Here is a 576,716-nt window from a genome sequence, read left to right on the forward strand (position 1 = left end):
TTTTTTTTTTTATAGCAAGGCTGTCATTCAGAATAGAAGTAGACAGAGTTTCTCAAACAGAAAAAGTTACAGTATAATGGTATGAAATACAAAAGCAGTAAAAATGAGTATTTATGTAAAAAAAACCCATCAAGAAAAAAAATCAGTCAAGAATCTCACAAAATAAAAGGATATAAAACACGACAACATATATCTAAAATATGGGGAGGACAGAAGTAAAGAATGCATTCAATCTTAAACAACTATCAACTTAATTTGGACTGTTATTTGCAGACAAGGTTAAATACACACCTACTGGTAATGATATATCAAAAACAACTAATAAACATGCAAAGAATAAAAATAAAGAAATCCAAATATATCACTAAAAATCAGTAAACTACGAAAGAAAGGACCAGAGAAAATCTTCAGAAACCATAAAACATTAATAATATGACAATACATATATATCAATAATTACTCTGAAAGTAAGTGGACTGAAAATTCCAATCAAAAAAACAAAACAAAACAGGGTGACAGAATGGATAAAGAAAAAAATAAGACTCATTTATATGAGCCTTTAGAGGAGACTCATTTTAGACCTAAAGACACCTCAGATTGAAAGTGAGAGGATGGAGAGACATCTATCATGCAAATTAATGTTAAAAGAAAACTGGAATACCAATACCTACATCTGACAAAATAGACTTTAAAACAAAGACTACGTAGCAAGAGACAAAGACACTATATCATAATAAAGAGGACAATCCAACAAGATATAACAATTGTAAGTATTTATGTACCCAATATAGAGGCACCAAATACACAAAACAGTTAATAAAAAACATAAAGGCAAAATGGGGCACCTGGGTGATTCAGTCAGTTAAGCATCCAACTCTTGATTTTGACTCAGGTCATGATTTCACATCCATGTGCTGGGCATGGAGCCTAAGATATTCATTCATTCATTCATTCTCTCTCAAAATAAACATTTTGTTTTAAAGGCACTAATCTATAATAATACAATAATAGTAGGGAAATGTAATACTCCATTTACATCAGCAGTCAGATCATCTCAAACAATCAACAGGGAAACAATGGCTTTGAATGACACCCTGGAAGAGATGGATTTAACAGGTATATTCATAACATTCTACCCTAAAACAGCAGAATTTACATTACTTTCAAGTGGACATGGAACATTCTCCAGAAAGATCATATATTAGCCCAAAAAACAAGTCTCAACAAATTCAAGATTGAAGTCATACCACACATATTTCCTGACCACAACACTATGAAAGTAGAAAATCAACCACAAGAGAAAATCTGCAAATACCACAAATACATGGAGGCGAAACAATATGCAACTAAACAATGAATGGGTCAACCAGTAAATCAAGGAAGAAATAAAAAGTACATGAAAACAAGTGAAAATTAAAAAAAAAAGTTTCAAAACCAATGGGGTGCAGCAACAGTGGTTCTTCTAAGAGGAAAGTTTATAGCAATACAGGCCTAACTCAAGAAAAATATCTCAAATAAATAACCTAACCTTACATGTAAAGGATGTAGAAAAAGAACAAATGAAATACAAAACTAGGAGAAAGAAGGAAATAATAAAGATGACAGCATAAATATATGATATAGACACTAAAACAAAACAGAAACAAAATAAAAACAAAACCAAAATAAAAACATGAGAACAGATCAATGAAACAAGGGAGTAATTCTTTGGGAAAAAAATAAAAATAAAATTTATAAACCTCTGGCCAGAGTTTTCAAGAAAAAGAGACAGGACATAAAATAACTAAAGTCACAAATGAAAGAGGAGAAGTAACAACCAACAATACAGGAAGACAAACAGTTATAAGAGAACATTATAAAAACAAAAACAAAAAACATTATGCCAAAATTTGGACAACCTAGAAGAAATGGAAAAACTCCTAGAAACATTTAAACTATCAACACTGAATCAGGAAGAGAAAATTTAAGCAGACTGATAAGCAGCAAATAAGTTTAATCAGTCATCAAACCCCAACAAAGAAAAGTCCAGGACCAGACAACTTCACAAGCAAATTCTACCAAATGTTTAAAGAAGAGCTAATACCTATTATTCTCAAAAAAACTCCAAAAAAAAAAAATAGAAAAGGAAGGAAAACTTCCAAATTCATTCTATGAGGTCAGCATTACCCTCACACGAAAACCCAATAAAGACACCACTAAAAAAGAGAACTGAAGGCCAATATCCCTGAAGACCACAGATGTAAAATATTCAACAAAACACAAATACCAAACCAAATCCAAAAATACACTAAAAATAGAAGTGACCATGATCAAGTAGAATTTATTCCTGGGTTACAAGGGTGGTTAAATATTCCAAATCAATCAACGTGATACATCACATCAATAAGAGAATGAACCATATGATCATTCAATAGATGCAGAAAAAAACATTTGACAAAGAACAACATCCATCCCTGATAAAAACCCTCAACAAAGTAGGTTTAACAGGAACATACCCCAAAATGATAAAGGTCATTTATGAATAACTCATAGCTAACATTGTCCTTAATGGGGATAAACAGAGTTTTTCTCTAAGGTTGGGAAAAAGACAAGGATGTTCACTCTCACCACTTTTATACAACACAGTACTGGAAGTCTTAGCCACAACAATCAAAAAACAAAAAGAAAAAAAAAAAGCATCCAAATCAGTAAGGAAGAAGTAAAACTTTCACAATTTGGAGATGACATGATACTCATATAAGAAACCTGAGGGGCGCCAGGGTGGCTCAGTCGGTTAAGCGTCCGACTTCAGCTCAGGTCATGATCTCGCGGTCCGTGAGTTCAAGCCCCACATCAGACTCTGTGCTGACGGCTCAGAGCCTGGAGCCTGTTTCGGATTCTGTCTCCCTCTCTCTCTGACCCTCCCCCATTCATGCTCTGTCTCTCTCTGTCTCAAAAATAGATAAATGTTAAAAAAAAAATTTTTTTTTAAACCTGAAAGATTCCACAAAGAAAATTGCTAGAGCTGATAAATTTAGTCAAGTCCCAGGATACAAAATCAAAGTACAGAAATTTATTGCATTTCTATACACCAATAGTGAATACCTAAGAATAAAAACCAAAGAGGTGTGGGGCGCCTGGGTGGCTCAGTCGGTTAAGCGTCCGACTTCGGCTCAGGTCATGATCTCACGGTCCGTGAGTTCAAGCCCCGCGTCGGGCTCTGTGCTGACAGCTCAGAGCCTGGAGCCTGCTTCAGATTCTGTGCCTCCCTCTCTCTCTGACCCTCCCCCATTCATGCTCTGTCTCTCTCTGTCTCAAAAATAAATAAACATTAAAAAAAAATTAAACAAAAGAGGTGAAAGATCTGTACTCTCAAAACTATAAAACACTAATGAAAGCAATTGAAGATGACAGAAACAAATAGAAAGACATTCCATATTCATTCACTGGAAAAATACTGTTAAAATGTCACACTACTCAACATAATCTACAGATTTAATGTAATCTCTATTAAAATACCAATAGCATTTTTCACAGAACTAAAACAAACAATCCTAAAATCTGTATGGAACCACAAATGATCCTGAATAACCAAAGGAATCTTGAGAAACCAAAGCGAAGCTGGAGGCACCATGATTCTGGACTTCAAGTTATATTAGAAATCTGTAATCAAAACAATATGGTAGTGGCACAAAGTAGACACACAGATTAATGGAACGGAATAGAAAACCCAGAAATGGACCCACAACTGTATGGTCGATTAATCTTCAACAAATATGACAGAATATCCAAAAGTTAAAAGACGGTCTCTTCAACAAATAGTGCTGGGAAAACTAGACAGCAACATGCAAGAGAAAGAAACTGGACCACTTTCTTGCACCCTACACAAAAATAAATTGAAAATGGGTTAAACACCTGAAAATAAGACCCGAAACCATAGAAATCCTAGAATAGAACACAGGCAGTAACTTTTTTGACATCAACCATAGCAACTTTTTCTGGATATATCTCCTGAGGCAAGGAAAGCAAAAGCCAAAACAAACCCAAAAACCAAGAAACAAAACATAAAATCAAACAACAAAAATTAACTATTGGGAATCCATCAAAATAGAAAGGTTATGCACAGTGAAGGAAACAATCAACAAAAGGTAACCTACAGAAAGGAAGAAGATATTGCAAACAACTATCAAATAATGGGATACTATCCAAAATATATAAAGAACTTATAAAACTCAATACCCAAAAACCAAACAAACCAATCAAAAATGGGAGGATATGACCAGACATTTCTCCAAAGACATACACATGGCCAATAGACACATGAAAAGATGCCCAACATCACTCTCTATCAGGGAAATGCAAATCAAAATCACAGGATATCACCGCACACCTGTCAGAATGGCTAAAATTAACAGGATACCACAGGTGTTGGTGAGGATAAGAAGAAAAGGGAAATCTGTACTGTTGGTGGAAATTCAAATTGGTACAGCCACTCTGGAAAACAGTATGGAGATTCCTCAAAAGAACTACCCTACAATCCAATAATTGCACCACTGGGTATTTACCCCAAAATACAAAAACACTAATTCCACGTGATACATGCACCCCTACGTTTATAGCAGCATTATTTACAACAGCCAAATTATGGAAAGAGCCCAGATGCCCATCGAGTGATGAATAGATAAAGATGTGGTATATAGATACAATGGATTATTACTCCACCATCAAAAATAATGAAATCTTGCCATTTATAGTAACATGGACAGAGCTGGAGAGTATAATGCTAACCAAATAAGTCAGAGGAAGACTTAGTTCACTCATATGTGGAATTTGGGAAATAAAACAAGGGGAAAAAAAGAGATCAAGAAATAGACTCTTAATTACAGAGAACAAGCCGATGGTCACCAGAGGGGAGGTGAGTGGGGGGATGGGTGAAATAGATGATGGGGATGAAGGAGGGCACTGGTTGTGATGAGCACCGTGTGATGCGTGGAAGTGTTGAATCACTCTATTGTACACCTGAAACTAATATTACACTGTATGTTAACTGGAACTAAAATCTGAAAATCCATCCATCCATCACTCACTTCCCTGTGATAACTTTTGAACACTAGGGAAGTTTAAAACTTTATTAGGTAGTACATTTTCTAGATAGGCTTTTAATGATGAAACCAGTTGGACAATGCATGTTTAGGTTACATGTCCTCATAAATTTTGCTTTCTAATTAACTTTTATTTGCAAAGAACACAAAAAGTTCTACAATTTGAGACTTTGAGTTATTCCCTTTTTAACAATGTGCAAACTGTTTTGGAGGGGTTAAATGGTTTGGCCAACATCACTCATCCTGTTAGGATAACCAGTAAGTTGCCATTGTTTTTGTTCAGTGCTATGATGCTCTCAACTCCCAACAGATCTTTCTAAAATTTGACAGTGAATAATTCTCTATATTCATAAATATGCCTCCCTACATATCACATATCACATCACATATAAATACTCACTATTAGACCATCCTAAGGGGAGCCAAATTGGATAAGGAGACAAATCATGCCTTAATTACTTTCTGCAAAATGCTTATTTCAAAGAATAAAAGTAGGAAGACTTTTGAAGACTAAATGCACTATGTGTATATTTAAGGAATACTGTCAATATCCTGGAACTTTCACAGCAATGGAACATAATGAAAATGTATATAGAGTATTTAATATCCCAATGATATTCAAGATATACGATGTTAAATTGGAATTCTGAACTATCTTCTTAATTGAAACAAAAATGCTTAATAATTTAGCTTTATGATACCATTTTGAATATTTAAGAGATCATAAAAATGCAAGTCTTTCCATGATTTAAAATGAAATATGAAACCCTCAATATGTCAAACTTATAAATTACATAAAAAATGATCAACTTGATTTGTCCTAAGATTTAACTTATAAATGTTACAAGTCATGATGCATTGACATTTCCTGAAGGACCATATCCAACACTGAGAAAATTAAATGCTAATTTGTTAAGAAAATGAAGTAATTTTTTCTGAAATAATAGGTATAGTTTAACATTGAAATTACTGACCTTGAAATCAGCACATGATACACTTTAACAAGAACTTGAAAGTCTCATTTATTAACTGAAGATTACATTTCTAGATAACTGTGAATAAGAAAGATTTACTGTTATTTCCCTTTTAACTTCCTGACTCTGTTCATTCAGTCATCATCACCAATCTGTACTTAGTACATGAAACAGTGGGAAATTTATACACTCATGACTGACTCCAAATATTCTAGGAATCTCATCACTTATTTTTATGTACTCAACTACTGTGCACCCTTCATACCCACCAACCAAGTCCTTTTCCTTTAAAAGAAACCGACTTAAATTAAATCATATATGCGTGTTAGAAGATAAATTCCAATTATTATTTTTAAATTTTTATTTAGAGTCTTATAACTTCTAGATATTGTGAAATGCCTAAAAGTGAACATTTTAGACACTACTGGTCCTTTTTCCAAGCTTATATAAAGCCAAGTGACCTATCAATGAATAGAATAGACCTAAAATAATTTTGAAAGATGTATAGTGCAAGTTATACTGTTCTGCAAAATATTTTTTTACAATGCTTTTGACACATCTCTGATGAAAGTGCTACACTCTCTTGCATTTTTTAACATTTCCCTCAATTTTTTAATTACTATTTTTTAATTTTTATTTTTAAGAGCAAGAGAGAGACAGGGACAGAGCACGGGCGGAGGATGGGCAGAGAGAGAGGGAGACATAGAATCCGAAGCAGGCTCCAGGCTCCAACCTGTCAGCACAGAGCCCGACGCGGGGCTTGAACCCATGAACCCTGAGATCGTGGGCTAGCCGAAGACAGAAGCTTAACTGACTGAGCTACTCAGGTGCCCCTTTTTATTACTATTTTTTTACTTTTTAAATTTTCTAATGATTATAGGCTCACAAAAAGTTGTAAACAATACTACAGACTGCTCTATGTTATCCACTACGGAGCCTCCCCCAACAGTTACACCTTCAAAACTACAGTGCAGTCTGAAAACCTAGAAATCGGCACAGTACAAACAGAATTTTCATCTAAAAGCTCTGAAATATGGCTCATCAAAAACTATCACTGTTTTAAACATTTCTTATCCTTCTACGTTTATGTATTTTTCTTATTAACCCACAAATACTGCTGATTTCATTATAATTAAAGTATTTTAAACTACTTTTTAAGTTGCTATCCTTTTAAATGTGTGGTGTTAAATTTCTGATGTTCCCCTTCCTGTTATTTCGTCCATCAATGCCACCTTCTGTTTTATTCCCCTTGTCCCAAGCTCAATTTCATTCTCGCCTTATGCAGTTTTCTATTCTGTACATCATCAGCAAGAAACTAGTCCTTATAAGAAACCCTGCAAGTTTGCTAAGTTAGAACAAAACTCAAATATATTTAGGCCTTCTAAAATGTGATCAGTGTTTGCTGTGTGTACGAGAACGCAGTTTTAAGAGACAACGTGGTCTATATTCCCCACTGGTTTAATGTGTAATAATAACATATAAACCACATGTGCAAGTGAACAGTGATGTGGCAGAGAGGTCGTATGAAGTTCTAGTCAACCTGATTACTAGAGTGTTATTTCTCCTCATTGTCCAACAGTAGGCATGATTTCACTTCCATGTGTCAGTTTACGTGGGCTGTCCCCAAGCAGAGCTGAGGTCAAAATGATCTTCCTACCTGCTACTGTGTAAGGTCAAAGCTTTTTGGCAACGATGGACTCTATCCATCAGTTTGTATGTATATAAATACCTAACGTGACTATAAGGTTCTATGGCTCTGCTTTCGAACTTAGTTACAGAACTCTGAACATATTACATAAGAATTTTGATCTCTAAATAAGAAAACACCATTTTCCAACATTATTTTGGTCGTAAGTATAGAATATGTGTCTGCTTTCCCTCTTGCTTAAGCCACTTGAGAACTGCTCATCTTACTAGGTACGTACACAGCAAGTATTATATGTTAGGATGAATTAAGTTTCAAAATTCTTAGTTAAGACAGAATAAAACTTTTTAAAGACTGCTTTAAAATTCTATTCCATCTCCCATTCGTACTAGACTTTGTAAAAGGCAGATTATTGTCAATGCCTAGAATACAGTATCAGTTTCGATTATTTCACTGGTTTCATTGGTTGTTTGACAAACCTCTGTTAATCTCTCAGTTCCACCCGGCATGGAGACTTGTGTAATCATGGCAGAGAACCAGAGTCCCCTGATGTGTGAAAGTTAAGTACCAAGAAGCTATGCAAAATGAGACGTCGTCAGTGCAGAAATCCCCCCATGGCAAGTAAACACCTGGAGTCATTGTTCAGGATGGAGAGAACCAGACATCCATGAAAGATGTTCAGCTCCTGCTGGGCGTGGGGGAGAAATGACTTCTCTGATCAGTGGATACTGTGGACTGAATGTGTGTGTCCTCCCAAAATGGAGATCTTGAAATCCCAGCCCCCAGTGTAATGGTATTAAGAGGCACGTTCTTTGGAAGTAGTAAGTCCCTTAGTGTGGAGCCTTGGTGGAGGAGATCAACGCCCTTGTACCAGAGGCATGTGATCTTGTTCTCTCCCCCCACTCCCCCTCCATCACGCTAGAATATAATGAGAAGACAGTCACCTATGCACGAGGAGAAGGACCTTCACCAGGCACCTGACCATGCTGCCACCCTGGTCTTAGATATTCAGGCTCCAGAACTGTGAGAAGTGTTTCTTGTTTAAGCCACTCGGTCTGTGGTTATTTGTTATAGCCTGAACTAAGACAGTGAGTCACGCTGGACTCCACTGACACTTCTCCAAGTTGTCCTATGGCTCTCTCCTATAGAATTTCAATTGTAACACTGAACATCCTACTGCTTAGCCCAAGAAAGTTCCAAATTACCTTGAATCCCCTTTGTCCGTTTCAGGTCATCCGGACATACCCAAGAAGTCACAGTTGCCAGAAAAAGAGGTCTAGCTATAGACAAATATCATCACTCTCTAGGTATAAAAACCCAGACCTCAAGTAAGTATTTGGTATACATCACTAAGAACAGTCCTAGACTGCATAGGACACGTTTGCTCCTACTCTTGAATAAATCCACAGTAGTTAAATAGATGCCCGTGATAGTGAAAAGTATACTCCCAACACTTAGATATTTATGGAAGCGATTTACACCTACTATTCCTGGTTAGAAATTCACCACTAAATTCTCTTGAGTTTTTCCCCCCACCCCCAGGAATTCCTCCTCCTACTCAACCCTGAAATATGTGGCAAATTCTTCTTTCTCAGACGTTCAACGTAGTTAACTCCACTCTCAATGGAATAAACCATACAGATGTGGCAAAATAGTAAATAATTAAAAATGCTTAACGTGACATTTTCAAAAATCAAATTTGGTCACTATCAATGCATAGATCTGTTATTCCATTTTGGCTTATTTCCAGTGAAATTATCTCTATGTAACCACCAAAAAGATGGCTCTTAAAGCACAAATCTATAAGAGACTCAGTAGAGTATGAAAGATACACTTACAGGATTACACAATCTCTGTTTAGAGAGATTTAGAGATAAATTATAGAGATGAATCAAAAGCATCCGCCTGACACTGATAAAACATAGGTCCCTTTGTCCTTTATGTGATTCCTAATTAAATATATCACTTCAACACATCATTTGCCTCATAAACACTCAGGCCACCTCAAGAGCAGAGGTCTCATTCAGACAGTTTGCTGGGCAAGTGGCCAGCCTCAACCTCTCAGTGAAAGATCATGTACACACAGCGCATCAGAATCAGTGATTCTTAAGTGAGAAAAGGGGGTTCGGAGTCTGTTCATGAGAAGTCTAATTATCTATGCAGAAAGACAGACACAAAGAGATAAAATAATAAAACAGATGAAAAGATAACAGTAACATGCTTTTTTTTTTTTAATTTTTTTTTCAACGTTTTTTTTTTTTATTTATTTTTGCGACAGAGAGAGACAGAGCATGAACGGGGGAGGGGCAGAGAGAGAGGGAGACACAGAATCGGAAACAGGCTCCAGGCTCTGAGCCATCAGCCCAGAGCCCGACGCGGAGCTCGAACTCACGGACCGCGAGATCGTGACCTGGCTGAAGTCGGACGCTTAACCGACTGCGCCACCCAGGCGCCCCTAACATGCTTTTTAATGATGCCATCTGTTTATCTCTCTTAAATGCGTTTTGAGTTTCTCAGAATATTTTTCTCTGAAATTAAAAAAAAATACATATGAGATGCCACGGTTTTATCTAGTTTGCTTATGAACAGTGGAAAGCTCAAATGCCAAATCTAAAAGTAGAAAGGGTGTTTTGTACATTCAAATGGTCAATTAAATCCATTTTCATATACACTATTCAAGGTAAAAGACAAACATAAAGTACTTTTACATGGTACACACCCTATATAAAACACACAGTAAAAACTAAAGAAAAATAAAAAATAATCCACCACCATCCAGGAGTAACACAATGAGCAAAGAGACAGAAGATGCTTTTCCTTTTCCTCAGGGGCATAGATTTTCTCATGGAAGGACAGGAGAGTTTCCCCAATGTCACCTGTTAGTTCTGGGACTGCTCACAATTTACTGGGGCAAATGACAGTGAGGACTGTGTCGGGCACTGTGCTACGTATTGTACACAAATACCAAATTTGATCCTATAAGCTAGGCGGTGTGTGTCTGTGAGAGAGAGAGAGACAGAGAGAGACAGAGAGAGAGACAGAGACAGAGAGAGAGAGAGACAGAGAGAGAGAGATTAGCCAAGGCCCACTGAAAGTAGACCCCCTGCCCAGGTCATGGAGCTAAGAAAGGCTGAGCTGAGGTTGGGATACAGGAATTTCTCACTTCTAGACCCAATCTCCTAAACTCTCAGCAGTGTTGTCTCATGAAGGCTTCGACAATTTTTAGATTTTGCTTTTAAAAAAAAAATTTAATGTTTTTATTTATTTTTGAGAGAGAGAGACAGAGCATGAGCGAGGGAGAGGGGAAGGAGAGGGAGGAGAGGAGACAGCAGAATCTGAAGCAGGCTCCAGGCTCTGAGCTGTCAGCACAGAGCCTGATGCAGGGTGCTCAAACCCACAAACTGTGAGATAATGACCCGAGCTGAAGTCGGATGCTTCATCAACTAAGCCACCCAAGCTCCCCTAGATTTTGCTTTTTTAAATGAAAAGTTAGAGAAGATTCTAGAAGGGAGGAAATCTTGCACATAGAGAATTAAAGAATTTTATGGAGAAGGGGGAATCTAGACTTCATGTAGAATAGCCCCAGACATTGAAAAGAGCCTTAGAAAGTAAAGCATTAGGCAAATCTCCTCGTCAGTCGTTTAGGAAGAAAGACGACCGGAGTCAATGTCACACATAAAGTAAGAAAAGACCCACATTCAGAGCGTTTAAGGCCAGGTAGGACATCATAAAGGAGATAACATTACACATGGTGAGCAACAGGTAATGGCGAGTTCACAACTTACAACCTGTTGCAGGAGAGAAGAGCTAGGAAGAGGACATAGGGAAGATCATCTAGAACTAGGGGCAGGGTATATGCGCAACTTGGGCAGGTAACTTTTTGGGGGAGTCAGAATGGAAAGGTTACAAATAAAGTTTGCTTATAGATCTGTTTTGAAACCACTTCCATTCGTGGCAGAAAATAAACCAACCGAGAGTTGGTCCAAGAAAACAGGGCAACATTGCCTGAAAGGGAAGTTCATTTCCCTGGATGGTCGATCACTTAACAGCTATGTTCATAATGAGTATAACACAGTGTATTTTCATATTCAATTGAACTCCGCACAGCTTCCCCCAAACACACAACAAACGAACAAGAGCAGAACCCCAGGATTTTATTTAATTCAATATTGCATAAATATTAAATGCAGTCAGGGAATTGTAAATGGCAAAAGGAGACTCTGCTGAATGTAAATTGTGATGAAAATACCATGGGGAAATTGTGGTCCCAATTTGCAACTTAGGAAGATAATTTATGCAAATAACAATACGAGACTCTTTGAAAACCTCCATTTAATGGTTATCTACAAGAATTTGTTGCTACAGAGGTTTTGCCGTTCAATTTCTTTACTTTTCTTAGGACGGTTCACGTAGATGTAGCTCCTGACCTGAGCCCTCATCCCATCTAAAGGAAAAGTACACATCCATGCAGTAGGAGCAGGTGCTTTTAAAGCCATACGCCGTCCTGTGACCAACACAAGGCTGGTACTCAGTGAATGTTAAAAGGGATAATTAACTGACAATAATCATCAACATTCTGGCTTTAAGAGGCTCCCTCCAACAGGGGCTGGGTGAGTTCTGAATGTCTCATTCATTTCCAAATTCAAAACAGCTTTCACTCAAATCACTGAACATTGGGTTTGAAGCACCCTCTAGAATGGATTCCTTTGTTCAAAAGAAATCATCCATACCTTACTATCTCTCCCAATGCTGAATGTTAATATTTCTTGTCACTTAGCCTGTCCTTTCATTCTACAAAATGATTTACATTGAGGTTAAAAGTGCTGCTTAAAATCCTGTGTAGTCTTGGATATATGCATGCCCTTGAAATATATTCAATTATATTAATGTCAATTAAAGGTCTACAAAATAGGAATATTCTGATACCTTGTCCTTGATTCTCCTTAGAGACATTTCAGCCAAATTGCTATGGACCAAAATGCAATCTTCTGCAGAAAGTCAGAGAGAGCCAGACCTACATGAAGTAATGCTACCTCTTACCCCCGGTCAGAGGCCTTCTGAACAGTCCACTGCATGCCATTATAATTTCTCTCTTTATTCCCTGCCACTGAACCTCTTTCACTCAAGCTCATCCTTTGACACGTTTCTGGAAGAGTGAATGAGACGCCATCCTTTTCAGCACTAAGAAAATTAAGTTTGGGGCACTGGCTGTCTCGGTTGAGCGTCTGACTTGATTTTGGCTCACGTCATGATCTCACGGTTGGGGAGACAGAGCCCCATGATGGCTAACATCATGGCACTGACATCATGGAGCCCACTTGGGATTCCCTCTCCCTCTGCCCCTCCCCTGCTTGCAATTTCTCTTTCTCTCAGAAATAAACCTTAAAAAATGTTTAATAAAAAGAAATTTAAGCTTGTATATTAACACACATGGGCCTGTAAAAATAGAAACAGGAGAAAACAATTCCCATTCCTCAGTGGACAAAGTTTCACGAATTGTGTTCTCCATACTATTGGGACAGTGATTAAACATGCAGGTTCCCAAATCCCACCTCAGACCTATGGAATCTGCATCGCTGGGAGAGAAGACAAGAAAATATGCAAGTTTCCAAGTTTTCTGGGTTCTTCTTTGGACAAGTGGGGAAAAAAAAAAAAAAAAAAGGTCTGCCACCATCCACCTGTGTGTTCTGTCCTGTCACATCCTGATATTCTTGATAACAATGAGATCAGCGTGTTAAATATCTTGATCTTCCAGTGGAATTCACGGTCCTGAGAAGCATAACGTCAGGGTAAGGGAATTCATTAATTTCTAATGGGAACATGATTTTATAAAATCTGGAATGTGCAGACACATGGGTGTCTACATAAGCCAGGCCACCACCTCAGCGGGAGAGTCTAAAAGAAATACGATCATTTTGGAAGGTAAGGTAAATCAGATCTCCGCTCTGGACCAAAGTCCTTCTTCATGGAGACTTTACTTTTGTCCTATTATTGTTTTCTTAAATAAACGATACAAACTTGCTTTGTGTCTGCCACTCCGCGGGTTCCCCTTGCTCTGAAGTGTTCCACGCTTTGAAATTGGACCACTTTGGGCAGGTTGATCATGCAAGAGATGAAAATCGAAATAGTTTTGCATGAGTTAAAGCATCAAGCTGGCTGCCAAAAAATCAATCCGTCTTTAGAGTGTAGCATGATGTGTAAAACATAAAGGTAGAAATTATTGCTTTAGTTCTCCTTTCTAGAAGAAAATGAGAGTTTAGAGATAAACTCTACTTACGAATCCCCTCTAGAAGCTTCCACCGTAATGTTTTCCAACTTAAGATCCTCAAAATAATGCAACAGGGAACCACGAATACAGATTTGGATGTATGAAAATATAAAAGCAAAATAAATTAAAAACAACTGAAATGCAGCTAAAAACCCAAAGCATCTTTATTACTGTGTTACTTTATTAACTGTAGTTGAACTACTCAAATCACATTTGAAGGTTCTGTGCATATTTCCAGATTCTGATTCTCATCTCAAACTACAGAAGTTCAGAGTCTTCCTCAAACTAATTAAAATTCAAAATAGCATGGTACCTGGGGGGCCCAGTTGGTTAAGCCCCTGACTCTTGGTTTCAGCTCAGGTCATGATCTCATGATTCTGAGGTCAGCCCTGCATAGGGTTCTATGCTGACAGGGATTCTCTTTCTCTCTTTGGCCCTCCCCTGTGCGCTCTTTCAAAAATAAATAATTAAAAAAAAAAAAAAAAAGACATCCTCTGCTTCTGCCCCTCCCCTGCAACTGCCCCTCCCCTGCAAGCATATGCTGGCACAATCATGCACTCTCTCTAAAATTAATAATAAAAATCCGGTACCAAGAGTTCTAGTCCTTTTCAGCTGCTGTAACAAAATACCATAGATCAATAAACAACGGACATTTATTTCTCACGGTTCTAAAGGCTAAGAAGTTCATGATCAAGGTATCCACAAATAGCGGGTCCCAGTAGAGCCTGCTTCCCCGGTTTGCCAAGGACCATTTTCTCATTGTACCTTCACAAGGCAGAGACCAAGCCCAACTGTCTCTTCCCTTAAAGACAGAATCCCATTCACAGAGGCTCCACCCTCATGACCCAGTCACCCCCATTACCCCCCACAGGCCTCACTTCCTAACACCATCACCTCAGGAGTTAGCATATCAACATACAGATTTTGTAGGACACAAACATTTTAGTCCCCAATACTAGGTGGTTCCTAGATCAGAATTCCTCATATTTGTGTATAACTAATTTGTTATAATTATTATAATTTTGTTTTAAAACTCTTTCAATGCTGGCCATGTTGCTCAAAGAGACAGGCAGGCTCTGGTAATAACTTCATGAATCGAGTGTTCAAAAACTTTGTCCAGCATCTCAGGACAAATTTCATAAGGGACGGCACCCGAGCAGTATGACAGGATCCAATGCCTATCGTGGCTATAATCCTTTTCTCTGGTGCTCCATTCTGGATAGCACTGAGGAATTTGGGAAAATCAGTTTCCAAGTCTCAAAAATAGATGTACATTTTTTCATCAGAGCAGATTTCTACTGAGTCTTCAAAAAAATTAAACTGGAAAATATTCTATGCTGGCAGCCATGCTCAGAAGGCCGACCTCGGGCAGATGTGAGTTGGCAATCTATGCTCTGAAAAATCAGCTCCCGGCACCGTGATAATGCCAATGTCCTACACAGATCAGCATCTGGAAAATCAATAAGGAAATCCAAAGTGTGCGTCGATGGCCAGGAAGTAAGGGTTCTACCGGCATCTCCCCGTTCCAGCAGAAAGTGATCCCCAGTGCTTTTCTCAACAGATAAGAGTCAGGACCAGGGAACATTTTAGAAGTCGCACAGCAGATATCTGCCCGTGGATAAATATCACAGTAAGTGAAACGTTATTTGCAGGTTATTTCCTTTACACGTCTGAATTCTAGACATGCTCCCACGGCCCTCCTAATGATATCTAATCAGACATACAAGGATATATTAAGTATCGCTACTCTGGGAATAAAGACAATATGAAAATAAGTAAGAATTATCTGCATTGAGCAACATGTATGAGAGGGAGTCTGAATTATTATAATTTTCTCAGCTAATTTTCCAGTGCCCAAGTGAAGGAGACAGGCTCCAATTACAGAAGAATAATGGGTAACAAGAAAACACTCAAATTCAAATTAAAAGGCTCTCAGTTATAAGAATTCTTGGATTTATTACCCAAATAGAAATACGGTCCAGTTTAGGAAACTTTTGTTTCTCATCTGCTTTCAGTACAAAAAGCAAATATTATTGCATCCAAGCAGGGGAGGTGGGGAGCCACTGAATCTAGTCAGAGGTACGTGCTCCCAGATATCAGAAATTACGATGGTTACACAGCGTTTTGCAATAATCATTTCTCACAGATGACCTTGCTGAGAGTCCAATAAATCGTCAGGGTTGTGAAGACTTAGCATTTCTTGTTCATTTGGTTTTTAGACTAATGTTATATTTTCCTTGTAAAATATTAACCACAAATAGGAATGTAATGAAAAACATACCACATTCCCTTTGTCAACACTTTCGATCCTATTTTTCTCCCCAGAGTCAATCAAATCGTTTGTTTGACATGCAAGTCTCTGGTCCTCTTTCTATTTGCTGATTAACACGCACGAGGGAAAGTCCAGCTGTAAATATACACACACTTCCATCTTCAAACAGACTGGCATGTGCCACACAGACAGGTATGTGTTTTGCACAAAGTCCTGTTTTCAAGCTATTATTCGTTGTATCGTTTATCAGCTGATACTCTCTCCTTAACTGACATGAACAAACTCAAAGATGCATTATCTTATTCTTTTCAATCTCCATGATGCAATCTTTAGCGCAGATTTGCAGTACTTTATTTATACACCCATATTTGGGGGGCGCCTGGGGGGCTCAGTTGGTTAAACTTCTGACTCTTGGTTTCGGCTCAGGTCAGGATCTCACAATTTGCAAGATGGAGCCCCACATCAGGCTCTGCATGGACAGCCCAGAACCTGCATGGGATTGATTGATTGATTCATTCATTCATTCATTCATTCATTCTCTCTCTCTCTCTCTCTCAGAACAAACATTTCAAAAAAATCAAATACCCATACTTGTCAGCCTATTGGTAGTGCCTATTTTCATCACAGTGAAATAACACTGGTGCAGAAATCCTGCATATGTATATTTAAGAAAAACTAAAACTTTAATTTTTTTCTTAATGTTTACTTTTGAGAGAGAGAGAGAGAGACAGAGACAGAGAGAGAGAGAGAGAGAGAGAGAGAGAGAGAGAGACAGACATAGCATGAGCAGGTGAGGGGCAGAGAGAGAACGGGACACAGAAACAGAAGCAGGCTCCAGGCTCCAAGCTGTCAGCACAGAGCCCAACATGGGGCTCGAACCCAAGGACAGCAGACCATGAGATCATGACCTGAGCTGAAGTCAGACGCTCAACAGACTGAGCCACCCAGGTACGCCAAAGGAAAACGAATTCTTCAAAGTGAATTCACAGAAGAACATGGCCTAGGGAAAGAGGGTATGTTCATTTTCAATTTGAAAGACGGCCAAATTTATGTCCCCAAACCTCTGCCAGTTCAGGGGCACTTGGGTGGCTCAGTCGGTTAAGCATCTGACCTCGGCTCAGGTCATGATCTCAAACTTCCGTGAGTTGGAGCCCCACATCGGTCTCCATGCTGACAGCTCAGAGTTTGGAGCCTGCTTTGGATTCTGTGTCTCCCTCTCTCTCTCTCCCTCCCTGGCTCAGAAATAAATAAACATTAAAAAAAAAAAACTCTTCCAATTTATACTCTTCAAAGAGTATACAAGAGAGTGCAAACCAGCATATTATGTAAGGATTGTTTTTTCACTTTTGTCAAACTGATGAGCAAGAACAGTGTGCTTCTTTATATGTTTATGGCCATTATAATTCTACTTATTTTTAAGTTTTATTCTTTTCTTATTAAAATGGAATCTTTTTTTCTAATTTATTAGTCTTTCCTTACACTCAGCAATGATGCACATTTATATTTGTATAAAAATATATGTATATTCTTATTTTCTTGCATTGTATCTCTATGCGCATATATCCCTACATACATAATGGTTTAATTTGTCACTTGCATTTAAATGTATTCTTATCACAGAGATTTATTTTTTTAATGTTTTGATCAAATTTGTCTATTTTTTTAAAGTTTTTTTTTTTTTTAACGTTTATGTATTTTTGAGACAGAGAGAGACAGAGCATGAACAGGGGAGGGGCAGAGAGAGAGGGAGACACAGAATCTGAAGCAGGCTCCAGGCTCTGAGCCGTCAGCACAGAGCCCGACGCGGGGCTCAAACTCACGGACCGTGAGATCATGACCTGAGCCGAAGTCGGACGCTTAACCGACTGAGCCACCCAGGCGCCCCTCAAATTTGTCTATTTTTTAAAAAGCATTTGGGTTTTGTTTCTATCTCATAAATATACCCTCAATTCAAGTATTATAAACATACTTGTTTATGTTTTCTGCTGAAACCTGTGTTACATTTATCTATTTAATCGATTTGTAATGTGTTTTGAAGCATGGTGTGAAATAAAAGCTAACATACATGAGATTATAAATGAAAAGGTAACTAATGGACATGGATAGAAAGACTTAGTATAAAATGTCAGTTCTTTCCAAAATGATCTGTATATGTAATGTAGTTCCATTCAAAATGCCAACAGTACTATGCAAAAGAATAAAGTTGGATCACTTTCTTACACCAAACACAGAAATAAATTCAAAATGGATTAAAGATCTAAATGTGAGACCTGAAACCATAAAAATCCTCGAAGAGAACACAGGCAGTAATTTCTTTGACACTGGCTGTAGCAACATTTTTTCTCAGTGTCTCCTGAAGCAAGGGAAACCAAAGCAAAAATAAACTATTGAGACGTCATCAAAATAAAAAGCTGCTGCACAGCAAAGGAAACAATCAACAAAACTAAAAGGCAATCTAGTGGATAGGAGAATATATTTGCAAATGATATCTTGGAAACGGGTAATCATTGGAAATATATAAGGAATTTCTAAAACCCAACGCCCAGAAAATAATCTGATTAAAAATGGGCAGAGAACCCGAATAAGACTTTTTCAAAAGAAGACATCCAGATGGCCAACAGACCCATGAAAAGATGATCAACATCACTCATCATCAGGGGAAATACCAGTCAAAAACACAAGGCGATACCACCTCATGTCTGTCAGAATGGCTAAAATCAATGGCACAAGAAACAACAAGTGTCGAAGAGGACGCAGAGGAAAAAGAACTTGCACAGTAGGTGGGAATGCAAACCTGTGCAGCCAGTGTGGAAAAGAGTATGGAGGTTCGGCAAGAAATTAAAAATCAAATTACCATATGAACCAGTAATTCCACTATACATCTGAGGAAGTGAAATCTTAAGGAAAGACAATATAAACGAGAATAAATATCAGGAATGCATAAGCCAACAAGTAATGAATATAAAATTCAAATCGCTAAGGAGGAGACTTAACCCAAGGTTGATAGAGTATCATTACCACGATTTTCACGGACACTTGAATGGTAACAATACAAAGAAGTGCATACAATGCACAGGAAAATGGAAAAGTAAATGAGGTACATGTTTGTAATTTCGTTACATACGGTAGTGAAAGTGGATAAACTACTACTGTTATACGTGGTACTGTTACATGAGATTTTAAAATATTTTCCTGACAAGATGAAAATACCAGGAAGGTAACATGTAGGACAATACACATTTTATCAAGTTCAGAGTCGGCAAAAGTAAGCAAGATTTTGTTTCCTCAAACATATACATGTGAGGTTTTTTGTTTGTTTGTTTGCTTTTGTTTTTTGTTTTTAGGATAGCAGTTACCTTCAGGAGTGGTAGGAGAAAAATACAGGGTAAAAATACCCAGGGAACTGTAAATTATTGGTAATGGTCCAGTTTTTTGGGCTGGGCTGTGATTTCATGGGGTTCACTATATTATTTTAAATTACTGAATAGAAATGGAATAAAATAGTGGCGGCCCATGTATGATCAATGATAACAGTGCTTCATAAGTCAAATATTATGACTGATCTTATTCTCTTCCCCTGAAGTCCTAAAAATAATCTATTTATGTGGCTACTTTTCTAAAAGAAAAACAAAACACAACTGTCAATATCTACTGAATATTCCATCTATAATAATTTCCATATAAATGCACAATTCTGATTGCTGCATTATTGATGTGCTGCTCACAAATTTTTGACATAGTGGTAATACTATGGCTAATATTCCCATGTTAAATTTAAATAGAACACATATTGTCTTTGACAATACTCACGGAGATATATATGTATTATATACATAAATGCAAGCCAATTAAAGACACAGAAATCATGGTCTTAACATATCACATTTTTTCTTATTTGATCATAATTTAAAAGAAGCACTGATTTTAGACAGAAATTCTGGTTTATATTTGCTTTTTATATTTAATGCTTGAAACAAAAGATTCTGGGCATGATCTTAACAAATCTTCTTCCTACTTGCATTAATTAACCCCAAGAATCCACAGGTGCAAAGAAATGCAAATAGTTTGTTATGACACCTCTAGAGTGTAAAAAATGAATATGGATTTTAAAGAAGTTACTTTTGTTATTCTCCTTAGATCAAGCATAATAATCTTTTAAAAAGAGAAATCAGACACTCATAAAGAAATAAATGTAATATCAGAAGGACCTGAGAAAGTTAAGTAAATTCTTACAGGCAATATTCTACCCCATGACCTGTTTGTTGTTACGCATATCAGAAATATCATCAAATTATCAGTGTTACAAATATATACTGCTCACTAGGCAATATTTTTCATAGGTTTGAAATTATTTTTCTTTTATTGAGATAAATGTTATCGAGATAACAATATTCACATGCATTTTTAAGAAATAATATAGAGACGTCCTGTGTAGTTTTCTCCAATGACAGAAACTGGCAAAAATTATAGTCCTCTATCATAATCAGGATAGTGAAATTGCCACACTCCACAGATCATATTCAGACTTCCCAGTTTTATTTGAAAAATTAATGTAATTAATTACAGGTGAAGGTAAGGTTGATCTTTCAAGACGTTTGTGCCAAAGCAGAGGAAAGACCACTACCAGTTCCTAAAACTTTTACCCAGCAATGACCCGATACATTTCTGCTCATATACACTGAGTAAATCAACAAAAAGGGGATCAGGAAGTTCTTAAAACAATATTTTTGAAAACAAGTATCATTTGCAAGCAATTAGACTTTTGAAACAAATATTCAGGCTTATTGGTCCTATGTTTTCACTGTTTTTGAAATCATCCAAATGATATTTGTTCCACGAAGAAAGTACAAATACTTGGTAGCATTTCCTCTCCTTGTATTGGTGAGACCATTACAGAGTGTTTCAGTGAGATATCCTACGCAGTCAGACACGGACGAAGGTGTAGTTCGTGTGGCCAGCGTGTTACGCCCCACATAAAAAGGAGTGTGGACATTAGCACATCTGGACATGCTTTGGGTCAATAAATCAACAACCGCTCTCTCTCTTTGGCCTAGATTTCATTCTACCTTTGAAGAAAAAAGGGGTTGGTAAAAAAGGAATATTCACCTACTTCTTTCTTTCTCAAACTATTTAATTCTTATTTACATTGATTTTGCAAAGTTACAAAATATTGGAATAGTAGAACTTATATACTTCTACAACTTTTCTACTTTCATTAAAAAGCCAACCAAAAATATTTTTGTAGCTAAAAGCAATTTAAAAATATGATAATTCAGAAAAGTTGACATTAATTAGCTATTAAAAGTAACAAGGAGGAGTCTAAAACATCACTGGTGTGATAGTAAAACCAAGGACCAAGGGATATAAAGTTCTAAGAATCTATGGCAAGTTAGCCTTCAATTTTGAAGGAAAAACCTTCACTGTATCTTCAGAAACAGTAAAAGCCATGAAGAAAGAATAAGAATAATTTAAAGTCAAAGGAATACACATACACACATTCAGATACACACTATATAGACTACTGAAATTCAGACACTAAAAAATCTTGAAAGTATCGTTAAAACTAGTTAAAATGAATCTATTGAGAAATCACAATTTTCTATACACTGAAGTCAGGAAACCTAATAATAATTTATAATGATTTTCAATAAGTTATTGATAATTTTCAATGATTTGCTTAGTTTTCAATCAGTAAATAATTTCAACTAACATTCAGTGAAATAGGGAAGAAATTTATTAGAACACAAATTAATGTTTGCCAATTCATGCTTAGATAGAACAGAAAGTGTAAGAGAGGGTACGATGGCATTTTATTTAACAAGGCAAAACCATTTCAGTATAAATACTGGGGACCATAATAGCTGTTTGATTTTTAACTATTAAAGTTTCAATTACTTGTAGACTCACAGGCTGCCTCTAAATGGCTTATAAACAATTCAATGGAAGGAGAAACAAGAGACAGAGTTGGGGGAGGGGACGGAGGGAGGGAGGGAGAGAGGGAGGGAGGGAGGGAGCGCCATTAGAACTCACCCAAATCAATTATTTGGTAAAAATATACTTTTTTTTCAAACAGCTGAACTGGGTAACACCTATCCCATCTTGTCATTTTCTTAGCTATGTATTTTGACCCTCATGTCTCCTAAAATTTCACTACCTAAGTCTTGCAATTCATTTTTGTCTATAATTTCATTTGCATCAAATCACTAATTGTTACAGGAATTGAGTTACATCGAGAATGAAGCTTTACCAGTGAAGTCTGAGATAATAAGGCGTTGTGCATTGCCCATGAACCAGAACAAGGTATTTCTCTTGGCTAGGAGAGTTTGCAGCTAAATTCAGAAACATGTAAAGCTTTTCTTATAAAGTATATGCCTCACTCAGCAATGCACATTAAACTGAACCACTAAAGTATGCTGATTGATCAATAAAGTTTGTGGCTCCATTTGTAAAATGTGCAAAAATTAAGCCATTTCACTGTTTGGTTCACTGAGTTAAGTACATAAGATGGTTCAAACAGTATATTACGCATTTGAAGTCAAGCAAATTGCACATCGCAATATAGTCAGCCATGAAAACGTGCTATTTTCAGTGATTAGCTAAGAATTTTACATTTGAAATAAAATTTGTAATTTGGACAGAAAATTACACCAAATACTAATTACTCTGAATTTCTTTTATCTGTCTTCATTAAAAAAAAAACCTTAATACTGAACCATTGATTTACTACATGACTCTCCTTTGAGAGCAGCATGCTTGTTACTGAGTGCACGCATGAAAATGTAGCTCTTACATTTTTACAATTTATAATATATGATGGAAATGCATGAACTTAAAAGAAATAGGGATGTTTTGCTGACTGAAATTAACCTTTTCCAATCTACTTATACATGGTCCAGGACTAGCGTTATTTCCATACCAAAAAATGTGCACTCCAGACTATGTTCTTCCAGGAAGGATCAACTCTTTCCACTGATTTTATGTGTGGTAATGGTTACAAAATGAATGTTGCCTTTAAGTGAGGGTTTGGAAGATGCTATTTGCAAGGGACTGTGGTGCAGAGAGTTCGGGGCTCCAATTCTAGCAGCATCTGGAAGGCTGGGTCCCTAGCTGCATTTGGAAATGTTTGTAATAAGGGCAAGGTGTCTTGTCCAGTAGCAAGCTGTTTGTGAATGCAATGGGGAGTTACGGACTTCAGGCAAAGAGGATTCAGGTTAATTAAACAGACGTTTATAATCCTCTGCTACTTGGTCAACTACTAGCCATAGGAGCAAAGTATAGAAGAAGAACTCTTTTCTCAAAGGGTTTTTTTGGAAAAACTCACTACATACAGGAAAAAATAAAATATGAGGAAATAATTATATGTCATAACATATGACAAAGACAACCACTTCTGTGATTTTTCGTAAATGGAGAAAGCTCTGTGATGTTTATGGGATTTGAACTGTTGATAGGCTTGTGCAGAAAATCTTAACCTTGCTATGTCAACAACAGTGAATAATTAAAAGTTGAAATTCAAATTGTTTTAGAAACTGTGTAGTCCATCCCACATCTCATGCCATGGGGACTGACCACAGAAATGTAGCTAGACAGCTCAAAGCATCCCAATTCATAGCGCTGCCTGCAATATGCTGGCGAAAATCAGCAGTCGTGCTTGGAGAGGTAAAATATAACTGGGTTTTGAGATAACTTTGGGGATAGAACGGTTTGGATTTAATCAGTTTGTAGTCAGTGGGAATTTGCTGTTAGTAGGAAGAATGGCTATATGATAATTGCCGTATTTTAGAAAATTGGATTTGTTTGTCAACAGAGTCTGAGGAGGAAAGAGATCACCAGTTGCAGTTGATGAACTTATGGAAAACCGGAACTAGATTAGTGTTAGAAGGCAGAAGATGGCGGAGTTTAAATGCAAACAGACCAGGGACAGGACCAGATGGCAAATCAGGGGCAGAAGACAGAGATACTAACAGGAGTCTCAGCAGACAATTCTGGAAGTTTCCATGTCTGAGACGTGTACAGGCAGTAAAGAAATGTTTTGAGAAATGCAGGATTGGGTTATTAGGAAACAGAAGGAGGTGGTACCTTAGCGGTATCTGCGAAGAGCGCATAAGGCTTTGTCGGTACATGGGAGAGCCAGGGGTAGAAGACAGAATTTGCCACTAGGGCTGGCCAGTTCGAGAATGAGCACAGGAAGGAAACAGGAACAGAAATAAAACCGAAAGACGTCCGGCACAGAGGAGAAGCAGAGCCAGAATGATGAGATAGCATGAGCACCAAGAAAAATTATTTTTGAAATAATTTGGAACTTAACCAAAATTTCAAACCCAGAGTAGAAGATTTGGAAAAATTACGACATAGGACTTGGTGGGAAAAGTCATTGTCACCGTATCACTTCACGTCAATGGAATTTAAGCATTTTACAGTCCCTACCCTTATATAAAATTTACTGCATATAAATGTATGCGTGTGTGTGTGTGTAAGAGAGTCAGGAGGGACGTAAGATAAGGAAAAGAAGATGGCAAATAGGTAACTCGATCAGTAACATTTGCCATAAAAAGAATGCGAGTGTCAGACTAAGTCAGTAAGGCCAAACAGAGAATTCTGCTTAATAACTGGAAGCCCTGAGTGTGTTCTAAAAGGAGGGGGATGAGCCGTTAATAAAATTATGTGACACACAGGGACTGAATGCCCATTCTGTGCCCTGAATGCTCACGGTAGGAGGACTGTGTTGGTGAGCAGGACAGGCAGGGCCACCACCCTCATGGGGCTTACGCTGCAGGGAGAATAGCAGTAAATATTAGGCAAATAAATCCTATAATTCCATGTAGAAATCATGTTAGGTAGACGCTACACAGGAATGCCTGCAGCTGGGTCCCCGGTGCTTGAAGAGGAAGGATAGATAACGATGCGGGAGGAAAGGACTATGATAAGCAGCTTACACATGGGACACCGGGGCACAACACTCGACCCCCAGCCTCCCACACCTTGGGTGACGCATCCAGAGCCACAGTGCAGTACATCTTCCCACAGGGGATCCAACGAACCAGACCCCCACTCACACAACGCACTGTCCCCCACCAGTTACGGTAAGAACGTGGAGAAGACCTATTAACGGATGGGAATGGTATTTCTGATTATATAATCATAAAGAGTATCTTGGAGGAAATGGCATTTGAACAGAAATTTGAGTGAGAAGGATTCATTATGTTTCCAGTGGAGCAAATAGCAAATAAAAGTGCTTAATCAGAAACTACAATTATTTTAGCAAGTCTGGGATATGGTGTAGAGGGCAAAAGTGTTATGAAATGAGGTCCAAGTGTGTAGGTACAGTCTGTATGATATGGGGTCATGTGAAATTTTACAAGAAATGTTAGTAGAAAAGTGAGAGCAGCCATTGTTTGGTTTTACGCATAGTAATGATAGAATCTGTTTCTTTTGTTTGTTTTATTTTGTTTGGAAAAGCTCACCTTTGATATCTTACAGACAATTGTTTATACGAGTAGGAATAGGGAAGTAGGGAAAACTATCGGAGTACTCTGTGTGAAAGATGCTGGTGGCGGGCAACTAAAACAGCTGTGTACAACATGAACAATGGTACACAATGGCTCTGATTAAACTTCTATGGTTTTAAGAGGAGAAAAGAAGAACAATGGCTAGATGCAGGATAAGTTTGAGAAACAGATTCAATATGGGACTGCTAAACAGGATGCGGGAACTAAAATATACAGAAGAATTAAAGGCAGTCTCTAAGTCCGTGTTTGTGAGATAAACAACTGGGTGAAAAATGCAACCATTAACTTAGGTTGGAAAGACTTGGTGAGGTGAGGCTTTGTTTGGGCAGGAAGGTGAAATCCAGCATGATGGCACAAGTTAAGTTTGGTAGAACTGTTGAATATTCAAGAGGATAGATCAACCAAGAAGTTCAACATAGGATGGGAACCTCAGGAGACCAGTCTGTATTTGAAATGTGAACACAGAGGTAATAAACATACAGAAGCTATCTGTTGCTTATCTAATTAGATAATGACTATCTAAGGACAACAATATATATCCTAGCCAGTAATGCTGAATAGAAAAGAAAGGTCAAGGTCTGAATCCGGGGGGGGGGAAAAGAAAAGGAAAGAAGGGGATAAGGAAACGAGAGTGCAAAAGTGTATCTGAAGCTAAGAGAGCATCGCAAGGGACAGGTCATGGTCAACTATGCTTGATTACAGCTGGGCAGTTGTATAAGATAATGACTGAGAAACCATCATTGCGTTTGTCAAATCAGGCTTTCAGACAACCTTAATTCTGCCAGGTGGGAGAAGATTTGCTGGAGCAAATCAGGACTAGAAGGTGACCTGAGGATATGGAATCAGCACGTCCACACATCATCATCATCATCATCATCATCATTATTATTATTATTAAATTGCTAGTTAGAAGAAAGGAGAAACATAAGAGCTGAAGAGAGACAATCAGTTTTAAAGGATGGTTAATAGAAATTTTCTTTTTTTAGGCCAATGCAAAGAATCCAATAGAAGGGGGAAAATGGATAGTGCTGGAAAGCTAAGCAATCTTGGCAGGCGAAAGAACCTGAGCAGGGCACGGGGGAAGCCGATGTACAAATGCAGTGATGCCCACCCTGAACGACAGGGGCAAGGTCTGTTCCTCCCCTACATCTGGAGAGAGGCCAGAGGAAACTAACAGTGCAGAGACCAGGGGGGGTCCTTGTTCCCACAGTGCTAACATACAGTGGCCACACTCTGATTATTTCCATTTGCTCACTGTGTTTGCGCAGGTGATAGAGAAGGGAAGGAGCATGTGGGAGGGCAGGGGCTGGAAAGGGGGGAGGGGGGTGCTCATAAGCAAAGAAGACATTGCCTGGTGAACAAGACACGGTTTCCACATTCCTTTGGGGGAAGAAGTAAAGTTGAAAAAAAAAATATTGACTAGCATGTTTGACTAAAAGAAACAACTTTAAGGCATTAATGGACTGGCCAGACAGAATTTTCTTTTTTTTTAAATCAATGTTTCCATAAAGTTTAATGCATTAAGCCAATTTCTATAGTCTCTTAAGATTAGTTTTTCCTTGTAGCTGACTTCATTAAAATATTCTCCATCCCCATTTGGAAGGCAAACCTCTAGGTAATATTGCAGGATGTTAAAGTCATTTAAATACAAATGACATATGCCATATTTGCATTTAACAAGTTAACTCAGATCCATCCTACCTGTAAGGCTTTTAAAATGTTACAGGAAGGACAGATAAGCAAAATCTTTTTAAATACTGTGCTTCAAGTCGCAAAATGTGATGCAAAATATGGACAGACAAATGCGTCTGCTTTGATCTCTGTAGGAATTTTGGGCTGAAATCCACATTGCAACCAATCTGTGAACTGTCTCTTGTCTCATGAACAGATTCATGGTAAAATCCTTTGGGCTTGTTAACTTTTCTCCTGTTGAACAGGGAGGTCTCTGGGGTAACTTGATGGTCCACAAACACCATCACTAAAGATGAAATCTTTAGGTGGTTAAGAAACAAGAAAAAGAACAGTCTACCTGGCGAGGCTATTCCTTGCATGCAACCAACCACAGTTCCTCAGGCTTTAATTAAGCAGCATGAGGCAGCCCAATTAACTCAACATATGCCCCAATAAGGCCTTGCCAAATTCAGGCTTATGACACAAGAGGTGCAACACAAGAGTGTGGATCTTGTCTTCCTTCAGTCTTTCAGAAGAAGCCTACTGTTGGAAGGCCAGCCTTTCTTCACAATGGCAGCCCACTCAAGGGGGAACTGTGGGCATGGAGTGGAACGGGCGTAAGAAGTCTGTGTGGGCACAGCCTGCAATGGGTGACCAACCTTATCCTGTTGCTTGTGGGTGTTCAAGAGCCTGTTTCTGGGAAAACATATGACACCCCCCTTGGACGGCTGCTCCAGATACCCTCAGAATCACCATGTTACACCTATGGTTTTGTACACGTTTGTTCCTCGCACCTGCAGGAAGCCAGTATCGAAATGTTAGTGTGTTCATCAGCCCGCTATCGCATAAATATACCCACCGATACTTCACTAAGTTTGGAGGAGATGGACAGGAAGGATCACGATCCTAAGAGATAATTATTCTGGACGTTTCCTGAAATGGCAATTATTTTGTTCATTTATTCATTTACTTACTTACCTGAGAGAGAGTGCATGAGCCTGTAAGCAGGGGACAGGCAGGGGGCGGGGGGAGAGAGACAGAATCTCAAGTACACTCCCCACCCTCAGTGCAGAGCCAGACTTGAGGCTTGATCCCAGGACTGTGGGATCATGACCTGAGCCAAAATCAAGAGTCAGATGCTCAACCGACTCAGCAACCCAGCCCCCCCCCCCCAACCCCCTCCCAGAAATGGCTACTTACAATTTGGAAAGCTTTACAAGCTTAGATCCCTCTGTCCTGGGGCACCAGTGAGTTTGGGCCCCGCATCGGGCTTTGCCCTGTGTATGAAACCTGCTTGGGATTCTCACTCTCCCTCTCTCTCTGCTCTTCCCCTGCTCACTCTGTCTCTTAAAATATAAATAAATAAGCATTAAAAAAAGAAACTCTGTCCTTGAAAGATCAACTCCGAGATGGATTATAAATTTTTGTAAATAATATTAAAAACTAGGTAAATTCTCAACTGGTTTCCAAAAAAATATGTGTATCCTGTCTCACTACTTGTGAGATAGGGAGACGTAAAAAAACTCCGTAAAAATCTGTTTCTTGCTCCTTTTCACATTTCTAATCTTGCTAGGACCTGCACCCCCTTTACACACACTTCATAGTACATACGCCGTATGTCCTCCTTGTAAGGGACAAGGAGTTCATGATTTCTTTGGAGTCTCCAGTACAACGAAAACATCTAAGGAGTCGCCACAGATGAAGCTGTCAGGTGCGGATCCCAGACCCCAATCTCTAGACACCTTGGCACCAAGGTCCCCTGGCTCTAATGAGTAAGTGACTTACAAGGACTCCTGGATCTTTGTCCTTGTTTTAACTGGTTCCTGGATGTCTGAGAGGACACATACTCCAGACCACAGTCCTCAACAGTGACCAGACCATAAGCAAAAACGTGACTCTGTCCCCTTTCCCAAGTATCCCAGACACTCTGTATCTGCACTCTGTCTATACCTTCAGTAAACTCTGCTCTTCCTCCCTCCTGGCTTGTGGTTGATTTCTATCCTGCACACAGCCAGGCACCCACTTGGCTGGTCCTCCAGGACCCCCTCTGGGTCCTGAGACCCAGCGTGCCCACACCACTGGCTTGAAGTCACTGATTAAAGGTCATTCTTCATTGCATTACCAACAAAAGAAAATTTGATCTACACAAAGTCAAAACCAAATACAGAGCTCCTCTGGTTTCTGCACAGCCTCTCCTACAAATTCAATCTTACTGTTGGGAAATCTATGTATGATATATATGTGTATATACCTATATAAATATATATAAAATACATAAATATATATGTAAATATATAAGTGAACATAATATATATACATATACAAAAATATATATTTATAGATATAAATATATATGTATACATATACATACATATATATTTATATATATGTATATATATATATATATATTAAACCCTGAACATAAACCCTTAGATGTGTCATTAAAATAATTTAAACTGGTCTGAGAGATATGACAAACAAGGTTTATGTAAAAATTCAAATTTTAAAAGAAAATAATTCCTGAGGATTACCAATACAGAAAGAAGAAAGCTTCAGGATTTCACTCTAATACTAGGAAAAAGTTTAATTTCTGCCCTGAACAACCCCAATATGAATCACTTTATGCTAACTCTAGCTATACAGGTTACTCCTTAAATATTTTATCTCATCCAGGCCTGATACATCAAAACCCAACTATATAAAGGAGAAAACGTAACAACTAAATAACATTCCCCTGTAAATTCCATAAGCACACGTCTATTTTGTTCATATTTCTAACAATTAAGACAGTAATTATCACTTACCATGTTAGCTATATAATAGTTCTTGAATGAATGAATCTTTCATAATATATTTAATCCTCATAATAATTTTTCAAGAACAGAATGACAATTTTATATCTATGTCACTATAAACACATAGGTTCAGAGAAGCTGATGGCCATGACAAAGTCCTACAATTAATAATTGATGGACACTCAATTTGGAGTCCAAATCCTGTGTTCTCTGAATTATGCTGTAGCTGCCATGACTCCTGGGTGATATTAACTGAGACTTCACTCTGCTCTAAGAACTCCTCTAAGGACTTTCAATGTGCCCATTCACGTGTATTATTAAAATCTATCTATTGACAATATTATTACACCATTTTACAGATGGTAAGGCTGAATCATAGAGAAAATAAGTTACTTAAAAAAAAAAAAAGTAGTTTTTCCAGAATTCAAGCCTAGCAATATGGCAGGTCACTGCCTTTTTAAGCACCACCTGATTTACCTAGATGTCTAATTCATATGCTGGTCCATTAAATAACCATTGGTTCAGACAGGGTAAGAGAAACGAAACACATTGTATCTACCCAAAAATCTGGCAGAGAAGCTCTTTTCCGTTTGGCCAGCCAGGTAGATGGTCGATAAAGCATTTAAAGGGTATTTTCTATTTATCTAGAAAGTTATTTTCATTAGAGGCAGGATTTTAGCTTTGTACATTGCCCCAACACTAGCAACTAGATGGGTACCTGGTTTGGTGTGGGCAAAGCTTTATTAATGAATTAATCGATTACTCCTAATCTTCCATCCAATTTCAGAAGGAATTTGCCAGACTACTAAGTGGGAACAGGTTCATAGGAAGAAAAAGGAGACTGGCTATACTTTGGAATCAGAGACCTAAATTAAAACAAAGCCTCTCTCTCTGTCCTTAGTCCCATGGACTTGGGAAACTTGGGTTTCCTCTCCACGAATTAGGGCACATTTATAAGACGACATAAAATAAGAATTAAATGACATGATGCAAGTAAATCTCAAACCAATGTCTCACATTCAATTATTTGGTTCATAACTGAATGAATGGAATAAGGATGGAAAAATATGTCCTAGAATGTTTTTTTTTTCCATAGATCTTTTTTACGAGTATTACTTACCAGACAAAATAACTAAATTCATTGGTATAGCCACTATGGGAAACAGTAGAGAGGTTCCTCAGAAATTAAAAACAGAAATATATATCTAATTATTCCACTTCTAAGTATTTACCCAAAGAAAAGGAAAACACTAATTCAAAAAGATATACATACCACTGTGTCTGTTGCACCATTATTTAAAATCGCCAAGATATGGAAGCGACCTGAATGTCCAGTGATGAATGGATAAGGAAGAAGTGGTATATACACATAATGGAATGCTCAGCCATAAACAAGAATGAAGTCTTGTCATTTGCTACAATATGGATGGAGCTAGGGAGCATTATGCTAAGTGACATAAGTCAGAGAAACACAGATGCCATATGACTTCAATTATGGGTGGAATTAAAACAAAATAATGAATAAACAGAACAAAATAGAAATGGACTCAAAGATACAGAGATCCAACTGGTGGTTGCCAGATGGGATGGATGCTTAGGGGGATGGACGAAATGGGTGAAGGGGATTAAGATGTATACGCTTCCAGTTATAAAATAGATAAGACGTGGAGAAGTAAAGCATAGCATAAGAAATATAATCAATAATATTAAAACAGTTTTATATGGTGACAGATGGGAAGTACACTTAAGGTAGCGACCGTTTTATAATGTATACAAATATCAAATCACTATGTTGTACACCTGAAATGAATGCAATACCGCATGCCAATTGTTCTTCAATTAAAAAAAAAGACGAATCAACACTGTAAAAGTGTGTTAGAATAATTTTGCCATTTTCCTGTCAGGTACTTTCACATTTAATTAGAAGGAAGACTAAGGATCCACACAATTTGCACTTTATAGCTCTAGGCACATTCTAGCAAATCTGGGGACAACCGGGAAGAAAATGGGTTAACTGTCAGGATCAGGCTGAAGCAGTCATTGCTCACCCCTGTTCTCAGAGGCATGAGGTTACTCCCCCGCACACTACAGACATGCATCTCTGCATTTCTCCCTCTCCTTCGAATCCCCAAGCGTTCATCTAATGCTCACACCTTCTTGCCTCCATGCGGCTTCCTGAGGATCATCTTTCTGCATCCCACAACACCTCTCTTCCACAAGACATGCAGCTTTTTATTCAGTAAGCTTGCAAATATGAACTACATCTTTTATATTTTTAAAAGCTCCAAGAGAAAACACCAATAAATGCCCATGATTTCCACAAGAGCGGTTTTGACAGGAGTAGTGCGTAGAACTGATTCCACTTTATGTAACTCATGAAATCTCACAGGCAGGCAGTACCACCATCAGGATTGCATCTAGCCCTGTGCCAGGGTAATGATATCTCCTCTCTGAAAATGGAGAATAGGGGTGAGCTGTGACTCTGAGGCAATGAACACGGCTATGGGCTGCTTCTGTATCATTCCTTCTGCAAAAGTAGCATCGAAGAGAAATGAACAATCATCTAGAGGTCATGCCAGTCAGAGACCAATGAAATATTTTGTTTTTTTAAGTTTTCAATCTGTTGGTGAAGAAAAGAACAACAAAGGGTGAAAACGAAACCAATCAGGGATAATTGTCTATGAAGGTAGTTAATTTAAAATAGACATCTTAAACATCCTTATGCCGCCTTTTGTGTTTTTTCAAAGGAGAACTGACCCTCCCCGCCCCCTGTCTTTCAAGCAGGATGAAGCTGGGCAGGCACGGGAATTACCAGAAAAAGCAAGATTCCCCCTCCCCATGCCCCTCTTCTTGGATGGACTGTCCTTGTCACTGCAGTCCAGCTAACACATAAGACTTCACAAGATTTAGTCCCAATATTTCCCCAACTCTAAAAATACTCGAAACGTATCTTATCACCGTACTTAACAAAACTCTACTAAAATGGTCTGTTGTATGCCTGTCTCCCCTGCTAGACCGTGAAGCTGTTAACACTGAAGACAGAAATCTTGTTGTTCATGTTTAAAGCCCTAAGCACAATACTGCGCACTGCCTGGTGACACTATTTTTGATGTTGAATGAAAAACTGTAAAATAAAGTTCCAGATATTTTGTACATAGCACCTTATGGAAGTTCACTTCAATCTAGAGTTCAGTAATTTTTATCATATTCATTTTCCACTTAGGAAAATTACACTAAAATTAATAAGTTTATTTTTGTTTACATAGTTCATAAGTGGCTGATCACAGATTCAAATCCACAGCTGTTATTCCAAAAAAAGTGCCATTTCTATTACAGCACTACGTTGCTCTGCTAGGGAGGAAAAATGAATAAGGAACAAGCCCCTGAAATAGACTGTCTTCAGGCAATGGTCATTTATTATTAATACTGGTTCCATCTGGTTTGACAAGTATCTTCACATAGGAGGTAACGGGGAGGTAATTAGGATACTATTGTCAATCCATCTATAAAGGTGTGAGCCTAAGTGACTGTAGATTCATGATGAAATCGACAAAGAAGAAGGTGTGTGTGTAACAAAACAAATTATTTTAAACCCATTAAGTTATCATCGCTGCTTAGCAAATGTAAACGCAGGTAAATGTAGGCTCCCAGTTAAAAACTTCTTTGTATTGCAGTCACCCAATTGCCACTTATGGAGAGAAGTAGAGCAGTTCACTTCCTATTCTGAAGAGAAGTGTCTATTCCCATGAATGGAGAAAAAGAAAGAAAAGGTTATTAATAAACACAGAATCTATTACATTCTTAGAAAACTCATATACACTTTGAAGCAGGGATTTGGAAAGGGTAGGAATCTAGGCTCAATAACGAATCAGTTCGCTGCAAAAGTTAACAGTCACACACATATATACACACGATACACAGTGCGTGCGTGTGCAGACACTCCGAGTGACGTAGAATTCTCCAGGAACTTCCTTCTTTGTGAGAAAACTTCCAAGAACATATACTGAGCCCTAAGTTGCATGTGTGACCAACCATGACAGGTGCTGCAGTCCCCACCTGCCTCACACATCTGAAAGACGTCCCTTCCCCAGTAATTCTGATTTAAAGGACACCTATAGGGTTCAAGATTATACACTGCAGATGTCTGTGATGCATGAAACTGGCAGAAGACCTGAAAGTACTGTCCCAAGAGGGGGTGGTTACTAAAACTAAGTAGGAAGAAGACCCGCTCTGTATGCTTTTCCCATACACTTAGTTCAAGAGGAAATGACAGATTTCCTCACGCGCACACTGGCCCCCAATATGTCTAAATGTGCTCAGCGGGAACAGAGCTCAGTAGGAACTGTGGGCAGTCCCATGTTCCTAGATTCCCCTTTAGGGTCTTGTGATTCCAAGATCTTACTTAGGCGATAACCAGCAGGAAGTCATTGACTTCTCTCTCGCCTCTGTCCAGAGATCCCCCCTCACCAGTGAGGCCAAGAATGTGCCAAGTGCCTCTTTCTAACCTGGTTTTCAATAACTTAAGAAATACGCAGTATTTTCCTCCCCCCCCCCTTTTTAAGTGTATTTATTCATTTTACACTTAAAATGAGAGAGAGAGAGAAGAGAGAGAGAATATACCAAGCAGGCTCCGCGCTGTCTGTGCAAAGACCAACACAGGGCTCCATTTCATGACTGTTGAGATCATGACCTGAGCCAAAACCAAGGGTTGGACTCTGAACCAACTGAGCCATCAGGCACCCCTTCTCTTTTTTAAAGAATATTTCTGTTGAATTATTGTGTTAAGTTAATCCTTAGCCATTCAATTACATTCTGGGTCTTACCATGAGATCCCTGATAACGTATTTTTCTCCAATTTTTCTATTTGGTTGGCTGCATTTTTCAAATTGGTTATTGCATAACATTTATACCTATATTTGTATATAGATACACACATACACACACGGATATTACTTTCAATATAATACTGCTTATAACTTGTTTTCATTATCATTTTAGTGTCTTGACAATTAGAACTTCTCAAAGATAATGCTAAGAAATTGATCAATGATATCATGTATGATTTGTGCTACCTTACTTAAGACAACTTTCCCAATTTCTGTGTTATAAATATTATAAATATGTTAGTATATTCTTCTACAGTGTCTTCTAGATGAGCTATAGGTTTATTTTTTTTTTTAACTAATCTCTACACCCAATGTGGGGCTTAAACTCATGACCCTAAGATCAAGAGTCAAATCCTCTACTGACTGAGCCAGTCAGGTGCTCCTAGATGTATCATAGTTTTGTCTCTTCCATTAATATCTCTTGTCCACATAAAACTGATCTTTTTTCAGCTCAGCACTATTCTTCGCCTCTGATCTATATTTAAATTCTATTTATCAAATCTATAAAAGTTTGTTTTTCTGCACATTGCAGTATTTTCACTGAAATTTTTATTTATACAATTTCACTTAGATATAATTTCTTTATAATAAACCTTTATAATTTCTAATATAATACATAATTTATAGTTAATTATTTCTGCCCAAAAAATAGGTGTATGATTGTAAACACTTCTCTCCGTAGTCCTTCTAGGAAGTTGTGTAATTTTTCATAAATTATATTTATTCTTAGGCATATATTTTTGCTATGTCACGTGATATCTAAGTATCAATTCTAAAGGTAGCTAGTAATTTTTTTTTTAATAAATTGATTTTGCATCCAGTAACTTAACAAAGCACATTAATTCTGAACTCCTGCCTATGGATGCTTCTGGGCTTTCTGCATAACACACAAATAATGAAAGTATAGTTTCTTGTTTTACAAAATTTACATTTTTTTTTTTTTTACAAACTCATAAAATTCTCAATTATAGTATAAAATAGAAATAGTGAGAGGAGGCATCATTGATTTGTTCTGGATTGTGAAGGAATGTTTTCAACATGTCACCATTAAATATGGTGTTATTGAAAGGATTTTGTGTTTGGGAATACGTGACCTTTATGACTTTAAGGAATTTTTGTAGTATATTTAGTTTACTGATATGTTATAAATCATTAATGGGCATTTAAACTAATCAAAACATTTAAAAGTTCACTGAGTTTACCAGGTTTTCCTCTCCCTTCTTTTAATACACTGTATTACTTCAATCTATTTTCTAATACTATGCCAACCTTACATTCTGGGAATAAATACAATATGCATTTTTACTTATAACTTTTGAATTCAATGTGTTTATATTCTCATTAGGAATTTTGCAACTAGGCCTGCAGTTTTAGTATCCTGCACTGTACTTACTTGATAATTTATCAGGTTTATATTTGCCTCACAAAGTAGATCAGGGAAAATCCACTATTTTATTATTCTCAGGATTATTTGCTGTATCAGTGCACTAGTTCCACGTATATATTTATGTATATTTACATATATTTTATAACATAAAAATATATCGTATACGAATATATATTTTATATACTTATATATTATATATTTACATAGTATATATTTATATATACTTAAAATATATATATACATATGTAAAAATAAATTTGTCTGCAAAGGTTTCTAGTCCTGACATTGCCTTGTAGGAAGACTTAACCGCTGTTCTTAGTTGTCATAGAAGAATCACCATATTTTGTACCTGAAGCTAATATAACACTGTATGTTAACTATAGTGGAATCAAAATTAAAACCAAAGTATACATTTCTCTCTTACTCAACCCCATATTTTGGACGAGGTTGGGTGTGTAAAGGAACTGCATCTTCACTCACTGGGTTAATAATTCTGTTTTTGTGAAAAAAACCAGGTTTTAGTTAGGCAAATTGTATTTTTCTAGGAATCCATATTTTCCTATATGTTGATACAATATTGCTAATAGTAGTGACTCATGTGTTTATTTCATTTTATTTAAGGATCGTTGGCTATATTCTCATTTTCAGTTCTACTGTAACTTATCTATGCCTTCTCTCTTTGGTACAATTCATATTGTAGATTTTCTCAAGTTTTCAATCACTTGGAACAACCTCCTTCAACACCCTCAACCATTTTTACTATAATTTCTATTTCATTAACTTGTTTTATAGGTATCATTCACGCATTCACGTTTTGGGAGTTATTCTGCCGCTCTAAGTTTTCAAAGTGGATACTTACCTTATTAATTTTCAGATTTTGTTGCCTCTTTTTAAAAACTTTAACATTTATTTTTGAGAGACACACAGAGAGGGAGCCGGGGAGGGGCAGACAGAGAGGGAGACAGACACAAAATCTGAAACAGGCTCCAGGCTCTGAGCTGTCAGCACAGAGCCCAATGTGTGGCTCGAACTCATCAACCATGAGATGGTGACCTGAGCTGAAGTCAGATGCTTAACCGACTGGGCCACCCAGGTTCCCCTGTTGCCCTTTCTAATCAAAGCTTTTAGGAGTAGAAAATACCCATTGGTTCTACCTCGATGTTACAACATTTTATATTGGATATTTTGTTACTTTTTGGTTCTACGCATACTGTTTTGCCTTATGATTTTTGATCATACATTGTTTAGAGGTATCTTCTTAAATAAGAAAAATTTTAATATATGTATTTTTAATTTTTTAAATGAACTCAATGTTGTCAGGGTGGGAATTCAGTGAGATACTCATCTGTGGGTATCAATTGAATCTACCCTAAACACAGTCCTGGGGTAATTTCCTAAAGGTCACGCAATCAGTGAGCAACTTCTGAACAAGGGATAAGTGATAAAATCACCCACAAATTCTTCTTATGCTTTTGGAAATTCTTGCTTCATATTTTTGAGGTTAATAATTATATTCAGAAAAATTCAACACTGTTATATAAATTTTATAAATCTGCATGATTTGTCGGGCAGATCTAAATATGTATCTGTCAACTTTTCAACTATTCAGAGAAAACTATTCAATATTTTTATATTGCCTCTTCCCCATTTTGTTTTTTAAATACAAAAACAAAGCAAAACAAACACTCTTTGAACGTGACTTCTTGATCTCTCTTCTAATTGGTGACATTTGATAGTCTCCATAAATGATAAAGCAGATTTAAAAAAAAAAAAACACATTCTTACCAGTTTCTGGCTCTATTTGCTGTTCTTTATACCGAATTTCCTATTTAATATGCCCTCTGAATTTTTTATTATTTTTGTACTTTTAAGATGTGTTTTTTAATTTGCTTTATCATTATATGGTCTTGTTCTCTACTAATATTAGCTGGCCTCTCATTCATATTTATGTTATGGTTACTTTATGTTTTATTATGTGTTTTGTATCTGCATTTTCTAATGTATTAACTTGTAGGTCTTTTTTGTCATATTATCTATTTCACTCATGGTGCTTTATTTTGTTAATTTTGTAGGTTTTCACTAAAAATTGTTCCGTGTCAACTGCAGCTTTTCTACAGAAATTTTAATGTTGAGTTAAAGTTGAATTCATTCAGAGATAATTCTAATGTGCTTTTCTATCAGACAAGCGTGGACATCATCAACCAGCACATGCGAAATTAGATGCATGATTTTTGTTTCTCCAGAATACAGAGTTTCAGGACTTGGAATCTGTGGGCTGCCTTGTGATTCTGAATTTTCGGGGTAAAATTACATTCCCTCCATCAAGTCCCATCAAAACCTACATTTCATTGTGTGTGTCTGTAGAGAGGGAAGCATTTCTTTTTCACTCTTCCACATCTAAAGCTCTCTGTGGTTCCCTAATTCTATTCATATGCCCCTCACTGACTACCCAGCCTGGAAAGACCCTAGGAAACCCTAGGAAAGCCCTTAACATCCCTAGGACTCTCCAAGCCAGGGTGTAAGATCGGAAGGGTTGGAAGAACCATGCAGGAAGAGGTTTGGCTTTAAAGCACCCTCACTTGAGTGTTCCAGATTCTACTCTGATCGGAGGGATTGGTAGATTCCTTCATTTATTAGTCCATAGATGTTTTTAAAATATTTTGTCCAGATTGTGTTCCTTCTGTTCAGAGGATCAGAGTGTATACGCTACCCTACACTCCCGTATCTACATTTTTTCCCGATATTCGTGATATTTTCCAGTTTGACATCGTCTTGATTTTATTTTGGCGATCAATGAGAAAATTCCAATGTAAGTTCTTTTGCAACCCACTTGGTCTTTATTTAGGTAACTTCTAATCTGTTAGTATAAGATACTAGCTGCATTATAAAAAGTCCTTTTAAAAACAGTCCTATGGGGGGGGGGTCCTTGGGTGACTCAGTTGGTTGGGTGTCCAACTTCAACTCAGGTCATGACCTCTTAGTTCATGAGTTTGAATCCCTTGTTGGGCTCTGTGCTGACAGCTCAGATCCTGGAGCCTGCTTCAGATTCTGTGTCTCCCTCTCTCTCTGCCCCTCTCCTGCTCACGCTCTCTCTCTCTCAAAAATAAATAAATGTTAAAATTAAAAAAAAAAGCTGTATGATGTATTAAATTTTGAAAAAGAGAAAAAAATTTCCCAAATGTGGATTTCTTACCTACCCACATTTTTCAGTTTGTACAAATTAGGCATTTTATATACTAGACACACCTACATTCTAGTGAATATCATTTATTTCTGCACACCCATTCATTCTGAAAGATCTCACAGAGGGGATTATGAGTACTTGTAGAGTACTGAGATAATGTGACCTGCTTTGGTGGATATTTCCAAGCGAGTGTGATGGCAGTCTGCTAAAAACATGTAATGAGTCTAGTTTATTTTTCAAGACGTGCAGCCATGTGGAGCTTGTCACAGAGTGTTTCTGAGACTATTTTTTTTTTTCACTCTACTCAAGAACCAGAGTAATTATCTCCTGACTTTGCTTGTGCCTATAAGCACCATCGCCATTATGCTGCCACCATTAACAGAGTAATTAGGAAGGCTATCATGGTCTCAAAGTCGGCTAAGTGATGAGACTCCACCTCATAAAATGTTCATTAGAGGACAAATTACCATTTTTTTAAATAGAGAAAGCATCTTTTTAAAATATGTCTCTTCTGATCTTCTTTGCCAACATCTTGGATTTGTTTACTACTGATCTTCATTATTACAGCCATTAGGACTAGGTACGTTTGGAAGGAATCGTGTTCTGAATATAACTTTTAGACCACTAACTCAATTTTAAAAATACCTTTATGTATTCAAATAGTAAAGAAAAGTGTCATAAATAAACATCAATGCATTCGCAATAGATGTGAGTAGATAGTTACTACATTTTTGAGACTGAACTTAACAGGCATTGTTACTGATCTCTGTATAGCTTTCCTACTTTACTAGAATGGCACAGAATATGTTATTGTCTTACCGTTGCTGTTTTGGTGGACAGATGTGTATTTTTTCATGAAAATTAAAAAAAAAACATATAAACCAAAAGAGTTAAACATAACAAAAGTAATGTTGTGGCTAGAAAGTTTATATATATTAATTTAAAACTATAGGTTTTTGCTGTGTTAATCAATCATTACCCTATTTATGATTTTATTGTCTTTCTGATCTCACTGTTATTTGCACATTTTGAACAAGCCTCATGTCTTAAGACAATGAGCATTTCCACTCATATCAACAACAGGGTTGCTTTTGACAAATAAGGAGCTGCCTATCAGGTAAGATGATTAGTTCAGCAGAATCAAAGAGAATTTTTAATTTGAATGTTTCCATTTGAATGGATATGTTTGTAAACTTTTAAAGGATGTTTGCTAATAAACTGATGAGACAAATTAGGAATAATTTTGAATCAGAGGGCTAGGATGTTTTGAGAATTTTGAATTATTACCTTCTCTTTCACTTTAAAATTTCTCAGACAGGACCCTGCAATTCCTGTCAACCTGGGAGGAATCCGGAGTCTGAGCTTTCCTGATAGCTGCACAGAGCCCGAGGCAAGCCCACACCCCAGAACAGACTGCTTCAATTTTATACTCCATTTAACACTTCATTTTTATGCTCAAACTTCATTTCAGTCTGCAGTGTTAAACTCCCAGCATCTACCTGATTTGGGCCATGGATTTCGATAAAACAGTCATGAAAGACAGTTTGGGCAAATCGAGGTTTCAAAGCCCAAAAGGGTAAGAGTCCTTCTGTTTCTAACTGTGAAAATCTTACTTGATTTTTAAAACTAAGGGCCATAAAACCACACAAAGGGAGCCTGACTTCAAAAGAAGCTACCAAAACAAAACAAAACAAAAAAAAAAAAAAAAAAGAAGCTACAGGAGAATTCTGAAGATAGAGTTTCATCATCAGATGGTCCATAGATCATCTGATTGATATGCCAAGGAGAGCCACTGGGGGAAAATGTATGTAGTAGATGTGCATGGAAATGATGTAGATACTTAAATTCAGAAACGTACGGCAAGGATAAGAATGGTCAACTTCTTTTGGAGAGGACTACAGGTCCTAAGAGATATATGGAAGTTTTGTATTCAATTTCCTATGGAATAGATTTTAGATCTTGGCTTAGATTTCTGACGATCATCAGATGTCTCATGATGGGGCTCGCTTCACTTGCAATCTGTACAGCGGCCCAAGATCCACACTTGGAAGGGTTTCACTCTTGCTTTAATCCTCTGCTGTTGCTGCCTTGAAATTCTTCAGAATTTCTGAGCAAGAGGTCTCAAACAGTCATTTTGTGCTAGGTCCCGGAAATTATATAACGAGTCTTGCTTCTTCCAGAATACAAAATGGGGTTAGATTAAAAAAAAAAAAAAAAAAAAACTGCAAAACATCAATTGGATGAGGCCTCATTTCTCCTAAACTGTAGACTGGCAGCCATGGGACGGCAATCAGGACAGAGCCCAGGAATAAGCATGCCCAACTCTCAAGGCCTTGCAGACTTATTAAAACAAGATGGCATGAAGGTACGTTCTTGCTATTTAAAACCACAGTTTCTAATTTCTACAATAAAGCCACAGTTTAGTTAGGATGAGATGGCATTATTTGTTAGGTGCCTCTGAAGTTCTATTTTCTAAAAATCAAGCACAATAGATATACGACTGCCCACCTGTTATGGCTCCACGTAAAATAAGCAAGGTAGTTTATTGGCAGACATTTATTTTTCTCAGGACAAAGACCACAAATAGAGTGTATGTGCTATAAAAGATGAGCAAAGGGAATAGAACTAACAGAAGTAACCCATTTGATCATGTTGTAATTTCATGATACGGATAAAACCAATCAACCTCTCCTGGAAAGAAATGGGGACTCCAGACTACGTCAGCACCTGTGAGTTATTCACAAAGATAGAGGCTGGAGTGGGTGCAAAAAAAGACAGAGTATTTCTGATTCTCCATAAGCCACATTTGTTGAACAACATTAAACGGGGAGATGTTGATTATGTCTCCATCATAGTAATAAAGATGTTCTACTTTTAATTGAACATGCTTTATAAGTAGATAGAGTCTAGTAAGGCACATTCGCCCAGAAGAACTAAAACTAAGATTTATTTTATCATTCCCTGCTTAAATTCACATTTATAAATTGTCCTTTTCATGACCACCTCAGGGTTCTGCTTCAATTCAATATTAAAACATGTACCATCAAATATTAATGAGAAGAGTCAGATCCACTTATATTTTATGCTGAAATGTAGCCAATTCTTTCATAGTGATAATACAATTACGGAACTAATTTTGAAGTGCATAATGGATTTTTGCAAGTTAACTTATCCATAATAGGCTGCAGCCAGATGTTAAAGCAGATACCGAGGAGGGGGAAGGCCCTGATACTGTAGCGTATTAATAATCCAGCACAGGATACCTGAGTTGTTCTAATGCTATCCGACTATTAAATACATACTAAATATTATTTTATCCAACATTTTTGTTTTCCCCATATCCAACAGTCTCCTGTTTTATCCCAAGTAATTCATAAACGCGAAGGCCATGTGTAGTGAGGGCCACAGAAGAGTGGGATAAAAACAGCGTCAGAAGGGAAGACCACTACATGCCACGTGTCTTTCCCTCTTTGGCTTCCACTTGCTCTGTGTAATCCCCCAATAATTCCATCGAAGTTGTGCCTCCTGAGCTCTTGGTGACATCCACACTTGGCATTTCCACATCTTAGCACTCCTGAGCACGGCATTTCTGCCAACACACCTTCTTCTTGAACCTCTTACCTTCTCAGACACTACAATTATTTTCCTTTCCTGTGTCCGGCCCTACTATTCCTTTTCCTTGGCAAGTTCATCCTATTCTTTTATTAAATGAAATTTTATTCCTGCCCCTTCAGCTTTTTCACAGGAAATCTCATCCATAAGCCATCAATGATGTGACACTGTCTCTCATGAGTTTCTTCACACCGCTTCTGATCTCTGCAGACCAAATCCATACATTTGAAACTTGGAACTTAGATTTTTCAAAGTCTGTAGAAACATACATGAAATAAAACTTGTAACCATGGCTCTATTCCCTATTCCACCAAACAATGACGAAAAAGACCAGGATCCTGTTCCAGAATGTTCTTTCAATCATTGCCATATATTCATTCACACAGGATTGATATCTCATACTCGTTTCCAATACATTCCTCCCCTGTACTTCCGACTTCTAACCCTCTACCAGTATGGTTTTGACTCTCAAATATTCATAAAAATTATTCATTTTCCCCATCTTAATAACAAGTATCCTCCTCTATGCAGCCATCATTTCTTACTTGAACTGATGAAATAGCTTTATAAAGATCGTCCACGTTGACTAGTACAGATCCTGTTCTCCAGTCTTCAAGAAGAACAATAAATTTAAAAATTCAAACCCAATAGTTTAATTCCCCTATTTGAACTATCAATAGCTACCCCTTATTCCTATGGCCAAGACCAAGATCCTTACCACGACTACCTGTGAGGCCCCTCATTTCACGATCTTCAGCCATGCTGCTGGAATTTTGTGTCTCTTACCCACCAGACTCTGTCTACATTCTGAGCCATCGCACGTGTGGTCTCTCCTTCCTACGGGGAACTCTCTGCCTCCCCATCTCTACTTGCCACCTAATTCTCTCGTTGCCTCCAGATCTCAGCTCAAGTATCACTTCTTCATAAAGACTCCCCTCCTTGTTCTCTCTACTCCAGACTAGAACAAGCCTATCTATCCTCCACTGTTGTACACTGTGCCCTCACCTGTGCAGCCCTGTTTCCTGTTGGAATTCTGCACTGATTCTCCATATTATGATATACGTCTATGCATCTATCTGTGCATCTTAAGAGATGAAGCTCCCTAGAGTAAATTCAGCTGTAATCTTCTTTATGAAGACTTTGTTCAAAAATTATTGAAGAAATCAAAGTTTATTGGCAAGAGTAAATTAACTGATAACTAAAGAAAGCCAATTTACCCACACTGTTGAGAAACATTTCAATAAGATAAATTGAGAGCGTTAGAGAGTTTCAAGAATATAACAGCTTTCCTTCTGTGCTATTTTCCTTACTCTTCTTTCTTCCATTCCTGCTTTCACTCACACCTGAATTCTTAGCACAGAATTTTGTGTATCTTAGATGCTCAATAAACTATGCTAAATAAATTACTGAATCAGAGTATTCAATTCTGTTTTTAAAACTGTCTAGCTATATAATTTGACAAGGTAATTTATTCTCTAGAATTCTCAGCTATTGCCTTGTCAAATAGAGTAAGAAATAAAATAATCTATTAAAAAGTTGTTTTAAAAACTGGAAAAAGAAAAACACAACTCCTAGAAATACTTTGTAAACTTAAAGGCTGACACAAATATATTTATCATTATCATTATTTTAGAAGGTCTATCACTGTAATTTGTTTTGTAAAATGGACAAATCAACACAAAGCCCTATATGGGCTATGCATTGCAATCCCTACCAAAATACCAATAGCATCTTTCACAGAACAGATAACACTAATATTCATGAACAGATAACACTAAAATTCATATGGAACCACAAAAGACCCTGAATAGCCAAAGCAATCTTGAGAAAGAACAAAGCTGGAGGCATCACCATCTCAGATTTCAAGATACACTACAAAGTTGAAGCAATCAAAACAGTATGGTCTTGGCACTAAAACAGGCTCATAAATCAATGGAACAGAATAGAGAGCCTAGAAAGAAACCTACACTTACACAGCTAATTAATCTTCAACAAAGAAGGTGAGAACATACTATGGGGAAAAAAAAGTTTTTCCTACAAATAGTTCTGGGAAAACTGGACAGCTACATGCAAAATAGTGAAACTGGACCACTTTCTTATACCATAAACAACAATGAATTCAACATTGACTTAAAAACTTAAATGTGAGACCTGAAACCATAAAAATCCCAGAAAGGAGCTCAGGCAGTAATTTATTTGACATCGACTATAGCAATATTTTTGTAGATATTTCTTCTCAGGGAAGACAAACAAAAACAAACTATTAAGACTAGTCCAAAATAAAAATGTTTGTACAGCAAAGAAACCCATCAGCAAAATGAAAAAACAACATATTAAATGGCAGAAGTTATATGCAAATGACATATCTGATCAAGGATTAGTACCCAAAATATATAAAGAACTCCTACAACTCAACCCCAAACTCCCCCCCCCCCAAAAAAAAAAAGTCCAGAGCTCCTGGGTGGCTCAGTTAGTCCAGCTTCTGACTTCTGGTTACATCTCAGGTCATGATCTCACGGTCTGTGAGTTTGAGCCCCACATCAGGCTCTGTGCTAACAGTGTGGAGCCTGCTTGGGATTCTCTCTCTCTCCCCTCCCTCCCACAAATAAGTGGACTTAAAAAAAAAAAGTCCAATAAAAAAATGAGAAGACATGAACAGACATTTCTCCCAAGAAGACATCCAGATGGCCAACAGACACATGCAAAGATGCTTAGCATCACTCATCATCAGGGAAACACAAATCAAAACCAGTGTCCTATCACCTCACACCTGTCAGAATGGCTAGCATCAAACACAAGAAACACTAAGTATCAGGAGGGTGTGGAGAAAGGGCAACCATCTTGCACTGTTGGTGGGAATGCAAATTGATGCAACCACTTGAAAACAGTATGGAGGTTCCTCAAAAATTTAAAAATAGAACTACCAGATGATCCAGTGATTCCACCCCTGGGTATTTACCCAAAGGAGACAGAAATGCTAATTAGAAACCATATACGCATCCACAGCCAAGACATGGACGCAACCTATATCCATGGACAAAGATGTGGTTATGCACATCCAACGAAATATTACTCAGCCATAGAGAGAATTAGATCTTGTCATTCATGACAATATGATGGAACTAAAAGAAGTCAGAAAGACAAACGCTACTTGATTTCACTCATGTGTAGAATCTAGAGTAAGACTGAACAAAACAGAAAGAGACCGAAACTTACCAAGAATAAACTAATTTGTGGGGGGGGGGTGCAAAAAGATGTGAAGGGAAGAGTGAGATACAGACTTCCAGTTATGAAATTAGGAAGTCACAAGGATAAGAGTTGCAGCAAAGAGAACAGAGCCAATGCTACCGCAATAGTGTTGTGTGGTGACAAACACTCGTGAGCACAGCATCAGAGAGATGTGGAATCACTGTGTCGTACGCTTGAATCTAATGTCACCTTCTGTGTCAGCTACACTTCAATAAAAAAAAGGAAAATAAAATTTAAGAAGTGACTTTGAATACCGTAACATTAGTTCTATCTTTAAACCGAATCCTAACTTTCACGTTCCTTCCAAGAGTTCAGATCTGAAACCGAGATGTCAAGCGAATGTTCCAGTCACCAGAGAATCCCGCACGAGCCTCGTGTGATTCAGAACGACGTCTACAACTTTCTCATGGAAACATCTGTTCTCTCGGGAGTCCTGGGAACCTCAGCGAGATGCTCAGAGCCACGTTCCTGAGGTGAAAGGCCCGGAGACCTTGCTCTCGACCCCTTCTCGGGGGCAGGTGCCCAGTAAACGAGGGCAAGCGGGAGGCGGACAGTGAGTCCCCTTGCCCTCGACCACAGCCAGGGTAAATTCTCAGTGGGAAGTAAAGATGAATTTCACGATGAGAAGCTGCCATTCCCTGGTGGTCTTAAAGGGAATCAAAACACGGAGTATCAGTCAGAATCTGCCATTTCTCTCCAAAGGGTGAGTTACGGCCACAAAGGTGGAGTTTATGCAGACACTGTAACGTAAAAGGATTCTAGAACCCCGTCCCTGAACTTTCTCCTGCTTTGCTTCTTCCTCACTGGTATGTAGCCGCAACCTGTCACCCAACCTGCTTGTAGCACAGCAAACGTTTTAAGGTCTCTCTCTTGTACTATCCCAGCGTGCCTTGCCTTGCTGGGCCTCAGTATTTCTATTTTACTTTCCACATCCCTGTTTTCTTTCCCCCTATTTGGCCAGGAAAGCAAGACACCCAGCTGTACTGGGAACCGGTTACAAGCACATCAAAATGAATGCCAGAAGTCTCCGTGCATTTCTTGAGGGACATCCTAGGTTTTGTATGATGCTAATGTTTGGCTTTTTCAAAATATCCACTCAAATCGGAGTTCAGATAAAGAGAGGAAACAGTCAGCAGGTGGTGTAAGTAACAGAATTCTAAACTTGGGAGAAATAAGGAAACCGTTATCCCTTCAAATTCTAACACAGAATAAATTAAACATTGACTAGAGATCAATAGTTTTCTCCGTTCCAAATTTATTGAGCTTCCAATGTGTGTTTCTACAATTCCCTTGTACCCTGAGTACAGATTTCCAGGGAGTTCTATGTTCTCTGTAGACATGCAACAGGTTCCAAAAGGGAACTGATTTCTCTCATAACACCACCAGCCAGAGATTAAAGGAAACAAAAAAAATGTTAATTCTTCTTTGGTATAGATTTAAACAGTGTATTGAAGAAGACATCACGAGCGTATTTCATATTCATGAGTATTTATTTCACAACATCATTTTCAAGGCATAGTGACATTTCACTTAAAATGTATCTTTTAAGGTTAACTCCCCTTTATTCAAAGTACAAGATGTTCAGGTTCTTCCCCCACCCCTGTAGCCTCCTTGGATTACGTTCTTTAATTCTATTCAATATTGTTTCTTTTGGATAAATGCTCACAGCTATCACCACTGGGTAAAGAAAGGGAGGTGGACGAAACCTGTCTGTAAATGTCCGTAAACACTGAACGGATAATCATAAACAAATGGCTGCTTCTGAGACCTGCCCTTCCCTGAGAGCATCCCACCCAGCTCTCTCTAAAGGGTTAAGGTAATTTGCGGCAGGCAGCAGGCGTGCTGGGCCCAGGACTGCCGGCAGCACACGGCAGGTGCACACAGCAGGCTCTCCCGTTTTCTCTCCGGCGCCTGAATCGCTTCCATGTGGCAGGGAGTTCCTTTTATTAAAACTGCTTTAGTGAAGTACACACGACGATTTAACTCAAAGTTAAGTGCAGATACACTTGGGAGGAAAGACGTTCTTTCCTTTCTTATGCATCATTCAAAGATTTAAACAATAGCAGCTGTGAAGATAAATTCTGAAATGTTATAAAAATGAAACGTTATGGGTTGAAGATTCTCACGGCAATAACCTACTAATAAATTCTCATATAACCTCTACCGATGCTTTTTTTTCTCTTCCATTAAAAATATGCATCCTGGAAAGGAAAATCTGCCTTTCGAAACTTCACTGGCGGCCTACCGTCCCGCAGTGGTGACTTTGTGTGTTAAGGCAACACTCAGCGAGAATTGCTTTCCAGAACAGCACTCTCTCCGCCTTCTTGCAGCTAACTGCTGTCCTACAACTGTTATTGTCAGCTCTGTCCCTAAATATTTCAACAGGAGACCTTTGAAACTCATGTTATTTACGTATATAACGGCTTCTTTGTAATACAGAATATAACATTATAAAAGAAAATCAGATTTGGTAGTCTGTAGTCTGAGTTTCTTTGACTATCTAATGTTTTAATTATTTCATTTACCAAATATTAATTGAGTACCCCCTGTGTGGGCCCTGCTCCATGCACTAGGAATTCAACAATGAGTAAGGCATATTAAATGGTAGACTTATTACAATTTCTATTTTCTTCTTTCTTTCCTTCTTTCGAGAGAGCACTCATGTGCGAGCAGGGGAGGGGCAGAGAGAGGAGGAGAGAGAGAACCCTATGTAGGCTGAGCACTATTAACACAGTGCCAGACATGGGGCTCAATCCCACAAACTGGGAGATCATGACCTGAGCTGTAATCGAGAGTCGGACACTTAAATGTCAGCCGCCCAGGCGCCCCACAAAATTCTATTTTAAAACCTGTCTCTAGACTGACTTGAATGAGCCCATTTATCCCACTGAGTTCTACCCATCCAGTCACAGTTTGCCTATTATTTTGCATCATCTTTTTTTTTTTATATTGAGAAGTGACACTTCTTCTATTTCCAATGTTCATGATGAAGGACATTTCTCTGTACATCCTTAGACTTTTAGTTGTATTACATATTTCTTTCTATGCATTCATACGAACTCCGTACTGATTTTAAGGACCTGCTATTTTAGGATCCATTTGTTAAACCTTCAATTTTCTTTGAAAGTCTCAAATCAGTTCTGTGATTTAAAAGTAGCCGATTATTACTCTTTTTTTTTTTTACTACAATAGTGCCTTATTTAGGAATCAAAAGTGTTCTTCATTAATACAGATGCACAGAACTAGTACATACAAGCTATGGGTTAGAGTTATGTTAACATTCACAGTAAGAGAGAAGATGAGTAATTTGGAGTTGTCACAGCATGAAAGAAAAGAGACTCTTGTATTGAGAGGAAGGTTCTCAAAAGTCTACTGCAAGTTTAAAATTTGATGAGGCTGCGACTGTTTTTGCTTCAAAGTCCAATTAAAATGCACATGCAAATTTTATAATGGACTGAAATCCATTGTTCCTCTTGTATATATTATACATAGCTCTTGCTCCGATTATTGTTCCCAACATCGAACATCACATCTTGACTAGTAAATGAAGTGATAACTGAAACATGCCCAGAGTGATGAGAAATGAGCTGCCACTAGCAAGTAACGACTCAGCTACTTGAAAACCTTTCTAGAAAAACGACTTCAGTAAAGCTACACTTCTCTACGTAATTATTAAAAAAAAATGATTATTTGAAGGAGGTAATTTGGCAAGGAGGTGGCTTGGGGACTCCCTCAGTGAGCTTGAGAACAAGTGTGGACACCACAGCCAACGGGACCAAGTCAGAAGGGAAGTCTGGTCTGACTGCACGAACCCAGTTCGGTGATGGTGTGCATGTGCGTCAGTGTGTGTGTGCTGTATTCTTCTTTCTTTTTTTAATGTTTAATTTCGAGAGAGAGAGAGACACACTGTGAGCGGGGGAGGGGCAGAGAGAGAGGAGACGACACAGAATCTGCAGCAGGCTCTGAGCCGTCAGCACAGACCCTGACATGGGGCTCGAACCCACGAGCCGCGAGATCGTGGCCTGAGCCAAAGTGAGGTACTCAACCAACTGAGCCACCCAGGCGCCCCTGCTTTTTCTTTTTTTGGCCAGAGAGGCATAGGTGATCAGAGGAAACAAATACACATTAGAAGGGAACGTGCATTATAAAAAGCGATTAATTCTCAGGCCATGCAAGAGTTGTACCCAGGTGTGAACTTTCCGGAGACGACACACATCGTGCTTTCCAGTCCTACTTCAGCCACATCACCTCACCACACATCTTTAAACAATCTCATTAAAGACAGTCGGGCATCGTGTTTCACGGGGTAGAAGCTAGACCACCACGGGGTTTCCCTCAGCTACGGGATGGGCTACTGGAGGTCCTGAGTAAAAAGCTTAGTGCCCAGTATCCCCATCTGTAAAGTGGGAATGATGACGGTATGGGCCTCACAGGGCTGTACTGAACTTAACACACTTGTATCCTTCAGGCTCTCAGACCAGTAGCTGGCACGTAATAAGTACCATATATATGCACTTAAAGTTACAGCTGGATAGGCAAATAAATACACGTATGAATAACAGATCTTCCTAGGGTTAACAACATTCTTCTTCTGTTTCTCACACTGTGAAGTGTTACCATCTTTTTTTATGCTTTTATGTCTCAATGTGCACAGTATCTGGCACATGTAGGTTGACTGAAAAAGAAAAAAAAAAACAGAGTTGGGGCAAAAAAAATGCTTTAAGGCATCAATGTGCCCCAAATCAAGAGGACGTGTTCATGTTCAAGCCAGATAGTGTCATAGAAAGTAAGCCATTTTGTTTTGATAGCACAACAATGTCAACTAAGGGAGGAAACTCAGAAAACCCACATCTGGGTCCATGAGAATAAAAACAAACCTGAAAAGATACAAAGGCAACAAAATGGAGGAGACAGGTGACCTACAGAGGCAACTATTATTCCTGGGCTTCTCACACCCTGGCATCTTCTGGGTCTCTAATAATGTGTGCATATATGGGTCCACAAATTCCTTCAAATGCTATGTAAACTACATCGATTAACCAATATGTCCAGCTAAGTGTCTATCAATGTACTAAAATATTATATACATGAGTTTTATACAAGCTACAGATTCTTATACATACACACAGGTGTATACAGGGATACAGAAAATGTGGTGTGTGTATACATAGACACATACAATGAAATATTCTGCCATGAAAAAGGAAATGTGGTCATTTTCAACAACACAGGTGAAGCCGAGGACACTGCTAGGTGAATGGTCTTGCTCGCACGTGAACTCTGAAAAAGTCTGATGCACCAAAGCAGAACGATGGTTGCCAGGGCTGCAGGACGGGCCAAACAGGGAGGTGTTAGCGAAGCGCACAAACGTTCAGGGATGGGTGAGGGAGCTGCGGGGAGCTAATGCACAGCGTGGTGACCACAGCTGACAACGCTGTCGTATCCCCGAGATGTGCTAAAGAGGGCAAATCGCAACTGTTCACGCCAACAACATACGGAACGATGGTAACCGTGTAAGGTAATGGATGCATTAATTACCTCGAGTGTGAGGGGTGCCTGGGTGGCACAGTCGGTTAAGCGTCCGACTTCAGCCAGGTCACGATCTCGCGGTCCGTGAGTTCGAGCCCCGCGTCGGGCTCTGGGCTGATGGCTCAGAGCCTGGAGCCTGTTTCCGATTCTGTGTCTCCCTCTCTCTCTGCCCCTCCCCCGTTCATGCTCTGTCTCTCTCTGTCCCAAAAATAAATAAAAACGTTGAAAAAAAATTAAAAAAAAATTACCTCAAGTGTGGTAATAACTTCAAAATGTATACGTATATTAAATCATGCGGTACATCTTAAATATGTACAAGTTTTAGTTGTCATTCTTCCCTAAGAAAGCTGGAGCTAGGAAAGCTAGTGAGCATCGTCAGTGAGAAGTCTGGATGAATCGTGGGAAATAATTCAACACTATGGAAAACAGGTTTTGTTCATGAATCAGTAATATTCTCCTTTTATGACTGCGATGCTTTATTACTGCCTGTTGTGTTCACTAAGCCTCGTTTACGGCCGTCTGTTACCAAATCTCTGTGAGTCTGCTTTGCATTGAGAACTTCACCGATTTGTAGTTTACAGTAAGCCTACGAAAACACTTAAGTCAGTTATACTGAGTCAGGAACAGCTAACACGGAACTAATAACGAATACTGACCTCAGGAGTAGCTGACCTTGAGATGTGATGAATCTATACTAGTTAAGGCTGTGTTTGAAAGTTTTCCAAAATGCAGACAGTGTACAGCTTGAGGTAGAAGACAGAAAACCTCAAGATCGCTTTCTCTTCTGTATTGCTTTCTCTTCTGTATAGTCTCAATTACACTTCTTTGATTTCTACTTCCTGCTTCCATTCAACCTCTAAAATGATTTCAAGATTAAAAATACATCACAAGCCATGATGGTCAGAAACTATAGTTTTAGTATGAGCCTTCACATAGCAAAGGCTCCTCCCTCTTGACATTTTCAGCATGTCTCACGTCCACAAGCCCATGCGCGGGAAGTCAGACGCAGGTAAGAGCTTCTCTCCATTTTCTCAGAGAAACCAGCAATTTTATAACAATTATTTATAAGGTATTTCAAGCAAGATCTCAGAAATACCGTGTGGCACACCTCCAATGCCCACACCTCCTTCAGAGAGGAGGGAGGCAGGGTCAGGTTAATCTAAACATGGTCTTAGATGTACACATTCTCTCTCACATCCTGGGACTATGGGTAACACATGTGTTTTGCCTCCTTTCTAAATATATTTCCAAAGAATATTATTTGAGGTATTTACTCATTGATTTGTAGACCAGTTTTTTGGGGTGTGACTATGGACCTCATTTTTAGTTTCTTTTTGAAAGATTTACAGACAGGGCGCCTGGGTGGCTCAGTCGGTTAAGCATCCACTTCAGCTGAGGTCATGATCTCACAGGTCAAGAGTTCGAGCCCTGTGTCAGGCTCTGTGCTGACAGCTTAGAGCCTGGAGCCTGCTTCAGATTCTGAAGAATTCTGAAGAATCTGAAGCAGGCTTCAGGCTCTGTGTCTCCCTCTCTCTGCCCTACCTCCTGCTTGCGTGCTCTCTCAAAAATAATTTTTTTTTAAATTAAAAATTTACAGACCATAAAATTCACTGGGTGTTCTTGCATACAGTTCTATGACTTTTGAAAAACATGAAGCCACAAAATGATCATCTCAATCAAGATTTGGAATAATTTCATCAACTCTCCCCCCAAAATCACCTTATGCTGTTCTTTATAACTCTCTGAACTATAAAATCAAATGTTTTTTCAGGCCAATTTCATTGTTTCTATTTTATAATTATTTTGTGTGATAAATTTTACTTTTTAAAAAGATTTCTAGAACAATCCATTTATTTTTTCAACAAAGATTAGTAACTGCTACATACCAAAACTACATCAGGCATGTGATACGTGATTAAACAGAAAATATCTCTGTCCTGTGGTTTATACACATTTTTGGGGGGTTGGGTGGGAGACTGAATGGTAAACAATAACCACAATAAATAGGAACATGATGTATTACGTTAGAAAACATTTCCTATAGAGTTTGGAATTGTAGAGTTGCAGAAGGATGACTGAAAATGTAGGTAAGATGATCACTGTGCAACTCATTCCATAGTTACAAAGATTTTTAATTCCAAACCCCTACGTGACATAGAATCTGAAATTGTCACCTGTTTTCAGTGATGTACATAAGATATGTTAAGTGTGATGCCCTAATTGAGTTTATAGAATCCTGTCTTTGATTCTACCTTTCTCTATGTTGCACTGTTTTTATTTCTAATTAAGTTCATCTTCTCAATATATGTGAAAAATGCATAGGCAGGCAATGTCTTAATATAAATTTGTATAGCTGAAGTTTTTTTTAAGTTGAGAAATGTGTTGAATAGCGATTAAAACATGCACAATAACCCTATCCTCACAACACCCAATTACCACTTTAAGTGATTTAGAAAGTTATTAACCTATACATATAAGGCAGATCCCCAAATAAAACCCAAACCACCAGCCTGAGCTCTGAGACCCTAGATGCAGAATCACAAGTTCCCAGAAGATAGAAAAGTTTAACTGAAACAGAAAATCAGAAAATCATAGGGGCGTCTGGTGGCTCAGTCGGTTGAGCATTGGACTTTAGGTCAGGTCATGATCTCGCGGTTCTTGGGTTCTAGCCCTATGTCGGGCTCTGTGCTAACAGCTCAGAGCCTGGAGCCTGCTTCAGATTCTGTGTCTCCCTCTCTCTCTGCCCCTCCCCTGCTCATGCTCTGTCTCTGTCTGAAAAGTAAATAAAAACATTTTTAAAAAAATAAAATTAAAAATTAAAAAAAAAAAAAAAGAGAGCAAACCTATCCCCGACTTTAGGAACCACTGAATGTTGGTATTCTGGAAGTCTACTCTAGCACAGTTAGGCTTGCAGGAGAGAATCCTGGCCGTGTCCCGCTTGGAGATTAGGTGCCCCCAGCGGCCAGGGGTGAGGAGTCCAGAGTGGAAGTTAGAGAATCTCATACTTTCCTTTGTCCAGCTTTGTAGTTTGCACATTTACATTTCTTCTTCTTAGGTGTGCCCTGTTCACTTACCCAAGTCCATTCTTGTCTACACCTAGTGCTCTGATCCCCACATCTCTGTAAATTTTCCACGTTACAAAAGGCCGACAGAAGTGTGCACATGGGTGTCTGTGTGTGTGTTGTATTCTAGGATTTTTTTTTAAAGTTATTTAGAGACAGAAGGTGAGCATGAGGGAGGAAGGGCAGAGAGAGCATGAGAGAGAATCCCAAGCAAGCTCTGTGCTGACAGCACAGAACTCAATGTGGGGCTCAAACTCATGAACTGTGAGATCACGACTTGAGATGAAATCAAGAGTTGGAGACTTAACCAACTGAGCCACCCAGGTGCCCCTAAAATACCACATTTGTATCACGTATTTTACAGAATTTAAATTGGAACAAAAATGTAGTTTGAGAAAAATGCACACGTATGCTTAATAACAAGTAACAGATAATAATCAAGGTTCACACAAGCTGGATACAGTTCTATATTATTTACATAAATTAAATGAAATAATCATCAGATCAAATAACTTTCATGCTGAGATAGAAAAAGGTTAAGTGACTTATCCACCCACAGAGAACAGGAAATTACGGAGCCAGGATTTAAACCCAGTATTTCTAACAAAGCACAAAAATCTTCAGGAACAAAGTAATAAAACATATTCCGAGGATCCTATGGGGTCATTTTCAAAGATTATAAATTCAGTCATTTAATTACATGGTGCCTGGGATCTTCAGGTACCAAAGTACTCTTTAACCAACAAGAGGCAAACTCAAAGTCTTCCTTAGGTGGAGCCTAAACTGTCCCAGATCCCGGGCACATACCTGAACAGAAGGAGTTAAAGACCACTGAACTGTGAAAATGTGAAAAGTGAACCTCCCGGTTTGAGGTACAATTAACGGGAGAGGAGGACACAGCATTCAAATACTTTACTGCAGGCTACTAACTAGACGGTGTTGGTTTTTATTAGAAACCTAGGTCCAATGTACTGAGTAGCTTGTGGAATCTTCTCAGAAGTATTAAACACCATGTATCTAGAAGCCCCCCCCCCCAATTTCTTTGTGACAATGAGATGGCCATTTAAGACGGTACAGTAATAGCTGGTTTTTACGGCATTATTATTTCACTATGCATCTTCTCTAAAATCCAACTTTAACGTAACCCATGTAAATGAATAACCTATGTTCGGTCCTGGGTTGGTCCCTTTTGAGGATTTATTCCTGATTCTACAGAAGACAGATCCTCCTTCTTGGTAGCCCAAACCTATGGTCACCTCCTCTGAGGGAGCCGTGCAAACAGGATGGACACCGTAAGTCCACTGGGTGATCATTCAAGTGGCAACTATATACCTGACCAAATTCAAGGTGTTACAGCTCTTAATTAAGGGTGTTACGTATCCGCCGACAGACACGAAATGCTAGGACGTTACCTGGTTGCCTCAGAGGCACCAGGTCCTACCCGTGAAAACTATGTGAAGGAAACCTCATCTACAATGGAGTCAGGAAGCCCTGTCCGGGGATCTCACCTGGGGGCACTGGTCGCAGTCTGCGTCACCAGCAGAAAGAAGGATGGTCTGAACAAGGAAGAACACTTTTCACAAGAGAGTTTCATCTCCTGCCATGAAGAAGAGTCTCTCCCCGCCCAGTGAAGGTGCACTGCTTCAGCCAACAAGAAATGCCATGACCTTGAACTCTTGTTCTCCTCCAGGGAACTTCCACTTAAAACAACTTTCCTGGGGCGCCTGGGTGGTTCGGTCAGCTAAATGTCTGACACCCGCTCAGGTCATGATCTCATGGTTCATGGGTTCCAGCTCAGAGCCTGGAGCCTGCTTCAGATGCCTTGTCTCCCTCTCTCTCTCTGCCCCTCCCCTGCTCAAGCTTTGTCTGGCTCAAAAATAAACATTAAAAACCTTTTTCTTTTAATAGAAAAGATAAATAAAACTGTCCTGAAACCTAACAAAAGCTGCCTTACCTTTGTCTCTGGAGACTTGCCCTTGGGTTGACCGTAGTTAGCTTCACCCAAATAGCAAGTCCTCTGCTATTCCCAGTTCCCAAATTAACCCATCTCGCTAGTAAAGTAAGTCTTGAAAGCGATACACCTTATGACCCTATTTACAAACCTTCTGAGCATATTTCTGTGAATTAGATGTATCATGAAATGACGTCCTTCTTAATGGACAGCCACATGTTGAGCTCCGGCCTGGTGGTGAACTCACACTTACTCAAGGAAGGATCTGAAATCAGAGGAATCTTGTTGCCAAACTCAGGCAAAATGTTTATCTGGTTTTAAATGACTGGTCTGGAGGTAGTAAATTCACACATTTTACAGTTGAATGTCTTTGAGGTTTTTACCATTCTCAGTACAAGCCTTTCTAGCCAGGAGGATGGACCTTCCTTCAAATGTTAATATTCACAATGGGACTTAATTCAATCACAAGGGCAAAAGTCAAGAGCCTAGTTTACTTGATGCTGGTGCAAGTCTGCAGTTAAGGGTTGAACCAGAAGGCACCTGCTGATGATGGTTTAGCAATCTTGTGAAGGCAGAATTCTCTCCAAGAAAACCACTGGTGCCATTGTTTATCTATAAAGGAAGCTGGGTTTACACTGAATTATTAAAGAAGTGATGCATGCAGCATGTGCCTTGAAGAATACAGAATTACCTAAGTTAGATTTTTTTTAATGGAAGAAATGTCTAAATGTTTCCCTGCTGTCAATTTCACACTAATAAATACAGTAGTATATGCTGCCAGCAAATTTTATTAGACAGCTGTGCAAGTCTTACACTACTTAAAAAAAACAAAAAAAAAAAACAAAAAAAAAAACAAAAAAAAAAACACTTCTTAGAGTCTCTTTCTAGAGAGGCCTGAGATGGTATTTTTGCCACTTCCGCTGGGAAGCCAGGGTTTAATCTCCATTAACCTCTGAAGCATCTTGTGTCGTCCACTGAAATTGCAACCCCAATTTAACCCACATTCATCACTGGCATGTTCTTTGAGGCACTGCTTTAGAAGCACCTTCTTTTCAGCAGATATAAGCACCACGTCAACTGCCTGCTAGCTGATTCCAGCCTTCGCCGGAGGGTGACATGTTGACGCGCATGCTGAGCAAAGATGCATCACGCAGGACTCACTCACCAAAAGACACAGTCCGTAAGCACCATGCAATCTGAGACACAGGAGTAGAGATTCTGAAAATCCCGTGTCATGCCTCCTGTCAGGCAATATGCCTTCCGCGTATCATGCTGACAGTGTGACTTATTGAAAGCTCATTCCCTTAAACAGTCTCAAAAGATATTTTTTGAAAAAATGAAAATGTGCTCAATAGTTAAATCAGGACATGCAGGTTTTTACCTAAATGGGGATTTCCCTAGGCATTTTTTTAAAAACTTAAGCTTGGTATTGCATTTAACTTTATTCACTTCAGAAAAATAGTGTTTACAAAAAGTTTTCATATCACATGTTAGAACCAACACTAGTGATTTGAGCCAACTCGATTTTGTGCGAGACTGTATTTTTAATTAAAATTTTGTTTGGAGATCATTGTAGCTCTAGTTGTTTAAAAAAAAAAAAAAAAAAAAGGAGGAGCCCACTTGCCTCTTCCCCAGAATACTGACATTAACGCAGTGAAGATTAAACTTATTTTCACCACCACAAAAATCCCGCTCCTTGACCTTTTCTAGCTATGCCCACTCGCCTCCTGTCCCTCCCTCTCCCTTGCTCCTACTGGAAAGGCCGATTTTAGGCCAACGGGCTGAAGCGATGGACCGTAGGAAGGGTCACAGCGACCCGGCTGAACGCAGACGGGCCCATCAGGGACCCACCCCAGGACACCCATAGGTACTAACTGACCAAGGGCCTACTTACAACGAGGCACAGTTACTAAAAAGGGATGATTCCCTATGGTGGCCACACCTCATCTCCCCCCTAAGACAGCCCCCACCCACTGCCTCCTCGCGGACACTCTCCTCTGCTGTCCTGCCCGCTGCTCCCTAACAGTGCATTCAGTCATCTTCTAGCTCCCTCCTTCTGCCTCATGTAAATTCTTAGGCCTCCCACGCCACCAGCTTCCACCCGATCGTCACTCCACACTTGGGACTCCGTGCAACCAGGAGAGACACAGCATTTGGACACCACTCCTGTTTTCCGTGTTTCTAGTTTTGCCTTTTCAAGAGTGTTATCAGTGGAACCACACAGCCTGTCACTGTTGGGGTCGGCTTCTTCACAACCAGTACACTGGGGGGATGGGTCCAGTTCATTCCTTCTTGCCCAGTGCTATTCTACAACCTGAATGCACCCTCCCTTGTTTAACTCTTTGCTCACTGAAGGACATCTGGATGGTTTACTGTGTGGGGCGATTATCCCTAAGGCTAACATGAAGACTTGACAACAGGTTTTTGTGTGTACTTTTCCTCTTCTCTAGGACAAAGCCCGGGAGTGCGTGCCCTATTGTAGTTGCTCGTTTGGTTTTGTAAGAAATTGTCTAAGTGGTTTCCAGAGTAGTTGCACAATTTTATATCCCTACTGGCAACGCGTGGTCATCCACAGTCTCTATTTCTTCACCAGGATTTTAGCCATTCTGACAGGTGAAGTGATACAGGATTACAGTTTTATTATTATTTATCTTTTAATGTTTATTTTTGGAAGAGACAGAGCAGGGGAGGGGTAGAGAGGGAGGGAGACACAGAATCGGAAGCAGGGTCCAGGCTCTGACCTGTCGACACAGAGCCCGACACAGGGCTTTAACCCACAGATCACGGAATCATGACCTGAGTCAAAGTCGACCCTTAACCGACTGAGCCACCCAGGCGCCCCCATTATGGTTTTAACTTGCCTTTCCTTAATAACTAATCATGTTAAAATCTCTTTTCATGGGGCTTGCCTATATTTTTTGTAAAATAGCTCTTCCTGCCTTTTGCCCATTTTCTACCTGATTTGTTTTTATTGTCGTGCATTGAGAGTTCTTATTACAGTCTAGGTGCTAGTCTTTATTAGATTTGCAGTTTTCAAATATTTTCTCCCAATCTGAGGCTTCCAACAGGATCTTGTGTCGTTTTCATCTGGATGAACCCCACTTCCCATCTCTCTCTAATGGATCAGACTTTCTGAGGTCAAGTCTAAAACCTCTTTGCTTCACTCTAGATCCTAAAGACTTTTCCTAAGTTCTTACACCTTAACAGTTTTATAATTTTATCTTTTGTGGTTTAGCCCATGATCCAGTAAATTCTTGTGCAGGTGCGAGTGTCTCGTCGAGATGCGTTCTTTTGTACGTGGATGCCCAGTTGCTGCAGCCCAGACTGTTGGAAAGCCCATCTCTCCTACACTTGCCCTCAAACAAGCACCTCATATTGTCATGATTCTTGTCACGGGGGCTGACCCAAACCTTCCTTCCCAAAGGGTCTGGGCCATTAGTAGTGCTGCCTCAATTAGGTGGTCTAGCTCTCCATCAGCTTTAATCCCAGCGCCTGGGACCACCAAGAGATCCGCTACATGCAGACGTGCTCACCCTTGTATCCTCCCCAGAGACACAGCCGCCTACTTATCCCTGGTCCTCAGCACCAGTGACCCCGCCCGCTGAGTCTGAGGTTTGGGTGCCAAGTGGCCGGCAGCAGACTGAACTCCCACGGCAACACTTGCAAATGACCTGTGTCCTGTCCGGTCGATTCTGGTGTTCCCTGGCTTTGTGAGAAATCGGTGCCTCCCATCTAAGTTGACTAAGGTACGTCCAGAGAACTGTTTGTAGCATTCCCTTATCCTTTGGAAATCTCCAGTCTGATCCTATCTCCCTGAAGTCTACCCCTGTCAGCCTGTCCAGAGGCTTGCCAATTTTACTCATCTTTTAAAAGGAAACACTTTTGCTTCACTCATTTTCCTATGGCTTATGGATTCCATTTTGTTCTCAATTTCACTGATTTCTGATCCTACCTTTATTATTCCCTCCCTTCTTCTAGCTCTGCATTTATCGTGCTCTTCCTTTTCTCCATTCTTGAAGAGGGAGCTTACGTGACTGTTTTCCTCCTTTCTAATGCATGTGTTTAACCTATAAATTTCCCCGTGACCACAGAGCTTTATACCTTTGCTGCTCTGGGTGGGACCCCAGTTTTTTTCAGTGGTGTTTGCTAGTTTTCCATCTAGACTGCTAGACTGCCTCTGCCTTGGTATTCTGGATAGAAAGAACAGAATTTCAGGGCAGATTTTTTGGGAGGGATGTCTGAACCCACTAGATGTTTCCAGGCTGTCATCTTTTCTAGCACACATTTTGAGATCTATGGCCCAGAAAACCCAGGGGAATCATAATAGCATCATTCTTTTCAGGTTCCCAAGCCCCTCATTTTTTTCTCTTTCAGAGACTTTTGGTCATTTATCTATCACATATAAGGAACAGGAGGAAAATACTATACATACAAGAATAAAATACACAGGAAAGAAAAATATGTCTACATCATCTTCCTTCCAACCTGTTTTTGATGGACTCCTAACTGCTTTCACAAATCTCCCGGGGCGGGGGTGGGGGAGTGTATTGCTTTCAACTCTACATAACACAGTAATGGCACAGAAATTCTGAAATAATGGGTACAAGTGTGAAGTGCTCATCTGCCCTCAGCCACTCAGTTGTTTGGTCCATCTTCCATCATTATTTCATGGGTCCCTGCTTCCATGTTCACTTATAAAACAGGGTTAACTACAGGTCACCTGCTGTAGCGCAGAGTGCCCGCCCGCCCGGCCTATCTAAAACTTCTCTATACTTGTATGTTATAAGGCTCCCTTAGATCTTAACTGACGATTACGGAATACGGATATCAAATTCTAACATGCAATGCAATAGTTTAATGGATTGAACCATTTCTCTCAAATAGACAGTGTTTTCATGGCATCTCAAATATAGATGGTTTTGAACACTCATAAAACGTGAACGCTTGAGCCCACGATTCTCCAGAAAAAAGCCAAGCTGTCTGTGAAAAAGGTAGCTGTAACAGACTACTGCTTCAATATTCCACCCAGAACAAAAAAGTAAGTGTCAAAGGGGCCTATTTCTCAAACAGCCAGTGTGACATGAAAAGGCATTGTGTCAGGCACTGCCGGGAACAGAATACACCCATGCCTGTGCCTTGAGGTCTCGCTCATCACCCATCAGTAGAATCCGTGCCCGCTTCATAATTTAATTGTAATTGCAACCTTGGCCTTGAACAAAGCACAGGGGTTGAGGGGCCATCACCCAGAGGCAGCGCTGAAATGTTTTGGAGTCTCTCCCCTCCAACTAACAGATCCCTGCCAGGAAAGGACAGCTGTTGCCGCAGAGGCTGGGAGGGGCAGCATGGCCTCACCGACGCCAGCTGGGCCTCCTGGCACACGTTCCCTCATGGCACAGAGCCGCCCTGCCATCAGGGGAGAAGGAGACACAAGGAAGGGAGAATCGAAGGACCACATGTGACTATCTCTGCATTCTCACGTCCCACACAAGCAGGAACCGCAAACCTTTCAACAAATATGAACTAATCTGAACTCAGATCCCTTCTCTGACTGCCCAACGCTGGAGAAGGCACGGACACCGGTAGAAACATCAATTTTCTTCTTTGTGGAACAGGAATGGAAACCATACATCATGAAATCATCACAAATATACTCTGTGAACTCAGAAGTGCTGTGACCATGTAAGGGGGGATCTGATGCATCAACTACATCCACATTCTCCCAGGACACACCAGATAGGAACACTGGGGGCAAAAATATCATATCCATTGTTCTACTAATACACGACTTAACTTCTCATAAGCCTACACAAGGTATTGTAAAGTAATATATTTTTTTAATGTTTATTGACATTTGAGAGAGAGAGAGAACACAAGCAAGGGACGGGCAGAGAGAGGGAGACACAGAATTCGAAGAAGGTTCCAGGCTCCGAGCTGTCAGCACAGAGCCCGACATGGGGCTCGAACTCACGAACTGAGAGATCATGACCTGAGCCAAAGTCAGATGCTTAACCGACTGAGCCACCCAGGTGCCCCTAGTAAAGTAACATTTTTAAATTTAGAAAACATTTTAGCTTGTAATTGATGTTTTATATCACTGAGTTTGCCAAAAAAAATTGAAAAATTGCAAACCTATAGAGCCTAACAGGGTGATTTGTAGACCCACCTAAACGAACACCAAAAATCATGAAAATATTGATTATCTATTTTGGTAGATATAATTGACAGACTATCTACCAAATGAGGTAGGAGTCTTCCGTGAGTCAAGCAAGTGAAACTGTATCAAAAGTATCACCCCTGAGCCTGCCCACTGCTTCGAGTTTGTTTCCCCAACTGCCTACAACAGAAACAAAAACGTTAGTTTTGAACCAACCAAAATATTTTATCGCCTTAGAGGGTTCTAGGGTCAAATATTTCCCCCGCCTGGTCCCTATGAATGCTGCAATTTCTGTATTTATTCGGAATCTAGAACTTGTAGGAAACAGGGGGTATGTTTGGTAAAAGCACAAATCATGGCCCATTCCCTCTTCAAAAGTGCAATCCGCAGGGAATAGGTTTTGAAAACGGAGCAGTGGCAGCAAAAACAGACACCAGAGCATCTTGAGGATGGCGGAGTTTGGTGAATTCCATAAATTGAAAGTGTCAAGAGAGGCTGGAAGTAATGGTAAGAGAAGCTGCCATTTAATTTAATAGAGACATCAGAGATTTAATAAAATCTCAGCTACTAAATACTGGAACTCATATAGTAGATCACATTGATTGCCACAGTGCCCAGGTCACATCTCACACCACGCATGCTGGTAATCTCAGAATAAAAGGTTCAGATATGTTCTACTGTGAACGCTTTGATGTTCACATTCAAAGATGATGGTATGGAGGAAAAGAAAGGCCCTAAGTCCAAGGGCACAAAACAACATGGCAAAATGAAGACAAAATACACCTCCTTGAAGATGCCAACAACATGCACATTATTAAATACCTGCTGTAGAAACTAAGTATTTTAATTTTTTAACTTTCATTTTTGAGAGCAAGACGTAAAGCATGAGTGAGGAGAAGGGCAGAGAGAGAGGAGGGACAAAGAATCTGAAGCAGGCTCCAGGCTCTGAACTGTCAGCACAGAGCCCAACACAGGGTTCGAACCATGAGCCATGAGATCATAACCTGAGCCGAAGTTGGACGCTTAACTGACTGAGCCACCCAGGTGCCCCTGGAGGAACTAAATATTAACATGAAAAGATTTTTTACAAGTATGGTTGGAAATATGCATATGAATTATAGTTTTCAAGCGTCCTAAAGGAAAGATTATAAATAAGCCACAATTGTGTCTCGATTTAGTACAGTGAGAATATTTTATTCCCACTGGGGAAAAAATGCTGTCATTATATAACAAATACAGTTGACCCTCGAACAATAACAAGGACTGGGGGCACCAAACCTCCATGCAGTAAAACATCTATGAGTAACTTCTGACTCTCTCAAAATTTAACTACTAATCACCTACTGTGGACTGGAAGCCCTACCGATAACAAAGAGTAAATTAACACATTTTGTATGTGTTTTGTATTCTGTACTCTTACTATCAATAAGCTAGAAAAGAAAATGTTAAAATCATATGAAAGAGAAAATACATTTACAATACTGTACTGTATTCATCAAAAATTTTTCATATGTACAGGCCTTCCGAAAGAAGGAAGAAAAGTCTCAAATACACAACCTAAAGTTACACCTTAAGGAGCTGGAAAAGGAACAGAAAACAAAGCGCAAAAACAGCAGAAAAGGGGAAAAAATAAAGACTAGAACAGAAAACAATGATACCGAAATAAAAAAAAAAAGAAAAAAGAAATAAAAGAAAACATCAACAAAAGGAGGAGCTGGTTCTTTGAAAGAATTAACACAACTGACAAACCTCTAGCCAGACTTCTCAAAAAGAAAAAAAAAAAAAAAGAATAAATAAAATTATGAATGAAAGAGAGATCACAACCAACATGGTAGAAATACAATTGTAAGAGATTACCAGCAACTGTATGCCACCAAATCGGCCAAATGGGAAGAAATGGACAAATTCCTAGAAACATAATCTACCAAAACTGACATTGGAAGAAATAGAAAATTTGAACCAACCCATAACCAGTAAAGAAATTGAATCAGTAATCAAAAATCTCCCAACAGATAAGAGTCTTGGGCCAGATGGCTTACCTGGGAATTATAGACTTCTAAAAATTTTTTTAATGTTTTTACTTATTTTTGAGACAAAGAGAGAGCATGAAGCGGGGAGGGTCAGAGAGAGAGGAGACACAGAACCCGAAACAGGCTCCAGGCTCTGAGCTGTCAGCACAGAGCCCGACGCAGGGCTCAAACTCATGGACCGTGAGAACATGACCTGAGCCGAAGTTGGACGCTTAACCGACTAAGCCACCCAGGCGCCCCTATAGCAGACTTTTAAATATGAGTTCTCAAACTGTTCCAAAAAATAGAAATGGAAGGAAAACTTCCAAACTCTTTCTATGAAGCCAGCATTACCTTGATTCCAAAACCAGACAAAGATCCCACTAAGAAAAAAAAGAGAACAAATTTCCCCGATGAACATGGATGCAAAAATCATCAATGAGAGGCTAGCAAATTGAACCCAACAACATATAAAAAGAATCATTCACCACGATGAAGTGGGATTTATTCCTGGGCTGCAGGGCTGTTTCAATATCCATAAATCAATCCAGGTGACTGAAGGAACATACCTCAATCCAGGTATGTAGAAGGAACATACCTCAATATTACATAAGCCATATACAAAAGACTCATAGCTAATATCACCCTTAACAGGGAAAAACGGAGTGCATTTCCCCTAAGGTCAGGAACACGACAGGGATGTCCACTCTTAACCACTGTTATTCAACATAGTATTGGAAGTCCCACCCCCAGCCATCAGACAACACAAAGAAATAAAAAGCATCTAGATTGGCAAGGAAGAAGTCAAACTTTCACTCTTCGCAGACAAGACAACATGAAACTCTACATGGAAAACCTAAAAGGCTCCACCAAAAAACTGATAGAACTGATACATAAATTCAGCAAATTTGCAGGATATAAAATCAATTTACAGAAGGCTGTTGTATTTCTGTACACCAATAATGAAGCAGCAGCAAGAGAAATTAAGAATCAATACATTTACGATTGCATCAAAAACCAAAAGATACCTAGGAATGAACCTGAGGACTGAGATAAAAGATCTGTATGCTGAAAACTACAGAGAGCTTATGAAAGAAACCAAAGAAGACACAAATAGAAAAACATTCCATGCTCATGGACTGGAATAACAAATATGGTTAACATGTATATTTCACACATGTATACATCCAATGGAATCCCTATCAAAATAACACCAGCATTCTTCACAGATCTAGAACAAAGAATCCTAAAATTTGTATGGAGCCACAAAAGACCCCAAATAGCCAAAGTAATGTTGAAAAAGAAAACCAAAGCTGGAGGCATCACATTTCTGCACTTCAAGCTCTAATAATCAAGACAATATGGTACTGGCACAAAAACAGACACCCAGATCAATGAAATAGAGTAAATAATGCAGAAGTAGACCCACAACTATATGGTCAGCTCATCTTTGACAAAGCAGGAAAGAATATACGATGGAAAAAAGACAGTCTCTTCAGTAAACGGTGTTAGGAAAACTGGACAGCAACATGAAAAATTAAATTGGACCATTTTCTTACACCATACACAAAAATAAACTCAAAATGGATGAAAGACCTAAATGTGAGACAGAAAACCATCACAATCCTACAGGAGAAAACAGGCAACAACCTCTTTAACCTCAGCTGCAGCAACTTCTTACTTGACAGGTCTCCAGAGGCAAGAGAAGCAAAAGCAAAAATGAACTATTGGGACCTCATCAAGATAAAAAGCTTCTGCATGGTGAAGGAAACAACAAAGCCAAAAGGCAACCAACGGGCTGGGAGAAGATCTTTGCAAATGAAATATCAGATTAAGGGCTAGTATCCAAAATCTATAAAGAACTTATCAAACAACACCCAGAAAACAATACAGTGAAGAAGAGGACATGAATAGACATTTTTCCAAAGAGGACATTCAAATGGCTAACAGACATGTGAAAAAAATGCCTAATATCACTCATCCTCAGGAAAATACAAAGCAAAACCACAGTGAGATACAAACTTATACTTGTTGAATAGCTAAAATTAACAACTCCGGAAATAACACAGGCTGGCAAGGATACAGACAAATGGGAACTCTCATATTGTTGGTGTGAATGCAAACTGGTGCAGCCACTCTGGAAAACAGTATGGAGGTTATCCAGAAAGTTAAAGACCACACTACTAGATGTTTATCCAAAGATACAGAAGTACTGATTCATAGGGGCACATGCACCCCAATGTTTATAGCAACACTATCAGCAATAGCCAAATTATGGAAAGAGCCCAAAAGTCCTTTGATAGATGAATGGATAAAGAAGAAGTGGTATATGTGTGTGTATGAAATGAAATATTACTCAGCCATCAAAAAGAATAAAATTTTGCCATTTGCAATGAGAAGTCAGTCAGAGAAAGACAAATACCGTATGATTTCACTTGTGTGGAATTTAAGAAAAAAAAAACGAACATAGGGAAGGGAAGGAAAAATAAGATAAAAACAGAGAGGGAGGCAAAACCTAAGAGACTCTTAAATGTAGAGAACGAACTGAAAGTTGCTGGAGGGTGGGGGAATGGGACATATGGGTGATGGATGGCATTAAGGGGGTCACTTGTGATGAATACTGGGTGTTATATGTAAGTAATGAATCGCTAAATTTTATTCCTGAACCAGTACTGCACTGTATGCTAACTTGAATTTAAATAAAATACTGCAAAGGAAAAAAAGAAAAAGAAAAATCTGCCTGTAAGTTGACCCATCCAATTTGTTCAAGGGTCAGGTGTATATAAAATGTATATATTAGATTTATATGTATATATAAAACATATAACACACATTTAAAAATATTTTCTGGTATGTTATACATGTTATAGTTTTTGCATTTCTGTCTTTGAAAGAGATGTTTTTAAGTTATATAAGAGGTATTTTATGATATTTCAAATTCCTTGCTCCCTTTGAGAGATTTGTATTTTCATCCACAAAATCAGTTAATTTTAAGCCAACGTCATACACACACACACACACACACACACACACACACGCACGCACAAGCAAGGTAGGGGCAGAGAGAAGGAGAGAGAGAATCCCAAGCAGGCTGTGTGCTGTCAGCACAGAACCCAGCAAGGGGCTTGATTCCACGAACTGAGATCACTACTTGAGCTGAAATCAAGAGTCAGACCCTTAACCCACTGAGCCACCCAGGTGACCTGCAAACTTATTTTTTAAATTTAATTAAGTTTAATTTTCCCGACATTATTATTTAAATTCTAGTTAACATATAGTGTAGTATTGGTTTCAGGGGAATTTAGTGACTCATCACTTACATACAACACCCAGTGCGCATCCCAACAAGTGCCCCTCCTCAATGCCCATCCCCCGCCCACATCCCCTTCAGGAACCCTTGGTTTGTTCTCGTTATTTAAGAGTCTCTTATGGTTTGCCTCTCTCTTCCCCTCACTTCCCCTATGTTCTTAAACCAATCACCTAAAATAGTACATTTAATCTCATTCCTTCCTTCCAATTGTTCCTCATTTTTATGTAGCTAAGAGCCTTTCAGTATCCACTACCCATCTTACATTCTTTTTGATCCAACTTGCTCTCCTCAATTACAATAGTTTCATTGTATATTTGTACTCACAGACTATAGAAACTGTATGTCTAAATAACTTTAGATGTCTATCCTTATAATCATTTTTCGGTTTATGAATATGGAGAATATAGAGAATCACGGAAGAAAAGCAACATTATAAGTGTAATGTTTAAAACTATTTTAATTGAAATCAAACTTATCTTTGTAATTGGCTCATATTAGATAAAAAGATAATTTTTAATAAAAAAAACTTTGGATATTTTGTATTCAATAATTGCATCAACCTGAGGGGAAAAGGTTAATGAGAGTCACGCTAGCATCTTTCCTATTTGCTAAACACGATTATCATTAAAAATAACGGAAGAAGATTTTAATGCATCAGGATGAACTGTATAGAAAATGTTTGATATATCAATTTTATTAGATAAGACAGTTGTAAAGATTTTAATGAGACCAAATCAATCTAATTATTAAAAAAAAAAAAAAAGGCAATGGGATTCTCTCCTGGTCCCTTGGTTGTGATGTGTGTGTGTGTCCCTGTGATAGGTGATCAACCTTCCTCTATCAGACAGGGCTCAGGAGTGGAAGAAACAAATTAAATATGGAAAAGATGAGTTCTCGGTGTAGGCACTGAAGTTCATTCTCTCCAAACGATATCCTCAGTCCATTTCCATTTCTCTGCCTTCTGGGTTGCAGATCAGCATGGGAGTAATAGCTGTTGAAGAGGTCCCACCAGGAAGAGTCACTAAGCACTGTATCTACTATAAATCCCACTATTCTGAATGGGAAAATGCTTCACCTATAAACATGCTCTATCTGGGAGCATCCCACAGTACAGAAATCAGAATATTAAACTGAGAAGGAAAACAATCTGTTAAAAATACAAAACAGAGGGGCGCCTGGGTGGCGCAGTCGGTTAAGCGTCCGACTTCGGCTCAGGTCACGATCTCGCGGTCCATGAGTTCGAGCCCCGCATCAGGCTCTGGGCTGACGGCTCAGAGCCTGGAGCCTGTTTCCGATTCTGTGTCTCCCTCTCTCTCTGCCCCTCCCCCGTTCATGCTCTGTCTCTCTCTGTCCCCAAAATAAATAAACGTTGAAAAAAAAAATACAAAACAGAAAATTAGATACTTCAAATCTACTTACGTATTAGCTGTCCCTAGAGTCCTTCATACAGATTAAGAACCACCTCTTTCTGCTGCTTCATTATTGGTGTATAGAAATGCAACAAACTTCTGTATATTGATTTGGTATCCTGTGACTTCACTGAATTCACTTTTCAGTTCTAGTTTTTTGGTGGAGTCTTTAGTGTTTTCTACATATAGTATCAGGTCATCCACTAACAGTGAAAGTTTCATTTCTTCCTTGTCAATTTGGATGTCTTGTTTCTTTTTCTTGTCTGACCACTGTGGCTAGGACCTGTAGTACTATGTTGAGTAAAACTACTGAGTGGAATTCTTGCCTTTTCCTCATCTTAGGGGCAAAGTTCTTAGTTTTTCACCACTGAGTATGATGTTAGCTGTGGGTTTTTCATAGATGGCCTTTATTATGTTTAGGTACGTTGCCTCTAAACCTACTTTGTTGAAGGTTTTTTATCACGAATCGATGTTGTACTTTGTCCAATGCCTCTTCTGCATCAACTGAAATGATCATATGGCTTTAATCCTTTCTCTTGTTGACTATAGGTGGGAATGCAGACTGGGGCAGCCACTGTGGAAACCAGTATGGCGGCTGATCAAAACATTAAAAATAGAATCATATGATCTACTAATTCCAACACTGGGTGTTTACCCAAAGAAGACAAAAACACTAATTTGAAAAGATTTATGCACCTCCACCATGTTAATTACGGCATTATTTACAATAGCCAAGATATGGAAGCAACCCAAGTATTCATCCATAGATAAGTGGATAAAGACCACGTGGGGTGTGTGTGTGTGTGTGTGTGTGTGTGTGTGTGTGTGTGTATATATATATATATATATATATATATTCAGTCAGAAAAAAAAAATCCTGCCATTTTCAACAACATGGATGGAGGATATTATGCTAAGTGAAATAAGTCAATCAGAGGAAGACAAATACATGATTTCACTCATATGTAGAATTTAAGAAACAAATGAAGAAACTAAAAAGAGACAAACCAAAAAGCAGACTTTTAACCCTAGACAACAAACCAAAGGGCAGGTGGGCAGGGACATGGGTGAAACAGGGGAAGGGGATTAAGAGTACACTTATGGTGGGCACTGTGCAATGTATAGAATTGATGAATAATTACCTAAAACTAATATAACACTGTATATTAGCTATATTGGAATAACTTACATAAATTTATTTAAAAAATCACCTCTTACCAGTCTCCTTAGTGATAACAGGGAACAACTATTCCCAGAAGATTAAGCTATACTTATATCTAATTTTCTATTAAACAAAAATCCTCCATTTCAGAGAACATTTGCAAAGCAAACCAACGTTGCTAGAGTTCTGTGGCTGTTTCTATAGGATAATACAGAGGTAAGCCAAATAGGAAAACATCAGTTCTCACCCTTTTGAACTTGTAGTCATGATTTGGAAGTCATTTTACATGGAAAGCAGTATGTTTACTTTTTTTTTTTTTTTTTTTTTTTTTTTTTTACTATCAGCATCTTGAACGGGAGTCACAAAGCAATACAGATGGGGCCATAAAAAATCATCTAAGACAAAAACTGCTTAGCTTGAAGAAGCTAAAAGAGCCAATATATTTTAACGTTATAAGAATACTACAACTCAGGCATATTTCATTTTTCTGGGTAAAATCCAATATTCAATTTAAACATCTCTTAAAATGTTGCTCTTTTAGCTATTTTTTTTCAAATCTCAATTTTAATATATGCGGATTGTGTACTATTCTCTGTCAATGACGATACACAAATTTCAAAGACACGTCATTTTGACATGGTGCTTGTACCAACCCTCGTATTTTTCAGGAGCCAGAAAAATCACTGAACTAGGATAAAGCCATAACTTATGACTCACAGCTGAATTGTAACAGGAAAATCAGTTTCTTATTCAACACGTAGCAGAAAATCTGTGGGGGAGAAAATTCGGACCATGGGAACCATTTCCCAAGAAGGTTCCACTCTTTCCCCTCCAGTCCACTTTCTTCAGAGTATCCTACAAAGGGGTACACTGGGCCATGTCTCCCCTTGGCTTCAAACCCTGTAACTGCCCCCCGTACCTGAGATAATCCAGACCCACTACCACGGCTGTCGAGGCTTTGGTCTTTGCATCGCCTGGGTCTTCTACCCATTTGTGACTTTCCGGCTCCTTCTCCTTGCCCATCAGTACCTCGACTTCCCCAGTTCCTTTTCTACCTCAAGATTTTGCTCCCATTTCTTCCATGCTTGGAATTTCACTTTCCTCCCTTTGTGGGTACATCCATTTTCCCTTTCAGGACTTAGCTTAAATACTCTCTAAGAGATTTTTAACCTCTATAAAAAGTAGCTCTCATTATTTACTTTCAAATCCCTGTTTTTCTTATCACATTAACCACCTGTAATTAATCCATTTATTTATTTCTTATAAATCAGCTTCTCCCAGCAGTATATAAATACCTCAAAAGCAGGAAACACACCCATCTTGTTCACTCCTATGTCCCCAGCATATGGCTGGCACATAAGAAGTTCCTAACATTTTCCTAACTGTTCCATTCATTTAGGAGTATTTGTGAATGAAGATTATATACGTATTAAAAACGGAATGAATTTCAGCACCTAGAAAACTACTGTAACCTCTTATTTTCACTTACAAAATGCCATTGTTAATTTTACCCTACTTGTAATCCAACCCAGATTAGCTTTATATTTAGAGACTTTGGTTCTGAACTGGTTACATACTAATACAAAAGTTAGCTTTCAATGTCCTTCGAAGGAGGAATTAAATGCACACATGCACAGCCATAGGTATGCACACACAATTTTACTCACACCTGCTCTTCAGAGCATGTACCACAAAGTTGGAAATTAACCAGTGAATCTGAAATGGGTAGACCGTTAGTTTACATAATTCCATGTAAATAATACCAGAGACTTGTGGTCTGTGCAACTCAAATGCAATATAATGTAAGCTACGGCATTACGGTGTGTTAGAAGACTTGCCTTCCAGAGAAGGTGGCTTTAGGCGTGCACTCACACACTGTCGACTAAAGAATCAGTTCTGTTAGCTTTCACAATACATTCCCTAGTAACAGAAAATCTGTTACTAATCCATGCTGAAGTCTGCTTTGTTTTCCAAATATTCTGATTGGGCCGCTTCTCTGAATTGTTTTCCACCCCAAGAATGGAAAGGCGTCAAAGTAAGTTATTAAGTTTGAATCCACAAGCTTGGTAACAATGGCTGCTCTTAAAGCAGGCCGTGTTCCGAGGGGAGTTCTGGCATGGGGCTAGCTACTAAACCTTGGGTAACCTCGGTACAACGGTTGTATCTTATTTACTTATGTATCCTTCCTGTCACAGTGCTTGACGTTTAGTAGGGCTCCATAAATGTTTACTGAAGACATTAACCAAATGCATTAGCCACAGTAATCAGCATTCTTAATTTATTAAACAGATAAGCTCACTTGACTGGATGTTATGAAATAGACTTTCCTGGAGAAACTGGGAGATTAGATTTCTGAAGATCAGTTATCGGGCAGACTGCAAAATTCCAGAGTCACAAAGGAAGACGCGGTTGATGTTCTGGATTATCACCTCGGATCCTCTTTTCTCTGTAGCAAAAAAGATGCTAGGGAGCACAAGTCAAAATCCAGGCTTTAGCCCCAACTATAGCTAATTCACTAAGCCCGTGAAGTGAAAGATTGATGTCTACCAATATCGGTCCAATAGCAAAAAGGTACGATTCTGAAATGTTCATTTCTGTAAGAACAGTCTGTTTTCAATATTTATGCACTCAATCTATTAGGTGACATCTGATGATAAAGCAATGAGTCTTACCACTCTCCTAACAAAACGCTCCGCACAAGTGCAAAGGGCTGTTGCTTACAAGCTGTGAATCGGGGAGCAGCACGCTATTCAAGGAGGCTGTAATACAGGGACTGCGGTGTGCCTTCTCTTCCCCGCAGTCCCTGTCTGTATTACAGCCTCCTTGAATAGCGTGCTGCTCCCTGATTCACAGCTTGTAAACAACAGCCCTTTGCACTTGTGCGGAGCGTTTTGTTAGTAGAGTGGACAAACTGAGGGTTGATGGGGGGTGGGAGGGAGGGGAGGGTGGGTGATGGCTATTGAGGAGGGCACCTTTTGGGATGAGCACTGGGTGTCGTATGGAAACCAGTTTGTCAATAAATTTCATATATATAAAAAAAGATACAGGGACTGCGGATTTCATCTGCTGTGAGTCACTATTACGGCAAACTTTTGTATTAGTTGTCTTTTCATGTTGCTGCAGGGCAAGTGGGTAAAGGGACATTATTGTAAATAACCCATTAGTATAAAAAATCCATTTGTGCCACATCAAGTGAAACAAGAAAAAAGAATCAAAGGAAGATATTAACTTTGCTTTGCCAGCTAGCTACTTAACTCACCCATCCTAGAGGTTTTTTTCTGTTGTAGCCAAGCTAAGAAGTGCCAGGTGAAGCCAGTGTTAAAGGGTATCAGTTTAAAAATAAGCAAAGCAAAGCAAAGCAAAACAAAATGACAACAACAACGAAACATTTTACCAAACTAGAAAGAAAGAAATTGTACTGCTTAGGAGATTCTGGAACCTCAGGCAATGACAGCAGGCAGGTTGTCTCTAAGGACAAAGACAATACGGACTCATGACTCAGATGGCAAGCCTCGTGATGGTCTGCAACATGTGAGTTTCCCATGAGGCTCTTTTGGCCGTAGCAAAGGAACATGAGCACATACGTTCTTTATCATGGAGTTTGAATTGTTCTAAGAAACCAGAATGCAGATGATTCAAAGTTGTATTAGAAGCCCCTTATGCTGCAAGTCATAGAGAACTGCACTCCCGCACCTAAGAGCTAGGTTTCTTACGTTCATGATCACTATTTTTCAGGTGAAAACAGCAGAACGGGAAGATGGAAGTATCCAAGTTCATAAAACAAAGGACAATTACAAATTATTCATACAAATAAAAAAAATAGTCCAACGTGTTTATTGAATACTGACCAGTAGCTGAGAGTGCATCAGAGAACAAGAGAAAAAATTCCTGTCCTCAAATTTATTTATTTTTTTTAATTTTTCTTTTTCAACGTTTTATTTATTTTGGGGACAGAGAGAGACAGAGCATGAACGGGGGAGGGGCAGAGAGAGAGGGAGACACAGAATCGGAAACAGGCTCCAGGCTCTGAGCCATCAGCCCAGAGCCTGACGCGGGGCTCGAACTCACGGAGCTCGAGATCGTGACCTGGCTGAAGTTGGACGCTTAACCGACTGCGCCACCCAGGCGCCCCTCAAATTTATTTTTTAATGTTTCTTTTTGAGCGAGCAAGCAAGAGAGAGAGAGAGAGAGAGAGAGAGAGAGAGAGAGAACATAAGCAGGGGAGGGGCACAGAGAGGAAGACACAGAATCCAAAGCAGGCTCCAGGCTCTGAGCTGTCAGCACAGAGCTGGACATGGGGCTCAAACCCACGAACTGTGAGATCATGACCTGAGCTGAAGTCGGACACTTAACCACTGAGCCACCCAGACGCCAAAAACTTCCTGTCCTCACAGAACTTCACCTGAGCCCGTGGACCATCACTGATTTTGGATTTCCTGAACAGAGCCCTGCACCTGCAGAGGCCCCATCTTTACTGCAGGGAATTAACAAAAGTAAGGTTTTTGCCTTTTTTTTTTTTAAAGAAATTCAAAATTCCAATAAAACCTTTGCTTAGAAAACTATTTTAAGATGAAACTATGGAGAACTGACATCTTAATAGATGATTTTGTCAAAAGGTTTCCCTGCGGGGTACCAGAACAAATGTTTAAAACCTAGAACAGTCAGAATACAAGCTTCTGGGCTTTAAGGTTTGAAGTTGACCCTGTTGCTGTCCAGCATGTGGAGCAATTCATCTTTGAATTAATGGGCAGACACAAACTTCCAAATGGGTTTTGAGTTGTAAATGCATTTCTCTTCACATGTATCTGTAGATTATATATTGTATGCTGATTTATTACCTTGTACATGCTGATGTAAAATGTCATATTGGAAAGCTACTGCATTATATGGGAAAGTGAAATGTTTGGAATCATTTACAATGGCTAATTAAATTTTAGGAACCGGAATAAAATTACTGGACCAATTATGTTGAAAAATATATCATATAATGGAGTTAGAGTAACATAAAATACACATACCCATAGAATACACCACATCTGTATTATGTAGAGGAAAACAGCTTTCTATATCGGATACAGACAGTGGGGGAGCAGGGACGGGGGGAGAAGGGGAGTCGCAGCCACTTGTGCCCATTTTTCACAATATACCTGTGCAGCTGGTGACCACCCTTCCCCTTGCCTGAACTCGTTTCCAGTCACAGGCAATTAAACACTCTGTGTCAAGCATTATGCTAAATACACAGTGTGTAGTTAGGTTATCCTTAAACATTTTCATAAAGTAGGAACATCATCTTCCTGTCAGAGTAGAAAAATTGAGGCTTACTGAATTTAGAGGGTTAATGATGCAAAACCAGTTAATGGCAGATATAGAGTTGAACCCAGGTTCATCCTGTCTCCAAATCCTATGCTCTTAACCACCTAACTATAGAGAGGACTCAACAGCTTGATATTCTAATAGCTCACCCTAGGAGACCCCTCTTCCTGGAACGTTACAGATTACAGCTTCCTTTCCTTTTACATGTTTTTCTCTATTATAGACCTAAATTCAATGTTTATCATGGGAGAGAGGATATCAAACCAGAAGGAGAAAATAGCAGTTGGCAAAGGGAAATAACTGATACAGAAGCAGGGTTCTCCAGAATCTCTGGCCCTCAAGGAGATGTGAGAAAATTCCAGGTCACCAATTCTTGGCTTAACAGACTTGGTAACTGTTTCTTTTTGTCCCTCATTTCCTGGCATTGCCACCAAGGCTCTCATCATTGTGTATATCCCAGGGAGGTCTACGGAAGGAGAAAATCCCAACTACCTGTAGGTGTCTATATTTCAGGCCAGTGTAGACCACTGCCAACGGCTTAAGAACTCCATGTTGCATTTCTTACAAACTAAATAAAATAAAGCACAGCAAAGGCAATCTAACTGTGCCTCATGTGCTCTTTTTCTCTGAAATAGCTCGGTTATGTTTTTCCACACTCAAGTTTGAGTTTCTGTAATGTAGCTTTTGAAAATTATCTACATAAAACATGGAAGAGACATTTCATCTTATTAAAAACACACTTTTAAAAAATATTTTGCTCGATGACATTCCGAATAAAATTACTGCATGGTCAAAAATTGTTTTCTCAATGAATTAAAATAATTGGCTACTATATAAAGAATCATGCAAACTTCCATGATAAATACCTGGTGTTCAAGATATGTGTGTTTATAAAATTGATGTACCTTGTATTTTAGCCATCTATAACCAGGGCGGCTATAATTTGTCTTGTATTTAAAGATCAGAAAGAAATAGTAACTCTGAGACTAATAATCTTGTGAACCTAACACATGTGCATAGTTACTTGTCACGTACACGTTGTCATTTCTTCCTATAGTAGATACTATCTGATGATATATCACGTTAAACCTGAATTTCTACAGACAGCGTAGCCACAACTAGGAATTTGCTATTTTTTCTTAGACTATGTTATATTTTTTTTAATGTTTACTTACTTCGGAGACAGAGACAGAGCATGAGTGGGGGAGGGGCAGAGAGAGAGGGAGACACAGAATCAGAAGCAAGCTCCAGACTCTGAGCTGTCAGCACAGAACCCAATGTAGGGCTCAAACTCACAAACCACAAGATCATGACCTGAGCCGAAGTGAGACACTTAACTGACTGAGCCACCCAGGCGCCCCCAAAAGATACTAGCTACTAATTCAAAGGCTGTAGAAGAGAAAGTCTTATTTAAAAATATGTTCAAAGATGTAAGTGATGGGTCAAGGTCATCTGGGTACACAATGGGCTCTCTACTCTCCCAGGTTCTCCCTTTTGCCTCCAGCCAGAGATGTTGGGCTGCTTCTGTGTCTCTTTATTTTTCCCATTCTGCCCCCAAACAGCCTGCACGTTCCTAAACCTGGCCGGTAATGTCACTTGTCGCCCCACAGCCTATGCGCAGGTAAAGAGGCATTTTTACATGGAGCACCTCTTGGTAGTTATGAACTCTGCAGTATTTCTATGGAAATACCAAATGATTGTAATCAACAGGAGGAGTCTCACAGAAGTTAGATCTAAAAGTGCTTTCTGTAAATAGCACGCCCTCCAAGGATCTTTCTGGTCTTGGTCTATTTGCAATTACTTAAGAATAAGTAGAGCACGTACGGACAGGAACATGAACTATAAAATGATAACGTTGGCTCAGAGGATTCACAAAACTTAAGAACTAAGTACCAGTTAGAGTCTCTGTTCTCAACCCTGTCGGGATTACTTGCTCAGTAAACTTACATCTTGGCACAATTAAGAAAGAAGTGAGGATCTCATAGGTTGTTGTTAATCTAGATCAGAATACTGTAAGTGGCACACATCTTAACATTTATAAATAAAATCTCTAGAATTGCCAGATTCCAGTTGCTAATGTTTTTGGAGAATGTTGAATTTTAACATCAACTGCAGAACGTTAAGAACATTCATCAATGTTTACTGCTTCCTGTTAACCCTTTAGAAAACTCTATCACCCATGAACTTCCTACAGCCCTTTTTTGAGTCCCCTTGTATGTCCTGTCTTTGTTTTGGGACCTACGTGCATGAAGGCAAAATGTATGGAGGAGCGAAGATCACGCTTGGAAGTCAGACAGCCAAGGGGCAGTAACATGTTCTTTGTAATGCTGTTTTACATTTGAAAATGAGAAAATGTATGCATTAAATTTCTAAGCATGTTGCCTGCAATGCAGTTAATACTCAAAATAGTGGCTAATATTGTTCTGATTATTCTTATCATTCTCATACTGAACTTTATCCCCCCAAGCGCTAGAAGTTCTAAATTCCACGAGTTTCTAAGTCTCAATATTTTGAAACAGAATTGATCTTTACTCATATAAAACCAGCTCTTTCCCCAAACTGGCCCAGATTAGCTCAAGACACCTACACCGGCTTTCACACTCAACATCTCAGAGATAGGCTGTACTACCTGGAGGCGGGGTACTCAGTAGACGGGGGTCCTCAGCAGGTGGGATGGGAGGGAACAGAGTCCTCACTCCACCATCTGAAAAGGAGCAAGCACCTCAGGCACTGGCTGGGATTAAGTATGTCAATATATGTAAAATGTTTAGCCTTCCTAGCCACAAAGCAATGATTCAAGAGTGTTGACAAATACCATTACTACACTATTCCTGTCTTTTTAAATTCTCCAAGTCTGCTGTGTTTTCCCTCAGGCCTATTCTACACTCACTCCTGTATTCATAACCACATCCAAAGAAAATCTAGATTTTAAAAGGTTATTTTGGTATTAGAAATTCTAATTTTCAAGTAAGTCTTTGGAATAGAAATTCATCACAGTAACTTTGCATTTTAGTTCAGCTATTTTTTTTTCCTTTAACCACACTTTTCCTATATCAAATAAATGTAGAGGTCTTGTGGGGCCTTACAGGCATTTTTCCCCTATGGGAACAGTTTTCTTATGTATATTAAAAACTTACCCTCTTAATTATTTTAACAAATCCAGGATGTGGAACAGAGATTCAGTATTGGTTTTTCTCTGCTCAAGATTATTTATCAATGGAGCTTTAAGGAAAAATGCTTTAATCAATAATGCACTTTTTAAAGGTTTTCAATAATTTCAGCTAGAAGCTCTTCAAAAGTTATGTTGTTGAGCTCCAATGCAGGAACCTGGGCAAACTGCTGGGAAGACCATTTCTCCTACTATAGTCACCCAGAAAGGTTCTTAAGACAGAGCAATAAAAATTGTTTTCATATGCAAAGTCCAGTTTAACTGAGAAAAAAGACGAGAAAATTCTCAGGTGACTAAAGTGAAAAAAAAAAATGATCAAAGACACATCCTTGTACTTGGACGAATGCCCAAGAGATGGTCCCCAGTACCCAAGAAGAAAGTGAGAGATGTTTCCTGGATTACAAAAAGCGAAGTCACTAGGATTAGGCGTGAGACTAGTAAAACCTTCGGTTAAAATAAGACAGGGTGGGGGGTCTGATTCCTCGGCTGTGGGCAGTAGTAAGAAATAACTGTCATCTGTATAAAGACTTGAGTGAGGAATCAGAAGCTCTGACCTGTGGCATGTACAGATATAGGGCAGTTACAGGAGTTTCAAATTGAGAACATAAAATCACAATTGGACAAGGACAATTGAATTCCTCTGGCACTGATGGAGCAAAATAAAAACCATTCTGCTGAAACACTTTTATAATATAGTCATTCATCTACCACAGGAAGAAATTCGCCCCTTGAAAAAAGGCAAGTTGACAATTAAAACATATGGGGGGTAGAGCGTATGAATGAATATCAATGAGCTCAGACTTTAGAAGAAATAACATCTTTATAACCAGAAGTAAAATAATCTGAGACAATACATTAAATATTTAAAAATAAGCAGAGAAATAAAATTAGGCATAAATGACTTCTGTCAAAGAACAGATTAGACGAAGCTGAAGAGAAAAGAGCAAACTGGGAGACAGAAATGAGGAAATTACCTGGAATCCTATGCAGAAAATATGGAAAACACGAAAACAAAGAGGCACAGAAAAGGCAAAATTAGAAGACCCTAAAATAGAAAACAGAGAACCAAGAGAGAAAATATTTGAAAGTGTGGTATTTGGCAAAACTGCTTAAACAAACACATGATTTTCCAGACGGGAGACACGGAGCCCTGGTGAAGGCCAGTAAAAGAAAAATCTGTAAGTAGATAGATTTTGGTGAGGCCGCCACAAGACGACTTGAAGAAAGCGAGTACCTGTACATCTAAGAGAGGAAAAGGGTTTCCCCCCAAGACATGTTATGTAACCGCACCCTGACCATCACATACGTGTCACGGTGGATTTCTTATTGTTAGTGTGGTCTGAGAATCTGTATGACGAAAATCTAATTTGCAGTAGTTAGGACTCATTCTGCCCACATGCACCTTGCAAAAAAAAGGATCACAATTCCTCTCTGGAGTGTTACATTTTCAACTCTGGCATCAGAGGATTCACCAAAAGTGAAGTCCAAAGAAAAAATAATTAGGGTAAACAAGGAAGAACCATAATAAAAACATTAAAAAGAAAATCAGACCTCAATGGATTCCAGACACTAGAACTATAAAACATGTAATTAAAAATATTTAGTATATATACAAGTATATAAACACACACATACATAAAATCTCAACATCAACAGAAAGTAAGAGATTCCAAAAGAGTTCCAAATGGAAAATCAAAACTTATGAGAATAAAAGATATAATACAATTAAATTTGATAAATGGTTTAAATGGCAGATTTTAATTAAAAGAACTCTTACTGGAGAATAAATTTGAAGATACCATTTGGAGATAGAAAATATGACAGATATAAAGACATTTCCAATAGAATGAGGAAATCTAACATATTCCTAATGGAGATTCAGAAAGACACAGTACAGATATTACAAAGAGTTATGAAGAGGTAATGGGAATCAAATTCCAGAAGTTTTGAAAGACCCAACACTTAGATCTAGACAGCCCAAGAAAATTCTGTCAGGGTAAATTAAAGGACATTTTTTCAACAAATGGTGTTGGATTAGTTGTACACCCACAGGTTTAACTAATCGTATCTAGACACAGACCTTCCACCATTCGCAAAAATTAACTTGAAATGCATCATAGTCCTAACTGCAAAATGCACAACAAAAAGAAAGGATAAAGAAGAAAGAAGATTCTGAGGACTTCATTACAAATCTGTTAAAGAACTTCTAAGCAAATGTTTGCCAAAATGAATTGAAAATTTTAAATGAACAAGTCAAATGCCTGGAAATGAAAATCCAAACAGACAAAAAAATCTGAATAGTTCCATAACTACTGAATCAAGTAATTAGAAATCCTGTCCCCCAAACTACTTTGAATGAAGCCCATATATTAATGTGTTAATTAAAGCAAATAATTAACGAAAAATTATACTAACCTTACACAAGTTTTTCAGCATAAACGAAAAAGGGAACACTTGTAGCCTTAGGCCAGTGTAACCTTGATTTCAAAAAGCCAATGAGGAAATCAGGTGTTTTCCATCAACCTTTCTTGTGAATACTGATGCAAAAACTATAAACAAACCAGTTCCAATTATAGCAAATCAGTTTCACTCAGGTGTTTTTAGAATGCATAATAGTTGTTAACCAAGTTGGATGTATTCAGAAGTACAAATTCAATTTAGGATTTTAAGATTGATATTTTCACCATAATGACAATGGGACCTATTACCAATGAATAGATTTAGGATAAAATATGTTTTAAAAAAAATTTTATTATGTTTATTCATTTTTTAAAGAGACAGAGCACAAGCAGGGGTAGGGCAGAGAGGGCAGGGGGTACGCAGAATCTGAAGCAGGCTCCAGGCTCTGAGCTGTCAGCACAGAGCCTGATGCAGGGTTCGAACTCATGAACCATGAGATCATGGCCTGAGCCGAAGTCGGACGCTCAACTGACTCAGCCACCCAGGTGCCCCATAGGATAAAATATTTTATACAGTTCATCATCCATTGCTAATTTACATTTAAAAATCTGACAAACTAAATATAGCAAGAAACACATTTAATCTCACACAGGTATTTGCAAAATTACCAAGAGAAACATTGCATATTATAGGAACATATTGGATAATTCAACTTTGAGTTTAGGGATGAGAAAAATCCCTGTTATTACTTTTATCGAACATTGGGGAATACTGTTGTGTGAAGAAGGGAATTTAAAAATGTAAAATTGGTGAAAAAAAAGAAAATTATTAGTTGTAGTTTTATGTAATCTGTTGGTACATATAAAAAATCCAATACAACCTATAGAAAATTTAGTGAAATTAGCAAGTTCGTCATAGCAATGCACAAAAATTAACTGCAGTTCTATACACAAGCCATATGTGATAAAAAGCAAAATAAATAAAACTTTATTATAGAATAGTAAATATCAAATATGTAAGAACAGTTCTGATAAAGATGATAATTGCCCATGACCTAGTTTTCTCTTTGGAAATCTGAGAATCTTTATGGAAAAAAGCTAAGGGAGGCCTAAATAAAAGATCTGTCAAGTTCACGTATTTGAAAAATGCAGTATTAGGACATGATACAGTGACAGCTAGAGTCCAGAAAATTTAAAACCCTCAAAACAACTCTTAGTGGAAACAAACTGATACTAAAATTTACATAAAAATTCAATGAGTGCATAGCAGCCAAGAAACCCTTTAAAAAGAAAAATCCAGGGTGGGGGGGGGCACCTGGGTGGCGCAGTTGGTTAAGCATCCGACTTTGGCTCAGGTCATGATCTCACACTTTGTGAGTTCAAGCCCCATATCAGGCTCTGTGCTGACAGCTCAGAGTCTGGAGCCTTCGGATTCTGTGTCTCCCTCTCTCTCTTCCTCTCCCCCACTCATACTCTCTCTCTCAAAAAATAAACATTAAAAAAATAAAAACAGGGGTGCCTGGGTGGCTCAGTCGTTTCGGGGTCCAACTCGATTTCAGCTCAGATCACGATCTCACGGTTTGTGGGTTCGAGCCCTGAGTCAGCCTCTGTGTTAACAGCATGGATGCCTGGAGTCCCCAAGACCCTTTCATGGGACTGGAGAGCTCAACTCTATTCCATGTATTGCTAGTACATTGTTTGCCATTTTCACTGTCATATATGTAAAAAAAAGAAAACAAAACATCATGCCTAAAACTATGCACATAAATCAACTGCAGATAAATTGTAGATTTGAATGTGAAGGGCAGAGCAACAAAACTTTTCTAAGTTGTACTAAGATAATATATTTTTGATCTCAGGGCAGGGAAAGAATTTTTAAACAGTTCAAGAAAAAGTACTAACCATAAAGTATTAACATTAAACTTAAGAATCCCATTCTTCAAAAGATATCATTAAGAGAGTTGAAAAGAAAGTCACAAAGTTAAAAAGTAAGATCTCTAATGCATATAACCAGCATAAATCTTGCTTCAAGTGTGTATTTAAAATTCTTAAAGTCAATAACAAGGTAATAGAAAATGGGCAAGCTAACTGAAAAAGCCCATCAACCTACAATGGTGGAATATTCAATACATACATGAAAAATGCTAACAATAGCCAAGGAGTAAAATCAAAACCATAATTAAACATCACTACACACACACCAGAAGATCTAAAATTGGTTAATATCCAGTGTGACAATTGTATGGAACATCTAAAAAGTTTCATTTGCTTCCTCTGGAGGTTTTAAATTATTGCAACCACTCCAGAAAAAGATCATTATCCAGGCAAGCTGGATGTGTGTGCTGTCTGTGACCCAGTAATTCTACTCCAAATTGTGTGTCTATGTGTCTGTTACGTATCCAACAGAAATGTGTGCTCATGTGCATCAAGAAAAATATTTAAGAATGGGCATGACAGGTTAATTTATAATAACTTCAAGAGGAAACAACCCAAATGTCGATCAAAAGTACAGTTGTGATGTATTCATACAATTGAAAGATAATTAAGAACACACATTTCTTCAAAAAACAAGAATAACTTACAACAAGGATAAATATCACACATATACGGCCGTGAAAGAAAATGCAGACACAAAACATTCTATATGATTTCTGGAAAATCAAGAACATAAAGAGAAAAAAGAAGCCATACTCTTTAAGAATGCATCGTTTGTCATGGGAAACACCCATACAAAGAAGGCATTTCCATAGAATTCCAGAAACTACTTTGTTGCCTGGAAAAGATAAGGAGTGCCAAGAAGCAGGCACCCTGGTGCTTTCCCATGGAATGCTGTTATTCCCGAGCTATTCTGTGATAAGGCACCGACTTGGAAATACTGGGGTTGTGCATATTTACACACATGCTACATATTTAAAAAGAGAAAATGGATAAAAATAAAAGGTTACTATTATTTAATGTAGCAAGAACTGTTACTTAATTTTAAGTTAAATTTAATTGTATCCACTAAACCAAAGCAGGAGCTTAATAGTCAACTTTTCTCACGTCAATAGCTTTACTCCGTAATAATTTTAGGGGATTTCTAAAAATAACAACACACACACACAAAACTTAACTAAAGTGGTGATTGCTGTTTTATCTGATACTTGGCCTCAAGACTGACACAAAGTAATGACTGGTAGTAATGTTTCCTAAGAGGAAACTTTACCACCTTTTATTACATTTCTGTCAAACACGTTTTACGCTCAGAGATCACAGTGATATGGGATTAAACAGGGCAGGTCTAAATCTCACAGATCAACGGTTTTCCTTTTGAGTTCAAGATAATGTCTGAGAATAGTTTACATAGAAGGATGTATGAGGAAGAGCGGAGAGACGGAATGGACGATAAACGTGTGGTAGAAGGGGATACGGACAGAGCTAACGAAGAGCTTCTCGGTCTTCGTGGTCTTGGTCAAGGCTAGTGTGTAGAGCACGTGGCTGCAGGAGCTGGTGCAACCAGGGCTGAGGAAGCAGGAATCAAAGCCTCATTGATAAACTGTGTTCCCCAAACACTGTGGAGAAACAGTGGGGGGATCCTGTTGAGACAATAGTAATCAGGGGTCTCCAGAACCCCTTCAAATGAGGCAGAACTGTAAGACCCATGTCTACAAGACTGTGTGTGTGTGTGTGTGTGTGTGTGTGTGTGTGTGTAGATAGATGGGTGTAAATGCATACATACACATACACGTTTTATAGTATATATAGTATAAAACTACATAGTTCCCTACATAGAGAAAATATTAAGGAAATCTAGCTAAATATGTAATGATTCCAAAGCATAATTGGTGGCAAGAGTTTGTGATACGCTAATATAGATAATACATTTTATTCAACCAACAAATATTGACCAAGAATTTTCCATGAGTAAGTCATTTCAGTGGGTTCCAGAAACAAAGTTAAATAATACATGGTCTCTGGACACAAGAACCATTTGGCAGAGGAGACGTGTAAAACAATTGTGGCAGAGAATAGTTCCTAAAACGTGGTATGGAGCTACCTGGGGTCCTCAAGACCCTTTCATGGGACCTGAAAAAAATATCTATTCGGTTTACCATCAGTGCATCGTCTGCCACTTACACTGTCATAGTCTCACGAGAACCATGGGGTTTTCCAAGGTGCACGTGCCATGATGATGTCATGGGTCTGATGTCTAGGGGGATGTGTGTTTGTGTGTTCTCATGTTTAAGACTACTTCTCAGGGCAATGTCTCTTTGGGGTCCTGAATACTTTTAAGAGTGTAAAGGGATACTGCAACAAAAAATGGCTGCACAGACTGGTAACACTATGAAAAAATGACAAAGTGTTTGGGGAAATAGGGGGAAAATTCTGAAACAAACTCAGGGACCAAGGGGCATCAAGATGAGGGACTTCTAAATTAGACCAGGGTTATCCCTGAAAACTTACTTTGGCTCATTCAGCCTTATCATCACCCAAAGACATAGGAACCTACAGGGAAGGTAAAGGTCTCAAAAGAAGGGAGGGATTTATAGGTAAAGACAGGCTACCCCATAATATAGTTTTTAAGAATACAGATTAAATGGCAAATATGGACTAATGGTGGAGATTTTTCACTACAAGGTCACCAAGAATTAGTTGCAATTTTTTCCTTTTTAATGTTACTTATTTTTAAGAGAGAGAGAGCAAGCAAGCACAAGCAAGGGGGAAGAGGGAGGGCAGAGAGGGAGACACAGAATCGGAAGCAGGCTCCAGGCTCTGAGCTGTCAGCACAGAGTCCCATGCGGGGCTCAAACTCCCAAACCAGGAGATCGTGACCTGAGCCAAAGTTGGTGCTTAACAAACTGAGCCACCCAGGTGCCCCAGTTGTACGTTTAATAACTGCTTTTAATAGAGTCAAAACATCTTACTTCATACGCTATCTAGTTACCCAAGGTTTTCATACATGATCCCAAGTCCTTCAGGTTTTTAAATGGCTCCAAACAATCTTTTGCCCAAGAAAAAAAATTCCTGTCTCCTGAACATTTGACATTACAAGAGATGGTGCTGATGGAAGCACACGTACGTATAAAGGCAACTGAACAAACAGAAGCATCATTGTTAGTAAGAAACTGCCATCACAGTGTTCTGTATACCGTAGAAGAGATTTCAGATTCACTGGCAGCGATTATTTTTCTCTCTTCCCAAAGAAGAAAATGTTCTTTTTAATTGCCTTCCACGGTTTTTACAGGCATTTCCATTACAGAGTATAAATACCCAGGGCTGTCAAGTGCTCATACATTATTTGCAAATTATAGCTGTTATTTTAAACACAAATTAAGTAATCCCATGTATTCTATATGACAGGTTTACAATTGTTCACTGAGAATAATCACATAGGCCCTTTATAAAGATCGCCCATGTGTGACTCATCATATCATTACAGTGTTCATGTAAAGCGAACACCAGAGAAGTTTAGCTTTTTGTTCCCGATGCCAAAGGATTCTGTGTTATGAATGAACATAAGTGAGGTTGGCTGATGTTCCTTTTTTTTTTCTTTTTCTCTTTCTTAATTGAATACAGTTGGTGCACAGCATTACATGAGTAGATGTGCAACGTGATGACTGGACACTCTTTACGTGATGCTGTGCTCACCGTACCTGTAGCTGCCATCTGTCACCACATGACACCATCACGGTACCATTGACTGTATTCCCTGTGCTGAGCCTTTCATTCCGGGGACTGACTCCTTCCATAACTGGATGTCTTTGTCTCCCTTTCCCCTTCACACCCATTTTTGCTCATCTCCTCACCCACTCCTCTGTGGCAACCATCAGTTTGTTATCTCTATTTATAGATCTGATTCTGTTCTTATTCATTTGCTCTGCATTTTAGATTCAACCTACGAGTGAAATCGTATGGTATTTGTCTTTTTCAGTCGGACTTCATTAGCATAATGCTCTCTGGGTCCATCCATGTTGTCGCAAGTGGGAAGATTGCATTTTTTTTCTGATTAAGTGATATTTTATTGTGTGTGCATACACAAACACACAGCCCACACCTTCTTTATCCTTCACCTATTGATGGACACCTGGGCTGTTTCTGTATCTTGGCTGATGTAAATAATGCTGTAATAAACAGAGGGATGCATGTAACTTCAAATTCATGTCTTTTGGTACAGAGCAGGTAGTGGAATTATCGGATCATACAGTAATTCTATTTTTAATTTTTTATAAACTGACATACTGTTGTCCACGGCACCTGCACACTCTGTGTGGACGCAGGAAATTCTGAAAGAAAAAAGCATCGCCACCGTACTACCTGTGTCATTTAGTGTAGTTACTCCTGACGTTTTGCACATACCGTTTAAGAAATTCTCTTCTCTAGAGGAAAATCGTGCTAACAACCAGAATTCATTGCTCTTTCATCTCTCTTCCCCACAGATATTTCTAGAACTTCTCTTTCTAGAAACAAAGCACAATTGCTGTCACCATCCGAATAGTGTGCATTCCGCAAGACCTAGATGACGAAATTCAGATTTATAATTTTTCAAACCAATCAGTTGTGCTGTAGGTGACGGGTGCCATGAGACTATTTCAGCAACTGTCACCTTTATAGATACTTCACATCAACTTTTATCCTGTCAGAATCGTTATTCGTATAATGTTTCAGAAGTTGCTATAGTTTTTTTTACAATAAGTTTTTTTAAAGAAAGGAAAGTCCTATGTACTAATTCCAAGGTTTAGATACTTCCCATTGAGAGTCTCTTGCAAACCTACAGTGAGCAGCTTTGAGACACCCGAGAGTTTCCACAAGGTGGTTGGAGGAGGTTCCACGAAGGTGTACTTCTGTGCACAAGGACACCCTGTGATACAGAACACAGGCCTGTGGCCGTCACGGGGGAATTAGCGGGACTTGGCCCTAGAGAGAAATGGGGGCTGTGTCACTACCACCGTTGTGCTACTTGCATGGCACCTGAAAGACTGACCTGTTAGGGGCAAAGTGGCCCCTTGACAAACAGTGGGAACCCCTGACTTGGAAGTCTGAAGGTAATGGGACCTAAGAGATGGAATCACACATACCCGTGTCATCAATAGCACACAACTCAGTGCAATTTGTACAGCAAACCCTGCAGCATCCCATGAAAACGAGAGAACGACCAAAAGAAAAGAGACGCAGGAGGCTCACCGCAAACCTGGCTGCCATTTGCAGTCACGTGGAGGGAGCCTTCAGAAGTCTGCCATGTAAGAACACAACCAAGGGACATGATCGAGGTCTTTCTCCGCAGGAGTCTCAATAATTTTGAAGAGTAATAATGCATTACACATCACAGGGGAGACTGGATTTTTTTATTCTCACCAAGGCTTTGCCCAGAAAGATAACAAAAGTGGTGGAGAGATGCATCTTTTTTTTCAAAATTAAATCTGATTCTGTTGCAATTCATTAAACATTTTCTAGGTCTTACATATTAGGACAGATAATGGACAGTTGATACTACTGAAGACTCCAGCCAAAAGCTAGGTATCAGGGAAAACTGCCTGATTCGAGAGGCCCCCATTGGCCAAAGATGAGACAATCTGTGCATCAGTAACAATAATGCTATAGCAGGTGAAGGCAGGAGGCATGACTTCAGGCTGACACGAAAACATGTCTTGGTGCTCACATGTGGAGGATTCTAGAGAGCTGAAGCATTAATTACGAAAATAATATAGGTAAAGGATAAAACATCCTGTTTTGCCTCGAGATAAAATGTATCCTGAGATAATCGTTGATGAGAAAAAAATCATTTCTTGAAAAAAAAAAAGCGTTCTTGCTAATAAAGAAGGGATAAGAAAATTAGACGAAATTAGACCAAATTTAATCGATAATGAAATAAAACAGTAAGGAATGTCACGCAAAAAAGTGGAACTTCACAGTAAGTCACGCAGCTAGCAACTGGACCCGTTTATAATTTTCACATCACAGCCAGAGAAACAGCCCAGGATTTATGTGAACTCCCAGTGCAAGTTACCAGTACCACAGAAGACCGATTCCTGAAGACAAGAAACTAAGAACTCTGAATCAGAATGATACTTCGCTGATTTAGAGGCAAGATGGGGGCGTGGCTGTATCATAGGCCAAACTCAGAATGCAGGGGACTCTATGGGACAAATCACCCCCCTCCCCTCCCCAAATAAATTCCAAGTTTAATTCCTAGATCCGGGCCTTTGACAAATGTATTCACTCTTCCATTTCCTGATATGCTAAATTAAGGTTCTGAAACTTTGTGACATTCTGCATTATATTTCCCCACTTCCTTTTCTGTGAACAGTAGTGACTCTCAACCTGGGGTTGTGAATGCCTCATTTTCCCAAAATATTTGAAAACCCTGGCATTTGAATGCCAAAAAATGTAGCTAAATTATTCATTTTGTAATAGTTTTAATTTGGTATGAAAACCTTTTTAAAACATGGCTCTATGGAGAAGATAATGTAATCAGGGCTAAAATCAGAGAGGGTAGTTTAGGTACAGAATACTTGACAACGTAACAATGTAAGAGTATGCATCACCATATGCAGTACTTGAGATGAATACTGTCATTAATAAACACCCAGAATAAAGTTAATTTCTATGTAGGCCATCTGAGCCTTCAGGAAGTGGATTTCCACCTGCTACTGGGTACCTGAGCTTGTCTCCAAGAACTGTGAGCCCTTTCTGCCACCTGCTCCAACTCCCAGGAAGGATACCAAAACCCAGAAGTACTGCCGGCTCCCTCTGTCCTTCCTCTACACTTACAGACACGAGAGTCCGTGATCTCCCCTTCCGTCTGCCTCCAGGTGAGGCCTGGGGTTGGAGGCACCATCTTGCTAACAGCTGGAGGAAAAGACAGCTGGGACTTGAAAGCAAACAGATCATCAATGTTAGTTGTGTTCGTGGGTTGGGAGATTAGCAGGGGACAAAAAGGGCGGAAGATTGTGTGGTATCCCAAAATCTGCGAAAGAGTTTCTCTTTCCTGGGTGATTCACACACTGATGGCTATCAGCAGTTGGCCCTGCATAGTGATAATGGATAGTAACTTGCTGTTGGTAATCAAGCAATTTTAAATAGACAAATCAAGAGCAAAGCATTAACAGTAGTTTTGAAAGACTGGAGAGATCAAACAGGAAACAAACTGTTATTATAGTTGTCTGGGCCAGTTATGAAAGAAAATTATGAAGTGTAAATATTTTTCTTCTCTAAATTAGAAAAAAAACAAGTTTGGAAAATGAGCTATGCTCCAAACACAGCCTCTCTCAAGCTCAGAAAGAGGGTCCGATAGCACCTCACCACAGAGGTTTAAATCTTCACCGTGGTCAAGAATCTGCAGAGGAGTATTAGAAAAGCAGATCTCAGGCCTCCACGCCCCCCCTAATTTTATGACTCAGTGACGATCGGCCGGGGCTCCTGTTTGCTCACCCACGCACTGAAATGTTAGAAATACATTTCTATTCTCTAGAACAGGGTTTCCTAACCCCAGCACTATTGACGTTTTGCCCAGACAAGTGTGCTTGTGGGCAGGCGGCCCGGGTACTGCCGAGGGTTCATCCATAGCCACGGCTTCACCGACGATGTGCTCACAGCCACCGCCCCCCCCACACACAGTCATGAGCTGTAACAGCCAAACATCTACCCACACGTGGCCTGGTCTCCCCTGGGGTGGAGTTTTCCAATCGAGAATCTCAAAAAAAAAAAAAGTTTTAAGATAGAATGTGTTATTGTAGAAAAATAAAACAAGGAACAGAGTCTCAAAAAATAAAGTAAAATCTCAGAAGAAAAATGAAAAATGGAAGAGTGGGCTGGGAAGAGAACTATGGCTCCGTTGGAGCCACGTGGTGGGTACCATCCTTCGCACTCAGGTTATTCAGGCATGAAGAGCTGCCTGTCACCCCACAGAACGGAGGGATCGAGACCAGGGTTGGGGGCACAGAGCTGCTTTCCTGGCCTCACACTCCGTCCAAAGGCCTGCTGTGTTTCCCCTTCTCCAGGCTCCCACAGGCCAGGTTCATGAAGCCAGGGTCCTCTCCTCACTCACATGAGACTCATCGGCAGCCTTTCTGCATTTTCTCCTCTTCTTCCTCTGTCCTTCTCTACTCCACTCCCTCACCAATCTCCTGAGACAGAAACAAACAAACAAACAAACAAACAAACCTTCTCTCCTATGGTTGAAACCGCAGAATATAAAATTAACAAGTGGAAGTGACAGGCAGTCCCATTTCTCCTGGGAAATTCACTCATCCTCCGGTGAATGAGAGAAAAGAGCCCACAAGAACATAAAACAAACGTAGAGAGGTAGAGAGTTGGTGTATCATTAATTAACTCTTGGAACCGGCTGATTAAAAGGCCACGCCGTAAGGCTACTTCTTCTGAAATCCTGGTCTTCACAGGACCTTGTATTCTATGATCCAAATTATTCCATTTAGCCCAAGCTAGACATGGGATGCCAACACGAGATGAAACACAACATTTCTCAAGACAGACAATAAATAACACCACAGAATGTACCTATTTTGAGAGCAGACGCTATAGCATATTGAAGAGGAAAACGAGAGAGGCCCCGTGAGATAGAATCTGGTACTTATACAGGGGAAAAAAGAGTGACTTTTGCAATTTAGTGATACACAAGTGTCAGTACAGAAATGACACCTTGAGCACAGAACTGAAGACTATTACAGCCCATTCATTCCTTCTTCCAGTGTGTAACTGCACTGTGAGAAAGGATGGTCTGAGAGGACTGGACCTTCATTACAATGACAGATTAAAATGATGGGTCCTTAGCAAGAGATACGGTCTCATATGAGCTCATCTAACCTGAAAAAAACAAACCTTAAACAGGGTGAAAAAGGCATCCAAAGGTATTAATAGACTGCCCAGGTATCCGGTAATACATCAGCCAGCTCGTAGGGTCTGATCCTTCTAGCATTTATCATGAACTTTGATAAAGATGCAGAAGGTGCACTGATCACATTTTCCAGGGACCGGAAGGTGAGGAACATAAAAGAAATAATGTACTCAGCACATCCTACATTTGACCAAGGAGCCAGCACAAAACAAACGTAGAGTGCTGGACGGTGAACTGCAGTTCTATACATGGGAACCTGCACAAACACGACTCTCGCTTCCATCAGCCTGAAGCACAATGAGACACAATGAATAAATATATGATATAAATATATAAACGTATGCACAAAGGAGGTGAGAGACCTCTGCTAAGCAGATCACATCAAGGGTTTTATAAACAGTCCTAGGTCACAAATGAAAACTAACAATGATCAACAGAACTCATCCGCAACACGATACACAAAACTGCCAACTGTTTTTGAAGCCATTTTATATAAGGAATGGTTGACAATCTGAACTAGAAAATAGGAATCTGGGACTTGTCAGCTTCTAGTTTATGAAGTGATTTTCCACTTGTATTGATTTTACCTAGAGGTGAGGAAAGAAACTTGAGTCCATAGAAAGAACTACAGAGAGGAACCAGTAGTAAGTCAAGTGTTCTATAACTATTTTCCCCACTTTGGCTATGGAGGGAGCTCTTTCACCAGTGAAATCTTACCCAGAAAACAAATAAAGGGGCACCTGGGTGGGTCAGTAGGTTAAATATCTGACTTCAGCTCAGCTCATGGTCTCACGGTTTGTGGTTTTGAACCGCATGTCAGGCTCTGGGCTGACAGCATAGAGCCTGCCTGGGGTTCTCTGCCCTCCTGTCTTTCTCTCTCTCTCTCTCTCTCTCTCTCTCAAAAACAACCAACCCCCTTCCCCACCAAATACAGTTCTTTTTTGTTAAACAGAAAGATGAAAGAACTGGTCCCCACCCACACAACAGAGTCTTGTACAAAAGCAATTCATAACCTGAATTATGTTTTCTCTCCCATATAGTATGAAGAAATGAACGTTTATTTTTTTTTTAACTTTTTTTATTTATTATTGAGAGACAGAGAAAGAGCATGAGAAGGGAAGAGGCAGAGAGAGGAGGAGACACAGAATCTGAAGCAGGCTCCAGGCTCGAGCTGTCATCACAGAGCCCAATGCAGGGCTCGAACTCACAAACCGCGAGATCATGACCCGAGCCGAAGTCGGACGCTCAACCGACTGAGCCACCCAGGCGCCCCTTAAGAAATGAACGTTTAGGGGCGCCTGGGTGGCGCAGTCGGTTAAGCGTCCGACTTCAGCCAGGTCACGATCTCGCGGTCCGTGAGTTCGAGCCCCGCGTCGGGCTCTGGGCTGATGGCTCAGAGCCTGGAGCCTGTTTCCGATTCTGTGTCTCCCTCTCTCTCTGCCCCTCCCCCGTTCATGCTCTGTCTCTCTCTGTTCCAAAAAAAATAAATAAACGTTGAAAAAAAAAAAATTTTTAAAAAAAAGAAATGAACGTTTAAATGGTGTAAAAAAAAAAAAAAGGCATAGTATTACGTGTATACAGTGTGTACACATATGTACATTGTGTATACATATATATGCATACCTATTATACCTGTATTTATATATAATATGTATTTATCATTCTGTATGTGTATACTAATATACGAAGAATATGTATTTTATATGCTTTATATATTTTATAGGCAGTATTTTTACAGCTACTGGTAGAATGGCCAGAAGACCATGTAACCTGGTTTATACCTGTAGCACTGGGGCAATTATTTTCATGTCTCCTACACTCTCAAAAACCATCCTGGTTTAGATGGTAAAGTGACCATCACCTTGTGATGGGAATAATCGTGTCATACTGGTCTCTTCTCAGCTGGCATGTGCTACGTTTCAGGATATACACCACGCTCCTAGAAAACTTCCTGCTTTTCATGCAAAACTTCATCCGCATGGCACCAATAGGGTCATTTGTAATAAAACATGAACGTTAACAGAATACACTGTATATAACAAATCTCCTATCTACTATTTTTTTTTCTTTCCAAGAATCAAGAATATCATTTAATGAAGAGTTAAATCAAAATATCAAGAATCTTATTGTCCCGAGTAGAGAAATAAAAGTGAACAGATTTTATATATTTTATGGACAATAACATGGAATCTGATGATGAATCTATGGAATTTTGTTTCAGGCAAATGTTAATAAACATTTATATTTCTCAAAATAAAAAAAATAAGATTTTTCTGTGCCTGATTTGATAAGTCTGATGAACCAATGATTTTCAAATACATTTTATGAATCACATATAGGCAGACTAATACTTCCTACATACCCCAGTATTTCAAAATTTATGCAATTTTCAATCTCATTTTCTCCTTTGTTTTTCTCTATGGTGGGGCTTCATTAGCCTTCTATTCACCTTTAATTCCTTTTTTTTTTTCCATCACATCCAGTCTTTTAATAAGTTTAACTAGCCAAATAGTGAAGGTTTATTACTTTAATAGTCCACATTGGGATATCATACCCTCAGTACAAAATCAAGTTCTTACGTGTATTTTTAAAGGCCTTATGTTTCATGCATAAAGGCTGCTGTAATTCTCTCCTGCCCTGTGATCAACAGTATCTATCCATCCATCCATCCAATGTATGGACTCTCCGTGAAAATGAGTACAATGCGATCCTGTCTATGAAAACCTGGCAGCACCTACGTTTATGGAAATCAGGCACGGTTACACTCAATGAGAGATTGGGATCACATGAAATGAATATTTGAATGAGAATGTTTACCAAACTAATATCATAATAAAAATGTGTTCGTTAAATGGAAAATATTCAATAAAACTATTCTAAGTGCTTTGCACGTACCAACTTGAATAATCATCTTAAAAGGTTACAATTTATTATTATTCACATTTTGCAGATAACCAGACCGTTCTGTTTGGACTAAAATAACATACATTAGCAACCAGATTTGAAGAAGATAGAAGGTTAGTAGAATAGATTCGGACATCAGCCAAGCGAAAAAATAAATAGGTCAAGAAAGTCAATCTTGTCCCTTTAACATATATCATACATATATATAACGGGTATATATCATATATACACACTTTGTATGTTATATACCATATATATACATTACATATATGTATATTGTACATATTATATATAAATTTTATATGATATATAATATATGTAAATAATATATCTCTTCTGAATGGCAGAAGCAAAATATTTTTAGTCGTATTCTTATTTAAGTGGTTCGTTTCCACCACTCTTGCGTGGTGAATGACCTATGAGACTACATCCATTTTCTTCTTTAAATTTGTTTATGGTTATTTGGAGATTAGTAAAATCGGTAATTATTGAAATTATCCGAATCATCTGTACATTATATAAGAGCACATAAAATTATAAAGTATTTAACTGAAAGAACAATCTGTTTCGCTTTGTCTGCTTTTCCAAACTGAAAGAATTGGAGGAATTGTGTAAGACCACAGAAACACCTCGCGATGACAGAAGCCTACAGACCCCCTAAGCCTGACTCATTTGCAGAGTAACGTTAACTGTGTGTGCTTTCAATACCTCGCTGGGCTCTGCGGTTTCTCGCCACGGTGATTTTGGCAGGACAGGACCCAGAAGCAGCCTTTCTCCGGGGCTTGCAACACGATGGACCCGGCAAAACCTACCCCAGGGACTCACAGATGCTGCTTTGAAAAGAGGCTCTGAGAAGAAGTAATCTGAGGGGGACAGACCTGTGGCAGCCAGGAAGAGGCAAGGTGGCCTTCTGTCCCAGCAGCAGCAAGGACTTGGACGGTGCTCCGGTCCGGGGAGGAGGCAGGACCACAGGGCTGCCGGTGGCTTCCACGAAGGCCTAGTCCTTGTCCCCCGCTGCGTCTCCTGCTCCGGTTTCCCGAGCTCCAAAGCGGCCCGGGCAGGCCAGGTGCACAGCAGGGCCAAGGCCCGAGCGGGGGGGGGACACGCTGCCTTTCGGGGGCAGTGCGGTCCCCGCGGGCAAAGGTGGGCGGGCGTGATCCAGAACCACAGCCGTCTCTCAGGGACAAGTCCTTGAGGGCACAGCCAGTGACTTAGGAAAGTAAGGCATGAAGGACATATTATTCAGCTCCAGGAGGCTGAAGGGCACATCCTCTGCGATCCTGAGAAAGAAATACGTGGAACACCGTCTCAAACAAAAAACATTTCACTCCAGGGTTAATTCAGGATAGAAGCTGGAGTTGAAGTGACCACCGCTTTAGAGACCGGCATGGATTTCCTCGTGCTCCTCTCCTCTCCGTCCGTCCCGTTCCCCCTCCTCCAACAGACATCGTGTGCTGTTAACTGGAGCTTTCTCTGCCCCTCTGACCCATCAGCTCTTCCCACAGCACCTCGTGCTGTTCTCTCGAGATAACGACCTTCGTGGCTCTGGTCCCAAATACAACTGGCGAGATCCTTGCAGTCCTCGGGTCAGATCGCTGAAAAAGAGATCTGTGTGATTCAGCTCACCTTCTTTAGAAACATCGAGGGCCTGAAGCGTTCGGTCCCCACACAGTCCGTGAACCGGCAGGTGCTGGGGCAGGGGCTCGCCCTCTCCAGCCCACACGGGCGGGAGAGAAAAGCGTTTACGTGGTTCAAACACGTGTTCGTTGCTTCGTTCAAGCAAATGTCGTGACCCAGTCACGTTCTTTGCGCACTTACTGAAAGAGTTAGCAAGGCCAGCTAGGACTCCCAGCCGGCAGGAAGCTCGCTCTGGCAACAAAAGTAACCAGATGCTGTGAGCCCGACGTTCTGAACGTTACGTGGTCGGGATCGCAGGGAAGAATAAAGTACTGACGGGACATAAAGAGGAGGGGGTAAGTTTGCCCCAGGGTGGACAGGGAGACGTTCGCTGAAAAGTGACACTTGAGTACACACTTGAGTAACGAAGCGAGCCAACAAGGAAGGCACGGGCGGGAAAGCTGTCCAGCAGGAGGGTTCGGAGGAAACGCGTCTGGAGAAGCTCAAGGAGCAGCAAGGAGCCGCCGCGTGTGAACGTGGGGAGCCCGGCAGAGACGGCCCACGACAAGGCGTCGGGAGACCGTCGTCCTTACCTGGGTTTCTTTCCAGAGTGACAGAGACGTCGGAGGGTGTCACACGAAGGAGCGACACGATTTTCGATACGGCGTTGTGGATCAAGTGCAGGAGTTCGGGGCAGAGCAGAGAAAATTAGGAGTCTGTCGAAATAATGCCTGGGAGAGCTGACGAGGAGTAGGCCCGGGCGAGAGGATGCGCCGGGGGTACTTCGGAGGTCGGCTCGAGAAGCCGTGGGGATGGACTGAGCAGGGGAGGCGGCAGAGGGAAGATCCTGAGGGTCCCCCAAAGCAGGCGCCGGCCGGGGTGACCGGCCACAACGGGGCGGGCAGGTGCACACCGAGCCACCAGCAGCCCCATGGCAAGGAAACAGAGAGAGACGGGCAGAGACATCTCCAGGCGGCTCAGCGTGGAGATGGGGTGTCAAGGTCTCAGGCTGGAGGAGACCATCAGGGGATGCACGCGCCACACAGAGCGCGTCCACACCGCTCACACGGACACCTGAGCAGAGAGAAGCTGGGCTTGGAAGGTGATAGGTGACGATGGGTGACAGCAGAGTGAGTCTCAGTGACCCTCGTCTCCAACCTTCTAAGACTTTGAACAAATGCTTTCTGGATTACCATTTATTCCAGCAAAATTGTGGGAACAGAAATGATTAAGAATTCCTTGTATACGCCTACCCCGTATCTCATTCGGTTGATCTGCAGTATTTCATTACCGTTTGCCGCCAACGACTCCCCTCCAGCACATATCCTACAGCCTCCACACCTTCCTGTGCTTCCTAACGAGTGGGAAGCAGCCGCTCTGCTGGAGTGTGTGCTGTCTTTCATCCCCAGTATGCTCGTCCTCACTGAGATACCTGAACCACCCCCACTGGTTTCGTGGCCAGGCTTGATCTGCTCCTATCTTCAAGACCAAGATCTCTTCACAAGGACCACAGGCATCCTCCTCCTCTCCCCTGGTCCATTGTTCATAGAAGGTCCTCCTACATCTTTTTAATCAAATAATGTCTTCACAATTCTGTGCCACACTTTTTATATTTTTTTAAATTTATTTATTTTTGGTGGAGAGAGTGCAAGCATGAGCAGGGGAGGGGCAGAGAGAGAGAGAGGGAGACACAGAATCCGAAGCGGGCTCCAAGCTGTTAGCACGGAGCCCGACGCAGGGCTCGAACTCATGAACTGTGAGATCACGACCTGGGCCGAAGTCAGACACTTAACCAACTGAGCCACCCAGGTGCCCCTTTTTATTTTATTTTCAGACAGCAGAGGAGGCGCAGAGAGAGGGAGACAGAGAATCCCAGGCAGGCTGTGTGCTGTCAGCACGGAGCCCTACGTGGGGCTCGATCTCAAGAACCAGGAGATCAGGACCTGAGCGGAAACCAAGAGTTGGACCAAATGAGCCACCCAGGCGCTCCTGTGCCACACTATTAGGAATATGTGTGCCACACTATTATGACTATGGTGATGCTATATGGGTAGATTATTATGCCCATGATAAAACATACTAGGATAATTCTAGTTTTAATTTTTTGAGGAACCTTCACACACTACAAGGAATTTATCCAAAGGATACAGGAGTGCTGTTTCGAAAGGGCACATGCGCCCCAGTGCTTACAACAGCATTTTCAACAATAACCAAATTGTGGAAAGAGCCCAAGTGTATGTCCATCAACTGATGAATGGATAAAGAAGATGTAGTTTACATACACAATGAAATACTACTTGGCAATGAGAAAGAATGAAATCCTGCCATTTGCAGCAACATGGATGGAACTGGAGGGTATTATGCTGAGGGAAATAAGTCAGAGAAAGACAGGTATCCTATGTTTTCACTCAGATGTGGAACCTGAGAAACTTAACAGAAGACCATGGGGGAGGGGAAGGAGAAAAACAGTTTCAACAAGAGGGAGGCAAACCATAAGAGAGAAATACAGAGAACAAACTCAGGGTTGATGGGGGCAGGGCCGGGAAAATGGGTGATGGGCACTGAGGAGGGTACCTGTTGGGATGAGCACTGGGTATTATAGGTAAGTGATGAATCATGGGCATCCCTCCCCCCAAAACCAAGAGCATGCTGTATACGCTGTACGTTCGCCAACTTGACAATAGATTACCTATAAAAAAAAAAACTATACCAAGAGCCAGCATATTCCTCTGCAGTGCCCAGAAGTGGACTGCTGTTTTGAACACTGCAAGTGAACCTCAGTGTCTGGGGCTGCCACACACCAGTTCAAGGCTCCCAGAGCGCCATCCATCATCACACTCCGTAAAATGAGAGGTGAACCATTTTACTGTGAGAATAACCATACAACACCACTTCAAAGCCCTAAGCCAGAGTTGAACTATGGCAATTCCTACACCTCCTTGTCAGTCCTGCACTCTATAAATCATACTTAGATCGTTTCAGAGACCATCCAGCTATAATTTACACTGCCTTCAAAACTCATAGGTGGAAAAATCATTTTTTTTCCAATTCTTATTTTATTTGCAACAGTAAACTGTGTACAAGATTGTTTTCTTGTTCCACGATGTGTTTTCTTTTGTTGAAGATACTGCTTTCTATAATAGCTTAGTTGGCCTTTAGAAGATACTTTATTTTTTTATTTTCTTATACAGTCTGGTGGAGAAACATTCACAATTTAGAGAAGATGTTTCTTTTCAGATTATACACAAATCCAGGTCAGAATAATTGTATTTGTTATACTGTGGGGGTTTTTGTTGTATTGACACAAAAATACAGTGGTGCCTGTTCTGTCCCCCGCAGATGATATCAGTAGGCATTAGAGGACACACCGTCATTAACCTACAAATAGATACTGATAAGGAAGCACGGTCCTAGAAAACCAGACTGAAGACTACTTCATCAACAGTCCCTACAAGGGAAAAAACAACCCAACTCTAATGCCAGCCTAACAAACCTTGGCTAAAACAACAAACCACCTGCTATTTTTGACGCTTAACGGTACACCACAGCCCATTTGTCATCTAACCCGCACCAATGAAACATACAAACGCTTATATAGAAGAGGTAACTGATGTCCCCAATCAAAGATCTAAACAGTTGTGGACATGAAAAGTATCGAAGACAAACGAGCAGATCTGGCAGTTCCAAATAGAGAAATGTTGTGTTTTTATGCATCGTGATGAAGAATAAACACTCGGTTTGCTACCAGCCTGTGTCTGAGCCATGGTCTTCTGGAAGCAGAGTATGGTGCAGTCAGGAACACAGGAAGTCGGAATTCAGTTCTGTAGTGGACTGTGTTGACTTTCTTCCTAGGATCAACTCTTCCTCCCATCCTTTCTAACAGACTCCGCTTTTAATTTGAGGCTGAGGCAGAAAAGTTGATCCTGTTACATACACAAGATTAAAGCAGAGTCCACAGATGAAACCACATGCATCAGCCTGAATAACTCGGTGTTGAGCAGGTGGTCAAGCTGAAAACATTGAATCTCAGGAGGTTTGCAGTGAATGCAGGGAAAAAAAAGAAAAAAAAAAAAAAAGAAACATACTTCTGAACCATTATGGCATGCGTTAAACCAAGCCCAGTTTTCCCCATTGTAGATTTCTCTAACTCTGGCATCAGCAAATTTATATTTTAGTGTAAGTCAGTATAAGTAGGACATTATCTGCCTCGCAAACAAGAACATCTGAACAGATGTAGGTCCATCCCGCCTGTTTGTGGTCCTCTGGGCAGGTTCTAGGGTAGGGAGAGCCAAGGACAAGTTGATAAGTTAGACAGACTGATAGGTTATCAGAACCTACAAGGAGGCTGGAAAGAGTACAGCCGACATTTCTCCATTTAGGAAATGTGAAGGAGGTAGGTCTACCTAAGGAAATGCAAGTGATAACAGTATGTGGAAGACAGCCTTCCAAAGTAGGCCAAGGACTAACGAACTGTTAGGTTTTACTTCATAGACAATTAACCTTGGCCAGTGCAGTTTCTGCCATCATAGTCTCCTGAAATGGATAAATAAAAATTAATCACTGATGGCTTAAGCAATTCTATATTAATACACACACACAGTAGGCTATATGTTATACTCTTTTTAGGACAAAATTAATGGGTTAGCCCCACTTGTGTGCTCCAACAACAGGCTACCACACCTTTCTGTTCATATAAATCCATTATTCTTGGGTGCTAAAGATATCCCCACTTGGCATTGTTATAAATAATAGCTTCATTGGAAGTTCTTGCACAACAAACACAATCTGCATCTAATTACCCCTCTGGCAAATTTGTATACATGAAATTAAATAGACACATTTAATTTTAAATAAATCTACTCACTCACCAACACTAGAATTGTTAAATGTTTTAAAAATTTGAAAAATCAAAATTTATTTCTATCTTCCTTTTATTTTCCCTAGTCGAAGAAAGAACTTTGATTCATAATAGTATGTAACTGAATTATAAGCCTAAGTCAAACAGATCTTTGGAGTCCAAATTGATATTTTTGATAATAATACCAGGGTGCTCATTTCAAATACCAAAGTTCCTAAGGGAGTTCTAAAAAAATTTAATTGCACAATTACTATTTGGGCCAATAGGCTATGTTTAGGACTAGTGACTTCCCTGCATCTGTTACAGTCGTGTGCTGTGCTGTCCAATGTAATAGAAATGTGGATATTTAAACACAAAATCTAATTCCTCAGTTGTGCTAGCCAGGCTAGTGAAGTGCTTAACACACCTTCTTTCCTAGGGGCCACTTACTATATTAGGCAGCACAAATCTAGAATATTTGCACCACTGCGGAAAGATACACTGGAGAGTGCTGACCCAGGGATTTGTGTTTAAAAAACACTTAGCTTACCAGTTTTTTTCCTTCTGTATTCAATTCTTTCATGTCTCAAGAAAAACAGTGATGGAAGCCCTGATGCTTCTAGGACAGTAGGATTTGGTAAAGTACAAAACAAACATCTATTCCTGTAGAGCTCACATCAAATGGATGAGAAAGTAAACACAGAGGGGATGTTTTACGGTGGGAAGTGCTTGGAAAAGGCAGGTGATAGGAAGGAATGTAGAAATGGGCATATTAGGGAAGCAGGAGAGGATTATCTTGGGTGGAGAGACTCCACCCAATGGAAGGAGAAACTCTCTGGGAATGTTCAGAAACAGAATACTCCACGCAGAGAGAACAGTAACTACAAAGGTATTGGGTCAAGGAAGAGCGATACACCCCGTTTGACTGGCAGTAAAGAGGGATCCAGGGACCAGATTATGTCCATGTCAGTCTCTGAAGTCCTGGTCAGGATTCTGGATTCTGTACTGAAAGTCACCGGAGAGTACTGAGCACAAAGCAAGTGCCATAATGAGATTGATGTTTTAGACAGCACTGCTCCCTTGCGTGGCGATGGGACATGGCCAGGGGCAGGGGGGTGTAGGAAGGAAAGGACAGGGAGATGGGAGAGATATCTGGACAGGAGGTTTGGGGAGACATGGTGCCGGCCTAGACCAATGTGGGGGCAAGGGAGGTCAAGAGAAATGAAGACTTAAGAATAGTGCATGCTGTCTATCTTGATTGTATCTCCTATCTGTCTACTCGAGTTTTGGGGCCTTCAAGACAGCGCCCGAGGTTTACATTGTGCCCCATTATCTCTGCTGAGCTGCAGAGCCCCAGCATTCTCTCTTCTGGACTTACGGCCGGGACTAGAAGACCTTGCCAAGTCTCAGAGGCACTGGACCACAGGAAAGTCATTTCAAAACCTACGTTCACAGCTTCGCATCATTAGCAGTTTCAAGAAAAGCACGGTCTTCACGTCTTTTCTCATAAAAACAATTTTCCGGTCACACTGGTACACACTTCTTCATACCCTTTGTCTTAACGGTCATTTTTCTTCAGCCAATTACAAAGGACTGCTTGCTGGCACTCTGGTTTTTCACAGCAAACAGTTACCTCAGATGCATCGACAGATACCGTGTTCTACTCTCCGGCTTTCTTGGTATCGGTGAATTCAATGAGAAGTCAAATAATCAGGAGAGATACTATGAAACAGTTCACGAACAGAACATCTGAGCAAATACGCAGAGTTATATGCTCCAACACTTAATCTTCTGTTAGTAATACCTGAAGTTGTTGGATTCTACCAACTGGCTATTTATCAATTGTTTAAAAATAGATCACAACATATCCAATTTAATCCATTTTGAAATTAAATGGTCCTTAAGGTATGTTTTTCCCTTCTATTTTACCATGTATCAGACAACTTTAAGTCGACCTACATGTGGCTTTTCCTATCGAGGTTCCTCCAAATAGTGTTTTGCATGTTCTGAACTGTTCCCACATTTGAAACAGCTATTTTTTTTTTTTAATTCACACCGCCCGTTTTGTGTGACTCTTGTATGCATTCTTTTCCCACAAGACAACAAGTAAGTCTTCCCTACGGATTCAACATCAATCCTCTTTCTTTTCTATTCTGTTAAAATTTCATCTCTGAAATCCCTCTTTTGTCTCAAATTCAAACCCAGCCTCTTAAGTCTTTTTATTGACACCATTTACTTCCTTTCTCCACTGACCACAAACTATATCTCTCTGAGAAACTTTTATATCCTCTTGCTTTCTGCTCATCATTTTTACCCTGGCCATCCTGTCATACACTGTCCCCAAATCTGTGCTACTTACGTTTGTCTTTCAAGGAACAAACAGTTCACTTTCAAACAGCACTGACACTGTGCTCTTACGTGATTTAATCTTCCCCCAAGGCCCAAGTATCTGCATGCTCGTGGGTGCTGAGTCTCACGCTCCCTCTTCAAAACGTTCTATCCTATAAATGTTGAGGGGCGCCTGGGTGGCTCAGTCGGTTAAGCGTCTGACTTCAGCTCAGGTCACCATCTCGCGGTTCGTGAGTTCGAGCCCCGTGTCGGGCTCTGGGCTGATGGCTCGGAGCCTGGAGCCTGTTTCCGATTCTGTGTTTCCCTCTCTCTCTGCCCCTCCCCCGTTCATGCTCTGTCTCTCTCTGTCCCAAAATTAAATAAACGTTAAAAAAAAATTAAAAAAAATAGAATAAAATAAATGTTGAGAGGCCTCTATGTGCCAGATGCAGTGCTAATAAGGGTTTTCCCCCATACTAATTCTGTTCATTTTATGCCCAAATCTTTGATTCCTCTATTATCCAAGAGAGAGTGTTGGGGCTGAAAAAATATAATTGCTCAAGTTTAGAGCGCTACAAACCTGTCACAGAGCAACTCTACTCCTACGTACAGAACATTGAAAAACAAAACAGAAAAAAGCATCTGTATGAAAGCCCATTCCAAGAATAAAGAAACTGCATTTGTAATAGCCAAATAATATATATGTCCATCAACTGGAGAACAAATCATGGTTCATATGATAAAATACTCTTCAAACAATATAGAGGAATGTATTAGCGACACATGCAAAAACATGAATGAATTTCAGAAACTCCATGTTAAATGAAAGAGTATAAATTTTAATGTTCCATTTTCAGGAGTTTCAATAAAAGGCGAATCCACTGTGATAGAGAACAGAAGCTACTGATTGCTGGGGGGTGGGAATGGCCAGAAAGAGGTGGTGAAAATGTTATATATCTGGATTGCTATAGCAGTAACAGGGGTATATAAATTCATACAAACTTATTAATTGGATGTTTAAAATCTGTGCATTTCACAGTGCTTTAATTTTACCTAATAAAAAGTCTTGTATTATTCACTTAAAAATGTAATTGACCTCTTTATTACTTAGGATTGAGCTGAGGATTAAATTATTCTAGTTACACAAACGTAAACCTAATTAGGATAAATAAGCACGATGATACTGAACATATTATCAAATAACATAAAAGATTCCTACCTAAAGTTGAAGGCACTTCAAGTTGAAGAAAAAGGAAGTGAGAATCAAAATATATTCTTTAATCTTTGCATTTTAATGGAATATTTTTGTAAGTGTTTCCTCGTTGGTGGGTTTCTATTTATCTTTGCTTCTTTACCAGAAAATAATGCAACTTGAAACCCAGTTTGAGATTCCAAACATCATCCCGCTATCAATTCATTTTTGCAACATTAGTGGGTCATCTGTGCTAAAGGAAAATCTTTTCATTACAAATGAACATTTCTTCCAAAGCTCTGTTCTAATTAGATGAAAGCATCTGATTCTACTTTCTAAAGGTCCTTCTGACAGAAGCTGTAGTTTGAAGAAGAAATTTGAATGAAGTTCTGCCAGTATAGAACGTTATAAAGATGAACTTAAGCTTTTCATAATCTATAGGCAATTTCCCAAACTTTACATCTTTATATAGGACTAGTTAACAGATATAAATACAGCCAATACATTCAACTGCATTTCTAATATTTTTAAAATTAAAATATGCAAGCATTAGAATGTTTAATGTTTCAATATTACGACAAACTGTCTCAGTTGAATTCTTAAAATATTTAAATAAGTCCTAAAAGATCAGAAAAATTCTAACACAAATGTCTCTTTAATGTAATCAATTCAAATTTCTGCTTTCTTCATTAAGACTCCATTTTGTACATTTCAACTAAGTGACTTTTTTTTTTAAATATAACTGTCAAATTAGCTAACATACAGCGTATGCAGTGTGCTCTTGGTTTTGGGGGTAGATTCCCATGAATCTTCGCTTACATACAACACCCAGAGCTCATCCCAACAAGTGCCCTCCTCAATGCCCATCACCCACCATTTGCCCTGCCCCGCCCCCATCAACCCTCAGTTTGTTCTCCGTATTTAGCAGTCTCTTATGGCTCGCCTCCCTCACACATTTACCTCAGTGCTCATAGCAGCACATTCAAAAATAACCAAATTATGGTAAGAGCCCAAATGTTCATCAACTGATGATGGATAAAGAAGATGTGGTTTATATATACAATGGAACACTACTCGGCAGTGAGAGAATGAAATCAACTGAGTGACTTTTACAGAGGATTCTATAGTTTGAAGCATAAGGAATTTCAAATTTTGGGCATTAATAATCTTTAAATGCAGAGTACACATTTTGACCGAATGATTCAATGGTCTGAATGCCATTTTCTTCTTGCTGTATTTGTTTGAAGGTATTTCTATGACCAGTATCTATTTTCAACTAACTAGACTACAACTTCAATCTACACATAGAAAACCAAGTAACTGCCTAGATAGGGATTCAGATCTACCTGTTTTTAGAACAGTTGATGCAAAGACAATACCATGTGTGCATCAGGATAAATCTATAAACAGGATATTCTTGTTTCCTGTTATCTGGCCATCAATTACATGGGACTGTGCAAACCAAGATGGGAATAAGGTATAATCCTAAAGCTAGTAATTCAGCTTTTTATTTCATACCTTTTCAATATTCTTATCTGTTAACCCAAAGACAAACAGTATTAGAAACTTACTTCTCCAATGTATAGTACTCAGCACTTACAAGAGCCCAACATACTCAACAACATAACACGTTTGGCAACAAACAAACAAAATATTCCCATGCACCACAACTTTGGGAAATTCTCATGGAAGGCAGTGGGCATTCTGGTACGTCAGGATGAACTGTATACAAAGGTTCACAAGAAAGTAAACTTTGACTCTCAAGTATATAGACATTGAGAGAAATGGACGTCAGGTGAAAAATCGCGCAACTAAAAACTGGTAAAATAAAATCCAATCTTCTACAAGTATACAGTATTTTTGTTTTGGATTCTCAACTTTCAGAAGTTTTGTTTTCATATCACCCGATTATCTTTAATTCATGCCAATAATAAAATTGTTTTTGAGCTGAATTATGTTTATGTTTGCAGTGGTCATACCAGGAACTCCATTAAAATAGAAAAGTCTACAATGAAATAGCTTTAAAGTTCGAGTAGTTGATACAAAATCACTAAATGAATCAGCTCTTCTGTGTTCAGACAGGGGCAGAGGTGTGGCCTGGTAACCCCTGGCTTAAACAGATGTATCTTATCTAAAGACTTTTATTTGTATTTGCATAAATAACACTAAAGATACTGTTACCTCTCTTAAAGCTTTCTTGAATCCCCATCACCACAGCTCTGTAGCCCACAGAATTTCCTCTATGCAGTAAAATGACGATCAGGCTCATGTTTTTCATCCCACACCACTGTCACTTGACCCGGCTTCTCTTCAATACTTTCAATATTAAAGTCTCTGCCTTCTTGGATTTCTCCTTCAACAATTTCAAACAATTCAAAGACATATGTAATGGTGACTGAAAGTCTCTAATAGTTTACTCTGCATATTTTTTAACGTTTATTTTTGAGAGAGACAGACAGACAGCATGAGTAGGGAAGGAGCAGAAAGAGAGGGAGCTACAGAATCCAAAGCAGGCTCCAGGCTCTGAGCTGTCAGCACAGAGCCCGATGCAGGGCTCAAACTCACGAACTGTGAGATCGTGACCTGGGCCAAAGCCGGAAGACTGAGTCACCCAGCAGCCCCAGTAGTTTACTCTGTATCTTTAGAAACGTTTTTGTTTGATCATTGTTTACCTGAACATATGTTTACATGAGATCTTCTTTTTCACATAAACTGAATCTAATGTATCTTTATGAAGTTCCTAAGTCATTTTTCAATGGCCAAATTTCCATAAACAGATATGAATGTATTCACACTAGATATAAATGACATACAGTTCATTTTTAGGTCTTTGCTTTGGTGGGGGATGGGCTGCAATTCTGAATGGGCCAATCTTTGTGCAAATATAGGCAGTTTTGTAGAAGAAATTTCTAGAAGTGTTATTCAATTAATGCCTGAATTTGTGTCTGAAATTCTCCCAAACTGAGTGATGCTTTGACTTTCAGTTTGATCACATCATTATAAATGTTACAGAATAATTTAAATAAACTACAGTTTAAAAAACAAAAATCACATCCAGTAGTTAAAACTGTGACAACATCAGAAATGTTTCCTCTTCTGAGCTTTTTCCTTGCCCCTCTTTAACCTCTTCTAATAAATATACTTGCAGCCAATTGTATTAATTTAGAAGATCATCTTTAATGAAAAATACCAATAGCTCTGGCAATAGGACATAACAAATATCAATCAGCTTAAATATATATGGAGTCAGATGCTCTAAATATCCAAAGTGACATCCCAACATCATTTATAACTTACTGGAAAACACAGAATGATGCCATTAGGTCTTAAAAATAGGCAATACGGGAGGATTCTGGGAAGATGGGGTAGGAAGCACCAGAAATCGGTTTCCCAGCCTAAATAACTGTTGCAGAGTCAGAATCAATGTGAAGTAAGTATTCTGGAATTCTGGGATCTATGCAAGACCTGGAGTGCCCGGGGGAAATGGACAGTAAGTTGAGGCTAATTTCATCCCGTTTCTGCTCTCAGCAAGTAGCAGACACTGACTCCCCAACTCCCCACCCCACAGCAGACAGCTGTGCAGGGACGTTCCTTGTGAGAGTCAAGGTGAGGAAACAACGACCCTGGCCTCTAAATATCAGAGATCTCTGCTGACTGCAGCTTCTGATCTCAGGGCCACAAAGAGACAGGCGGCCACTGCCACTGCAATTCCCTCTCCCTCTGACTAAAGGGACTTCCAGAGGGTTTAAAGGGCCAACTCCCTTTCCTTCTGGACATTTTCTTTTTCCTCTTTGGAGCCAAACATTCAAGACTAGGCCCTTCCAAAGCAACTGTGCATCCGGGGGAAGTTAGAAACGCCTGTGGAAACCCAGGGAAAGGTGCAGGGTCAGGAAAGACCCAGGACAGCCTTCAGGTGACACCATAGACTGATCGGCATGGAGCTTGCAATGATCAAAAAACCAAATAGGGTAGATGAAAACAACAAATCCTGATGAAGGAAGAAAATCCGGTTTCCATATTTACCACATGATTAGATTCAAATGTCCGTTTTTCAGCAACAAAAAAATCCAACGGTATACATAAAAAACGGGAAAGTCTGGTCCATTCAAAGAGAAAAATCAACAAATCTGTCCCTGAAGAAGATGTGGTGGCAGATCAGCTAGACAAAGACTTTAAAACGACGGTCTGAAGGATGATGAAAGAACTAAAGATGTGGAGAAAGGCAAGCAAATCGTGCATGAAACAAAAATGGAAATATAAAGAGACAGAAAACCTAAGAAGAAACCAAACAAATGCTGCAGATGAAAACCTTCTTAGAAGCATTGAAAGGCAGAGTTGAGCAAAAGAAAGAATCCAGTAACCTACAGTTAAAACCATGGAAAATCATCAAGGCTGAGGAACAGAAAGAGAAACGATTGGGGGGGAAAAAGTGAATAGAACCTAAAGAGACCTGTGAGATACCATCACAAACAGCCCAATATTCTCATCGTGGGATGTCAGAGGGGAAACAGAGAAGGGCAGAGGGAGTATTTGAAGAAACAATGACCAACACACCCTCACGTTTTATGAAAAGCATGAATATAAATATCTAAGAAGCTCAACAAACTCTAAGATGAACCCCAAGAGATCCACACTAACATGAATTATACTCACTTCTAAAAACCAAGGACAAAGATAGAACCTTGAAAGAAACAAGAGAGAAGCAATCACATAAAATACATCCTCAATGGGGCGCCTGGGTGGCGCAGTCGGTTAAGCGTCCGACTTCAGCCAGGTCACGATCTCGCGGTCCGTGAGTTCGAGCCCCGCGTCAGGCTCTGGGGTGATGGCTCAGAGCCTGGAGCCTGCTTCCGATTCTGTGTCTCCCTCTCTCTGCCCCTCCCCCGTTCATGCTCTGTCTCTCTCTGTCCCAAAAATAAATAAACGTTGAAAAAAAAAATTAAAAAAAAAATACATCCTCAATGCAGTCATCAGATTTCTCATCAGAAAATTTGGAGACCAGAAGATAATAGGCTAATGATGTTCAAAGTGTTAAAGGATGATAGATATGTAGATAGATACACAGAGGAGATAGGTAGGTAGGTAGGAAGATAAATGATAGATGGATAGATAGATGCTAGACAATAGGTAGGTAGGTAGGTAGTTATGACTGACAACAAAGAATCTTTATTCTGGAAAAACCGTCCTTCAAAGATGAGGGAGAAATGAAGACATGCCATGATAAACAAAAGCTTAGGGGAAGTATTACCACCAGATCTGCCGAATATGAAATGGTAAAGTGAGTCCTATAGGTTGAAAGGACATTAGGGAGTAACTCAAAGCCATAGAAACAAATGAAGCTCTCGGTCAAGGTGAATACACTGGTAAATATAAAGGCTAGTGTTATTGTAACCCAGTTTTGACTCCTTTCTGTTTTTGGTGTTGTGGGGTTTTTGTTTGCTTAACAGACTAACATTTAAAAAAACGTATTAGAGTAAAAATATCATTGTAACTTTGGTTAAGTAACTCTATACTGTTTTCTACATAATATCAGAGACTGACACAGCAAAATAATTCTTTGTTACTGTTTTGAGACACACAACACATAAAAATTTTTGTGTGACAGCAATAATAAAAGAGGTGGTGACAGAGCTATAAAGGAAAAGAGTTTTGTATATTATGAAAGTTACCGGGTATAAATTTGAATGCTATCATTTTAGGATGTTAAATGTAATTCCCCTAAAAACACACAAAAATATAGCTATAGAATACACAAAGGAAATTTGGAAAGAATTTAAACATTCACAAAAAATCAACTAAATACAATCCGTATCAAAGTAACACCAGCATTCTTCAGAGCTAGAACAAACAGTCCTGAAATGTGTATGGACCCAGAAAAGACCCTGAATAGCCACCATAATCTTGAAACAGAGAACCAAAGCTGGAGGCATCACAATCCCAGACTTCAAGCTATACTACAAAGCTGTCATCATCAAGACACCATGGTCCTGGCACAAAAACAGACACTCAGATCAATGGAACAAAATAGAGAACCCAGAAATGGACCCACAAACGTATGGCCAACTAATCTTTGACAAAGCAGGAAAGAATATCGAATGGAATAAAGACAGTCTCTTCAGCAAGTGGTGCTGGGAAAACTGGACAGCGACATGCAGAAATGAACCTGGACCACTTTCTCACACCAGACACAAAAATAAACTCAAAATGGATGAAAGAGCTAAATGTAAGACAGGAAGCCATCAAAATCCTCGAGGAGAAAGCAGGCAAAAACCTCTTTGATCTTGGCCCCAGCAACTTCTTACTCAACATGTCTCTGGGGGCAAGGGAAACAAAACCAAAAACGAACTATTGGGACATCAACAAGGTAAAAAGCTTCTGCACAGTGAAGGAAAGAATCAGCAAAACTAAAAGGCAACTGACAGAATGGGAGAAGATATTTGCAAATGACGTATCAGACAAAGGGTTAATATCCAAAATCTATAAAGAACTTATCAAACTCAACACCCAAAAAACAAATAATCCAGTGAAGAAATGGGCAAAAGGCTTGAAGAGACACTTCTTCAAAGAAGACATCTAGATGGCTAACAGACACATGAAAAAATGTTCCCCATCACTCATCATCAGGGAAATACAAATCAAAACCACAATGAGATACCACCTCCCACCTGTCAGAGTGGCTAACATTAACAACTAAGGCATCAACAGATGTTGGTGAGCATGCAGAGAAAGCAGAACTCTTTTGCACTGCGGGTGGGAATAGCAAGCTGGGGCAGCCACTCTGGAAAACAGTATGGAGGTTCCTCAAAAAACTAAAAACACAATTACCTTACGACTCAGCAATTGCACTACTAGGTATTTATCCAAGGGATACAGGTATGCTATTTCAAAGGGGGACATGCACCCTAATATTTATAGCAGTGCTGCCGACAATGGCCAAATTATGCAAAGAGCCCAAATGTAGAACACATAAATGGATAAAGAAGATGTGGTATATATATACAATGGAGTATTACTCAGGAATCAAAAACAATGAAATCTTGCCATTTGCAACTAGGTGGATGGAACTAGAGGGTATTATACTAAGTGAAATTAGAGAAAGACAACTATCATATGACTTTACTCATATGAGGAATTTAAGATACAAAGCAGATGAACATAAGGGAAGGGAAGCAAAAATAATATAAAACAGGGCGAAGGACAAAACATGAGACTTAAATACAGAGAACAGAGGGTTGCTGGAGGGGGGATGGGGTTAACGTCTATGGGGCACTAAGGAATCTCCTGCTGAAATCATTGTTGCACTATATGCTAACTTGGATGTAAATTAAAATAAATTAATACAAATAAACAAAAGATGACAGTAACTTAGGAAATAAATGACCAAAGTTGGGGCGGGGCCAATAAGACACAGAGGAAACAGCAAAATGGTAGCCATTGTTCCTTATCAGTGATTATGCTAAATGTAAATAGATTAATTCTCCGATCAAAAGACTGAGATTAGCTGAATGGTAAAAAAAAAAAAAAAAAAAAAAAAAAAAAAAAAAAGTAAAACAAAAATTGATGACCCACCTATGTGCTGGATCTAAGACACTCAAATTAGATCCATTATCACAAATAGATAAAAAATAAAAGGACAGAAAGAGATATTCCACAATAGTGATAAAAAGAGCAGCGGTAGTCATAAAAATACCAGTCAAAATAAAGTCAAAAAGGTTGTAAGAAACAAAGTAAAATTATGTATTAATCAAAGTTTCAATGCAGCAAGAAGATATGATAGTTATAGGCTTTTACTCATCTAATAACAAATCATCAAAATATATTTAAAAAGCACAAATTGGCAGAACGGAAAGAAGTAGACACTTACACAATAACAGTTAGGGATTTCAGTATCCCACTCAATAATGGAAAGACCAAATAAAAGAGAAGGAAATAAAGGACTTGAATAATATAACAAACTAACTACATTTAACAGACATTACAGAGCACTTGATGCAAAACAGCTGAAAACAAATTAGTCTAAAGTGCACATGGGACATTTTCCAGGTTAGGTCATATTTCAGGATGAAAAGGAACTCTCAGTCTAGTAAACAGGAAAATGAAATATTAGGAAAATTCACAAATTTGTGGGAACTAAAGAACACTCCGTATTACTATTTTATTCAAGTCCTTTATTTCCTTATTTCTCTTTTTTATATGGTTGTTCTATCCATTATTAAGAGTGGGATATTGAACGAGTGGATCAAAGAATAAATCAAAAGGTAGATTAGAAATTACTTACATGAAAACAGAATCACAGTCTACCAAAAGTATAGGACACAGCAAAAAGAATGCTAAAGGAGAAGTTTATAATTATATGTGCTTAGATTAAAAAATAAGAAAGACCTCAGACCAACCTAACTTTATACCTTAAACTAGATAAACAACAAATTAAACCAAAGGTAGCAGAAGGAAGGAGATAATCAGAGCAGAAATAAACAAAATGGAGAATAGAAAGATACAGAAAAATGACCAAAACCAATATTGGTTCTTTGAAAAGATTAATAAATCTTTAGCAAGGAGGCCTAAAAACAAGGACAAAAGATTCAAATCACTGAAATCAGAAAGCATTTTTAGGACATTAAAACTTATTTCTAGAAAGAAAAAATTTACCAAAAATTTAACCACCAAGAAATAGAAAATTTGAGTAGATAGAGTTATTAAGGAGATGGAATCAGTAATCAAAATTCCTAGCAAAGAAAATCCCCAGACTTGGAAGCTTTACTGGTGAATTCTACCAAACATTTAAAGAGGAATTCCAGTTTCAATTCTCAGATTTTTCATAAATAAATATATACAAATAAATTTAAAAAAATAGAAAAGGGGGCATATTTCCTAGCCGATTTTTTAATGCCAACATTATCCTAATATAAAAGCCAAAAAAGACACAAGAAAAGCAAAATGCAAGCATATCTTATAAACACTGATTTAAAATTCCTCAACTAAACACTAGCAAAGCATAATAACCAGCATATTCAAAGGATTATACAACATGACCAAATGAAACTCATTTGTGAAATGCAAGGGTGGTTCAAAACGCAAAAACTGATTAACATAAAACACATCAAGAGAATGAAAGAAAAAATCACATCATATCAAATGCAGAAAAAGCATTTGACAAAGTTCAATATTATTTTATGATAAAAATATTCGACAAACTAGTTACAGAAGGAAACTACCTCATCATAATAAAAGCCATATGAAAACCCACAGAGAACATCATGCTCGATGATGAAAGACTGAAAGCATTTCCTCTAAGATCAGGAACAAGCCAAGAAGGCTTGCTTTCAACCGCTTCTATCCACTGTAGTACTTGAAGTTCTAGAGTAATTAGGCAAGAACAATAATTAAAGGCATCAAATTGCACAGGAAGAAACAAAATTATATCTGTTCACAGATAATATAATTTATATATAGAAAAATCTGTTCAACAATAAGATCAGCTAAGTAGGATACAATGTCAACACTCAATAAGTTGCATTTATACACATTAACAATGAACAATCTGAAAATAACTTGTACAATGAACACTATAAAAAACTGGTAAAGGAAATTAAACACGGCTTAGGGGCACCTTAGTGGCTCAGTTATTAAGCGCCCAACTCTTGATTTCAGCTCAGGTCATGATCTCATGGTCATGGGTTCAAGCCCCACATCAGTCTCTACACCAATAATAGAGAGCCTGCTTGGGATTCCCTCTCTCCCACTCCCTCTGCCTCTCTCCTGTTCGTACTCTATCTCAAAATAAATAAATGGACATTTTTAATACTGTTGACAAGTCAATACTTAGTACCCAAAGTGATCTATAGATTCAATGCAATCCCTATGAAATTCCCATTGGTATATTATATATATAAATTTATACATATATAAATATTTATATATTATATATATTACATATAAAATTTATTTATATATGTATAAATTTATATATAAATTTATATATAAATATATATTTTGTATGTATAATATACATATTACAGAAATAGAAAACTTATCCTAAAATTTATAAGGAATCACAAGAAAATCTAAAGAGCCCAACAATCTTGCAAAATAGTAAAACTAAAGGACATGTCTTCATTCAAAACAGTATAAAACAGGATCAAAATAGTGTGAAATTGGGGTACCTGGGTGACCCAGTTGGTTAGGCATCTGACATAGGCTCGGGTCATGATCTCATGGTTCTTGGGTTCAAGCCCCACATTGGGCTCTATGCTGACAGCTCAGAGCCAGAGTGTGCTTCAGATTCTGTGTCTCCCTCTCTGTCCCTCCCCTGCTAACACTCTCACTTTCTCCAAAACGAATAAACACTAAAAATAAAAAAGTGTGAAGTTTGCATAAAGACAGACATTTGACCAATACTATAGAATAAAAAGCCCAGAAATAAACCCTTAAGTATGCAGTCTAATGATTTTTGATGAGGATGCCAAGAACTTTCAATGGGGAAAAAAGTTTTTTCAACAAGTCGTTCTGGAAAAACTGGATATCCACATGGAAGAAAAAGTGAATACCGACTCTATCTAGCACCATATGCAAAATTAACAATATGGATCAAAGACCTAAATGTAAGATTTAAAATTATAAAACTCTTAGAAGATATAGATAAAAACTTCATGATATTAGATTTTGCAGTAACTTCTTGGATAGGACCCCAAAGGGATAGGCAACAAAAGCAGAAAAAAAAATGGACTTCATGAAAATTTTAAAATCGGGCATCAAAAGACACAAGAGTTAAACGGCAATACACAGAATGGGGGAAGACACTGCAAATCGTGTACCTGGTAAGGAAGCCCAGAACTTACAGACAACTTCCAAAACTCAACAACAATCCAAAATAAATTGAGCAAAGGATTTAAACAGACATTTGTCCAAGACACACAAATGGTCAATAAGCATGTGAAAAGATGCTCAACACCACTTCCTGATCTGTAGGGAAAGGCTAATCAAAATTATAATGAGATATCATCTCGCACCTTGTAGAATGGCTACCACCAAAAACAAAAAGCCCAGAAATTAATGTCGGTGAAGACGTGGAGAAATTGGAATCACTGTGAGGTATCGGTAAGAATTTACATTGGTAGAGCTGCTGATGAACACAGTCTGATGGTTTCTCAAAAAATTAAAGCTCAAATAACCATAAGCTCCAGCAACTCTACTTCTGGGTACATACCCAAAAGAACTGAAAGCAAGGTCTTGAAGAGGGATTTGTACAACCCTACCCATAGCAATGTCACCCACATCAGCTAAAACATAAACGCAAACCAAGGGTCAACAAAAGAATGTGTAGGCACATGTGGTATATACATACAATGGAATATCAATCATTCCAGTCTGAAAAAAGGAAGGACATTTTGATATAGGCTACAGCATGGATGAATCTTGAGGACGTTACACTAAGTGAAGTGAGCCAGTCACAAAAAGATAAAGCGCTGTATGATTCCACTTCTATGGCACTTAGTCAAAATCATAGCAACAGAAAGCAAAATGGTGGTTGCCAGGAGCTGGAAGGTGGGGGAGAGAGAATGTTGAGCTGGCGTTTAATAGGAATCGAATCACAGTTTTACAAGATAAAGAGTTCTGGAGACAGATGTTGGGACATTAGGAATACACTTAATTCCACGATACTACATACTAAAAAACGGTTAAGATGGTGCATTTCATGCTTGTGTAAATTATCACATTAAAAAAAATTAGAAACAAAATCTCAATTCTTATAGCAATATAATTTTGAAAATAACAGATGTTGGCTTTTATCCTTGATCTAAATATTACATGAACTTCTTTTTTAAATTGGAAAACGTTGGGTTATTTTTCACTTAATGCATAGTGACTCTTCAATAATAATTGTGGCTGAATGTGGTGAATCAGATTCTAATTTGCTACGAATCTCTGTATTAACCCTGTGGCTCGAAAGCTACATAAACCCTTGTGAAAGCTGGTTCAGTACGGGGGTGAAGAGTGCGGTCACTACAATCACCTAATCTCAGTCTGAATCTCATTACCAATGCGTATTTACTAAGTGATGTTAGGCAAATTAGTTAACCTTTTGGGTGCTCAGTTACCTTAAATACAAAATGAGGAGAAACCAGCATAGAGAGAACTAAATAATTATATTCGTAATAGAATTTTATTAGAGTCTAACTCCTATTCTTCCTACATACACACTAACAGAACTCAATGAAAAATAATTTTTATGTAAATTCCAGAAAAAACTCCAACAGGCCCCCACCCCATTTTACAAAGAGTTGATTCAAGCAGGTAATATAATAAGGACACAAATATCACACTTCCTTCTCTCTTCCCTCCCTCACTTCACGAATGCCTCTTTGGATGGCCTCCCCCCAGATTCTGCCCGGCTTCACACAATCCTATACTATGGACTTTTCCCTTTCACCTTACTCCATTCCACTGAGAATTACTTTTCTCGCTCTCGTGCAGTATGCAGATCAGACTGAAAAACCAGATAAAAAAAATGCAGAAGCTTTTTTCACAAAAATAGAATTAAGAGCATGCATGCAAACGTTTGCACGTAAACATCCAGGGAGTCCTGTATCTCCCTAAGAGTTAAGGGACCCGAGATTAAGAGTCACTGAATAAAACGAATCAATTAGATGATGGTACTTTTACAAGAATGTTTCTTTTTCTCAGAAATCATATCCATTCTTTTAATAATATCCTTACTCCATTATGGTGGCCAAAACTGCATCATGGGTATGTGATGAGTGAGAGAAAGTTTGGGGAAGGGGTGGCTGTAATTTAGTGTAGCTGCCCACTGAACTGGGCTTAGACTTTTGTAACACAGGTCTTCACTTAAACCCTCTATGTTTCCTCACCTGGAAATGAAGTGATTTCATTCATCTCCCGGCCATATTTCAGCAACAGTTTTCTGCGATACTATCATGACATTTGCAACTGGAACTAGATCGCCCGCCCAGAGCACCGTAATTTGTGAGTCTCCATGAACTGTCCACGGACCGGGAAGCAGAGAATTAGGGTTCTGATAAGGTGTCCGTCAGCAGTACACTGTGTTATGCTGGGCAAGTCCATCACCCTCTCTGTCTAGTGCTGTTGTGACAATTACATGGAGGGCCTGAACGCACTCTGTCAAGGTTAAAAATGCCATCTAATGATAACAAAGTAATAATACCACGACTTACATATCATACAGTGTGGGTTTTGCATACTTGACCTTCAGAAACACCTTATGAGATCGTGTGAAAGTCTCCATCTTGCAAAGAAAATTATGAGCACCACCAGAGAGACTGAGGTGCACTGTTGATGACTTACAGAAGTGGGACTTGAGCTAATGCCAAGATCCTTTCACTATTCACTCTAAGATATTATTGGCACAACCCTATAAAGAAATATAGAAAATTAGATTCTATTTTTAAAAGGAGAATCAAATCCAGAGGCTGTAAGATATTGTCTCTACATTGTAGTATTAGTAATTTTGACTCACAATTAGGTAAAAGGGATACGGGGGAAATGCTTCTATCAGTTTGAACATTTGAAAACTTTCTTAAACTAATTAAAGTTCTTTCAACAAGATGATTTGTGACTTTAAACACTGCTCAAGATTTTCTGAACAGCTCATTAGTAAGTTCTTTCTAATTTGCTTCTAAATGATATCTTGCAGAACAAGTTTGTGAAGTCAAGTATGAGGTTCCGTACCACAGCCTGAGGCAAAATTCTCACCCTCGGCCCATATGGCACAGATGGCTAGCTTGTATGGCTCTTCCTTCGCGTGGAGAAATGCCAGAGAACGGTCCTCCAGCTGGCGAATACCTCTCTGGCAGAGGCGACCCCAGAAAGTGCGCACCCAGGGACCCACTGCCCGAGGAAAAGAAGTTTCTACTGGTGGGGACCCCGAGGTCTCCATGTCCGTCACACTGGGTAACGTGTTATGTCATACGGTTGGGGGAGTCTTAACATCATATTCCAATTTTCAAAACTAGTCAAGATGTTTACTAGCAAAATCCATCCTGCATCTGCACTGTTGGACAGGAACACGACCCCTTTCCATATTGAAAAGGAAGTGCTCAAAACGTGACTACGCACCAACATCTTAAAAAATGATGGCACGTAAGCCCATGCAGTACGGGCAAAAGGTGGACTAAAAAAGTAATGGAACAAAACCGAAATGCAGAGACTCACAGGTATACGATCTCTTGATTAAGGAGAGAAGTCATATTGCCATTGGAAGAATTTTTTTCCCCCAGTTGTGTTGAATCATTGTGTTATCCCTATGGAAATTTAAAACCAAAAAGATTCTCGACTCCTATATCACACCATATGCAAAAAGTATTTCAGATAGATTACAGAAATAAATTTGGAAAGTATATAGCATGTGTTAAAATATGGCGCATACATAATCTGTAATATTAATATAGTATGTAAAATATTAGCAATATATAAAATATATGAATACACAATACCAGAAGTTATGTATAATAAACTTGTTTAAAATAGAAGACTATCTTCATGACCTATGATCTCAGGATAAGCAAGTAGTTCTTAGAACATAAAAAAGCACTAGGGTACCTTGGTGGCTCAGTCAGTTAAGTGTCTGACATTGGCTCAGGTCATGATCTCACAGTTTGTGAGTTTGAGCCCACGTCAGGCTCCATGTTGACAGCTCCGAGCCTGGAGCCTGCTTCCGATTCTGTCTGTCTCTGCCCCTCTCCCTTGAAGTCTCTCTCTCTTTAAAAAAAAAAAAAAAAAAGCATTCATGAAGAGGAACACTAATTAATTGCATTTCACTGTCATCAAGACCCCAGTAAATTAGGGAAAAGACACAGAATGGGACGAGATAGTTGAATCATTTAGGAAATATATGAAACAGCAGAAAAACAGAGGAATCTGAACAAGCACTCTCTAAGAGAGGCTATCCAGATGGCTGGTAATCACGTAATGGTGCTCAGTTTGACTAATCATCTCAACAACGCAGATCAAAACCATAACGAGATACCTCTAAGTGCTCACCACAAAGGCTCCTTGAAGAACGAGGAGCATCCAATAAGAGGACCTCTTACAGAGAACGTATAGATAGGCACAGTCACTCTGGGTAACGTTCTGATGGTATACCTAAACTGGACACGCACATTCCCTAGGACCCAGCATTCCCTTCCCATGTATATAACCACACACAAATGCATAAATAAGTTCATGAAAACGCGCATGAGGATGTTTGTGGAAACACTCTTTAAAATACCTCAAGCCAGAAACCACCCAAGCAGGTATCAACAGTAAACAGCTGAATTAACTGTGGAGGTCATAGAATACTGCATGGTGCTAAGATGTATTACAACTACAGCCAAAAACATGAAGGATATCCAAAATAGTGTTAAATAAGGTAAGTCATTCACAAGATAGAACATTACGTGATTTCATTAATATAAGGTTACAAACAGATACAGCTACTGTAAGGGTTGGAAGTCTGAATAGTGGTCACCCTTGGTGTGGAGAGCTAAAATGAGACTAGGTATGGCTTAAAGCTGGCTCCCAGGAGACATTGTTTCTTTTATCTGATGCTGCTGGCTACGGATGCTTAATTTATAAATTTTCTTTGTCGTGAATCTGTTTGTTTTTTTTTTCTTTTATTAAACAAAAAGTACAGCCAAACATTATAAAACAATCAGCCATGAATCCACTCTGGTTTCATATAAATCTGTACTATGTAACATTCATATTCTGAGTACGAAGTTCAGAAATTTGATAAGCCTTTTCTAACACTATTTTTCATTACATGCAATCTTATTGTTTACCATGCTATGATTTGATTTAAAGAGTTTCAAAATAACCTATGATAAAGGGATATTTGATAGCTGCCAACCACAGAAAATGGTGTCAGATATGTGAGTGATAATGTCTAAATGAAATAACACAAAAGATCAAATATAGGGAATACGTGTACCTCGTCTAAATAACATTATCTAAACTATCGAACGTGAAGGAGATAGTTCTTTACTTTCCTTTAAGTATCAAGCCCTGGTAAGGGTCAATGGGAGGAGGAGGAAATGATGCTTCACCACAGGTGGAAGGTCGTGCAGCCACACCCAGCAGACTGCAAGCCTAGCGGTCGTGATGGTCAAGTGAGGCAAAAGGCAAGACCCAGAGAAACGCTGCTGGGATCCACGTGCAAGTTTTCATAGCGTAGCAACTTAGCCCAGTAACACCTACCAGCGGCCCTTTCCTTCCCCGCGCTGCTGGCGTTCCCAGGAGATCAAGGCCTGCCATCCACACACTGATATAAGGAATATGCCCTGGGTTGGCATTCCCGACCCCTGATGAAACACTGAACATGATCTCCTGCACATTGTGCTTGATGGGAATGTAAAGGACGGACAGGAACTCTACATTCTCAAGATGGCGATTAGCAGGGACATTCAGGGACATGCTTCTACAGGCTACCGATCCGGAACAGACCCTCCAACAGTGTCATACTGAATATGTGCTTGTTTTTATTCTTCGTCAAAAGAATATACAAGACCATGAAATACAGTTTCTGAAGTAATATTCATAATTCACATACTACACTCACCATAGACCTTCTCTAGGCTGGCTCTGGAAATAATTATCTTCTCTCAGATGAAAAATTACATTGGGATCACCATGTACCTGACTCCCTTTGCACACCTTAATAGAGATTAGGGGGCCATGTTGTCTGTGGCTATTTAAGATATAACAGACCATATTTTCATTAGGCATAATTCCATTTTACAGAAACACTCAATAGAAGAAACTACTCTAAGATTCTAACACATAAAATTTGGGATTTGTTTTCAATAAATCTAAGTCTCCATCAGCCCAAGAAACTCCTCAGAGTACTTTTTTAATTAGCAAGCTTTCATTCTTTCACACATTCATTCATTGAAAAAGTATTTATTAAGCACCTATAATGGGCTGGGCACAATAGGAGGGTCTGAGAATACAAAGATGGATACGACACTATGCCTTTCCTCAATACACTCACACTTTAGAGAGACAGACTTATAAACAATGCAGCAATATTCATTAAGAGTGGAAAATGGTGCCAGCTGTTATAATTAACATGATCTCCTCTATGCCTGATCTGTTTAAGCTCAAATAGAGAAAACAGGACTTGGTCTGGTTCAAATAGGTTTCTACCCACGTTCTCCCAATGGTGAGATCTTGAATACATCCAATACGATACCACAATCAGGAAACTGGTGTAGATGGAATCCATTGACCTTATTCAGAATTCACCAGTGTTTACATTTCCCTGGGTGTATGTACATGCAAGTGCATGCATGTGTTTAGCTCTACTCAATCTTCTCATGTGAGTAAATGCATGTGATAAATCTCATCACAAAGATACCTCCTGATGCCTAATAGCCAAAGCTATCTCCTTGCCCCCAATCCTCTTCATCCTAATATGGTAAAACCGTGGTTTGTGAGCATAATTCATTCTGGAAACATGCTAGTAATTCAAAGCACTTGAGTATCAAAGTCAATTTCAACAAACATGGGCTCAGTTGGGATCACTGACATTCGGTGTCAGGTACTACTCATACTGCAAGACATCGATGGTTTAACAAGATTAGAAACGTTTGTCTTGTGGAACACTCACAGAACAAGTTACTTGCAATCAGGTTTTACGATACCTGGAAGCCATGGTTTCTGTTCTCTCTCTCCATCTTTTTATCATTTGAAATATGTTATACAAGTGGAAATGATTACACACCATGTAAGAATTTGAGAGAAGTTTTCTTTTCACCCAGCACAATTTCTGAGATACACCCCCCGCATAAATCAATGTATCGAAAGCTCCTTCCTTTTTGTTGCTCAGTAGTGTTCCATAGTTTGAAGGCACCACGATTTCCTTACCTGTTCACCCACTGAAAAATATCTGGGTTTGTTTTCCCATTTTTGTTTTGTTCTTAATTGTTATAAAGTTGCTATGAACATTTATGTATAGGTTTTTGTGTGGGTTTAAATTTTCATGGCTCTGGTATAAATACCCAAGAACGCAGCTCCTAGAAAACATGGTACAGGCACGCATTGTTTCATTATATTGACACTTTTTTAAAAGAAGCTGTGCCATTTTACATTCCTATCAGCAGTGTACAAGTGTTCTAATTTTACCCATTTTCACTGCTTATATATAGGTTTTCATTTTTAATAATTTTCATAGAAATGTAGCCAGACAAAAGGTGTCTCATTCACTGTGGTTTTAATGTACATCCCATACCACCACCCTGATCTCTTTCAATGGGTGTGTTTAAACCATTTATATTTCATGCTATTATTGATATATTTGGATTTTGGTACATTTTCATGCCTTTTCTCTCTGGCTCTTAATTTTCTCTTTTGAAATTTGAATTTTACTATTCTATTTGAATGTTTATATATTGACTATTTCTTTGTATAGTTTAAGTTTTCAAGGGCCATACACATGCTAAAGATTTCACAGTCTACTGAGAGTTAATATTTTACCACTTCAAGTAAAATTTAGAAATGTGGAAGTGTTACCAATATAAAGGTCTTGTGGCTATCCCTATTTTTGGTGTAGTTTTCATGTATTTCATAGGTGAAAATATACTCTTAAATCTTTTGCATTCAACTGCTACATACATTTTTAAAAACTTAGTAGAAAAAATAACTTAGCACATTTACTCACAAATCTCCAATTTGTGTTACTCCTTTTTTTTTTCACTTTTGAAGGTTCATTTTTACCTGTGGTATCATTTTCTGTCTCAGGAATGTCTTTTAGTATTTATTTAGAGCATGTCTGCTGACAACAAATTCCTCTAGCTCATTTTCATCTGATGAGGTTTTTATCTTCATCAGAATATTTTCACCAGATATAAAATTCTTTTTCATCAGCACCTGAAACATGACGTGTGGTTTCTATGGTTTCTGACGAGCAACCTGAAGTCATTTGAATCCTTGTTCTATGTACAGTCTATCAATTCCCTCTGGACGCTTACAAGATTTTTATTCCCATACCTTTGGCTTTCAGCAGGTTTATTCTGATGCACTGGACACAGGTTTCTTTCAAACTATCTTGAGTTTCACTGAGGCACTGGTTATGTAAGTTTCTAATACTTCTAATTTAGGAAGTATTCAGCCTCAGGGGCGCCTGGGTGGCTCAGTCGGTTAAGCATCGGACTTCGGCTCAGGTCATGATCTCAGTTTGGGAGTTCGTGCCCTGTGTCCGGCTCTGTGCTGACAGCTCAGAGCCTGCAGCCTGCTTTAGATTCTGTGTACCCCTTCCCTGCAATTTTTTTCTTTCTCCTGAGCCGTGGTCTTTCTTCTCCTTTCCAAGATTCTTGTGGCATAAATGTTAGAGTTTTTGATGTTTTCGCCAAAAATTCCGGAAGCTGTTATTTTACTTTAAATATTTCCCCCACTCCTTACTGCTACAGATGGGAAAATACTGTTTATTAGCAAGTTTTCTTATTCTTTCTTATCTCCATTTCATTCTGGAGCGTTTTCAATGAATTTTTAAAGCTTTTTTCAGTTCTAAGTTCTCCATATATTTTTAAAGAAATTTATTCTACCAGTCTGCTGAGACTTCCTATTTGTTTCAGCAGGTTTTGCCATTTCTTCATGGAGCACAGTTATGATAATTTAGTTATGGTCTGATGAGTTTAGCATAAAATCCTTACCAGGTTTGATGTCAGTTGACGGTCTCTCCTGAGAACACATCAGACTTCTGGGTCTTTCTTCCTGTGCAGCCAGGCTACAAGGTGTACTGCACCCGCCTGGGTCTTCAACCCCCTCCCCCCCTTAATCCCTTCCTGTGCTTCAGGGAGCGTGCCACACATTTGACCAACACAGTGCGGCAGCAGGGATGGGATCTTCTCAAAGAGAAGTTACAGGAAGACTGCTGGACACTCTCCCGCTTCCCCGGGCTTGCATCATTCCCTCGGAAGGAACGCACCTGCCATGTCCTGAGTAGCTGAATGGAGAGGCCACGTGGCGAGGACCCACACTCTGCACGCTGCTTTGTGTGTGAACAGGGATGGGGATCCCCTAACTCAGGTCAGTCCTGCTGATGAAGGCAGTGGGGCTGACAGCTGAACTGCAAACTGGTGAGAGACCCTTGTCCCCTGCAGGGGCTCCCTTCCCTCTCCCTCCACTCCCTCCATCAGGCAGAAGTAGGATCAAGTGTGCTTTCTACCTTCGCTGGAAATGAAGGGGGCATTTTTGGGCTTTGCTTTCTTTTTAGTAATGGGGTGACAGTTTCAACAATAGGATACACAAAATAAAACATAAGGAATTCTAACACACTGATTTTTATATTTGTCAGATAATTATAAACCTTATGGATAGCTGCTCTAAAACTACTGTAAACTGTTAATGAAACCATTCACATCCCTGTGCATCTCTGATAATAAAGCGCTTCAGCTTTCCTTTCCAGATAGGAGGTACAGCATGATACGTTTACAGGCATCGGAGATCTCACCCACACCCAGGGGATTTTTCTCAGCAAACTTTAATAAGCTGTCCCACACCCTTGTAAGCTAACCAGAAAAAGCCGAAAGTATTTCAAAACAGGAGCTAATAGATCTTCCTTCATGCTGCATGAGCTTTGCTTAGTCAGGATGTTTATTAGATTCTGATGTAACGGTCCTCAATAACAACAGCGATCTCGTAAATCCCATATTGTCATCACTTTACTCATGCAGCTCAGATATCATCCGCCAGTCTCCAGCTGCTGGCATGACATCAGTTGGTGCAGTAAGAGAGACCTAAGTGCAGAATTGGGCACTTAATAAAAAAATCCAAAATATGCCCATCCTCTTTAAAGTGCTTTGCTATGGTTGTTTTTGGTATGTGTTGGTATGTGTTTTGTTTGATTCTGTAACGATGTCATAGGGGAGTTAGAGCTGGGGAGCTCACCTTGGTCCTTCCACATTTCTACTGGTCTCTCCACGGTCTGGAGTGAGGACAACCTCGGGAAAGGAGGTTGTCCGTGTCTTCTCGGTCACAGACCATTGGGATTTTTACTTCCTCCCCTCCTCTCCTTCCCCCTTCAAAGGACTTGTCATTTGGAACTTGAACATTAACCTTCTAAAAACATTTTAATAGTGCTCACCTATTTACTTCTTCTAAATATACAAGTTTCCTAAACAGTAATTCAAGTATAAAAATCCTTGCCATCCTGTTACACATTTTTCTCTTGATAAGTGAAGATTAAATCTACTTAACATCTTTGTTTTCTGTGTATGTCAGGACTTACAAGAGGATCTTCTAAAGAGTTTGACATAGAGCAAAATACCTTAGAAATCATATGAGCAACAAACAAAAATACCAAACTTATATGTCTATTCGCCAAAAGAAAATGAATTTGTCAACAGTTCTATGTAATCAACAACAGCAAGGGATCAGCTTTAAAAGTTCAAAGCACATTTTATGTTTTTAAGTAATTTCAATAGTATTGTCCTAATACATGCATGTGTATGCACACGAGCCACAAACACACACAATCCCCTCAATTAGGCAGATTTACAAATTAAAAATGAGAACCATTAAGAAGTTCTGCACTGGATTTCCTTAGAAGTTGCCTTAAGTCACTCTGAAAGCCTAAGAAACTCTAAAACTCGGTGTGATCTTCAAGTATGTCTGCATTTAGTATTGATTGTTCCATCTGCAGAACAGATAGCTCTCAGAATCACTCAGAAAGGCCTATGTCTGCTGGAGCATACAGTCTGAATTCTAAAAGGTATTTGCCATTATTTATAATTTGGAGAATGGATACCTAATAATATCTGTAATCTTGGTAGTTCTAAGAATAATACTGTAGTCTACACAGTAAGACTTACTCAGTATTGGCTGAAAGCCTTGTAAGTAAGTGCAATGTGCCCTTTCCATTGCTATGAATAACTCCCAAGGAAATGTCACCGTTTCACATTTGGATCAGGTGTGGCTCTCGCTTTACGGAAGCCATGAGTGTCGTTTATTTAGATGCAGGGAACTACAGGTTACTTAAGGAGGATATGTGCTGGGATCATTAACTGGGAAAGCAGACAGATGTTTTTATCCTTGGTAGTTTACAGAACTACCATTTATGACTTGTGATACGGCTTGGATAGGCCTTCATCTCATTTTTGGGAGGCAAAGAACACAGCAGGAGCATCACAAACAGGCCTGTGGTCAGAAGGTCAACCCCTCTTCTGAGCCCCAGTGTCATTTTCTAGTCAAATATGTCACAGCACCCCATATCGTATATCCAGCGTGGTTAGACAGTAATTATCGATGTGACCCTATCAACGGGCTCAAGTAGAAGATATCGACACAGAAATTTCTCAGTGCTCGGGATAATCCCTAGGAAGAAACTCAGCTTTCAACTAACATATAAAATGATCTGCAATGCCAAGCACATAGCTCTCCCCTCACCTGAAGGGGCAATTTCACCTCTGTCAAGCAGCTGGTTCTCTAAACCAACAGATTCCATGAACGCTAGAAGATGTAATAGGCCTCTAAGTAAAAGAGCCACGTAACACATGGAAATCAATAAGGTGTATATCAAATGCCTACAGTAGGCAAGGCTAGATGTATTAGTAAGTACAAGAGAAAAAAATACACGAGTGATGCTGGGAAAAACATTTCTCTGACATGACGGGGAAACCCTATTAAACAATGTTTCACTTTGCACTGTTATCAAATAGCCTAAAACAGACTCTACATAAACTAGAAATATAACCTACTATATACCAAAATATGCCATAATTTATACCTTTTTTTGAGTAGATTAATTCCAAAACGTTTCATTTTGATTAATACCAACTTAAAAGTTAACAGCCACTCTCCAGGACCTCTTCCACCACAGCGTGAAATCATTTTCTCTTACTGATTCCAAAGTCATGCCTCATATGGAGGGTGAACACACACACACGGTCATCCAATAGTGCACAATTTTGAGAGAAGGAATACCGATAATTACATCAGGACAACAGGCGTAAACAAGGGCTGTCCTGGCATGGAGACATACGGTGATCCCAATGAACCAGCTTTTTCTTTGGATCGGAATCAAAACGGCCAAGTGCTGCCAATAGCTTGAAAAATACCAGGGACCATGCATCAAACGATATTAAGCTAAATTGGGTACGATCATAGAAAATAACAAACATTTTTAAATGTTTAATATTTCATACAGGTTTGGTGACCCAATTGCGAGGAAAGTCTGCAAATAACCAAAGAACCTCAGAAATCAAAGTTTTTTCTTAAATCTTATGCAAATGAAGCTTCCCACTGTCCTTTTAAAATAAAGGGTTGGGGGGGCAGAGGCCTTCACATAATCACTAAATTACAAAGAACAGATGTGAACCATTTACGGGTAAATGGGCGCGCTGGCAGAGAGAAAACAAGATAAAACAGCACGCACTGAAACCAACCAGATTGGCTTTTTAATGACTCATACATGTGTGATTACTAAAGACGGCAACAAAAATAAAATCGTTCACTTGACTAAGGCTAATACACTTTAGTTACTCTAAATTAACTGCTAATTATACCATTTTCTTGTGTTATACATCCCCCTTTTTGACAGCCACGTAGAAATCTGTCTTTTCAGAAATTATAGGAACAAAGACAGCTACTGATTCCCTTGTGTTAGATCATTATTGTTTTTTGTTTGTTTTGTTTCTTGACCAACTGTTCTTTTGGATTAATGTGTTCTTTCCTAAATTATAAAATGTCTGTTCAGAATCACTTCTAACATTCATACTCATAATCAGTATTATATTTAGCGATCTTTACATATCTTTTTGTATTTTGAAATAAAGCTGGGATCTTCCCTTTAAAGCACATCAAGGGTAACTTTAAGGCAGAACCACTGACCAGGATAATTTCATCTCCCTCACACCCATCCACTCCCGTTCACACTGTCCCTGACATGTAATCCATCAACCGACTCAGTGTGAAGTAGTCTCTTACTTCTCATCAAGCCAAATAAACATGGGGCTTGACCTTAAATATATTATCACTTCTCGAATATAAACATGTATGTATTACTGGGAATAATCACTATGTGATTTCTCAAAGAGAGGGTTTCAAATGTTTCAATTTCAACAGCAAAGTCAAACTTCAGCCACAGTGACAACATGGTGACATGTGCACTCACAAAGCAAACACCCCAACTTCTCCAGTCACTCCGCTCTTGTCACCAGGGCCTCGCCAAGATGCCCCACTTGACACATCACTCCGGGGCTGTCTTCTCCCAAGAAAGTGTGAGTACCATACAGAAAGTAGATTTAGGCAAAGTTGGGAAGTGATGCTAATGCTGCTTGTACATTCTCCAAGAGAAACCATGGGGTATTTTCTTACGTAAGCATCTTGCTAGATTAGTGCTCCCTGGAACGCACCTTAAAAATACTGCTCTTTGGTCTCCCCACATCATAAATGCCTCATTTCTCCTTGTCTAAAGGACACCAGGGGGAAGAAAATTTGTTACGTCAATTCACAGAAACGAGGAACGCCATGATAAGTATAATATTTTAGCAGCTTTTCTGAACCCCATACTGAGCTGGACATTTAGATTCAAAAAATAGCAAAGTCTGACTGACCTCGAACAATCATCGGTTTCGTGGGGATAGCTTGTCTGTCCTCTAAGCCAGGTAAAGGCTAGGTCTTTTCTAGAAAGATATTTTGAAAGCAATGCCATTCAGGAAAAGAATTCTACTGATGAAATAGAGCAGTATTTTGTGTGGACAAATGAGACTTCTTGGATTCTATTGGTTTTTCTGACTTTGAAGGCCTCATGGGGATATGGAGAGAGATTAGTGTTTCTCAAATTCCCTTTTAAGAGTCCAATTTTGTTCATATGTGTATTAAGAACTGTTTCTAGCTGCAAATGAACCAACTTTTCAATTACAAAAGTAAACTTTTACTAGAGCAAACATGTATGGTAAATATAGTCAGACTTACTACTTTCCCACTTGCAATGCAGATGAACAGGGAGATAGAGGACAGATAACTGATACAGCAGTGAAACTAGGAGATTGAGTAAAAATCTTGTATAGAACGAGTACAATCCCTTACGTGGGGCTCTCCATTACTTTGGGCACTCAACAAAGACTATAGTCAGATCAAAGTCAGGATTCATACTGACCTTCCTTTGTTGACGAGTCTCAAGTTCTCTCATGCATGGTGACTATAAAATTAAGTTTCTGAACATTTAATTTAAATTAAATTTAGCCAGCAAGCAGTTTATAAGTACATTCCATATGCAAAGCATTGTGTCAGGCATTGCCAGAATAGAGATAAAAATTCTATTGAGGCAGGGACCTTAAAAAGACACCATGTAAAATACACAGCCGAATATCAAAAACATGTTAATAAAAATATGATTTGTCTATAATAAAGGGCTGTATTAATTGCAATATCACAAAAGATCATTTACTTATTTTAAAGACAATCTGGTATAGCCAGAAGAAATGCCATTAGTTATACAATTTTCATTTGATATAAAATACTGTGATTTTGTGGCCTTTTTAATGTTTCTTGACTTGTTTTCCTATTCACAGTAACAGGGTGGAGCCCAGCTCACCAGAATGATCTATTCATACTTTCAAAAAATACTTATCTAGTAAAGTCAAACATACGCAAGACTTTGTTCACTAAGTGCTCCCTTCCTTCCACAAGTTTTAGCGAAGGAAATACGGCAGGGCACTGTGTTACACACCAGGACACAAGGGTGAATAAGACCATCGTGTCTTTTTTTTCATGCTCCAATAAGATTGATAAACAATGTGCCACATTAAGACGTGATAAATATTATCCAGAGTTTTATGACATTTATGGAATGGTAATCTTTTTGCCCAGGATTCTGTTTCGCAGGGGCTTGGCAATAAAAATCACATCTACCTCAGGATCCAGGAAGAAATCAGCCAAGTGAAGACGTGGGAGATGGTCCCAAAATCAGGTTCTCAATGGCCGTTACAGGAAGGCAGGCTGGGGTGATCTTTTTCTACACCCCAGACCTCGACTACCGAAGTGCAAAACTGCCCTCAGTTACGCCAATGATTAAAAATAAAACAACAAGCATCGATCTTCCCCTCCCACTTTTGAATGTTTCTTAGAGGGGATAAATTGCACCTAGGTAACAAACAACAGCAAATGTGCAAAGAGATGTGAACGCAGCATCTCCCGCGAAGGAAGCAGCATGTACACATTCTGTACTCTTGTCAGCAAGCATCAAGACCCCGTCCTGCTACAGTGCTACATCACACTACTGTTGTTGTCCTAGTAGCCCATCTTTAAAATGTTCAACAGCTCAGGTAACTTTCCTCCACTACAGATTCACTCCCAGCACTTAACACTAAAACACACAGTGCACCTTGCAAGAGCTTTGAAATGTTATGCATGTGCAAGGAAAAGTGTTTGAGAGAGCCGTTTATTACCTACACGGCATTAGTTTTGACACGCAGTATTTACTAACCGCACTTATCAAGGTTAATATAAGTTGGAACACTTCGAGAGAGGATTATAACCGTACAAGGTGTTTTTGTGAATTTGCAAAACGGGAGGGTCTCAAGGAGCTTATCAATGTTCCGGTAACTTCTCGATAGCAGCCACCCTACCAGGCAGCCAAGTCAAGAGCCGAATGAGGGTCTTGGGAATTCAGGGGAGTTAGAAGTAACTTTGTGCCATTGGAAGGGACAGCTCCATACCTCAGGGATGATAGGCTGGACGTTTAATGATTTACAAAGATAGAAAGATCATTCCAGACAGGAGTAATGTTTGTCACAGAAGTAGGAATGCCCGTGAGTTCTTCGGCCACAAGAAGTTCGACTAGTCAGTTGCAACAGGGTCTTTATATAGGGGGATAATCAATTACATGGTTCTGTGCTAGAATGAGGACAGGATTCCTTCTGTAAAAAGAGATGGGATAAGGATGTGGACTCAAAATGGTATCATGCACCATTTAATTAACTGCAGTTATATAAGAGAAAGTGGAGTGGTATCCCATCCAGAACATATTAAAATACAAAAAGACAGTGCAGGTAATATCATGCCAAAACCAAATATCTAGCGCCCAATAAGAACGTAAGGACAGGATCACCCACGGTAACCTCGTTGGTGAGAGATCAGAGAGGACTTTAAGGTAATCACATGGAATATTGCAAGTGAGTAACAAGTAGGATAGTCTCCCATAATAGACTCAAGAGGGGCAAACCCAAAAATAAAGAACCCCAGCTGCAAATGAATATGGATTTTAGCTGAAATTTATATAAAATACTTATTTGTGCATACAAGAAAAAACAAGATTCTATTCAGTCACTACCCTAAACACAAAAAGGGACAGGCGGCTGTAATATTTTCATTTCAATCAGCAACTTATCTTTGAAACGCCCGAGTACCAGGGTCACTGAGGATATGGAGAGGCAGGACGGCCAGTAGATGGCAGGTCACTGGCATCCCAGAACTTCGCAGAAGCTTCATTAACAAAAGCAAAGGAATAAGGGAAGTGAGAGCTGATCGGACCCATAAAATAAAAACATCCTAGAAGGGGAACTCTCGAAAATGTAGCTCTACTGAATCATTTTTACAACCATGAACCATGTTAAAATATGAACGAATCCAGATTCAAAGTATCAGGTAACAATCTTCTGTGTCCCGTCCACAGCTCGTTAGAGCTTCTTGCTCATCAGCACACACAGAGAGTGCTGGTTATGCAGACATTATTTAAAGCAGGCAAATGACTCCTTTGGGTATTGACTTTGGTGTCAATGCCAATTTTGAGTTTGCCACAGAAAGCGCTAAGAACTAACGGTTTTGATCTTCTGCCAAAAAGCACGAACGATGTGGCTGCTTTTCCAGTGAGTGTGCTTGAAAGTCGTCAGATCTCATTAAGGAAGAAGAAAACATAGATGGTACGGAAGTGATGTTCAAGTAGATTTCTCAGTGAGGAGTTCTAGGACTGAATTGCTCAGAACTAGAGATGCGGAGGATACAGGATGCTGTTGTAATAAGTTGTGGTGACTTCCTGGCAATAGTTGCATCATCACTATTGTTGGTCTTTACTTTCTATCACGTTTCCCATAAACCTAGCTCACGCCCAGTTTGTCTGAAATTTGAATTCCCATGTTAAATTTTCCTGTCTGCACTATCACACCTTCTGCATTGGAAGCTTGTCAAAGGGTCTAACACCTTGTTCTTTTACATCTTTAAGTGCAGACGGGAGAGTGTCCTTCTGTGTCTCTGCAAATACACGTCAGTTCAGTTTTGCCTACATCTCACCGGTGAGAGCATTTGCCCTGGTTTCTCCTCCAAAGCCAGGGAAAAAAAAAAAAAAAGAGACAAACTCCCTCTTTAGCCACTTGTGACCCCTTATTACGTTCATTTGCTTAATCAGCATGGTGAGGTTTTTCCTTCCCACCTAATTAACATATTGAACTTTAACATTTGCTCACGAAAACAATTAATGGGTAAAAAATTTAAAGGACATCCAAACATCCGCATGAGAGGATAAGAAACTTTGATTTTTCTTAAACTACAGTTCTGTTTGTAAAACTATATTGTGAAACTTACACTCAAAAGTAACAGATAAACAGAATGGTTTTCGAGAAAGGAACTTAAAGGAGAAACTCTTCTCTGCAAAAGGCTACAAATGTTAAGAAGCAATGGAACATTTCAGGTCCACATCTATCAAATTGCAATCATGGATCTTACAACACTTATGTTGTTATTAGAAATGGGAACAGTTTATGGGGCGCCTGGGTGTTTCAGTCAGTTAAGCGTCTGACTTTGGCTCAGGGCATCATCTCAAGGTCATGAGTTCAAGGCCGGTATCAGGCTGTGTGCTGATAGCGCACAGCCTGCTTGAGATTGTCATTCTCTTCTCTGCCTCCCTCACTCTCTCAAAATAAATAAACTTAAAATGTCTATAACAGTTTATAGACAATTATTTCCTACTATTTGGAATTTATCTTTTCTGCTCATCTTGATTTGCTCGAAATTCCATTTGATAGGATGTGGAATTCTGCAGACAACCAAATTCCATGTAGAAAAATCAGTCTTTAGTTCTCTATTTTTTATAGGTTATTCCAGTGTTTAAGTTAGACACATGATCAGGATGTTACCCCACAGAACTCGTGTGACTGTAAGCCAGGATATGAGGAGGAAACTGGACCTCAAGAGAACTCCTGCCGCAGGCTTGTCGGGTCTCCTCACAAGAGCCACTATTTGCGGGAAAGGATTCTTTTTGGCCGCTATTTAAGCTTACCTCTTTGTACTTGGTTTTTAAAGCAATGCTTTTTCCGGCAAAGGGGCAGGAGTGTTTAGTCTGGGTTTTGACGTATAGTATCTGAATCATGCTCAGTTTGTTTGCCGGAGACTCCCAATTTTAGCTTTGATGACTCAGGGAAGAAGGTGTAAAACATTCCTGCATGACTTGTCAGTGATTAATATTTTAATTTTATTGGATTTTTTTCAACTAAGCTTTCCGACAGGCTCAAGATTCCAAATTAGATTTTACTCATTCTCGAGGAGACCACACATTCATTAATGGGTTCTTCAAATAAAATTTGAAGAATATTGAAAACTATTGGACCTGTCTCAAATGGGCTAAATACTTCAGTTATGTTATTCATCAAAACTGGTGGTTTCGGTTTTACTAATAAGGTCAGTGCTCTATTTGATGGGATGTAAATAGAATCCTGTACACAGCAAAGTACTTGCTTCTTGGCCTAAGGTTATTCTATTAAAAGCATTTAGTCATTTTTTTTTTGAAGTTATATACTTATTTTGAGGGATAAAGAACATGATCCGGGGGCAGGGGGTAGGGGACAGAGAAGGAGGGAGAGCATCCCAAGCAGGCTCCATGCTGACATGGGGCTTGATCTCACGAACCATGAGATCATGACCTGGGCCAAAATCAAGAGTTGGAGGCTTAACTCACTGAAGGAAGATGAAGCACGACCAGTAAGGACATGTAGCTCATGAGCGGTAAAGCACTTATTGGCTATTACCCTTAGAGTAAGTTTTCCTTCATTTCAAAAGATGGATTAGAAGGAAATACTGCCACCAAGAAAGTATAGCAGGTACCCCAGGCTTGGGGTGTTATGTTCTCTAGGCAATTTTATTTGTTAGAGCAAAGAAAGGGAAACAATTATTCTACCATCATTTTATGTGCTATAGGTCATAAGGATCTTATGTCTTACATTGTACGGCCTCCATTTGAGAGTTCAGGAGGACTTTATCTCAAATTCTAGTGTGTTAAAATAAGTTATTAAGTAATTAGCAGTCTGGAAAACAGGCCTCCTTGATGTTTATCTTTAAAACAGGATAATTCTGGTTTGCATAAAACTTTCTATGCAAAATAGCATACTACTGCTGTCTATCTTAGTCTAACTTGGTTTACCGGGATTAGTACAACTAACCAACATTCTTACATGCTTTTATTTTAGCATATTTTCTGAGCATCTAGCTACTGGCGGAGGTTTCCAAGATGAAGTAGGTGTCTAATAGGTCTTCAAACAGCTTATAGGATATACGTGGATATGAGAAAAATACGTAACTATCAGAAGGCAGAAAGAGATACAGTGCCCGGGGGATTCCAAAGAAAGATCAGTATAGTAATTCAATGTTATTCTCAGCCTATTCTGTGGATGTTGTGAAGTAGGAATAAATATCTCTTTAAAAGAAGCTACCATTTGCTACTTTACTTAGCAAAGGAGTTAAAGGGACATGTTTAACCTTTCAGGAATTTATCGGTTTCCCATTTTTTAGATAAAGGCTCAGAAGCTGAAGTACCAATATCAGAAAAGGAACTGAATTAGAGCAACGAAGCCTAGTATAGAACTTCTATCTACTCTTTATGTAGCCAGAAATTTCAAAGTAACTCCTCCAAACCTAACTGTTGGTGAAAATGCTCACATATAATTTAGCCATGATTTAAGATTTTGTTAACAGATATTGACATTGTGGCAGAACTACTGGCTCATAAAATACACATTGTACTTCTTATATTAAAGTGTTAGGTTTTAGTCAGGGAAAACCAGTAATATTAATGATCATGATAATTAAAAACTCAATAAGAATACCCTAAAAGTCAACACAAAATTAGAAACATTTTAGGAAAGGAACAAAGGAAGTCTGTAACCATCTGTTTCAGAACAAAACACGTATGCATTCACCAATTTCGCAGTTTTAGATAGCATTTTAGTAATGAGTGAATGCATCGGTGTTAGAATTACTATCCATGACATACTGACCAGCAGCTGCCTTTTCAACAAATATGATCCATCATCTCTCCATCTATTACCCACGTATCTGTCTTCAGGTTTGAATCATAATTTCTCACGAAGAGAATTCAAAAACTTAACGTAGCATGTCCTATGGGCCTACCCTTCCAGGCTCCGGCCATGTATTTAAGATGCCACCATTAGATTTTCTAGTGAAATGCATATTGTGTGTTTTGAGACTTCCATAAGTTGTGTTATGGATGACCTTTCTTGCTAACTTCTTCTTTGTTAGATGGTTTGATTTTGGTCTCTTACATGGAACTCTTACTCTTAACCCTCATGGTTTTCTAAAAAAATTTTTTTCTTAGTATTCAGTTTCCTCTTCCTATTTTTTTTTAATTGCTACCCAAAGTATACATTAAATATAATAAAGTTGTACGCTCTCACCTATATTTTTCTGGCTTTCTTAAGACTTTCAGGATATTTACTCCAATAATATAGGCATCATCTTGTTCATAAAACTTCAATATCATTTTTGGTCTTTGCTTGGTAGCATGAACACTGAACTATGGGTGTGTATCTCCCTGGTGGATTATTCTTGCTCAGAGCAGGTGAACATCTAAATACAATAGAAATTAGGAGTCTCTCTCCCCAAATCCCTCCTGTCTTTTATTTCTATTTTTTCTCTGTGTTCACGGCCTCACACCACCTCTCTCCTGAATCTGCTCTAAGTGTTCTTAAAAAAGGAAATTAATTGCTTATTTGTTCTCTGACACCATAAAATGTTAACTTATTTATTCATTGTCCTATTCAGTTGTTTTTACATTCTAGGAAAAGTCACTTGGGCCTATTTTTTTTTTTTTTTACTTTAAACAAAACCTTGATGAACATCAGAGCATCAGTCATTTTAGTTTATATATATGTGGAGATAGGAATGGCATCTATTAATGTCTTTAGTCAAGAAAACAAATCTTCACTTATTGATAGGCCATTTCTGTGGTCTCTCCACATCAAGAACCTACCTTTTCCCTATAGATGGTAAAGAATCACATCGCTGAGTACCCTAACTGTAATCACCCTTTGGTGATTATAGATGCTTTCTTCAATATGATTGTTCTCCTCAAGTTCTCTTCTAAACGTGCTAACAGTCTAAAGGTCTGGAACCAAGGGTCATAAAGTAATTATTGAAAAGGTAAAACAGAAAAGGTAAAGAAAAAGTTGAACGTATGTGTGAAAAAGCATGTAGAAATAGGCTGTTTTGTAAAATGTCAGCATTTGTGTTTTATAAATTTTTCATAAATAATAACTTATTTCGTACCATAGCATATTGCACTTCACCCATGTTAAAACTACTATTTCACGTATGGGCACATTAACACGGGGAGAAATTAACTCGCCCAAGGCTGCACAGCTAAATAAGGACTAAAACTATTGGTCAAAGCCACGTAGTAGGGCTTCAACATCTACACCCCTCAACATGATACTGATCTGCACATGCATGGTTCCTTGCAGTGTGGGAACGAGGAATGTAGCTGGGCTTCCCACAAGCCTAGTTCCCACGTACGCAGCAGCACTGACAAGTTCGCTCAGAAATAAAAGGGGGAAACAATGTACCACCCCATGCAATCCACAGATTCAGTGTAATCCTTATCAACAGCATTTTCACAAAACTGGAATACCACCAAAATTTTTATGGACCCACAAAAGACCCCAAATGGCAAAAACAATCTTGAGAAGGAAAAACAAAGCTGGACGCTTCACAATCCCAGATATTGAGAGATACTACAAAGCTGTCGTAAACAAAACAGTAGGATACTGGCTCAGACACCAATGGAGCAAAACAGAGATCCCGGCAATAAACTCACAATTATATGATCAATTAATCCATGACAAAGGAGGCAAGAATATGCACTTGGGAAAAGACAGTCTCTTCAATAAGTAGTATTGGGAAAACTGGACAGCAATTCAAAAGAATGAAACTGGACCACTTTCTTCCAGCATACACAAAAATAAACTCAAAGTAGATTAAAGACCTAATTGTGAGACCTGAAACCATAAAACTCTTGGAAGAGAGCACAGGCAATAATTGCTCTTATGTTAGCCACAGCAACTAAAAGACAACATACTGAATGGGAGAAGATATTTACAAATATGTAACTATAAGGAGTTAATACCTAAAATATATAAAGAACTTCTACAACTGAACATCAAATAGTAATAGTAAATAATTCATCTGATTAAAATGGGCAAAACAAAAAACAAAAAACAAAAAAACAGAACCTGAATAGACATTTTTCCAAAGAAGACAACCAGATGGTCAACAGACACATGACAAGATACTCAACATCACTCATCAGCAGGGAAATACAAATCGAAATTATGATAGGATATAACCTCACACCTGTAAGAATGGCTTGTGGTAAATACAAAAGAAACTACATGTTGCCAGCAAGGATGAGAAGATAAAGGAACCCTCTTGCACTGTTGGTGGGAATGCAAACTGGTGCAGCCACTGTGGATAACACTATGGAGCTTCCTCCAAAAATTGAAAGTAGAATCACCTTATGATCATATAATTCCACTACTTGGTGTTTACCCAAAGAAAATGAAAAAAGAAAATTAATTTTTTTAATGTTCATTTTTTGAGAGGGAGAGAGAGAATGGGTGGGGAAGGGGTAAGGAGATAGGGGGGATGGAGGACCCCAAGCAGGCTCTGGCACAGCAGAGACTCCGATGTGCAGCTCAAACTCATGAACCATGAGATCATGACCTGAGCTGAAGTCAGATGCTTAACTGACTGAGCCACCTAAGCCCCCCGAAAAACTAATTCTAAAAGATATATGCACCCTAAGTCTATTCCAGTGTTATTTGCAATAACCAAAATATGGAAGCAACCTAAGTGTCTAGCCATCAACGAATGGATAACATACAATGGAATATTATTCAGCCATAAAAAAAAAGTCTCATAAAAATGAGATCTTGCCATTTGCAACAATATGAATGAGCCCAGAGAGTATCATGCCAAGGGAACTAAGTCAGCCAGAGAAAGACAATTACCATATGATTTCACTCACGTGGAATCTGAAACAAGACAACAGAAACAGACCCATAAATACAGAGAAGAAACTGCTGGCTTCTGGGGGGAGTGTGTGGAGGGACAGGGAGTGTGGGTGAGGGGGAGTGAGAAGCACAGGCTCCCGGTCACTGTCACCAAGTGAGGAGGTCCCTTGGACAAAGGCACCACACCGGGAGCAGTGGTGGTGACAGTGCCATGTGGTGATCCATGCACTTATGAGAACAGCAGATGCAGAGAACTGGAATCACCATGCTGTTTGCCCGAAACTCTCAACTGTACCCAGATTTTAAAAATTAAAAATACACAAATGAAAGTATTAAAAAAAGGTGGAGAAAAGGGAAAGGAGTAGAGAACATAGCCCCAGTTAGGTCTCCTTTGGCTGGTGACTATCAGATTTCCCACGGTCATTCTAGAAGAGCGAAGGTTGTCGGACAACCAAGAAAAACAACGCAACAGTCATCCAAGAACAAGTGTCAGCTAAGGAACCCAGGAAAGCCAGGAATTTCTTGCCAGAAGAGAAGAATTTTAAAAACTGAGTCAGAGTCAGGCTGGTGCAAACTGTCAGAGAGAGGGGTATAATCACAACTTGCGCTCATACGAAAAAAATTAACGCAGGTCTATTACCCTCAGTTTATAAACTTCTCCTGAAACGGCAGGCATGAGAGGCAGAAGAAAGGCACGGAGGCAGAAAGCGTTAGAGAGAGCGTGTGGTGTTGCAGCTGTCCAAATAATCAGCGGCCAATAATAAATCAAAACAACACGGAAAACACATACAGAAATTAAGAAATACGTGAACCACTCGGTTTTAGGCCACAGTTTAAGGAGTTTAAGAGCTAGGTGATACTGTAAACCAGATGACCACTCATACAGTAGGCGATACCATAAACAAGATGATTACTAATACAGCACTTGAGAATAGCCTCCATCAGAACATGGGAGTAGGTTATGCTACATGAAATGAGTCCAGGACTGCTCATCAGTGGAATGTAACACAGAGGGATCATCCGGGATTGTCCTGATGGGCCCCATGCCATCGTGGGGCAGTGACAAGTGGAAGAGGAAGACAGAGAAGGGGCCCGAGTAATGCCAAGCGAGGAGGACCGGTCCCACGACTGCTGGCCTTGAAGCCCGAGGAAGGGGGCGCAATCAGCAGAGGCCGGGACTGGGTGTGATGCTGGAATCTGCAGAACGGCAAACAGCCCGGCTGACGTCTCCTGTATCAGCCCGATGACACCCACATCAGATGGTTTCCTCTACCAGTCGAAGGTAGCGAATCTGTGTGACGCTGCTGGTTTCTGGAAACTCGTAGACAACGCAGGCCTGTGGCCACGACTCCATCTGCAGGAGCTTGGTCCGGGTGCTGCTCAGTTTCCTGGGTATGGCATGGGTTCCCAGGGCCCCGTGACCTAGAGTCTGCTTCAGAGAAGGAGATCCTTCACGGCTGTTCGTGTGTGGTCCCTGGGCTCTGAAGCGGTTCCTCAATCTTTTCTGTGATGCTTACAGACACCTACATTCTAGGTCTTGGTCCCCATCTCCCAATTTCTTACCCTTAAAAATATACCTGATTGGGCTCAGGGCAATTAGAGCCCATGGCACTCCTGCTTATATTTAGAGAAACCAGACGTTTATGTTCGGAGGGAAGTGTGGAGTCAGCATGCTTGAAATAGCACACAACATACAAGAGCATATCCAATTGTTTTTACCATATGAGATCATAGCAAATGTAACAATTTCAGTACCTGTTATTATGCAAAAAATCATCAGGAGTGCATTGTCTTTCATATTCATAATATGCTGTATATATTACATGGCTCTCTTCATAGGTGATAAAGTATCAAATAATAACCCATTGACTTGTTTGCATTTCCTGCAAGTAATTTCCTCTGGAGGGGAATTCAAGGCCAGTTTTGGACTGTACCATTCTGCTTACCAACTATGAAATAGAATTCTGGAGGTGGGAGGGAGGGGACAGTGGGTGATGGGTAGTGAGGAGGGCACCTTTTGGGATGAGCACTGGGTGTTGTATGGAAACCAATTTGACAATAAATTTCATATAAAAAAAATAAAAATAAAAATGTTAAAAAAGAAAAATAGAATTCTACCTGAATACGCCCTTTGGGAGTTTTGGTAAGATTTTGTGAAGACCTGAAACTCTTCTGATTTTAAAGAAAACCATGTCCCAAAAGTTTAAACTTGGACTCCTCACATTCCATATTATCAGTGTATGATTTGATAAATTGTTTATAGTTCATTTTGTTTGAATTTAACAGCTACAGGTTTTTTTTTTTAATTTAACCATAAAGGCAACCTATACTACTATCTCAAATGGAAACACTCATTGATTTGTGGTTGATAATAAATGAAATCTTAAACACCCATATCCGATGGAGAAATGAATCATTATTAACCAATGAATTTGACCTGAATCATCTGTGTTTTTGGCAAGAACTAAATAACTCTTCCCCTTTCTTCCCTTCATCTGGTTTTCTCTAGGTTCATCCAATTGAACAAACTACCTTAAATATGACCCCAACCTTTTTTTTTTTTTTTTTCTTAATTGGTGAACGTTGCTTGTGATACTTTTTATAAGTAATACTGGCCATGTTGGCAAGTCCTTAACATTTACGTTTGGAAAATAATCAAAACAAAAAATAAAATAATCCACGTGATTCTCACACTTCATCAATTTATGACTTTGACAAAGCAAAGTTAGAAATTGACCATTAAAGATCTCCCAATACTGTATTCTATAAACTAAGGTCTATTTCAGCAAAATCATAATATAAACTCAAACTGTTTACGCAACTTTGAAAAGATATCAAATCCCATATTATACATAGAATTCCATATATTTTGGCAATATATTTGATTTTTTGTTAAAAAAGATTAAAATGCCAATCAAACGGGTGACAAAAAATTTAAGTTCCATCATTATGCCAGTATTTTTTTTTATTATGTCATTTTTTAAATGTTGGTCTTTGATTAAATGTAATACAGAAAACTGGAATTCCTTCATTGTTCATTAACAAAGGATTTGTTATTCATTTAACCAAAATAAAACACTTTAAGAACTACTTACAAATGTAATATTTTAATGAGAAACACTATTAAAAAATCAATAAGTCTTTTAAGCTAGGCTAGACAGAACATGTTCTAGAATTTCTGATAAAAACTTTTACTTTTCCTTTGCAAGATATAAATCAGGAGGACCTCAAGGAAAAACGTATCAATTAAGTTTGGAAAAGCTATAAAAGACTTTAAGAATGGACACTTTTTTTCCCCTTTCCTAGAATGTAGGTCATTATTCAAGATGCATGTTTATAAATTTCACTGAAGAGAATATTTAATAATGTGACAGATCTGCTTCCTCAAGTATTCCTCTTATCAAGATAATGTCTATCACACTGCAATCAACAGCAAAACCAAAAAAAATCAAAATTCAAATTTAGAGAAACATGTTTTCTAAAGGAAGCCTGTTTAAACCCTAATATTTAGAAGGTTCTCGCAGCCCCAAATAAATTTTACAAAAATGTAACCTGAACATACTATTCTCTAACACTTAGAGTAAATGACTGAACAGTCAATACGCAGTTGATTACTAAATAAATTGGAAGTCAAGGGATCAATATTCCTAAGTACCTAAGTACATCATGGTCTCACTTGTCCGATTGTATTGTTAGCTCCAGTCGACTTGGCACACCTGTAAAACCAGTCCTGAATCCTGGAACTTCAAGTCCTTGATGAAGGATGCTACTAGAAGGTGTGTGTCCATGATTAAGTCCCAAACCCTAAGGTCCTGGGATGTTTGGTGGAATAACTGGACTCGTGTTTTTTCCAGAGGTGCTGAATGAAAATTCTGGAAGTGGGCTACTAGCTTTAGCAGGAGTCAATGTGACAGGGTTTGAATCACTAGCACCTTTTAAAGGAGGTATAAAATTATGGGATCTGAAAAGTTTAGGACATTGGCTTCAACAGGCTCAGAGAGTAAGGCAGGTCTAATCCAATCACCCTTGAAAATCTGAACAGTGCAAGTAGACACTAGAGTGTAAAGCCTGTTGGTCACTTGAGCAAGAACCATTTGTTGATTTGCATCTTGTCAAATTCTTACATGCACTGATCCAGCGGGCCAAAAACCTAGGGTCCCAAGATGCTCGTTTCGAACTTCTAAAACTCCACCCAAGGTAGATACCTCTCTAAGTTTGTCCGATGGACCAGTAACACAGGGTAGTGTTGTCTGGAGTGATACTTTGCCTCTGCACATGGTAAGTGGGTCCAATGGGCCAGTACTACAGGGTGGTGTTGTCTGGAGTCATACTCTGCCTCTGCACACGATAACTTTGTCCAGCGGACCACTACTACAGGGTAGTGTCGTTTGCAGTAATACTTCGCCTCTACAGGCTCATGGACTACACGGTGCCAAATGTCCGAGAGCAACAAACATGGCAGAGACAGAGTCCACGGCAAGATAATTACAAATTTCAATGAGCATATGTCTGACACAAAGACCACATGCTCCGGCAAGATCAAACAAGGCACACGGACTCACTCAGGGAGGGTAGATACTGCTATGTCCCGGAATAATTCCACACAAGCCTCCACTACACTCTGCGACACGCTCCTGAATCCAAGTTGTACCAGCAGCCCCGAAGACCTAACACGGTTTACTCCGATTACAAAGCACCGTGAACAACTTGAAGCAAGAGCCACTGGAGTACCTACTAATGATCTCCCCAGGCGTATCTGCAGCCTCTCCAAAAAGTGTTCTTTCTTTTAACATAAAGAGCGCTCCCACTTGTGCCAAGACTGAAGAGGGAAATACAGGCAAGACTTCCCATCTCCCAAATCCAAGTGAACAGAGAGGCAGGGTTTCCTCATCGTGACCAAGTACCGTACCAAACATGCCGTTCAACTAAGAGGACTGGATGGTGAAGTAAACGCGGGCAGGGAAAGCTCTCCTGTTAGTGGGCCCGCACCCCATAAGCAGGAGGACGGTGTACGTTCAGTTTACTGCACCAAAGAGCAATCTCCTCCAGGACCTTCGGTCAGCTGGTACAAGTCTACACTCCTGGAATAACTCACCAGAAAAAACACCTCGTGGTTTCTAAAGAGAAGAACCGTCCCCGTGAGGAGGAACAACAGTTTCTGTTGGAGAAGCTCTGGGAGCTGTGCATTCCTTACGGCCAGCATCCCAACATTTGAGAGTAGAAATATTTTTGTGATATTTTGTTGGGAGATAAATGGAATTAAGATTTAGAACAGATCAGACTTGGGAATCTCCTCTTCAACGTGGAAATGTAGCACTGGGGCCCCCCCACTGGGGATCAAAGACACTTGTGAAAGACCTGTTCACGGACTGAAAAACTACGCCCTTAATGTAGGAAGTTTTTAAGACATGCTATTATGATAAAGCTCAAGTGAGCCAAAGAATTACACGATAGAAACAAATTCTGTACATTTACGGAAAGCAAAACCATGTGTTAGCCAAATCATGTCATGTGTAAAATACATAGACTCAAGGATACTTATCCGCTAGAATACTGACACCTTATGAGCATTTGTTTCCTATAATGTTTCATTTTCTTAAACCCAAATGATTTTTTAAGGTATTTTCCATTTTATTTTTAAATGTTTATTTTTCAGCGAGTGCACACGTGAGCATGCAAGCAGTGGAGGGACAGGGAGGGAGGCTCAGAATCTGAAGCGGGCTCCAGGCTCTGAGCCGTCAGCACAGAGCTGATGTGGGGCTCAAACCCATGACCCTGAGGATCACGATTAACTGACTGAGCCACACAGGCACCCCTTAAGAATTTCCAATTAAACTATTTAAACATATTTGATAAGTAAGCAATAATTTATATTAAAAATGATTTGAGTCATGAAGTGTCCTAGTCATTCCCTTTTAGGTCCAGAGGCTTCAGATGCATTCTTTTACTAAAAGCTCTTAAGAAATCTCATCTTATTTCTAATTCAATGTCAGAGAATTAACGTGTTGACATTGGAATTAGATTATCAATCCCAGTGCAATTGAAATGATATATGTAACCACTTAATAGAACAGGGAGTGTAGATGGAAAAGAAAACATCCCTATCTTCTTGCCTAGAACTAGATTCTCTGCCTTTAAGGACAACAATTATTTCAATCTCCATTCTAATTCAATCCACAGCCCCCAGAACAGAACTATGGGTGCTCTATTTCATTCTGTCTTCAACGGAATTTGAACTGAGGAATTGGAGCAGATATCCACTTATTCACAAATGCATTCTATTTCTAATTCTTGGCCAAATAAGCTCTCAGAAAGATGAGTTAAAAAATTCTCAGCACCCACATATATGACGAAGGTATTTTGGCTTGTGAAGAATGAATATAGCTTCGATTCTGGCAAGATTTTTTACAACGATGAAAATCAGCATCATCCTTACAGGAAATACTTCCTAACCCCCCTCTGTTCCATTTGAAGAGCAGTCACAAATCATTTTAAAGTCCTCGCTCCTAGGGTGGATTCTCACACTGTCCTAGGCTTCACACTTTATAGGATTTGAAAAATCAATGCGATAATTTCATTCAGAATAAAAATGTGAGCACTTTGAACTTGGAAAGGAGCAAATGTCACCATAGCACATCGATAGTTTCCATTTGGTACCAGTTGGTACAGAGCTTAAAAACAAAAAGACCAGGAGAGAGAGGGATAACCAGAAGGAATGAGGTTACACAGAGACAGTACATACCCAAGTCCACACACGCTCAAGCCCTCAATCTTACCAGAACCATGGTTCTGGTAAGCTGCTGGAAACACTAAGAGAAGTGAACATTCCCATAACCTACCAAGAAAGAGTAAGCAGCATAAAGGAAAGATCATCTATCACAGGCACAAACTTCTGTGGTTCACTTACCCACTCGGCCACTTGTTAGCTCTACGACCTTAGGGCATGCTATGTGCCCCCTGGTAACCCCAATCTTTCCATCTGAAAAATGAGGCTAATAGCACCTTCTTCATAGGGGTCTTGAGGGGAGTTTACGGAATCTGAGTATGAGTGTTGTGCCTGTAGAGGTGGGGGTTATGGTCAGGGAGTTCATGGAGTAGAACGTAGACCACCCAGATTCTAGTCTTAGTTCCACTACTCACCAGCTGTGCACCTTGCATGTGTGACAGATTCTCTGAACCTCAGCAGTTCTGCCTGAAAAATGCAGATAATTGTTTAGGCTCTACCTTCCTCATCGCTTTATCTTCAAATCAAGTAAGATAAATACATTTATAAACGGAAAGAACTGTTTCAGCATAATATTAATTATGCCAGAATGGCGGGCTCTGAATAAAAATGCATGGAAAGAAAAGTATAGATTTACATTATGTTCTTTACAAAAAGGTTCAATGGTTATTAATTCAAAGGTCCAATTGACATTCAAAAGTTTAATTATCTTCACTTGTGTCCACTAAATACAACAGATTTAAACGGTACTCATACAATATTGGTCTTGAAATCTCATTCTGCGTTAGGTCATTTTCTCCCATCTAAAGAGACGGATTTTAGTAAAACAGTGTTTGCCACTGAGAATGTTTTTTTTAAATAATCTTATGTCCTCGTGAGCCTCTTAGGTTTACACTTTGGATTTTAAGTAAAGCAATCCACGCTGATTTTCAAATTAACTACGATACACAACCAAGTCCTTCATAACAAAGTACCATCATTCATAGATACTCAGAAACAATTATTCTAAATCTGACTCCTTAAACAAGTTTGTAAAGAGAAATCAGTTATTATTCTAGAGTATTTCAGAGGAGCCTCAGAAGGCATGTTAGGATTGGTAGGATTTCTTGAATATAAGTTCTGGGACATTGAGCCAAGAGCTAAAAATACAATATTAAAAAAAAACTTATCTGAGGTTATAATGCATTTTGCTATACTTCAGGAATGTTTAAAATGCTGATAAAGGAATGGTAAGCTGTTCAGTAGGTGTTGTTTTCCACCCCACCCCCCCTTCCCTCCACCCTGGGAGGTGGGGCAGACTCTTGGAAATATAAATTTCAGCCAAGAAAAAAAAAAAAAGCTACTGAGGTTAAACAAGTTTTGCTCACTCAGCCTTATTATAAAACCAATGTCAGTCATACTCAACTGCTTGTCCCACTCTTTGTTAACAGGGTATGGGTTTTGCAACTGGTGGAATCATTCATTCACCCCTTCAACCCGACAGACCTCAGTTTCTTGTGCCTGAGGTTCCAAAAGGAAAGCAAGCACACAGACTTCCTTATCTCGTGAAGAAGAGAGGAAATAAACAAATGAAGACGTACTTCTGTTAGGTGGGAATATGCGCTATAAAGAAAAATGAGGAGCAGTGAAGGAGGAAACCAGCCATAGGAACAGGGAAGGGGGTAGTCCCGAACGCAATCACCTTTAACTTCAAAGGTGCATTTGAAACCCATACCAACCAGAGCCACTGTCAGGAGAATACAGCTGTGCCTCCTGCAGCCTCATTACAAACTCTGAACGTGTCAGGGACTGGTCACTGACAAGTCCTCAGGAAATAGCAATCACAAATGCTAAGAACAGCCAAAGTTTTATGTTGGAAAACGTATTGAAAATCTAGTCACTGTGTTAAACACGTATATTATTTTTTTGTTGACATTTTGAGGTTTTAGGGCCTCCAGAAGAGGAAATTTGGCTATGTATCATTTGCAATTCCTGCCACCAGGAAGTGCGGCCTCTTTCGCCCCACCGTGAACCTGGTCTATTAATCAGCGGATGGCGGGAGAAGCCACATCATGTGCGTCGCAGGGCCCAGATTTCAACAGGACTGCAATCTCCGCCTTTGCGCTGTTTGGGACCCAGAGATCGCCATGCGGTGAGGAAGTTTGCAACGCAAGACCCATGCAGACTGCAGACAATTCAGCCATCCTAGCCGAACCAGGGCTCGGGCCAGCCAGCAGCGTCCAAGCAAATTTAAGGGAGACTGGTAGAAAAAGCTCCCAGGTAACCCACACAGTCCACAGACATAATAAACCTTTGTTGTCTGCAGCCTCCAAGCTTTGGGGTAGTTTTTTATGCTGTGATAGACAGGCAACCCTGGCACAGGAGGAGAAACGGAAGCTGACAGCGTTCAGAGGCTCCCGGCAAATGAGACCAGAGCCAGGACTGCACGTCACATCCGTCCAAGTGCAACCATTGGCGTCTGTAGCACTGCAGTTCTGACTTTCCCAAAAATCCATTTATCCTGAGAAAACGCTAAGATCATCCATAAATTTTTACCATACTCAAAACTTCCGTGATCATGTGAGCATTTAGATACATTCCCTGCTGAGCCCCCTCATCAAAGAATTGTACTATCCCAGCAATGCCCCGGATAAAAAGTTCTTACACCACTGCATTAAAATTACCATTATATCAGTAATATTTAAGCAATCTCACCTAAAACATATTGTTCTGTGTCTATTTCCAAATAGATCTACATCTAGATAGATACACAGGGGATTATGATAGCCAGCTGGTTCAGTGGTGAGGAGGGGATGAAGGGTAGGACATGCCATTAGTGCAGTGGTACCACATGCACAGAATTACATATGGCGGAGCACAGAACGTCCATGGATCTATATTTATGTATATATATACCCACACAGTATATATTCCTAAGAAACTTATCCAAAAGTAATGCACCATTACTGCATGGTATCTGAGATTAAAGATGGTCCCAAATCCTTTCATGGCCATCCCTTGGAGAATCAAGATCTAAGTTTTCTGCCCTTGAATTTCTTGGGATTCTATGCCACCATGTAAGAAACCCACCTTTGTGGAGATGGTCAGGCTGCAGAGGTGGTCAAGCTCGTCCCCTGAGGGGGGGTCACAGAGGACCGTCCCCGCTCAGTCAGCCATCCCAATACAAGTGACAGAAGGTCAGCAGAGTTTTTTGATGGCACCACCTTCAGCGGCGACTGCATGAGGGGACACATGTGACAACCACATAGTTCAGCCCATCAACTCCCAACATCATAAATGAGGACATATTGTTCTTTTGTGGCAGTTTACTAGAGATAGACATCCAGAACACATGTGCTTCTAATTACAAGAAGGAAAATTCTTAACATTTCTGTCTAGTTTAATAACTTCATGGCTTCTTAGAACGGATCCTGTCTCCCCCCAACCCTGGCTGACTGATACATACACACAACACACCCCATATGAATTGGAATCTATACACAAACCCACAAAATGGCAATATTTTTAAGTTGTCCAATAAAATATGAAGCTACAATGAAAAGTCTACTGTAAAATGGAGGATAATATTTACTAAAAATGGTGGCAAATACAAATTTGACTATTCAATTTGACTGAAATTCCCGACAACCATGAATAAAGGAAAAAATAAGCCTACATGTCCCTCATTACTGAAACGGAAGAAACACACGACTAAAGATATGTATTGTTCTCCTAGAAACAAAGGAAAATTCTGTTTTAATGATGCATTTTATCTAGGTCACCAGACAGCGTGTGTGTATATATGTCTGACATTAGAAAGAACTCACAATTAGCGTTTACATCAAAATCAGAAGCCAAAAATGTAAATTCATAAATACAAGTTAAAAAAATAGAAAACTTCAGACTTTTCTCCAAACCATATAAAAAAGGGGCAGCTTCCTAAATATTAGAAAGGTTCTTAGAAATTAGAAAATTGGTTACCACTATGAACAGGCAATTTATAGAAAGAAGTTAATGAAATGGTTTTGAAATATATAAAAATATGTTCTATCTACAAGCTATTAAGGAATTCAAATTAAAATAAAAAATGATGCAGTGTTTTCAAATCTCTGACAAAGATAAACAGATGTGATGACATAGCATGTGATGGAGGAAGGGGAAGTCTCGTCCCTTTCAGACCATGGTCAATGTTGGTCTCCATGGATCACAGAAGGGCAATTCTCCAGTAACTCCCCAGCATTTCCACCCCGGGACTCCATCATACATAAGTGTTTGCACACATTTGCAAATATCTCTGTAAAGATGGCCATTAAATAACTAATTTATGAATATCTTATCTAATAAAGAGTCTATTACTGATCGATAAAATACTGACATTCAAATATTGAAGTTTCATGCAATGTTTAATGAAAGTATATACTCAAATATAGAGAGAACTCTAATGGTTATTCTTAGGTGCAGAAAGCAAAGTGCACGTCTGTATGCACTTTACTTTCAATTGTATAAAAAAGGGGCATGTGGATACACACGTGTGCAGGTATATGCATCAACTATTTTGGAAAGATTTGTAAGAAACATATCGGGGAAAATACAACAGGGAAATATGGGAAGCAGCCTCATTTTTACGTAGTTTTTTTTTTGTTGTTGTGTTTTTTTTTTTTGTTTTTTTTTTTGCTATTTGCATTTTTACCATGTGCCATTTTTCCTCAGTAAAATTAGTGGGGTGGGGAGAAGTTCAGTGATTTCCCTATGGCTTCCAATTAACAATTAACTAATTGTTAATACAAGAGTGCAGCAATTTGGAAGCTGAAGGTTATGTAGATGTAGTTACACCAGGGTTTTTTAAATTATGTTCCAGAAAACCCTAGAATTCCCCAGAGTTACTTGGGGCCACCGCAGAGGCTGATGAGGAGGCAAAGTGGTAAAAAAGATACCCCTCACCCTTACCAGCTTCGAAGTAATCAGCTTTTATGCATTTTATTCACTGAGCTACACAAAATGCTTTGTTTGAATGGAAAACTTCCACTGTTAGAAGAGGGAGATTTCTTGACATAAGGAATACAGCAACAACCTATCCCCTAGCTGTCAACTGTGATACTGGAGACAGCTGGCTAGTTTGATTTTAACCTACATCATTCCAGGAGAGTTGAAGGATTCTTTATGGTACATGGCATTGTATATACTTCTAGATCTCCTACACAGCTCTTGTTTGAATGTGTTTTCATTATGGGACAATATCTATAGAAAGAATTGGCAATTTGCCAAATTTCCAAATGGAAAAAAAAACACAAAACCTTCAAATGTTTTTATATTAAATCTGTAATTTTTTTTTTTTAACAGTTGGGAGTAATTTCACATCAGTCTTAATAACCTTGTCACACCTACTGAGGAAGAAATTGTTGGAATCTAGAACTTCATAGAATACCAATTAATGTTTTCCTTAATAAAAAGAGGTTTCAGATTTCCAGTTTTGGCTTAGTTACTATCGTCTATGCTTGCATCATTAAATTTCTTTTCTAACTGCAACCAAGTATGTTCTCTTTCTCACATCATTTCTGGCTATCATTTACAAGGCGGTGGCTCCAATATCTTATTGCAGAATGAAGGATCTGCTCGTGTGTCAGAGACCATGTCTGTTTCCTCCAGAAGAGTGCCCTGTGCACTAGGAAGCTGTTATTAACACTGGTTTCTAACTTCTGTAATTTGGGCAGGAGGACTTTCCCTTGATGCTCATAGACACAACGTGTCAAATAGTAGCTTCTTTTGCCTAATCCTATGAATTGTGACCCACCCCCCCCCCTTAAGTTTAATGTCCCTGTTCAGCCACATTTGTCTAGTGGATTCTTCACTGGATTCTACTCAGATGTCTAATAACTCCTATGAAGGGATCCTTTTCTAATAACTGATCTTCATTTCTGAACTTAATTTTCATCAATATTACTCTCCCCTCGACCCCTATCTATTGGCCACCCCTCTGTGACTTTCCCCCTGGACATTCCTATCTCTAGGCTAAGCGACAGCTTTGTCTGTTCTAGGCTCCATTGCGATCCCAGGTAAGACTGGACCCTCTAACCCCCCCTGGAGAAAGGGGTCTCATTGGATTTTCAAACAAAATTAAGGAGGCTCTGCGATTCTGTAAGGGTAACAATAAGGATTTCAAATACTGAATGTTATTTTATATGTACAATCAGAGACTCCATTAGAAACTGACTGGGTGTTAGGGGGAACTTAACATTGGTTATCAAGAGCCCACACTCCCAGAAACCATCCTTCCTACTAAAAAGGAAATGGACGTTTCCTCCATCATAAACTAGGATACACTTATTTTTACAGTAATATGCAACTATTCCCTCAACTTCTCATCTGTTAGGTAGAGCAGCACCTAGTTTGGAGCAATGGGTTAAACTTTAATGTCTCCCCCGTCATTTGGAACAGAGCCACGTTTGCAAGCGGTCTTGTTGTGGTTTTAATGAGTAGGGGGCAGGCAGGGGAATCAGAGATAAGTTTTCCTCTCTCAATGATTCTGGGAGGTCTCAACTGGATTAGGGGAGAAGGCAACTAAAAATAACGACCACAGTCCTTTCTTACAGTTGGATTAATTGCATATGCACAGGCAAACAACATAGCGAAGAATGGCATAAAGGAGAAATGAGCCAATGGTGAATGCATCTTTTTCAGAGTCAAAGCTGACATTTCAGCTTCCCTGAGGGAGAGTGTAGAGAAAGTGAGGGGTGTGGAGAGAGACTAAGATAGTCGGCAGGCTGTCTGGAGAGAAAGGTGAAGTCAAGAGCTGTCAGCTGGGAAGGAAAGACACAGGCATGTGGAAAACATTCCGGCAAACCAACCGTGCCCTGTTACTTTAAACGAGCCAGCAAAATTAGTTGGGGTTTTTTTCTAGTATCAAAAGATAGCTCATCCCAAGAATTCAGTATTTTTGCTTAATTCTCCATTATCACTGTACAGTTTAGCCGCTAATCTTCGCAGTTGCAAAGACGTCACTTCTCTGAAGCAAAAAAAAAAAAAAAAAAAAAAAAAAAAACATGGTTAACAAAAGCCAAATGGAATAAGGAAGACGGTCGTGAGAGCAGTTCAAAATGGAAACACGGGCCGTCCTTGAAGAAAGTGTTCCACATCGGCACACGGCTCCTCTTACTCCACATCCCCCAGTGTCTCTGCAATCCTAGAGTGACAGTTTTGGCACTCTGGAATCACGTTCTTTAGAGGAACATATCAGGATACCCACAGAAACCTCTAAAACACTGAACTAGAATTCTCAGCCACCCCCATGTATATTACGAAGCCAGTATCTGAGACAGTGCCGAGGTCTTATCTTTGAAGTCTGAAAAGCATAAAAACCCAAAAATAAGGTCTTTGCAAAAAAAACAAGAAAACAAACCAAAAAAAAAAAAAAAAAAACAGTTTTTTTCCAGTGGCTCAGGTGGTTAAGCATCTGATTTTGGCTCAGGTCACAATCTCAGTCTTCAGAAGTTCGAGCCCCATGTCCGGCTCTGTGCCGACATCCCAGAGCCTGAAGCCTGCTTCAAATTCTGTGTCTCCCTCTCTCTCTGCTCTCCCTGTGCCTTGCATTCTCACTCTCAAAGATAAACAGACATTTTAAAAAAATAAACACCCAGAAAAAATTTTGGTATCATCTTGCAAAATACTGACTACATCATAAATCCTTAGTCAAATTTAAAATACTAAATTTTAGGGGCGCCTGGGTGGCTCAGTCGGTTAAGCGTCCAACTTCGGCTCAGGTCACGATCTCGCGGTCCGCGAGTTCGAGCCCCGCGTCGGGCTCTGGGCTGATGGCTCAGAGCCTGGAGCCTGCTTCGGATTCTGTGTCTCCCTCTCTCTCTGCCCCTCCCCCGTTCATGCTGTGTCTCTGTCTCAAAAATAAATAAACGTTAAAAAAAATTTAAAAAAAATTTAAAAAAATACTAAATTTTAATAAAAATTTTGGAATGTTTTTAGATTTTTAGAAAAACTGGGGATACATTAGTTTCCACCTACCCCAGTTTCTATTTTGAAAATATATTACGGTTCATTTGTCACAACTAATCAATATTGAATACTATTTTGATTTGAAATTCATATTCAGATTTTCTAGCTGATACCCAGGGTCCTTCTGCATTTTTACTGCGTCAGCCCGCCATCCAGGATAGCACGTATTTACTGGTCATGTGTCCATAGGCTTTTCAATGTGACAGTTTCTCAAACTTGGTTTTTATTTTTTTTAGTGTTTATTTTTGAGAGTGAAAGAGCATGAGCAAGGGAGGAGCAGAGAGAGAGGGTTACACAGAATCTGAAGCAGGCTCCAGGCTCTGAGCTGTCAGCACAGAACCCGACGCAGGGCTTGAACCAACTGACCGCGAGATCATGACCTGAGCTGCAGTCGGATGCTCAACTGACAGAGCCAGCCAGGTGCCCCAAACTTTGTTTTTGATGACCGTGACAGTTTTGGGGTATATCAGTCAGGTGTTTTGCAGATATTTTTAAAATCCCAGTTGGGGAACTGTTTTCTCATGGCTTAGTTGGGGTTACTTTTTTCTGGGGGGGGGGGGAGGGTGGGAGAAGACCACAGAGGTAACATGCCGTGTTTGTCATTTATCAAGGGTACACGCTACAGACGTGACTTATTCATGTCAATCGTGATCACTTGGCTGAGAACGTGTTTGTCGGTTTAATCACTGTACTTTTCCTGCCCTTTCCACACAGTACTTTTTGGCAGGAAATCCCTAGCAGCCCACACCTAAGGAGCAGAGAGTTCTTTCCCCCCCTACCCCCGGAGACTGGAGTGTTTATATTAACTATAATTCTTTTACAGGAGAGGTTTGTCTTTTCTCTATTTATTCAGTCATTTCTTTGTATCAGCATAAGCTTAAGGATATTTACTGTACATTTTGGGTACAATATTAGTCTAATTGCGTTGCTCAAATTATTACATATTTGGCCATCAGAAGCTCTTTCAAAAAGCTCCTGAGTGCCTTGGACATAACCCCACGATGGTGGGATTTGAGAGCTTCCTTACTTTCTGGCAAACTCAGATGTCCCAGGCTGTTATATAGCTATCGCCCCAGTCCTAGGACCCAGCCATTTTCCAAAGAAATCTTAATTTCTTTGAACACAGAATGGTATTAACTAAGGTCTGGGCACCACGTCCAGTGGCTTCTAAGCCCTCCCCACTGACGGAGCACAGAACTGTGTGTGAGCTAACTGATGTGTGTGCCTACCTCTGTGCACCTTTCTACATGCATCCAACAGTATCTCCATTAAGTAAAACGTGGGTTCACGCACAGATCAACAGATCATTCTAGTCTTCTCTTTGCTTATCGGCAACCGCTACTCCAGCAGTGAGAAACCTGCCTCCCACAGACCATCCCCCTTTCAAAATCACTTGTAAGATTCTGTAACTTTCTCTCAAAGTCTATTTCCTAGGTGGAGCCTGGGTGGATACACATAGACACAGAGCTATTAAGATTTCAGAGATCTGATTCACTCTCCCTTTTATCTGTGTGAGAATTGAAGCTTATGACTTATCCAAGGTCATAAAATTAGTTATTGATGTGTTTATAACAAAAAGCCAGGTGTCTTTCTTAAAATTGAGCATTTGAGATTTCAGAATGGTTCAGCCAAATGCTATTACAGGTGGAAAAAAACTTACATCCACAGAATTTAACATCTTCTATCTGGTTAAAGACTAGAAGACCATTGAAAATGGGAAATTATGACAAAATCATTTATCTGAAAAAACAATCTAAATTTCAATGATCAAAATTTAGTTTTTGGCTCAGCTAGGAGTTCATGTCACCCTGTATTAGAGTCAAATACTTTAAATAAATTTGAAGATTATCTATTTCAAAACATTTTAGCTATAGTCTGACTCAGTACTGATGGAAAGTGAATCCGTTTACGTAATTATAGAAGTGCTCACAGAGACACAAAAGTTTGCTGATACTCTACTCATTTCTAGTTAGCAGGGAACAGTCTCATTCCAATGGTCTGGACCCTTTTCATCAGTTACAAAGGAAAGGACTGCTGACATACGTCTGTCAAAATAATGGGATCAGGACATAATGTTACTTGACTTACACAGGAGTTAATATTCGTGGCAAGAATCTATTTTATTACAGGTAAACAGAATTTTTGATTAGTATAAAATAAATCCTATTAGAAAGTATAAATAAAATTTTTCTAACAAGTGATTTTTAGAGCCTTTTTCATAGTAAAATTTTCAGAGGATATTTGCCAAAAATATAAGTAAACAGCAGTAAATGAAGTAAACTAAAAATGAATATTTACTTCTTATATGTCAGACACTATTCTATGTTTTGTATGTAGCTAATTTAGTCTTCGATAAAATAATATTCCTATTTGAGAAATCTGTAGAACAGAGCAAAACAAATCCAAGAAGTAGGGTGTACTCTAGCTTTTACTGAATTTCAGCCTTTCTTTATTTAAATGAAATTTTAGGGGCCTGGAGTTCAGAGATCCCTTTGTCCAGAGGTTCTTAGTGCTACCCGCATCTTAGAATAACCTACAGTGGGGCGCCTGGGTGGCTCAAGTCTGTTGAGCATCTGACTTTGGCTCAGGTCATGATATTGCGGTCCATGGGTTAGAGCCCCCCATCGGGCTCTGTGCTGACAGCTCAGAGCCTGGAGTCTGCTTCAGATTCTGTCTCCCTCTCTTTCTGCCCTTCCCCCCACCCATGCCCTCTCAGAAAAAAACATTAAAAAATTAAAAACAAAGAATAACCTATAGTAAGCTACCCGCATGTTAGCGTAATCACAGTCCTGCTACCTGTGTATTAATCTAGATTACTGCTACCTGTGTATTAGAGTAGTCCACAGTACTGAAGTGAATACTATAGGACCTTAGATGTGGTTCTCAAATTTATGCATAAATCAGAACCACAGATTTTTTTAAAATTTATTTAAGTTTACTTATTTTGAGGGCACACGCACACAAACAAGAAGGGGCAGAGACAGAGGGAGAAAGAGAATCCCAAGCAGGGGCCTCACGCTCAGCTCAGAGACTGATGTGGGGCTCAAATTCACAAACCACAAGATCATGACCTGAGCTGAAATCAAGAGTTGGAGGCTTAACGGACTGAGCCACCCAGGGGCTCCTCAAGGGTTTTTTTTTTTTTTTTTTAAGCATTAAACCCTCAACCTCAGGGTTTCTAATTTAATAGTTCTGGAGAGGATCCCAATACTTTCTACCTCAAAGAAGGGCCCAGGTTTTGTTGGTGGCCAGGGCACTGCACTCAAAACCAAGTTTTGAATTAGAATCTCTACAACTAGTAGAATTCAAGCCTGAGCAAAATGTTTTTAACTGAACTCTGCAACCACGTAAGAATGTATGGAGAATGAACACCCTGCATCAGTTAGCTGATGCCAACAATTATAGACCATTATTAAACAAAGTTTCATTTTTTTTTTTTTTAGTGGGAGGAACTTAGGGGGGGTCCCATTGATCCTTCTAATTCCTTCACTTTTTCTATTTTCCTTCATTTTTGTTCCTTTTGTCTTCTTGTTCCTTGTTCCTTTTGTCACATCCCAGATGTGACTTCCTTCATAGACAATTCTCCTGCATTTCTAAGTGACAGACTTTCTCTTGAGTAACCCCCACGCCACATCACACAGATGCCTCTAAAGCACACTCTACCCAGGTGTCCATAAACAACCAGGACCAGAAACTTCTAATGCCAGCTCTACTCCCTAATTTTACATAGCTTAGGAAAAACTGATGGGCCAGAATTAGACATCTCACCCTCTAACCCTCCATCTCTTCAACTATGTTTTCTGGTAGAAAATAAAGACATCACTTTATGAGAAGGAAAACAAATTGTATGGAAGGATTGAAGAAGTCACGGTAAGGATAGTGGTAATGGTGTTATGTTCAGATTGTGTTACAGTGTACCTTTAAAAAGTCAAAAAGTGAGCGTCTCCATAGATGTTCTCGTTTATCAATACCAGAATGTTTGATGCTCTGGAAAGCTGGGAGACAGAACACGTGACTTCAGGTTTTAGCTTAGCCATACGTGGTCAGTCCCAAGTCCCAGAACAAATTACTCAAGTTGCAGTTTCTTCAACTGTACAATGTAACAAGAAGCAACTAAGAAATCGCATGTAAAGATCTTTATCAATACTAATAGATGGACAAGTTAAAAAAAATACCTATTTGGTCATGCCTTTGTTTTAGAGACTACAAATGATGGGGCGCCTGGGCAGCTCAGTTGGTTTATCATCCAACTCTTGGTTTTGGCTCAGGTCATGATCTCAGTTCGTGAGTTCAAGCCCTGTACTAACAGCATGGAGCCTGCATGGGATTCTCTATTTCTTCCCCTCCCCCTGCTCATGCCTCTCTCTCTCTCAAAATTAGTAAACAAACTTAAAATTTAAGAAGACTAAAAATGACTTTCCATTTAAATTGTATGTGTATGTTTTTAATGTGCAGATTATTACAGGTCCTGACTTAAAATATTCTACATCTGTTTAAGGACTTGTTATATCTGGCCTAATTCCATTAAATGCACTGTTTACTAATAGTTGAATCTGAACTGCTGACTGTTAGGTTTTCTAGTATTTTTTGTTTCTCATTTATAGATCATTAAATTATGTATGAAAATCAGACCATTCTCTTTTCTTGTTTACTGAAAGGTACTTATAAAGTTTCACATCAAAATTTTAAAGAGCTCACATTAATGGTGCCTCAGTGATGAATACAGTAAATTACCATGGCCAAACTTAATTTTCTTAAACTTGCCAGAGTTGAATATTCTCACATTTTAAACAAAGTCGGAGCTTTCTCTAGCTTGTAGAATTCAGTAAAGGGGAACAAATAGGTAAGCAAGCTTGGAAATCTTGCGTTCACCATTAGCCAGTGAAATCCAGCTTCCTTGTTTTAGTTAACCCTGCCAAGTGCAAGCAGGAGTGAATCTGTACCAGCCCATGATGCGAAGGAAACGATCTGCCCTTGAGTTTTCTATTTCAAGCTTAGGTTCATTATCCTGTTGTATCACAAAAACTCTAAGCACTGCAGCATACAGAATGTAATTGCAAAGTTCGAGAAACGCCTGAATTTGACTTGAATTCTATTGGACATGCGTATGCCTGCCTGTTAAAACTAATCTCGTGAATGCTATGTAGGCAAGCTTGGCGATGCAATTTTATATAAAAAAATAAGTTTTAGTATCCTCAGGACTCAGGAATTAAAAAAAAAACTAAGGACTTAATGTATCAATGTCGCTGGTACTCATACAATTGATTTATTGCTTTCTGGAAAGCTTTCTTTCCCAGGTGAACCATGAGATGCAGTGTTGGAGTTAAATGCAGCACAGAGGTCCCCCCTACCACTCCCCTTAGAGAAAACTCCCCCAATGCCCGATTAACCATGTGGAGGAACGAGAAGAGGTTGGCCCAGGTTACAGTAAGGAGATACAGAGACGGCCTTTGGCTGTTGGAAACATTACCTACATAAAGTTTCATGTCGGTTTGTCAATACACCAGCCAAAATACGGACGGATGGATTGCCATCAAGGGTGAAGTTTTAATGGTTTGATCTAAGACAGTGTGGGGTCTTCAAGATTTCCATGAAGGTAGCACCAGATAGGCTGTCATCCTTTAGAGATGCTAAAGCTGAGATCTAATCAGGGACGGAAGGGGCAGGGGAGAAGAGCCAAGCCAGAAAGATTACAAGGACACAGGCAGAGAAGACACTTGGGTTTCACAAGTTAGCCCACACTCACAATCACAAGGGCATATGCGTTGGTTTGCAGTTTCTAGTAAAGATGGGCAACTCCACACCCAGGATGAGGCTCATCAGGGATTCATTTGTGTAAGGCTGGGAAGTTGAAGCAGGCCCTAGCCTCCCCACAGGCTATGAAAAACCTCTGTAGGACCACTTCTGGCCACAAGCCCCTGACGCCTGCCTCGTGGAGTATCAGACTGCAGGTGGGTCAGTCCCCCCTTGAGATAAAAAAATGGATTTTGTATAAGTAACTGCACACAGGATGCACACAGAGGCATCCTGGCTCTGGCGGTACAGCACAAGGTGTGGTATCATTGCAACCAAATGCACCGGTATTGGGGGATGAAGTTCAGGCTGCCTGAGAGTATCTTCTACTTTGAACCACCCCCCCCCCCAACAACACACACTACTCAACAATGACCGTGGGAGAACTAGGCTCAACAGTTAAAATAATTTTATATAAATGATCCAAGATCCATCTGACACCTCTACCTAGCTATCATTCAGAATGTTAATACTTAAGCTTGAGGACAGTTTATTAAAGTTCAGTGAACAAAAAACTCAGCCCTACATTTCCAAAGTTGTTCCACGTTGAGAACGGTCATCATTCCCATCATTTTCGTTAAGAAATCTGAGTTTATTACATTTGGGTTTAGCTGGACATGTTAAGAAATAATTCACCTCTTAACATGGAATCTTTGTTTTCAAATATAACTACGCAGCCGATGGATATTACACTTACATGTTTCACAGAAAAGTGAGTGCAAGGCGTTCTTGGTCATCATTCCTGGTACCTTGGGGTGGCTGTGTTTTTGGTTCTTTTGCCACTTTTGAGATCTAGATCCTTTTTCATAACAACTTCTTTAAGGAAATAGACTATTCTTTCCGTTTCATTCATTTGTGGTTTTTTGTTTTACTTTTTGATTGGCTCTCCCTTACACTGCCTTTCAAATTTGAGCAGGACCCAGTGATTGAGGGGAGAAGAGCTGCTAATGAAGTAACCAATTTTCCACAATGACTGATGAAAAGAACGATTTCCTTTCTAGCATTCCCAGTGATAAAAGGAGCATGATTTTTATTTGTCGGCATATGACGCAAGAAGTCTACATGCAAGAACAAACAGAATAAAAATGTGGGCATACCTCACTTTGCTGGGCTTTGCTTGTACTTCAGCCATTACTTTTTTTTTTTTTTAATTTAACAAACTGAAGGCTAAAGACTTCAGTGTAAATAATTGCAGATGTGGGGAAACAGCAAGAGAACTGGACTCAGAGGTGGAGCCTGAAGGTGGGACCAAACATCTGCATCACCTGACACAACTCCAACGGACAAGTTACTTCCTACGGATGAACCAAGAAGTGGCTTCTTGAGATGGAATCTAGTCCCGGTGAAGACGCTGTGAAGACTGTTGAGATGACAACACAGAACATCACACAAACTCAGTTGAGAAAGCAGTGGCAGGTTGGAGAGGACAGACTCCAGTTCCGAAAGAAGTTCTACTGGGGGTTGGATGCTATCAAACCATCACCCGCTACAGAGAAATCGTTCACGAAAGACGAGTCAACGGGTGCTGCAAACTTCACTGTTGTCTAAGAACTTTCCACCCCACCCCAGCCTTCAGCACCCACCACCCTGTCAGCAGCCATCGATATCGAGGGAGGACCCTCCACCAGCAGAAAGATCATGACTCATTGAAAGCTCAGATAGTTACCAGTTTTCAGCAATAAGCTATGTATATTTTTAAACTATGTATATTAAACGATGTATGTTTTTTAGAGATGCTGTTGCTCATTTAATAGACTATGGGTGTAAAGTCCTCTGACTCACACTCTAACCCAAATGATCTCCTTTTCATTATCTTGGAGGTCACAAATTTCATGTTTTAAACGTATTTCATGATTTAAACCTAAATCGTTTATTATGTTTTAAACGATTTCACTTTGGTCTTCTAACACTTGAAAAATGAATGACTGGAGCTCAGCATGGAAACCCTTCAGCCTACTGGATGAACCAAAGAGGCAAGAAAATAAATAGAAGGGGGAAAGATTTAACGTGTCCAGATTTATCATTTCTCTAGAGGACAGACCCACAAATGCTAAGTTAGGTCAACAAAGCAGCAGTCTGGTGCTTTCTGATGGGTTACACGTGACAAACGCAATCAAAAAAAAAAAGTTAAGTTTTAGGTCAGTGAGACACCAGTTTTATCGTTAAGTGTAAGGTCCCTTTCTGGAAAATCATTTCCTCTTTTCTCCTCCTTCCCTCTTCGCCTGTTTACTCAGAATCCTTGTATTGTTTAAAACAAATTCATAATTTTGTAAGTATAATTTGCCAATTCAAAGATACAGACTTAACCATAACAGGACCATTCTCCTTTCCAATTTTATTTCCCTTCATTGCACTCCCCACCATGTGGCATGTTACACGCTCAGGTCATTTAATTGTTTACTGTCTGTCTCATCACACTAAAATTATCCTTGCTCAACTCAGGATTCTTTGCGTATCTGTTGTATGGTGGTTACACAGTAGATTCTCCGTAAATATTTGCTCAGTTACTAAAAGAATAGATTCATAAAAGAAACAACACCATCAGGTAAGTATGACATTCACGTGCACGCACCCACACACACGGAAAAAAACCTATCACATCCAAATGATTTAAGGAGCCAGTTATTCTCATGTCACGATTATTACTCATCTTGTCAAAAAAATTAGAGTGCTGTCAAAAAATTTTGAATTTTAAGGTATATGGCAAAGTATTTTTCAGAAATATTTTGTTCCAAAATGTGTGGAAAAAAAGGTAAAACCAACATTGTTACATTAAAGGATTTTTGTCTTTACCTACTGTTAAAATCCCCAAGACTTTGTCAGCAAATGCAAGGAAGATTTTAAGTGATCTTATATCAGATTTCAAGTATTTTTATTACAATACTAAAAAAATAGTCCTACTTGATTATCAAAATTTGCACTAAGGGGAATAAAAATTATGTGTACCAAAAGGTTTGAAAATTTAAAAATTGTGAGCATTTTCCACCCAGCCAATTTAAATATTTTCTTTTACATTGAACAGTTTTTTTTTAAAGATCAGAAATTAAATTAGGTGAATAATAAGCCATAAGCCCTCTTCTGCATGATAAATTTTCCTTCAAGCACTAGAAGGTGTGAGAATCAGAGAGACAGTAGCTCCTGAACCCACCGACTGTAAATCTCAGGTTAGTCGTGTCACAGTGCAAGCTTGATTTTGTGGGAGGAAATGGATCAAGGAAGGTCTTGTGTAGGAGAACGAGTTTCTTGTGCTATTCAAGGACAAAAGCAAAAATCACAAAATTGATTCTCCATCATATCGGCAGCAATAGAAGACATCAAGTAAGTTCCTTATCATTTTTCTGATAAGAAAAATCCACTGGTTAGTTCAGTATATAAATATAGTTCTATAATGTAGGTAGAAATGACCTATAAGAGCACGTTCAGAATCAAACCTCAATTATTCAAGCATTTGAGACTTCAATCCTTGGTAATATTCTCCTAGCACTTATCTGAGATCTTCCAAATTAGTGGTAGACACTTCCAAAGTACTCAAAACTCCTTAGGCTTAATGTTTGTTTTTTTTTAATTTTAATATTTTTGAGAGACAGACAAAGCATGAGTGGGGGAAGGGCAGAGCGAGAAGACGACACAGAATCCGAAGCGGGCTCCAGGCTCCGAGCTGTCAGCACAGAGCCCAACGCGGGGCTCAAACTCCCAAGCTGTGAGATCGTGACCTGAGCCAAAGTCAGACGCTTGACTGAGTCACCCAGGCGCCCCTACAGTTTGTTAATCTACGTGTGGCAATCTTAAAACTTCCACAAATATTTCTGGCTCCCTTCCTAGACGTACCTCTCGCTATGCTTCTGGACACACAGGAAGATCGCATGTCTGGTCATCTTGTGTTTGGGAAAGATAAGCGATCAGCTCTGGCTGATGAGCTAGGACACAGGCCACCTCCAGCCTGAGACCTTGACTGCCGGAGAGGAGTCCTCCCGAGGTGTCTACCTGGCACGAGGCATGTGAACCACCACCACGTTGGCCGTGCTGGTGCCCTGGGATTCTGAGTGAGGACATTCTTCCAGAACCTCGCCCCCAAAATGGGATGGCTAGGAAACGGGAGGGAGAACCAAACCTTCATTATTTTAAGCCATTCAAGTCTGTGTGGTTGTTCTACAATGTAACTCAGACTTCCCTCAGTATGAAGCTCTCCAGAATCAATGCCCAGGTGCTCTCATGGTCCTGATTCAGCTGAAGAGCGTGTCCAGCTGAGGTCAAAGGGTCTCACAGTTTAACAGTTTCTGCACAGTCCATTTATTCAGCGCCATATAGATGATTTATGTTGTATTTTTGTGTTTGGTGATTTTGCATAAATGACCCTGTTACCAAGCTCCCATACTGAGCGTTTCCTAAATCCCCCTTTCCCTCTCTCAGATGAAGTCTTGACCAGTCCAGGGCCCCAACCCAGATGTACTGGGAGGGCTGATTTCTGCACACTCAAGATTCAGGTGCTGACAAGGTGGGATATGCTTATGTGTGTGCATTTCAGATGGGGTGGAAGTCAGACTGAGTTCTGCCTCCCCCTCTGGTAAAAATGTATTCCCGTTGCAAGTAATAAATCAAGCCTATTGTATACAGCTTGGTTAGGTCCTAGATTAATGTTTATTACAGATTAAGTAGGCATGTTATAGGTTGTCCTGGGAACCTAACCATTTTTAATATTGTTTCCATGAGAAAATGTATTCCAAGTTCCAAACAATTGATTCACAAATTAACTCCTGGAACACTACCAGCTTTTAAAATGTGGACTCCTGTATGGCAAGAGGAGGAAGGCACAGAAACAAAGAGATAATACCCACGTTTGCTATCTTCTGGGTACAAGGACAGTAGCTTAATAACGGTAAGACCATCAGAGCAGCCTATAAATTATATATTTACTTAGTCACTTAGGAGAGGTTTTTTTTTCTGTCAATTTCTGCTACACAATTCACATATGGGAGGAATTTGGCCCCAGAAATGATAAAGGAAAAGGGGCGGAATATATGGTCTCCTGATCCTGTCCACAGTACATCACCGTGTTTGTAATCCAGAGGCCCATGCCCGGACAATTCTCTCCAGTCGACGGTTACTGGCCGAGAACAGATGGGGAATTGCCGATACACAGTGCTCACCGCCTTTTTAGTGCACTCTTTGTCACGCTGACATTGGATAGACCTCTGCTGTGGCGAATATCCGTCACTTTACACAGACCCGTCTGATCACACTACTGTGTTAAAACGAAAACCCCAATATAGAGAACAGGAAGACCAGGGGGAGGTTGGAGTTTCTGTTAGTATACCAAGCATACATTTGATACACACTGTACAGGGTAGGCATTTACTGCTTGGCTGTTCACCATCCCTGGTATGAAATTTCTGACACTGGAAGAGAGTTCCAGAAATGAGACGAATTAGGAGCTACAGTTCTCATTAAAATGTGTAGTTTTAAACCAAGTGATACTGGCATATTTACAGAACGGAAGCAACCCTGAAAAATAATTGAGTCTATTACAGGTTGTAAAGAAAAGCCAGGACTCCACTGTCCACTGAACATGCTAATTGAATCCGACCTTGCAAAAAGATGAAGCAACGAATGTTTTCTCTAATTGCAAAGGTCTCTGGCTGGGTACATATTCTATTTATCACTTCACACTTGGGTGATACATGGTGTTTCATACAGATCCTCTTTCTTAGGAAAAGATTCTTCGTTTGCAAAATAAGCCCACTGCCTTTTTATTGATGCCTCATGGAGTGCCTTGGCATGAGCCCTCGGGGAAGGAAACTCTAATTTATTGCGAGGGAATTTTTAAGATTTCTAGGTTACGGATAACTTCGCTGAACAAGTTTCAGAGCCAAGGATAACTGCTTGGGAACCATCCCAGACTAAACACCAGATGCAACAGGCAGCTCACTTTCGTGTGGAATACTCGCACTTTCTAGGAGCCCAGTAACACCGGTTTGGACGGACAAACGCCTACCCTCAAGAGTTAAAGGTCGCAATGCAAGTTACACATGCTATCAACAGCAATTGCTCAGGTATAGATGCAGCCAATGTGTAGTTTTTAAAGTTAGATCAGTAAAAATATTCCCAAATTTCTTTATTGGTGTATTGGAGTGTCCAGGAGGGCAGGGCCTGGAGAACATGCCTTTAAGGCCAGAGCAGAAGACAAACTTGCGAACCCACCAGTGTAGTAGCCCATGTTGATGAAGATCAAGAACATTCTACATCAACGGAGCGACCACCACAGATTCTGTCAATTCCATGATGGTCTCCCCAGGACGAGTAAAAAGCAGTGGTGTCTTCTGGTATTTTGAGAGTCTACCTAACAATATGGGAATTTACTTCTTGTGATCTGATGACTGAGAACATGGGTATCATTGGTATTTTTTTCCTAATTAAACTTCTACCTAAAAGGCAGTGATCAGAATATAAGTAGGGAGGAATGGGTCTCAAACAGGATGAATTTCTTAGATATATGGAGAGTATGAGCCAATTTAATACATCTCAAAGGAGGTAACTGGGCATTTTTTGTATCCGACTTCTGATAAACACCCACCAAATGTTATAATTAGGTCCTTAATTAGGAATGTGTCAAGATTAATCCATTAGAAGACTAAGATTAAAAAGACCATGCTTGGGGTTTTTTTGTGTATTTTAGCTCTGGAAGAAGATTTTCTATCAATGACATCTAGAAAACCCAGACTTGCATAGATTTAAAAACACAGACATAGATTCCATGTTCTTATTCAGGGAGCATGTTAATATACCTAGGTCTTTAAGTGAACAATGTATCACATAAGTAATATGACAGATATAAGCAAATAACACATTTCTCCAGAGTTCTATGGAATACATTACAAGCTACACTGTTTTGCCAGCTAATCAGCTTGCTGCTGGCCTTTAGAAAGTTGTACTTAATCAACCAGAAAAGTGTTACTTTCAGGACTTGAACATAGCTTAGCATACGTTAAAAAAAAAAAAAAACACCCAAATAAGAAACTTTATATTGTGGCATTATTTTGGTCCCCAGCACATAAGATACAAATCCTAAGGATAGAAAAATGACATTTGGGAGTACTGAGCAAATTTTGTCGATCAATCGATTGCATCCTCTTAATATCTCAATTATGTATATGTACAGAAACACAGATTCCGATACATACTTATCTGTGTGTAGGATTTCACACAAGTTATAAATTATAAATAGCACAGGATTAAATGTAATGTGTAGTATTGGGTCCAAGCCAAAGCAGAATCTTGTCTGAATAATGATTCTTCCACCATATGAGAATCTCTTATGTCATCACTGTTTATGCATCATTTTGAGCCCTTGCTTTTTCTAACTTCTAACACATCTCTATTTCCCTCTAGTTTAAATGGCAGCTTCCTCTGTATTTTTTATATATTCCTCTATATTGTTTTCCACAATAACTCAAAGATTACTAAAATATAGTGACTTTGAGGATTAACATGCAACACATTATACTTTTTAATGAAATTTGTATTTCTATGCTAATACACTCATCAAGAGTATCCCTTCAGAATGTAGAAACTTTCAACTTTTTAGTATTTTTGAAAGAGAGGGAGACAGAGCAGGCGTGGGGGAGGGGCAGAGAGAGAGGGAGACACAGAATTGAAAGTAGGCTCCAGGCTCTGAGCTGTCAGCACAGAGCCCGACGCAGGGCTCAAGCTCGCGAACTGTGAGATGATGACCCGAGCCCAAGTCAGATGCTTAACCGACTGAGTCACCCAGATGCCCCAGAACGTAGAAACTTTAAATACAAAGTCCTTTTCTTTCACAGATATTTACCATACACCTAGTATAAGCCAAGCACTGTTCCATATATTGGGATAGATCAGTGGGCAAAAGACAAAAAATACCTGCCTTTTTGTAGCTTATGATTCCAGCAGTGGAATGTAGGTAACATAAATCATGTAAAATATTTAGTGCGTCAGAAGCCGAGAAGTGTTATGGAAGATAAGCCAGGAAGTGGACTAGGGAATGGTAGTGGTAGGAGGAGGATGTGGTTTTAACTGGGAAGAGTGGGGTCACCCTTGATGAGAAAGTGATACCTGAGCAAAAATCTGAAGACTGGAAGGCGTTGGTGGGACCTTCCAGTGTGGGGTTCCCCAGCAGGAGAGTCCAGCTGTGCTCAGTGGTAGAAGGGGCCCTGCAGAAGCACGGCCGAGAAGAGGTCAGCACAAGAAGGGGCCCTCACCTGTAGAAGATCCCACAAGCAGGAGGACTGTGGCTGGGTGTTTAAAGACGGGTAACATGAGCACCGACTTGCATAAAGGACTCTGGTTATTGTGCTGGGTAGAGACAATCAGGGCGATGATTCACAAGCCCACTGCAATAATCTAGTCAAGAGAGGTACGGCATTTGGTGGCAGTAAAAATGGTAAAAATTGGTCTGAGTCTGGAAATATTCTGAGAAATTTTACAATGGGTTAATCGTATACAAGAGACAAGAGCGGGAGTTGACAAACAGACGAGTGTGTGCGAGCCAAGGTGGGTCAGAGAGACAAAGAAAATCCCAAGCAGGCTTTGCACCGTCAGCACAGAGCAAACTCATGTTCCATGCGATCATGACCTGAGCCAAAATCAAGAGTCAGACACTCAACCGACTGAGCCACCCAGGCGCCCAACAGCCATCTCCTTCTCAATTACTAAAACCTGACAGCAACTAGGATTCCCTCGTTAGGGGAGCAGGTAAATAAACTATGGCACAACCAGACAACGGAATATGAGTGCTAAGAAGGAATGAGCTGTGAAGCCATGAAGAGTCACCACTAAGTAAAAGCCGCCAATCTTGAACCATTAACCTATTGTAACTGTTCCTGTGTATAGCAGGAATCTATAGGACATTCTGGAAAAAGCAAAAGTAGTGACCCAGTAAAAAGATCAGGGGGTGGGGGAGGGAGGGAGGGATAGAGAGCACAGAGGGCTCTCATGGCAGGGAGACTATCCTGTAAGATACCATAACGATGGATACGCATCCTTATGAACATGTCTAAGCCCGTAGAACGTGCAACAGAGGGAAGTTGTAACGTAAACTATGGACTACGGTGATAATGGTGGGTCAACGTAGGTTCACCAGCTGTAAATAATGCGCCACACTGGTGGGGATGTGGACAGTGGAGGGCGGGGGGCTGTGGGGGGGCAGTAGGAACTCTCCATACCTCTCAGTTCTGTGGTGTACCCAAAACTTCTCTAAGTGTCATTTTTAAAAGTCTGTATGTACGATCCAGAGTACATCTTGCTCAGGTATCGAGTTTTATATCTTAATAGCATGAACTTGTAAATATTAAACTATGTCTGGCCTACAAATGGCGATTCCCAGTATGTTCGCCACTGTGCAGTTTTGACAGTGAGGGAAACAACCCAGATGCCAGTCATGAGGGGAACAGTTTGGTAAAATGTAGTCGATGATACAAAACCTTGGTTTGCGAGCATAATTTGTTCTGGAACATGTTTGTAATCCAAAGCGTGTGTATATCAAAGTGAGTTTCCCCAGAAAAAATAATGGACACTCAGATGATTCATTCCACAACCCGAAAAATATTCACATAAAAATTATTACGGTACTTTAATACAAAATAAATACAAAATATAAAGAAAAATAAATTACCCTGCACTTTTGAAAACCTTCATGGCTGGTGTGAGGGAGACAGGAGGGTTATCGTGTAGGACAACTTTCACGATCAGTAACAGAATCGCTGCTACCTATTGGCTCAATGGAATCTCTCTGCATGGGGGCCACTGTATACACTCACATGGATGTTGACCACAGTGCAGTATTAATAAACTCTTGTCATAGACTGTATTTCATGTAACTGGCAATAAGGCAGCAGGGGAAAGGGTCTCTATCTGCAGGTAGCCTGGCCTAGAATGAAGCAAACTATTCCTAACCTTACTCTTGTCTGGAAAAGCAAAGGACTGTCCACAGGTGCTTTGAAGGGACAGAAAATACACGAGTGCCAGTAGTGGGCACCGTCCAACGTTCTGAAAAATCACTCATTTCTGCCAAACACTGCAGCCTGAGGCCAAGCATCCAAGCATGGAAGATGATCACCCCCAATCTAAGAAACAGAGAACACATACACACACCCCACTATTGGCTCAGTTGTGATCATGTGACATTCAGCATCACGTACTCTTCGCATCACAAGACCTTACTCATCAAGTTACAGTTTACTAAAAAAACTTTGTTCGTCTTGCAGAACACTTGAGAGCAAGTTGCTGACAATCTGAGGTTTTCCTGTCTTGTTTAGGGACCAGACCCAACAGAATAGGAACACATTCAGCACCACAGACTGAACTTTCAAATGCAGTGTCAAATATGGCCTTTTGTAGCAACGTGGATGGAACTGGAGAGTGTGATGCTAAGTGAAATAAGCCATACAGAGAAAGACAGATACCATATGTTTTCACTCTTATGTGGATCCTGAGAAACTTAACAGAAACCCATGGGGGAGGGGAAGGAAAAAAAAAAAAAAGAGGTTAGAGTGGGAGAGCCAAAGCATAAGAGACTGTTAAAAACTGAGAACAAACTGAGGGTTGATGGGGGGTGGGAGGGAGGGGAGGGTGGGTGATGGGTAATGAGGAGGGCACCTGTAGGGATGAGCACTGGGTGTTGTATGGAAACCAACTGGACAATAAATTTCATATTTAAAAAAATAAAAATGCAGTGAAGTGAATATGTGAGAGAAACATCTAGAACAATGGCAGTTACATAAAGTAAAAACACACAGCTGTGCGTTTAGCAAAGGTAGGAAAATGCATGCTTCTCCACGGACTTATTGGCAGAGTTAAGTGTTGATTTGCCTGTGAGGAAGACGGTGGGTGTGGAGATTAGCAATAAAGGAAGAAAATATTAGAAATTCATGCCTATCGGGCAAGGGAAGATCTGTGTGCCCAGCCAATCATGATAGTGGGCCAGGAACTGAAGAGGATCGGAACTCAAATCTCTAGATCGGTGGTTAAAATTAAGCTACAAACACTTCCTGTTAGGATTATTGTGCAGATTAAGTTAGAAAATATGTTCAAAGGGCTTAGCCCAGTTTAGTACATAGAGAATATGGAATACATAATAACCGATATGTTGTTACAATTATCATTGCTATTAGAGCTGTGTTTTTTCACTCCTTAATGGAGATTTCCACCCATGCTGTTCATTTTAGAGGGACTTGTGGGGGAAACGACGTGTCACAAAAAGCGATGACCGTAAAGCCGTGACTCCCGGAGAAACACAGTACAGTTTAGCTTATCTCCATATTCTACCGGCTTCCTAGAACTGCCGGGGGAATTGGCCCGGGCCCGCTTTTGGAATGAAGCGACAAGACTGAGTTCTCACTTGTGTGAAAAGCAGACAAGAGCAAGGCCTCTTCCGCCATGCCCGGAGCTGGAAACTAGGACAGGTGCGAGTCCTGCTGGCCTTCAGTCCAGCGTCTAGGCGGCCAGGGAACCAAACGAGCAGCAGGCACCTCCGTAAATCCAACCCAGAAGCAGAGCGGGTCTGCCAAAGGTTGGTTTTCAGAGAAGCAAGACCTGCGGTGTCACCACGACCAGTCAGAACTGACGTGAGGGGGTCCAGGCTGGAAGGGACGCCGGGCAGCGGGAACGGCCTGTACCGACAGCCCCGGGGTAGGGGGGTGCGGCCAGCTTGTGCTGCTTGGGCACGAAGCCCGCCCTGACCGCAGCCTGGGAGGCCGCAGCCCTGACCGCCTCTGCCCTCCCAGCCTCACCCCCTCCTTCAAGCCGGCAGGCTTTGTCCAGGGCCGTCACCAACTCTGCAGTGCCTGCCCCTGCCCCCCCCCCCCCCCCCCCCCACCGACAGCCTGCCGGCCCAGGGCTTGGGAATTCCTGTGGACACACCTAACACCTCCACCGAACAGGACGCCAAACCCTAAACAGGGCCAATATTGAGGCTTTATAAGCAGTTTTAATTACTTCACTAGTGAAGAAACTGCAGGTGAAGACAGAATATTAAAGAAATGAGGGGTAAGAACACCAAGATTTAACCCACGGTGTGGCAACTCCAGGTGGTTAAACGCATAGGATTTGAACTTAGAGATGCAGTCGGATCGGAGTCTGGACTTTACTTCTTGGGAGTCGACCCTACAGAATTCAGCGGCATCTCTACATTAGTTTGCTCAGCTGGAAAATTGGGTCCAGTGCCGCTGGAATACTGAAAGCAAACGATGTTACCTACGTGGACTGATTAACACCCAGGGTGGGACGGGATCAACAAAGAATAATAAAGCAACAATAATAAAGCAACAACTACTAACCCCATCACCATTTGTTAAACCATACTTGGTCCAAAGCATAGTTAACAGTTTTGCCCCCAAAATATCTTCCAGCTGTTTGGCACATTATTAGTGCTGGAGCACCTTTCAGCAGCTGTCAAACCTCACAAAGATGCCACTAATATGGGATTTATCCCCCACACCATGGCCTCCCCTTGGGCTTCTGCCTTCAGCTTTCAATACCATGCATCGCACACAACAATGTAAACCGACGAAGAAGAAATGGTTCCCCAGGTTTTCCCCAAAGTCACACCTGCTGTGGTCCAGCCAGAGGATAGCCGACAGCCAGGATTTGCTCTACGTGGAGCTGAGGAGGCTCACCTTGTAGCCGCCCCCCAACACTCCCCTCATCCCTCGTGGGCCCCGAACAGAGCAAGGTGACAGTCACTGGAGGATGTGATAAACACGTAGGAGGAGCCACGTGATCCTGAAGCACATGGCAGGCTGTGTTGAAACAGACCGTTCATGGCCTGTGATGTCGGAGACTGTGGGCAATGGAAGCTTCTACAGAGAAGAGGATGAAGAGAAGAGTGGTCAGAGGAGAAAACATGAACCCATCAGGACAACGTGAGAGCACGAAATAGAGAGGGACCTAGAAAGTTCCGTGGTCGGAGCCATATATAGGTATGTCTATCTATCTAATCTATCTATCTATCTATCTATCTATCTATCTATCTAGATATCCTTAAAAATTCTTTCCTCAGGTAAAACCTGACTCCTGCCAAAAGGTTTAATCAGTAACAATAAAGCTCATACAGAGCAAATTTAACAGGGCTGGTGGCTTACGTAATTAAAACGCAAAAGAACTAGTTATCCAGGAGATGGAGGAGAAGGGTCCATACATTATAAATGATGACCATTAGGTAGCATGTGTATCAATGGGTAAGCTGAATCGTGATGAAAAAAAAAAAAAAAGTTTAGATTGTTAGACGCATCTAGTGCAGATTTTTAATACTATTTATAACTAATCATCACAGTTTTGAAAATATTTATTAAACAATAATGCTGTGGCCTGAATGTGTGTGTCCCCTCAGATTCCTATGGTAAATTCTGAAGCCTAGGTGATAGTCATGGACGATGGCCTTTGCAAGTCAGGTTGTCATAAGATGGGACCCTCATGAATGACATCACTGATCTTTAGAAACACTTTAACATTTTTGAGACAGAGGGAGACAGTGCATGAAGGGTGGGGGGGGAGGGTGGTCAGAGAGAGGGAGACAGAATCCAAAGCAGGCTGCAGCCTCCGAGCTGTCAGCACAGAGCCCAACGCAGGCTCAAACTCACGGACTGTGAGATCATGACCTGAGCCAAAGTCAGATGCTTAACTGACTGAGCCACCCAGGAGCCCCTCACTGCTCTTTAGAATAAGGCTCCCAGAGCCCCCCCCCACTATCCCATCCCTGCTGCCACGTGTGGCCATGAGGAGGGCCACGGGGCCTGGAAGACCCCCAACTTGACCGTGCACCCTGATCTCACACCTCCAGGTCCCAAAGGACAAGAAATAAATCCCTGTTAATAAGCCTCCCAGGATGTTGCATTTAGTTATGGCAGCCAGAGGTGATGAACATCACACAAATGCCTTCGGTCTACTATTACCAATCAGACGGAGAACAGCTAAAATTAATTTGTATCCATTCAACATATATTTGTTGGATACTGTCTTACATCATTCTCAGTCCTAGAAATACAGCAGTGAACAGAACAGACTCATGTCCCTATCTTCTTGGCCTTTATGTTCTGGAAGGGAATTGTTTGGTATGTTTAAAAGTGAAAAAGTAAGTCTACTTAAAATTTTTAAATGTTCATTTATTTCTGGAAGAGAGAGAGAGAGAGAGAGAGAGAGAGAGAGAGAGAGAGCGAGCGCGGGCGCGCATGAGCAGGGGAGGGGCAGAGAGAAAGGGAGACCTAGAATCTGAAGCAGATTCCAGGCTCTGAGCGGTCAGCACAGAGCCTGATGCAGGGCTCGAACTCATGAACCACGAGATCATGACCTGAGCCAAAGTTGGACCCTCAACTGACTGAGCCACCCAGGTGCCCTTAAGTCTATTTTAGGAAGATGCCTGTATGTTACCCGTTTAGAATTTTTTTTTTTTATTAAAATTTTTTTTTCAACGTTTATTTATTTTCGGGACAGAGAGAGACAGAGCATGAACAGGGGAGGGGCAGAGAGAGAGGGAGACACAGAATCGGAAACAGGCTCCAGGCTCTGAGCCATCAGCCCAGAGCCCGACGCGGGGCTCGAACTCACGGACCACGAGATCGTGACCTGGCTGAAGTCGGACGCTTAACCGACTGCGCCACCCAGGCGCCCCGACCCGTTTAGAATTTTTAACAGAACTAGAATATGCACACTTTTCATTTCAAGGGAATTGAGGATGTCTGCTTGAAATTGGGAGGGGGCAGATTTTTAGACATTTCTAGAACTACTGAACTTCTGAGATGCAATCTAAGGCCTCATGTTCATTCATCACCACACCATCCATAAATCAAGCTAGGAGGAGCTCGGACCACCTTTCCGTAGGTTTTCATACTCCGTGCATGGATTTGGATATTCTAAGAGAAAGCGCACAGCTTCAGGGGCTGACTCTGAACACAGGTGCAGTCTTTAATAGGCTCCTGAAACTCATTACTGCACAGATTTGTAATTTTGTGTTTAAGAATGAAAGAGTAGATAATGAAATAGAACGACTGGACTTCACCTTCATCAGATCCCCTGCAGGTCATCCTGATGACGCCGCAGAGAAGGCCTCCTGCAATTACAGACTCCTTGGTATATTTAACAGAGGTGAGACCGCCTGGTGCCACTAACCAGTTAGAGAAATAAAGTCAAAGAGCAGGGAGCCAACTCAGAGTGGCCCCTGTGGTCTCCTATCAGTATGAACACAACTGATTTTTAAGGTGTTTCCTGAACAGCTGCTTGACCTCCTAGCTTCATACTTGTTGAAAGTGGCTTGACAACAATCTTCACTATTTGTGACATTAAAATACTTACAGATAGAAGTACATGTAGGAACTTTTACATATTTTCAGATTTAAACAGAATCTCTTCCTCACAGAGACAGAACATTTTCAGAGTACTTAATTCTATTCCCCACAATGGCCTAGTCCAATTTTGATATTAAACGACACATAAAGCATTGTTTGAACTCAACCTCTCTTTACAAGTATGTGCTGGAATTCAACTTTACCAACTCTCAGAACTCTGCTTGAGTGAAAGACCTGAAAAACGTATTTTCATTAGATTTGTATTAGGTTGAAAGAAATCCAAATCAAATATTTTGGCAGTGAATGGCGGTCAACCTCACACTATAAAATGGCAGTCGATGGAAAACCACGTTTACGCAGTCATTTGTTCATGATACACAATCGTAAAATACGGCACAAATTTCAGAAAAACATACAGCAGTTCTCCAAAGACACGCAGATACTGCAGAACTCATAGCATTTAACATTCCTCAGAAAGTGGCACTGAGTGTGACCTAATGGAAGAAAATTGCCCTTTTGATTTCTTGAAAGGGGTAATTATGACCAAAAAAAAAGTGACAAGTACTGTGGGTACAGCCTATTTTTAAAATTTGTTTACTTATAAGAGATGTGTTTTTGTATATTTTACTCTGTGATAATACTTTAGAAGAGTTCAATTTAAATATTGAGATAATAGCTATATATTAAATTTTAAAACAATAAAAGGTTAACAGGATTTTCTTGCCTTCCTAAAATGAATGTGTGTATTTAAGCACGCTTTATCATTAAAAAATTGTCTGTAATTTCTTTAGTGTTTATTTCTAAGAGAGAGAAAGAGAGAAAGAGCAAGCACACAGAGAAGGAGCAGAGAGAGAGAGGGAGACACAGAATCTAAATCAGGTTCCAGGCTCCGAGCTTTCAGCACAGAGCCTGATGTGGGGCTCAAACCTATGAACTGTGAGATCATGACCTGAGCTGAAGTTGGGCGCTTAACTGACTGAGCCCCCCAGGCACTTCATCAAGAAAATTTTTTAAAAATGTGTTAAAAAGACCCAGCTCAAATTAACAAAGGTCCAAATGTCTGACACCACTGTAGTGACAGGAGTGTGGCTTGGTATTCTCATGTGTTACTGTTTACTTGTAGCACAGCAATGGAGGGTAGTTCTGCACATCAAAATAATATGCATTCTATTTCACCCATCAGTTATAATTCTACAAGTTTTTCTATAGGTAAACTTACAACACATGAATAAACATATGCATATATATTGCACACATATGTGTATGTACAATGCAGGCATATATACACATAGATACATATATGCCTACAAATACACTGCAGCATTTTCAAAAATAAGCAATTAGTGGAAACTTGGAAGTACACTAACATAACACTGAATTATGGTATCTTCATGTATTAGAATACTATGCAAAATGAACAGAGGAAATTATGATTCAAAGTGTACATATACTGTTCAAAGGAAAACAAGGTATAGGGCAGTGTATGTGTGAGGCTAACTTCGGTATAAAAAGGAGGTTATCCATGTACATATGTTTTAATACAACACTTTCCATCTAAGTAAATGCAAATTACTAACAGGGAGGATCTGAGAAGAAACAGAAGTGGTTGTGGTTGAAAAAGGTGGAAGGATGATTTCCCCATACATACCCTGCCAACTAATCTTTGACAAAGCAGGAAAGAATATCCAATGGAAAAAAGACAGTCTCTTTAACAAATGGTGCTGGGAGAACTGGACAGCAACATGCAGAAGATTGAAACTAGACCACTTTCTCACACCATTCACAAAAATAAACTCGAAATGGATAAAGGGCCTGAAGCTGAGACAGGAAACCATCAAAACCCTAGAGGAGAAAGCAGGAGAAAACCTCTCTGACCTCAGCCACAGCGATTTCTTACACTGATACATCTCTCCAAAGGCAAGGGAATTAAAAGCAAAAAGGAACTATTGGGCCCTCATGAAGATAAAAAGCTTCTACACTGCAAAGGAAACAATCAACAGAACTAAAAGGCAACTGACAAAATGGGAAAAGGTATTTGCAAATGACATATTGGACAAAGGGCTAGTATCCAAAATCTAAAGAACTCACCAGACTCCACACCCAAAAAACAAATAATCCAGGGAAGAAATGGGTAGAAAACCTCAATAGACACTTCTGTAAAGAAGACATCCAGATGGCCAACAGGCACATGAGAAGACACTCAACGTCGCTCATCAGGGAAATACAAAATCACACTGAGTTATCACCTCACACCAGTCAGAGTGGCTAAAACGAACAAATCAGAAGACTATAAATGCTGGCGAAGATGTAGAGAAACGGGAAACCTCTTGCACTGTTGGTGGGAATGCCAACTGGTACAGCTGCTCTGGAAAACAGTGTGGAGGTTCCTCAAAAAGTTAAAAATAGATCTACCCTTTGGCCCAGCAATAGCACTGCTGGGAATTTACCCAAGGGATACAGGAGTGCTGATGCATTGGGGCACTTGTACCCTAGTGTTTATAGCAGCACTCTCAACAATAGCCAAATTATGGAAAGAGCCTAAATGTCCACCAACTGATGAAAGCATAAAGAAATTGTGGTTTATATATACAATTGAATACTACTTGGCAATGAGAAAGAATGATATCTGGCCTTTTGTAGCAACGTGGATGGAACTGGAGAGTGTGATGCTAAGTGAAATAAGCCATACAGAGAAAGACAGATACCATATGTTTTCACTCTTATGTGGATCCTGAGAAACTTAACAGAAACCCATGGGGGAGGGGAAGGAAAAAAAAGAGGTTAGAGTGGGAGAGAGCCAAAGCATAAGAGACTCTTAAAAACTGAGAACAAACTGAGGGTTGATGGGGGGTGGGAGGGAGGGGAGGGTGGGTGATGGGCATTGAGGAGGGCACCTTTTGGGATGAGCACTGGGTGTTGTATGGAAACCAATTTGACAATAAATTTCATATTAAAATAAGCAAAGCATGTGATAGAATTGCCTATTAAGTTTAAAAACAAACAAATTAATGGCAATAAAAATTCAGCACCAATGTTCCTTACTCGTGTCGACTGGCGTTTAACCTTTCTTCCTCATTATTGAGGTTCTACTGACAGGAGGGCCACAGGGGTCTCAGACCTGGCCCAGAGGCACCAACACATTTGGGGTGGAAGTGAAGTACCCACCTAGTAATAGCTCCGATGAACTCTCAGCTCTTCTTGCATTCTCAATTTCTCCTACACTCCACATGGTAAACTCAGCAAGATCAAGTGAATGAAAAGATGAGTCACACACTGGGACACACAATCACAAAAGACATATCTGAGGAAGGACTGTTCTCCAAATTACAGAAAGAACTGAAAATCCAAGAAAACAAGCTACTCCATTTCAAAATGGGCCAAAGATCTTAACAGACCCCTCACCCAAGAAGGTATGCAGACAGAAAATAAGCATATGAAAAGATGGTCCACATCATAAATCATAGAGAAATGCAATATAGAACAATGAGATATCACTTCACACGTAATTTTTTTAAGTTTATTTATCTATTGAGAGAGAGGACAAACAGGGAAGGAGCAGAGAGAATCCCAAGAAGGCTCCACATCATCAATGCAGAACTTGATGTGGGGCTCAAACTCACAAACTGAGTTCATGACCTGAGCTGAGACCAAGACTCAGATGCTTAATCAACTGCGCCACCCAGGCTCCCCACTGCACAACTACTAAAATGGCCAAAACCTGACAACACCAAATGATAGTGACAATGTGGGAGTACAGGAACTCTCATTGGGGTGGAAATGCAAAATGATATAGTCACTTTGGAAGACTGTTTAGTCTTGTAAGAAGCCACAAACTCATTCTCACCATATGATCCACCAGTCCTATCTCCTGTCGTATTCACCCATAGGAGTTGAACGCTTATGTTCACACACAAACATGCACACAGATGTTTATAGCAGATGTTCATTTATAACTGCCAAAATATAGAAGCAACCAAGATGTCCTCCACTTGGGTAACAGTTAAAGCAACTGTGGTATATCCATAGCTATCATAATATTCAAAGGTGAGAAACAGAGCTTTTCCCCTAAGGTCAGGAATGAGACAAGGATGTCCACTCTCACCACAATTATTCAACATAGTATTGCGAGTCTTAGCCACAGCAATCAAACAAGAAAAGGAATCCAAATCAGGAAGGAAGATGTAAAACGTTCACTATTTGCAGGTAACATGATACCACATACAGAAAACTCTAATGATTCCACTAAAATACTACTAGAAAATGAGAAATGACTTCATTAAGGTTGCAGGATACAAAAAAAAAAAAAATCAGCGTAGAGAAATCCATTACATTTCTGTGCAATAATGAAGTAGGAAAGAAAACAATCCAATTTACAGTTCAACCAAAAATAAAATGCCTAGGAATAAATCTAACCAAGGAGGTGAAAGACATGTACTCTGAAAACTAAAACACTAACAAAAGAAACCAAAGAGGACAAAAACCAAATGGAAAGATATTCCATGCTCATGGATTACAAGAGCAAATATTAAAATGTCTGTTATACCCAAAGCAGTCTACAGATCTAATGCAATTCCTATCAAAATAATAACAGCATTACTAGAACAAATAATCCTAAAATTTTTATGGACCCATAAAAGAGACCCAGAATAGCCAAAGCAATCTTCAAGGAGAAAAACAAAGCTGGAAGTAACACAAATCAAGGTTTTAACTTATACTACAAGCCTACAGTAATCCAAAATAGTATGGTACAGACACCAAAACAAATACATAGATCAAAAGAACAGAATAGAAAACCCAGAAATAAACCCAGAATTATACGGTCAATTCACCTTCAACCAACGGGGCAAAAGTATGCAATGGGAAAAAGTCTCAAGAAATGGTGTTGGGAAAATTGGACAGTTAGACGAAAATGGACCATTTTCCTTACACTGTACACAAAGACACTCAAAATGGATTGAAGACCTAAATGTCAGATGAGAAACCTATAAATCCTACATGAAAGCAGAGTAATTTCTCTGACAACAACCTTAGCAACATTTTCTAGGTATGTATCATGGGGCAAGAGAAGTAAAAGAATAAAATTACTGACACCTCGTCCAAATAAAAGGCTTCTACATGACAAAGGAAACTATCAAATAACTAGAAGACAACCTACCAAATGGGAGAAGATACTTGCAAATGACATATGTGACAAAAGGATAGTAGCCAAAATATATAAAGAACTTCTGTAACACTAAAAGATAATCCAGTTAAGATGGACAGAAGACATTTTTTCCAAAGACAACATGCAAATGGCCAACAGACACATGAAAAGGTGCTCAGCATCACTCACTAGGGAAATGCAAATCAAAACAAGATACCACCTCACAAGGGTCAGAATAGTTACAATCAAAAACTCAAGTGACAATATTGGCAAGGATGTGGAGAAAAGAAACCCTCATACATTGTTGGTGGAAATGCAAACTGGTGCAGCTACTGTGGAGACAATATGGAGGCTACTCAATTAAAAATAGGGGATGCCTGGGTGACTCAATCTTAAGAGTCTGACTCTTGATATAGGCTCAGGTCATGATCTTGTGGTCACTGCTAAGTGTGGAAGGCTGCTTGAGATTCTCTGCCCCTCCCCCATGCATGCTTTCCCTCTCTCTCAAAGTAAATTAAAAAATTAAAAATAGAATTACTATATGATCCAGTAAGGATATTACTGGATATTTATCCAATGGGTACAAAAGCACTAATTGAAAACATATACACATCCCTGTTTATTTCAGCCCTATTTACAAGAGTCAAATTATGGAAGCAGCCCAAATGTCCATCCATAGATAAACAGATAAAAAAGATGTGGTGTATATATATGGTGGAATGTTACTCAGCCATAAAAAAGGATGAAATCTTGCTATTTACACAACATGGATGGATTGATAGAGTATCATACTAAGCAAAATAAAATTACCTCATAACTTTACTCATATGTAGAATTTAACAAAGAAAAATGAGGAAACAAAAACAGACTTAACTATAGAGAACAAATTGATCATTACGGGGGGGGGGGGGGATGTGGGTGAAGGGACAAGTTAACTAGCGACAGAGGTTTCATGGTACACTTATTTTCATCTGCAACAAATACTAAAGGGGATTATTTGAATGCAAAGGAGATACCAAAAGTAAAAGAATCAGACAATTTCGAGAGGATCCTGGGAAGATGGCGGCGTAGGAGGACGCTGGGCTCACCGCGCGTCCTGCTGATCACTCAGATTCCACCTACACCTGCCTAAATAACCCAGAAAACCGCCAGAGGATGAGCAGAACGGAGTCGCCGGAGCCAAGCGCAGACGAGAGGCCCACGGAAGAGGGTAGGAAGGGCGGAGAGGCGGCGCACACTCCACGGACTGGCGGGAGGGAGCCGGCGCGGAGGGGCGGCCCGCCGGCCAAGCAGAGCCCCGAGTCTGGCCGGCAAAAGCGGAGGGGCCTGACGGACTGTGTTGGGACAGAGAGCGGGACTTAGCATCTGGGAGGTCGTAAGTTAACAGCTCTGCTCAGAGAACGGGAGGGCTGGAGGACAACGGGAGGGCTGGAGGACAACGGGAGGGCTGGAGGACAACGGGAGGGCTGGAGGACAACGGGAGGGCTGGAGGACAACGGGAGGGCTGGAGGACAACGGGAGGGCTGGAGGACAACGGGAGGCTGGAGGACAACGGGAGGGCTGGAGGACACGGAGGGCTGGAGGACAACGGGAGGGCTGGAGGACAACGGGAGGGCTGGAGGCACGGAGGGCTGGAGGACAACGGGAGGGCTGGAGGACAACGGGAGGGCTGGAGGACAACGGGAGGGGCTGGAGGACAACGGGAGGGCTGAGGACAACGGGAGGGCTGGAGGACAACGGGGGGGCTGGAGGACAACGGGAGGGCTGGAGGACAACGGGAGGGCTGGAGGACAACGGGAGGGCTGGAGGACAACGGGAGGGCTGGAGGACACGGGAGGGCTGGAGGACAAACGGGATGGGCCTGGGAGGACAACGGGAGGGCTGGAGGACAACGGGGGGGCTGGAGGACAACGGGAGGGCTGGAGGACAACGGGAGGGCTGGAGGACAACGGGAGGGCTGGAGGACAACGGGGGGGCTGGAGGACAACGGGAGGGCTGGAGGACAACGGGAGGGCTGGAGGACAACGGGAGGGCTGGAGGACAACGGGAGGGCTGGAGGACAACGGGAGGGCTGGAGGACAACGGGAGGGCTGGAGGACCACGGGAGGGCTGGAGGACAACGGGAGGGCTGAGGACAACGGGAGGGCTGGAGGACACGGGAGGGCTGGAGGACAACGGGAGGGCTGGAGGACAAACGGGAGGGCTGGAGGACAACGGGAGGGCTGGAGGACAACGGGAGGGCTGGAGGACAAGGGAGGGCTGGAGGACAACGGGGAGGGGGCGGCGGGCTGGAGGACAACGGTGAGGGCTGGAGGACAACGGGAGGGCTGGAGGACAACGGGAGGGCTGGAGGACAACGGGAGGGCTGGAGGACAACGGGAGGGCTGGAGGACAACGGGAGGGCTGGAGGACAAACGGGAGGGCTGGAGGACAACGGAGAGGGCTGGAGGACAACGGGAGGGCTGGAGGACAACGGGAGGCTGAGGACAACGGGAGGGCTGGAGGACAACGGAGGGGCTGGAGGACAACGGGAGGGCTGGAGGACAACGGGAGGGCTGGAGGACAACGGGAGGGCTGGAGGACAACGGGAGGGCTGGAGGACAACGGGAGGGCTGGAGGACAACGGGAGGGCTGGAGGACAACGGAGGCGGAGGACAACGGAGGGCTGGAGGACAACGGGAGGGCTGGAGGACACGGGAGGGCTGGAGGACAGCGGGAGGGCTGGAGGACAACGGGAGGGCTGGAGGGACAACGGGAGGGCTGGAGGACAACGGGAGGGCTGGAGGACAACGGGAGGGCTGGAGGACAACGGGAGGGCTGGAGGACAACGGGAGGGCTGGAGGACAACGGGAGGGCTGGAGGACAACGGGAGGGCTGGAGGACAACGGGAGGGCTGGAGGACAACGGGAGGGCGGGAGACAACGGGAGGGCTGGAGGACAACGGGAGGGCTGGAGGACAACGGGAGGGCTGGAGGACAACGGGAGGGCTGGAGGACAACGGGAGGGCTGGAGGACAACGGGAGGGCTGGAGGACAACGGGAGGGCTGGAGGACAACGGGAGGGCTGGAGGACAACGGGAGGGCTGGAGGACAACGGGAGGGCTGGAGGACACGGGAGGGCTGGAGGACAACGGGAGGGCTGGAGGACAACGGGAGGGCTGGAGGACAACGGGAGGGCTGGAGGACAACGGGAGGGCTGGAGGACAACGGGAGGGCTGGAGGACAACGGGAGGGCTGGAGGACAACGGGAGGGCTGGAGGACAACGGGAGGGCTGGAGGACAACGGGAGGGCTGGAGGACAACGGGAGGGCTGGAGGACAACGGGAGGGCTGGAGGACAACGGGAGGGCTGGAGGACAACGGGAGGGCTGGAGGACAACGGGAGGGCTGGAGGACAACGGGAGGGCTGGAGGACAACGGGAGGGCTGGAGGACAACGGGAGGGCTGGAGGACAACGGGAGGGCTGGAGGACAACGGGAGGGCTGGAGGACAACGGGAGGGCTGGAGGACAACGGGAGGGCTGGAGGACAACGGGAGGGCTGGAGGACAACGGGAGGGCTGGAGGACAACGGGAGGGCTGGAGGACAACGGGAGGGCTGGAGGACAACGGGAGGGCTGGAGGACAACGGGAGGGCTGGAGGACAAGGGAGGGCTGGAGGACAACGGGAGGGCTGGAGGACAACGGGAGGGCTGGAGGACAACGGGAGGGCTGGAGGACAACGGGAGGGCTGGAGGACAACGGGAGGGCTGGAGGACAACGGGAGGGCTGGAGGACAACGGGAGGGCTGGAGGACAACGGGAGGGCTGGAGGACAACGGGAGGGCTGGAGGACAACGGGAGGGCTGGAGGACAACGGGAGGGCGAGTTGTTGAGCCCCGGACGACAGAGCTCAGCTTGGCGGGGAACAAAGGTGCTCACCAGCGCCATCTCCCCCACCCATCCACCAGCCAAAATCCCAAAGGGAACCAGGGAACTTGCTTGCACCGCACAAACACTGAACGCTGTGCTTCTGCGGAAGCATCCCTCCAGTGGTGGGTCTGACCCCCCTGCTGCTGCCACAGGGCCCCTCCCAAAGCGGATCACCGAAGGAGAAGGGAGCTAAACCTGCCCCTCCCGCGCCACCATGCACCTTGCCTATCCACCCCAATTAATACGCCAGATCCTCACCACCACAAGCCTGGCAGTGTGCAAGTAGCCCAGACGGGCCACGCCACCCCACAGGGAATCCCGCCCCTAGGAGAGCGGAAGAGAAGGCACACACCAGTCTGACTGTGGCCCCAGCGGTGGGCTGGGGGCAGACATCAGGTCTGACTGTGGCCCCGCCCACCAACTCCAGTTATACACCACAGCACAGGGGAAGTGCCCTGCAGGTCCGCACACCCCAGGGACTATCCAAAATGACCAAACAGAAGAATTCCCCTCAAAAAAATCTCCAGGAAATAACAGCTAATGAACTGATCAAAAAGGATTTAAACAATATAACAGAAGGTGAATTTAGAATAATAGTCATAAAATTAATCACTGGGCTTGAAAACAGCATCAAGGACAGCAAAGAATGTATTGCTACAGAGATCAAGGGACTAAGAAACAGCCAGGAGGAGCTAAAAAAGGCTATCAATGAGCTGCAAAAATAAAAATGGAGACAACCACGGCTCGGATTGAAGAGGCAGAGGATAGAATAGGTGAACTAGAAGATAAAATTATGGAAAAAGCAGCAGCTGAGAAAAAGAAAAAAAATCCAGGAGTATGAGGGGAAAATTAGAGAACTAAGTGATGCACTAAAGAGAACTAATCTACGCATAATTGGCATTCCAGAGGAGGAAGAGACGGAAAGGTGCTGAAGGTGTACTTGAAGAAATAATAGCTGAGAACTTCCCTGATCTGGGGAAGGAAAAAGGCATTGAAATCCAAGAGGCACAGAGCACTCCCTTCAGACGTAACTTGAATCGATCTTCTGCACGACATATCATACTGAAACTGGCAAAATACAAGGATAAAGAGAAAATTCTGAAAGCAGCTAGAGATAAACGTGCTCTCACATATAAAGGGAGACCTATAAGACTCCTGACTGATCTCTTTTCTGAAACTTGGCAGGCCAGAAAGGAATGGCAGGAGATCTTCAATGTGATGAACAGAAAAAATATGCAGCCGAGAATCCTTTATCCAGCAAGTCTGTCATTTAGAATAGAAGGAGAGATAAAGGTCTTCCCAAACAAAAACTGAAGGAATTTGTCACCACTAAACCAGCCCTACAAGAGATCCTAAGGGGGACCCTGTGAGACAAAGTACCAGAGACATCGCTACAAGCATGAAACCTACGGACATCACAATGACTCTACACCCATATCTTTCTATAATAACACTGAATGTAAATGGATTAAATGCACCAACCAAAAGACATAGGGTATCAGAATGGATAAAAAAACAAGACCCATCTATTTGCTGTCTACAAAAGACTCATTTTAGACCTGAGGACACCTACAGATTGAGAGTGAGGGGATGGAGAACTATTTATCATGCCACTGGAAATCAAAAGAAAGCTGGAGTAGCCATACTTTTATCAGACAAATTAGACTTTAAATTAAAGGCTGTAACAAGAGAGGAAGAAGGGCATTATATAATAATCACAGGCTCTATCCATCAGGAAGAGCTAACAATTATAAATGTCTATGCGCCAAATACAGGAGCCCCCAGATATATAGAACAATTACTCACAAACATAAGCAACCTTATTGATAAGAATGTGGTCATTGCAGGGGAATTTAACAATCCACTTACAGAAATGGATAGATCATCTAGACACATGGTCAGTAAAGAAACAAGGGCCCTGAAGGATACATTGGACCAGATAGACTTGACAGATCTATTTAGAACTCTGCATCCCAAAGCAACAGAATATACTTTCTTCTCGAGTGCACATGGAACATTCTCCAAGATAGATCACATACTGGGTCACAAAACAGCCCTTCATAAGTATACAAGAATTGAGATCATACCATGCATACTTTCAGACCACAATGCTATGAAGCTTGAAATCAACCACAGGAAAAAGTCTGGAAAACCTCCAAAAGCACGGAGCTTAAAGAACACCCTACTAAAGAATGAATCAGTCAACCAGGCAATTCTAGAAGAAATTAAAAAATATATGGAAACAAACGAAAATGAAAAGACAACAATCCAAACGCTTTGGGATGCAGTGAAGGCAGTCCTGAGAGGAAAATACATTGCAATCCAGGCCTATCTCAAGAAACAAAAATCCCAAATATAAAATCTAACAGCACACCTAAAGGAAATAGAAGCAGAACAGCAAAGGCAGCCTAAACCCAGCAGAAGAAGAGAAATCAAGATCAGAGCAGAAATATAGAATCTAAAAAAACTGTAGAGCAGAAGAACGAAACCAAGAGTTGTTTTTTTGAAAAAATACAATTGATAAATATCTAGCCAGGCTTCTCAAAAAGAAAAGGGAGATGACCCAAATAGATAAATCATGAATGAAAATGGAATGATTACAACCAATCCCTCAGAGATACAAACAATTATCAGGGAATACTAAGAAAAATTATATGCCAACAAACTGGACAACCTGGAAGAAATGGACAAATTCCTAAACACCCACATGCTTCCAAAACTCAATCAGGAGGAAATAGAAAGCTTGAACAGACCCATAACCAGCAAAGAAATTGAATCAGTCATCAAAAATCTCCCAACAAATAAGAGTCCAGGACCAGATGGCTTCCTAGGGGAGCCAGACGTTTAAAGCAGAGATAATACCTATCCTTCTCAAGCTATACCAAAAAATAGGGAAGGAAAACTTCCAGACTCATTCTATGAAGCCAGTATTACTTTGATTCCTAAATCAGACAGAAACCCATTAAAAAAAGAGAACTACAGGTCAATATCCCTGATGAATATGGATGCAAAAATTCTCAATAAGATACTAGCAAATCGAATTCAACAGCATATAAAGAGAATTATTCACCATGATCAAGTGGGATTCATTCCTGGGATGCAGGGCTGGTTCAACAGTCGCAAATCAATGTGATACATAACATTAATAAAAGAGAAGATAAGAACCATATGAACCTGTCAATTGATGCAGAAAAGGCATTTGACAAAATCCAGCAAAATTTCTTAATAAAAACCCTGGAGAAAGTCGGGATAGAAGGAACATACTTAAAGATCATAAAAGCCATTTGTGAAAAGCCCACAGCTAACATCATCCTCAATGGGGAAAAACAGAGCTTTTTCCCTGAGATCAGGAACATGACAGGGATGCCCACTCTCACCGCTGTTGTTTAACGTAGTGTTGGAAGTTCTGGCATCAGCAATCAGACAACAAAAGGAAATCAAAGGCATCAAAATTGGCAAAGATGAAGTCAAGCTTTCACTTTTTGCAGATGGCGTATTATAAATGGAAAACCCGACAGACTCCACCAAAAGTCTGCTAGAACTGATACATGAATTCAGCAAAGTTGCAGGATACAAAATTAATGTACAGAAATCAGTTGCATTCTTAAAGAAACTGATCCCATTTACAATTGTACCAAGCATAAAATACCTAGGAATAAATCCAACCAAAGACATAAAAGACCTGTATGCTCAAAAGTATAGAAAGCTTATGAAGGAAATTGAAGATACAACGAAATGGAAAAACATTCCGTGCTCATGTGCTGGAAGAATAAATATTGTCAAAATGTCAATACTACCCAAAGCTATCTACACATTCAATGCAATCCCAATCAAAATTGCACCAGCATTCTTCTTGAAACTAGAACAAGCAATCCTAAAATTCATATGGAACCACAAAAGGCCCCAAGTAGCCAAAGGAATTTTGAAGAAGACTATAGCAGGAGGCATCACAATCCCAGACTTTAGCCTCTACTACAAAGCTGCAATCATCAAGACAGCATGGTATTGGCACAAAAACAGACACATAGACCAATGGAATAGAATAGAAACCCCAGAACTAGACCCACAAACGTATGGCCAACTAATCTTTGACAAAGCAGGAAAGAACATCCAATGGAAAAAAGACAGTCTCTTTAACAAATGGTGCTGGGAGAACTGGACAGCAACATGCAGAAGGTTGAAACTAGACCACTTTCTCACACCATTCACAAAAATAAACTCAAAATGGATAAAGGACCTGAATGTGAGACAGGAAACCATCAAAACCCTAGAGGAGAAAGCAGGAAAAGACCTCTCTGACCTCAGCCGTAGCAATCTCTTACTCGACACATCCCCAAAGGCAAGGGAATTAAAAGCAAAAATGAACTACTGGGACCTTATGAAGATAAAAAGCTTCTGCACAGCAAAGGAAACAACCAACAAAACTAAAAGGCAACCAACGGAATGGGAAAAGATATTTGCAAATGACCTATCAGACAAAGGGCTAGTATCCAAAATCTATAAAGAGCTCACCAAACTCCACACCTGAAAAAACAAATAACCCAGTGAAGAAATGGGCAGAAAATATGAATAGACACTTCTCTAAAGAAGACATCCAGATGGCCAACAGGCACATGAAAAGATGCTCAACGTTGTTCCTCATCAGGGAAATACAAGTCAAAACCACACTCAGGTATCACCTCACGCCAGTCAGAGTGGCCAAAATGAACACATCCGGAGACTATAGATGCTGGAGAGGATGTGGAGAAACGGGAACCCTCTTGCACTGTTGGTGGGAATGCAAATTGGTGCAGTCACTCTGGCAAACAGTGTGGAAGTTCCTCAAAAAATTAAAAATAGACCTACCCTATGACCCAGCAGTAGCACTACTAGGAATTTACCCAAGGGATACAGGAGTACTGATGCATAGGGGCACTTGGACCCCAATGTTTATAGCAGCACTCTCAACAATAGCCAAATGATGGAAAGAGCCTAAATGTCCATCAACTGATGAATGGATAAAGATGATGTGGTTTATACACACAATGGAGTACTACGTGGCAATAAGAATGAAATATGGCCCTTTGTAGCAACATGGATGGAACTGGAGAGTGTGATGCTAAGTGAAATAAGCCATACAGAGAAAGACAGATACCATATGGTTTCACTCTTAGGTGGATCCTGAGAAACTTAACAGAAATCCATGGGGGATGGGAAAGGAAAAAAAGAAAAAAAAAAAAAAAGGATGTTCGAGTGGGAGAGAGCCAAAGCATAAGAGACTCTTAAAAACTGAGAACAAACTGAGGGTTGATGGGGGGGTGGGAGGGAGGGGAGGGTGGGTGATGGGTATTGAGGAGGGCACCTTTTGGGATGAGCACTGGGTGTTGTATGGAAGCCAATTTGATAATAAAGTTCATAAGTTGGAAAAAATAAAAGAAAAGAAAATTTCCAGAAACAAGTATAAAACAAGTAATAAAATAGCAATAAACCCATCAATAATTACTTTGGATGTAAAATGGAACACTCCAGTTAAAAGACATAAGGGGTCATAATGGATAAAAAAGCAAGTCTCCTCTATATGCTGCCTACAAGAAGCTCATTTTAGACCTAAAGACACCTGCAGATTGAAAGTCAGGGGATGGAAAATGATGTATCATGCCAATGGACAATAAAAGCCCAAGTAGCATTACTTCTAATGGACAAATTAGACTTTAAAACTGAAACTGTAAGAAGAGACAAAGAAGGGCACCATATAATAAAGGGGACAATCCAGTAAGATTTCACAATTCTAAATATTTATGTACCCAACATGAGAGCACCCAAATCTATATAATAAACATAAAGGAATATAATAATACTAAGACTTTAACACCCCACTCATATCAACAGATCATCTAAACAGAAAATAAACAAGGAAACAATAACTTTGAATAATATACTGGATCAGATAGACTTAACAGGTCTATTCAGGACATTCCATCCTAAAGCAGCAGAACAAACATTTTCAAGTGCATATGGAACATTCTCTAGAATAGATCACATACTGGATCACACAACAGGCCTCACCAAATACACAAAGACTAAAATCCTACCATGCACTTTTTGTAACCACAATGCTATAAAAAATTGAAGTCAACCACAAGAAAAAAGAAGAGGTTAAACAACATGCTATCTAACAATGAATGGGTCAGCCACATAATCAAAGAAGTTAAAAAAAAATGGAAATAAATGTATACATGGAAACAAAAGAGGGAAGTATACAGCAACACAGGCCTACATTAAGAAACCAAAACAAAACAAAACAACTCAAACAACCTAAACCTTTTTATATACCAATAATCAAGCAGAAGACATTAAGGAATCAATCTGATTTACAACTTCACCACAAACCATAAGACACCTAGGAAAAAGCCCAACCAAAGTGGTCGAAGACCTCTAATCTGAAAAACTATAAGACACTAATGAAAGCAGTTGAAAAGGATACAAAGAGCAAAGAGAACCCATGCTCAAGGATTAGAAGAATATTGTTACAATGTCTACACCATCGAAACCAATCTACATATTTAATGCAATCCTTATCAAAATGCTAATAGCCTTTTTCACACAGCTAGAACAAACAATCCTAAAATTTGTACAGAACCACAGAACACCTTGAATAGTCAGCAATCTTCAAGAAGAAAAGCAAAGTTAAAGGCATTACAATTCTGGCTTCAAGTTATATTACAAGGGTGTAGTGATCAGAACTGTATGGTACTGGCACAAGAATAGACACACAGATCAACAGAGCAGACTAAAAAACCCAGAAATGAACCCACAACTATATGGTCAATCTTTGACAAAGCAAGAAAGAATATCCAATGAGGAAAAAGTTTCTTCAACAAATGGTGCTGAGAGAACTGTACAGTGACATGTAGAAAAAAGAAAATGGATCACTTTCTTGCACCATAGGCAAAAAGAAGTTCAAGATGGATTAAAGTCTTAAATGTTAGACCTGAAACCATAAAATCCTAGAGAATACAGGCTGTAATCTCTTTGACATTAGCCATAGTAACTTGCAAACGATCTGATACAAGATTATTATCTAAGATGTATGAAATACTTATAAAACCAACACCCAAAAAAACAAATAATCCAATTGAGATGGGTAGATGACATGAATATTTTTCCAAAAAAGACATCCAGAAGGCTAACAGACACATGAAAATATGGTCAACCTCACTCATCATCAGGGAAATGCAAATCAAAACTCCAATGAGGTATTGTATCACACTTGTCAAAAATGGCTGAAATCAACCACAGGTGTTGAGAATGTGGAGAAAGGGAAACGCTCTTGTGCTGTGGGTGGGAATACAAACTGGTGCAGCCACTTTGGAGAACAGTATGGACGTTCCTCAAAAAGTTGAAAATAGAACCATTTTATAATCCAGCAATTGTACTACTAGGTAGCTACTCACAGAATACAAAAATACTGATCCATACACCCCACTGTTTATCACAGCATTATCAACAATAGCCAAATTATGGAGAGCCCAAATATCCATCTACTGATGAATGGATAAAGAGGATGTGGTATATATAGAATGGAATATTAGCCATGAAAAAAAGAATATAACCTTGCCATTTGCAATGACATGGAACTAGAATGTATAATGCTAAGAGAAGTAAGTCAGAGAAAGAAACAGCATTTCAGTCATAGGTGGAATTTAAGAAACAAACAACAGGGAAAAAAAGAGATAAACCAAGGAACAGACTTAACTACACAAGACAAACTGAGGGTTACCTGAGAGGAGGAGGGTGGAGGGATGGGTAAAATAGGTGATGGGGATTAAGAGTACACTTGTGGGCGGCCAGGTGGCTCATTCAGTTGAGCGTGCGACTCTTGATTTCAGTTCAGGTCATGATCTCATCGTTATGGGATCCAGTGCTGCGCTTAGCACAGAGCCTGCTTGGGATTCATATTCATTCATTCATTCATTCATTCTCTCTCTCTCTCTCTCTCTCTCTCTCTCTCTCTCTCTCTCACACACACACACACACACACACACACACACACACACACACACACACACTCTCTCTCTCTCTCTCTCTCTCTCTCTCTGCCCTTTCCCCACTAGTTTTGTGTCTCAAAATAAACATTTTAAGAAAGCATGCACTTGTGATTAACACCATGTGATGTTTGGAAGTGTTAAGCCGCTATATTGTATACCTGAAATTAATATTACACTGTCAGTTAAAAAACTTACATTAAACGAAAAAAAAAACTTACATTAAAAGTAAAAAGTAATAAAAGTACACTTATGGTAATGAGAAATGGATAGAATTGTTGAGCCACTAAATTGTACACCTGAAGCTAATTTAACACTGAAAAACTAGACTGTAATTTTAAAAAATGGAAAGAAACTGGTATGCCCAGTTATTCAGTGCTAAGAGGAAAGGAGGTACAAGTCATGACAAAAGGAAACTTAAGTGTATATTACTAAGAGAAGCCGATGGGAAATCCATACTGTACAATTCCAACTATATAACATTTGGGGAAAGGTAAAACTATGGAGACAGTAACCAGTGGTTGCAGGGAGGAAGGGAAGAGGAAACAGAACACAGAGTTTACGTAGGACAGGGAAGCTCTTCTGTGTGATCCTATGGTGGATACAGGCCATTATCTCTTCGTCTAAACCCACAGCACATGCAACACCAGGGGTTCATAGTGTGAAGTACGGACTTCAGGTGACAAGATGTTTGTTGTAGGTTCATCGGTTGTAACAAATGATGGTGGGGGTGAGAAGCAGCAGAAGGCTGTGTGGAGAAGGGGTACATAGGAAATCTGACTTGACTCGGTATCCCCCACCCCAGTGCCCAGTAGGAATTGTATGGAGAAGTTCATGAGGACAAAAAAGCACGTTCCTTTGGAGATCTTTAGCAGCAAGGGTAGTGAGGTTCCACACAGCAACTTGAATGGGACTTTCTCTGTTCAAACAGATCACCCCAGAACGCCCAGCGATCACCTGACAAGACATGAATAAGGGGACCAAGGCCTTACAATTACACAAGTGAGTGAACTCATGTAGTGTCATTTTTCCATTATTTTATTTTCACCTCCAGGTTGGACAGGCCTCCTAGTGATTTTGGTATGCATGATCTCTAATCTATGTTTAAAAGAAAAAAGGAAAGAAAAAAGGCCCTAAGTTTGATTACTCCTATTTCCATTTTACACACAGACTCAGCCCAAGTACGCAATTCTTGTCCAACGTCATGCAGGCAGGAAGGGGTGGATTCCAGATTTGATCCTGTTGGATAGAGAAGTCACACTTTCAAAAAAAAAAAAAAAAAAATCAACGGCAGAACCTTGAGCTGCAATTTGGAAATGATTTTCTCATATACTAGGCTTCCTAATTTCAGTGGAAACTTCCACAAATTGGTTGCATAGTCACTGCCACGATACAGCAAGTGTAGCTGCCACTTTAATTATTCACAGTGATTAATTCACAAGGGAAAGAATCAGCGTCCCACACTTGCCAGCTTCAGGTTCTTGATCTTGAATGCCTTTCTTATTTACCATTTGCCTTGGATTTATCTATTGTTGCACAGCAGTTGTACTTTACAAACTGGCTTTTGAAAAAGAAAAATTCAACCCCTTGAAAGTAAAAATACCGTTTTACAAACTTTTAGAATAATTTTCTAAATTATTCTTTAGGGATAGGGATATTTTATGTGGACCATACTCTGCCCTGTTGAACTTTCCATCTTTTTTAGCTCTTCCCGGAGATTTTTTTCTTCCCACAGGAAAAACAAAGAGGTTTGTTAAACTTTTAGCTCAGCATTCAGTCGACGCTATTACCCTTTCTGGGTAGCAAAGCAATCTTGCCGTAACACTGTAAAGAAAGAAGCACCTTGAGCACACAGTGGAAGAGTTAGATATCCAGAAATTATTTAATTTTCCCAATCACCAAGAATTAAGCCACCAGACGCCACACTTGACGTTCATTGTAGCAGTGAGGCTGTAACTAAGGAAGAGTCAGGGAAATAATTGTTTGTAGGGCCCACAGACTTCAGAATTGCAGTAGGGGATATAGAGGCTACATTATCTCCTGAGAGTTCCCCACTGCCAGAGTTAATTCGTGGATGTCTGTGTCTCTGCAAAAGCAGCTTAAAAGGATTCGAACAAGATAATTCCATGCAGCATCCCTTCTGCTGTGCTGTAGGGCACAAGTTCTAGAAGGGAAAGAAAAAAATCAGTGTGCAGCGTTGATAACATTAAGCTATTTAGTGTATTATTTTTTAAGCAGGATTTTTATTTTGTGCCTATCAGTTGTACATACATAATAAAATTACCTAATATTTACTGAGCATTCACAGCTACATTCATCTTGGAGATAAAGTAGCTGAGGATAAACGGGACCCAGTAACACGATCGGGTGTAGCAGTAACTTTACACAAACCAGTCTCACACCAAGTCGGATCACCCTGATGCAGAGGCTAAGCCACTCTGCACAACCAATACGGTCTCCTTATCTTGGTCTCTTTGCACTGGCCTCACGAGAACCCAGCTCTTTCCTCGCTGGAATACCGCTTATAAAATGTGTCCTTCCTTTCAATAACCACTTACAGTTGGAAAATTGATTCTTTTCTGTTTGAAAGCAATTCCTATTTTTGCATGAAAAAGACACTTTAAGGCCAGCTACCTTTACTCCCTGCAGTTCTACAAGTATAACTCAAATAACCTCCTTATATCTTCTGAGTGAATCAAGCCATCAAAAAGATTAAAAATCACCACATATGTATACTTGCTATGCTGAGCCTCCACGAACCTCATAGCATTAGTTTTCTGTCAACAAAACGCATCCTGAGGCATTATATTTCACTTTTTACAGACAGGGTAAGTGTAGAGTTCTAAGATGTCTGCGTCAGTGCCAGAAAAACAATCTTCTGCCCTACCTATCTTTAATTAAAGCTTGTAGTTGACGATAAATCCATTTAAAGAAATGAACGTATGAACTATTGAACCAGATCACTGCTGACTTTTAGCAGAAATGAGTGAAAACTCTGTAGCATGTAAACCTAATTACAGCCATTAGCAAATATATAATGTAAACAGCAAAGCCATGATTTATCCATCTTTCCGGGAAGTCTCAATGTCCAATGGAATTCGTTACTGATTAACTGCTTCCAATCTTTTTCAGGTGGCAAGTGACTAAGCTCATTTATGTTTGCTTTTTCTTAATTTCCAACATTTCAGCTATAATTTATTCTTTATATTCCAGGGAAGGAATCCTACAGACTGGCTTCATAATGTGCCAATTTAGGCTGAAATACATTTCTTTCCTTAAAAATTAAACAATCTTAATTCTGTTCTGGGATTCACTTCAAGATTATATTTTGGATATCAGGATTTAAAACTAGAAAAGAAAATCCAACTCTGACCATTATTTTCAACTCCAGAATAAGAATATCAGTCCTCAAATTCCTATTTTTGTAAATAAACAATGGTCACCATTTGTATCTGATACATAAAGGTAGTTAACCACATATTCACAAATTAGATCAAACCAGGGGACAGGAGAACAGGATAACATACAAGCATTGTCCCTATCGAGTTGAATGCCAAGTATAATTTTGGAGTTTTACATTGGACAGGTTATTAGCTCTCAGATACACTCAAGAATTATGCTGAAGGAAATGGGATGGACTTTTCCAGGACCTTGGCTCGACATCTCCTCAGGAAGATGGAGTTCCGCATTCATGAATGCTCTAGTAAGTTACTGATAAGGCGCCTCCAGGCACTTTGGGTAATTCTATAAACAATCTTAGTAATATTTATGAAGATGTAGCTCTATTTTCTATCAATAACAGATCAAGGAAAAAAAATAAAGGTCCAACATTCCAGTTTCTAGAATCTACACTAGAAGTTTTAAAGATGAGGTAACTGTAGACCCCTAAAGAGAAATACAGAATACACAAACCAACGATAAACACTAAAACATAATTTTCAGTAGAACATATGATGGTGATGATCAGTAAGAGCGATCCCGTGCAAGATTTTCTCTTCAATTCCTTTAAGTAACAACCTCCCCATGACCACCAAAATAGAACATCCAGACAATCCTTGTTATTGGCACTTTAGCCAGTATCATGCATAGTCTCATTTCAGAGGAACGAGTAGTGGTGACTACGGTAAGCCTGATATCACATGAGCACCTAAGGATAAATACCATTCAAATGTCATTTTTTTTTTAGTCAAGGTGACTAATTACATACATGTGCCTATACTATAAGTCCTATAGTAGGGACTATAGTCCTAACTATAATCCTACTGACATAACACAGGGAACACAAAAAGGGATGAGTCACCAGCAGTGAAGAGAAGAAAATGGCGTCCACAGCTGGTGTGGTGTTACCCACAGAACAGAAAATGCAACAAGCTTGAGAAAGAGGAAAAGGGGATGGAGGAAGATGATGGGCCCAATCTGCCCCAGGGTGGGGGTAACTTTGGGCACGAGCAGGGGCTCCATTGGATGCTGTGTTCAAGTGAAAGCCTGATACTTAGCTTTGAACATAAGCTAGCCTCTACGCCAGTGTCCTTGAGGCCATGCCACAAGCACCAACACCACACGGTTCTGCATTTTCCCAGGTATGTGCTTCCAAGTTTAACAAGGCCTTCTAATAACAAGAGCTCAATGGACAGATATGCTGATGCACATTGTGAGATTTGCTGATAATGGCCATAAATGAAAGATAAAAAGCATCGAAATAATGGTTAATAAACTTGAATCAAATTCAGTCTCAATGTTGAATTTTTATACAGCCCAGCAGCTAATACTTTTTGTAAAAGAATTACTGAAAAAAATAGAAATCTTTTAGACACCTAGAAATGATCTGAAACTCAAATTCATTCTCCATGGATAGTTTTATTGGAATGCAGCCACACCCATGATTGCTTGCGTATCATTTACCGTCACATTAGCACTACAACACCAGAGACAGACTCTACAGCCCGCAAACTCTAAAATATTTACATGGGAAGCATTTGCTGATGACTGTTCTATAATGAAACAAGGCATAATGGAAAATTCAAACAGCAAAATTAGATGCCAGAACAGAGTTGCTATCAAAGTTTTGAGAAATGATTCTTAAACTAGAGTTCTATACATGGAGAAGTTACACTCAAATATAAAAGGAGAATCAATGTGTTTTCCAACACAAGGACTCAGAAAATTTATCTTCTGTGATCCATTCTTAGTATCTTATTTGAGGATGTATTCTAGCAAACTGAAGGGAGAAAGTGAGAAGGCACTAGATTCTTGAAATAGTTTTAGTTGTGAACACCAGGAAAAATGTTAACGATTACAGTTGTGTACTACTTTTCAATGCTTTTAACAGGAGATAAGTTTTAAGAAAAAAATGCAACATAAAAATGAAAATCCACCAATTAACTCATAGTCTAATATAAAGAAAACTAAAATATGAAGAATTATAAGAATGCCTAGTAAGAAAATTATCCTGTGAGTTGCTTAGGAATCTAAACACTGAAGTCATAAAAAAGGAAGTCTACCTACAGAACACTATATGGTTCAGAAAAAGGGCAGAAAGTCGTAATTGTCAGAATATAAATGCTTTACTCATGTTCACCCTTTACAGCCAGCCTATGAACAAAGCAAGAATGTCCTGGCTTTCATTCTCAAAGCAGAATTTAACAATTAACTTTGAAAATGTGAAAATAAGAGTTTTGCTGATTGTAGGAGACTCAAGCATACCATAGGAGAGGAAGGTCAGGGGACAGATCGCCTCCCATATGGAGAATTGAGATACTGGCCAGTGTGCAGAACAGAATCGAGATACTGGTTAAAAATTAGAAAATATGGACACAAGAAAAAAATTTAAATGGGAATTACAGAGTCTAATATCTAGGACATATGAATGCAGGCAACACAGACAAAAATACGTACCAGGCTATTAATATCTCAACAAGGCACCAACCTAAAATTTCTATTTTTCAGATATCTAAATGGTCACGAAGAACACACAGGCAAGAAGAGTCCAACTCTTGGATGCCATTTTTATAACCTCACCTATAAGGTCACAAAATAAACCAGAGAAAAAGTCAAGTTAACAATAGAGAAATGTTAGAAGAAACAGGAAGATAGGTAGTAATGGCATCAAATACCTTTAAGGTCAAGTTCTCTTTATTGTTGACTAGTCAAGGAAAACAGTTTTGGACATTGGAGGCAAACCGTAAGACTACCAAAAGCAGAAGTTATAAAATCCACCCCCTGATGAGGAAGAGATGGGGTTGGAGCACACAGCTTTTCACATGCTCCCGTGACAGTAGTCCTGTTACATTTTTTTTTTTTTTTTTTTGCTTTTTATGTCCTGTTACTTTTTAATTGGATGTTGTAGAAATATTCACTGGCAAAACAGCAAAATGATTTTTAACATATGGGAAGTTTTATCATATATAAGAACTATTATTTGTGAGTTTGTAAAGTATAACACAGTCAAATTCTGAAGCATTGAGAGTGCAAACTCGGGATTTTAAGGCATGTGAAAAAACCTGAAATGCAGAGGGCAGGATGGTGGGTCTGACAGGGCCAAGGCTCAAACTGCTAAAAGCCCAGTAAGGAGATTTGTTCCTGAGACACCAGATTTTCTGTCTGGGAAAGCACCATGCTAAGATATTGATGGCAAGGATTTACTTTTAAATAGCAATACCAAGAGTTGTGAACCGTAACACGAGTGAAAGGAAACATCAGAGGAGAGATTTTCAGCATCTCTCTGCACAGGTCAGTGTTAGCAGAGACAGGCTCCATGGACAAAGAATGGACCAGGGGGACACCGGCAATTATCAGTGCTGTTAATGCATGACAGAGAAGAGATGATGTTCTCGCAATAGTGGTTTGGAGGCCAAAGGTTTTGTTCACTCAGGATGCCAAGTCATGCTTGCCAGTCAGACTTTTGAAGATATGGTCAGCAGGAAATAATCCCATAAGTATCAATTACAGGATAGCAAGTCAGAAAACAATGGGATGGCTGATCACAAGTAGCATCACTAGGGCCATTACGACCAAGACAAAACAAAAAAAAAGAGCCTTATGTCTATTACACAAAGCTGCTCTCCTTTATGCAATCTTCTTTACAGTAGAAACCTGCAAGAATTTAAATTTGTTTCTTTGAAAATAATTATCCGAAAGCTACCTTCATGATTACTACGGTGCCTTTTCTTGGGGGAAATGTGCACACCCACAGGATCAACCAGCAGTGAGAGACACACTAGAAAGTAAGCTAGACTTGGGTCTCAGAATGCAGGTCTGACCAAATCTAGACACCTCCCGTTTCTGTGTGGGCCACAAGCTCATAATACCTGTGTGCAACTTAAAACAACCAGCAAGCACTCTGACATGGACGTGTGTTTATTTAACGCACAAGTCTGCTGGCTGGATGAGGGTTGACTGACCCAGGTTGGTTCGTGTGTGCTGCATAGACGGTTCATACTTCTCACTGGACAAGTGAACCCAGGCATGCTTCTCTCCTGTGAAAGAATTCTACCTGTAGCTCAGGGAGTCTTTCACTGTGCTGCATCCAGTCTACTCATAAGCTCAAAGAAAGGCGAGAGATAAAGAAACACTAACGGAAATGAAGACTTGGAGGTTTTTTGCACTTCCATGTCTGCCTATATCGCCCATCCCTCCGTGCATGTGGTCTGTTCTACCCACTGGAGCCTGTAGCATATTAATCCTAGTTTAAAACATTCGCTAATCCCCACCCCTCTGCCACGTCTGGTTCTGATGCTTGCTCTGTCCTTTCATAAATGTGTCTTTTGCCTTTAGGTATGCCTTGCGTGGTTTTGTTTTTGTTTTTCTGGGTAAGGGGCCCGGATGCACTAAGTAAAGGGAACAGCTATAAAAAGGTCTTTTGTGATGTGGTGGGGATGGGGGAGGGGAAAGTAACCATTCTGTGATCAGACCCCAGGCTCTTAGTTGATCTATGCTTCTGAAGTTCATTCCCCCCACCCCCCGCCTCTCTTTTCCACCCTCTTTCCAATTTTTCTTCTGCCCCTTTGGTGGGTCAAGATGGCTAGAGTAAGTGGGAGCATTCCCGCCTATTTCCCTTCCCCTCTGTAGAAGGCTGCAGCTGGCTGGATTGGGGCATTGCTGTTCTCCAGGTTAGACTCTCCTAGTTACTGTGGGAATTTAGGCACAGGTTCAGGGGTTTCCCCCAGGGCAGGCCCTTCTAAGTACAGAGTATTCAGGCATATTTCAAAGTGGTTCCTTTCCCCCTCTCCCTGCTAGAAGCAGGTGGGGGGGGGGGGAGCTCATTTTCCCCATGAGCTCCTAGATGTACATCTCACAATACCGTCGGGGTCCCCCTATCATGGGATCCTCCTGGGGAGATTTTAACTCTGAGTTGTTCACACACAGCCTCTAGCAAGTCAACCATGGTTCAGGTTTTCCTCCCCTTGGAGGCTGCTCTGGTAAAGCCAAGACACCCTGTTCTCACCTGCCTCTATAGTCTGGGAGGCAGTGCTTTGTCCCGGATCTCCCCGCCTGACAGGTCCGAGAAGAGCGGTTGATTTTTCAGTCCGTTCACTTCACACACTCGGGGAAGGATTGGGGACTTCAAACGTCCCTAACATATGGAATAGAAAAAACCCTATTGCACGGACTTGACATCCAATCCTAGGTCAGCTAAGCTGGTTTCCAAGCTCATGTGGTCTTGATGCTAAGGTGTCCCAAGGCCACCCGAGAGTTAGGAACAGGTGGATATGAATGGGAAAACTTTTTGGCATTTTATTAGGACTCTTCTAGGGTTGCCACTATCCCTTGGGTTTGGTTTTTGAATACATGCTCCTCAGGTTGAAATTAACCAGAGGCTTGTAGCAGTTCTGGAGAAGCTGGTTCTGATGATTTTTAGAAGAGTAAAACCAATGTTTTGGAATATAGGATTTTTGAAGGTCCCTATTGCACCATTTTAAAAGTGCTTTTCATTAGATATTTTAAATATGAATACTCCTGTGCTTATCCCTCCTGAGAATAAGTATTTAGTGGAAATTTCTTAAGATTAGTATTCAAGACATGGTCCTAGATCTTACCCTTTTTAGTTCTTAACGATGTATTCTATATTAACAAAAGGTAAAAATTAACACTTTAAGGCTTATTTTGAGGCAGGGGCAGAGAGAAAATCCCAAGCAGTCTCTTGCACTGTCAGCACTGAACCCGATGTAGGGCTCGAACTCATGAACCATGAGTTCATGACCTGAGCCAAAAATCAAGAGTTGGACGCTTAACCAACTGAGCCACCCAGGAGCCCCCAAAACTAACATTTCTTAAGAAATATTCCAATAGAAACATCATTCTAAAATTAAAGTAACCAAATAATTCAACACCAGTGTTGTTTTTTTGTTTTTTGTTTTTTGTTTTTTACTTCCTAACATAAGGTAGCAAGTAATCTTTACATTGAATAGCATGTATTTATTTGGTACCCACTATGTGTAAACTACGAAATAGTCAGATGTGGGATTAATGCTCAAGACCCCTTTAACTCAGTGTTATAGGATTTGTCTGCCAAAAATAGGAGCTAGCATTTAAAATTACAACAAGGAGTAATAAATTAGGGTTATGAAATTTAAGCACAACATTTAACATGGATATTAGCAAAGACTGAGCTAGAGGAACCAGAGAGGAGATGAATGCTCATAAAGAGTCATTACAGTGTCATTTCAAAAGTTAACATTTACAGAAAAGACTTTTCTAATTCAAGATTCTGCTACCTTTTTATAAATCTGGTGACCTCACATAGGTGGTTACTGTTCCTCTTCATGTTCTTTTGATAACCCTCAGTCTCAAAGACAAAAAAAAAAATAAAGGTATACTAAGTTTTATTTAGGTAATCTCTATACACAACATGGGGCTCACACACACAACCCTGAGATCAAGTCACCTGGTCCTTTGAGCTAGCCAGGCACCCCTATACCTTGTTTTCATAACTCGAAGTCTTAAGACTTCTGTATTATTCTAAAAGATATCCACGGACCTATTCAGTCTTTTGCGTTTTCATATATTAGTTCCCGCCACACATTTGCACACACAAGTGAACACATATGCACAGATGTGACTTTAATCAGACTGCTTGAATCTATAATAGGGGGGTTGAATTCATCTGGATCAATTAGATTCCCAAATGGAAAATGCATGAATCATGACCCCTACCCTTTCTAGACAGAAATGAATCCCAGGTTATTCATTTAAATGTAAGAGAAAAACTGTATTTAGATATATTGGGGAAAAAAGAGAAAGGTCTTCATGACTTGAATGATTACATGTATAGTTTCCTCTGTTTAAGGTGTATTTTCTTTCCCTCTCATCTGATATCTGACTACTATCAGTCTAATTCAGTTTTCACCTGAAGCCTGTCTTAGAGGTTAAATATCTGCCATGATTCCCACCACTTTAGTTGTTGACAGAAAAACATACACTCAACTAGTGGCCACGTATTTGGGGTTTAATCCTGGTTCTTCTGAATTAAATATCCAACTAAAAGCAGTATGGAGTGAATCATAGTTAACATTTACTGAATTATTATGTTCTTGGCACCATACTAAGATTTTTTTAATCCACATGACCTATTATGACTACCTTCTCATTTGAAGACAAGGAGTCTAATGACTTAAGAGACAGAGTATTGGTTAAGAACATGGGCTCTAGGCCAAACTTCCTGGCTCTGGTATTTTACGGTGTGATTTGGGGAAGTTAGCTAACGATACTAGTGAGATATATGGTATTCCAACGATCAGGTTTTGTTTTTTTTAATATATGAAAAAATTAAAATTTGGTCAAGTGGTATTTATGAGTTTTTTTTTTTAACTATAATATCTCTTATGATTGCCTTCATTCTATGTTAAAAACATTGGGGTACCTGGGTAGCTCCAGTCGGTTGAGCGACCGACTTCAGCTCAGGTCATGATCTCACGGTTTGTGAGTTCATGCCCCACATCAGGCTCTGTGGTGACAGCTCAGGGTAAACATTAAAATTACAACAACAAAAGCAAACCCAAAACATAACCCCCATTGTTCTACAATATTTTTCAAATAAGAAGTATTTTTCTGCTTAATTTTATGTGTTTTTGCTGGAATGAGCTCTATAGATGGAATAAAATTCACCTAGCCTTTAACTGTTGCACACAGCTAATTTTATTAAGGCCAGGGATAGAACCTAAGTGCTAAGAACCCACCAATGCTCCTTATACCAGGCCATAGACTCTTCCAGTGTTCATTTCACTCAATATATACTAGAGCAAAAAAAAAAAAAAAAAAAAAAAAGCTGTATTTATTTGTATTTGGTTTTTTTAAGAGTAAAATTATCTAGTTTTTTACTGTTTAGTATATCATTGCTCATAGGCACAAATCCATGCAGAACACTCATGTGCACACACATGAACTATTAATGCCGCAGGCTTCTTTAGGACTATCAAAGTGAGAAACAAGTTCATGTTGTTACAGTGTTACCTTTCAAATAGATTTCCATGTCTATCAAATAGAGACATAACAGCAGTTCAATATCAAAACTCAAATTAAGGTCAGAAACATGATGATCATGACATCTAGCTAACAGGGTTAAAGAGTGTTTTTTGTTTTTTTTTGTTTTGTTTTTTTTTTCCAGTTTTAGGAAACTCACGTCCTATTCAACCCTTAGTTTCATCTTCACTTCTACCTTCTAATATCAATACAAAGATGTGGGAAATTTTATCCATTCTACAAGCAAAAGTAAAGAAAATGAGTTCACATAACTCAAGCCGATTCTGTGTATACACATTCGAGACTGAAAAACCCATTCTTCCTCCATTGAACCATTATGACAAACCGCATGCTGGGCTATGTCACACAATCAGAGGGAGCTCAGATCTTTCTGGGGATATTTGGATAACGACAAAAGTAGACTTTTTGAAGACTATTGAAACTATGATTACATCTTTAAAATCATATGAAACCTTATTTCTTGCTAATAACTCAGCACAGCGTATGAAAACTAGTAAGATTTTGACAGACAATATTACAACATTAGTCTCTACCCCATTGTAACAAAAACTTTGTTTTAGCCATTCACACACAATTAGAAGATAAAGGATTGTAACATGTTGGGTAGCTGGTAGATTCTCCAGCTGTTTTCTTGAAAAGATAATTTAGTCACTTGGGTAAATGTAGTTCATATTGCGGCAGAACCATAAGAATATAAGAAGTAGGTAACACGTTATCAGGACTGATGATTAATAAAGAAAATGGAAAGCATCTGGCCAATATGAAGGCTTTACGAATAAGAGAAAGGTCCTAAAGTAGAAAACCATGTGGAGAGCTAACGTAGGTATACAAAAATCTTTTGAAATAAAAAATGGAAATTACTACATGTAGGGATTACAGCCTAGAGAGTGGATATTCATTTGGTGAGAAGAACCTTATAACTAGTAGTCAAGGGCATCATAAATAGTAAGCAGAAAGCCTTACAGAAGAGAACTCTATACAATATTAACAAAAATATGGGAATGCAGGGTATTTTGTTATTTCTATAAAGTCCAACAGTGACAAAGCAAGAATTGGGCTACAGAGGCATGGTTTTAACATTTTAGCAGGGAATGACTGAGAACAGGTGAGGTGGTCTCCCTCTGGGGTATAATTTGCAGATCAAATGTGATAACCTTCATAGATGACTAACCTGCAAAAGAGGTCTCATGACCAATTAGGATTAAAAATAATCCCATCTTAAGTCACATTTACCAGCATATACCCCAGTGTAATAGCAATTGACACGTCATTTCCAACCTGGAGGCCCTTAAAAATGAGGCTGTGTTAGGGCCATAATGGCAGAGTATCTTAGAGGGGCTGGGTGGAGGGTGGGCGTGGGCAGCACAGAGCTATGGAAGGACGATGGCAGGGAACGGAGCGTGTACCGTGTACCCCAATAACCAGATCAGGTAGACTTCTTCAGAGGAGAAAGAATGCAAGAAAACCCACATCACAGCTCACAATTCTGTCTAGGTCCATCACTAAGTCAACAAAGGAAAACTAAGGACACGTTCCCACTTGTCAAGAGACTTCTCGGCATCAACTATGAAGGCACAACAATGCAGAGAACTACTGAGGCGGGAGCCAGGGAACATGTAATGAATCTAATTCCCATCCAGCTGCACCTAGGCCTAAGTGTGGTCCCCAAATGCAGATTCACGGAGTTTCCTAAAGAGGTCACATGTGAAACATCCTAAGTCCGTACATCATTTAGTCACTTTTTAAATCTTTACTACACTTGCCTGGGGACTGAGAATGGACAATAAAGATCAACTCACTTCCAAACACTTGTTTAAACACAGTTCAAGTTTCTTCTATGGCAAGAATGTTCTATTTGATAAAAGTGATTTCTGTGATGCTGATGGGATTGCACCACTGTTTAAACACTAGAGTTGGGATGGGGGGTCAGAGCTTTAAAGAGAATACTTCTTTTCTTTCAAATACCAGAGTGTAACAATATGTATCTTTAATGCAACTGCCTAAGTTTAGCAGCAGATACCTATAATTGAGGGGATATGGGAGAAAAAACTAAAGTGTGTCTTGCTAAAATATAAAGTGCCAGGAACTCTTTCCCTCGCCCTGTTCTCCCACTAGATTCTGCAAACGATCCCAAACTACACCCTTTCTGGAAATCAAACGAGACAAGGGAACACAGACTATGGGGTGAATGTGGGTTTTGTTTACCCCAATTCTGGTTTCTGTAACCTGTCGAAGTGAAAAAACTTCAACGCAGTCCCTGAACAAGGTTCCATCCTCACATCCACACGCTTCTCCCCACGGTTCCTTTACCTCGTGTCCTGCCGATTGCTAAACCCTCCGTTGACTGAAATTTTGACCACTCACCTCATTAAGAAATACTCCATTCTGACTTAGTTGGTTCTGAAAACCTGTGCTTCTTTGTTATCCCACCAACCCTTTCTCAACCTTGAATTAGATATGTTTATTTAGAAATCATCTTCCATCACTAACCTTAAAACTCCACTCTAGCTCTCTTTTCCACCAGCTCCCCGGATCTGCACTTTCCTGCTGGTTCCTAGTGCTCTCAGCAGGGAAATAGAGCACAACACGACCCTACGGGAGAGGAGACTGGCTGATGGGGGAAAGGGAAAAAGAAAGGAACAGAACAGCCAATGGTAGAATGCCCTTGTCGGTAACTATAAGATATGGTTGTAGAAACTGAGGAAACAAACACCTTGGGATAGAAATTAAAAAGTCACTGGCCAACCTGGAAGCTTACTCAGTGAGAAACCGCATCTCTACATCCATAGATGCTTGGCAGGGCCAGAATGAACCACATGATCCTTTAGTAGAGAACTCTTACACAGGCGCACATGCACATAGGCACCAGAAGGTGGTGCACACGGTTTCCAAAGCTAATTAGACTTAAAGATGCAAAAGGAGAAGGAAAAACAAAAAAAAGCAAAAAGAAAACCTCCTCTGATTAGGGAGTTAACTGCTTTCCCTGTAGGAGCTTTTTAATGGAGGACCTTTTCAAGGCAAGAAGTTTTACCACCTACCGGATGAGAGAAGCTGGAAATTCTCTGATCTTCTGGGAAATCTGAATATACAAATTCTACCTTGACACACATCAGGCAAAGCTAAACAAATAAGGTGTTAAGCTGAAGATCATGTAGAGATGTTTATATATTCCATAAGTTTTAACAGCTATTTTAACAGCTTTACTTTTAAACATTTTAAGGAAGTGTAGGTTTCTAATGGTTTTCAAACAGAAAAGGAAGTCTATTTCTGTATGGGGCCATTTTGTTATGTATATGCTGTATATGGCAAGATAAATACCCACAAGAGACATGGACAGGATCTAATTCCCCTATGAGGGACAAACTGCCAAGTGACGCCCTCTTTCCAGGCTATTACAGACGTGGTTGCTATGGGAATGACCAGGCTAGAAGTGATTGCTCTTGGAGATGGATGTGAGGCACTTCTTGGTCTACTCTGGCAAGGTCAGTGGGTGCTGCGAGATTGAACCTGGTTTGGCTCCCCTGCTCCCTAGTGCTGGCTTTCTTGAGAAATAACTTACAAATAAAATTTCAAGGTATTTTTTCCGAAGTGGTTATACCATTTTTTGTTATTTTTTTAAATATGAAATTGTCCTATTGGTTTCCATACCACACCCAGTGCTCATCCCAACAGGTGCCCTCAATACCCACTACCCACCATCTCCTCCCTCCCACCCCCCCCTTCAACCCTCAGTTTGTTCTCAGTTTTTAAGAGTCTCTTATGGCTTGCAACTCCCTCCCCCTCCCCCATGGTCTTCTGTTAAGTTTCTCAGGATCCACGTAAGAGTGAAAACATATGGTATTGTCTTTCTCTGCATGACTTATTTCACTTAGCATAACTCTCCAGTTCCACCCACGTTGTTATAAAAGGCCAGATTTCATTCTTTCTCATTCCCAAGTCGTATTCCATTGTGTATATAAACCACATCTTCTTTATCCATTCATCAGTTGATGGTCATTTAGGCTCTTTCTAGTGTGGCTATTGTTGAAAGTGCTGCTATAAACATTGGAGTACAAGTGCCCCTATGCATCAGCACTCCTGTATCCCTTGGATAAATTCCTAGCAGTGCTATATCTGGGTCATCGGGTAGGTCTATTTTTAATTTTTTGAGGAACCTCCACACTGTTTTCCAGAGCGGCTGCACCAGTTTGCATTCCCACCAGCAGCACAAGAGGGTTCCCATTTCTCCACATCCTCTCCAGCATCTATAGTCTCCTAATGTGTTCATTTTAGCCACTCTGACTGGCGTGAGGTGGTACCTGAGTGTGGTTTTGATTTGTCTTTCCATGAGGAGTGACACCCAAAAAACAAATAATCCAGTGAAGAAATGGGAAGACATGAATAGACCCTTCTCTAAAGAAGACATCCAGATGGCCAACAGGCACATGAAAAGATGCTCAAAATTTCAAGGTATTTAAAGTATACAGTGTGAGGATTTGACAAATTTCCCCTATGAAAGGATTTACTCCACTGAATCAATACATCCATCACCTCACATATTTAAGTTCTATTCTGGGTATGAGTGCACTGAAGTGTTGCTCTTGGGGAATTTCCGTTACATACACAGTGCTCTCACCTGTAGTCACCACGTTATCCGTTAGCTCCTGAGACATCCGACCTCTCCCTATTTCCTCCGCCCAATCAAAACAAGGAGTTGGAAGCTGGCCAACGGCTGGCATTGCCGGTAGACTTAGAACAGTGGCTCCTGTTCTGGGCCCCATTCACCAGAAGGCCTCAGGTATTACAGACCTGCTCAACATAGATTAGACAACCGGGTGCCTGGCTCACCTCTGACTTCGGCTCAGGTCACGATCTCATGGTTCGTGGGTTCAAGCCCTGCGTCAGGCTCTGTGCTGACATTGCAGAGCCTGGGAGCCTGCTTCGGATTCTCTTTCTGCCCCTCCCCCACTCATCCTTTTTGTTTTGCTCAATAAATACTTTAAAAAATTTTAAAGGCAAGTTGACTTATCCAAATCTCACTCTCAAAATGAATTCCATATATTCTTCCCTAATGATGTGCCAAACATCAACTTTTGTGCTCCTTCTGTTTCAATTATGGCTTTAAGGATATTCTTGAACAAGCACAGTAATCATTAACAGCTGACATGGAAATTTTGTTTAAAAGTTCTATTATAGAATATATAGGTATAGGATTGGAAACTGACGAAAATGCTATAAATGCAAATGATTTTAAAGATTCAGATCAAGTTAATGGAAGTATCGAAGATATTTGTGGAAATTCAGCAGGTGTATTAAGAACTCCAATCTCAAGGTAGAAAACAGATAGAGGTTTAATTCTGGAAGGACTTTAGTTTTAAGAGAGAAACTCCCAATATATAAAAAAAAATGGGCTTATTTTTATATTTTTTGTGATAGTTATCATAGGTGTATCACTTACACAGGTATAAAATGTTGTTCAATTTTTAAAATTTTATTGACCATCCGAGTTGCTAGTGCTACAAAAGAGAAAAACTGAGTTGAAATACACCAAAACCCACAACTGGGAAGTTCCCAAAGATACAGACTTTTACCTGAGGAGCAAAGGGTTGATCTCCCACATCAGAGAGAAGAACCCCCAAAACATTTGGCTTTGAAAACCAGTAAGAAGGATGCTCAGGAGAACCACAGCATAGACAATGGAAAAAAGACAGTTTCTTCACTAAATAGTTCTGGGGACACTGGATAGCTACATGCAAAAGAATGGAGATAGAAGTTAGTGGTCCATCATACACAAAAATTAACTCAAAAAGCGGGCATCGGCAGGGGGGGTGGTCTCACTTGGTTAAGTGTCCGACTGCGGCTCAGGTCATGATCTCATGGCTGGTGAGTTCAAGCCCCGTGTCGGACTCTGTGCTGACAGCTCAGAGCCTGGAGCCTGCTTCGGATTCTTTCTCTGCTCCTCCCCGCTCACACAGTCTCTAATACAAGTAAACTTTTTTTTTTTTTTAATTAACTCAAAATGGATTAAAACTTGAATTTAAGTCCTGAAAGCATTAAACTCTTGGGGGGGGGGGGGGGAGAAGGGGTAAGTTCCTTGACATCAATTTTGGTGATTTGACTCCAAAGGCAAAGGTAACAGAAGCAAAAAAACAAGACTACAGCAAACTAAGAAGCCTCTGGACAGTGAAGGAATCAATCAATAAAATAAGTGGGAGAAGGTATTTGCAAATCACATCTAGAAGGGGTTAATATCCAAAATAGATAAAGAACTTCTACAACAAAAAAGCAGCAATCCAAGGAATAAAATGGGCAGAGAGGCTGAACAGATTTTTCCAAAGATGACACAGATGGCCAACAGGCACAGGAGATGTTGTTCAAGATCACTCATCAGGGAGACTCAAACTGAAACCATCAGGAGATACCACCTCACACCTGTCAGACCGGCTATTACTAAAAAGGCAATATAGTGTTAGTGAGGACGTGGAAGTGGGAATAAATCCCTCATGCCCCTTGGTGGGAATATAAATTGGTGCCACCACTAAGGAAAACAGTATACAAGTTAAAAAAAAAAAATACAATTACAAAGAGCTTCCATACAGTCCGACAAGTTTACTTCTGAGCATCTATCTGAAGAAAAAGATACATGCAGGTCTGTGTTCACTGCAACATTGTTTCTAATAGCCAAGACCTGGAAATAACCTGTGCATCAACTGACAGATGAAGAAAACACAATAGCATGAGAATGTGTAACACACACAATTACTACTCAGCCTTAAGAGAGAAGGAAAACTTGCCATTTCCACAACATGAATGGACTGCAAAAGATATGCTTAGAGTAAAAGACAAACGCAGCAGGACCTAGGTTTTTAGAGTCCACTTGTACATAACAAATCCAGACTCAGGTACAGAAAGAGTGGTGTCTGCCACAAGGGAAGGAAGCAGCAAGGTGGCAGAACAGGTGAAGGAATTAAGAGGCACAAGCTTCCAGCTATAAACTGATGGTCACAGGATCTAATGCATAGCACAAGAAATATGGTCGTACGTATCAACTTTGCATGGCGACAGACAACTACATTTGTTGTGGTGATCTGCTTACAATGTGTGCAAATACAAATGCAGAACCACTATGTCCTACACCTGAAAACCCTATTTTATGCCAATTATGCTTTAATAAGAATACGAACTTTACATTAGGGGAGAAAAAGAAAATGACAAAAGAGGGAGAATAAAAGCTACTTCAAAAGCTATAAATGCATTATCCCAGAGTCTTTGAAGTACCTGCATGTATTTAGCTCCTTGACTTAAGATCAAGCACAGCTTATTCAAAAGTAGTAATTCAAATATACATGTAAAATAGGGACCTCATTTTTTAAATATTACAATATGCAACTGTAATAGCTTAAAATAGCCTCAACCAAAGTAGCCTAACGCATCTGCCTGCATCATAAGCATACAGATATGAAAATGCTGGACACACACACACACACACACACACACACACACACACACACACACCACAAACCTGCAGGAGAGCCAGGTACTACAATTTTTTTTTTAATGATTTTTGAAGGAGAGAGCAGAGAGGGAGACACAGAATCTGAAGCAGGTTCCAGGCTCTGAGCTGTCAGCACAGAGTCCGACATGAGGCTCTGACCCACAAACCATCAGATTGTGACCTGAGCCGAAGTCAGACACTCAACCTACTGGGCCACTTGGGCACCCTGCCAGTTACTAAACCAATTGTATTGGTCACAGAGTCAAACAGGCATGGAGATCCCCTCCATTCAAGAGCTTAGAGTGGAAGTGAAGAAACCTGACCGCCAAGATGAATAGAAGGACACTAAGAAGTAACCTGAGTGTAATGTCCAATGCTTGTGAAGGAAATAGCAAGGCTTTTCGGCTTGGTATTGCACATGATGGGATTCATGGCGTGGTAGGAATCTGTGTTCACAAATGGGTCTATATATTGGACTTAAAACATTAAATGTTTCACTCCATGTTTAGATGGAGAGCATTTGTACAAAGTATAGAGCTATGTGTAACCTACCTCGACTGCCTATTCTAGGTTAACGAAGCTTATAATAGCAACTTATTTCAACATTCATTTTAACATTGACTAACGGACTTAACTCCTGCAACAAGCACCTCACAAGAGTTTTAAAGAGATCAATACAACCGGCGGGGGGGGGGGGGGGGGGGAGAGTAAAGTTAATCATGATTTTTTTTTTTTTTAACTTTATTTTTGGGACAGAGACAGAGCATGAGCAGGGGAGGGGCAGAGAGAGAGGGAGACACAGAATCTGAAGCAGGCTCCAGGCTCTGAGCTGTCAGCACAGAGCCCAACACGGGGCTCGAACTCACGGACTGCGAGATCATGACCTGAGCCGAAGTCGGACGCTCAACCGACTGAGCCACCCAGGCGCCCAGTCATGATTAAAAAAAAAAAAAAAAAAAAAAAAAAAAATCACAGACCACTTTGGGGACAGAATTTAGGATTTATACACAATAATCTGCTTTTGAAGAAGTGTTAATATTGGCTATTCACCTCTGAAAGTTAACAGAATTTAACACTGATTATCGTGTAAAATTTACTTTGCCACCTACCCGTACAAACCAAAGCTGAAAACTGATCACATACTTGAACTTATCCAGGTATCAAAATCATGTTTTATACACCTTTTCTTTAAAATAGGGTTTTCGGCAATTACTTTGAGATACAGAGAGATATGAATACATATATATATACACACATATATATGATGTATTTGTGTGTGCATACGTTCAGTTTCATGTTTAGTCATTTAAGTTTTAACACCTAGTAAATGAAACACAAATTCAAAAGGTCTTTATCAAGCCAAAAAATTAAAGAGCTTTATAAAACCCAATTAACTTCACCGTTTGATCCTGTTAAATCCAACCATCCTCAAAATAATCCAAAAATTATTGCTAATATAACTTCTTTTCTGGGACTCTTTGCTCCTCAAGTGGCAGGTATGTGACTTCTATGTTCTCCCAATTAAAGAATCAAAATGAGTAATGTCTACATTCAAGTCCAGTCCTTATGCTATAAAGTTCTATCTATTTTGACAAATGCCTAAGTTTGGAATCCATTTGAAGGGGGTTTGTCCTCACTGCTTCAGAATTAAATGGACATTAGCTATCAAGTCTGGTGCTTCTGTTTTGGAATACTCACCATGATTTCAGCTGCTTCTAACCCTCTTTTGTTACTGATCACAGTATCAGGAATGCAGAGATTCACGGCTTTACCTCATACCCCGAACCTCAGTTCGACCCAAGAAATGAAGGTGGGGAGAATTAAAACAAGTAGGGTAAAGAAAAAGGACAGGAAATAGAGAATTATGAAGTTTGGAATCTAAACACTTGTAAAAAGCTAGAAATAGTACATTGGCAGAGAAGTTCTACACATTTAAATACTCTGAAGGAGTTTTGCAAACTGGTTTCCTACAATTGAGGTTTTTTTTTTTTTTTTTTTTTTAAGTTGATATGAAAACAGTCAGGATTACGGCAAAAATCGTTCGCCTGGTCATCTTTTAATCAAGTTATTTGTAGTGTATTAATATATTAGAGTATTATTCCTTCTTCTAAACCAAGTATTTGTTCTTTTAAACCAAAAGATGAAAATCCCCAGTTTTGGAAGTTATGTCCAATGAAATTAAATTCAGTATTACTGCTGTGAAGAGAGAACCGAGTCTCTCAAAACAAAGACACTATTTGAAAGGTTTTGGATTTCCAATACCTTGCTTTAGACTTCCTTTAGATAAGTCATTAAGATCTACATTGCAGAGGATAAACAAGGATGAACACAAGGATAAAGTCCTCCAAGCACACACACAAAAAAATTGGTTTCTATACAATACCCAGTGCTCATCCCAACAGGTGCCCTCCATTCCATTCTCCTCACCCACCCTCCCTTCCCCTCCCACCCCCATAAGCGCACAAAGTTTTTTTTTTAAGAGTCAGTGCTTTTAAAATATACAGATTTCAGGGGTGCCTGGGTGGCCCAGTCAGTTGGAAGGCCAACTTCAGCTCAGGTCATGATCTCTCAGCTCGAAGGCTCATGGGTTCGAGCGCTGGGTTGGGCTCTGTGCTGACAGTTCGGAGCCCGGAGCCTGCTTCTGATTCTGTGGTTCCCTCTCTCTGCCCCTCCCCTGCTCACGCTCTCTCTCAAAAAAATAAACAAAAAAATTAAGTATACAGATTTCAAATTGTCTTGGTTTTGTAATATTTCAAAAGATATTGAATGCCTACTTTTAAGTTTCATTAAAATGGCAAGCTCAATGCTGCATTTTCAATACTTTCAGCATCATAGACCCACAACTCATGTAGGTCTTTTCTAGTGTCTAAGAGGCTGTAGGTTGATCTTTGTTTTGCTTAGTTTTGTACCTTATGTCCTTAGCCTTCAGGTAATTTTCCAGAGAATCCTCTATTGTTTAGGAAGAGGAGAGGAGATTGCCTTGGGAGATCTGATGAACAGTCAGTGAGAAGTCCGAGCTCAGTTCACAAAGCCCCCATGCTGTAGGACACTGTAAGCGTATAAAATAAAGTCTGCAGATATTTATGGTCTCTGCAAGTTTGCGTGAAGACAACTCATTCACGTCAAGTTCGAAATATTCAAATATCAGTTGTGTTGAGATAACTAAATTTTGGAATTGGTAACTGTGGAGACAGGGGATTAGAAGTGGGTCTATTTTGGGGCACCTGGGTGGCTCAGTCAGTTGAGCATCGGACTTCAGCTCAGGTCATGATCTGGCGGCCTGAGTGGGAGCCCCGTGTCGGGCTCTGTGGTAACAGCTCAGAGCCTGGAGCCTGCTTCGGATTCTGTCTCCCTCTCTCTCTGCCCCTCCCCTCACTCATGCGCACGCGCTCTGTCAAAAATAAACATTAGAAGTGGGGCTATTTACTGTACCAGGAAAATTCCACCATACACCTAGGAAAGAAAAGGAAACTTCTGTCTCTACTGTAGCAAATAAGTATTCTGCAAAGGGTCTTCTAATGTTAAAAAAAAAAAAAAAAGCAATCCTTTAAATTTCCGTCCGACCTTAATTTCTCAATTCTAGGTGTATTTTACACATTATATCGTCCCTAAGTATCATTTGTTCCAGTAATTTGGCTTTTTGGTGATTTGTACATGTGAGGCCAAGCAGATAAAAATCACAATACAAAAACTTAATGAGGATAGTGACGGCCATATAGTTAAGTATCTCCACCTACTTTTGAAACCATGCAAATCAACAAGGAAATTGAATTCGACTCCTATCAAGGATAGGAAGACAAGAGGACTTGAAGCTTCCTTACGTCCATCATTGGAGAAACAAACATGTGGACCAGAAGCAGCCCCTTAGCAGAGAATCAGTCCGCAAGGGAGACGGGTGAGTATGGGTGATCCCGGGTTCGCACGCAGAAGGTGGGTCCCCACACCTACGTGGGAAATGCTAGGGTGCATTTCAACTCTGGAGATTCAGCAAAGCAGCTATTAGGAAGCTAAAAGGAAGAGACTTGGGAAGGAAGGGTGTGAGCTCAAGATGACAATGTTGTGAAGGAGGGACCTGGATGGTGAGGTCTCTATTTCGGACGAGGAAGGGTAACAGAGAAAGTACTCTACTGATGCTAGTAGTAGAGATTTAGAAGATCAACACCATTCATAAAGAAACTGCACGTCTCCCTAGGAACAAACACGGTAATAACCGAACCAAGACCCAAACTAAGCATTTCCCATATTCCCTCTCCCATAAGACTTCTTGTTAATCCAGAAAACAAACAAAACTCCAACATGAATACATGTGAAGAATCAAGCATCATTAAGAGGTACAATGAGACAAATGATAATTTCTCTATGCTATTAAAACAATTGCATACTCACACAAAATACTTAAGTGCTCATTAAATACTACTCCAATCTCAGCTAAGCCTGAGACAACTGTTAACATGGTTCCATGTAAGATACAAAATTTCTCTAGATTAAGAATTAATAAAGTACATAAAAAGAGGAATTTTTAATAAGTAGGTATGAAGTAGAAACAGTCAGCTAAGTATCTACATTGTTTTAGATCTTTAAGAATCTGATAATTAGTCTGAAGTGTAATTTTGAATGCATTTTTGCCCTCACCTCATTGGTCACAATGCCTCAAGAAAATGGCTACAAGCTTATTCTCAAAGGGGCAAACAAGAGGAAGAGGTAAAATATAGGTGATGCAATACAGGAGAAAAATTGGAAGATGCTGGAGAAAAAAATAGATCAAACTAGGAGTGCAATAAGGGACACTGAATACAGAAATAGAGAGCCAGGAAATAGAAGGCAAGTCACAGGTTTAAAATGATCACTGGGGAAAACAACAAAAAAACCTGAAGTCTGGCAATAGAACAGCATTAATGTTAAAACCAGTAACTCAAGAAATCCTTCCTTGAAGGGGGTGATGGCTTGAACTCTCTAGCTTCTACTAAACGGTGACCTTCATTTTATAAAAGGTGGCTGAGCAAACACGGGCAAAAACCCAACTGAATTGAATAAAAAACAAATTGGAGATTTAAGATTAAAACAAATGTGGGGGTAAGAGTCAAAATGTATAAGATAAAAAAAAAAAAAAAACAGATGGAGGACAAATAAGAGGAAAGCAAAAAAAAAAAGCTCCCTGATATCTTGGTAGGTACTAAGTCCAGGAGCTCATTTAAAGCTGGCCAGCAGGATACCAGAGTATAAAGAAAGGGAAATAGGCTATATGAAGGTTTTTGGTATAAAGGGCATCACTAAAATGAAAGACATTCTTAAGGGGGAAAGAGCACAACACTAATACCTAAAATCGTAATGAAAACAGTTCACGATGCAAAGAACACAATGCACAGTAACAGAGTGGTGAAAAACGGAGACCAAAGATCACTTGTACTGACAAAAACCAGACAGGCTTGGCTCACCTATTAAAAGTGTTTTCTTGGGGCGCCTGGGTGGCTCAGTCAGTTAAGCGGCCGACTTCGGCTCAGGTCATGATCTTGCGGTCGGGGAGTTCGAGCCCCACGTCGGGCTCTGTGCTGACAGCTCAGAGCCTGGAGCCCGTTTCAGATTCTGTGTCTCCCTCTCTCTCTGCCCCTCCTCCGTTCATGCTCTGTCTCAAAAATAAACTTAAAAAAACCCTCAAGGGGTAGGTGTTTGAAAAAAGTGTCTTATTAGCATATAGAAGAAAGCACTTCGGCTTTACTTAAGGATTATTTACAAGCAAAATGGTTAAAAAGTTAATGACCAATCAATGACATGCAAGGCACATGCAACCAAATTAGGTCAGGGATGTGAGGACCTGGGAAGTCAGAATTCACGAAGAATAAAGGGAAACAAGGCAGGACACCAAATTATAAGGTAATAAGCAACAGTCTCCATAAAGTAAAATAGACTTAAAAGGAAGTCACAGAAGGGAAGTAATTACCGGCAACTTTTATACACCCCTCAGTGCAAAAACGAGTCATGTGGATACAAAATGCACGAGCATGTACGAGAGCGAAATAACATACTTACTGAGGTAAAGGTATTTCTTGTGGATATTTTATTGAACACCTGATGCAAGATTTAGAAAAAGCCATCCAACACCATAAGTGACAGCAGAAATAATGTATTTTAGTAGAAAAAAGTTTTAAGTAAGCGTGCAGTTTCTTTGGGGGAAAATCTCTAATAAAAGACAACGTGGCTGCAGTAATACACCACCAACGGCAAGGGGAAGTCGGGATCAATACGCTGGAAATTTAACAAGGCTAATTTGTAAAGACAAAGAGGAAGGAAGGTAAAAGGAAGGAGCCTAAATAAGCTACTTTTCTGAGAAAACATGGTTCACCAGACTGATACCTGTAGAGACCAGAAAATTGGAATTTAGAATTTCTAAGGAAACGGTGGCAATTTATCCAGGAACTGCATCCTACCCACACACGACAAAGACACAGTCTGGTGTTTTCGTAGGGATATTATCACTTCAAAAACCAGATAATCCTAATGAGCTTCAAAAAAAAAAAAAAAAATCACAGCCAAGAGGAGAGAACAGGAGCACCTGTAGTGGAATGATTGCTGGTTCAAAAATGGTACACCCGTGTTCTAACGCTAGAACCTGATGTAGCACTTTGTTTGGGAAAAGGGTCTTTGTACAAGTAGTTAAGAATTTTGAGATGAGGGGATCATCGTGGAATATCCAGTAGACACTGAAGGCCATTCCAAGAGTTGGGAAAGGAGACAGGCAGAGGGACATCAGACACACAGAGGACAGGGGGTAAAGACAGTAGACGAGGGTGCAGCCTGTGGGCTGTTATCTCAGGCCACCCGACAGTGGTATCTGGCCCAGAAAACCGATTTGGTACTTAACCCTGATGGTCAAGAAGAAAGGGCGAATCACAGAACGAGACCAGTGCAAAACCTTAGATCGTGTTGCAAAGACAATGTGCCGGATTAAAGAGAAACATGATTGAGATTTATTCCAGGATTGCATGAACAGCTCAGCATCAGAAAATCCATTGATCCCTGTGTGAGATATGGAAGAAAAATTCTATCCAGCCATAGGTTTCTTTCCCTGAGCTTCTGAGAAGGCATTTACGATCTCTGGATTAACAGACTCAGAACAAGAGAAACCGATTTTGTAACCTGAAATGATAGATTTCAACCCCCAGGATGAGCAGGACTCTCAAAAGACAGGTCAAAGGCGAGGATGAAGCAAATTCACAATCTCAGTTATAGGTTACTTTGGGGTATTATTTCAATTCAACCTGAAAAGAGAAAACTCTAAGAATATGAGTGACAGATAGGAAAAGGTAAAGATCAGGTTATTTGCCGATGATCTGATAGGTTATATGGAGAAGCACAAGAATGAAATAGGAAACTATTTTGAAAAATAAAACGTTTCAGTCTAGAAGCACGATAAGTTAACATACCAAAGTCAAAAGCTAGCACATATAAAAAAGAAAAATAGAAGCAGCAATTTGTAACTGAAGCAGCAACACGTAACTAGTAAAAAACAAACTTTTAAAGTACCCCAAGCTTACAAGGATCTCTATAAAAAAGATCTAGGTTCCAAATGATACCAGTAGACTTCAGCAGGATGGCATATAAACATTTCTACGGAGAACTAGAAAAGGCCATGAAGAGGTGAATTCTCCCCACATGTTTTTCCATGACCGTAACACGGGCATCAAGTTTTTGTAGGGGTGTGGTTGCTGTTATTTTTCATTTTTTTTTAAGCTAGACAAGTTGACTATAAAGTTTGTGCTGAAAAAAGTCATAAAAGCAAAAATAGTTTTAAGAACAAAGTAGAAGAAAGGATAGCTTTTCCTACCAGATTATACAGAAGTCCCTTTAACTGAAACACTGTGATGTCAACACAAAGAACCATTAATGGAATAGAAGTAGTCTGGAATAAATCTCAGTGCATGAAGAAATTTCAACCATGAACACAGGTCTTTTCGTATATGGTTTTCAGTAGCTTGAGAGGTTATAAAATACATTTTGAGTTATTCTCTATAGGATATGGAAAGCAAACCCCAAATGTATCCAAGATATAAAAATGAAAAGACAACCACTAAAAAATCATGGGTGAATGGGAGATAAACTCATTTTGTCTCACTTTTATCATCTGTGAATGGGGAAAGCCTTGGTCTCTAGGACTCAAAAATTAACTTTGTTAAGTTTTAATTCAGCCAAAACATTGGTCCATTTTTAGATGATGATGCATTATATGGCAAATGATATTGATAGTGAAGACTAGATGGCATAAGTACAGAGACTCATACTATGCTTTCCACTTTCGCTTATGGTTGAAAATATCAAAAATTAGGTAGAATTTCATCAGATTTTCAACAATATCAAAGTAATGATAATCTTCTATCATATTTTGCTCCAATATTAAGAAGGGGAGTGGATTTAACATTCCAGCACTGGTGTTACAGCATGAAATCCAAGATAACGAGAAAACACAAAACAGAAATTAACACTTTAGAATTTACTGGTTATTTTGGTAAGTGTAATAGGGGACTAGTAATATTTTTAATTGTTAAAGCTTTTTATCTCGTAAGCATACACACATACACATACGCTGCTATCAGTCTTTACAACTCACCGGTTTCCTATGATTAACTAGTTGTGAGGACCTGTTAAGATGAGCTATAGTTAGGAACGTGGAAGGTAATTCTAGAATCAACCATTCACATGCCGATACTCATCATACTCAAGTAAAAACCAATTGATGTTTAAGTAAAATTAACAATAAAACATTCTTCGGGCTGATTATAAAAGAATAACCCAGAAATCACCCAAGTTCATTGGACATTAAGATCTCTTGCCAAAACAGGAAGGGAGAGGAAATCTAAGATCCTCCATGGCCCCAAGTGACAAGGACAGAAACTCTCCGCAGTACGGCCCAGAACGTCGGTCTCTCATTTGGCGCCTTAAACCTCCAAAGTGGAACTGTCGTTCCATTAATTTGTTCAAAAATGGCAAAGTGGTGAATAACAAATCAGTTGGAAATTTAGCTGAGAACACTGAAAACCATCTGCAACTATGACAAATGATGTTTAAACGCACATTCATGCTATGACTGAGGGAAAAAAAAGAATAGGAGTTAAGCCGAAGGTATTTAAAATATATTCTGTGTGTACTATAGGCAAGGATGCATAGCCTTTAATGGTGTGTGACTACAGGGAAGTGGGAAAAATTAACATAAAGCTTAAATATGAATGAAGCTGTCAAAAAGGGGAAAATTAAAGTTCCAATCATGCCTATTGGGCTAAGTTTGAACATCTATAGAAATAGTGAATATAGAAACGTCAGTATCAATGGCTTGTTTTTTTCTCTTCTTTCTTCAATGTTTGCTTAATGAGGCAGAAAAATCTGTTTAAGTTTCTAAATTGGTGCCTGAACACCTTGATTTTCTTGCTTCTTTTCTGCATCCCTGGAGGATTATCTAAATTACAGTGAATAAAAGGAATGAAGATCCCCAGCAAGAGAAAATGATCAACCCCTTCCTATCGCCAGCAAGTGGAGGTGAAAGGGTCTCTGTTTCAACCTTGAGACGTGGGGCAAGCACTCCGACCTCCTCGAACCTCAGCATCATCGTCATCTAAGAGATTAATCGTACCAAACTGTACCAACCAGATGCCAAAGTCAGCACCACCTACAGTTATCAGGCACAGAAAAGTAAGCCCATTTTACAACAGCTGGGAAGGATTGGGTTCTTGCGATTGGCTTTACAGGAAAGTTGTTTGGGGCCTCGGGGAGGAGCTCACAGAGCTCTACCAAAAGTAAGTACAAAAAAGAAAGAAGAAGCTGCGACAGACTTCACAGAGGCATACCGTAATTATAAGTGCAGCATGTGCATCAGGCTGAAAGCAGGAGGACAGGGCGCAAAGCCATATGTGGGGTGTGGGGTCCTCTGGTCCATGCCGAGCGTCCACCTGACTAACCCTGCCCCACACCCAAGAGACCGTCCAAGAAAAGCTGCTCCTTGGACAAATTGAACCAGAAAACTTGGACTTGCAGAGGAGGGGACCTGCCAGAAACCAGAGATTTAGCAGAAATAGTCTATCAATCAAGGAGACCCCAGACACTTCTGTTCCATGCCACCTGTCGTACTGACAGGTCATCACCTGTGAACTCTCCTGCCCAGGGGACCCCCCAGTCTGTGAAGAGGCCTGTACACAGAATCACCTCAACTTTTTCATTATCAGTCTTAAGTGCATCTATTTTGAGACAGACAGACACAGACACACACACAGTGGGGGAGGGCCAGAGAGAGAGGGAGACGAAGGACAAGCAGGGGAGGGCCAGAGAGAGAGAGAGAGGGAGACAGAATCCGAAGCAGCCACACATGGGTATCAAACTCATGAACGCGAGATCATGACCAGAGCCAAAGTCAGACACTTAACCGACTGAGCCACCCAGGCACCCCTCATTGTCCATCTTAAAAAAAAAAAAAAAAAAAAAAAAAGAATGAGGATCACCAGATACTTGAGAAGACCCTTAACATGGAAGGCAGACACACACACACACACACACACACACACACAAACACACAGACACACACACACACACAGACACAAACACACACACAGACACAAACACACACACAGACACAAACACACACACAGACACAAACACACACACAGACACAAACACACACACAGACACAAACACACACACAGACACAAACACACACACAGACACAAACACACACACAGACACAAACACACACACAGACACACACACAGACACACACACACACACAGACACACACACACACACAGACACACACACACACACAGACACACACACACACACACACAACCCAATGAGAGAAAGTAAATCCTGAAGGAACAATCATGTCTAACAAGAGTAGCTCAAAAAATATACATACACACACACACGATCAACATTCTCAGACACAAAAAGGTCTCCCAAGAACAAGACGCTATAAAAATAAGATGTTTACAGAAGTGTCGGTAAATTTAAAAGAATGGTTGAAAAGTAAGTTGAAGAGTTAGAAGTCAAAAGGAATTCCCAAAAATGTAGGATAGGAAAAAAAAAGGGGGGGGGCAGCGATAAAGGTTATCAAGGTGGAAATACAAGATCCCATGAACACCATTTCCAGAAGGTGATGGCTGCAAGTCTGATGTCCTATATACACATGCACACATGCCCTGTATTCTCCTCATGGGCAGAGTCCCCTTCCCCGCTGAGGTCAAGCAGGTGGTGAGAACAGTGTGCAATGCAAGTTCTAGGCCTGCTTTTGAGGGAGTTGCAGGCCTGTGAGGAACACTCTCTCAGCCGGTGGGTCTGAGGGCCACACGGACAGGTCACTCAGGAGGCCTACCATGATCCGCCATGTAGAGTGGGACCACCCAGTCGGGCCACAGCCAGAAAGCAGAAGTAACAGGTGAGCCCTGGTGTGCACGGTGTAAGCTTCTCACGTTTAAAGAGGTCGGTTACCGAGCAACTGATGACTGAATTATAGAGCGAGCGAACCAAACTCAAATGGATACGAAATTACTCCACACCTTCTAAGTAAGAGCATCGGTAATATTAGGAAGAGTGCTCATAAAACGTACAGAAGTCAGAGATCGTGAACTAAATTTACAAAATAGCACCAGGCACCTAGGAGGCAATGAAGAAAAGACTTCAAAATTCTAAGGGAAAAGTACCTTCATCTAAGAATTCTATATCCAGACTCTCTATAGTGAGGGGTGAAGGCAGAATAGAGAGCTACCATCTGTAGGATAAGCCATGTTTAATGCTCAGCCATGCTTCCTCAGTAAGCTCTACAGGATGTCCTCCAAAGGACGGGTGAAAGGGTTACGGACACCAACAGCAGGAAGTAGTATATCTCCATAAAGGCGGCGCGTTTCATGAGCAACGGGGTCAAGAGAGGACCAAGAAAGGAAAGGGGTCACAGAAACGGAAGAGGGACTGCGGAGTTCAAGAAGGAGTCATTTGCAAACTAAGCCCAACAAACAAAATCAGTTTTTCCCCCCAACTCCTGACTTCTGAAGGGTTGGTAAAACAGAAATGAAAACCATGTGGTGGAGATCGTGAGGTTTAGTTAGAATATTTTAAGTCAGAAACGTGCGGCAACAAAGCACGAAGGTGGGTGAAGGAAAGGGTGCTGACAGCGTTTGTACAGACGTGTGCAGGTGTAAGGAGGCTGGATCATTGTTCCCAGGAGTAGATCTACCCCTCAAGTCTAACAGCGGGAAATCAAACAGGCCTATGAAAGCCTGCAGGAAGACCCCGGTAAAATTAGTTGGCGCTTAGCTGTGCAAGTAATTTGGGGGAAGAAACCGTGCACATTTCCATTATGGATTTTGTGCACTATTTCACATCTGAACCCGTATACGTATTATGGGAGAAGAAAAGTCTTAAAGACCACGGTTTCCAGTAAACTTGAGAGTCTTTGCTAAAAAAGGAGACAGGAGGACCTGGCTAAGCTGGTCCTCCCCTCCCCCCTAGTTGTCAGGAATCAAACCCAGGGCTGCCTTTTCTACAAGCCTAAGACAACACCATTACGAAGAGTGAGTCATACATCCCCGTACATTAACAGTACCCTTTGTAATAAACCGCTCACCCATATAAAGTGAGTCAAGATGTAGGTCTTTCCAGATATAGCAAATTCATTTTTTGAAGTAGGTTTTTTTTTTCCCCCCCCATGTCCAGGGAGGATGGGTCAGAGGGACTAATTTATTCCCACAAAATGATCATCTAGGAAAGAATGAAGTCCACAAATATTTGCAACCAAGATTTTTTTTTTATCATTGTGGAAAATTTGAGATTTTTAACTTAACACTTTCAAGTTTACCACTTATGATTTGTTTTCATCGACAAAATTAGAAACGTCAAAGGACAAGGATTCTCTGAAGAAACTGGTTTAGATGCAGAATCCAGTTCTGATGAAAACCTGTCACACATTATTGCTTACATAATCATTATTCCTAACATCCAGAGAGACTCATGAGGACCCTGCAAGTGCTGGGAGGTAATTAACAACATACTCAGACTTAGGTACTGAGGAGACCAAACTTAGAAATTGAAAGCAATTTGTCAACTGGTCACTCTAGTGGCATCAGGAAGCTACTGGTCAGGAGTAGGTGAGGCAGAGTAGGGGGGGGGGGGGTGCAATTAAACAGAATGGTCCACTTTTTCACCAGTTTTAAGTTTAGAATATCGTGCAACCAAGTTCTAAGTCCTACACTCTCCAGTTTCCCAATGTGTGTCAATAGATATGCTTAATATCCTATCTATAATCAAACGTGCATATCACTAGATCCTGGGTAATGGTGGACATTAAAGATTGCCTTTAAAAGGGAATAAAGATTCTAAGTAGTTTCAAGTGAAAGAAAATCTCAAAAACGTCACCAATGATCTCATTTCAGTTACAAACACCTTTCAATCCAAAGTTCTGCTCACTTCTTATTCTCTCCATGTTCCTCAGCTGCACGACCCCAATTCATTCTATTACAGGATTTCAAGATTCTCTTTGTTATTTTGTACAATGTTAGATGCATCAGGCAAATGCTGACTCTCAAGTACTCCAGGAATCAAGTCCATTCTCAGAGTTCAACATGGTAAATCACAGGAAACTATGGACAACAGGCAATAAAATCCAGAGAGCACACCTACAGCAAAGTGTCTACCTACCTGCACTGAAGGTAGGAGATGGCCCTGTCTAAAATAAGGAGAAAAAATATGGTAGCTAAGGAGATCCATGCAGAATACCAGAGGAATGTTTTTTTAAAGAAAACAACCGCGTATAAAGCTGGACAGGAGAAGACAAAGCTTCAGTGAAAGTGTCTGCAACTCAGGGTATAAGAGGAGTCATAAGATTTTATGGATTTCCATACTGATTTTAAGGGCCTCAGAAACCTCTTAGGATTATCTGCACATCTTTTAATTCTTCCTTGACAGCAAGATATCTTGCAGCTTTCTCAGTCTAAGAGAAGGGGAGCCCAGCAACCCTCAGTTCACACAAGGTTTCTTCCTATTTTTCAAGGGAGTATGAGGAAAGGTTAGGAAAAGTGTTAGGAAAAAAAGATCTCCGTCTATCTCACCCCCAAACCCTAATACATTAGGGAGAACTTGAGAACATCACTCCATTAGTAACGCCTTTTGAGAAGAGGGATTTCTGGGAATTCAAGGAAGATCTAAACACTGACCCCCAACGGCCCAGACTTGGCTTGGAAATATTTGCCAATCATGTAGAAAGGAGATCTACCCTTTCTGTGGGGGAGATACACAATCAACACTCTGGAAGATGAAGCTAAGTGCATGGTCCACATGGAATCTGGCCAATCTCATCAGGCTGCCCGAGGCTAAGGAAGGGCATCTCCCCGTGGGAACAGACTGGAGAGCATCTGGGAAAGAACAAACAGCTTGGTTCAATCCAGCCATGAACTGTGATGGTTTTTCAGGTTCATTTACGCATGGAAAAGGTTATCACGCCCTCAGTCCGAAGGAATACAGAGTCGTCGGTGAGGAGACACATGGTCACTTTGGATAGGAGATTCCAGTCCAGCTGGGGAGAGGGTTTGAGAGGACGCGTGGAGCCCCCTTAGGGAGTGCCTGTGGGTCCCTGGGAGTGGGGACTGCCTCAAACCCCTCAGGAGGCACCTGATCACGGACCCTGCAGGCAGGTCCTCCGACGTCTGCCAACGCGGCCCCCCGACAATGCTCGAGGAGCAAAGGAAAGCCACCCGAGACACCAGGCGAGGCACGGAGGCACTGCTCAGATTCACTGCAGTTTCCACTACTTATCGTCATATAGACAGGAGTCTTGACGTGGTCGGTTAAGAGGAGCATGCACTTTGTCAAGGGTGCGGGTTTTCCCGGCTGCAGGCCAAGCTTTACGGAGGGATCGGCCCTGGTCTTGCAGAAACTCGCATCGGGATCACCAACACCGGGAGCGGGGCGCTCCCGCTGACCACTCGGTCTCGCACACCCCCCAGCTCCTGCGGCCCACGGCTGTTCTTCCTGAGCTCTCAAACCTCAGAGAGAACGGTCCCATTTTAGAGGCACAGGCAGATGGAAGGAGCACGGAGCCGTGTTACCCCAGCCTGCTGCGGACGCCACCTCTAACGTGGGAGCAGAACCCGCAGAGGCGGCAGCATGGCCCGGCCGGGAGTCCGCACAACTGACACCCAGACGAGGTTCTGAGGACCCAGAGCCCAGTCCTTGTCCTTCTACCACACCGCCCTGACCTGACCTAGAGCCCGAGACACGTCCCGTCTCTAAAGACCCGTCCGTATGTGGTCAGCGTGGACTCCCGACTGACACACAAATCGTGTACGGTCCTGTTAGAGAGGAGAGATCAACCCAAGGGTCCCGGTCCAACAATCACTTTGACGAAGAAAAACGGTACTATTTCGAGCTCTGCCGTTGAGTCAACCTACCAATGCTACGGGAAAGTCAACCAGAAGGCCTAGGCGTGTTCTAGGCATGTATGTACCTAGGTTTAGGGAGTACCTGGTGGTTCCTCAACACTTAGAATTCTACAGCTTTAGCTCGATTTCCCCAGACGGTCTTTGCGCTGTTGTCCATAAAGGCACATTTCCACACCACATTGGTAGATCTGAGGAGTTACACCTCTAAAGTTATATGGGCTGTGAGAAGATATATTAATGCTAACATTACTACAGTTTTTCAGCATCTTAAGCATTTCACAGTACAGACTAAGATAATTCTTTGTTTTTCCGTTATATTCTAACATTAGTCAATACTTCCTGATTTAGGCATGTATTACAAGGATGCCTTTGAAAGTTCAAAAAAAAAGTGACCAGCTTATTTCAAGTACCTTTGAAACTATTTTAGGAGTGTCGCTTAAGACCCAAAGACAGGAGCATCACACACACTGTGTCTAGTGGGGCTCAAGTAAACCTAATTATCCACATCTTTGACCTGCATGCAGTCTTGACCCAGAGCCATAAACCAATTCAGAAACGTGCGGAGGTAACAGGATCCCTGAGGGCAGATGAGGGCCAAGATCCGAGCACTGATCGCAGTGTGACTTCACCTAGGAGGTTTGCTCTAATACCCAGACAAGTTCCAGATTTTTAGAAGGGACACCCAGATTGTAGTCCTCAGCCTGACATTAAGGCCACAGGGGAGACCGAATAATTCATCCTAGTGTTCACAAATAATTGTAATTCATCTTACAGACCAGTATGCTCTATCCATTTGAGTTCTATAACCCATAACTATTGCATTCCAAGTTTTATTTCACCTCTTTGACAATTTTGAGGCAGAAATACTAGCTCACACACACACACCCCAAGAAAATTCAAGGCATTCACACTGGAATTTTAGTGTGTATTTACAGCCACATGTGCCAGCACACGCACGTTGGGACTCAGCGACTGAGCAGCAGTGCCCAGTCCCAGAGTCAAGAGATCCTCAACCCCAGATCTCCAACTGTACCCCCACTGCATAGGGGATGGATTTCTTTTAATAAAATGTACAGTCGGATTCACCTGGGAGGGGACTTGAATACAGAGCAAAGACAGGCAACAGGCAGGGAGTCCAATAATTTAAACCATCATCTTCCACATTTAAGTTGATAGTTAGATTCAGGAACCTACAGAAATACAAATACCTCCGCATGAACCTACTTCCATGACCACAGAAGACCTCTCTTCCTACAGTTGCTCCAGGGTTAAGGGAGCTTACATGTGGTCACACGGACAGTATTTAGCACTGTGCTTTCAGTCCACCTTTAGTGTCAATGTCCTGGGACTGTGTGGACAGTTCACATGAGAGCAGGAGCTCATCAGCCAGGGAAGGAGTGTGAGAGACGCCCACCGAATGCTAACTCGTTTCCTAGTGGAGAGGGGGAGAACAAGAAAGGATTTCCTTGCTGCAGTGAATCTGACAGGACACAAAGACTGTCCCCCTAGATGTGTCAGCAGCCGAGTGTGCCTCAGTCCCAGAGCAAGTGTCCGGAAACCCAGAGCATGTGAGGAGGACACCATGAAGGAGCTGCCTCTCCAGGGAGGGTGGAGGAAAAGTGTGATAGTTGGCAAAGTGCCGTTTTCTCTAATGCCAGGCTCCACAGAGGGCAGACGCCCACCCCTCCCCCCGCCCCTCCTCACACACCCCCTAAGCTCTTACTGCCTCCCCCTCCTGCACAGGCCAAGAGGGGTCATGAAAAGTCCTGCTGGGGTGAAGCCAGGAACAGGACGTGCTCAGGAGTGGGGAGGGCTGGGTGGAGAGCAGAAAACTTTGGTTCTGCTCCCTCCTACTTTCCCGAGGCCCCGCTCCCCTGCCCCTACCCAGCCCCGTGTAGTTGTCAGGTTGGCAGCTGTGGGCACCAGGAACACGGTTCCCCCAGCAATACACGGGGGAGGGCTGAGGCACCATCCCTTCCCCGGAGCCAGCCTCAGACCCCAACGGGAAAAGGTGGGCACTGCGGCTCCTAGAAAAGGCCTACTACCCCTGCACCTCAGGTGACGTGAAACCAGCACCACCACCCTTGCTTTTCCCCAAAGGGCTCCCACTCAGAACTATGAACCCCATTTTCCTCCTCCTCTAGAGAATAACGTCCTTTTGGTGGACTATAGATTCGGCCAGAGTTTACAGGTCAGAGTTGCAGTTCTTTATTACCATATAGACTATTTTTGTGGATTATAAAAAAAGGAACCTAGTAGGCAGCTATTTTTAACCAAGAAACATACCCCAAAGCCAGTCCCCTTGTTGAAGCTTCCCAGCTACTCAGATTCCTCCTTCCTACCTCTGCACGCTTTCTGGGCTACTTCTTCGTACTGAGGCCAGCTTTTCCCATATAAGGGCTTATAGCTGGTTTCTGGTGGCTGGGGCAGGGGGGGGGGGGGGGGGGCAGTGTCAGCCAGTCATGTTGGATTTTCACTCCCATCTCCCCGGCTTTGAGGACGTCTCTGGACGATAACGTGAGGTAGCGGCCCAGGCCGGGGGGCACCTGGCACAAGTGATGAACATCCCTTAAGTGCAGTCCCCAGCCAACCCACACGCTCGGTCCCTCTGGCCACATCGTCCCAGAGCTCACGCCTGCATCACACGGCTTTTCATCATTTCCCCCCAACTTAGACGTATAACGGACAAATAGTCATTATTTTTAAAGTACCAGCTTGGGGTTTTGACAAGTGTATACTTTGAGAAGTTGTCACCACAAGCTAGTTAACACACGACCTCATCCAGCTACCACGTGGGTGTGCATGCAGCAAGAGCACTGAAGGAGCCCTCCAAGCAAGTTCAAGTACGCAACACGGGCTCCTGGTCATCCCCACGCAGCACACTAGGTGCCCGGACGTACTCCGCACCCCCCCCCCACCCCGCCCCGCACGACGCCTCCCCCTTTCCACCCGTACGCCTACAGCCACCATCTACTCTCCGCTCCGAGTCCACCTTAGACCCCACGTGTGAGATCACATAGAACTTGGCTCTTCTGTCTGGCTTTTCTCACCAGAGGGTCAGAAGCACCATCATTTTCATCCATGCGGTCACAAGGGACAAGATTTCCTTGAGGCTGAGTAATACTCCACTTACTTGTGTACTGACTGCATGTGCACGCATTTTGTCCATCTGTGACCGACATCTAGGCAGTGTCCTCGTGTTGGCGTCGAGGGTAATGCTGCAGGAATCAGCATTCGGCAGAGGTCTCTGAAGACGCGGATTTCGCTTCCTTCGGATAAATACCCAGAAACAGTACTGCTGATCACACTTGTTGCCAGACTCCGTTTTCCCGTGACTGTGCTCTTACAGCTTGAGAGAAGAGTTTGTTGGTGGTAAGCTCACGGAGGGCTATCCTATCTGGAGAACTCAGCGTCCAAGTGGTTGTGCTTTTCACCTTTGGCACACTAAAACCCCAGGTGTCAACAGGAACAAATGTTTTCCCTAAGTTGGGGGGGGGGGTAATCTTTAACTTGTTTGGGTCTTTAGTACGAATGGTATAAAGACCCAGAGAAGAGAAACTTCGGTCTCCTTCCATGGGATAGTGTGTGTACGTGCACACATGTATTTAATGATGTCACTGACAAGATTACGTGTATATATAAGGCTCTTGATGAGAACACAATGGTAATATGAATCATTTAGGACAATACGGCCCATTCAATATTCAAAACAACACCTGCACTGGTAATCTAAAGCTAGGAAGTTTATGCTCATGTGTGTTATTTAAAGGAAATTTTTTGGAGTACATGCAAAGCAATTTAGTGCAATTAAAAATTGCTTAGCCTTTTTTCCTCATCAGCTTAAATACTGCTGCATCAGCTCTTAAAAATATTCAACTTTCCCCCAATTTAGTTAATTTCATGTTCTAGCAACTGCCAAAAGCAAAACCAGACTAGAAATCAAATTATAATATTCTATATACTGGTCTTAAGTGATCTGAGAACTTCACACCGGTTTTAAAAGTTTAGCTTATTATATATACACATATACTGTCATGGCAAAATATAAATGCTGAAACATTAGATCTGACAAAGTTTTGCGTTTCCCAAGTTTGTGGAACGTGTATATAGGATCTCCTAATAGTGATTTTATACATACACGTTCACATGTAACCATACAGAGATACATGCGCAGATAGAGACCATCTCCCGTGCTGTAAACAGTGCTTTCAAGTAGTACCAAGACTTTGCCCTCGATTTTCAGTCCATGCTGAGCATCGCTTAGGATGGGGGCAGTAAAAGCGCAAGTGATTTTTCAGGAAATCTCACTTCAAACCCAATAGGCCGTTTTCGGTGTTTAGTATTCTAGCTAGACAGACTGCTTTATTTTTAGGGACTCATTTGAAAACAACCAACCGACAAAGTTTGAGGGAGGAGCCTCAGGTAGGACGGTCTTGTGAAATATGGAGCCAGAGACGGTCGGTTGACTGACCGCTCACTAACTCAAGTGTGAAATATCCATGCTTCATCTTCATCTTTCTGCACATCGAGGCTATATTTATCCTCAAGCTTATTTCAGGCTTACTGTTCAACTCTTTTAATCAAGCAAATTTTAGAATTCATTCTCAGAATACTAGAAAATGGTGTGAAGTCATACTGCCATTTAGCAAAGTCACAGAATATTACGGTTAGCAGTTATACAACTTTTAGAAAAGGTCAATATACTCATTCTTCATTGCCACAGTAGGCCTGAGTTAGAGTAAAATCAGTACTCTTGCTTACTGTCTGTTCAATGAATTAAACATAATACTCCTTCAAATTCGTAGAAGTTAGTGTAATTTTAGTATACCTTCTTGAGGTATGTTTGCCCATGTCAAAAATGTAAGAACTTATTGACCAATTCCAGATATATTCATAGACTAATTTATAGATAACTTCTAATTCTTTTAGAATACTGTATCAATAGAGGGCCTGTTTTAAAAACTTATCTGACAGAAGGCAAAGTAGGAAATATACCGGATATGCTTTGTGTAAACAAAGCTATGCTGGTGTAGCCATGTAGAAGTCTATAAATGCATGGATTTGCACCCTTGAAGTGAAACAGGAAAACATGGACAGTAGTTTCCAATAAAGAGAAGCGCTGGAAAGGTGAACAGGACAGAGTTAGTGTTATTCTTTATCCACATGGTTTGAATCATCTTGAACTCTAATGGTTCAAAAGATGGACAATACTATCACTTATAAAACTCTTGAAACAAGTTTTTTTTATTCATTTGAGAGAGAGCATGAGCAGGGGGTGGGCAGAGAGAGAGGGGCACACAGAATCCGAAGCAGGCTCCAGGCTCTGAGCTGTCAGTACAGAGCCTGACACGGGGCTCGAACTCATGAACTGTGAGATCATGACCTGAGAAGAAGTCGGATGCTTAATCGACCGAGCCACCCAGATGCCCCTGTAAGTGCTGGTTTTAAATTCCCCTACCCTCCCCTGCTTTTGGTAAAAGGTAGGATCCTGAGGAAGCATGAACCCATCAATGGAACTGAGTACTTCTACTTAGACTTGTTGGAACAACGTGTTCTTGAATATTTACCAATCCATAACACCAAGCACACATTTTAAGATAAAGAATTACTGGAGATTTACCTGAATTAAGAGGTACTGGGAAATTCAGATATGCCTCAGCAGACCCAGGAGGTCAGCTTTGCTGGACTCTGAATGCATTTTGCTCTGAGTTCATTTTTGGATCTTTACAAGAGAAGCTGAAACCACTGAGGGGAAAACTATCAAGTCTGGTTCTGTTAACAGTTCATCTGGTCAAGACCACGGGTAGTACATTGCTAATTAGCACATGCAGTTTTATTATTCTTGCTGGGTCAAACACCAGAACGAACAGGAATTTTTCCTGAGTGGAATTACAAACCTGTATGCTACTGGGATAAAGTCAAATTCTGACACACATACATATACACACACACACGAAAAGTTTTCTGAAGAACTATTGAAGACTAAAATCCAGAAGTTCAGGAGATACAAGGGGATGCCAAGAACATACAGAAAGGCAGATCATACCCTGCAATTTAAAGGGAGACAGGGACTGGGGTGGGAAGATTCACACTTGAGTAGCGTAAGAAAAGCAAATGTTACCAATACAATTAGAGTTATTCACTTTGGACAACCCAGGATTTTAAAATAAGCTAGAAATAATGATCTCATCCTTGGTGCCTGTCAAAATAATCACCTAAAATTCAGTATCTGAAGTAACCTGTGCCCCTCTGCATTAATATGCAATCAAACATCCACAGTGATACACAGGTTATATCATTTTTGTGTACCCAATCTTGTCCTCTTTGTATGTCCACATGTGATGGAGAAAACATACAGCTTGTGTTGCTGCAGACAGGAAGCACTTTTCACCGGGAGAACGCTATCAGAGAAGAGGCATGGAGTACTCAGAATTAAAGTCTTCTGTTTAACATTTCAAGTATGCTCCAGGTACCCAAAAAGAGCCAGGTCCTAACGTTGTAAGGAGACAGACAGCAATTAATTTACCAAGTTCCAGCAGAGGTCAAGGACACAGATGAATAGGGAGATGAAAGGGTGGCAGGAGCCTGCTGAGGGGCAGAGACTTCTTATAAGCCTAATGGGTTTTATTATGGTTCTTACAGAAAGAGGTCAGACATTCCCGAGCTAGACTGCACATGCTCAGACCAGCCATCTTTCCTCAGTCCTTTTCTAGAAGATCACTATTCTGAGTCAAACATGACATTGGTCCTTAAATTCATTCTATAATATCATACCATCTTGCTCAGGACACCAGCATCACCTGATTTAGGGGAAAAATCTGGGGTATAACCAGAGATGCTTTTCATTAAAAAAATAGGATTTCCCAGTTCTAGAACCGTGAAAAGCATCTTCTCTAATAGGTACTACTATAAGAATGCAGGCATTATGCAGTATGTGGTCTTGATTCAACACAGGGGGAAAAAATTCAAACCTTACTTGTCCTGTGGTAGTAAGAGGCATAGTCAGAACTGGAACCAGAGACCTGCTACCCTAAGTGATAGGATCTTTCCTGAATCTGGTCACATTTTGAAACCTTTGTAGACAAGGGTTAGTACCTACTTCACAACTGGACCAAGCTTTGGTCAAAAACACCAACTATCAGTTAAAAAGCTGCTTACTTGGGGCGCCTGGGTGGCGCAGTCGGTTAAGCGTCCGACTTCAGCCAGGTCACGATCTCGCGGTCCGTGAGTTCGAGCCCCGCATCGGGCTCTGGGCTGATGGCTCAGAGCCTGGAGCCTGTTTCCGATTCTGTGTCTCCCTCTCTCTCTGCCCCTCCCCCGTTCATGCTCTGTCTCTCTCTGTCCCAAAAATAAATAAACGTTGAAAAAAAAAATTTAATAAAAAAAAATAAAAAATAAAAAGCTGCTTACTCAGATCTAAAAGCCTGTTTTTATTGATCAACACTTTACTTAAGCCACACAATCATAATTTAACACCAAGTCATAAACCACAGCACATAACAAATTTTTTTTTTCCCCAGCATAAAACCTCTAGAACTTTGGCACCCCCAACAGTTAGGGATGAAAACTGTTACCTCTTTAGAAGTTCATTTACTTCATTTCTCCAAGAGTTCTTAGGACAACACCTTGTTTTGAAAGTACTTGGTTCTTCCGAAAAATCCTTAACAGAACCTTCCCCAAAGCTATTTAAAAAGATGTGAATTTTATGTGCACTAAAGTTTGCAAATCCCCACTCAATTCAAAGATCTCCTGGAGTTAAAATGTGCTTCCATATGGCACAGGTGTCGGGGGGGGGGGGGTTGGAAATCACGTGAACTTTATTCCCTGGGCTAAAACATTCATTCTTTCTAAGGACTTCTCCCTTGAACACAGTCTTCCAGGACTACTATGGTCACTGAAAGGGAGCAGAGCAGGGACCCTCAAACTTCAGTACTCCTCAGTCACCTGGGGCTTGTCACACAAAGATGGCTCCCACCCCTCATCACAGCCCCTGGAACCTGACTTCTCAGGGCAGATGCAGAAAGGGGGGGGGGGGGGGGGGAGTATTTAGGTTTCTAGTGATTTCCCGATGCTTCTAAAGCCAATCAATACCTTGAGAATCACTGGCCTGGATTAGAGATGAACCCTGAACTCCCCTTATTCTTTCGTCTTCAGCACAGGATGACAGGGTCCCCACACCAGTGACTAGGGGGAGCTGCACCCAACTCAGTTTCCAAGTCTTCACTCACGTGCTGCCTTTAACTTACAGGATCTCCAGATCTTAAGGACTTAGGATTTTAGGGGTCTAACATAAAATCCATTGAAAAAAAACAATTCCCTCTTATCATGCAGGTTCGATACACACATGTGCACACATGCATACACATGAATATACACATGTATGTTTTTCACTTTGCTCGAGTTCACCCATCACTTGATGCTCAGAGTATTTATGGTAAGAGATTCCATCACTTAACTGCTTAGCTAGATCTCCCAGGTCTTTCTCATCAGAATTCAGAGGTCTGTATTACATATGGCATATTGACAACTTCATTACAGTTGGGCCTTTGCCAAAGCAGTTTGCCAATGTTTACTAAACATATTAACGCTTTTTGAGCAACAAGATTTAAACTGTGTGGGTCCACTTATACACTGATTTGATAAATATGATCTAGTTCCATGGATATATTTTTTCTCAAAATTCTTTAGATTATGTGAATACACTATACACTACATATAAAAATAGGTGTTAATCACCCATTATGTTATCAGGAAGACTTTGGCCAACAGTAGGGTATTGCTATTTAAATTTTTGGGGGAGTCAAAGTTACACAGATTTTTCAACCATGCAGCAGGTTGACCCCACTAACCTGCACTTTGTTCAAGGTCAACTGTACTTGGTAATGCAGGGAGAAAAATATCTGGCATGATCTTTCCTTCCAAGAAAATGGGATTCTAGTCACACGTGTGTAGACAATTAACTCCAATAAATGCAAAAATACAACCATGATCATATATACAGAGCTGACTCATGGCACTAATTCCTGTTGAATTAGTTTGTTTTCCATAGTTGCAGAGATGGAATGCGTAATTTTAAAATATCCATCCGGCTCCCTTATACTCTAACACTTTTAAAACATTCCAGGGTCACATATTTGACCTAAATCTTACAGTCCTTGTCCAATTTATTTGCCCTGTGTAACCCAGCCAATGTTTCAATAAATCCGGGTTATAACCTTGACTCAGAAGGTTCATTACAGCTAGTAGGTTACAGGATTCTGTGAGTCAAACATTTCTCTTTCAAGATAGTAAACGGGCAGCAACAAAATTCTTTACCCTGCAATTATGTTCTGCATTCAATTAACAGAAGCTTGCTTGATTTGGGTCCACTGAAACCCTACATGAAGCAGACCAAATGGAAGAAAATCTGGAAGTTACTGAGCAGAAGCCAATAGGTCAATCAGCCGTTTGTACCAGATAGCAAATTTCATGGTATTCAACAGAAACCCTACTCCACTGGCTTAACCAAATGGAGATTTACTGATCTGTTCACCTAAGAGGCTTGGAAATTAGCAGCCTAGCTATGGTGGCCCAAGATCCCTAATGCCCTGGGTCTTCACAAGGAGTTTTTGAATCTCATAGCTGCCTCATGGCAAGGACATGTGTCCCGCCTACTGCTGGGCCAAAAGCAATGAGGTCCTGACCTCACAGGGCCCACAGAACACGTGCGCTTGTGTTTTGGGGACTAGCTTCGGTTACGTATCTACCTGCAATGCCAATGAAGGGCCAAAAGGTAGATGTAAGGAGATGGATTTCATCCCCAGATAGAATCCACGTTCTGCCCCTAAGAAGGGCAGAAGACATTATGGAGCTAAATAACTATGTTTACCACACAACTCACGTGCATCATCAGGGAGAAATTCAGGTTTGGACAATCTCAACTATCCTCCACCTGGAGGCATCCTCCTTAAATAGAGGGCTATAGAATTATGAGAATGATGTGGATACGGGAATATGAGAAAACAGGTTACAAGTTAAAAAGGAGAACTACAAGTACTGTGATAATGTGAGACATCTCCAGACTTGGAAGAGGCACCAAATTCTCTGTAGTCCTTAAATACATAGACCTGCATTCACACTATTGGTCAGCTTCTATTAAAGCCATGTGGGTCACGCAGATGCAGTTGTAAAAAAAATAAAAGATAAAAAAACGTGACTTTCGACTGTTTAGTCCTAGTTATTAGTGACTAGAGGTCCTTTGTGATGTGCTGTTTATAATTTTCATAGAAAGATCACGTTCTACATATGAAGATCTACCATTGAAGTTCAGTCAAATTACATATTTCCTTTAAGTCATTATCGAAGGAAAAATTACATTTGGAGTCTGTGCACTGAACGTCACTGTATTAATAAATCACCTAAAAAACAGATTAGCAGGTAGAAAGAAGAGCTCTTTAGATCAAAAGAAGCAGCACAGATTTACTAGATTACTAGTGATGCAATAACTTGAGACAATCTTTGGAAACACAGGCAAACACGATCTAGCATGTCTAAAGTTATGTTTGGTTAATTAGTCTGATTTTTCTTATCTCCTAGATGTGGCAAAGTCATTTGTTTATTTTCCAACATTTAGAGGAATTGCATACAGGGCAAGTTTTTGCATGGCTTGATCCCAAATCCTAATCATTAATCTGAATACCTTCTCTTTCAAGTGTAGCAGACCTAGAACTCCCTAAGATCTTATTGAAGCTACATCCCTAACTTCCACTGAGGACTTGAATAGAAGAACATAAAATAATGATGCAGGGACAGGATTTACCTAGGTTTCTACTGTAAATAAGCCATTTGATTTTGAACAAAAAAACTAGAACACAACTTTCTTAGTAAGTTCATAAACTAGTTTATTCCACTTATTGAGGACCTTAGATTTTAGAAGTATCATTTAGGGTAGGGTCTCTAATCCTCCATTCACTATAATTAGGGTCTTTTGAGAGCTGGTAATTCAGGAATCCTAGTGTCTAACATCTTGGGATTCAGACCTGAAACTATCAGGACGGTATTTCTAAGGAGCACGCAGTGAACAAGAAGACCAAGATCCCTAGAAAGTACAGTCAGTAAGCCACAGATCAGGCATAGGGAACCAGGAGGGGTTGTACTGAAGTCAAGAGACAGATGCCACAGGATTTCTCTCACACATAGAATCTAAAACAGAAAACACAAACATGAAGCAGAATTAGACCCACAGGTACCGAGGGCAGACAGATGGCTGCCAGAGGAGAAGAGGGGGGAGGGGAGGAGAATTGGGTGATGGGGAGAGGGAGGTACAGGCTTGCAGTTGTGAGAGGAAGAAGTCCCGGGGATGAAAGGGTCAGCACAGGGACTACAGTCAGTGATCCTGCGAGCGTGTTGTGTGCAGACAGGTGGTAGCTACCCTCGCTGGGAGCACGGCTGACCTAGAAAGAGGTTCAATCGCCGCTGTGCACCTGAGAGGAACAACACTGTCCATTGTACTCAACGGGCAGGCGGGGAGAAACAGAAGTAACCAGGCAGCAAGGAATACAATAAACAGGAAGAGCCCCTTACGCACATGACATCCTTCATTCAAGCGTTAAAGGCTCATTGCTGAGTCACAGACAGGAGATAGCCTAGTAAAAGGCCAGGGAGACTCAAAGACCAAAGAATGAGCACGCAGAGCCCACCTTCCAGAAGTCCGTCGTGGAAGACACGTTGGGAGTCTTGCAGGCTACGTCGACTGGAACGCAGTGGAGGCAGGGGTTTTGAGAAGGGCAGTTTGGGGACTCGGCAGGATTATGCACAGGAAGGCAGAACCAGTGCGGTGGTTCCGAGTTTGGCTTAAGCAGCAAAGGAGAGCACGGGGACTACGATTTTCAGTTCCTGGGGGAGAAGAGCAGCCCGGGCACAGCTGAGCAGGACGGAGGCAGGAGCTGGGGTCCATTCTTCACTCCAGGGGACCCGCACGGCCTGGCCTGAGGACAGCTGAGCGCCCGTCACAGCCTGGGGGCCAGGAGAGAGCCCTGCAAACGCTTCCCGGCGTGGGACCTGGTTGTACGCGGCCCCTCCACTTCTGGGATGTTCTCCACCCTCAGCTAAAGGAATCAGGAAAGTACAGCTTTCTCCTCCCTGTGAGGGACGCCGGCAGTGTGGGTGTGATGGCAAAGAGGCGAAGCTAGAAAGTCAAACGGCCTTCTAATCCCTGTGTATAGTTTGAGTTCTATCTGGAGAGGGAGGAGGAACCTTTGAAGGATCTTAACCGGGAAAGCGTCACCTCCCCTGGGACCTGGGAGAGCAAGTCTGGAGTGTGTCGAAGAGCTCACCACAAAGCCAGACTGGATGCGGAGCAGTTAGAGATCAGGGCCCTGGGGTGCCCCAGCTGGAGTGGGGAGAGGCTGAAGAAGGCAGGGACTGGAGAGAGCGGACTGGTCCACTAGAAAGACGCCGGGATTGCCGGCTGGCAGAGGAAGACGGCCAAGTTCAGCGGAAGCCCCTGCTCCGCGTTGGGGACGCAGTGGCCAGAGGCAGGCAGGTGGGCTGGGGCATTCACTCCGATGCACTCCCACAGCTGGACCAGCGCAGACAGGAGACCGAGCACAGACATGTGGGTGCTACACGCGACGTGAACATGGCTCAACAACTTGAGAGAAGGCGGCCATGGGCAGAGCAGGGCGACCCGAACAGAATCCCGCACAACGCCAGTAACCGCAGACTGGGAGGAAGACAGGAGGTTAACACACACACACACACACACACACACGCGCGCCCGCGCTAGAGGGGAGAGGAAAAGCCAGGTGGATGGTGCCACTTCTAGACCAGAGATGTGTCTAGAGCAGAATGGGAGGCCTTTAAAATGCTCAAGGGGGATTTACAGGAGGATGAAGAAAGGTTTAGGTGGCCTCTGGAAGCACCTTTAGTGCAGTGGTAGGGACGAGACTGGAGCAAGGATTCTGCAAGGGGACGCCGGCCGCAGCCCAGTTCCACCTAGCATGGAAAGCAGTTCGGAGGACGTGAATGCATGAACGTTCCCTTTGGCTAAATTTAAGTCTGCTGTTAACCCCAGTCTGATTTTCACCTGATCAACTTTTCACATCCACAAGTTGTTTTGCTCTTTTAAACGTATGCCATGCCTCCAAGTTTTGGTGTTATTTTAACAATGGTTCTGGTAAGTGTTTGAACAGGTTTGTTAATGCTAACATCTCTGCCAGCCCTGGGCTGGTTTCAATGGGGTGACTGATCACCACATCAAGGGTCACGTTAACCTGCTTCTTTGTATGCCTGTCCTAGGCTGAATGCCTGTCTCAGTGGATTTTACCTTGTGGGGGACTTTGCAGGTTTGCGTTCTCAAAATTATTCCTGCCCGCTGTTAGGGAACGCACTTCTGTTACTCGGTAACATTTTGATACTTTCAAGGCTTAAATTCGGGAGGTAAAACCCCTGTTGGTGTTCATCTAGGCTCATTTCTCCCTGCTGAGGCAACAGCCTTCTGGAAGGTTGCCAGCGTGGTTGCTCCCGACAGGCACCTTCCTCAGCCCTCTGTGACTACCAGGCACGATTAGCTCTAATCCTTTGGGTTTGAGCTAAGCTACGATGATCTCCCCAGATAGACACACGGATCAGTACTCGACTGGATACTGGAGGTGGCTCTCAAGCTCTCCAGGGATCCCTCTGCGAGCACCCGTTCGGTGCCTGTGAAGCCTACTGTTAAAAATCCCGCCTGTACCTCCTTAGGCTCTCCCTCAATTTCTCAGCCCAGGGAGTCTGGTTAGCTCTGCTCACCACTGTAACTCTCAGGCATCAACCCTGCTGCAGGTGTGAAGGTTACGGTTTAGCCAAAAAACACTTTAGCACCAAGACGGTTTAAAGTATCGCTGTATCCCTTGTAATCCTTTAAGTTGTGAGGAGACCCGGAGACTTTCATTCTTTTGGAAGTCTTAATATGTTTTACTGTAGGTTTCCTAGTATGTCCAAGTAGGTCCACAGAAGGCAACGGAAGGTGGATTTTTAACAGCCTTCTGGGGCTCATTTTAAAAATCACATATAATTAACCTGCACGTAGAGGTAGGTGACTAAATACCCTAAATATGAAGCTTTCAATTACCTATTTTACTTTTGGAGACGGTGGAGGCAGACCGAAGAACCCCAAGCAGGCTCCACACTCAGCAGAGTCCAATGAAAGTCTCAATCCTACAGTACCCTAGGATCGTGACTTGAACCCAAATTGGGAGTAGGATACTCAACCAACTGAGCCACCCAGGCACCCCCTACTTATTAACTTAGTAGGACAACAGTGGAGAAAACAAGGACCAAGGTTTTACAATTCTTAATATAAACACCCAAATACTTGCTTTGATTCCTAGGACCGATTTCTTGGTATGTTTTAATTCTCACTTAGACCTGTAACAAAAATGTTAATCCTTGCCAAAAAAGCTACGATATTACAAGTTTTTGATCACCTCCAGTGAAGTTTCTATGGTTAATGAAGTTATCTCTTACCATGGAAATATCACCACACCACTGCCAACTTTAGACAACTCAGGCATATCAGTTAACGGCCAAGGCTATCATCTTAACGTCTGAAAACATGAAGACTTTTACCAGATCTAGGAGACAAGGGTAAACACATAGCCTTTTACATAAATACAAAGTGGTTCCACATGTGGTAGTGTTAATTGAAAACTCGCTGAATTTTAAGCCTGTAAGAATGCTTTATATAGAGGCTACATTATGTAGTTTTACATTCTCCCAAATGCAATGAATAGTGACACCAGTGTTCAGATCCTCAGAATGTGAGCATAATCTAGAAGAACTCACACTCTGCTCTTACTTCAAGCAGATGGATAGTCATGAAGCCACAAGTCCTCTGGGATTCTTCCCAGGACGTATCACAACAAACAACAAGGGAGAATTTCATTCTACAAAGTAACAAACTTAAGAGTAGTTAGAGTAAGAATTTTTTTTAGAAAAACTTTTACTGGCCAGTTTTTAGGAATTCTTCCAAATGTGGCAAAGTTTGTCAGTACTTCCATGTTTTGAGGCATCCATAATCAGAGTTGATCACTGATACTGTCCCCTCAGACTACCAACCAGTATGAGCCCAAGGAAGCCATGTACATCGCCAGGAGGTTAGAAGTGCTTGAGAAAGTCCTACTGCTAAACGCAGCAGACCTATTCAGTCGCGAGCCCAGCATTACTTGTCACTAGGTCCGGCTTGATGGCCCCTGTAGTTTTCTGTCATTGACGTGAAGTATGGTTTAACCCACCTATTTTTTTTTTCCTGAGGCTCCGAGGAGTTTAATAAACCTTGAAGGCTGCTAAGTTCACCAACCCCAGCAAACACGAAGCGGGCAAGACATAATCTGTAATAACTGCAGAATCACAAACCTGTATTGTCTTTCGATGAGCACTTGTCTTAAATAAACTTATACGGGACTTTTTTTTTTTTTTTCTAGGAGTGCATGGCCGTTTTGTGTAATAAGCATTCTTCTGAGGCAAAACCCTGAGCCTGTGCATCTGCTACCTCATCTGTCTGCGTGTGAAAACAGAAGGGAGTAAAGACAGCTAAAAAAGGGAGAAAAGGAGTCAGGACCCTGTGGCAAAAACCAGGCCGGCAAAAACAAGAAACACAGAATGTTGCCAACGACCTATAGTACGATTTGGTAATTGTAAACTAAAGAGCATCAGCCCCGTTCTCGAACAAAGTTCCTCAAATTGCACTTACCGGAGGGCGTGGGGATCACACCGCTAGGAAGCTGGTTCGGTGGCACAATGCACGTCTACAGGACTGCGCGCTACGCCGGGAAGGCTGAGACCTACAAGGAGACAAGCCCTCTAATGCGCCCTGCGTCTCTGTATTTATTGACCTCACAAGATCCTCCCCATGTGGGGAACGTGGAGAAAACACGGGCTTTGCCTCGCAGGGAACGTGGAGAAAACAAGAGCTTAGCCACGTGGGGAACGTGGAGAAAACAAGATCCTCCCCACGTGGGGAGCGTGGAGAAAACGGGAGTTTAGCCACGTGAACATGGAGAAAACAATCAGACTGTGATCATCGACTTGTGTGTGTAAGAAGCAAAGGGTTGGGGGGGGCGGGGGCGCGAGTGGAGTTTGTGGTCAAGGCACAGGGCGTCAGGTGGAAAGTACCTTCCTGCAGGTGACAGAACGAGTCACTTGTGATCCCGTGACAGTGCCTGGCAGGCAGGCTCCCCTCGGGCTTTGCCCCGGGGTGGTGGCTTTCTGCCCTAAGCTTTTTTTCTAACCCATTTACGTGAGTGGAACCTGTTTGCCCACACACCTGTTCATCGTCCCGTCAATATTTACCACGTGATGATGTGTGTCCCAGTCCATCTGGGGTGGAGAAAAGGCTGGATCTGTTGAGGGCTGGATCAAGTCGTGCTGCATTGTTCAGTGTTAGTGTGCTTCTCACTCAGGGAGTAAGGGAATCACACGGACCTCCCCAGAGGAAATACACAGAAAAAAAGGGTGAGAGCCACTGCTTGTGTGTGTGTGTGTGTGTGTGTGCTAAGCTCATTCAGAAATTCACATAAGACAGGAATGTAAGCGTTGTGAGCCTCAGAACTGCCGTGACTCTATCAACTCACTTTTAGTGGAGTCAGCACTTTTAAGTGTTTAAGAAAGCGGGGAATGGGCCTGCACCCCGTCGCTCAGCCTAGCGATGCGCTTTATAGCTTTATAATTACAAACCAAGTGCGCATTCACAAACACACACCCCAACACTAATGCTGAGAAAACGCAGAAGGATGAAGAGTCTCTACGATGCTGTTATGATTGAGCATTTTTTTTCTCTGAGGGGCTGTTTTGGGTTTTACTGTTATTTTGCAGTTTAATAAAAATGTAAATGTCATTGTGGATGGTGACAGTGGGGGAAGCGGTTATGGGGAATTAAGGAAACTAGACATCCCAGAACAGCAGGACACGGCCTGGGTCCAACGGGGGGTGAGGGCTCACAGAGCACAGCGTGAGTGTGGAAAGGGGTAATTCACACCTCTGCTCCAAGAGGCAGCTAAATACAGGCTGGTTCGTGTCTGCTCCAAAGCTGTAAGATCGGCCTAAACAGCAGGAAGGGGAAAAATTACCCCACCAAACATACACGGAGAGAAACTGTGCTTGTAGAAGTCCTGTTAGTTCCAAGGTGGTCCTCTGTGTTCAAGCATTTTGTTCCTTTGAGCCCTTAGTGTCCCAACCTTTGGGTTTCCCACAGTTTATAAGTTGGAAATAGTGGTAATTAATGTGCTGTCATAAAAAAAATGTGCTGTGTTTTCCCTTAAAAGGAATTTCAAAATGTATTTTAAAGCTATGAGAAAGCATACACTAATCTACAGTTTCCACAAATTGTTGCAAATTGTTTAGAAACATCTACTTACAGAGATAAACATAAAAACTCACATTTTCTATAAAACTAAATTCACGGATGTCTTCTTCAAATAAATATAGCCTCTTTCCAGGACCACCAGTAGTTAGCAGAGGCAGAGTGCCCAGAAGAAGAACAACAGGTGTCACTAAGAATTAAACATAAACGAGTATTTCACACCCACTTTCCATCCACCTAATGGCAGTTTCTTAACCAAGGAAGTTATTTCCTCAAACTGTAAACGTGGATGTTTATTGTCAGAAGTCAGTTACCAAAGGAGCAGTTTCTCAAAAACAGGACAAGGAAATTACCAGTAATAGACTATGTGTAAATAATGTGAGTCTTGAGAACGAGCTTCCTAAAAAAAAACGCTAAAATCAACCCCAGAAAGTCCCCAAACACAGAATCCAGGTGGGTGTGCTTAGCGACTGTTTTAAAGGCAGTAGGCCACCAGAAGGACAGAAGGAAATGCAATTTAAATATTTTGATTTCCTTTTAAGCATAATGTAAACTCGGAATGGAATTTTATGCTAGAAGGTGATCCCTGAGCAATGCTTAAATTTCCTCCTCCCTCCAGAAAAAGGTCACTATGCGTTTAAATTGCTTTGTGTACTAGGGACTGAAAAGTGAAAATTACTTTGAGGTATGTTCCCCGCTGTGAAACATAATGCTGTGGAATTTATCTTAATTTTAAAATGGAAATACATTTTATTTTCCTACTAGAATATAATTAAACCTCTAAACGTAAACGAATAACCTGTTAACTGTTAAAATCTGCTACAGATTTTATCCAGGGTTTGGTCAACTTTTAGTTACAAAATAAAACGCCCACTTTTAAAAGTATTTGGATTTCGTTTGCGATGCTGTAAATAAGAATAAAGTCAATGGATGTACTGACAAACTGTAAGGACCATTTACCTGCTCAATGTAAGCAAAAACCCTAACCCAAACTATCTCCAGCTTTGAAGCAAAAAAAGAAAATCCTATTAATTATCTCCTATTTTCACAGACTGTCGCCTAATTAATTCTTCAAATGCTTGGGGAATTGTGCTTGGATTCCCCTTCTAAGTTATCAAAATTAGCTTTATATTCATCGACTGTGATAGTGAATCAAAACACTTCAGAGTTTTTTAAAAAAAAGATAAATTGGAATCAAATTAATTTTTTTCAGCTGTCATCTTAGAAACTAAAGAGAAAGAAACAATGAAGGAGAAGAATAACACGGAGCCACATAAGGATTAGAATCCAAACACAGGAGAAGCATGGCTTGTGCAGGACACTTCCAGAGGAAAGGAAACACGTTACCGATGGCTTGAAAGAAACGACCTTGAAAACACCTGTGCTGAAAATTTGCATTTTCCTGATTTTGCCACATTTATGTATTACAATATATTTTTTCTTCTAGTGAATTAATATGCAAAAATTCGCTTCATAATTATCTTCCAAATGTTTTCCTAGGTGAGTATTTAGAAATATACATGTGTATACATATATGTTTACTTATATATGAACACAAAACGTCACAAGTTTTAGAAAAGATTAATACATTTATTGTGTGTCTTATCTTACCAGTACCATAGAATCATTTCCATTACAATCGACACAGATATACTTTGCTATTTTAATACTGACATTGCTACATCATATATAATTATTTCTCATTGACAAAATTTAACTTGTATCCTAATTTTCCCTCTAAAAATTACTGTTGTGAATTGTATCATCTTCCTACAGATTTCTTTGTGAACTAAAAAGTTTTCAAAATCTGTTTTTACATCTGAGGTTGTGTTTTTTACTGCTTAATTTGCAAGAATAATATATTTATGAATATGAGCCCTTTGTCATATTACAACTGTTTTCCCCCAAGTTTTTAATTTTCATTTGCTCAATTTTTAAAATTTTATTCACGCACCTTGGCATTTATGCCATGGTTAGGAAAGATGATATATAAAATAAAATGTTAAAATTATGATATTAATTATGATATTAAGGTATTTTAATGATGTTGCATGGTTTTATTTTTTCCACTTTTTAAAAACATTAGTTTGTTGGGGCGCCTGGGTGGCTCAGTCGGTTAAGCGTCCGACTTCAGTTCAGGTCACGATCTCGCGGTCCGTGAGTTCGAGCCCCGCGTCGGGCTCTGGGCTGATGGCTCAGAGCCTGGAGCCTGCTTCCGATTCTGTGTCTCCCTCTCTCTCTGACCCTCCCCGTTCATGCTCTGTCTCTCTCTGTCTCAAAAATAAACTTAAAAAAAATTAAAAAATAAAAACATTAGTTTGTTGGGGCTCCTGGCTGGCTCAATTGGAAGAGTGTGTGACTTTTGATCTTGGGGTCGTGAGTTCAGGCCCCACGTTGGGTATGGAGATTACTTAAAAACAATAAAATCTTTAAAACACACACACACACACACACACTAATTTGTCGATCTGTCTAGAATACATTTTGGGTCAACACAAAGGTGAATCCAACTTCTCCCATTTTCTCCAGGTAGTTATTTGTGTCCACTGATTTATTAACTAACTCAATAGCTTGGTACAGGAACAGAACTCTGTACACTTTCTTCCTGCTGTTCACCATCTTCAGGATATTATTAGGCTATTTGATCGCTAGACTTTAACAATAGGTCTTCACAGTTTATAAGCCAGGTCTCATTTTTCTACTCTTTTTTTCCCCCAAAAGTTTCATGATAAGATTATATATTCTAACCACCTATCATTTCATTTTAATGAGAATAAAAGTAGTGTTAATTTACTAGGGCCTCATTGAACATAACTTATTAGAAACCAACATGTTCAAATGGAGAGACTATAGCCTATAGAACTTGGTAGAATCATAGAATCTAGGAATACTTTATACTAGTCCTCACACATCAGTAAACATGGCTGATTAAGTTCACTCAGAGAGTTCATATGTACATTCATATTTTTAAAGGTTTTTTAAAAATTTATATTGGACTATACTTTGTAAAAATATTCACCTCATATGGAAATGGTGTTGCCAATGAACTTATTAAACTAATTTAAGAACATTTTAATTGTTTACTATATTTTAAGTTATTCACCATTGTATTCATACAAAAAGGATGATAACTTCTTTTTAAGTATTTTTTTTTAAATATACTGGTTTTTTTTTTCTTTAACTAGAAGAAATTTGGGGTAAAAGCTGAGACTGAAGGCATCTTCTTGTCCCTTGCCTTTATAGTCTGTAGGCTGTTTTGCTTTGTTTTGGGACCAGAGGATTTGAGACTGCAGAAATCACGGAAGCACATATTCATTTGCCCGATTAATTCAACAAATATATACTGAACGTCTTCCATGCGACACGCACTGTTGTAGACATATTGATGTAGAAATCTTTGCCATTGTTCATCACTGCCGTGGCCTGGTGAGATCACGTTCTGGTGAAATCCACACCTGCACCTGCCCAATTGAATGTGCACATAGAGTCTTTGTCTTTGGACTTTCTCAACTCCATGATCTGTGATCCCAGATAGCCTCGTTTTCCTGCCCAGCAATCACACTCCATCGCGGTGGGCCATTTTTTCTCTCACTTTGTCTTCTGTTGTTCACATTTCCTCACACCGTGAGCGCCTCTGGGCTTTAAAAATATACAGTCTGTGTGCTGTTGACACCCAAGTGGAGGCTGGACCAGCCCCAAACTGAGAGCCTGAGGGACAGCTGACGACTGCAGCCCCCCTTGCAGGTGTCCAGCTATTGTAAATGAGTATGTCCCGATCTGAGCTTCTGAGGTACCCCTTCCAGCCAGCTGCTCACAGGGTGCCACAGGGTGTCAGCTAAAAGCAACTGCATCTTAACCACAACCCAGGCCAACGGCCAATCATCAATTTTCCCTCCATTCATGTCTCCACACAGGGCACATTCTGTCAACTCACCGCAAGACGTATCATAATCCAATCATTTCCCACCACCCCGCTGTCATCACATGGTGACAGGTGTCTATGCTACTAAGTATGGGCCACCCCCGGGTCTACGGCTACATCTATAATTTACACGCAGAAACACACACATCTCATACCCATCCACGTGAATATCGATAGCATCTATATGTATATGTTAGGGAAATACGCATCTATTTCTTTTTTAACAAAATCATGAAAATTTTTATGATTCTTCTGGCATACTGAAAAGGCGCCATGCAAATAGTATGGCTTTCTTCTTCCTTTGACCTGCTAGTGTCTCCAATTCATCAACAGATTCCTTGATATCAAACTTGGTAACAAATATCAAAACATTCCTTGATATCAAAACATTGTAACAATCCACTGTGCCTCTCCCTCCCTAAGTGGATCAATCCGATTACTTTAACACACATGCACACGGATGATATGAATGCAGTGTGAGTGTGTGTGTGTGTGTGTGTGTGTGTGTCTGCAAATGACCTTTGGAACATATTACTGTCAGTTCTTTTTTAAAAAGAAAGAGGTGGTGTTTCTTCTTTTTCTGTGTGTGGGGCATATGAATTATCACATCCTCCTCTCAACACTGTTGGGGTTTGTTGCTTTGCAGGGGATACAGCTCTCAGATCGCCTTCCTCACCTTTCCTGGTTTTGACTATGTTACTCTACCTCGGGTCAGTCTAGGAGGTGGGAATTCCTAATCCCACATATGCCGCACAAACGTTTGCTTGTTATTACTGACACGGAAGTATTTCTCTTTCTTCCTACATTCATTCTCCTATCTGTGGTTCAGGATATGCTTGTGGTTTCTCATTTTACCCTTTACTAGCCTAAGTAGTTGTTCATTTCATGTGATTTTTGAAAAACCTCTTAGGTCTGACTGCCAATTCTATATTTTTGCTTCACATTTATTATATTTTTACTTCTTATATTCCATTTTTATTTCTATTCATGTTTACCCTATTTTTCTTACGCTTGTTTTGTGGATTCTCTTGCAGAATGCTAAATCCGCTTTATTCTTTCTTCCGTGCTTTTGTTAATAATGTAAGTTTTTAAGACGAGGCTTTTTGTGTTGTTTCAGCTGCATCCCACCGGTACCGACTGTCATGTTTTCATTGTCTCTGCTCCTAGGATTCAATGATGGATCGTTAACCCAAGGGATGCTTTCAAAGCATCTTTAGCTTTCTTCAGAGTAGTTCTCTTTTGTGTTTTGTTTTGGCGTTTACTTTTGTTGTTAACTTTTTTCTGCTAAAACGCAGTATGTTCAGAAAATAGGATCCGTACCAACGCTCAAAATGCGCTCCATAACCAGCATCACGAGCACTGTCTGGAGCCTGGAGCTGCAAATCTAGGGATCAGCATTTCTGTGGGTGGGGCCCAGAAATCCAGGCTTTCCAAGGGCTCCGGTTCGCTCCTGCAGGTGCCAAGTGTGCGAGGGGATTTCTGCTTTCCCTAGATCCACCTGGATTCCTTTCCCCTCCACTGCCTACTACTGTTTAGTAACTAGTTTGTGGACACATGAAAAGCAGGTACAACATCATCATCATCACCATCATCGTTGTTGTTGTTGTTATTATTATTATTATTTGAATGGCAGAATGTAACACTCCAGGGGAAACCCGAATGAACCGTGTTCCCTTACAGCTCTGAGAGATAATTCTCCTCAAATTCAGAACTTTTTACCTGAAGATTTGTTTTTCTTACTTGCAGGGGTGCATACTCAATAATCACAGGGTTTCTCTGTGTTCTTGCTTGACCAAGCCAATCTACAAATGAGAGGAGTCTAGGTCCTGGAGCATGGTGGGGTGGGGGGCGGGAGGTGAGACTCACAGCCAATATGGAAGGAGCCTGGCAGGGGAGGGGAGTGGGGGGGGGTGAGACTCACAACCAATATGGAAGGAGACTGGCGGTGGAGGGAGTGGGGGGGTGAGACTCACAACCAATATGGAAGGAGACTGGTGGGTGGGGGGAGTGGGGGGGTGAGACTCACAGCCAATATGGAAGGAGACTGGCGGGGGGGAGTAGGGGGGAGACTTACAACCAATATGGAAGGAGACTGGTGGGTGGGGGGAGTGGGCGGTGAGACTCACAGCCAATAGGGAAGGAGACTGGTGGGGGCGGGGAGTGGGGGGAGATTCACAGCCAATATGGAAGGAGACTGGCGGGTGGGGGGAGTGGGGGGAATGAGACTCACAGCCAATATGGAAGGAGACTGGTGGAGGGGGGGGAGTGGGGGGGAGATTCACAACCAATATGGAAGGAGACTGGGGGGGGTAGTGTGTGTGGGGTGAGACTCACAACCAATATGGAAGGAGACTGGCGGGTGGGGGGAGTGGGGGGGTGAGACTCACAACCAATATGGAAGGAGTCTGGCGGGGGGGGGGGGGGGGGGGGGGGAGACTCACAACCAATATGGAAGGAGACTGGCGGGTGGGGGAGGGGGGGGTGAGACTCACAGCCAATATGGAAGGAGACTGGCGGTGGAGGGAGTGGGGGGGTGAGACTCACAACCAATATGGAAGGAGACTGGTGGGTGGGGGGAGTGGGGGGGTGAGACTCACAGCCAATATGGAAGGAGACTGGTGGAGGGGGGGGGAGTGGGGGGGGAGACTTACAACCAATATGGAAGGAGACTGGTGGAGGGGGGGAGTGGGGGGGAGACTTACAACCAATATGGAAGGAGACGGGGGGGGGGGGTAGTGTGTGGGGGGTGAGACTCACAACCAATATGGAAGGAGTCTGGCAGGGGGGGGGAGTGGGGGGGTGAGACTCACAACCAATATGGAAGGAGACTGGCGGTGGGGAGTGTGGAGGGGTGAGACTCACAACCAATAGGGAAGGAGACTGGTGGGTCCATATCCAGTTCCTCTGTCCTCTGGCGAGACACCCTGAGATTGGCTACCACACGATTTCTGCATGTCAGAGATGGTCATGTGCGTGACCACAGTGGTCACCTGCTCACTAAAATGACTCTACTGGTTTTCTCCATTCTCCACCTCATTTCCCCTCTCCTTCTCCTTCTTGAAACAACTCTTGAAATAAACTAGCCGTATCCAACGGTTATTGGGTCTGTGCTTTGGGGGACACCCAATTTAACCTATGGATCTGTTTATATTTCATTCAAATTAATCGTATTTTTCAGGTTAATGTATCATGCTAACTATGCTCTCTACTGAAAAGAGATGTGTTGAGAACTACACAGTTTTTCTATTATCATTATATTAGTACTTCTTCTAAAGTTTTTAACTTCAATTTACATTTAACGTATTTTACTGCTATGGTGTTTGGAAGATAGTTCTGTATATCACAGTTTTGATTCAGCCCTCTCTTAAAAAATGGGTGTCAGAACCTTGGTTCTAATAGTGGGCAGAATGCATAATGCTATTTTGAGAAACGCTCAATGTCAGATGTACTGTTGTAGGACTTCTCCTTTACAGAAGTACTCTGCTATCCATTACAAAGACCTAATCATATAATATCCCAGTGGAATGTCCTGATTTAGATAAGTAAAACAAGTATTTTAAAAAAAATTTAATGTTTATTTGTTATTTTGAGAGACAGAAAGAAAGAGTGCGAGTGATGGAGGGGCAGAGAGGGAGACACAGAATCTGAAGCAGGCTCCAGGCTCCGAGCTGTCAGCACAGAGCCTGATGTGGGCCTCGAACCCACGAACTGCAAGATCATGACCTGAGCCAAAGTTGGACGTTCAAGCAACTGAGCCACCCAAGCGCCCCAAGGAAAAGAGAAATACTAAAACACAGATGTATAAGTCTGGATTTATGCAAATAAAGAACATACTCACTAGTTGGGAGCTGTTTTTGTTCTCTGACTCATCTGTGATGTAGATGGGACACTGTTAATTCAGATTGGTGGAGCTGTTGCAACTCGTGTTTCCTGACCATCAACGAGAATGTAATTCTGACCTAATAGAACTGTTTACACACTCCCTAACAGGAAGAAATCCAGAGTCTCAGGAGATAGCAACATAACTAGGGTAGATTTGGAAACAACAACAACAACAACAACAACACAAAAGATCATTCCCCAAAGAGGCTACTCTCTTCTCTAACAAAAAGACCATGCATGAAACCAATCATCTCAGCAATGAGAATGTTGCCTTGAATGAAACGTTGGACACTGGTGGGATAAAGTGTCTCATTTGATTTTGAAATGAGCACCCATAGAAAACAGTTTACAGATTAGACTAACTTAAAACAGACAGTTACACCTAGGACAAGTACAGCTTGTGTTCGTATAGATACTAACTAAACTATATTCCTGTGGCTAAAAATAACCCTGATTCAATATGGGCCTAAAAACAGATCTCTCATTACATGGGAAAATGTTTGATTAATAATTCCACGACCACTATTCTGTTTCCCTCACTAGGAGGGAGGAAAACTTAATGTGCTTTTTCTGAAGTAAATTACCAAACTATTTTATTTATTTTATTTATTATTTTACTTTATTTTATTTTACCTCATCTCATCTTATTTTATTGTATTGTTCACATACAGTATAATAATAGTTTCAGGTGCACAATATAGTGATTCAACACTTCCATACATCACCCGGTGCTCATCACAAGTGCCTTCCTCATTCCCCATCACCTATTTCACCCATTCCCCCACCCAGCTCCCCTCTGGTAACCATCAGTGTATTCTGTGTAGTTAAGACTCTGTTTTGGAGTTAGCTATTTTTTTCTTTTGTTCATTTTTTCCTTAAATTCCACATATGAGTGAAATCATACGGTATTTGCCTTCTTCTGACTTATTTGCTTAGCACTATGCTCTCCAGCTCCATCCACATGGTTGTAAATGGCAAGATTTCACTCTTTTTTACGCCTGAGTAATATTCCATTGTGTATGTACACTACATCTTCTTTATCCATGTATCTATCTATGGGTAGTTGGGCTGCTTCTGTAATTTAGCTACTGTAAATAATGCTGTAATAAACAAGGGTGTCTACGTCCCTGTGAATTAGTGTTTTTGTATTCTTCAGGTAAATACCCAGTTTTGGAATTACTGGATCATATGGCAGTTCTATTTTTCATTTTTTGATGAACATCCATACTGTCTTCCACAGTGGTGGCAACAGTTTGCGTTCCCCCCAAGAGTGCAAGAGGGTTCCCCTTCCTCCGCATCCTCGCCAACACTCGTTTCCTGAGTTGTTAATTTTAGCCATTCTGACAGGTATGAGATAGTATCTCATTGTGGTTTTGATTTGTATTTTCCTGATGATGAGTGATGTTGAGCATCTTTTCATGTGTCTGGTGGCCATGAGGATGTCTTCTTTGGAGAAACGTCTGTTTGTGTCTTCTGCCCATTTTTAACTGTATTATTTGTAGGTTTTTCTCATGTTGAGTTGTAGAGGTTCTTTATATAGTATTTTTCATACTAAACCTTTACCAGATATGTCATTTACAAATATCTTCTCCCATTCAGTAGGCTGCCTTTTAGTTTTGTTGATTGTTTCCTTTGCTGTGGAGAAGCTTTTTATTTTGATATAGTTCCAATAGTTTATTTTTACTTTTGTTTCTCTTGCCTCAGGAGAAATATCTAGAAAGGTGTTACAGCTGATATCAAAGAAGTTGCTGCCTATTCTCTCTTCAAGGATTTTTATGGTTTCAGATCTCACATTTAGGTCCTCAATCCATTTTGAGTTTACTTTTGTGTAGTAAGAAAGTGGTCCATTCTTCTGAATGTTGTTGTCCAGTTTTCCCAATACCATTTGGTTGAACAGTCTTTTCCCATTGCATATTTTTTCCTGCTTTGTTGAAGACTAATAGACCATATAATCATGGGTATATTTATGGGTTTTTGTTTTGTTTTGTTTTGTTTTGTTTTGTTTTTGGTGGGGTGAGTTTCCCTTCTATTGACCTACATGTCTACTTTTGTGCCAGTACCATACTGTTTTGATCACTACAATTTCATAATATAACTGGAAGTCTGGAATAATGATGCGTCCAGTCTTGTTTTTCCTTTTCAAGACTGCTTTGCCTATCCGGGGTAAATAAATGTGGTCAAACATTTTTTTATCCATCATTGTTTTCAAGCCAAACAATAATAGTTGACTTTTTTAAAATTAGTTTTTAATGTTTATCATGTATTTATTTATTTAGAGAGCATGTGTTGGGGAGGGGCAGAGAGAGGGAGAGAGAGAATCCTAAGCAGGCTCCACACTGCCAGTGTAGAACCTGATATGGGGCTCAAACTCACAAACTGTCAGATCATGACCTGAGCCTAAATTTAGCATCGGACACTTAACTTCCTGAGCCACCCAGGCACCCCGATAGTTGACATTTATTAACTATTCATTACATAGAAGATTCTATTCTCATTTATGCATTATTTTATTTATTTTTGACAATCGTATGTTAAAACAATGGCAAAAACTGAGGCTTAAGGAAGTTGTTTCCCAACCAAATCTTTCCAGTGGCCAGTAAGTGCAAAACCAGGATGTGCACCTTAGTCTAGCTGGCACGACAGACCACACTGTCTGCCATGGTACAATACTGTCTTCACATGGGGCTGAGGAATAAAAAGGTGAATTACACCTATTTTCTTTTTTTTTTTATGTTTATTTTGAGAAAAAGAGCAAGTGCATGAGTGGGGGAGGGGCAGAGAGTGAGGATAAGAGAGAATCCCAAGCAGATTCCATGCTGTCAGCACAGAGCCTGATGCGGGGCTCAAACCCATGAACCGTGAGAACATGACCTGACCTGAAATCAACAACTGGACACTTAACAGACTGAGCCACCCAGGTGCCCCAACGTGAGTTAACCCTATTTTCAATGTTAACAAAGCTCAAGTTAAGATGTACATCTTTGGGGGCGCCTGGGTGGCTCAGTCGGTTAAGCGTCCGACTTCAGCCCGGGTCACGATCTCGCGGTCTGTGAGTTCGAGCCCCGCGTCGGGCTCTGCACTGATGGCTCGGAGCCTGGAGCCTGCTTCCGATTCTGTCTCCCTCTCTCTCTGCCCCTCCCCCGTTCATGCTCTGTCTCTGTCTCAAAAATAAATAAGTGTTAAAAAAAAAAAAGTAAAACCTTAAAACTTAAAAAAAATTTTTTTAAAAAAAAGATGTACATCTTTGTGTATATTAATTTTGACACTGGATACAAATAAATAAAAACTGTAAAAGGTATAGAAAGTATTAGGAACATCAAGACAAAGAGAAATGGACAATGTCTCAGAGGGAGGAGATCTTACCACAGAAGTCTACCCTACATTGGCTGGAAGAGTAATGACATTCAGAGCAGAGAGTAGCATCATATTAATAACAATAAGAACACCATCATAAAACCAAATCCAGATTTTTTGAAACACTAAGCACTACAACTGGCTTCAGAGAGAAAAATAAGCAGTTTATTTAGCAATTTTCTAAAGTATGTGTATTTGTCAGACTATCACCACATTAAATTTTCTCCTAAGTCAGATAATAGGGATATTCAGAGACAGGGATCTAGCCTTATCCCTGGCCTTGGATATTTGACAAAATCTAATTTATCATAAAATTATAGAAATATATTATTGCAATTCACTTAATTTAAATCACAATGTTTCATCATATAATTTAAAGCAATGTTAAATATTTTTTAAAAATAACCATAATAGGGTGTCATCCTTTCAAATAGGCTAGGAAATGTTGACTCTTTCATTTTGCTGCCTCTAAACTTTGGTTGATAGGCTCAAGTCAGGGACAAAAGCCCTAAAAGCATTTTAAAAAAGACAGAATTTTTTTTTTATTTTAAGTGTATTAATCACATAGTTTAATACTATGAATCATACTATTGGCCACAATTAATAAATACTTAAAATTAGCCTCCTAACAGATGCTGAAAGATAAAATGATAGTTTACATTTTTGAAAGCCTTGATACTATTCTTTTTTTTAATGTTTGTTTATTTTTGAGAGAGAGAGAGAGAGAGAGAGAAATAGAGTGTGAGTGGGGGAGGGCAGAGAGAGAGGGAGACACAGAATCCGAGCAGGCTCCAGGTTCTAAGCTGTCAGCACAGAGCCAGACATGGGGCTCAAACTCATAAACCATGAGATCACAACCTGAGCCAAAGTCAGACATTTAACCAACTGAGCCACCCAGGCACCCCTACCTTCCAAATACTCTTAAGCCATGATCTGCTTTCCTGGGTGTTTAGCAGTCTGCTCAAATTCATTTTGTCAAAGGGGTCATTAGTGGTCACCCTACTAAAATGAGTAATCCCCCAATATTACTTTCTAAATTCTTATGTGCTGTTTCATTATAGCACTCACCTCCAGCTGGCATTATTTAGTAAGACTTTGTAATAATAATAAATAAGATCCTAAATTATTAAGGGATCACATTATTGTAAGGTTACACTGTTGTCAAAAACATTTTTAGATCTGGTCCATACTGTTAAAACTATTCTGAAATAAGGAAGCTCCAATCACCAGGCAATAACTTTCTAACTTGCCCCACCCCTTCCCCACCCTTAGCAGGTCAGAAATTTGGCCAGCCCAACCCATAACGGAGAACCGAACAGGATGACTGACCGACAATCAGCGGGAGTCAGCTCCCAGCTAAACACGAACCATCTCAGGTGCGCTGTCTCAGGACCCAATGCATCTCACAGTTTATACATCCAGGTGCTTGTTGCTTTTAAGACCCCATTACAATAGGCTCCATGGAGACGGGAATGTTGTTTAGTTCACTGCTTCCTACCCAGTGCAAAATCGTAGGGGCCAAATTAATGTACGCGGCAACAATTACGGAATGAATTTGACTGCCACGGACATGCCAGGGTGTGGATTGTGTTTCTAGGAAAACTGCAGAGGGATGAATTTCCTAATCTTTTAAGCGTTCCGTGACCTAAATAATACTTTCAACCTTCAGTCATCGCCTAGGAGGATGGAGCATCGGAGCTCATTCTAGTCACGGACAAACCATGAACAGAAGCAGGTGAAGCAGGGGACACACACCAGTCACACGAGTCATTCCCATTATGTGGTCTCTCACTCCATCACACAGCCACTCCCAAAACCCGAGTGGTTCAGGGTCTTCCGAAAAGGTGGTGCTTGGAAAAAGTCGATAATGCTGCCGGAATATCGCCTCATGACTTAAAAAGGTTACATTGAAATGGGAGAATGAAAAACTTGACCCTGCATAGAAAATCTAATGTAGCCATGACAAGAGCTGCATTCTCATCATGACATACTTGGAAAATCCCAGTTCCAAAAGGGCAATGAAGAGACTTATAGAAAAAGAAATTTCAGGTTGACTGACGTGTTATTTCGTCCAAAAAAAGCTTAAACATGAAGAAAATCAATCCAACCTTCTTCGATCTGCTTAATGCTTTGCCTCTCGCAATGTTAAGCACCTTATGATTTCCTTCTAAGCTATCTTGCCTTTCAAGTATAATTACAGAGAATTGCAACTCTACTTACTCAAGGCAACAAATGTTCTACAAAGTGCCCCCTTATTGTGATTTCCTCAGTTACTGAGCTGTCTAACCCCCCCTTGCCCTTACACACTGAGGGCAACAAATTCAACCCTATGTTCCTGACTTTCATGATATTTTTGGCTCTATAATGCACTCCTTATTCAACAAAAAAGCATGTAAATTGCCAAGTTATGTTACATTTTAATACAGTTAAATGTGAAACAACAAATTATGTATGTATACCCATATATCTTTCCCTGGGTGATAGAGAACCCGTATCACTGGGTGATAGAGAACTAGATACCCTTCCCGTTTCCCCACAGATCCAAACATTACAATAAAGTTGTCACTCATGGCTGGACGCGGATGTCTCCCACTCTAGGGAGGAGAAGACCATGTGGCTGCAGCAGGGGACGGGGGCAGAAGTGGAGCCCTGAACAGATGGTGTGGCTTCTCTTTTAACACGGCTCCTCGGATGGGTTTGAAAAACCAAGTTCAAATGAATGAGGCCCAAATGCAACCTCAACATGTGCAGACGAAAGACAAGGATTCAAGAATCCAGTCAAAGACCGTTTGGAAGAGACCAGACTCTGATCGTGGGCAGGTCTGCTTCAGGGCTCCGACGGTGCAGCCTGGCGGAAGGAAAAGGGTCATTCTCTCCGCGGCACTCCAAACCTCATCAACGCTGTGGATTACAGGTGTGGGGAGCATGGTGGAAACAAGATGCTTGGCACTGACACCTATGATTTCACAAGAGATGACGTCAGCCTGTCATCATTCAGATTCTTAGAATGGCTCCTTCTGCCCCCGACACTGACTGGGGTTCAGCATCTACAGGGGCAGGAGCCGTACTTACTGTGCTAATGCTCCACCCAGGGGCCTAGAACCACGCTTCACACAAAGTAGGCTGAATGGATGCATGAAGTGCAGGCCTCAACAGGGGACGGAGAATACTGGACGCACTACGCGATGACTCTTCCTGGACGGATGGGTGCTACTCGCTGTAGGAGTAAGAATCTCCTTGTCGATTCCCGGAAATAGATAAGAGAGAGAGAATCAAGTGGAGGCACAAATGTCCTCCGTTAGTCAAACTGGGGTTTGGAGTCCACGTAATTCGTGCATGAAAATAAATTTAGATCATTGTGTATGGATAAACTCGTGAGTTCAGGTATCATTTGGACGTCACGCCTAAGAGAAGGAAAGCGTAAAGGTTAACTCGACAACGTGATAAAATGACGCCTGGCTGTATGTTAGGATGACTTCCCACTTGCTCTTCGTTTGTACTTTCCCAAACATACAGTAAAGCAAAAAACTCAAATGTACAGTAAACATATAAAACTCAAAAAACAATGTCTATCTTTAAAATAATATGGATAATGACTTCCACTCTTAGTAATGACTACATAAGACTCTTCTGGACAGCCACCTGCCAAAACACGCCTATAACAGTTGGACACGCTGATTTTGCATTTATTAATTTATTAAGGTGGCAATGCTATTAAGATCGATCTATAGATTCAATGCATTCCCAGTAAAAATCATAGCGGGTCTTTACGAACAAAATGACAAGTTGATTCTAAAACTTAAAAGGAACAGCAAATCAACTAGAATAGCCAGAACCATCTTATAAAGAAAAAGTTTAGTGTACTTACACTACCTGATCTTAAGATTTACTCTAAAGCTGTGGTAACCAAAATAACGCCTGGTTTCCCTGGGGACAGACCTACAGTTCAATAGAATGGAGTCAAGACATAGACCTTCACTTACACAGTCAACTGACTTTTGACAAGGGGTCTAGATAAATCAATGGGATAAAGATACTATTTTCGATACATGGTACTGGTGTAACTGGATGTCTGTTCGGAAACAGAATAAACTTTTACTTTCACTTCACACCACACTGAACACACATACAGTAGATTACAAAACTAAATGTAGGCATTAAATCTATTGAAATAGGGGGAAAAACAGTAACACTGCATAAGGCAAAGACTTTCTCAAGAGAAAAAATAGTTAATTCATAAAAGAAAAACTGCTAAAATGTATTTCATCAACATGAAAAAAATACCCATAAAACCTATTATGTGACAATGGAGTTCAATATGTAAAATACATATTTTAAAAATCTCTTACATTTCAAGAAAAATAAAATATCAAACTTAAATAATGGGAAGATATTTAAAATGATACTTCACAAAGAAGATGTATGAGTGGACAAGGAAAAACTGGAACGAGGAAAAAAAGTTCCATGGAAAAACGGAACTGCATGCAACAAGAAATCACGAAACACACAACACCAGAATGGCTAAAGTTAAAGAGACTGACATTATCAAGTGTCAGCAAGGAAACAGAACAACTTTAACTCACACGTTGCTAGTAAGAATGCAAAATGGTATAACTACTCTCACAAACCCTTGGACAGTTTCCCGAAATTTTGAACACAGACTTGCCACATGACCCAGAAATTCCATTAGGAAATATTTACCCTAAAGAAATGACAACATATATCCACAAAAAGACCTGTGTGCAAATATTCATAGTGGGACTTTCCAAAATAGTTTAAAAACTCTAAATAACTCAAAATGCATCAACTGATAAATTGCAGACTGCCCACACTACCCAGTTCAGAGGCATAAAGGGACAACATACTGATCTACGTAGGGACATGGATAAAGCTTAAAATGGATAATACAGAGTGAACAAAATCAAATAAAAAGACTGTACACTATAATTATTCCATCTGTGTGACTTGTAGAGGAGGAAATATAAATTATTCTTCTACACGTCTGACAAAAATAAGTTGTTTCTGGAGAAATGAGTCAGGATTTAGATTAGAAACACAATATTATATATAAGAAGGTAAAAAATAAATTCAGAAGTCACATCTACATGTATTTATATATTTTATCATACTGAGAACATACCAGGGTGAGGGCCCAAGGCCTCCAAAGCTCTTCAGCTAAAAGAACTTTCATTCTCTGAGGAAGAGGAAAAGGAAAAGTCACGCCCCATGAAGTCAAGCATGTAGGACAGATCTTCAGTGAAAATACTGAGGTTGTAGGTGACGGCTGAGTTTTTTTGCCCAGTGAGATCTCGGTTCTAGATACACACTAACATGCTGACAAGGCTCGCCGTGGGGAGGTGCCTCTGAGTGGAGCACAGGCTACCACGAAAGTCAGATCCAGGGAGGCTACAAAGTGCGGAAGCCCGGTTGGTTCACCTTGATGTCCTGGGGTCCGCGGGAGGGAGCCCCTAGGACATCTGACACAGGCATTACAGCTGGAGTTTTCTCTCTCCCCAGGGCCTGTTTCCTGAGGCCACACACAGTATGAGTTCTGTGAGCAAATACAGCCTACTCACTCTTGCCTGCAGTCGTATAAACCACTGAGAGTCTGTTACAAGCCCAAACCCTCCCACACGTAGGTCACCTCGCTTGATCAACTATTCTGATATTTACGGGTTCTCACTGCAGACTCTGAAATTTTGGTATATTCACGCACATTCAAACAGAGCAATGAAACAGCTCACAGCCTTCCTCTAGATCAGCCGTGAACTCGTCTGCTGTCACCTCCTTCAGGGACACAATTCCAGGACCACACGAAAGCTCTGTCCTCACGGGATGCCGTCTGCCTCATCTGCACGCGGCCTGATGCTTCCCACCAGCCCCTGGTATTCTGAACCTCTGTGCATCTGCTAGTCACGTACACACACGCGGAGGTGACCTCGCCTGCCTTCTCCCACTTCCTTCTCTCACAGCACTTCCTGGGACACACGTACTCACCACTCCACAGCCAGCAGACGCAACACTCTTCCTGATTTGCCCTTCTGTTGAATGCTCTCTGATAATCCACTGGTTAAATGAGCTGTCATATTCACATGCGGGATGTGACAGATTCACAACCTGATGCCACGATAACGTATCACGTTTCATTTCAGGTGCCTCCTTATTATTTGGTTTTCCTATGGGTCAGCCGCATGCATTTGGGCACAACAAACACGCATCCGTAGGGCCCATTCCTACAGCCTTGAAGTCTTTTGGAGTCTCTTCTGCAAGACCAGCCCTAACACATCATGATTTCGGTCTGTGATACTTATCCTCACAACTGCGGGGGTGAGCTAATGCTTAAGTTAAAAAGAGGCGCATACTATTTCAGTAAATTCAAAGTCATGATCAATGATAAGGAATTAAATTTTAGAAGGAGAATTAGCATCCAGAATTGTTTAAAATTATTTAAAATATAGGTTTGATCTTGGAGGATGGATCCTATCCAATATGCCATTTGTTTTATAGGCGGTTAGTATAAAGATAAAGAGAATTTCTAAATATTTCACTGCGAATTCATGCTTAGGTAATAAATGCAAAGTACTTTTCTCCAAGCCACAAGTGTCCCACCTACCATTTTCAGCTGAAAGAATAATCTTCCATTTTATTTTCAAAATTCAAAATGTGGCTTTATCCTTTCTTAACATAATGTGATTATTTTGGCTAAAATTAACGTAAGATATTCTTACGGGTGAGGCTTTTTCTTTTTCCCTGAGAAACAACTGATCCATACAGATGAGACCGTCTACATTGTATTGCCTTAAGGGATTATCTAAACAGAAGAGCTATTATACACATTAGCAGAAGTTTAGTGCATGGATGGCAAGTCAGGCAGTCATGTCGGAGTCCCTGGGGCAGAAGGACTAGACTGGATATTTTCATTAGAGGCAGAAGAAAACTTATTGATTTTGATTCTATACATTTCAGGTAAATATCAGGCAGTCCGTTTTTCTTGACGAAACTACTTTTGAGGCCATTGTTATGAGTTAAATATTAAGTTTCATAAAAAAAACACACAAAGGGGTTTTGTTTTTGTTTTTGTTTTCTGTTAGCTGAAACATTATGCAGGAATGAGTTAATAAGTAAGCTAGAACAGCATTCAGAAAATAATGCAATAAAAGGTGCTGTAATCCGTTTCTAAAAAAACGTACAGTACAACCTGGCTGGGATTGTGAGTAACCTGCTCTGTGAGCGTTCCGCAAGACAAGCAAACATTTCTAATAAATGTTAACTTGATAAACGAGCAATGTCTTGTAATACGAACAGTATGTGATGCCCAATGTCACATGATCACAACTGAGCCAATGGTTCTCGAAATTCGCTTTGATATAGAGTGCTTTGAATTACAAGCATGTTTCCACAATGAATTATGTCCGCAAATCAAATACTACTGTATTTCAGGGACGCCTGGGTGGCTCAGTCAGTTAAGCATCCAACTCTTGGTTTTGGCTCAGGTCAAGATGTCATGGTTTCATGGGTTCAAGCCCAACCTTGGGCTCTGTGCTGACAGCATGGAGCCTGCTTGGGATTCTCTCCCTCCCTCTCTCTCTCTCTCTCTCTGCCCCTCCCCTGCTCACGCACACATTCTCTCTCAAAATAAGTAAACCTAAAAAATAAAAAGACATTTCGAGTAGTTTAAGAATCACCAAGGATGACTAGTTTGTGAAAGACATTACCACTAATACATTCAAATCCAATTAAAGTTCATAATTTAATAATGGAATAATTGATGTATTCCATATGCTTACGAATATCCTTATATTCTTTGATTATAATAAGTCAGTTATCCAAACAGAGAAGCAGAAATGTATAATAAAAATCTTTAAAATAAGAAAAAAGTAATAAGAAAAAACGTACAGCACTAGAAATACTTCAACCACAATAATTTTTGTTGTCTTTTAGAAGACAGGTAATTACCTACTGAAACAATTTTATGAATTTAATTGTAAGACAGGAAGCTAATGCATTACTTATCTTTCAACATCCTCTAAAAATTGTCATCTACATAGTGATTATAGAATTTTGTTCCTGCCAGTGAGAAATGTGGCAGAAAGAAAACGGTTAGCTTTGCCGTACCAGCAGTTACAAAACTATCTGTCTTGATATATCATAAAATTTTATTTAAAACCCATTGAGAAGGAATAAATATGGAATCCCATAATGTCATTTTTACATTCACTTTTTCAGAGAATATCTTCACTCTAAAATATGTGTTCTTACACTTTATAGGCAGTACTTAGCTTCCTAATGTGAAATCTACTTCCCACTGTTAGTCCATGAATAATTCCGGTATGGAAAGTTATCTCAGTAAATCTCTCACACATCTGAAGCAAGACACAGTTCCATTTATATCTCCTCATCAGAGACAGGAGGAGGTAACATCACATATTCCTTTCAAAATCCCTAAAGCTCATATTTAGCCATAGGGCCATGTGCTTGTATTTTGTCTCACCACCCCTGAAGTATTGAAATATTACAGTGGCTTGGGCAGCAAATATTTGTCAACGTACATGTTTATTCTGGTCTCAGTTTAAAACTACACAAGTGAAGACTCAAGTTACTAAGCAGGTTTTTGTTTTTAATATTAACTGAAACGTGAGGAATCAAAGAGTAAAAAGTTAGGTCAAGGTGTAACCTATGAGGTGGGAAGAAATGGGTGACATTTTCTACATTAGAACATATTTCCATGAAAGTCCTTATGAAATTAAGAACCAATTGAGAATAGAGAGGTCAGTAGAATTGGGCCACGAAGTACGACACACTGCCCGTCGCCCTCTTCAAGGGACAAAACCCAAAGGCAATCTATTCAAGCTACCAAAACCACAAGAGGAGACGACTGGTAACAAGGTCAGCACACTGGAAAGTGTGCTTGGGTAAAACAAAACGTAGCTTAAACAAAGCATCTGGCTTACGCCCAGAAGATTTCATATCAAACTGACAGTCTGGAGCCGAAACTAGCCCAAACAACCATAAAGCCAATTAACATAAAGTAATTAGGTAAAAAAAAAATTAGTTAATTCTTGAAAGTATAGGAGATAGAAATTTAACTTGTCGCTATAGAGAAAGCACCATAAGGGAAAGATGAAAGAAAAATTAAAAGCACTAAACAGCAAAGAATTACTAACCCTTGTATCTTTTGCATTTGCCCTTTACATTTCGTAAAAAAAAAAAAAAAAAAAAAAAAAAAGAAAAGAAAAGAAAAAATTTAAAGGAACTTAGGAAGCAGTGTCTAGGATTAGAAATAAACTAAGAGTTTGTTACCAGTTATCTTTTCTGCTTCAAGATATGCTTTCACCCATGAAGTGTCAACTATTATAAAACCTGCCCTTTCAAAATAAACAGAAACTTGGAAAAAAAATATATATGCAACTGCTCTTCCTGTGTCCTGGGCCACAGAGGGCAGAGGACCCATGTAGGCAGGAACCAACCAGGTGAGTTCTCCACGTTCTCCCATTCTGCCAGTTTAACAACTGCAGTGTGTCACATGTAGAAGAGAGGGACCCGAGTTACGGGCACGAAGGGACCCGGATTTGCAAGACAGAGAACTGTAGGGAAAGCAGCTCTACAGAGATGGGGTTCCAGAAGGAGCTTGGGACCACAGGGCTGCCCAAGGGTCTGGGCTCAGGTGACCAGGTGCACATGAACTGCCTGGGGCTAAGGAAACAAGGGTGGGACTCCTCAGGGGGCTTCCAAGCCAACCCCGCTCCAGATCCCACAAAGAGCTAGAATCTCGTGAGAACCCAAGAGCAGAGAAGTGACATCATTAGATGCAGGGGAGTTTCCTAGAGACCCCAGACAAGCCGGTCCCCTCGGTGCAGCTACGCAGCCTGGAGGCGGGGACTCCTGATTCTCCTGAAGAAGTCTACAAAACACAATATAACTAAAGCGAGCCGATCTGGGTATCATCAGCCTACCATATGTATAAGCGCGTTGCCTCGAGGGAAATGCGTGGGAGACAGAAAAAATACTGGAAGAAATCACAGCTGAGGAATTACCACATCTGATAAACAGTATAAACTGATGATCAAAAAGCTCAATGAAGCCCAAGGACGATACACATAAAAAAGCTCCCATGAAGACAGGTCAGGAGAAGACTTCATACAGTGGGGCGGAAGGCTGTTGTAAGAGCCCCACACCACGCGGGGCCAGCAGGGCAGGGATGGGGCCCCTGGCAGGACCATATCCCCCCGAGTGACAGGTGGGTGTGGGCCAGGTAGCATGTGGAGAAGAACGTGGTCTCCGGACGCTGCCAGCTCCAGCAGGAACGGTGACAAGGGGCGACACGTGGGTCACAGCGGGCGGGGACAGCCAGGGAGCCCGCCGGTGCATGGGGCCAGGCGGCCAGGTCGCCCTGCACCTGCTGTGGGTCCGGGTCCGGGTCCGGGTCCGGGTCCTGCAGGTACACATACTGCATCCTGCCCACCCAGGCGCTCCTTAGGTGAGCTGAGCGAGGACAGGGACCGCACCAGGGACGGCCACCTAGCCCTGGCTTGTGCGGGCTGCAGGGGCGGCCAAGGAAAGAGGCAGCCCCGGGGGAAGGACTGCGTCTACTGGAGCAGAACACGGGTAGTTCCACGCCCAGGGCCACTCCTGGCGGACAGCCGGGAAGAGGAAACGTGAGCCCCACACAGGAGCAACGACAGCACAGTGGCCGGTTTAAGGAGGGGTGGGGGTGCTAACTGGACCCTCCCAGGTCTGCATGCCCCCGTGTGCACCTGCCGAGCCACCCAGGGAGGAGGGCGGGGCGTGGGGCACACAGCACCAGGCTCACCGGCTCTGCCCTGCCCTCGTGCTGATCCAACAATCTGGCCTCTAACCTACAGGTGACTCCTAGAAGAACAGGCTGCAGTGTGTCCACGACCCAAACTGCAAACTGCCAGAAATGCTCAGAGACGGTCTAAGCTTCCAGTCCCAGAACAACCGTGGGGGCCAAACACACACACTCAGGATGCGAAAGCAGCCCCTCCCTCAAATCCCCCAAATATCCAGGGGTCGGGGGAACAAACTGACTGGCTGAAGAGAGTTAGGCACAATCTGGGATAAATAAATGGCTTGTACCATCCCAGGAGCTACTTGTAGACACCACTATAAAAGATGATGAAGGAAACCAGTGAGCAAGGGCTCAGAGGTGGTACACGACAGGGGAAATCCACCTGCCAAAACTAGTTCCACTAAGTCACCACTCAGATAAACGGCCAGGGGTACAACCACAGTCACATTCTGGGAGTGCATGTAGGAATAAGGTCAGGATCAAGAATTCTATAACCTACTTTTAATTCAACAATACACTTTTAAAAGGCAAGGAAGTGTTACCAATGCACGGGGGAAAATCTAAGATACAGAACTTATTAACACTCTGTTGTAATTATTACTTCACATAATCTTCTATAGGCGGGTATACCATTTTGAAAAAAGAGAACAAAGTTGAAGAACTCCACTTCCTAATTTCAAAACTATTACAATGCTATAGTAATCAAGAGCGATGTGCTGTCATAAATCTAGACATACAGATCAATATCATCGTATAGAGAATTCGTAAACAACCCTTGTGTTTATGGCCAATTCGTTTTTGACAAAAGGGCAAAGAAAATCTTTCAACAAATGGTACTGGTATAACTAGGTACGCACATACAAAAAGAATATGAGACCCCTTCTCAAGTCATACGTGAGAGTTAGCTCAAAATGGACCATACACCTTACTGTAAGAGCTGAACTATAAAATTCTTGTAAGAAAGCAAAGATGTATATCTTCATGCCCTTTGGTTAGCCAATGATTTTTTAGACACAATACCAAAATTATAATCAACAAAAAATACATAAACTGCCTTTCATAAACATTACTAGTCTTTGTGCTATAAATAACACTATTAAGTAAGTAAAAAGAAAATCCAAAGAAAGAAAGAAAATATCCAAAAGTCCTATATCTAATAAGGGATTTATTCAGAATTTATGAAGAATGCTTACAATCCAATGATAAAATCCGAGGCATTTCTCCAAAGAAGATATACAAATGACCAAAAGCATACGTAAAGATACTCACTATCACATCATTGGAGAAATGAAACTCAAGACCACAGTGAGACATAGCTTCACACCTACTACTGTGACTGTATTCAAAACACGTAACAACTCGTATTGGTGAATGTGGAGAAATTAGAATACTCACACAATCTGATGGGGATTTAAAAGATTTCAGATGCTTTAGAAAAAAACATTTCATTTTCTCAAAATGTTAAACATATGAACCAACAACTCCATCCCTTTTTCTATACCCAAGAGAAATAAAAATACATCCAAAACCTTGCATGTGAATGTTTACTGCAGCTTTATTAGTAACAGCCAAAAAAGGTGGAAACAATTCATGTGTCAATTAATTGAATGGAAAAATAAAATGTTGAATAAACAAACAATGGAATCTTATTCATTAGTAATAATAAATGAATTACTGACACGTGCTGCAGCATGAATAAATGTTTGAAATATGGTAAGTAGAAGAAGGTAATCATAAAAGACCATACCGTAGGAATCCACTTTTATGAAACGTCTAGAACAGGCAAATCTATAGGACAAAAGGTAGATGAGGGGTTCCCTACAGCCGGGGGTGTAATATGGACAGGACCTGCTGAAGGGCAGGGTATTCCTTTCAGGGAGAAACAAAAGATTTTAAATTAGATTATAGTGATGTTTTCACAACACTGTGAGCTCACTAAAAACTTTGCACTGGGCACTTAAAAGGGTGAAATGCATTACACGTGAATTATATCTCAATAAAACTTACATATGAAAAAAAGAAAGAAAGAAATCACAGACTGGTCTTCAGAAACTCCATAAATGAGAAGATAAGGGAATAATATCCTTAAAGGATTGCAAGCCAAAAATTACAGCATTACAAATAAGTAGGGGAGGGGCGCCTGGGTGGCGCAGTTGGTTAAGCGTCCGACTTCAGCCAGGTCACGATCTCGCGGTCCGTGAGTTCGAGCCCCGCGTCAGGCTCTGGGCTGATGGCTCAGAGCCTGGAGCCTGTTTCCGATTCTGTGTCTCCCTCTCTCTCTGCCCCTCCCCCGTTCATGCTCTGTCTCTCTCTGTCCCAAAAATAAATAAACGTTGAAAAAAAAAATTTTTTAAAAAAAAAACAAATAAGTAGGGGAGGAGGGTAAAATAAATCCCGTGCCACTAAATTTAAGTCAGAGGTACTAGTTTGAACTCATTTTAATGTTAACATATCCATAAAACTGTGGAAATACCATAGATACATGTGTATACTTACAGTTTAATATATATATATATACACACACACACACAGAGAGAGAGAGAGAGAGAGAGAGAGGGAAGGAGAGGGAGAGAGAGAGACTCATTATCTATGTATGTATAGATATGGCTTTGTATACATGCATATATATACGTATATACACACGTGCATATATACACGCATTAATCACACTGTGGAAAACTGGTATGAAAAAGCTCAATGTACAACAAAATCACTAATTCCAATTCTTTTAAACTGATGTTTCAATTGTTGTTGACAGATGTAATATAGAAAAGATACGAGATTTCACGTTTGGTTAATTTTTCAAAAGGTCAAGGTAATAAGATTAACCATTTCTGCATGACTTCACATTGATTTTAATAAGCTAATTTGTTTCATGAACCTCCAAAAAATGCACAAAATATGCAGTTTCCTGAGATTTATTTGACCACAAAATACTTTTCTGAGCTATTTTTCCTGGTAAAAATGTTCTGCAAAAAATGACAGGCTAGAATAAATTAAACCAACTAAAAGAGGAAATAAAAAACCAAAGGAGGTAAGAAAACATCAGCATATATCTATATATTGGAAGATGTATTCTTTTTAAAACACTTTTTAAAAAAATTGGGGGCTGGCTATATTTTGTGTAAGTAATAATAACACAGGTGTGATGAACTGATTATCGATATAATTTCATAAAACTTCCTCCCATTAAATGTTCCGTTGGACAAACATTTTATGTTAAAAATGAATTATCTTTTAAAGAAAAATAAACAACATTTAAACTAAAATAACTAGTCAAAAATAAAATAAGAGTGTTCGTGAATGCCCTGTCAAAATCACTTCTGGAAGAATGACGAACTTTTCTTAGATCCATTCATGAGAATCTTCCTCTCTGAATGCCACTTCGTCTCCCACAGTCCTAGAGTTCACTTTTCACATAATCTTACATCAAATATCTGGCAGATGACTCTATCTACATGTAGATAAATGTAAGTGAAGAGATGTGAAACGAGCAGAGTGAACTCGCTTGCAATTCTATCCGGTTCAAACTGTACAAGATTGGCAATTTCTGGAGTCTTTTGATTTAAATTCTCTTTTATCTGTGGATAAGCATAAATCTGTTGGGTTTAGCCCATATCTACTCTTAAGCGCATCTTCATTAATGTTTATGCTTTTGAAGACGGCTATGGGTTCCAAAGATTCCATGTTCCTCCTTCGACTATAAAATGACTGGGTGCAGAACGCAATTATCTCCACCGAAATGGTTCTAAACAGATTTAGGTAATTGGAACGATTATGTTTTAAAATCAGGATTACACTTGAGGTTCCTTCTGGGTCTCACTGACTCACTGGAGCTTTGCAACTGATGAGTTTTCAAAAAGGCCCGGACTATTTAAATCTCGTGGACGCGTAGGAGCCTAGAAATCGTCCCAGGAGCTGAGACACGGCTGCAGAATCAACCACTGGTGTGCCTTCAAAATGTCAGCGATTGCTGCATACACCCGCAAAAGCCAATGAAGGACCCCATTCGACAACGCATGTCCATTTATCTCAAGCCCAAAGAAACAGAAAGAAAACACCCACAAAAGTTCAACATTTACTTTTCATCAAGGCACTTGCAAATGCGAACTGAGGCCTACACTCACGTGCCATATATCTGATATACCCTCGAGGGACAAATGAATTTTGGTTCCATGTAGCACCACCACTGAACCCTGCATTGTGTGTCCTAGTGGGATGAAAACTGAGGTTACACCATGCTAAATACGAAATGAGCCAAGTACCGTATACATAGTTCTGGTGCCCGCCACCCTTGGAACAGGCTTGCACCCGAACATTCGGGAATCTTAAGGCAGAAGCTGACAGTGATCTTTGTGGTAAACAGAGTTCCCAGATTCCTACCCCCTTGGGCACCCGCCTGTACAACAGTCTCTCCTCTTGAGCGGGAGAGGCTAATTTGATGAGCCCCTTTAGAACAGAGTCTAGACATCAGAAACAGACATCGGAGATGCTCAAAGAGGAGAGACTCAAAGAGGCACCACACGCTGTCCTGTCGCCTTGAAGCAGAAGACTGCCGTGAGGTTGACAGGCCACCGGCAGGGAAGAGTGCCGTCCTCTAGGTGTCAAAGATGGTCTCCAGTTGACAGCCATCAAGAAAATGAGGGCTTCAGTCCTACAATCTCAAGGGACTGAATCTTCCCACACTCACCGAGTCTAGAAGAGGACTAGAGCCTCGTAGGAGATCACCTCCTCAGCTGGCGTGATTTCCTCTTGGTGACACTGAACACCAAGCTTGTCCACCTGATTTCCTCTTGGTGACACGGAGAAGAACATCAAGTCACCTGATTTCCTCTTGGTGACACTGAACAGAACATCAAGCTTGCCCACACCCAGACTCGTGACCCAGGGAAATGGGAGATAATACACACTGGTTCCTGCAAAACGGCCAAATCTGTGTAACCGTCTGGCAGCCACAGAAGGCTGATGCCATTTTGATATGACCTTTCAAATGACCTGAAGGGAAAAAAATACTTTTGAATACGAGAACAAACTGCTATCAGGCTCCCTAAAATCATCACGAGTGGGAAATTTACACTCTCTTCCTTGTTGAGTCTCTCCACATATATAAATTATGCTGCATCTTTTACAACTTACAATTCCAGGTTTATGAATCCTCACGCTCAAAAAAAATTCTTCACCATTCTGTTTACACTTATTTATACCTTCTGTTTCAGTTTAATTGTCCAAGCCAAACCTGGATTCAAATAAAATAGAAAAAAGTTTTCCAATTAAAAATGCATTTTCTAGGATTTCTAGACAAATAGTCCCAAAACATTCTAAGTGGAATGACAGTCCGTATTTGTGCTTAATTTATAATGTTTTGTACTTTGCTGTTGTTGTTAAGAGAGAGAGAGGGCAGGAGGAGGGGCAGAGGGAGAAAAGGAGGGAAAATCTTGAGCAAGCCCCACACTCTGCATAGAGCCCAATGCAGGGCTCAATCCCACAACCCTGAGAAAATGACCTGAGCTGAAATCAGGAGTTGGACACTCAACCGACTAAGTCACCCAGGCACTAATTTATAATATTTTTAAAAAGCAAGTTAAGGGGCGCCTGGGTGGCGCAGTCGGTTAAGCGTCCGACTTCAGCCAGGTCACGATCTCTCGGTCCGGGAGTTCGAGCCCCGCGTCAGGCTCTGGGCTGATGGCTCGGAGCCTGGAGCCTGTTTCCGATTCTGTGTCTCCCTCTCTCTCTGCCCCTCCCCCGTTCATGCTCTGTCTCTCTCTGTCCCAAAAATAAATAAACGTTGAAAAAAAAAAAAAAAAGCAAGTTAAAATGAGAAGTGTTCAAAGTTGAAGGTTTTGTACAATATCAAAATTAATGTCTCAAAGTAATAAAATTATATTTATTTAATGATATTTCCTTTTAGAATAAAAAATTTCAATGATCACATAGCCTAGGCTAAGTAAACACGGAAGATGTTTAAAAATCAACATCATACACTAATTGTGTGTTTTTATTCTGTGAATATAAAAAGACACACAATTTAAAAATTATGAGAATCCATGTTCCATTAAATGAGAAAAGGTATTAGAAAATATAATACCTATGATAAATATGTTAGTAACTATGAGTCATAGTATAACTATGACTTGTAATAGTCATAAAAGCAATTGTTAATGAGGATTATGGGAACAGTCTCTTAAAATTGAATATAGGTTAATAAATCAAATAAAAGGAACACTAGAAGAACAGTAGAATTCTCATAAATGACTGGGAAAAGGAATACTTGAAAGGATTTATTAGGATGTATCATGTTTTAAAATTCTCTAAGGTTGTACCAATTACTTTCGGATAAATTTGACCAAAGTAGGCTCAAAAGATTGAAATATGTAGGACAATTAAATTTACTGAAGCAATTATACAAAGCAGCAGATATTTCTTAATTTATGTTTTGATATTTAAACTGATTAGCCCATTATTATGTCTTTTATATTAGGTAGTGGACAAAACAGATGTCCAAGGGACGAGAAAGTTTTATAACTTCATAGAGTGCTGAAGACTTAATAAAATTCTCTAAAGAAGCAGTTTTCTCTGTTGGACTTGAGTATTCGTTTCCTAGGAAAAGTATTACAATGAAGATCCTAACTCAGTGGTACTGAAGCAGGGACCTAAATTTTTCATTTCTAATAGGCTTCTGTGTGTTCACAACCTCATTCCTCTGAAGTCTTTGGACAACCAGTGTAAATTACGGATCACTTGAACAATAGGTAATATCTTCACATGTATATAAATTCAGAATTCTGTCTCTGTTATTCCTTCCACGACTATTTTTTTAATTTCACAAATATATATTGATTAGTTGATTCTAATCAACTAATGAGAGACTACCTCAACACATTCCAAAGTAGGGTTGATCTTACGATGAAAATTAATGACGGTTTGGTTATTGTCACAGGTTTAACTGCATCCCCACAAAAGACACACTGAAGTCCTAATCGTTAGGACCTTATTGGAAAACAGTTCCTTTTGCACACACAACCGACCTACGATGAGGTCAGTAGGGTGGGCCCTAATCAAATATGACTTGTCTCACAAGAAGAGGAGGAGGCAGACAGGAGAAGACTGCCATGTAACACGAGAAGTAGGGACTGGAGCGACAGACTGTGAGACAGGGAACACCAAAGCTAGAAGGAGGAAGAGCCTGTCCTAAGAGCTCAGAGGGAGCATGGCTCTACTAACACCCTGATTTTAGAAACGACCAAATTTCTAGAATTACTTCCAGAACAAGGAAAGAGCACATTTCTGTTGTTTTAAGCAACCCAGTCTGTGTGACGCTTTAGGAAACTAATGCAATTTTTAATCATATGGGGGGGGGGGTACTTAAAAGCTCATTTGCAGAACGGTATTGGATAATAATTAATTATTAATTACTCATTTTCTAAATTTCCTCTATTCCTTTTAGCTGTAACAGGTAGTGTTACACTGAGCTAGTGAAATAAAACACAAACAAAAATTCTAACAGTACCATTTGATGATTAGAGAGTGCTTTAGAAATTGTCTTTTAACAAATTCATAATTTCCTCTAAAATCGTACAATTGTCATGTAAGCCATAAAATGTAATTATATCCATTAAAAATACAAGCTTAGAGTAGATGAATGGTTTGTGCAAATAATGAATGATGGCAATAAATTAAGAGATCCTCAGTGATAAGGCATGGTTTAAAGTTCCTGTGGGTTGTATGGTGAAAGGGATACTACTATGATTAAAAAAAAAAAATTAATCCCTTGGTTATCAATAAATCAACCAATCATAAATGTTGACTTTGTGATAAACATTGAGCTATCTATTGGAATCTGAATGAAGATACATTCTTTTACCAAGGTATCTTACAATATAAACAAAATAATATTTTTAGTTACAGCATTATTCCTTTCTCTTCCTTCCAACTTGTATCTTTCTTTGTAAGCACAAGTGATCTCTCAACCAATACTTTTGCATTAAAAGTTCCTTCCTACACAAGAAAGCATTCCTCTAAGTAAAAGGTGGTTTAAAAGAAGCAAATAACAGTGGTTCATCATTGCTCTTGCTGTGTCATTCCAGCATCACACGGCACTTACAACTCTGCCTCTCTCTCCACCCCACCCACATGGCCTTCACACCGTTCCCTGTAGATGCCATCTTCTTGCTGTAGCAACAGATCACTGCCCCACGCTGCTGTCTGCAGTGGGCGTCCTTCCCGTCCTCCTTGCCTAGACAGCACCCCTGTTGAGTTTTGCACTCAACAAATCACTTTCTCGAGAAAGACTGCATCAATCAGATGCCCCCAGGATACAGTATCATCATCACATGTATGTCTACATCATAACTTGCATGTTACTTTGGATTGTTATATTTATTATCAGTTCAAAATATATCTCATTTTGCAGAGATAAAGTATGTTTTCACATGCTTTTTCAATTTTAAGACCTAAAAGAGTGTTTGGAACTTAATAAATAGTGAGATGTTTTCTTAGTCAAGAAATAGAGGTGTGTGATTACATTTTGCACAAGAAGAAAATACAGAGTGGCAGCTAACAGACTAAATGCTGGGGTGTCACTTTGTTACAGAAGCCCTAAGAAACTAATGCAATTATGCACCATATTTTGCATAAACTCCATTCTAGAGTTCGACAGTAACTGGGCTAATTGTTAGATCTGCCAAACTATATTACCTTTCTGAGTTTCGATTACCACATCCAGGAAATGAATATTAATTAGTATCAATATTAGTGTTGCTAGAGGGATTAAATGAAGGAATTGATGTCAAGAATTTAGTATATAGCCTGAAATTTAGTACACACTCAAATTTTAGTTATATTATTTATCATTATTATTCTTATTTATTTATTTTCAAGTTTATTTTGTTTATTTTGAGAGAGAGAGAGCAAGAAGGGGAGTGGCAGATAGAGGGAAAGAGAGAATCCCAAGCAGGCTCTGTGCTGTCAACACAGATCCCAACACAGGGCTCAAACCCACTAACCATGAGACATGACCTGAGCCAAAATCAAGAGTCAGACGCAGACTGAGCCACCCAGGCATCCCTCTTCTTATTTTTCTTTTGAAAAACAGTTCTAATATTTAAAAAATGCTTTTAAGTAATTTAGTTTTTCACTAATTAACTACTTATCCAAATGTTACTTAATTGAGAGAAACGAATGTGTAAATAAAGGGATATATTTTTTATGATCAATTGAAACAATGACAGAATGATACACACTCTTCTGAATTCATACATATTAAATAATCCATTAGTTTTTTTTATAGAAAAACTTACATCAAATACGAAAGCAATCTTAAGAAATACAGGGGTCAGTCAGTTAGGTGTCTGACTCTTGATTTCTGCTCAGGTCACGATCTCACAGTTCATGAGTTCGAGCCCCACGTCAGGCTCTGCACTGTGAGTGTGGAGCCTGCTTGAGATTCTCTCTCTCCCTCTGCCCCTCCTCTTCTCACTCTCTCTCTCTAAAATAAATACATAAACATTTAAAAAACTACAGTGGTCAGGGGCTCCTGGGTGGTACAGTTGGTTGAGTGACCGACTTCGGCTCAGGTCATGATCTCGCAGTCTGTGAGTTCGAGCCCTGCATCAGGCTCAGAGCCTGGAGCCTGCTTCAGATTCTGTGTGTCCCTCTCTCTCTGCCCCTCCCCCACTCATGCTCTGTCTCTATCTGTCTCTCGAAAATGAATAAACGTAAAAAACAAATATTAAAAAACTACAGTGGTCAGATCTGAATGGATTTAATAAACACATATCCTAACTATAACTATTATGAGTTAAGTGTGAGGTTTCAAGGTGGAAATATAATGATAAACCTCCTGACTTTGAAGAATATCACATAATTTCCTCAATAAAACTACAATGTTTTACAATTATCAAAGATAAAGGCTCTCACAAATTGGTAAAACCTTTATTTGTGCACAGATTACATTTCTTCCAGTGAAATAGCATTTCCCCAAGATATACACTGGAACCTTTATTCATTTCACATTAATCATGAAATTTAATTTGTCACAATGCATTCTTAGGCTTCTGCACAATTTGTGAAAGTTAGCTTAGGAAGCCATAGCAAAGACCAAAGACACATTTTTAAAAACAATTGGTAATATATGAGAATAATACATCATTGAAATGCACATTACAAACGGTATAGTAATAAAAAAAAAGTGCTTACATGTTACACGCGAAGCTTTAAAAAGAACAAATGCAATAAACTGGGTAAAGTGCTCACGGCCACAGGCTCTGGACGATGCCCAAGCCTGTGTGACTTTAAGGAAGTTGTTTAGCTCTCTGGGGTTCGTCTCTCTTCATATAAAACAGGGAAGGAAAGGGGCGCCTGGGTGGCGCAGCCGGTTGAGCGTCCGACTTCAGCCAGGTCACGATCTCGCGGTCCGTGAGTTCGAGCCCCGCGTCGGGCTCTGGGCTGATGGCTCAGAGCCTGGAGCCTGTTTCCGATTCTGTGTCTCCCTCTCTCTCTGCCCCTCCCCCGTTCATGCTCTGTCTCTGTCTGTCCCAAAAATAAATAAACGTTGGAAAAAAAAAATTAAAAAAAAAAAATAAAACAGGGAAGGAAAAACATCTGCCTTTCCAACTTGAAGGAAAAGAGAAAATTCCAACAGTGGAAGCATCCGGTGAGCCTTCAATGATAGTAGCTATTATTACAGCTGCATTACTGAAACTGTGACACCACGTTACTTCCAATAAGAGTGACAAAACTGTTCCTGATTTACCATCCGAAACACCCACAAATACACAGATTTAATGCATAAATTTAAATATGTTCCTCTTGGCAACCAAAATATTTCCTGGAAAATATTCACTAGGAAAATCCAAACCAAGACGCACCCAAACGCACATTGGAGTGCTATAGGTATCCTTTACTCAGACAATTTTTTTTCATTAAACAAGACTTTACGGTGTCATTTATTACTTGCTTTTAAGTTTGTTTATTTATGAGATAGGGACAGAGAGAGAAAGTGGTGGAGGGGCAGAGAGAAGAGGGAGATAGAAAATCCCAACATAGAGAACCCCCCCAATGTGGGGCTCAAACTCATGAACCCTGAGATCATGACCTGTGCTGAAACCAAGAGTCGGATACTTAATGGCTGAGCCACCCAGGTACCCCTCATCTATTACTTTTAACCAGCACAAAATACACAATCACACAGATAGGTTATTTTTTAACTTCATTTTTTAGGGTGCCTGGCTGGCTAGTTGGTTCTTAAATACAAAGAACAAACTGAGGGTTGATGGTGGCGGGGGGGGGGGGGTGGCTGGGGGAGAGCAGAGGAAATATTTTAGATTAAAAAATGTCAAACTAAGTTCTTCAACCCATTCACAGATGTGGGATTGACAGAACAGTCAATTCCAGGGCTTAAAATGTTCCAGTTCACCTTGGAAGATTTCATGATGGCAAGATTTTTTGCTAGAAAAAAATTGATATGAACTCATAAGAAACCACAGGAAATATTCGAATAATTAATACAAAAAATATATAGTAAAGCTAAATGCTTATGTAAGGGATAAAGTCTGAGAAATAATCTGGAATACATCGTGAAATTAACCTTAGTAATTTGAATTAATGCTTTAGGCAACTGAGGGCTATTAAAGATGGGTGAGGTTGGGCGCCTGGGTGGCTCAGTCGGTTGGGCATCCGACTTCGGCTCAGGTCATGATCTCATGGTCCATGAGTTTGAGCCCTGCACTGGGCTCTGTGCTGACAGCTCAGAGCCTGGAGCGTGCTTTGGATTCTGTGTCTCCCTCTCTCTCTGCCCCTCCCCTGCTCATGCTCATGCTCTGCCTCTCTCTCTCAAAAATAAATAAACATTATAAAAATTAAAAAAAAAAAAAAAAACATGGGTGAGGGAGGGCAACAGTGATCACCGACAGTCCTTACGGATATTTAACTGGAACTAGAGTTTATGGTTGTTTGAAAAATGAAGATGTTGGGAAAACACTGCAAGTTGAGGCAGGTATTAAAGACTATGTGGAATGAGTGCACAGGAGACAATAACTTTGTGACAACAGGAGACACGCAGAGTAACAGAGTCAAAACCATGTGAGCTGGAGAGAAAGCACGATGGTGGAGGATGTGCCTTACAGAGGAGCACCGTGTCCTCTGGTCCGTCCTGAGGGGTTTGAGATGGCAACTCAATACCAAATTCACATCCCTTATTCAATTTCATGTATTCACTCAACACAAAGGTATCTGGCAACTTTGTGTCAAATGCTGAGAATACAGTCCTCAACAAGACCAGGGAGATCTCTTCCTCATGAGGCATCACCTAGGTGGGGAGCACCTCTGAAAGGAGCAACTATGCCATCAGTTATAGAGTCCTGTATGACAGACCTGCCTTAGAGAATTCTGGGGTCCAGGAAGGCTTCCTTGCAGAAGTGACCCTTTGGCTGAACTTCGATGATGCTGGACTAGGTCGTTCGGCTGAACTTTGATGGCGTTGGACTAAGTAAAAAGGAGACTGAAAACTGAACAAGGATATGAAGGCGTATGGGAAGCAGTGAGTGCTCGAACATACAGAAGGTCAGAATATGACCCTCAGGCTAGGTTTAGATTTTAGTCTGTAGCCCTAGATTATTGTGATTCCACTGAAACACTTTAAGTAGACGGTGTTGAGCTAAGTTCTTTAAATAGATGAACAGTATGAGGAGATTTTGATGTCACTGACTTCAGATCATCAGTGGGGGACAACACTGAGTGTGGACACGAGGTAGCCGTCTGTCTGGCTCCTCGGGATGGAAGCTGGTGGCACCATAGGTGGAGAACTAGGTAGACAATGGCACCACTGACCAGCAGGGAGGACACTGAAGAAGACACGGCCTGTGGGGAAGCTGCAGGTAATGAGCGTTGAGCGCGATGGGTGTAGGCTCCCGTGAAGCACCCTAGAGAAGCCACTGCACAGGGAGTTGGACACGTGGCCCAGGGCATGACAGGAGGGCCCGTGTGTACTAGATCGGGAAGCACAGGTGCACTGCTGGCACCTCTGTCATCCACCTAGAAGACGTGAATGGAGCCACAGAAGTAGACAGGGGCTTCGAAAGAGGGTGGGCTTAGTGAACACGTTCTAGGCTCCACAGCCAAGCCACAAAGCAAACCCATGGTGTGCGTCAAAAAGAGAAATCAGGCGCTAAAAGGGGTAAGGTCACCAGAAGAGACATGCAGGAGAAGCAAACGTTTTGGCACTTTGAAAACTCAATACTTCCTTTAAGGCTCTAACTTCTACTTGTGAGAGTTTGTGTCATTAACAAAACTGCATGGTAAGCTTCTCGATCCTGTGTTATGTGTATACTACACAACATCTCACGTATCTGATGTTTCCATTTTCTCAGGGATGTCCAGATTTCATAGTTGTATCCAGTTTGCAATTTTGTCATACATTCTTTAAACCCAAAACAAATAGTTTTTACTTCTTTTCTTCCACAGTAATTATTCTGGGAGTTACAATAACAGCTTCTGAAAGCTGATTGGGTATTCACAGATTTTAAAGATCACTATGTGAAATAGTAATATAGCACATAAAAACATGGAATAGGGGGCGCCTGGGTGGCGCAGTCGGTTAAGCGTCCGACTTCAGCCAGGTCACGATCTCGCGGTCCGTGAGTTCGAGCCCCGCGTCGGGCTCTGGACTGATGGCTCGGAGCCTGGAGCCTGTTTCCGATTCTGTGTCTCCCTCTCTCTCTGCCCCTCCCCCGTTCATGCTCTGTCTCTCTCTGTCCCAAAAATAAATAAACGTTGAAAAAAAAAAAAACATGGAATAGTTGTTAAGCTATATATGTTGATAGACATACATCTGAATTCTTTAAGACATGAATTTGTAAGCGGTTGACCATATCATCTACATATTTTAGCATATTGTAACGCAAATGTTATTTGGAGATTGCATGAAATCAAAGCTTTGAAATTTTCTACAAATGAATCCCAGTCAACAGGAAGTGAAAAAGAGAAAGTGCATATAAAGTATTTTTCATGCACCTCACACACACAAAATTACTCCGAAACACTAATTTTCATTATAATCATAATCATAATGTTACAATGCATAACATTTCTTGAGAGGTAAACATCTATCATCAATATCTGTGCAAGTGCACACACACATGCTAAGTCCAGATATGTTGGGTAACAACTGACTACTATAGCCTTCCTTAGAATATAATAATATAGGGGCGCCTGGGTAGCTCAGTCGGTTGAGCATCTGACTTCGGCTCAGGTCTTGATTTCATGGCTCTTGGGTTCGAGCCCCACGTCGGCCTCTGTGCTGACAGCTCGGAGCCTGGAGCCTGCTTCCGATTCTGTGTCTCCTCCTCTCTCTGCCCCTCCCCTGCTCATGCTCTGTTTCTCTCTGTCTCTCAATAATAAATAAACATTTAATAAATACATAAATAAAAATAAAATCAGATTTTATTGCACCTTAGTAGGGAAGGCCATAATTAAAGTGGGTGATATATTTACATGTTATGGCTCCATCACAGTAAACATGACCAAACTATGACATAAAAATATGATTATATTATGCAAGGGCTGTGATCTTGTTTGATCAGCGTAGGTAGAATAATTATTCCTTTAAAAATAATCTTTCACATTCATAACTATGAACTACTTTCTCACATCACTTGTCTGTATATAACTCTAAATTTTATAAGGCGACACGAACATTTTCAAGGCCATGGGCTTTCTAAAATAGTTGGGGAAAATTATTTTACTTAGTTTCGTTTAGAAGTTCTATTTAGTCTATCCCAAAAAGATATTAGACACTCCACTATACTGTACACAGTGTAATAAAATAAAAGTTAATAAGAAGCCAGTTAAACAAGGAGTCTGAGGGGCGCCTGGGGCGCCTGGGTGGCGCAGTCGGTTAAGCGTCCGACTTCAGCCAGGTCACGATCTCGCGGTCCGGGAGTTCGAGCCCCGCGTCGGGCTCTGGGCTGATGGCTCAGAGCCTGGAGCCTGTTTCCGATTCTGTGTCTCCCTCTCTCTCTGCCCCTCCCCCGTTCATGCTCTGTCTCTCTCTGTCCCAAAAACAAATAAACGTTGAAAAAAAAAATTTAAACAAGGAGTCTGATAGGAGAGAAAGGTCAGTAACAAAGCTCTGAGAAAAAATTCACATCAGATTATCCTACATAAAGCTACTTAACACCGCAAGTTCAAAATAGGTCCAAATAACCAAGGCCAAGCAAAACAAAACATTGTTTACATATAAATCCATGAGAAAAAGCTTAAAATCCATAGAACACAAAAAATACATTTAATATACTCTTTCCTTAGTAACCTTGATGCAAACACATGACAGGGTAAAATCAGATAAACTGATTATTTAAGAAGCTGAAGTAAGATGACCAGAGGGAAGTCAAGGCAATCAAGGTATGGGCACATTTAAAGGTCTGTCTCAATTCACATAATAAAAGAAGGATGGATGTCCCAAACAAAAGCTTTCAGGATCCGGGAAGGCAGAAAACCCATCCACACACCCACAGAAGCAACACCACTAAAAGGCAAAGACAGTGCTCTCAGATCTAGAGTCTCCTGCTTTACAGAAATACCTTGAGCATAACTCACCAAGGACTTCCAGGTCATACGAACTAACAAATCCTACTTTACATACATCCTGCTCTTCACTTGGGGGAGAATCCACCATTTCGCAACGTAAATGTGATTTTATGTGACTGTCTCATTGAAATGACGACACCAACTGAGAACAATTCATCCAAACGTTCGTCATCAAAATTAGTCATGTAGGGTGTATACTATATTTTCTTTTTACTATCACGATTTCTCAATATCCCCACATTCAACTTGATGACGACATTGGCAGGAATCTACACTTCATTTTAAGCTTGAAGAAACTGGGTTCTAAGTTTGTAAGCCAGAGGCAGCAACGAAGCATTATTTATGATCCGTGAGGAACAAATGGGCCTCTGAGTCACAAATCACAGCACTATTGAAACTCCCAGCTGGAAGAAACCTTGGGGATAATCGAATCATTCTATAGATGAGGAAGCAGTTACCTGCATAGATAAAACTGAGAGTCTGGCAGGTGGCCCAGCAGTTTAGTAATGAGGACAGGACTGTAACTGGAGTTTCTGAATGAAAACTCTGCTACGATATTCCACTGTAACTCATCCCTGGCCGTGGTGCACAACACAGGTTAACACTGGGGACATTTTCGTATTGTGATCGGCCACAGATGTGCCCAAAGGTCTACCTAGTGGACCTCTAACTCCGAGAAATGTTACTTTTAAGAGCCAATAGATAATGCGTTTGATTTTCTCTGGTAGTAAATTAGAGCAACACCATTTGCTTATAGACAATGTTTCAACAACCACAATATATTTTTGAAAAAATGGGAGCAGACAAAAATATTTTCTTCATGTGGTAGAATCACAAACTGATCTGAAATAAAACACTGCTGAAGCCAAAACTAAATCATTGGTAAATTTTTCCTCCAAGTTCAGCTTACTTTGAGTCCTAAACTTAAAAAGGGATTGCAGAAGTATGGAATGCGATGCTATGGAATTTATAGACAAAAATACCAGAAAAGCAATGGTTTAAAATCAATTGTTAAATGTGTTTTTCTCCTTTAAATCTTTAAAAAAAAAGTTTCTAAGCTGTGAACATTTCAATTACCATCACACCTATTCTTTTTTTTTATTTATTATCATTATTTTTTTAATTTTTTTATGTTTTTATTTATTTTTGAAGGAGAGAGACATTGCATGAGTGGGGGAGGGGCAGAGAGAGAGGGAGGGAGACACAGAATTAAAAGCAGGCTCCAGACTCTGAGCTGTCAGCACAGAGCCCGACGCGGGGCTCGAAGCTGTGAGATCATGACCTGAGCTGAAGCCGGACGCTCAACTGGCTGAGCCACCCAGGTCCCACTACCATCACGCCTATTCTGAAAAGTCTAGCTTCTTACTAAACGATGTGATGAGCTAATTTCTGATGAAACTAGATTTTGGAGCATTTACTTATTTGTTCTGGTTACGTAGCTCTTAAAATGTATTTATTCTTGGGGTGCCTGTGTGGCTCAGTCAGTTGAGTGCCCGAATTCAGCTCAGGTCATGATCTCATAGTTTGTGGGTTCGAGCCCCATGTCGGGTTCTGTGCTGACAGCTCGGAGCCTTACAGCCTGCTTTAGATTCTGTGTCTCCCTTTCTCTCTGCCCCTCCCTTGCTCGTGCTCTGTCTCTCTCGGTCTCTCAAAAATAAATAAACATTTTTTTAAAAATTTAAAATTTATTTATTCTCGTAGAAAACTTCAAAATTCAAAAGCAAACATGATATAGAATAGTAGAAAATAAATTTTCCTTTAATTCAGACCCCAAACTATTTAATTCTCCCCCTGAGGAAAAAAAAGCTGATTTGAGTTTCTTGATTCTCCTCCTAAAAGTAAATTAAGCATTTATATGCATATACATTCATTTATTTCACACAATCATGGCAACCTAAATTCTCCTTTTACCCTCTGATATATGTTTTATGGCAACAGACACTAAGTTTCTTTCTCAAACTGTAACCAAATCTGTATGTGCAAGTTAATACAATGTACAATTTGGACACAAATCAGAAACACTGTCCACCATACAGAAGCTGATACAACGTCATGTCTTAGTTTCTTCCTTTTTATTTCAAAAAATTATTATCAATACACTACTTTGATACTGGAAGTCTGTCCTCATATATTTTTTCTGATATTAAAATAAAATGCTGCCCTTTGGACAGAAATCATTAAATTTCTAAGGTTTCAGCTACATGTTCCACAGAATGTCTCCATCCCAAGTGAGGATTTGGCAAGGCCTTGCAAGACAGTTCTGATCATCTTTACCTGGCCAATAAACAGAGTCGGTATATCCCTGTCCCCGCAGTGCCAAGGTTCTCACAAAGCCACCTTTGTTACCCGGCCCAAATCAAATGTACCTCAGAGTTATGCAGTTGCTACTTTCCTGCTCATGAGGATAATATAGGGCCTTTGAAACACTGATACTATTAACATCTAGAGACTGACTACAAAATGTTTATCCAGCTACTCAAGGGAAAAACAGAGGTCAGATAAATGCCACCCGCACCTTCTCACGGTGATGGAAATCCCTGAACACCGGGCATTCTCGGGGGATGTGGACACAGCTTAGGACACTGACTCTTGGACAGTGCACGGACGGACACGTAATTGCAGAATCCTTTCTGAGGGGTGGGGGGAACATTTCCATAAGAGATAAAAAGTATTTTCGGTAATGTGCTGAAGAAGCTTCAAGAAGATGTGATCAGAAAGGGTACTGGAAGTGAAGATTACTTAGGGCTGGTCCATTTTCCTAGATCGGAAAGTCAAGGTTTCTTTCCCAAGCGGCATTTACCAGAAAACTGACTAATGGAACTTTAAGGGATGGTTCATTATAAAAAGTTTGAGGACAACTAGTTACACAATGATAAACTGGCTTCTTTCTTTAAATGTTTCTAAGATAATTTAATCAGCTACAGTAACCTTCTATGATGGGGGCATAATACTTAGAATTTCTAAGTTCATTTGTCTGAAGAATCAATTTGTTACTCCAGGATACGCTGTGGGGTTAGTGCCCCTAGAATACATCTCATGAAATGTGGCTCCCGGCACTTTGGAGCCTGGACTGCACCTACAGGATCCTTCTTCAGGCGACTAACGCCTCTCGGCCTACGTGCTTCCGCTTTGGTTTTTAGCAGACCATCCATCAGGTCGACCAACACATATGTGAGAATGCATTCAGTGCACTGACCAGGGGGAGTCCCCGGGTTATCCTTCCTCAGCTACCACAGACAGCCTCTACCCTGACAGCTTCTGTAAACACGACTGGCAGTTGCAAGAAGGAAGCAGATTTAGTCTAAACACTGTTTTCTAACCACAGGGGTCCAGTCCAAGCCGCTGGCAGAATTAGTGAATCCTAGTCCTTCAGACTTTCAGTTCAGCGTTTTAATCATCCTCAGTCACTTGCTTTTCCAGTGTGGAGAGAACAGAGCGAGAAGTAATTAAATAACATTTCTTCCTTCTCTACAGGAAACCAAGATGACAATGGCAATTTGTTAACTTCTGGAAATAAGGGAGCAATTAAGGGAGAAGTAAATCTTTGAGGGTTTTCCTAAATCTCGAACTCCTTTTGCAGCAGCTTATTACCAAAGTGTCACTGTGCACACTGCCTTTATTTGGAACAGTGTGTTAACACATATGTGATACTTAGTACGTCTGGGGATTAATCAATTGATTGATTAATTACCGGCAGATATGATTTCACTCATATGTGGAATTTAAGAAACAAAACAGATGAGCATATGGGAGGAGAAAAAGAGAGAGACTGAGAGACAAACCAGAAGAGACTCTTAATGATAGAGAACAAACTGAGGGTTGATGGAGGGAGCTGAGTGGGGGATGGGCTAGATGGGTGATAGGCATTAAGGACAGTACTTGTTGGGATGAGCACTGGGTGTTCCATGGAAGTGATGAGTCACTGGGTTCTACTCCTGAAACCAATATTGCGCTGATGTTAACTGACTGGAACTTAAATAAAAATGTGAAAAGGAAAAAGAATTATTATTGGCAAAAAGAATAGTAAGGAGCAAGTCTTCACAGTAGAGCATATTTCAAGACATGATTGATACCGTTATTTGTGGAAACTTAGAGAAGTCGACAATCTACCTCCCGTAAAAATGTTCTAAGAAACAAATGAAACAAATACATAAGAAAGGGCTAATTTTGCTACAGCTAGTCTCTAACTCAGTGATGTAACTATATGCAGACTGTGCTTCTGTTTTATTTGTGACATCAAAACCTGACCCTTGAACTTGATTCTGTGAACAAAAAGTTAAACTTCTCTGCTTGAAACGTGACCTTGGTCATCCATCCAGTGTCCTCTTGAAACATGACCTTGGTCATCCATCCAGTGTCCTCTTGAAACGTGACCTTGGTCATCCATCCAGTCTCCTCTAGTGTCGCTCATGCCTTGTTTTGCTTATACAACTTGGCTTTGCATGAAAGCTCATTGTTAGAATATCAGATCAAAGATAATTTAAAAAATAAAATAAACAAGTATCAGGAGTTTTGGGTAATAAACACACACGATTACATCCCAATTTATAAGAAGGAAAGACTGTTGGGGAAAAGCAAATGAGTTGTTTAATATTGGATCTTTGCATCTGATGGGATTTAATGGTGATAAGCATTCTCTATTACTGAATATATTAGAACAATTTAGAGATGCAGGAAGAGTAATAGTTATAAATCTTGGTATTTTTGACATCTCTATAGCAATATGCTTTTTGTATTTGCTCAAGCAGAGAAGACATTTAGACACTAATTATTACTCTATCTTGGTCCAAGACATGATTATTTTTGAGAATGCTTTATGTATAGGGATTCCCACTGAGAAGCTATCTTTTGAAGCCTACTCCCCATCTTCTACCCCAAATCCATTTTTAAAAAAGTGTGCCAAACACTGAACTATTTTCATGTTCTCATCTCAGATGTAAAATTTTATCTTATATCCATTAAACCAAGGATTCTTAAAGGGCTGGTCTGGAGAGCGCTGGCATTCCTTGCCATCCTTTGGAGGGGACTTCAAGGGCAAAATAATTCCACAATATTAATAAGATGATATTTATTTTTCCCACATCCATTTGTTAAAGAGCATAGGGTGACACTTTCCTAAAGATCCACGATGTGTGATCATTTTGTGTAATGAAATATTTCAGTAAATGAAAGAACTCAGTGACTAATATTTTCCAAATGACTGATGCATGATGTTACAAAATCATGCAGGATAAAAAAATCCAATCAGATTACAAGATTGGCAACTGCATTTTAACAAAGTGCAATGTAAAATGTTTTTTGTTTGTTTGTTTTAATATGGTTACATATTTCCCATTGCAGTTACGTTTAAGAAGCTGCCACTTGATAAATTTTGGTGCAGTATGTAAAAATAATATTCTCTATTATCCAGAAAGGCTACTAAATATCCCTTTGTCTTCCAAGGGCAATCTATGGGTGGCAAAATTTAGCTCATGTATTTCCAGAAAAAGACTGGAAATATTGTAAAAGACTGCAGAAGCAGACATGATAATCTGGCTAAAGTAATCATATCTTATTGAAGTATTTTACTTATATTAATAAATAACAGGTTTAGTATTATTATATTTAAGTTAATTATCATATTATTGTAAAGTGTCACAATTAACATTTTTAATGTAGTTATCACTATGTTTAGCCCACATAAATAAAAGTTCCACGGGAGTCCCAATAACTTGTAGGAATGAAAAAGAGGTCCTGAGGCTGAAAAGTTTAAGCTACTACTTAAAAGAAACATAACTGTTATGAGAATCAAAGAATTTCATATGTATATATCAGCCTCATTATGTGGCTATTCCTCTTTTACTTAAAAGAGAATTGCCCAAAAGTTTGTGAATTAGTATTTTTTATGTGTTTGGGTCTGTCTCTCAAAAAGATCTTCAAAAATATACCTATATTCCTTATTTGCTTATATTGTAGAAATTCAGATTTGTAAACCATTAAGCCACATTCAATTTCAATTTTTTTTGAGAGAGAGAGAGAGAATGCGCTGGGGAGGGGCAGAGGGGGAGAGAGAGGGACAGAGAGGAAGACAGAGAGAGAGAATCCCAAGCAGACTCCGCACTCAGCACAGAGCCTGACACGGGGCTCAATCACAGGATCGTGGGATCATGACCTGAGCCAAAATCGAGTCGGGTGCTTAACAAACGGAGCCATCCAGGTGTCCCTCAATTTCAAATTTCACACAGATTTTTATCTCCCTGAGAAGTACGCTTTTTGCCCTTATACATCTGGATAATTATTTACTCTCCATACTAACTGGTTTCTGCAGGCCTCACTCTATGCACATTTCTTCAAACCCTCACCAGTCAAGACCTAAAGAACATGGTGGCAGGTCAAAAAAGTCAGAAACACAACCCACATGTCTGCAAATCATAGAGTTGTTAACTTTTTTACCACTCACCTCTTCTCTATAAATTTTAGAACCTACTGGAGAGAAGCAGCATCAGAGGTAGTAAGTTCTTTTATAGGAATATTTGACGAAATGTCTAGGGATTCATATTTGATATTTAGTGCTCTGTGACTGCAATTTAAGCCAAAATTTAATATAATCTGCTAGATCACCATTCAGGAGAATAATGACTTTAGATTTTGTGTGTGTGTGAATTTGATCACATGGACTGTGTATTTCAATAATTGCCCCCTTGTAATCTTAGGTCAGGTAATGGAGGCCTTATAGAGATTGCTACCAACTATAAATACTCCAGTTTAAAGCGACACTAAAAAGTTGATGGTTGTTCAATGAATATAGATGCACAAATCCTGTGAAGGCAAATTAAACTTCTAAAGAAATATTACACGAATAAAAGCTAAATTAACTAGCTAAGGAACTACTGAGAGTTCTTGAAGGATACAAAGGATATAAATAAAAAGGCTGAATAAAAGTAGCTTAACATGATTTTAGAGGAAAGAAAGAGGTGAAAAATTCATGAAAATTGGACAAATTTAATAGCCAGAAGCAAGCTCCTTCAAGTAATATTACACTTGTGAATTGGTCAGATGCAAACCTTGTAATTGTGGCTTGTTTTATCTCCAGGAGAAGACAGGATACAAGTTAACAAAATGTCAAAGTTTTGAGCATTGACTCTTACTAGTATTCATTATCTTAGGATCCAAAACACTTGTGCTATATTTGACTGGGAGACCACCAGATACATGAGAAAAATCAGATTTGGACCACAAATTTCAGTGTCAGCCATTGAATGAGACGCTCTTAAGTCTCCTTAAAATTATGCCCACCTAGGAAAACTTTTATTAAGTGAGAAATAGATTGGTGGAAGAAATGAACGACCAAAAAAGGGCCAAATAAACAGAACAGAAATGATCGTTATGTGAGAGCGATAATGATGATTTTTTTAAGCCAAAGTTTCATGGTTCTGTACCAAATTGACAGAGATTTATTTGTGGAATTGATTTACCCACAAAACCCCTGCTTTACTATTATCAGTATTACAATACATAATAAATTTAATAAATCTTTGAAGATTTCCTAAATATCCTTTTGTGTAAATATGGTGTATCCAGAATACATAAAGATATCTTAAAAATTGACGGTAAAAATCAAGGTGAGCCAAAACCACGAGCAGGTGTTTCACCAGGAAGGACACATACGCGAGAAGAGGTCAATGCTGCTGGCCACTAGGGAAGGAAGAGTCACCGCCCATCTACTAGAGGTGTCACTGCCCATCCACTAGAAGGGCTGCAAGTGATGGAATAACAGCGACCCCTGCAAAGCCGAGGAGGCAGAGGAACATGTCCCTCACACACTGCCCGCGGCTGTGTCCCTCTGGAAAACACACTGGCAACACCTACCAAAGCAGACGTGTAACCGCCACGTCACCCAGGAACTGCGCTCTCCCACAATCTCTCCCATACAGTGAAGACTTACGTTCACACAAACACCTGCACACAGGTGTTCACGGAAGCTTTCCCCGCAACATTCAAAACGGATCACCACCCGGGTGCCCTCCCACAGGCGAATGGTTACATGAGCCGGGGCGAAGCCACACGGTGGAGTCTATCCCACAACAGAGAAGAACAGACCACTGATACCGGGAAAGACACCCCCCTTGACCAAACTGTAGACCCCCAAATTGTTTTCGCAATCTGCCTTCCACCACATCTATTTATCCCAAAGTTAATTTCTGAGCTTATTATATCTTATGTATATTTTATTTACTCTTTGATAGAGATAAGTAAGATCTGCTCTCAGACCTGGAAGAGTGTATACATTTATACTATTTTCAATAGAAGGTGCTACTGTTAAGAAAGATAATTTAACAAAAGTCTTCTTGGAATTGTACATTTGACTCTATTGTAAAATGCTTATTCCTAAATATTTTATTCTTTTTGATGCTATCATAGATGAGACTGTGCCCCTAATTTCCTTTTCCAATTGTTCGTTGTTGGTGTATAGAAATGCAACTGATTTGTGTATGTTGACTTGTATTCTGTATCTTGACTGAATTTATGTGTCTTACTTCTACCTGGTTTTTTTTGGGGGGGCGGTTCTAGAATTTTCTACATATAGGATATGCCATCTGCTAAGAGAGGCCATTTTACTCCTTCCTGATTTGGATTCATTTTATCCCTGTTTTCTTGCCTCACTGTTCTGGCGAGGCCGTCCGGTACTACACTGACCAGAGGTAATGAGAGGGGTTAATCCTCGTCTTGTTCTTCATACTAGAGGAAAAACTTAAAGTGTTTACCATCAAATAGAATGGTAATTGTGGGCTTGTCACAAACAGCCTTTATTATTTTGCAGTACATTCCTTCTATACCCAGTTTGTAGACCGTTCTTCTCTCCTAAGTCAAATGCCTTTCCTACATCTATTGAGATGATCACGTGAAGTTGATCCTTTACGCTGTTTACTGTGGTCCATCACACTGATTTGGAGATGTTAAAATGTCCTCGCATCCCAGGGACAACTTTCAGTCAGTTGTGGTGTTAGGATCCCGTCAAGGTACTGTTAAATTCAGTTTGTTAATATTTTATTGAGGATTTTTGCATCTACGTTCATCAGGAATGTTGGAATGTACTTTTCCTCTCTTGAAGTATTTTTCTAGTTCGGCATCAGGGCAATGCTGGTCACGTAACAAGAGTTTGGAAGTGCTCCTTTCTTTTCAATTCTTGGAAGTGTTTATTGAAAAACTGGATATCCATATGCAAAAAAAAAAAAAGGAAGAAAGAAATTGGACACTTGCCTTACAACATGCACAAAAATCAACGCAAAATGGATTAAGGTCTTAAATATGACTCCAAACCATAAAACTCCTGGACGAAAACATAGGGGGGAATTTCTTGATATTGATCTTGGCAACTATTTCTTGGTTATGACACCAAAAGCATAGGCAACAAAAGCAATAGACAGGTGGGATTACATCGAACTGTGAAGTTTCTGCCCAGCAGAGGAAGCAGTCAACAGAATGAAAAATCAACCTATGAAATGGAGGAAAATATACGCAAATCATATCCCTGATGAGGGGTTAATTTCCAAAACATATAAAAAATTCCTACAACTCAACAGTAAAACAAACAAACAAAACAACACAAATAACTTCATTACAAAAATGTGCAAAAGACTTAGACATTTCTACAAATAAAATATACAAATGGCCAACAGGTATATTAAAAGACACTCAACATCAGTAATTAATTATCAGGAAAATGTAAATCAAAAACCACAATGAGATAACACCTCACACCTGTTAGGATGACTATTATATATTAAAAAAATGTGTTAATGAGGATAGGGAGGGGAGAAGTTGGAACCATTGTACATTGTTACTGGGAATGCAAAATGGTATAGTGGTTATTGAAAAGAGTATGGAGGTTCTCCAAAATTAAAAATAGAAGTGGTATATGATTCATTAATTCTACCTTTGGGAATATATGCAACATAATGAAAACCAGGATCTTGAAGAGATATCTGTTCCCATGTTCACTGCAGCAATGTTTGCAATAGCCAAGATGTATAAACTTATATATAGTGATCATCTGTTACACTTTTAACACTTTGGATATTGGAATTATACGTATAAACAATTTCCACCTTATTGTAGGGTGGTGAGCTGCATGCGTATCTTCTAATACCTCACCAATCAATGGAGCTGTTGGAGTCACTGACCATGGCTTAACTATTATTCCTAAAGCAGCCGTATGCCTGGCTCATAGTGGAGACTCTGGAAAGGCTGGTGGAGTAGTTTCTCATTAACATCACTTTTAATATTACAAAATAAATGTAAACGCCCATTAAGGCCAGGAGTTGAGTTCCACTGAACAACTTTTGTCATACCTTTGAGACGGTATCTTTAAACAAATTAAACTCAAAATTCATATTTAGTTACAGATCTCCTCTAAGTACTTATGAAATGCCTCCACCTTTGCTGGATCGTGCACATTAACTCCTGCCGCCACATGGTTTTAATATATTTTTAAATGTTTGGTCTAGATTTGGAGTAGCTGGCACCCAAGAGAAGAATAATGTAATGCAGGACTCTGAAAAGTATAGTAGACTGATTTTGGAGAAATATTTAGAATGAAATGGAAAGACAGAGGCAACAGAAAGACACATTTGATTTTGGTATTGTGAGTTTAAACAACAGAAACAAAATTAGAACGCGGATGGATATTGTACATATCTCAGAATTCTGATAGACAAATCACTTGTACGGAAACATTTGAATTAGAAACCTTGCAACCAATTACCGTAGCTACTAACACAATGTAAAGGTGTGTTTCCCTTCCTAGATATCTTACTATCATTCTAATTTTCATATTAGAAAAAAGCCACTGGGTAGATAAATGATGGTACATGTATTGAAGGGAAGCTTACATATATTAAAATGAAATTTCACTTCTTGTATTAAAACCATGTTATCAAAATACACATTGTAATATCACTCAAGTTAAATATTTTGATTCATAAAACACTGCCTTTAGTTTCTATACATTTCCTTTTCTAAGTTGTCTTTTTATTTACGGGGGTTATTAGGCAATGTCAAAACCTATCCAAGTTTCCGAAACCCCCCAAAACACAAACTTTGCAATCTGGTGATTAATATAATTTTTATTGAAATGAAATACATTCAGAAATATAGCAGGTTCTTTTAAAGGACTTTCATAGGATGGGATCCAAGTAACTCCTAAATCTGTCTTTATAATTTCACTATTCATCACCGCAGAAATAAGGTGGAATCAATACTGCGTGGCAGCGAGCAGCACAGGGAACCAGGCAAGAAAACAGGAGCTGAGACCTTCGCACTCGTGTGATTGACAGCATCCTGCACAACAGTTAATCATCCTGACAAGACTCTACTTCATGAAAATGAGTCGTCAGATTGACAGCTGTCAGGACCGATAAATGTGCATTTTAAATATACAGTCAACCTAATTTCGTGTGCAATTCGTTTAAAATTATTTCCTACATTTTTATGTACTCAGTGTCCTTCAATACTACGGGGTGATAATAAATGCTTCTGAGCTGGAATACGTTTGCGCTACTCATAGGCAAGACCATGGCTGTTCTCTAACAAATTAGCTGCTTCATCTTCCTACGCATTGACTTCTAAAAGATAATATAATTATAATCTAGTCATTTAGTGCTCTCAAAATCAGCATTATTAGGAAATTTAAGACACATTTATCTGTGTGTTTCCAATGTCTAGGAAACAGGATGTGCTCAATAAATCTTTGTGGATTTCATGGATGACAAACCTCAAAATAATCACTAGCGCCTTTAACCAAATACTTCCGCAGCCGTTTATCTCCACCTGGTATATACAGTGTGACTGGCCTTGGAATACGATAATTAACATTTACCTTTGCTTCCTTAATATCCAGCAAGGTCCCCTGTCAATATTTTCTCCTTAGCATGGCACCTTATTGTGAGGCTCTCTCTAAAATACAAAATCGCTCTTACACAGAAGTGCTCTCCATTTAGCAGTGTTTTTCCATCTTGTCCTGAAACCTATCTTTCCACCACTCTGTTAATATTGATTCAGGGTCTTTGACAGACCAAGACACTCAACCAACATAATCACGTTTGTAATCTATACTCCTGATTGTGTCATTAAGACCTGTCACTAGAGCGTTTCAAACTTACAATTTTCTAATTAAAGAGATTCATATACTATACTCGTAGAATTAAAAACAAAGGACTATGAACTTCTCAAATTAGGTGTTAGGCGACAGAAGTCATCTAATTCAAAGGCACTGGGTATTGCTAAAAATCTTCAGTAGTGATTCCTAGGCTGTATTTCCATAGGCAGCGTCAGGGGGGTAGCAGGACACATTTTTCACAATCGTCTGTACATTATCTCTCTAGTTTTATTTTACACAAAAAAGAAGGCTATCCCCTCACCCACAAGCACCATTTAGATTACTATATGTATTTTCATATGTATATATGGTTTGGTCTTGATTTATTTTCACTTTGGTGGCGTCAAAGTGTGGCTGAGCTAGACGGCAACTTTTTTTAAGTTACAAATTGCAGCATCAGGCAATCGGAGATGGGATGGATGGATTTTAAAGACGGCATCTGTGTGTGGTGTACAGGTGTATGAGCTTTCTAGGGCTGAAATCACAAAGCGCACAGACCGGGCGCTTGAAGACCCACCTGGCTTCCCTACAGCTCTGGGGTCTAGGGTCCGCGATCAGATGTTGGGGCTGGCTCCTTCTGAGATCTGTGGTGGACTAGACCCTGGTGCCCTGCTGACAGTCTTTGGCGTTCCTTGTCTCGTAGACGAGGCACCACACAGATCTCTGCCTTGACCTACACATGGCATTTTCCCGTGTATGGGTCTGGTTCCCCTTTGTGTGAGAACACCAGGCATTTGAGTCAGGAGCCTTGCCCACACCAGGAAGACCTCATCTGAACCAACTGCATCTGCAACAATCCTATTTCCAAATAAGGTCTGAGGTACTGGGGATCAGGGTGAATATGAATTTTTGAAGGATACGATTCATTTGTAAACAACATAAAATTCTGGACATATCTGCATGTGGCCTGCTTTATTTATTTAAATCCAATTTATTAAGAGAAAGAGGAGACGACAGCAGAAAAATCTGGCTTTGACATATGACTTGAATTCAGTGCTTTGTCACTCTAACAATCCTGTCTTCAAGTAGTGTGAATGTATTTTTGAAATTGCAGCCTTCCATGGGGGAAAACAACAAATAGAACGTTTGATATTCGAATAACAGATGTTTTTCTCTTCTGACAAGGAGATAGACAATTTTCTCTTTAGGCAAGCAAAACACTCTTCTGAGTGCTTAACACACAGGAGTTCACAGCGTATTTTTGAGGATGGAGGAGAGAGAAAACATTGACACTGGTCTCAATGGGCAGCTCACTGGAGTGCTTCAGCTATTTTATTAAATGACAATTTACTCACAAATCCAGGTAAGAGACGTAGTGACAAATTTTACCTCGATAGATGCATTTGGGTTTTATCCTTTCTTTTTAGGATCACATCTGCTGAGAGTGATCTGCAAGGTCTGCTGTTCTGCGGTGACTGACACATGTGACTAAGGGCTCCTCACTAGCAAGGTTCATCTTATCCACCTGTAACCCCTAGGCTTTTTTTAATAATCACAGACCCTAAAAGAGTTCTGGGAGTACAGTATTCGTAAGTAAAGGGATCTGGGTTTTTGTTCATTGACGGACGTTAATGTCTCTTGTGGATTTATTTATATGACTGGTAAGTGTGAATGATTCAACTCTAAAACTGTCAAAAAGTATTACTGAGTATTTCAAAGCATGTCTTCCTTTTAAAGCAGGTTCCTCGACACAGTCACCATGAAGATTAAAAAGCAGCCAACTGGTCACTTCCCTGTGACCTCAAGGGACTCTGAGCAGGTGAAGTCACCTTTATTAAAATTTATTAAAATGAGCATGTCCCATGATTTTTCAACTCTTTCAATCCAAGCCACCTTGCTCCCTTATGTGTTTGTGATATATAATGAGATTGTATCTGTCTGTTTTATAACAAAGAGTGTGGCTCCATGTTTCTGATGCTTGATTGTCAGCATCGTTTCAACCTAAGCCTTCTTCACCTTCTGCCCCAGAGCTGGGGAAGCGGATAAAAGGCCCCCTGATTTGGCCCTGGCAGAACTGGAGACCATGTGCCAGGAAACCAGCCCTATTCTCCCAGCCGGCCCACGGACACAGAAATACGACGACAAAACAAAACCCAAGCAGCTTTCTTTCCTGGTTCTTTTAAGCTACTGCAGGCCATTCTGGACCAGACTGAGAGCCCCGCTATACTCTGCTGTGTGTGTGTGTGTGTGTGTGTGTGTGTGTGTCCATCACTAATGACGTCAGAACCAAATACTGAGTGGGAATCCACCTTGCCTTTGCAGCTATTAACAGTTTTGCTTTGTAGGGCTATGTTCTCTACATGATCAGACATCTACAGATGAATAACTATGCATTTTTGTCTTTGCCTTAAATCATGATACTCTAATAAAAAATAATCAACACAGGGTTTTGAATCAATACAGCAAAATGTTGGAAGGAAGGATACTTTTCCCTACGATGAATGAGATATTGTATGTTTCCTTTGGTTTAATTTTCAGCTTTGTGGTGGCCTGAATCTCATCCAAATTTCCTTTGTAGTTGATCTTTGGAAAATTAATCACTTTAAGCTAGCCAAATATATTTAATTCAATTCCAGGCAAGGAAGAAGTAAACAGCATGTTTCTTTGCCCTGACAATTTTCCATTACAAGTAGTATCCTGGGGCTGTGGGGTCGTACCGTCCCCAACAGTCTGTACACAGCTTTGCCCAACTACATGTTCATTGATGTCATGTGGGAGGTAGCTAGTTTTCAGCCGTACCGGAGCATTTGCATCATGAAATCAAATTCTCCAAAGCAGGGCATTTTTCCCTTTTAAAAGGGGAAATAAAGGCAGATGATTCGGTACTGGGTCTCAATAGCAGTGTGTGTCTAACAGCCAATAGTTGAACAGCATCAGCCATTTTTAACCTACTAAGTTAAAATTCTGTCACAAATCTAGGTAAGATAAGAAACACACGGATAAGTTTACTTTCAATGTACGCATTTGGTTTTTATCCTCATGGTGTTAGCATTAAACTCCACTGATGCACAAGTAGAAAAAAACAGAACAGGCAGGAGGTACATTAGAACCAAATGTTATCTTCCTTACCTCAAATCGGCTTACTTGAGGTTATTGGCCAGGGAACAGTTTTTTTGGTTTGGTTTTGTTTTCTGGGTTTTTTTTGAAACATGTCATCTCTCTAAAAAAGATGAGCAGGTTGAGAGCTACATAGCAATTACTCATGGCTACTCAATAGCCCAAAACTATTTACCAATGTGTGGGGCCCATGTCGGAAACATAAATCCTAATATCTGGGAACAGAGCCCCAAGAGATTTTATACTAGAAATGAATTCTGAACTCAAAAGATTTGTTTTTCCTATTAGCAATATGACTAACCTTCATTTCTTACAACTCAACTCAAATTTTTAAATATCTCTCATTAAGAATATCCTCCTCTGGTGATCCCAGTCAAAATAACATCAGCATTCTTCACAGACCTAAAACAAACAAACTTAAAATCTGTATGGAACCAAAAGAGACCCCCCAATACCCAAAACAATCCTGAGAAAGAAAACCAAAGCTAGAGGCATCACAATCCCAGACTTCAAGCTATATTACAAAGCTGTCAGCATCAAGACAGTATGGTACTGGCACAAAAACAAACACATATATCTGTGGAACAGAACAGAGAAACCAGAAACGGACCCACAAACGTATGACCAACTAATCTTCAAAAAACAGGAAAGAATATCCAATGGAATAAAGACAGTCTCTTCAGCAATCAGTGTTGGGAAAACTGGATAGCGACATGCAGAAGAATGAACCTGGACCACTTTTTTACAACCGACACAAAAATAAACTAAAAATGGATGAAAGACCTAAAGTTGAGACAGGAAACCATCGGAATCTTAGAGGAGAACATAGGCAACAATTTTTTTTTTTTTTTTTTTTTTTACCTTGGCCACAGCAACTTCTTACTTGACACGTCTCCGGAGGCAAGGGAAACAAAAGCAAAAATGAACTACTGGGACCTCATCAAGATAAAAGCTTGTGCACAGTGAAGGAAACAATCAGCAAAACTAAAAGGCAACCAACGGAATGGGAGAAGATATTTGCAAACGACATATCAGATAAAGGGTTAGTATCCAAAATCTACAAAGAACTTGTCAAACTCCACACCCAAAAAACAAATAATCCAGTGAAGACATGGGCAAAAGACATGAATAGACACTTCTCCAAAGAAGACGTCCAGATGGCAAACAGACACATGAAAAGATGCTCAGCATCACTCATCATCAGGGAAATACAAATCAAAACCATGATGAAATGCCACCTCACACCTATCAAATGACTAAAATTAACAACTCAGGCAACAACAGAGGCTGGCGAGAATGCAGAGATAAGGGAACCCTTTTGCACTGCTGGTGGGAATGCAAACTAGTGCAACTGCTCTGAAAAACAGTATGGAGGTTCCTCAAAAAATTAAAAATAGAACTACCCTACGACCCAGCAATTGCACTACTAGGTATTTTTCCAAAGGATACAGGAGTGCTGTTTTGAAGGGACACATGCACCCCAATGTTAGCACTATCAACAACAGCCAAAGTATGGAAAGAGCCCAGATGTCCATCGACTGATGAATGGATAAATAAGATGTGGCTGATATATGCAATGGAATACTATTCAGTGATCAAAAAGAATGAAATCTTGCTATTTGTAACAACATGGATGGAACTAGAAGGTATTATGCTAAGTGAAATAAGTCAGTCAGAGAAAGACAAATATCATATGACTTGACTCCTATGTGGAATTTAAGATATAAAACAGAGGAACATAGGGGAAGGGAGGCAAAAATAAAATAAAAACAGAGAGGGAGACAAGCCAGAAGAGACTCTTAAATACAGAGAACAAACTGAAGATTGCTGGAGGGGAGGTGGTGGGGGGATGGGTTAAATGAGTGAGGGGCATTAGGAGGGCACCTTTGGGATGAGCACTGGATGTTATATGTAAGTGATGAATCACTACATTCTATTCCTGAAGTCATTATTACACTATATGTTAATAACCTGGATTTAAATTTAAAGAAATAAAAATAAAATAATTAAAATGAAAGTAGGAAAAAAAAGAAGATTGTCCTCTGGGGGCACCTGGGTGGCTCAGTTGGTTATGCATCTGTCAGTTGAGTTTGGCTCAGGTCATGATCTCAGGGTTTGTGGGATCAAGACCCTTGTTGGGCTCTGTGCTGACAATGCAGAACCTGCTTGGGACTCTCAATTTCCCTCTCTCTCTGCCCCTCCCCAGCTCATGATCTTCCCCCCCTCAAAAAAAATATATATTTATATTTTTATATATTTATTATATATATATTTTTTATGTACAAAAATGTAAAATATATATTTAGTTTATATTTTATATATTTATGTGTGTATATATATATAAACTTACATATATATATATATATAAACATATATATATAAACTTAATAAAAGATCCTCCTCTGGTAAGAAAGGACAGACACACCTATGGTAGTGATTAACGTCACTGAAATCTATAGAATTATTCTGGCCAGTAATTGAGTAACAGATGTTATACCCAGATTGCCAGATCATTCTTACATCCATGTAAATGAGAAACTACTAACACAAAGCATTATTTTGTAAAATATGACATCACTTGATTGATCTTATGTATGTTAATTAATAGAGTAAGTGACAGCAGTTCATAAAATGCTTATAGTGAGCTCTGTGTAAGAGACCCCTTAAAATGATGAGCATCATGACAGAAAGAAATGGTTACATCTGGAAAGGAAAACTAACAGGAAAATTATTGGAGATAGTGAATATTAAGAAGGCAATAAGCACATACTATTTTTGATAAAATTAAAGTCCTACGCTATTGCAGTTGGAACTTTAGCAAGGGTATATAATAAAATTTAATGAATGATGAAATATCTAAAAGAGCGTGAATAACAGTTGTGGGTAGCTATTTCTAATTTTCAAATTTATCCTACAGCAGTTTGATGAAGGGAGAACTCACAGAGCGGCTACCATACGATTCAAGGACTGTGAGACACATAGCACATCTCAACCGGACACGGCAGCTCTTCCGTTCTCTGCGATCAGGAAACAGTCTTAGACGGGTTGCCGCGGCTGCTCATGTTGACCCAGCCAGGGAAAGGCAGAAGTGGATTTGAACTGAAATCTACCAACGGCAAAATCTCTGGCACTTTTTCTGCAGCTGAGTCCTCGATGAAATTAGCGCGCGGCCCCTGCCCTGCTCGGTGATTAGGGGCGGCCGCGCTCAGAGGCCCCATCAGGTCCAACTTCCTGCAGAACGTTCACTTGTGCATTCCGTCACCAAGTATTCTCTGAGCGACTTCTGTAATCGATGCTGCCGATTCAAAGCCGAATAAAACAGAAGAGTTGCTCTCTTCATTGAAGTAGGAGATCAGTATTTTAGTGAAGCTAGTTTCCTAGTATCTTAAGGCAAAATTCAAAAAAAGAGTTCCGATCTTAAAAGTTGCAGCCCATGTGGGTTTGCTGAGGCAGCTTCATGTGTCCATAGATGCCTCCCCCTCTGTTGGGCCGCTCTGCTGGCGAAGAGAACAGCCGGATGTTGTCGCTCATGACGGGTCGACACAAAAATGAAGGAGGCGTAGGTGGGACTGGAGAATTCCAGGACTCTGCCAGCAGGTGAAGCGTCCCTGATGTAAACGCCCTCCCGGCACCCATCACCGCTGCTGTCCCCGTTAGCAGAATTCCAGTTCACTGTCCCGGTCATTACTCAACTTGTTTGCTCACGATTAATCTCCCGAGGCTTCAGGAAAATGGAACTAACCACCATCTTGGAAAGTTGACATTTCTTTAGGGTTTCTCGGGACATTAATTTATCAATTCCTAAGCCTCTCCTTTCTCTGTCACGAGCCAAATGAATCCCGATCAAGGTAGATTTTCAAAAACTAAAAACACAATTCCTACTTACATGTAGAAAACACAAATGTCACATATTTATGATGTCATTAATGACAGAAACAGGAAGATGGTAAAGACCTGTCTAATCACATTTGAGGAACTCAGTATTTATAGGCATTTGAAATATATATATTAGAGTAAGATCCCCAGGTTACAAACAGAACTGGATAGTGAACTATAGGGAGCCCAAATCATAACCTTCGGGATCAACTTTTCTACCAGAGGGAGATCTACAAGCTAACATCTAACGTTATAATTTCTAGGGCATGATCATTTAGCAGAAAACAAAGTGAAAGCCAATAAATTACCCCAAAGAATTAAATAATATTTAGGTAGGCCTATTAAAATATGCCCCAAGGGGACAATGAAAGAACATGTACTTTCTTTGGTCTTATTTCCAAAATTTAGACAATTTTCCTTAATACTTCACATCAAGGTAGTGTCTATCCCTGCTTTATTCAGGAACACCCCCCAATATTATGAACTGTCATCTTTAAAAGCAGTCACGTTAAAACTCCCCAGACCACCCACTGTTTATCAGGTGGATTGTGCAGAAGAGTCTCAGTGCATAAATCAGATATTTGGAATTACAACATTGTCCTTCGATTTGCAACATTATGCCCTCCTATAGCGTTAGATAAATGGAAAACACCTGAATTCATCTACATGTTCTAGGTGTAAAAAATGTATGCTAAAAATAGCTACACCCCATTTCAATTGATTGCTCTTTATCACCCATCTTTCCTGAGGCTTTTAAGATGCCTGATGGATGCATTTATTTCATGAATTTTGAACTTTAAAACATCAAAATATGAAACTGATGAATGCCCTTTATACTCTAATTTCCTAACACAGTTGTATTCCTATATCATATAAATGAAATTTCACACACTTTCCTTTCATATGATTGCCAGTATATTTGCTGAGACACAACACATTATTCAAATTTTGCCAATGCCATTAAACACTTTCAATGCGCTTAATCGGTACTGCTGTTGCTCAAAGGACCCTTTCAAAAATACTTTGGAAGTATTTCTGTCTTTAGTTTTGGAGAAGCTCCTGATTTCCTCCACTTAAAAAACCAGAGGAGAAAATATGCAAATACCAGCATCATTTGCATATCTACTCTTTCCTGCATTTTCCTGACCAATGAGCAACTCTTCCCATCCACATAGGCTACAGGCCCACAAGCATGTGAAAGAAACACCCCTCTTCCTTCCTTCCTGTTTTGCCTGGAGAGAAGAAGTGGCGAGGGAAGCTGATATTGGCAACCCCACATGTGTATATTTTAATGCTTTCTCTTACTTAAGCTTCGGGTTTGAGTCTCTAACTTTGTAGTCGAAATGCCATTTCTCACTCTTACAGTAGCTAAAGTCAACTCACCCAACACAAGATACGTCAGCTTTTCTCCATAGTATTTTCCTTTACTGAAACTCCAGTTTTAACATAACATCACCTCTATCCCCCAACAACTCATCAGCACAGAGTCTAAATTAATTCTTTCTTCACAGACATGAGCCATTGTTGACAATGTCTTCCCTCATTGTCATAAACTGGGCATTCTAAACTCACAGCTATTTTATTTGTTCGTAAAACGTGATTTGTTTTGTTTTGTTTCCTGTGCTCTTCTATGAGCTGCTTACTATTCTTGTCACCTGACCCCAAACTCTCAGATGTTTCCCTTTGGGTGGTTCAGAATCTGCACCGTATTTTAAGTGAGGTCAACACAGACTAGGACTGCTTATTAAAACGAATACCTGTGTCTGCTGTGAAGCCAGATGGAAAGATAGAACTAAAAACAAGAAGGACAGGAATATATCCCAAGGCATGTCAGATGCAAACAGAAATCCCTGATGTGTATTCACATTAAGAGAAATAACTGTGGGGGGATGATTTTATGATTAATCCTGCAGTTGTCATTCTGCCGTTGTCTTGCTTGAAGCGTGTGCACAATCATCTCTTTACTGCACGCTACCCCGTATTGGCCCACAGTGAGCACCTGCCATTTCTGACCACCAGGTGTTTCCACTCTTATTAGCATCTCTCCTGACCCTGTAAGAAAGTGATATAAAAATATGTCTTTCAGAGTTCCTATTCCTCTGGTATCAAAGCCCTGCACAGACCTGAACCCCCTACATTCACGTTTTCTATTTGCTCCTCCTTGAAAAGATAGGATTCTAGCCTTTTAAAAATTCTGATTTATTTATTTTAACTGAAGTACAGCTGACACACAATGTCAGCTGTACATTGTTTTCAGGTGCACAACACAGTGATTTGGCAAGTCTGTATGTCATATCAGCACAAGGGTATATCTTGTCATATCTATCAGACGAGGATCTAGTCTCAAATGCATGCTAAAACTATGTGATTTTGAGAAAATGACAAAATCACACTTGAATCAACTACCGCAATTGATTTTAAAATTAGAAATGCTAACCTGAGGGGCGCCTGGGTGGCTCAGTCGGTAAGCATCCGACTTCAGCTCAGGTCATGATCTCGCAGTTCGTGATTTCGAGCCCCGCGTTGGGCTCTGTGCTGACTGCTCGGAGCCTAGAGTCTGCTTCGGATTCCGTGTCTGCCTCTCTCTCTGCTCCTACCCACTCACACTCTGTCTCTCAAAAATAAATAAGCGTTGGAAAAAAAAAAAAAAAAGAAAGAAAGAAAGAAACGGTAACCTGAGAAATGCCTGATATCCAGGATCGGTCTCATCCTCCTAGCTGGTGCACAATCCATGCCCTGGGACCGGTCCACAGGACCACAGCTGGCCTCTGCCCCACCTTCCAGCTCAGGAGGCAACTCACTGTCTAAACCTTCCAGGTCAATACATTTCCCAGTTTTATTTGAACACTTCATGGTGGAACTATCGTACTTAAACAGTAAGTATCATTATGTATGTACAGATCTAACTAAATCACCCCATCCTCATCCAGGCCACAGAAAGCTTTTCTCTTCCCTCTTTCCTTCCTTTCTTCCTTCTTTTGATAAGATACTGTTTCCCTTCCTATTCATTTTGATATGTTTCCTTCAAAAACTATCCCACCATGAACATTAACCAAGGGGTTTTGAAGAAATCACTAGATAGCTTTAATCAGAGCCACCCACAGTCACTCAACTAGAAACATGAGGAATCCTTTACTTCTTCTTAAGGTAAGTGGAAATAATAACGATATTTGCATCCATATCATCATTATCATCATCACCATCATCTACATCATTTCTTGAACTTCTACGAAGTAATTATTTCAAGAGTACTGTATGCCCTAATATTCTTGTCTGAATTATTAAGTTGATTAAATATTTCAAAAGCATACATAAACCACCTTTAGGCAGCACCTAGAAGAAATGATTTAATAAGATGCCTCCAAAAAAACCTGAAATTTTTCTGTTGTAATACCATACATCTAGAAGTATTACATGCAAGTTCGTGTTCAATAATGTTTCTGGATAGCAACCGTTAAATAATATTCTATTTTCCAAAAGCTCATTTTCGCCTCTCTCAATTTTCAGAAGTTATCTCCCTTTCAAAAACTGAAGTTATTTAGAGCTTCCGTAGTATACAACTTAACTTTTTTCTTCAACCCTATCTCCAGTAACTGAAGATGTTTTATTTCATATGTTGCCCCGTAAGACCAAACACATACCGAGTGCCGAAATGGCCCAGTTACCGTGGAAGATGATTCACAGACACTAACTTATTAAATCCTTACAACTCTGTGGGTTACGTACTAACATTCTACAGAACAGGAAACTGAGGCATGGAAAGGTTAACCACCCACCCAAGATTACACAACTAGGAAGTAGCACCTCTGGGATTCACACCCCACAGATGAACTGTACAACTGACCTTCTTAACCGAGCTGCTAAATGAGCATAGATTACAGTACAAAGAGATGGTGAGCTGAGGCAGCTTTTAGATCATAATCTAATTTAATTCTTTAATGCAGGGCCAGTCTGTGAGTTGGGGTAGATCACCTTCTCTGAGCTTCACTTTTTAAAAAATAAATGCATATGCATTTTTAATTTTTAGGCTAACTTTTAACGGACTGAATTTTGATGACTCTAAAAATATAATGCGATGAGTCTATTAAAAGTTTCAAGAAGCAAGCTGCAGAGTGAATAGATTGGATTCCTGCTTCATAAAATACGATGCCTCTGTCTTTTCCCATCATTAAAATGAGGTGGGCCTGAAGCAAATGGAGGAACCGAATGAAAACTGATGGGATGAGAGAAGCCAGGGCTGGGCTGGCAATAGACAATGGCAAGGAGAAGGGAAGGATAGCATCCTTGTATCTCATAATATCCAGGGGCCATGTTCCGTGAGGAAGTAATTCGCTACGGGCTCTCAGGAGGCACGGGCCCAGACTGAGAACAAATATATTCAAATATCCAAGAGAAATAATTCTAGATTTATTCAAAACAGTACAAATGCAACCATCAAAGTCTTCTAAGAAAACACGATAGAGTATTTTTACAGGACAGGTTTTCCTGCATCACCTCGACCTGCAATTTTATCTCATAGATGAAAATCTAATGCTGCTCCAAATATTACTGAATGAGACAGTGTGTTATTTGAATGAAATTGTCGATTACTGCAACTCATGAAAAGGCATATACCATGCTTGCAACTGGTAGAGAAGTCGAAGAAGTAAGCAGTAAGCTGCACGTTCTTACAATGACACAATGTCGTATTGTATTTAAGGTACTAAACGCATCGTTTATGAAACTGCTGATGTTGTTACATAAAGCTTCTCTTTAAACTTTTCTGTGATCACATGTTAACGTCCGACTGTCTATATTAGAGCAAAAAACTCATTAATTAAAAGGAATTTCTCTTACTTATTAATTTTTGTGTATATTTCCCTAGGATGTGGCATAGGACCTTACCCAGAATGGGTGTCTAGTAAATATCTGTTCATTAATAGGCAGTGAAAAGTTTAGAAATAGGTAACGTTGTAGCTACAAGCTAAGAGGAATACATATTCATTATTTTGTTTTTGAAACAAATGTTTCAAGCAATCTAAATGTAGAATATGATTTATACTAATAAACTTTCAAACATTCTTCATGGGAACCCCTGCTGTTCTAATCAAGAAACCCAGCAGCATTAAGAAAGAAAAAAAATAATTAAAGTTCTAGTGTAAACTTTACATTAGATGTAAAGTTTGTCCCTGGTGTAAACTTTATCCCTGAGGATTTCTTCTGTCATTTAATCTAATTATACCCAGTAGTCTTAGGATCCTATTAAAAGTTTGACTAATGAAGAGAGGACAGTAATCTACATCCTCAAACTATTTTCCAAGCAAAAAACAGGGAGATGAAAAGAGATTAAGCTGAGCTAGGCTACCACTAAGATATCTGATGAAGGGGTTCATCATTTTCATTTAACTCCCCTCTAATCACTGCATGTATTTGCCTATATGTCCTGTAGGTTTTCATTTCATTTCCATTTTTCTATATAAAAATATCTGATGTACTGAGAAAATTACCAAGCACAGCTTTACTTTGAATCAATGTTGTTTTATTTTACAGTTTCTAAAGCTATTAAAAACCATCCACAGGCTTTTCAATAAAGTAAGACTGAAATAAAATGTAAAGACAGCAAAATTCCCCATTTATTTCGTATGCATGCATTTATTCATTCATTTTAACTGTATTTTCCTTTTCACCAAAAGATGTCCCAAGGAGACCTCAAGCATCTCAGAAAAAGTGTAGTGCCACAATCTACACTCGTGTTACAGTGACCTCCCTCAGAAGCTAGAATTAAAGAAAGTATTTGTCTGAACCACTGACAGGTAAAGCTGTAAGATCTTAAACGTCCTAAATGGATTAATTTATTGCTACTCTGCCACAATAGATAAGTGACATGAAAACAATATATAAATCTGAGGGGGAAAAATGGGACAAGCTTTGGAAAGGGACTCCAAGATTACCTCCAGGTCAATCTAGCAGGAAGAAGAGATATCTCTACCTTCCAATGACAGAATGCGAGGCATGAAACGTTCTGTCAGGTGCAAAACAAAAAATCTGTGCCACCTATGATCACAGATAAATCAGTGCATACATGTGAAGGTCATAGCTGTCCATAAAAAAGGGAAAAAGAAGGAATATGTAATGAGCTGAGCCACTTATTATGCTAAGACTGCTACCAGGACATAATTGTTAATGGCACTCTGGAAAAATACTCAGGATATTTTATAGATAACAATGTTAGAATTCGGAGAGATTAAATCAGGCAGCTGATAAAGATATGGAATTTAAATTCAGGTCTATTTCACAAGTCTGCTTTTTCCTCTAAGCTAGTGGGCACCAGGATGTTGAGATTTCACACACGACTGAAATTGGGTAGGATACTATTCCCCAAAATAACAGGGACAATGTAAGATAGTGATAAGTTTTTTCCAAAAAAAAAAAAATAGGAATTAGTGATAATAAATACATGAGCTACCATCAAATATCATTGTATTTTAAGGTCTTTGTCCTTAAAATATATGTTGCCTTTTTCCTTCTTGCAATACTGAAGTTTCTGTTTTCCTTCTTACATTTGTTTTTGATACATTTCTCAAAAATACACCATTTACACACAAGAATTTGGAAATCCCTCTCATAACATAAATATATGAGAACTTTGTTCAAAAGAAAAGTAGTTCAGTACTTACAGGGATGACTTAATCAACCTTTCATTAAGCCATTTATCACAGAACCAGGTAAGATTGAGATAAGGTGAGTTCTAAAACTTTCCTCTAATTTTCTTCCAAATATCCGTGTGTGGTGTATGTGTGTGTGTGTACTATACATAAACCCATACATGATAAGTGTGAACATGTAATTACATTAACTGTAAGCCATAACTCTCTCTCTCTCTCTCTCTCTCTCTCTCTCTCTCTCTCTCTCACACACACACACACACACACACACACACATTATATATAAACATAATAAAGGAGAAAATGATTAAGACCCCAAAAATCTGCAAAAATACTGTTCAGTATTGGCTGGATGGACTACTCGTATCGCTTCTGTAAATATTTAAAACTAAAGGTAGCTGTAATACAAACCCTAAAAGACCCATACACCCAATGAGACCTAGAATAGTTCCTGTGACATTCTACCTTCATCCCTTTAGTCCTTCCTGTTAACCCGCCATCAAGCTCGGGGCCTTTACTCAACAAAATCGTTAAGTGTTGTTATGTTTCCATGTGACATTCTCACACCAGCATGAACATCTCTGACCAGTTCGTCGGCCGCCTGTGGATACAGCTACACCAGAATTCTAATAGCACTTGTACTTTCTGTACAACAAAGAAGTTTTGTAAATAAATCTTAACGTTGTAAAATATATATGCGAAATTATGCTTAGGCTTACTGTAGCTGGGTAAACATTTCAAGTTATCACATTTAATTTTTCCCAAATAACTTTAAATCATCTGAGACAAAACTGTTAGGCCATTTAATGACAGATGAAATACTAGATTTCTTTACAAACCATATTTATGTTAAATGTGTGACAGTGAAAGAAATACAAAAGTAAAACACCTGATGCATGTTTTTCACTTAAAATTGAACTATTCATAATTTTTTACAATTTTTAACATTCATTTATTTTTGAGAGACAGAGAGAAACAGAGTGAGAGTGGGGGAGGGGCAGAGAGAGAGGGAGACCCAGAATCGGAAGCAGGCTCCAGGCTCTGAGCGGCCAGCACAGAGCCCGACGCGGGGCTTGATCTCATCAGCAGCGAGATCATGACCTGAGCTGAAGTCATGACCAACTGAGCCACCCAGGCGCCCCACGAACTATTCATATTTTTGAACAGACCTTCCTCTAAAATTTCCCCTGACATGAAATCAAACTAAGGACAGGATGATTATTGTTTTACCTGCTGCATTTAGAAATATTAAATTCTCTGAGTTTGTCATTGCCTTACTCTTAGGAGAAAGTCTTTCTTGGTAGTCATAAATGTCTTCCTCCTCTTCTTAAGCCTTCACATTCAATCCCAACGTACCCACAGGACACAGAAAACTCTCATAAACCCTGTGCAGAGAGCATCACAGATGTTGAAATTCTTATCTGGTTCTTTTTTTGTCATTAACACACACACACGCTATGACTAACCTGCATAAAGCAGAGTGGACAGTAGGAATACCACAGGTGAGGCCACCAGAGGCCACTTCCTGGCAGGGACAGATCACATATCCCCCATGTAGGAAGCGGATGACACTCGGGTGGCACAGGGCTGAGTCAAACCACAAAACTTACAGGGGAAGAGAGAAAACTCTACCTGAAACCCTATCAACATACTACAGTCAGGAGGAAAGAAATATTATTTTCAAAGAAATGCCAGTGAGCTATCTCTAAATAGGTCCTACTCCACCTATTTTTCACCATTTCCACAAGAATTGTTCAATATAAGTGTATTGTCATTTTTTCCCTTGGTTGGTCAAATTCATTCGGCAATTTTCTCTCAAGAATTCTAGACACCGATCACAAGCTGATAACACAAATACTTTTAGATATTTCAAAAACCACAGAGATTGCGTGGCAAAACTAAACGAAAATTAAAATGTTAGAAAAAATACAAGAGGAGGAAGAAAAAAACTAAAGACAATATGATGGTAGAAATAGGAATGCAGTATTTAGTATTTTAAACCGCTGAGCGTCAACCCTATTGACAACACAAAATGCAACCAATTATTTTTGTTTTCTCAAAATACATTTAATTTACTATTATTTATTTTTTTTTTAAATTTTTAATGTTTGTTTATTTTTGAGAAAGAGTGTGAGTGGGGAGGGGCAGAGAGAGAGGGAGACACAGGATCCGAAGCAGGCTCCAGGCTCTGAGCTGTCAGCATAGCCCGATGCGGGGCTCGAAGCCACGAACTGTGAGATCATGACCTGAGCCGAAGTCAGACGCTTAACCGACTGAGCCACCCAGGCGCCCCATAACCGCCCTCCCTTTGAAGACAGACTCCCCTTCTGATTCCCTTGACCAAGAGAATGCAGCTGACGTGACAGCCGGGATGCTTGGGGTTAGGTCCCAAAGATCCCTGCAGATCTCCAGTCCTCCTGACATGTGCACTCGGGGGAGCCAGCACCTTGTGGGCGACCCGCCGCCCTGGTATCCCCATGCAGCGAGGAAGCAGAGGCCACCAGGTGAGGCGACCCGGCCCCAGCCATCCAGCCGTCCAGCCGTCCAGCCGTGTGTGTGGATGTGTCAGCTGGGAAGCCATCTGGTCATCCCAGCCCTAGGGTCATGACATGAGTGAGAAAGGGAAATCCAGACGAAAGCCAGACGGAGAACACAGCCTCATGCGAACCATTCCAGAGATTCCCAGCTGTCTCCGGCACCTTCCCTGAGACTCCAGTCGTCCCTGAGCAGAAACGGAACAAACCGTCCCTGCTAAGCCCTGCCCACTTCCTGACAAGGACAACTGTGGGCTTAATAAAGTGGATGTTGTTTTATGCCACAAGCTCTGGGGTGGTTTGTGACACAGCAATCGGCAGCTGAAGCAGAGCCGGTCTGCGAGACGGCCGGGGGTCAGTGTCATGGCCTCGCTCCCGCCACCCCCCACCCCCCCACCGCCCAGGTGTCTGAGCTCATTCTCAGAGCGATGGGGGATTGAAAAGGAGCTCAGTCTTGAGAGGGAAAGAACGCAAGAGGCTGTCACTGGACAGAGGCACTGAGCTGGTGCCAGAGTGCACAACGCACATCAGCCGTACAAGTTTCTGCCTTCGAAAGCTGACCCTTTGGGGATGACCCAGAGAGTCCTTCCTGCAGGGATGGGGAGGGGGGAGATGTAAGGGCTTCGAAAGCTGACCCTTTGGGGATGACCAAGGAGTCCCCCCTGCAGGGACAGGGGGCAGTGTAAGGGCTTTGAAAGTTGACCCTTTGGAGATGACCAGAGAGTTCTCCCTGCAGGGATGGGGTGGGTGGGGGGGGGGGGGAGTCTTCCCTGCAGGGACGGTGGGAGGGGGAGGTGTAAAGGCAGATCCCAGCACAGGGAAGTGAGGGGAAGGAGGGAGAGTGGGACGGGGATGTCTCTGGAGGAGGCGGAATTTGTGAAGTCCAGCTTGGAGAGGGTGGGGGGATGGCAGCAGGAGTTAAAGACGGTAAAAACAGAAGGAAGGATGAGTAAATGTGGGGGTGAACTGGTGAAACGAAAGAGACCTTTGGGAGACTAATGGTTAGAACACAAACCATTACTTTCAGATATTTAACCTGTTCGGCACATTGATTAGAAATGGATGAGAACCAGAAGGGCTAAAAGTATGAAACAAGATCAAATGACAGTAAAACAGCATGGGGTCACACTCATTTCACCCACCCCACATCACTCGGAAGCCTCAATGACTACAGCTACAATCCGCTTGCTGAGGAAGCAATATCTCATCAGGGCAGGGCAGTACTGTTTTCTTCAGCACACGTCCAGATTACCCATACTACCGATTTCCGTTGTCTGAACTACTAACCAACACATATTCTCTAATAAGACTGGCAAGAAACAGAAGTCTAATGTGTTCACAGATAGCAGGCAGTTTAAGTCAACTTTGTTTATGTCCATTTAAAAATACTTTAGGGGCGCCCGGGTGGCTCAGTCGGTTAAGCGTCCGACTTCGTCTCAGGTCACGATCTCACAGTTCGTGAGTTCGAGCCCCATGTCGGGCTCTGTGCTGACAGCTGGGAGCCTGAAGCCTGCTTCAGATTCTGTGTGTGTGTCTCTCTCTCTCTGCCCCTCCCCAGTCATTCATTCATTCTCTCTCTGTCTCTCAAAAAAGAAATAAACGTTATTTTTTTTAATACTTTAAAATTGGGGCCGCTGGGTGGCTCAGTGGGTTAAGTGTTTGACTTTTGATTTGGCTCAGGTCAGTATCTCATGGGCGTGACCCCCACACGGGGCTCTGTGCTGACAGCGCAGAGCCTGCTTGGGGTCTCTCTCTCTCTCTCTCTCTCTCTCTCACTCTCACTCTCTCTCTCTCTCCCTCTCTCTCTCCCCGCTCCTCCCTCTCCTCTCAAAATAAACATTTCAAAAATACTTTAAAATTATATGACAAAAACCATAAAATTTTGGCTTTAAGAAAATCAATATAGGGCACTTGGATGGCTCAGCAGGTTAAGCGTCCAACTTCCGCTCAGGTCATGATCTCACGATTTGTAGGTTCAAGCCCCACATCTGGAGCCTGCTTCAGATTCTGTGTCTCCCTCTCTCTCTGCCCCTCCCATGCTCATGCTCTGTCTCTCTGTGTCTCTCAATAATAAACATTAAAAAATTTTTAAAAAAAAGAAAATCAATACAACATAACTAAAAATTAAAAATCAAGTATTTCTGAGATCAACTAAACATCATAGCATATTTTCCTTCTAATTGCTGTAGCTCTGGCTCTGTGTAAGAGACGTGCACTTAGAACAGAAGGAGTCTGTCTGAAGTACTAGAAGCTGAATGTCAGGAACTACACCGGAGGGACAGTGAGGGGAGGGAGGGAAAGAGAAGTCCCTTTTCTCTTCCCTTCTCTCTTTTCTTGTCCTTTTTCTTTTCTTTTCTCTTTTCTTTGCTCTTTTCCTGCTTTTTCTCTTTTCTTTTCCTCTCCTCTCTTCTCTTTATTTGCTTTGCTTTTCTTTCCTTTTCTCTGTTTTACCTTGCCTTTTAATTTAGCCAAGATGTCTGTCTGTCCCAGTGTGGATGCACTCACTGTCTTGGTGGAGTTTCCTCAGGATCTGAAACGATGTTGTTTCCGGCCTGAATAGGTGGACTAAGGGATCTGGGTGCAAAATAATCACCTCTTTGATTATTAATGCTGTCATTGAGGGGACAAAGGGAAGACTTGGTTTAGAAGGGTCAGTTATTGGGTTGTCCTCATTGTTGATTGGTACAGTAGCGACAGAAGAGCATAGACAGCAGTTGATCAAGACTCTATTATTTGTATCATTACTGGGGAAGGGGGGGTCCAGAGGGAAAGGGACTGTATTAATTTAGGGGGCTCTGTACCTCCCTCAATCATCTTGTTATATTTGCCCTATGGTCTCTTTGAGTCCTGGCCCATTACATTGCTACATACAAATTCATATCTATTTTCCTTTTCTTGTTTTATAGATGTATCAAAACTTTTCTCAATCTCAATGCCTAGGGCAATTTCTGTAATGTATGAGAGAGAGAAAGAGAGAGAATGACCGAAAGAAGGAGTGTACTCCTAACATAGTCTCCCTACCATCATGTCATATTTCTATCTTCCATTTTTGGGTTGTGAAAATGATGTGAGGTGCAGTTCAATTTGCCACTCCTCATCCAAGGATATGCTAGTGATACGTTTATAAAAAGCTAAAAGAACTGTTTTCTATGCATAAAATTTCTCACCATTGTAATTTGTGGCTGGGGATGTGTGGTTTCATCGGGAAGGCGCCACCTTCTGGGGGTGACAGTAAGCGCCCAGTCCTGTCAGCACAAAGGTCCTGGGCACAAAGGTCCCCGCCCCATTCTTGGAATGCTCCTGCAAGTAGTGATTATGTTGCCAAGTGTCTACATATAAGCATGCTAATTTTATACAGAATTACGATTATTTAACATTTTTAAAGACGTCTTTGGCCCTGCTGACTTTTAAACCGTTTCACTAAATCTGTTCTCAGTAAAAGAAGAAATGTATATCTAGTGTATACTCACTTGGAGAAAAAAAAAAGCTAAACAAAACAAACTAAAAAGAAAACAAAAATAAGAATGTTTTCTTCAATTCCATGGAAATTCTTACTGTCTATATCACCTTATCTTCTTTTGTTTTCCATGTTTCAAGAATGATTGCCTCTCCTAAGATATACGCCTTGACATACAGGTTTGTAAATATAATAAAAAATGACATATGATCTTCCCTCCAATATTTGAGACAAAAGGTTTTATAATGAATCCTGTGTTCTCTGGAGGCCCAGTTACATTATAATGTCTTGGCACATTTTAAGACAAGGAAAATCCTGGCACAAATCTCATTTATAAAAGACAGAGCCACAAAATAACAGACACCTGATTAATATTTGAGACACAACGGCTCACAACCTGCCAGTGGCTGTCAGCGTGCACAAACAACAGTGTCCCAGTCCCCTTCATGGTGCCATACTTCAAAACACCGAAATTCCTCTCTTTGTCTTTTAGAGCCATTATGAAAATAGAAGCTATTTATAGCAAATTATTAGGACACTAGGTTTAGCCACAGACTCTTTCATCTGTAGGAATGAATCCCATTGCTAAATTCAATTCAGCTGCCCATGCCTTACTCTTTCGATTACTGTTGGCAACATCAATTTTGTGGTTCCCTGACGCTGCTTACAATCACGGGCATTATACGGTTTTTGCAAAGGCTCTACAGAATCCATCGTAATATTTCATGAAATGTGTAACTCATCTTTGGGTCTCATGACAGATTAATTAATTCCACAAATGCTAATTTTACAATTTAAGAGAAAACACTACAGCCTTTACCATCACCTTGTAAAAAAGTATTTAGTGCGATGTTCTCAGAAAAAGTTAACATTATTGAAAGTGAGACACTCAGATTATAACAGTATACTTTCAATCTGGGGAGATCGTGAAAAGATATATGAATAAAAAAAAAGACTGGAAAATTAACCACTACCAACGTGGTTTTCAAATGTTCAGTTTTCCGTGTTTTCTAATTTTCTATAACGAGGATGTATTCCCTGTGAAATCAAAGAGAAACACTGCTATCCTTAAAAGATATTTACGAAAGCTGACTTTTGGTTTTTCACATTAAATAACTTTATACCTGAAGCTCTCCTTAAAAACTCATGTAAAGGAAAAAAAAGTAGTTACCCATATGTGTAAACACTAGATTTTAGAGCAAACGCGTTAAAAAAAATTCTTATTCTGTTTACCCCAAACTTCTTCAGAAGAGACTTAACTACTTTAGAGCAGCAAATAATTCTTTCTTAAGTTAACAGAGAAGATTTGGTAGACTTCAATCCTGAAATATATACATAAACAAGGAAAATGTTTACATACCCATTTTTAGGGGAAACCTAGTTTCAATTTTTTCTGAAAACAGAACCTTAATCACTTAAATATCTGAAAAGTACAGCCAAAATTTGCATAATAATATTTTATGCACGTGGGGGTAAAAATAAAGCTGTGTTATTAGTATAAGCTCCACTGTGTGGGGTTAAAAAGAGCTGATTATAAATATGAATATTTATTGTAATTGTGGGCTTAATTTCTTTGTGCTCCTAATCAAAGGCTAAGAGCCGCTTAATTATATAAGCAGTAATTAGTACTTTATAACTTAAAAAAGGCATTTAACATGATTGTTACAGCCAACATTGTGTTGGTGGAAAGAAAGGTTACTGTGACTGATTGGATTATTTAAGAATTAGTCAGTGAATCCCAATTCCAAGTATCTTTGAAAATATAATGCCTGATGTACATAAGGAATATAATACAATAACCTTTATTTTAAACCATTATAAATTTAGAAACTCAAAGAGAAAAAACAACCAAATCTTTTTTTACACCTAAAAGGGATTTTTTTTTGGGGGGGGGGATTTTTTTTTTTTTTTAATTAAGAGAATGCTGAATAATGTTTATATCCTTACGAATGTTTTAAAATTAAATTTGCTGGGGTGCCTGGGTGGCTCAGTCGGTTGGGTGTCCGGCTTCAGCTCAGGTCATGATCTCATGGTTTGTGGATTCGAGCCCCATGTCGGGCTCTGTGCTGACAGCTCAGAGCCTGAAGTCTGCTTCATATTCTGTGTCTCCCTCTCTCTCTGCCCCTCCCCTGCTCACACACTCTTTCTCAAAAATAAGTAAACATTAAAAAAATAATAGAAAACAAATTTGCTAGTGTGATCTTGTGACGAATTATACCAATAACTTCAGTTTTTTTAATTATAAGAAAATCAATTATGGAAAGAAATGGACAAAAAATATAAATAACAGAAGGGTACTTTTTTTTTAAATTTATACACAGGGCATAAAAAAAGCTATAAAGATCTGAATTATATGAACATGTCCCTAAAACTCCCTTAAATTGTCTCATAATTAAAGTAGGGACAATCCTTGATTACAATATAAGTTAGGGATTAGATTCCTAGCTTAGCTCTTTTCTACCACTAGGGTAATAATAAAACATCAATTCCAAAGTCATAGTCATTTGTGTGTTCATCCCTGGATATCTGACCCTAGAGCAATACCCAGTACATAAAAGGTATTTCATAAATAGTTGAATTATTAAATAAATGTAACCCCTAAAGTTTTGTAAAGCAAAGTTTACACATAATCCACTAATTTAAATATACATTTTTCAGTTTATTTATTTTGAGAGAGAGAAAGAGGGAGACCAGGGGCGGGACAGAGAGATACAGAATCCCAAGCAGGCTCCACACTGTCAGCTCAGAGCCCGATGCGGGGCTCGAGCCCACAAACTGTGAGATCATGACCTGAGCCGAAATCAAGAGTCAGTCGCTTAACTGACTGTGCCCCCCAGGTCCCTTATAATCCACGAATTTAAATAAATCATTACCACACACTGAAGGCTCGGAAGAAGTTGAACATGCCACCTAATTTTTTTAAAGAAAGTGCTTTCGTTATAAAAAATATTAAAATTCTATATTTGAATGAACATTGGCTGTCATTTGGGTGTGTTTCCTTCCAGTTTTGTCCCCTGGGCAGCACATGGACACTAGGTCCTAGCATATGCCCAACGAGGCTCTCACCTTGGTGTCCTGGGCCTGCAGTGTGGTCCAGTCACCTGTTAGCTGTGAGAACAAGGAATGTTTCCATCTCCATCACAGAGACGAAACTCATCTACATCACAGGATCACTGTAAGACTAAGTGAGTTAATGCTTGTAATATGTGCAGTTGAGGGCCTAGTGAACACCAAGTCTTCAAGAAGGCTGTGGGCTCCACACACAGGAGATGGCGTGGGTCCACACCACCTCAATCCCACCCAAAGGCCTTTCTGAACCCTCGGTGTGCAGCCAGGGATCTGATGGGCAGGACGCAATCCTCCCGAAGGCAGGTCTATCCTCCAGGGTCAACTCGGCAGTAACGGACTCTAACTTTCTCTTGTCGCAATTCTCCAATCTTTAATTTGGGCATGGCTGCATTTCTTATGATTCTCTGCAAGTATGAAAGAATCCTCTAGGAACTTACTTTTCTATTAACTACTAGAATGTATTTGAGGAATGGTTTAGGTTCACAGAAACGCTGAGCAGACGGCACAGGGTTCCCATGCAACCCTATGGCAGGCTTTCTATGATTAGCACCTCTCACCTCAGTGTGGTACATGGGTTAGTGTGAACCAATACTGATACCTTATGACTAACCGAAGTCCACACTTAACTCCAATTTCCTTAGTTTTTACCCAATGTCCTTCTTCTGTTCTCAGATCCCATCCAGGATCCCACCTCACGTTTACTTCTACAGTTTGTAAAACACACATTAGGTTTTGTCCCCTAAGTGACTCATGCTTGTGATAGTTTCCCAGATTATGTTTTTGGTGACCTTGACAGCCTTGAGGAGGACTGATGATGTACATCGTGTGCTGCCCCTCAACAGAATTGTTTGTTTGTTTGTTTGCTTTTTCATGACAAGACTGGAGTTATGGATTTGGTGGTCTCAAAAGCTTTTTAATTAACTCTTTCCTCAATACATCAACTACTCCTTCCCTGCTATTTTTAGGGAATCAGAATTTCCACGATTTATAAACTAGTTTTAAAACTGTACATTAAAGCTACCTTTTGAGATGTAAGGGTATTTCTAAACTGATCTAAAATCAATACTAATTGCTACTAAGTTTTAAAAATTGCTACATGCTTAAGTTTTTTCTAATATGTCGAATCCACAGTGACCAAAAGGTAGACCGGGTTATCTTTATTCTCCAAAAGATGAAAATGGGTTCTGCAATTAAGTGATTTTCCCTGGTCATGCAGCCCATAAGTGGCACAACTGGGCCATAAACTTGCTTGGTTCCGTTTCCAAGCACTATATTACACGCCACTTTCCGTATAAGCGAGCATGTTTTTTTCTTTTAAATTTCTTGTGCTTCTCCAATATTTAAAGCTGATTCAAAACTGGATTTAGAAACAGACAATGGTGATACGGTGTAGTTTCCCCCCAAATAGCTGTTTTACTACTCCCTAGAGAATACCCCTTCCCGGTTTTTGACTTAAAGGAAGAAAAACAAGTAATTGAAGACCATTCATTTGACACACACTATACCTGAAATTAAATATTAAGGGGACACGGGGGCACCGAAGTAGGAAATATCCTGCCTTCCAGTTTCTGCAAAATGTTTGAATGACAGGTTGGAAGTAATGAGCATGCCTGACAGTTCTTTTCCCCATTTGGATGATTTTAAAGAATGGGGTCTAACTACTGTGGATGTACATGAAAGGTATAAAAATTTAAAGAATGCCGGAGTACCCACCATATAGCTGAAGAACAGAATTAATTTTTAAAATTATTACAGTCAGCAGCTCTCCTTAGTCCCAGTGTCGCCCTGCCCTACAGGTCACCTCCACCTGCGGTTATCAGTCCCCTCATTTTTAGCTGTCAGTCAGATAACTTTCTTAATTTGGGTTTGTACGTAGGTATCTAAGGCATTTATTTTTATACATTTTAGCTTTCTAGAACTTTAAACTTCTGTAAAAATTCTTCTCTCTCTCTCTCTCTCTCTGTCTCTCTCTCTCTCTCTCTGTCTCTCTCTCTCTCTCTCTCTCTCCTCCCTCTGTGTAGCTGGTTCCTAGGTCTTCATTTATTTTATGATCATGTCACAATATATCCATGGTCTCACTGGATAGTTAGGTTTTTCCAGATTTTTGATATGACAAATGTGTCACAGTGAAAAGTATTGCACGTGTCATCTTGTTATCATATTGTCTGGCCATTTGGCAGACGGGAGTTACTTTTACCTGAAGAAATTTTAGTTCTGGGTACATTCCGGACAGGAAATCGCTGCACTTGCGTTATGTGCAAATTCCTTTCCACAATTTTCCTTTTTTTTTTTTTTTTTTTTTTTAATTTTAGTGAAAGAGAAGGAGAGAGAGAGAGGGAGAAAGGGAGAGAGAGAATCCCAAGCAGGATCCACACAGTGTGGGGCCCAACACAGGACTTGATCTCATGACCCTGGGATCATGATCTGAGGCCAAAATCAAGAGTTGGACACTCAACCAAATGAGCCACCCGGGCACAGCTTTCACAACTTTCTTAAATCAGTTTTTTTTTTAAGTTTATTTATTTATTTTGAAAAAGAGAGAAAGTACAGTTCAGGGAAGAGCAGAGAGAGAGGGAGAGACAGACAGAATCCCAAGCAGGCTCCACGCTGTCAGCACAGAGCCCCACGCGGGGCTTGAAACCATGAACTGTGAGATCATGACCGGAGCCGAAGTCAGATGCTTAACCGACTGAGCCACCCAGGGGGCCCTCCTTAAATTGGTTTTAATAGAGCCAAATTCACCCATCTTTTTATGATTTATGCTCTCATTCTCCAACATTTGATACTAAAATAAAATCTGGCTATGATATGTTTTTATTAATACACCTTGAATTTAAGTTGCTAGATTGTCAACGTACTGAATCAAAATCCGTAAGTACATTGATCTGTAATTCTCCTGTGTTAGTATATTAATATAATGAGACAAGTAGACTTACAAAATGAGTTTTAGAGTATTTACTAATTTTTGCTTTTCTGGCAAGTTTTCTGCCATCAGGCCCATGATCAGATCTGACCGTCAGCAGCAGGGTTTGGTCAGAGTCGGCGAGTCCCAGGAGAGCTGACCAAACAGGAACATGTGACATGTTGGAGGTGGGGCGCTGGGCACCAGGCGGAAGCCAGGGGCACAGATACGATGTGAGAAAGTGCAGAAGACTGGAGGTGGGAGGGCCGGGCACAAGTCGCCCTGATGAACTTATAAAAGGAAGAATGTTTTGGGTGCAGGGCACAGCACACTGTCACAAGGTGACTACAGTTGTGTAAGGCACACGCTGGTGAAGAACTGGCACAAGGACACTCCTGCAGAAGCCCCCCACCATGGCCCCCGCTGTGCCCACTCCCCACCCCTCACGCCCCCTGCCCTGCCCACTCCCCATCCATCCGAGACCAGAGAGTGCTGGAAGCATCCAGTGTAAGAGCTGCAGTTCGTCCTTGACAATGACCCTGTTCCCCCAAACCACCCGTTACACAGCATGCCACAAGGCACATCACACATCTTCTAGAAGGACAAACACCTTGATGGAACTGAATCTAGGCCAAGGTTCCTCATGGCCCGTAACTGTTCTCAGTTACTGATAAATATTTTCCTATCTTTATTCAAGCATCACACTGAAAATTGAGTTTTAGGGGCGCCTGGGTGGGTCAGTCAGTTAAGCGTCCGACTTCAGCTCAGGTCATGATCTCACATTCTGTGAGTTCGAGCCCCACGTTGGGCTCTGTGCTTCAGAGCCTGAAGCTTGCTTCTGATTCTGTGTCTCCCTCCCTCTCTCTCTGCCCCTCCCCTGCTTGCTCTCTCTCTCTCTCTCTCAAAAATAAATAAACATTATGGGGCGCCTGGGTGGCTCAATCGGTTAAGCGTCCGACTTCAGCTCAGGTCGTGATCTCGTGGTCCGTGAGTTCCAGCCCCGCATCGGGCTCTGTGCTGACAGCTCAGAGCCCAAAGCTTGTTTCTGATTCTGTGTCTCCCTCTCTCTCTGCCCCTCCCTGGCTCACACTCTCTTTTTCTCAAAAAATAAACATTAAAAAAAAATTTAAAAAAAAGAAAACTGAGTTTTAAATTTTACATTTAATTAATTTTAATTAAATTTTAATTGAGTTTTAACATTTTGTAAGGGAATGTTACATTAAAATGTTTTTACAATTACATAATGATGGGGGCTCCTGGGTGGCTCAGTCGGTTGAGCGGCCGACTTCGGCTCAGGTCATGATCTCACGGTCCATGAGTTCGAGCCCCGCGTCGGGCTCCATGCTGACAGCTCAGAGCCTGGAGCCCGTTTCAGATTCTGTGTCTCCCTCTCTCTCTGACCCTCCCCTGCTCATGCTCTGTCTCTCTGTGTCTCAAAAATAAATAAACGTTAAAAAAAAATTAAAAAAAAAAACAATTACATAATGATGGTGCAAAGTGGCAGATTTCTAAAGAAGAAGGAAGAACTATGATAAGCTATTTTCAACAGCAAAATCATACACAGCCATTAGGAATGACAGGTGCCAGAAGGCTACATGCAGAATGCCATTATTTCCTAGACGAGACACGCACAAAAGCATGTGTTTTGGGAATACTATCAGAATACTATGTGCTTTATCACAACAAGTAAAGGTAGCTAATAGACTTGTTTTTACTAGTTTTAAGGTAAACTACTGACATTAAAATTCAAAAATTGTACTGAATGTTAGCACAATACAATAGAATTCTCTGGGGTAAGAAGAAATTAGAGCTGGAATTCAGATATACGAATATGAAAATATGAAAGTGTGTACCCCCTCCCACACTTTTCTTCAGCAACTGTGTAATCTTCCCTGATAAGGAAAAATGTTTTCCAACATTTGTGCAGTTCTGTTTACATAATATTTTACACTACCAGTGAATCTTAACGCAAACACACTACAGCTCTCAATGATCACTGAGGATGCTTCCACGTGGGACCACAAATGACCTATAAAAAAGCCCTAATTCTATCCCCAGACTCATAAAGCACTGCATACCATCAAGGTCAAACCATTCTCCAATGCACTGAAGAGCTAAATCCGCAGACAGTCGGTGAACCTCCCACTCTCACCCTTCAAGTGCTTACACAGTAACACACACCACCATCGTTCAGACAGCCTGACACTTTCCAAAACGTTAATTAAGCTTCTATAATAATTTAGGCTATTTTGATAGATTCTTAAATATGGGCAAATTTCCATAGTGCTTTTTTCCTCTCAGCCATTAGAGAAAAACAAATGAAGGTTAAAAAAACAAAAAACAAAAAACAAAACAAAAAAACAAGCAAACAAACAAACAAACAAACAACGGAGAAGTGGCCAGAATACAGAGAAATGCAAGATATGCATGGGTTTTACAATCTAGTAATCCTCAGGCCAGCAGCCCTGATGTTTTCCCATCATTATCCCCCGATTTATCACGCAGAACAGCACTGGTAAGTGTGAGCATCCGAGGATTCGTTCTTTTCTCCGTCTTGGTTGGCTGAGAGTCGGTGTCTTAACTAGTAGCGAAGTGTAAGTATTTGCGGGTCTTTTAAAAATATCCCCTTGAGAAATAACTCAGGAGTTTTGATCCACTGATCTCGGCTGGAGCTTGGGACCTCCCAGGTGATCAGGACTCGGTCTATTCTGGTGGAGGCATTTCGGGAGCACTAATCCCTCATCACTTAACGAAAGGCGGTGATGAGGCAACTGTAAATCACTGCTGTGGTGAAAAAAATCATGTCACCAGACGATAGCAGTGGGCCTCAGATTTTCCTTTTTTGACAGCGTTTGTTGCTTGATTTCCCACTCTACGGCCTGGGACGTGTCTACCAATTGTAACACAAGGTCATACACCTGTTCTGCCCAACAGGAACTCGAGGAGCCAGCAACTGCGCTGATGAGGACAGGTTCAGGGAGCCACAAATGGCTGAGCTACAAATAAGAATATTTCTTATTTATAGAAGATAAAGATAATGAAATGTGATACTAGCTTTTTTTCCCCACAAAAATGTTTAAAACCTAAGTTCAACTTTCCTCATACTTTAAATAATAAGAAATCCATTTTTGTTGGTAAAATTTGCTAAGTTTTTTAAAAAAAAAAGTTCGATAGTTTTTTTGTTCTTGTTGTTGTTGTTGTTCAAGATACTCCAGATAGGTCATTTAGAAACAGTCTGAAAACGGGAGAGAATATGCATCTGAGAAAGAGCTCAGATCACTTAAGGAACAAGTTGAAGTTTGAGTAGAATACTTTCACAGAACAAAAGCTGGGAAATTAATCTTTAAGAAGGAAGCAAGGTAAAGGCTGAAATGACCTTTGAAAACTGTGAAGTTAACAATTCTCCACATCATTAAACATTTTATATAAAATTTATTTTACAGCCAAGTCAGGACGTACATGCTACACTTTAACAAAACCAGATTAATATGAAGCCCTTGGATTTTTAGAACCGGACTCGTTTTTTCCTTCATGACACCAACCAAATGTCACCCCCACACCTGCTTGACAATAACATGGAATCGCTAGAATATGTTTGCGCGAAGCGGTCTCTATCTACACTTTTCAGCAGGACAAAACAACAGTCAGGTCCACGATGGGTAGTTCTGCGCTTCGTCTGTCGCCACATGTACCAAGTACCACCCTCTGAAAGACCACCTTCGGGAACAATGTGACATGAGGGCCGTAGATAGGACGCTCCTGTCCCCAAACGTCCCCCTGAACCTACTTACGATGTTGACAAATCAAACGGCCGGAGCATCACTTGACTGCCACCTCACCGGGAAGATTCAGATCACTGGCCCCATGGGAACACTAGGGAAACCCATAGAAAGAGGGAGAGGCGGGGATGCCAACAGCTGCCGCCTGTCTTCTTGCATCTAGGAGTCAGCTTGGGAGGACAAGAAAAAGGGAAGCAAGTAGTAGAGTCCATGAAACGAGAAATGACTCCCACTATTGTTACAATCATCACATTTGCTGGTTATAGAGAGTGCCCTAGTTTATACTTAACTTTTCAATTAAGACACTAAATGTCATCTGTGATTGGTAATCAGGGGGGCATCTCAGAATACTTAGAATTAACCTTTCATTAAGTCATTAATGGACCGATCTTTCACCTTTGTGCTTTGTATTTAACATTATAACACGTTTCCCCCACAGCCTCCTTTGATTTTCTGTCATATTCTCACTGCTCTGGCCCTCCACACTTACAGCGTCAAGGTTAGTAACATCGGCGATGTCACTTAACGTCGCTGCTTCGGCATTTTAGGGTTTGCTCTTCCAAGGAGGTATTATAACACAACACCTAAGAACACAGAAATTTGACTCAGATGAAAATTTATATAACTAATGCCACTATCACCCTTAATTTACTGGTTTATACACAGCTCATTAACAAAATGGAAATAATATTATCTATACAGTTGGTCTAAGGATTAAATCAAATATTTCTTCAAATAATGGAAATACATATGGTAGAAAAAAATCTTGCATTATATTTATAAAGGTCTCAGAACTTCTAGAAAAATGTTTTAATGTTTATTTTTGAGATAGAGACAGAGCATGAGCGGGGGAGGGGCAGAGAGAGAGGGAGACACAGAATCAGAAGCAGGTTCCAGGCTCTGAGCTGTCAGCACAGAGCCCGACGCGGGGCTCAAACTCACGAACTGCGAGATCATGACCTGAGCCGAAGTGGAACTCTTCACCGACTGAGCCACCCGGGCGCCCCAAAAGTCTCAGAACTTCTGTTTGGCATAAGCAAAGGTTGATTTTTCAAGAAATAAAGGAGAGGCATCATGGCGCACCAGACCTCAAGGACTAGGCTCAAGTAGACCTGTAGTCACGACCCCGTTCTGCCACTCAGCTCAGCAAAATGGTGAGCTTCTATAAACTCCGCGTCCGCACGGGAATGCCTGGAAATGTCAGGCTGTCAAGATATTTAATTAAGATAATATGCAAGAAATCCATGGTCAGCAACATTTAGGCATCCAAATGATAGTGAATAAGACTAAGTGATATTTATAAGTAAACATCAAAACAGACTCAAGCAGGGCGCCTGGGTGGCTCAGTCAGTTAAGCGTCCGACTTTGGCTCAGGGCATGATCTCGCGGTCTGTGAGTTCGAGCCCCAAGTCGGGCTCTGTGCTGACAGCTCAGAGCCTGAAGCCTGTTTCGGATTCTGTGTCTCCCCCTCTCTTTGACCCTCCCCCATTCATGCTCTGTCTCTCTCTGTTTCAAAAATAAATAAACATTAAAAAAAACAGACTCAAGCAATAGTAAATAAAACTATTTAAGTGATATTTGGAAGTTAAAATCGAAAAGATTGAAGTAACAGTAATAAAACTAAGTTGTATTTAGACACAAAATTCAAAGACCTTTGTGAGGAATGATATGTGTAGGGCAAAGAGAAGGACGCATACGCTTCTCGTCTACGTGACCGCATAGACAGAGATGTCATGCGTGGAAACTCTCTACAGAAGCTCGGTTCAGAAGGCTGAAACCGTTTGGCTTTGGACAAGCTCACCTGGAGACATCACTGAGGTACTGGAAGGGGCTGTTATGTAGCGAATGAGACAAGAGGAGTTGGCATGTCAGGATTATTTAGGAGTTCTGGCATATGGCAGCTGCTTTAATGCCATTTATTATTATCACTGTCATTTGCAGATTCCAAGATCAGAAGAGAATCTCAACAGGAACGTATGTTGCTGCGTCATCCGCACACAGCGTCACAACAAGGGAAGCGTGCAGCTAAAACGGTCTCGAACTGTCCAGTGCTGGGCAAAGATGACAAGGCCTTTAAAGCATGTTCTCCCTTAGTCACTGCGTGGGGGTTCCCACAGAAGGAACCGGTGGGTGAGGCTGTGAGGGACCCCTGGGGAAGGGGAGGGGGATGACATCTAAAGTCTGCAGACAGCACTCCCTAATGCTAGGGTGACCATCCTTCCCTAAACGGGGATCAGGACAAGGAGTCACCATATCCACCCCTCACCTGGCAGTTTGCCACACTCAGGTTAACACTCTTTACCCTGCTTGCTCCTAAGCTTCTAATGTACCGTGTCTGTGACGTATGCTTTGGGAAATGCTGTTTATTTTTTTCTTTTAAAGATCATAGATGATAAAAATGTACTCTGGTTCAAAGGAAGAAATTAAACTGTCATCATTCACAGATGACATTATTGTCTGTCAGAAAAGTCCAAAACACTCATAAAACTAACAAGCAATCTTAGCAAGGTTTTTAAGCTATAAGGTTAATGTGCAAAAGTAAATCCTTTCCTACACACCTGCAATAAGCAAGCGGAATCTGAAATTAAAAACAATACTATTTACATTAACAGCTAAAAAAATGAAACCTAAGTACAAATCTAACAAAATATGTTTCTCTGTATGAGAAAAACCAAAACACCCACGAAAGATATCATAAAAGCACTAAGTAACTAGAGAACTGTTTCACGTTTATAGACAGAAGACTCAACAATGCGAAGATGTCAGTTGTTCCCAACTTGACCTACAGATTCAATGCACTCTCAGCGTCCAGCAGGTTATTTTGTGGATGAGGAGAAGCTGACTCAAAAGTTGTATGAGTGACAGAAGACCCAGAACAGCCAGCATGATGTTGAGGGAGAAAAGCTAAGTTAGAAGACTGACATCATCTGTCTTTCATAAATGCCATCAAGCTACAGTAGTCAAGACAGTGTTGTAAGACAAAAGGACAGACACATCAACGGAATATAATAGAGAGATCAATGGAACACATCAGAGGGCCCCAAAACAGACCCACATGAACTGACAGTCGTTTCAACAAATGATGCCAGAACAACTGGGCAATCACATGCAAAAAAGAAAAAAGAAAAAAAGAATAATGTAGACACAGACCTTACACCCCTCGCAAACACTGGGTCACAGACCTAACTGCAAAACACACAACTATAAAAATTCTAAAAGACAACAGACCAGAAAACCACATGACCTTGGATCTAGAGATGACTTTTACGTTAGAAAACCACAAACACGACCCATGGAAGAAATTCTTGATAAGTCAGATTTCATTAATTAGAATCTTCTGCACAACAAAATTGTGGTCAAGAAATGAAGAGAGAAGCCACAGCCCGGGGAGAAAATATTTGAAAAGGATACATCTGATAAAGGGCTGTTCCCCAAAGGACACAAAGAACTCTTAAAAGGAAATATCAAGAAAACAAGCAACTCAGTTAAAAAATGGGCCGGATATTTCACTGAAAAAAGTATACAGATGGCAAAAAAAAAAAAGCATATAAAAAGGGTCCACATCATATGTCATCGGGGAAATGCAAATTAAAGCAAGGAGGTACCACTTACACACCTATCACAATGGCCAAATTACCGAACACTGACAACAACAAATGCTGGTGAGCTTGGGGAGCAACAGGAACTCTCTTTCATATGTCGGGGGCGGGAATGCAAGATGGGCAGCCACTATGGATGTTTCGTATCAAACTAAACATACTCTTACAATAATGTCCAGCAATCACGCTCCTTGGTACTGGAGTATTATGCCCATGCAAAAACCTGCATGCATAGGTTTATAACAGCTTTATTATAATTGCCAAAACCTGTAGGTGACCAACATGTCCTTCAGTAGGTAAGTGGATAAATAAGCTTGGGGACATTCAGACAGTAGAATATTATTCATCACCAAAAATAAATGAGCTATCAAGGTATGTTAAGACTTAAGTGTACTATTAACAAGAAAGAGAATCCAATCTGAAAAAACTACCTGCAGTATAACTCCAACTATATGTCATTGTGGAAAAGGCAAATCTATAGAAACAGTACAAAGATCAGTGGTGGCCAGGGACTGGGGAAGAGAGAAATAAACAGGCAGAGTTTTTTACGCTTGATCTTAGCCAAAAGGCCGAGAACCGATACAGGCAGAGTTTTTTTTAGGGCAATAAAACTCTTCTGTATATTATAATGTTGGATACACACCATTGTACATTTGTCCTGACCCACAGAATGCACAACACCAAGAGTGAATTGTAAACTATGGACTTTGGGTGGATAACAATGTGCCGATGTAGTCATCAGCTCTACCAAGTGGAGGATGTTGCTAATGGCCATGCGTGAGCCGGAGCAAAGAACAGATGAGCATTCTCTTTACCTTGCACGCAATTTTCCTGTGACTCTAAAACTTCTCCAAAAGAGAGGCTATTAAAACATTAGATATTAATCGTAACACTTCCTGCGATGGTGAAGACTTGGTAGCAACCTAAATGTCCCCTGGTAAGAGAGTGGATGAATACGTGCTTGACCACTCTAGATGGTCAATCGGGTCACAAATTCTTCCCCTCCCTGCATCTACACCTTTCCAATGTGATGTTGCGAATCGCCCTGACAAAAGCCGAAGTCTGCTTCCCTACTCCCTGAATCTGACTTCCCTTGCCTAATGGGACACTAGCAATGTAAGCTTCAAAAGAGGCATGCATATTGGGGACCAACCTTTTGCTGTGCTTAGAACCCTAACATCGCATGCAAATGAGCCTGAACCAGCCTGCTAGGAGATGGGGGGGGGGCGCATGAATAACTGAGGCACCCCGGGGGATAGCAGCCAACCTCCAGAGCACGGATGAGGCCGTTCTAGACCATCTAGCTACCGGCTGACCTGCCAGCTGACCACAGATGTGTCAGAAAGCTCCTGAGAAGTCAGTCAGAGGGTATTAAGCCAGACAAACTGTACACCTGACCTTTCAGAGCCACTAGGCTTTGATGTGGTTTGTTTTACAACAGATAGCGGATACCTACCTACAAAATGAACTGTCATGGAACAGTGTGAAAGAATGAGACGACCACGTGCTTGTTAGTATAGTGACACGGAAAACTTGCTGGGACAAATTAGCAAAAAGCACACAAAAATCGTGCAGGCCTTGTAATTCTACAGGCTATCTTATAACTTCCAATAAATTCCTTTTCCTCTTAAAAAAGAAAAAAAAAAGATTTTACATGGTTTATGGGTCATGAAGAGAGGACCATCCTCTACCCAGTAAAAGGCTTTGATACCTTCAAAATTCCCATACAAGATGTGAGTTCTTCTACTGAAGATGGAAATGTCATGAGACAAGCCTGTGGCTCCCACATCAGAGGTGATGGTCCCCGTAAGCCAGCGACACGTGCAGTCAGGCTCACCCACACTCTCACCAAGGCAGACAGCTGCCCAATTCTTCACTGGTGAAATTTAAGTTCTTTTTTTTAAAGCAAACAAACAAAAATTTCCAAGTTGTATGAAAGACTTTTAAATTCATTTATCTTTGAATTTTCTTACAATTTTATCAAACACAAGTGTAACAGAAACAGCGTCTTCGAACGAAACACTGCCGTGAGAATACCTCCAGATCATGTAACTCGGTTCCTGAGGACATATGGGCAAACTATCAAGTTCACTGCCAAAATCAGTCCTATTTCCCTCAAAATAATCTATTTTCAGAAATAAGAAAATACACAATTCAGAAAAGCACAGTAATAAAACTGTAAACCCATTTGGAATAATCTACCAAGCATGAACCTATTTCTGTCAATGTCTATGAATGATCACCCTAATATTTACAAATGTTTTTTAAACTAAATATGACTCTTTTGAGGTAGGAGAGATGATGAGGATAATTATTCAGGGGAAAAAAAAGTTTACAAGCTGACACTGACATTGTTTACAATTAAAAATGCTATTTTTTTTCCCTACAGAAAGAAAAGCTCAGAATAAAACAAAGCAGATGTATATGTTTTAAACTGGGAAAAATGGTTCTTTGCTCTCAAATATGAGATAATAAGAAGAAAATTTCTCATCAGAAATTTTGCAGATTGTTAACTGGTTATAGAAATGTTGCATTTATGAATCGTTTCTCTTGTTTCTTAAAAGTACTGGAATTTTCTTAAAAGTATTGGTACATGCATTTCTTTGAGAGCTTTTTCTGTAATCCCTACGTCTAGAGTGAACAAACAGAGCCACTATGAAATAAACTAACACTAAAAGAGTTCTTAAGCAACTTTTAAGAAGGAAGTAATTTTATGCGAGCTAAGGCCACTTTCTCCACAGTCTGAAACCAGTCTGCACAGGTTTCCAATTCTTTTTTTTTTTTTTTAATGAAATTTATTTTCAAATTGGTTTCCATACAACACCCAGTGCTCATCCCAACAGGTGCCCTCCTCAATGCCCATCACCCACTTTCCCCTCCCTCCCACCCCCCATCAACTCTCAGTTTGTTCTCAGTTTTTAAGAGTCTCTTATGATTTGCCTCCTTCCCTCTCTGTAACTTTTTTCCCCCTTCCCTTCCACCCTGGTCTTCTGTTAAGTTTCTCAGAATCCACATATGAGTGAAAACATATGGTATCTGTCTTTCTCTGCCTGACTTGTTTCACGTAGCATAACACTCTCCAGTTCCATCCACGTTGCTACAAATGGCCAGATTTCATTCTTTCTCATTGCCAAGTAGTATTCCATTGCACATATAAACCACATCTTCTTTATCCATTCATCAGTTGATGGACATTTGGGCTCTTTCCATAATTTGTCTATGGTTGAAAGTGCTGCTATAAACATTGGGGGTACGAGTGCCCCTATGCATCAGCACTCCTGTATCCCTTGGGTAAATTCCTAGCAGTGCTATTGCTGGGTTATAGGGTAGATCTATTTTTGATCTTTTGAGGAACCTCCACACTGTTTTCCAGAGTGGCTGCACCAGTTTGCATTCTCACCAATAGTGCAAGAGGGTTCCCGTTTCTCCACATCCTCTCCAGCATCTATAGTCTCCTGATTTGTTCATTTTAGCCACTCTGACCAGCATGAGGTGGTATCTCAGTGAGGTTTTGATTTGTATTTCCCTGATGAGGAGTGACGTTGAGCATCTTTTCCTGTGCCTGTTGGCCATCTGGATGCCTTCTTTAGAAAAGTATCTATTCATGTTCAGATTACGCCAATTCTTTACGAGAGTGTAGATGTGGTATCTGACCTAAATCGCACTGTACGTATTTTATTACAAAAATATTAATTTACTTTAAAATTTAAGATTGTAAGAGGTTTGATGAATTCTAACATGACATTTTAGGAGGCTCAGGGCCAATATTTTCTTCAGGAGCACATCTCTGAAATTACATTGTCAGTCACTGGGAAAATATGGCTTGATAGTCGAGAGCATAAAACCTGATTTATATATGACTTTTAAGAAAGCCTCTTTTGTATAAAGTAATATATATTTACTTATGCTGGGAATATAGTGAGTTGTACTAGAGGGTGTAATTTACCATTATATATGTGTGTATATATACATACATATGTATGTATGTACATATGTATATATATGTATGTATTATATATATACACATATATATGTATATATATACATATAATATGTGTGTGTGCACACACACACGCACACTAATAAACATGTGGGTGGAGCCAATGTCTTCCAATGCTATGGGTTTCCATTCAGACTTAGCACAAAGCTTGACTTTCTAAAAACGTATTTAATTTTTGTCACCACTTCCTTATTATCTGATCTAAATTATTTCTTTCAAAATGTCAGTATCTGTTCCCCTTGGCATTAACAAAGGCGATAATCATTAATTACAGCTGTTTCTTATCATTCAAAAAGTCTTGCGAAGGGCATTATTACAAAAGCAATACCCAACACAAAATCCTCTAAATGGTTTTCATTCAAATAAATGTGAATTGATTTGTACATTCCTAGTTTTCATAGAAGTACTACGTAGAGACCTTCAGTATAAAAACAGGTAATGAGTAAATACCATGGCAGTACCACGTGATACTTTAGGAACTATGCAGGCAAGTATTTCCGCATAACCCAGTGAATACGCCACAGAAGCCACTCACAAGATCCCAGCTACAGCAATTGTCTTCACATTGGTTCCTGACCTCTCAAAGTAATTTATAAAGTAAACAATAACTATTTTCTGAGTACCCCACGGCCTTTGTTTTAGGCTGAATTCACAGTACAGATGGGACGGCCGCACAGCCTGGAATAGAGTATGGACAGGACACGGCACTGACTCATCAACGCGAGGACGATGAGGAAGACAGTCAGGAGCTGGACACAGGTACCCCGTCCCACGAGCCTGAGCTGAACCACCTGTGCCAACCTGCCCTACGTTCTTAGAATGCTTACTTTGTCATCATATGAACTCTAGTTCTGCAAAGCGAGAGAAGTGACGGTAGGAAACCGAGTGTGGCACATGCCCACCGCCATATTCCACACCTGCTGCTTCCCTTGCTGTAAACCCCCTCCGAGAGGTTCATTCAAAATATCAGTTTTTTCAATATTGTATGAAGTTGCTGAAGAGTTTCAAGGAATGAATCGTAGAGGGTGGATAAGGAGAGATAAATAATAGACAAGCAAATATGGAATATGCCAGGGAGGGATTTCTGCTGCGATAAAACATAAAGCAGGTAAGGAACAAAGAGCGACGCGGGTGGCAAAAGGAGTATTTCAGATACTGTGAGCAGGTGATTCTCATTGTGAAGGTGCCCTTTTAGCAGAGGGCTGAGTGAAGAAGGGAGAAAGCGTGCTATTAGGCAAAAGAGTGTTCACACAAGCGGCGGTGATGAAATTTAAAAGTTCCAGAAGGGCGGGTGTTCACCATCCTCGAAGAACAGGACATCGGTGTGGCTGAGCCAAGGAGCGACAAAGAGGAAACGACACCAGAGAGGGAGCTGGGGCGAGTGCACCGACCTTTCGTGTGCAGTACCTTCTCTCTGAAAATTTTGCTAATCATTAAAATGTGTTTTCTTTAGAATACAACGTGAGAAGAGGAATGCATCACTGACAGAGGCCGAAGAGGAAACCTCCTGTTTCGGGACAGGTGGCAGTACGACTTAGCACCAGGGGACGCACCTTGAAAGCATTAGTCTGCAGCCGTGGAGGTAATGATTTTCTCTATTATTGCCTCTCCATAAGTGAGGAAGAGCTGAGTAAAACGTAGGTGATAAAAATTCAAAAATTTTAAAGAAACAAACACAAAAGTAATGAAACGCCGGGAGGATTCAGCTGCCAGCCGGCGGTGTGGCTGAACTTGAAAGGAATCGGGACGGCATCTATGAATCGCAGTCCCTTGCTTCCCAGCGGTGGTTGCATACTAAATGTTCAGGTGAAAATACAGCAAGACACCTGGGTCTGGTTTCCAGATAAAAATCCTCAAACCCTCCGCTCTCCACACCATTCACTCAGACAGACCTTCCTCAGGCCCTTCGCCATTTCCACAGAATTTTATAACCTCACCAGAAAGCTGGGATATCTGAAAATAATGAAACGTACTGGTTTCTTTCAATGTTGTTAATGTTTTAACCACTTATACAAAATAAAATCACAATTAACAACATTTTTCCTGGGAAGCATCAAATTACGTGTTCACTGGAGAGGCACAGTTTTTTTTTTTTTTTTTTTTTTTTTTTTTTTTTTTTTTTCAACGTTTATTTATTTTTGGGACAGAGAGAGACAGAGCATGAACGGGGGAGGGGCAGAGAGAGAGGGAGACACAGAATCAGAAACAGGCTCCAGGCTCCGAGCCATCAGCCCAGAGCCCGACGCGGGGCTCGAACTCACGGACCGCGAGATCGTGACCTGGCTGAAGTCGGACGCTTAACCGACTGCGCCACCCAGGCGCCCCTGAGGCACAGTTTTCAACACTAATGTTCAAAAGCTATGCTTACTCATTTGATAGGCTTTTATTTGATGCTATATCCTGATTGACCCATGATCTGTGCAAAGCAATACAGGTTCTGTGATGTTTCCTTTTCTTATCTGAAATCAATGATTTGAAATATTGTTTTAACTGTTGTATGTCGAGAAAACGTAATACATTTATTTAAATATATTTACATCATGAAATGAAAAACATGTTAGCATAGCATGGTATCCTTATCGATGTGACCTAACATTGCAGTGACATTTGAGATTTTTCCTTGGTGTTGTTGTTACGTACAAAAAAAGTAAATTTTCTCCACTACAGAGGTAAAGAGACAGAGGCAGATCTTGTTCCGAAACCTGACCTTTCCCCCTTACAGTCAGAATCCCGTGGTCACACTGGAAATGTGTTAAAATTCCAAAATGTGGAATCAAGCCACAACGTGATTTTCATTGTGCTATTTATTACCGGTTGTAAGACTCTATGGCTGTAGTGAGGAAAGAAAGAAAAATAAAACACAGTCATAATGGTTTTCCCAGCACCAGCGATCGCATGGGAAGTAAGAGGTCTATGTCCCAGGGTCAAATGCAGTGGCGGTGAGAGTACTGTGCACGCTCTCCTCTGGAGGCTCTAGGAGGTAGGCACCACGTGAACTTGGAGACCCGGGGGCGCCCCCTTGGTAGCACCCCCAGAAGAGCAAACTGTTAGTAACATCTATCCACTAAATGACCGAACCTTGAAAATGTGTGGTAATTTACCAAGTAATTATTTTCTATCTATTTTTCCAATAAGAAGCTATGTAATGATAAAAGACAATTCCTCCAAGTTATACTCGACTTGGAGTTCTCAGCTCCTCCCGTGCTCTGCCCCTCACCCCGGCTGTCTGGACTGCGGTGGGAGAAACTCACCACCATTTATAAGGAGGTGAACTAGTCCGGTAACACAGCGGATTCCCAGAGCAGCACAGCCCAGTGGTTTACAGGACAGTTGGAGCCCTGCTGCTACTTGATTCCGCCAAAGCAAATGCTTTCGAATAGTTCACGATTAATACACTGAACTTCTAACTCTACAATGACTTATAACCTATCCTTACCGCTGGAGGTGAAAGAAGACTGATGCTATTTTCATTAAAAAAAAAAATGCAGGCTCAGTCAGAAACTTCCCCAGGTAGAATCAGTTGCCAAATTAAAGTGGAAATATGGGGTGAAAAAACCCTCTTATTTTGCATCATCTGAGGTGGTGGTGGCCAGGTGAGGCCATGAATTTCCTCCCAATGTGGAAGACAACACGAATCTCCAGAGAAAAATCGCGTCCACGGTCTGAAGTACAGCACCTATAAGAGTATTCTTTGGAAGGAGTTCTTTTCTAATCGCAGAGCTGAAACATCAATAAACGTTCACATTTTCAAAGCTAGAATTGCCATTTTCTGTTTGCTTGTCAAGTGCACACTAACAGTACATTTCTCTTCAAGATTTTGTTTTTCCTTCCTGAAAGTATCAAAAACATATTGCACTTTAAAAGTGTCAGATGCTTGAAGAATCACATGTGACCAACTCCCTTTGTACCAGCAATAAAATATGATGCTTGAATATCAGCCTTACTTCTTCAAGAAACTTAGAAAAGGTCGTACCTTCAGAAAGAAAAGAATGAAATAGAACAGGTACCCTCTGAAGAGAGACTTTCTCTGCAAGGCTTACCATGTCTTCACCATTCAACACGCTTGAGAACGGGCACTCGCTCGTGGGTAGTGTGGCTCGCAGTGAACTGTCCACATTTACTCTGCTCGCCACCTGCTGAGTCCTCTTGGTTTATCTGAATTGATTACCCTACACTTTGTGATAAGGATAATGTGTGTGTGCATGTTTGATGTCACACGCAAATGAAGACTTCAAACTGTGTTTCATACTTAAACGCAGGAATGGTACAATTCTCTGTCATATTTATAATCATAATAACAAGTTCCATTCATCCACAAGAAGATATTTTCATTTTCAAATCAATATAAACCATTTTTTTAAGACGATGAAATGCTCTATGGCTGTGATGGACTGTTTGGGTTCTCTCAAAATCCCTATGGTGAAATCCCAGCCCCCAAGGTGATAGTGTTAGGAGGCGGGACCATGAGGGGTCCTGGGGGTGGAGCCCCCACACTGGGGTTAGTGCCCTCGAGAGGAGGGCCTCCAGAGCTAACCCTCCCACTCTGCTCTCTTCCGTTTGAGGACACAGAACATAATTGTGTGCTTCACACCAGACCCCACCATGTTCCACTCTGATCCTGGATTTCTAAGCCTCCAGAACTGTAGGAAATTATTTGGGATATTAATTTTTATTGCTTACATCACCTCATCAATGATATCTTACTACAGCTCTGACCTAACCAGGGTAAAATGGATTTTGTCCCAGTCTATCGTTTCTATACCAAAAACAAAATAACAGAAGCTTTAGAAAATGAATGTTTAAAAATGAAAATACAGAAACACAAAACAAAATTGGACAAAAAAAATTAGAAGAATTATCTGTTATCTGCTTTTATTAAAACTCTCTTGGGGCGCCTGGGTGGCGCAGTCGGTTAAGCGTCTGACTTCAGCCAGGTCACGATCTCGCGGTCCGTGAGTTCGAGCCCCGCGTCGGGCTCTGGGCTGATGGCTCAGAGCCTGGAGCCTGCTTCCGATTCTGTGTCTCCCTCTCTCTCTGCCCCTCTCCCGTTCATGCTCTGTCTCTCTCTGTCCCAAAAAATAAATAAATGTTGAAAAAAAATTTTTTTAAATAAAAAAATAAAAAAAAAAACTCTCTTAAAGTATGCCTCATTCTCATCACATCTCCAAGGAATCAGAATTTTTCAAATCTGTCATAAAGCAAATCTATTATTTACACACACACTCATACACATGTGTGTATTCAAACAGTTCTAGGTATATTTCAGGCCAAAAATTTTTAAACTGTCTTGAAAATATTTGGAATAGTATATTTAAACTTGGCTAAAATGTATTCTTCAGATTTGATTTCCATATATACACATATATGAACATCTAGAAATATTTTTAGACCCTTAAATTTATGCAGTCAGTATATATTTAACATCAACTTAAATACTATATTATGCTAAATTCTATGCAGATACCTGAAAAAAAAAAGAAAAAGAATTATAATAAGTCAATCTTTATAGTATACCCTACAACTATTTATTCTAGCTGTATTCATAAGAACTTGTTATCTACTTAATACCATGTAAATTATTATTGTCTGTGTAGTAACTATTCTGAAGACTTTCTAACACATTGTTTTACATGTAGAAAAAACACCGTTCTTCTGGGGAACCACCAAACTCACAGTGAAAGGCAAAACAGAATGGAATCTGATAATCAGGTTAGATGAGTCAATTATCAGGGGTTTAGATAAAAATTTATTTTTTAGGTAAGGATTAATGTTATTAATGTTAAATTCACCTAGAAGATCAATCCACATAACCTCTGTCTAGCAATATTTTAAAATATGAATTGGCTTGTTAACTTGCTGATACTTTGTGCACGAAATTAAATCCAATGGAAGAGCCCTTTTCACGGCAATTCAGTAACTGTTCGATTTCTAAGCCCCTGAGAAAAAAGAAATGCTAGCCTTTTTTAAAGAGTCAATCTTATAATTAAAGTAGGGTTAAAAAATATACGTGGGAGAGACTATGTGTCATTTTCCCCAGTCCCTAGCATTAAACCATAATGAGTTAGAAGTGAAAAACCACCAAAATACGTTTAATAGTATAAATCTAAACAGGTAAGATTAGTATCCCCCATGATTTCAATAGATATGACAAGAAATTCAGGGTCTTGAAATTCCCAAAATTTATGCAATAAAGCAGCATTAAAAGCTCGAGGGACCTTGCACACAACATTCTTTAAGTGACAATTCCCAACTGGTCAATCATTACATGTGGTTCAAGTATGCAACGGTGCTTTCACTGCTGCTGATTTTCACGTTTATCCACGTGAAAATAGGAAATGCGCTTTTTTCAAATTTCAGATTGTAACTCTGAAATATGTTCATTTTTCCAAGCTTTTGTGTTTTGGTAGCAAAAGAGAATCATCAATACTTTTTAATTAATTAAATAATTTTCTTATATAGCAGGTGTCGACTATGAAGAGGTTTGCTTGTTTATTTATTCATATCCAGTTATAAATTTGGAATTTCGATACAGAGAATTACATAAACATTATTTTATTGCATTAGTATCATAAATATCTTTTTTGCATTTCACTGTTACTATGGAAACAATAATCATAAAACGCAACTATACACGGACTTCAGATTAATCAGTAGGCAGGTGGCATCATCACCACAAAAATACTTAAGATTTTAAATTACTGCAGGAGGGATCAAGAGTGAGACAGCAGCCCTGACCTCCTCCGGGAAGTCACTCTGGATTTGCCTCACGCTCCCCTTGGGTCTTGCGGCCGTGGTCCTCAGGGCCCCTGTTCACCTCATCTCCACAACTGCCCTGAGCCTATGTTCCCATTTGACCCCTCAGGTGACTCTCTGATTCCCCAAGATTCTGAACAGATTCTCTGTCTTCTGCCTCTTTATCAGCAACTGTCAAAGGTGCCGTACAAACTGGCACAAAACAGGCTTTCAGTGACTGCTTCGAAAAGGGCATGACCATCTGTGTGGCTAAAACCAGCAAATGATTAACATGCCAAAAGTATCAATGATGAGGGCAGAGTCTATGAAGAATCTGTAATCAGTGTGTGTGTGTGTGTGTGTGTGTGTGTGTGTGTGTGTGTGTTTTACTTTACTTTGTGTTACTGATCTTTACACCCATCACGGGGCTCTAACTCAAGACCCCGAGTCAAGAGTCACATGTTCTTCCAGCTGAGCCAGCCAGGCGCCCCAGTTATCAGTTAAGTTCTCAATCAACGTCCCTTTGTTTTTCTCTCCTACTCCTATTTCCTCTCCACTCACAGACCACGGTTCTTTAATATCAAATTTGTCTCTTTTTGTTTCTAGGTATTGTTGCAAAATATGTATTGTCGTTTCACAGGCACACATATTCCCCTTTATAAATTATGACTCCAGAAATGGTCTTTCCTGTGCAGGGGCTGGCGGGGCTGACGTGGGTCCCCAGCGGATCCGGGGCCCCTGCACAGGCTACCAACTGGCATCCTCCCCTAGGCGCTGCTCCCTCCAACCAGCCAGTGCCCCACAGGGCTGGCTGCCCCGAGAACCTCACTGAGCCCCGGTGACAGTGGTTCCAAAGGTCTCGCCTTTGCTCTCTTGAATCCTAAGAGGACTGGAGGAGAAGGCTTAGAGCCCCCCATCTGCCCTCCTGAGCACCCCACCCCAGTTGTCTTCTCACCATGGAAATGCTTTCTCCCTCAATTTACAAAAGAGGTTATCCTGCACATCCCCTGAGGCAACCAGACTCAGTTTTTAGTTTAAAAGAGTGAAGAGGAACCCAGTGTATCATGTGGAGATGATGAGGAGAGCCAAAAAAAAAAAAAAAAAAAAATAGGGATTTATTTATACCAAAATGTAGGGATATATTTATAACTAAAAAATATATGAATAGTTTATCTGAAATTAAATTTACTGGGCATCCTGTATTTTTAAAGGTAAATATGATAAAGCTAGCGTTAACAGTATCTGAACCACAGGTCAACAAGGTAAAAATACACTTATTAAATGTTCCCTTATCGCTTGAAAATGAGGATTTGAAGAGTTAATATATTAAGAGGCAGCAGCTGTCCAGAATGTGATTCCAATAATGTGATGTGAGAAGAAAGTCACTGATGGATATTTCACTAATGGCTTAAAATCATATTTAAAATTGAATGCAGATTTAGATTTTGATAGTTTAAATATAATTGGCATTAATATATCCATGAAATATTATTAGGCATTTAAAATTATTTCTAATGAGTATCATGAGCAACCGACATAAATTAAGTCGATGGATAGCAAATTCTTTCTCCATAAATTTTACCATCAATGTTCATAATATCAAAATGTATTTACATTTTTCCTATAAATAATCAATATTCACTTTATTATGAAAAAAGGTACATTTCTAATAAAAATTATGAATCTCCGTGAATGATTAAAATGGAATTACAAAGAATTAACATTCACTCTTACTATTTTGCACATTAATCACACTGCAAATATAATGAGTGTAACAAACATTAAAACCAATCATATGCTTATAGTAAAGTAGAAAGATTGAGACCAATGATTAAAGTTTTCACAGGAGAAATTATGCAAATGTAATGGGTTTGCATCTTTAACATATTCCATTAATCTAAATGGCTCTGATAGAATTCGTTCTGACCCCAAATGCTTCTCACCAACTCCTCGTTCCCCCAGTTAGTGTGGCCAATGTTCTGACTGAACATAACTCTACGTCATGACAGAGACAATCCCGCATCACCAGTTTCATAAACCCAATCTTCTTACCATTTTCAGAAAAAATTACCATAACAAAATTCGGAAATTATTTCATGAGCATCTTCTGAAAAGCAATGATATGTATGTCTATGTATGTTTTCTTAATATAAATGCATCTTTTATTATTTTTAGAGGATGGAAATTATTTGATTTCCCAAGTTCTAGAGATCTTAAATGTCAGTCCTCATCAAATGAATAGGAGAAAATCATATTAAGGAAGACAATATAAATACCGTAAAAAGTGCCAAGTTGGAATTTTACTTCAGGCACTTTCCTTAGAAAAATCAATTAAAATTCCAAGACTTTAGCTTTCTAATCTGTAAAATAGGTGGAGAGATGCAGAAACAATGAAGATGTAAATACAGGTATAAATGCCTGGTAATTGTCAGGATTTTGTTGAAGATGAGAGTTGCATGTATTTCAAATTTTATAAAATGTCAGCCTGCAAATATATGGGTGATTATTACATTAGCACATAATTATACATAAATAAATTATATTAGGTACTTGAAAATAATGTTTTGATTCATAAGCAGCGTTGTTACGACCCCTGAAAAGTTCGTTTTCACACCCTTAATTTGTTACAAGCTTATTGCTTAGCAAGATAAATCTGATCACAGTATATGCAGAGGACAGGAAGTACAAATTATCCATATCACCGGGACTATCTGTAAAGTAACCTCTGTGATCTGTTCCTACGGAACTTTCTCTTCCTTCCTAAGGCCAGCCAACCAGCAACTTGAGCAACGCTCTAGGAGAAACTGAGAAGTGGTGTCCTTAACTACTGTTCTGTTTGTCAACTCCTGATCTTAGTCTGCTACTTCCACCCTCTGGGGTCTTTCTGTAGCACAGATCTCTGCATTTCGGTTTACCTGAAAAGTATCCTATGCGCCTGACCTCCACCTCATCTGTCTGGTCACCGCCATCATCATCATCATCGTCGCCACCATCGTCAAAATAACAACACTCAACTTTACCAAATGCTTGCTGTATTCCGAGTCTTTACAGAAGGTCATTTGATTCAGCATGTATATAAATCCCATGAGAGTAACTCACTCAAGAAGACATAACTAGTAAGGGACAGGGCTCGTCTTTGAACTCGTTTGGACTGCAGACCCCTGCATTTTAAAAGATTCGATCAAAACCCATACAGGTTTTTTTTTGTTTGTTTTTTGCTTTCTTCTCCTGTGATGAGCGCAGTCTACCAGCTCCTGGCACCACAGAGGGCCAGTCTTCCCACTGAAACCCCGTGGACTCAAAATCTATTCCAAGTACTTAACTTTCTTCTGCAAATTCCCTCATCTATAAAATTGAGAATAATGATAATTGCGGACATGCCAGGGAAATTTATAATCATTAATGAGCTAAGCCTTTTGAAAATATAAAGCAGCATTAAATGTTAATATTACTAATCTTCTTAATTAGAGGAAGTGGCAAATGTATCCAAAAAGTCTGTAACTAACTTCATTACTCTTTCATTTATGTGGCTAAGTTTAAGTCCTCCAAAATGTGTTTTATGTTGATTAAACATATGGCTGGCTGCATTTGTAAATGTCTATTACTAATATGCTGTACTATGGGAACCATATTTTTGCTGTTATGACTAGAGAGTGATGAACTTTGGTAAAAAATTTCACATCCCCATAATTATATGTTCCTCCTCTATTTTCATTTTATTTGCAATAAAGATGTATTTATTCATACATTAATATTCTTCTTGAGTTAAGGATATGAAGAAACTTACACTGGGAATACAGGCATCTAAAAAACACAGAAACTAAACTAAAGTTTAAGGCTCTAAACTGAAGTATGGTTAAAATCAGACAGAAATACAACGATAAAGCCTGGGGCACCTGGGTGGCTCAATCGGTTAAGCATTTGGCTTCTGATTTTGTCTCAGGTGGTGATCACAGGGTCCTGGGATCCATCCCTGAGTCAGGGTTTGCACTGACAGCATGGAACCTGTTTAACATTCTCTCTCTCTCTCTCTCTCTCTCTCTCTCTCTCTCTCTCTCTTTCTTTCTCTCTCTCTCTCTCTCTCTCTCTCTCTCTCTCTCCCCTCCCCTCTCTCTCCCTCTCCCTCTCCCTCTGCCCCTCCCCCACTTATGCTCACATGCACACACGCCCACTTTCTCTCTCTCTCAAAAATAAAATAAAATGAAGTAAAATAATATAAAATAAAATAAAATAAGACAAAATAAGACAAAATAAGACAAAATAAAATAAAATAAAATAAAATAAAATAAAATAAAATAACAATGATAACAAAGGCCAATGGTTGGCCAGTATTAAAACCAGAATTTGTATCTAAGCTTTCTGGCTGTGCAAAGATAAAGTGTTAGGCACCTGCCCCTTTGTTGTACTGTTAACAGGGAGGAAACACAGTAAAACGAAAAGTGTCTCACACATTATACATTTCATGTTAAGAAAAAGATTAGACAGTGAAGATAAACATTTTTATAATCACAATTCTTCACTATAAATATTGTCACTTCGTAAAGACATAGGTTGCATAATTTATCAAGCAGACTCTTCAATTACTTATTTTTGTGTTCCCTTTCAAATTGGCAAAGTAATGAAGGGCTCATGGGTGGCTCCTCGGTGGCTCAGGTCATGATCTCAGGGTAGGGAGTTCAAGCCAGGCATCCGGCTCCCTGCCGTCAGCACAGAGCCTGCTTTCGATCCTCTGTCCCCCTCTTTGTGCCCCTCCCCCACTTGTGCTCTCATTAATGGGAACAATATTCTTATTTAAGGCCCTTAATTATGATTTAAATGAGTTCAAATTCACCACATTCAGTGTTGACAATGAGCAGCATGTTTTATTTTAAATACAAATTGATTTTGTCTCTTGACATGCATTACACAGTGAGAAGGCCTCTAAGTTGTGCTAGGCGCTCTCAATCATATACGTATGTATGTATAAATATACATACATATATCTCCTGAGCTGAAATCAAGAACTGGAGGCTTAACCGACTGAGCCACCCAGGTGCCCCAACAGCCACTTCCTTCTTAATTACTAAAACCTGACAGCAACTAGGATTCCCTCATTAGGGGAGCAGGTAAATAAACTGTGGCACAACCAGACAACGGAATATGAGTGCTAAGAAGGAATGAGCTGTGAAGCCATGAAGAGTCACCACTAAGTAAAAGAAGCCAATCTTGAACCATTAACCTACTGTAACTGTTCCTATCTATAGTTGGAATCTATAGGACACTCTGGAAAAAGCAAAAGTAGGGACCCAGTAAAAAGATCAGGGGGTCGAGGATGGAGGGATAGACAGGCAGAGCACAGAGGGCTCTCATGGCAGTGAGACTATCCTGTAAGATACCATAACGATGGATACGCATCCTTACGAACATGTCTAAGCCAACAGAACGTGCAACAGAGGGAAGTCCTAACGCAAACTATGGACTCCGGTGACAATGGTGGGTCAACGTAGGTTCACCAGCTGTAAATAATGTGCCACACTGGTGGGGATGTGGACAGTGGGGGGGGGGGGCTGTTGGGGGCAGGGGTGTATAGGAACTCTCCATACCTCTCAGTTCTGTTGTGTACCCAAAACTGCTCTAAGTGTCATTTTTAGAAGTCTGTATGTACAATCCAGAGTACATCTTGCTCAGGTATCAAGGTTATATCTTAATAGTATGAACTTGTAAATATTAAACTATGTTTGGCCTAAAAATGGTGATTTCCAGTATGTTCACCACTGTGCAGTTTTGACAGTGGGGGAAATAACCCAGATGCCAGTCATGAGGGGAACAGTTTGGTAAAATGTAGTCGATAATACCTTGGTTTGAGAGCATAATTTGGTTTGAGAGCATAATTTGTTCCGGAAACATGTTTGTAATTCAAAGCACTTGTATACCAAAGTGAATCTCCCCAGAAGAAATAACGGAAACTCAGATGATTCGTTCCACAACCCAAAAATATTCATATAAAAATGATTTCAATACTGTAATATAATACAAAATAATAGAGAAAATACAAAATATAAGAAAAAAAACAAATTAATCCACACTTACCTTTGAAAACCTTCATGACTGATATGAGGGAGACAAGAGAGAGGAGGGTTACTTTCACTACCCACTAACGGATGTTGACTCAGTATAGTATTAATAAACTCTTGTCATGTACTGTATTTCATGTAACCGGCAATAGCGCAGCAGAGGAACGGGTCTCTATCTGCAGGCAGCCTGACCGAGAATGAAGCAAAGCTTTCCTAACCTTACTCTTGTCTGGAAAAGCAAAGGACCGTCCACAGGTGCTTTGAAGGGACAAAAATACACTAGTGCCAGTTGTGGGCACCTTCCAACGTCCTGAAAAATCACTGATTTCTGCCAAACACCACAGCCTGAGACTGAGCATCTGAGTATGGGAGAAGATCACCTACAATCCCAGAGAGAGAGAGAGAGAGAGAGAGAGAGAGAGAGAGAGAGATTGTCTCAGTTGTGATCATGTGACATTTGGGGTCACATATTATTCATATTGTAGACATTGCTCATTCATCAGGTTAAAATTTATTAGAAATGTTTGCTCATCTTGCAGAAAACTCACAGAACAAGTTACTTGCAATCCAAGGCTTTACTGTATGTATACACATATACATTTTTATTTATTTTCTGTTTTTATTTATTATCTGGGTTTTTTTGAGTAGTTGACACACAGTGTTGCATTACTCTCAGGTGTACAACACAGCGAAACAACATCTTTGCGTGTCTGCGATGCTCCCAGCAAGTATAGTGTCTGCACCTGTCCGCACACAACACAATCACAGTATCACTAACAGTATTCCTTTGCTGTGCCTTTCAGCCCCGTGACTTTGTCCTTCCACAAATGCAAGCCTGTACCTCCCTCCCCCATCACCCATTTTTCTCACCCTCTCATCCCCTTCCCCTCTGGCAGTCATCAGTCTGTTCTCTGTATCTGTGGGTCTGAATCTACCTGGTGGAAATGTACATTGATGCAGCCACTATGGAAAACAGTATGGAAGTTCCTTAAAAAAATCAAAAATTGAAATACCAGTATCATCCAATAATTTCACTGCTGGGTATTTACCCAAAGAAAACAAAATCACTAATTTGAAAAGATGCATGTATCCTTAGGTTTATTGCAGCGTGACTTACAGCAGCCAGGAGAAGGAACCAATCCAAGTGTCCATTGATAGATGAATAAAGAGAATGTGGTATGTGTGTATACACACACGCGCGTGTGCGTGCACAGTGTGGAATATTACACAGCCATATAAAGTATGAGACCTCGCCATTTGCACAAGAGTGCACTTCAAGGGAATTATGCCAGGTGAAACAAATCAGACATAGAAAGACAAATACCATAAGGTTTCACTCACATGTGGAATGTAAAATACAAAACAAATAAATAAATGATAGATTTCAATATTGTATTTGAGATCTGCTTATATATATTTTTTATATTTAAAAAATATACATTTTTAAATTAATGTATTATTTAAATCATGTATTTTTTAAATTAATGTTTGCAACCACACTGAGAGCTGAATGATCCATTATGTTATCTACCAACTGTGTGAAAGAATTATCTGTGAAGTCACCTCCAATTACATTGATTTCAATGGTGGTCAAGGCTGTGGAATCTACGACCTGACCTGTATACGTCCAGAGTCTGGCTCTGCTACTGCGTGATCTGGACCAAGCTACTGAAACTGTTGCTCAGCAACCTTGTTCCCAAAACGGGAATCATCAAGGCACTTACCTCAAAGCGTGGTAAGTGAATTGAATAAGTGGTACTGAAGGGGAAGTTGAAGGGACTCCATTTTATTTATTTTCTTAAGTTGATTTATTTATCTTGAGAGAGAGCACGAGTGAGGAAGGAGCAGAGAGAGAAAGCGAGAGAGAAAATTCCAGACTCCACACTATCACCGCAGAGCCCAACTGGGGCCTGAACTTACAAACCCTGAGATCATGACCTGAGCCGAAGCTGGCCACTTACCCGACTGAGCCAGCGGGTGCCCCGAAGGAGCCATGTTAGTAAGAGTCCCTCTCTGTTGTTTTTCTGGGTCCCATTTACCATGTTGCATATGTTGCCTCTGAAGAAGCCAAAGAAGCTATGTTCCCACTTCAAGGGGAAACAAGAAAGTTAAACATTCTTTGACTTTCGTCCCAGACCCCGAACACCTGAAAACACCTAAGAGCCAGATCCCAAACATGTTCCAGGACATCGGCTTCAAACAAACCTCGACTGACATGGGCAACCATAGCCCCACCTTTGATGAGTTACAGAATAACACCCTCTGTTCACCTGACACTTGCCTTTGACTGGACCCTACCCTGGATTCCTGGATGAACATGTACCCCACGTGCCTTTCCACTATAAACCTCTAACCCCAGCAGTGGCTAGATTCATTCTTCTCTCCTTCCCGAGTCTCTCAGACACTCCGTCTGCTATTCTCTTTCTGTCACTCACGCTATTCAAGAAACTTTGTTTTCATCACTTTCACCGGCTCACGTGTGATTTCTATCTTATGTGAAGCCAAGGACCCTCCTGGCGGGTCCTGTGGGAACGTTCCCTGGGTTCCCGGATCCAGCCTGCCTGCCCCATTACTACCTATGGCTGCACTGCACAGTGCCTGGCATGTATTAAATGTTAAATAAATGATGACTATTAGCATTCGTAGTAACTGGCCCTGGTGCTGGAGACACAATAACCGGGGCTTCCAGGAGAGGCTGTGGTTCCACAGATACACATGCCTGGCCACCGGCCACTGCTCCCGTGGTCCCACGGCCACCCGTGCCTGGCCACTGTCCACTGCTCCTAGTGTCCATAATATTTCATTAGTTATCACTCAGAAACAATCCTGGTTGTCCAATAACCAATACATCAAAATCTTCTAGAACTGACAAAAGAAAAAACACTTATGAAGATCGCACGTAAAAGGAGAGTTCTCAGTTTTAATAACTTTAAAGAAAAGATATTTCACTGTGGTGGTTTGGATAAAATGATCAGTTAGATCCATCTGCCTTGGAAAAAGCTTACTGAGATGTAAAGATTTATACGCTATTTGAAATGTTTTCCTCGAGATTTTATTTTTGGTTAAGGGGTCACTTGGTAGCTTTCGAGTTCCTTGAGGCCCGGATCTGCACAGCACTGACGCTCAGGTCATGTGTGCAGCCTACGCTGTCTGAACCGAACGGAAATTATCTGAGTCACGGCCAAAGAAGGCTAAAGGAAAGGAAAAGAAAAAAGGCAGAGCAAAAGACAGCTGTACTGCCGATGCTCGCACAAGTTCTGCATCCACAGTCTACAGCCAAGGCCTAAGCAATCATGTGAGGGGGAGCGAGAGATTACCCTGGGCTGACCTTTCCTCAGGGACAGAGCAAACGGGCCCTTGATACCCAAGCACTTCCTACTTCTGGTATAGGAGGTATTGAGTTGGTGGCACCTTGCCTCAGGCCTCTGGCACCTTATTAGCAAAATGCAAGACTGCTTTTTTTTTTCTTTTTACTTTCTGTGAAATATGTATGGCAAAGACAGCAAAAAGTTAGAATTTCATAACAAAAGTTGCTGACCTCTAAGACTGTTTTATTGTCTAAACGATACAAAACACAAAAACTCCCGTATCTGTAAACTGCCTGTTTCTAATGATTTCCACTTTAGAAAGCCCGTATTAATTTACAATAACTCTGTATTATGGCGGGCCCACCTAGCGACTCAACAGACGATGCTCTGTATTAAAATTAATTAATTAACTAGAAGAAGAAAGCCTACCCAAATGCCAGAAGCCCACGGGAATATGTGTCTTAGTTCTGATACTACAATAACAATTTACTCAAATACCAACGTAGGGCCTCATTAGGATGAGAGTCATAATGATTATTGCCGGGTGAGAACATTTGAGGATCTCAGTGAAAGAAAGAAGAAAAGATCCCTAATGTTACCAGATATTTGCATTTAATACTTTCTAAAAAAATTCTGTAGAGTTAGGAGAAATTGGGATATTTTAAAAGGAAAAAAAATGGGGAAGTGAACATCTGTTCTAATAGAATTATGAAATATTGTTAGTAACAAAAAGATAAAGTAACAAAACCTCACAAAGAGATTCCTTTTCCTCAGTTTACCCAGTTAAATAATAACACCTAATTTCCCATTAAACATACAGAAGACAGTTTTCTTTTTAGAGACTGGTTTCTTTGGCATTCTACCCACGCTACTATGTAAAATCTTTAAAGTCATTATAGGTATTTCCATCATCGACATTTTATTTAGGAAAAGAAAAAGCAAGGGGACAACAATAAAACTTTAACCAACAGGTAAAACTTAACATTATTGATTAAAATGAAATAAAAGCTTTTAAAAAATAACTTATTTTTAACCAGGAGCTCTTTGCTCTTTGAAAAGATCAACAAGATTGATACACATATAGCCATGCACAAAAAAAAAGACTCGAATAAATAAAATCAGAAAATAAACAGAAGAAACAACAACCAATACCAGAGAAATTCAAAGGACTGTAAGAGAATATTATGAAATATTATACGCCAACAAATTGGACAACCTAGAAGAAATGGACAGATTCCTAGAAACATATAACCTCCCAAAACTGGATCAGTAAGGACCAGGGAATTTGAACACACCATTGACTAGCAACGAAGTCGAATCAGTAATCAAAAAACTCCCAGCAAACAAAGTCCAGGACCAGATGGCTTCCCAGGTGAATTCTACCAAATAATTTAAAGAAGAGTTGATACCTATTCTTCTCAAACTATTCCAAAAAAAAAAAAATAGAAGACAAAAGAAAACTTCCAAATTCATTCTCTGAGCCAGCATTACTCTGATACCAAAATTAGATAAACAAAGACACTAAATAAAAGAGAACTACAGGCCAATATCTCTGATGAACACAGATGCAAAACTTCTCAACAAAACATTAGCAAACTGAATCCAAATATGCATTAAAAATATCATTCACCACAATCAAATGGATTTATTCCTGGAACACGAGGCATGATTGAATATTTGCAAACCAATCAAATTGATACATCACATCAATAAGAGAAAGGGAAAAAATATGATCATTTCAACAGATGCAGAAAAAGTATAACATTCATTCATGATAAAAACCCTCAACAAAATACAACTCAACATAATAACGGCCAGCAATGAAAAACCCCCAGCTAGCATCAAACTCAATGGGGAATAAACTGAGAGCTTTTGCCACAGGATAAGGAACAAGACAAGGATGTCTGCTCTCGCCCCTTTTTTTCAACATAGTACTAGAAGTCCTAGCCACAGAAATCAGAAAATAAAACGAAATAAAAGGCATCCAAATTGGCAAGACAGAAATAAAAATTTCAGTATTTGAAGATGACATGATTCTATATATAAATAACCCTTCAGACTTCACCAAAAAACTACTAGAGCTGACAAATGAACTCAGCGAAGTTGGACGACACTACATCAATACGCAGAAATATGTTGCATTTCTTTGTACTAATAATAAAGTAGCCAAAAGCAACTGAACATAATCTAATTTATAATTATACCAAAAAGAATACAAACTCCTAGAAATAAACTTAAGGAGGTGAGAGAGCATACTCTGAAAGACCATACGATAAAAAATTGATAAGAGAAAATAAGATGACAAAGACAAATGGGAAGATATTCCATGCTCATCAATTGAGCGAACAAACATTGTTAAAATGTACATACTACCAAAAGTGATCTATAGATGCAGTGCAATCCCTATCAAAAAACTAATAGCATTTTTCACAGAACTAGAACAAATAGTCCTAAAATGTGTATGGAAACACAAAAGACCCCTTACAAAAAGAAGAAAGGACAAATCCGGAGGTATCACAATTCCAGATTTCAAGATATACTACAAAGCTCTAGTAATCAAACAGTATGGCACTTGTACAAAAATAGACACACAGATCAAATAACTGAAAAGAGAGCCCAGAAATAAATCCATGATTATATGATCAATTAATCTTCAACAAAGGAAGAAAGAATATGCAATGAGGAAAAAAACAGTCTTTTAAAACAATTTCTTTTTGGGAAAACTGGACAGCTACATGGAAAATAATGAAACTGGACTATTTTCTTAACACCACACACAAAAATAAACTCAAAATAAATTAAAGATCTCATGTGAGACCCGAAACCATAACAATCCTAGAAGAGGCCACAGGTAGTAATTTCTTTGACATCAGCCATAGCAACATCTTTCTGGATATGTCTCCTGAGGCAAAGGAAACAAAAGCAGAAATAAACTATTGGGAGTACATCAAAATAAAAACCTTCCGCACACACAAAAAAAAGCAAACAAATAAACACCAAAAACAAATAATCAAATAAATAACAAAAATCAACAGTACAAAAAGACAACCTATTGAGTGGGAGAGGTGATTTGCATATCCAGTAAGGGGTTAGTATCAAAAATACGTAAAGAATTTACACAACTCAACACCAAGAACACAATCCAATTAAAACTGAGCAGAAGACCTGAATAGACGTTTCTCCAAGGAAGACATACACGGCTGACAGACATGTGAAAAGATGCTCAACATGACTCACCATCAGGGAAATCCAAGTCCAAATCACAGTGAGCTCACCTCACACCTGTCAGAATGGCTAACATCAAAAACACAAGCAACAACAAGTGTTGGCAAGGATGTGGAGAGACAGGTACACTCATCCACTCCTGGTGGGAATGCAAACTGGTGCAGCCACTGTGGAAAACAGTGTGGAGGTTCCTCAAAAAACTAAAAATAGAACTACCGTATGAGCCAGTGATTGCACCAGTGGGTATTTACACAAAGAATACAAAAACATTAACTCAAGAAGATATATGAACCCCTGTGTTTACTGCAGCATTATTTACAACAGCCCAATTTTGGAAGCAGCCCACATGGCCATCCATAGACAAATGGATAAACAAGATATGGTACACACACAATGGATTATTACTCAGCTGTAAAAAGGAATGAAATCTTGGGCGCCTGGGTGGCTCAGTCGGTTAAGCGTCCGACTTCAGCCCAGGTCATGATCTCACGGTTCGTGAGTTCGAGCCCCGCATCGGGCTCTGTGCTGACAGCTTGGAGCCTGCTTCTGATTCTGTGTCTCCCTCTCTCTCTCTCTGCACCTCCCCAGCTCATGCTTGCACTCTGTCTCTGTCAAAAATAAATAAACTTAAAAAAATTTAAAAAAAAAAAGGAATGAAATCTTGCCATTTGCAACAACATGGGTGGATCTAGAGGGTATTATGCTAAGTGAAATAAGTCAGACAGAGAAAGACAAACACTGTATGATTTCACTCATATGTGGAATTTAAGCAACAAATCAAATAGAAAAGAAAAATGACATAAAAAAGCAGTCTCTTAACTACAGAGAACAAGTTGATAGTTAGCAGAGGGGAGGTGAGTGAAGGGATGAGGGAAATAGGGATGGGGGTTAAGAGTGCACTTCTCACGATGAGCGTGGAATAACGTATACAACTGTTGAATCACTGTGTTATACACATGAAGCTAATGTGACCCTGTATGCGAACTATACTAAAAATGAATGAATGAACCTATTTTTACCAACTTTTGCTTTCCTTTTCTGAAAAATTTCACCTGAAAATAACGTATGAGTTTGTGGGAAGGCACAAAGATGAATAGGTAGGTAGGGCTAGTAATTTCTCTTGTTTTATGTATAAATATAAAAATCTATTAGGGTATGGTGTTTAGTCTTCATCATCTAATAGAAATGGCCATCAAACCAAACTGTCTTTTTCTATTACAAAGAGTAACATAATACATAATACAGAATAACAGAAGTATTATGTGTCTATCCTTAATTTATATATTGGTGTGGTATATTATCTAGGTTATAAAAATATCGAGAGCATACAATATATTAGCTACATAACACAAATATATTAATGTTAAACTTTTTTATTATTAGTATTGAGTTCTACCTATGAAGATTCAAGTGATTAAGATTTTCATGATCTCACTAAAATAACAGCTATGAGAGTGAACATCATATACAAATATATGTAAAGTATTTCAAGTAGGAACTTGAGCTTTCTTATCGGTCTTCATGAGAAAAGAAAAAAAAAAAAAAAAGGAAGAAAATATCTCCTGACAATTCCTACAGCACAAGACACGTCTCGGGTCTCCCAACCCCATTACTGCTTCCTTCGCACTCACTCAGGATCAGGAGGTTGAACATAGAGCAGATCACTTCTTGGGTTCCTCTGCTGGGTGACTTGGGTTCGGCACTAGCAGAAGGCTGAATGGAGAGAGGAGGACCCATGTGGCTTTCCTATAGGATGCCCATGTCCTTGTATGTAATAAACATAGAGCTTCTCAAATTCCACATTTTATCATATCAACAGTTTTCCACTGGGAATCTGAATACGCAACTCCAATATTTGTAAATTTAAATACTTTGTTTTCTGAACCTTTAAAAAAAAACACTATACGAGGAACTGACTTGATAAAGGTTTACCATAGTATTTTTTGAAAATATCCGTAAAACTGTATCCATCTGTTATGTAGTAGGTGTCATAGCTGTTGTTTTATCCACTTGTATTTGCATTTCTGGTTTATGGCATGCATATCAAGATATACTTGATGCAACTTGTAACAGAAGACACACAGGAAATTGATGTATTAAAGGAACAGACATTTTCTAAAGGGCATTTTAAAAGTGTAGGTCAAGTGCCTTAATGTTTTAATACCCGTTCAAGAAGTAAAACCACTTCTGAAAATGTATTCTAAAGAAAGATTACCGGGTGTGTCATTGGATTTAGCTACCACAGGATATTCAATACAACCAGTCTTTAGAAGTGAATAGTTAAAATCAATCCAAAGGTCCAACTTTATCACTGCTAGCTATGGAATACCAAGGAATAAAACCTATGCTTTTAAAATAAGTCTTAGTGCCCGCAAATATATGTTCAAAATACACAAAAAGGAAACAAAAGTATGTTCTTAAAGGAGACAGGATTTTTTTTTTTGAAATGTATGTTAATATGAAAGTCATGACATTTAGGGAAAGTAAAAAACATTATTAGGTAATATTTTCATTAAAATTAAATTTTTCTTTCCTGCAATTATAAGGGGGGGTTTTACTCTAGGGTGGGGGGGTTGTGGTTTTTGTTTTTGTTTCTTAACTTTTCCTACTGTTCACCTACACTATATACACTGAACATGTATAATTTATATATCAAGATAAGATCAGTAAGTTCAACTCTCAAAATCAAAATGAAAAGCCACATAATAGAGGAAAGGAGATAAAGATGAGTTTTGCTTTTCTCCTTATCTGATGAAACAGAATGCATGCTTTATAAAGAGAAACAATTTTCCCTCTGGTTTCAGCTCTAAGCTATAAAAGGAATTTATTCTGTAGATCTGGAAATAAGAGGTACTGAATACCTAACACGCATTAAGATAAATCACTGTGTTACTTTTTTTTGACAGGATAGAAGTATTGTGTTATCACTTACTGTATCAACCACTGGTAAAGAAAATTTCAAAAGAGAAAGTGCAGAGTTCTGTGATTTTTTCACCAAATCACTGAAAACTATTATCTAAGACGAAGGAAACGGCTTTCTAGGGACCCTTGTATGGCGCCTACATCCACCTCACATGATGCGGTTAGGACAATCTAAAAGATCCAGATGGCTGGATTGCCCTTTGGGGACTGTCATCATCATGCAGCTCAACTGATGACAATTTTTGTTCACGTATTTAGTACCCACTGGAAGAAATACAAACACGTGAGATGTCAGATATGAAGATGATATGAAAATGGTCAGAGGGCCGCTGTCCTAGTCTGCAAGACTTGTGTTCGGAGACTGGAAATTCACGTCGCTTTTCTCTATTCTTGCCAAGTTCACGGTGTTATAGCTGCCTCCTCAACTTGTACAATATAAATACAGATATTAATGAAAAAAATTTGAAACTATGCTTCCAGCTCATAAGTAACACCAAACACTCTTTTTAAAAAAGGATTGTGTGTGTGTGCGTGCGTGGTAATGTAAACCTCCTGAATGCTGCAATCATTAAGAGTCAATTCAGATTTGTTAACATTTTTCCTGACAGCATGCTAATAATGCATGTTCTGCTTAGAGTTGTTTAGTAGCAAATTAGTAAGAACCAATTCCATTTTTTTAATTGAAGTTATATTCCAAAAAGGATGAATGGGAAAATGAAGCCAGAAAATAAAATATAAATTAAAATATTTCACCGGAGGAAAAAGTTAAGCTATCTCATACAATGTTGAAGGGTGGGGTTGTATAATTATAATAGAAAAGCTGCTAATTCTCATAAATGGTAAATCAGAGACATAAATATTGTACAGGCGTGACTGCAAGAAGCTGGAATTAATCAAAGCATGAGGCATTTTGCGTGCTGAAAAAGTTACAACTGTAAACCCTTTTTTCCATTCAGTCAAATGTTATGGGAAGAGTAAATGATTCTGAATAAACGCTACTGTATCAAAACAGAGCTTTTACTCTGGATCATGACTGCTGCCGCGGCCAGTCAATAGTTCCCTTGTGGTGTGCCCTACCCCACTGGGCAGGTGACGTGACAAGAAAGGTCTTCTGCTGGACTGAAAGGCCATGACACGGGGGTTACACACAGACCCCACGCATACCAACACTGCCTTTTGGAGTCCTTCTTCACATGGTGGCAGTGACTTCCTGCTCTACTGGGAACTGGTTCCTTCACTTAATAAAACAGTCCTGGCAGTGCAAAACTATATATATCATCCACGCGTTATTGATTTTTAGTCATTAAAATTGACTGAAATATGTTGGACATGAAAATTATGCAAATATAATTTTGTTTCACTAGAGTATTAGTCAGATCCTTCAGAATTTCATTTGAACCATCAACCAGGATCGTATAAGACTGAAAAGGTAGGGCACTTAACCATAGGTTCGATGATCTGAAAGGTTTATTTTTTCTTTACAATTATCTTAAAATGATCTTTCTTCTATAAAGTAATAGTATATCTGATAAGTGAGGGCCTATTTCTTTTAAAGCTCTATCTGCATTAACCAGCTTTATGTGACCAAAACATCTCCCAAATTTAAAACAGTGCACATGGAGACCCTATGTTCACACCTGGTCTCATTATAAAAGACTGAATGTGTTCACACATTTAGCTTCACATTGGAATGAACTGGAAAACTTTTAATATTCTGATGAATGGGCAATATCCGAGACTAATTCACACTGAATCTTTGGTCCCACAACCCAAGCATCAGTGTTTTTTTAAAAATTCTAAAAATTGTTAATTTTTTAATTAGAATTTTCAAAAAATTCTAAAAGTTCAGGTATAACCAAGGTTGAGAACCACTGCGCAAAATAATAAATGCAACTTACATGTAAGTGAGATAAAAAAAAAAAACTCACTGAGTTGATATCAATGTTTGTACATCTAACTAGAGGCCATGGTGATTCAATCACATGTCAAGAATTCACCTTGTAGCTGAGATTATAAAAGACCTGGAAACTGAGGTGTTTGTATCTACTTTTCCCCATAATTATCAGAGAATGGTGATATCCATCTTTATTTTGATTCTAATATAAAATTTTTATATCTCATTCAAAAATTCTAAAATTATTTTAAACCTATAATTCTATTCTTTTAGCTCCTATCTATAAAACAGGTTTTCTGTTTTGAAGTCAGTAACTTTAATCAGGATTTAGAGTCTAGTGTCAGTATGAAATTCTCATAATAATGCTTAATTGCTTACTACAAGGTTGAAAACATGTATGGTTATTGATCCTAACTGCATAATCAATAGCCTTCTAGAGAGGAAGGTGTCAGTATAGACCCCGGAACTGAGGAGTTTCAAGAACTGTTAAATTTAACTCCTGGTCAAAACTTACTCGAAAACCATGTTGCTGACTGTGATTAGGATATGCGTGGTTTTTGTTGATTACACCATCACACAGAAATACCAAAACTAACAGATTTAGAAATCATGGAAAGAAAGTGATGTGGCACTTTATGGCTATAGGGAATTTTTTTGAGAGCCTAAACCTACCAAAACATTCTGTCTTGCCTAATTTCATCCTGTTTGTGTGTTTGTTTTAACAACAACAACAAAAAAGAACCAATATGAACCAATACCTTGAGAAGTGTCCCAGGAAAGTTGAACATTGCACTCAGTCCCTTGGCCTCACTACACTTTAGAAAAAACGTGATGCGCTGCAAATAATCAGTAAAATTTTAGTTCTATGGTGCTGTTGCTCAGCAACACAGAGAAAATCATTTAATATATCATCATTACTTTCAGCCCACTTAAAACAAGGAACATCAAATCTACTCGCCCTATTCCCTAAGATTATTAGAAACTTTAATGAGAGATTTAAAAAAATCACCTCACAAAGTTCACAGTGTTGTTTGAAAAGTAAGGTGTGATTACATTTGAATTTTTTATTGTAATGTTTATTTTTGAGAGAGAGAGAGAGCGTGAGCAGGGGAGGAGCAGAGACAGAAGGAGACACAGAATCTGAGGCAGGCTCTAGGCTCTGAGCTCTCAGCACAGAGCCCGATGCAGGGCTCGAACTCGGGAACAGCGAGATCGTGACCTAGGCCGAAGCTGGACACTTAACCAACTGAGCCCCCTAGGCCCCCCTGATCACATCTGATAGTAAAGGTACCTCGTAATTCATCAATGAATGTAGTTCATAAGCTCCTATAAGCCATGGCACGTTGTACTCACTTACCAATTCATGCCAGGAGAAAAGGCACAATTAAATTTAGGAACTTGAAAAAGTATTTTATTGAAGATATCAACTTGAAGCAAATTCCCATGCAAGATGACACAAATTTGCATTTTAAACAATTTACCCTTTGTTCTAAATGCATCGGGAAACTTGAATTCAATCTTTCTAACAGCCCTTAAATGCCATCGTGAAAACATTTACCATCTATCTCCTTCATTTGTAGGCGGCGATAGAGAAAGACAACGGAAGTCACTTGGCTAGTGGGTGACTCCGTGGAATCAGAGCCCAGGTCTCATGCACTCCCAGCTATTACGCTTCCAGGAAGGTACTACCCTTACCCATCACTCTCAGCCCTCACTAGAGAGAGACTCATCCTGGGAGCTGTGATAAACTGAGGCCAGCACACTTTTATTTACATTTATGGCACCTTCCCACCTCTCCTGAGGTCTGTGACTTATGAAAGTACAGAATTAGCTTCTTCTACCTTTTCCATGACCCCTTATTGTCTCAGTAAACTCCGGAGGGGAACTTATAATGCCTTATGCTGGGCCGTGTGCAAGGACTTCACAGAAGAATCACACACTGTTCCTCCCCACAGATAGCTCTCAGTTAATGACGAGGGGGACCAAGTGGGCAAAGAGAATGTCAATAAAATGCAGAAGTGCTGTGAGAAAGTTGTGAAGGGAATGATGTGACAACATACATACAGCATGCTCAATTCCACCTAGTGACGAGGAGAGAATTCCCGTTAGAGAAACCAAGTGGATTGGATCTTTTGGGAAGACAAATTTGATAAGAGAATGAGGAGAGGATTCTATGGAAATGGGGTGAATAAAGTCACCTTCACGCATGTGATTTTGGGGGAAAGTCCCTGGTAGAAGGAGAGGCCACAGATGGAAATACTGAGAGAGACATGAGCTGGGAGAAGTAGGTCGGGACTGGTTTATGCAGATTTATGCGTAAGACTAGGATTTCGACACAACGTGATGCTAACAACGAGAAGCCAACGATGTTAATCAAGTGGGCTGGAACAGTAATGATGGAAAGAGTAAATGAGTATCTAGATGACTGACTGACAGAATACGGCAACGACGTGGAGAATGAAGGGTTAACATGAGTGAGACAGGCGAGCAGGCCACACCAGCTGTCTTCTCCCCACAAAACATCTAGACGCCTGTCCGGGACTGGAAGTCGCTCTGGGAAAGCTCGGTATTCTGACCAGGAAGATCCCACCCCGGGGTGGAGCACAGCATGGAGACTTACTTACCTCCCGTACGGGACTGTCTAGTGCGTCAGCTTAGCTGAGGTGTCTGGGGGTGGCCGGGAGCAAAGGAGCAGGACGGGGGCTCTCAATGTCCGCCAGCAGCAGACGCCGCTGCCCCAGTGGCCCGCGCTGCGGGACCCTCCAGCTCCTACGACACCACAGACGACCCACAGCTCTCACAGAGGAGGACCCCATAGTGTTGGCTGGCACTGACCCAGGAGGCCTGCTCTGTAGAGGACGTGGCAGCTTTAGCAACTGAGGGGGCCAACGCCATCGCCGCCCCTCATGCCCTAGAGAGAGAGAGATGCTCCAAGAAGGAGCTGCCGCCCTGAGCCGCACACACATCCTGGACCCCCTCCTGCACCTCCTCCGTGTGCACCAGGCTTCAGAGCCATGCCCCGTGGCCACGCTGCCACACTTTTGCGTCAAAACCCGGCCCCACGGGTGCTCCACGTACTCATGTCTCAGGCACTGGACCTACCATGGCCACGAGCTAGGTAAGCCCAGAGCTGCTGTCACTCCACGAGCACTCACTCTCTAGAGCCCATGGCTGCCCCATCGACATGCACACACCAGACATCGGTGTCATCTGTGAGGGTGCCCTGTGAGCCAACCTGGGGCCAAGGAGGACTCTCTTGCCGTGACATACCTCCTAGTCGAAAAAGAGATCAGCAGGGGCGCCTGGGTGGCTCAGTCGGTTGAGCGGCCGACTTCGGCTCAGGTCATGATCTCGCGGTCCGTGAGTTCGAGCCTTGCATCGGGCTCTGTGCTGACAGCTCGGAGCCTGGAGCCTGTTTCCGATTCTGTGTCTCCCTCTCTCTGACCCTCCCCCATTCATGCTCTGTCTCTCTCTGTCTCAAAAATAAATAAACGTTAAAAAAAAAAGAAAAAAGAAAAAGAGATCAGCAGCCATCACCACTGAAAACCTCAACAGCCCCTGACACAGCTGTAGGCACACATAACCTTGGCACTGAGGATCCCCGCAAGCTTCACAGACTCTGACCTCAGCTGACCGAAACACCGCTGGTCCTTTCCTGGAGCAGGAATCGTCACACTCTACCTAGCTGGCACCCTCACTCCCACCCACAGGTGAACGTCTTTCCCCATGAAACCAGTCTATAAAGTCAGCCAGAGGGGACCACTCCTTCAAATATGCAGACATCAATACAAGACTGTAAGAAACATGGAAAATCAAGGAAATACGTCACCACCAAAGGAACACAATTAGTATTGCACTACCCAGACACAAAGAAATGGAGATCTACAAATTACTGGACAAAGAAATAATTCAAAACAATTGTTTTAAGGGAGCTCAGCAACCTACAACTAAACGAAATCAGGTAAACAGTACATGAAAAGTGGAGATACCTAAGAGAGATAGTGAAATGGTAAAAATAAATCAGCAGAAATTCTAGAGCTGGAATACAATCAATGAAATAAAATAAAATGCAATAAAAAGCATCAGTAACAGATTTGATCAGTCAAAAGAAAGCATCTGTGAACTTCAATACAAGTCACTTGAAATTATCCAAAGGGAAAAAAGATCACACACACACACGTACACACACACACATACACACACACACAAAACAAAAAGAGAAAAGCAAGCAGAAAGGATCTGAGAACTATGGAACATCATCAGGTATAACAATATTGATATTGTGGGAGTCCCATGACAAGTAGAAGGGAGAGACAGAAAGCATATTTAAAGAAACAATTGCTGAAAACTACCCAAATCTGGGAGAGATATGGATATCCAGGTACTCAAAACTCATAGGTCCCCATACACTTCAACCAGAAGAGAACTTCATCTAGACACATTATTAAAGTAAAATAAATAGATAAATAAATAAACCTGCCAAAAATCAAAGACAAAGAGAGAATTTTGAAAGCAAAAACAAAACAAATGAAGCAAAACAAAACAAAACAAAACCAACAACAACAACTCATCTCTTACAATGATATCCCCATCAGGCTATGAGCAGATTTCTTAACAAAAAGCTTGTAATCAGGAGAGAACGGGATGGGATATTCAAAGCGTTGAAAGAAAAAAACTGCCAACCAACCATATTTTACTTGGCAAAGCTCTCCTTCAGAAATGGAGAACACATTTTCTCAAATAAGTAAAAGCTGAGGGAGTTCATCATCACTAGAACTGCCTTATAAAAAATGATAAAATGAGTTCTTTAAAAGGAAATTAAAGGTTGCTAACTAATAACATAACATATGAAAGTATAAAACTCTCTGGTAAAGCTAGGTATAGATTCAAATTCAGAATATTCTGGCCCTGTAATGGGGGTGTGTAAATCAGATCACTCTAGTATAAAGGTTAAATAACTGAAATATTAAAACTGTACTGACAATATTTTTAATGGATATACATGATAAAAAGATGTAAACTGTGACATCAAAAACATAAAGTGTGGAGGAATGAGTAAAATGATAGCTTTTGTATATGATCAAAGTTGTAAACTTAAAAAAGTTAATATAAAATGTTTTATATAAGCCTCGGGGTAAGCACAATGCAAAAACCTATAGTAGATATACAAAAGAAAAAGAATAAATCAAAGCATACCACCATGGAAAATCATCAAATCAGAAAGACAGCAAAAGAGGAACAAAAGAATAAAAGAACTACAAAGTAGCCAAAAAATAATTAACAACGTGGCAGTAGTAAGTCTTTCCTTATCAGTAATTAAATGAAAATGAACTAATGTCTCTAATTAAAAGACACAGAATGCATGGATGTACCGCAAAAAACAGCACCCAACCCTATGCTGCACATAGAGAATCACTTCAGCTTTAAAGACAAAAACACACATAGGCTGAAAGGATATGGATAAGATATTCCGTGCAAACCAAAAGCAAAACCAACAGAGAGCAGGGGTAGCTATATTTGTACCAGACAACATACACTTTAAGTAAAAAACTGTTCCTGGGGCACCCAGGTGGCTCAGTCAGTTGAGCGTCTGACTTCGGCTCAGGTCATGATCTCGTCATGGTTTGTGAGTTCCAGCCCCATGTCGGGCTCTGTGCTGACAGCTCGGAGCCCGGAGCCTGCTTCGGATTCTGTGTCTCCCTCTCTCTCTGCTCCTCCCCCAATCATGCTCTGTCTCTCTGTCAAAAATAAATAAACATTAAAAAAATTAAAAAAAACTGCTCCTAAAGACAAAAAAGTCATCATACAATGATAAAGGAGTCAATTCATACAGAGAATAAAATAACTATAAATACATCTGCACCCAACATCAGAGGCCCTGAATATATTAAGCATATATTAACAGATTTGAAGGCAGAAAGAGACAGCAATGCATTAACAGCACTGAACTTCAATATCCCACTTTCAACAAGGGATAGACCATCCAAACAGAAAATGTATACGGAAATATTGGATCTAAACTACATTTTAGACTAAATGGACCAAACAGACATATCCAGAACATCCCATCCTAAAGTAGCAGAACCCACATTCTTCTCAAGTGCATACCAGGCATTCTCTAGTACATATCATATGTTAGGTCACAAAAAAAGTCTTAACAAATTTAAGAAGAATAAAATCCCATCAAGTGACTTTTCCAACCTCAAGGGTATGAAATCGGAACTCAGTAACATGAGAAAATCTGGAAAATTAGCAAATGTGTGTACATTAAATAACACTCCCGAATAATCAAAGAGGAAATTGAAAAATATGTTGAGACAAATGAGAACAAAAACAACACATGGAAACATACGAGATGAAGGAAAAGCAGTTCTAAAAGGGAAATTCATAGCAATGAATGTTTAAAGACAAAGGAGAGATCTCAAACAGCCTAACTTTTCACTTCAAAGAACTAGAAAAAGAACAAACCAAGTCCAAGATTATCACAAGAAGACAATAACAAAGAGCAGAGCAGAAAAATTAAATGAAATAGAGACTAGAAAAATAGAAAAGATCAATGTAACTAAGAACTTATTCTCCAAAAGATCATAAGATTGATAAACCTTTAGTTAAACTAAGAAAAAAGAGAAGACTGAAATAAAGGCAAAATTAAACCAGGAGACATGTAACTGGTATCTCAGAAACATAAAGGGTTTTAAGAGACTATTAATGAATAATTTATACACCAACAAACTGGATAACATAGAAGAAATGGATAAATTCCCAGAAATATACAACCTACGAAGATTGAATCATGAAGAAATAAAAAATCCGAATATACCTACAACTAGTAATGAATCAGTAATCAGAAGTCACCCAACAAAAAAGGCTCAGGACCAGATGGCTTCATGGGTGAACTCCACCAAGCATTTTAACAAGAACTGGTGTCAGTCCTTCTCAAACACGGAAGAGGAGGGAACATCCCCAAACTAAAGTGAACATGGGGGTATGGATATCACTGTGAGATCCTGACTCCTGGAAGTCGAGAGACGAGAGACGGTTCTGTTCCCACCAACGCATTTCCAGTCTTTCACTGGCTAGTTAATATCAGATCCTTTCTAACATGAGTGTATTTCAAACTCTGGATATCCATAACTAATTGACACATTATATATAATATATACATATACACATACATGTTACCCAGATATTTTGTACATAGTTGTATATAATATTGTAATGCACACAATATTTGGGTGACTTTCTTTTATGAACTTATGTTCATTTTCCAAATGCTTCATAACGGGCTATTCCCAAAGGTAAAAATTAAATCTTACCTGATTATAAACAGGGGCAATGCTCATATATGCAAAACAGGTGAGGGAGATTTTGCACTTTTTCAGATGACCTTAACCAACCCAACTTTATTGCACTGTCGCTATATGAAAAGGACACTATACCGTTTGTCAAGAGATGTGGCGTGCAATGGCCGCTTTGAGATCACTGTGAACGTGCGTCTACACTAGGCTTTCGACCTTGGTCTTTCTGTCTGTAAGGAGGCATCAACACACCTGCCCTAACATCCTCACGGCTCTCACAGTAATCGTGTGGGTGATGCAGGGAAAAGTGATTTATCGACTGTAAACTTCTGCTACGGAAAGTTGTACCCACTGTTCAGACCTTTATATCTCCCCATATACCCAACCAATGGAATCTAAATCAAAAGCATCTTCCTTTACATACATAAAGATATTGTATATTATCATCACATATTTAAGCCAGATGTTCAGTGTCCATAACATGATGTACATGAGTATGTATGAAATTCTTTAGACATTTAATCATGCTATCTCTAACAGTATGACAGTATGCTTATGCCCAAGCATATGTGTGATATTGTAAATAATTCATGAAATAAACTAACATTTTGCACTGTAAATAATCTTGCTTTTCTGCACAGAGGCTTCTTGTGCAGGACCGCTCTGAGAAATCAAGGCTCTGTAAAACTAAGACCTGCGAAATAAACGTCAATCATACTTTGTTAACTGATACAGAAGCAAGTTGGAATGCCTCTGTAAACAATATTTAACTTGTCCTAATGAGGTGCAAAAAAAGCTCAAACTAACTTTTTTTTAATTTTTTAAATTTTTTTTTTATTCATTTTTGAGACAGAGAGAGACAGAGCATGAACAGGGGAAGGGCAGATAGAGAGAGAGGGAGACACAGAATCCGAAGCAGGCTCCAGGCTCTGAGTCGTCAGCACAGAGCCTGACGGGGGCTCGAACTCACAGACCGTGAGATCATGACCTGAGCCGAAGTCGGACTCTTAACCGATTGAGCCACCGAGACGCCCCTCAAACTATCTTTAAATAATAGGCCAAACAGAATAGACTCTTCAAGCACTGTGCACTTTATACTGAAAACCTCCAGAGGTATCTCTTAGGTGACCATAAACACCAAAAACAAACGAGCAAAATCCTTAGTCTGAACTTCTCACTTGGAGATGCCACGGCCAACTCTACATCAGAAGGGAGTTGCAAGCTCTAAACATAAACCCTGCAAGGCCACACGGTCAATTTCAGGGGCTCCCCAAAAGTGAAGGAAAAGCAGTGCAAGTGTGTTTAACAAACCCACGTTTTCCAGATAACTTTAATGTATTCAAAACAGGTCCATTACACTTGTTCTGTTTAAAAGGAAACTTCTTAATTGGAACTAAGTCATTCATTATTCACTGTGATACAGGTTTATACCCTTAGGGTCCATGTGATCATTCACATGTTCGGCTGACAGAAGGGGAAAAAGCTATTCTAATGGCTGAGCTTGGCTCTGACTCACTGGTTTTTATCTCCCTTAACTTCCAATCTCAGTTACAGATGGTGTTAAAGCTGGGGGAACAGCATTTTGGGAGATGGGTAGGGAGAAGTACAAGTCATTCTGAGTTGCTGAGGCTCTCATTAAATATGGCAAGCCACTTCCAATCCGAGAGCTACTGAAATGAAGGGCTGAGGCTTTTCTGTTGTATTTCCTTAAAAGCATAAAAGGCCCTGCTCAGAATCCAGCAGTCAACCTCCTGAATGGTGTGATTAGACATTTCTTTTGACAGTGCTCAATGACGACTCAATCATGCCCCCAGAGTGAGCCTTGCACATCATCAAAGTGTCTAATGATCTGAGTGTTTTGGGGTAACAACAACCCACATGCTAAATAGTTTGCCAGAATTCCATCATTACGACATCTAAATGGAGCACTTGGGTGTTTGTCTGACGTACACAAATCTACTATGGAGAAAGAAGGGAAATTATTCCTAAGAACTTCATGCAAGTTACCAGAAGAGAAGATATTCATGAATAATAAAATGCACATTTGTAGAATCAAGGAATGCCAGTGGTGGAGGAAATATTTTAGGTCATTTAAATGTCTTTGCATTTTTTGAATTTGCAACTGAAAGACGGAAATTGTAAAAGGCTAATGCAAGATTAGACAGATAATAGAAGACGCGGCTGAGCATGAGTACAAACATCTTAATTCAGATTTTTAAAAAGTTTCTATCATGCCAAAGCGATTCCTGGAAATTAGAATTAAATACAGGATGTCCAAAAGAATGCATTCCCCAAAACAAGAATTTGAGGGTACTATTGCATGTAACGTTATATTGTTTAATCAGTTGTGTACGATACTATTAGAAGAAAATCAGCTATTCCAAAAAAGGTTCTCATCACCCCCTGGGATACTGAACCTCTGTGCTAACCTAAAACTTTCAAAACACGGAGTTTGACTTAAGGCGAATGACATACACAAAGGACTTTGTTGCGTTTCTGAAAACCTATCAAACCAGCCAAACATAAGTATGTGTCTCAGCTTCTAGCACGGTATACAAAATGGCAGATTTGTGCCAATGGCAAAATATTAAAATCAAAGTCAGAAATCTTGGTGTCTCATCCGAGCTCTGCCAGTCCATGTCTCTACAACCTACAGTAATTCCCCTTAACTCTTTGAGCACCGCTTTTAATAAATCTGCATGGTTCCCATATGATTTCACGGAATTCAAGTATTCACACTTTACACTTTAAAACCACCACCTAAGTTGCATTTTTAAACAAGCTATGGGACGATGCCCTCATGCTATCGCATCACAGTAGTTTCTCTCTGGAGGGAAAGCCGAGATTCTCCCACACTGACTACATTCCCCAGAATTTTCCTGGCTCCCCCACACAGGTCTTGTCTAAGCCGTGACAAGTTCTGCCTCATGTGGCCCAGCTGCCTTCCCCTTCCCCTCTAACCTGAGCTGCGGGTGAAGACAATTCAGGGCTCAATGGTCTGCATCCTCTGAAGGGAGTCGGTGGCCTCCAGCCTTTCTCTGGCCGCCACCGTACCACCCAGGGTTCCCGTGAACCTTCTCACCAGATTTTGTGGGCACCACAGAGGCAGCACCAACAAAAAGCAGAATTGGGATATACACTACTTCTATGCTTTGGAATATGTGCCCCATCTTATAATATGCGAGCCAACAGTTCAACCTCCAAACAGGTACGCTCTCTACCAAACAAGTCCATCCCACCCGTTTGCCCACAGGATTTGGCCGAAAGCACACTGTAGCGCACGGCGTGCACAGAGGATGATCATTTGTGATAACTCTGACAAGGATCTCTCGTTCTCCTTCTGCTCTCCTGAACGTGCAGGTGGTCTCCAAACTACGTGTCGAAGAGTCTGCAAAACTTCTTATTCTTAGTCCCTGAAATTATATTCTGCTTCCCAATCCTCTAGAAAGTCCTACTCAAGTAGCTCCAAGCTGAATGGAAAAGACACGTGTTACTCAAAAGACAAATGTTAACGCAGGTTTCAATCAGTAAATGTATTTCCCGCCCGTTACTGATATAAGCGGTAAGTAACCAAGTCATGCTACGTATTTCTATTCCAATAGGAAAACAGAACAGAAAGAAAAAAGAAAAGTAATTTTAAAACTTTTTTTACCACTGAAGTTTTATTTTAATTTGAAATGCCGAAGGTGTATTATTTAACAGTCAAGAAGTGTATAGTAAACTTACCTCTGGGTAGATATTACCTAAAACAGGGATGTATGATTTCCTAAACTCATCTTGGAAAAGAGACCAGCAGACAGAAGGAGCCCATCTTTGCAGGGATCGTAATGAATTCAAACACACTCATTAATTTTATAGCAGTTCATTCGGTTTCACGGAGAAACATAAAAAGGTCTATCTTACGGGAAAGAACACCCAGGAGCTACCTGGATGCTTGAGGAGAAGGAATTTGTCCCAGTGTTTGAAATGCATGGGTGATAAAGCAAGGCGTGGAGATATTTTTGTTAGACAGTTCCGTTCTCATACATCTTCTGTAACAGAAATGACCTACAGTAAAGTAACTCACAATACCCTCTCTTCTGAAGGTGATTTCCACATAAAATTTGAACACAACTTTAAATAGCCATTACTAGGATATGAATTTGAATGACCTTTAAAGGAATAATATTTTCTGCTGATGTTAAAAGTTTGCTAATATCTATTTTGCTAAAAGTGGTTTGGTCACTGTTCCTGTATGATCAACCCCAAACCATCATGTTTACATGAGCCAAAGTGCTTAATTTGTTTGTAATAATCATCCTTAGGGAATTCTATAGCTTTTCGTCAAGTTTGACTTAATAAGCAGCACTATATGAGTCATACCAAGAGACTGTGACAACCAAGGCTTTCTTGGTAGGATGACATAATGTCCAATTAATAACATCTGATTAAAATACACAAGATGTCTTATACAAATAAAAGCAGAGTATGCCTTTTATTTTTTTTTTTTACATTTATTTATTTTTGAGAGACAGAGAAAGAGCACAAGTAGGGGAGGGGCAGAGAGAAAAAGAGACACAGAACCCGAAGCAGGCTCCAGGCTCTGAGCTGTCGGCACAGAGCCCAATGTGGAGCTCGAACCCACAAACCATGAGATCATGACCTGAGCTGAAGTCAAACGTTCAACCGAGTAAGCCACCCAGGTGCCCCTTTTTTAAAAAAAAATTTTTTGTTTTTTACAGGGCATGTCTTTTAAAACAACATGAAATAATTTCCCTTTTATGGGAAGCCTTCATGTTAAAGTGGAACATAATATAATTTGAACTGTTCGACAAATAGTCATTAGCTAATTGGTCAATTATTTGGAAAATTATTCAAAGATCAGATATCTATAAATATCTTATATTACGATTAACTCAGGCTATAATGCAACATAAAACAAAACTTAAAAATAAAAGACATAAATGTGAACATTCAAATAATAAAAAAGAGTAAAAAAGCTCTTTAGGCAAATCATGAAAAGGCAAAAGTAATGGAAATATTGATAGATCAGACATAAAACTCTAAATAATAAATGCATTCAAATATACCATCAAAAGTTAAAGGTGTAAAATTGTGAAATAGAACAATAAGCAATAACAAATCAATCATTAGGAAAACTTCAAAACTGCATGAAATCATTTCAAAAATAGAGGTATATAAATAAAAAATTGTCATATATTTGTTTTTTAATCTTTTAGCGTTTATTTTTGAGAGGGTGAGAGAGATGGAGGGTGAGTGGGGGCGGGGCAGAGAGAGACAGAGACACAGAATTCAAAACAGGCTCCAGGCTCTGAGCTCAAACCCAGGAACCAGTGAGATCATGACCTGAGCTGAAGTCGGATGCTTAACCCACTGACCCCCCCAGGGGCTCCCTAATTATCATATATTTAAAGTCAATCTCCCCACTAAAAAGACAATGTAAAACAGCAAAAAAATCTGGAAAATATTTTCCTGAGTGAAAGTGCAAACTGCTTCCTTTCTTCATATATCCTTTAAGCCAATAATTTTCTACCCCTGGAAATACAGAAGAAGAACATATTTGAGGATATGCACAGAGACATGTGAGATTGTTCTAGAAGCAATCTTTATAGTGCTACAAAATGAACGCGCCATGAAGGGGATTAGTGAGGACGAAGGTGGGTGGTGACAGATGTAACATGGAGCCACCATGCCACAAGGGAGGGCTTCCCTCCCTGCAGCAAAGGTGTCCTACTCTTTCTGAATCTCCCATCCTTTCAAAAGAAGAAAATTCCAAAAATCCTCAACGTGCAAGCATTGACAGTAAAGTCAACTTTTAAAAAGCTGTGAACAGTAACAATAAACCACATCACCGGGTCTAACTCAGCCTGATTCCGGGTTGTGACCCTGGATGGCGGAACCACATAATGTTGGTAAAACCACCGTGTGACAGGAAACTGTTGCCATAAAAATGTTCAGAGTAAACGTACAAATGACAAAAGCAGTCTATTCTATTTAAAGGAAAAATGAGGCTGACAAGGAACCCCAGGCCACTGGAAATTAGCAAGGACATCCTTCGGTGGTAGAATTGATGAGGTCTTTTCCCTTCTGCAGTTTTCGAGATTTTATTATCGGGATGTACTATTCTGCAATTCGGGAGCCGGCGGAGAGAAAGGAGCATTCTGAGGGATACAAAGTTTTCACTGAGGAGCCGAGGGTGTCCCAGTGAAACCCCACCTCGGCGTCAGCCGGTGAGCGGCAAGAAAGTGGTTGCTGGAGCCTGGGAAGGAGACCCAGGAGCCCCGGCAGTAAGATGATGACTGAGGACACAGCGGACTAAGGCAGCACAGGATGTAGAGCCCCACCTGGTAAAGGTCTCCTGCCAGAAAGCACAGGTGAGAATACAGAACAGCGGTACCATACGACAGCTGATGCCCGCACTGGGGAGGGGTGACAAGGAACAGATGACCTTGGGAATGAGCCCCAGTCTACAAGCAGCAGTGAGATGAAATACGTCCCACAGAGATCACTGTCTGAGATGCACTCTCATTCTCTTCCCTCCCAAACAGGGGTGTTTCTTACCTTTACGTATTTGTCCCCGTGTCCTATCATACACTGAATGTGACGGAGAGCGGACAGACTTTAGCTGCAAGTTCTGTATCGAGAGGAGACCCCCGTGCAGAGACTTAGACTAAGAAGACTCGCGTTACTAATACTTCTCCAGTCAAAAGGTGTAATCACTCCAATTGCTGGAAGCAATGAAAGACTCTAATGTAACAGGCAATGTGTTCACGAGAGCCCAATAACGTGCCCAGACTTTTGCTGTTGAGAAATACAAAAAAAGCAAACTGCTATTCGGTAGATCAAGGAGTGTCAGCAGAATCACATCATCACACGCCTCGCCGGCACAATCAGAGGGTTCCAGGCAGGCAACCCCCCGCACTTACAATCCCTTTCCAACAATGACCGCGCGAACGTTCACAGAAATCGTACTGATCCCATATTGTTTTAGAGTGAAATTGTCCAAGAACTTCTCCGGTGCTCTCTTTTAATTCTTATCCTCCTAGTTATCTGATAATGACCATTTAAATTGGGAAAGCACCAACTGCATTACTCCCTTTAGTTCGGAGTGAAGTGAGCAGGACACTTTGCCACAGATCTAAGGCCGAAGACTTCACCTGAGACACAACTCTCTCTCTCTCTGAGTAATCAGCTTTTAGAACTGAACACAATTCTAAGACGTTGTTTTCCTTCTAAACTTTTAAGTTAATTCTATTCTAACTTTTAATCGATGCTACTGAGTAGTAAAAAAAAGCCTGAAGGCCACGGTTTTGTTCTGAAAAACAAATGAAGAAAGAAAGGCGTGTAACCCTAATGAAATCAGGATAGAATGTAGAGTCTGAACAAAAAAAAATACAATTATTTCTAATAACTGTGCTTTCATTTCAGATCATTTTCAACAAGTGTAATAATACAGAATAAATACAATTCCAGGAGAAAGCCAGGTTGCTTTTTTTAATTGAATTGCTTTTTATTTATTTATTTTTAATTGTAGGTGCTGAAAGAGATGTTGAACGCCCACAAACCTGCTGTTAATCTGTTTTGTTTTGTCGTGTCATTTAAAACCGAACTAGTCATTCACTATGAAAATTCTCTTAGGTAAAACTTTTTCAGGGACCTTTCACAAGAATTAGGTCAGGTGTTATTTGTAGCTTTTTGTCTGGGAATCTATTCTCCTAGAGCTGGAAAATGTAATTTTCCTAAGAGTGTCCAAATAGCAAAAACAAGTGAACAACTGTGACTGTACTTTCACTTAAATATATAAAAATACATGTTTTCCCTTTCGGGATCATGACAATCACTTTTATTCTACAAGACAGTATCTGTAGACACATAAACTATATATATATATATATATATATACATATATATGTATACATGTATATACATATATATGTATATATATATATACACACACACATATACTGATACATATCTGATACACTTTTCTACTGTTTCCTCCCAAACACTAGTTGTACATGTTTGCCTTTCAGCAGCCCGAGCTGTGTGTCAAGCATGGCCATAAACGTGTTTCTTGAATCATCTCATTAAAGCCTTGCAATACTCATGAGGTCCTAGCACTGAGGAAACTGGCATAAAAGCTTTAAGAAAAAATGTCCAGTTTCAAGAGCAACTAAACATCAGAGCCCAGGAGCCCAACCAACCTTCTACCATTAACCACTGTTGTTTGTACTGACCGAGAAAAGGTCCAGGGGAGATGATCCCCCCGGGGACCCCTGGTGCGCTGAACGGTGTTCGCCCTCCAGTAGCCCCAGCTGGATGAACCCACATAAAAAGAACATGATTAACGTGATGACTGCAGAATCGGGAAAAAGACCTTGGAGTGCACTTCGTAAAACAGGAGCTCAACAGAGTTTGGAATGAAGGTAAAAATTAAATACGGGAAAACAATAAAGGATCGTAAACATACTCTGTTAACACGATGCAGGTAAAACTTTCTTTTCGGAAAAAGCTGTTTCTACCTTACAAACAAGGCGCCCACATATGGTGATATTGAACCCAACATCCCATGTTCCTTAAATGCTGAAAATAAGAATTCCCTTCATAAAGCACATGAAGGAAAAAAAAAAAGTAGTCATACAATGTTAACTTCGAAAAACACAAAACACAGACTTGTAAGGAAGGGCAGCATTTTCTCGTTTGTTAACATAAGAAGTGTAAAAATGTATCCAAATAGAAAATTTTCAAAGGAAAACTGCTGCTGCCAATGAGCAGTCACAATCTGCTAGACGTGAACTTAGCAAAGTCCACGAGAAGCAGTAAAACTGTGGCTGGCCGTATGTGGGAAACCATCAAGAGCCCTCAGAGCGCAGGATTCAAGAACATAGAACCTGGGGTCTTGATTCAAATTCTCTCTCTTCTTGGGTGTTTTTGGTCAAAGGTCTTCACTTTCCTGAGCATGCATTTTCTCATTGATAAATTGAGAAAACAATAAGATTATGAAGTCAGAAGCCTTAAAGGAATTAGGAAATGTAAAGTTCTTGAAATAACAACAGGCACAAAATAAACTGCTACATAATTCATTGTTATTTTTGCTAATCTGTATTATTTATTTTTTTTAGTCTAAGCATAGTTATCTTATGAAGATAAAGATATTACATATTTTTTTAATTTCTAAAATGCTTTTTTGACTACTCATCATGCAGAAAAATATAGCTTTCTAGAAGAATAGTATTTAATGTAGAAGTTATACATAATATTTATTTTACAAATACTGGAATGCCATAATTTTTAATCAGTTTAAAGCTCATAAGTCCTCATTGGCCAACTTTTTATTAATTTGTTAAATGTCTGCCTACCGCAATTATTCTTTCATCGGATGTATTCCTAAGCATACAGTCATTTTCTCCCCACTAGAAAGATGAGTCAAAGTGTTACTGCTCTCCTCCCCTCCACCATTTTTGCTAATTAATATGCTCCTTCCTAAGAATATGTTCACAATTAATGCAGACTCACTGCATTTTTACCAAATTTAATCTGCTATTTTTGGAAACAGAATGTTTACAAGTGAATTTGTAATTCCTTCACACATGCCAAATATCATCAGGATGTCGTGGCCAGATGGGTTCTAAATGCCAACAGAAAACCAATTTCTCGAGCTAAGTACACACGATATGTTTTAGATTGTGAGTAACTGGGAAGTTTGGTGACTGTGGGCATTCTTTAGAAATTGTGTGTGTGTGTGTGTGTGTGTGTGTGTGTGTGTGTGTGTGTTGTACATATCTGCACAGGGTATTATTTTTATACCTCCAGATACTAAAATATAGAATCAAATTATATTCCCTCACATTGTCACACAGTGATCAAGAAGAATGTAATTACTTGTGCCCTAAGAGTTTACCATAATATGCTCAAGGAGCCAGCATAATATTTCTTAGACGAAACAGTATAACACCTGAAAAAAACGGAGTATTACATCTCAGGTTTATTGTAAAGTCACAGCTAATATATAAGTTAGTCGTAGTATGATAATAAGTTATTTTTTCAATTGTATTAATTTTTCAGGATTCAGCATCTATAGCACTTTAAACTGTATAAAATATGATGCAAATAATGATATCAACTCAACTTTATAACACTTTCACATCTAAAAGACCCTTTTAGGGTCACCTGGGTGGCTCAGTTGATTGAGAGGCCGACTCTTGGTTTCAGCCCAGGTCATGATCTCAAGGTTTCATGAATTCAAGCCCCACGTCAGGCTCTGAGATGACAGCACGGAACCTGCTTGGGATTCTCTCTCTCCTCTCTTTCTCTCTCTCTCTCTCTCTCTCTCTCTCTGCCCTTTCCCACTTGTCCTGTCTCTTTCAAAACAAATAAAAAATATTTTAAAGACCTTTTTAATAATTTTAAATTTTGTTTAACATTTACAAACCCATGTGAAGGAACACAAACTGTTATGCAGATCTTAATGTAATACATACTGCATTACCTAAAAATTGTTCTGAATAATATATACTTTGTTAATGTTACAAAATTATTTTTAAAATAGTAATACCGTTTCAAGCAGTAAAGAACTGTTTTAAAATACAGTAATTAGATTGCATTGTTCCATCAGGGATTAAATCACAATACTGGTGAACACAAATAATCTTTACTCTTCTAAATATATTGAAAACTATCAGAAGGCACAGTACAAATAATAATTGAATAGATTTGGCCTCTGTGCATCAGCTGAGAGGGAAAATACGAACCAGGACCTTATGGACTTTTAACTTATACCTATCTAATTGTTAATTATCCTTTTAAAAATACTCTTAAAAAGGAATCTTGAATCAAACCATTAGATTAATTAATAATCGATTATTTAATTTCTCAGAAAAGTCTGTCCTTGGTAGTGGAGAAAGGACTTCAACTTGAAAAGGGAAAAATATGGCAACTGGAATGAAAAGTTCAATAGAAGAATTTTAGTATGTATATATTCTGATATATACTATATATGTATTTCTTTTTTTATAGCTTTTTAACATTTATTTATTTTTGAGAGAGAGAGAGAGAGACAGAGAGAGATCGAGCATGAGCAGGGGTGGGGCAGAGAAAGAGGGAGACACAGAATCTGAAACAGGCTCCAGGCTCTGAGCTGTCAGCACAGAGCCCGATGCAGGGCTTGAACCCATGAGCCGTGAGGTCGTGACCTGAGCCCAAGTCGAGTGCTTAACCGGCTGAGCCACCCAGGTGCCCCTATACATGTATTTCTGAAACACATTACATATATAGGATTTGTTTACCGGTATCTGAAACATGTAAGAAGAAAAACAATACAAGAAAATAACTCAGAGCTTTTTTTTTTTTTTTTTTAATTTTTTTTTTCAACGTTTTTTATTTATTTTTGGGACAGAGAGAGACAGAGCATGAACGGGGGAGGGGCAGAGAGAGAGGGAGACACAGAATCGGAAACAGGCTCCAGGCTCCGAGCCATCAGCCCAGAGCCTGACGCGGGGCTCGAACTCACGGACCGCGAGATCGTGACCTGGCTGAAGTCGGACGCTTAACCGACTGCGCCACCCAGGCGCCCCCAGAGCTTTTTTTTTTTTTTACATGATTCTTAGTTAATTATCTTAAGTCAAAACTGACAGTTTTAATTCCTTTCTCATCCTACTCATGGAAAGAATTCAGCACTGAAAAGAGGTGGGGATTTAAGGACTAATTCACAAATAAAAACAGTAGGAAAGTTAGAAAACATCTAAGGTCACATAAATCATTTCTAATGTTTTATTCATCTTTAAAACGGAAGCCAGTTTTTCTGTTTCACCCTAGGATGCAGTCCAGAAAAACCTCACTGTTCTTACATAAGTTGTAAGACATTTTTTTTTTTCAACGTTTTTATTTATTTTTGGGACAGAGAGAGACAGAGCATGAACGGGGGAGGGTCAGAGAGAGAGGGAGACACAGAATCGGAAACAGGCTCCAGGCTCTGAGCCATCAGCCCAGAGCCTGACGCGGGGCTCGAACTCCCGGACCGCGAGATCGTGACCTGGCTGAAGTCGGACGCTTAACCGACTGCGCCACCCAGGCGCCCCTGTAAGACATTTTAAAGAGTGTTGCTGACCAACCACAGCCATTTTGCTCTATACAGAACCAAGGAAATGTAATTCTTAGAAGACAATATGTTATGGTTTTAAGAATTAAAGAAAGAAATTAGGAATTTCTTTTCACCAGGAATCAAACGTTTAGTTGTCATCCTCTGAAACAATTTCTCAAATGTCTTGCAAAAGAAGAAATGCACGACATAGGCAAACGTCCTCCCTCTCCTTCCAAAGACCGTATGACTGGGCCCCGGGCGCTGTGACCTCTCTTGCGCCTTGGACTTGTTTTTTCTTCCACAGCTGTGTCTTTAGTTGTGACCCCTCTCACACACCTGGCCGACGGCAAACCAAGAAAGACAGGCACTGGTGTGCAGTCTACCTTTCTAACGTGCCCCTGGTCCCGGGATTCAATCTCCTGTTCCCTGGAGTTACGAGCATAACATTCTATTCCCCTGTCCAGATCTCAGTCATGTACTGAGTACTCAGTCATGCACTCAGTCACATGCTGAGTCTTCCACGGGCCCTGGCACTCCAGACGTGAGATCACCGATGCCCGCAGACCCCAACCAGGTGGCAGAACTGGCCTCCATACCCACGAATGCGGTTGGCGAAGCTGTAACTGGTGGGATTTTTTGTCTAAAGACCTGAAAACTCCCCCTGCAAACATGTGTTGGATTTGGCTTCTTCTAGTGGTCCTCTATTAAAACGCAAGTGACTTGTTAAGGAGTCCATTACATCACTGACTGTGAATGGATTTTTTTCACATTAGCAGAGATGAATTTAAGGTAAACAGAGGTGGTATATGTAGAAGTCAAGCCATTCTCATTTTAGGAAGGTAAAACAGAGATGAGAATATATAGAACATCGTAGTTGATGAAAATATATAGTATCTGTGAAATCACTTCAAGAGACAATATCTTCCATTATAGATAGATACGAAGTCATTTATATAAGAACACAGAGGACAGTGGAGAAAATATAGGAGTCATGGCTTCTAGGTTTTCTTGGAAACAGACTGGGAAATCTTTTTCTAAAAGGCTGTCCTTGGCGACAACGGGCACTAAGACCTAATAAATTGCATATTACTAGGAAAACAGTGTCAGAAAATTTATCGCTAGAGAAAAGTCCAATGTTTCCATTGGTACCTAAAGACGGTTCCAGGGTAGAATTAGGTAAAATATTATTCATCACAATAGCGCCACCATGTGGGCAATTCTCTCTCTCACCCCATGGGGAGAGGGGCTATGTAATAGAAAAAGAAGCTTCCAGAACTTCTAAGTCAAATCCTACATTTTTTTTTTTTTAACGTAGAAATCAACTGTCTTTGCTCTCAGTGATGCCATTATTTTACAAAAATCTTTAACACGTGGCTGGAATCCTGGAGCATGTGGAACTGCATTTCTACCAACCTCTACCAACCATAACATCTGTGATTTGGGGCTCATATGAAGCAACACATACCTCTCTTATGTTAAGGTTGTCTTGCTAAGATTAAACTAATTTTGTGATCTCCTTCCCAGGTTTCCCACTTCTTATGGTGTCATCAACCGAATATCTAAAGAGGCTGTTGGAGTTTCAACAAAAAACAAAAATATAACTCAACTCAAAAATTAACATGTAATTCATATTAATCTGTGCCGTAAATCACTTGAGAGGACGTATTTTATTAAACATGAAAGCCGTATTTTTAAAAACTTTCAACAGGCACATAGTTAAAGTAGTCGACAACCAACATACATACACAATTGAATGAAAGTGATTTTTTAGGGAAAATAAGCAAATACAAAATCCTCTTCCTTTGTCAATATGTGATGCTGTGCTTTTACGGTGCAAACTGTTCGTAGAGAGAGCGCTAAATGCTCATTAATGGGAAAACATGTTCTGCACGGGCAACATTGTATAGAAAACACAATAAAACACAGGAATGGGAACCTTGATACCAAAACACCAACGAACACCACACACATTGAAGACCATGCCAAAGAATGACCAGCTTGCTTTGTTTGGGAAGAGTGGGGAAAATGAAGAATTTCATGGAAATGCCACTTGCAAAAAAGATCTGAAAGAAATGGCCAATCTTTTCATGGGTTCAGTAGTTCACCAAACCTTTCCTTTGCTGTTACATCACCTTCGTGAGGTTTTATTAATGGAAATGGAGAGAGGAGACAAAACTGACTGTAGGGATTTTTAAGTTTACTTTCTCTTTTTCTAATTTCATGTAAGCTACCTGAGTTACTTTGCCCTATTAGCAAAAATATATCTGTAAATATATGAAATAAAAAGATTAACATTTTAATACGTGTCCTCCGTCCACCTCCAGTGACCAAGAGATAAAGTTTACTGAGCCAAACGATCAGCACACTGAGTTTTTTAAAACCATAAAATCTCAATAATCCTGAAGCATTTCTATCACCTCAGTGGTCTGAATCTCCAAGGGCCACCATCCATAATTTCAAATCTACAAATGACAGAAGTTTGGTCTTTGAGAATAGCCATCTCATCACAGGACAGACGTGACAATAATGGCATTGATCATGGAAAATAAGGAAACTTCAAGAAGATGACAAATACTAGGAAAATTTTTCAGTTTACCAGGCAGGTATGATACCCTCCCTAAAAGCAAGTCCATGTACACTAAGCCTGTATATTTCACAAACTAATTTTTGAACTAGGAGAACTGGAATCACCCATGGTGTTAAACATGCAATTAACTGGATCCTCTTGAACAACTTTCTCATGTGTTTGGGGTCATAAATCTCCATTTTCATGCATTTAGGCACTAAAATTAGAGAAAAACTGTTTTAGACCCTGAGAGTGAAGAGTTTATTTGGAAGCCAGTAACCACAGTGGAGAGCTGTTTACGTTCTTGGGATTCCCAATTCTCTTTAAAGCATTTATCAAGTATCAAACAAGGAGTCTGACTTTTGACATAAACCTGCTCGTGCAGATCTACAATAAGGCTGATTTGCTGATAATCCATCCTCTAATCACACACACACACACACACACACACACCCCTCAGATTTAGCTTTATTCCTTCCCCTCTGTACTGCCCCATTCTACTCAAGTACAGCACCTGTCCCCAGCTCAGTATTACCATCTCCCCACTGCCACCGTATTCTCCCCTACACACCTGGCTCAGCACAGAGGCTTGCTGAGTAACGAGTAACCGACACCTGCACAACATTTACTGCTAGGCATGAACATTCCGATTCAGCGCAACCCCAACTCAGCACCACCCTGTGAGAAAGAACACAGGAGTGACAGCCTAGTGCCCGGAGGAGGGTTAGGTTCCCATCGGAAGCTACAAGTGTACAGGAGCAGGAGAAGAAGGCCCTACCGGGAACAGCTTATAGCAGGGATAACTTGTAGGTGGGAGATGGCGGTGTGGACTGAGGCTGGACCCTGGACCCTGTAGATGGGAGATGGCGGTGTGGACTGAGGCTGGACCCTGGACCTCGTAGATGGGAGATGGCGGTGTGGACTGAGGCTGGACCCTGGACCCTGTAGATGGGAGATGGTGGTGTGGAATGAGGCTAGACCCTGGACCCTGTAGATGGGAGATGGTGGTGTGGACTGAGGCTGGACCCCAGACCTCGTAGATAGGAGATGGCGGTGTGGACTGAGGCTGGACCCTGGACCCTGTAGATGGGAGATGGCGGTGTGGACTGAGGCTGGACCCCAGACCTCGTAGATGGGAGATGGAGGTGTGGACTGAGGCTGGACCCCAGACCTCGTAGATGGGAGATGGAGGTGTGGACTGAGGCTGGACCCCAGACCTCGTAGATGGGAGATGGCGGTGTGGACTGAGGCTAGACCCTGGACCTTGCCTCTTTCTGATTTACAGGGCATCCTGGAATATACAGCATCCATGTGTGAGGAAGTAAATATACCCACCCCACACCATTCTGTTCCCACAAACGAGATCAGAAAGGAAAGGCAACAACAGTCTTTCTACAGATGAGTATTGCAAGCTGGGAATACTGTTTCATTTATTTCACCGATTACCGTACGTCGACATGAAATCCCAGGCACTGATTTTCAATAAACCACCGTCTTAAAGTTAACTTACCTCTCTGGTTTCATCTGTGCATCCGAATTCTTGATGCACAAATTTTAATACTGACTTTTAAATTTCCCCACGGTCCAAAAATATTGTTTGCCAAAACATCAAGGGCTCTTTGTATCGTCTCGTGCAATCTCTATCATTAGTTAACATGCAACTGTAGGGATCGATTACACACACTATACACAAAATCGCACCACGCTGAATTGCACCCAAGATACTACTTCAGCCTTACCCCAAAATTACCTCTTTTAAGTAAAACAGATCAGGTATTTAAATAAGAACTTCAGGCAAGGTTGGAAACAGCGTAATATTTCATCAGTCCTGCAGATTGTAAAAGTGTTCTATTCTCTCTACACTCACAGGGCTTTGTTACATGGGCAGCATAGGGAAAGGGATGAAGGAAGGAAGGGAGGGAGGGAGGAAGGAAGGAAGGAAAAGGAAAGGAAACTACAATGTCCTTGACATCTTGCACTTTGAAAGCAGGAGAGCCCCCTTCCCAGTTTTTACATAATAACGCCAGCCTAGTCTCCATGCACTACATCTGGGCATTAAGAAAACTTGCATGGGGAAAACTTTTGGGGGGAGGGGGGTATGAAGGTGATTTCTGAGCTGGATTGCAGTTGTCTGTAACACTGACATTCATTTCCCATAATTCTTGCCCACAGGAAACACATCCTTTAAGAAGCTGAATAAAATCAAGTTGGACCTTCTCAAGATCTGCAAGCTACCAACTTCCCAGGGAGGCTCCCATACCCCCAGCATCAAAAGGAGGCGGCGAGGCATTCAAGCGAGGAGCCCTGGAAGGCACTGCACCTTGAGGGTGCCGTGACTCTGGTGGCTCCTGAGCCCGAATCCGAACCGGGGAGGGCGCGGTGGGAAAGGAGGGAGAGGGGGAAGCCTAGCCTGCATGAAGCCCGACACCGTCTCGAAACCCGGCTGAGCGCTGGAACCCGGATCCCACCCCCCTCGCCTACCTCCGGGCTCCCTCGCCTCTGCTCCCTCCGCAGCAGCGGGCACCGGATCCCGAGCCGCCGGGAGCTCGGGTCCCGCAGAGCGCCCGTGCCCAGCGCTTCTCTCAATGAGTTTCCGCGGGAGAGGAGCGGATTAAATCCAGCGTCCAGGCAGCAGCGTCCCGGAAGGTTCCGGCTCCTCCGGAGCGCGCCCGGCCAGCTCTGTGGCCCGGCCGAAGGTTCCCGAGCGCCGGCAGCAGCTCCGTGTCGCCGGCTCCGCCGCCGCCACACTGGGCGCCCCGCTCTTAGCTCACCGCGAGACGAGGAGGCCTGGCCGCGACCGCGCGGGGGCGGCGGAGGGGCTGGACCCACAGATTTTGTCGGGTACGGAACCGCAAACTTTGATGTTGGAACCGCACACGCAGGACTGCGAGGAAACCAAAACAAGTTGCAGGTGCCGGGCGGGGAGGACGTCTTCAGCAGCTCTGAGAAAACACCCCCGCCCTCTCCAAAATCTGGGCGAGGGCGCTCCCGGCTCCCAGAGCGATCCCCGCGCGCACCCAGTGAGCGGCGGTCTCGCAGTCCACCGGAAAAGCTCCGGGCTGGGGGAGCGCCGCCGCTTCCCTCCCCGAGCGCGAATCCCAAAGGCGCCTCCCGCTGGAGAGGCTGCCGCGCGCCGGGCGCAAAGAGCACGGAAAGCAGCGCAGATCCCGGCGGCGTGCGCGGGGCCGGGCCACAGACGCGACTGCCTCCAGGCAAAGTAACTGCTACAAAGTGCGTCCCCTCCGGCGCGCGGACGGACACACGGAAGGGCCGGGGCGGACGTCAGCACCCGGCGAGCTCCGGGGAGAGCGGTGCTGCGCGCGGGGGGCGGCCGTCTCCGGGGCGGGGAGCGCGCCGGCGGCGCTGCGGGGCGTCCGGCCCCCGCGCCCCGCGTCAGAGCCCGCGCTCCGCCGGCCCGATCGAGCCGAGCCGGGGCTGCGCCGGGAGCTCCTGGCCGCTCTGCGCGCGCGCGCCCAGCGCTGGGTCACCGAGGCGCTCCGAACCCGGGCTTCAGCGAAACCACTCTCCTCTCTCGCTCCGGTCTGAGTCATCCTCCCGATTCATTTCGCAAAGTTCGTCGAAATCCACCGAGACGCCTGTTAGGTGAACGGGATTAGATTTCCAGTCTCGAAACTGCAACCGAGACCATCTCAAATCTCCCCTTAACCCTACGTGCCGACTCCCTGATCCAGAGTCCGACCGGGTAGAACTGTTCCGTGCGTCCCAACTCTCCTCGCTCTTTCCGAGGTGATTTCTGGGCTTACACACCCACTAGGAGCCTCTGCACAAGGAGGCAGATGTAGAGCGATGCGCTACTCCAAGTGGCAGTTTCTAAGGTCTGGGTAACTGTTTCCAGGTTGGTGGTCAAGAATTAAATGCAAACGCAGACATATCACGGGCGGGGGCGGGTGGGGGGAAAGGAGTCTATAGCCTCATCCCGTGTTAAATAACTGATTCTGTCCCCAACTTAGTTTTCCGTTTTTTGCCAGAACAATGATACATCAAGCGTATTTTTCAGAGTATAGAGGAAGATTCCGAACACGGGAAGCGGGTCTCGGCGGCCCCTTCCTAGACTGCCCTTCAGGAAGAGGAGAAATGAGCCGCTGCGCACACGGGCTGCCGGGCTCCGTCCCGGGCACCTGGGCGCCTGCAGGGTGCCGCGCACCGAAGAAGGGGGGACAGCAACGGGGGCCCCGAGCCCAGAGAACCGCGGGCCGGAAGGGCCAGGAAGGCCCGCGCCCTCCGCCGCTCGTGCACTGCCAGCCTCACCGGGGCGGCTTCCCCTGAAAGCCGTGTGTGGAAGACGCACACCCCACCGGAGAGCAGCTCCACGGTCGCTCCATCTCGCGCGCCGGCCCGGCGGCCCTCCCTCTAGCGGCCGCGCCCGGGAAACACGCGGGGCGCGGGGGCGCGGGTGTGCGTGCTGCGCGCGCGCGTGCGTGTGTGTGCGTGCTGCGCGCGCGCGCGCGCCCGCGTGCGTGCGGTGGGGCCGGTCCGCGGGGGCGCGGGGAGACCCCAGCGGCTCCCCGACGCCGCCTCCTACCGGCCGGGAGCGTCCGGCGGGACACCTGCGGGGCAGCCGCGCGAGCCTCTTTCCCCGCGTCCGGCTGCGCCCCGAGCGCCCCGAGAGTCCGAGCGGACCGCGCGGAAAGACCTCTCCACAGAGGGATGGAAACTTTGGCAACTAGCAACAGTGGCTGCGTGTGTGTTCTTTGTAGTGAACGAACCCGGAAAGATCGGGAAAGATCACGTCGGGAGGGGGGAGGGCAGCCGAGGGGGAAAGGGCTTTAGGAAAGCGTCGGTAACCGAGCGCCACTCGTGTTTTATAAATAAACAGGCTTGCGGTGAAAATTCCCAAGAAGTCAGCGGCACAGTCATTTGTTTTGTTGACACCTGCATCCTGCATTCCCCTTTGGTTCCGTGTCTTCCAAACTTAGCGCTCCCCCCAAATGCTTTGGGGGCCGGGGGAGGGCTTCATCCCCGAACGGGGAAGGCTGACGGTCCCACGGATCCGTTCGTGATTTGGGTGGCTTTCCGAGCGGCCAGAGACTCGAGGAATCACCTCTTGTGGCCAGAACGGGCTACCGGAGCCAGAGTCTCCCGGTCGCATCCCTGCTGCACAGTCGGAACGAGGGGAGGACAGGGACCCAGCGGGGGATGCCGACGCGCCCAGGCCTCTGGCGGGGCCCGAGCAGCCGGGGAAGGCGCTGGACCCCGCTTCCTGCGCGGAGGCTCGGGGTGCCCGGTGGGCTCTGACAAAAGAGGCGAGACCCGGGCCCTTTGGGAACCCGATCGTCGCAGGCCCCACGACCGGACCCGGCGCCGCCCTCTGCGAGGCGGGCGGAGAAGGGCGCCCTTGGCGGAACGGAACGCCGTGCCCGACCCGCACGTCCGGCCTCCGGAGACCAAACGCTGGCCACGCGGAGCCCGGCGTCCGCCGCTGCGAGCGAGGGGAGCCCAGCGCCCAAGGCCTCTGCGCGCCCGGTGCCCCCGGCGGCCTCCACGCGGTCTGCGGGGCGGAGACGAGCGAGGCCGGAGGCTGGGGCACAGGGGCTGTGGCCTGGGCGAGCGGGGTCCTCCCACGGGGGGCGCATCCCGGGGCACCGAGGAAGCGGGTTCCTTCCAGGGGGGGCGCCTCCCGCGGCTCCGGGTGAGCAGAGATCCTCCCTGGCTGGGGGGGTGGGTGGGGGATGGGGATGCGCCTGCCGCGGCACCGGGGAAGCCGAGTCCTCCCAGGGGGCGCCTAGCGAGCGCAGCGGGCGGACGCCACCGGCAGCGGAAGGCGAGCGGGGTTGGCCCTTGGGGGGGCACGTGTCCGGCGTGCGCAGCTGGAGGGCTGCCGCACCCGGGCGGAGGGCGCCTCCCGCGGCGCCGGGCGAGGGGAGAACTGCGACCCCGGCGCCCCGCCCACCGCGCGGGAGGCCCTAAGGTCCCCAGCGGCCGGCGCGGAGGGAGAGCGCCAGGTGACCGCAGGCGGCTCGCAATTCCCTTCGGGGGAGACCGACTCCGTACCCCAATGAGCTTCCTGGCTCCCGCTCCTTCATTTGAATCTGACCCGATTCACCTGCGCCCCCACTCTGGATAACGGGGAGACCTTAGAGAGGGTGGCACAGAAGGGCCGGCACTAATTTGTCAACGCAATTTCCAAAAGCTCAAGGAAACAGACTTCCTGTTGCATATGCCCCCAAAGATCTCCGTTCTCCGAATGTGCCCGTCTTCAGAGCAACACTTCACTAACAGAAGCATGCGCTCACTGCCTTTCCCCGCCCTGCTTCCCCAAGTCAAAAGAAACATCTGTACAACTGGAGAGAGTAACAATTGTTTTCGCTTCCATAAGATTATTAATACATTTTATTTACTTTATCTCCTAAAAGAGTGAAAACATCTTGGTGTGATACATAGAAGAGTTACATACTAATAGTACTTAATTAGATTAAATTGGCCTGATAGTAAACGATATTGAATTTCCATTTATTACAACCTTTTGTTAAAATTTAAAAACAAAAATTTTAACTTAAAAATTTCCTTACATCTAGGAAAATCCCACTTATAACATTAAAATAGAAATGCTATTTAAAAATCATTCATTTAAAAATACATTTTGTATTAATATTCTTACAGATTATATAACTTAGTGATCCAGATCAAAATGCTAAAAATAAATCTCAAAAAGATTATCGGAAAAATGGCAAGGAATTTAGATGAAATATTTTGGGAAATATTATGTAACTGAATATTTGCTTTGATTACTTATAGATATTTTTACTTAATACTTTATATAATTATCGTTTTTTTAATTTTTAATTATGGCATAGAACACATTGCATAAAAGTTATCATCTTAACCATTTCTAAGTGTATTGTTGATTAGCACTAAATCTATGTACATTATCGTGCGGCAGCTCTCCAGAACTTTTTCATCTTGCAAAACCATGTCTATACCCATTAAACAGCTTGCCCTCCCCAGTCTCTTTCTATCTCTTTGCACCAACACAGAAGAAAAGCCATTTAAGGATGTAGCAAGAAGGTAATCATCTGCAAGCCAGCTGGCCCCCCGATCTTGGGTTTCTGAGCCTCCAGATTTGTGTGAAAGATTTCTGTTAAGCCACCCAGTCTGTGGCATTTTGTTATGGCAGGTTGAGCAGACCAATAAATATGCTAATACTATTTTTAATTTTTTTAGCAACCTTCACACTGTTTTCCACAGTGGTTGCACAATTTTACATTCCCACCAACAGTGCATGAGTGTTCCAATTTCTCCACATCCTTGCCAATACTTACTATTTTCTATTTTACTGATAATAGCCTTTCTATTGGGTCTGAGGTGACATCTCATTGTGGTTTTGATTTCCGTTTCCCTGATGATTAAGGATATTGAGCATCTTTTCATAAATCTATTGGCCATTTGTATATGATCGTTGGATATATGTCTGTTCAAGTCGTTTGCCCATTTTTAAATTGGGTTACTTCTTTTTTGTTGATAGTGAGTTGAAGGAGTTCTCTATATTTTCTAGATTCACCCCTTAGCAGATATGTCGTTTGCAAAACTTTTCTTCCATTATATAGGTTTCCTTTTAATTCTGTTGTGTCTTTTGAGTATAGTAATTTTTAAGTTTGACATGTGTGTGTCTTTGTATTAAACTGTATCTTGTCTCAATGATAGCTGTCATATCTTGGGAAATTAACATGTAACTTTGAAACCTCCTTAATGTATGATTTTTGCTGATAATTCAGGAGATCCTCTCTACTCCATATCAATCTGAAAATTACCCTCTTGATTAACTTGCTCTGTATTTCAAAACATTTGGTTGTGGCTTATTTTACTTATTATTGATTGTAATGATCTCATACTTGGTAAAATTTTTTGAAGGTTTAATGAACTTCACATATTAGGGCGAAGTGATATGTTGTATAATGAGACATCTAACTTTTTTAAAGTTACCATAAATTATTCTGCATATAAAGTGAAATATTTGTATTCATTTTTACTGTAATGAAAATTTCAAGCAATCCAAACTTTTTTTTAAAAAAAGGAATGGGGGGGCGCCTGGGTGGCGCAGTCGGTTAAGCGTCCGACTTCAGCCAGGTCACGATCTCGCGGTCCGTGAGTTCGAGCCCCGCGTCGGGCTCTGGGCTGATGGCTCGGAGCCTGGAGCCTGTTTCCAATTCTGTGTCTCCCTCTCTCTCTGCCCCTCCCCTGTTCATGCTCTGTCTCTCTCTGTCCCAAAAATAAATAAACGTTGAAAAAAAAAAATTTAAAAAAAGGAATGGGAAATTTAATAAAAAATAAAAATAATAATTACTATTCATGTGTGTTGAATTATATTATACCTCCAATAGAGCATCCTTTTACATTCATATTTGTGCTGCATTCATATATAAGGTTCATATTTTAACCCTTCCAAATCCAAGTAGAACTAAGATATTCTTGACGGGACAATCTTGTGCTCTCTCTAAAGTAATTCTTTTAATCACTAATTTTATATTTTGTTTCAAAACTAGATAATCTGAATATATAAATGATTATATAAGACTTGAGGGCTCTAATTAATGGGTAAGCATATTTTCATATACTTTTATATCTTTTATAATTCAATTGTGTCACATATATGTATATAATTCTAGGAGGAGGAAAAAGTGGAAGAATACATTTATCCATTCATATTAAATATGGAACAATTTGCTATTTTCTTTTTTTAATTTTTTTTAACATATATTTATTTTTGAGAGACAGAGTACAAGTGGGGGAGGGGCAGAGAGAGAGGGAGACAGAATCAGAAGCAGGCTCCAGGCTCTGAGCTGTCAGCACAGAGCCTGATGCGGGGCTCGAACTCACAAACTGTGAGATCGTGACCTGAGCCAAAGTCAGACACTTAACCGACGGAGCCACCCAGGTACCCCAATTTACTATTTTCTAATTAAGAGTTCCAGCTGAGTTTTGATTGAAGTATTAAACTGTACGTATAGGTTTATATTTTTAAAATCAGTTTGGATTACATTTGTTTGAGACTTTGCATTGCAAATAAGAAAGGAAGGAAGGAAGGAAGGAAGGGAGGGAGGGAGGGAGGGAGGAAGAAAAAAGAGCTTTGCCTGCATGTTAATCTATGTGTTTAGTCTCCGTATTAATGTCATGTTTTTCAGGGACATCTTTAGACTGAACAGCACAATCTGACTCTTCTGGTAAGAAGTGAAATGGGAAGATAGATCTGTGAGCAACCACAGGTTGCTGTAGGAAATTTAAAAAATCTTCCACAGGAATTTACTTACATGTTATCTTTCCTTTTTCCCTGCTTAGAGATGTAAGCTATTTTCTCTTTGGGTAGCCATCATGGATTTACTATCTCCAGAGAAGCCCAGACTATTCTTAGAGAAACCAAAATGTTATGCAAACTGATGTAGATGCCATTACCAGAGCTAAATATAATCAAGAGGAATCATTCTTGCAAATCATATTGACAGCAATAGCCATCTTAAAGATGATTAAAAGGATATTGAATCAAACACGAGATGTAGAGACTGTTTTCAGTATGTATAATGTGCAGACACAACGTTACAAGAAAGTTACTTTCTGGCATACACTGCATATTTAGGAGAGCTGGTTCAGTAGCGATGAGCTCCATCAAATTAAAAGGAAAATAATTGATTTATCAACAAATGCCTCACAACAAAATCTGCTATACCCTCTTCATAGCTATTGTATAAAATTATGTTTAACTCAATTAAAAAGTTCTTACTCCATATGCAGCCATTTTCTTATCTGTTATTGTCATAATGCCCCAACATTAAAGGGGTCCTATGGTTATTTTTACATATAGAATAGCTGGACTGGGTAAAATTAAAAAAAAAAATTACTATTGCAGTCTAGCTTGTACCCAGGACTGATAAAAATCACTTAGGGAGAACCCGTGGGAAAATCAAACTTAGGATTTTCTCAGATGCTTGAGAAGCAAACTATCTTTGATTCGACTTAAAAATTCCTAAAATTAACCAAAAAAAAAAAAAAAAGGTGGTGGCCGGGGGGCTGGCTGGGTGGCTCAGTCAGTTAAGCATCTGACTTTTGATCTCAGCTCAGGTTGTGATGTCACGGTTCGTGGGTTCGGGCCCCGTGTCGGGCTCTGCGTTGATGGTGCAGAGTCTGCTTGGGATTCTCTCTCCTTCTCTCTCTGCCCCTCCCCCCACTTGTGCGCCCTCTCTCAAAATAAATAAATAAATAAATAAATAAATAAATAAATAAATAAAATAAAAACATTAACAAAAAAAATTCCTATGGGGTTGGAGCTAAGTTGCCAAGGCCATTAGGAAAAAAAAAATGAACTTTAAAAATGGAAGGTACAATATTATTCTACGTAAACATATCTTACAGAAACTGATTTGCAAATACACAATAAATGGTAAATTTGGTCAATAACTCTAATGTGCATTTTAAAGTGAAAGAACTATCATTTCCTTTCCCTTTTCCTTTTGCTTAAAAATACTGTCTTTTAGAATTCACTGAGAGCAAGTGATTACACAGTAGACGCAATATATGTATTCACAGGCAAATTCAGAAAAAAAACATATTTCTTGGTTGCTAAAAATTTGTGTTTCCTATAAATCTCCTCTCTCACAATGATTTTTAAAAAAGCGGATTGACAAGCCAAATATGTTTTTGAATGTTTGAGGGGGCCTGTGTGAATTTTTTCTCTTCTGCCATCTTCAATGACTGTCACAGGAAACAGATGCAAATAGCATCTGTTTCCGTGACAGATGCCACCGTGGCGTTGGCATCCTTGAAATGTCCACAGGGTCTGTCCGGACAGTGATTAGCATTCCATGGGCCCATCCACGCTGTTGAGCTCTGCGGTAGTAGAAATATTGCTAAATACCCCAGTGTTTTTATCATTACCCATTTTATCTACGGGACTAAACTGCAAAAAACATGCTCATCACATACCCCTCAAAATTACATTCAAGCATTCCCCAGATGCCTTTACCCTATTTGTAGCTAATTAGAAAATTACAAAAATTTAAGAGAGATAGCTAAAAACGTGTATATCCTTAAGGATATTTTTCTTTCTTTTCTTTTTTCTTTTCTTTTTTCTTTTCTTTTCTTTTCTCTTCTCTTCTTTGCTTTGCTTTTCTTTTCTCTTGTTTTTTTTTTTCTCTTCTATTCCTGTCCCTTCTCTTTTCTTTTTTTTTTTTTTTTTTTTTTTTTTTGGTATTTTTAATGATCAAAACAAGAGTCTAAAACGGCAGCTTCTGGAACCATCTGTCCTTGATGGTCTCGCATCTGTCCTTGAACTCGACCTTGGCCTCTCCTCAGGCCATGTGTTTAAGAACAGAGTCTCTGTTCTGTCCAACGGGATATACACAGAGCACTTTGTGGGCATGAAGTGACTGTAGTTATAAACTGTCACAAAAGACTTGATCTTTGACCTCTTGGCCATTTTCTTCTGGCCCAGGGCCGCTGTCACCTTGCAGGGAGAGTGGTTAATTCCAGCCACCAGAGCATGGCTGTAGGGACGGTCTGAGGTGCCATTATCAATGTTCATCACGATGTTTTTTGCAGCCGGAGTGGCATCTGGCCAGGACCAGGACCGCCTTCTTAGGCTTCCTGAACTTGCCCATCTCAACTGCAGAAAGTTAGGGATGTTTTTCTTGTATCTTCATCCTCTAGTTGTGTTTATTATCAATAACAGTGTGACTAATATTCATTGACTATCTTGTATGTTAAGTTCTACACTAAACACTTCACTTATATTACCCCATTACTTTCTGACAACAAATAAGCAAAGCTAGGGTGGTTATCCCCACATTAAAAGTAAGGAAACTGACGCTTTAAGAGGTATAATCCTGGGGACAAATTCTACGAGCTGGAGCCAGGATGCCGATCCTAGTCTGACGTCAGGATGTGACTGCAGCGGGTACAATAATCACCCCGCAAAGATGCCTACATCCTAAGATCTGGAACCTACGTATATGGGAGATGGCATGGCAACGGGAATTGTCAGTGGAATTAAGGTTGGCAATCAGCTGACCTTAAAATAGGGAGATCATCCCGGACTGCCAGAGTGATCCTGAAAAGGTATATTCAGAACAGGAAGTCAGAGTGACACTCTGTGGGAAGAACCCAACCTTCCCCTGTGGGCTGTGAAGGTGGGGGATGAGGGCATACACCGGGGAGAGGTGTGGCCTCTAGAAGATGGAAAAGGCAAGGCAACAGCGTCTCCCTGAGATCCTCCAAAAATTAATGCACCCCGCCAAACTTCATTTCAGCCCAATGAGACCCATGTCACTGTTCCGGTCTACAGGGTGTAAGATTTTTTTAAAAAATGTGTTAAGCCACTAAGTTTGTGGTAATTTGCCACAGCGGCAACAGGAAAGCACTATACAGACCCAGGTGTTTCTTCATCAGAACCCTCACTGTGAACATCCACACGTTTCTGTCAGTGACCATCTCCCTGGTGAGAAGAGGGTTATCTGTAAAGACCAAACAAGTTCTTGAGAGATAAAGGAAAAGGATGGAGGGGAGCTTTGACACTGAATCCACTTCTCCTAAGCTAATGAATGTGCATGCATTTTACAGAGGATACAAGTCATTTCTACACGTCCTTTGTGGTGACCTCACACACGAAAAATCTCTTTATATAAAATCAAATGGGTTATTCAGTCATTGATCTAGTCAATTAGTTATAAAACTGTCTTGTTCTAAAAACAATGCATATTTAAGCACAAAACCCAGCAAGGAAAACAAACTTTCAAAGTCAGGGAGAGATCAAGGGGAACTAAGAATTCAAAATTAAGGAGTCCGTGGTGAAGTTAGTATGTAAAGTGCATAAATCATTAAAAAGAAAAACAATCACAAATCTTAAAAGGGGAAGAACTCCTTACATTTCTTGTAAGAATTGCACCTTATATATAGGGACAATAAAAGGCTAAAAATAAACAAATAAATTATACTCCAGTCAGGACACAGAAAATCTCAAGAGACCACTGCACCACACCAACAAAGGGGGAAAGCTAGACAGCCTGCAAATTCATAATTTTGGGGGCCCCATCAGAAGTGTGACGATGCAATGGATGTGAAAAAAACTAAATTTCAAAAAAGGATGGGCACTTCTTTTTATTTATGTATTTATGTATTTATGTATTTATTTTTTTCAATATATGAAATTTATTGTCAAATTGGTTTCCATACAACACCCAGTGCTCATCCCAAAAGGTGCCCTCCTCAATACCCATCACCCACCCCCTCCTCCCTCCCACCCCCCATCAACCTTCAGTTTGTTCTCAGTTTTTAAGAGTCTCTTATGCTTTGGCTCTCTCTCCCACTCTAACTCTTTTTTTTTTCCTTCCCCTCCCCCATGGGATTCTGTTAAGATTCTCAGGATCCACATAAGAGTGAAAACATATGGTATCTGTCTTTCTCTGTATGGCTTATTTCACTTAGCATCACACTCTCCAGTTAAGGATGGGCACTTCTTGAGAGAAGCGAGTTCCACATGGGATGGCACAAGATTAGGAAAGGCAAATACACGATGGGGGCTGGGTGAGAAGAAATGCCTTCCGTTGTAGCAAGGTTTTAATGTGACATGAGTGAGCCTGGAGGATGAAAATCCAGAGAAGCCAAACATCTGATTTGAATGCACTTGCTAATTCCTTCTCAAAAGCCACTTATCCATGCACAAAAGTGATGTGATGAAAGCTGGGGAAGAGCAAAAGGCCTGAGAAAGATATCCGCACAAGATGGAGGGTCGTCTTTGTCCTTTTGAGCCGCTATGACAAATGCCACACACTGAGTGGCTTATAAATGACAGAAATGCATTCCTCACAGTTGTGGAGTCCAGAAGTAGATCAATGTGCTGGCGTGGATGAAGGAGGTCACAGACTTTCCTTATACCTCAGATGGAGGAAGGAGATGGGATCTCACTGGGGTCTCTTTTATGGTGATGGTAGCCTCATCAGTGAGGGCTCAGCCCTCAGGACCTCATCTCATACCAAAGTCCCCACCTCTGAATGTAATCACTTTGGGCAATGGATTTTTAATATAAGAATTTTGGAGGGATACAAGCATTCAGACCACAGCAAGGGTGTTGAGGTTCTCAGTATAATGGTATCCTAAAGGTTGGGTTTAGGATGGGACAGGGAGAGAAATATCACCTAAGAGCTCAAGGCTCTCATTGAGCCAATGGTGGCATACTGACTAAGGACCTTCACCAGCTATAGAAGCAGGACACAAAGGTCTGGGACCAAGTCATCAAATTGGAAAGAATTTTTTTTTTACTGAATACAGAAAGAAGGGGGCTTCACTGGAGAAAAAGAGACTCCCTCCCAGCTACCCAAAATCTGGACTAAAAAGTAGAGATCGCACTCTGACATCTCCCTGATGATCAGACACAAAATGTTACCAAAGACAGAGTATTATCTACCCTTGAAACATTTGAAAATGGTGGTGCGTGAAAGATGCAACAGAGCCTAGGTCCACTAAACAGTGCTATAGATGGACTCAGCCCAACCCGGATCCCAGTGGCCTGACAGGAGTAATTCCCCATGCCATTGAGTCTGCAAATATTATTTAGTATGCTTTCTACTGTCTTCTTATACATGCCCAGGACACATTTACAAAATATAACATATATGTAAACAATGAGAAAATATATAATCAGGGGGAGAAAAGTTGCCAATAGAAGCAGATTCACAAAATATCCAGCTATTGGATTCTACACAAGGCCTTACAATAGCTATTATAAATATGTAGAAGGGATTAGTAGAAAAGGAGACAAAATGTGTGGACATCTGAGGAATTTACTACAGTGTTGGAAACTTTAAAAAAAATTAACCGGACATTCTAGAGCTAAAAGATAAAATACCAAAAATGAATATACCATTCAATGAGTTTAGGTATGGACTAGACTTAGCTGCAGAAATTAGGGTACCTTAGGGGTGCCTGGGTATCTCCGTTGGTTGAGAATTTGAGTCTTGATTTCAGCTCTGGTCATGATCCCAGGTGATGGCATTGAGCTTCGCTTGCAGTCTGCTTAAGATTCTCTCTCTCTCTCTCTCTCTCTCTCTCTCAAAAATAAAAAATTTAAAAAAAGAAAGAAATTAAGGTACATTGAGGACTGGTCCATAATAATTAACAAACCATAAAAAAAAATAAAATTATGCCTGAGACATATGGGGTAACATCAAAATGAAAAACAAAAGTCTGTATTTTTGAAGGACTAAAGGTAGAGAATATGGAAGGAGACATATTATAAAAGATAATGCATATGAGTTTTCCAAGATTGATGACACCCAGCAATCTCCAAGTAGTATAAATGCAAAGAAAACCACACTGAGATACCTCACCAGTCACACTGCAGTCAAAGATAGAGGAAAGCAACAATAAAAGGAACCCTCGTCCGCTGTTGGTGGGAATGTAAACTGGTGTAGCCACTGTGGAAAATAGTACAGAGGTTCCTCAAAAAATCAAAAATAGAACTACCATTTGCTGCAGTGATTCACTACTGGGTATTTACCCAAGATGATGAAAACACAAATTCAAAAATATATGCACCCCTATGTTTATTGTAGCATTTTTTGCATTATTTATAATAGCCAAGTTATAGAAGCAACCCAAGTGTCCACTGACAGATGAATGGCGATGTGGCACACACACACACACACACACACACACACACACACAAGTATGACACAGCCATGAAAAAAGGAAGAGACTATCCCATTTACAATAATGTGGATGGACCTGGAGGCCATTATGCTAAGTGAAATAAGAATGAGAACGACAAATACCATAGGATTTCGTTCACCTGTGGAATCTAAACACAAAACAAATGAATAAACAAACGCACAGAAAGCAGAATGAGACCTATAAATACAGAGAACAAACTGATGGTTGTCCGAGGTGAGGAGGGTCGGGGGTGGGACAAATGGGTGAAAGAGAGAGGGAGACACGGGGGCTTCCAGTTGTTGAATGGGTAAGTCACAGGTATAAAGGCCACAGCATAAGGAATGCAGCCAGTGGTACCGCAACAGTGATGTGTGATGGCAGATGGCAGCCATCCCTGCAGCGAACACAGCATCATGGAAACTTGTCCAATCACTACATCGTACCCCTGAAACTAATCTAATGGTGTGTGTCAACTATACTCAAAAATTTTTTAAGCTCACTTATTTATTTTGAGAGAGAGAGAGAGAGAGAGAGAGAGCGCACAAGCGAGGGAGGGGCAGAGAGAGAGGGAGGGACAGAATCCCAAGCAGCCTCCACATGATCAGCAAGGAGTGTGATGTGGGGCTCGAACTAATGACTTGTGAGATCATGACCTGAGCCGAAACCAAGAGTTGCATGCTTAACCGACTGAGCCACTCAGGGGCCCCATACTCAAAAAAATTTTTTTAAACAAAGAAAAGCAAAAACAAACACACAAAAAGACTGACATCAACAACAATTAAAAGCGCCCAGAGAGATAAAAAAGAATGAAATCTTGCCATCTGCAACTATGTGGATGGAACTGGAGGGTATTATGCTAAGTGAAATTAGTCAGTGAGAGAAAGACAAATATCATGTGACTTCACTCATATGTGGAATTTAAGACACAAAACAGATGAACACTGGAGAAGGGAAACAAAGATAATATAAAAACAGAGGAGGAGACAAACCACAAGAGACTCTTAAATACAGAGAACTGAGGGCTGCCGGAGCGGAGCTGGTGGGGGAATGGGCTAAATGGCTGATGGGGATTAAACAGGGCTCTTGTTGGGATGAGCGCGGGGTGTCATATATGAGAGATATATCACTAAATTCTATTCCTGATCCTCACTACACCATACGTTAACTTGGATTTACATTAAAAAAATAGAAATAAAAAATAGAAGGGACTAGAGAAAATTGAAAAAAGATACATTGTGCTCATAGGATTAACAATAAAATTACGGGGCGCCTGGGTGGCGCAGTCGGTTACGCGTCCGACTTCAGCCAGGTCACGATCTCGCGGTCCGTGAGTTCGAGCCCCGCGTCGGGCTCTGGGCTGATGGCTCAGAGCCTGGAGCCTGTTTCTGATTCTGTGTCTCCCTCTCTCTCTGCCCCTCGCCCGTTCATGCTCTGTCTCTCTCTGTCCCAAAAATAAAAAATAAAAAACGTTGAAAAAAAAAAAATTTAAAAAAAAAAAACAACAATAAAATTACAGCTGACTTCTCACCAGAAAATATAGAAGACAGAAGATAATGGAATTAAAGTGCTGATTACAAATGTCCACTAGAATTCTGTATTTTTCAAAAAATATCCTTTAACAATGAATACAAATTAAGACACTTCAGACAGAGACAAGCTTCAGGAAGATGTACCCAGCAGACTCGAACTAGGGGAAATATCGACATAGTAATTATTAATGACACCAATGGATACGCAACAATGCAGGGAAAAATGAGACTACTGGAAAGGGTTAATTACATATTTGCTTTCCATCTCCTTAAAATACATGGAGAACTTAATGAAACATTAACAAGTTTTTGTGAATTTATAAAAGATGGAGATGAGAAATATAGTAGATAAGAAATTGAGGCAGGAATAAGTTGAATTTTACTGCCGCATGGTTTTCAAATTATTATTATTATTATCATCATTATTATTGTTATCATTAAGGCTTTATTTAGAGCAATGTAATGTTGACAGCCAAATTTAGAAGAGGGTACCGAGATAGCCCATGTGTCCACCATGGCCACACATACAGTCTCCCCCTTTATCAACTCCGCCTAGCAGAGACGTGTATTTGTTACGACTGGCACATCTCAGTCACACACAGCCCACTGTATACATTACAGCTCACTCTTGGGGTCACCCATTCCCGGGGTGCGGACAGATGTATAATGACATGTATCCATCGTTATGGCATCAGAGAGCGTATTTGCACCACTCTGAACATCTCCTCCTCTGTGGGCCTACAGGATTATTTCGAGAACTTGGGTTGCACTGGGCTGGAGGCAGTTAAGAGGTAGTTGCCGGGTCTTCAGTGGGAGCTTTGGTGAGTGGGCTTCTTACCAGGCACTCAGGGGGACACGGGTGCTGTCTGGTCCCGGGATGAATGAGACGGTCTCCACTGCCTCGCTTAGTGGGGTGGCCCTGGGACTACAGTCCCAGTCAGGGTGCAGTGGGAGCCTCGGCCAGCAAGCCTTTGGGTGTGTGGATGCGTGTGAGGTCTGCTGGGTCCCTGGAGGGCTGCTGTTTGGCCACTGGATGGGTCCCTGGGTGGGCGGGGCTGCCTGGACTGTGTCTGAGAGGGGCTGGGGGTGGGGCCCTTCAGAATCCCGGGCGCAATGATGGGCACATCTCCTGCTGGGCCCTGGGTCTTCAGGATTGTGGCCTGACTACGGTGGTGAGAAGGCCGGGGCTGCATGTGGCATCCTTTTGGGATCGCCAGTGGTGCACATGCGAGTGTCTCCTGCAAGGTTCCCGTGCCATCAAGGTTGTGACCTCACTGTGGCTGGGACAGCCAAACCCAGTTACAGGGCCCTTTCCGAACGTACAGCTTGGCCGAGTTTGGTGGGTTCACCTCCAGGGCTCCCACACTACACCAGGAGGACCAGAGCAGCTCTACGGTCACCGGAGGGTCCACGGTCAGTGTCCACACGCCTATCGCCCCATGCGTGGATGGGCGTGACTCCTCCAGGTCCCTTGGCATATTGACAGAACCAAGGTCAAATGGGGCGTAGCCCGGTCGTCAGGGTGGGAGCTGGTTCCCGTCTGCAGGGGGCAAGTCAGCCACCTGAGCGAGAGCTTGACTCCTCAAAATGGCTCTTGTTGGCCGGGGACCGTACTGAGGGGTCACATCCTCCTGGCCCCCAGGGCTCCCGTGCGGCACTGTTGTTCTGGACAAGTGCCACGGTATCGTGGTTGACAGGGGAACATGAGCACGGGACCACTGGACCGTCTCGCTGATGTCACTCCTTCCCACGTGCGCGTGACAGCGCCTGCCGGCCTCTCAGAGTGTGACAGGAACCAGCACCTGTGTCTTCCAAGTGGAAAGTCAATTTCTGATGTAATCCCTAAAGCCCTTAAACGGTATCTCACCTCAGCCCTGGGGGCTTATTTTGGTACTTCTTGGTCTTATAATTCTGCGTGTCAGCGTTTAACATATTAGACAGCTACACTCCTCAAACAATACTAATTTATTTGCTCACTCATTGAGTTGCTCTTAAAATATTTATCGATATCTTCTGTATCCCTGCCCTCATCCATCCCCTAGGCTTGTTGCCACAAAGGGAAGGCACTTCTGAACCACTTGGGCAGGCAAAGTCGTTGAAGAGGAGGAAACAAGGAATGCCATTTGCCTAGTGCAGTGAGCTATCCCGCAGTATTATAACATATTCAATATTTAACGACCTGCAACTCAAAACGAGTAAGATAAATACAAGTGCTATGATTTAAGTGCAAATTAAGCTCTCAGAAGTGTTAAAATATAGGCTTTGTATGTAATTAATGAAGCAGCGAGAGTGTAAATATTATGTAGTAATTAGATTCGTCAGTGGTAAAACTGAGGTAACCCGTGATTTATGTTCCTGCATCAGGAACAAATTTTAAAACAAATATAATAAACAGCGATTACCGTTTTGTGATTGTAAATAAAGTCATATATTTAAGACTTGAAGCCTCACTTACCATGTTCCTAAAAAACCATTACAAACCTTGAATCTCTCAGGAGTACTTCAGTCTGAATTATTAGAACTTTCCAGGGTAAGAACATTCCCCACTCACCTCAGGTTTAATTGTCCCGGGACCTACTTTCTGGTTTATGTACAACGTACATGGGGACACACTATTGACTCATTGATAAGCTTATAAAATATAATTTTGACAAAACAGGGCATATTATGATTATGTGATTTTAAAAAGGTCAATTCCTTTTAAAATTATAATAAAGCAATCGATAAACTGAACATCAAAATCTGTAAAGAGTAGTTTCTGTGCTCTTTCGAGTGAATGGCCCATTCCTAACTAAAAGAAGTAGGAGGAGTGTTATTTTCGATTAGAAGTTCGGGATTTCCTGCTTTTCTTCTGGTTGTATTAGGAACCGGATAGGAGCAGATGTACGTGGATAAACACAGCAGAGCTTCAATGTGTTCTGTCCACATGTCATTTACAGCCTCTCCCTGGGCGCACGGGGTCCCCAGGTCACCCTGAGTCCGGGGTCTCTAGCACGTTCTCCATCACTTGCACTCGCGGCTCTCTCCGCTGAAACAGCACCCCCCCTTCCTTCTTGGGTTTGCTGGTCTACCTTCTCCTCACCCTCCAGCCTCACCTAGGATGATGCCCTCCCCAGGGAGTGTGCACCTGCTGTCCTCGGGGCTCCCCCTGCACCTGTGCACAGTGGGTGCTACAGTCAGAATCAGGATGGACGGGGTAAGCGTAGTAGCTGGAGTTAGGGTTTGGTCTGCACTACCAGGTGGTCTCAATTATCTGGCCCTGGGCACCCAATGTACACTGATGGGACATCTGGATAACTGAACCTATGGTAACATTCCCACTACGGACCTTTGGTTTGCTTCTTAAAAGTCAGTTGCCCCGTTTTGTGCCACAGTTCTCCAGAGACTTTATGAAACATCCCTTGCTCTGACTTGTTAGTTTTTCTGGGGCTTTCTTGGGTCCTTAATATTTGAGAGACTCTAAAGGGATCCATTAACCTGATTCTTACAAAATGTCCATACCCAATATTTGCAGACTTTTTTTTTTTGCAAAATGAGGTTCTGCCCTTAATCATTATTTGTAGATAACAGCGTAAGTCCTTGTATTACCAGTTATTCACCTTCAAAGGATCACTGATATTGCTGAAATAAATAGAATTTAAAGCTTGACATGAGAATACGATGGCAGTAAAGAATTGATAGGGAACACTGAAAGCCATAATCAGCACTCGGTGATACAATTACATAATACCCTGAAATGTGGTTACAAAATTGTAATATTCAAAAGAGAATCCGTCAGTTGCAAAAGAGGTCCTTCCTGGTGATGTTGGTGAAAACGGAGCTCTCTGCCATGGCCTGGGCCCACGCTTTCTGTTAAATGTTCACTAAAATACTAAATGAAATGATAAGTCTGAAAAGTAGCTGTCTTCGTTATCTGTTGCTGTACACCCCCAAACGGAGTGGCTTAAAAACAACCACGGGGGACTCTGTCCCGCCTTACCGCCTCGAGGGAGACCAAGTTGCCCTCACTCCCGGGAGGATCAGCCCCTTGGTGCTTCACCAGCCGCCACTGACTGTTGGGACCTGAATATGCATACCGTATTTCTAAGAGTATAGAGTATACTTCAATAAGTTTATTTGTATAGTAAGTTTGGCTTATATCACTGCATTTCAGTATTTTAATAAACTGCAAACTCTTTTCAGTGAAAATAAATACTTTCATTAAGAATACAAAGGAACAATGACTCCTGTATGACTTACATGTTTTGCATTTCTTCTGAGGCTCAGGGTTAGAGACACTCGGAGGAAGAAACCACAACAACAAAGCGAACTTGGCCTTTCGGGCTTTTCACGCCAGGCACCACCTCAGATCATGTTTAGAAAGGTAGCCTGGTCAGTCTCTGTTGCAATTAAAATGCTGCATTTGGGACGCAAATGAAAGGCAAAGGTGAAATTGTAATAAATATTTTGAGAAGAGATCGTAGAGAAAGCACGTGGATTATACTAAACAAGAAGAAAGGACCGTCCCAGAGAAGGAACCATCAGCGATGGTCTCTTGAGAGATGAAAATAAATAATATCTATGGTTGGGTTTAGAGCCTAAAACATGAAGTGGGGAATTAGAAGTCTGAAATACATTCTTCAATCTTCTAGAAGGCATGTGGTCAGTAATAGGAAATAAGCAGGCTGGCCCTTGATACTTACCAGTAATTGACGTTTGGTCAAATAGTAGTGAAGAAACTTGGTAGAGTATGTGAAAAATAAAGATCACTTTATCAAATTGCTATCCCCTAGATTTATAGGTTCAAGTGCTTTGCAAGACAGACAAAGAATGGAGACTAATCACCAAACGTGAAGCAGAGGGTCCAACGTGGTCAGAAAAGGATCGCAGTGCAGGACACGAGTGATTGCCGCCTCTTACCTGCTCCGTCCGATTTTTCACAGTGCACTTTCTAGGTCACACATGGAAGAAGGCCCTGCTGTCTCTCTTCTGGGGACGGGGGTAGAGCCAGAGTTCTTTCATCTCCAAATAATCTCTTTCCAGTGCCTACCTCAAAACCTCACTGAGGGGTGCCTGGGGGGCTCAGGCGGTTGAGCGTCTGACTTCGGCTCAGGTCATGATCTCGGGTTCACAAGTTCGAGCCCCGCGTCAGGCTCTGTGCTGACAGCTCAGAGCCTGGAGCCTGCTTCGGATTCTGTGTCTCCCTCTCTCTCTGCCCCTCCCTCGCTCGTTTTCTCTCTCTCCCAAATAAATAAGCATTAAAAAAACTTTAAAAAAAAACTCACTGAAAGTTTACCTAATTGCTTCAATATACATTTGAAGGGGTTCAGAAGAAGCCTCCCCCAAATATGCCACTTTGGTATGTGGATTATTCTGAGCCAAAGACAATCATGGCCCAGCAGACTCAGGAAGAGCTTTTTATTCTCCTCTGTCTTAAATGCCTGAAAAAATATGGACAAGGGGGCCTGTACCAGAAAGACAGCTAAACCAGAGAGAGCTTTTTATATCAGAGAGACTTCTGGCACAGCAAATATATATATACATATATGTATGTGTGTGTGTGTGTGTGTGTGTGTGTGTGTGTGTGTAATTTATATTTATGGATACATAGATACGTTTACTTAACATGTGCTCTCTTCATCTTTCTGAGACTTGTCTTTGCCTCTCTGAGCTCCGCCCCTTTTCCTGAGCTCAGGACCACCCAAAGACCTCAACTGCCTGACTGCCTTGGAGCATCTTGTCCCTCTGGGGCATTCTTCTGTGAGTAATTGGATTGGTTTTTCTCCTGTTAATCTGTCTTGTGTCATTTCAGTTATTAGGTCAGCCGCAGAACCTACAAGGGAAGAAGAGAAAAAATTTCCACCTGACACATTTATAACCACGTATTATAAGTTTCCTTAGCACTGGGTTGAAGTCACAAATAGAATATTCAGAGGTAAGAACGCTGTTCTGTTTTCAAGTACTCGTTTAAACAACTAACATTTATTTGATGCTAAGGTTTATTCTCTCAAATACGAATTCTCATGAGCAATCAGGTAATGGATCATTCAGTCAGAGGAAGAGTTGATTCGTGAGTGGTTTGCAATATAACTAGACAGCCCTGAAGAGATACGAACTTGTATAGACAAATAACATTTCTCAAACAGCTACTATGCACCTAACATTGTGTTCGATGTCGAGGTTGCTAAATAAATAGGTAGATAATCACTTTGTGAGGATTTCCAAGTCTCTTGTCAGAGAGGTGAGTAACAATATATCAAATAATTTAAACAATTTTACAAAATATAATTTTATACTATGTTGTTATGGCAGTTTAGAAACAAACTGAATGACAATTACTCTTTCTTTATATGCCATGAATCTTGAGCATCAACAGAAAAAAGATATTACATATTATAACTGAAACCACACACATCACTGGTAATCTGCATGTTTCACTCTCGGGTACATCTCAGGTAAGCAGCCAGCCGCAATGCAATACCACATTATTTTTCACTACTGTTCATACTTTGATGTTTTTCCAAGTCTACAGCCTTTATTGGGTCCAAATCTAATATCCTAAGTCAGTACATTTGGAAATTTCTGCCCTAAGACCTCTGAGAAAGCACGCAATTCTCCTCATAACATAAAAATAAATGCTTCAGGGGCACCTGGGTGGCTCAGTCGGTTAAGCATCCGACTTCAGCTCAGGTCTGATCTCACCGTTTGTGGGTTCGAGCCCCGTGTTGGGCTCTGTGCTGACAGCTCAGAGCCTGGAGCCTGCTTCGGATTCTGTGGCTCCCTTTCTCTCTGACTATCCACCACTCACAATCTGTCTCTCCCTCTCTCTCAAAAATAAATAAACATTAAAAAAATTTAAAAAATGCTTCAAATGTCTAAAGCTTCCACATATGCATATATGTGGCCATGGTGACCACACTGTATAAGTACCTTATTAAGATGCTTTGTCAGATTTCTGTAATGTTTACAGTAAGCAAATTAAAAACAATTAGGGAAAAAGTAATGATTACATTACACAAAGTCCCAAGTCACAGGCAGAATTTGTGGCCAAATGGAAATAATCAACATTGGAACATCAAGATCAAACTCTGTATTTTTTTTTTTTTGCCAAAACTTTGAGACTTTATTTTTTTTCTTTTGCCTCTAAAACATCAATATGTCAAGGGATCAATGAAAGGAAAATTCTGTGGGAGGAAGAGTCAGCTCAAAAATATAAATTTTAGGTGCACCTCGCCAGGAAAGTTCTCATGATCACCCAGGAAAGACCCTTCTCACACACCAAACACTTGCATCCAGGTAACCACAGCTCATGTTCCACAGATAAATTAAAACGAACATACGAACAAAACTTGAGGTCAGCAAAACTGACATCCCTTGATCAAAGGTCATTTATGTAGTTTGATGAGTCCTGTCTTCTCAAAGATTACTGCGAATCAGTCCCTAAGAACTTTCTAAAAACCGCTAATGTCAAGATTTTACCTTCTCTGATTTAATGAAATATAAGAAGATAGGAAGAAGAGATGAAATGTTTTCATAGTATGCAGTCTCTCCACACGACATTAAATATAATTTTATGATTTTTTGTTATAAGAATATACAAATAAAAGTTTTCAAGGTGTATCATTGAATTATTGATTAAATGTGAGTTTTATGTGTATTCTTATTTAAAAAGAAAACATGAGATCTAAGGAAACGCAAAAAAAAAGGGCGGGCATTTTTATATACCTACAAGTATGTTTAAAATGAAACAAAAGGAAAATACTAGTATTAAAGGTTGACAGCTGTAGGGAACTGCCACTAATGATGTGAATGGGAATTGATTTGGCTACTTTCGAAAACCATTGAGTCCTATCAACTATAGCTGAAGGTACAGACTCTCCAAACCAGACATTTCTTCCACCTCAGGGTGTATAGGGTCCACAGATATGCACGCATGTGCTCAACAGCAACAACAAACCTAACTGGAATATTTATAACAATCATATCTGTAATATCTATAATGGGACACTACCTAAATGCTCATCAAGAGCATAAATAAACTGTATTATATTCATACCACAGAACACTATCTAGCCATGGAGAATACTGAAGTCATAATTAGACACAAAGTATAAAGAAATTTCACAAACAATGTTGAGCAGAAGAATTCAGACAACATGATTCCACTTGTAGAACTTCGAAAAAAGACAATTGGTACAGCAGTAACAGAAGTCTTACGGGGGGTTATCTTTGCTGGGAGGCGGCTGGGGACAGGAAGGGAAGACGAGGGTGGCCTCTTACGTGTAGAGCATTATCTGTCCCTTCGACGGGATCCACAGATTTCGAAAAATTTATTGAGAAATTATATAAATTGTGCCCATATCTGTTTTAATGTAATTTTTCTACAAAAAGCTGAACATTACGAGTCAGATTTTCAGTGATATTTGTTAGAGGAATATCAGGTTTGAAATGTGTCACTTCAAATAAAACACATTTTTAGCCTGAATGTGAACAGCTAAGTCAGTCAATTGATTTGTATATTAATTGTAGATGCCATATCCAACCTCAATTTCTGTATTTGATCAATCAAGCCTACATAGATTACCTTGAAGATGTGGTAAGTCTGTACAAGTTCTACAAAATGTTTTGCATAACTTTTCTCCAAAAGGCAAACCTGGAAGAGAAACCCACTCGGAGTGAGACTGTGCTCTGATATCAACCTTCACCTCTGGTCTCTGTCGCCAAGACCCCAACTCAAGAACAGATCTACAAGAAGATGCACCAACAGAAACCCTGTGCCCCACACCAGGCATATGTATGCATATATTTTCGGTTTCTGTGTAAAGAATTTATCTGCATTAATAGAGATAAATTTCAACCTAAATTGGCTTTTCCTTGCCTTTAGTTCTTTTGCTATACCTTTTTGAAGAGTAATAAAAAGTTATTTTTCAAAATGCTAAAGGACTCAACAGTTTTATGCTTCTTTCATAAATTTAATCTATTAACTAGACAAGAATATTGCAATTCTGTGTTTATGATTGCAATTTTTAGTGTGTGTGTGTGTGTGTGTGTGTGTGTGTGTGTGTGTGTTTAAAATATGTGCATATAGTTTACTGGAGCTATAGCATCATATTTCAAAATAAAAATCCAACATTCCTTCGTATTAAATGTAAAACATCTCCAAAATTATGAATTCTCTGATGTATTTGACTTTACTTGACTGGTGTAGCTTTTTGTTCCTGGGAGAGGCCAACCTGGTCCGCCCTGGAACCAGCAGAGCAGCGGACATGTCCTTCTCTCAGTCTTACTCCGTCTTCTGGAAGAATCTTAGCTTCACTTCTTTCCTTCCTTTCATAAACATTCTGTCCCACCAGGACATCTAAGATTGTCTTTACAGTGGATATTTTTTTGCTTTTTTGTTTGTTTGTTTGTTTGGTTGGTTGGTTGGTCAGTTGGTTGGTTTGGTTTGAAAACAGAACAGGACTCTTCATTCTGCCCATATTTTCAGTCCAGAAAAATAAGCTCTTATTCAGGGAAGAGCAAACAGATCTGGTTCAACACATACAATGGCAAGGGTGTGGGGAATATAAGAAAGTTTATATCCATTGACATTTTAATCAGTTACATAGTAAAAGGTGGCTTTTATACACTTGGGGCATTCACAGTCATGAGCAACTTTGTGATTCAGAATTAGTGTTATCAGGAAATGAGAACATATGTTTCGATAAGTAAAAATAATTCAAAATATATTATCAATATCTTTAGATGCCTGGTGAGCTCTCTGATGTCAGGTACCCAGAATGCCTTCTTCTACATCACCCTCAGCGTTTGGCAAGATATTCTTGATTTTTTTTATTTACACACACACACACACACACACACACACAAATGTGCCTTGGAAAATACTGAATGGCCACTCTCTAGGTACCACTCAGAGGGTTCAGCCTGAAGCAAGTTGATTAGTTATGGGATTTAAAAATTCATTTGTTATGCTATTATACAAATGCATCCTAATGTAGGGATTCACGGAAATAAATACTTATCAGAGTTTTGGCTTGAAGACTAATTTTTGTTTTTTCTCTCTTCTGATTCATATTTTTAGAATAATAGGTAAGGTATTTTTTTCTCATGTTATATTTATTCACATATTTTTGCTTTGCTTGGTTTTATGTATTAAAAGTAATTGAAACGTTCAGGCTGACTAAACATAAGCAAGTTGACTCATGTTAATAATTAAAGTTTTTACTTTGAGATAATTGTAGATTCACAAGCAGTTGTGAGAAATAATGCTGAGAGATCCCTTGTACCCTTTATGGTTTCCCCCAGTAACACCAGGAGAACAGTCACGTTTCGGGAAATTTCCATCTCCACAAGGATGTCATGCGTTGTCCTTCCTCCCACTCCTGACAACTACTAACCTGTTCTGCATTTCTATAATTTTGTCATTTCCAGACTGTTACATAAACAGAACCAGGCTGTCCCATGCGTCAATGGTTTGTTCCCTGTTAAACTGCAGATTATTTAGCCTTTCTCCACTGGGCTGTTTCCAGTTTGGTGCTATTATGAATAAAGCTGTTATAACCGTTTATGCACAAGTCTTTGCGTAAACATTAATTTTCACGTCTCGGTGATAGAAGATCAAGAGTGCTGGATTGTATGGCAGTTCCACATTTACTTCTTTATTCTATTTTATGTTTTAAGTTTATTTATTTTGAGAGAGAGAGAGACAGAGAGAGCAAGCAGGGGAGGGGCAGACAGAGAGGGAAACAGAGAGAATTCCAGGCAGGTTCTGAGCTGTCAGCACAGAGCCCGACGTGGGGGCTCAAACACACAAACCATGAGTTCATGACCTGAGCCAAAACCAAGAGTTGGTTGCTTAACCGACTGAGCCACCCAGGTGCCCCCACATTTACTTCTTTAAGGAAACTTCCCAACTGTTTTCTAGAGTGGTTGTAACATTTCATTTTCCCACCCTGGATGTAAGCGTGTGCTAGTCTCTTTGCGTCCTTACCAACATTTGGTGTTGTCACGGATTTTCAGCTCAGCCATCCTGAGAGGTGCGTAATGATATTTCACTGTGTTTAATCTGCATTTCTCTGATGGCTAACATTGTTGAACATCTTTTTATCGGCTGGTGTGCCGTCTGTATATCCTCTTTGGTGAAATATCTGATCATGCCTTTTGACCATAACTGGATAATTAGGTTTTTGCTACTGTTTGGAAATTTTATATATTCTAAGATATCAATTCTTCGTCGCATATGCTGTTTGCAAATTTTCCTCCCAGCTCTCTTCAGAATTTCATATTCTTAGCAGAAGCATTTGCAAAACACATTTAATTTTGATGAAGTCGAAATGGTCTTGTTTTCCTCACAGGGGTCCTCACAGGGGTCCTCAATGTGACAGGAAGCGTGGGTTGCTGAGCTCTAAAACCCGAAGACATCATCTTATATTTTTTTCTAAAAGGCTCATATTATTACATTTCACATTTAAGTTCTTGTTTCATTGTGAGTTAATTTTTGTACAAGGTGAGAGACTTAATGGCTGTCCCTCTGGTAAGGCCACACGCTTTGGTGACGGTAGCTATGTGAGAAGTCTTAACAACAAGCAGACTGATCACCCTTACTTTGTCTATTTCAGGATGTTTTTGGCTATCCTAGACCCTTTCTCATAAAATGCTTTACCCTTAAAAGTTTCAATTCTAGTTCCTTTGCCTTTCTCCTTCTGTATCTGCAACATATCTCACTGGGATTTAGATAGGAAATGCATTAAACATGTATTAGTAAGGGAGAACTGAGATACTTACTATTTGAGAACTGTCATCTATAAACCCTTTTGTCTTTCCAAATTCTTAACATTTAAAATCTCTGATTTCTTTCCTGAGAGTTTTGCAGCTTCCAGCAAACTGGTCCCACATATATTTTATAAAATTCCAACCTAAGTATTTTGTTTATTTTAATGATTGTAAATGGAATCATATTTTTTAAGTTTATTTATTTTGAGAGAGAGAAAGAGAAGAGAGAGAAAGCAGGGGAGGGACAGAGAGGGAGGGAGAGAGACAATCTCAAGCAGGCTCATCAGCACAGAACGTGATGTGGGGCTCGACTCCATGAACAATGAGATCACGACCTGAGCCAAAATCGAGTAAGTCGCTTAACCGACTGAGCCACCCAGGTGCCCCAATGTAATATTTTTAAGTTCGGTGCCCATATATTAATTGCTGGGATACAGAAATACAATAGACTTCTATATGTTTATTTTGTATTCTTGGCCCTGCTGAACTCATTTATTAGTTCTAGGAATTTTTTGTAGATTCCTTGGGACTTCCTATGGAGACAATCATGTTATCTCCTAATAGAAAGTTTTATTTCTTTCTGTTTCATGTGTATACCTTTTATTTCCTGCCAATCTCTAGTGCTAGGTTGGATAAAGGTACTGACGCTGTATAGCCTTACCGTACTCTAAACCTTAGGAGCAAGCATTATATCTTTCATCATTAAGTATAATGTTGACTGTATTTTTTAATGTTTATTTTTGAGAGAGCGAGCAAGGGAGGGGCAGAGAGAGAGAGAGAGTGTGTGTGTGAGTAAAGGAGGGGCAGAGAGAGAGAGAGAGAGAGAATCCGAAGCAGGCTCTAGGCTCTGAGCTGTCAGCACAGAGCCCAATGCAGGGCTCAAACTCATGAACAATGAGAACATGACCTGAGCCAAAGTCAGATGCTTAACTGACAGAGCCACCCAGGCACTCCTGTAGGGTTTTTTTTAGATGATATTTACTAAGTTGAGAAAGTTCCTCACTATTCCTATTATTTCTGAGAGTTTAAATCACAATGAAAAGTTGTCACAATTTCTATAATGTCAGGTGAATTATACCTCAGTAAAAATAAATAATTAAATAATTTCAAAAAGAATTTTCACAATTGTATACTCAGTTGGTACAATCATATGGCTTTTCTTCTTTAAGTATTTTGATATGGTAGATTACATTGATCAATTTTAGATCAATATAATTGATCTAACCTTGCATCACGGTCATGGTCCGTGGTATATTTATGTTCATATGTTACAAAAGTATTTTTCCTAATGTGATCTTAAGGTTTTTTGTGTCTATAATCATGAGGATTACTGGTCTGTAATTTTTAATTTGTGGGTTTTTTTTTTGTTTTTTTGTTTTTTGTCTTTGTCTGGCTTTGATACCAGAGTAATACCAGCTTCAAAAAATGATTGGGAAATGTATCTTCGTCTTCTATTTTCTGGAAGAACTTGTATCGAATGGATGTTAGTTTTCTTTAAGTATTTCATAAAACTCACCAATGAAATTATTAGGTCCCAGAAATTTCTTTTGGATAAACCTGTAATTAGAAATTCAATTTTCTTTAGTTGTTACGCTATTTGCGTGAGAAATAACCTGTTACTTCCCCCTCACGTTTGCGTCACAGGAGTCCTCTTTGGGGTCACCTATGGTGTCCCATGTCCAGCTGTGCCGTACAGAATTTCTACCTCACATCCTCATCAGCCCCTTGCAGTGGTCCTGTGCACCAGAACTCATGTTACTTCTGGATGGAGGACTTTTACAATTCTCCTTGTTTTCTACCTCTCACCCATCAAGAGATCATATCTTTTTAGACTCATGGTCACTTTTTCCCCTTCAGGATGTTATGTTCTTATAGCTCCTTCTTTTATCTTCTCTGTGCACCTTTTAAGACTTTTTGGACCTTAGACATTTTTCTGGGAAAAGCCCTCAAGACATGAAGGCAACTTATGTTTATTGCTCTCCCACTGCCTCTGTCAGTTAATGCATTAGAGATAAGCACACACAATTAAGTGGGGGGGGGCAGATGGGGAGTTAAATATTATTAATAAACATACATATTTTAAATCTTCATTTTTTCATCATCAGCCCATTAGATTTTATGGATAATATGGAAAGAGAATGAAGGCAAAAATTATTTGATGCGAAAAAAAAATAAAACAGCTTTCTAATGTTTTATATTCAATTGTGCAGGCACCTTTTGGTAGCTTCTGCTCAATTTCCTGAGGACTGGGGTGAAGGGACTGGATGAGAGAGAGATGAAGGTATTTTCTTATTTTTAATTCCTATTATTCTAAATAATAAAAGCTTTTGTATTTTATGTATCATTAAAGCTCTCCAAATCCACAACATTCTAGCAGACTCAATTCCCTTACTTCTTCTGAGAGTATATATGTTGGTGTGATGACATGTCAGCAGCTAAAGGAGGAGTAGAGATTGTTTGAGCTAGTCTCATTTTGTGGAAGAGAACACTGAGCTCCAGAAGAGATAAACGACAAAAGTGAGCCAAGTACCGATCCTCCTGGTACACCTTTTCACACACTGACTCCTGTTTGAATCAAAGTGAAGTGTGTCAGAACAATATTAATTTCATGTGACTTAGCCTTACAAGAATTAATTCTGAATCCTGGATGCATCAGAGCTGAAACAATGCAATTCTCAAATACTTGAACCTTCTGACAGAGTAAAATTCTATCTGTTTTCATCAGTTAAGTAAGACAAAAGTAAAAAAGTAGACTATTAAATACTTTGTTATCTTGGTTTAATATAATATTCCTAAAATTATGTTTCCTAACATTTTAACAAGATGAGAAACCAAAAGAAATATTATATCTTCCTATTTTATGTCTAAGTTATCAAACATGTTAGGCAACCACATTATAAATAAGCAAGTTTATAACTAGCTTCCCTTTAGACACATATGCAAATGATATGGTTGATAATCAAATCAGACTCCATCCTTTATTTCTTGTTGCATTGCAATTTAAACTGAAGCATAATTTTATTTTATATACCAACAAAATTGTCATTCTGGGAAATAGCCTCATAATATACACTAAGACCATATAAAATGAATTATTATTATACTTAAAGTGTGCACTGTGACATGACTTAGTAGAGCACTAGTTTGCATGTCGTATTCTTGTCCTGCTTAACAATTACAGGAAAACAGAAATGACGGGTTCTAAAGAACAGTGTAGAATTAGAAGTAGAAATTACTGTACATCACACTGCCATTTGATATAATGCACTTCAGCGTGCTGACAGTAATCTTAATGAGGACTACACTAGAGATATCAAAAATATATGTTGTCATCTATTAACAGTCATGGACTCAAAGGTATTTATCTTGCGTCTACATTTGCAGGCTACTTTTAAAAGGCTCTTATTTTAATTAACCGAATATTGAAATCCCATTTGAAAAGAAATTTGAATGCTAAATTAAACCATTAATAAAATTCAACAGAGACAACATAATGAGGAAATGCAGAAAATTTGAATGGTATTGAAATTTTGATTGCGAAGGACAAATTAGATTCAACCGGGAAGATGTATCGTCAGATGATACTGACATTCAGAAAATTATGCAAGATTTGGCCACTGGCTCCCCAGGTGGATAACATGCCTTGTGTACGTCTACTCCCACAGGGTGAGCAGGATGTATGGTTCTACTGAAATCCTCAAACAATCATATAATTAGTGGTCTATATTTGCTGCATTGTCAATGAAGAATCTAAATGTGCCTTTCATTATTTTAGACCCTGTCAGTTAAACATATCAAGGATCCTGATGTAAATAATATAAGACTTAGGTTGGGGTGAAATTTATTGACTAAATACATCCAAAAAGTTGAATAAGTCAACACAAAGTCAGGGAGGAAACTGGACCAAAAATGCATTTGGATCTCAAACAGTCACTGGTTCACCTAATTTGTTTTTCTCTATTTCTGTTAGTATATTATTTCTTCATATTTTCTCCCTACATGATATAAATTTGGCAAACACCACCTTCCAAGTTTCCACTTTATACCTTAAGCTTTTACTGATTTCAAATTTCTCAAGCCTTGGTAAAATTTCTAGTTTTCCCAGCTTGAGTTTGGTTCCTATACATGACCAGGGTTTCACTGAATAATGGAAAAATGAAGAAGTTTTATTGTGGGCAAAACTGTTTGGAGTAGCACAAAGTTCTTGGAAAGGGCTGATGTTCTCAGAAGAAGAAATAATAACCAACCAAATAATTCTTGCCTGGTGCACGTTCTTGGAGTTGCATATAAAATATACGCATACAGAGAAACTATGCTTAGATCTCCATTTAGGTTCACTAATTCACCCAAAATCAGTTAATGGTATGGTGCTTTCTGTGTGTTAGAAGCCATGCAAGGCAGCTGGGATTCCACAGGAAAGAACGCTGACAGCTTCGTTGCCCTCAAATAATGCACATTTCAATGTGGAGACCACTAGACCGCAGGCTAACGAGCAAATACAAAACCATGTGCTAAATAAACAAGAACTGAGATGAAGAGTGCTGGGGGTGGCTATATAACGCGGCCGGTGAAGAACATTCCGAGCACCACCCTAGTCAGTGAAGAAGGGACACCAGCATGTACAAGAGTCTGGGTTGGGAAAGATGGCGATCTGTTCAAACAAACTCGTGGTCTATCCCTCGTGAAGTGTGCAGGAGTCTGAGTGAGGGTGGGAGAAATGGTCTGATCATGCAGGACCTCAAAGGCCTGGAGTCTGAAGCTTATTCTCAAAGTCATGTGAAGCTTGGGAGCAATATGATCTCATTTATAGTTTAAAAATATCACTCTTGCAGTTTTGTGGAGAATGACTGGGGGTGATGGATGAGAGAATTATTTGGTGGTACACTGCATGTGGAAGTTGTGAGAAATTAATAACCTGGAATAACTCATTGTTTTGGGGATTGAGTAGCTAGATAGATGGTGCCCCCTGGCATTAAGACAGAGAAGACCTGTGTCTGCACAAACAGCTGTTCCATGTTGAAATGGAGACTTTGTTGTAGTGCGTGATGATAATGTGACAGAGAGACAGAAATGGGGGGAAAAAAAAACAGGGAGTAGATACTGGGTCTACAAGGTAAATCAGGGCAGGAGCTGCTTTTAGAATGGCCTGTCGTCTCTCACGCTGATTCCATGACTTTAGTTTAGAATCACAGGGGTTGAAATTGTGATTTTTTCAACATCTTGCCTAGCCAAAATTCCTACATGGAATGTTTTCCTACTAATACTATCCATATAACATTAGAGATTAGAGGGTCTATTGGGTCCTAATGGGTCCAAATGGCAACAATGGCTGGAGTTGCTGCAAAAAAAAAAAAATCTGTTCTATACCTAACTTAAAACAACTAAGTTACTTAAGTAAATTATTGCAACGCTTTTGTGGGAGGAATAGAAAGTATCTACTAAATACACTTGTAAATATACTTGCCATGAATTCTCATGTCCTTCCAAATAGGAATATGGGCTCTCTTTCAGTATGCTTTTGTGGTCTACAAAATGACTCAGGTTCGGTAACTGACCATGTACAGTGACTTCATGGGGGGCGATTTTACTTGGTCTCCTGAAAATCCACTGATGATTTGCTTCAGTATAGAGGTTAAACAATACTTTTGTTGACTGTCTATGTATCTTCCCTCTAAAAACAATGCAATCAGTCGTCTCCACGACCCTCTGAAAATGGGCCCCTTCAAGTGCCACTCTGATGTTGCTTTTCAATTGCATCCATCGTGCCTGCCTGGCTTTTTAAGTGCCATCACATGACCTCTCAGGGAACCAAGTCCTTCACAGCATCACCCACTACAAGCCCTGTCTACGATGGGGAGCTGCCACTCAAAGACAGTGATCTCCCCCAGCCTCCCCCATCACCAGCACATTCCTATCACTCTGGCAAATGGAGGGGCTATCCTCCAGACCGCACAGAACGTTGTTGGCCAGTGGAATTTATACCTTCATGTTGTATATTTATAGTCCCCAAGTCTCTAACCCTGTGATGCTCTCCTTCACTTTTACATAGTGTTGGAATTTCTATTTCATTAAAAGGAGTCATCACCTTCTCCAAGCTTAAAAGAGAAACCCTAACAGCATGGTAGCATCATCTACAGGGTGTTAAATGGTGCATCATTGGAGGGCTCTCCCGTATCAAAACCCCTCCTCTTTTCAATTTTGGGTTCTCCCTGCTCTGTCAAACACCCTCGAGGTCCAGTCACAGCTCATGAAAATACCTACTAACCAGATCCTGAAACATTTTGTTCGTATTGCTCCTCCTCCTTTGGAACCCCAGCTTCTGTTCAGTCAGGCCACGTTAGGTTCGAGTTTCATTACTGATCTAGTTGCCCACAAGGGACTTGAGGGTGAATCTTGAGGCAGAAAATCTTTGCTTTGTACCTTCATGATCTCCAAATACGGAAGGAAGAAACCATCTCCCAACAGGGGTGATGTGCCACCTTTGTGGGCTCACTTAGTTCAGAGGAATCTGCAAGTAGAAAGTTCTCAGTTGTCCCTAAGCTGCTATCTCCATGCCATTTTCTTTTTTTTGTCTTTTTTGTCTTTTTTTTTAATTTTTTTAATGTTTATTTATTTTTGGGACAGAGAGAGACAGAGCATGAACAGGGGAGGGGCAGAGAGAGAAGGAGACACAGAATCGGAAACAGGCTCCAGGCTCTGAGTGGTCAGCACAGAGGCCGACGCGGGGCTCGAATTCACAGACCATGAGATCATGACCTGAGCCAAAGTCAGACACTTAACCCACCGAGCCACCGAGGCAGCCCTCCCCATACCATTTTCTATTAGATTTTCTATTAGAGCCCTGTTGTTTTTAGTAAAATCATAACACTAAATATTTGCTGAAAGAAAAAGCCTTTCTAAAGCAAAAAGATTACATGTATAAACTCATTTGAAAATATAAAGATGACTAATTCGCCAAATGTGTTTCATTTCAAAATAAGAGGAAAGAAAAAAATGAAATTACCCTACTAAAGAGTTTTTTTTCAGAATGACAATAATCTTTTCATCCTGCGCAGATTCTTACAACTCAGAAAACAATGACTTGCATATAATATATTCAAATATTCAAATTAAATCATATATAAAAATGATCTTGTATGGCTTTATAATAATGAAAATAGATACAGGAGGAATGTTTGTCTAATGTGTGGTTAATTTGTAACATTTTGGTGACATTAGAACAATTATTTTCATTCTCTGATACTTGGTTATTCATCTGAAAGTTGCCAATAAAAAGAACATGACTGGGGCACCTGGGTGGCTCAGTCAGTTAAGTGTCTAACTCTTGGTTTCAGCTCAGGTCATGATCTCATGGTTCTTGGGGTCAAGCCCCACATCAGGCTCTGCCCTGATGGCGTGAACCCTGCTTGGGATTCTCTCTCTCCCTCTCTCTGCCCCTCCCCCACTCATGCTGTCTCTGTCTCAAATAAATAAACAGTCTTAAAAAAAGAGGCACACAACTACATAATGGTTGACTGTGAATATTAGATATAATATATGTAAGGTTCTCAGTATATGGTACATGGTAGGAACTTATTTAAACTATTCAATTCAAAATAACAATTAAGTTTATGATAATTATGAATGGCATTGTGTCTGTGTCTGAGAGAATTCTCAGAAAAATATCTTTATTATACTGGAGGAAAAAAAAGACAAGCCTTTTATGTTACTGTCTTAAACCTCTATTCCTAGCAGGTCTAAAGTTGCCAAGATTTGTAATATATTCTGAGTAAAAAGAGTTGATGGCTTCAGACCTTAAGGCACTGAAAATTCAATTGACATATTTTTTTGAATTCCATGATGAAAAATGTCTCTACAAAGAAAAATGGAGGTTAAAATATAGATTTAAAATATTTTATTTATTTAACCAATTTATGAAATCCCTTGCATAGTAATGAACCTTTCTTTCCTCTGCAATAACATAGGTGTTACATGTTGTTTTGATGATGCTTTTATTCTCCCCAAACATTGAGAATCCCTCTTTGTAGTCTAACTTTAGAACTAATATATGAGAATACACAACACACACACACACACACACACACACACACACACGCACACAAACACACACGTGCATTACATAATTTTATAATCAACATTTCTTAATAAAAATGTGATTATCCAAGTTAGTCATCCACCCACTGTATTTACTCATAGACACCATACATATTTGACGAGATACATATTTGACGAGATTAAGTAGGCTCAAACCAATGTGTTATAAAACGTGAAGGCAAAGCTACAAAAGAGAACTCTAAAGCTTGTTTTGGCAAAGGTGCCTTAACTCAATAAATACGTGACCCAGCAAGGCAAAATCTTGAAAGTCATACTGGTCCTGTTCACACAAAATTCAGTATATTTTAGGTTAGTTTATTCAAATGTACTATATACTCTTTGGATATCTACCATCTCATTAATTTCCACTTAGGGTAAGGAGAATTTATGCTACATATTATTTTAATATGGTATTTTGGTGATCATTGGTTTCTTGATGGATATTAATATGCTTCCGACTACAGCACGGATTTTGAACAATAAATTAAATTAAGATGGTATATATTTTAGTGCTCAGCACACAAAAAATGCCGATGTAAATTTTAAAAACATCATACATAACAGTGTCCATGTAGAAGAGAGAAATTCTGTCTCTTAAAACAAAACAACCTCAAAACATCAAATTGTATTATACACATTCAAATTCTATCAGTTCAGTAATTTTGAATTAACAAACATACCAAGTAAAAAGGCCTCCTCTTATCACTTTAGAAAGAAAGCGAGTTTCCTGAAGCGTAAGACTGAAAATCAACTCAAGGGATATCGGGAAACAACCTTAAGGAGCCTATAAAACCAATTAACTCAGCACTATTCTAAGTTAACTTTTAAACTTTTGTACATGAAACAAGTTTTGTAGGTATGAGACACTGAGGACAAAATGCCCAGTTACCCACAATCTACTAAGGAATAGTACATAATAGTGATTTTGAAGGCCTAAAGATGCCTCACCTAAATATATTCCTATCTCTTCCTCAGAAGTAATATGTTTTAATTATTGCCATGATTTTCAAAGTTCATAGACTTTACCTTTACAGCAGTATTCTCTTTGGAGAACAAGTGAGCAGGAAGTTGAATACTCCTCCCTATCCATCCCTCTAAAGTGTCACCTGTTACTAACCTCCTGCATTGTGTGACTTATTTATTACAGTTGACGAGTCAATATTGATATATTATTCTCAACTACAGTCCTCACCTCATTGGGGTTCACTCTTCATCTAAGTGTTATGACAAATTCATATGTTCTATAGCCAAGATTACAGTATCATACAGAATAGTTTCTCTGCTCTGAATATCATCTCTTCTCCGGCTACTCATTCTGTTTCCAACTTAACATCCCCACTCCCTCCAACGGGGACTCCCTGGTAACCATTGACTTTTTATTTTCTATGGTTTGTTCCACAATATATGTATTTGGAATCAGACAGTATGTAGGCTTTCCCAACTAGCTTCCTGGACTCAACAATATGTATTTACAATTCTTCCCATGTCCTTTAGTGAGCTCATTTCTTTTTATCATTGAATAATACTCTATTTTATAGATCTACCACACTTTGGTTATCTATTTCCCTATTGAAGGGCATCGTGGTTAAGTCCAACTTTTGACAATTATGAATAAAACTTCTGTAAACATTTGTCTGCAGGTCTTTATATGTACATAAGTTTTCCACTTATTTGCATAACACAATTGCTGGGACATAATCGAAGAGTATGTTTACTTCTGTAAGAAAATGTAAAATTGTCTTCCAAAGCAGCTGCTTCACTTTGCATTCCAACCAGCAGTGAATGAGTTTCCTTGTCCCACATATTCAGGAGCATTTGGTATTGTCAGTGTTTTGGATTTTAGCCATTCTGTTAAGTATATAGCGGTATCTCACTGTGATCTGCAATTTCCCAATGACATATGATGTTGAGCATCTTTTCATATGTCTACTTGCCATCTGGGTGTCTCCTTTGGAGAGGTATCTGTTCAGATATTTTACCCACTATTTAATTGGGTCTTTTGTCTTCCTATTGTTGAATTTTAAGTGTTATTTGTATCGATTTGATAAAAGTCCTTTATTAGAAATGTGTTTTGCAAAAATACTGTCCCAGTATGTGGCTAGTCTTTTCATTATCTTAACAGAGCAGGAGTTTTAATTTTAATGAAGTCCAACATACCAACTTCTCTTTCATGGATCACGCCTCTGAGTATCTAAAACTCATTGCCAAACTAAGGTCACCTAGATTTTCTCCTATGTTATCTTCTCAGAGTTTCACAGTTTTGCATTTTACATTTAGGTCTATAATCCATTATGACTTAAGCTCTGTGCAAGATGCAAGATGTGTGTCTGGATTCATTTTTTTTGCATGTGCATGTCTTGCTGTTCTAGCACCATTTTTTGGAAAAGACCACTCTTTCTCCATTGAGTTGTCTTTGTTCCTCTGTCAAAGGTAAGCATACCATATTTGTGTGTGGTCTGTTTCTGGCTGTCTGTTCTGTTCCAATGATCTGTTTGCCTACTCTTTCTCCAATACCATGCTGTCTTTCTTGCACACCTGTATGATAAGTCTTAAAGTTGAGTAGTGTCAGAACTCCAACACTGTTCTTCAATACCGTGTTGGCTATTTTGGATCTTTTACCTTTACACATAAAATTTAGAATCAATATGTAATTATCCACAAAGCAACTTGCTAGGATTTTGAGTGAAATTGCACTGAACTGATCAAGTTGAGAACTGACATCTTAATAATATTGAGTCTCCATGAACATGAGCATAAAATATGCCTCCATTTATTTAATTCTTCTTTGTTTTTGTCCATTCGAGTATTATAATTTTCCTCATATAGCTATTGCACATATTTTGTAAGATTTATACCTTATTGGTTCATGTTGGGGGGGCATTAATGTAAATGGTATTGTGCTTTTGATTTCAAATTCCATTTGTTCACTGCTGGTATGTAGGAGGAACTTACTTTTATATATTAAACCTATATCCTACAAACTTACTTTAATTAGTTATTAATTCCAAGAATTTTTTTTCTTCTTTGAAATTTTCTTCACAGATGACCATCTCATCTGAAAACAAAGACAATCTTATTCCTTCTTTCCTGATCTATATAATTTTTATTTACTTTTTCTTGTCTTACTGCATTAGCTAGGACTTCCAGCACCATATTAAATAGGAGTGGTAAGAGGGAATGCCCTTGCCCTGTTCTTGATTACAGGAAAAAGTTTCTAGTTTCTCATAGTTAATAATGTTTGCTGTAGGTTTTTGTAAATGTTTCTATCATGTTAAGGACATTACCTTTTTTTCCCAACTTTGTTGAGAACTTTTATCATTAAGAGGTCTTGGATTTTGTCGAATGCTTATCCTGCATTTACTGATATGATCAGATGTTTATCTTTTTGATGTGATGGACTACTTTAATTTGTTTTTGAATGTTGGACCAGCCTTGCACACTTGTCCTTATGAATAAATTAGACAGTGTTCCTGTGCTTCTGTTTTCTAAAATATATTGTAGGGGTAAATGGGTGGCTCAGTAGGTTAATGATCTAACTCTTGATTTCAGCTCAGGTCATGATCTCACAGTTCATAAGATCAAGCCCTTTGTCAGGCTCCATGCTGTTAGCAGACTGTCTCTCTCTCTCCCTCTCCCTCTCTTTCTGCCCCTCCCCTGCTTGTACTCTCTCTCTCTCTCTCTCTCTCTCTTTATTAAATAAATAAACATCAAAAAAATAAAATACAGTGTAGTACCATTTCTTATTTAACTTCTGCCTACTGGATCTGTTCATTTCTGATAGAGGAGTGTTAAGGTTTTGAAATATAATAATGTATTTGTCTATTACCTTTTGCAGTTCTGTCAGTTTTTGTTTCATGTACTTTGATACTCTATTGTGTCAACCTTAAAAGTAAAACAGCCCCTTATTTTACCAGAAAATGGATTTATTCATGGATAGCAGAGGAACCGCAATTTAGGACACACGAGTTATAGCAAAGCCATAGACAGCGAATCAAAGGAGGGGATCCTTACTTTCTAGAGAAAAGAAGAAAGTGGGGAGCAGGGAACCTGGCCTGGATGGAAGTCCACTGGAGCGAAGCAAGAGTCCATGGTGGCTTTTCCCATTGCCTAGCTTGTTGCTGGGCAAGGACCAAATCTTCCTTCTTCCTCTTGCTGCGAACCTAACTGAGGACAAGTGGTTTGTGGGAGAGTTCCCCTGCTGATCCCCCAGCTCCATTTGTAAAGAGGTTTCCTTTATCCAATCTCATACCTTTCAGGGGCATACACATTAAGGACTGTTAAGTGTTCATGATGTATTAATAACTTTATCATGTAATAACTGTCTTCATCCCTGAGAACTTCTCTCATTCTGAAGTCTGCTATGTCAGAGGTTAATATAGCTACTCCTGATTTCTTCTGATTGGTGCTAGCATGGTATAGCCTTCTTCTTCATCCCTCTACTTTTATCCTCTTTGTATCTTTATATTTAAAGTGGGCTTCTTGTAGACAACTAGTAATTGTGTCTTGTGGGTTTTTTTTTTTATTCACTCTGACAGTCTCTGACTTCAAGTTGGTATGTTTAGTCCATTTGTATTTCATTTGATTATTTATATGGAATGATATTGACCATATTTATAACTTTCCTATTTGTTGTTCTCATTATTTGCTTTTTTTTCCTATTCACTTTTTATGCCTTTTCTCATTTTAATTGGGCATTTAATGGAACCTCAATTTCTTTCTTCTATTAGCATTTACTTGTATTTCTGCTAATTTTTAGGGGTTGCCCCTAAGTTTGCAAAATATATTTACCACTGACCTTGTTCCACTTTCAACAGCACTCCACCATTTCATGGGTATTTCAATTAACTTGAATTTATTCCCAATTCCTCTCTGCCATCCTCATTTATGTTATTCATTTATTGTATCCATAAGTTGTATTCACCCAACACATTGTTGCTATTAATAATCGAACATATTCTGTTAAGCATATTCTGTTAAATTAAGAATAAGAAAAATAAAGGACTTTACTGCTTTCATTTATCCCTAGAAAAATGCTCTTCGTTTATGTAGATAACCGTCTCCCCCATATTATTTTACTTCTCCCTGAAAAAAGTTCTTTTAGCACTCTTTCACGTTAGTTCTGAAGGCAACAAATTCCTGAAATTTTTGTTTGTCTGAGAAAGTTTATTTCCTCTTCACTTTCGTAGGTTAATTTCACTGGCTACAGAATTCTGGGTTGTTGTGTTTTTTTTCTTTCAATATTTACATATTTCAATCTACTGCATCTGTTTTGCTTGAATTTCTGACTTCCCACTCTTGTGGCAGGTACTGGCCTTGGGTTTGAAAAAGAAGAACTTAAACATAACAAGGAAAAGATAACCTTATACTTCCTAAGTGACAAATACCAGCTACTCCCCAATCCCATTCCTGAATCTGTGGCTGCCATCATCTTTCTCTTGGAAAGTTTTCAGAACACAGCATTGGGGTATTTTCCTGAAGTTCAGGGCACCACACCCAATTCAAGTTCTTCTTATAAAGCAAACAGTTATTATTTTTTTTTTTTGACATTCATCTTATTTGGTACAATTTGCTACTTTCTCCAGTCAGATTGCACACAATCCTACACATACACACAGAAACACTCCAGTGATCAGTCGGCCATTCCCAGTATCCTTTCCCTCAACTGAAGCATTGCAATATAAGGAATCCTTACCAAATGCTTTCCAGTTTAAGTTAATCCAGTATTCAATTAGAAAACAGAATTAGCTTAGAAAACTTCTGATAATGTTTGTTTCTATAACATATGAACTCTCATTCTACTGTTTATGTAGGTTGAAATCTGAAGAGATTAAAACACTCTTCTTGGGGCGCCTGGGTGGCGCAGTCGGTTAAGCGTCCGACTTCAGCCAGGTCACGATCTCGCGGTCCGGGAGTTCGAGCCCCGCGTCAGGCTCTGGGCTGATGGCTCAGAGCCTGGAGACTGTCTCCGATTCTGTGTCTCCCTCTCTCTCTGCCCCTCCCCGGTTCATGCTCTGTCTCTCTCTGTCCCAAAAATAAATAAATGTTGAAAAAAAAATTATAAAACACTCTTCTTTCTCTTCTTGAGTTATGATTTGGTAAATTTTTTTTTATTTCTAATTAATATAATTAGGGACTATGACTTGGGGTGTATAACTAAGGAGACTTTCTAAGACTTAACATCCAAGTTGAACTTACTACTCACTCTCAAAGGGAACAACTGTAGGGGAACAAAGGGAACTACTTACATACTATCAAAGGGACCTAGGACAGGGTCCAGTCACCTAATATAGGATTTTGAAGACACAGTCATTTCAAAAAAGAGAAAAGGAAGTTGATTCACACATTCTCATACTTTCTTCCCAAATCTATAAAGAGATACATCAGTACATGAAGGATGAAAAGGGTATCTCACATTCTTATTTCCCTCTAGAAGTAGAGAGAAGTTTTCATCTGTCATGGAGATTTGAAGTAAACTTTGTCACTTAACAGGAAGTGTCTGACAGCTACTGGTATCTGGTCTGTGATTACTCTGTCAACTTCTCTTCAAGCCTAAAGGGAGTATTTAAAGTGCTGCAGCTCTCTGCAGTATGCAGTAGTAATGAATCCATACCTCCAGGGAAATTTGAAGAGCAGCTAATATTATTATGAATATTCCTAACATTTGGGAGGAACTTTTGATGTTCGGCATGATTCGCTATTTTTCCCCTGTGCTAGTGATTTATTTTAGGGATCAATGCAAACACTTCCTCTTCTAGAATATTCCAGAAAAAAATTAAATACCAGAAAAATAATTTATGTACTCGACTGAAAATAGAACCAAATAATAATTAACAAAAAGTACCATGAGGTTTTCTTGTATGGAAACTGTGACTTTCCAAGATGTTCTCATTAAAACAGTAAGTTTACCTTGGATTAATTAAAACCATGTTTTAAATGAATATATGATGGGATGGGGAAGTTGTTGTGATGTAATGTTATTTTTTTAATGTCTATTTTGTCAATATTAAGCCAACTCATGAAAACACGCATTCACATGCTCATTACATTTTTTTTTAAGGAGAAGGAAATATCTTCACATTAAAAAAATGATCTGCTTCATGGTGAAATATAGGCAAATTTTAGTTTTCTGTCATATCTCTCTAGATTCTCCAATTTTTCTCCATGTTTCTGACTTAACTGGGGGAATCTGAGGGGACCCTCTACAATTAGAGTGCTTCTCCTAAAGGCACAAGGACACTAATTTTGTTTCAAGATAAAATTTCCATGCTTCCCAGGTAAGCAATTATAGAAGAAAACTTTAGTTATTTAAGGGAGAGCTTTAATTTTATTCTAATTTTTTTTATTCAAGTTCAAAGAAAATATTCCCTTCAGCATAGCTGGAGATGAAGTATAATATTTTCGGCTTAATTGTGAACTCATCTGTCACAACAAAAGCCGTATGAGGAGAAGTTAAGAATGCTGTTCAGTGGGCAGAAAGATCAGGTCAGAACCCTGTTATTGTAGGCTCCAGGCATGTGGCTTTGGGCAAATTGCTAACCCCACATAGTGTTGGTGAACATTAACTGAGCCAGTGTATTCAGACCAAGTTTTTAGTCTCATTGTAATCCCATTAAAGAAAATTAAGCTTAACTGAGAAATAGTGAAGAATGTCTTTAATAATATCAGTGTCCATTATGTAACATTTCCTCATTTACGTAAAAACATTACTTCTCCGAAGGAGTATACATTTTATAATATTGTTTTCCAGGTAGCTTGTTTTATTCTGATATACTGAAATGTTACTTCCCAAATTTAGAGGCTTCCCAGTAAACGCTTAAAGAGAAAGTTGTTTGCAGTATAGATTTTCATTTCTCCATTATCTCATTGTGCAAATGTTATAATTGGCTGACTACCAACTTTTCAGGTTGAATGCATCAATACTCTACTGTGAGTATTGTCTGCAAAACTTTGGATTTTCACACTATACATATATTATACTCCAACATTTTAGGAATGCCTTTGCAAAACAAAATGTAGAAAAAAGTTCATGCTGCTGAAAATGTTTAATTTTTTTTCAAACACAGGCCTTACTTATATATTTTGATAAATCCAAATATATAATTGACTTAAGGGGCACCTGGGTGGCTCAGTCAGTTAAGCGTCCAACTCTGGATTTTGGCTCAGGTCATGATCTCACGGTTCGTGAGACTGAGCCCCATGTCGGGCTCTACACTGACAGCAGGGAGCCTGATTAAGATCCTCTCTCTGCCCCTCCACTGCTCATGCTTTCTCTACCCCCCCCACCCTCACCCTCAAAACAAATGAATAAATTTTAAAACTACATGTTATAATTGACTTAAACACGTAAAGTATATATCTGAATGTCAGAGAAGTAAATAAATTTTAAGAACCTTATTTAGAAATCAACTAAAAGTATACAATGTTTTGAAGATCCAGGGATAGGAAAAAAATGCTATGCATTTTTTAGTCTTAATTCTAGTATAGTTAACATACAGTGTAATATTAGTTCCACGTGTACGATATAGCAATTCACCACTTCCATACAATACCAAGTGCTCATCACTAGTGCCTTCCTTAATCCCCATAACCTATTCCCCCTCTGCACCTCCCCTCTGGGGGCCATCAGTGTGTTCTCTATAGTTAAGAGTCTGTTTCTTGGTTTGTCTCTTTCTTTCTCTCTCTTTTGTCCTCTTTGCTCATTTGTTTTATTTTGTAAATTCAACATATGAGTGAAGTCATGTGGCATTTGTCTTTCTCTGACTTATTTTGCTTAGCATAATACTCTTCAGCTCCATCTATGTTGATGCAAATGGTAAGATCTCATTCTTTTTTATGGCTGAGTAATATTCCATGTCTATATTTACCATGTTTTCTGTATCCATTCATCAGTTGATGGACGCTTCTATTACTTCCTTATTTTGGCTATTCTAAATAAAGCTGCAATAAATATAGGGGTGCATGCATTTTTTCAAATTTGCATTTTCATATTCTTTGGGTAAATGCCAAGTTGTGGGATTGCTGGATCATAGGGCAGTTCTATTTTTAACTTTTTGAGGAACCTCCATACTGTTTTGCAAGTGGCTGTACCAGTTTGTATTCCCACCAACAGTGCAAGAGGGTTCCTTTTTCTTTGCATCCTTGTTACCATTTGCTTCTTGTGTTTTTGATTTTATCCATTCTGGCAGGTGTGAGCTGATATCTCCTTGCAGTTTTGATTTGCATTTCCCTGATGCTGAGGGATGTTGAGCATTTTTCAACATACTTTGGCCATCTGGATGTCTCCTTTGAAGAAATGTCTTCTGCCCATTTTTAATTATATTATTTGGGTTTTTTTTTTTTGGTGTTGAGGTTTATGAGTTCTTTATATATTTTGGATATTAATTCTTTATCAGATATGTCATCTGCAAATATCTTCTCCCATTCAGTAAGTTCTCTTTTAGTTTTGTTTGTTGCTTCCTTTGTTACGCAGAAGCTTTTTATTGTGACGTGGTCCCAATAGTTTATTTTTGCTTTTGTTTCCCTTGCCTCAGTAGACCTGTCTACAAAAATGTTCCTATGACTGATGTCATAGCAATTACTGCCTGTGTCCTCTTCTAGGGTTTTTATGGTTTCAGAAAAGGTTTAGAACATGGATGCTAGTAAAGTTTTATCCTGCTGTATTAAAAAATTATTCAGGCTAAATTTACCATCCCGTTGCCATGACAATGTGCATTTTACCTAATGGAAACATTTGGAAAAGGAAAAAGAAAAAAAAAAACTAAGTTCTAGATAATGTGTTGCTCTATAATATGTGGCTGATACTTTACACTGTTTTAATCAATTTTAAGTTAAATATTACTTACTCACATCATAGCTGACTAACTCACAGAAAAGCAGGATTGATTCTAAGTTCTCCACAGCATTAAAATTATTTCTTAGTTTTATATACTATACGAAAATGTGTATTTTTCTAATGAAATCACTAAATATTTCCAGAAGTCAGTTTCTCCTAATTAAACACTTAAGTTAGTTAGAACTGTCCTACAAACATGTAGAGATGTAGAGAAAAAATAAATTTTGTTATTAATACCTCTTTAGATCACAACTGAAATTGAGTATTTATGAAACTCGTTTTGTAAAAGACAAATTTATTTTACAACATCTTACTTTACCACAAAGAAGGACATCATTTGGGCTTAAGTCTTCTTGTTAATGTAACATCTCTATATTTAATTAAATAATGAAAATATTCAATTGCTAATTTTCTTTTCTGTTGGAGTCACTGTGCCACAAAACTGTTTTTTATTTTTGCTTAATTATTTTTATTTTTCCCATGAAAATGGGTGAAATTTGGCTCTGCTTGACTTTTTTTTATTTCTCCCTTTGAATGAGTGTGAGGTGTATTTTCACAGATGGCTGGTGTGGCCTGTGGAAGGCAGGCATAGGCTTATCATCATTTAAATGATTTCCAGGTCATGCCTTATTAGCAACAGGAGTGAATGGTACTCAGTACATTATAAAGCCTGCATTCCTTAACCATTTTCATTAAGTTCCTGATACAGTCCGAATGACTGACAAGAGGAGGAAGGGGAAAACCAACAACCCACACTGCCCCCCCCCCGCCCAAATTGGTGTTTCAGAAAGAACCTCACACAGGGATCATGTGCTTCTCATCTCCAGTGTGGAGAACTCAAATGTATAAATATTTCAGATGGGGTTCCACTCTGGGAATAAATCCATGCTTGTTAACTCATAGTAGGAAGATTTAATACACAGAAAACGAGTTTCCACTTTACAACGGAATTGTGCAAAGTTGAAGCACTCGTGTAGATTTTAACCACTGGGGACAAGATTCAGTAAAACTTGGAGTCTGACTTTTGCAGCTAAAAATTGATCAGCAGAAAGAACTCCTTGGAGCTCATGTGTTAGAAAATGAGATTTTAACCAAAGTGGTTCTAATCCTCAAAACACAAGATAATCTGTTAGGCCACATTTTCTCTCTTCCAAACAAGAGTGAGAGGTGTTAGGTTATAGGTCCAGCTGCTGCCCAGACAGTTGGGCATTCCAGACCTTCCTGGGGCCCTGAGAGGACACCGGACCCACTGGGAAGAAAGCTTTCAAACGGAAGAGGATAATCACGTCCGGTAGAGAGAATCTCTCCTTTAAAGAACGCTGGCTGGACAGTGTTCCGGACCTCTCTTCAATTTCCGAGACCTATTCTTCCAGATTCCTCAACACTCACTTCACTACTACATCTTGTCCATATATTTTACTCCCTAAAAGTATATGATTTGTTCTCATTAGGGATACCTGACTTTGTGTTTTGGTGGGGGACCCACTCGTGTCTCATTGCCAGCCCTCTGCACACACTCCTGCCTTCTCAGATGGGCAGTCCTGTCCCTGAAATGCACCGCAAGGGCCTCGGGCTTCAGCATCTCTAGGGACGCGTTCCAGGGCCAGCCCGCGGGCCCCCGCGCAGCAGCCCAAACCAAGGTCTCCACACAATTTTACTTCAAACGCTCATCGCCATCCTCCTGTCCTGCCGGAGGTTCAGAAGTGCTTTGCGAGCGCCCCACGGACAGCCTCACCCAGCCCGCTGCCAGAGCCTCCCATGCAAGCTTCCCAAACCCAATTTCTCTTCTGCCCTCACCGGTCGCCCCCAGCTTTCCACTTCCTTTCCAGGTGCAACCTCATGGCGCCCTGGAAGAGCTATCCAAGGTCATTCCAGCTCTTCCTTTCATCTCTTGTTTTCAACTGGGTGTTTCCTGTTCATGCACTTCTACTCCTCTCACTCTCCTTTTTAATCAAGATGTAATCACCACGTTTCAGAATCTCATTTGCATTCTGGAATGCCAGAGTGAGGTCCAGGCACTGGATCACCCTGGATGGAAGTGCTCCTGCAGCAGAACCGGTGGCCCGCGGGGAGCGCCCCGGGCAAGGCCGCTCCCGCACTGGTGATGCCCAATTGTGACGCTCTGTGCAACATTTCCAGGTGCTCACACTCTACCCCTCCACACTAGGGAGCTGAGTTTCCCCCCCTAAACTTACGTGGCATCATCATCTTCAAACAGTGAATGACGGTCAGTCCAGACTATTTTCAGTGTTTGGAAGGTCCACTCCACAGTTACTGGCCTCTGTGACTGCTGACAGTTTGCTTCCCTCTCATCATCTCCATTTCACCACGCCATGAAGCAACCCCCAATGTCCTCAAAGATTCAGCTCAAGGGATTTATTTTCTCCTGAAATTGTTTTTCTTTAAAGCGATCTCTCTTCTGAAGTCCCCATGGATTCTCCATCTCTCTTACGCATTTACTACGTTCCATTGGACGCATTAACATCATCTTCCCTAATTCTGTCCCCTTCCTAATCATTCATGACCTGAGCAACTTCCCATATGTCTTCTAGATACTGCCATATGCCTTCTATAAAGCTTTGAATGTTCAATACACGATTGTTGAATAAATAAAATCATTATGCTAGCAAAACATCGATATTTGTAAGATGGTAATATTCTTTATGTACTCTATCTTTAAGGCTTTATCCCTAACATATTTTTCGTATTAACTTTTTTTTTTTTTTTTATGTCTCAACTGTTTCAGTCCTTTACTTTTCCTGGTCCTCCAATAATCAAATGAAGTGTTCTCTGGCTACACACCGTGCCGTGAGTTTACCCCCCACCAATTTCAGCGATTTCTGACAACTGACCTCAATGCGAAAAACATACCCATTTTGGTCTGTAGTTCAAAATACTCTTAATAGGATGTTTTATTATAGAAATAGAGGATAAAGCATGTCTGGGAAATGTGACAAAACAGACAAACAATGAATATTTGATGGATACTTGAAAACAAGCTTCTTTATGATTCAGAGGAAACTTAGACTGTCTGGGTGTAATTATGTCATTGGAAAGGTCCCTTTCTTGACATTTGCTCATCACTCTGTTACATCACAATTGTGACTTGACCAACACACATTTACTGTTCATCCAAAAAGTGTACAATTAATGTTGACAGCTTAGAATAGCCTCCCTTCTAGTTTGCACAGTAAACTCAGTAAAATATGCACCGTTCTCTCCACACAAATGGCCTCTGTAAACTCAAAACAGCAATCTCCCATTTTAATGACAGCTGGGATGTCAAAATAATAAGCATTTAATATAAATTTTGAAGCTGCTGCCGGAACCCTATGACGAAGGATTACTACGACAGAATAACTGTTTGTAAAACTCAGGTAACAAGCACAATATTATGGTGACCCAGCAAAGGAACAAAGAAAATTTTCAATTCTTTCCTTGAAAAAAGGGGGAAGGTAGGTAACTCTTGTGAAAAAACTATTTTCTGAACAATAAATCCAAGATTGCTAGTGATAATGACGGCTAAAAAATAAATACTTTAGTATTAAACTTGAAGCGTTAGATGTTAAAGGTGGGGGGAAAAAGAGAGGAGAGTAATACATAATTTATGACCATAACCATGTATCACATAGAAGCTGTGTGTGGAAGACAAAATTGTAGCACAGAAAGAGCTAGTTTAAAATCTTTGTGGCCGGGGCGCCTGGGTGGCGTAGTCAGTTAAGCGTCCGACTTCAGCCAGGTCACGATCTCGCGGTCCGTGAGTTCGAGCCCCACGTCGGGCTCTGGGCTGATGGCTCAGAGCCTGGAGCCTGTTTCCGATTCTGTGTCTCCCTCTCTCTCTGCCCCTCCCCCGTTCATGCTCTGTCTCTCTCTGTCCCCAAAATAAATAAACGTTGAAAAAAAAAATTTAAAAAAAAATAAAAAAATAAAATAAAATCTTTGTGGCCATTTTTAAACCAAAACCTCAAATAAGTAACACTAATTTATCTTTGTTTTTCCTAATGCAGAAGGGGTCAAAACATCCACATTCCCCTTTTCATAGGAATATAGTCGCTTCCAACCCAGAAAGCATGGAGAATGTGTTCAGGTTTATATGAATGTGAGATATTAGCCTTTGGTTCTCAGGTAAATAATACACTTATATGAACTCACTGCTGCACAGCAGCAATTTCAGGAAGAAAGATCAAGAACTGTAAAGTTTATAAAGATTTTTTTTTTACTTATATTCTTTCAAGTAATCAGAAAAAAAATTTAGTATAGCATTTTATTTTCCTAATAATTTACATTCATTGCAAATCTTCTGAGTAGTATTTGTGGTATTGTTATATATCATTTGTGTCCAAAATTATCATTTCCACTGGTGTAAAAGCTAACCATACAATATGCAAAACAAATCTAAAAGTTCTATATTTATGTGAGTAAACAAACATTATTCTCCCCCTTTCATTTAAAGTGTAGAGATTGACTGAGTACTGTCTTCATTAAAAAAAAAAAAAAAATCAGAGTTTTCTGCTTCTGTCCATAGCAGAGTAACCAATAATGGACTAGGGTTTTGGCCACAGAGAAGTGTGAAACTGGGTGGGGTGTTTTCAGATGCTGGACAGCAGCCTTGCAGGCCAAGTCATTCAGACAAGGGAAAGTCCCCAGGGGAGCCCCAGGATAATGCAAACTTCCTGACTGCAGGTTCTTGTTGACTTCATCTAAAGGAAATGGCCCCAGACAGCACACTGATCTTGCTGGGCTCAAGAATAAAAAGTTGAAGTTCTGGGGCGAATGTTGGTTTTGGTGCAGGTAATGATCTCACAGTTTGTGAATTCAAGCCCTGTGTTGGGCTCTGTACTCACAGTGTGGAGCCTGCTTGGGTTTCTCTCTCTCTTTCTCTCTGCCCCTCTCCTTACTCACACACATGCTCGATCTGTCTGTCTCTCTCCCTCTCTCTCTCTCTCTCTCTGAAAATAAATAAACTTAAAAAAAAAACCTACAATAGCAACAACCAAACCAAACCAAACCAAACCAAACAAAACAACAACAACTTGGAGTTCTGAGTTTCTGACATAGCTGAGATTTCAGGCAGGGTACCCCGAAACAGCAGCCGTTCCCAGAACGCACTGCAGAAATCTGCTTGAGGCCCCTTAATCACCATCCAAATTACAGTCGTCCTTGCACAAATCAGGACCACACAAGCAGGCAGGGAATGGTTTCCACAGTGTTGCTGATGGAGCAGAGAATTGGAGAACTGGATGTTATAAAAAGCATAGAGTCAGGGGCCCTGACCAACCTTAGTGGGAAATCAAAACAAAATGAAACAGAAAACTTAGCATGTGTAGACTGAAAATCTGACCAATAACCAGGAGAAAAATCACCAATAGTATCAACAGATACATTGAAATTAGCAAAAACATGCTTTAAAACAGCTGTTATTTACTTTGTATGAACAAAGATTTAAAATCAACAAAAATATAATGAAGAAGGAGACAGGGGATTATAATAAAGAACAGGAAGCAAACAGCTGAGCCCCATGTTCCATGAATGGAAGAGTTCAGTGGGTGGGGCTAAGAACAGACTGGCTATACAGTAGATGAAACCTATTAAACTATCCAAATTCAACTGCAGAGGAAAACAGTTTGAGCAAAAATGAACAGAGGTCCAGTGTCTTGTGGGACGATATCAAGTAGCCTAATGTCCACGTAACAGAAGCCCTGGAAGACGGGCAGATGGCATAAAGTAAGAGAGGAAACAGAGCAGGAAGGGTTTCTGCCCCTGGCCCCAGATTCGGCTGAACAGTGCCAAAAGGACTGAGCACAACATGAGAGGCACGAGGCAGCTGCCCTCAGCACCGCAGGAAAGGCGAGGCAAGACTGTGATGCAAGCAAAGGGACACTTACGATGTCACCCCCAGCTCCAACTTCATGTTTGCAAGAAACCCACTTTCAATATAAAGACACATCTAGATTAAAGAAAGGGCATTGAGGAAGATACGCTGGTCAAAAAAAAAAAAAAATGTACGCGCTTCTGATTGTAATTTGGACTGAAATCCACTGATCTTCCTTGCAGTGTCTGATGGCTGGTGCTACTCGTTCCGCAGCCTCCTTCACACAGCCAACTGCTAACTGATGATCCCAGGCCTCACTGTCATGTTGGATTAGATTAGCCAGGGCCACCGGCCAGACCTCTCGGCGGAAGCACGTCCAGAGGGTCCTAGACTACATGTGTTCATGAAGCCTCCTCTGCTTCAGAAAACTGATGGAAAATGTGGAAAAGCACTCTATCGTGTGCTACAGAATATTAGTCACCATTCCCAAGGTTGGGACAGAGCTCTGTTATACATTCACTAAAGAGAATGGAACAAAGTTTTCCCAGATGTTAAAACTTCAATTTTTCCTATGTTTACAGTGACCAAGAGAGCCATCTCTCACACACAGAGACAGAAAATGCATAAGAAAAACTAAGTGTTTAAATAAATAGGTGGATTAACACATACTAGATTGTTTTTAAGTCTGATGAACTTTGAAGGAAAGATGGGAAGGAAAAGCCAAGTACGAAATAACGTATATGACGCATTGTAGGTATCATATGTTATAGAATATATGATTATATGTAATATGATACATGTAATTAATATATAATTATGTATTATGTACATTGTTCATGTAAATATGCCGATAAAATATTTAAGCCTGTACTTTTTAAATTAAAGGTAGACCATGATCTTAAAGGGCTTATGGAAGTAATGAAAATATGCTATCGTATACATATAATGCATCCGATAGTCAAATAAGCATTGTATTAGTATAATTACAGTGGTAACACCTTCCCCTAGAAGTCAGTGAGAGAGCACAGTTTTAGTTAAGGAAAAGTACATTCTCGAGAAGATATCCAAGGGCCTTAGACTGGTTATCAATTTGTCTCAGGAGCTTATCTTCAGTACAAGGATGGGAGACTTTGGAGCTTCTGGGGACTGACCACAATGGAAAGGATGATAGACAGGTGGGAAGAGAATAGGAAAAAAGAGCCAAGGTAAAACTTGGGAACACTGTGTGCTCCATAGAATCCTTCTTCTGTGGCCCATAATTATTCATTACATTTACTAGGGCAACTGCCATTGAAAATAGTACATTTGAGACATCTATACACTTTAAACCTGAAAACTTACCCTGACTCATATCCTCAGGGTATGTGGTTTAACTCAATGTGGAGATATCACACAACAAGATTTTACTTTGTAGCAAGCCTGCAAAAATAGTGCAAACATTCAACATTTGAATTTTGTTGATGGATTCATAAAGGCTTGGCATTATATACACAAGACTTGACGAAACTATCCTCATTTAGATTTTTTGATAATTTTCTCAGCTTTAAACGTTAGAAATGTAGGACTTTCTCTTGTGAAAATGTAGTATTAGAACTTAGTAAGTTTGTTGTTTCAGCATGAACTTCCATCAAATCAAGTGCGTATAATGGTAGATGCCAAACGGGATACACAATTATCTATAGAATAACTTTTAGTGGAGCTCTAAGTTCACTTTAACTTTTAGTCCTTCTATGCAATCACTAGTTAAATATTCTTAGACTAGTACGCTAAGGAAATCTGAAGATAGGCAAAATCTGTTTGATCTATTCTAGGTGACCATTCTTAGCATTTTCATTGCCTACGAATACATTCAAGTCTTAGAGGTATTAATGATCCATATCTCTAGTGAACTGTGATCTTTCATTATTGTAATTCAAAGGAAAAATATTTCCATTTTATGAATTCAGATATGACATTAACATTTGTTGCTTGTAGATGAAGTCTTCCCATAAATAACTGCTCAACAAACCTGCCTTGACTTTCTTTTAAAGACCTTGAATTTTTATCAAAAGTCTTGTAAATAATCAAATGGAGCATAATTGTCAGGTAAATAAATTAGCATACTTTTTAAGTTTATTTAGAGAGAGAGAGAGAGAGAAAGAGAGAGAACGAGATAGGGAGGGGCAGAGAGAGAGGGACAGAGAATCCAAAGTGCTGTTAGCACAGAGCCCAACGCAGGGCTTGAACCCACAAACCACAACATCATGACCTGAACCGAAGTTGGATGGATACTCAACCGACGGAGCCACCCAGCGCCCCTAGAGTAGGATACATAATAGATTAGATGTTTTGCCATGTGAACAAGATAACATACCATAATCAGTTGACAAAGAATAAAAAGTATAAACACACTTTAGAATTTCTAAGTCTCATCTATCTTTATAAACATTCACTTGCTATGGGATTCTGAAGGGAACGTCTAAGCAATAACCCTATGGGATTAGTCCTGCTTCCCTCTTTGAGCTCCCACCGAGTGAAGTCCGTGTAGAAGACTATACGGCATGTGGATTCATTTAGGCTCGAGATTTCCATTTCCATCCCCCTGAACATGTATGAATCTATATTCCATAAAGGTACCAAAGTAGTTAATTTTAATTATACTCCCGATAAAGTCATGATTTCTAATTGAAAGCTTAGTTCCTACTGAGTTAAAAATCACTGGTCTCAAAAATCAAAACTGCCATATTGATGTATTTATTTCCTCATATTTCTGAGTGTACATGGTGACCTAGCCATCAAGAGCCTACTTCTTTTGGTTCAGGTCTGACTAGGGGCTGGGCCAACTGTAACACGGTAATGCTGCTTTGATGTGCATTTATATTTGTGTATTCTCAAACTGGGTATAAATTAACGTATGCTGATGTGATATTTAAAAAGAAAATCTAATTTTGAGGAGACACACACACCCACAAACTACGAAAGTTAGACATCTTCTTTCACTCGATCCCAAACAGAGTCTACAATGAACTAAGGGAAATTTCATTAAAATCAAAAATCCTTCCCAGTATAACCCCATCTCTGCCTCTGGCTTCTCAGGCTCTTAAGAAATTTGGTGTCAAAATGTCTCGTTAGGCACTTACCTCTCTTATCTTATCCACATAAGTTATCTGACTGTTTGCAATTTACTCAGAAAGAATGGAGAATAGTCTCTTAAAGCAAACTTAATCTTCAATCAAATTTTATGAGCTCTTAGTTCCACAGTCCTTAAAAAATTCTTATGAGACACCATTTGCTACAACATCTTACTTAATAAGACCTCGCTTTCACCCGTGGAGAACATTAAGTACGATGTCTAATCCGTGAAGATGTTAATAAAGAAGATTTTGCTTTTCCAAAAGTAAAACTGTTTGTGAACTGAAGTTTTACATACAGCACTTACTTTAGATGACTCCTGACAAGCTGAATAGAAACCTGACTTATGACACCCCAGAAGTCAATATTTTAAACATAAATATATTATTTGCCTTGAGTTATAACTGTTACCTAGTGCCACCATCTGTAACCTATTCCAACTTGAATGAGTTGGCACAAAAGTCCCAAATTTAAAGGCACTCGGAAGTTTGCGATCTGTAGTATTTCTACTACCATCGTTTCTTCTCAGAAATCCAGGGGGAAAATACCAAATGTCAAATGTATAAATAATTAAAAAGGCACTCTGTGTACATGGTCAAACGGTCCCTATCAGTTCTAATTAAGAAAATAAACCTATGGAAAAATTAATATTTACCAAAGGAATATTTGCTTGGAAAAGAATGAATATCATTTTTCAGACAAAAGTAAAAAAAAAAAGATAAAACTTTTTTTTTTTCATTTTTGCTTGTTATTCAGAGGAAGGGACCTGAAGAATTATAGCACTCTGTAACCATGCACTCAACTGCTCAGGTCCCAGAATTCACTGTCATAGTGAGTGTCACCCACACTGATCCTGATTTTTTTTTTTAATCTTTTTATTTTTTTAATTTTTTTTTCATATGAAATTTATTGTCAAATTGGTTTCCATAAAACACCCAGTGCTCATCCCAACAGGTGCCCATCACCCATCCTCCCCCCCTCCATCAACCCTCAGTTTGGCCTCAGTTTTTGTTTTTGTTTTTGTTTTTGTTTTTGTTTTTGTTTTTTGTTTTTGTTTTTGTTTTATATATATGAAATTTATTGTCAAATTGGTTTCCATACAACACCCAGTGCTCATCCCAAAAGGTGCCCTCCTCAATACCCATCACCCACCCTCCCCTCCCTCCCACCCCCCATCAACCCTCAGTTTGTTCTCAGTTTTTAACAGTCTCTTATGCTTTGGCTCTCTCCCACTCTAACCTCTTTTTTTTTTTTTTTCTTCCCCTTCCCCCATGGGTTTCTGTTAAGTTTCTTAGGATCCACATAAGAGTGAAACCATATGGTATCTGTCTTTCTCTGTATGGCTTATTTCACTTAGCATCACACTCTCCAGTTCCATCCACGTTGCTACAAAAGGCCATATTTCATTCTTTCTCATTGCCACCTAGTATTCCATTGTGTATATAAACCACAATTTCTTCATCCATTCATCAGTTGATGGACATTTGGGCTCTTTCCATCATTTGGCTATTGTTGAGAGTGCTGCTATAAACATTGGGGTACAAGTGCCCCTATGCATCAGCACTCCTGTATCCCTTGGATAAATTCCTAGCAGGGCTATTGCTGGGTCATAGGGTAGGTCTATTTTTAATTTTCTGAGGAACCTCCACACTGCTTTCCAGAGTGGCTGCACCAATTTGCATTCCCACCAACAGTGCAAGAGGGTTCCCGTTTCTCCACATCCTCTCCAGCATCTATAGTCTCCTGATTTGTTCATTTGGGCCACTCTGACTGGCGTGAGGTGATATCTGAGTGTGGTTTTGATTTGTATTTCCCTGATAAGGAGCGACGTTGAGCATCTTTTCATGTGCCTGTTGGCCATCCGGATGTCTTCTTTAGAGAAGTGTCTATTCATGTTTTCTGCCCATTTCTTCACTGGGTTATTTGTTTTTTGGGTGTGGAGTTTGGTGAGCTCTTTATAGATTTTGGATACTAGCCCTTTGTCTGATAGGTCATTTGCAAATATCTTTTCCCATTCCGTTGGTTGCCTTTTAGTTTTGTTGGTTGTTTCCTTTGCTGTGCAGAAGCTTTTTATCTTCATAAGGTCCCAGTAATTCACTTTTGCTTTTAATTCCCTTGCCTTTAGGGATGTGTCGAGTAAGAGACTGCTACGGCTGAGGTCAGAGAGGTCTTTTCCTGCTTTCTCCTCTAGGGTTTTGATGGTTTCCTGTCTCACATTCAGGTCCTTTATCCATTTTGAGTTTATTTTTGTGAATGGTGTGAGAAAGTGGTCTAGTTTCAATCTTCTGCATGTTGCTGTCCAGTTCTCCCAGCACCATTTGTTAAAGAGACTGTCTTTTTTCCATTGGATGTTCTTTCCTCCTTTGTCAAAGATGAGTTGGCCATACGTTTGTGGGTCTAGTTCTGGGGTTTCTATTGTATTCCATTGGTCTATGTGTCTGTTTTTGTGCCAATACCATGCTGTCTTGATGATTGCAGCTTTGTAGTAGAGGATAAAGTCTGGGATTGTGATGCCTCCTGCTTTGGTCTTCTTCAAAATTACTTTGGCTATTCGGGGCCTTTTGTGGTTCCATATGAATTTTAGGATTGCTTGTTCTAGTTTCAAGAAGAATGCTGGTGCAATTTTGATTGGGATTGCATTGAATGTGTAGATAGCTTTGGGTAGCATTGACATTTTGACAATATTTATTCTTCCAATCCATGAGCAGGGAATGTCTTTCCATTTCTTTATACCTTCTTCAATTTCCTTCATAAACTTTCTATGGTTTTCAGCATACAGATCTTTTACATCTTTGGTTAGATTTATTCCTAGGTATTTTATGCTTCTTGGTGCAATTGTGAATGGGATCAGTTTCTTTATTTGTCTTTCTGTTGCTTCGTTGTTAGTGTATAAGAATGCAACTGATTTCTGTCCATTGATTTTGTATCCTGCAACTTTGCTGAATTCATGTATCAGTCCTAGCAGACTTTTGGTGGAGTCTATCGGATTTTCCATGTATAATATCATGTCATCTGCAAAAAGCGAAAGCTTGACTTCATCTTTGCCAATGTTGATGCCTTTGATTTCCTTTTGCTGTCTGATTGCTGATGCTAGAACTTCCAGCACTATGTTAAACAACAGCGGTGAGAGTGGACATCCCTGTCGTGTTCCTGATCTCAGGGAAAAAGCTCTCAGTTTTTCCCCGTTGAGGATGATGTTAGCTGTGGGCTTTTCATAAATGGCTTTTATGATCTTAAAGTATGTTCCTTCTATCCCGACTTTCTCAAGGGTTTTTATTAAGAAAGGGTGCTGGATTTTGTCAAAGGCCTTTTCTGCATCGATTGACAGGATCATATGGTTCTTCTCTTTTTTTTTGTTAATGTGATGTATCACGTTGATTGATTTGCGAATGTTGAACCAGCCCTGCATCCCAGGAATGAATCCCACTTGATCATGGTGAATAATTCTTTTTATATGCCATTGAATTCGATTTGCTAGTATCTTATTGAGAATTTTTGCATCCATATTCATCAGGGATATTGGCCTGTAGTTCTCTTTTTTTACTGGGTCTCTGTCTGGTTTAGGAATCAAAGTAATACTGGCTTCATAGAATGAGTCTGGGAGTTTTCCTTCCCTTTCTACTTCTTGGAATAGCTTGAGAAGGATAGGTATTATCTCTGCTTTAAAGGTCTGGTAGAACTCCCCTGGGAAGCCATCTGGTCCTGGACTCTTATTTGTTGGGAGATTTTTGATAACCGATTCAATTTCTTCGCTGGTTATGGGTCTGTTCAAGCTTTCTCTTTCCTCCTGATTGAGTTTTGGAAGAGTGTGGGTGTTTAGGAATTTGTCCATTTCTTCCAGGTTGTCCAATTTGTTGGCATATAATTTTTCATAGTATTCCTGATAACTGTTTGTATCTCTGAGGGATTGGTTGTAATCATTCCATTTTCATTCATAATTTTATCCATTTGGGTCATCTCCCTTTTCTTTTTGAGAAGCCTGGCTAGAGGTTTGTCAATTTTGTTTATTTTTTCAAAAAACCAACTCTTGGTTTCGTTGATCTGCTCTACAGTTTTTTTAGATTCTATATTGTTTATTTCTGCTCTGATCTTTATTATTTCTCTTCTTCTTCTGGGTTTAGGCTGCCTTTGCTGTTCTGCTTCTATTTCCTTTAGGTGTGCTGTTAGATTTTTGTATTTGGGATTTTTCTTGTTTCTTGAGATAGGCGTGGATTGCAATGTATTTTCCTCTCAGGACTGCCTTCGCTGCATCCCAAAGCGTTTGGATTGTTGTCTTTTCATTTTCATTTGTTTCCATATATTTTTTAATGCCTTCTCTAATTGCCTGGTTGACCCACTCATTCGTTAGTAGGGTGTTCTTTAACCTCCATGCTTTTGGAGGTTTTCCAGACTTTTTCCTGTGGTTGATTTCAAGCTTCATAGCATTGTGGTCTGAAAGTATGCATGGTATAATTTCAATTCTTCTATACTTATGAAGGGCTGTTTTGTGACCCAGTATGTGATCTATCTTGGAGAATGTTCCGTGTGCACTCGAGAAGAAAGTATATTCTGTTGCTTTGGGATGCAGAGTTCTAAATAGATCTGTCAAGTCCATCTGATCCAATGTATCGTTCAGGGCCCTTGTTTCTTTATTGACCGTGTGTCTAGATGATCTATCCATTTCTGTAAGTGGGGTGTTAAAGTCCCCTGCAATTACCACATTCTTATCAATAAGGTTGCTTATGTTTATGAGTAATTGTTTTATATATTTGGGGGCTCCGGTATTCGGCGCATAGACATTTATAATTGTTAGCTCTTCCTGACGGATAGACCCTGTAATTATTATATAATGCCCTTCTTCTTCTCTTGTTACAGCCTTTCACTTAAAGTCTAGTTTGTCTGATATAAGTATGGCTACTCCAGCTTTCTTTTGGCTTCCAGTAGCATGATAAATAGTTCTCCATCCCCTCACTCTCAATCTAAAGGTGTCCTCAGATCTAAAGTGAGTCTCTTGTAGACAGCAAATAGATGGGTCTTGTTTTTTTATCCATTCTGATACCCTATGTCTTTTGGTTGGCGCATTTAATCCATTTACATTCAGTGTTATTATAGAAAGATACAGGTTTAGAGTCATTGTGATGTCCGTAGGTTTCATGCTTGCAGTGATGTCTCTGGTTCTTTGTCTCACAGGGTCCCCCTTAGGATCTCTTGTAGGGCTGGGTTAGTGGTGACAAATTCCTTCAGGTTTTGTTTGTTTGGGAAGACCTTTATCTCTCCTTCTATTCTAAATGACAGACTTGCTGGATAAAGGATTCTCGGCTGCATATTTTTTCTGTTCATCACATTGAAGATCTCCTGCCATTCCTTTCTGGCCTGCCAAGTTTCAAAAAAGAGATCAGTCATGAGTCTTATAGGTCTCCCTTTATATGTGAGGGCACGTTTACCCCTTGCTGCTTTCAGAATTTTCTCTTTATCCTTGTATTTTGCCAGTTTCACTATGATATGTCGTGCAGAAGATCGATTCAAGTTACGTCTGAAGGGAGTTCTCTGTGCCTCTTGGATTTCAATGCCTTTTTCCTTCCCCAGTTCAGGGAAGTTCTCAGCTATAATTTCTTCAAGTACCCCTTCAGCACCTTTCCCTCTCTCTTCCTCCTCTGGGATACCAATTATGCGTATATTATTTCTTTTTATTGTATCACTTAGTTCTCTAATTTTCCCCTCATACTCCTGGATTTTTTTTATCTCTCTTTCTCTCAGCTTCCTCTTTTTCCATAACTTTATCTTCTAGTTCACCTATTCTCTCCTCTGCCTCTTCAGTCCGAGCTGTCGTCGTTTCCATTATGTTTTGCATTTTCGTTTAAAGCGCTTTTCAGCTCCTCGTGACTGTTCCTTAGTCCCTTGATCTCTGTAGCAAGAGATTCTCTGCTGTCCTCTGGCCTCAGTTTTTAAGAGTCTCTTATATTTTGGCTCCCTCCCTCTCTAACCTCTTTTTTTTCCCTTCCTCTCCCCCATGGTCTTCTTTTAAGTTTCTCAGGATCCACATAAGAGTGAAAACATATGGTATCTGTCTTTCTCTGTATGACTTATTTCACTTAGCAAAACACTCTCCAGTTCCATCCTGATTTTATATAGAAATTGCTCCTAAGGCATTCAGATTCCTCTGGGAGAAGGAATTATAAAACCTAGATCTGATAATGTGGGAAACCTGCTATCGAAGTAGACACGGCAAGGAGGCCCTTAGCTCTTTTATTTACATGTGATTTCAGAGACGCTGCATTGCTTTTGTGGATTTAGGATATGTGGGGAAATCGTAGATCATGTATCTTGATCTACTTTTGAATTTCACTCTTGGCCTCCCTGAGACAAATCTGTATTATGCTTTAAAACTCTTCCTTCAGTGCATATCAGTATACGCCTCACAAGAGGACCTAATTCCTCAGAAAGTCACGACGGTATTGTCTGTCCCTCACTTTGACACGGACTCAAGCTGAAACGCACCACTGATGTGAAAACCCTGCTTAATATGTGTTAGGTTTTTAATGAAATTTTGCCTTGCTTATTTTAAATATACCTATCTTCACACATCGCAGTCCGCATTTGCCATACTCTTTAATTTTTTTTTTTTTTTAAGGTTGAAGCACTAATTTACATTGTAAGAAAAGGGAAAGCAAGTAAGCTTACCTATATCGAACTCTGGTTACTTTGTTCAGAAGATTACACTGACCAGTATGAAATTTAAAACTTAAAAATAAAGAAGAGAAACATATTTGTCTTCTGGGAATTTCCACTGGCTTTGTTCACTTATTGTAGAAAAAGAAAAGAAAAAAAAAAAAGTCATTCTGACCACACGGGATTGTTTTGGAGTAAAAGGTGGGCTAGAATGTATTGAGATCTAAACTTTCTGGTGTTAGAATCCCTATCTCCGCTCCTGAGGGAAACAAATATATGTTTTCCCACCTTCTTGGAAAATGAAAATGGTTTTATGATTTTTACATTTGCATTTTTAAAGTATTATATTTGTATCATATATAGAAATACATTTCTGTTTATGTTTTATATTTGCAGTTTTCCTACCCAATCATCATGTCTCATTGCAATCACGCGACTGGGAAAGGAAACAGAGCTCCGTAACAGCAAGCCAGGCCCTAAGAGGGAAGCCATGGTTTTCTCTCGTTGCCCGTAAACAATTTCAAAGATCACCACCGTCAGCCACGGTCCCTCCAAACCAGTGGACATGGACCCAAACAAGAGCAGGCCTATTAATCATATGTGAGCATAGACAACAAGTAAGAAGTCTGTCCAAACCCCCAAATGAGCAAGTTTTCCTCTTTGCATTACAATGTGACTTACTGTTGCTTCTCTACCAATTGTTGCTTTAGGCCTGATCCATTTCCCCACCATTTACCACAAACATTGTTGAGAGGCGGGATCACAGAACGACCTTGCTGTCCCACGGCGCTCAAGGCAAAGCAAAACACCTGAACGCTCTCCCAAATCACCCAGCGGCCGCCCAGACCTCCTAACACCCTGTCCCGAGGAGGCCCTGTTTCTCACGGTCCCCGTAAGCACCTGATAAACTCTCCTCATTTCCTACATAGATGTCCCTGACGATCTCCAGCTAAAGGTCAACACGTGACTGCCAGCTGTGATTTTGCACACACAGGAACCTGTACATACGTGAGCCTGTGTAAACATATATCATTTCTTCGCATTTCCAGGACTTACCTGTACGGATGACCTCTCTTTCCCCTTACGTGTGTGTACGCGACACTATCAGGATATAAGCTTAAGCCTTGATTTGTCCTTAATTGACCTGTTTTAAATGTAATATATTTAAAATGTAATACATTGGGGCGCCTGGGTGGCGCAGTCAGTTAAGCGTCCGACTTCAGCCAGGTCACGATCTCACGGTCCGTGAGTTCGAGCCCCGCGTCAGGCTCTGGGCTGATGGCTCAGAGCCTGGAGCCTGTTTCCGATTCTGTGTCTCCCTCTCTCTCTGCCCCTCCCCCGTTCATGCTCTGTCTCTCTCTGTCCCAAAAATAAATAAAAAACGTTGAAAAAAAAATTAAAATGTAATACATTTAAAATTTACATGTGAGAATGTAAACGTATTCGACATTTGTCTTTCATTTTTTTTAACTACTGAAGTATAATTGACTTACCGTGTATATTCGTTTCGGGTGTACAATGTACTGATCGAACAGTGCTATACGTCGCTCAGTGCTCACCGAAAGCGTGGTCACCGTCCGTCACCACACAAGGTTATTACACTACTACTGACCACGTGCCCTGTGCTGAACTCTCCACCTCCGTGACTCACTTATTTTATAACTGAAAGTTCCTGCCCCTTAATCTCCTGTATCTATTTTGCCAATCCCCCACTCCCTCGCCTCCGGCAACCACTAGTTGGTCCCCTGTATTTTTGAGTCCATTTCTTTGTTTTGTGTTTTAGGTTCCACAGGTAAGAGAAATCACTTGGTATTTGTCTTCCTCTGACTTATTTCACTTAGCATCATACCCTCTAGGTCCATCCATGTTGCCATGCATGGCAAGATTTCATTCTTTTCTACAGCTGAGTCATATTCCATTGTAAATATATCTCCTCTTCTTTTCCATTCACCTGTTTGTGACACTCGGGTTGCTTCTGTATCTTTGCTGTTGTAATGTTGAAATAAACACAGGGGTGCACGTATCTTCCCGAATTAGTATCTTCATCTTCTTGGGGTAAATACTGGAATTACTGGATGATAGGGTAGTTCTATTTCAAATTTGTTAAGGAACCTCCATACTGCTTTCCACAGTGGCTGCACCGGTTTGTAGTCCCACCAACAGGGCACGAGGGTTCCTTTTCCTCCATATCCACACCAACACTTTTTGTTCCTTGTGTCGTTGATTTTAGCCATTATGACAGGTGTGAAGCGATATCTCCTTGTGGTTTTGATTTGCATTTCCCTGATGATGAGTGATGCTGACTGAATATGTTTCAGCATGCTGTTGGCCATCTGTATGTTTTCTGCCCATTTTTAATCAGGTTATTTGTTTTAGGGCATTGAGTTTCATAAGTCCTTTACATATTTTGGATATTAATCTTCTTTTGGATATGTCATTTGCAGTATCTTTTCCCATTCTGCAGGTTGCCTTTTTATTTTGTTGTTTCCTTCACTGTGCAGAAGCTTTTTGTTTTGATGCAGTCCCAATAGTTTGCTTTTGCTTTTATTTCCCTTGCCCGATGAGACATAGCCACAAATATGGTGTTAGGGCTGATGTCCAAGAGATTACTGCCTCTGTTGTCTTTCAAGAGTTTTATGATTTCAGTCCTCATATTTAGGTCCTTAATCCATTTTTAGTTTATTTTTTGTGGGTGGTATAAGAAAATTAGTTCAGTGTCATGCTTTTGCATGTGGCCATCTAGGTTTCCCCACATCATTTATTGGAGTGACTGTCTTTTCCCCAATAATTGTCTGAGTGTCTACTCTTTGGACAGTCTTCTGTGTGCTTGGCAGCACTTGAAAAAAATAATACAAACAATATGCTTGCTCTCTAGCTAAGGAGCTACTGTGTGCCAAATCCTGGTGTCTATTGACTCATTTTTAATACACACGTAACGTTAATATTGCCAAATTACAGGATGTCGTGCAAACAGAAGTATTTAAATAATTGTGGAGTAGAGGGAGAATGTTAGCATGAGTGGGGGAATGTGAGAACAATTTTCTATTTGTTAAAAGGTCTTGGTCTCTAGCCGATGTTCTCTTTAATCTGGTTTTGAAAGGCGCCCCGTTTCTGCCTGAGTTCACTTCTCTACGGCCGTGCCTTGCGGGAGGCAGTCACTAGCATCGCAACCACACAGACATGCTTGTTCTTTCCTACGCTGTCCTGGGCCGCCTGCCTCAAGGGCCCGCGCCCTGCCTTCCAGGTGCCTGCAGATGACATTTCACTGGCTAGTTGGCACTTTAGAACGTGGATCTCTAGCCTTCAGGCCTGCTACCTCATTGCCACAGACCCAGTTTCTAAGCAACGTCTGACACTGTCTGGTTCTCATGGCGGCACCTTACTCTAAAAAACTCATCTCTCTATCAGCTGAGTTATCACCTGCTGCTGGAAATACATCTCGACTTACCACCGGCTTTGGGAAGTGACAGCTTGTTAGTCATTCATGTCGCAGCCAGCGCAGGCGTTCTGGTCGAGCGGCCTTGCGTCTGCCTCTGAAGGGACTCGCACTCCTCCCTCGTGAGGCCTATGTTCTCCGGCTCCTCAGCGTCCTCCCCGTCATCCCGGAAGGTAAGGAGACACCCCCATATCCAGCACCGGGCCTGACACGGACAGAGATGGCCATTTGCACGCTCTTTTGGCCAGGACACGGGAAATTGCCTCATTTCAGTGCAAAGGAAATGATAAAATATGGCCTCACAGAGTGTGTGGTGGGGAAACGAACTAGGTTTTGGTGGACACGTCACTGTCCGTCACAGGAACTTAAAGCACATTTAAACATTTTCACACTGATCTCGTCGTCACTGATCACTTTCCAAATCCATGGCAGCACGCGACTAAATTCTTCTTTCCAATTTCAGTGAAAGAATCATTTGTTACGTGACTCATAAAGATTAGAGAGAATGGCTGTTGTGCCTCAATACGTATGCAAGTTCTCATATAAAATGTTCTCTTGTTAATACCAACCAAATACTCATTGAGAGTATTTATTCACAGGCAGTAATGCATTGTGCAGCTTTTGAGAAGTTACAGGAAAAAGCGAATTTGTTGGTGTCTCTACCACATTCAACCATTTCTCTAATGCACTGGGAAGGACATGACTTACATTCACCTAGTTTCCGATCCCTGGGGTTGAGGATGGTCCCTTAGATTCCGCGTCTGAGTGCTATGACAGTCTGGACGGCAAAAACTTGGGCACAAAATAATGCACGCTCTTCTCATTTCTCAAATAACTTCAGATTCATTTGTGAGACGAGGAAACAAAAATGTTTACCTGATGGTAACTTGCTATTTTGAATACCTGGATTTGTTTTTTTAACCGGCGTATAAAATTGATGTTCCAGGAAGAAGTTTTCGAGACTGTTTTGTCACAATACAAGAAATAGGATACCCTTGAAATATGTGGGGGTTTTGTCTCTTGATTGACTTGAAGGATATCAAGAATACTACACATTTAAAAGGTAGAGAGTCCTCAATCAGAAGTCTACTTGAGAATTTTTCTTTAGGCTCTTATGTGGTCTTTACTCTTACTATCTTTCAAAATTGTTTCCCGTGTTTACACTGCATGGCATGAAATAGTTTGATCCTCGGTTTTTACAAGACACTGGAGGAAGTTGGTTGGTAGTTGGAGAAACTGGATAAAAAATAAAATTAATTCATTGACTCATTAATTTTTGCTGTAGTTGCTTTATGTGAGTTAGCAGATGTCATTCTCCCTCCATCACTGACACCATGGGTGTTACTGGTCACAAATTTTGTTATTGAGAATTTGTTATTGAGAATTATTTTTTTCCGTTCTTATAGAAGAAACTTCTCAAGTGCTAAGAAGACAATTCAGATTTAAGCACACAAACACTAAATTCTATGGGGATAAATAAGGCCATTTTCAGTGTCAGTCAGCAAAAGCTACATGAGCGGGAGTAAGAGAATAATCTTTCCAATAATTTGGCATTCAGGTCCTAATTTGGACACTGTTCTTGACTTTAGAAAATTTTATTTAAGGACAAAAGAAGAAATACAAATGAGAAATTGCAGAGTAGAAAGCAAATTGAAGGATTGGGAATATAATACATAAAAATATAGAAATTGGGCAAACATTTGAAAATAATTGGAATGACATTATTTTCACATATTCAGTCTGACTTGAGAAAAATATTTCTGAAAGATTGAATGGAAAATTGGTTACATTAAAAAAAATTAGGACATCAATTAAGTGACATTTTACTTACCAAGTACTCAGACTACCAAACTCAACTTTTAAAAACATTAGATTAATTATAAAAGTAAGTCAATACAAAATGTCTGAATATTGGGTTAAATTCCTATGTATTTTAATCCATTTGCAAGGGGAATGGACTCTAAAAACTTTGGTCTGGACACCCCAGATCTCATGCCATATGTTAAATTGCATTTAATTATTAAAAGGCCTTATTTTTCCTTTTGCTATTCTGGTATTCTGTTTAGCTCTGGATCTCATTACAAGGTAGTTTAGAAGCAGGAAGTGAGTGGTTGTCTTCAAATAAGCCACATGACAGAAACAAGAAGATTCCGTCAATATTGAAGGAAGAATTATTCAGTAATTCCTGGAAATTCAAACATTAGTCCATTTGGTGTAATTCAAAAACTCAACACCCATGACTATATCCTTGTGTCCCTGGAACATTATATATGATTTAATGGTGATCCAGAGAAATCAAGAGGCATTAATTGCAGACCAATATAAAGTTAAATAAAGAAGAGCCCTATTTTCATCCAAGTGAGCTGCAAGTTTTAAAGCTCTCACCACACATGAGAAGATCACTATTCATAAAAGATCATTGCTCAGTGATGTTCTCTCCCAAAGAGGTGGTTCATTATTTCATTTCAAAAAAAAATTTTTTTTTAATGTGACCAATCTTGTAGCATTATATGACAAAAACAGCTCAGGAAATCTGTTCTTTTTTTTTCTCTGTTTAAGTCAGAATTTGTAGTGTGAATTTAGCACTCTTTACAGTAGGTGTATAAAACTACTTATGAGTTAGGTTATATTCAAAATTAAATTTTTTAGAATTTTAGAATAAAATTTCTATTTGCGGCTATTTTATTACTGTGTTCTACACTCATGTGGCTGCTCAGTACCACAACATGTGTCCCAAAGGGACACCATGTTTTACAACAGAGAAGCAACTTCATCAGTTGAATTCACTAACATAGTTATTTTAATTTTCAGTGGTTACTGGAGATAGACATCAGTCTCTCTGATTTATCACATAGACAAGGTCTCCTTCCCTGATCAATTTTCTTGTTTTCTCTTGCTTCAAGATGTACTCAGGTGTCTTTTTCTACGTTGGTGAATCACACTTTCTTAATGTGTTTTTCACCACAGGATTTTGAAAGTATGTTGAAAGAGAGTTGATAGAACAGTAAACGCATGCTATTCCTGTAGCTGGTGCACCATTTGAGATATTGATTTTTCTAAGTTTCCTTTGCTCCCCATAGGCTACAAATTGCTTCCATTTTTCTGTTAACTCATTCCATTTTGTCCTTCTCCCTTTGTTTAGTTCTTTCTTTTGTACTTACCTGGCTGTTTTACAACATTATGTATATTTACCCCCCCCCCAAAAAAAAGTTTTTTGAATTTTTCCATGTGGTAAATCACATTCAGAAGTATGTTTCTGAAAATTCCCAGATAATTCTAGCAACTCCTCTTCTTCATCGAAACTAGGAGTACCTGACCCCTGTAATATTGTGTTCAAAAACGAGACAATGGTTTGGTGCTGTAATATGCTACATTTTCTTTGCTCTAAGGGATGATTTATACACCATAAAATTCATTCATCTTATTTGAAATTCAATGATTTTTTTTCTTTTTGGTAAAAATCCAGAGTTGTACAAGCATCGCTACAAATTTTAAACATTTTTATGATCCCACAAAGAGTACTCCTGCCCATTTGTAATCACTCCCAAGCTGTAGACAACCATGAATCTACATTCCGTCTGTACAGATTTGCTTTTTATGGATATTTCATATACCTGGAAGCACATAATTTGTAGTGTTTGTCTCTGGGTCCTTTCATTTAGTTTGGAATTCATCCACATTAAAACATACATCAGTATTCTTTTTTTTTTCTTCCAAATAGTTTTCCATTGTATGGATATACCACAATTTGTTTTTCCATTCAGAAGTTGATGGGCTTGTGGACTACCTCTGCTTTTTGCTATTATAAATAATTCTGCTACAAACATCCTGTATATGTGTGTGTGTGTGTGCATGTGTGCGTATATATATATATATGTGTGTATATATATATATATATATGTATATATACGTGTATATATATACACATATATATATATGTGTATAAATATATATGTGTATATATATTTACGTATACATGTGTTTTCATTTATCCTGGACATCTTGGAGTAAAAATTCATCATATGGTAAATTAGAAAATTATTTTTAAAATTTAAAAACTGCTAAACTTCTTTCCAGAGTGGTTGCACCATTGTACAATCTAACCAGCAACGTATGAAGCTGGATTGTAGTTGAAGTTATTTGAAAGAATAAAATCCACTGTGATACACTTTAAATATATTCTGGAAATCAAATGTGTGTATTACACACATGGGTACTGTATATTAAAACTCTGAAAATGTTTTTAGCATATTCATAAAAGGATCGATATTGAGTGCATTATATAACATTTTACAATAATAAACATTTTAATGCAGGGTTATAATAATAAACATTTTAAATGTTTTGTGAAGCTATTACATATCAGCATCATTCTTTCAACATTAATATATTAAGTGCTCCATCCTCTGTACTGGGGACATGGCATTGAACAGGTAGGCATAGTGACTCTCCACATACATATATACTGCACCATAGAGGACAAGATATCAAACGTAGTCCCTACGTACCTATTATTTTGGTTACTTTCTTGCTGCATAACACATTACCCCCAAACTTGGCATAAGCGTTTTATCTTGTGGGTCACGGTTCTAGGGAGAGTGAACGAGCAGTTCTTTCTTGGGGTCTCATATGCAGTTATGGTCAGGTGTTGGCCTGGCCTGCAGTCATCCATGGTTTTTTCGGGCTGGACCTCCAAGATGACGCAGCCCCATGGCTGACAGCAGGGAACTCAGCTCAGCTGTTGACTAGAGTTCCTACAGGTGGCCTCTGTAAGCAGGACTTTCTCAAAACAGACTTCGTACATGGTGCTTGGCTTTTCCCAGAGCTAACATCCATGTAGAGTCAGATGGTGTCTGCATTATCGTCTAGGGCTTTTCTGTCTTCAAAGTAAACCTTGCATCACGTCAGATCCGTTCTATCGCTTACAAGTGAATCCCTAGCATTGACCTGAATTCAAGGGAAGGGAACGGACAACCACCTTCTCAATAGGAGGAGTGCCAAAGATTTTGGAAACATTTTAAAACTGCCTTATATGCACTAATTTAAAATGTGATAAGCGCTTTGGAGGACAGGTAAAAGGTGTAGTGAATTAGGATAACAGTGAGACCTAGTTTAGACTTCTCATTTCAGTGAAGGCACTCTATTAAAAGTCCTGAATGATGAGCAGGAGTTAGAACAGAGTTGGAAAATAGTTGTCCAATAATGTGTAAATCTAAAATAGTTGTCCAATAATGTGTAAAATCTAAAACAGGAAAGGGGCGCCTGGGTGACTCAGTTGGTAAAGCAACTGACTCTTGACTTTCGCTCCAGTCATGATCCCAGGGTCATGGGATCGAACCCCGTGCTGGGCTCTGCACAGAATGTGGAACCTGCTTACGAATCTCTCTCATTCTCCCTCTGGCCCTCTCCCCTGCTTGCTTGGTACCATTTCTTACTTAAAAATTTGGAAGAATTCACTTGTAAAACCATCCAGACCGGTGTTTCCTTTTAGAAGGCTGTTAATAACGGATTACATTTAAAAAATAAATATAGGGCTATTCAGGTTATCTGTTTCTCCTTGTGTGAGTTTTAGTAGTTTGTGTCTTTCAAGAAAATTTTCCATTTCATTGAAGTTGTCAAATTTGTAGTATAGAGTTGTTGCTATTATTCTTTCATTATTCTTTTTGTTGTCCTTGGAGTTGGCAGTGATGACTCCTGTTAGATTTCTGATGTTGGAAACGTGTGTCTTCTCTCTCTCTCTCTCTCTCTCTCTCTCTCTCACTAGTCTGGCTGGATGTTTACCAACTGATATTTCCAAATGATTAGCTTTTATTTCACTGATTCTATTTTTTCCTGCTTTCAAGTTCAGTGCTTTCTGATTTAATTTTTATTATTTCTCTTCTTCTTGCTTATTAGGCTTAATGCACTCTTCTTCCTCTAGCTCCCTAGTGTGGAGGCTTCGATTGTTAATTTTATCTTTTACAATATATGCTGCTTCTGCTGCATACCACAAGTTCTGCCAAGTTCTATTTTTACTTTAATTAAGAGAAATAAGAAAATATTTTAAAATATTTTTAGTAACATCTTCTTTGATCTTCATGTTATCTAGAAGGGTGCTTTTAAATCTCCAAAAACTTGGGAGTATTTTCCTGCTATCTTTCTGTTATTGATTTCTATTTTAATCTCATTATGGTCTGAAGACATACTTTGTATGATTTCTAGTCTCTTAAATTCCTCGTTATGTTTCATTGCCCAAAATGTGGTTTACATTGGAAAATGTTCCATGAACTGGAGAAGAATATGTGTTTTCTAAAAAGGCTGATTATTTTGAGTTGATTGGTAGTGCTATTTAGTTTGGCACATCTTCTTTCCTGCCTTTTTGTCCCATCACTTATTGGAAGGAGGGTGGACTGTTTTTTTTTTTTTTTCATTATTATTTCTCATTAACTTTTAGTTTGGGAAGTTTCTATTGGTGTATTTTCCATGTCACTAATTATTTCCTCAGTTATTTCTGATCTAGTGATGATGAGCCCATCAAAGGCATACTCCATTTCTTTCCTTTTTCTTTCTTTTTTTTTTAAGTTTATTGATTTATTTTGAGAGGGAGAGCGCCAGGGAGTGAGAAAGAGCACAAGCAGGGGAGGGGCAGAGAGAGAGAATGCCAAGCAGGCTCCATGCTGTCAGTGCAGAGTCCAATGGGAGGCTTGAACCTATGAACTGTGAGATCATGACCTGAGCTGAAATTAAGGTCAGACGTTTACCCCACTGACCCACCCAGGCGCCCCAGGCCCACTCCATTTCTGTTACACTGGTTTAGATTTCTAACATTTTATTCTGATTCTATCGTAGTATCCATTTCTCTTTATGTTATACACCTTTTTTTTCCATGGTGTCTACTTTTTCCATTAAAACCATAGATGAGTCTGGCTCTGGTGCCTCCTTTGTCTCTTCAGGCTGTTTTTCTTCCTTTTGTCACACTTTGACTCTTTTCATTGCTATCGTTAAAAGCCAGGCATGGCGTACTGAGCAAAGGAACTTGGGGTTAAGGGTGTGAGGTTGGGGTTCATCCGGCTGGGAGTTTTGTTTGTGTTTGCTGTAGGTGTAGCCTTCAGAGACTTGGGTTTCTCCTTTGTTCTTGTTTTATCTCTGTTGCCGTTGGGATTCCCCAAAGCCCTCTTCCTCAGATGACGTCTGTACTTCGCAGCTCTTTCAGCTGAGATGAACTGTGTTTGCTCTGACGTCCTGTTTGTGGATGGCAAAGTGAGGCGGAGTGGGAGCATTCCATGACCATAGGACCCAGTTCTGGTCATTGCCTCAGCTGCTGTCCATGGGCTACCAAATTCACAAGTGTTTCTAAACTCTCCTCTTTCCCCTGGAGGATAAAGCCTCTCCCTCGGAGAATATGCCTTTGTCCTGGAAAACACTCTGGGAGTGTGTGTAAATTGGCAATCTCCCCTCCCCTGCTGAAGCCCTGAAGGACTTTTCTTGACACCATCCAGTAGCTCCTGGAGGAAAAGCCCAGCAAAGTGTGGTCCCTAATGCTGGGCTCCCAGGAATTCCCCATCCTCTCCGTAGTGCACACACACCTCCAGCAACTCCTCACGTTTATGACCTGCTTCCTGCTTCCAGTTATGGCTCCTGTGGCTTCTGCTCCCAGCGGGCAGACGTCGGCTCCATCACCCGTTACAGCACAGTCGCTTGCCCTGCAACCTTATCTCTCTAACGGGTCCCAGAAAAGGCACTCATTTTAAAATCTCCCAGCTTCTTTCTGGTGGTAAGGGTAGGACTGACAACCTCTAGGCCCTTTACATGTTGGAGCTAACACTGGACGTCTCAAGTGAATAATTTTTAAACAAAATGATCAGCGTGGCCTACCCTATGTATATCTCCCCAATCTTACTTAAACTGTTTGATGATTACGTGTTTTGAGAGAGAGAGAGAGAGATACAAATTATCAAAAGTTCTGTATAAATTGCCCTAACTGTGCCACCTCACCTCACACCATCTCTCTTACCTCCAGGAAGGTGGCCACTTGGATCTCCTGCTTCCTCATCCACGCCAGGCTTCCATGACTCAGGACTTTTGCAAGACCTAGTTCCTCACCTTCCTGGAATGCTACTTCTCCATCTCTCTCTCTCTCTCTCTCTCTCTCTCTCTCTCTCTCGCATACAGACACACAGACACACACACAGACACACACACACACACACACACACACACACACACACAGACACACCACGGTTGACTATATTTTCATATCATTTCCAGCCCCGAGCAAAGAGCTTGGCACAGGAACCTATTTACGGCACACACGGTTTATAGCAGCACAGGGATGTAAGATGCTCAGTGGCAAAAATCATGCCTTTTTTTCCCCCTTTTGAAATTTGAGATAGTCATCAGTACGATGCCCTAGTAAGTTTTCAAAGCATATTTGTTGAATACATTATCGTATTTTCTATTGTATCTCAAATCTGTATGGATTGCCTACTCTGAGCCAAGCATTATAGTAGGGACGTCACCTTCATCAACTCATTTAGTGCTCATGCAATATAAACAGATAATAACTACAATTCACAGATAATAACACTGGGTTCAAGAGGTTGAATAAATTGTCCACGGCAACAGTGCTGGCCAAACAGCATTGGAACCTGTGTTTAATAATAATTTTTGGTACATTTTATTTAGTACTGGCCATTTTGCATTATAGTAAGTCTTGGGTATCCAATCTACCCCATTACATGTGAAAACTGTCAGGTTAGAAACTAGGCCTGATGCGTGTTTGGATCTTTACTTCCCTTCTAAGAAGTATAATTCAATAGTTTTATTCTCGGACATGTGACATAAATATTTCCAAGTTTTGTTACAGTTTATCCATTCTACCAATATTTACTGAGCCCCTACTGTGTGTTAGACAATTTATCCAGCACTAGGAAAATAGCAATCGCTAAAATGGTTATTTTACTTTCCCTAATAATTAGGGAGGGGCAAAACTAAAATTCTGATTAAATCAACTTTAGAAAATATATCCTTATGATACAAAAATAATTTTAAAGTATAAAAATAGAATGATCCATTAAAAATGAAAACATCAATACAATTATCCAATGTGTGTTTATTTTTAGCTTTAACTTTGTTCACTTTCATGAATCTAACAGGATACTCTCAATAGAACAACTAAACTATGGGAGGAGCTGAGCTCAGTGGTGCTGGAGATTTTTGGTATATTTCTGAAATACACCAGTCAGCAATGGAATGGACAGCGAAATCCTGCGAGGCTTTGAAAGCCACAGATGTCTGAGACAGACACAAGATCTACCCTTACCACTTCAAAGGTGAGATATGAGGTGACTTTGTGTATTTTCATTTTTGTAAAACCTACAATGAGAACGTAGAAGCAAGAATAACTGTTCACTTACTAACGGTCAGAGATCCTTTATCCCAAATGCCAAGTGTCCAAGAGAAACCTAGAAAATAAAGGGTAAAGACAAAACAGGCTTATAGGCATTTGAGAAATTCTTTGATATTCCTGATGTCAAAAGACTTCACATGGAGAGCAATTTGACCTGTCAAACCTATTTCAAAATAGCACATTTGGCATAAATGTGTGTGAAACAAGAAACCACTTCTCCCCAAGGTATAACGGGAAGTAAGGATTTAAGTGGATCTTTTCTGGACTCCTGCAATCTATATGAAATTCTTGTGAAGATTTCAGTTGCCCAAGCTTTAACAAGCGAGGTGCGGCAGGAAACTAAATCCCTGTGAGATTAATAAGTGGCTGGAGGAGAGAGGCAGGCAGGGGCATCAGCGATCATAGCCTGAAGGACAACCAGTCACCAAATGAGGTAAATGGAGAATTATACGCACATGTGGGGCCCACTCAACCACTACCTTCCAGATCTCTACAGTAAATTGAGACTGGGAAGAAACACGATGAATTAGGAAATACAACCTGTTTGCCTAATTTACTTTGTTCATTTATTACATGGAATTTCTATAGCTTTATCACGTGGTAACAACTACCATGAACAACTCATGCAGCTATTGTCATATAGCTATTATATAATTCCTGGTCACTCATATCATTTCTCTTCTGGGAATGAATCTACCATAACACCGAGAGAATCTGTCCACCTGGCCAGCTGTTCTGCCGTTCTCAACGCCACACAGTTCCAGTCAAGCTACATGAGCATGCTCAGAACAGGTGTGCAGGAAAGCACTGGCACCTCCCTCTTACTCCTTCTGTCTACCCCCCCTCCTTGTTTCCTCCCACATTCATTTCTCCAAACTGAAAGTAATCCTGCCGGTAATCACTCTAGAGGATGCATGGGAAGTTAACATTTGGAAGACACAGTGGTTCCCTGGAGATTTCCTATCTAATTTTCAAGAGTACTTTCCACACATCAGATTAAGAGAGCATTATTCAATAAGTTACTACCTTAGGTCATCCATTAGTTCATTTACTCACTTACATAGTCGGTCATTCAACGATCATTTATTATCTACCATGTTCCAAGAACTCTACCAGGTAGAAGGACGATGTTTCTTTCACTAATTGTATGAGTAGTGATCAGTCACTCATAAAATCATTAAATATATTTACCCAACATTTCCTTTTTTTTAAAGGTTTATTTATTCTTGAGAGAGAGAAAGAGAGACAGAGTGAGAGCAGGGGAGGGACAGAGAGAGGTAGACCTAGAACCCGAAGCAAGCTCCAGGCTCCAAGCTGTCAACACAGAGCCCGATGTGGGGCTCAAACTTACAAACCTTGAGATCATGACCTGAGTCGAAGTCAGACCCTTAACCAACTGAGCCACGCAGATGCCCCATATTTACCCCAAATTTCTAATAATGTCCTTAGTATTCCCTAAAGCATTACATTAGTTTTCATCATGAAATTCATCCTAATATTTGGTAATCCTAATATTTTGGGAGATAACTCTAAGCAGAAGGGACTGATGTAACTTAATGCAGAGAAAATTATATTTGTGTTAATAAAACCAGACCTATTATTGATCATTTGCTCAATCATACTATATTCCTATGTTCTGCTTAGAATGTCCTGTATTTCTGTGAATTATTCTTCACTTTCTTTACACTAAATCTTTTCTGCATTCTGATCTCAAAGAATATGCGGTATCCAAAGCGTCCTGCAGTTTAGTGGGAAAGGAACTGAATTTCATTCAGGTATCAGGTCCTGATTCAAACCAACCCCTGTCTGTTACCTCAGCTTCCTGGCAGGTTCCACCAGGGGCAAAGTCTACGACACTCCTCAGAGCTCCTTTCAGACCCAAACCTCCCTGGTTTTAAGGACATCTAGTTAAAGAGTGTCCAGGCATTGAACATTCAGTTACTGTCCCCTGTCATTATGAATTCACAAGGAGTTTGGCAAAGTTAATCTTGAGTAATCTTCCATGTTAGTCTCCGAAATAAAAGCAATTATAGTGGCAAATGTGTAATAATTGAAGCTTTTAAGGTTCACTTGCAGCTTACAGAAACAGTCACCCTTTTCTTTAATCCGCAAACTTAGCTAACAGGCTCCAACGCCATACGCAAATGCAAAGAAAATAAAACCCATTTCAATTAATACTTCGATAAGTACTGGATAAACACTCAACAATCCTATGCTCAAAGGCAGTGTTGGAGACTCAGAAGCTGGAGAATAAGAGGAAGATTCCGGAAAACGGGAATACTACTTCAGAAGCCCTTTACACGGTGTTTTAATCAAGTGTGCCCTCGTTTTCTGGAACCAGACCGCAAGATTATGTGTGACATTTATAAAGTATGCAGAGGTTTTCAAGTACTTTTCTTCACATAATCTTTATTCGTGTCTCATGATTCAAAGTGGTGAAAAGTCGCAATAACCTACATATATTTCTCAAGGAGTTAAAATGTTTTAGGTACTGATCATGCTTCTTTCAAAGAATAGTCGCAAAACTTCTGGGGAGGGGAGCAATATTATAGGTACTTCACTGACGAGGAAATAGAGATGCTGAAGACTTAATCCCTTGTTTGAAGTGATGTGATTAGCAGGCGTCCGCGCAGCCAAGAATCAAACCCACCTCTGCCATATGCTCCACAACCACATGACCTTGCCCGCAGGATGGCCGTGATTTGCATGAAATGACACAGGTCAGTGTGAGTCGTGCGTTAGCACAGAATTTGAAGCATTATTTACAGTTGAGGCAATGGAGACTTGAATACTGAGGGTCAATGTGACCATTTCTGTTGGGGTTAGGATTGGTTTCTATACCTTTCGGTTCTAAGCTCATTGTTATTTTTAGTGTACCATAGCTGCCTTTATCACAGATAAAAAAATAAATAAATAAAAATGTAGAGATCTCAGATCCACTTAAATAATCTTCTCCCTAACCTACTGGCTGATGCGCCTCACAAACTGAGTATCTCCATCTAGAAACTTCTCAAGTATGCCCATCTCCCTCTATTCCCTTAACCAAACCAGCGTCCGAGCCAAGTTTTGTCAGGGACTAGAGTTTCTACGTTAGGAATAAATAAATAAGTTCTTGCAGTTTCAAACTCAGCAAACAACGTATTTTAATTAAAATGTCTATCTTCCCATTCTTGCACTTAGGACACCACAGAGGGACTAGAATATCAAGTTGGCCCATTGAGAAAGACGCCAAAACCCCTTTTGTGATGTGCACTTGGAAATCATGGTCGCTCACCGGAGAGCTCGCGTCCGTGCTTGCTCTGACCCCGTGAGTGAGGACTGGTGGTGTCAGAAGCCCGATTTCCCATGTGAAGGTGAGTCCCACAAAACCTGTTGGTCTTATTCGCCGCTGGATCACCGATCACCAGTGCCTACCACAGGGCCTGCTCGGTGGCAATGAATGGACGGGTGAACGAATGAATGAATGAATGCAAGTATGTTGAACTGCCTGCATTTCCATCATCCATTTCTCCATCATAAGGAAAGCAGTAGCAACCCCCAAATGGGCCGAATTAACGTGCCACACAGAGATCTATCTCTGTTACAGGTCCTCCGACTGCCTGTAACAAAAGATTAAGAGTGAGATGTCCAGCTGGGTCTGCACTTGATCACACTGGCTTTTCAGCTTTGGAAGGAAATAGAGCTGCCGGTTGCAGAAAAGGGCTCTGGTAGGTTCCTACAGCTTCAAGACACTCTTCTCTCTGACTTCCACACTGAGGATGTAAGAAAACCTGGCTGGACCATGGGTTTTGCTAGTTACTATATTGATGAGATTTGCTGTGATTTCAGGATAGAGTAAAAGATGGTTTCCCACGGTATGCTAGCAAGTCCTATTCCTGGTCAGTTTTACGTGGTCTTGGAGAAAACAGATGATTCAGGTAACCCGGAATAGAAAAACGATTCACAGAAAAGCAGAAGCATGATTTGATTTCCATCTCTTAAAAACTTTTTAATCTTTAATTGCTTTTCGAGAGACAGAGCGTGAGCAGGGGAGGGGCGGAGAGAGAGGAGACGCAGGACCCGAAGCAGGCTCCAGGCTCGGAGCTGTCAGCACAGAGCCCCACATGGGGCTCGAACTCACAAACCGCGAGATCATGACCTGAGCTGAAGTCAGACATTCAACTGGCTGAGCCACCCAGGCGCCCCTTAATTTTCATTTCATGTGAGTTTGCTTAATTTTACGATGTCTCCTATAAAAAAGATAAGTAAAATAAAGAAAAGGAGAAAAAAAGAAAATTTCTCTTGTGACTGTTTCTTCTCTTTAACTCCTAAGTGCTTCTGACCTTTTATTTTCAGATGGGATACAAAAAAGCAGCCCACCTTCCTCATACTGGACAAAGCAACATGGGCTGTTTCTAAAAGCCAAGTCCTAAATGTCTCAAAATAGAGAGAGATGTTTACGCTTTGCTCACATGAAGTCCAAAATTAGATATTGTTCCTGCTCTGCTGTAAGCCCTTCTCCTCTTCTTGAGGATTCAGAGACACGGCTTATTCTACCTTAACATGTCCCCAGTGGCCACCGCATTCATCAACACCAATCAGGAGGTCAACACCAATGTCTCTCGAGACGAAGAGAGAGAGAGAGAGGGAGAACGAGAAGGAGAGTGAGCAAGAAGCATAGGACTCCAGGCTAGGGCGTGTCAAGGAGTCTGGACTTCCCTTCGGATGAGGTGACTACTGCAACTAACATCCCGTTGGTACAGGTTAGACACGCGGCCCCAAGTGACATCACAGAATCCTGGAAAATGTGGTCTTGATGGATTTCCCAGAAGAATAACAAATGATTTTGTGAAACACTGAACTATTCTCATTCAAATATATAAAGAATGCTTATTTTGTAACACGTGATTCTGATATTTTGCCCTTTCCCCAGAATTTTGCCTGCTTTCTCGTCTTCTAAACGTCCCTCCCCACTCCCTGGCTCTCTGGCTTTCTTCCTTTCCTCATTGAGACAATTAATAAATATCTTGCCACCAAAGTTCTGCTGAATCAGTGCAGCCCCACCATGCCTTCATGGGAGGGAGAGGGGTGTCAGTTTAGTTGGAAGAGAGACCCGGAGATTTTCCAGAAGTCTCAAATATTTTATTTACCCAATGACATTTGTTAGAGTGTACTTTTGTCTGAAGTGGCCTGGAGGACTTAGGGAAATAATGACAGTCTGGGAGGTAGGAGCTGCGCCCTTTTCTCTCGCGTTTCCCTGGGAGACATAGGCGTGGAAGAGGGCGTCCACCCCATGTGGCTGTGCTGGTTCCCAGTCACCAGCTAGGGAGAGGTTCTCTTCATCCTGGGATCATTGAGCCCCACTGCTCTTCATGACTGTCGGCATTTGGCACATATTTAAAAACTACAGTGCGAAATATGAAATAAATTGACCCGTCTATCGTTTTTTAAGTGCTTATCACATGCAGCAAAGCATATGCATTTTATTTGGGAGAAGATGCCAGGTTATTTCCCAATCTTCTGAGTAAGCGTTTATTTCAGTAAGGTTTGTATAAAAGGAGAAAATTCTATCTTTATTTTTAATGTGTTCATAAAAAGATAAATAAAGTTAGCTATGATTTTGACTGCCATTCAGAGAGATGTCTGGTAAAAAAAAAAGTTCATTACTAATTATGATGATATTCTAAAAATCAGAAAAGGCATTTAATACTGGTATACCCATCACATGTCCACAAATCAAGTGTATCACCTCTCTTTGGTGAGTACTAGTGGCTTATAAGGCTACAGTGACAAATGGTTATAATTCAATATAGAAGAATAATTATTTCCCTGAGTACTACATCAAATACGAACTTCCTTCTTTGGGACACATAATTAGAAACTACTATGTCATGAATGAATGAATGGTTATTATTTCAATACACCATTTCTTTTGACACTAGGTCAAATACGGAGAAATAGGTTATTCTAAGAGCCAAATTCATCTAACGGTTTGTCCAAAGAACGTGGATGTATCAGTGGATTTGCAATGATCAGAAGAGTCTTTAAACAAAAATAAACAAATCAATCTTGACGGAGTCTTTTTTTTTAAGTTTATTTATTTTTGAGAGAGACAGAGAGAAAGAGAGCACACACCTACAGGTGGGGGAGGCGCATAGATAGAGAGAGAAAGAGAGAATCCCAAGCAGGCCCTGCACTGTCAGCACAGAGTCTGATGCGGGCTCTGTCCCATGAACCATGCGATCGTGACCTGAGCCGAAACGAAGAGTCGGAGATTTAGCTGACTGAGCCACCCGGGAGCCCCAATCTCAACTGAGTCTTAAAGAATAACTAGGACATCAGTGTGGCCTCTCTAGACAAAGGGAACTGATGGGACTTGTATACAGGAAAAGACTTATTGTGATGAATGGGCTCCTGTGACCGTGGAGGCACACAAGCCCCGAGATTGGCTGTGTGTGAGCTGCAGGCCAGGAGGGCTCGTGGCCTGAGAGCCAGGAACAGCCTGGGCAGGCCAGACTGGTGTCTCCGCTCAAGTGGTCGGCAAAACAGGGTGAACCTCGCGTTCCTCTGCTTCCTCCGAGGAGTGGAGGGTGCTCACCCACATCCGGAGGACAACCCGCTTTACTGAGCCAGCCCCATCCAGAAACACTGGGGCGCATGCACCCAGAAGCACCGTGTCTCCTGGGTGCCCCAGACTCACTGACACACACATTGCGTCCAGCCATCGGTCTGGCAGAGTGAACGAATGAGCGGATCCCGGACGACAGGGAAAACCTGAGTATAAAGGTAGCTCTCTGAAGGCTCCAGGTAAGTTTGGAGGATGTGTTATTGCAGATTGTTTTAGCTACAAGTGACAAACGACACACTTAGATTAATAGAAGCAAAGCAGAAAACTGTCACATAATTAAGAATTCTGAAGCACCAGGGATTCCATTACCATCGAAGATCTGTCCCAATTTCAGCCTCTGGGCTCTGATTCTTTCTACATCTGGACTCAATTCTCAGAAAGACTCTAACAGCAGAGTGGGCTTCAGTCCCAGGTCCGGCTTTCCCAGTTTGGCTCCAGTATATAATATGGAGAAAAGACCAAGGCTCCCTTCCAGAGAGCACAGGCACCCCCCCCCCCCCAGGATGTCTTTCCTATGCCACCAGGGGAGTGACATTCTTATCCTCAAGGACAGGAGGAGAAGTGGAGAGAATTCTAGAGGAGAACAGATCTTGGTTGGTTGGTTGGTTTCGTTGGTTTTAAAATCCTCATCATCCTTTAGCCTCCCCATGTAGTTCAGTTAGTCGTCCACCGTCGCTTCTCCTTGTTCAACCCAATATACAAGCGTTTAGGTCTGGCCACTTCTCAGGGTCTTGGTTTCCTCAGGAGGGGCTCTGCCTGTCACGTGCAACTTGTAGGAAATCAATTTGTCGGCTCCTTAAAAAAAAAATACTGCATTGCCCCACATTTCATGGCGTGGAGCGGTAAGCATCTGCTTTGTCCAGTTCTCAGGCGTCAGGAATCCGGGAGCGCACCGGAGACAGGACTCTCGTCGGGCTGCGATCAAAGATGGAAGTCACCTCCAGGCTGAGTTACAGGGGAGGAACTCGTGGGGCTCCAGCCACAGGCCTTGTCAGGGCCTCAGTGAGAGACATCAGTGCCCCACTGGGGTGTCTGTCCATGGGACCCCTCACCCGAGTGCTTTCTCCAGAGCAGGTGGGGAGGGACAGACACAGAGGCAGAAGACTTAGCCTTTTGTAGCTGAAACCTGGAAGCCACACACCGCCCTTCTCCAGCATTCTAGCCACGATGAGGCAGAGGATGACACAGGGTGTGACAGTGTCCTTTGAGAAGTGATAGGTTTTCCAGCATCTGAGAAACTCTGAGGCACAGGTAGGCTGGGCGGGCAGGACGGCAGGGGTTTGGGTGGCCGGACCCTGCAGGACCCCCGACCCGCACAGAGAGCGCGGGCAGCGATGACACCTGCGGTATCTGTCGGGAGAGGCTGGTGACGGACAAAGCGTGGCCAGGCTTTGTGCCAGGAATCCAGTACTTGCTCAAAGATGTCACGAGAAACACTGACGCAGTTCAGGGTGTGATACCCAGGAAGAGCCCCCGGCCGCACAGTGACGTAGATATCGCCGTTTCCGCAAAGTGGAGGACGGCCGGGCTCACAAAGAGAATGTGCTAACACACCTCGTGTGACTTGTGTCTACCCCAGTGACAAGAGGGCAGTGCACACCTGCTTTTGCCAAGGCGGGGGGAGCATTGGGGCTGAGATAAAGAAGAGGACTGAAAACGTACTCCAGGAGAGACACGGAATGTGCTCCAGGGGTCCGGAGTGGAGATGGTGGGAGCTGTCAGAGCGAAGGACTCGTGCACGAACGGACGTGCCAGGTAATGACAGGAGCACATCACGGCCTATTATGTGAACGTCACAGCTTATTACGTGGACACCACAATGTATTATGTGGACATCGCGGCATATCATGTGGACACGATGGCGTAATTTGTGGACACAATGGCGTGTTATGTGGACATCGTGGCATATCATGTACGAGCTGACCCCGTGACAGCCAATACCATCAATGTAGGAAGACGTTAGAAAAATCCACCTGTTACCCCAGAAAGATGTCAAACTTTCCGTTTTGGGGATCGCAGGTTAAATGAAAGGAGAACAAAAGCCCAGGAGACTCAAAATGAAGGCCTACATTTAGAGTGGTCCTGGGCTTCGATGTTTAAACGATGTTTGTGGTTCAAGAATACATAAACTTCGAAATTTAAAAATGATCCGGACCGGCGATACCCCAGAGCGCGCAACAGAAGCAAGCAGACAGCTTCACTGTGGCGTGGGCCGTCTGCCCATGACTGTCCTCCAGGGGGGAAGAGGCCCCACTGCGGGCGGGTGCAGAGGGGAGCACAGGCTGACAAACCAATGGAGACGCCCCTGCCTACCATCGGCGAGCGTGTGCCCTGCACAGACCAGTTCCCAGCACCTGCCCCCACGGGCTTCACGGACACGGGGTCGCTGCTGCCTGCACAGCGGACGCTGCCCGTGTCCTGCAAAGTCAACATCTCGGGGGGACTTCTGATACAGAGAAACTCTGGTCGCGACGCTCTTGCCCTACGACTTGGACGTGCGCCTTCATGGGTCCTGAGTCCCAGGAACACCTCGGATATAAATACGATTCTATGCTTGTAAATATGCTACCCTACCGATCCCGATCCATCGTCCTTGAAAGTAAACTTGGCAACTTTCATCTTTTTCCCTCTAAAGACATCTCTCCCCGGAGGTTCTGTGACCTTCAGGCAGGTACAACACTCCTAATGAGCGTGTCCCAGCACCACACACATCTGGACACGCTGACATTTCCAGGGGAGAGCAGGCTACACTCGCAGGGTTCTCCCGCCGCAGACAGTTACACCCACACCCTCTGCCGTGTGGAGCTGTTCTACGGTTCACGTGGGTACGATGCATGAAAGCATTTTAAAGACCGTGAGCCATGAGTACCGTGAGGGATTAATTACTATCTTGTTGAGCCATTTTCGGTGCTTTCCCAAGCAAACTCCTGCCTCTCATACGAGACGTTTGGGTGCTGGAAAGGGCTGGGCACTGCGGGCCCCAACAAGCTGTTGGCCAAGGTGGAGAAAGAGAGTCGGGATTTCGAACTTCAGTTACTTAACAGTCACAGTTGCCAAACCGCCTGAGGCTCTCCCTTCCGTGACCCGTGACACACAAGGTCAAGGAAGAGCGTGTGCCCCACCTCCCTCCCACACAGCAGGAATAAGGTGAGTGCAGGTGCCGTGAGGAGCCTCTATCCGGGCCAAAAGAGCACCACACGGTTCTGTATAACACACTTTGAACTGAGTCATTTGGCGCCGTCCTCGTCCCCGAAGTTCTGTCCTTAGGCACGTGTCCCAGGGTGCGTGGGCCCCGCGGGTGCGGCTCCCCTCACTGTGCAGTGACTTGGCGGCAGGGGGCAGCGTGGCGGGAGCCCCGCTTCTCCAGCGCGACCCTGCGCACAGGGGCCTTCGTGAGTGGCAATCACAAATCGCTCAGAAAGGGCACCACGGAACCAGCCTTCCGATTTCCATCACTGAGGTCAGTCTGACATTTCGAGACGGTGGGCTCGTTGACGTTGTGTCTGCATACGTTTGCATGATTTTCGATGCTAAATAAGTCGCTAAGCAGACAGAAAATAAAAGCCGAGCAGAAATAAAATTTTCTGCTTGACTGAAAGGGATGATGAAGACTTACACTTTCATTATTCTAGATAGTATGTATTTTATCTTATTTTAAATGTTTATTTTTGAGAGGGAGAGAGAGCGAGAGCGAGACAGAGAGAGAGAGAGAGAGCAAGCGTGAATGGGGGAGGGGCAGAGAGAGAGAGGGAGACACAGAATCCAAAGCAGGCTCCAGGCTCTAGGCTGTCTGCACAGAGCCCAACACGGGGCTGGAACTCAGGAAACCGGGAGATCGTGACCTGGGCCAAAGTCGGATGATGCTTAACCAACGGAGCTACCCAGCCGCCCCTACTCTATATAGTACTTAAAGATTTGCTTTCAGTAAGACAAGGTAAAGGGGGGACCAAAATAACAACACTTATTTCAGCAGTATGAAAGCACCGGAGATTCGAGGTCATCCTGTGTTTCATTTCTAATGAATGCCCTCAGTTCAGGAAGCCCTCTCTGGGTTGTGTCTTCACAGCTGGGGCCTTAAGAGAAACGTTTGAGTGAGACCTGTCCCCTCAGCCACCCCCCACCCCGCCTCTGTCCGGCCACCTCCCTCTGGGACTCCAGGCCTCAAAGGTTTGCGGTGCTGACACGTCCCGTGAACCCGGCTGTTTGCATCCCTGCCTCTGACCGTCCGGCCCCCTCCCTCCACGTGTACAGGACCCACCAGTCCGGCCAATCACCAGTGATGCAGCATTAGCTCTGTTTGGTGCTTGGGTCCACCTGGAAAACTGATCTATGAAACTGAGCTCTAATACTCAGTTGTATAAAATAAAGGACCACGCCCTTACCAAAACAGCTCCACCATATTTTAAATCGGTTTGTCATGTTGCGCGTGCACACACACACAGACACACACACACACACACACACACAAATGCAATTAAGATCATGGGCTGAGTCTACAACCCAGCTAAGACGGTCTCAAGAGATCACCATTGACGCTTCCTAGACATTCCCCTCCCGGCCCTGCCCCCGCCCAGAGACCGGAGCCAAATCCCAAATCCACCTGCGGGGTACCCAAGCTCTACTGTGCTGCTGTTTGCTTATTTGCCTTTAATAAAGTAGCGGGTACGAAAGCTCCACGCTCACACGCTTCCCTAGGCCACTGAGGAAGAGCACACACCAAGTGGGGGACAGGGGTCCTCCCTACCGCCGAGCTGACCCGCGATGTGTGTGACAAAGCCGCTGTGCGAGTCTGCACTTAACCGACCGTTTGCCCTGAACGACTAGTTCAAATATTTGGATTCCACTTCTTTCTGCTACTAAATAGCTTGGGAAAAGCCACTCAACCCCTCCGGCAACAGACACAATATGCACAGTTAATCTGTAAATGGGAGGCTGACGTGAGTAAATTCCAAATTGTGTGCAGCTCCACAAAATAACTGTTCAAGACTTTTTTTTTTTTATTTTTTTTTTTTAATTTTTTTTTTCCACGTTTATTTATTTTTGGGACAGAGAGAGACAGAGCATGAACGGGGGAGGGGCAGAGAGAGAGGGAGACACAGAATCGGAAACAGGCTCCAGGCTCTGAGCCATCAGCCCAGAGCCCGACGCGGGGCTCGAACTCACGGACCGTGAGATCGTGACCTGGCTGAAGTCGGACGCTTAACCGACTGCGCCACCCAGGCGCCCCTGTTCAAGACTTTTAAAAAGCACGTATTTTCTTTTTTTTTTTTTTTAATTTCAATATTTGTTTTTGAGAGAGAGAGATGAGGAGACACAGAATCTGAAGGAGGCTCCAGGCTCCGAGCTGTCATCACAGAGCCCGACGCGGGGCTCAAACCCACGAACCGTGAGATCATGACCTGAGCCGAAGTCAGCCGCTTAACCGACTGAGCCACCCAGGTGCCCCTAAAAAGCACATATTTTCAAAATGATTATTGCAACTTATATGAATTAACAGTATTTTCCTTTGACAAATACTCTGAAAGACAAAAATTATCAAATTAATCATCTTTCTCATTAAGTGTTTAGCCTAATTCTGATGGTGTAAAATCATTGGCTTTTTTTTTTTTTCTGTTACAAAACCAAATAGAATTTATCCAATTAAAATTAAGATCTCTCAGCCTCTCTTCAGGATGGCAAAGCAGAGGACTGGTGCAGACATGCTTTCCATGGAAGACGTACAACTAGTGTCCTTGTCTGTTCAAGCTGCTCTAACAAAATACCATAAATCGGGTAGCTTACGAACCACAGAAATTTGCTTCCTTATGAAGACTGGACTTGCAAAATGAAGACACCAGCGTGGTTACATTCCGGTGAGGTCTTCTGGGCTCATAACCCTGTCCTTCTCATGCGCCCTTACGTGGAGGGGTGAGGGAGCCCTGCGGGGTCTCTTGTATAAGGACACTAATCCCATTAATGAGGGTTCCCCCTTCACAGCCTAATCACCTCCCAGAAGCCCCACCCCTGATACCTTTACATAGGGCATGGAGATTGAAAAATGTGAATTTTTAGGGGATACGAACATTCAGACGGTAGCAACTGGTGGAAAAAAAAGAAGAAGAACGAACACACAACATTTCATGAAATGGTCTTAAAAACACACTGTAAATGGGGAAACATTTATTCAGGAAAACCTACTAGTACTGAGTAAGAGGACGAGTCTGTGGCATTCGAACCATGAACTCCCACCTCTCTCCCGCCCGCGCACCCCGGAGCCCAGGACCAGGACGATGGGGATTCACGTAGATGGGTGGAGCCCAACGCTGGACTCCCTCTCCTCCTCCCAGGGGAAGGGCACAGCACCTCCTGGGTGGGGGGGGGGGGGGACATCCACATTTCTCACTTCCCCCACCAGTGCTCCGGCTCCCTCTCAGAGCAGAGGCTCCCTTCTCCTCTGCATACAGAGGCAGGGAAACCTGAAGACCAGAGACTGCCACCCTTCCCCAGAGCCCTGCTTCCAAGGCAGCAGTGTCACCCCAAAATGGGCCACGCTCCCCAGTGCCGGCTTCAGATCAACAGCCCGGGGGAGGGACAGGCTGCAGAAGCGCTCCCCAGCTTGAAACAGAGTGTGAGAAACTTCCATCCTAAGGATACTCTCCAAAAGAATGGTTTTGGTGAGAAGGAATGAAGAGGGGACCCACAGCTTTACCAGAGATCTGGGCTAAGCCACAGGGCGGGAAGTTTTCCAGACAGACACAGGGAAGAGGGGACCCAGGAAGTCCTTGTGGCAACAGAACAGACTTCAGACTGGGGCTTCACAAACAACCCCTCTGCTGGAGCCAGAATGTAACTGCATCAGTTCCCGAAATGATGTCTGCTCTTGTGGGAGACGGCGGAGCAGGACCTGTCAGCTTAGCGGAGCTGAGAGGCCGGGGTGGTCAGGAAGGAGACACGGAGCCCTGCTAACGCCAGCGGCGTCCCCCGGTGACGGTACGCACGCCGCCGTGCCCTCTAGGAACAACACAGCCTCCGCGGTGCTCAGAAGCTAGGCTTCACCGAAATGGTCCAGCCGGCCACCGATACGCACGTGAACGACCATAACGAGTCCCGGGGGAGGGTAGGAAAGTATATGCAGAGTTGCTACATTATCAAAAACATCCAAATTTCAACACGAAAACAGAAAAACTAGGAGGTACACAGAGACAGGAAAACGCGACCCATACACAGAAACAAAACACAATTAACCAGGCCACAGAAACTGTCTTTGAAGGGACCAGATTTCAGATTTTAAAAAACTTCAAAGCCGCTAGTATAAATATGTTGAAAGGATTATAGGACATCATCCTAAAGGAAGTAAAGGAAGGTATGATTACATACGTCTTCAAACGTACAATCCCAAGAAGCACAGAGAAATCATATTTTAAAAAAGGACCAAATAAAAATGACGGAACTGAAAAGTACAAGAACATTTATGAAAAATTCAGTGGAGGGGCTCAGTAGTGACCTTGACTTGAAGGAGAAAGGATTAGGCAAGGAAAAAATATGGGAGAGTAAACAACACGTTTCTAAATAGCCAAAGGCGAAATCACCAGAAAATTAGGAAACACCTTCAAGTGAACGAATATGAAGACAAAATATACCAAAACCTCTTGGATCTAGCTAAAGCAGGGCTTACAGGGGATTTTTAGTTGCCTATGCATGAATTTTTTGACAGGAGGATATCAAATCAGTAACCCACCCTCCCACCACAAGACACAAGACACTAAATTAGGAAGAGCAAACAGAACCTGAACCAAGCAGAAGAAATGGAATAAAGAGAGATGCGTGTGCAAATTAACAAAACAGAGAATACACAGTGGAAAACTTGGTACTCTTAAAAGATCAACAAAATGAAGAGGAACAAGAAGAAGGCATGGATGTCCATGCCTCCACTCCCGCCATATGGAGGCTCCAGCCAGGAAGGGACAAAATAGAGGCAAGCAGCCTGGACAGGGAAGTCGGGAAGGTCACCGCCATTTGCACGTGACATGACCTTGTATACAGAAAGCCCCAAGGAATCCAGTAAAAAATTAGATCTGACAAATATGTTCAGCAAGATACAAAATCACAAATTCATTGTTATATACCTGCAATGAACTATCTGAAATGATATTAAGAACGCAGTTCCATGTAGAGAAGCATAAAAAAGAATGAAAACCTAAGCGATAAATTGAACCAAAGAAGTGCAAACCTTATACTCTAAAAACTACAAAGGTTGTTGGAAGATTTAAAGTGTGAAGAAGTGGAAACACGGCACGTGTTCGCGGATCCGGAGACTTCAGTCAACAAGATGTCACTACACTCTGCAGTGAGCTGAATGGTGGCCCCCAGAGACAAGTGTTCAAGTCCCACTCTCTGGAATCTGTGAAAGTGCCTTATTTGTAAAAAGAGCTCTTCCAGATGTAATTAAGTTAAAGACCTGGGGATGAGATGACAGCAGCAGATGTGGGGGGGGGGGACCTAAGTGTTGACAAGTGTCCTGACATGAGAACCGCGGAAGAGGGCTCCATGGGAGGGAGGGGACACTGAGGATGGAGGACGGATGGGGAGGGGCGGTGAGCAGCCACCGGCAAGGAAAGTGTCTGCCACCAGACGCGGGAAGGACAAGGGATGGGGAACCCCTGGGCCTCAGGAAAGCAGCCCTACACACACATGGGCTTTGACTTCTGACCCCCAGAGCCGTAAGAGAATACATTTCTTTTTTTTTTCTTCAATATATGAAATTTATTGTCAAATTGGTTTCCATACAACACCCAGTGCTCATCCCAAAAGGTGCCCTCCTGAATACCCATCACCCACCCTCCCCTCCCTCCCACCCCCCATCAACCCTCAGTTTGTTCTCAGTTTTTAACAGTCTCTTATGCTTTGGCAAGAGAATACATTTCTATCATGTGAAGTCATCAAGTTTGAGGCACTTTTTGTGGAAACTCACGAAAACAAATACAGATCTTCATACCTGGAATCTGGTGCTGCAGTAAAAATAATTCAAAACATGGAAGTGGCTTTTGGATTTGGGTAACGGGTGGAGGCTGGGAGAATCTGAGACGCCACATAAACCAGGCCTGGAGACTTGCATGAGCCCTGAGTGTAGTCAGGAGCATGACAGAGAAGACTTCGGTCATCTTGGAGAACACACGAATTGTCACGGACCAGCATGTTGGCAGAGATAAAGGTTGAAGTCGCTTATGGTGAGGCCTCAGAAGGAAGTGAAGACCACGCTAACAGAAATGGGGGGCAGGTGAGTCTATAGTGGAGGAAACTCGGTGAGGCCGTGCCCCCACAGTTATGAGGAATGCAGAATGTGTAGATAATGAACTTGCATATTTAGTTGAGGAGTCCCAAGCAAAGCAGTGAAGGTGCAGGTGTCTCCTGGCTGCTTGAAATAACACAAGGGAGCAAGGAGATGAACCGAATGAGGAATCGTTAAGAAAAAGGAACAAGAACTCGGTGATCTGGAATGTTCTTGTTCCATCCAGATTGCAAAGGACACTAAAATTAGAAAGCTCACTCTGGAGAGTGGGCCAACAGCTTAGCCAGACACTTTGCTATAGCCACGAGTAGTGTATTTCCTCCATCTTGACTGGGGTATAATTGACAAATAAAAAATCCTATATATTTATGGTGTACAACATGATATTTTGATATACATACACACTGTGAAGTTGTTACAAGAATCAGGCTAATGAACACATCCATCATTTCACATAGTTGTGTGTGTGTGTGTGTGTGTGTGTGTGTGTGTGTGTGTGTGTAGTGAGAACGTTAATGATTTACTATCTCAGCAAATGTAGAGCACTCAGTACAGCATTATTAACTATAGTCACCACGTGGCACATTAGATCTCCAGAAATTATTCATCCTGCATAACTGAAACGTTACACGGTGATACCAACATCTTCCTGTTTCCTCCACCTGCCAACCCCTAGCGACCAACATTCTACTCTCTGTTTCTATGACTTCAACTCGTTTAGATTCTCTGTATAGTGAGATGATGAAATATTTGTTTTTTTCTGTGCCTGACTCATTATTTTACATGGAATAATGTCATCCACATTCACGTATGCTGAAGAAATGACAGGACTTCCTTCCTTTTTTAAGGCTAAATAATATCCATCCACAGACACTCAGGGGGATTCTTACCTTGGATACTGTGAATGATATTGCAACAAACATAGGGGTACCGTCACCCCTTCAAGATATTGGTTCCATTTCTTCTGGATGTACACCCAGAAGTAAATCTATGCGTAAGTGAGGTTTGCTGGATCACATGGTAGTATAGGCAATGAATGCAAGAACACACAGTGGGGTTGCATCAGATACGGCAAAGGAAATAATCAACAGAATGAAGAGACAACCCGTGTAATGGGATAGAATACTTGCAAACACATCTCATAAGGAGGAAATATCCAAAGTATGCCAGGAACTCAAAAAGCTCAGCAGTAAGAAAACAACCTGATTTAAAAACAAGGAAAGGGGCGCCTGGGTGGCGCAGTCGGTTAAGCGTCGACTTCAGCCAGGTCACGATCTCGCGGTCCGTGAGTTTGAGCCCCTCGTCGGGCTCTGGGCTGATGGCTCGGAGCCTGGAGCCTGTTTCCGATTCTGTGTCTCCCTCTCTCTCTGCCCCTCCCCCGTTCGTGCTCTGTCTCTCTCTGTCTCAAAAACAAAAAAAAAAAAAAAAAAAAAACGTTAAAAAAAAAATTTAAAAACAAGGAAAGGACCTGAATAGATATTTCTCAGAAGAAGCATATGAAGTTAACCAGTACAGGAAAAAATGTTCGACATCACGATTCATCAGAGACATGCAAACCAAAGCCACAACGAGATATCTCACACGTTGAAATGGCTGTCATGAAAAAGACAGCAAATACTGTTGGTGATGTGGAGAAAGGAAACGGTTGTACATGGTTGCTAGGAATGTGGACTGGCACAGCCATTAGGCAGAATAGTACTAATGGAAGTTCCTAAAAAAGTTAACAATAGAAGTAACATATGATCCAGGTTAGGATATTTTGAGGAAATATCTGTGGAAGACCGTCTCGTCTCATGGTGTGTCCCCATGACCTAAACAGGAGACTCAAAGTATTTGGAAATGCTGTGTCAGCTAAGACCCCGCCGTCTTGGACTAAGGGAGTGGAGACTAAGGGTTGAGATGAGGAATGCATTTGGACTTGCCACACCCGATAGGTAGAAAACGGACTGACAGAACTTTTGCTGGCAAACCTGGGCTACCCTTGCAGAAAGGGAAGGATGGCTCCATATGGGTAGAGCTATGGGTGGCACCGAAGCGGGTAGGGTGCCCGTGGCCAGTGCAGAAGTTGGAATTCAAAATGGTGCTCCCACTCTGGAAAATGGCTTGGTAGCTCTTCACAATTTCAAACACAGTGTTACTATTTGACCCAGATATCCCACTACTAGGTACATGTCCATGAGAAATGAAAGCATGTATCCACACACAAAAGCATGTATATGAATGTTCTTTACAGTATTATTCATGATAGTTAAAGTGGAAGCAACCCAAATGTCCATCAACAGATGGATGGATAAATAAAATGTGACATATTCATAGAACAGAGTATTAGTTAACCACATCACAACATGGATGAGCCTTAAAACACGCTAAATGAAATAAACGAGACACTAAAGACCACCTATTGTATGATTCTATTTATATAAAAGACAGATCTGTGGACACAGAAGTGATTGGCCAGGGCTGCGAATGATAAGGTGATCGGGGCTGGGGGTTATAGCTAAAAGGCACAGAGTTTATTCTGGGGATGACAGAGACATTTTAAGGTTGACTGCAGTGAAAGTTTCACAATTCCATGAATATACTAGGAATCACTGAATTGTACACTTTTAATGAGCAAAGTATACAGTATGTAATAAGCACCCAAGAAAACTAGTATAAAAAATTACATTTCTAGCAAAAATACTACTCCACAAGTCAAGGCATTTTGATATGACATTTTGTATACCATTTGGAGTTTCATTTAATTTATGTAATTCCATCTTAGCTTTTATCTGAAAAAAACAGTCCTAGCATCAAGTTGCATTAAGAAAAGTATAATTTGGGGGCGCCTGGGTGGCGCAGTCGGTTAAGCGTCCGACTTCAGCCAGGTCACGATCTCGCGGTCTGTGAGTTCGAGCCCCGCATCAGGCTCTGGGCTGATGGCTCGGAGCCTGGAGCCTGTTTCCGATTCTGTGTCTCCCTCTCTCTCTGCCCCTCCCCCGTTCATGCTCTGTCTCTCTCTGTCCCAAAAATAAATAAACGTTGAAAAAAAAAATTAAAAAAAAAAAAGAAAAGTATAATTTGTTAGTAAACTTTAAAAGTTTAAGTGTTGGGCCCTGTATTCACTGAATATTTGATTTAAAACCTTCAGCCAACTTTTTGAACATGGAAATATAATTAGAAATATAATAGAAATATAACTGGGAAATTGAAGAAGACACAAAGAAATGGGTAAACATTCCATGCTCCTGGATTAAAAGAACAAATATTGTTAAAATGTCAATACTACCCAAAGTAATCTACACATCCAATGCAATCCCAATCAAAATCACACTGGCATTCTTCTCCAAGCTAGAACAAACAATCCTAAAATTTGTATGGAACCACAAAAGACCCTGAATAGCCAAAGTTATGTTGAAAAAGAAAACCAAAGCAGGAGGCATCACAATCCCGGATTTTAGCCTGTACAAGGCTCTAATCATAAATACAGTATGGTACTGGCACACAAACAGACACATAGACCAATGGAATAGAACACAGAACCCAGAATTGGACCGACAAATGTATGGCCAACTCATCTTTGACAAAGCAGGAAAGAGTACCCAATGGAAAAAAGATAGTCTCTTTAGCAAATGATGCTGGGAGAACTAGACAACAATATGCAGAAGAATGAAACTAGACCACTTTCCTACACCATTCACAAAAATAAACTCAAAATGGATGAAAGACCTAAATGTGAGACAGGAAACCATCAAAACCCTGGAGGAGAAAACAGGCAACAACCTCTTTGACCTCAATCTCAGAAATTTCTTGCTTGACCCATCTCCAAAAAAAGGAAAATAAAAGCAAAAATGAACTATTGGGACCTCATCAAGATAAAAAAGCTTCTCCATTGCAAAGGAAACAATCAATAAAACTAAAATGCAACTGACAGAATGGGAACAGATATTTTCAAATGACATGTCTGATGAAGGGTGAGCATCCAAAATCCATAAAGAACTTACCAAACTCAACACCTGAAAACAATCCAGTGAAGAAATGGGCAGAAGACATGAATAGACACTTCTCCAAAGAAGATATCCAGATGGCCAACCGACACATGAAAAGATGCTCAACATCACTCACCATCATGGAAGTACAAATCAAAACCACATTGAAATACCACCTCACACCGGTCAGAGTGGCTAAAATGAACAAATCAGAAGACTATAGATGCTGGAGAGGATGTGGAGAAATGGGAACCCTCTTGCACTGTTGGTGGGAATGCAAACTGGTGCAGCCGCTCTGGAAAACAGTGTGGAGGTTCCACAAAATATTAAAAATAGAACTACCCTATGACCCAGCAATATCACTATTAGGAATTTATCCAAAGGATACAGGAGTGCTAATTCATAGGGGCACACGTACCCCAATGTTTATAGCAGCACTTTCAACAATAGCCAAATCTTGGAAAGAGCCCAAATGTCCATCAACAGATGAATGGATAAAGAAGATGTGGTTTAAATATACAATGGAATACTACTTGACAACGAGAAAGAAAGATATCCTGCCATTAGCAACAACGTAGATGGAACTGGAGAGTATTATGCTAAGTGAAATAAGTTAGAGAAGGGCAGATATCATGTTTTCACTCATATGTGGATCTTGAGAAACTTAACAGAAGAACATGGGGGAAGGGAAGGAGAAAAAATCGTTATAAACAGAAAGGGAGGGAGGCAAACCATAAGAGACTGTTAAATACAGAGAACAACCTGAGGGTTGATGGGGGCCAGGGGAGAGGGGGAAATGGGTGATGGGCATTGAGGAGGGCACTTGTTGGGATGAGCACTGGGTGTTGTATGTAAGCGACTATTCACGGGAATCTACCCCCAAAACCAAGAGCACACTGTATACACTGTATGTTAGTTAACTTGACAATAAATTACATATACTTAAAAAAAAGAAACATAATTAGAAATACAATATTTGTTTACAAAAAAAGTTGACCATCATCATGCACAGTTATGTTGAATTTGCAAAGCAGCTCTTCAGAGGTCAAAAGGATGGTGAGGTGAGGTGAGGTGAGGTGAGGTGAGGTGAGGTGAGGTGAGGTGGGCGGGCAAGGACGACCAGCGGAGCTGGCATTTGCACGCCTCCACAATCCTTGTGCCGCACTACTGCAGGGTTATTATCAGACGGTGTAGTAAAATGAACCTCTGTGTATTGAAGACGTTTGTAACTCACACTGTAACTTCTATTTGGTTTACATCATAGCTTGATATCATTCTGTGCCTCCCCGGTGAATTCCAACCACATTTGCGATCCTACATGCCTTAATGCCCTATGAACATTTTTAACCACACCGTTGCATTCTACCCCAAACTGAGTTTGTCACAAAACTATTTACCCCCATATACTGAACTTGTAAATGAGCTTACAAGAGCGCATAAACTGAACTTGTAAATAAGCTTACAAGAGCACCCATAATTATGCCCGGTGTTTTACCTTTCTTGGAATCCACTTCTAAACGCCACTTTGGTTTGTATTACACAATAGAACCTTGACTGAAGGCAACATATTCAAAACACCTATTGACACTGGTATAAACCCAGCATAATTTAAATTGTTAGGCAGTTCTTCCAATGGTGCTAGCACATTGAAAGCTATCATTCCACTTGTATTTGTGCACAAGAACTGTCTTTTTTTTAATGAAGTCAGGCTTCTCAGAATGATGGGTAAACCTAAATTTTGCAGCTGAATCTGCTTCTATTGTTCTCAAGTGTCATCTTCTAAGTTATTATTGACTTTTGGAGTGGATGTAAATGCTTTGTCCACAGGGTTATGTCTTCTTATTTTCCTGTTTTCTGTGATACCACTATTATCACGCTAGTCCCAGGGGAGGTATTTAATGTCAATAAATAGTGTGTGAAAATTTTATTTTTTGAAAGTTCTATTTTAATCTCTGCCCCTTTAGTATTTAAGATGTAAATACTGTACTGTAATGAGACCTAAAATCTCATTTTAAACTTTATTTCTAAAGGAGTTGGTTGCAGAATATGTCTTCCTTAAAACTAAACTAGCAGGAATGCTCGCAGTACTTTCTAGAAGCTCCATAGCACCAGTGTCCGGCAATGCTCTCAGCATGTTTCACGTTCACCTAACGTACCACTTCCCAGTTCCCCTTTACCCAACCTCCCTGTGGCCCAGGAAGGTAGGACGCGTTGGACCAGGGCATGCGGTTCATCCCGGCTTGTCCTTCTGAGCTCGCCCTGCGCGATGATGATCGCAAGAAAGGAGGTGGTGAGGCCGCATGTGGCAGCTGAGGGGCAGGGAGCCGAGCTCTTAGCCGTCTTTCCAATTTTAGCACACCACAGGACCACCGTCTTCTCGGTGAATGTTTGATGAGACCCAGTTAGGGGCAGGAGCACAAACTCGTTGCAGGTTATTTTCATGCATTTTAAGCAATAATACGTTGTCAACAAATAGGACCTCGGGAGATGCTGATGCTGAGCTGAAGGAGGGCAGGGCACAGGCCGATGTGACCCCCTAGCACGCGGGGCGGGGGGGCAGCTGGCCTGCAGAGCTGTGTCTGGGGTGGGGGGTGTCTGCGTCCAGAAGGCTCACCTGCAGACGGCTCTTCCCCAGTCTGCCCAGTAACTGGTGACACAGCTCATCTGTTCTTCCCCAGTCTGACCAGCGACTGATGACGAGGCTAGTCTGGTACCCAGTCGACTAACTTGTTAAGTTCTTACACTTTATCCTGCACGGCAAAGGAGACTTTGAGGACCTTTATGAGGAAATCCAACCAGATTTACATGTCAGAAAGCTGACTGCCTGTAGAAATGTCCTCAGAGGGCCCCTGGTCCTCCTTAAAACCCCAAGGGAAGAAAAGGTAAATTCTCCTTTTGGTTTCTCCTCCCACAGCAGGCCCCCAAGGCGGCGGTGCTCCTGCCGGTAGGGTACGTCCCAAACCCACAGGTTCAGCACTCCTTCCAAGTCAATGTCACAGGCACGAAAAACCCTTTCAACTGTCCTTGTGTTTCTCATTCTGCTCCACGCACTCAAATTCGTGCAAAACAACATCCTCTGTGAATAGAATTCTGGTTACTCCGTATGACCAGGGGAATGTACCCCAGGGGGACAAACCCAGATGTTCTGAGTGGAAACTTCCAGTAAAGAAAGGTCATACAACTTCGAGCAAATGTTTTTCATTACTTCGAATATAAGTATTATCCAAATGCAGGGGAAATGGGTTTCATATGTACAAATATTAAATTTTAAAGGTCCAGCTATGAGGAGTTAATTTCTGTACTGGATGAAATATTTCCTTTTGAACGTGTATTTCAGTGAACTGTGTATTCACTATTTCTCATCATCATAGGCCATGTAGGGCTATGTGCCGAAGTCTCCTCTGTGGCTCAGTGCTGTCTGGCTCTCTGATGCTTCTCTAGAACCCACTGGAATGCACATTTCTTAACTCTTGCCCTCAAGAATCTGATTCAGTGATTTGGTCTTACAATACCAATGCAAGTATTACACAGACAAATACACCGTCAAATACTGACAGGTTAGAAATGCCTCACATCCCAGCCCCTGTGTCCCATTCTCCCTGTTCTGTCCAAACACACGTTCACCTTTATTTGCACCTGCAACCCACGGGAGCCTGCCGGGCGGGGGTGTTCCTACCTGTGGTGTCCAATCCTGCCCGCCCCTGTACCGGGTACAATGGCAAGAACCTTGTGCAGATCCCCATCCTTCTGGCCTCCTACAAACCCACCCGGTGCTCTGCACTTGGCCTGCCTCTGCCTTTGTCTCAGGCTCACTCATCTTTACTAAAATACAGGTGCGGGTTCCAGGCAAGTCTGCCTCATGCACCCCTCCTTCTCATCCACCCCTCACAACACACATGTAGTCCACTGTTCAAAATGAAAACTGAAGCTCTCCTTCCCATCCTCAAAGACACCCACGTATTAATCCCTGGAATTTGTGAATGTGTCACCTTATATGGCAAAAAGAAATCAGGACTGCAGTGGAATCAGGGTTGCTAGTGAACTAATTTTAAGATAAGAGGATTACCCTGAGCTAGCTTGTTGGTTCAATCTAAATTTATGAGTCCTCAAGAGTGAAGAAGAAAAGACAGAAGGGTGAGCCAGAGAGAAGGGACTCGCCACCTTGGCCGGGGAATGTCACCTCTGTAGCTGGGGAGGGCTCCCAGCCAGAGAGGAAACGGGGACTCACTCTCACAACCAGGAGAGCCGAACTCTGCCAATAATCCCAAAGAGCGAGGAGATGCACTCTTCCCCAGAGCCTCCAGGAAGGAGGACACCTGCCCTAATCGTGACTTTTAGCCCCGTGACAACCATGCGGGACTTCCCACCCACAGGACTACGGGAAAACGCTGGGCGTGTTTTAGGACCCCAAGTCGGTGGAAAACGTCACAGCAGCAATAGAAAACTAATACACGCGTGCAAACTTTCGCCCACGACGGTCTTTGCCTGGAATCTGCTCTCCCTCATCCTCCCTCACCTGACCCCTTTTAGTCAGATTTCGACTCCAAAAGTTCCACTCAGCTCCCACTTCTTGCTGAAAATTCCTCTCCTGGTTGGAGGAAATCCCTCCTGTGTCTGAATAATTTGGACAACACTGTCCATTTATATTTCTGCATAGAAGTAAATACCCTAGATTTACTTTCTGAAGTACACTGTAAACTCCTGGAGAGCCAGACCTGTCATAGGTCCTCTGAATGTTTCCTTTCCAGCAGCGGTTTTCAGTCTTACTTACTCTTTTTGGAACCCCCGGGACTCTCTTTTCAAAGAGAACCAGCTAAAAGAAGAATGTTCTAGAAAGAGGCGTTATGTAGAGGAAGACCCGGCCAGCTCACCCCAGAAGTCTTCACCATGTGAGTCACTGTGAGGAAGATGCGTCTCTAGACCCACACTCACCCCTACTCCACCCCCATGTCCCCTTTTCCTAAGCCCCACTGAGCCAGTGCTGTGCAATCCTGCTGGTTTATCTCCCCCTCTGTGCTGGGGTCTGTGTGAATCTTGACTCAAGACACAAATCCACACCTTTTCCCCTCCCCCATGAGAACATCCTCGGAGTTCTTTGTATCCAGCTTTTCTAAATGGGATTCTTCAAGACTCCAATTGATAGGTCAGGCCCTTTGCCCCTGTCCAGGGTCCTGCCTCCAGTTGCTTTCGGTAACTTTCTTGTCTCCTCCAGACCTGTTCAAACTCAGGGATAAACATGTCACTTCCTACTACTGTGCCCGCCCTATGTGATGACCATGCTGACCCCCACGGGCAGTTCTAGACACACCTGTGCTAAGTCTCATGGCAGCACTGTCCCTTCTGAGGCCACATACGTGTCGGGACTGTGACCTAGACTCCTCGCGGTTCATGACATGACTCAGATCTCATACGACGATTTCATCTACCACACACACTATCCCAGTAGGAATCCGTCAGATTCCGTGGGCCACTGGACAAGGCCGCTCACCTCATAGCCTCAACATTCCGCAGTGGCTTCACTTTCTCTGGTCCCTATGCCAAACTGACACTCCTCTATGTGTGCCAGTGGCATGACCATTCCCAAATGTGACATACGTTTACAACCTAAAAGGTGGTGCCTCGGGCTTTGTCTGTGCTCAGCAGACTGGATACACGGAATACAGTCAACTGTCCATTCTTTGGAAGGGATGTCCTTACACAGTTCAGACCACAGGGCCCACAAAACCTTCGGTAATGAGGCTTGCCCTGAACATCTGTAGGGTGTCACCCAGATTCTGGCACATGTGTCTCATCAGGGATCCTTTTCACTGGATTTTCCAATGAACATTAATCGATTCTCATCATCCCACCTGATGGGGATTAAAAGCAACATATGATCTAGATACTTTAACACAACGTCCAGAAGCTGTGTTGAGTCTTTGCACCATTAACAGCGCACCCAGCAGATTTCTGTGACTCCCGGCGAGGGTCACTATGGTTCACTGCCACGTGTTGGTATCCATCTGTAGTTTGGGGAGACAGAGGCTGAGTGAAGCGGAGATACGTACGTGCCCTCATGTGGCCCCCCTGGTCTTCATGTGTGACAAGAACCCCTCTCACCCCATCCGGGGTGACGTGTGAATCCTGCTTCCCTGCCTTGGCCACAGAGGGGACTGCTCAGTGGCTTCCGCGTGGTTGTTCCTTGTAGCGTCCCTGTTCGTACATCAGCACGAGGATTCTGCCAGCTGCTAATTACACTGCTGCTGATTTTGCACTCGGGGACCAGGGAGAGGACAGGGCATGGATTCGTCTCTGTGCCGGCCCACTCTCGCGGAGCTGTGACGGCACGGGCGTCAGAACCCACACGCGATGGGCCCTGTAGAAGCCCAGTATCCCCTTTCCTCCAGCGAGCGGTACTCTGGTAAGCGGTCGAAGCCTCTTCTATAACGGGAGGAGCAGACATGCTGTATATATCCTCGCTGCCTCATCGCTGGGGCTTTCCTTCCGCAAATACGTTCTGTCTCAGATCCGGCTCAAGTCTGGAAAGGTGGTACGTTTTGATCTTCTAGAATGATGGCTGTCATGGGCCTACTGTTCACCTGCTCTTAAGGACTTTCACATATTTCTAACTTGGGCAATGCCCTCCTTCGCTTTCATCTGTTTCACCCACAGGGCGCTACAGGGTTATCAGACGATACCCCACACCCTGTGGGTTCGATCTTCTGGCCTTGCTGCTCATTAAAGTCATTATGTCACTTTGCCTCTGTGAACTGAGTATAGATAACACCTTACGCTGTTCTGGAACGCTGCCGTGGCCTCTGACAACGGGGGCGTCCCTGAGAGAGGCCAGATCCACAGGGGAGATGGCCGCCATCCATACAACGTTGCCCCCCACTTAGCACACCGTTTACTGCTTTGGTGAAGAGTGTGTGCCCTTTGACCCTTCCTGGAGAACTGTGTAAGGGGGTGTGTTCCCAGGTATATTAATAACATGTTCATCGTTCTGAGCTTTCTGGCAATCTCTCTAACACCCCAATGAAGTGGTTCTAGCATTTCCACCCAGTTTAGGGTGACGGTGATTTTATCCAAGCTCCAAGGAGCCACCTCAGCAGGGGACTGGGCCCAGCTCCCGTGTCCCACGAGAAGGACATCCAGCCTGAAGGCACAGACAAGAAGCCCCCCGAGGTCCTCCTAGTCTCACATCACTTAACCCCGATTCCAGCATCCTCAAGATCAAAGTCCAAGCGCATTCTCGAGCCTTGTGACTCGTTTGATAGAAAACAGCTACGTCTTCCTGTCTCAAGTCTGTTACGGTAGCTTCTGATGGTGACACGCTGACATTTGAGCCTAGCAGTGACGAGGGGTGGGAGCAAGCTGCCAGAGACCAAAGGTCACTTAACTCTGCTTTTATCCTAGTTTTGGAGTTAACAGTCGGCTAACTCGAGCTGACACTTCACAGACGGGAACCCACAAACATATCCCAGTCCCTTGAATGAGCGCTGCCTCCACGTCCCTGCAGTTACAGGGACACTCGGTCACCCAATGCACCCTTGTCCACCTGGGTCACAGGTCAGCATAATTCAAATGTCGTGCCACACCTGGAAGGGTCAGTGCCTTTCCCCAAGCCACCGACAGCGGGATCAATGCCAGGGCTCCATTGGGACTGTCTGGAGGCACCTGTGTCATCCGGGCTCCCTCAGCACACGGACCCTGACACAAGAATTAGAGCGCAGCTAGTGTGTTTTGTAACTGAGCCCGGGGGGAGGAGCCCGGAGAGCGACTTCTGAGCGTGTGTACAACTTGACCCCGTGGGGAAAGCCCAGAAGCCGGTGCACCCGAGTCCCTCCGTCGTCCTGTGGGTGGCAGAGCTGTGGAGCTCACACAGCAGTCACAGGGGCCCAGGCTGTGCGCTGGGGGCTTAGATCCCTGGCAGCTCCCTTAGGCGACCCTGGTGCCCATGGAGCCTCAGGCTGAGAAATACCAGTGCAGCTCCAGAGCTGTGGGCCTGTGGCCGGGCTGGGGTCAGGGGTTGGGGGGTCAGGGGTGGGGCAGCGGCACGTGCAGCACTAGTCTGCTCCCTGGTCCACCCTCAGAGATGGGGTTTCCCGACCCTCTTCCTCCCTATCCACAGAGATAAGAGTCTGCCTCTAAAATGTATTTCTGAAGACTTTGTTGTGGACAGTGGGTGAATAACACATAACACTGAAAAGATACAGAAGATAAACACAAACTGAAAAAGGCCTTTCATGAGCCTTCTGCTAAATCTAAACTCTCTGGTAAGCCTGACTCACATCTCCTGGCTTCCCACCACACCAGGGGCAGATTCCCACGGTGTTCCTCAGATTTTGCTCTGGAAAACCATGGCTGGGCCTCCGGCCAGAGTTGGCGGGCTTTCGGTTCTGCTGGTTCCCACTTCTTAGAAGATGTCCCTGCAGGTGCAGCTCTAATATTTTCTCTGGGGCCCTGATTTATGATGCTTTACTGCCAGTTACTCACTTCCTCTACGCTGGGACCCTGCTGCTCACACCCGGGGTCTGAATCTGGCAGGGCCAGAGCGAGTCAGTTCTGGGGGATGTGTCCCAAGACATTCACAGTTGAAAGGAAGCTGTACTGTGCTATTTCTTTGGTAATATGGTAAAACCTTGGAGTGCGAGCAACTGTCCGCGAGTATCCCACGAGACGAGCAAACCTTTCTAACAAATTTTAACTTGATAAACGAGCGATGTCTTGCAATACGAGTAGCACATGAGAGGTTGCATGATCACACTGAGCCAATGGGTCTTCTGTCTGTCTGTCTCCCTCTCTGTCTCTCTCTTTTTGGCTGCGGGATCGGGGGTGATCTTCTCCCATTCTCAGATGCTCAGTCTCAGGCTGTGGTGTTTGGCAGAAATCAGTGATTTTTCAGGACGTTGGAAGGTGCCCACAACTGGCACTGGTGTATTTTCTGTCCCTTCAAAGCACCTGTGGACGGTCCTTTGCTTTTCCAGACAAGAGTAAGGTTAGGAAGGCTTTGCTTCATTCTCGGTCGGGCTGCCTGCAGATAGAGACCCGTTCCTCTGCTGCGCTATTGCCGGTTACATGAAATACAGTACATGACAAGAGTTTATTAACTGCACTGTAGTCAGCACCCATGCGAGCATATACAATGGCCCCTATGCAGAAAAAGATTCCATTGAGCCAACAGACAGCAGTGGTTCTGTTAGTGATAGTGAAAGTTGTCCTACACAGTAACCCTCCTCTCTCCTGTCTCCCCCACACCAGCCACAAAGGTTTTCAAAGGGAAATACAGGTTAACTTGTTTGTTTTTCTTTACATTTTGTATTTTCTTTATTATTTTGTATTATATTATAGTATTGTAATCATTTTTATATTAATATTTTTGGGATGTGGAATCATCATCTGGGGTTCCATTATTTCTTGCGGGGAGATTCACTTTGATATACATGTACTTTGTTGTTTTTGTTTAATGTTTATTTATTTTTGAGAGAGAGAGAGAGGGAGAGAGAGAGACAGAATTCGAAGCAGGCTCCAGGCTCCAAGTTGTCAGCACAGACTCCGACGTGAGGCTTGAACCCACAAATCACGAGATCATGACCTGAGCCAAAGTTGGACACTTAACTGACTGAGCCACCCAGGCTCCCCACTATAAAAGTTCTTCGGATTACAATCATGTTTCCAGAGTGAATCATGCTCACAAACCAAGGTTTTACTGTATTTAAAATAATTAGAAGTGATGTGCCACGTCCCCAGGAATCCCTCCCCTGCAACAATGGTCAAACCTGCAGCTTCATCTAGGTATACACAAAATTAAGTATTTCAAAAGCTAGGACTTTCCTCTACTCCAAGGACTTTTCCCTCACGTTAACCCATATTCCTATTAACCTACTTTACCTTCAGTGTCTCCTGATAGTCATTCAAAATTGAATGAAGCGTCTCCTGAAAGCCATTCAAAGTTGAACGAATTACTAGAATTTTATCACTTCAGGTATTCCACCTGAAATGAAATTAGGGGTGCCTGGGTGGCTCAGTCGATTAAGCGTCCGACCTCGGCTCAGGTCACGATCTTGGGGTCCGTGAGTTCGAGCCCCGCGTCGGGCTCTGTGCTGACAGCTCAGAGCCTGGAGCCTGCGTCGGATTCTGTCTCTCCCTCTCTCTGACCCTCCCCCTCTCATACACTGTCTCTCTTGGTCTCTCAAAAATAAATGACATTAAAATTTTTTTATAACTAAAATAGAAATTTTCTGTCATCACTAAGGGAAACCATGTTTTCTTACTAAGAGTACCACATAGCTTTCTACCAATAATTCTTTGAACTTATAATTAGATTCAGAACTTAATTTGACTAGTAATATGAGCTTCTTATGTACATCTTATCTGTTGATTAAAAGACTGTATTCCGCTTTGCACTTTTGTAATCATTGAATCATTTTGCAAGATGTGCTTTATGTTTTGATTATCAGGTCAGAATAATAAGGCTTATTAACCTTCATAAAGCATCAGAAATGTATCCCATTTTGGCCATCAGCTTTATGCTATTTAATGAGTCTAGACTGCTCATCTAAAACCCAAGCCTTTCTTACTTATTAGGTAGCAGGAGTCAATGCCCTTCAAAGAGAATTCATAAATATTTTTGACTGAAATATTGAAATATAGCTCAGAAGAAAGAAGCGCATGCTAAAAGAATAATTGATTTATTTATAGCTAGCTGTATTTTTCAAGACAGCTTCTATTCATGAATTTTTTCCAGAAATGCAAATGGTTTCTCACTCTACCTACGCATTGCTCTATTTCCACAAAAGCAACTTCATCGCCAGGAGTGGACAGAACAAAGTCCAGACCGGGAAATTACACTGAGGGTGGATGTGTTGACCACAGGCTACTCAAAACCCTCCAGGGATCTCGTAGGCCATCCTCTCATGGTCCACACCATAACCAGCCCCTGGATTTAGCAATTGGCATACGCTCCCTGATGTCTGTCTCCCAGGGCGCTTCTCTGGTCTGTCTCTACCTGGAGTGTGGGCGGTGCATAAGAACTGTCCTGGGCTTTGTAATTTGGAGGAACCAAATATGCATTTAGCTTGATAGCCTGTTGATTGGTCTGAACTTTGAAAAACTACTCAAATTTTTTACTCTATAGCGTAAAAAATTATCTGAATTTGTTTGATGGTTGTGACAAACATAGCTGAGTAGAATCACTGGTTTGTAGTCAGCAATTTAATGGTAACTGTATGAGTTCTATATCACTGCCCAAGACATTACTGCAAACTTAGCATCCCGCTACAGTCCCATTTATCTCAGAATTACTGGGGGTCAGGACTTCAGGTTTGGCATAACGGGATCCCCTGCTTAGGTCTCCCAAGGCTGCAATCACGCTGTCAGTCTGGGCGTGTCCTCATCTGGAGATGTGACATGGCAAGAATATATTTACAACTTATTATTAAAAGTTTAAAAATCCAGGACATAGATGAAAAAAGTACAATAAAATACAGGAGAAAATAGACTAATAAAGTAGCATGTGTTTTTCATCTATTTAAAAATATTATCAGCGCTGAAATGTTGACATGACCCATTGTATTTCATTTCTACCTATCCTCACACACACTGTCACTTATTGGATTATTTTAAAGAAAATCCAAAACATTTTAAATAGTGTTATCCATAAATACCTTGCTGTGTACAAATCAGAGACTTAATAGGAGCCTTAATAACCACAACGGAACATAGGTATTGCAGACATTGGCCAAGCAGGAGGACCCTAAACTCGCCTCATCCCACAGATGAACTAGTTAACACGTGCACCGCAGCAAACAACCAGAAAAGCACCCAACAAACTCCGCAACTCGATGTAGGGAAGTGGCTACATGGCAGACGGTAGGAAGGGTGAGGACCCTGCAGGAACTGGGGTCTGAACACTGGAGGGAGGGAGGGATGGGCACCAAGAGGGGCAAGAAACAGACTAGCACATCGAGCCCATGAGAGGCGGAGAAATTCCCACGGCACTTGGCTTTAAAACTGAGAAGAGCCAGTGAGCCTGGGCGGCTCAGTCAGTTAAGCACCTGACTTTTGATTTTGGCTCAGGTCATGATCTCACGACTGTGAGCTGAGCCCCTAATTGGGCTCTGCACTGAGCACGGAGCCTGCTTGAGGTTCTCTCTCTCTCTCTCTCTCTCTGCCTCTCTCTCTCTCTCTCTCTGTCTCTCTCTTTCTCTCAAAATAAATAAATAAACATTAAAAAATGAGAGGAGCCAGATTTTGTGAGTGCATAAAAGCGGCAAGAATTAAAGCCTAGAACTTTAAAAATCAGCAGGCTTGGTTCTCGGAGAGACCCGAGGGTGGCAGGAAGCTGAGTCCCCACTAGCATAGCAAACAGCTCTTGGAGATACAGCTTGGGAACAGCAGTGTGAAAGGCACCTGGGGCCTCAGGAAGGGACAAGTAGTCACTGAAATCAGAATTCTTGAGGGATTCCTGCAGGAACAGAGAGCCAGGGGGCACCACAGCCACCCCACGCCCTCCAGCATAAACACAGTCTGTGTGAAGCCATCCGTGAAAACCAGCACAATGCGGGCCTTCACTACCTAACATGTTTACACCAGGCCCCAGCCCTGCATCCAGGCTTGCCTCAAGTCCCAGGGCTGTGGGATCCCCCCACCCACCCCCCCGTCAGGGCTGTAGGCCCCTCGACAGAAAGACTTCTTCAAACCTTTCCACCACTGCCTCTCCTGGCCTTCTGCGGAGGATCAGTGCACCTTGCAAAAACTGCACCCTCATGGGTGTATAGCAGAGCAGCACCGGCTGGGGGCCTGCCTCCATGGTGGCCGTGCACGCAGCTTGTAGCACTGGGCACCCAAGGGAGGACTTTACTGAGCACCTCAGCTGGCCTGCATCTCCTCGGGGGCTGTGCATCCCCTGTGGAGTCAGAGAAAGGTGCCAACCTGCCACTATGCACCCTTCCCCAGCTGGGCACCCCATGTGGAAGGGGCCTAATTAAAAGCACATACCCCTCTCACTACTTCCAAAAACAAGAGACATAGCCTAATTTCCTAACACACAGAAACAGATACAGCGAGTTAGACAAAATGAAAACAGAGAATAATTTGTCCCAAATAAATGAAAAGGAAAAACCACAGCAAGAGACCTAAGTGAAATGAATATATGTAACATGTTTGATAGAGAATTTAAAATAATGATCATAAATATACTCACTGGACTTGAGAAAAGAGTGGAAGACATCAGTGAGACCCTTAAAACAAAGATAAAAAAGAAGCAATTAGAGATGAAGAGCACAATAAATGAAATTAAAAATACACTTGATGGACTAAATAGCAGGCTGGAATAAGCAGAGGAATGAATTAGTGACCTGGAAGACAGAGTAATGGAATGTAAACAAGCTGAACAAATGAGGGAAAAAAGAATTCTGGAAAATGAGAATAGACTTAGGAGAACACAGTGGCTCCATCAAGCGTAAAAACATTCATATTACAGGGATCTCAGAAAAAGAGCAAAATATTTTTGAAGACATAATAGATAAAAAATTCCCTAATCTGGGGAAGGAAACAGATATCAAGATCCAGGAGGCACAGATTCCCCAACAAAATCAACCAAAGGAGGTCCATCCACACCAAGACATATAGATAGCAAAATGGCAAAATGTAGTGATAAAGAGAACATTTTATAAGCAGCAAGTGAAGAGAGTTGCACACAAAGGAAATCCCATAAGGATATCAGCTGATTTTCCAGCAGAAATTTTGCAGGCCAAAAGGGAGTGGCAGGATATATTCAAAGTGATGAAAGGAATAAATCTGCAGCCAATAATACTCTATCCAGAAAGGCTATCACTCAGAACACAAAGAGAGATAAGGAGTTTCCCAGATCAACAAAAAATAAAGGGGTTCATGACCACTAAACCAGCCCTGCAAGAAATATTAAAGGGGATTCTTTGAATGGTAAGGTAAGACTTTAAGTCAGGGTATGAAAAGCAGTAAACACAAAAGCAGTAAAAACGAGTGTTTCTGTAAAAAGTCAGTCAAAGAATTCACAAAATAAAAAGATGGTAAGTATGACACCACATACCTAAAACATGATGGGGAGAGGAGTAACAAATGGATTCGAACTTAGGAGGCCATGAACCCATTCTGCTATATTCAGAAGGTGTCATATATAAAACTAATGGCAAACACAAATCAAAAACCACTAATAGATATGCAAAGAATAAGGAGAAAGGAACCCAAATATGTCACTTAAAGAAAACTGGGAAACCATGAAAGAGAGCCAGAGAGGAAAGGATCAGAGAATAGCTATAAAACAACCAGAAAACAATTAAGAAAGTGGTAATAAATACATATCTATCAACAATTACTTTGAATATAAATGGACTATACACACCAAACAAAAGACACAGGTGGACAGAGATTTAAAAAAAAACAAGACCCATCTATCTGCTGCCCACAAGAAACTCATTATATACCTAAAGAAACCTGAAAATTGAAAGTGAGGGGAGAAAGATTTGTCATGAGAATGGATGTCAAAAGAAAGCTGAAGTAGCAATACTTTTATCAGACAAAATAGACTGTAAAACAAAGACTGTAACAAGAGACAAAGAAGGACACTATATAATAAAGGAGACAATCTAACAAGAAGATAAAACAATTGTAAATATTTATGCACCCAACACAGAGGCACCCAAATACATGAGACAGTTAATAACAAACATGTAGGAACCAACTGATAATAACATAACAATAGTATAGGACCCTAACATCCCACTTATATTGATGGACCCAATCATCCAAACAGAAAATCGACAAGGAAACAGTGGCTTTGAATGGCACACTATATGGACTTAACAGATATATTCAGAACATTCCATCCTAAAACAGAAGATGCATTCTTTTCAAGTGCACATGGAACATCCTCCAGAAGAGGTCACATATTAGGCCACAAGACAAATTCAAGGAGACTGAAGTCATACCACGTACGTTTTCTGACCACAGCACTATGAAACTAGAAATCAACCACAACAAAAAATCTGGAAAGACCACAAATACATGGAGGTTAAACAACATGCTACTAAACAATGAGTTGGGGAACCTAGAAGTCAAAGAAGAAATAAAAAAAAAACATACATGAAACAAATAAAAATGAAAACACAATGGTCCAAAACCTTTGCACTGCAGCAAAAGCAATTCTCAGAGGGCCATTTATAGACATAGAGGCCTACCTGAAGAAGCAAGAAAAATCTCAAATTAACAACTTAACCTTACACATAATGGAGCTAGAAAAAGGACAACAAACAAAACCCAAAACTAGAAGAAGGAAGGAAATAATAAAGATCTGAGCAGAAATAAATGATAAAGAAACTAAAAAACAATAGAACAGATCAATGAAACCAGCAGCTGTCTTGGAAAAGATGAACAAAATTGATACACTTCTACAGAGACTTACCAAGAGAGAGAGAGAGTCAGAGTGAGTGAGACAGAGAGAGAAGGGATTCAAATGAACAAAATCACAAATGAAAGAGGAAAAATAACAACCAACAACAAAGAAATACAAATATATGTAAGAGAGTATTATGAAAAACTATATGCCAACAAATTGGATAACCTAGAAGAAGTGGATAAATTCCTAGAAGCATATAACCTATCAAAGTGAAGCAGGAAGAAATAGAAAATTTGAACATTTCGATTCTCAGTAAAGAGATTGAATCAGTAATGGAAAAAAAAAAATCCCAACAAAGTCCATAACCAGACAACTTCACAGGCAAGTTCTACCAACCATTTGTAGAAGTGTTAATACCTATTCTTCTCAAACTATTCCAAAAAATAGAAAAGGAAGGAAAACTTCCAAATTCATTCTATGAGGTCAGCCTTACCCTGATACCCAAACCAGATAAAGACAACACAGGCCTCTATCTGTGAGAACTACAGGCCTCTATCTCTGATGAACATAGATGCAAAAATTTGCAACAAAATACTAGCAAACTGAATCCAACAATACATCAAAAAAAAATTTTCACCATGATCAATTGGGATTATTCTTGGTATGCAGGAGTGGTTCAATATTTGCAAATCAATCAATGTGATACATCAAAAAGAGGAAGGATAAGAACCATATCATAAAGCATTTGATAAAGTACAACATCCATTCATGATAAAAGCCTCAACAAAGCAGGTTTAGAGGAAACATATCTCAATCTGATAAAGGTCATGTATGAAAAACCCACAGCAAGCATCAAACTCAATGGGGAAAAACTGAGAGCATTTCCCTAAGGTCGGGAACAAGAGAGGGATGTCCACTCTCATCATTTTTACTCAACATAGTGCTAGAAGTCCTAGACACAGAAATTAGGCAACAAAAAGAAATAAAAGGCATCCAAATTGGTAAGGAAGAAGGAAAACTGTCACTATTTGCAGATGACATGATACTATATATAGAAAACCCAAAAGACTCCACCAAAAAACTACTAGAACCCATAAATGAATTCAGTAAAATCAAAGGATAAAAAATCAATGTGCAGAAATTTGTTTCATTTATATACACTAATAATGAAGCAGCAGAAATAGAAATGAAGGGGCTCAGTTGGTTGGGCATCTGATGTTGGCTCAGGTCATGATCTCACAGTTTGTGAGTTCGAGCCTCGCTTTGGGCTCCATGCTAACAGCTCAGAGTCTGGAGCCTGCTTTGGATTCTGTGTCTCCCTCTCTCTCTATCCCTCCCTCGCTGATGCTCCATCTCTCTCTCAAAAAGAAATAAACATAAAAAAGAAATAGAAATTAAGAAAAAAATTCTATTTATAATTGCACCAAAAATAATAAACTATAGGAATAAACCTAACCAAAGAAGTGAAAGACCTGTATAAAAACAATCAAACACTGATTAAAGAAGTTGAAGATGACACAAACAAATGGGAAAGACATTCCATGTGCATGGATTGGAAGAATAAACATTGCTAAAATACCTACAGTACCAAAAGCTATAGTACCCAAAGCAATCTAGACATTAAATGCAATCTCTATCAAAATACCAATTCAATTTTCACAGAACTACAACAAACAATCTTAAAATTTGTAAGGAACCACCAAAGACCCCAAATAGCCAAAGTAAGTTTGAAAAGGAAAAACAAACCTGGAAGCATCACAATTCTGGACTTCAAGTTATACTACAAAGCTGTAGTGATCAAAACAGAGATCAGTAGAACAGAATAGAAAATCCAGAAGTAAACCACAACTACATGGTCAATTAATCTTTAACAAAGGAGGAAAGAATATGCAATGGGAACAAGACAGTCTCTTCAACAAATGGTTTTGGGAAAACTGGACAGCAACATGCAACAGAATGAAACTGGACCACTTTCTTACCGCATACACAAAAATAAACTCAACATGAATGAAAGACCTAAATGTGAGACTTGAAACAACAAAAATCCTATAGGAGAGCACAGGCAGTAATTTACCTGACATCAACTGTAGTATAATTTTTCTAAGTATGTCTGCTGAGACAAGGGAAATAAAAGCAAATGTAGACAATTGGACTACATCAAGATAAAAAGCTTCTGCACAGCAAAGGAAACAATAAACAAAACTAAAAGGCAACCAATGGAATGGGAGAAGATATTTGTAAATGACATTTCCAATAAAGGATTAGTATCCAAGACATATAAAGAACTTATACAACTCCACACCCAAAAAACAAATAATCCAATTTAAAAATGGGCAGAAGACATGAGCAGACATTTCTCCAAAAGAAGACATCCAGATGGCCAAGATGCTCAACATCCAAATGTGCTCAATATCATTCAAGATCAGGGAAATGGAAATCAAAACCACAATGAGATACCGCCTCACACCTGTCAGAATGGCTAAAATCAACAACACAAGAAACAACAGGTGTCAGTAAGGATGTGGAGAGAAAGGAACCCTCATGCACTGTTGGTGGGAATGCACAATGGTGTAGCTACTGTGAAAATCAGTATGTATGGAGGTTCCTCAAAAAATTATAGAGTACCGTAGGATCCGGTAACTGAACTACTATGTATTTATCCAAAAAATACAAAAACACTAATTAAAAAGGATACATTCACCCCTATGTTTATAGAAGGATTGTTTACCAATAGCCAAACTATGGAAATAGCCCAAGTGCCCATCGGCTGAAGAATGGATAAAGAAGATGTGATGTGTGTACACACACACACACACACACACACACACAATGGAATATTACTCTGTGATTAAAAAGCTTGCCATCTGCAACACTGAGGATGTAACTAGAAAGCAACAATGCTAAGCAAAATAAGTCAGTCAGAGAAAGACAAATACCATAAGATTTCACTCATATGTGAATTTAAGAAACAAACCCAATGACCAAATGGAAAAAAAAAGAGAGAGGGAGTCTCTCTGCCCCTCCCCCGTTCATGCTCTGTCTCTCTCTGTCCCAAAAATAAATAAACGTTGAAAAAAAAAAATAAAAAAAAAAAAAAGAGAGAGGGAGGGAGGCAAATCAAAAAACAGACTCTTAAATATAGAGAACAAACTGATGGTCACCAGAGGGAGGGTGAAATAGGTGATGGGAATTAAGGAGGGCACTTGTTGTGATGAATACCTGGTGATGTATGGAAGTGTTAAATCATTATACTGTGAACCTGAAACTAACATTACACTGTGTGTTAACTATACCGGAGTTAAAATAAAGAATAAAAATTAAAAAATAACATAAAACATAAAAGATGAAAAAAATAACCACAAAGGCATTATCATGGCATAAATAACAATAATTCCTAGTAGTATTTATTAAACAAGTCAGTGTTTAAATTTCCCTAATCGTCCCACAAATTTTATTTTGCTGGTACTTTTATGTGAATCAGCATACTAGTTCCACATGTCGCATTTTGTTGATATTCTCTTAGGAGTTATTCTTTTATGATTTATGCAAGTTTACATCAAAAAATAAATTAAGGAGAAGTACAACAATTAAAATCATACAGTTTGATGGGTCTGAACCCTGCCAACCACAGTCCCTCTGCCAAAGGGCAGACATGAGCTTGACTCTGAGCCCAGAGAGCAGTTGTGCCTGCTTTTCAAGTGTACATAAATGTGTGTATGTATCGTTAAGAAAACAACAACAACGAAGCCATTAAAAAAATGTAACAATTACCCCTATTACAGAAAAATTGTTTAAGGTCATTACCTAAATATGAAAGAAGAAATAGTAGTGTTTTTATAAGAATACATAGAAGAATATCTTCATGACCTTATTATGGTAGTCAAAATTTCTTAATCAGGACACAAAAAGCACGATCCATCAAAAATAACAATAAACTGGAAATTGTTAAATGACTATACCGAGTTAATCAAAAGACAGCTTAAGGGCACCTGTAGGCTCAGTCGGTTAAACATCTGACTTTGGCTCAGGTTCATGCTCTCATGATTTATGGGTTCGAGCCCTGAGTTGGGCTCTGTGCTGACAGCTCAGAGCCTGGAGCCTGCTTTGGATTCTGTGTCTCCCTCTCTCTCTGCCCCTCCCCTGCTCACGCTCTATCTCTCTCTGCCTATCAAAAATAAATAAACATTTTTAAAAAGTTAAAAAAAAAGGACAGCTTAGAAGAAGGTATAAAAGATGTATATAAATGGCCATAGGAGGACAGGCATGCTTGAGAGACACGCAGTTCAGTCCTAAACCATCTGGGGCAGTGAATACCACCACCAAGTAAAAGAAAGGAGATGTTCCCAGTGCATACGAAAGTCATGTTTACACACTGTGGTACTCTATTAAGTCTGCAAAAGTATTATGTCTTAAAAAAAACAATGTACGTACAATATTTGAAAAGCATTATATTATAAAAAGCACTAGAATACTGTTAAGATGATTCAAATGTCTACAAGCAAATGGAAAGCCCGTGTTTAGGAAATTGGAAGCATTCGAGGGAAGCTGGACAGCGATGAGGGTTGAGGACAGTGTGAGGGTGGCTGGATGTGTATGTACATACACCGTGACTTCACCTGGGGCCTTTATGTCATGGAGGTGGCTTCCCTCCTTAAAGGTCACGAACCAGCCTCTGCTCGCTTCAGACTTCTCCTCTGCAGTCTCCTCACCTCTCAGCCTGCACAGAAGTGAAGAGGCAGGGCCTTGCTCCGGGTTAGGCTTTGCCTGAAGGCACGTTGGGGCCGGTTCGATCGTTAAGTCCAGACCACACAACCTTTCTCCGTATCAGCAGTAGGCTGTGTGGCTTTCTTGCATCCGTGCGCTCACTGGAGAAGCACCTGTCCTTTGCTTCAGGAGCTTGTCCTCTGGGTCCTCCACTTGGCTGACGTTTGGTGCATCCCTTGGCCTCACTCTCAGCCTGTCTCAGCTTTGGACACACCTTCCTCTCTGAGCTGACTCCTTCCTAGTTTGTGATTCGTGACAGACCTGTGACTCTTTCTTTCGCCCAAACACTTAGAGGCCCTTGTACGTGTATTAATTGGCCTAATTTCCATATTGTTGTGTCTCAATGAATGAGGAGCCCTGACAAAATGGAGAGAAACAGGGGAATGGCCAGGTGCTGGGGCAGTCAGAACCCACATGTTTATCAGTTAAGCTCGCTGTCGCCCATGGGCACTGTCCATGGCACCCCAGAACAATTACAACAGGGACACCAAAGATCACTGGCCAGGGATAACCATACCAAATATGATAGCCATGAAAAAGTGTGAATATGGCAAGAAATATCAAAGGTGACACACAGACTCAAAGTGAGCAAATACTGTTGGGAAATATGGCGCTAAGAGACCTGCCTGACACAGGGTTGACACAAACTTCCAGTCTGTAAAAAATGCAAATCTGAGAAATATGACGAAGCTAAACACAATACAAGGAGGTGTCCTCTATTTACAGCAATCTGCACTGTGGGCTTAGGAGTGTATTCACACGTGTAATGTGCTTCTGTTGTCCATTGAAGAGCAACGCTGTTCCTGCACTTTACAGTTTATATATTACACTTCAATAAAAATTACAGACAGATGGACAGACCTGCTTCTTGGGATACGAGAGTGTGGGGTGAGCTTGCAGGAGGAGCCCAGGACCGGGTCCATATGCTTTCTTTTCTTCTTTCTTTCTTTACAGGTTTTAATTTTTTTTTTTTTTTTTTTTTTTTTTTTGAGAGACAGAACGAGAGCATAAGCAGGGGAGGGGCAGAGAGAGAAGGAGACACAGAATCCAAAGCGGGCACCAGGCTCTGAGCTGTCAGCACAGAGCCTGAATCAGGGCTCAAACCCACGAACCGTGAGATCATGACCTGAGCTGAAGTTGGACACTTAACCACCCAGGCGCCCACGATACTGTTGTCTCTTAAATAACCTTTTATTCTGAACTGACTTTTGCTTCCAAATCTTAAACTATGTGAATTATGAAGTCCTCTACTATTCTAAGAGTCTATGAACTAGGGAGTAGTGAAAGATACTAACAAGCCTTCTAAGAATTCTACTACTGATACTATTCACAAAAAAAGGTATACATTTGGAAATTTTGCAAATACTAAATTTTACTAAACTTTATATTTTACTGATGTGCAATGGAAAATCAATACTCCCTTACCCCATCTCATTCCACTCAGAAAAAAAAAAAATTTTAGGAAGAGATCCACATTCTTCCAGCCGGCATTGGCTTTTCAAGCAGAATATAAACCTAGTTCACTTATATCATGCTAAGTGTGTATCATTAAATTTTAAAACAAAAACATCAATTCATCAACTTCATGGAAGTCTGACCAATTTTCAGAATTTCATGGATTCCATTATTTTACCAAGTAAAGAGACCTCAGACATGTCTCTTTGATGTTGATATTTTTTAACCAATTAAAGCAATTAAAGTCTATTTAAATTAAGTCATGTCTTTTTAAAGAAAGAACATACTCATCCATGCACTCTAATGTTTTATGTATAAAACAAGTATTCTAAATTTGGAGTCCGTACGTGCTCAACTCCCATATATTTACTTCTCAACCATTAAAATATAGTTCCTAATTAATTATTTAATGACATTTGGTTCTATCAATTGACTGTGTCTTACTTGGTCAATATATTAGCAAATTTCAGACCTCCTACTTCACTATTTTGTTGCACAGACAGTTGTCAAAGTGTGGCTTCAAATTCTTTTTTTGCTCTAAGCCACACAAAATTATTTTGCGTAAGTATGTAGTTCCTTGCCTGATTTTAAATCAAGTTTTATTTAAATATATATTTTAGTTATTTGCAAAAATATTTCAATTAATATAACTAATATTAGTATAATATAATTGAAATATTAAATACTGCAATTTAAAGAAAAAAATGCTGCATTTTTCATAAGGATTTATGGAATCTAAAAGCTGTAATGATTGAATACCTGCCATTATCAATTTAAAAAATTTGAATTTGCTTTATTTTCAGTATCCAGAAATTTTGTGCTTTCTCTTTCTTGCTGTATTCACATATTCTTTTCACCTCCCCTACAGAATTGTATCATTATGTGATCTATTTATTTGCTTGGAAATATTTTATTGATCAGCCTATCATACCTCTTGTCAGAAAATTAAGTACATGCATTGAAACGTAATTTTCTACAGGGAATGTTAACTCTTAAATATTAGAAAGTGTCTTATGATTAAATATGAGTTATCACTGATATTACAATTAACATGCAACTCAATAATATGAATAAAGTACTATATTTTATAAATAATTATGCAATGCCAATACTAAAATATTAATGGGAGTTTATCAATAATATTGATTAGTGAAGAACTATTATTCAATTATTTCAAACAATTAAATTGTTGAATAACCAAAGTTCCGACTAACACTGGTTTTACTAGTCTACTTTTAGTCATGAAAACTGTCAAGTGGCTGTGATTATCACTTCTGCCAGTAAATTCTAAAATTCTCTGTCATTGGAACCCCTTTTAGACTCAGCTCATAGGATCTTCTAATATAGTTATCATTATGATGAATTACTGCCACAGTTCCTCTCTACTAGACACAAGCAATTTGGAGAATATTTGCAATTTCAAAATATCTAAAATAAAAATACTTACCATTCTTGATTGCTTAATATCTATGAAGTACTTTGATCTATACTTCGTGTTATACTAATTTGTTTCTTCCGTTATAACTTTATCAGATAAGAGATTATTATGCCAACATGACGTATAAAGAAACTGAGGATTAGAAGATCAGAGAGGTCAAATGGACTTTTGAAAATGTTACACTTATTTTATAGAGTGGAGAACTGGAATTTAAAACTCAGAATTGTCAAAGTTCAAATCTCTCAATTATTGTTGTAACTTTTCCCCAAGAGGAGTCTCAATATGAGCAGAACTTGTCAGTTTATAATTATATTTATGAGACACTCAATTCACTGTATTTTTGCGCTTCACTGGAAAATGTAGTAACAAGTATAATTTAATATACATAATATACTCTCCCATGAGTCATTTCTCTGATGATATATACTATAAAGTAAAAATAAGAATAACTCATAGTTTTTCCTTTTTAATATAACATGTTCAGTTAGATAGTTTTAGAAGAAACTCATATCTCTAGTTACAATTCACTCCCTTTTATACTGTCATTCTTTGTACTGCTAGTTGAAATACAGTTGAACAATTTAACTGTATGTCAATGATTAAATTCACGTGGTGGCATTTCACGCAAAGCAAAAGAACCCACATGTTTTATGCCCTATCATCTTGAAAGTCAAGACAATATACATATATGAATTTTAATAAAATATACTGGGGTTGCAGAGTGTCTTAGTGTCTTAACTTTGCCTAAATAATTCCTAAATGCATTGCTCTATTGTTCATGCTTGTGCAAACTTTTTTTGAATGTATTATTTGTGAGAGGCAATATACTAGATTGTTGGAACACAGAGAAAAAACAATCATGATTTTTGCCTTCATCATGAATTCAATCTAAGTTAAGGAAATGTGATGTATATGGGTAAACAAGCAGGTGAGAATATATGCAAAGTGGAAAAGATTCCTTCTAGGGACAGACTCAGACCACAGAAATATAGAGGAGGGGCAGGTGCAAGGAGGTCATGTGAGAAAGAGCCTTTATACAAAGGAACAGAGAGACAGCATTCCAGAAGGTGCAAGCAATTTTATGCAAGTTTTCTGAACAGAAGAGTGGTGTGCCAGCAGCTGAGTGCTAATATTAATCTGACAATCACTGCATAGAGCAGTTTGGAAAGGAAAATCTGAAGCCAGGGACGCTGGTAAGAACTGGTAATATCAGCCCTGGCTTGTGATGGTAAGAGTGTGCGGATATGCACATCTTCTCGAATGAGAGTTGAACAGATTTATTAATTTCCTGTGTTATCTTAGATTGCTACATCCGGGAGTCCAAAAACTTCACTGAAAGGAGATATTCACGGAATAAATTCTAAATAGGTAAACGGTAATACATATTATAATTAGGGATCCCTAATAATTTTGGGGTTTTAAGTGTCACTCCCCAAATGGTTAGCCAACCACAAGAAAACACCTTGGTGCTCTTCCTTTGCGGTGTCTGGTCTCCCCTGATTGGAGATCATCACCGTTCATCTTTGCACTCCCTCTGCCTAGCACAACGCCTACATTAAATAGAAAGAAGGATATCACCCTTCAAGATAATATAGAAATGTAGACATGTTAGATGCAATTATGTACAACAAAGTACAAGGAATCATGCTGGAAATGAAACAGAAGGGGAGATGGTTATGTGGGATTCCAGACTGCTCCACAGGTTTGATGCATTTTCTGGGGGTGGAGGGAGGGATGTCTCCAAAGATGAGTGAGACAGAGAGAAGGGAGAGAGTATGGGAAGGGTCTCTGGGCGTGGGCGTTAGAAAAGATAGTCTGCGGGGATGTGGACCACATGTGAATACATCAGAATAGATTACAACCATCTTCTCAATGCATTAAATATTTATAGTTCATTTCAGATTTCTGTCATTGCTCCTTACTTGGCAAACACAGTGGTGGAAAACAGCACCGCCTGATATTTTGCTGTGATGGAAGAAACATTGTGTGTTTTTGGTTGTGAGTTGCAAACGGGAAATATCCCAGAGGTCAAAGTTAGTAAAAGTTGCAGAAGGAACAAGAGAAGATCAACTAGCATCCAGTCTTAGTGGTGCTGAGATTCGTCTGTGACTCACCAGTCATGCTGTTGCTAACGCACGTCTATGACGTACCAGTAATCAGCCACAGGTGTTTACCAGCACCTACCTCTTGTCCAATCAGATGCAGAACTGACCTTGCCCCCTCGATACCCCCTCTGTGACGAACATCTGGGGCTTTCCCCTCATAAGCCCCACGCCTTTGCTCTCTGCTCCTGGTTGTCCCTTCCTTCCTCTCCTTCCGCGGGGAAGCTGCCTCTTTCACAGCCCACGTGTTACCAACGGGTACAAGCACAAGCGTGCCTATTGGTCTGGAAGTGTCGATCCTGAAGCATGTCAACAAGGACGAAAGTGTTCGGAGTTCAATCACCAATTTGCAGGAACTTAGAGACAGTGCCTTTATCTCTGTACCTGAGGGAGATTCTGGAAGGAAGTGAGGGAGATCCCAACTTTTAGAAAAAGCTTATCTTCAGCGGGGAGAGAATTAGCTTAAATGTTTAGGGAAATAAGAGATGGAGAAATGAAGAGTTTGGGAAATGGGGTGTGTGTGCACGTGCGTGTGTGAGTGCGTGTGTGTTATTTTAGCATTTGAACACCTGAATATTAGCATTCAATTTAGTATTATCTATGAACTTAACAGTGATAGGAATCACTGAAATCCCTCTGTTTAACTGTTTTAAGCTGTGTTTCTGGCTTTTAATAACTAAAGCGCTCTGCTTAATACATACGCATGCAATGGCTTCTCAGCATGGTACATGTTATAAAGAAAAATTGTAGCCTGCGTGACAGGATATTAGTAAGAGAGATGTATTAGGGCAGCAGGAAAGACATACGTGAGGAAGTAAATTTATTCTTAGACTCAATTTATGTTAAGCAATTATCAAATTTGTGTGAGAGAAACAAACCATATCCCAAAAAGTCTATGTGAAAATATACAAGAGAAAGAAAAAGAAATTAATCTGGTAACACAGTTCCGCCCTTTGGCCATCAATCCGACTAAAGTAATGGTCCAAAGTGTAGCTCAGCCTTACATTTTTCTCTGGTAGGAACAAGAAAGGCGATGACTGAGGGAAGGATGTGAAGTGGAGGACTGGTAGAATCAATCACAGTGTTTAGGCCAATAGATCACCGGGGGCAATTTCTGATACTGAATGGATTGACTAGTCAGATGAAACTAACTACTTGAAAATCCCACCTTCCAGTATATTTACTCTATAAACAAATAGCCTAAACTTGAGGAACCAGAGAGTATAATAACTAAAATTTCACCACCAACAACAACAAATCCCCAGAAGCTAAAATAGCAGTCATTCACCTCAACACTGAGGCGAGAGGAACCCAAGGGCATCTTTGGTACGACTTTGCGTCAGGAAGTAGAGGCCCGGATATTAGAGACTGCCCTTTCTCTCGTCTTCTGCGGGGACTCCTCTCTCTGTGTCTTCCCTGTCTCCTCCTCAGTGTCCCTGTCCCCACTATCAACCTTGCCAAAGAGACGTGGTGTGGATTTTGTTCTCATTCTAATAGTTCTGGAAATTATTCAAGCGTATACTTACTAAGTCAGGGGTGAGATAAATTATGTATGTTTAATTCATCAAGTGGCAACTTTTGCCTTTCTTTTGTTCTATTTGGACCATTTTTCACCTCGAACGTTAGTGTTCTCAGAATAAAATAGCTTACGAAGTTGAAAGCTGGCTTATAACCAGAACACCCTGTGTTTTTGACAATTCTTAGTTGAGAAATATTACTTTCACAGATCAATGTCAGATGAGACTAAGCTCATAAGTGTTGTTTCCTAAAGCTTAAAAAAATCAATACTTGTATCCCTCTGGGATCCTTAAGTGAGGCCAGTGACAGCTAAGGTAGTAGAAAGCAAGTGGTGATAAATTGCAACCAGGCATTTACAGCCATCAAGGTCTCACCATAAATAATCCCCAATATAAATAACCAACAATTGAGCTGACCTCGTATGGGGACCAGGAGTAAAGCAACAGCCTGCCTTCCCGTTGAACCAATTAGAAAAACAAAATCAGTATGTCAAACTGACTTTTTCACTTGAAATCTGGGGCTTACTTTACATTAAAAAATAAAGATTTCTGTCTTTGTCTGAATGCATGCAACCCGCGTTTTGGTCCATGGAAGAAGTGCCAAGAACTCAGTGCACTTGCGCAATTTCTAAATTCCACGTCGATTGTTCATCATGACATCCTGTATCAGCAGTAAAACCATGTTCATGTACACATATGTCCTCCAACCAGATCCCGGCCCAGACACGTGGCGGTGTTAGAGGGAAATCAACTGAGCTGCATAGGTCTGTTAAAAGCACAGATCATATTGATTCGAACCTTTCACCTACCGACGGCAACTGCAGCAGAAAACACAACAAAACGAGTGGAATCAGATGTCACATCACCCGTCAGAGGAAACCAAAGCAGGCTCCCTCTTCCCAGGAAAATTACCCAATGAGCTCGCTCCATCCAGGAGACTAAACTCTCTCTGTAACGTGCATCTGAAAGAAGGCCTGGCAATACAGTCACCGTCACCGGACTTCCTGCTCCTCCAGAGCGTCTCAGTGACACAAGCAGGCGTGTACCAGAAAGACAAGTTCTGTGTGGGTGAAAACCCTCATGGCTTGTGGCACAGAACTCATACTCACAGTGTTGCTTCTGTCTCTGGGCTCTGGGGTTCAATGGAAAGTTTCCCCTTAATCTGGGGAACTTTACCTACAGCCTTCAAGAGATCTGGGGAGGCCAGGATACCATTAATAAGTCTTTGTGACTGCGACAAAGTGACAGTCTTTATAGTTTCCATGCCGATATAGAACCTAAAAAAATTGAGCCTAACTTTTAAGCTTTCTCCTCTATGGGGCATCTATATAATGACACTGAAAACTCTAAGGGCATTTCTGCACCCTTAATCTAGTTGTAGTTTAATCTACTCAACTGGACACGTTTTATCCCACTTATGCTGAAAAGTTTGTCTTAATTAGGCACCCGTTGCTTTTCAGCTAACTTATGCTCTGTAGGGATACACAGTCACAAGAAAGGAATGGAATCATCCAGAATATCTCCCGTGCTTTATTTTTGACTTCTGCTTGACCTTGGACCAGACAATACTCTTTTAATAATAAGAATAATAATGCTTAACTGTCAGTAACCATAGTCATATTAAATAACGTACCCAAGGTGATGACTATTAATATTAATAATATTAAGATATTATTAATCTTAATATTTTGAGATTAAACCCTTAACACAGTTTTCGCTCAATCTCTACACCTTTGGGTTTGCGGAAAGGATCCCCAAAGGTGATATAAAATGTAGTTCCAGTTTTGAATAGGATTTAAGGCTTTTTCTTTTTTTGCATACATGATTAAAAATATGATTGCATTTCATGCGTTTCTTATAAGCATTGCTGCGTTATGTGCGGGAAGGGCTCGTCTTCCCCAGAGGAGAATAGAAACAGGTTACCTGTTCTTATGTTTAGGGGGGTCTGGCCAGGCCAGGGAGGCTGGCGTGTCATTTAAGAACTGAACGTGTGCACAGCCTGGTTCCCCCTTGGGCATCGCTCCAAGTTTCACAACACTTATTTATGGAGTGGGGACAATAATAATACTGCCTTCCACAGAGTTTACCTTAATGACTATATATATATATATATATATTCATGTAGATTAAAAAAAAAAGTTCAAGAGGTATCCGGCACAAAATAAATTCTCCCTAACAGCTCTCACATATCGCAATGCAATGAAACTTGATAGCATTTACATAAACTTCAGGAAAATCACATATTTGTGCTTGTATTGATGACTGGAAAAACACTTAATTCAAAATAGTCAAATAACATATATGTAAATTAGTCCCTTAGGAATTTATTGTTTCTCTTTCCTATTTGGACAATAGGCTGTTCTGACAGAGCGCAAGGAAACATTCAAAGTTGGATGCCTAATGTTTTTTGTGACAAATAGATACTGTTCTTAGAATTTATGCCGAGACAGGAAGAAGGCTTTTTACTGCTGTGTTTTTTTTTTTAACACTTTTATCTATTTTTACTTGAAAACTGATGGTTAGTACTCCTGTATCCCTTGGGTAGATTCCTAGCAGTGCTATTGCTGGGTCATAGGGTAGGTCTATTTTTAATTTTCTGAGGAACCTCCACACTGCTTTCCAGAGCGGCTGCACCAATTTGCATCAACTGATGAATGGATAAAGAAATTGTGGTTTATATACACAATGGAATACTACGTGGCAATGAGAAAAAATGAAATATGGCCTTTTGTAGCAACGTGGATGGAACTGGAGAGTGTGATGCTAAGTGAAATAAGCCATACAGAGAAAGACAGATACCATATGGTTTCACTCTTATGTGGATCCTGAGAAACTTAACAGGAACCCATGGGGGAGGGGAAGGAAAAAAAAAAAAAAAAAAAAAAGGACGTTAGAGTGGGAGAGAGCCAAAGCATAAGAGACTGTTAAAAACTGAGAACAAACTGAGGGTTGATGGGGGGTGGGAGGGAGGGGCGGGTGGGTGATGGGTATTGAGGAGGGCACCTTTTGGGATGAGCACTGGGTGTTGTATGGAAACCAATTTGTCAATAAACTTCATATAAAAAAAAAAAAAAAAATAAAAAAAAAAAATAAAAGATACATCACCAAAAAAAAAAAAAAAAAAAAAAAAAAAAAAAAAAAAAAAAAAAAAAAAAAAAAAAAAAAAAAAGAAAACTGATGGTTACAAGGAAACTGAAGTACCAGCTACACTCCTCGGGCTGTTTCTTGAGCTGAGGGGAAGAGAAGGAGTGGGTCTCTTGAGAGACTGCCCGGGACCCAGACTCCGGGAGCGGCATCTTAGCGCCGCGGTCATCTGGGGACAGGGCGTCAGCGCGGGGCCGGGCAGCGCCATGGGCGAGTGGGGCTGGGTAAGCTGCAGGAGGCCTGGGCAGCAGCTTGCAAAGATGACTCAAGAGGACACCCGCAGGACTCCAGCAGCTGGCCGCTCGGGGAGACGGCACAGGGCTGAGGTACACACACATGCGCACGCGCACACGCACACACAAACAAACGTGCATGCATGACACACATGCAGACATGCACGCACACACAAACACATGCGCAGAAACACGCACACGTGCACACACACACACACATGCAGACATGCCTGCACATACAGGAACATACACACATGCACGCATGCACACGAATGCACACGCCACATACACTCACAGACACGCATGCACACAGTTTGTAAGCAATATGAGATGAGCCCTCAAGACGCCCCCAAACCATCAGAAGCCTGAAAGGAAAGCACCTTAGAGAAGGGCAGGATGTTTCCAAGACCCGGCTTGTGTGACATCTACCTACGTCTTTGTTCAGCAGTTGTTCCCTTGACAAGGGAGGCTGCAAATGGGAAGGGAAATTTTACAAAGTCTGACAGGGGCCAACGGCACTTTCTCCTGCTGCTGCTACCGTGACTCACTGATCATTTTTCTTGACCAGGAGTCTCCAGTGATAATGCTCGTTTTGCCCATTGACGGTTTTAAGTCATGTGTTAGCTATCTGCTCCTTAAATTCCGGACGCCCACAAAATGATAACTATTCTTTACTGATGTACATTATCAATGTATAGATAAAAATTATACATCGGCCTTTTAAAACATACAGACAGACACTTTTACTAACATGCTATCACAGTATTCATATTTCTATGCAATTTCTTTTCTCACTTTCCTCTGGGGAAGGACTTATGAATTAAAATTCTTTTTTAACAGGTGCATAATGCTTTGTGGTGCAGCCAGGGTACAGGCGTTAAGGGCTCCTTCTTGTGGATGATCCAGTTTCTCTCATTTTGTCACTACAAGCGCTGATGACGTAACCACCCTCCTGTTACCTGTTCATAAACTGAGCTCCGCCTCAAGTGCCTTCTCAGAAAAAAAGTTATCAGGGACCAAATAAGACGTACATTTTAAATATTAATAAATCTCCCCAGACGTTTTTTCTCTACTGTGCCATTTGGTTCTTTCTCATACATTTGTAGGAGTGCTTTGCTTACTACGGATGTTTTGGTCTTTGGCATTCTTAGCTACAAGCAACACAAGGTGGGTCAATCTGAGTTAAGCAAAAACATAATTAATTAGAGGATGGCAGATAACCTCATTGGGAGGGTAAGCATCCAGGAAAAGCGTGCCCCAACTCACTTCACAGAATTTTAACTAGTAAGGAAGTTACTGAAAATGCATCAATGAATGAATGATGAATGAAGCTGGTTACCTGCCCCTGCTGGAAAACTGAGTTTGGATGTATCAGGCTGAAGAGCCTGGGTCACAAGTCTTGCCACAGCAGCAAGAAAGGCTGGAAGGCAAGTCCAGAGCACTTTCCGCTCCAACAGCCCCTGTGACGGGTGTGCACCATGTACACCGCTGGGAAAGAACTTTCCAGGCAGAAGCAAGACCAGCGCAGAGATCTGGAGGAAGAGCCCGCCTACGGGTGTGTGATAGAGCGAGCTGCCGTGGGCAGGGCAGAGGAATGGAGGGGAGTCAGGTCAAACGGGGCTTCACAGGTTTCAGCAGGTGCTCTGGATGTCCAAAGCTCGGGTGTCGGCGCATGTAATTTTGAAACGTACATTGAGTATTCAAGTGGGAATGCAAATAGGAATTGGGGGAAGTGGCCTGAGAAAGTGGCCTGCAGCACGTGTGAGCCGCTAGCCCACGGGTGTTCAGAGCCACGGGGATGAACGGGGTCGTCAGAATGTGGATCAGAAGAGAAGGCCAAACCCATTCACGTGGAAGATCCCAGCACACGCTCGTTGTGGGGAGCAATGAGCCGCCAAAGGAGAACGAGAAGGAAGGACCCGGAAAGCAGAAGGAAAACCAAAGGGGCGTGGCAACCAGCTCCGGGAAGCAGGAAGGCAATTCTGAGCAAAGCAGACCCACGTCCTTTCCTCATGGCACCAGTGCCCTCTGCTGGAAAAGGTTTCCACGAAGCATGTCACCCTGCCACGGGCCCCAGGTGACCACCCTCCGAGCCCGAGCCCAGCTGCAGGTGGGGGAGAACCTGGGTCCAGGTGCAGGAGGTCAGATGCTCCAATGGGTTAGGGCTTATCGGGACCGAGAATGGATTCACGCCCTCAACAACCGGGAAGATGTGGAGACCTTAACAGAAGCAGGTGCTGCAGTCATGGAAATAAACGTCTAATCACCGTGGTTTAGAGGAAGAGAGGAAAGGCCCCTGGAAAGGGACGACAGATGGTTCTATGAAGGCACCACCTGCAAGGGAAGGCACAGGACGGGGCAGGTGGCTGGGACAGGGGTCTCCAGGGAGCAGGGTGGAGTGCGATCGGTGATGAAGGACAGGGAAAACCCCAGAAATACTCTGCGGGAGAGGAGAGAGCAGGAGCTGGCTTCAGGAAGAGGGAAGTGGGGATTCGTGTGTGGAACAGGTGAGAAGCAGAGTGTTCAGCGGAGTCAGGAGAGGGTGCGCCCACGTGGTGACTGCAGCCCGCACGCACTCCCCTCTGCACCCAGCAGGTGCAAAGCCGGGCAGGCAGGAGAGGACTGGACGGGTGGAGGGGATAGGACAGGACAGGATGTGGTGGAGGGGGCAGGACAGGACAGGACCCCACGAGCATCCTGTGTGCCCGCGGCTCGCTCTTCTGCTCAGCGCACGGGGACCAGAGCCCACCCCGGTCTGCGAATGCCCAGGAGCACCTGCCCGGGCTTAGAGAATGCGTGGGCTCAAGGACCACAGTCCTCCCTCCCCAGCCCGGGCAGTGGGCAGTGCACACGTTCCCAACCTGGCACCTCCTAGAGGGAATCAGGATGGCCAGCTCTCTGTACTCTTCCCGTGGGGCAGGTGGTGGTGCATCCCCGCACTTGGAGAGACACGCAATGTCACTGGGGCCTCACTGGGGCCTCACCGGGGCCTAAGGCATCACCGGGGCATCAATGGGGCCTCACCGGGGTGTCACCAGGGCCTCCCTGCAGCATTACTACAATGTCAGCGTCCCCAGCATCCAGACAGCCCCCTCTCCTCCCACGTACCGCTCAGGGGCTGCAGACCCCCCGATGCCATCTGCTTCTGCACCCCTCACACCTTCCCCCACCTCCACACTCGTGCCCCACACTTGGTTCCCACCAGCCACCTGCCTCTGCTTTACGTGACAACATCGTCACGGAGAATTAGTACGTTGTTGCTCCGAATGGACACTTTACATCTCTAAGTTTTCCAACTAATTTGTGTGGTTCCCACTAACCTATGGCCTCAAAGCAGCTTTTCCTTTTTCCTTCAGTTACAAAATTGAACCGGTATGACTGAAACTGAACCGTTACAACCCTTCTTCATCACCTGTGGGCACATGGTCACCACTGAAGTATGTATCCGTATCTGTGCGCGGTTATGGAAGCAAGTATTTTTATTCCTTTTATCCTCCAATTCTTGCCTCTGTCGATCCTACCTGATGTTAAAGTTTCTTCTAACCCAGGGCATACGAGTTGATTTTTGTTATTGTTGAGTTTTTTTTCAGACTATTACTTTTAATTTTTTAATGTTTATTTAATTTAGAGAGAGAGAGAGAGAGAGCGCAGGGGAGGAGCACAGAGAGAGGAAGACAGAGGATCTGAAGTGGGCTCTACACTGACAGCATGGAGCCCAATGTGGGGCTCGAACTCACGCACTGCGAGTCAAAGTCAGCTGCTTAACTGACTGAGCCACCGAGGTGCCCCTAGACTAGTAGTTATAGTTTTCATCCTTATTTCCCCACGTGACCCATTGAATTGTTCCATCTTTCTCTTGATCATTTTCAGCATTTCAGTATGTATTCTACTCTTTACCCATTTCTTCTACATTATCCAATGTGTTGCTGTGTAAGTGTTCATAGTACTTTCTTAGGATCCTTAGTATTTCTGTGGTATCACTTGTGGTGTTAGTCTCCTCTCTCTCTCATTTCTAAATCCAAGTCTTTTTCCCCCCGCCACCCCCACTAGTCTAGCTAAAAGTTGGTCAATCTGTGTATCTTTTCCAAAAAAAAAAACCGTTCTTACTTGCTCTGATTGTCTACTATCTTTCTGGTCTCTATTTCCTCTCTGATCTTTGTTATTTCCTTCCTTCTACTAACTTTTGGCTTAGTTTTTTCTCCTTTTTTCTAGTCCCTTGAGGTGAAGTTATATTGCTTACTTGAGATCTTTTCTTTTTTTTAAACATATGCATTCATTTCTATGAATATCCCTCTTAAAACTGCTTTCACTGTGTCCCATAAGTTTTGGTGTGCTGTGTTTCCATTGTGATTTTTGTGAAGATATTTCATGATTTATCTTTTGCCCACAGGTTTTTTAGGAGTATGTTGTTTAATCTCCACATATTTGTGAATTTCCAATGTTTCCTCTTGTGATTGCTTTCTGGTTTCATACCATTGTGGTTGGAAAAGATGCTTGATATGACTTCAATCTTCTTAAATTCATTAGAGCTTGTTTTGTGACTAACCTGAGACCTGTCCTGGGAAATGTTACACGTGTGCTGTTGGACAGAATGTTCTATGCGTGCCTGTGAGGTCCACCTGCTCTAATGGGTGGTTCAGGCCCAATGTGTCCTCAACGATTACTCACTGGGGTAAGCTCTCCATTGTGGAGAGTGGGGTGCTGTGGTGTCCTACCACATTGCATTGCTGTCTATTCCTTTCTTCAGATCTGTTCATATTCGCTTTATATATTTGGGTGTTTCAGTGTTGGGTGCATGAAACAAAGTGTTTTATCCTCTTAATGAAGTGACCTCTTTCTTATTACATGGTTATATAAACTAAAATCATTTTCTCATAGTTTTTACTTTATTTTTATTTTTCTCAGTTGAAAAATCTTTTATTTTTTATAAAATTAAACTGACATGGTGTTTTCCTTTTGTCTTTTATTTAGGGGAGCTTATTTAAGAAAATTTTCTACACTAAATGTTGTAACAGTCCTGCATATTCTTATGAAAACATTATCCCTTTCATTTAGGTCATGAAACCAGAATGAATTTATTTTTAAATGGTGTCTATTAGAGGATCTCATTTAATTTTACTAATTTGTGTAGTCAATTTTCCTAAAACCATTTGTTAAATAGACTAAGCTTTCCTTTATGAAATGTGATACCATGTCAATCGTATTCCACAATCATGGACACGTATGGATCCTTAGCCCACAGTTCTCCTGTGCTCATGCCAAGGGTTTTAATCACTGAGACTTTCCAATATGTCCTAATATCTGCTGAAGTATATTGCAGTCCCCTTTTCCTTTCCAAAACTGCTTTGGTCCACGTGAATATGTATTCTAACATGTACATTATAAGGTTACCTTTTCCCTGAAAACTACTACTGATAATTAATCATGTTGATTATAGATTTACTGGAGAAGAGTTGATATCTTTATAATGGTAAGACCCCAAAACATGCGTAAATATCTTCCCGTTTAGTCAGATGACCTTTCACACATTAAACATTATTGAAAAATTATTTGTAAATATATTTCCACTTACAGGTAAGTTGAATTATATGTATTTCATATTTCATTGCCATAGAGAATGCTTTTTTATTTTTTTTTAATTTTTTTTTAATGTTTATTTATTTTTGAGACAGAGAGAGACAGAGCATGAACGGGGGAGGGGCAGAGAGAGAGGGAGACACAGAATCTGAAACAGGCTCCAGGCTCTGAGCGGTCAGCACAGAGCCCGACGCGGGGCTCGAACTCACGGACCGCGAGATCATGACCTGAGCCGAAGTCGGACGCTTAAGTGACTGAGCCACCCAGGCGCCCCAGAGAATGCTTTTAAAAATTATTTTTGTTATTATTTGTTGATGGTAGAAACAAAGAGATTTGAACATGTTAATTTTGTATTTAACTACTTTGCTCAGTTTTTTTTATCAGTGCCTTATCTTATTGGCCTTTTAATTATCTCAGATTTTTATGTAAATTAAAGTCACACACCCATAAAACAACACCATTATGTCTTTCTTCCACACAGTAAGCCACTTTTTTGGGGGCAGTTTCTTCTTTTCTCCTTATGTTGGCCGCAGTTTTAGCAATCTATCACACAGCATATTGATAGTGGGGTCCCCTGTCTTTTCCCTACCATTAAACATGACCCATTAGTGGTTACAGGTTAAGGATGTTACCTTAATATTTTAGTGTTCTATGTGTTTTATCAAAACTAAGTATTGAACTTTGGACATCACCTTTTAAAAACTCTCTTACCTTGGTTTTATGTGTTTTCGTTAGTCAATTAATGTGGGGCATTGCAATAATAGATTTGATAATGTGTAGGCCTCTTTACATTCCTGAAATAAACTGGCCATTGTCATGTATAATTTTACTAATAATACTCCAGGTTTTGGCTAGTGGTTTATTAGAAGTACATTCTGTTCTAGAGAAACAGAACCTGATAGGATCTACACCTACATCTGTATCTATACCTACATCTACACCTACACCTACATCTACACCTACATCTACACGTACATCTACATCTACATCTGTATCTACATCTACACCTACACCTACATCTACATCTGGATCTATACCTACACCTACATCTGTATCTACATCTACACCTACATCTATATCCACATCTATATCTACATCTACATCTACACCTACATCTATATCTACATCATCTATGGAGATTTACTAGAGGGACAGGCTCACATGATTACAGAGACTGTAATCACACAGGCCACACAGTCTTCCTCAGAGTCGATATTGCCCGTGTGTCCCAGGAGAGGCCGGTCTAACTTCCTGAGCCCGCCAGTTCAAATGCTGATCTCTTCTGGAAACACCCTCACGGACACACCCAGAAATAATGTTTAACCTGGGCACCCGTGGCCAGTCAAGGTGACACATAAAATTAACCATCACAGCCCAACGCTATTTATTCAGTGAGGTATTAGTAAAACTGACCTACAGTATGTCTCTCTTCTATTTGTTTAATCATGTTATGAAATTATGCTAACCTCTTAAAACGTGATAAAATATTTCATTATCATCAAACTGTTGGAGAATATTTTCACTCATTGATTTAAACATCTTTGGACTGTCTGTAAGGCTAGTCCGGAGAGTCAGCCTAGCTCTTTATTTAGGGTATAATTATGTCTACGAGAGAGGATGCATCTACTTCAAAGGATGAAACATAAACACTGAGCTAGAGATACACTTCTGTTCCAGAATGTAGTGGAAGCTCTAGGCTGCCCAAGAAAATGTTTTATGTTTAATATGTTACAAATCTGGTCAATTCAATTAAATTAATTGTGAGCATCTATAATAGACTCTGAGTAAAATAAATAAAGAGCTTAAGAAAATATGGCACTATTCCCCTCCATTTGCATTCAAATTAGAATAAAAAATTGTTCCAGGGGGAAGATCAAGTCACCAACAGAGCTGATAATTATTAACAAAGAGAGTTGTTGGCCAGAATAATCACAATGTTCAACTGGGAACACAATCAGAGACATGGTAAACATGTAGTGGGGTGGAACTTGGCCAATGGCACCTTCTGATAGCAACCAGCCTAGTTACAGGGCTAGAATGAAAATCATGATAGAAATGGTGTTAGAAATTTAAGTCAAGGGGCGCCTGGATGGCTCAGTCGGTTGAGCATCTGACTCTTGATTTCGGCTCAGGTCATGATTCCAGGGTCGTGGGGTCAAGCCCCACACTGGGCTCTGCACTGACAGCATGGAACCTGCTTGGGATTCTCTGTCTCCCTCTCTCTATGTTCCTCCCCTGCCCACTTGCTCTCTCTCAAAATAAATAAATAAACAACAACAACAACAACAACAACAACAAAATTAAGTCAAGAGACCAAAGGATAAATATGAAGGGCTCTAGAGACAATCCAGAAGAAGTAATTCAAAGATCTGTGCTACAATAATATCAGGAAGCAAAACTAGTAGAAATGTAAAAACACAGAGTGAAGAAGGACACACATCTGAATCACGATGTTATACGTCTGAGGCCAGGGACTGAAAAATGGGATCGTACAATATGGTAGATGTGCTGCACAATGAGCTTCAAGGAGTCCCTTAATGTAGGAGAGTCATTAAGAGGCACTTCAAGGTGTTTAGCAGGATATGTTCCATTTTAGCTATAAACTTTAGTTTTGCCCTCACTTTGAAAACAGTTCCCTTTTTAACTTTGTGGGGGAAAATGCACATATCAAATGGCTTGTGATACAGAGTCTCCCAATTAGCCAACGGCAATGATGCACAGAAGCCATGGTGGCATCAGGGGCAGCGTTTTAGCAGAAAGAGTCAGAGCAGTATGTTCTATTTCTAATTATGCAAGCCTTTCTCAAAATTCTGTCCACTGATTTCTCAGGAATAATAATAATAATAATAACAATAATAATAATAATAGGTAGCATGGGCACTCCTAGGGCACAGATAGATATCAAATAACAAATCTTTCTCTAAATTGATATTTGACCACTTATTTGTCATTTTAATATATGGAGACTTCTATCCTCATTTGATATACTTAATTTTGGATTTATATACATAATTATTCCTTAGGCTCAAAAACAGTGTATTAAGTCCATGTTAGAAACTGGAAAAGAAAGGGAAAAAACGTGTAACTGAGTTTTCAGCTTTAGTGGCTTTATGAACCACTAGACCACTTAACTGTTTATTGAAGATAATCTTAAAAATATTGGTTTTCATCCTGTTATAATGGATTCAAACTATGTCTGATAATCTTTTGGAAAAGTGAGATAATCTCAAAGGACTCCATAAATTTACAAAACATATGGAGAATCAACATAGTAAGAGTTTAAATGAGATGACCCAGTTGTTTTCAATTAAATTATACAACAGCTATAAGACTGAAGCTGAAAGCTGTTATCACACATTTCTGAATTACAGAGGATAGAAGAACATAAAATAACATGCAGGAGCATAAAACTGACCACCTCTCGTCGCCCTCTCTCAGGGGAAATGGCAATATGTGCCTGTCACAATATTTAATGACTAATGCTGAACTGCCATAATCCAGCCTCTTTCATGAGGCTGTTTATCCTACTGTGAACCCAGATTCTAGTTGATCAACCACTGGTCTCACGGTGAGGGAATGTCTTATGTGTATTAACTGAAGCTTAACGTGAGAGATTTAGCCTGCCTATTAGCCAATATTACAAGAAACTCTAACTGCAGGTAATATAGACTTTGAAGAAAAATCTACAAAGAAAATCTAATCATATCAAAAGCCTGGCATAAGAAAAATATTTTAAGTTCTAAAGAAGTCAAATATCTATGGGGCGCCTGGGTGGCTCAGTCGGTTGAGCGTATGACTTCGGCTCAGGTCATGGTCTCATGGTCTGTGAGTTCGAGCCCTGCATCGTGCTCTGTGCTGACAGCTCAGAACCTGGAACCTGTTTCAGATTCTGTGTCTCCCTCTCTCTCTGCCCCTCCCCCGCTCATGATCTGTGTCTCTTTCCGTCAAAAATAAAACGTTAAAAAAAATTTTTAAAAAAAGAAGTCAAATATCTGATTTCTGTCGCCTCTTTCTCCCTCTCTCTCTTATTTATTAAAAATTAATGAGCCTTCAGGATGCCTGGGTGGTTCGGTCGGTTAAGCTTCTGACTCTTGGTTTTGGCTCAGGTCCTCATCTCAATGTTCATGAGTTTAAGCCCCGTGTCGGGATCTGCACTGACAGTGCAGATCCTGCTTGGGATTCTCTCTCTCCCTCTCTCTCTGTCCCTCCCCTGCTCTCTCTCTCTCTCTCTCTCTCTCTCAGAATAAATAAACTTAAATTAAAAAAAAAAATCAATGAACCTCCACTGTGGACCATTATACTGACAGAAACCATTACAATAGTTGGGTGGCTGTGAACAACACATTACAAGACACCCGGAGCTGAGCTCAGACCCCTTTTATTTTAACTGGGCTGATCGGCATGCCTAAAAAAACTTCTGGGGGCGGGGGATGTAAGGTGAATGTCAGACAAAGCTACGTACTCACTAAGTAAATACCATGTTTACTATTTGTCTTTATAATTTTAACCTTAAAACCTTCCATTTTGCTCCTGAAAATGTATGTTGACACTAGATAAAATGTACATGTTAACAGGAAGTAGGAATGGTGCATATCATTTTATCAGTGTAAATACTAAGTACAAGACGGTGTCATGCTGAGGTACGAGCCCGTCTTCAAAGGAACAAACAAGCCTCCGTGATTTTGCCTCTAGCAACTCTGTTTGAAGTGCTCTCCTTCAGAGGCAAACTTCTTGAAGGTAGTGTTGACTCCCAGTTTCTAATTCTTCACTTAGAATTCACGGCGGTCATAATACATCATTTGGAGCCGGTCCACGGTCCTAACCGTATGCGTCTCTCCCAGGCACTTGACATTCACCTGCCCAGGACTAAGCTATTAAGATATGGGTTATTGAACAAATTTCATTCAGTGCACACCTTCAGCCTAGTTTTCTGGGACTATGCCACAGGATGTCCTCTGCTTATCCGACATCTCTGCCCCAGCTTCCTGCTGGTCACGCGCAACAAGTGAAATTCCCGTGTGGGGACTGGAATCCATCCTTTTGCCACAAAATGTATGGACTAAACGGACCAGGTGCTTCAGCTCACAGGCAAGAATTATCCTGATGAATATTTTAAACATGTAATGATAATGTGTGACCACTATAAACCTGAGAAAAGTGTAAAGGACAGTATGCCAGACACACGTGCTGCCGAGCCATTCTACGGTTGACAGATGAGACCAAATCTCACCAGGCGTGTTTTGCAAATCATTGAAACTGTCAGCAGAAATGCTTGAAAACACTAAGCGCCTGGAAAGGACAGAGATTTTCTGTGTTATTAATTGCCTGTCTGCTTCTAGGGAGAAGATATCTCTCTCTACGGGTGGACACGTTCAGAGTAACATTTGTAGAAGCTCAACCACTCCTGGACCTTCCCTGGCCATGTCAGATGGAAATAGCACAGCTTCTGCAGCTATGGCTTGGCAGTAGCTTTCCAGAATTTATTCAACCGGCCAGTAAGGTCTGAGTTACTCAGCAGTGCTTCTGGGTCAATCGCTTGTAAGATCCCCACACACTCAACAATCTAACAACAGAATGGATGTTCGTGTGCCACCTGCATACTCAGTCCTCAGTTCCGTTCCATGTTGAGATCTAGAAGGCACCTCCTTCTGAGGCTCTGATCAACGTATCAGTGAGGGGAGCCCCGCATCAGTGAAACACTCTGTGCTTGCTTCCACCTGCGACAACAGAGGATGTCACCATTGAGATATGTTCATAGATTTCAAGAAGGCTGATGTGATCCCGGTGGGCCAGCTGCCCGGATGCAGCCCTGAACCACCAGAGAGAATGTGGGCATACCACGGCCCCAGGTGGCAGGTTTGACAGGCAATCAGAATGCCTTGGTTATAAGTCAATTATACTTCATACACAAAAAGTGCCTTGGTAGTGGCTAATTGCTTATGGCTTCCCTAAGAGCAAACCAGAGGGAGAGCCTGCCTATTAGTAGTGTTTAACCCATGTAAGTGTTTAATTTATGTGACAAGAAAACCGCCATGTCAGGGAGCCAAAAACCTGATTCATGCTGCTGCTGTGCAGACACAGCTTCTCACCTGGGTTCCAGATCTGTGCTAATTCCAAGTAGGGACCCCTTGACAGAGGAAGACCTGGGCACACCCTGCACCATTGCCTAAGTCCCTCCTCCCAGTTACAGCCCCTTGACTTCCCACATCACCAGTTCATTTTGCCTGGTTTTGAACGCAGCACGAATATATCACACAGCGTCACCTAGATTTTCTCCTAGCTCATCTTCCAAATTTTGAGAGAGTGAGCTGGGGAGAGGTAGAGAGAGAGAGAGAGAGAGGGAGAGAGAGAATCCCAAGCAGGCTCCACAGTGTCATAGTGGAGCCCAATGTGGGGCTCAAACTCATGAACATAAGATCATGACCTATACCGAAACCAAGAGTTGAAGGCGCGACTGAGCCACCCAGGTGCCCCAAGACATTCCTTTTTAGTGCTGAGTTACAAGGTCACTTTATAGTTATGTAATATTTGGTTTATCCATTCATCTGTTGATAAACCTTTGGGATGTTTCTAGTCTGGGGCATTTACAAATAAGGCCGCCATGACCACTTGTGTTTCAGTTTTTGTAAGGAGATACGCTGTAATTTCTACTGGGTGAATATCTAGGTGTGGAGCAGGTGGGTGCAATGGCGGTGTATATCTAAATTTGGAAACTGCTCAATTTCCCCAAAGTGGCCATACGATTTTATGTTCCCACTACCAGTATAAGGGAGTTTCCATTTTTCCACCTATTGCCAACATATGGGATTACCGATCTTTTTAATTGTATTGTTCTAACAGGCATGAAGTGGTACCTCTTTTGTGTACTTATCTGACATTTCTGTATGTTCTCTGGTAGAAGTGAGTGTTCCCAAACCTCTTTTTTTTGATTGTTTTTTTTTTTATTAGGTTGTATTTTTCCTTATTATTGAATTTATAAATTCTGGGTACATATCTTGTATCAGACATATGGTTTGCAATTGTTTTCTCCCAGTGTGCCCTATAGGGTAGGAGTGCTGAATTTCTTATTTTATGGCGTCTAATTTTTCACTCTTTTGCTGTTGTCTGGGATGTTCTTTTGGAGCATATCTAAATAATCTTAAGTCAAAAGCCACAAACAATTTTTGTTATATCTGTAAGGTTTATAGTTTAAGTTTACGTTTAGGACACTGATCTAATTTGACTAGATTGTTCTCTATGATACGACATTTGGATTGAAGGGTAATTAGTAAGTATTAAGAAGTTTTAATTTGCTTTAAGGAGCCAAATCTTACAATCCATATATAATAAAGAAAATCTCCTATATTCCTCCTTCTCTTACTTCACATTAATGCAATTTGTACTCAGGCATTTGGTTTCTCAGAACAAACCATACAGTCGCCCAATCCAATGTGAGGGGCTGGGGGTGGGATGAATAAATGAAATACTTCAGCGATGTGAGGCCATTCTGTGTGAAACTGTAATGGAGGCTACACAACATGGTGCACTTGTCTAGACCCACAGAATGTACGACACCAAGAGCGGACCCTAATGTAAACTATGTATGACAGTTAATAATCATGTAACAATATTATGGTCATTAAGATTACAATATCAATAGTATCAATGTATATCAATAATATTGTTGATAATGTACTGACACTGTGTACAATAATCTGTCAATCACAACAAATGTACTACACTGTAGCAAGATGTTCATAATAGGGGAAAATGTGGGGAAGGAAAAGAGGGGGTACGTGGGAACTCTCCCTAATGGCTTGATTTTTTCTGTAAACCTGAAACTGTTCCAAAGTCTACTAATTTAAAAAAGAAAAAAAAAACCACTAATGAACTATTGTTCCATGTATCATCATGTGTGGATCTCAAAGTAGTTATATTGAGTGAAAGAGACAAGAATGATCACACTTCGTGTGACTCTATTTACATGAAATTCTACCACATGCAAACTGTTCTATAGTATCAGAAATACAGAGTATCTGCTTGGAGATTGGTAGAGGAGGAGAGACATGGATCATAAAGGGCACACAGAAACTTTTGTGGGAGATGGATATTTCCATTCCCTTGTTTACGATGGCATTTTCTCAGGTGCCAGTATGTCAAAACTTTTGAAGTAATAAACATTGGCAACTCACTTTACACCAATTATGTCAATTTCCATGAAAAAAAATTTAAATAAATTATCTTGCTTTTATATTTATAAGGAGAGAATATATTTTTCTATGTCTGCCATATATGCTTTTGGGCATGGTATAGAGCTATATAAACATAGTATTGTAATATTCTTATTTATATGCAAAGTATAGTTTGCATTAAATTTTCAATCTTATTCTATTTTTATTCTAGGCATCAACTTTGAAAACTGCATATAAAACTATACTTAAAATTGGATCATTTCTAGTATAATATGGAAGTTCCACAATGTATAATGACATATAAGTGAAGTTGCTTTATATTGACTCATTTTGCTTATTAAAACATTTTCATTGTAGGGGCGCCTGGGTGGCGCAGTCGGTTAAGCGTCCGACTTCAGCCAGGTCACGATCTCGCGGTCCGTGAGTTCGAGCCCCGCGTCGGGCTCTGGGCTGATGGCTCGGAGCCTGGAGCCTGTTTCCGATTCTGTGTCTCCCTCTCTCTCTGCCCCTCCCCCGTTCATGCTCTGTCTCTCTCTGTCCCAAAAATAAATAAAAAATGTTGAAAAAAAATTTTTTAAAAATAAAAAAAAAAAACATTTTCATTGCATGAAGCACTTATTTTAAAGTGTTAACACACACGCATATACCTACTGCACCACGTAAAGCAAAATCATAAGATGAAGATCACACTAATACTCACTAAATTATATAAGTTAAAATGTACTGAACAATAATAGTATTTAGTTTTTAAAAGTAGCCCATGCTTGCTCCATAGTAATTAATAATTCATATATTCTTTTTTTAAATTTTTTTAAAGGAAACTCTATGCCCAACACGGGCTTGAACTCACGACTCCGAGATCAAGAGTCACATGGTCTTCCAAGTGAGCCAGCTGGGTGCCTCTATTCCTTTTTTTAACCTCTCCTTTTTGGTGACTTTTATGTTGTATAGCTTTATGCTGAGTTTTATTGTAAATAGAATAAGCATATCATACTGCATCTGGGATACACATATTGTATTTGTCCCTCGGTTATTTCTGTAATGTTCAAATGTTTCAACATCTTTTACAATCCTGGGAAATGGGGGAGGGATATAGCAATGTTCTCTAGGTTAGCTGTTTTAGCTGGGTTTATATCCTTATCTACATTTCTCTATTCTTTGTCTCTATTTTTCCCAATGGTATCTATAATTAGTCTTTATATTTTCTTTCATTAAAATTCTGTAGCATCTTATTTATTACCTTCAAAAAAGTCTTATTTCACTTTAAGTATGTTGTACACCTAAAAACAAAAAAAAACACCTTTTTTCTTTTCTCTAATGGGAGGTAGTTGAGTACATACACTGTTGCATTCACCTAAAAACATATTAGAAAGTGCTTTATTTATAATAAAAATAAAATAAGGCAGTGCTGTGTTGGCCATCTGTAATAGGAAATGTATGTGTCTCCCTGGGCAAACTTGTGTGCCAGGTATATTGAATTCAGTAACCCTGAGTAATTAAGGCTTTACTTCTAACCTTCACGTTAGAGAATTCTACTCAATAAGTTAAATCATTTTCCAAGTGTTTGTTAATCTATCAAAAGGATTTAGACATTTCACGGAGGGGATTCAAGCTAAGCTACAGTTTTACAAAAATCACCAACACCTTACAGAAGAAATTTTAAACTTATTCTTCCAAACCTAACTCTTTCATGAAATAAATAAAGCTCAATATACAAAACAAGTGAACATGGAAATTAACCAGCTAACGTGAAATGAGAGTTCTGGAGCTCGCCCGTCCATAGCACCCCATGATCCATGCCACCCCAATTTACCGCCACGATTCCCTTTCAGATCCATGGAGCTCTTTGAACACCACTACTGTACTAGACAGTTATGGTTTTTAAGGTAACCTGTCCATGCAAAGACCTCTTCTCTGAGCTCTAAGCCACACACCCTATTTGGGGTTCTGTGTGTATGTGTCATTCAAGTTCACACAGCCCCATGGATTGTCCACGGATGGACAATGGATTTTAGTGAAAGCTATCCATCTAATGGTCAGAAATCAGTAAGCCTTCTTCACTGGAGAACCCTAATTGGGATGGGAATATAATAGTAACACAGACTGGACACAGCAAACCAATATAGCTTCAGGGATACGAAGGGATAGGAACCCAATGTCATTGGGTCACCTGTGAGCAGTGGGTGCTGGTTGGAAAACTGGAGATAGAAAGAATCAAAGAGGAGAGGAAAGAAACACTGCCCTGGAATGACAGAGATTGGTAAAAGCCACTGCCTTGACGCTGGACAGCTCCCCAGTTCTGTATCCAGCTTTCCCTTGCGGTCCTGGATTCTACACCATCCATTTCCAAGCTACACACAAGACATTTACATAATTAACTGTAGTGAAGTTTGTTAACCAAAGAACGCTGACTAAAGCAAAAGCAAAAGTGCTATTGGTATGTCATTTATTAAATATTTGGGGCGAAATAAAGTGAAACCCACTAAGAGCTTTTCAGAGTAGGTTATGAGGTACGTATTAAATGAGATAAAAACTTTTACTAAAAGCTCTGCAGCTTTGAAAATTAAGTGGCCAGATTTCTAAACCGACTGAAAATTTCTAACGATTTATTCCGCTACAGTTCACCATGCCCCAAATATTCCATGTCGTGCAGTTCAGTGATTCCTCTTTGACAAGTATTCAGTTTGAAAGTTTGTTTTTGAAGTTTTCCCCTTGAAGAGGAAACAAACTTCACGTGTGATTCTAAAATTACCCAAGCTCTCCTCTTTTCTGTGTTAAGCTCAATATTCTTCAACGCATGAGTTAAAGCATCTCAAAGTTTCCTTCCGGGCAACTTATGTGTGTGCCCCAGGAGTTCAACTTGTTCTCATCTCAGAGGGTCACGCCCCAGAAAATGGATGGAAGAGAATGTGGAATGGAATGAAGATTCCTCCTCCTGCACTGTCAGGTGGGGGTTCGTGATCAATTCAGCGACAGCTGTATGACCCAACTTGGAATTAATTGTGAACTTTCCAGATATGTAAAGAAAAGTGGAATGAAATTACTGTATAAATCTAGTTATGGCCGTGAGAATAAATAACACGGCCATCAAAATAATTTAATGCTAAAACATTTATAGAGTCATAAATCAGATACTTTGTTCAACAAAGTATGATTTTTTATTGTAAGAACTGTAAATTAATATTTAGGGTAATATTTCCTTGATAATAAACAATTGGTGACAGAAATAGTTGAAAAATAAGATGAAATAGAATGGTTCACATTCTATACATTAAACATTACAATTACATTATTATAAGTTAGAAACTAAGCATTAAAAATTAACAAATCACCTTTGGAAGTTACTTTTAAAAATCTCCCAGGAATCCTAGAAATTTATTTTTTTTGATCTACAGAATCATTATTATGTGACATTTTTATTCCAAATGCATTTTCAAGAGTAACATCCTTTTAATAGCCGTAGCACTATTTAAGTATTAAGCATAGAAGGCTTTGTGAAAATATATTTGAATACAAAACATATACTAAAGATATTGTTTTTCTGAATTTAAATTTCTGTATACATAATTTATGTATTTTTAAGATGTTCGACTAACTTGTGGCAATACTGGGACACCTACACTTGGTATATTAGGACTATCCATTTATTTCAATTATTTACTGAGGTAATCTTTTCCTTTTATGAGTAAACTGTAAATCTATTATATATATAAGTATATATATATGTATATATATGTGTGTGTATGTATATGTATATATATGTATATATGTATGTATATATCTATAAACTACATGTATTTAATATATATGTATTTTTATACTCATATAATAATATATGTGTAAAACAAAATTTGTTCACTAATAAAATAAAATGATATATATGTATGTATATGTGTGTATATGTGTATATATATGTATATGTATGTGAGTGTGTGTGTGTGTGTGTATAGATAGATAGATAGATAGATAGATAGATATGTTAGACAACCAGCAGTAATAAGATTTTATCTGATTTCAGAGAAGTAATGTTGATGTCCTTATGACCTGATAAGGGAGGAAACAACTATACCACAAAGAACTAGAGGGTCCGACACAGTACGCATAAGTGTGTAATCTGAGGGTGCTGAGGAATACTAGGACATAGATTTGGATAAGAGTTTGTAGGAACTGAGGCACTCTCAATTTCACTATTGATCCAGTACCAACGCATTAGCATGGCTCCTAGAACAGAGAAAAGGTGATAGCTTTCATTAGCCATCAATTGAGATTGAAGGGTCTCCTTGGCCTCAGAAGATGGTAGAAAAAGGGCACATTGGAGAGGAATGTAATTCCAGGAAAGCCCATCAGATGATTAAGTTCTGGAGTGGCCAAAGGAGGCACTGTTTACAGTGCAATGAGGGATATGCTGGGGCACACACTCTTCAGTCATGCGCTATATCTTATCTGTGAATTGGGTCTCACAGGTTGGAGATGCTGTGCAAGAACTAGACTCATCGGTACCCACGGGGATGATAAAATCCTCACACAACTGAGGCCATGTAACAGGACTTAACCTTCAGGAGCTGGGTGGGTACAATTATCATAATGTATGGCAAAGTTAGAGCAGTGTCCAAAGGACCCTGACTGGAAGAGACTCACAGAAACCACTGAGAGGAGTTGGCAACTCTAGTGACCAAATAGACAGGCAATCAGCAAGATTACAGCTTGATCTCCAAAATCAAAGTCAGTTGGGCATGGATACTCAGGAGGGACAGAGGAATTTCCCCAATGTAAAAAGAAAGCAATCACACTCTTTCCCAGTTTCCAGACCTGAGCCAGTTTCCTGAACTGAGTTCCTTTTTAAGGAACACTGTGAAGCATACATGAGAATGGCTCCCTAGTCCTTCATCAAACAGGCTGTTCATTTACTCAGATGAATATTTAACAGAGAAAGGACACACACACACATTTTCAAAACTGTTGGACTAATGCTCTGAGGTGACAATGACACTAGAACCCAAAGACTTATGGTGGCAGAAAACAAATTGAGCCCTGACTCAGATCTGGTCCCTGTGGGTCCAATGAGCCCATATCCCTGAATGTGTGATTGTAACAGACACACCTGGCAGTTGCCATGACCCTCATTAGCCACTCAGCCCACTAAGAGTTGTCACAGTGGAGAAGGGTGGGCAGGAACCTTCCACTCACTTGCACCAGACCAGCAAACATAAGGACCAGTACACCCAGGGGTAACAGCAGGAATCAGCATCACATGGAAAGATCTATCAGATGTAGGAGTGGTAGTTCCCCACAGAATCTCCAGTTACCCCCTTTTTCTCTCCTTGGAACCTGCAACTACTAGGTAGAATCTGGAACCTGAGCGTGAGCTTGAAGAGGTACAAGTTCTTTTTTTTTTTTTTTTTTAATTTTTTTTTTCAACGTTTATTTATTTTCGGGACAGAGAGAGACAGAGCATGAACGGGGGAGGGGCAGAGAGAGAGGGAGACACAGAATCGGAAACAGGCTCCAGGCTCCGAGCCATCAGCCCAGAGCCCGACGCGGGGCTCGAACTCACGGACCGCGAGATCGTGACCTGGCTGAAGTCGGACGCTCAACCGACTGCGCCACCCAGGCGCCCCGAAGAGGTACAAGTTCTGATTGCAGTCACTTTGTCTGATCCACTATATTTGCAAGAGCAGATTACGTTGGCCACAGGTGTGTGGTGTCTGGCAATTAACCTCATAAATGAGTTCTTTTCGCCCTTAGAATGGAAAATCAGAAAGAATTTGCTTTCTCTTAGAAGGAACAATGACAAAAATTCACAAGCTTGGCCCAGAGAAGTATCACCTCTCCTGCTCTGATGACATAACAAAAGTCTGAAGAATCTGGACCAGCTGGACATCTTGAAAGATGTATCGTTGATTCACAGTATTGATGCCATTGTGCTAACCAGATCTAATGTCTACCACATTGCAGACCTTGGAGGGACACATGTGTTCTAGAAGGTGAGAGATAATCACTATGAGGATTTAGGGACCACAGCGTCAGTTCAGTTTGAGGAATCTAACGTTCCAAAGTATTAAATGACTGACTTTTTCATCTCCAGGCTCCAAAAAGGGAGTGCAAACAAGGCTTGGTTGGCCTCCTCGGATTCTGGAAGATGAATATTTCTCTCTTGAGAATACTGCTCTGACCCACATATCGTGAAGCATGAGAAGCTGTCAGTTCCTAGTGAGGCTCAGAATTGGACAGTTTATAGGACCTCATTCAGGGTACAATACAAACAGCCCCACCACGAAGGTCATATGACACATTAGATCCTCTGATATTCGAGATTACTAGTGGTATCAGTGTTGGAAAATGACACCACGTGGAGCTCGTGGTAAGTCCCAATAGATGAATCACAACGCAGACCCCCAGGGGTCTGGAACCAAGACAATTCATCTTGAAGGGGAAATTCTGCATTTTTTTTTTTTTGGAAAAATAGTTTCTGTCATGCTAATGAGCCATAGTCGAGATGAAGCACGTGGAGCACCAAGTGACCCTCAGACACAAAGTCACCTCAGGACCAGAACTGCCCATTAGGAGCCGGATTTTCTCTGACTCCCCAAACCACAAATACAAAGAAATAATGATACATACGGATCACTTTTCTGGAGGCAAGAAGGCAATAGAACATCTTCAAAGTGCTAAAGAAAAACACTATCAGAATAGAATTCTATACTCAGTGGAAATATGCTTCAAAACTGAAGGCGAAATAAAGTGAAATAAAGGTTGGGGGACTTCATCCCCACAGATCCACATACAAGAAAAGGGATGCACGTTTGTTCACACTGACCAGAGGGGCACGGGTCACAGAGCATCATCAGGTGGACACCTGCAGAGCACTCACCCACGCCGGCCAGGGAGGTGGCCAAGAGCACGCATCATACACCACCATTGCACTAACACCTCCCCTCGCCTGCCACCTAGAATCCCACGCGGCACCCCGTGAAGCAGGCTGAACTAAAACGGGGAAGCCAACCGTGGCTCATGTATGAGTCTCATGTTGCCGCCATAGCAAATTAAACCAAACTTAGAGACTTTCATTTCTGGAGGTCAGAAGCCTGAAATCGGTCTCAGTGGGATAAAGTCAAGATGTCAGCAGGGCGATGTTCGCTTCCAGGGGCCCTAGGGTAGAACCCATCTCCTTTCTTTTCCTAGTGTCTGGAGTCTGGCCACTTTCTCAGCTCATCGCTTCCTCCCCCCCCCCATCTTCCAAACCATCAGCGGGGTCCACGTCCTCTCACTGCCATCTCTCTGGTGCTCCCCCTCTGCCTCCCTCTCCCATTTCTAAGGATGTCTGCAATTATATTCGGGAACCTGCACATGCAATATTATCTTCCTGTTTTGAGGCCAGCCAGTAGCAACCCTAATTCCACATTCCCATGTAAGGTAACACCCTCACCAGGCGCGGGGATCAGGAAGTAGTCAACACTGGGGGTGGGCATTATTCTGCTGACCACATTTCACAAGTAACCAGACTCGGAATGTGCTTGCAAGCTGAAAATATACAGCATCTACACTAGAGCCCCTTCCAAAAGTGGTTCCAGAAGACCCCGGTGAAATCTAACCAAGCAAGTGTGAGCCTCAATGGCACCAAAACCATTCAATCAAGAAGATGAGGAGGAGATCCACCCATGTGCTGAGTGGCAGAGAGCTTTACTGGCTTGTTGTGGGGTTAAAGGAGAGAGCTTGCAAGACGGGAAGTAAGGATGTATGGGGTATATTTATAAGCAGACTGATGTACTACATGGGCCATAAAGAAGAATTCAGGGGAGGGAGAGAGAGAGAGAATAACCCAAGCAGGCTCTGTGCTGTCAGTGCAGAGCCCCATGTGGGACTGGAACCCATGAACCATGAGATCATGACCTGAGCTGACATCAAGAGTTGGATGTTTAACCTCATGAGCTGCCCAAGCGCCCCTCCCATAATACCATTTTAGACCAAGGTATCCATTGTGCAGCAAAAGAGTGTGGAAAAGTGTACCTGACTCTATAAGTGGAATGGCCTCCCGAATGGCAAACTGGGTGTGATGAGTTTCTTGCATTTTAAAGCATTTACATTCAGATGATGTCCCCAAGTAGGAAGAATATGCCACCAGTCTGGAAACCATAAAATGGAAACATGATTAGGGATGCTTATCAAAGTCCCATGACTGACTTTTGGAGCTCATGCTCGTCTCCTCCCATCTCCAGGCTCTGTGGGCTTACAGACTCAAACTTCCAAATGGGGTCAAGGCTTCCCTTCGAGACACAATGAAAGTTCCAACAAACCACAGGCTTTGGTAGCTGCGAGGGCACTGCAGTCTCCCCCACCAAGACCCTAACCATGAGCAAGTGGGGAGGAATATCTGTGGCACTCAGTCTCCTCCATTTAGGTACCTCATGGTTATACTTTTGCTTATTTTTGATGGTCAACAAGAAAATGATGCCATAGTAAATGTCCTTCATGACCTATTCCACCTCAAAGCGAGTTTCTCAAAAAGATCTTAACTATGACTACCTGTCTGTCTATCCATCTATCCATCTGTCTTCTTTCTTTCTTCCCATCTATCTGTCTACTATTTATTGTTTACTATCTATCTATCTATCTATCTATCTATCTATCTATCTATCTATAAATCATGATAAGTAGTTAATATTATGCTTCTTAATAGAATGAACAGATAATTTAACCACACACCAAGTTTAGTAATTACCTCATAAATAACAAAACTCAGAATGGAATGAATATTTGAGAATATCTTGACCATGACATTTAAAAGAAATTGCAGTAAGACATTCCTTGAGAACATGCAAGAAAAGCACACTAGTCAGAAACAAAATGGAACTTAAGGCACCGCTGCCTTACTTAGCAAGATGAATCATTCTTCGTACTTCCTAGGGACATTTCTAACATACTCTATTCTCCTGACTGAATGATCTTGGAGCCACAGAGTGCCATGCTTATTGGTCTCAATGTCTTTTCTTTTCTGTGAAGGTCATCATAAGAAATTGCCTTAAATATAGCACGTACAAAATTTAACTCCTTGGATAATTTTGCAACACTTTTCTAGATTTTTAATCCTCATCACAATATATTACTCAGCAAAAGTGAGTAGGCCAACGAATATGAGCAAAATATACGAACACATGTCCTTCCCTCTTTTTATATACTATCCAGGCACTTCTCAAACTATAGAAAATTAACTTGTAAGCTGTCTCCAATCACGCCATCCAGTCCCCAGCTTCCACCCTCCACAAACAAAACTTTGTTCTCCTTCTACAGTTGTGCCTGAGTAAATGGCAATACTGTTTTCTCAGCTGTTCAACAAAAAGCTCAGACATCACAGTAATATCTCCGAGTGATTCTGTGAGGGATACCATCACGTTCCTTCTCAAATCTCTACAGTGGATTTCCTTATCACTTGGGGTCACACTCAGACTTCTCGCCATGGCTGAAGGGTCCCACATAACCTGCCCATGGCTGCCTCTTCATCCTCACCTCTTACCATCTTCCAAGTCATCCACCGAGCAGTAACCACACACACACACACACACACACACACACACACACACCCCACCCCAGCTGCTCCTTGGACACACGGAGCATCTTTCCATCGCGGACCTTTGGGTTTGCCTTGCTCTCTGCCTGGGACACTCTTCCCCCCGGTCATCTGTCATTACATTCTACATCTATGTGTGTGTGTTCATTTGGTTACTGTCTCCCTTTCATTCAAGTGTATGCTCCCCGCAGACCAGGACTTAGTGTCTACACAACCCTGTTCCCTTCGACCACTGAGTATCCAGCAGGTACCAAGTAAAGATTTGACGAATGAAGCAAAGCCATCAAAATGGAGGTGCTCTGGCCTCCTTTACTTCCGTTTGCGACATTTCGTCACTTACCTCCGCTCCACAGGCCACGCTCACTGCTCACACTGCTGAAATGATCTCCCAGCTGGCCGCTCCATTTCACCTTTGCCCCCCGCAACCCATACTTCACACTAATGTCAGTGCCATGATCTGCAAACCTAATTATGGCTGTGTCATGACCCTTTGCTTTTGAAGCTTCTCCACTACGTTCTACTGATCCTAATTCCAAATTTAATAGAAATCCACAAAACTTGGCTTCCTCTCTAGCCTCTTCTTAGCCTATTTATCTCTGTCTCCAGCCATATCCCTTTGTCTTCTGTACCTTTAAATATTTCATTGCTGTTCTTTTTTAACCTATGTATATTTCTGTTCATAAACATTGCTTCCCTAGGGGTATCTTTCATGATTCTACCCCCTCCAAATCAAGTTAGCTTCCTTTGTTATATGCACCAGATCACCTTTCATTTCTCTTTCTAATTTATCAGAATTATTTGTGGCTTTCCTCTGCATGAGAGAGGTGCACTTGCAAATGAACAGGGTGGCTCACTCATTCCCCTCCTGGTAGGGAGCCACGCAGGGCCAGGCCTGTCCGGAGTCAGCTGTGCCCTTCCCAAGGATTTTGCATCAAGTGGCGGCTCCCTACACAGATGCCACTGGGCAAGAAGGAGTGAATGTCTACTTCTTCACAGGAAAAGGAGGACCTTGTGATGTCTCGCGTGGAATTGGGCAGCACTTTGTGAAACAAATCGCGTAGCTGTTACCAGTGCTACATGAGCTTGTCTTAAGATCAAGAGCTGTTACGTTGGATCTGGAATGAGTACGTGACTAGAAAGGTATTAGAAAACAAAACAGATTTTTAAAAGGTGCTTTTCTTTCATCTTTTTCTAAGGCTACCAGATAAACTTCTCAAAAGAGTCTAAGGCGTGACCCCAGGCAGCCAAATTCAAGCCCTGCAACGTGTGCGAATAGAGATCACCAGTCCCGGGGAATTGTGCATGGGGAAAATCTGCTTGCTGGATGGCGCCCCTTTCCTCATCAAGCAGTTGCACAAACCCTTTTACAGAGGTGCCGTCATTAGCTTTCCGAGTAAGTGTGCTCTTCAGTTGACACACAACCTGCAAATAACCTTCAGTGAAGACTCTCCAGTAACACACAGTTGACGGTGTGCAAAGCACCTAGTGAGAATTAGAAATAGTAACTCGGATGGTCCCTGCCTACCAGGACTACCAAAAAGAAATGACAGTATTGAAGGATGGAATGCAGGAACCCTATTCTACCCTGCAGTTTCCAGCAAAGTGGTGGTTTACTGAAGGTAAAAGGTGAGCAAACATTAACACTATCAGGTGCATTTAAACAAGTACCAGAGAATAGTTGCAGGGGAGAGCATGGGGAAACAGAGGAATATTCCTGCATTCAAGATTCACCCATGATGTTATGCATCCAAGACGTTTTCACATTATAGGTAATATTGAGAAAATTTAAGCTCAGGTTTTAGTAACATTTTGATAACTTTATCAAATCCCATTATGTACTCAGTGGAGAAATGTCTGCCTTTCCGGAGCATCTGGAAAGAAGTGATTTTCAAAGTCAACCAGAGAAGCTGTAATTTTGCATATTCTAATTGTTATAGTAAAAATTCTGGCTTTAAAACTGAAAAAAATATATATCCGATGAAATTTATTATTCATATTGTCACAATTCTATTTTTTCTGTTTTACTCTGTCTTTGAGTCCTTTTTTTCTCTCTCTCTCTCTTTCCCATGGACCCACCTCTCTCTCTTATCCAATCCAATTTTGTCGCTTCCTGAGGCGCTCCACAGATCTGTGGCCGGAGCCTGAGGGCAGTGTCACTTATTGTGAGATGCTGGCCATGTGACCCTGATGCCTCCTCCACTCTTGTCCTTGTCTCAAAGACATTAGATTGCACCTGTCAGAGTCAGGGCCTAGACAGTTTCCTCATAAAGTTTTCCAAGGATTCCCAAACAGATCCATCCAATGTGTTCACAGGTGAAATGGAATGACAGTAGCCAGTGGTCTGTGTTTGACAAGAGTAAATGTGATGATGTAGTTTAAGAGGCTTGGCACGGTGCATGGTACAAGATGTTCTATCTCAACAATGTCCGGGTCCTTCAAATACTTTAAGACAGCAACATTTATCAAGACTTTAAAAATTATAATCAACATAAAATAATGTGACTTAAAAAGAATAAAGGATATTTATTGAAAGGAAACTCGCAAACTGAAGGAAGTGTTGGAAAAGTGAGGCCAAAAATTAGCATGGCCCTGGGTCTCTTACGCAGGGTGAACTCAAAGAAAATCACTTGGCGCATCTCAGGTTCGTAACGGGATCATCCGGGCATCTTTAAGGGTATGCATGCCCGGATCCCATCCCCAGACGCTGATGTATGTTTTCCCGCTCTAGTCCCAATGTCTACGCTCCAGAATCAATTTCCAGGAAGAGAGAAAGGGACTGGTTTCTGTTCGGTCCAGCTGTGTCCTTTCTGAGTTCCTGCCTGCTGGGTCTGTCCATTTCTGATTGAGGAGCGTGGGGTCTTCAGCTGTAGTAGTGGATTCATGGGCTTCTATCACTTTTAACCTCATGAATTGGGATGATCTGTTGTTAGATGGATATACGTTCAGGGTTGTTAAGTCTTCCTGAAGAATTAAACCCTCTATTATTATATAATCCTTCTCGTACCTGATAATTTTCTGTGCTGCGAAACTGGATCTTTATGAAATTAATATATTTATATAAGCTTTCTTTTAACTGGATCACCGTGATGTGTCTTGCTGTAAGCTGAATCTGAAGCTTGTCTACCTCGTGCCCCCCGCGACTCACCGATTCCAGCTCAGGAGCTCTGCCCTGGCGCTGATGCAGGGCAGGGGCTCCAGTGGACTCTGGCTCTTCACACGCCCCCATCTCTCGTACTCTGGGGACAGCGGTTTGCTCGGTGACTTCTGTTCTCTTATGGATCCAAGAGGAGTTGGTGAGAGCTCACAGAGCTTTCTCACGTTGTGAGGGCGGGAGTGCCGACCTCCCTCCTCACACGTCTGGTCGGATCACTGACCTGCCTGGGATCACACAACCACCCTCGTGGTGCAGAGAAATGCCATAGCTTGTGGTCCGGCCAGAACTGCAAATGTTAGGAAAAGGTAATTTCCCACAGGAAAGGGAGTTGCTATTATGAAAAACACAGGGTGAAGAACAATGGCTGGTTTCAAAATGAGCAGAGAAACTCAAGAGACTGAACACCACAGAGATGCAAAATGAAAACAGAAGGCCGAAAGAAGGGCATAGGACTGGGGATGTGTGTCTAAGGAGGTCTTCGAGCATGAACTTGACTGAGATGCCATCATCAGAACCTGTTTGGCAAGCGGGGAAAATGATGCATTTCCTGTTCAAATACACGCTTTTATTGTATTTCATCCACTGGATATATTGTGGAGAAATGTATTTGGAAAATCCATTTTCCTCACTGCATATTTTATTATACAAATTATTACTAGAGAAAAATGAGCTCAGATTATAAACTCCACTGTAGTGGATCCATGCATGAACTGATTGGTACTAACTGGCTACTTCCTTAACAATAATGCTATGCCATAAAAAGTAATATTGGGGGGAAAAAGGGTTTTACATAGTCAGAAATAATTTTACAAATTTCAGTATGATTTTTGGCCACAAGAAAGTAAGAAATGAAGCTGCATATTTGTTGGGAAAAAGGACTCTCCCTTACTTGTAATCCTCTGCTTAAATGAGAGTAGAAACACACGGTCGCTCTGTATAGAGCGTGCACTGCAAAATGCACATGGGGCCTGGAATTTCACAAGAATCACAGAATGTGCCGGCAGAAGGAACACCGCCGGCCGTGGAGGCCGCAGAGCGTGTTCCTGGTCTGAAAACCACAGAGGGCCAGGGCGTGGACGGTGTGAGGGTCACTTGCCATGGGCACAAGAAGTAACCAGGGAAAATTTTTAGTGTTATTGTCAAGATTAAAATGACCGCAGTAAGTCCATTTGAATCAACTATTAGCCTTTCATTTGGGGACAGGATCGGTGTGAATAGGGTACGAACTACTGCTGCCTCAGCCGAATCACCGCAGTGAGACCTCCAAGCAGTCTGCCCACATCCTTCCCTCCGGTGAGATCAAACACTGCAGAAACCACAAGCTTTTCAGAACGTAAATCTCACACCGTCACCGTCTCTCCTAAACCTGTTCGATGTCCTGTAGTGTTCTGTTTGCACCTTTTCTTGGGAGAGACTGAGAGACCCTGGAGATGACGAAGCGTCTCCCGGCGCTCTGCATCCAGCCCCTCTCAAACAGCTGCAGTTTCCAGAGCCCGCTCACTGTGCCCTTTCCAGCCTGTCTCCCAGCCAGGAAGGCACCTCATCCGCTGTGGCACCCCCACGTCCTCCTGGTGTTCCGACGGAAACCCGAGTTCCACCTCCTGAAGAAGTGTCCCCCGGGACAGTTTACGCAGAACCACCTGCTCCATCGCCTTTCCTTCCCAGCTCACAGCCAGACTACAACGTCCAGGAGAACAGGCAGAACCTGACATGTTGCCACTGGGTCCCACCACTGTCCACCCGAGTCTAACACACAGCCTGGCGCATAGGACACTCTCAGTACAGGTTCGTGTAATGAACTAATAAATCTAAGTAAAATAGCAGATGTTCTAAGAACTGTCTAAGACTCTCTTAAAATCCTGTTAAATATAGTTAAAACGCCGTTAAAAAAAAAAACATGTGAAAATCAACTTCGTATGCATGCTAATGCTACTGTTGTTTTTAAAAACCTAACAGAATGACTTACAAGATCCTTTCAATAATTCAACTGGGGTTTATAAGATTTGAATGAAGAAAAATCTATCACAGCAATCTGTGAATGCTTTGTTAGAAATAAAAGGCAATCTTAGGAATTAGCAGAAATAAAGTAACATTGACAACGTCAATTTGCAGAAAGATCAAAAGTGATTTTTTCCCTAGATAAAAGGAGGATTATTAATAGCTGGCATGGGAAATCAAAAAGTAGTTCAAGCCTATTTCAGACTGGAGTGTCAAATATTATTGACATTAATATAAAAAAGAAAACAAAGCTTTTTGCAAATGAGTTGCCACCCTTGATGTGAGTCTTTCAAGCTTTCCCATAGTCCAACCAGTTATTAATAAATCAAAGGCAGAAAAGATCAAATCCATCACTTTGTCTTAACTCCCTGCCCCTCCTGTAGCTGCCTGACAGCGTGTGATTTATGATACAGATGTTGTGCTATGGGGCTTGACATGGCTAGCACGGTTGCGTTTAATATTTCCTTGCAATCAGCTTAGATCTCCTCGACAAGCATTTCATCCGCAGGATGGAAAAGGGGTAACTAAATAAGCAAATGTTATATCCTAAGATACACTTGCATTCTCTATGTATTTACAATTAAATCTTTTTTATAACTGTTCAAACATTTGTATTTACAACAAAATCTAACCATTGTCTGCTTTAATCTCTTTAGACACCAAAAATGTTTAGTCCTCATAGATGATGCCTACTCTCCTGGGTGTCGCCCAAACATAGAAATAAAATTTCATCAGAGTTTAGAGTGCCCCCAACTGACATAGCAAAAATATTTTAATTTTTGTTTTACTGATTTGTTCAATCAATTTATCAATCAATCGGTCAGATAGGCTCACAAACCAAACCTTTATGATTCGCTACTAGTGATTTCTATTTATGCTTCAGTTTTCTCTTGCTCAAAGTAATACAATTAACAAAAAGCTAGAACATTTTATATATCAGGAATTCAATCATTATTCATCATTTCTTAACACTATGATGTATTTCTTCCTTTTTCTAATTTAAAGGTTAATTTACTCAGTATACTAAGGTGGCCTAATCCTTGTGTAGGTCAAAGGATTGACTTAAAATAAATCCCTGACAATGAACAGAACCCTTTAAACATTGCCATTCGTATAACATACGATGTTGGTCACAAGGAAACAATAATATGAAGAAAACAGCAAAATATATGATAAATAGTAAATCCAGTTCAAATCTTACTCCCTGATTATGTCAGAATTATAGTTACATACATGGATATGTGGTTCATTTAATATTTATCCATTAATAGATTTAACAAATGTATTATTTGAAAGGCATTGTACAAGTGCAGCGGTGAAAAGATAAAAGTCTTCTCAAGACGTTTTCACTCTATACCACCTCATCCTGAAAAGATTTAGGATGATTTATAAATCATACACAGAGAAAGATGCTACTAATTAAGCCGATGGTTAAGAAAGAAGAATGTGTGGAGACGGAATATAAAGAAACACGAAATTTTCAGCACTGCATAGACACCATCATTTACCAAAGAGCCGGTTCTCTGCTGCCATGAGCCAGACAGCCCGGGTCCACCAGGGAAGGGGGAACATGAAACCCAGAGGCTGACACTGGCCCCAGTGACACAAATACACAGAAGCGCTCTCGTTACAGTTGGCAGAATTTCCAAGATGTCTCGTGATTCTCCATCTTCTCTCTTATCTTGCCAGAATGACCAGGGAACACCTGGTAATTAATGGTGTCACAGAGCAAAAGCGACCTAGAACAATGGGCTCAATATGTAGTCACATCAGAGGGTTTTCTGACCCACAGAACAGACTCTGTGGCAGCAACAATAAACGTTTCTCTGTGTTCCACAACCGAAAATTTAGGGTTGTCCGTGATTGCTAAATAACCTAGTGTATCTTGAATAATACAAATATGTTTATGAGAAGATCCTCAACTTGACCCTAATGAGCAGTGGAGCTGGTCCCTTATGTAACCCACAGGCTGTAAGATAAAAAAAGACGCAGCTCTCTGGAGATAAATGTCTATACATGGTTCTAAGGACAGTAGAAGTTCTGAAGTTCATTAAAAAAGTACATCATGTAACGCGTTGAATGAAAATATTAATAGTTACTAATATTTACAGCCTATTATATTCCACAAACTGTGCGAAGCATTTTCTTTTGAGGATTATTTTATTTTTTTTTAATTTTTTTTTCAACGTTTATTTATTTTTGGGACAGAGAGAGACAGAGCATGAACGGGGGAGGGGCAGAGAGAGAGGGAGACACAGAATCGGAAACAGGCTCCAGGCTCTGAGCCATCAGCCCAGAGCCCGGCGCGGGGCTCGAACTCACGGACCGCGAGATCGTGACCTGGCTGAAGTCGGACGCTTAACCGACTGCGCCACCCAGGCGCCCCAAGGAGGATTATTTTATTTAATTCACATAACTGCCCCATGAGGAATATACTATAATTATCATCCTCAGTTCATAGTTATTGAAAATAAGACACAGAGAGGTTAAGGATTTTGCCCAAGGTCAGGCAGTGAGCAAGGGCCACGAAATTAAGAAAACAAAAATGTTTTTTCTCGGAACAACAAATATCTAGGTTCCCTTTTTAATCAGGGGGAGTATAAAATCCAAAATGTGGGTCTGTCTTAAAGCAGGAAATCAACTTTAATTAAGTTGGAACAACGCAGGACATTTTGGTGTTCAGACTTCATATTATGAATCACTTCTCTGCTGATGGCAAAAGCTAAGAACGGAGAATATTTACAACCCAGGTTTCAATAATGAATCTACCTTCTGAGTAATCAGGGTAGACGAGGAAGTGAAACAAAAACATAATTCTTCTTGCTCACATATATATGCGGGATTATTTTAGGGTTTAATCACCAATTTCAACATACATGAGGGGCTCACCCCCCACAACCGACAATACTCTGACACCAGCTGGGTGTCCTACAACTTACCTCAAACACAAGACTGCCCTCCACACTCACCCCAGGTCCTGTGCTTCTAGCCAGCTGGCCATAAACCAGAGGCTCCCCAGGACCCTCTCCCAGCCTTAATTAATTTGCTAGAGTGGCCCAGAGAACTCAGAGAAACATTTTACTTCCTAGATCACTGGTTTATTATAAAAGGATATAACTTAGGAATATAGCCAGATGGAGGTGATCCACAGGATGAGGCGTAGGGAAGGGACACAGAACTGTGAAGTGTCCCCTCACCCTGGAGCTCTCCAAACCCCATCCTTCTGGGTTTTCACAGAGGCTTCATTACACAGGTTTGCTTGATTACATCATTGGCCACCGGTGACTGATTCTGCCTCCACCCCCTCGCCCCTCCCTGGAGGGGGTAGGACTGAGAGTGGCTGGATGTAGCCCCCGTCGTCGTTAGGGTACCTAGGGGCTTTCCAAAAGCCACTTAATTAACACAACAAAAGACACCTTCATCATTTGCTTCTCTTAGTAAATTCCAAGAATTTTAGGAGCTCTGTGCCAGAAAAGGGGAGGAAGATCAAATACATATTTCTTATTATAAATCACAATATCACAGGAGTATAGACTTATTAATTGTTATAGTTTTACTAAGATTGATAGTTACAACTGCAACATTTTAAATCAAAGCTTAAGTAAAGTACCTGGCATGAGATGTTTTCATGGGAAATAGTGCCAGTTCATATTATCTTAATGTAGCACAAATGACATCATAATGTATCATTTCTTTATTTCATTTTCCTTCATAAAGTTGCAAAAGTGTTTTAACTTTTCTTCTGTTGGTAATTATTACTTGACAGCTATTATCTTTTTGGGGTAAGGTTCTTTTAGACAGATTAATTGATTTAGAAAATTATGAAGAAACTAATGTATTGGCAGAAGGTTCTAAAATAAGAGATAATGAAATCGTTGTCTATATGTTACAACAGTCAACAGGAATGTGAACACAGATCTTTTAGTTCTCAGAACACATGTTCTTAATAAGTATTAGGTATTACCTGTATGTCAATGTATTACTTAGAATTCCCTGGGAGAAAACACATAAGAATAGCAAAATTAATAAAAAAGCTTAAGTTATATAGTATTTGTCCTGGCCATCAAGGCAATCTCCAACAGATTCAAAAGAATGTCTCCAAATGTTTTGCTAAACATACTTTTCTGCTAAACACTGTCTGCACGCTGTTGGGAAGGAAGAATTTTCTATCCCTTTCAAGGTCCTTCTGGCTGGAGTAAGAATCAAATTGAGGTGAGACAAAGTAACAAGAGAAAATAAAATTTAATAGCATAGGCGGGGGGAATCCACACAGACACGGAAATTCCAAAGACAGTGAGGCAACATGATGCTTATATGAGCTAACGAGAGGGATAAGGTCTGGGAGGGGAGATAGACCACTAGCAGGAAGGTGGGAGGAGAAGGTGCCCAGCAAAGGTACCTACCACATAGGCAAGCTTCTTACATAAAGAAGAATCTCTCTTCCTGGTATAAGTGGCAGCTGACAAGGAGGTAAAGAGACTTCTTCTGAATCTTCTGGATTTTGATTGATTTTAACACAAAATAATGTTTATGCTGAAGTGGCCCATCTTGGGGCGCCCTGCCCTTGGCCCCTACAAGACTCAGGTGTAGCTTACTGACTGATATTACTTTGTGCCTCCTTGTGGTCAGTGGGAGGCATTTATGAAAGAGTGACAAAGTCTAGGGGCTGAGTCATATCCGGCTGTGGAACTCAGTTTCTCTACAAGAATCAAATTAACATTAGCACAGAGATTTAATAGGTTCCCTTGGCCTTACTAATAGAATACTAATTCCACATGACTTTTCAACCTATCTGAACATTTTCCTGTTTAGTGCTTGCTGTTTAGTGACTCAAAAACATACCTTTGCTTTACAGATCAAATTAGGACCCTTTTAGATCTTTTAAATCCTCTATTAAACATGAGTTACAGATCATGTGAAATTGCCTTAGCGGTAGGAAATCCTACTGATTTGCCCTCCATACCTCCCCACCAAAAATACTTGCTGCAAAAGTCCTTTTATGGTAGAATTTGATTCTCAGGGATGGGAAAGGAAATCAAAAGGTCAAACATAATGCTTTGTCAAAACCTAAATCCAATACTAGCACAAGGACCTAGAAGTACCAATTTTGAAAGGACCATTTAACAGGAAATGAGTATCATTTGTCTTAAGCTGCTTTTATAAATTTTTTCAGCTTTTGTCATCAGCTAGACCCTAAGACTGAACCTTTACTGACCACCTGCATTTACTCACTGAACTTGGCCCCACATTTTCCTTAAGCTCATCTTTCCAGATCATCTCTTAACTCAGACAACAGACCCCACAAGCACAGCATAATGTGATGGGAACCGCAACTCCCCTCAGGCAATAGCTCTGGCCCCCAGACCACCCAGACCAGTTTGAGCTCAACTCTGATCCATGCCTGCATAGATGGACCATGGAGTGACCCACAATTATCTCTCCTCATTATAACACTAAAATATCCACCCAAGGAGGGGCACAAGCCTCATTATGCAACACACAATGTACTTATAGGCAGGTTTCCTTAAGGCGCCTGCCTGACCTCATGCCTTCTCTACAGATGATGACGAGGCTCCCCTATCTAAACATTCATCCTAAGCCTAAATGAAAGGAACCCACCCACCCTTCCTGGAGGAGTCTCGGCTTTGGAAGTCATTCCCTGTGATCTCCTTGTCTGTTGTAAATAAAGTTTCCTTTGATTGACAATCCCCCGGTGTAGTTACTGACTCACCCAGGAGACAACTCACGGTGGTTCAGTTACACGTCTACCCTACAGTTAGTCAAGTGCAACTGTCATTGGCCATACTGGACACACCAACATCTTGAGCAGTAGTCCTTAATTATAATTTAAGTGGGTTAAAAATTCAGAAGAAGGGATTTTTTTTTTGGTTGTCTCCTTGGATAAAATTATTGTTCAGCAAAATATAAGTTGCAAAAGAAAAGAGTACATTAAAAATAAAAATTGTAGGGCACCTTAGTGGCTCAGTCGGTTAAGTGTCCAACTTTGGCTCAGGTCATAGTCTCGTGTTTCGTGGGTTCAAGCCCTGCATTGGGCTCTGTGCGGACAGCCTGCTTCAGATTCTGTGTCTCCCTCTGTCTCTGCCCCTCACCCACTCACACTCTGTCTCTCCCTCTCTCTCTCTCTCTAAAATGAACATTAAAAAAAATTGTGGAGCACCTAGGTGGCTCAGTCAGTTAATTGTCGGACTCTTGGTTTCGGCTCAGGTCATGATCTCACAGTTCGTGAGTTTGAGCCCCACATTGGGCTCTGTGCTGACAGTATAGAGCCTGCTTGGGATTCTCTCTCTCCCTCTCTCTCTGCTCCTCCCCAGCATGTGCTCACTCTCTGTCTCTCTCAAAATTAAACATTTACAATGCATATTATTATGTTGATTTGTAGGTTTTACTCTGTACGAGTCTTGTTTGGATATGCCACCTGTGAGTACCATTCCCTTGACTCTAGGCCTGACTGAATATTTGCGGCTCCAGAAAATTCATATGCTAAAATGCTAACCCAAAATGTGATTCTATTTGGAGGTGGGTCTATGGGAGGTATTAGGTCCCATGAGGTCATGAAGGTGGGCTCCCATGATGTGACTATCCTAATAACAAGAGACTAAAAAAAACGTGACTGTCCGTATAAAAAGAGGTACAGAACAGGTGAGTACACTCTCTGTCCTATGAAGACAAAAGACGGCTGTCACCAGGGTCTGAATCTACAGGAAACCTCTTCGTCAACTTTCCAGGGTCCAGAACCGTGAGCAGTAGACATTTCTTGCTGCAGCCACCCGGTCTATATTACTTTGTTACAGCGGCCAGAGCTGACTAGTACAAGTTTGAACAAAGCGGGGAGATTGGTGTAAAATGAAGTTCTGGGAAACCATTTTACGTTCCAAGAATCTCATGCAAAGTCGTTTAAATATTACCACCCACTCCATTTACACGATCAAATTAAGGAAATTTGTGTTTTAATTAAGTCTTTTGGAATGAGCACACTCTCCTTACAGAAACAATTAATAATCCATGAATGTTAATTATGTTTGCCGGGTTAATTTTCATCCTGTATTGCGTTGCAGGAGAGTCTGAAGTTGATGAATCTTCTTCCCTGTGCAGTGTCACAGAGCTCAGAGCCAGCCGTACAAATCCCAGGGACGTAGGGTTGTCAAGGCTGGGAGTTCCATCTTGTAAAAGATCTCAGTCTTGAGAATTGAATCGGTAATCAGTCAAACGACAGTGAAACTTCTACAGAGTGAGCTCCTTCCTGCTCAATTTTATCCAGTCTTTAAAGATAATGACTTTTATTCTCTTGATCTCCTATCCATGAACTTTATGAAATCATGTCTGTAATGGCCACCGCTCGCAATTTTAAACTTTGATCAAAAATATTCACCTGTGCAGCCACATTGTATCGGTTTTGAAGGACGGAGAGCACGATAGAGAAAGCATTTCCTCAAACTGATTCCGCTGGCATGTAGGGAGCCCTTGACAACAGTACCTTCTTCTGCACCACTAGCAGTCCATGGAAGAAAAGTCTAGAGTGACCTTTCCTGCTTCTGGGGAAGGGTGTGAGTCTCTTCTTCCACTCACTGAACAAGGGTGTTACCTAAGTACCCACGTAATGCTATCAACCAGTTACATCACGAGGGAAACCGACTTTAGGCTGAAAGCAATGCTGAGTGAAACACCGCAGAGAGGCCGACCAAACCCGAGGTCACTGATGGAGTCCTTGAATTTCTGGCCCAATCAATGCTGAGATTTCCAGCTCCTCTTTCCAGGTGTAATAGCCCACTTCTTTCTTAACCATTTAAGTCACACCAAGCTGAAGGTCCTCTTAATGAAAGCTCACAGTGTTCTAATTCTTCAAGCTAGGTGCATTTGTTTCAGATAAAATACTTTACTTTCTTTATTGTGGTAAAATATACATAAAATTTACCACTTAATCATTTTTAATTGTATGATTCAGTAACACTGAATACATTCATAATGTTGTATAACCATCACAACTATTTCCATAAGATCTTCAAAACCCCAAACAGATACACTGTACGCATTAAGAAAGAACTGTCTATTTCCCTCTCCCCATCCTCAGCCCCTGGTAAATTGCAATCTACATTTTCCTTCTATGGGTTTGACTCTTTGGGATAATCCATATAAGCTGAATCACATACCGTTTATCCTTTTGTCTTTGACTCATTTCACTTAGCATGATGCTTTCCTATTTACCCATGTTGTCGCAAGTATCAGAAATCCATACCCTTTCTATGGCTGGATAAGATTCCATTGTATGCGTATACCATATTTTGTTTATTCACCTTTTGAAGGATACTTGGGTGTTTCCCCTTTTTGGCTGCTGTGACTAAGAATTGGGTGTTGGTGTCAGGCTTGGGATCACAGCCACCTTCTTATCAAAGATAAGCAGCCCTCTGCATCAAGCAGTCCTCTGACTGTTACAGGCATCTATCAGGATCAAGAGGGCCAACATATTTAACTCACAATTTTTCCCCAGCTTAATGGCTGTTTTATTAACATATGTATATATAATATACGTATATATATATACTTTATTTTTAGAGAGAGAGCATGAGAGTGGGAGAGAGCTGAGAGGGAGAGGGAGAGGGAGAGGGAGAGAGAGAGAGAGAGAGAGAGAGAGAGAGAGAATGAGAATATCTCAAGTAGGCTCCATACTCAGTGTGGAGCCCAACTCATGGCTCTGTCTCATGACCCTGGGATTGCGACCTGAGCCAAAATCAAGAATCAGATGCTCAACCTACTGAGTCACTCAGACACCTCGCTTAATGGCTGTTTTGAAGGAGGGACCGACCCAGAATTTTCTATTCTGACCTTTTAAAATTCATTTTTAGATAATGGTTTAACTTGGGTGCTGGGCTGACTTCCTAAAATTCTGTCCTAAAAGAGACAACAACCTTTGGATATTAGATGTTATATTATTTGGTATACCATGAAAAACTTTCCTAGAGATAAAAACTTTGTATCTCATATTTAGCACAGTATTAAGACTACAACAAGGAGGTCATCAGTTGGCTTTTGGTTTGATGTAAAATATATGTGTGTGATGATTTCAGAAAAGTCAAGGGCAAAAATCTCATAGAATATAAACTAATGAGGAATTCATATTTCAAAATAGGTTTGACTGTCATGAGAAGGTAATTAATCTTATGAAATGTGCCATACAGATTTTTTTTCAGGGACTTTTAAGATGTTGTTGGTGGGAATAAAAATAAAGAGGCTCTAAGGCACCAACCAGTCAGTCAAGCCTCCCACTTCAGTTCAGGTCATGATCTCCTGGTTCATGAGTTTGAGCCCCACGTTGGGCTCTGTGCTGACAGTGAGGAGTCTGCTTGTGTTTCTCTCTCTCTCTCTCTCTCTCTCTCTCTCTCTCTCTCCCTCTCAAAAGAAATAAACTTAAAAAACTAAAGATGCTCTTAACCTACAACAAATGGGAGAAAATCTATATATACTTAAACATATATACTACAAAAAGAAAGAGAGAGGAAAATAAAAATAAAAACAAAAACAAAAGAGAAGAGGAGAGGAGAAGAAAAAGCTAAAAAGAAATGCTAAGTGAGAATGCAGAAGTTTATTCCTGGAACACTAAAAAGACTTTTCTCTAGAAAGATTTCGGGTCTCTGAAATCATCTCCACGCATCCGAACTGACAGAAGCAAGGATATGGCTGATTTTGCTGCTGAACAAAACCAGTCTTGAGATTGTAAGCCAAAACCAAAGGTTGGACTTACTTTCCCAAACGCTGCTACTTTCAGGGAGTATATCCCAAAAGATCGCGGATGGAAAATGCAGAAAACAATGAGGTAAACTTAAAGAGGCACAAAGTCACAGTCGTCCCTTCGTACTGAATGCCTCGCGGGTAGCACGTTCTGTTTCAGGCCCTCAGACGTAGCGGAGAACAAAGAGACAAGAACCCTGGCCCTCCGCCAGCTTACATTCTTGCGGCAGGTGACGTGTGGCTACATACCAAAATACGTGGTCTGTTCAGTAGTGATAAGTGCCCTGGAGACAGTGAAGCAGAAGAAGCCAAGGGAGTATGTCAGGGGCAGGATTCAGTGTTCACAAGGAAATCCAGGGAGGTGTGGGGGAGAAGGTGTGGGTAGAAAAGTGGCTGGGACATGGACAGTAGCTGCCCACCGTGATGAGCAGACAGGGTCTGATGGTGTCCTGGGGGTGGGGACAGGAGGCCAGGGCACAGGTTGGGGGGGGGGGAGTTACAGACGCTGATGAGCAGAGGACATGACCTGATAGTGTCCTGGGGGGGACACAGGCCAGGGGACAGGTGAGGAGAGGTTCTGATGGTGATGAGCAGAGGACAGGGTCTGATGGTGTCCTGGGGGTGGGGACAGGAGGCCAGGGCACAGGTGGGGGGGGGGAGTTACAGACGGTGATGAGCAGAGGACATGACCTGATGGCGTCCTGGGTCGGGGAGGCCAGGGCGCAGGTTGGGGAGGCTCAGATGAGGCAGGTGGTGGGGCTGCACTGGGCGACCAGTAGTGAGGTCTGTGCAGATGTTGGAGAGCAGTGCTCCCAAGAAATGGGGGGGGGGGGGGACACACGGGAAACTGGCTAGAAGCTCACAGGCTTAGAGCTAATGTGGGACATCTGGAGTAAACCAGGAGGAGGCTCATCAGTTAGCTCATGGGTGTTCGTACTGAGGAGTGCTGACAGGGTCCGGGCCGAGATGGGGACACACGGGGTGAGGGAGCAAGGTGGCCGGGCACTGAACGGGAGCCGGCCCACCGTCTGGGCAGACAGGGAACTGTGGGAACACGTGGTATGACCGTGGCAGAACCACAAGCCATCCCAGGAAGTCAGCACGCTGGTCAGCGGGCTGTGGGGACAAGAGGGGTCAGCGCGCTGTGCGGTAAGCGGGGGCAGCTGACAAGGACGGAAGAGGGCAGGAGGCTGCGGGCTGGAAACCAGAAGGTCCTGGAGGACCACCTCTGGAGGCAGTTCGGGGCTGGGGAGGGAGATAACGTGGGTCTGTCGGGACGGCATCAGAGCAGGGAGACCGTCAGGCCTCCAGGGACTGGGGGTGTGAGGACAGGACACGCCGGCGTCCCCTTCTGCCAACAGGGAGCTGGGCCACCGCGTCCACAGGGGCATCAGAGGGCGGAACTACATTCACCCTCCAGGGCACACGAGCACATCAGTTTCTCAGTGTGCAGACAGTGTATGAACTAATTCATTAAATAACTATTTCAAAGACTATTTTATTTTTTTAAATATAATTTATTGTCAAATTGGCTTCCATACAACAGCCAGTGCTCATCCCAACAGTGCCCTCCTCAATGCCCATCACCCATTTTCCCCTCTCCCCCACCCACCCCCCCAATCAACCCTCAGTTTGTTCTCTTTATCCAAGAGTCTCATGGTTTGCCTCCCTCCCTCTCTGTTTGTAACTATTTTTCCCCCTTCCCCTCCCCCATGGTCTTCTGTTAAGTTTCTCAGGATCCACATAAGATTGAAAACACATGGTATCTGTCTTTCTGTGACTGATTTATTTCACTCAGCTTAATACCTTCCGGTTCCATCCACATTGCTGCAAATGGCGGGATTCCATTCTTTCTCATTGCCAAGTAGTATTCCATTGTATATACAAACCACATCTTCTTTATCCATTTGTCAGTTGACGGACATTTAGGCTCTTTCCATAATTTGTCTATGGTTGAAAGTGCTGCTATAAACATTGGGGTGCAAGTGCCCCTATGCATCAGCACTCCTGTATCCCTTGGGTAAACTCCTAGCAGTGCTATGGCTGCGTGGTAGGTTAGTTCTATTTTTAATTCAAAGGCTATTTTAAAGTTACCAAGTGGAAGAAGGCGCAGACGCGGATTGGAGTCCCTAGGACACCACCTTTGTGGCTTCAGGCAACCTTGTAAAATCTCCGTACAGCTTTAATTTAAAGTGCGGGCGATACCACCTAAATTACAGATCGTGACCAAGATTTACCTGTGATGTCATTACTCAATTATAAATCACTTACTCAATTATAAATGTATGATACATGTTAGATGGAAAACTGAATCTGAAACCACAAGGTCATCGTTTAGAAAAATATGCAAATGTAAGATAACATCACTCATATTTTGAAAAACATGAACAGAAGTAGGAAATAATTTACAGCCTTAACGAGAGACTTTGGGAGCAATCACTCAGACTAAGTTTACATGTAGTAGAATGCACGGATTGCGAGCGAGCACCCTGATGCATCCTACACGGGAACACGCTCCGAGAGCTCCCTGGCTCTGTCCCAGCCCGCCGAGGGCCACGACTGCGCTAGCGACCCTCTCCGTGGTTTCTTCTCACCTTTGTGCTGAACTTCATTCGTTTGGAGTCACGCAGTATTTAGTCTTTTGCATCTGGTTTATTTTATTCAGCGTCATGTTTTCGGGATTTATCCATGCTGTGGTACATACGAGCACCCCATTTTCTATTGCCGCGTCTTATTACCTTATAGGTCAATATCATAACTTTAAAATACTTTCTCTTCTGGACAGATTTGTCCAGGTTTGTCTAATATGAAAACAGCTACAGATGTTACTACCCTCGTCTTTCCAGGGTGATTATGTATACTCATTTATTTTCGGTATATGCCCAGAAATGCAATCACTGTGTCACTGGACATGTGTGCAGTCCAACGTTATAAGAAGTTGCTAAACTTCCTTAAAATACAGTTGTGCAGTGTTGCACTCCCATCACAAATGCTGGGACTTCCTTGAGTGCCCTCCTTAGCAGGCAGCGGCAGCTTGTCGAAGCTTCTCTCCTTGTTTTCCTGATGATCCCCTGGGTTCGGTACATTTTCTTACTCTCATTACCCACCTGGCTCTCTTCTTTCGTGAATGGAAAGTACAGATCTTTAACCGAAACTTTAATCTGCTGGTTATCTTTTCCATACAGGGGTGTAGGATTTCTTTATTCTGGATGAAATCATTTTGTTAGATAGGCATCATGGGAGATGTGTTCTCTCACTCTGACACGCCTACTCGCTCTGGTTTTATTGTGGTGGCAACACTTGAGATCAACCTCCTTAACAGAAGTTGTAGGTACACAAGCCTCTCACGCTGACAGCCTGCCTGACTCGCACACCTGCCCAACTGGCGGCCCCCAGATCCCTCCCCCAGCCCCTGGCGACCACTGTTCTGCCCGCGGTCTCTGTAAGCCTGCTATTTTAGACTCCTCGTGCAAGTGGATTTGGGTAGAAGTTGTCCCTCTGCGACTGGCTCATCTCACTCAGAATCATGTCTTGGATGTAGTTGCAAACGGCACGATTTCCTCCTTACTCACGACTCTACTGACTCCAACAGACATTGTATTATTATACTGTACCTGCTTTACGCTTGGGGAAAATTATAGGCTATTAATTTTTTCCTACTTTATTTTCTTAGAAAACTCACAGTGGAGTAAATGTTCTTCACGGCCACATTTTACTACATTGCATTTCTTGGAAAAAAACCCACAACAACCCTAATTGCTAAGTATTTGATGATTGAAAACACAGTTTCCTGTTATTTAATTAGAGAAAGTAGATGCATGCAGACTGAGAAGTAGAAATTTTAGCACTATCCTAGATACCTTCCCCAAATAACGTTAGGCGCGAAAGCAAGTGGTGTTTACATATCTATTTGTAATAGGCCGTATTTTAAATGCAGAAGTCTATGAAGTGTTTTCTGAAGGAGGCTGTTTTAGCATTGTACGAGCCTCCTGGGGTGTCTCCATCATCTGCTTGGTTCTCCCCATACCCAGACATTAGCCAGCTTCTGTAAGGGACCCTGTGGCATCTGCTCACCTGACCCCACCTGTGTCCATTACGTCTTCGTTTTTATTGTTCCATATCTGCCTCCCCTGTCAAGTGAGATTTTAAGCCTCAGAGTAAGGATTATGTCTCAGCTGTTTTGTAAACTCCACGATTTATAGCATAGGGTCAGACACGAGAAAAATAAAACATTTATGACTGGGGTACTTACTTCCATCCTGTGGGAAAGTCCTTTCATGCTGTAAGACATCAGAGGAGAATCTGACAAATGCACTAAAAAATATATGGCTGAATAAATGTCAAGATTTGATCAATTAAACTGGCTGCTCTCTTCATCTGAAGTAGAGAGAGACTGGAGATGTGTTCCAACTCCCCCTCCCTACTCAGTGCCCTGGAGTGGCCCCTGTGTCCCCAGCAGAAAGATGCTGGGTAGAAAGGTGGTATCTTGGGGCGCCTGGGTGGCGCAGGCGGTTGAGCGTCCGACTTCAGCCAGGTCACGATCTCGCGGTCCGTGAGTTCGAGCCCCGCGTCGGGCTCTGTGCTGACTGCTCAGAGCCTGGAGCCTGTTTCCGATTCTGTGTCTCCCTCTCTCTCTGCCCCTCCCCCGTTCATGCTCTGTCTCTCTCTGTCCCAAAAATAAATAAACGTTGAAAAAAAAAATTTAAAAAAAGAAAGGTGGTATCTTGCTTATGACCATCATTTAATGGTTCCAAATGAACTTGGAAGCCAAGGCAATGCCAAAGAGATTTTTCCTCTGTTTATTTACTTACAATGGCTTTATTGAGTTTTCTAAAATCATACCACATCCCTGTGCATCAAATATGCGGTTGCACAGAGACATGCTGGTCAATGTACAATGCTTTTCTCCTTCCAAATTTTATGCAGCGCTAGCATCCTCATTATTCAAATCTTAGATACTTATGTACAATGTAAGTCTTCAGAAAACCCCTTTTTAATGTATTTTTAAAAGATCCCATATTAAAATAATTGTATATGTAACTAACAAATATTAATGAGTATTTATATCTGAGGCTCATCAGGGAAAGATATATGCTAATATGATGAATGCTAACATATAACAGCAATGCTATTAACCGTATAGACCTATTTGCGGAGAAATACCGGCATAACAAACCGAAGCTTCCAATCCATGAACATGGAATGACTTTCCATTGATGTAGATCTTAATTTCTAGTGATGTGCCTTAGTTTCCAGCATACACATCTTACACTTATTTTGCTACATTTTTTTAACATTTATTTATTTTTGAGACAGAGAGAGAGCATGAACAGGGGAGGATCAGAGAAAGAGGGAGACACAGAATCTGAAACAGGCTCCAGGCTCTGAGCTGTCAGCACAGAGCCCGATGCGGGGCTCGAACCCACAGACCGCGAGATCATGACCTGAGCCAAAGTCGGACGCTTAACCGACTGAGCCACCCAGGCGCCCCTTTGCTACATTTGTTTTTAAGTATTTTCACTTTATAGCTTTGCGAATAGAATTATTTTCTTAATTTCATTTTTGGATTTTTTCCCTAGCACATATAAATACAACTGGCTTTTGTATATTAAGCTCACGTTTTGAAAATTTACTAATATTTTTTGTGGATTCCTTTGGGTTTTCTACATAGATGACAATATCATCTATGAATAAAGACAGTTTTACTTCTTGCTTCTCAGTCTTTATGCTTCTATGATTGTTCTTTCTCATTGCACTGACTGGAACCACCAGGACAATACTGAATATAATCAACAAAAACAAGGCACATCCTTGGCTTGTTACCTATGGGGGGAAGGTGGATATTCAGTCTTTTACCACTAGATATATCATCAGATGTAGAGTTTTTGTTAATGACCCTTATCAGTTTAAGCTCTACTCTATTTCTTGTTTTTTGAGTTTTCTTTTTTTTAATAGCGAATGGATTTTAGAACGCTTTTTCTGCAACTATTGAGATGAGCGTGTGGTTTTAGTTCTTTACCTACAACATGGTATATATTACATTGATTATTTTTTGAATACTAAAATAATATTGTATCCCTGGGAAAATTTCCACTTCCCCATGTGTATCATCATTCTCACATGTTGTGGAATTTAGTGTGCTAACATTCTATTGAGAATTTTGTGTCTATATTCCTGAAATATATTGTCCATAGAGTATCTTACTTTTCTTTCTTTTCTTTTTACTTTTTTTTTTTTTTTTTTGAGATTTCATTGTTTGGCTTTTGTATCAGGATAATACAGGCCTCATAAATAAGTTGGAAAGTTTCTCTATTTAAAAATTCATGAAGGATTGGTATCATACTTCAATTTAATATCTGAAATAATTTACCAATGAAGCCATGTGGTCCTGACGATTCCTTTTAAAAAGATTCTTAATCACTACAAGCAAAGCTCATTTCATTGTGCTTCACTGTATCGTGTTTTTCAGATAAACTGCATTTTTTACAAACTGAAGGTCTGTACAAGTAAGTCTATTGGTGCCATTTTCCAACAGCATTTGCTCACTTTGTGACTCTGTCACATTTTAGTTATTCTCCCATTATTTCAAACTTTTTAATTATTATATTTTCTATAGTGATCTATGATCGATGCTCTTTGATGTTACTATTGTAACTGCCACGAATAGTGCCCACGTAGGATGGGGAACTTACTTGATAAGTGTGTGTGGGTTTTGACTACCCCACTGACCAGCCGTTCCCCTGCCTCCCTCTCCTCAGGCCTCTTGATTCCCTGAGACACAACAATATTGAAAGCAGGACAGTTAATACTCCTACAGTAATGGCCGCTCGGTGTTCAAGTGACAGGAAGAGTCATGGGTCTGTCACGAATCACAAACTAGGAAGGAGTCAGCTCAGAGAGGAAGGTGTGTCCAAAGCTGAGACAGGCTGCGAGCGAGGCCAAGTGGAAGACCCAGAGGACAAGCTCCTGAAGCAAAGGACAGGTGCTTCTCCAGTGAGCGCACGGATGCAAGAAAGCCACACAGCCTACTGCTGATACGGAGAAAGGTTGTGTGGTCTGGACTTACGATCGAACCGGCCCCAACGTGCCTTCAGGCAAAGCCTAACCCGGAGCAAGGCCCTGCCTCTTCACTTCTGTGCAGGCTGAGAGGTGAGGAGACTGCAGAGGAGAAGTCTGAAGCGAGCAGAGGCTGGTTCGTGACCTTTAAGGAGGGAAGCCGCCTCCATGACATACAGGCCCCAGGCAAAGGCGCGGGTGCTGATGTAGAAGCTGTAGGAAGTCATCCAGAAGATCCAGGTGAGAGAGTGAGTGAAGGTGGCCACACCGAGCAAGACTTTCAGTGTGGATGAAACAGCCTCCCGTTGGGAGAAGATGCCATCCAGGACTGTCATAGCTGGAGAGGAGAAGTCCGTGCCTGGCTTCAAGGCTTCAAGGGACAGGCTGACGCTCTCATTAGGGGCCGATGCAGCTGGGGACTTGAAGCTGAATCCAGTGCTCATGTACCAGTCCCCAAATCCTAGAACCCCTAAGGATCCTGCTAAATCCCCTCTGCCTGGGCTCTATCGACGGAGCAGCAAAGCCTGGATGACAGCACATCTGTCCACAACATGGTTGACTGAGTGTTCAGAGCCCTCTGTTGAGACCTGATGCTCAGTTCAAATACAGCTGCTCACTGACAATGCACCTGATCACCTACAAGCTCTGATGAGAATGTACAATGAATTTTTTTTTCAAGCCTGCTAACGAAGTGTCCCTTCTGCAGCCCATGGATCAAGGGGTCATTTCAATGTTCAAGTCCTATTATTTCAGAAGTACATTTCATAAAGCTACAGCCACCATTGATAGTGATTCCTCTGGGGATCTGGGTAAAGAAAATGCAAAACCTTCTGGAAAGGATTAAGGATTCCAGATGCCATTAAGAACACCCATGATTCATGGGAAGAGGCCAACACATCAACACTGACAGGGATTTGGAAGAAGTTGTTTCCAACCCTCGTGCAGGACTGTGAGGGTATCAGGACATGGGTGAGGAAGTAACCACAGAGGTGGTGGAACGGCAAGAGAACTGGACTCAGAAGTGGGAGCCTGAAGATGGGACTGAATAGCCACATCTTATGATAAAACGTTAACGGAATGAGGAGTTGCTTCCTACGGATGAGCAAAGAAACGGTTTCTTGAGATGGAATCTACTCCTTGTGAAGATGCCACGAAGACTGTTGAAATGACAACACGGGATTGGGAATATCACATACACTCAGTTGATAAAGCAGCAGCAGAGTTTAAGAGGATGGACTCTAATTTTTAAAGAAGTCCCACTGGGGGTAAAATTCTGTCAAACAGCATCACATGCTACAGAGAAAGAAAAGTCAATAGATGCAGCAAACTTCACTGTTTTCTTATTTTAAGAACTTGCCACAGGCACGCCACCCCAGCAATCAGCAACCACCAACACTGAGGCAGGACCATCCACCAGCAGATAGCTGAAAGCTCAGATGATGTTTAGCATTGTTTAGCAATAAAGTATTTTTAAATTAAAATATGTACATTACTTTTAGGCATAAAACACTTAATAGATTATGTTACAGTGCAAGCATAATTTTTATATTCAATGGGAAACCAAAAAATTCATTTGACTTACTTTACTGTGCTATTTGCTTTATTGTGATGGTCTGGAATGAATCCCACAATATCTCTGAGGTATGCATGTACATGTACTCTTTCATTTCATTAACCTTCCCATGAGTCTACAGTGCCCCCTCAGCAGGTCATACACAATTTTGTCCATCCATCCTGAGCCAAGCTATGGTTCATTCATTTTATTCAATGTAATAATTTATTGAAATAGTCACTGGGCTCCTGCCAACCTATGTAATCCTTAGAGCTCCAAGTAGTATTGCTTTATTATTTTCTCTCTACCTTTGTAAATGCTCTTGACTTTATGTCAATTTCCTTTCTCTGCTGCAACCTGTATACTCTTACTATTTTCTTCAAAGCATTCTTTTTTTTTTTTTTAATTTTTTTTTTAACCTTTATTTATTTTTGAGACAGAAAGAGACAGAGCATGAACGGGGGAGGGTCACAGAGAGAGGGAGACACAGAATCTGAAACAGGCTCCAGGCTCTGAGCCATCAGCACAGAGCCCGACGCGGGGCTTGAACCCACGAACCGCGAGATCATGACCTGAGCCGAAGTCGGATGCTTAACCGACTGAGCCACCCAGGCGCCCCTCAAAGCATTCTTTCCTCAAGAAAGTCATTCCCAATTTATCAGTATCAGAGTTAGATCTTTAAAGAAAGGTTTTTTTAATTTCATATTCTTCTATCAACTGAAGACTCTATTAACATTTTAACTACATAGAGAATACTCAATACTGGTGACTAAGTGATTTCTAGTAGAAATAGCTTAGCATCTTTATAAGTAAATGGCATCCACAAAGGTTTTGTTCTTCTTAGTGATTGCAATTGCCTTTAGAAAATATTTCATTATTGATTAACAATCCTAAATGCTTTCCAATAGCTAACTGAAGAAACAGGCCATTGAACTTTGAGAAGTTCACACGATTATTCTTCTTTTAGGGGAGGTGAGTAGCCATGAAGAGACTATTTCTCATCTATCATAGCAATCAGAGTTGATCTCAGAATTAACAGGGGGGGATTTTGCTTTTCTAGATCTTAGTCTCATTCTTTATTACCTGTCAATTCACTCTTTGAAAATGACTTGGCATTAATTGCAATTGTGAGAAATAACAACAAATAAAATATGGCCTCAGTGACTTACATAGTATTCAATACCTTCTGTAGGTTGCTGACAATAAGATTTTATCTCAGGTACTGTTATATAAACTACTGTTTTTGGTTCTTTGTTTATGTTTCCCAACTGATAGGTAATTCTCATAATTCATTTCCATTGTTAAAAGTAGGGAAAAATCTCAGATCATTCACTGTTCTTGATAATAAGTAGTCAAGAAATTTGTATGTCTCAGGAGAATATATATGAATACAAGTACAGATTATTTTACATGTTCATATATTAATGAAAAATTTTCAAAACTCTCAAATCTTTAGAATATACTCTTCCTGATTCATCTCATGCTTTATACAGAGCAAGGTAATCAATATCAAGACCATTTAACACAACTCTATTTTAAATATGTAAGTCTAAAAGGAAGGGCTGGTGACTTTCTGTTGATACATCACTTATAATTTATAATTAAATAATCTCTACATAAAAAAACAAATCACTTTACCGTTCCATCATTAAATGTTTCTGATGTAGCAGTGACCATTTTAGAGATAAGCGTGAGACATTGTAAGTAAGTGTGTTAAAACCCTTCTACTGTCACCTGAACACATAATGAAAAACTGAAATCATTTATAAAAGAGGCAGGAATATAGGGATACAGGATGGTGGGCCTTTGAGGAATTTTAGTTACTATCTAGCTGCAGGTTTGTGCACTCCTATTTCCCCGCAAGATGATCCAGTAGGGTGGACTGTCATTTCTATATCTCTTATCTCATTTAAAAGTAGCTATGTTTGTATATTTTTATGTACAAAATATATCAGTACGGCTGCATATGTATAAATTTGGGAATAAACAAATACTCTCTTCGATCAAAAATTATATTACCAGTATGAATCAGTATGAATAAAAACACAATTTAGGAAACGAAATTCCTGACTCTTCAAACTATTCCATAGTTACTGATGTTAGTGATAATCATTTAAATTCCCTTTCACTGACTAGCATCATGCCAGCAGAGGAATGATGACCTCACATTCCAATAAGGCACTCACCAACTATGGTCCAGATATTGTGCCATGAGCTCTGACGGACGGCTGGTCATTACAACAGGCAAATGAAGCACAGGACTGCAAGGCCAGTATTCGAGATAAGCAAGGTCCTGGGAATTATGGGGGTGTCCCCACAAGCAGCTGGGACAATGTTGAAATGTAAGTCTTGGGGCAGCTGGGTGGCTCAGTTGGCCGAGCGTCTGACTTCAGCTCAGGTCATGATCTCACGGCTCCTGAGTTCGAGCCCCGCGTCGGGCTCTGTGCTGGCACCTTGGAGCCTGGAGCTGCTTCAGATTCTGTGTCTCCCTCTCTCTCTGCCCCTAACCCCCTCGCACTCTGTCTTTGTCTCTCTCCAAAATAAAGAAACATTAAAAAAAATTAAAAAGAAAAGAAATGAAAGTCTTACACTGGCTTGAGCTCAAGACCTTAAACGGCTGGTTGCGTGGCCTTCATTCCAAAGCTCTATATTGGCCAAAGTCATATAACAGACAGGAAATTCTTACATTTATTACTTTCTACCTTCCCCCCAGAAGGGCTGTTAATAGTCCTATGAGAAAAAGGTAAAAATCCTTTCTACTTGAGATAAGGCAAATATAGAGTGTGAAAGAAGGTATTTCACCAATATAAACATATTTAGCTAGGAAACTGAGAAGGGTAATTATGTAAATAAGTCTATTAACCTTTGGTGAAAATGTAGGACTTTAAATGGGTTCCTGATAAGGACAGGAAAAAAGTAGATTTTGATTTTAAAAACTTCCTTGAGCAGAACACATTCTGATTCCATTGTAATATCAGGATTCTGTGCAGTTATAATTAACCCCATGTGGTTTTAGAATTCTGAGCCATCAACACACATAAATAGCGTTTTGAATAATACATAAATCCCTGAATACCTGAAAATCGGAGATTCTACTCTTGTATTTCTCCAATATTGTCAAATTGTGCCCCTATCTTTTAATATGTTCCTCATTCTCAAAACACGCAGGCAGTACCTGGAAAAGAACCACCTGGCTTACTACAGTTCTCAATGGCTTTCATCCCAAAGTGCTTGACCTCGCTCCTTGTACGCCATTTGCTGTCACCTGTCCCTGTTCTGCATTGTGTTTTGCCTCATACGTCATCTCCCTAACTTTGTTTTATCTAATCCCTAAGACCAGCATCAGCGTTCCTCTTTTCTGGGCCACGTACTGGACTCTCCCATTGAGTCTGCGGCCTGCAAAGTCTGTTTGCTTTGGACAGACTTCTGGCTCCTCCCACCTGCTGGAGGTCCTCTGAGCCGAGACTCCAACCAAAAAAAACAGAAATGGCCCATTTGGCCTGGGAGGCTGTGAGAAACAGTAGAGAAAATCCAACGGACAATCGTGTCGCTTCTCTTCAACGCGTCAGCTCGTTCTTAGGCCCACTTACCATCACTTTCCTCTCCTCCCTGTAGGCTGACATTGGCACGCAGGAGGCAAATTCAAAATGACATATGTGTTTACACTCGAGAATTTAAAAAGGAAAGGAAAGGAAAGGAGACTGAAAGCAAAAAATGGCGATATGAGCTGGTGAGCTGGCACACAGAATCCTTATGGAGCCTGACACCTTTTTTAGTGGTTTTGTTTTTTATAATGAGAACGGAGTAGAGGAGGCACGAGAGATGCCGGTAACTGATTCCACTGGGTGACTATGCGTGAGCCCTTGACCGCAGGCGGATGGCCGGTGGCTTGTGTTGCGGATGACACAGTCACTCCTTGCACGACCCTCAGGGCCCTGTCCCCCAAAATGTTCACCAGTTGCCACTTGAGTCTATTAAGGGCAGACCGTGTCGTGAACACTTCTCCCGGCTGCACACGCCAATTGCACACCACAAGAACAAGACGGATCTCTGCTGGAGGATGTGGAACGGCTCCTGAATGACCGAGGGCTGGGCTCTGCCCCACCTCACCGCCTTCTGTTGTCATGGTCCCAAATTAAGCGCTTTCCGAATCAAAGCATCCACAACAATCTTTTATTCATTGTCATTTAACTGCAAATGTCACTGTGCACATCTCTGAGCCCTGTCCTTCATGATGGAAGAAAAAACTGAATATAAATGCTTGGAAAACACCACCTGCTCAGTGCTTAATACACAGGAAAAACACAGCTGTACCATTTGAAAAAAAAAATCCATTCGCTTAAGCGCAGCATGTGACTTCTATCACCAACCATGAAATGTGTGAGCTACTGAGGGTGTGAAATAAAATACCGCATGGCCGATACCTGTCTTCGCTTTGAGAATTTCCAGCTAACGATGATGTGGCCACTGTTGGCCTCTCTAGACCCAACACTTACTGTCTGCAGCATGGTAATAACAGTTGTTACAAGGGAAAATAATAAGTCATCAATACAGTACATCGGAGGGCCCAAAAGGTGGCCTGTCGAGCGCTCAGCTGTGGCTGACAGCTGCCCTGATGTAAAGAATGATGGAAAAGATGGTTTTCAGCAGGCTTTTATTGATGATTTTCACTTATATAACTCTAGGAGCAGAAGGGAAGATCGCGGCCCCCGCTGTCTCATGCCTGTGCTACTGAACGAACACAGTCGAGGGAGACGGAGAGGCAGCGGACGGCAAAAGGTCGGGAGAATCACTAGCGAAACAATGTTTTGCTCTTGTGTTCCCTATCATTTAGCATCCTGCCAGAAACATAAAGGGTTTCTCTTGCCAGAAATTTCTCACTTTCGGTCCATTTGTTCCATTCGCTAGGATTTTTTTTCTTCTAGTTGGAGAAGTGATATCTAGGAAGATCCCCTTTGTATGAGTAACAATTTTTAGTTCAATTAGAACACGGGATAGAACATTTGACTTTCCTGTCAAAAATATTTACATGATGAACTTTGAGAGTACGCAGGTTCGGTATTTTAAGGGAACAGAATGCCAGATTCTATCAAGCCCTAAACCGCAAGTGAAACAGAATGGCGGTTCGCTTCCAGACGTTCGAATATTGTGCATCATGGTCCCCTCCTGCGTCTGTGGGAGCTGGGCTCCAAGAGCCGGGTCAGGGTAAATGTTCTAGGCACTAGTTTTAGGACGGAGGTGGTATAACTACGTTCCCAGGAGCTGAGCCCGGCCCCAGAGGTGATGTAGAAAGCCGAGCCTGAAAATAGCAGTGAGAGCGAGGACCAGAATGCAGGGAATACCTACTATACATCAGACACTGCACGAAGCATCCCAGGCACCACATACTCGAAATCTCCGTAGCAATTTTGTACGGTGGACTGTTGGGCCGTCACCACTTTGCAAACAGGAAGGCTGACTCAACGGGGGTTAAATACCCTGTTCAAATAAAGGCGGGCTGTGAACGCAGTGAGCTGTGCCCTGAGGACAAAAGCTGCCAGCCCTCCACTGGACTAGACGAGGAGACCCTGGGAAAAAAGGGAATCCCTCACCCGGTATCTCGCCCCCCGCCTTCAGCCCTTTGCACCTCCCATCTGCTAAATGCCAAAGCAGATACTGCGACAGAAGATAACCGTCTGAATAGCCTGGGCAGAAAAGTGCAAGCCGAGCAAAAGGCAAGAGCATCCCATCTGAGATCACGGTTCTGGTCGCACACAGGTGTAGAAGGGACGATAGGGAAGGTGCTGGAAGGTGGTATCCCAGAGATCACATACCGCTCCAGTGGCCTTGCAGGAGTGCAGGGAGCTCACAGGAGGGACGCCCGGTGCTTTCCCACAGTTGTGGACCAAACTGCTGATGATGGCTGGCATGCTAGACGGAAGAAACTGCTTAAAATATGTTTATTCCACTCAGGAGAAGAGAGGGGAAGTGGAGCTCAGAAGAAGTTGGTGAAATAAAGTCAGTGAGGACAGAAACGCAGAGTGCTGTTGAGAACGCTCAGGGTATCTCTAGCGATTGTGCTGTTTCGGTCACTTCTTAGCAAATACAGTTTTCCGGAAAGTTAAAAGAAAAACTTAACATGACGGATGCAGGACCTAATCAGAATCCTCAGATATTTCCAGATACATAAAGATTACTTGCAGACACGGCTCGCTGGGGTAGGAGGCCCACGAGTTGTGTTCTGCACTGTATTCTGGCCGCACAGCTCCAAGCACGGGCAAGATGGCCCAGGACAGTGAAGGAAGTCCTCCCACATGTGTGAAATACTCATGACGTAAGCGGAGGAAACTCGGGAGCTCTGGGGGGACAGGAATGCGATGGCTCCAAAACTACCAAGTTTCCTCCCTGTTACTTTAAGAGACGGAACCGGGGCGCCTGGGTGGCTCAGTGAGTTAAGCTTCTGACTTCAGCTCAGGTCATGATCTCACAGTTCGTGGGTTCGAGTCCCACGTCAAGCTCTGTGCTGACAGCTCAGAGCCTGGAGCCCGCTTTGGATTCTGTGTCTCCCTCTCTCTCTGCCCCTCCCCTGCTCATGCTCTGTCTCTCTCTCAAAATAAATAAACACTAAAAAATAAAAAAAAAAAAGAGATGGAACAAAGATTCATAATTTTGGTAGACACAATAATTCTGTTTTTAGAGAATGTGGAAGCATTTGCCAAAGAAAGAATAATTCCATCCATATTCTTTTCCAGCATCAGCAATCACCTCTTTGTGGTGTTATAAAGAGAATTCAAGTATCAAACAGAAAGCTGAATTTGCACAGATGACCAACTGCTACTCTCTAGGCTGACAAGATATTTGCTTGCTACAAAGTCATCACTGCATTTTTAAATAATCGAATTAGTTACCAAAATTTAAAACTGGAGTATTTCACACACCATGTTATTTTCTGATATCCTTGAAATCAGAATATCTACTCATATCCTTCCTAGACAGCCATGAATTTTAGCAGCTGCTGCTGTGGTTAGATGGGACATTGTCTCCAACTATCTTCAATGCCCAGCATTTGATAGTGTCCATGATCGTGATGTGACATTTATCATTTATTGTCATGTGTCACACACACGCGCGTCCACACACACACAACAAAACATCCTTTTTGACTCAGCTTTCTTCACCTTTCCTTCCTTCCCTCCTTCCTTCCTTCCGTCTTTCCCTCCCTTCCTCCCTCCTTCCTTTCTTTCCTTCCCTTCCTCCCTCATTCCCCCCTTCCCTTCCTCTCTTTCTCTTTTTTTTTAACTCTTTCTCTCTGATTTGAGACTAGAACTCATGAAGCTCAAACAGTGCATTTAATTTCTATCACATCTAGGAAAACAATGCTACATTATTAAGGAAGAATGAAGCGAATATGAGTTTTGTCCCAAAACCCAGGGCCGAGTGACGGATTTGAAAACAAAATCCTTGACTCTTGACTCATGGGTCTAGTGCTAGTAAGAAGTGTAATTAATTAATCTGATTAATCTATGTTAATGATTTAAGTAAACTGCTAAAGGGTCAAATATTATGTATGTGACAGACCTCGTGCAGCTTTGATATGGGAAAGGAGAAATAAATGGAGTCACTTATGTCAGGGGGGTTTCAAACGGATGGCAGCACCACAGGAACCCCCACAACTCATGGCAGTAAAGGTCTGGCGTAGCAAAGCCTCAGGGGCCAGTCGTGCTCAGTCAAGACACTTTTCTGCCACCAACACCATCAAAACTCTTTGTAAGTATCTCACACCAGCACCCCTTTTGTCCTTAACCCTCCTTGACTTTCGCTCCCTAGTGGGGTACAACCTGGGTGCCGCCCAAATCTGCCTTCCCTGAATTGTAATTCTTTGATCCCACGGAAAGGCTTCTGCCTACTCACTGCCTCCTGACGATTTTAAGTTGACAGAAGTGTAATCAAATGATTCCACTTTTCAATTTCAAGTAACAAAGTGTTTTGATGGCAGGTGTTAGATCTTCTATGGGAGGAAGGTGCCCCGTAAATCTAAGTAAAACTTTGAACTGTAAAATAAGACGGACTAAACCATACATCTCTTTTGGTAGTAAGTGTCATGAGTGTTTATAAAGTATAAATTAAAAACAGCTCTATCAGAGTATACCACTTACTTTTTGTAAAGGGAACAAGGAGGAAAGATTCAGTATGAATCGAGCCCTTACGACACCCTGATTATTGCTCTAGGAGTTTTAGTTTTATTACAACATTGATGCTCATGGGCGCCCTACGAATAGTGTACTTTTTGGTGGATTAACTTTCTAAATTCTAAATCTTCTAAATAAACTTTCTAAAATCAAAGACTAGTAAGATGTAGGCACACCCTTTCCGAACATATGAGCTCATTGCCGATAATATTATTCCTATACAACCACTTTTCTCAATTATTCGCAATGATTTCATGAGTGGAAGCAGTGGGATTACCCTTATTATGCCCAAAGGCGTGTATTTGTGCGTATGCATGTGTTTGTGTTTGCATATTCCTGTGCACATACTATGTGTGAGTTTGCGTGTGCTCTATGTGTATTTGTCCATGTGTGGGTACGCACAGAAAAACTGTGCACATTTGTGCTTGTGTGTGCACATGTGTATACAGGCATGTGTTTGTGTGTGTGTGTTCACGAGCACATGTGTTTGTGTCTGCACCTGTGCACGGGTGCACACGTGTGTTTGTATGCATGTGTGTCTGTACATGTCCGTGTGTATGCGCACGTGTGCATGGTGGTGGAAGCGGAGGTGGCGATGTGGGAGGATGGGCTGAGAATCTGAATAACAGCGACAATAATGGTGACCTGAAAGCAGGGGAGGAATGGTGACCCAGCAGCCCTGTCAGTGGGTATCCCAGTATGAGCCCCGCTTGGTGTCTCTACTGTTAACCTGGTCACCTGACTTAGATTTCTGACTCAGGTGAACTCAGTCAGAAATTAGAAAGAGAATATGTGGTGTCCACTTTTCCCTAGAGATTTGAACGCTCCCTAGAAAGAAGAACTGAAATGGTACGTATTCTGAATGGGAAAATCTTTCAGAGTGATACAAATCTTGTATCTTTGGTCCAAGTTACCAACTTGCTTTTCCTTCTTAAAATGAAAGTGTCAAACGTGGTAAACGATAAGCCATAAAAATCAAGTACAAATGAAAAATAGAGTTTTACAAAAGCCAGGCATGTGTGTGTGTGTGTGTGTGTGTGTGTGTGTGTAGTTGTGAGTCAATTTTAATGAACAAATTAACCAATTGAATAAAAAGGCCAGTGTGTGTTCGTATGTGTGTGTGCGTCTTTGTGTGCTGGGGACTGATATTCAGTTTTTAGGGAACTTTCAAATAGAAAATAAAACAGTGTCATTACCTACATTACATAAAGAACCAGAGGAAAGACACTTAACTAACCTTGACAGAAACGTGGAGAATTAATGCAAAGAATTGTATTTAGAGGAGAAAGCCCAAGTGCCTTACAGTCCTGCAAAAGTAATTAAGTGAAAGAAATTACCTTTCGAGCGGGGAAGGATTTAAAGTGTCACCATTAAAGTCGGAGATGATGCTTTGCTCCATTAGCAGAACACATCCGTAAGCACCGTTGTCCTGTGAGTCAGCGTCTACACTGTGTTTACACGGACATGAAGACTTCTGTACTGGACTTACTGCTGCTTACAAACGTCTCCGTTAATGATATTTCCCATCGTTCCTAGATGTCGATCCAAGTTGGACATGTAAGCAGCCTGAAGTAGAAATCTATCTTAAGAAGCAGATGGAGTCTTTTTGTGTTAGGTAATTATGTTTGCGTTATAGGATTCCTAATTTAAAAAGAGTTTCTCTACATGCCAAATTACACTTTGGCTAATTTGATTGATTTTATTTTAATCTCCATATCTATCTATGCACCTATGTATCTCTGTCTCTCCATCCATCCCTCCATCCATTTATTTATCTATTCACTCATTTTATAATATCTTTGTTTAGCGGGGTCACCTCGCTGGTTTGATTTATACTAACGTAGACTGAGAGAAAATGAAACTTCAGACAAACTCTTGTCAGCATGAAGTCTTCTGAGGTCAGCAAAGAATGTACCGCAGACCCCATGTACTTAAATTGATAATTATACAAAATGTCAGTATCTAAAGAACACAATTCTTGGGAACAGACAGAATTTTTCATCTTGGATTCTGCCACTGACTGTGACTTGGGTTAAACAGAGTAGACTTGAGTTTCCTCATTTATAAAGTGGGAATAATAAAAAGCCTAACTTTATCATATATTAATTTATGTAAATTGCTTCAAGTACTCGGAGTAGAGAGTTGACTGTCTTTGGATTGGGTAACTCAAACGGAAGCTTCATTTTTCAGGACTAAAACAAATTCAGCCATATTCACTTGACTACTGGAGACCAGCCCACTTAGCAGGTTTGCAAATGTGCCTGACAAGTCCCAGACATTTCCCGCCATGTCAGCCACAGACAGAATGACACCCGGTCAATGTCGACATTACTTACATGCGGTCCCTCACACAATGTGATGTAAGCTCAGAAAAGAGACACTTCAGTTCCCCAAACAAAAAGATGTTTCCAAATGGGAAATGAACCCATCCATAATGTGAGCTCAGGAAGGAGTTCTGACCACCCTCAGTTTAGGAATTTACCCAAGGGATACAGGAGTACTGATGCATAGGGGCACTTGTACCCCAATGTTCATAGCAGCACTCTCAACAATAGCCAAATGATGGAAAGAGCCTAAATGTCCATCAACTGATGAATGGATAAAGAAATTGTGGTTTATATACACAATGGAATACTACGTGGCAATGAGAAAAAATGAAATATGGCCCTTTGTAGCAACGTGGATGGAACTGGAGAGTGTGATGCTAAGTGAAATAAGCCATACAGAGAAAGACAGATACCATATGGTTTCACTCTTATGTGGATCCTGAGAAACTTAACAGGAACCCATGGGGGAGGGGAAGGAAAAAAAAAAAAAAAAAAAAAAAAGGACGTTAGAGTGGGAGAGAGCCAAAGCATAAGAGACTGTTAAAAACTGAGAACAAACTGAGGGTTGATGGGGGGTGGGAGGGAGGGGAGGGTGGGTGATGGGTATTGAGGAGGGCACCTTTTGGGATGAGCACTGGGTGTTGTATGGAAACCAATTTGTCAATAAATTTCATATATATATAAAAAAAAAAAAGAATTACACATATTCCAGTACAAACCAGAAAACAGACTAAACTACAGAGGAGAAGCTGAGGTTTGACGGGGAGGATGGGGGGTGGGGAGAAACAGGTGATGGGGTGTTAAGGAGAGCATGTGCTATGAGAGCCCTGGGTGATGTATGGAAGTGCCGAATCACTAAATTCCACACCTAAAACTATGTTACCCTGAACGCTAACTGAAATTTAGTAAAAACTTGAAAAAGAAAAAAAAAGAATTACATATATTCCACTTGTCAGGGTGACCAGCTGTGGCTTTATCAAGGAAGCCATGAGGCATCCACAGTGGCCATCTTTTACACTTACACATCCAAAAACTGCATCCATTTGCTTCATTTTAAATCATTCACTTTATGAAACATTATTTCAATGGATATTTTGCCATCCAATTAGGCTAGTTCTAACTATTTCCTTCCTTAGTTGTAAAAACAAAAGGAAAAAGAGAATACAAATTTCTCTGGTCTGGCAGTTATTTAGTTATTTTATATTTGTGATATTTATTTCTAGAAGTCACGAGAGGATCTTTCTCTTACAGAAATGATTATGAACCAACCACATCTGGTTTATAAAATTTTACATTTCTTGTTCCCCCAAATCAGCTCTGTTGTGGAAACAGAGGAATTGCATATACATTTGGTTGTAAATTTCTGATATTCAGAATCGTCACGACTTTAGCATTAATTTTTGTAGGAACTGAATTTGAACAAATCAAACTCTATAATAATTTTGATATTAATACTCTTTGAAAAGACTCACTGACTGAATGAGTCATCTTTGCTCACTGATTAGGAAAAAAAGATAAAACAAAAAACCAAAATTGTTCCACAGTGTACTGCTGTTTGTCTAATTTTAAGATTTTGTTTACAAGTACTATTTCTGAGAAAAAGCATTTCTCTGGGATTCATCTGTGTACACACGGCGGTAGAAAATCACGTTTAGAATACCTTTGTCTCTTCCCACGGGAGTTGTATAGCTAAATGAGAGCAGAGATGGAAGAGATACAGAAATTGCTTTCTGTAGTCTCTGTCATCCCTCTGTCATCTTTCTATGTGTGTATGACTATAGACTGTGCATCCTCTGGTTCACCAGCACATTCTATGAGAGATGACTGAACTCACGTAAATTAGGTGTGAACTCTTCACATACACGACCTCATAAACACCACAAGCTAGACAATTTGGAGACTGGAACCCACAGAGCACAGATGTCAAAGCCAATATATTCACTTTTTTACCTAAAACCACCTACACACTTTGATTCACGGGTGCTCGTTTGTCTTAAGAAGCAGGCTTCAGAAGAAGTGCTCCAGCAACCATGATTTGAGATTTAGAAGAAAATAAATATCACTAGTTCATGACTAGAAGAATCTATATGTGAACTTCATCACCCTCACCTGGCCTCTCCCACTTGGCAGGGAAATTTGCGCCGTTTCCTAAATGCGTAAGAGTAGGCAGAGGGAGCACATCTGCTCCACCTTAGAGGAAAAAGAGAGGATATTGGGAGGCAGGCGCTGAGCCGTCCGGGTGCAACTCGTGCCCAGGGAAGGGGATGGAACCAGGCCCACGGCCACTCTACCACCCTCAGGGCCGCCCACCTGAACAAAGGTAGGAAGGAGAACAGATGTGAAGCACAAAGTGACCGACAGCCCAGCACGTGCAATGTATCTCTTGTGTGCACACCGATACCTTACTCAGGGAGGGAACCTAGGGTTACGATAATACTGGAAGCCTGATGCTTTGCCTCGTTAGGTCCACTGGCTGTACAACAAGACTTGTTTGTGGTACAAAGCTGTCTTTAAATAGGCTCAATGACTATTTAAGATAGAAGTTATCTTCCGGGAGAAACCATCTTTTACAAATTCATAATAGACTTGCATTGGGGAAATTACTTTTGATTTTGGTGAGCAAATAGAACACTAAGGATCACTGAGGTGGGTAGTGGTGATGGGAGGCAATCATAAAAACTAGCTGACACGTGTCAGGGATAATGACATCAGATATACAGATGCTAGTGTCGATGAGATCAATCGTGCCTGTTAACTCCAAACAAAGTCAACAACAGCGATAAACACTTTGATACAACCAGCAGCCACGAACCTGTGTTACCTATCTTATCTATCTACGTAACTATCTATCTATCACCTATCTGTGCGTGTGTGTGTGTGTGTGTGTGCGCGTGTGTGCGTGTGCATGTGTTTCAGAGTGGAATGAGCACTAGGATTACATTCTTTCCTGAACAGGTATTTGAGAATGGCCTGCGACGTGCCAGATATTAAGCAAAGGCAATTGAGAAAAACGGTTTTCAAAAACTACTCACGCCTTGAGGAAAACAGTTTCTAACGAGGGACCTCAGACGAGTGGACAGTTACAGTGTAGGTTTGGGGGTCAGGCAACAGGCTTAGGTACAGAACGGACCTGCAGGGGGCACACAGGAGTTAGGGGCCTCCTTAAACTCAGAGGGGATTCCCGCACCCCGAGCAGTCACATATGGCCCGCACTGTACTGAGGAAGAGACAACGCCTAATGCAGAGATTCTGTCATTGAAGAACGCGGAGCACACTGTTCACTACATAGCAAGTTCACGATCACCAGGCTGTGAGTAGGACTGGACGCCGCCATGGATTCAATGCTCCTCTCACCAGTTATGCTGCTTCTACCGAAATTTCTTTTTAGAGACAGTGGAGGTTAGCAGAAATGGAACATGTGTAATGTTAATTCTTCTCACTCATTTTTCCTTTTTGTATTTTTTTTCTCAAAATTGCTAGGAGATATCTGTAATTAATAAAGACACAAAACAGAAAAGTAATCAAATTCACAGCTTACTATCAAAGAATAATGTCATAAAAATCCTTATGAAAGTCACTGATGATCTTAGGAGTGCCATCCACTGCGGTGAGAGCTATTTTGGGGATTCTTTGACAATTCGTTCTACCTTTGATAGGGATAAAGGAAATAACAGTATTTCTGAATGCGGTCCAACTAGCACGGAGTATTGAGTTCACTTTGCTCAATTCTGTACCTTGACATGATGTAATACAATCTAAAATAATACACTCATTCTGCATATATCATCAGCGATTTCACAAACACCTTAACCTCCATCGATGCTACTATAAAAAGGAGGCTCATTAATATGATTAAATCTAACTGCAGGCTTGGGCTGCCCGGGTTAATAAAGAGCAGGAAAATAAATTGGCCACTGGAGAACTTGGTGTGCTCAGCCGGGGGGCAGTAATGACATTACAGGCTCAGTCAGGCTCTGACTGACACTCAGGATGATGAGTGAGCACGCAAGCTTGTCTGACACAAATCGGCATAGTCATACACCTAATATCCTACACAGATTTACAGGTCAGGTGTAAGCCCAATCGCTTTGTGAGAGAGAGGGATGTTTCTATGCAACTATCTGGGTGAGCTGAGGACAGCTTTGGCCCTGAGGCCAGCACACCTGGGGGCATCTCTAAGATTCACTGGCTTGCTGGGCTGGAGCAGTTCTGGAATATTCTGAATTTCAGGGTTTTTAACCATAAAACTTAAGTAAAATTTCCAGAAAGAGATGAAAAATATTTGGTGCATGCTAATTACTCAACAAATGTCGACTCAGTAAATTTGAAGGTGCAAATAAAGAAAAAAGGAGGCCGCCCAGGCAGTTCACTATTTGGGGTTTACTAATTCTGGCCTTCGACAGCCCATAGCTGAGGTCGGCAAACTTTTCTGCAACGTGCCAGACAGTAAATATTCTAGCTTTCTAGAATCTCTGGTCCTTGTTGCAACAATTCAATTAACTGTAGCATAAAAGCAGCCAGAGACGATATGTAAAAAAATGGGAATGGTGGTAATCCTATAAATGCTTCTCACCCTCCAAAGAAACATTAAAAACAAGCAGAAACTCTCCGAAAAAAAAGCATTGCCAGAAATCGGGAAAACAGTCGAAGGTTTACAGCACAAAACCAACGTTAATCAAGAAAAAAACCAACTAAAAGTAACAAGAAAACTTTCACTTGCCCTTGTCCTGTGTCTCCCGAGCTGGGGGGCAGTTTTGAAGACAGCTCCTGTATTCCCAGTGTGGGGCCCTGGTCTGCCCCCCAGGGGAGCACAGCCAGCCCTGCTCAGAAGCACTGTGGGGGTTCTTCCACACGTTCCAGGACTAAAAAGTGGTGGGAACCGTTCCAGAACAGTGGAGAACTGGCACACCGACCTGCAGATGCCTGAGGCCAGGTGACAGCTCACAGACCCCCAGGCCTGGGGAGAAGAGCCATAGACACAGGTGGTGATATCAGGCGGTGGTTTTGTTTGGCAAATCGGGGTAATCAAAATCACTGTGAATTAGGAACGATTCAAAAAGTCTCACACCTGCCAAGGGCAAGGTGCACATCCAGAAAAGACCTGAGAACACTTTACACTCTCACCGGAGGCTGATCTCTAACTCGGGCGCTGGCCTGGCTACAAGTGTGTGTGTTTGCAGAGAGACTCGGCAAGAGGAAGAGGTGTGTGGTTGTTGTTTTAGCTCCTTGTATTCAATGAAAACTCTGTAAAAACAGTAGCTGAACAAAAGCTAAGTAGCAGAGACTTTGCTGAAACACATGACATTGAATACATTCTCCATGAAAATAGTTGGGAAAAGTCACTAGACAAACATCTTTCAAAAATTAAAATGAAAAACAAAAAACAGCAAATCCTAGGAAAGGGAAATTTAAAAAAAAATCTAATTTCCACAGTAGCAACACTATGATATATTTCCAGTACCAACAACAACAAATCATAAGGCATACAAAGAAAAAGAAATTAAGGCCCATTTAAAATTTTTTCTTTTTCAACGTTTTTTTTTATTTATTTTTGGGACAGAGAGAGAGACAGAGCATGAACAGGGGAGGGGCAGAGAGAGAGGGAGACACAGAATCGGAAACAGGCTCCAGGCTCCGAGCCATCAGCCCAGAGCCCGACGCGGGGCTCGAACTCACGGACCGCGAGATCGTGACCTGGCTGAAGTCGGACGCTTTAACCGACTGCGCCACCCAGGCGCCCCTTTTTTTTTTTTTTTTTTTTTAATTTTTTTTTTTTTTTAAGGCCCATTTAATAGAACAAAATAAACTGACAAATACCATCCATGAGGAAGGCCAGACACAGGATTTCCTAGAAAGACTTTAACAATGATCTGAAATTTACTTAAATGGCTAAAGAAAAATATGGACCAACAACTAAAGGAAATCAGGAAAATAAGGTATAAATAAAATGAAATATCAAGAAAGAGATAAAAATTATAAAGGAACAATAAAAATTCTGAACCTGTAATGTCCAAAAACTGACAAAAATATTCAACTGAGGAGTTCACAGGAAATTTGAGCAACCTGAAGACAGAAACAGCAAACTGAATATAGGACAACAGAAATTATCCAGCGTGGGGAGCAGAAAGAGAAAATGAACACAGAAATGGGAACCAATCACAAGGAACTTGTGACACACCATCAAGCAGATCCACATACACATCATGGGAGTCCCAGGATGAAAGGAGGGAACAAGGGGTAGAAAGAATGTGTGAAAAAATAATGGCTGTAAACTCCACAAATTCGATGAAATATATGAATATACAAACTCAAGAAACTCAACAAATCCAGACAGGATAAAGTCAGACCCGCACTGAGACATTATTGTCAGATTCTTAAACAATCTTGAAAGCAGAACGGGAAACCAACTCATCAAGTACAAGCCTCCTAAGTAAGATTAAGGACTGACTTCTCATCATAAACCACAGAGGTGGAGGCAGAAGAATGATATATTTAATACTGAAATAAAGAAAAAACACCTGTCCACCAAGAATTCTGTATCTGGCAAAACTCTCTTTCACAAATGAGGGAGAAATTAATACATTTTCAGACACACAAAACCCGAAGGGGTCATAACTAGTACCCTCTCCCTGTGAGAAATGCTAGCATAAGTCCTGCAGGGTGAAACAAGACATTTTACAGCAACGTGATGGCAAATGAAGAAACAATTCCAGAAAGGGTAACTACAAAGGCACTTATAAAATTCACTATTATTATATTTTTGGTGTATAACTACACCTGTATTTTCTACAGGATTTAAAAGAAAAATGCTTTAAAATAATTAGGAATCTATATGATTTGACATAGGATGTATATGGATGTATTTTGTGAAACAACACAAACAGGAGAGCAAAACTGTATAAAACAATGTTTGATGCTATTGAAGTTATGTTGACATTCATTAAAAGCGGTGGTTTTAAAGGTGTATTTGAGATATAATCCCCGTGGCAACATAAAGATAATATTTTTAAAATATACACACAAAGAAAAGAAAAAAACTAAAACATGTTGCTACAAAAAATATGAACTGAATACAAAAAAGAAGGCAGTAAGGAAACAAATGACAGACAAAATATATGATACACACACAAAACAAATAGCAAAATGGCATAGGTCAGTCTTCCTTATCAGTAATCTATGTAAATGAAAGTGGATTAAACTTTCCAATAAAAAAGCAGAAATTGGTGTAATCGATTTTTAAAAACCCAACTATACTGTTCACAAAAGACTCATTGTAGGTCTAAGTCACAAATAAATTGAGAGATGGAAACAAAATCTAAAATAGTAGTGAAATAGTCACCAAAAGAGAGCAGGGGTGGCTCTACTAGTATCAGATAAACTGACCTTGTCAAAAACTATTACAAGAGACAAAGAAGTGCATTATATACTGATAAAAGGATCAGTTCATCCAGAATATATAACAATTACAAACATATATGCACCAAACAACAGAGCACACAGTGACAGAATTGAGGGGACAATCAGACAGCTCTACAATAAGAGTTAGAGCCTGAGCTGTGCCACATTTTACAGTGGATAGAGCATCTGGATAAAGACTGATAAGGAAACAGTGGAATTAAAAAACCCTATAAAGTAACTATATCCACCAGACCTGTATGGAACATTCCACCGAGCAACAGTAGAATGCGTATTCTGCAGACCATATATTAAACCACAAAACTAGTCATGGCAAAGTTTAAAAAATTAAAATCATCCAAAGTATCTTCTTCCACCACAAAGGAACTAAGTTTGAAATCAACAACAGAAAAAAAAATGTTGGAAAATACACAAATAAGTGAAGACTAAACAACACATTCTTAACCAGTGGGTCAAAGAAGGGAAATAAGGAAATACCTTGAGACAAATAAAAACAACAACTACAAAACAATATACACAATTTGTAAGATGAAGCAAAAGCAGTGGTCAGAGACAAATTTATAGCTGTAAAGGGAAAAAGAGGAATATCTCCAGTCAATAGCAACTTCAGGACTTTATGAACAATTAAAGACAAAGAAACTAATCTCAAAATTAGCAGAATTAAGTAATAAAGATTAGAAGGGGATAAACGAAATAGAAAATAGAAAAAAGCAGACATAATGAAAGCAAAAGCTGTGTCTATGAAAAGATCAACAAAATAGACAAAACTTTAGCCAGACTAACAAAGGGAAAAAAAAAAAGAGAAAATAAGCAAAAAAACTACAATAGGAAAACAAAATTGGGGTAATTACTACTAACTTCACAGAAATTAAAATGATTATCAAAGAATAATATGAACAAAGGTATGACAAAAATTGACCACTAGATTAAATTGACAAACTTCCTAGAAACACACAAATTACCTAAACTGATTCAAGATGAAATTTTAAAAATTTCAATGTAGGAATAACAAGTAAGGAGATTAAAGCTAGAATAAAAAATCTTCCAAAGAAGAGAAAGTCCAAAACCAGATGGTTTCACTGGTGAATCCTACCAAACATTTAAGAATAATTAATACTAATTCTTTTCAAACTCTTCCAAAAAGAGAAATGAAGAGAATACTTCTTAACTCATTCTATGAGGCCAGCATTACATTTATTACAAATGTAGATAAAGAGAGCACAAAAAATAAAGATATCACAAAAAAATAAAGTTATGAACAAATATCCTCAGTGAACGTAGATGCAAACATATTCACCAAAATACTATCAAACCAAATCCCGTAAAAGGATTTTGCATCCTGACCAACAGGGATTTATCGCTGGAATGCGAAGACAATTCAACATAAGAAAACCAGTCAGCGTAATACAGCACATTAATCGAAGAAGCAGAAGGAGAAAGAGGAGAAGCAGAAGCAAACGATCAACTGTTGACACAGAAAAGACATTTGACAAAATGCAACACCTTTTCACGATAAAAACACTCAGGGAACTAGACATAAAAGGGAATTTCTTCCACACTATGTAGGGCATTTATATAATATCCACAGCTACCATCACATGCAATGATACAAGGCTGAAAGCTGTCCCCTACCAGGAAAAGAAAAGAGTACTTGGTTTCATCACTGCTAGTCAACATTGCACTGGAAGTTCTTACAGAACAATTAGATAAGGAAAACAAACAAGAGGCATTCAGAGTGGAAAGGAAGAAGTAAAACTATCTCTCTTGGCAGATAACATGATGCACCATGGAGGAAAAAATGTGAAAGAATTCATCAGAAAGCTACTTGAGCTAATGGACAAATTCTGCAGAATCGCATGTTACAAGGTCATCAGACAAAAGTCAGTCGTGTTTCTACACACCAGCAATGAACGATCCAAAAAGGAAATTAAGAAAATAATTCCATTTACAGTAGTATCTAAAAGAACAAAAAAACTAGGAATAAATTTAATGAAGGATGTGAAAACTTACACGCCAGAAACAATAAAGTACTGCTGAAAGAAACTGAAGAAACTTAAATAAATGACAAGACATCCTGAGATTATGAATCGGAAAACTTAATGTTGTAATAAGGAAGCACCACCCAAAGCTAACAAAAGATTCAACACATTCTCTATCAAAATTCCAACAGTCATTTGCAGGAATGGAAATGCAAATCCTCCAACTCGTAAGGAATCGCAAAGGGCTTCAAATAGCCAGAGCATTCTTGAAGAAAAAGAACAATGTTGGAGTCCACACACTTCACTATTCCCAAGCTACTAAAAAGTGACAGTCATAAAACTGTGGTATTGGCATTAAGAATAGATGTATTTATCAACTAAACAGAACCGGGTCCAGAGATAAACCTATCCATTTATGGCCAACTGTTTTCCAACATGACTAGCAAATCCATTCAATGGAGAAAGAACAGTTTTCTATAAATTATGCTGGGACATCTGGGTTTCTACATGCAAAAGAATGAATTTGAAACCCTACTTCCCATTGTGTTAAAAAAAAATGACTCAAAAAATGACTCAGTGACCCAAACATTTGAGAGCTAAAACTATGCACATCTTAAAAGAAAACATACTGAACTTCATTAACTGGGAGGTGGTAACTGCATCTTAGATAGGACATTGACAGAGTGGGCGACAAAGGAAAAAACAGGTAAGTGAGATTTCATCCCAATATAAAACTTTTTGTTCAACACAGGATGTCATCAAGACAGTGAAAGACAACCTACAGAATGAAAGAAACGTCTTACAAGTCATATATCTGATAAGGATTTAATATCCAATGTATATAAAGAACACCTACCACTCAGCAAAAAGACAAACAACCCAATTTAAAAGTGGGCAAAAGACCAGCATAGACAAGGTGTATATAGATGCGCAAGGTATACAAATATATCAGAGAAGATATACAGATGACCAAGAAGTGCATTTAAAAAAAAATGGTTAATATCTAACATCATTAGCAACTCAGGAAACACAAATCCCCCAAAACCCCAATGAGATCCCGCTTCACATCTCTTACAAAGGCCAGAAAAGAAGACAAAGGAACCACGTAAGTGTTGGCTAAGATGTGGACAGGCGGGAGCACTCTCACATTGCTGGTGGGAATGTTCAATGGGGCAGCCACTGTGGAAACTGCCTCTTCTCAAAAAGCTAAACATAGAATTTATACTCAAATTCCAGCGACTCCACTCCCTGGCATCTACCTAAAAGAAGGGGGACAGCGAATCAAACAGATGGTTGTACGCCAACGTTCACGGTGGCATTATTCACAAGAGTTCAAGGGGGGACAAACCCAGTGACCCTGACATATGTCTGGAGGAAACAAACGCGGTACGTCAACAGAGAGAACTATTATTCAGCCATAAAAACAAAGGAAATTCTGATACATGCTACCACAAGATAACCCTCCAGAACATTATGCCAAAATATGTTAGAGGTTCCCAAGGGCTACGGGGAGGAGTAAAGAGATGTTATTGCTTAATGAGTCTGGAAATGTTGCTTGGGGTAATGGAAGAATTTTGGACATAGATGGTTGTAATAGTTACATGTTTTGAAAAAGGTTATGCCACTGGATTGTACATTTGAAAATGTTTAGAATGACATTTTATATTATCGATACATATTTTTTCCCACAATAAAATTTAAAAGCAAGCCAGTAAGTAGGGGCAGAACCGGGCTGTGTGGGGTTATAAGCTGACCACTGCCTATAGCAGTGGTTCTAATACTTCAGTAATTAAAGGATTCACCAGAGGGTTTGTTCAAACCCAGATAGGCTCTTCTCTAGAGTTCCTGATTCACTATTGGTTCCAGGGTGAGACAAACGGATCTGCATTTCCAACCGGTTTGCATAAGACACAGAGGCTGTTGGTGTGGGAACAGCACTTTGAGAACCATTGGACTATATCACGTGGAAATCTCCCCTCTGTTTCATCTATGTCATTGCTATTTCTTTTCTAGAAGGGAATGGGTCAAGCATTGCAATCTAATATCATGCTACCATAATTTGGCCCAGTCAGTCAAGAGCAGTAGAATATTTAAGTTCTTTATCCACCTGACAAGACACAGGGTTTAAATATAGGCCAGATATCTCATTGCCTGGGCTGGACTCATTTCCCTTTCTGCTCTGAAGCCCTAAAATAACGCGTCAAAAGTCCCGAAAGCCCAGTTTCCTCCCCCGTGGAGCACTGACAACAGAAAGCCCCTCACGGGGCACCCGAGGGTCCGGTGAAAGGCTGCTGCACGGCTGCGGGCACACCTGGGCACAGGCGGGTCCCGGTGGGGGGGTTGCAAACACAGACGGGAGGGGCGGGGAATCCGATTCTTGCCCTGTCAACCTGGAAATCGCCCGTGGGAAATTCTAGAATTCTTAGAACATTTTCATAAATTTGGTGTATGAAAACACAAAGGACTGGCCTTCAGATCGGGGCCTTGGAACAGGTGACAATCTGCACACTTGGGCAGAGTCCCGGAGACAGTTACCGGTAAGGTTTAGTTTCCCAGGCCTGTGGAGTTCCTACCTGAGCTGGTGGCGCAGGCGAGCCTGGGAAGCATCCACTTCCCGGATCTCCGTGGGAAAGTGTGGAGCGCGCAGCCGCAGACACGGGCAGGTGTCTCTTCTTCCAGGTCAAGGTGCGCACGGCGGGTCTGCCCTCAGTCCTGGACGCGCGCGCTCGTGCCTTCATTTCTCCTGGAGACGGGACATACTCCCCTGCTTCCGAAGGTGGATTTTCACAGCGGTTCCGACCAGAAGAGCTCAAGATCTATACGATGGGCCGCAAACATGCCCCAGGTGCTCAAGGATTTGGAGGCAGAAACGCGCAGCCCAGTAGCCGCCTGGTGCGGGGCCGGGGCGGGGGGGGGGGGGGGGGGGGGGCTCCTGCCACCTGTAGGATCTCGGGGCTGATGTGGAGTGGGGGGGGGGGGGGGGGGAGGCGCTGGACCTCCGCGGGGCGCACTGTGCGGGCAGGAGGGGACCCGGGCCCGCCCGCAAGCTCCATGACGCGCACAGAGCCACCCCTGCAGCACCAGGGCCTGGAAAATTCACCCAGCGTTCCCCGGACTCACAAATTCAACTTGTGCTGGAACCCAGCATTCTTGCCATTCCGCCTGGGAAATGGCTCTTCACAAGGTCGCTGCACGGGTCAGCAGAGCGGCCTCTCCTCTCGGGTCTCAGCTCCACTCTTTGCTCACTTGGAAAACTATGCGCCTCCCTCGGCTTTTCTGGCTACGTCTTCCTTGGGTTTCTATTTTTGGACTGTGACACCCCCCCCCCCAGCCTCCATTTTAGATTACTTTTTGTGGTCCACTTCTTAAATATTTGCAGAATTCAGACATCAGGAGAGGCTCTGCTGCTCCTGGACAATTAAATAAAATGACAAAGAGTAAGCTTTCCACAGTGGCACAGGAAGTCAACTAACACCTTGAATTAACATCTGCAAGCTCTTGGGGTTTTACTTCTGGTCCCAATTCCAAGATGCTGTCTAAATTCAATTTCGTTTGCATCTCATTTAATGAGATTTTCTTCTTCTTTCTGTTCTTACTTGACCTACACATGCAAGTTCCTTCTCATTTTTTTTTTTTTTTTTTCAAGAAGGAAATAAAGAAGAGGCTCTTTCACGGAAGGCGGCTCCAAGTGAGGCCGACCTGCCGGCCTGGGGGTCGCGGCTGGGCTGTCGCCTTAGCAGGTGGAGAACGCGGCATTGGATGGGGGCATGCCTGCCGGACCTGCCCCTCTTCTCCTGCACCTGCCCGGCCGCTCTGCACCTGCAGGGGCTTCCGTTTGAGAAGCCTTCCACAGTCTCCAAGTCACCGCCGCTGGACTCTTCTCCCCGTGGCCCCCCCTTTTCCCACAGTCAGTAGGTCTCATTTTATGCCTTACAGAAATTTCTCTAAATCATTTGCACAACCTCAAATTTACAGAAAAGTTGCCAGACCAATTCAAGCGACTCTCATGTACTCCTCAACAATTTTGCTCCATTTTAATTCCCCCCATATTTATATAGAGAGACACACATATGTACTCATATTTATATATGAAGTCACATCACATATTACATCCACATATGGCATATATAATTATGTGTATATGCTTTTTCTCAGTGTTTGAGCTGTCCTTTTATACTACTTTTTTTTTCATGTTTATTTTTGAGACAGAGAGGGACAGAGTGCTGGGGGGAAGGGGCAGAGAGAGAGGGAGACACAGAATCCGAAGCAGGCTCCAGGCTCCCAGCTGTCAGCATAGAGCCCGACGCGGGGCTCAAACCCACAAACCTCGAGATCATGACCTGAGGGGAAGTCGGACACTTAACCGACTGAGCACCCAGGTGCCCCTATCCTAATTACTTCTGAATGTATTTCCTGAGAACAAAGATAATCTCTGTGTAACCATCGATTATAGAAATATGGAAACTGAACACTAATACATGACTATTATCTAATTTCCAGTTTTGATCAAATTGTATCACTTGTCCCGATACATCATTTATTGCCATTGCTTTTTTGGCTTTAGGATACTGCTCTGAATCACATGCTGAATTTATTTGTCACACACTACAGTCTTCTTTAATCTAGAACACATCATCGGTGTTTCTTTGGTTTCCTTGACCTGATATTTTGATGAGTTCCAGGTCAGTTATTTTGTAAAATGGTTCTCAGTTTGAGTTCCTCTGAGATTTCCTCCTGAAGTGAGGATGTGTTCCTGGTCAACCAGCTCCACCCCGATGGAGAAGCCAGAACTCCATGGCAAAGCAAAATAGAAGGAAATGGGATCTCAGGTGACCACATGGAAAGCAGACCCCTTGGCAGTTCTGGGCAAATTAACTCTAGGTTGTACTGTGAGGGAAAATTAACATTATTTTATTTATGTCTCTAAGTTTGAAGGTCTTTATCCAAGTTTCATTCTGCTGCCTGAGTAATCACTCTCAATTGCAAATGTATTCATGAGATTATCAAGTGTCTACAATATACAAAAGCTGAGAACATACAGGGCTTATTCATTTCTATCTCCCAAATACCTAACTGAGTGTGTGCCTAAAGGCACTAAGCAAATGTTTGTGGAAAGGGTGAATCAGTATGACTTTCAACAGTAAGTATTTGTGCTGTGCTCTCTAGAGCCAACTCTGGGTCCCCTGTTGAGCATCTGATTCAGTTCACACACGGACCACCTCCCTCATCATGTCCTCATGTCCCAGGCTCCCTGGGACCCACCCTAATCACCCCAGGGGCCGGCCCCTGTGCCCCGGACTCACCAAATTATTCAAAGTAGCCAATCCATACCACTTCCCCTTTAAAAAAATATTTTCCACAAGCATATGTGTTTCCAATTCTAGACTTCACAAATGTTACATATTTTTTCTCCAGTCTTTTTAGGTCACCACAAGGCTTGTGATATTTATCTGATTAATAAGTGCATGATGTTCTTAGAAATAACCTTGGGATTTATAAAAACCCTCTGGGCTCGTCTTCAATGCTGGACATTAAGAACACCAAGTCAAGTCCACTCTCGCCTACTAGATAGTAGCATCCAAGGCAGCGGCCGAGACATGGGCTCCAGAGCCGGCTTAATCGGTCTGCTGGCTCCAGACCTAGGGCAATGTTTCCATGCCATGGTTTCACCTCTGTAAAATGGCAATGCTAATGCTTCCTATTTTAAAGATGTGCTATGAGGATTACATTAGTTAATATACTGAAAGTGATGACAACAAACCTGACTGCATTCATAAGCACCGGGTAAGTGTGGGCTATTGCTACCGAGAATTGTCAATATGAATACACGTACATACACAACAAAGGACATAGTGTGAAAGCAACTGCTCAAGACAGAACTGCTCATGAAAAAAAAATGAAAAAAAAAATTGACAAGTCAGAAATTAGTAAGGTATCGTTTATGAACAGAAAATATTTCACCGGTCACCCCAAATTATAAAAATGTTAGCGCCTGTGCACACGCACACTTATTGTTTCCTCCACAGGTACAAAAACATTTAGTGATTAATCTAGATTAAGAAATTAGGAAGAGACATCCTGACTTTTCATTGTGTCACATTAAGTGCAATGTGGATAAACACACTCGCTTCCACACTCACGTGTGTGTATGTACTATTTTTACTATTATTATTATTTGATTTACAAAATGTTACCTGGGAGGAAAATTGTATTTTCTTATCCACAGTTCACTTTATTCTACAAATAAGAGAATAAATATCCCATTTTTCAAATAATGAAAGGATGAAAGCGTTAAGCATAGTGAGAGGACTTTGCGAGAAGTAGTCGAAAGTGGGTAAGAAATGTTGACACGCTGGGACATAACTTAAGGTGATATGCACATAAAGCACAGAGAGAGAGACACACACGACCTAACCAAACACGAAGCTGGATAATGAATGAACTATGGTGATTCTGTGCGGTGCTGGGAACATCGTGCTATTTAGTGGGTACCTTCGTGGTTGTTGCTATCAAAAGACACAGTTCGGTGTTTATACTGCTTTAGGAAGAAGGGGTGGGCAGGGCAGAGCACTGGATATATTTACAGAAAATAAACCTTGTCTCTCCTCGGAAAAGATTTCAAAGATGAGCTGGCCTTTCCAATGTCTTTGAAGGAAAGTCTGAAGCAAGATCGTGCCAGATAGACGCCTGCGTGGGTACCAGCTGTCTTGTTTCAGGAGAGACGGTAGCTTTGCCTGTGACTTCCGCACAAAGATGTACCGTGACCTGCAGTCTATCATGACTGGGTGCTGAACACTTTGAGAAAATACAGGACTGTAGAGCCCATAGGCCCCGTTGTCATTATAAACCCCTGTCTTCCCTGAGATATGTACGTGGAGCCCACATAGACACGTGCACATGCTCTCACACACACGAAGGATTTGGAGGCAACACAGACGAAAGGAAGCAGGAATTCAAAGTGGACTCTTCCCAAGGAAGTGGAGACAGAAACCTATTCGGGAATTAAGTCATTTTAGGAAGAAATGAGCCATATGAACAGCAGGTGTGTATGCTAATAGAATGGCTCTGTGTTTTAATTAAGCAGCATTTCCCTACAGAATAATTACCTATGTTGTTTACTCAACTATTTTTTTAAAAGCCATTAACACTTCTGTAATGTACTTTCTTCCCAGGCTACACGTTTAAAAGCTTTAAGAACATTTACTTTCATCATGAAAGAAATACATAATAGGTACTTTGCTTATTCCTGATATTTATTCCCTACAAATAGTTCATCCAGGAACTCAAACACTCCATAGCCTTACTTTCATAGCTTACTTGAAGTTTATAAAAATTTCTCTTGGCTTTATTGTAAAGAATTATGCCTTGGATTCTACAGAAGTGCAAAAATGTTTTGAGGGAACATCAAATGCACATCCCTATTCCCATGGAAACTTCCACAGCTGTGATGCCTTCTCATGGCGGCTGTCCGGGGGAGACAGAAGTGTCACAGCGTGCAAAATCACAGAGTGCCGTCTCCTGAACTAAATACTCGTCCCCTGAATTCAAAGCTGTCACGTGAAACACCCAGAATGGAAGCTTCGGTGCTCCTTTTAGAAGAATTTCTTGGAAGTCATGACAGCACTGTCACGAGCACAAGGAATCCATACATTTTGAAGGCTTACAGAAGACCTGACCACATGGAGGGGGTACTCCGTTTCTTT

At 40.8% G+C, this 576,716-nt stretch overlaps 2 pseudogenes; both read right to left on the reverse strand.

Annotated features, from left to right (window-relative positions):
- Positions 1-143,623: 143,623 nt before the first annotated feature.
- On the reverse strand, positions 143,624-146,744 carry LOC115526946 (annotated as a pseudogene).
- A 241,681-nt stretch (positions 146,745-388,425) lies between these two features.
- On the reverse strand, positions 388,426-388,809 carry LOC115527555 (annotated as a pseudogene).
- Between the last annotated feature and the right edge of the window lie 187,907 nt (positions 388,810-576,716).

The sequence above is a fragment of the Lynx canadensis genome, chromosome D2, assembly GCF_007474595.2.
Source record: "Lynx canadensis isolate LIC74 chromosome D2, mLynCan4.pri.v2, whole genome shotgun sequence".
NCBI lineage: Eukaryota > Metazoa > Chordata > Mammalia > Carnivora > Felidae > Lynx > Lynx canadensis.